The sequence below is a fragment of the Tyto alba genome, unplaced genomic scaffold (genome assembly GCF_018691265.1).
Source record: "Tyto alba isolate M040663 unplaced genomic scaffold, T.alba_DEE_v4.0 Super-Scaffold_8, whole genome shotgun sequence".
NCBI classification, from domain to species: Eukaryota; Metazoa; Chordata; class Aves; order Strigiformes; family Tytonidae; genus Tyto; species Tyto alba.
The window spans coordinates 5,734,003-6,310,718 of NW_024881329.1; the positions used below are offsets into that span (position 1 = coordinate 5,734,003).

Consider the following 576,716-nt stretch of genomic DNA (forward strand, 5'->3'; position numbering starts at 1 on the left):
TCCCCTAAGCAGTTCTGCAAGTGTTAGAAGAGGGGAGCTGAGACCCCATGTTCATGCTGGCAACACCTTGAGGCTTTTGAGTGTTAATGCCACTTAACAGAGAGAGGGTAAATAACACTAGATAGAAAACATTTGATTAGAAACACTGGGCACAGAAGTAAGCTTTGATTGAAATCTTGTGGTAAGTATTTCCTTGACAGTGCGAAATAGCTTTCCTGGGTTATCCTTTGAAACTGAGTAGATTATAATTTTTCAAGTAACAAGGTTGGTTTTGTTACCTTTCCTCTCCCTCCCAGCATAAAACTTGACATTTTCAGAGGAGAGAGACACAGAAACACTTTTTGATCAGCAGTGATGCCAACAGCAAGGAAGGACAGAGGGAAAGAAAGAGGAGATATTTATTGTGATAAAATAGATCTTTGGATGTGAAGGATCAACCTGGTAGGACAGAAGAAATTGCATACTGTTCCTTAGTGAAAATCAAGCAGCTGCATCTTAGTTCAGAGGAGTGACATGCATAGCAGGAACCAAAACCTGAAGCGTTCTTCAAGCTGGGTGAGAGAATTCCAGTTCAGAGCAATCACTTACAACAGACATCAAGCCCATTCATACAGGGATTGTAGCTGGTTTAGAGAATAGAAGAAACAGAGAGGATGGAGGTCTGTCCATTGTGCTTCTGACTCCAGGTTGCTTTTTCTTCAGAAAGGGGAAGGCAGCTTCCTCATCATATATCTCAAACATCTGGTTATGGGCAAATCTTCTATTCTCAAACAGCTCAGCATTGGTATAAAGAAGTTAGTGCATGTTGGCATGCTGTGGTCTACAAATCATGCAAATGATCAAGACAGAAAGCCCAGATTGAGAAAAGGACAACAGACAAGTCTGTTCTCCAACCAACATACATGTTTCTCACCAGTATTAGCAGGTGGGTACAACATAGCTTATAACATTGCTTTTCTTCTTGGAGTAGAGAATTTGATTGCAACAAATTTGTGTTAACATTCATAGGACAGGTTAAAATGGAGTGGGTAGGCATATTTTGTGGTTGGATTGTTCACAGCGAAAAGTTATTTGAGTGTATTAAGTTGTATAGCTTGCTTGTAATGATTTATTCTACATAGTACTGCTGCAGGAAAGCTCTGTGTGTGTTTTTAAACTATGTCAATATTCATACTTTAATACCTCTAGCCAGACAAACAGGTGCAGAGACATTTTTTTGTCTGCTGTGTTACTGAAGTACTTCATGAATTACATACCTTCTTAATGATAAAATTGCCTGTCATTGCCTTTTCTAATGGTATATTTAAACTCACATGTACATGAACAGATATGTTTAAAATACCATAGTAAATAAATGGAGGAAAGTGGCTAGACTTACAAATGACACAAATGGACAAAATGCTTACCCTTCTTTACAGTAGGACAATGCAAGTGATTTCTATACAAGGCGTGTCACCATTTTCCTAGAAAGCAGATTACACTTGAGGATTAAATCTCAACTATTTTTTATTATTGATGTAGCCTCTTAATCATGGGACAATGACCAGTATAGTCAGCCACGTTCCCAATAGTGGAAGAGAACAGAGGTTTTTATTTAGTTCTAGCATGATCCATTCCATATCCTTACAGTATCTTGAGACTTTATGGCCCAAAATACAAGTAAATGGGGAAATGGCCATTGCTCTTCTATGATGTGGTGAAATGAATAGGCAGTTCAGCATTTGTTAAAGCAGCCCTGGCCAGTTTCAGGATTTGGGAATATGTAGAAAGCAAATTTATAGTTTCTGCCCAGTTACTCTGAGCATGTGCTGGGGATGTATCCATGGTACACATGAGAAAATCATCGCTTGTCAGTGCTCTCCAGCTGGATGTGGTGGTTCTTGTTGTTTCCGCTGCATTGCTGTTACACTGTAGATGAAAAACAGACAGCAGATGATTGTATATGGAAAAACTTCCACGCCTCAGTGCTTGACATACCTCTTCACATTTGGACTGCTAAAATACAGACATGCAAAAAGTTACCGGTAGCTTGTGTTGCCTTCTTATCACAGTAGACAAATATAGCCTGGGGAAAGCATTCTGAGACAGGCTACCTACAACCATGAGAAAAAGAAAAGAATCGGGAATAATGCCGTATAGGAAGGGAGATTAGAGTCTGGGAATTGCACCCTGCATAGGTGGTTCTGACATGTCCACTTGTGGTATCAAGCAGGCAGACAGGGTGTTTGTGCCTGCACAAGGCTGCCCAGGTGCTTGCAGAGAAGCTGAGGACTTAGGCTGAGGGGTACCTGGGACTGTGTTAGGACATCCCTCTCCTACCAAGGAGACTCTGCAAACTATTTTCTACAAACCCTCTACAAACTAATTCCTCTAAAGTAAGGCTCTTTACGATGTTTTACAAACTAGTCTCATAAGCTATTTATTGTAAATATTAGAAAACCCAACACAATGTTAATCCATGTTACTTGTCAATTCTCATTATATCCTGAGCATGATTTTAGCTTTATGGAACAAAATTGCGTGCAGCTTTGAAACTCTTTCACAGTTTTAGCTCACTGCAAATTGACTGTTACGCTCATGAGTCAGGGTTGTTTTCTTCACTAATGCTGTAGAATGAAACAGTGGAATGTATGCTGTTATAAAAAGAAAACATGCAAAGAACTGGGTTTTTTTGTTTGTTTGTTTGTTTTTTTTCAGGAAGTCTTCTACAACAGAAAATAGGGCTTCTCTTTTAAGAAGAGATGTACAATACCAAGCATTATCTTTAGCTTGTGTTACCACCAGTCTGCAAAAATTTAATTCATGTCCCGATGGGGAGAATTACTTCTGAAGGAAAAGGGATGATTCTCTTTATAATAATTGTAAGAAAAAAAGCAACTTTTCCAACATTGTTTTTTGTTTTGTTTTGTTTTGTTTTGTTTTAAAGCCAGAACAGTTTATTTAGATTTTTTTAAAATTAGAACATGAGTTGTCATATTTAGGCACATTGTATTCCTACCAATAGTTCATACTTTCCTGCAAGCAGTTCTTAAGGAGATCCACAGCTGCTTTACAGGCTGCACTGAAGTGGATACCTAGAGTTTGCTGTCATTTGCATGATAATAGTGCACATAAGTGCAATTCATCATCAGACTCCTGATACATCTTAAACATGGTCCCACCTCTAAATCTTTTTTTTCAAGACATTTCACAGAGAAAACAATATTATTTAGAAATAAGATCAGCTGTAGTATTTTGTTTTAGATGCCTTTTCAACCCATTCCTACCACACTAACTTTAGGGGGGTGCTGTAGTTGTACAAGGCTCGTGTTTCTATTATTCACTCTTCAAAGCAACTTGCAAATGTACTGTGTAACACATTAAAACTAACCTGAAAATTCACTACTCCCACCCACCCCTTATTTCAGCCATGTAAGGAATTTCTAGTTGTATGAATAAAGTAAGAGTTCAAAACATAAGGGCAGGATCATTCCGAGGTAAATCCTCTGTGTTATTCACAGACTGTCATGGTGTCATGTGCTGGACAGTTGGTTTTGCTCCTGTTTAGAATTTTCCCTCTTTTTTTGGCCAAAAATACTAATTTAATGTGACCCAAACTTGCAAATAATTTTAGCCCATTGATGCTGCATTATTTTGCCCAGTTCAAGGGGGCTTTTACAGTGCACACTGATTTGAGGATTTAGTATTCAGTTTGTCTTATTCTTGTTACAGATTTGTGGGCAGGATATATGGACACATAATATTAAAAAAATATTCTCTGCCCTCTGTAGCAGGAGAAAAATAGTGCCAAGTTTTGTTACTGGAGAGAGTTGTAAAAGTTGTCTTCTTTTTTTACAAAAGTGACTTGATTTCTCCTAAATACTGACAGTATGAAAAATCCCTGTCTGAAGTAGAGGATTCTGGCTGGTTTGAAGGCTGAGGCTGTGAACCATCTGCTATAAATGGACATTCAGGATTTACTGCTGCCAGTTAATGGTGTCACAGTTTACAGTTACTTCCATGGAAAGCTTCCACACCTACGAATGCAGGTACAGTGATTTGCTGTACACAACCAACACTGTATTACTCGAAGAGATAATGAGCTTCAGGTTAAAATTATCATGGAGAAAATGAAAAACAATAGGAAAAAAAAAAGCTCCCACTGGCTAGGAGTTCAGTTACTAAATAGAAAGTTAGTAAATTAATTTTCTTTATATATTGTACGGATATTGATTGTTTTAATTCCCTTGAGCCTCTGAAAATCCCAAATGTAGTCTTCATGAGGGTTGAACTCAAGAGGAAAGTCTCTTGAAATAGGCCTTTGACAATTAATTAGTTATACGATAAATCACAATAGGGAATAAACAGTCTTGTCTATACAGGATCAAGCTTTTTGTGCATACTCATGATCTTTTTTTTTTTAATGAATCCACATTGTGATTTTTTTTGTCATTGCTTTATCTTAAGAGCTAGAATAAATGCTACGTTGCAATCTATTAAAAATAAAAAGAAGAAAAATTTTTAGTGAAAAACCTCATTAAACGGCAACACTCTCGTTGTTAATATTTTGTCTAATTTTGCCAAATAGCAGCACAAGAAGAATACATTCCAAATCCAAGTCTAAATTGATAGTTTTAAGTTTCTCTCTAATTGTGTTGATTTTGCCCACTGGATAAATTAAGGGTAGCATGGAATGATTCCCAGGTGGTAAATGAATAGATCAACTACCTACAACTCTCTAGTGTGCCTGAACAGAAAACCACTTTCTTTTCGAAAAAGGAAAGATGTTAGCTTCATTTTGTTCCTAATAATCTTTAACAAACAATTCAAATCTTAGGTTTCAGTCTAATTTCTGGGTTTTGGAAGACTTCCTAGAAAGGCCGGTGACTTTTAGCCCTGTTATCTTTTAGAAATTGATGCTGGTTATATGTTTATTTGTTAGTGCATGTGAGTTTTGTAGTGTAAACAGGCAAAATAACCTTTTATATACAAGACTCCATATACAAGGGAAGCATCATAAAGGCACTTAACTGAGTCAGTGACTAAAATAACATTTGCTGCAGAATACCACACTAGAGCTAGCGTGTGAGTTGTTTATTGGCATGAGTTAGTCCACAGCACTCAACTTATTCTCCTGAGGAAAATACAACACTTGTAGTACAATTACTACACAGGGAGTACTTAAAATATTAACCATTTAAATGCTGGAAAAATAAACTGAGGTACAATGTGATCAGTGAGGTCATGCAGGGATTGTAAGAGTACACTGATGTACAAGGATAGTCAGGACTGAATAGAGAGTTGGTTTAGGCCTGATTTTTCAAAAATTACTGCTGCTTTGGTTGCCTTAGCATTTGTCAGCTCAACATATTTTCAGATGTTGAGCACCACTGAAGCTAACTGAAGCTGCGGTAATAAATTACCTTCCAAAATACTTACAGGATGAATCAGAGCTTGTAGATGGAGTAAGTAAGTGGGCAGGTAAGAGGAAAAGCAAGCCTTTCAGTGAGAAGCTGGCTCTTTTGCAATGCCCAGAGGAGAGAGAACTGATGAGCGTGACCGTAACCCCTCTGCCCAGTGAGAACGAGATGCGGAGTACTTTCACTCGAGGAAAGCACTGTACCTGGGGAATACTGGCCTCATTGCCGTGAAGAATCCTGGTGATGCAGGAGGGCAGCGGAGCCTCAGGTGTATCCTTCGGCCAGGCTGGTACGGGAAGCAGCCTGCAGCCCCTCAGTCGATTCACCATGCGTTTTGCCAGGTATCCCCAGACGTGCGCGCGTTTGTTCAACGCTTCAAAGGAGAGTGAGCAAAGGGAAGAGCAAGCTTTTCCCCCAGGTTTCAAGTGCCGTGTGGTATTGCCAAGTCAGCATGGCTCTGGCTGTATTGAACTAGGAAGCTAGTGTTTGGCTGAGGAGCTAGTTCAACTATAACTGCCTGAATGTTATGCTGTGTGTTGGAAAATGTGCCTCATAAAATGTCTCAACAATAGAGGTCATGTATGTAGCTGAAGGAACAAGATGCCTGAAGAGTATTCAAGGACTACAGTAACATAGTGTGGCTCCCTCAATCATAGGTAAAGGAGAATGGCATTCTGTGAAGATCAGGTGCAAAAAAGAAGAGCTGATAACCATGTAAAATATGGGAAACAAACTGAACGTTTGAATTAGTAATATCTATGCTGCTTTTTTTGGTGGTGTAATAAGTGTATGCAGAAGAGTTCCCATTCATTAGTTTCAATGGAACTCTGTGGCGCACACTTAAAAATAAGCTGTTCTAATCTAAGACAGTTATCTGAGTATTTGCTTAAAGTATTTTGTTTCCACTCAAGATAGATCTGCTTACCCATAAGTTCTTTTTTCATTTTTAATGAGGGACAGCAATTAAGAATTAATAAGGTTTATTTAGAGAAAAATAAGCCATTTCTGTAAATCTCTGCACTATTATGCTTATTGCACTATTTATAGTAGTAGTACCTTAGACAATTTTTACAAAGAAGTTTCAGTTGCTTTGTGATATTATATCTTTTGTGAAGTTACAGAGTGGAGTTCTTTGTTCCACAAGAATAAAATAAGTTTTCGCTGGAGGTGATTTTCTCCAATTTTGTCCTCTCAACCTTTCCCAATGTGCTTTTGAAAGGAGTCAGTACTTTCCTCCTGTTCATGTAAATTGCTTTTCCTCTCTACCTCCAAGAGCAGAATTTAACAGGAGGAATAAGTCATCAATTGGTACATCTTGTTTAGCAAATTCTAAATCACAATAAGGATTTGCCTTTTTTTTTTTTTTTTTCTCCTGATTAAGGTTTTCTCCTGATACTTGGTCCAAATAATGACTTGAAAATACACAGGAAAGTGAAATTTTCCTGCCTGATGCCTATGTTATATGCCTAGCTAACTAATGTTGTATATGACCTGTGTCCATTCAGAACTTTCAGAAGTTTATTTTTCTTTTGTTTCTAGATGCAAATACAAGCAGAAAACCTGCAGAGTGATTCATAGTAGCAAAACGTGATTTTTAGTGATAGACCACTTCCTGTACACAGCACTGTTGAGAAGGAGGTCAGTGCAAAGCAGCTGAATAAGAGGAGCAAGAAACAAATGGCAAAGGTAGAAAAGAAAAAAGAAAGCACCCACGTAAATGAATATTTTTATCTGTTAAAAACAACTATCGGGTTTTAAATTCTGAAGTGTCAATTCTTTACTGCAAATATGAAAATCTGTCTGCATCCTGTAGACAGAGAAATTCCAAGGCAAGCACGAAAAGTTAATTTTTCCTTGAATTAAAAATATCACCCTTGTCTGTCTGGAATTCAGTTTCAAATAATCAAGATGCTTCCAAAATATTTCCAGTCACCTATTGAATGTGCTGGTGGTTGCCAGGATCTAGCCTGATTTCTCATTTCTAATAGATATGCTGAAATGATGAAGTAGAAAACTGACTTCTTGTGATATGGAAATAGTCAGAAAAGAGTGAGGGAAACAGGATCTAATGGGATTTTTGTGAACAATAAAGTTGCATTTGCAACATGCAGATAAACATAGCTGTCTACCTGTTGGTTTCATATTGTTCTTTGCCTTTTCTGTACTTGGAGAAATAATTCTGTTCTCACAACGCTTCACAAAAATGCAGCTTTGAGAAGAAACATATTTTTCTGTGACCTGCTCCAAAGCCCACTGAACACAGGACTAGCAAAGATATTCTGGGTAAGTAGATTCAGTCCTTTGATACCACGGACAGCCACATCTAAACTTTTCAGAAAAGGATCAAACTCTGTCTTAGAATTATTTTGTGAAGTCACAGAATAACTCTTTGGCCATTTGTGAGTGAAAAAGAAATTGTCATTTGATGCTTTAGTGAGCAAAACCAGTATTATTCCAAATTCAGTACTCTTGATTTCATTGTCACAGCAGGGACAAAACTGTGGTATTGTTACTGGAAGTGAGTTCTTTAAAGAGTTTCTGTGTGTGCATAACTGTTTTTATTTCTATGAGTGCTCAGTTTAGCAATTTCAGTTTACCAAATGTTTTGATTTCCATCAGAGTGGGTTTTTTCAGTATTTCATTAAGTTGTTATTTGTAATCCAAGACTCTTCCCCACTTAATCTATCACCTTTCTGCTCAGGTTGCCAACACGTTTCTGACTCAACTTTATCTCTGTGATGAGTGCACATCTGTTGTAGGACCTGAACTGAGACCACAAATTTTAAACCACTATGTGAACTATGTAATCTTGGCTGCATTTGAAAACCACTGAAAAAATAAATTTCAAATTCCACACTGTGGAGTCTCCTGACGTTTTGTTGTTTGAGAAATGTTTTTTAAAATATTGTGATTGACACCTGGTAGTAAAAGAAGATGGTATCAAAGTTCAGAGACTGTGTAGCGGCTGGGGATGTGAGCTCAGACCCCAGATTCCTTTGGAGACTTTGGCGAACTTCAATTTCTATGTTTAGTTCTCCAGTCACAATTAAGGTGATGATTCTGCCCCCGAACCTTGCCCTCTGATTTCAGTCTCCAGAATGTAAACTGTCAAGTGTTCTTTGCTGCATCTGTTCATTGCTTCATCTGTACACAGAGCCCTTGTGTTACTTAGGGTCTCAGGAAATACTAAAATATAAATGATTTTTAAATTATCTGCATGTAAATGTCACATACTGTTTATTAAATAACTATTAGGATAACAGAGATGAGCTTAAGCAGAAGCTCAGATGAATGCTGGGTCCTGTCCAAAACTTTAAATAATTACAGTTTTTCCAGTGTGGGTGTAACTTTAATATTTGAAAATACATATACCCAGGATTTGGTTTGGGGTTAGTCTTTTATTTTTAACTACGCTGCTGTAGCCCCAAAAGACCCTATATAGGAAATAATACGTTGGATGCAGAGAACTACTTTTTATTCCCTCCTGTCCGACAGTAAGATCAATAAAAGCAGCACAACAAAAGTAATTTTCAAGTCTACTGGTAGAGCTGTCTGTTCTAGAAATCAAATGCTCTGTTATGCTGAGCATCCATAGCTTGATCATTAAAGGAGAAACAAGGAAATTTTTAATTTTTGGGGTCATTTCCCTTAGAGGCATTTAGCCAACTTGTAGCTTTTGCATTCTAAGAGTTAAGCCTGGATATGTGGGCATTGTTTGTTTGCATTTCTGTTTTTAGGATGTGGCAAGTTGTATTAAATACTCAGCTAAGCAATGGATAAGCGTGACTGGGAATGAAAGGAGCTCCAAAGTAGAGGATTTGGTTACGAATCTTAATGTTGAGTATTTCATGGCTACATCCCCAGAGATATTTGATTCTCAGGCTTTGTCTCAACCTCTGCTTGGAAGCATAAACCAGGTGCAGACTTGTGATGCAGATCACGTTTTACTTTTCAGTATTATCCCCCAGCATGGAGGTATGTGTTTAGAGTTTTTGTTTGGCTTTGGCTCTGGCTCAGCTGGGCCTAACTTCTACTCAGGACAAAAAGGTTTGAAAAATTTGATTTATAGGTTATTTTGATATACATAAAATTGCTTAAGGAGTGATGCGGAACCAATTCAGATTAATGTTCTGATTCCCACAGGCTACAACAGTCTTGGTGGGGAAGAAGAAGTTAGGGTTGAACTCATTTAAGGGGTAAAGTAAGGTAAAGCACAAACGTAATAGCTATTTGGGATATGATTTCCAAGTCGCCTTTGAAGACAGGGCAGCAGCTGTTCACACGACTTAATGTAATAATATCTTCATCATAGTGGAGAAAAATGCACAAAGCTGGCAACATTAAAAAAATATAATAGTAGTAGTCTATGGTTTCTCTGTCATCACTAATTTAGTGCCTTTTTTTTTTTTTTTTTTTTAATGTTCTGTCTTATAAATGATGCCTACAAAGCTTAATTAGCGAGCCCTGGGCACCCTGCAACACTGCTTTATGTCGCTCTACCGTATCCCCGGGCTGTCACGGTCCTTGGTGGCCAGTAGTGTCGGGAGAGGGGCACAGCCCGTCCCCCCCCGCCGCCGCCCGGGGCCTGGCCTTGACCTTCCCTTGCCCCTTCGCGGGGGGCGGGGCCGATTCGGGGGCGGGGCCTGTTCGGGGGGCGGGGCCGGCGGGCGGCGGGGCCGGCGCTCGCGGGCAGGTGCGCGCAGTTCCGCGGCCGCGCAGCCCGCGCCGGCCCCGCCTGGATGTGCGCGGAGGCGGCGCCGGGCTGCGCGCAGGGTCCCGCCATGGCCCTGGCGTTCTGCGGCGACGAGGGCAACTCCACCGCCTACAACGTGGACCACGGCGTCCTCAACAACGGCTGCTTCGTGGACGCGCTCAACGTGGTGCCGCACGTCTTCCTGCTCTTCATCACCTTCCCCATCCTCTTCATCGGTGAGCGCCCGCGGGGCTCCCTCGCTCTGTCCGCCTACACCTTGCCTTCCGCGCCGCTCCTCTTCCCTCCGCACTCCCTCCCTCCGCCACCCCGGTCTTGCTTCGCTGTGTGAAATGTCGCACCCCCCCCCCCCCCCCCCCCCACCCCCCGCGCCTTCCTTTGTCTTGCCGTGGGCTTCCCCCCGCGATTTGCCGTGGTTTCTGTGTCGTACTCCCCGCGCTTGCCTGCCCTGCCCTTGCCGGGTCTCCCCCCGGCCGGGCCCTCCCCTCAGCGCGGGGAGGCGGGGGGCTGCGCGGGGTGGCGACCTCCGGGAGGTCCCCCAGCCGGCTGTCTGTCTGTCCGCTGTCCGGCCGTCTGTCCGCCTCTGGCAGAGGTGCCCATTTCCTTCTATCGGGGCTTACCGGGCGGGGGAGGGGGGGCAGCCCGCGGGTGAAACCGCCTTGCGCAGGGGTCGGACGGACGGACTGACGGATGGATGGATGGATGGATGCTGGAGGGGACTGCAGTATTTCCCTGCAGCTTTTGACTAGCAGCACGGGAAGCAAAAACGAACGTGCTATTAAAAATCAGAAAGCCTGGCAAGTATGTCTTATGTTATCAAATAATACTCCCTGCGACTACAGAGGAGGTGCAGCAGCCGGCCAGCCCTCCTCCTTCCTGGCGGTGACTGGGAGGGTGCCCGGCTCCTGCCGTATCTGCCGCGGGTGTTATTTGGTAACACAAAGCCGGGGTTACCAGCAGGTGGCCCGGTGGTTTCGTACATGTGGCCGTTACTACTCCGAGTACCGCTCTCCTCAGCCTGGGCTGTCCTCCCCATCGCCCAGCGCCGGCTCCTGGCCATCGGAAAAGGTCCAGAACTGAAACAGCAGCACAACTGTTAAAATGGGGGTTTAAAACTGTTAAAACCTGAAGAACTACTTAGGCTTATCTCTGTTTATTTGGCTCTTCTCAGTACTGTTAACTTTTGATCTAGATCAAGAGAATGAGTTATTCAAAAAAAAAAAAAAAGTAATTGTAAGCTAAGGTGTAAATGCTTTAGTTAAATGCAATGAAGTGAAGAAAATCAGTGTATGTATTATACTGGTTGTGCATATTTGTCAAAATGTTCGTTTTTTTTCTTTATTTAAACTGTTAATGTATTTAAAAAATGTTTAATGCATATAATTACTCAAAAGTAAGTTGCTAAAAGTATAGGAATTTAAGGCTGTGTCCTGTTTGCGCTATTGATTTTATTCCATATGAAGGGAAGCAATGAGAACACAGTTCTGAAAGTTTTCAAATACACACATATTTAACAACACAGTTGTGTCAACTTTAGTACACTAGTCTGTTATGTATACGCTTTTCTGTATGCAGGAGCTTTGTACACCACTCCTGTTATTAAGAAAGCTCTTCAAAATTTTCTTTTCCTGTTTAGGATGGGGAAGTCAGAGTTCCAAAGTACATATACATCATAGCACATGGCTTCATTTTCCTGGCCACAATTTACGCTGGATATTGACTTTTATCCTCTTGTTTGTGCTGGTGTGTGAAATTGCAGAGGGCATAGTGTCTGATGGGTAAGTGTATGTCTACTTTCTCCTGATAGCACTGAGCATTTTAAAGGTTTTGGGGTAGGTATTTTTTCCCTGTCCAAGTTCTCATCTAGACCATATTCTCTGTGGTTATAAACATGTAATCTGTGTTCTTGGTGATTAACCTACCGACCTTGTATCAGAAATTCCACAGACCTTGCCAAATTACGTACACATGCACAACTGACCTTAATCTTTTTTAGTTCATCTTGATGACACTGTCTTTCCAAACAGTAATCATAGATAAATCCTAACAATTCAAGCAGATGGTGACATTTTTGTCATACGTTTTATGTCCAAGGATCCAGTCCCACAGTCCTTACTCAGACAGAACTCCCATATGCACAGTAGGTCATGCCATTTCCCTGCAGACTGAATTCTGTTCATCTTAATAAAGGGAGTGCGTTTACCGAGCCTTATCTCACACCCCACAGAGTTTCCTCTGGTATTTGTGCAGCGCATCTGATCTGGAACCTTGAGCTGAGTAGCTCACATTCTATGAGCATGATCCATCATCTGTTACTCAATTTAGGATGTCTTTAAACAGTAATCTGTGGGGGAAAATTACTCCAAGTGAAACAAGTGATACAGGAGAAAGATTTATTAAGAAAAAAGCTAATGTTGTATAACAATGGCTATGATCATCTTCCTGTAAAGAAAGGTCTGATTTTCATAACTATCATGAATTTGCAACTCAAAGATTATAAAGCTGAAGCTTCTTGTTAAATAGAACAAAACCTCTCCATTTAGCTATCTATGTAATGACTATCCACCAACCAGTGTGAAAAGCACTGCAGTGTTCTGCTGTAGAAGCTGATATCAACATTATTATAACTTCTCTTAAACATATATAAATAACATGTTTCTCAGTGATGTTTTTTTTTAAAAATGAATTTTTCTCATGCTTATTCAGAGTTATCAGAGTGTGGGATGCTCAGAGCAAAATCTCCTGCTTTGAGGTTTTTTGTCTTATTTTACTCTTTAGCAATCCCTCTCATTATGTTTATTTGCTATTTAACTTGACTCAGAATGCTGCTGTTAAGTAATAAGTGTCACCTGATGAGAAGCAAAGCTTCTAGCTACACTGGGGGAGTGCCAACCCACAGTGCCTCCCGAGCACTCAGCAGGCTAACGAGTGCTCTACTGAATAAAAGCAGATTTTGAGACTCATCAGCTTTCTAAGACCAAAATGGATCACTTGACAGCAATTTGGTGCCAGAGGCTTTGGCACCTCAGCAGTAGATGCAGCCTCTTGAAGATATGGTTATATAGGGGAATTCCAGCAACTTCTGTCTGTGAAATAAATAAATTTTAAAAAAACCTCCCACTCCTGCGGTATTACCTACTGAAACTTAGGCCGTCTGAATAAATGTTCCTTTTGTTTGTTTTTCCTTGCTGAGAATTCAGCCCTGATGTACAAAACCCCCTGGCATTACTAGGAATTCAGAGACTGGAGAATCTTTTCTCGTTTTACTGTATGCACAAACAACTCATTGTCAACAAGAGGAGTTAAATGTTATGACACAGGTTGTCAGCATGGCTCCAGCCAGCTCTGCAGAGTTCACCACGATGTCCCTGTGAGGGAGGGCTTTCCTTTCCTAGCACAGGTGAAGGAAGTGGTCCTCCTGAGCTCCTACAGACCTCTTGGACATTCGAGATGCTCTGCTCTCAGATACGTGACGTCCTGTGATGATCTCCAGCTCCCTGACAGCACAGCCCCTTTTGTGTCTCCAAACCACACCAAGGTAGCTTTTGCCGCAGCAGGAACAAACCCAGGGGTGCTAATTTCTTTACCATGAGGTTCAGAGGACAAGGTATGAATTTCCCTGAGTGTTTGTGTCCTGAGGACTTCCTCTTGGTGCCTTCTCTCCTGGAGCTGGTTGGTAGAGAGGGGAAATTATACCTCTTGACAGCACAGGACACTCGATTACTTTTGTGAAAGAAAGAAAAGCAGAGGAGGGGAAGATGGCAAGTAGGAGGAAAGTGGGGATGGAAAACATGATTTTACCCACCTCTGCACAAACTAACAACATTGCCCAACAGTTCCCGTATTCCCAAAGGGCTGTAGTTGGCAGGACACTCTCCACTGCTACCTGAAGCAAAGTGTCAGAGTTTTACTTTCTAGGACAAAACTTCAGGTTATATGATTCTGTTGTAGGGTTTTTTTCTTGGCTTGCAGTCACTGGAAACAGAACTCACTGTAATTCATTCCCATGCTGTGATGCTGTTCCTTCTCCCAAACTGGAAAAAGAAAATGAAACATTTCCTCAAATTTTTTCCACAGAAGACCTTAAACTGTGCTGTCAGTTGGTCTTATCTACATATTTTGATGGACAGCTCCCAATCTAGTTTATCTTAAATTAACTTTTCTCATTTTGGAGCTGAGCTGCTTATTCTAATTTAAACAACCTTCCAATTGATTTTAGTAAGAAATAGGAGTACACACATTTTATTTTCAGCACAGGGGAGAAATTTGAAATCCAACTATGTGATTTAGGAGCATATATCAAAATGAAAATTGGGGAGCTTTACATCCCTAACTCATTCTAGAAAATACAATGTCAGAGCTAGGTACAGGATACAATTAATACATTAAAAAGGAAACATCTAAATAGCTAAGATGGTTTGATTTTAATAGATGTTTACTTTTCTTCTTTTTAAGGGTTTCAGAATCGCGCCATTTGCACCTGTACATGCCAGCTGGGATGGCATTCTTGGCAGCCATCACATCAGTTGTTTATTACCATAATATCGAGACATCTAATTTCCCGAAGTTGTTAATCGGTACGTCTCACAACTTGCAAGACTGGGAAGGGTGACTCTGGTGCTGTGGGTCTCTGTTCTGTGACAGGGCACTGCAGTCTCAGTGCTAGCTTGTATGGATAATGCTACACCTATATTCTAGTCTGCTGGTTGCTATTACCAGACTCGGTTCTGAGTTTTCCTGAAACAGTTCACTGTTTTCAATTCTTTTAACTTCTAATAGTATTCTGTATGGTGTTCTCTGGGATCCAATGGGCTATAGGCTTCTCTAGGGAAAACTGTATTTGTGGGAAAAGTAGCACATCAGATTGTTAATTCTAAAAGCTATCCCTGCTTGTCAGCATGTTGTATTTAAGCATGATGTCAGACCGAAGCCATGTTTGTGTGTGTGGTCTGTTGAAATATGCAGAGTCAAGGGAAATGAATGATACCACTGACTTTCAGTATGACCCTGGATATATTACTTTGCCTGCTTGTTCTTGCTTCCTGTTCCTAAAACCCCCTTTGTAAACTGCTTTAAGACCTTTTGAATGGAAAATGTCATGTATAAGAACTACCTAGTATATATTTTCTGCAAGATTGTAAATAAACTGTAGCTAGCTGTAGAAAATCCACTACTGATGACAATCAGGCAGTTGGTGAGATTTTCTCTACTGTTGAAGTAGATTGCAGACTGTGGATGTCTACATGTTTAGTCATCTTCTTTGCTGTTATTTCTTTGGTGGTCCTGGCTCATCTTGTTTTGTTTGAGCTGTTTTTCTGTATTAATGGATCTTGCCAAGGTTTCTCTTGTGTCATTGTAGCTCTGTGTATCAAAGTTCTGTTCTAGTTTTTATCAGGTGGTAAAAAATGAGTAACAACTGGATTTGAGAAAGGTTTTAAATACTGAAAATTATTTTGAACTGCATGTTGTAAACGAGCATCTTCTGTGGAAGGAGCCTGTAACACCTGTTAAAAAAAAAAAAGGTCATTCCTCTTCAAAAACTTCAGATTTATATCCAGGCTTGGCAACATTTGTGTCTTCTCATTTGGGACAGCTTGTATTCTTGTACCCTTTTTTAAGTAGGATCTTTTTTATCTTTTATAACCAGGTGAAGTCATTTAGTTACTTTTTTTAATAAGTCAACGCAGTCTATATAATGCCTTCTCACTAGATGTTATGTCTCAGGAAAGCATTGCTAGCCTTTTAGAATCACTTGTGGAAAGCAAGCAGCAATTTTCCTGTGGTGGTTTTTTCTGTTGTTGTCATTTAGATGTATAATGCAGTGTTTAATAATTTAGTGTTGCTACCACATTCCCACTGTTAAGTCATTGAGAAGCGTAGCAGAAATTTACAGCTGGTAGTTGATTACCCATTTTTGCATAATCCCTTCTCTGTAGAGATTTCTCTTTTATGATAATTTTGTTCAGTATTTAGAGCACTGATGCTGGATAAGCTCTGGACAGTGCTGGGATGGTAAACAGTTATACCAGTGAATACCAACATTTAAGTAAGTGTTTTTGATACTAAAGTTAATAATTATGAGTTTTCATTTTGTAAGAATTTCTAAGGAGTAGACTCCATTAGAAAATCTAATTTTAATAGCTAACTCTAGGCAAGAAACAAAATCAGACTACCACAGTCTTTCCCACTTAGTTGGTTTAATGTGAATTTTAATCCAAAGTCTTCACAAGCTGATGGTCTTTGATTTTAATCATATTTTTGGTTTTGTTTTTCTTTTCATTATCCTGCATTTGTGAGAGAACCTAAACCAGACGTTTCTGGAAGTCTCTATCCTTTATTCTTGACTGCACAAATTTATTGTTATCTGAGAGGATCATCTTTCAAAGTTAATTGCAGCTACTCTGTAAGGATATCCAGGACCAGGTGATGATGACTTTATGCAAATTAGCCCGGTATTAGATAGTTAAATTATACCTATATTCATCTGTCAACATACTAGAGTGCAGTGTGGCCATGAAGCAGCTTTCTTTTAGAGCCTAATACAAATGAGGTAAATGGGAACCATGAGAAAAAGCTGAAGGTGATAAACTTTTTGCTGAGTGTATGAGAAAGGAAACGCAGAGCGTTCTTGGTTAGTACAGTGTTGTAGAGGAGATCTAATATTGCACACACAGACAGAGAAAAGTAAATGACTTGATGTGGCATCAGTGAAGTTCCACCTAACTGCTGGGCATCATTTGCCTCAGCTGCAGGATCAGTGCGTGCACTTGCAAAGCGTTGGTAGCTGTATAAAGCAAAAGCTAACTGACCCTTATCCAAAATTTGCTAAGTCCAGTGGGGAAACTCACTGATGCAGTGCAGAAGACCCTTAGAGGTCTGTTCATTAATTCTGAACAGGATAAAATTTTCTAATCTTATGAAATTTTGAGATGCTTTCTTTTCTAAACACCTTTTTCACCCTGTAGGTTAAAGAAACCAAGTCCGTTTGTAGTTCTTCATGAACAAGCAAGAGGCAGATACCATAACAGACCTGGGGATTAGCACATTCCCTTGGGGTATGCAAGACAAGGACACAAAGTTCCTATATTGATCCTGCCTTTCAGCTTCTATGCCTGGGCTGTTGGCTATTTTGTAGTCATTCTTATTATCCCTTATAAAAAAGAAGTTGGCAAGGTTTAGAATATTTATTCGCTGAAGCTAATGATTGAGTCGAGGGTGCCTGTTGAGTGTGCAAGCTATTTGAACACTTTCATCTGGTCTGAATCTGTTTTCCTCTATATGATTTTGACCTGTAATTATATTTTGACAAACACAGTTTTTCCAGTGTAGTGCTGTTTACCAAGGGACTCTTGTAATAATGCTGATTTTGGTGCTCTTTGCACAGTGTTGCAGAATGGATTCGTAACCATTGTACAGTTTAACAGGACACATTTTAGAATAGTTTTCATACTGAACTGGAAAATCTGCTAGCTTTCTCGATGTTCAAAATACGTAGCTGAATGGTAGCATCTGATTGCACTGTTTTTTAAGTGAATTTGTTCTGTAGATAAATTAACCTCAGAAATTAAACAGTAGGAGAAAATTATGAAATAACAATAGGACTTTGAGTTTTTAATCTGAAAGGGATAGTAGTATGGGAACACATATGAATTTTTTTATTTAAGAAAATTGTCTTTTAACCAATCATAATTATAGGACTGCCTTACCATTCTTGCCAGTAATCTAGTTTTCTAATTTAAATTTCTCATACCTTGACATTGTAGTTTAATTCCCTTGGAATTAGTTTATTGTTTAAAATGGAACTTCCTGTTACTGTATAAATATAAAGCTTATTGCTTAGTAGACAAAATTTCCCTCCAAACAGACCCAGGTTAATCAATAAATCCCATCCAGTTAAGTGCATGATTTTTCAGCTCTTGGGCTTAATCCAATAAAGATGTAGAACAGTTCGAGTTCCATGTTGCTTAATTTTCAGCAGTCTGGCCCCAGGCAAAAATCTACACCCTGGTGTTGTGTGTTGAGGTAGTTTATACAGCCCAAGAAAAGGTGAGGTTCTTAAGGCTGAAGGCATCTAGAATAGATCTAAAGCAATCAAGTAAATGAAAACATGCCTCTGTGATCTGATTAGTAGGCAGTTCAGGCTAGTGGAAGTTCTTGGTGATAATTTCTAGAAACTCTCAGCCAATATGCACTCACTATCCAGATGATAAAAACACAGGTTAAAGGAAAGAGCCATAACTTTTCCAAGGATCCTTATCTTGAGGGACTTGTGAACATCTGCCTGCTTAGATTATGTACACTTTTATTCAAAAGTGAGAAGCTAAGTAGGTTGAAATTATTCTAGGAGATATGACAATGGGAGGTCAATTATCACCTGAGAAAGTTGTGTTTAGCACTTTCTATACTTCTTAGATAAAAGATAAATGAATGTTATAATAAAATAATAATAATAAAAGGTCCTATAGACCCTTATTTAAATCCTAAATAAGAGAATGGCTCTGATAGTTCTTATTTCTAATTCCAAGAGCTTTACATAGATAACAGTTGGATTGGTTGGTCTTTTTAGGTCTCCTCTGCTAGTGCAGATTTTCAGGATGCACTGTTTGTATAAGTCCTCTTTACTCCAAGAAGGATGTTTTCTCAGCCTATTGCAAAAAGAATGAGACAGAACACAAGGATTAACAGATAAAGTGTTTAGGAGTACAGTCATATGGAATATGTTCTTGAATGAAGTGAGATTTTAGTCAGACATATCACAAACAGGAAGGATTAGTGCCTCAAAGTTAGGAAACAGTCTGAAGCAGGATGAGATTAGGTTTGATGCGGTATAAGTTGACAAGAGGGTAGGAAGCCTCACATAAGAATGCTATGGTTTTATAAGAGGGATTCTGTAAGTATGTCTCTTAAATCATTTCTGCAACTGCATCATCTGCTAAAACACAGTGCTGAGATATCTGACCTCTTAGTGCTTTCTTCTTACAAACTGGCCTAGTAATTTTAGAGGAAGACAGACTCTTGGCAAATGTCTTAATGCCCAGTACTCCTGTACTGTTCCATTTACTGTCCTCATTTAAATGAGTGTTTTGAAATTGATTTCCACAGAAGCAGGATTGGCACCCCCGAATTCCATACAGACTCTCCATGTTGAATTGAGTTTTGGTTGGAAAGGGTAACCCCACAGTATATCCCACAGGGCTTTCTAGGCCGCCTCAGGGTAGCTGGAACACCACACCTTCTTTGAAATTTGTGCAAGTTCCTGATGATTATCCACATCGGTAAATTAGACTTACAGTTGCTAATGTTTTGGTTGAAGACTTTCTCTGGTATTGCAGCAAGACATTCAGAAAGCATAACCATGTTTTTCTTGGCAGCTAGAGCACATTCCAGCTGTTGCACTATGGCAGGTAGAGCAGTGATGAAAGATTTGTGTAAAAGAACATAATGTTATAAGGTATTTCCTTAAGAATGGGGAACAGGTGCTGGTGTTTGGTGGTGGTGAATGGGATGGAATGTGTTTCCAAATCACCAGAGCTTATTTCAGGGATTATTTGTCTATAGCTGACAGCAGCATGAGCACTTTTATGCAAGAAGTTCAGTAGAACTCCAAAAAGTTAAAGTTGTATTCTGCAAATGCCAGAACATCCTTCCTTGATGTACCTGCATTCTAAATCACATATACAGAATTTGCGTTGAATAGAATAAAGTAGCAGTGGTTTGGAGAAATCATTTTAGTATCTGTTCCTGCATACACCTCAGAGATCTGCCAGCGGAATGAGATCAATTTTCCTTCAAGCCAAATTCACAGCAGTCTGGTAGCACTAACCAAATTTGAAGAGCATCATTCACAGCCACCTTCACTTGTGGGGCAGTTCCCTCCCTTGAACTCATCATGTGGTCACACGTTTACAACAAATGGAAATTTCCTTCAGCAGACTTTGCTTTGTGAAACTTCCCAAATACCACTAAACCTAATAGGAAAGGAATTTGGAACCAACATTATCTTAATGTTTTCATGTTTGTGGAATTGAATAAGGCTTCTGTTTTGATGTGAGAAAGGCCACTCTTTGGTTTTATATATTCTTGTTGCATTCTTTCTGAATGAATATTTAATACTGCTATTGTATATTTTTGCAACTGTGAAGCTCATTAACTTTTTTTTTTTTTCCCCCCTGCAGCATTGCTGTTCTACTGGACTTTAGCTTTCATAACTAAAACCATCAAATTTGTAAAGTTCTGTGATAATGGGGTTGGATTTTCGCAGCTTCGATTTTGCCTCACAGGACTCTTGGTTGTTCTATATGGAATGCTACTCGCTGTAGAAATCAATGTCATCAGGGTGAGGGTAAGTCTGTATCATAAAAGTCTCCTTCTGTGTTTTTTTGTTGTTTTGGCCTTTTTTTTTTTTTTTTTGGCTATCCTTTCTGGGTACTTAGTGTGAAATGCATTTCTAAAGGAGAGAGAAAAGTCCAGTTAGAAATATATTTGAGAATCAAAAGTTAATCTAATTTTATTAGGCCAGATGAATCAATAATTTCAAAATTGCCAGAATCCACTGTAGTTAAATTAAGATTAATTTCATCTGTTCAAGTTTGTTTTAAAAATGTCTATTATGTTTTGGAGTTGCAGTCATCAGAAACAAGTATTTCTGATGGAAGAAAAGATGCAAGGTCTGCTTTATCAGAGAGTATCTTAGACACACAAATAACATCTCTCATTTTCCAGGAGACAATCATAATAAGTGATTTACTGGAGCAACTGGGATTGCTATCTAGCCTCCCAGCTATATGTATATATTTTTCCTCTGCGTGTCTGCAGTCATCATCCAAACTCAGAGGTGGCTTTGGAGACTGCTGGATACATAAATGCTAAAGTTCTTCCCTTCACCTGTCTGTCACTTAACTGTGAACACAAATTAAACTTAGTTTCAGGAGGGAAAGAAATTTTTCCATGTAAATTTTCTTGCTGCTTCCCTCACACGTGGGGAAGCATGAGTATGTGAAGTCTTTCCAGTAGCGCATTCAGCAATGTGAGTTGTGTCTACTGTGTGTTTGTTTTTTTTTTGTGATAGTCTAGGGGGATTTTTTGTGTCTATATGTTTATTTGATAACTTAGGACAAAAATATGTCTAAAAGCAGCCTTTTGAGTAACATTTTTGAAAGAAAGAGGAATAAAACTTTCAGCGCTGGAAATTCAGTGTTCATATCATAAATGAAAAGCATTGCATTGGCTTGTGGAAAAAGTGAAATTCAAATGTGACGTTGGAGGGACTTGCTTATAAACCTCCTGATAATAGAACTACATAAATGAGATTTATTCACACTGTAATTATAGGTCACAAAGAAGAAGAAAAAGTGGTCACTGCCTATTGTAATCTTTTTTTATATTGTATTTGTTTGATTTTATTTATTAAAGGTTGTCTCTGATGCATAGAATGAACTAGCCAGCAGTATGGATTTTTTTACTGCTTACTCTGTCTGTGGCAGAGTCTGGAGAGCCAGACTTGCTGCTGCAGCTGCTGAAGGAAGGGATTGGGATGCATGGAGAGTTGGCCACTGCTGAGGGAAAGCAGGGAGAAAAAGAAAATAAAAATAAGGGGTGAGGCCTCTGTGGTAGCAGAAACAGCAGATATTTGCCTTATCTTTTTTCTCCAGCCTTCCCTCATCTTCTTCCAGAAGACAGAAGATTGAGTTGTCCTGGTTTGGGCCCAAAGCAGGACAGTTGTTTGACTTAGAATCCCAACTGTACCTTCTGCTGTTCCCACTGTTATTCTAGATGGCTTTCCTAACCCCATCACCATTTTTTCTAGGATCTGTGAATTATGTCTTTGACTGTGGTTGGAGAAAAGATAGCAGTGAAGCATATCCAGAAATCCTACTAAGATTAATAGGCTTTGGGTACAGTCATGAGTAGAGATTGAGTGAAATATGTGATTGACTACTTCTCAGAAGGGAAAGGTGTATTTTGATGGGGCTTGGCTTTTCATTCCCAAAAATGAGTGATGTCTGGAAAAGTTTTATCTTGACAACAGGAAATCATGAACAGTCTACCCTCTCTCTTTGGGCATTTAAGCCAACAAAAACATTTGTTAGTGCCATCTGCACTTTCTAGTTCACTGGTTTCCCAGACCCATTCAGGACAGCCCAGGTTCTGAGGGAGCAAAGTGTGAGGCAGTATCATAGGGAAGGTGAATCGCTGTGATAGCCTCGGGGCTGTGCCTAAGCTAGTCTGTCTCGTGTTGTCTGGAACTCAGGGTGAGAGGCTGGGTCTGTGCTGTTTGAAATGTAAGGCGAGTACTTTTTTCCTACAAGTATGTGAATTTGTACCCCATAAACAAAGTAATAGTGAGTGTTTAGAATTATTTATTTATAGACTGGATGCCTCTGATTTTCCTCAGTACCTGAGGAAACTGGATTGCTGTATTGGTTGAATTTGAATACCTAAGTTCCTTGAGTACTTTTGAGAAGTCAAGACTGATTAATTGATTATCTGCAATGTTTTTTATCTCTTGTCTATTTGTGGACTTTTGTTTTCTATATGTTGAGTGTGATTCTTTTGGTATTTTTCTGAATTTCAGAGGTATGTTTTCTTCAAAACTCCTAAAGAAGTTAAACCTCCTGAGGATCTTCAGGACCTTGGTGTTCGATTCTTACAGCCATTTGTGAATCTGTTATCCAAAGGAACGTACTGGTGGATGAATACATTCATCAAGACAGCCCATAAAAAACCAATAGACTTGAAAACCATAGGCAAGCTTCCCATTGCTATGAGAGCTCTGACCAATTACATTCGTCTTAATGAGGCCTTTGAAGCACAGAAGGTATGCAAAGCATGGACTTATGTCTATCTGCTTACTCAGTATTTGTGTTTTTAATTACTTTTTATGCTATAAGTATGATATAAAATTATATAAACAGACATGATGCAAATGAAGTATCCATTAGCATCGCTTTCTATATACAAAGAGATCACATACTCAGCTCTACCTCCTACAAATAATGAAATTTATCTGCCTAAACATGCATGTCAAACACATTACTGTTTAAATGCATGCAAAATTCATATGGCCTCTACTTTGATGTGGAAAGTAATTATGGGCTGTAGTCACTGAACACCATTATTGTTCTTCCTAATAAGACCCTGGAATCATTCGGTTACAGAGTCAATATTAATGAGGCCTCACAGGACTATTTTTACCATGTTATTTCAGTTACAGTTTGTCTATAGGAGAATTCAGGGCTGACACTACCTCAGCTCAAATTCTCTTTGACTCCCTGATGGGAGCTGAGTGTATTCAGGATTTTAAGAGAAGCCTTTTGCATCCTGTCTAAAAAGAGTATAGGTTTCCAGTCTCTATGTTCACAGGAAAACAAAACCTGTCAATTCTCTCCTTTTACTCTTTCTCCCTCCAGAAACACACAAACAACACACTTATTTGATCCCTGTTAAAGGAAGGAAAGAAATCATGGTTCTTTTTGTGCAGGAGAGTACAAATGAATGCTTTGTTCCGACTCCATAAAAACAGATGAAACAGTAATTGTAGTTCCTGTGCTTTTCTAGCTCAAAGATTGCAGCTGGTTGTCAATGAATTAAAACAAGGATAAAAATACCAATAATTTATCAGACCTGAGGTTAACGTATAACATAATCCTTACTATTTTTTTTTTTTTTATTCTGAATAGAACAAAAGGTCATCATCTCCACAAGGATCCAGATCAATCTGGCGTGCTCTCTGCTGTGCTTTCGGAAGACCCTTACTTCTCAGTAGCACATTCCGTATTCTGGCTGACTTGCTTGGGTTTACTGGTCCGCTCTGCATCTCTGGGATTGTTCACAATGTTGGAAAAGGAAATAACACCATTCGCCCACAGGTACTGTCGAAGTGTCGTAAAAATAGCGGAGTCAAAAAAGGTGATGCTATGACTATGTATTATTTGGCCTCAGTAAAGAAAGTGATTCTGCAGTGTATTTGTGAATGCTGGAAATGACGGTATGTATGTGCAGTCTATTATCCATTTTTATATCTTGATGGGGAGCAAAATGCATTACCCACACATCTTATCAGGCTTCCATTCTAGAAAATAACCTCATTCAATATAATGGTGAGGCATATCCAGAATCCCATTAGTATCAAGGATTCTAGGTACAGTCATGAGTAGATATTGAACTAAGTATGCGACTGAATGTCTTTCAGAAAGGAAAAAGTTTGGTTTTAATAGGCTTGGCTTTTCATTTCCGAAAATGAGTGATGTCTAAGAGGATTAAAGCAGGCTTTTGTCATCACAGTAAAATGCTGAGTAATTTAAATGTGACAAAGAATTTCCACTAGTATCTTTGAGAGGGTTGGTTTGGAAAGATCAACTAAAACATTTTTTAAGGCTGCTACTTAAATTAATATTCCCCAGGAAGGAACAGACATACTTCTTGATTAACTAAAAAAAAACCCCACCTAACTCAGGAAGCATCTTCTTATTATAAGGTGAGGTCACTCAGGCTGGATTTCTATAAGAAAGATCAGTTTATTTCTGCAGCTCACTTACTGTTTGATACAAGACTTTATTTCCAAAGTCTGTTGACTCTAATGGAAATATACCCATTCACTCAAGTACACTTTGGATTAGGTCCACTGTAAATATTGAAACACATCAGATGCATTGCAGAAAATTTAACAAAGGCCTCAGGCTAAAATTAATTGTTTATCTATTTTGCAATCCTTATCCTAATGTTTGGAAGCTTTAATATAGCAAGAGGGTTCAATGGAAACCAGTTAAAGCAGAAAATTAAAAAATTAAGACTTTTGGGCTATGTTGCAGCAAAGTATTGTGGAAGCTTTTGAGCTCTGCTTCTTGATAATTTGATTGGAACACTGTTTCAGCTGAAATTATACCAAATCACAATTTATGGGTTATCCTATTTAATTTTCCTATTAAAGTTTCAGCTCGTGCTTCTGTGTGAAAAAAACCTCAAGTCTAGTTCAGATAGGCCCTAAACAGAGCCTCATCTAGCCTTCATATCCTCCCTGGGTCTAGCTAAGCGGTAGCTTCATTGTTGCTGTCATTTACACTATTGGGAGATCACCTAACAGCAGTATTCACCAGTGGTGATAGTCCATGAGCGACACTGAAGAGTATATTTTATCTTTGCTAAAAGGTCTCTATGGGGCTTTTCCTTCTGTTTTGGCCTGGTTTATACACGTCATTTTTCTGTTAAGAGACTAGTTACCTTTACATTTGAAAATTGCTTTTGATGGATGAGGTGAAATATCTTTCTAAAATGTATGAAGGCTTTCTATTCAAACCATCTGAAACAGACCAGGGTGTTCAGGAAAAATCCCACGTGTACGCACATACCTAGCCAACTGGGTCTACTTTGGAAAAAAATACACTGGCTCTTCTGCTAGAAATGTTATATCCTTACTTGCAGTGAGTCAAAAAAGGAGAACCTTGCCTTGTTGTTTGCTCCTGGGAACTACATATGTGTGAGAAACAAGCTTTCTAAAACACTGTTTTATGAAGGCAGAGATAAGTTGGGGGGAAACATTGTTTGTGTCTGATGTGCTGCTGAGTTTGGGGGCATTGGAAAGAATTGCCATACAGAGGGACAGAACTGGACAAGCAAAGCTGTAAGACCAACGAAGAGTGTCTTTTACCCATCCCTTAAAGTGTCATTTCTTCATTTTAAATAGTTTAGGTTGAGATGTTGTAATGCGTCATCTCTATCTTTTGAACAGAAATTTTGTTTGTGAAACCGAAGGCAAGGAGATAATTCCTAAGATACAATATTTGCTTTATTCTTCAGGCGCGTTGTGACAGATATAAACTATGATGGAGCTGGAACTCTGAGATCATGTGTGTGTCACGGGCAGTATTAACTGCTTTAGTTAGTGCCGCAGTTAGTCAGAGCACAACAGCATCTTAAATTCTGTCACGCTCTTCATGTTTATTTATAACTCCATTATCAATATTTATGGCCACACAGGAGTGTTCCTATGGCATGAATTTCTCTGAGTGTTAATCATTTCACACTGAAGAAGAGACTGACAGGATTTTGTATTTTGCTGGTAGCATCTTCCACATTGCAACGTTAGGATTAGCCGTTCCACTATTAGGAATAGCTGCCGACATAACACAGTCAAAAGATACACCAAATTTACATGTTTATTATTTAAAAAGCTATACAAGTCATAGGTCCCAGTATTGACTTTTAAGTCTGTGTGAGTCTAGGGTCTTCAAGTATTTAAATAGTGACCTTTTGCTCAGCCTTTTACTGGTTAGAGCCTACTGGAACTTTAAAAAACTGGTATTATCCTGAAGTCGTTAGGAAGGTGGGACACTGAATGTCCCCAAAGCCATTTCTGAAAATAAAACATCTAATTAGTTCCATCAGCTTCTCAAACAAGGTTATTTGCCTTATATGCAAAAGGTTCAGTAGATGTTCAGTTATTTCCTTGTGTTTCCTGCAGGCTGGCAAATGTACTTAGGCAACTATTGTAGTTTAAACATACTGATGCTCAGTGACTTTGTAAACTATAGTGGCCTAATAATGTATCTGAGACTTGGAAAATACCTTGGTGCTTTCACCAAGTCAAAAGTGTGTGTGTGTGATGTTTATGTATATCTGTTTGTCCTCCTTTCCTCTCAAGTGTATTCTAGATGAAATAACAACAATATTAATCTCACTTTTCCTCCATGTTTATTATATGATGTTTTGATGTGAATCAACACTGCACCAAAATCTCATTGCTGGAAAAGCATGATTTGTCAAAGCATGATTGTGTAAAAAATTGTATTCTTTTATGTGCAGTAAAAAGTGGTATTAGCTGCAGTAATTAGCAGCACTAGCCAGATGTACATGTAGGACAGCATTGAAATTGTGCTGCTTCTGTTACTGCCTTTGATATATAATACAGCACAATCTATAACCTTCGTGGTTCATGATTGTGATAACACTCTAGCTTTTCTCTTTGCGGTCATGTTAGTATTTTTGATAATCATAATCTCCCAATGTTGAAGACTTCTATGTTGTTCTAGCTTTGCCTTCAAAAGAAGCTTTTTTTTTTAGTTTTGAATGGGTTACAGAGATGCCACTTTTTCCTGGATGACTCTGTATTGAAATAAAAAGAAATTCCAGTGAAGAACTGCTAAAATAATAGCTGACCTCAGAAGGGGTAACTCAAAGGAAAGACTCTCACTGTTGCAAATTAACAAGATACATTTGAGGTGAAAACATCACATTTAAATGCTTATGAGCATAAGTATTAAAGAGTCTAAAAGATAAATTGGATGCTTTAAATTGGCCATGGACTTAGCCATTTGTAAATTTTCCTTCTTTTCTGCTGTCAAGGCTTTACAGGTAGTATGAGAGAAGACTTGGTTGCATTTGTAATTTTCCAGACCTGTGGTACATTTTCTAAAGCTTCCAGGCTAAATGTAGAGCCTTGAGTCTTCCTTCTTATTCTTCAGATTTACAGCAAGAATAATTTTATAACCACAATTACTTCTTGCAAGGGCCAAAGGCAAGTTAACTTGCTTTGAAAAGCTGAATTTGTAAGACTGTAAATAATCTGGAAGAGAGACTTGCTTTTACTGTACCATAGACTTTTGTAGTACATAATAGTGCTGTAGCCTATTTGAATTACTATGGAATAAGTAAGAATTTAGTGCCTAAAATCCCTTCAAGTTACAAATAACTAAAACTGTAGCTACATGTCTCTAGCCGAACATAATTGCTGACATGTGCCATAATTGTTCAGAGTTTTGCACTTGATATAGATTTAAAGAAATAAGTATGCCCATCATATTGCTTGCATTCTATTGATTTGACTTTGAAGACTCCATAAACTTGAATACTTTCTCAGACGGCTTCTCTGAGGGCTAATTCCTTTAGTTCAGTGGCCCTACAGACAGCAGAAATGTTTATGTACATCAAAACTGGTTGAAGTCAAAGTACCTAGCTGAATTGGAAAATACTGTCTGACAATTTACCTTTGAGATTAAGACAAATAAGTTATTGAATGTAATTAGTTTTTCTTTCCTGTTTTCTAAGCATGAAACTCATCACTGTTGAGTGTCATTGATGGAAATTTTCTATGTTCTTGTAAGTTCTTGCACTATATACTTACATGAAAGTAGTATATGACTATCAAGATGCTTCCTTACAGATATAAGGAACATTTGCATGAACAAAGATTTACAAGAATGGAATCATAATTACTTGCTTTTCCTTGTGTCCAGCCTTGGTCTGAATCTCAGTAGCTTGTAACAAATATCATGTAAGTGGGAAAAGGGAGTAAACCTAAGAAATCCACACAAGTCTTTCTGTGTTGTGTAGTAGACAAAAGTCTTTTGACTGCTGCTTAGTTTGGTCAGTGTTTGAAGAAGTCAGCTACAATTCATTTGGAAGTGACCAGATATTTATGGAGAATGACTCTTTGGTGTTGATGAATGACCTCCCATGCTCCTCAACAGATGATTAAACTGTTGCATGGACAGATCAGACTAGCTGCTTCTGAGAAGGAATATTACTGTGTGAGGTGGGAGGCTCTGTGTCAGGAAACTTGTACTGGATGTGTTCTTGTAAGCGTGCACACTTCTCTTGGAGTAAAACAAATGATCCTTTCAAAAACTGGTTTGCTCGTTATCTTGTTTACTTGTTTGCAAAGGTAAGCATACATTTCTCTGCTTTTAAGCCTATAAATTACCCTACTGATGTCAAGGGGATAGATAGTGTGCCTACTACAACAATGGCAGGAACAATCATGGATGTCAAAAGATGGAGTAAGAAGAGATGCAAAGAATACCCTAAGACTTTGGTTCCTGGAGAAGATGAAGCGACCTATTGGGTCACCAGTGCTGAAAAGACTTGCTCTTCCTCCTTTCAGATTCCTTGTCACCCCTGCTCCTGTTCCCTCCCTTGCACCACCTCTGGACGTTTCTGTGGTATGATTTGGCGCAATAAACTAGAAGAACAGTAACAGATTTTTTTCCTGGGCTGATTTTCTTCTGTCAGTGATTTGAATTGGCTCAGGAAGAGATCCAATTTGTTCCCAAGCTAGAGCACAGTAAGCAACAGAAGCATGTGGGTTGGAGCAACCCAGGTGCAAGTAGGGGTAGGCAGAAGTTGGTTCCTCTTTTTGCTGGCTCAGCCTTATCTTATGAAAACACAGCTGTAAAAACTAAGTTTAGCTTCTGTATTAACTTGTCATGAGGGGGCTTTATAAACAGTTAACTGCAAGGTGCCAATCAGATCTAATAAAATGTACAGTGGGAATTTGTGAAATATAGTTTATTAAGTGTTACAGCAGTCTTGAAAACGTCAACAGCAAAGGAACTATGTAGGCAAGAAAAAATGTGCTGAGCAAGGAATACAGCAGGATTGTAAATGACAGAAAGCCCTCTAAGGGAGAATAGAGAGACTTCTTCCTAATTTTGTCTTTAATGGCAATGTAAGCCAGCAATTAGTTTGCTGAGAAGAAAGAGGGAGGTAGAGACATTCTAGTTTCAGATGACTTCTTGAGGTGAGCGAGCCTCTCAACTAGCTGTGACACCAAAGGTGTCTGATTGTTAAATATAATCTAGAATAAAAGCACTGCTTTCCCAGTAAGCTACAGACATGCTTCCAAAGGCACTTCTGTGTTCTCATGAACTTGCTAGCAGGTAATGGCCATAAATAAAAAAGCTGAACAAGATGCTGAAAACTAAAATAATGTGCATAGTTCCAGGAGTTGGAAGGATGTGTTTTCAGCAAGTTGTGAAGCTCATTTTAGTGTTAAGTAACCTGAGGTGCTAAAATAAGGAGATTAATTTCTCTGAAAGGACATTACCTAGTCCTTTCTGACAACGGGCAGTGCACATCTTTTAGCAAATGGCTATATGGTGTTATGCAAAGTGTCCCAGAGTTTTGGAATGATATCAGAAATCCTATAAATGTCATTCTGCATTTTAAGAAAGTTTACTGTGTTGGCACATAGGACTGTTTCCTCGAATAAGTAAACTGTGAGGTTTCAGAAAAGTTTGGGAGCACTTTCAAAGTAATGAACTGTGGTTATTGCTTATTAATTATGCAAAACTGGTAATTAAATTACCATTGCACCTGATTTCTAACTTTGTTTTTTTTTTTTTTAATAGACTAAAATTCTTGGTGTTTTCTTTATTTCGTCTCAAGAGTTCCTGTCCAATGCGTATGTTTTGGCTGTACTCTTATTTTTTGCCCTTCTATTGCAACGGACATTTCTCCAAGCATCATACTATGTTGCTATTGAAACGGGAATCAACTTGAGAGGCGCAATACAGGTAGCCAATATATTATTAAATAAACTATTTTCATACAATCATATGTGTATTTGTAAATACAAATTATAATTATAGTCATTAAATTTTGAAATGCTTCTCTCCTGATGTGTTTTGAATGTAACCAATGCCATTAAAGATTGTGTTAACTTAGGCCTGCATTCTGTTTCCTCTGCATCTTATTCGATATAAACATTTATTTTTAATATCTAATACTGTATTTACTCTTACCTTTGAGCACAAATTTGCTGTCAGTGAAACTGAATATAACTTTTGAAAGACTTTAGGTTGTGAACTATACCTTTCCCATCTCAAAGGCATGTTTTTGTAACATTCCACACAAATAATACAGCTTTAAAATGTCTTGTAAATCCACTTTGGACAAAAGGCTAGGTTGTGTTCCCAATGCATGGAGTAGTGTTTTATTCCATGGGTCATGCCACAAAGTCTACCAGGCATTGCAGAGTCTGCAATTACTGAATGTAAGTAAGATAGGTAAAATGGAATCCATAATCATTGTATAACTGTGAACAGGAGATCAAAGTTTTATGTAGTATACAAAGATCTGTGCCTGGAAATGAGAGAATTAGGTGTAAGATTACAGTGTAGTATTGCCAGGTTCACTGGCTGAAACCTACCCTCTGACAGCTTGAAAGCCAGCTTTATGAGTTACGCTATTTATCCACTGAACTACATAGATCCTGTGAGTGTCTGTGTGATAGATGGATGCTTTCAATAGCAGCGTAATTGTTTAATCCTCTTTTGATCTTACACTTGGAAGCACTTGTCAGCTGCCAGACTTCTGGATTCCATCCATTTGGTTTTCCCTTATTAGAATGAAGTCGAAAATTCCTAAAGAAATAAACATTTCACCCAAAATATATGTTAAAAAATTGTATGTCTTGTATCAAGCAGAAGAGCTGCAACTAACTGAAAAATACATGGACTACAGCAAGTGTGAAAGAGGAATTGTTGGAATAGTGCTACATTAATTTTCTTTAAGAAAATCTTTGTTTTCTCTTCACTGGATATTTCACAGAGGCCCAGATAACATCAGCAGTTGGACCATTCAAATAGGAAAATTTCTAACCATCACTCCATGCAGCAGAATTAGAGTTGATGATGCTCTCTGTGCCAGTATTTGTATATAATTTTTTTCCTGTAATTTGTCAATTTTCTTTAAACCTTTTATCTCTTCTCCTCCCCTGTGTAAACCTGCACCTGTTCAGCATGCCCTACTATGTGACTTTATACTTCGTGATGGACAGTTGGCACTTGAAGACTCATTGAGTCAGGGTGCCTCCTGTCAGCTAAGTCTCATGACTGCAAAGCATCACTGTGTAGTCTTTTACCAAACCAGCTGGTAAAAGTACACATTCATTATTGTGTTTTGTTGTTTTTATACTTGGTGCCTGATTCTGCACAGAGGCAGCTACTTATTTCAGTACAGAATCGGACCTGTTACATTAGTTGTTTATGAATTAAATGGGACTGAGCTCTCTAGCCAAAATGTAGCAACATTCTCAGCCAGGAACATGATTCTGAGGTTGAATGGGACCTCAATCAATTGCCAGAGAAAAATAACAAGGGTTATAATATATTGACAATTATATATTGAATGTAATAATATATTATTTTATTAGCATTAGTTACAGCAAGGGCACTCTGTGGAGGAGCTGGAGGTAGAAATCATAGTTGTTAATATGGTTCTTGGGCCTTTTGGGCAGTAAAGGTTTCATTCTCTTACTGATCCACGGGGATTCAAAAAAGGGAGTACTTAGACATCCATTATGTACCTAGTTGCCCTGTGCTTTTTGTGGGTGAACAATAAGACAGTAGCTTAAAGTTTTTCATCATAACACAAAAGGCCAAACTTCAAGTTCTTCATCCAAGTTACTGGGAACGTTGTTTTTTCTCAGCATGCTGGACCACGCCTGTGTTTTAGAGGGAACCAGAAATCTTATTTTATTTTGGTATGCCAATACCTTTTGATCTCTTTTCCAGACAAAAATATACAATAAAATTATGCAGCTTTCAACCTCTAACATGTCTATGGGGGAGATGACTGCAGGCCAGATCTGTAACCTGGTTGCCATAGACACAAATCAGCTGATGTGGTTTTTTTTCCTCTGCCCTAACCTTTGGGCTATGCCAGTACAGGTAAGGAGCTTGAACATGCTTTTGTTATTAATGTGTACCAGTCTGTAGTAACTGATTGCTTATGAATTTTATGAAAGTAGAGATATTAAGGAAGCTAAAGAATAACTTGAAATAAGATTTAAGATGTTAATATCTAGAAATGTTGTATATAATATATTTCACGACTGTGACAGGACTCTAGGTATTTATGCTTTGCATTTGTAACAAGAATTTATAGGGTGCAGAAGGTTGTGTTATTCCAGTGCATTAATTTATTACATCAGGGGAGTTAACTGGAATGTACTGCAATCATTTGTCTTTCGAATCCCGGCAGAAGCAACAGAAGTAGCAGTTTGTTTAAAAATATAGTCACTTAGAGATGATCCTTTGGACATCCCTTAAAACTACTGCTGCCCTCACGGATGACAAATTCTAGCATATGAAATTCCACTGATTTTTTTATATGAAATGGTTTTGCTGCTTTATTCTCTCTGGTGTCTTTGCCCTCCTGTCTCTAAATACCACTGTAATCCCTCAGTCCCACGTGTGACATTAATACATTATTAATACATTACCCTGCAATTCTTTCTGCTTTATTATAGCTACTTGGTGTATTTTTGTTGAGAGTGCTTCAGTGCTGAAGGTAAATACAAACAAAAGAGGCAGCAGAGTTTAAATTCACTCAGTATTTTCTAAAAATATCATTTAGTTTCAAAAACATGATGAAAACTCCATGTTGTTCATGTCACAATGGTGGTCTGGTTCCAGCACTACGTAGAGGCTGAGTTGGCTGGTGTGGAAGTCTGAAAGCTGCAAGTAGCTTTGCATTTTGCATTGCCTGCTCTTGCATCCAAATTAAATTATTTTCATGAGCCTGTATGTGGACTGCAGCTGGCAGATATTTCCAGTCATCTTCTAACATGGCTTTAGGAGTGTTGCTTAGGAGTTCCTGCGTCCATCAACATCTGATATTAGTGATTTTCTTCTCTAAGATGTTGAGCATATAAGAATAATAGAATGAAAAGTTGGTGATAGGGAAGAAAAGCCAGCCTTTTGGGTGATTATATAAATTACATGTATGTCCTTCAAAGAGTAAGGTGCTAGACTGCTGGCCATCAGGAGATCTGCATTCTTTTCTGACGGTAAAGATCCACACTAGAATTGAGTGGGGGTTATAGTTGTTTCTGTCAAAACCAAAAAGTTTTGGCCAAGCTGCTACAGATCAAATGAGCAAGTCCTCCATTGTGATGGTTTTAAAATCATCTAATTGCATGGTAAGCCAGATTAACTTCCTAACCTGGAAAAAAACCCCTGGATTTGTTTGCAGGCCCTTCTTCATTGTCAGTGATAATGAGTTCTTGAATGTGTCTTGTGTTCTCTTGTGTAGCCTCGATCTTTTGGGAGTTCTCTGGAAAACCAATTAGCATCCTTTTGAAATACCTGGGGAGTCTTCACACTTTTGCTATAACCTTAAAAAAGGGTGATGGACATAGCAATTATCAGCAGGAATTTTTCAGAAAGAAACTTGACTTATTTTTTAGCATCGGGATGGTTTTCCTGAAATTATGGGGGAAAAGAAAGGGAACTAGATTATTTTAAAGTGGGGGAAAAAAACCCAAACAAACAATTATCAAGGAACATGTGCAAATATTGATTTCTAATTGCAAAAGAGAAGACAACTATAATGAAAAGAAACTGATATGAAATATCATATTAAATATGGTTACAGATTGGCAGTTTGCTGGTAGTAATTTGGATAGCAGTGTATTTTTTTGTCCATCTGCTAGAAGTACCCTGCAGTAAGAGGTTGGTGATTGTATACTACTAAAATGATATTGCTGCAAGAGCTGTGAGGCATTAAGAAGTATCCATGCCTTTAATGACAATGTTTAGGGTCTATTTATCCCCTTGGGCTTAGTCTCCATTTAAGTCTGTTAGTAAAGCAGGCTATGTGAGAGGTACCAATTTCATCTATGCTTTTTGTAAGACCACTCTGGCAGCTCAGGATAGAGAGGGCTTTAGTATAAGTGAATTTCATTGCATATTCTGTAACAGCATTTTGCTCTAATGTACCGGAAGTCAAGGACTCATAAATATTTCCTGTCAGTCTTCTGAAAACATGATTATATTTGCATTAAAACTCACCCTGTGATGCTTCTTAGCTGATCAGGACAATCAATGTCAAAGCAGGCTCCTGTTTTGTGGGTGGTGCTCGCATTTCAAGGCACACATCACTGAGTCACGGTGGTCACAAAGGTTTCTCTACAACATGTTTCCGCAACATTCATTCAATACCTTGTTTTATGAGGCAGTGAAAGCAATTACTGGGTGCTCAAGAGATGGCTAATAAAAAGTTTTACAAGCTTCATTATTATTATTTAAAATGGGTTTTTAATTTTTTTGTAGTTCTTAACCTAACGATCAGCATTTCAGCATCAGGTATGGATTTTGTAATTTTCCTCGACCTGGAATACCTAGCCATTCATAACAAGTTAGGTTTTCTATACAGTCCAAATAACTTGAGCCCCATCTTTGCTCTGACTGGTGTCAATAGGAGCTTAATTATTGCCTTAAGTTACTGTTTGAAGGCCATTGAAATCCATGAAAAGAGGCCTGGGGATGTCCATGAGTTGAAAGATGCCCTCAGTAGGCTTGGCTCAAACCCTGGGAGCAAAATGAAGCCCTGTAAAGCCTTTCTCCGCCTCCTCCATTTTATAAACACCCTTGTTTGATTTCATGTGATTATTGAAAAATCCTGTATTCTCATATCTCTGGTTCATTGGCAGGGATAGCTTACAGTTGTAATAAAAGGACATTTGTCTCTTTCAAAACTGGCCACAAAGCAGTTTCTGGGTGAAAGTATTTGCTATCTTCAATAAATAATCTAGACAAAATAACCAGAGCTATTGGTGTACTTCTTGCTCGTGATATGTATCTCTGGCAGGTAAGAGCTTTGGGATTTTGATGAAAGGGAAGCAAAGTGTTTCATTACACAGCTTTTTAAAAATATGATCATTACCTTCTCAGAAATTTTAATGAGAGCCTTCCCATCTGCCAGCTACTGTCCTTCAGCAGTTCGGATATTATCTACATGCTGTTTATTATTGACTGTGTAGTGTGCGGTATGATAAATTTAGAATTACTTACAATAATGCTTACAGATTTCAGCACTTCTCAGATACGAATATTCACATACTTAAATTGAGAATTCTTTTTTTCCCCGTACATGATAAATGCATTTTAAAAGTTTGCCCTTATTATTGCAATGCAAAGATGACAAAAATGGGATCATTTTTAATCTATTGAAAACATGTAATATTTATTGCAAAGACTGCCTTTTTAATATTTTTAATAGCCAGGATGGGGGGGGGGAAGCAGCTGTGAGCTAGCAACTCCCTCAGAATCCAGTAGCTGGAATATCTTTCCCCTTGTCTGTGTGAGAAGCTGAGGCTCTGTTTCTAGAACCAGCCAGTCCCTTAACGTCCGTGACAATCAACCAGTAGTGGGGGGAAGCAAGGAGCCAGGGTTCTGCATTGACATTCTAGGTTTGAACATCTCTTAACCACGCATTGTTCAATGCTTTGCTGTATTTTGAGTGCCTAGATTGTCTGCCCATGAAGAAGCAGTTGGGAATTAATATCTTGATCTGTAAAGACAAAGACCATTTCATGTTTTGGAGGGGAGCTCTGCCAGGGCCATCTGACAGAGGCCTTGCATGTTTTCTTTGGCTTCATACACTCACTGATTTCCTGACTTTAGATGGAAGCAAATTGCTCACTTGCTTGTCACTAGAAGATTTTTAATTTACAATTTAACCTTTGCTCTAACTAGATTTGTGGTTGTGGTGTATAGGGCTTTACTTTCATGTTACTGCATGTTTCCTAAATAAATACTGTGACTCATTTTAAGAGTCACATTTTAATTTAGTTCATCTGCAGAGAGGCATCAAAGGATTGTTTAAGAAAAAAAATAAATCTGTATTTTCTCTCTGTGTGTATTAAATTCATGAAAATGTCAAGATGGAAATGTGGAAAACAAGGACTCCATTTTTCTTCATGGAAACACCTAATTCCCATAAATATGTGTAGGAATAGATAAGCTTATGACTATTGAGCTTCAAAATGATGGAAGATAGTGTTTCTGTGAGGGTTACAGGAGTATGCAAATACAGCAATAGTATATAATGCTTTAAGGAAATTTCAATTTTTTTTTTTAATTAAGGGAAATGATGTATGAAATTAACTTTATATAACTGTGTCTTCTGATTAATTTATTAACTTATACTGATAAATATATAGAGTGTCAATGCTCCAGATTGTTCCAGAATCAGTCGTTAAAATAGTAGTAATTAACATTGGTAGCTTGTACATCTAGTTTACATTTGTTGAGCTGCTTACAGTTTCCCTTTCCATCCAGACTGTGGCTGTACAGATTCTTATTTATCCAAAGACAAACTACAAGATCAGTTGCATTTTTAATAATATATTAGATTCTATACAAAGCAAAGAAGCATTCTTTTTTCGTGGAAGTCCCTTGTGTTGTAGACTAGTGAGTTCTGATCAAACTGAGAGACCTATTTTCTTCCCTGCTGTAAAAATGATTAAATGTCAAAGAAGAAAAAAAAAATCGTAAGTCAAAGAAAGTGCATGCTGTGTCATCTGGCTAATGAAGAAAAATATTTAGTAGTGAGTATAAAGGGAATATCCCAATGTGTTACTTGGAAGTATTCCTAAAATAACTTTTAAATTTTATTTAAAGCTTTTTTAATACATGTAATTATTTTAAGTGAAGTTACTTTTAATAGCTGTGAGAATAACATTATAGGTATGCAAATCTGTACAACCTTCTAGTGTTCATAATGGAGAGTCCATGAAATGGAAATACACAGAATCCACAAGCTGGAGAGGAATACTAGGTGGATATATTTGGTCCCCTGACAGAATATCCTGACAGATCAAACCCCACGGTGCCAGCGCTGCAGAGCATACGGCGTTTGGGGGTAGGGTTAGCTGCGGTGGCTGTTGGCTTTGAACCTGCTGTCCCGTTACCCTGTGATTGGTCTCTGTGGTGTGTACATCAAGTGAAGCCATCCCAAGCGTTCCACCCATTTTCTTTTCTTCCAACAGATAATTGTAGGAGTTCTTCTGCTCTACTACCTTCTTGGAATCAGTGCCTTAATTGGAGCAGCAGTAATCATAGTCCTTGCACCTGTTCAGTACTTTGTAGCAACAAAACTCTCACAGGCCCAGAGAAGCACGCTGGTAAGTGTCTTCAAACTCGTACAGAATATAAATATCATCTCTGGTAGTTATGCATTGGTCTGTGTTTGGAATTACAAAGCTAACCACGGACATTGGCCAGGAACTGATTCTCAAACATTTTGTAATGCTCAAGAACGTCAAGTTCAAGAATGTGAAAACATGATAAGCGCAAGCAGCAAAGATGCAGGTTTTGGGGTTTATATTTTTCAACAAGCATGTAACTTAGCAAAAAGAGCAAAAAGATCTTTCTAATTTTCAAATGTAAATGGTCCGTTATCATTGACTGAAATGGCTTTGTGCAGTCAGGTGGTGCACAAATAAATGAATCGTGCAGGGCAAGCTGTCCGAGGGGAAAGGAAGTAGGAATGCTGTGTCCAAACTTGGACTACAGGTACATTGTAGATGTGGAAATCTATCAAAATGATTTATTTAAATAACCTCTGGGCAGTCCGAACTCCTACAGCATGCTCCTCAGCTGGGGAGTTTAGAGGTCTGCTAAGTCACGAGCTGTTTGTTCCTTGATCCCCTCACTTGCCTTGTCTATAATTTGAATCTCCTGCATCACTGCTGAGACCGTAACCTTGGTTCATAGGAATTACCATGCCCAGCTGCTCTGAACCTTATTCCCACATTCAGCGACTGTTGCACTGCCAAGGAAGCCATTTGAACCTGTAAGGGACCCAGCCAGCCTGCTGAAATCTCTTTCGCCACAAATCATGGGTGGTGATAAGAGTTATTTGTGCACCTTCCTGTGTGAAAACTAACACCTTCACATCAACAGTATACACCCTTCTAGAAATGTAAGCAGCATTCCTCCCTGTAGCACCCAAGCAGACAGTCAGCATCACCTAGAAAATTCCTGCAGATGGGAGCAGTGCGTTTTGTGCTAGAAACATCTCCACTGTGCAACATAGTGTGGTACAAAGGTCCTTGAGCTAGCCTGAAAACTGGAAGCAGTATAACTTCCAATTATGTTTTACTGGGAGTATAACTTTACCAGTGTATTATTGTGCCAGAGCCAGCTGGCCCGCTGAGTCAAGGTTCCCTATGGGATCACAGCTTCTTGCTGATATGGCCTTGCTGCTTTGAAGCCTGGCATCGATGTTTCTGCATCGTGTCGGTTGGGCAGAGCAGTGTGCCCAGTCATCGCTTGTCTGTGTGTTCTGATCTCCACTGTACATTGTCAGTGTGCCTGTGGAAAATCCAGCCAGTGTGCTGGGCAGTAGAAATCATGAGAGGCTGCCTTGCAGGTGATCAGAAAGCTGATAAGGGAGTAGAATTTTCAGGACAAGCTATGTGATTTAGGGGTACAGACCAACTGCCCATTCATTTGAGCTCTAGGGAAGCTCATCTTTGTGAAAAACAGTAACATCTGAATGGACAGAATTAGTGAAGTATACCTGACTGGTTACAAGGGGCTGCATACAATTTTTGTGTGATCCTTATGTTTAGGAGACAGGTACTTAAATGATACCCTTTCAGTAAATATGTCTGTAAATGCTGCAGGAGTACTCCAATGAGAGACTGAAGAAGACAAATGAGATGCTTCGAGGCATTAAACTCCTTAAACTCTATGCTTGGGAACACATCTTTCACAGCAGTGTAGAGGAAACCAGACAAAAAGAAATGACTAGCCTCAAGTCTTTTGCCCTTTATACCTCCATATCCAGTAAGTCTCTTCCTTCATTCTGATCTACTGTTCAGCTCAAGTGTTACTGCATTAAAAGCTACTAATGAGTTTACCATTTCTCTGTCATGATTGTTTCAGTTGCTCTAGGCTATGCTCCGTACTCCTCACTTCCCATTTAGTCAGACTTTCCATTTAATTCAGTAGAATTTTGCCTGAGTGAGAAATAAGCCTAAATAAGAAGGTCAGGTTTAATGCTTCATAGCATTAGCTTTTCTGGAGAAAAGCTTTTAAGGGACAAGTGTTTACCTTCAGCCGGCAGAGGAAGAAGCCTTTGTTGACATTTCTTTTCCTTTTCCTCCTGCATTTTGCCCAACACAGTGTATGATAATATGTGACAGGATTTGTCTTTGCATTGAAGCTCCAACAGTTGGTACTTATACTTTCTTACTCAAAATCTGGATTTCTTGTAATAACAAGTGATTCTTAAGAGCATTTCTGTGACCCAACAAAGTAAAATATGAGAATGCTGGCAATTTCATTAGTTCATATCCAGATTCTTTTGTCTCGTATTATCTTTCAAGCTGCTTTATGGCATTTATCAGCTTTTTAAAAAGACTTAGGGAAAATTGAAGTCTGTATTTAAAGAGATCATAAGTGACACCTGTATAATTGCTACTATAATACTTTAACACCTGTATAATTGCTACTATAATACTTTATAAATAATTAGTAAAGTCATACCAAAGAACACTGTTCATATAATCTGTAAGGTATTAATGAAATGGAACCTTTTAGCAAGAAGTATTCAAATGCCACAAGCTACCTGTACAAATACCTTCTAGACTAATAAGGAAGGCTACTCCTTAGGAAAATAACTTCCAGTCTGGTTAGTATTTGATTTCATTCACCCAAGAGATGTGCAGCTGACTTGGTTCCCTGCCAAATAATCACAAAGGTAATGTACTCTGAGGGAAAGATCCTCATCCCACTGAATTTAACTGACATTAAGTTGAGGTTTTCACTGACTTCTGAGACCAGAATTTCTCTCTGGGGATCCTGAGCTCTCTGTGCTTGGACAGCAGTTTCCATTTTGACATAAACCAGAATTTAGCCAGAGTAGTTTGTGTGACTAGAAACTCCATCCTACATCCAGATCAACACAGACAGGCTCCCTTTGTTTGCACTACTTCATGTGACATTAAAGTCTATTTATAATCAGAGCCACAGGTTCAGCTGTAGGGCTGAAGGAGCATTGGAGGCTTATTTGATTTTTAAATCCTCACAGTATCATTTGTAACAGCTACAAAAAGGTGTATTTATTCCAACAATAATGACTATTCTGTGAAGAAATAGTGACATAAATATGAAGCCATATTATTAAAAACAATTCTAAATATCTACTGATGCTTCTTGAAACACTTAATGTTGGGGTTTTTTTTTGCATCCTTGTTTGTATTATGCATGGTATTTATGTGTATGTAAGACAGGGTAGATAGTTTCTCAGCTGGGGTAAACCAATGCAGCTTTTTTATGCTGTTGTTGCATATCATTTGGCCTTGCAAAGAGTTCCTGGAGTTTCAGCCTAGGAGTCCCTTACACTCTCTGTTTTTAGCAGAATTTACACTGATCTTTACAAGCTTGCACTTTAGCAGACTGCATAGGGAATATAAATATAGCAGAGTTTGCTGGTTATCTTGCTGTAAGTATGAACAGAATGACAGGCATGATCAGCACAAAGCCTGTTTGATAATATTAGAGTGAATTTATTTTTTTTTATGAAAGAAAAAAAAAAAAAAGAACAAAAAAGGCAGGAGATGACCGAGACTTTACGTATTATTGATCAAAAGGAAGGCAGACACTTCTAGAACAATAAGAAAGCAGAAATAAATGGGGTTTATATATATATATACACACACACACATATACACTTTTTTTCATGTACAGTGTTGAATAGACTCTGGAATACTTTTCTAAGTATACTTAGCTATTAACATGAATGAAAGACTGTGGTTGGAGATAATTCTATTGATGAGGAATAGATTTGCATTGGATTACAGAAAATACACCTATAAGTTTCAGGGCAGTGTTGGCTAGACCACAGGAAAATTCCATTTGAAGACCACATAGAAATTAGATCTCATCTGCCTCAGCCCTATGCCTGTATCCAGTTTGTACATATATGAAATAGCTCTTTTAGTAGACAGGATCGATTACATTGTACAGACATTGGCTCTTCCTATGATCTTAATGAAGTGTACACCTGAGAATCAAAGCTGGGTTGCAGAGTTGATAGTGACACTTTTCGAGTTTCGACAGTGAATTCTTTAACTGTAGCAAAGAAGATTCCTATGTAATTTTTTTTTTTTATATTGATCAGTAAGATTACCCTATGTTTGTTTTTACAGGATTTAGTATACACTAAATTTTCTGAAAAGATGGAGAAGGAAAGTAATGGTTTTCCTATTTCTATGAATCTTTCCTAATCTGTCAGAAGCAAAGTAAATCTAGGCTTTCTTACAGGAAAATAATAGTAGATGCTATCCTAAAATATTCAGAACCAACTGAAAACATTTTTTCCAGTTTTCAGTCTGCCTTATTCCAGTAACAAAGTAATTTTGACCAAATCTAATTAAACAAAAGTCTTAACTGCAAACTAAATTTGTCTTGGAAAGCATTTTATTAATTTGGACACTCGCATAAATAAAAAATACAAATAATTTTTAAAAACCCTCCCAAACTCCAGTGGCTCAATAAGCTGTTATTTGTTTGCTTGAAAGAAGATATTTGGAGTGAAGTCCTTTGATGTACTTGTGATCTCACAGAATTCAGAGCAACTTCTTGGGAGCCACCAAGTGACCCTATCTGTCTTAACTGCAAAGGGCTTTGCCAGCCTTACAGTAGTATTTAATCTGTCCAGCTTTGTATTTGTCAGGTATGATCTCGTACTGTAGACAGCAGAATAGCAGGATCCATCTCTGAGAAGTTTATCAGCTTTGCTAGATTCCCTCATCACATTCATTCATAAAAGCCAACCCATGTACTGTAGCAGTCTCAAAGGCAAATTGTAAATGCAGGGATTTGATAGAATTAAGTAGTCCATAGTTGCAGGCATCATGCTTCACTTCTTTTTCAAAATTTCTATGCCTTAACTGCCTCAAGTTTATACAAAGTGTGAAAACTGGACAGGAAGTAGAATCATTAGGAGAAATGAGTCTGAACTGAAACTACTTTGTGTTCCAACACAGAAAAGAACATTTCCTCAGCATTTTTTTTTTTTTTCCTGGTGAGGAGTAAACTATGAATTTCTAAGCTTTAAAACATACTCATCTTTCAAAGGCTAAGCTTTTTTTTTTTTTTTTTTTTTTAATATATATGCAACTATAGCTATATTTTCAAGCATTCCCTTCTGTCAAGGAATTAGAACTACATGAAATAACAGCTATTTTATTTATTCTTGAGTACAGAATTTACAAATAGGTTACAGGATTCATTAAAGATCTTCTAAATGTAGGAAAAAAGGAAAATCTGACAATATTAAGTTCTTCAGGGGGTTTGTGCCCAGAAAAGGATGGCTAAACAATCAACCAGAAGTAGTTGTGGGTCAAATGATGACACTCCACTTCAGATAGAGTAACTCGAAGTACTTTTACTGTTTGAACATTGGCTGTGTCTGGCAGGAAAAAAAGATCAGGCGTAGATTAAACAAAAAACAAGTGGCTAGCCTCTTTCTTTTCTGTTACACATGTACTAATCTTTTAGTTCTAATTTAGCTATAGATTCTGTACTCTTTCTCTCAGCTGTTTATTTCATGAAATAAAATTGAGCGAAGGTCAAAATCAAAAGGTGATGATTAAATAATATCCTCAGGTTGTGATAGAGAGGACAGATGTGTGGGGTAAGATTGTAGCTCTGGTTCTGGCTCAAGTTCCCAGATGAGTAACTGGTTTTTATTGCATTCTCAACCAGTATTCCTGCCTGATCTAAAAGAGGTCCCTGTACAGAAATGGTATTTGCTTGCTTCTCCCTATCCATCTGTTTAATAACCTCTGAATGCCACAGTATATGAGTTGCTGTAGTGAGGCAATCCGCGGCACCAAGGCAGACACTGTTCGAGGTCAGGGAGGAAATGGGTTCATTGTTTGCATTGTAATAACTCAAGGCCCAGATGAAATCCAAGCTCTACCATTAGGTACCATTATAACCTGTATCAAACTCCCAAGAATGTTCACAAAGTAGCCAGGCCTGACAAAGCAGGAGTAATTATGAGCCAATCCTCCATAAGAATAAAGCAAGTCAACAACAGAGTGTGGAGTTGCCAGTCTTCCCTCAGTGCGGCGGGGCCTGCAGCCGGCCGGCGGGGCCGCCCGGGCCTCCTTCCCCTCGTGCCAGGTATTTGTGTCGCCCGCCAGACCTCGCACCACCTCGGCCTCACCGCCCATCGTGGGGCCGAGACCCGCTGCCCATCGCCTGAACTGCGTGCGAGCTGGTGGCAGCTCAACACGAGTAGATCAGTCATCTAGAAAACTAGGGTGCACTGCTGGGTTCTGTCTGCTCTGATGACGTGAAGTGAACTGTAGGCATTTTAAAACAATGTTCTGATATGTGTAGATACTCGTGCATTTTGCCCATCTTAAGCATAGAAAATACCATTGTAAACCAGTGCTAGTAGTATTTTAACATTTAGCATGTCTGAATGGAAATTGTTTCTAAATGTTCCTACGTGTTTTCCTTCACAGTCTTTATGAATGCAGCAATACCAATTGCAGCTGTACTTATAGTAAGTATGGACTTTTCTAAGTAGTGTTAATTACAACTCCATTTTCAAGTATAAGTGATGTGGAAATGAGGAAGGAGGAGGAAATGAGGACAGGATGCAAACCTGCTACACATTTGCAATTCCTCTGGGAGAGGATGGAAAATGCCCACTTGCCATCTGTGACCAGAAGCAGCCTGGAGTATGCAGCACTCCCCCAAACTGTTAAGAGAATATAGATTAAGATTTTGTAAATTAAGTGCTTATGAAACATGAAGTCTTTGTGCATTTCCTTCTTTGTGACAGAATGCTGATTATGATGTCTGTCTCTTTGTAGACATTTGTGGTCCATGCTCATCTGACAACAAAGGCTGACTTCTCTCCGTCAGTGGCATTTGCCTCCATCTCCCTATTTCATATTCTTGTGTCTCCATTATTCCTGCTCTCCAGCGTGGTTAGATCCACTGTCAAAGCATTAGTAAGGTGAGAACTGTAAAATTAATATCTTTGCTACCACCTCTCCAACTTTTGAGAGTATGTCTATTGCTCATTTTATAACTCTACAACTCTGAGTTTAGAAATAGTGTGGTGACCTGTTGCTGTTGTAAATTGCTTCCCAACTTTTTACCTTGCATGGTTCCCTTGGTTGTAGCATGTGGGCCAAGTTCTTTGCTGATACAATTATCATGACCAGTATTTTGTGGTCCACAACTAACTTGAGCTGTATTGGTACTGCATGCAAACATATATGTGGTAACAAGAAAGGAAGTGAAAACTACTGAAGATTTGGTTTTGTAAATCACCCAAATGTTCCCCCACATCAAGCATGTAGAAGGGAAAAAGGTAGTCACAGAAGCAGATATGTTTTGGTGTGTATCTCTTGGGCTGGCTCAGCCTCCATGCCGCTGCCTCAGAGGTTTCCTTGTGAGTGCAGAGATAGACTTAATTAAATAAACAAACAAAAAAAGCCCCATCCCAAATACTGCTAAGTGTGAGCGTAAGTTAATGACTAAATGTCTACTCCAGACTTGAATTTTTTATTTCTTATGAGCATGTTAGTCTGAGTGTTTGCAAACTGAATGAAATAACAACCAGTAGAACTGCAATTTCACTGGGAACTTTACTTTGAGTATCAGCAGGTGTAAAAACCTCTTAATGCTTTCCATATGCAGAATAACTCTACCTGACTGAAAGGGGAGGAAGAGAGAGTTTGGGCTGCTTACTTTATTAGGACCTCCTTTGTGGGCTCCAATGCAGCTGTCAAGACCTTGTCTAACTATGGGACAGATATGGGACACCAGCCCTTGCTTAATTGCCTTTGTGTCGCTTTGGAGATGGAAATGGACTACAGCAGGAGGCTGAGATTGCTCTCGCTGTTTTGAAGTTCCCTGACAGTGCAAAGTCACAGCTGTGTCCTCTCTCCTAACAGGTGTGAAATCTGAGAGCATCAGCGGCTGGCATGAAATGTTCTGCAGCCACTGTGGTAGTCCCCAGAGTCATGGCAAATTGTGATGCTAAGACTGCAGCCAGCAAAATATCTGGGGGCCCACACTGGCACTGGTATTGGGAACTTGTTTTGGCTTGTCTAAGGATTTACTTGTAAATGAATTGTGTGCCTGTTAATGCTGCAGGAGCAATTCTAAAGCAATTAGTATCAATGAAGAATTCATTGTTGCTAGCTGGGAGTTCTTCATGAGTTACTCTGTAATCTTTTCAGCAGGCTATTGCCCTGCCATTTGTAGTGCAGACAGGAATCCCCTGCTTCAGGCTCTGTAGCAAAGTTGAGGTGATTCTTGTCTTTCCGGCTGGCTGTATCACAGTAACTAACCCCGGTAGTGTTCCAGACCGCATTGCTCCACGGTGCTGCTGGTGCTACTCCAGGTGTCTTCTGAGCACCTCATCCTTTAGTGCAGTATTTTGGAAAGATGGGCCAGATATTTTCAACACACGCAAACACGTTTGCTTAAATAGTTTGACAAATGTGAAAAAGCAGACAGTTACTAGAAAGCTGTATTTGTGCCCATTGAGTACAGCTAATGTTTACATGCTGTAACTGTGTCTTGCTGTTACACCTTCCTGATAATAAGTAGCTGATCAGTAAGATCAGATAAAGGTAAGTTAACTTGATAAAGTTTTGCTTCACCTTTCTTTAGGCTGAGATATTCTAACTGGTTTTAGCAAGTGTACAAGACAGTTTCTCCTGTAGTGACAGAAAGGAGCTAAGTGAAGATGATCCAGCAGTGGAACCAGCATGTAAAGGATACTAGAGGGTGTTACCGGCTTTGCTTCTCAGGCACTCACATGTCCTATTCTGTCAATATTGGCTAAAGTTTCTGATGCCAGGTGCTATTAGAGACAAAAATCCCCACAAATAAAGTTTTCGGTGTCTTTAATCATTACATGCGCCCAGTTGCAAAGCACCCTCATGGATTGTCATTGACACTATCAGAACAACTGTGTGATTGAAAAGGTAAAAGAGATTCACGGCTTCTGTTCCACTTAGGGCCCTTGTAAGCTTTTCATGTTATGGGACTAGGGTGTTTGGTTCTGAGAGGGGAAACTGCTGAAAGTCTTTAGGAAGGTGAGAAATTCTGTTATCTGTTTGAATATTTTTTTTTTTTTTTTAATGTGTGGAGTGGTTGTGCCATTGAAATTTAAAACTGAGCAGCCAATTGATGTATTTATTAAATATAAGGTCTTCAAGGACAAAGGGTACAGGGTACAATTTTCCATCAGCAAAGGTCAAGTAGCAAGAGTGGCATTATGTATTTTACTCTGTTTAATATGAAACAGCTTTTTCAGTCAGCTGTGCAAATAACCATGTTTTAATCAATACGTCTATTCTGTGGCTTAAAAATAAGCTCCCCCGTGGAGATATTGGAATGCTAGTGAGATTGCAATGTCAGTGAGAGCTCTGCAGAGCACATACTTTTTTTATTCTTTAAGACTGCAGAACGGTGCAGCATCCCAAAATATGAGTTGATGCCTCTAACAAAAGATTTTCTCACAGCTATACTATGTTTCCTCAGTAATTGCCACAGGAGCAGAATTCCAGAATTAAGCAGAGCATTAGGCGGAGGACTTGCAGAGAGGAGGCTTGGCACTTAGAGTACAGCCACCTTGGTACACAACCAGAGAGCAGAGAGCAAAATCAAACTATTGAATGGCTTAATAGAGACATGGTCTTGTTTGGGTACGCATGGTCCAAGCATACGTTTGCTGTCTTTTCCTCCCCCTCTAGACCCTGGAGCAGATACACAGGGGACTTCTCTATCTGATCTTTATACCTTCAGAGCAATTATTCAAATGTCAATGTAATTTTCCTACAGAGAATGTAGGTGCAGCTGCATGCAAACTCCATACAGGCAGCATCTAACCAATCATCTGGTCCATATAAAGACATTTAAAATGTTCTTTTAAACATTTGGTTTACTGAACAAAAAAAGGTAAGATCATTCCTAGTCCTGTTTCCCAGAGGTTTGTGCGAATATGTGTAAATGTCTCTAGTGATGGGGCTTCTGTTTTCTTCATTTGAGATAATAGACTTTCCCATTAAAGAATTGTGGTCCAACATTTGAGCCTCAATTTGTTATTACTCCTCTTGTACCATCCCAAATAGTTATTCTCCCCCTTTTCAGTTGCTTAGGTCGTAGTACCTGCTCTAGCTAAATTCACCCCATTGTATATCTCTTAGTCTTCAGATGCCATTAGCAAGTGGGCAGGTTGACAGAAAAACTGTAGAAGCAGTTGTGTCCTAGGGAGTCCCCCAGGTGGGTTCCATCCCTACTTGCAGGACAAGTGCTAACTGTGCAGGGAGTCTGCCTTTGGCAGTGCTCTAAAACCTTGGTCCAAGCACTGTTTCAGCACCAGTGGCGTATCTCATGAGGTTCTTAGAGGAAACTAAGTTTCCCTGGCAGTGGAATGCAAAATAAATGGTGGGGTTTTAATTTTCTTTTTTTAAGGTTTGCATACTAACAGATAGCTACATATCACTATGCTACAGTGGCATCATTTGCCTGTTTCTCCCCAGTTAGCTTAAAGCTACTGATATAAATTTTTTTTATATTGAAATCAGTTTTTTCAGTTCTTGTCCATAAATTTATTTTTAGGAGCTTAAGACCTTCTGGCACTTTATCGTTTTGGAGACTGATAGTTAACTTATTTCTAGTTAATTGAGCCCCTCTGATGTTGAGTTCATGATTCAGTCTACTTCCTTTACAAATTTCATTTGCTGTCCCTGTGAGTAGATTAGACATACGTTTTATAAAGTTAGGTACAGAGACAAAATTGATGTAATGATCTGTTAAATGTCATAATAAAGGCACATTATCTCTTAGCTAATTAAATCTTAAGCAGCTTGTGAAGATTTTATGCCTTCTCCTTTGTTGCTGGTTGTCAGGATTCCTTTTATATCTCATCTGATGAACACTCTTCTGTTAAGTTATATTCCTTTATCATGTTACCTCGTATTTCATCATAACTGGTTTTATCTAGCTCACAGTGTTCATAAGACTGTTCAGTAGAACTGACTGTGTAATACTTCAGTAACATAAATTATATTAATTCTACTTCAGCATGTGGCTTCAAAACAAGCTGCTGTTGTAGCTGGTCTGTATCCCTCAGAATTCTTGAAAAAATCTTTTGTGTAATTGCTCTGGTGGTAGCAGAAAAGACAAGATATCATAGCTGTTAATAGACAACAGGGCAGATTTTGTCAGCTTCCTTGCAGTAACTTCTCACTGCACATTTTCATATGCCTGTAACAAAATTAAAACAAACTAGCTAGGCAGCAGATAGTGACTGAAATACTAAAAGGGATGCTCTATAATAAATATTGCAGTGGACAAAAGTTCTGCATTCCAGGCTGAGGTGTGATTCTGTTTTTTCCCTTTCAGTGTGCAGAAACTGAGTGAATTCCTGTCAAGTGAAGAAATTGGAGAAGAGCATGATAAATCTTCAGAGCTAAGAAGAGCGGATAATCACAGCAAATACCAGGCGGTGGTGAGTAATGCTGTTTAATTGCAAGTTAAGTGGCTGGAGTAATTTGTACCCAGAATAATTTTTTTTACTTTTCCATTTCCTACTGATTATTTCTTGAAATTGCAAAAACTCTTTTTAATACCCTGAACTGTTTTGGTCATAACATGGTTGCTTGTGTTTAGGACATTTTGCTGGTACTGCCACCAATTACTGATTATTTCTGTCTCTCTGATTCTGCACAGCCACTTAAAGTTGTTAACCGAAAGAGGCCTGCCAGGGAAGACTGGAACAATTACAGCTCTCACATGAGAAGACCCATTAACATCACAGAAGCAGATGATTTTTGTGTAAAGGTGATATGAAGGTCACTCTAATAACACTTACTGTAGCTCACTAGTAGTCACTTCTGTATTCTGATGGCAGTTTTAATTCAGGAACCAGCGTTTGATGTGAACTGTCATATACTTGTCCTCATCTCAGATATTAACCTCCACCTTTCTTTACTATGCCTTCCATTTTAAGAATTGCCTGCTGACCTCTATATTGTGATTAGCTGTGTATGTCCCTCTAGATGTTGCTGAGAAATTTTCCATTTGAAGTGTTTAAGTCATTAGCCTGTTCTCATGACAGAAATTTCCAACTCTAGAACATAGAACAGCCCAAGTTGGAAGGGACCTCCAAAGATCATCTGGTCCAACCTTTTATGTATGTCAGACTCTTCCCTTTCCAATGCCTGTACAAAAATATGGTGTGAAGAAAGGGGAAAAAAATTAGTTTTAGACATCTCTAAAATCATCTTGTCATGGGCCTTCTCTTCCTCTTTTCAAATTCCTAGTAACCTTTCAAGATGAAATTAAAAACTAACCCCCTGAGACCTAACTTCTCTGAAGAAAAAAATCAAAATTACCCATGCCGCTTAGAAGACTGATGCTCTTGATTTGCTATAGAAATGGCCAGGAGTAATAAAAATCCTAATGGTTGTTATAGTGATGACACTGTTTATTTAGGAAGTCTGCTATTACATTTGCATTTCTGGCACAAGAGAATGAATAAATCAGTTTCATGGGACTAAGTAGGACAACTGATAGTGCTTTCAGGTTTGTCTTTTTAGAGACTGCCACCTGACATGCTGCTTTGGTGCGGGATCCTTCTTGAATAGAGTTCCAGAAAAATCAGAGGAATAGTTGAGAGAGGGTTTTGGGGGGGTACTGAATCAAAAGACAGCCTGGAGTGACAACAAAAGAGTTTGTCACAAAGGAGTGACCTCTGTAAGGACAGTATTTATAAGGTCTTGAATAGAAGGCCAGGACAAGTTATAATCTTTGGCTCCATCTGCTGACATTATTGTCGCTGACAGCACCTGCATCGGGGAATTCTGCAGTTTCTGTCTGCAGCTTATTGCCCATGAAGGGGCATTTTTTGAGAGGAGCCTCCGGCTGCCTTCGGTAATCTAGAGGGAAGAGCACTGTACTTTCTTTTGCTCATTTTTTCAGGATGTTTCCCAAGATAAGAGTATCACTTTTTTTTTTTTTTTTTTTCTCCAGGGTAGGATAAAAGTGTCCCATTCCACTCTTCACAGGTCAAAAAATGTTGTACCTCGCATTGCTGAAAGGCTTTGAAGGCTTCAGTGGCTCTGAAAAAGTGAGAGAAGAGGGTCCTATATAAATACAGGCCTTTTAAAATTGTCTCCTGTTTCCTATTTTTCACAGTATCCATGGAAATCTCTTCCATTTAAATTCCTGAACAGGCTTTGTTTCTTGTGTTTAGTCTGTTCCACTGAAAAGGTTTCTGTACCTATCTGAGAATAATATCAGAAATAAAAAGGAAAATACTGTGATAGACAGCGACATCTAATTTCTGTGGAAAGTCCTGCATATCTGATTGGGATTTGGACTTTGTGATTGCTGTATATGCTGCCATGAGTCTAGAGTGACATTCAGTGCTCTGCAGAGAGCAAACTGTGACACTGTGCTTAATTTAATTGTGTTGTAATCATTTCACTTATTTCATGTGCCTGCCTTACAAATAGCAAAAGAAACCCTAGACAGCAGCTTCTTTTTCCTATTTTCTAATTGTTGTGCTTGTTCAGAGTTCAGAGATTTTTGCACATCAGAATACAGGCCTTTACGAAATCAGTCACTTGAAGATCTGTTTCCTGCATTGAGCAAAGTCTAGCTCTGTTCCCATGCCCACTGTAATGAAAACAGAACTGTCTCTGGTGTTGAAAAAAGGAGTCACCTCTAAGGCCAGTTTTCTGTTTCTTGTTTCTTTCCATCTTGGCATAGATCACAAATGGATTTTTCACTTGGACACCTGAAGGTCCTCCGGCATTGTCCAACATTGATATTCGAATCCCTCAAGGTACAAAATGACATCAGATATACAGAATAAGATGTTTTTCCATGAGCATTTGGTAATCAGAAGCTTATATATGCCTTCTTCTCCCATAGGTCAACTAACAATGATTGTAGGACAGGTGGGCTGTGGTAAGTCATCTCTCTTGCTGGCCATACTTGGTGAGATGCAGAAGATCTCTGGGAACATATTCTGGAGCAGGTAGTGCTATTTAAAAATTCAAGCTTGAATTGAGTAGTAATGCAGAAAAGAAAAGCCAAAATCTATCTTGGGAACCTTTTTGTGGAGTCAGGGATTTTGTAGGTGTATATTCAAGATAAAAACCTCACCCTATCGATAGGGGAGCACATCAGAAAGAACCTCCAGTCAGGGTCAAGCAAGCTATCTATTCCATTAAAAGGAATAGGTAACCATACTTGGGCATTCTACACTCTAGCAACACAACCTGAGTGAAATCATAACTAATTTGGGATCAGAATTAATTAGCTGAAGTGTTCTGCACTTTCAGGCCTGAGCTTGTGTCTTTGGATGGAACTATAACGGGGTACTGGCTCACCAGCAGTGGTCCCTGGCTGTGCTTTTAGATACGTGCTCCATCCCAGCTCTGGTCTAGTGCCTGAGAAAGAGATTTCTTTTTTTTTTTTTTTTAATAAGTGGCAGTGACCTCAGGGTACTCCCCCAGTGCATCCTGCGTGATTTGACAAGAGAGAGATAGTTATGTCCTTCCCTCCTTTCCCAAGGGGACACAGCAGCTGCACTCTGACAGCCAGATATAGACTGTACTTGTGTCTAACTTCTGCGCTGGCCATGAAGGGAGGAAGAAAAATGCTAGCAAACTCCAACAGATGTGCTGTTAGGACTTGGCCTCTTGACCCTCAAGCTAAGTGACAGATGGTATAATATATTGCAACTCCTGTATATGGTTTCCGGTAAATTACTTCCATCTCTAGCACACTGATCGATGTGTGTGAACATTTTTGGCCTGTTTATTTTACAGTACTAGATTTCCTAGCCATACAGACTACACTTTGCCTTTTAGGATATAAGTTTTTGTAGGTAAAGCTTGACAAATTGCAGAAGAACCTAGAGAAATGATTAGTTTTCCAGCTTCATTGGGAATGAAGGAACAACAGTGCAACTGTGAGTCAAATCCATGAACTCTGATGGACAGAAGGTTGTTGTTACCCAGTGGGTTCTGCACTGATTTTGTGAAACAATTCCCACAAACTCCTTGAGTATTTGTAGAGAGATATTATTTATATTTAGCCTTCGTGCGTAAGCCAGTCACACTACTCAGAGTTGCACATGCTTTAATGGTAATGGTACAAGGAGGGAAGGTTCCCTAGTTTATAGATGAAGAAAATGAAACATAGGAAGGTGACCCTTTCAGCTGGTGAGGGAGGCAAGAACAAAAGCCACAGTTCCAGAATGTGTTAATCTATCCACTAAAACATACTTCCCTAAGCAGAAAATCAGAATATGTTGAGGAACCACGCAGAATCCCTGCAGCCTTATTAGGTGAACTAATTTCGTTTCAGCAAGGCTGTAATTTTTTACAGATGACATAACATGATTAAGAAGTGTAATTTGAATGTCTGATGCTAAACTAAAACAGATGACACGATTGTTCTGATCAGACCGTGTTTTTAAATAGCACTTGTTTAGAAGTATGTACTTCACGACAGTGTAAAGGTCAGAACTGGTTTTCGTGTCTCCTAGATGTGCCAAAGTATCACAAGGTAAAATTCAGTTGTTATCACATTTGCTTTGCTATCTGTCAGATATGTATAAAGGGGCTTGTGGCTCAAACAATCTTAGCACTGTAAGTGCTGGCTGCACTGGGACAGATTATGTTTTGTCTCATCTTTCAGAGCTGCTACCGTGTGCACTCGTCTATTCAGAGGGATGGGTGCAGTCAGTGTCGGCTGCACACCTGTGTTGTAAAGCTATCAGATGAAAGCTTCCTTAATTTGATAGGAAAATACTAATGCCTGACCAGGTACATGCAACATTATCCCAGGTTCAGGGAGAGTAGTCTTATCAAGTAATCATCAGAGCTTGTAGCCTTAGCTCAGGCAATAAAATGTATCACCAAAATCAGTAAGATTCTTGTTACAGCTCTTTGTTTGGGATGAGCTGAGTGCTTGGCGTCAGTCTTTCACGTTACAGAGTAGTCCTGAATTATTTAATTCCAAATTTCCTTCCCCCTTCCCTTTCTCCAAGGTCACAGCTATGAAGATGAAGGATACATCCTGCTGACATGTCACTCAGGGCTCAGGAAATCTGGATTCTATTCCTGGCCCTTCCCTTGGTCTAATATAGGATAACCTTGCACAAGTCATTTCCCTCCTCTGTGCCTCCATGCTCTATTGATAAAACAGGATTAACTTCATATCATCTTTATTTGCTTACTTTAAAAATTATTTGTTTCAAAATGTTAAAAAGAAATGTCATTTATTCCTTGGCCAGGAATCAGGTATTCGGAAGTGGGCACTGGCTCGTTTCTGATTTTATTTTATTGTTTGTATTACAGTGTGTGCCTGGAAGATCCAGGCACAGGTTACTGCACCTTGTCCGAAGCAGACTGAGAGCATCTCAGCATAAATATTTTATTATATGGTTAGAGATTAACAAAAATAGAGAAATCATTTACACTCTGAAGAGATGGTAAATAGTATTGATTTGGCTGGTTGCTGAGTAAATAATTATAATATATGACGTGCTAATTTCTTCTGGGAAGTATCTCACTTGAAATAGTCCCAGTTCAAGTCCAGGGAGCAGTTTATAGTACAAGTCTTTTTGGAGTAAATATCAGAAAATTAAGCTAATGATAAATAGTTTCCTCAAAGAAAATTGTCATTTGTTTCTAAACAGGACATATATACTCCCATGTGAATCTAGAATCCGTATAATGTGAAGGAAGTGCTAGATTTGTTAACATCATTAACAACAGGTTTTCTTCTACTTGATGTGGGGCTGATTGTTTTCATCAAATGACAGTATTTTTAAAGTTATTTTGGTGCCTGAAAATTGCATTGATTTTTATAAATATGTGTTTTCAGAAACATACAGGTACTTTATTTAAATTGGAAATAGAGATCTGAAGGCTTGAGAATCTCAGCAGGTACATATTAGCATCTTTAGACACCCATACACCTTGGGAGATTAGATCTAGACCTCTTTATCAAACATACATTACTTTGACATTTCAACACTGGTAGAAGATAAATGCATCCTTAACTGCCAGAAGTATGCAGGAAAAGAGGGTCAGGAGGGATAAAACAAAGCCAAAGTGGAAAAAAGTGGGTTGAAAAGGCTGAGCTAAAATGCTAAATGGAGGATTATTTTTTTCCAGCTACAGAACAGAAACACAGATCCAGGGAATTGATCTACCAATACTTGCATAGGAGAGTTGTGGTACCTGTAGCTGTATAGTAAAAGAACCTGGTTAAGAGGGGAAACGGGGACATTGCTGTGCACTGCTGCATCTCGTCTCATGCTCTGAGAATCATTGGTGCCCTGTGAGCACGGCGCTTCACCCTGCTTTCTGAGTGGAAACTGGAGTAAAGTTGAACACCTGCAGTAGGCACAGGCAGGCTGTGCTGGCCTGAAGGGACCCTGGCTGATCCTTGCTGCTGGAGCCGTGTTGATGGATTATATGAGCTGCACAGCTTTCTGCCTGTCCCACCGGCTGGTGTAGAAGAGCACTGCGGAGAGGGAGACGCTGTCATGCACAAATACTGCATGTCCCCAGTTACCAGCGTGTTCCCCAGTGGGATGGATGCCTCACCTTCTTCAGGGTGGTCCATGAGGCAGGAACTGATTGTTGTTTGGGGTCCTTGTGTTGTACGTGGAAGGGCTAGAAAAGATATTCCCTGTTTCAGCCCCTTGATAGTTTCTGCAAAGGATGCGTTGCTATTTAATGATAATGCAACAAGTTCATGGAGTTTTGGAGAAGGTGCCACTGAGTTCACACAGTCATGTGTGAGGTAACCGTAGAAAAGCTTTGTTCAGTACACTGACCTTTGGCATAGAGGCACTAGTGGCTGGCTGGCTCTCTCAAATTCTACAGTAAATTGAATTTAGATAGGTCATTGATTACTATGCATTAACTTTTTGGAATTGTCTCAAACCAACCTTTTAAACTGCAGGTATAGTTTTCTTTCCTGAATTTTTATAAGCAGTTGGTGTTAGCATAAAGTTAATGAGACTGTTCCCTTTAAAGCATGAAAAACTTTGTTCCTCCTTGATTTTGTTTATCCCACTTGACACACAGATTTTTCATTCTTTTCAATGAAACTGAATTTAGCATCAGTAATAAGTATGGCCAGTCATGCTGTCAAAACAACTCTGTGAACATCTTGGTACACGTTCAAAAATAGCAAAACCAAAACCTGTCTGTCCGTCAGACCTGCCCACACTTACTCATACAGGCACATCCCCCCAAGGATAGGGCTGATAGAACACAGCATGTTGCAAGTCAACTGAAGGTGGGATTTGGGGTTCAAATTAACCCATTATGCACTGCAAAAGCGCTGTTACTGCCATGGAAAAACACAGTGTCACAAATTATAAGTTTGTTTTCCCTGAAAATGTCTTTTTTTAAATGGAACGGCAGTCTTGTCACCCTAGGACTTCTCAGTTCTGTTAACACCTGCAGGACAGAGGGGAGGTGATTTTATTTGTTGAGTCAAATTAAATGTTTATAAGGGAAAAAAAAACTGTCACCAAATTTTTTTTGACTGCTAAAATCAAGTCAGTTTGTATAGAAGGAACAGATGCTGCACTGCAGCTCTGTGATAAATACTGTTTGCAGTCTGTGCACTAAGTGGAATTTAATAGTCTGTCTTTCTGGGGCAGATTGCCTGTGCTTACTTAAGTAAACAGTCTTTGCTTTCTGTTTGTGATGCAGCTGTACTTCTGACAGTGAGACGGGGGAAGATGTCAGGTATGGTATTGTATTGGTCTTCCTGCTAAATCAATTGCAATAGAAGGAACCAAAGGTTTCTAAAATCTGTTTAAGATTTTCAGAGTCAGAATTCTGAAAACCAGTGAAACTTTTACTGTATTAATTACCTTAGGATACAGTTTTTGAAACCACCTATGTGACTTTTGAAAATAAGAGCTGGATTTCCTTTATGAAAACATTGACATCTGTCAATTTTTAAAATTATATCCTAACTTTCCTGTACATCTTTGAAAATCCCTCTTTTAAACTCTGAACCAGATTATTCCCTGTTGTTATACTTTAAAATATAGTATCAAGTATTGCTTTAAAAGTTTCATTTATTAAAGCAAATTCTCCCTATTACTCTTCATTTTTTACATTCTGTCATAAATTTATTTTCTCACCTAGCATTCTTCAGGCACATGCAAACTGAGAAGTGTGCAGAGCAGCAGATTAGTTAATCTGTTGGCAAGGCGTCCTTGCAGGGAAATTATTTTTACCTGATTAACATAGTTCAGCTTGGATTTTGGGAATAGCTACCAAATCGACTGAGAGCAAAGCTTGTTGACATGGTTGTCATTTTAGTATGGCACACAAACCTCCAGAATGGTAAACCTTGTCAAAGTGACAATCCTGACCCTGCTGAAGTCACTGAGGAATTTGTTACTGAAATCGCAGAGGAACAATGTCATATGATGTCCCTTTTCTTGACTTATGTGTGTCTTCTATTGACCAGAATATTTTTTTGGTTCTGTGATGCACCAACTATTCTACTGCCTTTTCTTTAGATTTATCAGCCTCTTCTCTCCCATTTATCTAATTTCTACTTGTTACCTGGTTGTCAGACTGAGTCCTGTAAAACTTCTGCTCCTATCCATGCATAGTGTAAGAGGGACTTTGATATATCTAACGACTAAGCGTTATATTAAAGGATACTGGAAATTTCACAGCTCTTTCTGTGTAAGAGAGACTGCAATTTCCGTGCCAAGTTAAAGTGAAACCATTTGAACCCTTAAAGATACTAGAGAAATGTGATCAGAATTAGACATTCACATGTTTGAAACGGTTATGTGGATGGACAGCAAACAGTAAGACAGCATGCACAACAGTATGGCAAGCATATTAAAAAAAATTAGACTGTATGAAACAATTACCTACGTTATCATAGGTTCTGGGAATCCTAGTTATGCTGGGTAAGTGCTGTAGGAATATGTCTGGTGGTTTTGTTGCACTAGGATCCTGTAGAACATTTCTGATGTTCTCAGAATAGAGAGTATTTTGAGCCAGTCTTATGAGGTCTATGCATTTGCTCATAGGTGTTGAATACTTTCTGCAAAGTTGTTCAGCATTTCTCAAAACTGAAACTTCAACCATACCTTTTTAGGTCAGTATCACATAGTACAGAATTTTACCATACTTAAGAGAGTTTTCTTTCTGCTATGCAGTCATTTTGTTACATTTTTAATTAGAGCATACTGATACTACTTTAAGGTACTATTTGCGCTGTCTGAAATAATTGAATTTTTTTAAAAAAAAACCCTTGTGTTTGTTTTCTGCAGCTCAGAGAAAGAATCTCCTGTTGACACGGAATTCAGGTACAACACTTCAAAAAGTAATGGGAACCTCCAGTGGTCCCTTCTAACCTCAGCCATCCTGTGAACATTTTTCAGAAGTGTCTGCACTTAGTGAGTTGTTCCTCCTTAGAAGGCAAATGAATTGCCTCTGTACACTGCTACTACAAGATTTAGAATTAAAAACAAGCAAGTAACCATTGCAGATTAATGGTGGCAAAAAAGTACACTCCTGAATACTCAGGACTGGTAATATCAGAATGTTCTATTACCTACCACCAAGCTGAAAATAATGGAAGCATATTTTTTTGTTCATGCAGTAATAGTATAGGACAGGACAGTACAAATTTCACATCTGGAGAACATTTGATTTTGAGTTGTTGACTGATATTAGAAATTCATGAATTATGCAAAATAATCAAGATAAAACTGTAGTCAGCAAAACAAAGCACACAGGAAAGGCTTTGCGATGTATTATTTCCTCTACTGTTACAAATCCATTGCATTTTAAATGCATCTATTTCCTTTTAAAATTCACCAATATTTCAGACTTGGTAGGTTATTAAGGCACTGAGATTCATACATGAATGTCCCTTAACTAGTCTTATTTTCCATGATCTTGAATGTATATTGAGCCTACTGGACTTAACAAAATGAAAGGTGAAGACAAAGTTAGATTAATACACTTACACAAACAATCTTGACAGTGTTGTTCCTGATTCTAAATTAATGAATGGGCCTGACGCTGTATTAGCCAAAGTGCATAGTCTCCACGGAGCTCAGGGGAGGTTTTCCCTACCTACTGTAAGATTGGATTTTGCTGTCTGCCTCTTTGTGGTAATTAAGAGGCTAAGGTTAGTCCATCTTGTGTTATTGGAGAAAAAAATTATGCTCCACTGATGAAAATGCATGTTTGTTTATGCAGTCTGAGGGCAGGAGGCAGTTCCTTCACCCACAAAGTAAATTCCTCACAAGTCTTTGTCTGCCAAGCCATTTGTTTGCATTTAGTCTTTTAAGTATGAAACCTCAAGTAGGTTCAAGGGAAAGTTTCAGATAAAGTGTTGCATCACTTTGTTTCTAAATATTTTGTTCTCCGGATTTTTGGCCACATGTTTCTCACAGTTTGATTAAAAGTTTGGTTTGATTGCCCCTTTACTGCAAGAAGCACGGTAGATATGCAATAGATTTCTCATATGATCGAGTACTTGCAAGCTTTTTGCCATGTCAAAATATGATCTGCCCTGATATGTCATCTTAGTGTCAGTTTGCAATTAAGATTAATTTAGAGGGCTTTACTAAATTCTAAGTCTGTGATGAATTTTGGCAAGCTCGTTGCTTGTTCCCAAATTCCTTGAAGTAATTAATTCTCAATGATGGCCTAAAAGCAGAACGTAAGCCAGATGTGAATGGTGTTTCCAGGCATTGTGCTGGTTCTCAGCATGGAATGCATCTTACTGGCAGTGCCTGGATCTTCACTGAACAAACAAACACTTTTTACAGAAGTTGTAAAAACATTTTCCTCAAAACTTTGCTACTGTTTTTCAAAAAGTAAATTAGAAGTAATTTTTAAATCACATTGAGAATTAAGAGCAGCAAAGGCACAGTTTCAAGCAATTGCAAGGAGGGGAGGGGACTATATGTTCATCTTGGAATGCTCAGAGCAATTTTTTCTCAATCATTGGGATGAGAATTTCATACTAATTGGAAAAATGCTTCCCTCTTGAGGCAGAACTGAATGCTCTTTGAATTAAATTCTGGGACTGTGGGCTGGACTGCCTAGGGGATTATTTCTGTCTTTTTTTTTTTTTTTTTTTTTTCTCCTGTTTCATTTTCCAATAAAGAGAATTCATAAAATATAATTAAATTCTAATGAGCCATCAGACATTTGAACTTGGAAGCATGTTAGCAGGGTAGTGTAACTGTATGCTCTTTCAGGTCATCAAAGAAAATTAGATCCTATAATGACTTCTAAGCAAGCTTGGTGAAAGCCTGAAAAAATGAGCAGGGCAAGTGACCTTAACTGCTGATAAAAAAAGATAAAGCTCCTGGTGTATTTTGGCAGCTCATGGTTTGAATTGCATTCAGGTCCAGCTAGAAAGAGGCTGCTGTAATGGCTTCTAGCAGACAAAGGCTACGTTTGGGTGAGAGGTCCTATCTTTTTATTGGATTAGCTGATGTAGCTGGAAAGAAAACAGATACGCTTTTAGGCGTGTGAACCCTCTTTTGGCCCTTTTTTGGAGAAAAAGTGATATGCCAGTGAGTTTTCCAATAGTATCAGTCTCTCTAAGAAAAAAATGCTGCCTTTCACCCAGCTCTACCTTACTGAGGTCCTTAGTCCACAACAGCCAACAAAAGATCTACTTCTTCACTAGTAGGCAGATACTTTTATTTTTAAATAGTAATAATAATAATCCCTATGAAATAAAATATACATGGCGAGATCCTGTTGACCAAACCTGATAAATTGTCCCTTCTGATGGTGCGTTATGGGGGCAATTTCACAGGGAGAAATTTAGCAAATATTTTTTGTCTGTGTTCTCTTTTCATGTCTTTATAGACTTAGAAAGATTTTACCCATGGCTACACATTTACTTTATGACTCAATTTCACTTCTTGGAAAAGAAAAATAAATGCCTTGGGGGTGGGGAGGAATTGCCTTTGTGCATGTGTGGAGGTTGTTTTTAAAACACTTTAAAAATATCTCTTTAGAACATTCCTCCTGAAATGTGTTGCCTGACTAGTAATCTGCTATACATTTTTTTTTTATTAGTCTATCCAAACAGAGCTGGGATTCAGTCTTTGGTAATTTTGTTCCTGCCATCTGCACTGCTCAAGAAGGCAGCTTTACTGAGCTGGCCACTCCAAAACCCACCTCACAGCAGAAAAAGAGGGAACAAACTGAAATTCAGTTAGGTGAACAATTTCAGTATACTGTTGGAAATTTAACCTCTTGTGTATTCTTTTGATGGAAGAGCTATTGATTTTCCTAAAGAAATGAAAGACAGCATTTTTTGAAGACTGATTACCAGTTTTATCCTTTACAAGAAAATGGTTTCCAAAAACACCTACTGCACTGATAAACTGGGAACTCTGTTTTTTCTTCCAGGAAAAGAGGATCAGTAGCATATGCATCACAGAAGCCTTGGCTGCTCAATGCCACAGTGGAAGAGAATATCACATTTGAAAGCCCTTTTAACAAACAGAGGTAACAGGTTTCAGCACTATTACGTGCTTTGCTCCCCTTTTAGCTAAACACTGGAGTGGCACAGGCCTCGGTTCGCAGAAGGGTCCCCGTCTCCCCCTGCCTGGACAGGACAGAAGCCCCTGAGTTCTGCATGGTCCCCTTTGACCCTGTGTTTCCTGAAGGACACAAGGGACAGAGTTCAGTCTCACTTGAACTTAAGTGTAGAAATGTTTTCATTTCCAAGGGTTGTGTGTGTTTAGCATGCAGGATTCCCTTCTTACACCTAATTGACTAGTTTAACTGTCTTAAAAGGACATTAGCCATTTGGGAGTGGGAATGTTGTTTCTTACAGTTTATGTGTTTGGTACATTGAGAAGGATTAATGGGCTGCCTTTTTATTCAGTATAAATGGCCACCAAACATTCTAAAATATTTAGAAGTTAATTGCTGGTATTCCATCCCTCCACACCCTTAAAAGAAGTGGTTGGCTATGTATTCACATCCTACACACATTTTTTTCTGTCATCCTTGGATATTGAAACAAGAAACAAAGGCCCTGGGCATGAAAAAAGCTAAATGCTAAACAATAACAGTATACCATAGAATAAGTTGTGCTTGTTTCTCCTGGTTTTAACTATTAAATATTTTTAATTGGGAAGCTGACCTCAGATGCTTTTTCTTAGCTGAAATATTGTTTACTTGCCTGTGATTGAAAGAGATCCCATTAGAACAATTAGTGCTAACAGATATGTTTTCCACTGTGTGATTTTTCCAGCTGGTTAGTTTTTGTTCCTTTGCAGGTAGGAAATGTGCTTCTTTAGCAGTATCTGTGTGGATTTTGCATTACCTTTTTTGTTTCCACAGGTACAAAGCAGTAATTGATGCTTGTTCCCTCCAGCCTGATATTGACATTCTCCCTCATGGAGACCAAACCCAGATTGGAGAGAGGGTCAGTAAACAGCTACAGGCTTCTATTTTTTGTTTTAAATATGTAGAGGAGTTTTTATTATTTTGTTGTGTTCTTAAAATCTTACTGGTTATTTGGCAACAAAGGTAATCTTTTAGTTAAGTGTATGTTTGGGTCATTAGTCTGAAAGCTCGTTGCTCAGTAAACATGGAAATGCTGTCATTTATGTAAGATGCAATGATTTAAATGTGCTGCTATCAGAATGTTTGACTAATTCTGTGGCTGTTATCTCACATATCCTGACTTCACAGTGCATTTTTTTGTTTCTTTAGGAGTAACATAAAAATAAATAATTCATAGATTTTTAGAGCCTCTTCATTTAAGAAAGGCCAGGTGTTTAATCAATGGCAAACTACGCTTTATCTTATAAGGATAGATTAGCGAGTGACGAGAAAGGAAATGCAAGTCACAGATTTGTAAACTGGCAGATTTACCCTGGCATATACTGGCACTGTCACAAACAAACAAAAACCCCAAATCCCCAACAAACCACCCCACACAAAGATACATTTAAGGATACGTTTCCATGACTAATCTCCATGCAGGCTACTATGTTAATTTTAAATGGATTAGCTCCTAACCCAATTCATTGTGTAGCCAAACAAATATTTTTTTAGACAGGAGGAGGGAAGTGGTGGGTCGGCAGGAGTTGGGGCACCGTCTATTGACAGCAGTACTGGCTTATGAGAGCTTGAGGTGTTTGTGAAACTGCAAGTGGATCACAGGAAGGATGAGTAACTTAGAACAGGGTGGTAGAGGGGACGGAGGGCAGAAAACAAGTACAGTAGCCATCACGTAATGTTCACCTCAGCAAGCTCTGATCTCCCAGCTAGCAATTACTGATTACAGTATATAATAGAGCTGATACAGTACGACAGTATATGATCATAAAAATAAATAAAAAACAGGACATAGCCAGACTCATAAGCCTAACTGTTGAACAGAAATCTAGTTTAGACTGCCCGCAGAATATCTATGCCACCTACACCATTATGTCACCACAAACCATTAAACATTTCCCATCCCTCTGGTATGTATGGAGTACTGCTCTGGACAGAGTGCTCTGTTTTTTCTAACAATTTGTGTACTGTGTTCCCAGCTGGATTGCAGGCCCACACTTTTGAAAAATTTCTCTGGGTTTCTTTGTCCAGAAAGTCTTCTGTGGATAATCCAATCAGAATATGAATATTTAGTTGATGTTTTTATAACTCTGATTTTTTTTTTTCTCCTGCTTATCTCCAGGGTATTAATCTGTCTGGAGGGCAGCGCCAACGTATCAGTGTGGCAAGAGCACTTTACCAGCAGACAAATGTTGTGTTCCTGGTGAGTAGGTACCATTATGTTTATGCTCCAAACAGAAGCACGCAATGCGAGCATTTAGAGTATTTCATGGGTAACACACACAGAACATTGTGCTTTACTCTAAGCGAAGCCAAATGAGCTCTGTTTATTTCATATACATTGTTAGGTAGCCTGCAGGTAAGGAGCTTTTTCTAAATGCTGCAGGCAGACAGATAGGTATTGGGATACAAATTGAAATGCTGATGCTTCCCCTCTCAGTCTATTGAAATTTCTTTTTGACCCTTGTGTTATGTTTGGTACTTAGAAATTTAATACTCTCAGCTGTATTTGTGAAATTCCTTAACTGTCTCAGGCCTAAAGTTAGTGTTGTCCTGTGTCTGGGGTGCTTCCATCCTGCAGCAAACGAAGCTGTCTTCCCACCCTGAACTGGTTGTTGGACATCCTGTCCCAACTTGAACAGAAGTGCTATGGAGAAAGGAGTAAGAGCTGGCTCTGAAAACTTAGTAGGTGGGAAAATGGATGCATCCTTCAGACTCACGAGTAGTGAGCTTGCTGGCTTTCCAATTTAGGGCTTCCTTCTTAAACTTAGTTTTCAAGAAGCATTGAATCCAGCTGTTACAACAGTGAAACAGTAGTCACATGGGATTAGAAAAGCTGTGCACGTTAGAGGTCGGCCCTAAAAGTCTGGGAGGTTACTTAGAGCTTTCCCTGTAGTTAGGCTGATCAGTATGGGCTTGCTTCATGTGTAGGGCACTTCCAGGCAGTGACCAGAACGCAGGACTGTAGAGAGCAGTTTGGCCAGATGCTGCAAACCAGCAGATCCAGTATTGGGCTGTAACTTGGCTTTGTCACTTTTCTCCTTTTGTGCAGTACACAGTAATCTCCTTATAGTAGCAGGTTCTCTTATGGTTTGATAATGTACAAGCACCTACAAATAAATTATTAATCTTTTAAAAATAATCAGGAATCCTCTGTTAGTATTTGCAAACACTCAGTTCTTTTAAGACTGATTTTGTAAACAAATGCTTACGAAACTTCTCTCTCGCAAGCACTCGCCTCATATTCAATAACCTTTTGTATTCTCTAAACTTCTTGTGATCATTGCAGGTATGAAGAAAGGTCATGTGATACTTCATTACATATTTTAATCTTAATTGCGTTCATTCACACAGGATGTTTTATTTGCCGCACGTCACACCAGTCCTGTAGAGGGAACTGATTTTTTTCTTCAGGTGTCTTGTCTCCAGTGCATCATTATAATCATGCACGGTGAGCGCCGCCCCGATGCCCAGCCTGGCCTGGCTCCACAGTTCAGTGTCACGTTCTGTGAACTGGCATTTGCGCTTCGCAGAAGCGCGGTGCCGCGTACGCGGTGGCTGGGCGCACACTCGGGGCGCGCTGTGAGGTTTAGGTCTGTGCTGGATCAGAAGAGTGCAGCAGTAAAGCTGGCGGCATATGTCCTTGCTCAGTGAGCACAGTGCACACGCAGTTGCACACACCTTTTTGGGAATAAATTCTGTATCACAGTCAGAAGTTACTGTGTTTCAACAGCACTAAGTCCTCTACCATATGATGCTCTGATTTATTAGAATTTCAAAGATTGTGTTTATCTTACTGTTGATTTCAGATATTTTTGTTTTGTAAACACATGAAAGCAACAATACTAAAGTATCATAATGCAGTAACAATGTAAATTGTTGCAAAATTGAGGGGAGTAAAAGTTCAAAGGCATATACTCTAAAGCACTCATCTCTGTTTATACCTCTCCCTAATTAACCAGTGCCAATTTATGTCACTCAGAACGTAGAATTATTTCAAATTCAGCCCTACTTTATCAGAAAACATCTGGAGAAAAGAAATTGATTTTATTTTTAAGAAATCCTAGGGTTAGTGTAATATATTAGTATGAAATAATAATACTAAGTAAACACTACCTCCAGTATCACTAGTGCAAGCAGAAATAATAGATTTGTAATGCCATATAAATAGGATTAGGTAACAAGTCCCCCAAAAGATGATGCAGATTAGTTTTATGTCTGAATTAATTGCATATAATTTGTTGATTTCATAAAGTAATCTAGGAGGAAAAAAAAAATCAGAAGGCAGTTATGTACAAGGGAAATAAAAATGTGCTCTTTGTCACTGTCCCTGGAGCAGCTATGTAACGTATGCCAGAGACATACATTGCTGCATTGTCTTGAGTCTGACAGAAACTGTACCACGGTTACATAGGCTGTGAACCACAGCTGTTGAGAGGAGCCCTTTGAGAAAGCCTCCCAAAATCATAGCACTGGCACAGCTGACGTGGCCGAATGTCTGAGTACTCACTGCAAAAAGACAGTTCAGGTTTGGTTTTATGTAATTTAAGAAAATCATTCCTCAGAACAATTTTCATCTTCTGATGGCCTCTTTTGATTGCCTGTATTGATCTGACTGGTTTTACTGCTGTTAAGATCTATGAGTTCCCTTAAATCCCATAAGGGCTGGCCCCAAAAGCTGACCTCTTTTCCTCATGACAGGATGATCCATTTTCCGCACTGGATATCCACCTAAGTGACCATCTCATGCAAGAAGGGATCCTCAAAATGCTACGGGAAGACAAGCGGACCATTGTGCTAGTAACTCACAAGCTGCAGTACTTACCCCATGCTGACTGGGTAAGAAAGCTCTTCCCATTTTTTCTGAGGAAGCAAGAATGTGGCACAAATATGTCTTCCTACAAACAAGGCTTTTGCTTCATCTTTCCACCAAGTGGTTTAATGAGAAGAGACATAATCAAGATCTTTTGAAAATCAGTGTTTGGGATGCCATAGTTTTGAGATTCCCATCTTAGAACTCCTAAAGAGATTGAATTTTCACAGAGCTGATACTGAATACTCTTATGAAAGCAGGCTGCATTTAAAAAATACTGAGTATCTAAACCCACTAGTTATATTGGAAAATTTTGCTCATTTTTTTAATCTCAAAACAGTGAAATGTTTGAGTAATGTATTTGCCTCTGCTGAGATGTTACTATGAATTTGTCTGTGCTGTCACAGAAAAAGGGTGTGTTGATGGATATTGAGGTGTGTGGAAGTATAAGAAAAAAACAAATATTTCCTTGTGATTAGTACTAGTACATCAGGAATGTCTTTACCCTTTGTATGTTGGCAAAATTTTAAGAAATGTATAGTAAGCAATTGTTTTGTTAGATTGCTTTGTTATATCTTGTAGTTTACAGAAAAAAAAATGAAGGTATGCTTTCTGTAACAGTTTGTAATTGCAGATGTCAAAGATGAAGAAAATCAAGTACAGTAAAGAGGTTTGGGATTTTTTTTTAGTTCATTGGTTCACACTGGCCTTGCACTTAGTTCTCCTGCAGTTATCCAGCTGCAACACCACATGTTGTCTTGCCCACGAGGATTGATGATGGCAGTTATGCCTCCTAGCAGGACATCTCTCTCGTTTGCAGCTTGCACCGACTATAGCAGCGCTTACTCTGGCTCAAGAAACAATCATATTTCAGCTGCTTTCTGTTCTTCATATTGGCTTGCTATAAAGTTGCAGATAGCCATTAATCTTGTTCTGATCGTGTTTTCGGTGGGCAGCATTTATCCTCTGTGGTGTCTGCTGTGACCTTCACCCTCAGTTGTGCTCCTTTAAGAATTACGACTGTGCTCAGCACAGCTCTGGTTTTCCGGTTAGTGTGTCTCAGGATACAGGAATTTTCTGCCTTCTTCCCCTCCCTGTGAGGCCTGCCTTAGCTTACACTTTTTCAATTGTTATATATTTGCATTTTTTAAAATACGAACAGCAATGGCCTTGTGTCAGTTATAATCTTTTTAATTTTCTTTATGATTGTCAGACCGATTTGTAAGTGTTCATGTTTTATTAAATACTCTGAGAATTGTTTTATTTTTATTACCTTGTACTTGCATTTCAATATTTTTTTATAACATACTGTTCAAAGCAGCCTGTAGAACAGGAAGGATTTTTATTAATTAAGTTTATAATTAAAAAAAAATTTAGTAAGAAATAGTTTGGCTTTTTTTCCCATGCACATATCTCACTAAGCCTTAGTAAGTCTTACCCAATGGAGTGCAGCAGGAATATTTATTTTATTTTATTGAGGACTTTTTAATAAAAAATATAATTTGAAGTATATGATAGCCCTCCTAAATCTTCATAGCAAAGCCCTCAGAAGAATTCAAGGTTCAGCCCAGTTACAGGTTTCCTGAATAAAATGACCACAAAAAGATCCTTGTTTGCTTTATTTTTTCCTTTCCCCTGGTGTAAATTCTTAGCAATGAATGGGATAGATTAATTCCCCACTCCCCACCCGTGGAAATTCTAGTTTCCAGGGAGAGAGAAAAATGAATACTGCATTAACTATTTTCTAATGATGTCACATGGGTTTACAATCCACACGCCTCATTTTCCAATTCTTCTTGTCAGATCTAAAGTGAAGGTAGTTACACTGTGTGTATAATGTAGTCACACTGATACAAACCTGGAAGGCACACCCTTCAGACTTTGTCTTGCATATATCATTTTTTTCAAACTCTGTCCACTATTTATGCTTTTAAAAGCTTTAGGGATTCAAATTCCCTAGCTTTTCCTTATCAGGTCCATGATATCAAACAGACGGTGGAGCCAGCATGCTCATACCTAATTGCCTGAATGAGGGCAAAACATGCTGCTCACAGTGTGTTGCTAAAAGCCTTTTCCTTTCAGGAGGTAAGAGAACTCTAAAATCTTATCTGGCTAATGACTTGTATTTAGGAAGAATAATGCACTCAGCTGTCTGCTGACAGGGACCCCGTTCTTCTTCCTTCTTACTTAAAAACAACCTTCCTTTCTGAACATGTGAAGTGTGGGAAGTTTCTGGTTTTTCAGCATCTTGAGTAAAGGGGATGAAGTCAAGAGATAACTTCACTGTCTTTTTTGAAGACAGATTTGTTTGCAGAAATATTCTTTATTTAGGAAAAGAAAAAATTCTGTCCAGTCACAGCAACATAGGTTTAAAATAAATAGAGATACATGGCTGTTTATCTCACCGCTTGTGTTTCTTACTTTTTAGATAATTGCAATGAAAGATGGTAACATCCAGAGAGAAGGAACACTCAAGGACATCCAGAAATCAGAGACTGAGCTCTTTGAGCACTGGAAGACATTAATGAATCGACAAGACCAAGAGCTGGAGAAGGTTTTTGATGGGCAGGGCAATCAAGATTTGCAAAAAATGTGACTTTTCTTTTCTTAGGTTGAAAGCATTAACAAGGATTGACACACTGTGTGTGATTTCTAACATAGTATGAATGTAATATTACTATTACCATTATTATTTATCTATTAAGGTAAATTCCTTCATCTGGACATCTCATACTTCCTTGATACTGTTGCCTCTGATCCATTCTTGATAGGAAGCCCTGTCAAAATATTCTTGTCTAAGGAATATTAAATTGGACCATTTTAGGAAAAACATTGATAATGTGCAATACTGACAACTGCTTCTCTAAATATGCCCAAATTTACTCATTGCATTGGACAGAAGTTTTTCATATGTGCCTGTATCAAGCTCTCTAAATCATTAACACATTTTGTCTTTAATCCTATAACACAGGAAGAATGAGGTATTAATCTTAGTTCTCATTAATTGAGGGATATCTGTCCAAGTTAAGATTTCAAGAAGGTTGGGACTGACAATCTGAAATTAATGTCAAATATTTATGGTCTTTGGTTTTACACAGAGGTAGCAAATCAATCACAACTGCCTTAGTCTGAGATTCTCACTTCTATTTTTCACTGATATTCTGATTGGAAACAAATTTTGTCACACCTAGTAATTTTTTTATTAATACTCTGGTTGAAAACACGTGAACTGTCCCTTTTTTAGGAGACTATTATTGAAAGAAAAACTGTTTTGGAAAGAACGAATCTCCGGAGGACTATGTATTCCCGTGAAGCTCTATTGAAAGATGATGAAGAGGATGAAGGTAAAAGGGCACCCTTTGAGCCCAATACTACTATATTACTGTTTCACAGTTAAATTACATTAGTATGAATTAACATAATTCAAACTGGCAAGAGAATAATAATTTTTCACGTTGGTTGTGATTTGTAAGAGTGCTATTTCCATTAATTTTTTACCTCTGGACTACAGTGATTTCAAGCATTCAGAAGTCATAGTTTCCTCCAAACTTTTGAGGATTTTTCTTATACTTGAACGTGAGTTGATAATGGAAGAGAAATAATACTGAATAATTTACGCTGGGTGATGTTCAAACCTCTCAACAGCTAAGCACACTTATTTAAGGTTTTACCAGAAAAAAATTGTAGTTCATTTTTATCAAGCTAATACTTTTAAATTGCAAAAATATGGCTGAAGACATTTGTTGCGAAGCATTAAGGATTTTTGCATCTTTTTAGCGTGCATTATTACTAACTTTAGCAGGTTGATACGTGCATGTCTGAGCAGGTAATTTAACCTTAAAACCGTCTTTATCATGTACGATAAGGCCTGTTTTGTAGCTGCCACTTGCCAGTCCCTGTCAAAGGTGTGCATGCGTAAGTCAACATGGCTGTATGTTTTCCGTGCAGAGGAAGTAACAGAAAGTGATGATGAAGACAACCTGTCTTCAGTGCTGCACCAGAGAGCAAAGATGCCCTGGAGAGCCTGTGGCAAGTACCTGAGCGCAGCGGGCATCCTCCTCCTGCCGCTGCTCGTTCTGTCCCAGCTGCTGAAGCACACGGTGATGGTGGCCATCGACTACTGCCTGGCGTGCTGGACCTCAGCTGCCATTTCTGAGAAGACAGAGCCAGGGCTGAAAAACTGCTCTCACTGTGAGGTATGCAACGCCTCCTTCACTGCCCTCTTACGATTTAACCTGTGGTGATCTCCCACTGTCAACCTCCGCTCCAAGATCTGTATGCGATGTGCTGTATTTCTAGTCATAGTGCCACTCCAGAGTATTTTGAAGGTTAATGCATTTTCAGGCACACTATGCAGTAAGACTAATGGTTAAGTTTTGTGCGTCGTTATTCTTCTTTTGCTAGGTTTGTTGTATTTTCATCATCTAGCTGATATGCTTAAACCTTGATCTCTAAAGGAATTGTGATATTGTAGTTCTTTTTCTCTTTTTCCTGTCCTGTTGCATTCTCACTGCAAGTAGGACTTTCAGGTTTTGTAACATATGGGAAGCACAGATTTATTTATTTTTTGACGAGCCTGCTTTTTTGGTTGATTTTTGTGTGAATTCCCCGTGGAACTGACCACAGTGTTACATAGCAGGCTACTCTGTGTGGATAAAACAATAGCGGAGGGATTTTATTAGAACTGGGATTGTTTTCTTTGTCAGAATTTAATGCCTACGAATAATCCATATTAATGTTTGGGAGGTGCATGTCTGATTTCACTGGGGTCACACTTTCCTCTCTAAAAGATGCTTCATTGATGCTGGGTTTTAATACGAAATTAGTCTTTCAAAATAAAAACTATTATATTCTGTTCCTATTTAAAAAATAGACCAAAACAACAAAGCCATAATAGCTGCTTTGAAGAAAGGTTTTTCCTTCAAATGCAATTATCAAATATATCTTTTCCATGTTTTTTGTAGTATTTTATGGTTGTAAATGTCTGTTTAATCTCTTGTTTTCATGCACTCTTTTCTCCAAAGGGTAATAAATTGTGGTTTAAGATGGTTGAAAATCATTGGCAGTTTAATTTAGGAAGGAAAAAGGATTTAGTCCTTACATTTTTTCAGTCCTGTGTTTGTGTTTTCACAATAAATTTTAAACATAATTTACAGTGAATAATTTTGTTACTCTTTCTTTGTTTCTTAGGATTTCAACCATTCTCCATATTCAAAAGTTTTCAGCATTCTCTGCTGTCTTGGCATTGTATTGTGTCTTGTCACATCAATAGCGGTGGAGTGGACTGGCTTGAAAGTCACCAAAAAGCTACACTCTTCTTTACTAAATAAAATTATTTTGGCTCCAATGAGGTATTCCTCTGTAATACAAATTGTATTGTAGTAATTTTGTGTTCCTTATTTCAAGGCAATCTTCTAAGCACAGTTTTTATTAAGTGACTGTGAATTACAGTTTTTTTTTTCAATATGTCATTGAAAATCACCAGGTATCAAACTACTGAGCAATTTTTGAAAATGGTACCCAGGCTGCTGGAGTTCTAGACGCTAGTCAGAGGCCTCTCCTGCCTGACTGCGACTTTAGAGATTGACTTCCTTGCATGTTTAATTTCTTTTTGCTGTTTTTAATTAGGGAGAAAACACAATTATTGATCAATATGTTGTACAGTTCAGTCATAGTGTGCATCATAAACTTCATCACTGGAAATATTTACTGTCAGGCACCGATTGTACAAGCCTATGAAAGATAATGAGCTCAGACAAGTGTCATCTCAGGCAGCATTAGAGTACACTGGGATGCGCAGATACCAGTAGAGGCCTTTGTTGTCCTGCATAAATTTTCTTTCTAATGCACGAAAGCAGAGTTGTAGCTTCATTCAAACCTGCAGCTGTTACTGAACATTAGGAAAAATACCTTCTTATCTTTAAGCTAACTGTACTTGACCCAGAAATCATGGAGAAATAATATAAATGGAAAACCTTGGGTATTTTTATAAAAACTTCTTTTTTTTTCAGGGTAGAATTAGAATTCAGGTTCAACATGAGTAATAGAACAATTAATTACAGAGCAATAATGAATTACATATGCAACTGTAAAGGAAAGGTCTTTTAATATATTATTCTAACAAATGATCTTAGTTATGCATTTCTATTTCCAGAAAAATGCATGACTTGCAATTTAACTTTGTTTGCATTTTTCATTCATTGAAGAGGCCTCAAATTGCAAATCTGAAAGGACTTTTGAAAATGTAATCATGTGATTTGCATAGTTTAGGCAGTAGAGGGAGCTGAGGACACGCTTGGTGCTGTTGCATTACGTTCAAGACTGCCATTTTATTGGAGAGCCATGGTTATGGGGCAAGATGAGAAACTGTACTGTGATCATCAATTTGTTTGCTTGTGTCTGTGATGCAGTACCTAGCATAAGAAAGACATAAAAAACCCCTCAAACTGTTCTAGTATCAGTATTGTAATCTTTCCCATTCCTTGTGTCATTTTAGGTTTTTTGAAACAACACCTCTGGGAAGTATATTGAATAGATTTTCAGCCGACTGCAATACCATTGACCAGGTACTGAATAAATATATCCAAGCTGCCAAGTTATCCTATCTTTACCAGTCTGAAAGACTGGATTTCCATTTATTGTACACTCATTTAGATGGCATTTACAGGTGATTTATAATTTTGACTACTCTATCAATTTGCATCATGATTTTCTAGGTTCAGAATTAATTCCTTATCTTAAATGCACATTGAAAGCCCATTTATTTTATTAAGATGACCTGTATAGAAAGAGGAAGTGAAATTACATAAAGTGATATCCCCAAATTAAGAGGGTCTACTTTTTTTGAAGTGGGTAAAGACACATACGAGCAAATGAAAGAAGATAAAGGAAAATGCTGTTGCCCAAAATAGAAATGAAGGAAATTCAAGTTATCAGTATTTACTTGAGACTGCACAGCAGTTCATAGGATTGATGCAGACATAGAAATCATTTATTGCATTCCATCTGTAATCCTCTGACACGAGGATTGTGCAGACATGGGGAGCAGCCCCCCAGAAATCCCTTCAGACTTTCCCAAAACCCAGCAGCCAATTCAAAAGCAGACCTGTATGTTTAGTGCTTAAAATCCTCAAATTTTTTTCCTTGTGTAAGTGGGAGAAAGGAAAATGAAACAATACTGTTTTAAACTTGGTGACTTATGTAAGATTTTATGTGCTGCTTCTTCTCTATCTATACAGCACATTCCAGCTACCCTGGAGTGCTTGAGTCGCTCCACTTTGCTGTGTGTATCTGCTCTTGCTGTTATCTCATACGTCACACCGATGTTTCTCATTGCCCTGGTTCCCCTCGCCATCATGTGTTACTTCATCCAGAAGTACTTCCGAGTCGCATCACGGTAAGAACATAAACTGGTGTCGTTCTGGCAATGGAAACATCTTCTGCTGTGCATGACTGCATTGCAGAATTACAGTGCTGGGGAACAACATGTTTCAGTTCGGCCCCGTCAAAGCCATGGCCCTGTCTGAAAGTGAGCCAAATCCACTATCATGAAAATGTATAATTTTACAAGTGCCTTTGTCTGCAGCATTTCAGGCAGAACTACTGGGAGGCGTGAGCTGGGTCTCTGTCCCTGCTCAAAGTTTCCTCGAGTTCACAGGGTACTAAAAAACAATTGGATTCTGTCCTCCCCAAAGGCTGCATGCTGGGCATGTCCAAGCAAATGTTCTGACAGAGCAGGGAAGCTGATGTCTGTGCTGATGGAGGTAGAAATCTGTAAAGCCAGGGAGAGGCTGGAGGATGCAGTATAACCATGGTGGTGCTGCTGCCTATTAAGGATCCAACCTGCACAAGCATTCTCTCTTGTTCTGGGTGCCTCTTAGTTTTTAGAAAGCTGAAAAATTTTAGCCATATCTGTGATTTTTCTCCTTCTAAGGTCATACAGCTTCCCTCCCAGTGGCGCTCAAGAATCACTGGCAGCAATGCTGCATTTACCCCTTTATGTATACATGGATCGAGAGGGAGCCTGCAACCAATTTACTTCCTGCTGGAAGGAACCGAGACTAAATAGACTTTCATCCCACGTGTGCTTCCACTGATTTGATGACTAAACATGAGATTGAGAAGCACAACCTGATGATGAGTGTGGGCTCCCGTTTATGGAGTGTATGAGCTATGCTGTTAGTTCTGTGAGAAGTTGTGATGTCATCTGGGGTTGGAGAGGGGAGAGAGAGGAAGTTGCAGTTTGCCTTCTTGGGTTTTGCCTAACTCAAGCTGTTACTTGCAGTATTCCATTAAATTTATATTCGGCATAGAGCCAGAATAGTGTTTAAATGAATAAACAGTTGGGTATAAGAAGTAGGAACATAGGAGAAATGAGAGAAGGCAGTGAAGGGAAAAGACCCTTTCAGAATTCCAGCACTATTTGTATTCAAATTTTAAAAGAAAAGTGCTCCTGGGTTCTTCGTTCCCTGCTCAGAAACATGCAGCACTGCCTTGCAATCTTGTCTGAACCTTACATATATAATTATTGCTATGATACTCCCTGGGCCTGTTTCAAGAGAATAACTGCACAACAAAACTGGCTTTTTACAAAATTCTTTTCCTAACGCTCCCCAGGGACCTGCAGCAGCTGGATGACAGCACTCAGCTACCATTACTCTCCCATTTTTCGGAGACTGTTGAAGGTCTTACCACCATCCGAGCCTTCAGGTATAATTTTTAAAGAAACATATATTACCTTGCTTTTGAATATCTATCCTTGATTCTGTTCTACAATTGTGCAGTTATAAATGGTTATTTGGATCACCTGGAAAATCCAGAGTCCCCAAAACACTGGTAAAGGGGAACTCCAAAATGTTGAAGAACCTTAAGCATTTTGCATGTAAAGGAGTTACTGTAGAAAAACAAGTTAATGTGTATCAGCTGCCCTGCAGTGACTCTCCATACACTTGCACGCAGCCTAAAAAAACCTGTGGGCAAATGTGATTTAAGAAGCTAAATTAGCTTGCAATTACTGCAGCATGCGGTGTGACAGACTGTGCACTTGGACAATTTCCACAGAACAGCTAATATGCACTAACTTGTTACGCCAGAGTAACTGGTGTACGAGTCGATGTCCTGGTAAGATAAACTGTGCATGCTAGTGACTTCAGAGGATACAACAGCACCCTAAGTTATTTTTCAGGTTGCTAGCTGAAAATGTGGTTGTTCATACTGATTTTGAAAACACACGAGCTGGAGACCGCCTGTTGTGATTCATTTTTCCATCCACATAAGGTCCCAGTGGCAGCCCCGGAATACCCGATGACGCGCCGGGGTGGTGTGTCTGTGCTCCACAAACGGCAGCCGCACTGATACTGGTCGAGGTACCAGTAACACCGGGGCTGAGCTCACCAGCTGCTTTCCCTACGCCAGTGCGATTCTTGCCTTTCCCGGTTGTCTCAAATGTGGTCGACTGACTTCCACACTGTCGTGGTTCAGGCCTGGTTGGCAGCCAACCACAATGCAGCAGCTAATCACCCTCCCTTCCCCCTCCCCACCTGGGAATGGGGGAGGGATTAGAGGGGTGAAGGGAGACTCACAGGCTGAGATAAGAACAGTTTAATAATGGCAATAAAACGAGAACAATAACGATGATGGGGGGAAAACAAAAAGAAATATATAAACAGGCAATGTACAGCGTAACTGCTCACCACCCGCTGACCAATCCCCAGCCCGTTCCCAGCCAGCGACCCCGAGATACCAAGATCCCACAATCGCAACCCCGGAAGCGAGAGTCCCTTCCCAACCACCCCTCCTCTATACAGTGAGCACGACGTGCCATGATATGGAATATTTCACGGGCCAGTTAGGGTCAGGTGCTGTGGCCGTGCTCCCTCCCTGCTCCCTGTGCCCTTGCGCACGGGCAGGACATGGAGAGTCGGAGAGTCCTTGAAGTCTCGGCAGCAGCTGAAAACATCAGTGTACTGTCAGCATTTTTCCCATACCAAACCCAAAGCTAAATCCAAAACACAGCACTCATCTAGTCCCTGAAAAGGAATATTAACTCCATTTCAGCCCAAACTAAGACACACACCCATCCCATCTAGATGTCCACATATTTTGTCAGTTAATTATTACTGTTACCATTCTATCTTTGAAATGGTAGTGCTAATTCCTCCTACCTATAATTTTAATTTCACAACACAAGTACTGCACAAAGTTAACTTTTCTTAAACTGTCCTAAATAGGATATACCTAGCTTAATGAAGGAAGAACCAATTTAAGAGCTTATTTTCTTTCAGACTGAAGATAACTTCCTGAAGAGTGGTAGAACAGCATAGTATTTTCCATTATCAATTACTGGTTTGGGATATTTAAATCATTAAACACCATCAGTGTTCTCTAGTTTGTAGCTATGTTCTCTATGTCTGTGTTCAGATTTAAGGAAATTTAATTTCTCTTTTATTGCTTTTCTCATTTACCCATATATTCTTCTAGTTGATCAAGAGGATCATTAGAGTATTATGGCTGTATATTTTCAGGTGTTGATAAAATAAATACTATTCAATACGATCTAGGTAATATTTTCAGTCTTTTGGAACATTCCCTCTTGATTCTTCCTGTCACCTTGAAATGACTTCCTCTGTCAAAGACTTGTGTTTGGTGCTTCCTTTTTCTAAAATCCCGCAGCCATCAGTGTGTGTCTGACCCAAACAGCCATGTGCATTCAGTAAGTTCTGTGTTCCATCTGCCCGCCAGCTTCCTGCATCAGCTGGTAACCTACCTATTTTTAGGACTGTGTAGCTTTTCAGCTGCCTAACATATTAGCAGGAGTGGAGTTTAAACTTGCTAGCTTGAGCATCCCTAAAAATAACATGAATTCAGGAATACTACCATTAAGTTAGGAGGTATCAGTTGCTCCTGGAGTGTCCTTACCCTTGGAAACTTTCCGTCCTGCACTTACTCAGAATGCGAAAGGAAAGAAATGTACAGAAAAATTCCAGGGGGAGACCAGAAAGACAGCTACTGCTGCAGCTATAAATACACCTGCAGCAGATGCCCTGGCCTGATTTATAGTTTGCTATCTGGCACCTCAGATAGCGTTGGTGCTAAGTAATCAATAAACTATAAGTGTGAAGGCTTCTGCAAAGACTGTTCTGTATTCTGAGAGGCCTGGTAATCTGGGGACACTTTGTGAAGAGAAATTCTGGTATTTCTGCAGTATTTCACCAGCAGTGGTAACTTTGTCTGCATCCCCATTCCACGTGCATATGCATGACTCACTCGTGACGCACAGCTCACATCTTCTAGGGCATATCTGTATCACATAATATCTCATGGTATAGAGATACGCGAGTTAAATGTGACTGAAGAGGTTCCAGAAGCCGAACAGCCACCTCTGTGTGTAGGGCACGGGGGTAATTAGCCCTGAGGAGGGGCAGGGCTCCCGAGCTCTGACACTGCGCGGCACTAATGCTCGCTCTCAGGAACCGCCACTCCACTGTGCAAACACACCAGCACGCTCGGAGCCAGCCCAGGCCATTCTCCACTGCACACAGCAGACATGTCTCTTCTGTCTTGGAACACTGGATACACTGTGAACAGCTAAATTATTTCCACGAAGTGGCACTTATTTCTTATCCTCAAAAGCATAAATGATTTATGTAAAGTCATAACTTTATTATGCTGCAGTCGGAAAGATTAAGATACTCTGCAGTGAACAAATTTGAAAGCTTCTGAAACAAAGCATTTTGTTTCATATCTTTGCCTCATATCACTATAAGGAGAGCTGAGTTTATAAATAAGTGGTGCTTGGTACAATCATCACAGCTGAGGATATAAATAGGGCAAAGTTCTATAGGGGGAAATTAATGTAATAAAGAGGGAGAAAAGGCAAGCTTTGGGTACTTAAACAGTTCTTCAGGCTTCTATTACTCCCTTGGAAAAGGCTTTTGTGCCAGACTTCTTTATTATTAGACAAAAATATTGATACACTTTATTATTACCATCACATTAATTCATACCTATGCAAATAAATACGCCCAGCTAAAGGGGGTGGCTGACTGACTTGCATGTTTGCCAAGACCTCGGCCTGAATAGGTGTATCAAGGAATCATCTTCCATATCTGCTGAATTCAAAGCAGAATTCATTTTGCAGCTATTCTGATGAGCGGGTCCAGATCCACTATAATAAACTATAAACAGACCTATTTGCCATTAATCCTATTTTGTATTCTGTGGCTAATTCATTTAGGGTGGTGTCAGGGGGGAACACAGTTCTTTCCAGTCTGTTACTTTTTGTTGTACCATGTACTTGGACTTTTGTTTTCCAAAGTGCTCTGTTTGTTTAGTAAGGAAAAACATGTTTGTCTAACACTGGAGCTACCATGACTGGAGGTACTTTGAATTTATGGTTTATAAATGGTTATAATTTCTAGGCACTGCAGTAATATACATTTTCAAACTTGAGCTTATGTTAATAACTGAGAAGAGGAACTGCATTCTGCTGCACTAATACTTATTTTCACAAGCACATGCATGCACTATTTCTCTCATATATTTTTAACTTTTTAGTTTCAGATTTGTCTCTCTTAGAGTTACCAGGTAATAAAATATATTTAGAAAACGCCCAGTGTTATCCAAAAGTCCCATATTAGAGTTCCATCAATACAATAACATCCATTTACTCCAGAAGATACTTTACAAGTACAGTTCACATGTGTCTAATACAAGACTACAGATGATATCACCCTGAATTACTGATAGGCTGATTTTAGACCCTGTGTCATCTGTACATAAGCACATATCACCAGAAAGTAAATTTTTTTTTTTTTCATTGTTCCCTGACCCTTTTTTCTTTTTTCTTTTTTCTTTTTTTTTTTTTTTTTAGGTATGAAGCCAAATTTAGACAAAAACTTCTTGAATACACAGATTCCAACAACATCGCTTCCCTTTTCCTCACAGCTGCCAATCGCTGGCTGGAAGTCCGCATGGCAAGTACATTATTTTTGTATACACACCATGAATGTATTTGACCCCATTCCAAGCAATCTGGAGAAGCATCCAACAGTTATCCAGCCTCATCTGGGTTTTGAAGCTATACCTTTAACCGTTAGAGCTATATCTCTCGATCTGTAATGAATGTGTGCCCAACCCATCCTGGAAGCTGACTGGCATACGAATTTCCCCCATAGCCCACAGCTGTTTCTCCAAGACAAGAATAGATTTTATGGGTCACATTGACTCCTCTGTGTGAAGAGTGGCCAGAGCTGGTTGAGCTGTGCCGCCAGCCAGGATGCCTTCACGGGGCTGGGTGAGTCAGCGTTAGCAGCCCTTTGCCTTGTGGTTCCCCAGGCACATTTTGACATCTCGGAAGCTCTCTTAATAAGCTGAAGGGCGCAGACAGTTTTGTGCCTGTTTTGGGCCATCTGAAGAATGCCAGAGATATTCAGGTGCCTGTTTCCTTCGAGAGTTCAGTAAAGTGGCCTGGCATGAGAGATTATGTATTAGAAATAATTCTTTGAGAAACAAATTAAGGAATTTCATGTTGTGGATGGTGATATTTGTATCAGACTTTGTTAGATACAGGTCTAGTACTGCTGTTGTGGTAACATGGGCTCCTTTTATATGTGCTAAATGTACATTGACTCATGTTTTATGTCACGCTGTGCCTCCATTTTGGACTCCATTTTAGCTGGTTCCTTTTGCTACTTAAATTCAGATATTGAGTATGACTCAAATAAAACGTTATTACCCTTTTATATGTACACTTCTAGACCATCTGAAGTCCCTAATTCTGATCAATGCCTATATCACTAAACAGTACAATTTTGAAGTACAAGTGACAATTTCCCTCCTACACAGTTCATTTTCTACTCTGCTGCTTAATTTTACTCAAAGATTTGTCTGTGAGAAGTCAAATCACCAATGATTTAAATTAAAGCAGCAAAAGCCCATCCTGGGTGGACACAGTCCAATTAATAGATGCATGCTGTGCAAGAGCAGCTTGTTTGAACGAGTACGGACGGTAGCCGCTCGGCAGCACCAGCAGTGCCTCCCAGCAGCAGTTCAGCAGCAGCCACAGAGACGGGATCCCCTGAGCATTTCCCTCCTACCCCAGGTAACACCAGCTGCACGCTTTCAGCCACCTCCATTACATGCTTAAGGTATCTGTGTTGACTTCTCCAAAAGAATATCAGGAGTGTTGATGCCACGCCCGTGGACAACAGCGTTTCCAAACAGCACAGCCACGCAACAGGCAGTTGCCTGTCCTAGGCAGGGTCTGTTCGGAGTTGTGTGGTGTTTTCTGCCTGTGTTTCGAACTGTGCAGTGGGTTTGTTATTTGCTGTGCGAAGTTATGAGAACGTTTTAATCGTTTGTAGACTTATAGTGATGGAGCTTATTCATATTCCTTCAGGAGTACATTGGAGCATGTGTGGTACTCATAGCAGCTGTCACTTCTATTACCAGTTGCCTGTATAGTAAACTCTCTTCAGGACTTGTAGGCTTGGGACTAACCTATGCTCTTATGGTAAGAATCTCAGGACCCTTTCTGTCTCTCCCAAACATTTTTTTGTAATTCTTCAGGGCACAAAGATGAACAGGAAGATCGAAGGTGTCTGTACATCTATAGTGGGTACTGTAACATCACTGAAACCATGTGTTGACTTCAGTTCACATTCAGTGGTTGACATATTCGAGTGTATGCTTTCTTCAGTTTTTAGATAAATTATTTATTGAAGTATTCGTTCAAATATGTCAACAAAACATGGCCAAGTTGCATCGTATCTTTTTATATTGTCTTCCATTGTGAAGAATATTTTTTCAGTGCATCAATTGTAATTATGCCCCAGTACATCATCCTAGGCTGTCAAACCTTAAGTTACCAAGATGATGTCTTTTCACCTGTCTTGACTGTTCCCCTCCCTCTTTCCTGTTGGTGTAGATCGATTTCCATGGTACCAAAGTATCTGTGCACTGCAGTTAGGATATTTAACTTTTAGTCATTGTTGTCACCCTGTTGATGTGTACCGTACAGTTCATTCACAACTTCAGCTTATGAAGGCTGAACAAGTGTTACTGTGGAGGAAAATGAACTGCATGCTGGTCAAATGATGCAAACTACTTAAAATATGGAATTTAGTAGTGTATTTGCTTTGCATCAGGTGTCTAACTATCTGAATTGGATGGTTCGTAACCTGGCTGACATGGAGATCCAGCTGGGTGCTGTGAAAAGAATCAATGGCCTTCTCAAAACAGAAGCTGAAAATTACGAAGGGCTCCTTTGTAAGTGCAGTTTTGTGCAGCATGCAGAAAGCGCTTGCTGAAATTTTAATGATTTTGCAGTGTATTATCATGAAAAATGTAGTAAATCACTTAATAAGCTGATGAATTTATTATGAGAGGCTTGGTTGTTTGGTTTTTTTTCCCCTCTGCTCTTGCTATAGCTTCCTCTCAGATTCCGCAGAACTGGCCAGACAGAGGGGAGATCCAAATCCAGAACCTCAGTGTCCGATACGACAGCAACTTAAAGCCAGTGCTAAAGCATGTCAATGCCCACATCTCTCCAGGACAAAAGGTAAAGAACTGCAGTGACACTGAGAAGCTCTTTAGGCTAGCACATCATAGAAATCAGAGTTGAAAAAGCATGCTACGGTATGTTTTGATGACTGAACTACAGAATTTTTTTCTCTAAAAGAATGTAGTGCACTGGAAGAAAGTCTATGGGTTTCATAGTTTGGTGTGTTTAGGCATGTGTTAGAGCGAGACCTGCACACCACCTCGCAGTATCCCAGTGCCCTGCTGTCAGCAGGCAGTGTCAAAAGAAGTGACAGTGACCCTTTGCTGTGTTAGATCTACTTTCCATCATCCCGTGTGGCTCTCTTGCCTTTATTCCCATCATTTCTATTCTGCTCCATGGCGTCCCTTTTCTGGTTTTCTCCTTAGTCCTGTTTGCCTGTGTCCTTCTTGCTGAACGAGGCCATCTCAGGGTCCTGAGTGTTGCCTGCAGCACTGTCTAGCCCTCCTTCTGCTCCTCTTTGGCACTTTCCTGTTGTTCATGTATGTAGGACTGGCCTTGACTTATCCCTAAATGCTCAGACCCCTAAAGACAAAGAGTGAACTCAGGGACTTGGTTATGTCCAGTTCAGTTTGACTGAACTGTCAGAGGGACACGGGGATCACGTGGATTAGAACAGCTCCTCCATCCACTCATAAGTGTCAAATACAGACATTATCTCTTTCCACTCACCTGATGTTGATCTGCTTTCTGTGTCACAGATTGGCATCTGCGGCCGAACAGGCAGTGGAAAATCTTCCTTCTCTCTTGCGTTTTTCAGAATGGTTGACACTTTTGAGGGTAAGATTACACTTTTTCATATCAGTCAAGCTTAGCTCCTGAAGATGCTTTGATAGTTCTTTCCTTCACAGCAACTGCTTTCAAGCTTGGGTTTTGAATTTGCAGGACACGCTCTCTGGCTTTGTTTAAATCCAATGTCATCTGTCACCTAACAGCTGTGCCATTGATAAATTGAACCAATAAAAAATCTACTTGACAAAAGCAAAAGCCTTTTGTGCTGTTAAACAACAACAGGAGGAGCAAACCGTAAAAGTGAAATGTGTTCAAGTACAATGAAGGACCCATGCCCAAGGAGCAGATAGGACCCACTGGGCCCAGAAAACTCAGCAACTGCTGCCCTGGAATTTCCTGCCACATTTCCTGCTAAGCCTGCCATGTCCATGTCCCTCATGGAGTGTCTTCCTGTGCATCTCAAAAAATTCTAGCCTCAGTTTCCCAGCCACATTGCCCACAGGACCCTTATGCAGAACCAGACAGTTGTACTTGGACATAAAATTTACAAGTTCTCAATAATAATTTGGCTTTCTGAAACGCTTGTTCCCCCTGGTAACTAGTTCCCGGTTAAAGTAACTTCTTACCTTGTTGTTTGATAGATATTTATAATGGTCGAGTAGATAAGCAGTGTGTCCAACCACTCATACAATATTACAGGTATACTTTGTATTTTTCCCAGCTGAGGCTTAGTCTCAAGACAATTATGCTTGCTGATTAACCAAAACGTGTTTTGTTAGTGAAGAAGAGGATATGCAATTCAGGGCTTGTTCCTGCTGTACTGATTTGCAAGCCAAAAGTGAGCCATGTCTTTGCCAGCAGCTGTGTGGCGTGATAAACAGTCTAGCAGACTATCCATTTTCTTTTGAATAGGAAGGATTATCATTGATGGTATAGATATCGCTAAGCTCCCCTTACAGACATTGAGATCCCGGCTGTCAATCATTCTCCAAGATCCTATTTTATTCAGCGGAACAATCAGGTAAGCATTAAGCACCAGCAATAAGACCATAATAATGACTTATATGCCCTTATAATTATACCATATAATGACTTATACAGAATTGCTGATAGCAAACTGTTTGGCTGCAGTCTCCTCAGCTGGAGCAGGGAGGGTCACTGCCTTCTGTCTGTGCTCCTCGCCTGCCCCTGGCAGACGGCACCTTCCCAGTGCCGGAGCCTGGCCGGCACACTGCCGGCAGAAGGCAGCCCGTGCCCGGGAAACGGGGAACGCCACTGTGTGTTCCTCCAGGATTGAGCAATCGGTTTAGCTCACTGATCAAATACCCATAACCAGCCAGCACTTAATGAAACCTTCTTTCTCCTATGTTTTCATCTGTCTGCCTTAAAAAATTAGATGGAAAAAATGCAGACTAAAAAATTGATGTAGAAAAAGAGGAGGCAGTAGAACAATATGAGAAGTACTGGGGGAGATCTAGGTTATTTTATCCCAGAGCTGCTCTTCATGTTGCTCTTCTAGTCTTTGAGACATTCTTTCATCTGTGAGAACAAACACCTGGTTTGTTTGTTTGTTTGGGTGATTTTCACTCTTTCTCCGAGAGGATGATGCAGTAGAAACAGGGGCAAAAAGCTCCACACTCTCCAACAAATGTCCTTCCCTACACCTGTGGCGCTTACCTTAGAAAGGAACAGTACAAACCTCAGTGCAGAGTTACATCACCTGCAGTTACGGTTTCTACATAAAAGTCATCAGAGTTCACTGAGAATGATCCAGGCTTCTGTGGTCTGCTGGCTCCACACTAATACAGATCCCAAGATTATCCCCTGGACTTGCCTGAATAGAGCATGATTCATTCATGGCAGAAGAGGAGGTGACTGTGTACCTTTGTTTTATTAACCTATTAAAAAATTTATTTAGGCCAGCATCGGTCATTTACAGCACATACAGTAGGAGTAAAAAGTAAAACCCAAAAGTATTACGCACCATTGAATCTTCTATTTCCGATTCTCATTCTGTATATTAATATGAGATTCACATTTGTTGCTTTCGGTTCTGGGCTACAGCAAGCTAAAATGATGTTCCTCTGTTCATAAATCCAAGATATGTTCAGTTGTAGTGAAGACTTGCATTTCATAATTCAGTATGAATCTGGATTGCTCTGTTTAGCATTTCTATAGCAGTAAAGAACAGAGATAAACTGGATATAAAAGGAGAGATGGTAGAATTTTGGCCTTTGTTAAAAAATACATGTTAACTTAAACTGATTATATTCACTTTTTTTTTTTCTTCAGAGCTTTTTCTAGTAAAACATGAGAATTTATTTACTTTATTCAGAACAAAATATATTCTAAAACCACAAAGATATCTGCAAAACAGAAAGCCTTTCCTGTTCAGCTCAAGTGAAAGAGTCAAATTTTGTTCTTAATCACATTGGTATAAATGTTGACCAAGTCTGCAAAATTCAATGGATTTATACCAGTGATAGATCAGAATCAGGCCCAGATCTTTAGCATACAATTCTGATTATTTGCAAGTTTCTTTCTAAGCACACTAAAAGAAATAGTACGTTGCAGAATTTCATTTTGACTGATATTCTTGAATTACACATAACTGCAGGTTTAACCTGGACCCTGAGAAGAAGTGCACGGACAGCATGCTGTGGGAAGCTTTGGAAATAGCACAGCTCAAGCATGTGGTGAAGGCGCTCCCGGGGGGCCTAGGTAACAACGCTTCCTTCTCGAGAAGATTGCTTCCAGTGTTCACAATGTTCCTGTCTCCCATTTAGTATTTATTAAAAAAGTATTTGCTGAAGAAAAAGGGTTTTTTTTGGTTTATGGAAGGTGACAGAAAGTGTTTGCCTGCAAGCAAAGGTCCAATATTCATCTGACTCACTCACCGACTGCACCTGTGGGGCAGAATCCTCTTTCTATTCAAATCAATGGTAAAATTATTATTTTATTGCAGCATGTCTTTGTTATGAAGCATTGAGGCTTACGGGCCTTGTGAATTCAAATAAGGTGTCAAGAAGTCAGGTGTTACCTAGAATATGTTCTTTTGTATTTTCCAATAGTCACGTCCAGGGAGGGAGATTTCAGAAGCTTAATGGTGTGAATCATTTGGCTATGCAAAAAAAAAAAAAAAAAAAAAAAAAAAACAAAAACACACAAACCAAACCAACCAACCAAACCCCCAAAACCCCAAACCTTAAAAATGCTAAGTTATACAGCCTTAGGGTAAAGAAATGGCGGATGCCACTTTGACAAAGGGATGCAGTGTCCTAGGCTGCATGTGATCCAGAGCAACATCCCTACCTACTTTGTCTAATAGATGTAAAGAATATCTTGAGACAAAAGTACTGGTTGTTTCATACAATGGAAATAAACAGGCAAAATTGGGTCACCAGCAGCTGTCGACCTAGGAAATGTTACTCTGAAAATCTTTATGCGGGAAGTGAGACCTTATTTTCCAGGCAGATGCTCCACTCTGATCTGACCCTCTCATGCACACGCACAGCCCATGAATATTGGGTTTGCTGTATCATTTCCAGATGCTATAGTCACAGAAGGAGGTGAAAACTTCAGCCAGGGCCAGAGACAGCTGTTCTGCTTAGCAAGGGCTTTTGTCCGGAAGACGAGCATCTTCATCATGGATGAAGCCACAGCATCGATTGACATGGCAACAGTGAGTTTGGAGTGTTTCTGATTTCTTGTTTTCCTTGGCAGGGAGACAACTGCAATTCTGTCTACTCTGTAATATGATTACACCATATTTAGTGCAGACATGTTTACAAGTCCAGGTAGTAGTGAGTCATTGCTAACTAATCTAAAGAGCTTTTAAATCCTTTTACTAGGGATTTAATAGTTATTCCAGCATTGCTTGCACTAGGACAATGAAGCATGTTATTTTCATTGGCAGTTTGAGTTCCTAAAGTAAACAAAGCTTTGGAAGGTCAGCTGGGATGGTCAGTGAAGGGTAAGTTGGCAACCAGACAAATTTCCCCAGCATGGTGGACAGGACAAGTCAGGAAGTTAGAAGGCTTGAAAGCAGAGTCAAGGCAATAAACAGAGACATAGAAAAGACATACTGGATGATTGCATTAATTGCCTGCAATTGCTAGACAGAGGTTAAACCACACACTAATAGAGCACTGACTGGATTTTAGCCAAACAGAACAGTACAGTCTTGGGATTTTTTTTCCTCTGTTATGAGAAATGTTTCAGTCTTTTTCATTATTATTCCGTGAATAAAGAATATAATTGGAGGGGTTTATTATAACGGGTACAATTTTTAGGTCTGTAGAATGTTAGTGTGTTGGGTGTCAGTAAGGTTGGGAACACAGCCCAGTTAAAACACATTTTGAGTTTTGATGCATCGAGGATATAGCTTCTCCCTTGAGATACATCTCTAAAGAACAGATAATAGCAAATCAATGTAGCTGTGCTAGAGACATTTCTAGGCAGAGTTTGGTACACAACACCACGCTTCCGAAACAGCAAGGGATGAGTACTTGTTGAGTGAGAACTATGTATGTTAAGACCATCTTAAATATCATCTCTGCTGTTAAACAGGCCAGGTACAGCGCACGGCCCTGCCTGCCCCTGCCCCCCCTCGGGGTTAGGTGTCCCAGTGCGCTGGGACATTCCGGGGCTTCCAGCAGAGTGAGGAACACAGCACGGAGGCGCAGGCGTGCGGGCAGCCTGGCAGGACCCCAAATTCACCTTTGATTCCCTCACTGTAAACCCGAGGTCAGGCCAGGAGGCGCCTGGGGCCGGAGCACAGCTCCAGGTGCACAGCAGCCCAGAGGCAGAGGGGGCGGCCGGGGTGAGCGGGCTGCCTGACGGGAGACCAGGCTCTGACTGCGCCCTGCCCTGTGGTTCATTTTACATTTCTGCAATGGAGGTTCAACAAAAGCATGTCAATAAAACCAGTGGTTACTTGAGCCTTCTTAGTGTCTGTGTGTCTATCCTGTAACTTCTGTGGTTTGAAAAGCAACAACTGTTTGTCTTTACACAGGAGAACATACTCCAGAAGGTAGTCATGACTGCGTTTGCTGACCGCACTGTGGTTACAATAGCAGTAAGTAGAGTCTCTGCTGCCATTCTAATGCAAACAAGAATCAGAAATGCCACTTTAGTGGACTTAAACAGGGCTTTGGACTACAAAAAGTCCAACGCAGGTACACTTGACTTTAAAAAGTGGAATTATATAAAAATGAGGAGGCTTGCTAAAAACAAAACCCAAAAGTAAATGGGGGGGGGGGGGGGGGGGGGCAAGCTAAAAGAGGAAGTGAAGAAAATTGAATTTGATAGGGATCATAGAAATTACTAAAGGATTTTATTCAAAAATCCCTGAACGAATGCATGCTATTTATTAGGAAAGGCTTAAGGATAGAAAGAAGCTGGTATGGCTAAACAAATAAAGAGACCATTAGAAACAAGAAGGCATTCCTGTAAAAGTTGAACTTATAGCCAAATAAATAAAACAGAAGTGATCATAAGTTCTGGCATGTAACATGTGCAAATGCAATAAAGCAGAAAAAAAAAAAGTATAAGAGCAGTTTCTGGAAGCCATCAGAACTAGTAATGCATCCATGAAACACACCAGGAACAAGAAGTCTGTCAATCTGTAGGACCATTTGATGATCGATACATGAAAGGAATGCTCAGGAAAGACAATGGCATTGCAGAAAAGCTAAATTATTTTCAGTATTCACTGTTGAAAAAAACGGGGAAGTTTCTTCCTAATAAAATGTTAGAGTTTACTAGGAAAAGGGTAGAGAACAAAGAAGAAAACATCATACCACTGTATGAGTCCATAATTCACACATACTTTGAATATTGTGTGTAGTTCCAGTCTCCTCATCCCCATAATGACCCATTACAACTGAGAAATGTTGAGAAGCACGAGGATGATGCAAGGCATGGAACTGCTCCTTAAGGGGAGCAGCTGCATAGGCTGGGCCTCTGCTCCCTGGGAAAAGGACAGCATAAGGGCATGGGAGAGGTCTGCAAAATCATGAGGCATGGGGAAAGGGGCATCAGATGAAGCTCTGAGCAGCGAGGCCCGGAGTGTACAAAAGGGGGTACTTGTTCATGCAGAGGGGAGCAGGCCTGGAGAAGGCTTCTCCAAAGGGTGTGGATGCAAATTTATGAAAGCCCGAGAGGAGACACAGGCAAGGGCAGAAGAGAGATCTGTTCAGTTTTACAAACAGACAAACCCCACCAAGCTCAGGAAGAGCCCTGATCTAGGCGCAGTCCAGGGCTGGGAGAGCACTCGCGTGTCCCATTCCCGCGGCAGCGCGGCGGCAGGGCTGCAGGCTGGGGACAGCGGCCTCTGAACTTGTGCCACTCTTCATACTCAAGTACCCGTGTGCAATTTCAGTATTTGAATATCCATGTGGCTCTCAGTCTGTATATTTATCTGCAGTATTTGCACAGTAACTTTGGATGAAAAGTAGGATAAGTAGCCTTAATCAAACTTGAGCTTGTCAGGAAAATTAACTTCTAGAAGTCTGTCTTATCGTGGAATATATTTGATAGATACACTGAACTGGCATTTTGTTTGTTTGTTTTTCAGCACCGTGTGCACACAATCCTCAATGCAGATTTGGTTATTGTAATGAAGAGAGGGGTTATTTTGGAGTATGACAAGCCTGAGGTTCTGCTAGAACAAGAAGACAGTGTCTTTGCTTCTTTTGTGCAAGCAGATAAGTAATACAAATAAATGAAGCATTTTAAAGTACAATTGTGTTATTTTCTAAAAATGTAAAATACCTGTAAATAATTATTTCATAATAAATTCTGGTTTTTCTTTTTTAATAAAACAAGCCTTTTTTCTCCATCTGAAGCACTAACGAGTTCTCAGTGTACTTTACTCTTTTGTATACTACTACTCTTCTTTTTATGTGCTACCAAAGAATTATGAAATATAGTTGGAAAAAAACCTACATAGGTGAAATATTACAGGATACACATCAAGCAAACATAACCAGCATGGAGTTCTTATGTAACTCTTAAACCACTCCTGTAATTTTATTAACATGTTATTTTTTATGTGTCACAGCCCTACTGTAGATAATGCTCATAACTGACTAAATGCAGAAGAAAAAATTGTATACCAAAGGTATTTCTCAAAAGCTTGTATCTCTTTTAATCATATGACTCTGTAAAGCTTTAATATCCAAATATAAAATCTATAAAACCTTTCTTGTTTTCTTGTGGTTTATTGATAGTGCCTGCATCTCTGGGTCTCTACTTAAATACCTTTCAGAAATTAATCACAAGCCCATTCTTTTAGTCTTCCTTAGGCTGCCTCACCCCTACCCTCATTGAATTGTATTATACTGATTCCAAACAGAATTGAGCCAGGCTCCCTCCCAAAGCGTGAGGAAGCTAAGAGGAAGCAGGATGTGATAAAATACCAGTGTTTAATGCACAGTTTCCAGACCAGTACATATTAATCTGGAAATTATCCTTCCAGATCTGGTAAATAAACAGTATTGAACCTTTCACTGCAGCTCAGAGCCATGAGAGCTTGACTTACTGTCTCCCAGTTTCGCGTATTTCATCCACTGTCATGGTTTCTTGATTCACTGTGATCTTTACCAATAAATTATGTATGCTTTTTAAGGTAACTTGCAACCACTGAAATTATCCTTATTTGGCTGGACTACTATTAGCTCCGCCCTATAAATTCATTGTGACAATCTTTTCAGGATTTATTTGCTAAGGGATTGGAATGTCAATGACCAAAGGGAAGAGACAACAATGAACTTTTCACCATTATTCTTTTTATAGCAACTTTGGCTTTATGTCTGTTTTTGTCCTCTTCCCCTTTTTTGAAGAATTCCTAGTACTTAGGAAAACTTTGTTCTCTTTTTAACATCTCTTTAGCCTGCTCAATTAATTTGGGATCTGTTTTCTAAAGGCTTTGCTTTCTAGAAAAAGACATCTCGGTGTTCTCATGAGATGTGTGCTATTTTTAATGCATTACTTCTAGCACTGCAGCAGACAGCAAGGAAAACTTGCTAAGAACTGTTGCTGCTGTTTATTGTTGCCAGTTCCACAGCAGAGCATTTGCAGCATCTGCCTGCGGTTATTTGTGCAGTACCCATGGGCATTAACCCAGGGCCAGAGAACATAAAATCACCAGGAGAGCATAGTATGAACACCAGTAGAAGTGGGGAGGTAGGAGGCAGGTATGCAGATGAAATGCATGAGCTCTGTCATTGCCTACTACAGATGAAGAGAGAAAAGGGACGGTTGGGAGGCATCTCCTCTTCCAGGGATTCATTTAGCTGGGCAGCTTCAGAGTAAAAATAGCTGCAGCACTATTGGTGTGTTTTCACCCTGGGATCCCTGGCAGCCATTAGGGCCAAGCAAGAAGAATGGGGAGCCGGGGCCTGTGCTTCCAGGGGAGTGGAGGGGCGCAGCGCGCGCAGAGCAGGCGTCTCCTCTAGCTACTGCCCCAGCCGTCTCCTGGCTGCCCAGCACCGGCCGGAGGCAGGATCTCATCCTGCGAAGGCTCAGGAAAGCAGCGCTCTGCAGGACATCACAAACACATGCTGCAGAGAGAGATCCTCAGAAGCTTTGTAACCATCTGTGGACAAGCCTAAATCCTAATGGCAAGAGGAGAGATACCGAGAAGTGAGGTTTCGTATGCTCTTCATAAAGTGCCTGGGATTTGACACTGCAGTTTGGATTAGCTCCTATTCCACGAGCTTCTGACAACCTTACCTGGGAAGGAATGCAAGCGAGTGAAGGACAGAGCATATCACTGACAAGACTATATTATATCTTAAGAAATCTCTATATAGCTATATATGCATAAAGAAATAAGAGCTCAAAGTGTTGTATATTTCTGTTGTAAATGAGTCTTACATTTCACACAGCAGCCCTGCAGGAAAATAGGGCGAGCTGGTTTGCATCCAGTGATTATGTATCTTTTTAATGGTACCACACTGCTGGATAAATACCTGTGATCAGCGAGGCCTCTCAGCTACCACATGGACAGCATACACTTCACAGTTCCTCAGCGCCTTTTATCTGTTCCTAGTTACATGGGGCCAAGTCCCAGCGGGCCTCTGCGCCCTAACTCCAAAGGGTTAGATTCTCCACAGTGACCAGAAGCACTCTCCAAGAAAATTATTCTATGATGGGAGACTCACTGCCATTGTCTGAGTCATTAAACCTGTTGCCTTGAGATAGGCGTTCCAGAAATTGCCAACTGAACGAGGCTCACAATTGTATTTTGCATGGCAGCGAAGCATTGCTTAGCAAAGCGCTGTACTGAAAGGGGTGCAAGACAGCTGCAGAGCAGCCAGGGGAAGCTGCTGAGGGGAGCTGCAATGTCCAGACTTTCATTTCTCCTCTGGGATGGGCCTCGGCTCACTCCTGGAGGTGTTAGTCGGATAGTCTGCCCATGGAGATGCAACCAGGGTTTGATTTATTTTGTTTGCTTTCCCTAAATGCTCTCATTATACAAAAACTTTTATAGCATTTATCCCCTTGTCTTAGTGTGGTCATTTCATCCTGTTCTACTTACTTCTAACGGAACACTGTGTCTTTGGCAGGCGAGGAAGCACAGCACGCCTGCTCCCTTCGCCCTCTGCCCAGCTCTGCTCATGCGGCTCTGCATAACCTGCTCCCATCTCTTGTCTTCTGCCTACCCACTCGTACAGCAAGGTGATTTGTGAGGCTTTAATTCACATTAGGCTAACACTGTGTAGCCTTTGAAAGAAAGGTCTGCTTCTACAGGCAGAGTAATACCATGGTGCCAACAAAATTTTAATTTAACAGTTATAGTAATATCTTCGAGAGTCATTAAAATTAGGATAAACCAGGGGGGATGGGGGGAGAAGTTTTGAAATGTAAAACCAATTTTGTGGGTGGAAAAACTTACCCCTTATGATTCAATACTGCAGAGTGGGATTGTTCGTTCCTGTGAGCCCAATTTGTTCAGCAGCTCTTGACACAAATATGTTGGCTCACTCAGAAGATCTGTCACTTTTTTCTTTTAAGTATCTGTCAGTTGATCCACAAAGACAGGGCTTCTTTCTATTCTGCTCTAGAAATTCTTCAGAAGCCACTTGCTTTGGTGTCCTATCTCATCCAACAAGTGCTCAGAGGTGAAGGACAAGAAGTGGCAAATGACAGTCCCAATAAAGAACAGAAGTGGAAACAAGGAAGCACCCTTCTAGCTCTCCAGAGTTCAGGATTCCTAAAACCAACACGGTGAGTGTATTCATTTAACACCCCTGGCTGTAGTAGGCTCCATGGGTCCTTTCAGCACCACACTGTGACGAAAGTTACCTTTCCCTTAAAACACTCCTTCCCGGCACATTTTTATAATTTTTTTTCATTCTCCATTCATGTAGTTACCGCCCTCTGGAGGACAAGGTAGAGAATAAGACAGTAATTAGAAAAGAGTACGAAAAAATGGCACGAAAGGCATGACTGCCTCTTGAATACCTACATCCATCTCTGCAAAAGAGTGTGAAATGTTACCAGTGAACTGTAGGGTGGTGTAGAGCCTCTTTATGCTCCCTTCAAAATCCTCGAAGTAGCTATGAGCTCCCATCAACTATAAGCTCCCATGAGAACCACACCTTTGACAAGTAAATCTTCAAATTGCTTCATCCATTTGGATGTTTTTTTAAATTGTTTAGAAAGAAAAGTATAAAAAATACATTTTTTCCAAGTTAAATTGTATATAAAAGCCATGTACTTTACCAAGTAAAAGTGTAAACGCAGGTGACATATTCACAGCAAGCACACGAATAATGTCTAGCAGACAAAGTGACACAGAGAAAGGGCAGTATATTGGCTAAGTTTGGCAGCCAGGTGCCAGGGCACCTTGTTGTCATTTTAGTTTTATTTATCGAAGCAACAAAAAAGATGACCCAGAATGAGAGAAAGCGTGGAGTATTGGGGAACGGACCCCTCCAAAAAGAATGGGTATGTCCAAGCACATGCAACTATTCATACACAGAAAGTAGAAGTGGTCTAAAGTAGCAGTAATCATTTAATTACAAGGCCTGTAATGACCCCTCAGAGATCTGAGAGTGATTACTTAAAAATACCATACTATTCTGAAATCCTTAGGTGGGCCACAGTAAGTAACTGTAGGTGGTGAAAGTTAATTTCAAGCCCAGCTAGCTGGCTCCTAACCAGCAGCCGGGCAACCGCCTTGCCCAGGCAATCAGTGCCAATGGCTGCTTACAGCGTGTACCAAAGCACTTGGGAGCCAAAACCAAAGGGCAAGTCCATGGACACATACAATTAGAAAAATACAATCATAAATCCACTGGCGCTAAAGAAAACCCTCTTAGCCAAATATCCTAGGCTGCTTTAGCAACTCTACAGCTTTGGTGTCTAAACTGCAATAGAAACAAAATATTTAAATCAGAGTAAGAAAACACACGAATAAGAATATTGCTATTTAAACAGTGGAGCACTCACATGAGAGTGTTTTTAAATAATGCATCTTGTCACTAAGATACACCCTTATGGGCATGCACATGTATTTATACACAGGCAAACATCACAGTAACACGCACAAGTCTAGCTTATTGTCTCCTTTTGTTGCTTCTTCTGGCAATTTTGATGTCTGTCTGGGAGTTCGTGTCACTGTGGGTTAACCATTTGCTGCCAGATCATTCTTTTGCAACTTTTACTGCTGTTTGGATAGTAGACATTTACCTGTGCAGTCAGATGCCATTACAGCTCGTGTCATTTCATGAGGTCCTTCTTTAAGAAAAAAATCTTCATTTGTCAAGGCTAAATAACTCTAGCAAATTTTGTAAGTGGGAATGAGCCCCTTTAGTTCCAGGTCTCTGTTTAACCATTATGTCCTTGGACTAGGCCTCTTCAAGCAAATTTCCTACCACTGCCTGCCTGATACATTAGTTGAATGCTTTCCTCCTACTTACAGTAAGATGCGCAGGTGAACGCCAGGATTTTATATTTTTTTAAAAATATTTCCTTTTTAAAAAACAAACAAACAAACAAACAAACAAACAAACAAAAACAAGCCCAGCACCATTTTGGTTTCTATTTCACGGAATAACTGGCCAGCCTGGAACCACACCATCCTGCAAAGCAGAGGCTGTTAATGAAAGCCAGGTACTGGCGGCAAATCCATCCTCGAGCAACTATTCACAGAAATCAGCTCTGAGGAAAGAGGATCCCTTACACCACCGCGGCCCGAATCCCGACCTCCCCCTTCCTCAGGTAAAAGGGAAAAAAAAAACCCAAACCACACACAACAAAAACCTGAGGTAAAAACGTAAAGAAACGCACCCAGCGCTGCCCGGAGAGCAATGCGGGACTCGGCCCCCCCTTCCCTTCCCCCAGGGCGACGCTGAGGAGCGGCGCCCAACGGCTTTAGCCGCCCTCCCCTGCGCCCGCCGCGCAGCGACCGTTGGGCGGCGGCGCGCGCGGGGACGCCTCAGCCCCTCGTCCCGCCGCTCCGGGCTCGCCCAGGGGCCGGGGCCGGCGGCAGCGCCGAGCCCGGGCAGCCGCGCAGCCCGCTTCTCGGCGTGGTGGGGCCGCGCTCGGCGGCTCCCGGCCTCGGCGGTGCCGCCTGGCGGCCACCGCGGCCGCCGCCGCCTCCGCGCCGCCGGGGCCGGCTCCGGCGGGGGCTGCGGCGGCGTGCAGCCGCTCGGCCCCCCGCTCCCCGCCCCCGGCCGAGCGGCGGCTGCACGGGGCGGCGCTGAGCGGCGGAGCGGCGGCGGCGGGAAGCCATGCTGTCGAGGAAGGGGATCATCCCCGAGGAGTACGTGCTGACCCGGCTAGCGGAGGATGTGCCGGATCATGCCCGGTACCGCGCCCGGGAGCGGCGGGCGCGTTTTGTGGGCAAGAACGGTGCCTGCAACGTGGCCCATAAAAACATCCGGGAGCAGGGGCGCTTCCTCCAGGATGTCTTCACCACGCTGGTGGACCTCAAGTGGCCCCACACACTGCTCATCTTCACCATGTCCTTCCTCTGCAGCTGGCTGCTCTTTGGCATGGTCTGGTGGCTCATCGCCTTCGCCCATGGGGACCTGGACCACAGCACCCGGCTGCAGCGTGACCCCGGGGAGGGGGCGGCGGGGGCCCCGGCTGGCTTCGTGCCCTGCGTGACCAGCATCCACTCCTTCACCTCCGCCTTCCTTTTCTCCATCGAGGTGCAGGTGACCATCGGCTTTGGGGGACGCATGGTGACGGAGGAGTGCCCTGCCGCCATCCTGGTGCTGATTGTGCAGAACATTGTGGGGCTGGTGATCAACGCCATCATGCTGGGCTGCATCTTCATGAAGACCTCGCAGGCCCACCGCCGGGCCGAGACCCTCATCTTCAGCAAGCATGCGGTCATCGCCCTGCGGGAGGGCAAGCTCTGCTTCATGCTGCGGGTGGGTGACCTCCGGAAGAGCATGATCATCAGTGCCACCATCCGCATGCAGGTGGTGAAGAAGACCGCCAGCCTGGAGGGGGAGGTGGTGCCCCTCAACCAGATCGACATCCAGATGGAGAACCCCGTGGGGGGCAACAGCATCTTTCTCGTCTCCCCACTCATTATCTACCACGTGATAGACAAGAACAGCCCCCTCTACGACATCTCCCCCCTGAACCTTCACCACCACGAGGATCTGGAGATCATCGTCATCCTAGAAGGGGTGGTGGAGACCACCGGCATCACCACTCAAGCCAGGACCTCCTACCTGGCGGATGAAATCCTCTGGGGCCAAAGGTTTGTGCCCATTGTGGCAGAGGAAGATGGGCAATACTCTGTGGACTACTCTAAATTTGGCAATACAGTGAAAGTGCCCACCCCTTCGTGCACTGCTAGGCAGCTGGAGGAGGACAGGAGCATTATGGACACCATGCCATTGTCCCCTAGAGGCACAATAAAGAAGAGGTCTGTCAAGCTAAAGCCCAAGTTTACAATAAGCGATGAGCCTTCCTGATGCCTTTTGACTGGGAAACTCTGTTAGGGCTTTGTGTCTGAAAGATCTCATAAACTCAAAACACTGAGGTGGCCTCTAACTTTTTTTTAAATTCAGGTTGGTAGCACAAGGTATGTTCTGGTGTTATTTATTGTGGGATAAATCTAAAGCTAATTATATTTTTTTAAAGGTGTGAGAGATTTCAAGCAGCACTGGGAGTAGGAAAATCATGGTCTGCCGCTTTAAATTTCAATTCAGACTGTCCTATTTAATTGCACGATCATTTTGCATTGATTCATCTGCAAGGTAATGACATATTTTCTCAAAACATAAATGTATATTTATCCTCAGAGATTGCAGTATGTAGGGTCTTGCAGTGTCCTCAAGTCAGTAGTTTTTAAATGTGTTTTTCTAACTTGAACAATCAATATAGCAAAATAAAATATTAATAAAGTAGGATGGATTTAAATTATAACAAAAGGCTCAGGCAATGTTATGTATGACACAAGACCAGATCTGGAAGTGTCTATGTATTATACTCTGTGTCTCAGAGAAATTAATTGCTGGGTTTGCTTCATCCATATTCTATTACATGGAGCCACTCCTACCACATGCAATATGAAATGTATTTGATTATTTACTTTTGCTTATTTTAAAGCCCTTTACACTTCCAAAATAAAACATTCAGGAATACCTCTTTGGACTGTACATTTCTGATAGTAAGCAGTGCCTTTAGAAAGAGTAGCAGATAGTATACAACTGAAATTAATTATAAATAGGAAAAATTCTGTATTCTGATTTCTAAATGAAGAGGAGCAACATCCCCCCCCACACACACAGAGCCACATGGCAATACGATACCCAGTAAAAAAATTAATCTCTCCTTTAGGTCAGAGTGAATTCTGTCAGATAATCAGGGAATATAAATAGAATTAGATATTTTAAATGAAGGGGCAATGCTAAATGTTGAAATTGTATCTGCATGCAGTAGGCAGAACCTTTCACTCCTTTCCCTTTTGCAGAAGCAGCCCAGGTTTTTGTGCTTAGGGAAGGGAGGGATGTATATGACAGTGTGGTCACTTCTGGGATGCTGTGTCACAAAACATACTCCTGAGGAAGCGATTCCCTTTCCATTTACAGCCTGACCTCCCTACACAGCCGGTGCCTGCCTTGGCTTTTAGCTGGATTCAAGATCTGTGATTTACTGGCGAGCATGAAGGAGCCATATTCACCCCCTCAGTCCCACAGTGACACTAGGAGCAATTCCCCCTTAGCACAAGCCTGCAAATCCTCTATCTGGGGATATAAGTAACAGCAGCAATTTTATTTCTATGCAGGGTTCTTAAGAGATTTCAGCAGCATTAACTACAGCATGCTATTAACAGGGCAAACTGCCACCCAGGTGAAAAAAGATAATGTTGTCCAAATAAAACCTAAATAAGCATTATAGAACTGATCCAACACCTGGTTAGACAAGCTGTGCAGAGGGGCACCAAGTTACTTTTAACTTCATTATTCAAAGAGCTTCCAGTATCAAGTTCTTGTGTGCTATGTAGTTTATGACAGACACCTGAAATGGTTTGTGCTGGAAATAATACAGCAAATTTTTGATGCCTTGTCAGTGTAACTATATGACAACCTCATTCAAAAGTGTGACAAAACTTCTGTATTGGCTATGGAATATTTTCAGGCATCTATATTAAAGAAATAATGTTTGTGTAAAATCAAAGGTTGTTTTAAAATTATAAAATAGTAGTTATATTTTCAATATTAATGTATTTCAGTTTTATGAACGCCTGTATCAGCATTATCAGAATGCCAGTTAAGGGAATAAATGTGTGTTCAGTTTACAAATTCCCAAAACACCAATACTATTCTGTGAACAGCTCTGAAAATGTGATATGTATTTCACAATGAAAAGACAGTCAAACTAGCATTAACAAGTAGTCAGCAAAGAAAATTTGGAAAGGCGTATTTTACATTTGTAATCATAAAAAATCCTATTTTTTAAAATAGGGAATGATTAAATGCCTTTAATGATTAAATTTCTTCTGTAAAACTGAGTCTAATTGTCACATTATTTTCCAGCTTTCCCTTTTACTGCCGCTGTTCCACCTCCCATCACCCATCAGAGGGACACTTATAGTAGAGCTATTTGCATTTCTTAGACACCTTTGTTCCTTTGAAAGTTCATTGTTCTTTATCACATTACAATAAAACTGCTCTACTCTTACAAGAGTTATAGACAAAATATTAGAGTTAGCTTTCCAGTGACTTGAAATAGTTGGCTTCTACGCAGTCTCCGTAGTGCCTTATTTCAACGTGTAGGATACACCTTCAGGTTCTCACATTAAAATCTCTTCAGCTCTGGTAGCATTTTAAAGCTCTTTTCAAGATTTGACCTAAATGTGAAGCAGTTTCAGCAGCAGTACTATGCCACTATTTTCAGGCACTGATGCAAGCCTCCTTTTCCCTCAGGGAAATCTGTGCTACAGAGAGGTAGAAAATTCTCTTTGTTCACTGTGAGGTGGGAGGGGAAAGACGAGAGGAAACAGCTTGTGTTCGCTGGGCTGCTTTCAAAACCACCTTTTATGTCGTTTCTTTTACAGGAAGCTGTTTAATTTTCTGAAGTCTTGAAATAAATAAGCATCATAATATTATGAGGAAGGCAGGATTTGTACTATTAAAACCACCATAGTGAATTATTTCAGTCAAAGTGCTGGTGATTCTGAATCTCAGGATTCTTGCAATTTTAAATCCTTCTGTTGTTTCACCATTTAAAATACTGAGAAGCATTTCAGGGGCAGAGCACAGAAGAATAAGTTTATTTATTTTATACTAGGGATACTAATTCTTTTTGAGGATCCCTTCGTTTTGTCATTTACAAAGTATTTGGGAACACAAGTATCTGAAATTGTTCTTGAAGTTGTACTTCTGCTGACCACCCCCATTCTCTGTAGGAAGGTTCTGAAGGAGGCGTCAGTGCTATCAGTTGACGTAAAGTTCTCATTCTTAGCAATGAGCAAACGCTGCGTTTTCCATAGTTGCAGCCCAAAGTGAGTGGGCTTTTGAACTTTCTCTCTCAGCCTGTGCCTGCTCTGGGGTGGGCGGCACGGCGGTTGGGATCCAGCTGTGGGGAGCGCGCTGCGGCTCCCACCGCCCCTACCCCTCACACGTCCTCCGCACAGAAACCAGCGTGAGGGGAGCTGGAGGCTACACGCTGGGGGCTTGCCCTGAGGGGGGAGGACGTGGATGCAAGAAGTGGGAAGTTGTAGGTGTTATAGTGACCCACTGCTGAGTTTAGGGTGCCATGGAACCACCTGTGTCTTGTAGGAATTGCCTTTCACGTGCTTCAGAGTCTGGAGACCGTTACTGGTTTATACTCAGTTTACACTGTTTAGTGCATTCAAAGTGGAGCTTGTTAAGCTTCTTGGATGGACACAAGGATCACAGAGCTTAGTAATCAGAAAAAGAGACTGGAGAACACTTCTGTTATATGCAATAGTTCTAAAATACTTGTAGTGACTGCTGGTCATACATAGCTGTTGGGCGTATCAGTTTCATATTGTGATTCCTAATGCAATCGAGCGACATACGTATACAAAATTAGAGTACAGCAAGGTCTGACTTCGTCTCTTTATCCCTTAAGGCACATAATAAGTATAGTATTATAGCAGTGCACTACAGTAGGATGATGTCCCTATGAAATAGATACAAACCAGGGTGAACTCAAGAGGCTGCATATTAAGTCAAAGGAGGGTCAGGGATACAAAATAAATACATTTAAAATCTGCAAATGATACAGTGGGAAGACAATGTCAAGAAATAATAAACTGTTTTCCTTTGAAGCCCTGCACACCAGCAAAGATGTGATGATGCTGAGATGAGAGATCAGAGACCTAAAAAGCAGATATGAGAGGCTGGTATAAAAGTCTTTAACAAGGGCAAGGTTTACGTGCTAGCATAGATGAGCAATGGGGTCAATGTCAAAATTCAGCCTGCCCTGTAAGGCGAGACTGCAGGCTGGGCATGATCAGCATTGCTCAATCCAGTGGGTAAATATTGCTGCGTGTTGAGCAAGGTACAAGTCACAACAGAGCCCTGTTGGAAGCAGTGTTAGGAGGGCTTTGTGGCAGCTGATTTTTGTGGTTAGTTATTTATTAATAGTTAATAATATCAGTCTAATTAATTTTTAATAGTTCTTTGAAAGCTGAATTTGTTTCCTCATGTTTTCCTTCCTCTTCCACTCCTTTGTATATTGGTCAACCCTAAAGGTAATTATTGTATGTCTGCTAGCACATATTGTTTTGATTTGGGATAAAGCACAAGAGTGCTTTGGAAAATAAAATACAAAAATAAAACAGATATTGGAAACCCAAAAATCTCTATGAAATTGCCAAGCTTGCAACTTCCACAGTGATCCTTTGTACAAAGCATGGACATTTCCTAGGAACTAGATATTAATAAACTACTATAGATTATTCCCAGTTGGTCATTTTGCAGGTCCCTGTGGAAGGGAAGGTGGTTTAGCTCTTCAGGTTATGGTTGAGGGAGAAGAAAGTTCAGAATCACTGCATTTTAGGCTCCCTAGGTACACAGTTATCTCTCCCCATGCTCAAAACCATACTGGTGTCACCACTAAAAATGGGCAGGGTCAATGCTCTTTGAAGTGCATGTTCTCATGCGGTCCTGCACTCATCCAGGGCCAGCGGTCCCATTCCAAGGTGGACATCTCAAACCCAGCAGCCCTGACCCAAGGTTCCTGTAAGGCAGTAGAAAAATTCCCACCTATTTCAAGTGGATTTTTGGATCAAATGATGTAATCTGCCAACCTCCTGAAAGCACGTGCTGCAGCAGAAAGAGGACTTATTCAAGAGCAGAACTTATTCAAGCAAAGCTGCTGTGTGAGGTGAGAAGACCCTTGTGTGAAGGAGGCCTTGGGTGAGCTGGACCAGAGCGGGCAGTGGGACGTGTGCTCAGCGTGGCTGGTGACTGTCTGACTGCTTGTACCAAATGAGTCAGTGTACTATTTTTGATTCAGCAACAGGAGAAAGATACGTGATACAAACCTCCACACCCCCCCAAGGAGAACTATTAAAAGAGCAGAAGACATTCTTGAGAGGCTGCAGATTCTGCTGCCTCCATCCTGCTCCTGGCACTGATAGGTGCCTACAGAGGACAGTATGCTGCATGTTTTTCTGGCTTACGCCCCTATGTTAATACACAGTGTGACTTTAAAGCATCATCACAGGGGAATGACTCAGTTTAAAAGTAATTTTCCAAAATCCAAACCTACAGCCCCTCTTTGCCACATACCCCTGTCAGCCTCTGTGCCTGTCTTATTGAGTTTAAATGCAGATGGTGACTCTCTCAGAGGTTTCCTAACCAGCTCCCTTACTGCAAAGCTGAGCAACCTTAAATATTCAATCCCATCTGAACTGGAGGGGAGCCAGAGACCTTGTGATGGTGGTCCCACAAAGGACCAGGTCTCTTCTTTCCTTCCCTCACAGGAGCTGGGGCCTGCCCTTGCAGGAGGCATCAAGCATCCCACCCCATCCCACCCCTCTGCCGCCGTGCAGGTGGAGAGGCCCTGAACTGGGAGTAGGGCTCCCACATGCCATGGCAGGAGGTGGGAGCCCCCCTTTTCCTTCCCTGGCTGCTCCTGGTTCATTTGCTATCTTAAATGGCAAATACCTAGTTATTGTTTTGCATTTATGTTTTCTCTGTCCAAGAGAGAGTAGGCACAGTGTCTGAATAGCATTGTTGGTGTTACAATAATGTTATTCCTGAGCACAGCTGAGCACAGAGATTGCCAGTGAGCATCAACACCAGCAGCAGGAGTCCTTGACTTCAGTGAGCTTCAGATCAAGCCCTCATGTTAAATCCTGGGCTTTTAAACCCAAGAGGGCTTGCCAGGGAGTTCGTTAGGACCAGGATTTTCCTCTTAGGGTTGGGCATTATCAGGTTAATGGGATGGGCAGCTGATACAAAGTCTCTGATGGAACCTTTGCTGCAACAGCAATGCTGTTCCCCATGTTTTATGTTAAAAGTCTCCTTCTGCTTCAGCATCTCCCAGGAAACTCTTCCTGTGCCTTGTAAGTAAAAATTTTGGTTTATTTCCTTTTTCTCTATCATGAGGGAATATGGCCCTTGTGCATATTGTATAATCCTATATGCTGAGACATTTGAATGGCTTGAATGTTTATGTTGTGGTCTGAGATCAGCTTGCTCTGGTTGTCAACTACCTGAAAGGAGGCTGTAGCAAGGTGGGTGTCAGTCTTTTCTCCTAAGTAACACAGGATAGAACAAGATGAAACGGCCTCAAGTTGTGCTAGGGGAGGTGTAAATTGATGTTAGGAAAAATTTCTTCACAGAAAGGGCTGTCAAGCACTGGAATAGGCTGCCCGGGGAAGTGGTTGAGTCACCATCCCTGGAGGTATCTGAAAGATGTGTAGATGACACTTAAGAACATGGTTTAGTGGTGGACTTGCCAGTGTTAGGTTTATGGTTGGTCTTGATGATCTTAAAGATCTTTTCCAATCTAAATGATGCTATGATTCTAAGTTCTCATGATCTTCTGGTGAGTGAATACAAGTATTGTGGACAATATTTTCTACACCCTGTCTTTGTGCCAGATGGATTTTTCCAGTGTGGTTAGCTCTACTTTAGCTTTAAAACTTGAGGAAAAAAGTTAGTAAGAGAATGTTTCTTTCATGGGATGGGTGGAGAAGAAGAGCAGTGAAATTAGTGGGAAGACTGGAGTGTTGTTCTTGCAAAATGTATGGATTTTGTTAGAGCAGAGAGATCAGAGAGCAGCTTCCTTATGTAAAATGATGGTAAATTTTGACCTGGAGGGTAAAGAAGCTACCCTATACAGCCATCCTGTGATGGTCTAGAAGATGACTGGCACTCTGGGGGTGTGTTGATCACTGAATACATGAGGGTGGCTTGATTTGAAAGAACTAATGGCTGGCTTCACCAACCATGAAGAAAGCTCATTCTTGCTGAGAATTTATCTAGAATTATAGGCAGTAAACAGATATTTTTCCAAAAGCAGTATATATCTTTAGAAATGTATCTGTAAGAAGTAGCCATTATTTTCTCACAGATTTTCTTCTATCAAGTGTTGTCTGGATGCCCATAACTGAAATCTCCACACTTTGAATCTACCTGCTTTACTAAATGGATGCATTTGATAATGATATTTGATCCTTCTGTTTGAAAGGTTGTTCTTTCATGTTTCCTTTTTTTTTAATTGTGGCAAAGTTGTTATTTATTTGCTTTTTCTTCTACTTATTTTGTTCATTACTGTACATAGCCTGAAAAGTATGTCACTTCTCTTGTGTTCTGGAACAGCAACTCTTTAAGGAAAAAAAATAAATAAAAAGTTCCCCAGCATGCCATAGCCCTGTGACCTGCAGTCAGAACTCTTAAATTACACTACTAACATTCAAGATATTTCAGTGGTATCACAAGTGTTTCTGTTGCCATGTGTAGATCTGTCTTCACTGAAGACAGTGTTTCCTTTGTTAAGTGGTGCTCAATCAAGTTTTAAAATGCAGGTTTCCTCAAAAGTTTCATCTTCAGTAGAAACCTTGCATCTGATCCTACATTCTTCACTCTGCTTTTCTGTTTTGCTGGTTACCTAAGAGCTGAAACCAGCTCCATCCTCACAGTCCTTATTTTCTATTTCTTCCTCACTTGGGAATAGTCCCGTAAACCAGGAAACTAAACTCATGTTGTTTCTGTTCCTTCCATATCCAACACAGCACTGAAGCATCATATTCACATGAGTCTTTGGATGTATAGTAATGCACTTTATCTCCAAAGTGGTAACTGTTTCTTGGCTAGATAGACCCAAATCTTTAATTTTTCAGAGATAAGAGGATAAAGGTCTTGCACCAAAGCCCCTCCATAAATGTGTCATATTGGCTGAGTGGTTTGTGTTCTACTATTAAAACTGTAATTTTCAAGTTTCACAGGGAGACAGACTCCCTGCCTGCTTATTCCCCTTCTTTGGACTTGGCCTTGAGCAGGCCCTCTGTGAAATTGTCCTGTGTTCAGAAACCTTCTCTGAATCTCTGTGGACCTCTGTCTGGACTGCCAGTGATCCCTTATTGCATCTTTCAGGTGACTTCCATATCAAAGAAAAGGTCTTTGTTTAACAACTACTAGTATTAACGTGGGGACAACTTATTTGGTGGTGGTGGACAGTATACATCCTGCTTACTTCGTCCCCTTCTAAACACACGTTGCTGATTCCAAACCTGTAGGAGATACAGGGTGAGCAGCTGCTGCAATTATCGTACCTTCCAGTAACGTTTGCCTGGTGAGGTGAGAAACATGCTCAGGAACTATATTTTCAGAATGGCCTTTATAGTTTTGTTCTGTTTTAAAACTAATACTTTAAAGGCTCTGTGTGGCTCTGATTTGCAGTCAGACAGTTTATTAGCAGCCCTGTTAGGGTTTCCTACAAAGTAGGAAGAATTACAATTATTTACAATAGTAATAATCTCATACTGACCTATCATAAAGGCAGTTAATGTATCCACAGAAAAATCCACAATCCTGTATTGAAAAGTATTGCTAAATTTACACTACTCCACAAAATTTTTAGTAGTATGTTCTAGTTACTCAATATTCAGTCATAACTGGTTTTCACATTGACTCTCAGAGAAACTATTCCAAAGTGTGCTAAATTCAACAGATGTCTTCTTACTGACCTAAAAAATTCTGGATGCAGTTCAGAGAATGCCTGACTAAAATGGTATGCTGGCACTCATATTTCATTCATTTTTCTGAAACAGTTTAAATTTTTAAAATTACCAATTGGGATTAGTTGAGAGGTTTGATTTGATCTTTAGAGAGTTATAAGAGGAAAGTTCTGTAAGTTTGTTTTTAAAGTTTATGGTGTAGCTATAGCTCATTCAGAGCGTAACTGCGGGTTGGAAAATTTAATAATTTCCATATCATTCTGACGTATAGAAATAGTTCCTTAAAGATATAATCTCCTTTAGGTAAGACTCCCACACCTCTATTGAATTTGTGGGGGTATCTTATTCCATTATCCAGCCACACTAAAAGAAGCTGGAGTATTTGCAAACTAGTATCCAAACTAAAATCAACTTCTAAGAGATAACACACAGTAATAAAACAATACAGTTTACCTGCAAGCTCAAGTTTAAAGGCTTGTTCTACACAGTGTTGAGTTGCTGGTTGAAAAACCTCACATCTTAATATTTTAATATTGTTAGAGTCCTTTGGAGAGAACTGTAGATTGCTCATACAAAGATATAGAATCATAGAGTAGTTTGGGTTGGAAGGGGCCTTAAAGATCATCTAGTTCCACCCCCCTGCCCCGGGCAGGGCCCCCTTCCCCCAGCCCAGGGTGCTCCCAGCCCCGTCCAACCTGGCCTTGAACCCTTCCAGGGAGGGGGCAGCCACAGCTGCTCTGGGCACCCTGGGCCAGTGCATCACCACCCCCACAGGCAAGAATTTCTTTCTTATATCTAATCTAAATCTACCCTCTTTCAGTTTAAAACTGTTACCCCTCATCCCATCCCTACATCCCCTGATCAAGAGTCCCTCCCCACCTTTCCTGTACCCCCTTTAAGTACTGGAAGGATGCCATAAGGTCTCCCCGGAGCCTTCTCTTCTCCAGGCTCAACAACCACAACACTCTCAATTTTTGGCTTTTATTTTTTAACCAGCCACTTTGCTCTTAGCAAATTTTGTGGTGGGGAAAATAACATTCTTCACACATTTGAAATAAATTCAATGAAAGCAAAAGTCCAAGTTAAATTCAACCTTTGTCTATACCAGTTTGAAACTTTTGTGAATACTCTCACTTCTTGGCAAAAATAACATGCCAAGTGAATACATCTACTGGAGCATTGCATGGACTAATTGAATAGAAAGCTATAGCCAGGGTCTCCTGGACCTGAATCATGCTTGCACAGTGACTCGTAAGTTACACCTTCCTGTCCCAAATGACTCCATACACCTGAAACAAAATTATTTTCTCCCTCAAATTACATCAAATAGTGCTCTTTACTGCTGTTAAAGTGAAAGGACCCATAGATGTATTATACATACCTGGAAGACTCAGAAATATCTCTTTTGTGATAGCTTTCTCCAGGCTTTGTACATTACTTTGGAAAGTATTTTTTTTTTTTTTTGGAAACACGAAAGCTGTAGGTGTTATCTGAAGCACTGATTGTAGGTAGAGGCAACTTCCTGAGTGGCCCAGTAGCTCTTGTCTGACATTATCCTTGATTTATATCCTTCTCCAATAACCACTGCATTTGAGTCTCTTCAGGGCAGAAATCACTTATTCTACACACACAGACACAGAGAGATGATAGAGTATTTGCTAATGCTAGATAAGCAGATAAAAATGCAAAAAGGAGGTCAAAGAAACTTGATTATTTCACTCTTTATAGCCTTGGTATTTATATATTTGGTTATTTACACAGGAAGCAAAAGGAATCCAGTCTCAGTAAGAATACAGTAAGTATGAGAAATAATGTTATTTTGACAGCTTAAACACAACAAACTTCTACTCCTCTGGATATGAAAATGTACTTATTTATAATAATTTAGTACTTGTCCAGCTGCAGGGCTTCTATAACAAATCTAACATATAATCATATGTTTTATTATATTTTCCCTGGCTTATGAAGCTCCCAGCTTCTCCTTGCTAGTCCTTCTCACAGTCCCCAAAACAGCTACGCCAGCACAATTTAAAAGGTGGTGAATTATGGAGTACAAGAGGTTTCCCTGCTGCAGGAGGAACAATCTATTTACTTGCTCATAAAGCATCAGTGTCATCCTATTAAAAAATACTTTCTCAGGAAAATACTTCACAAACTCCAAGACCTATTCTTTCCCTTTTTTTGTTTTGTTTTGTTTTTTTGGTAAGAGTTTCTTGAAACCTTCTAAGAGATACAGACTGCCAAGAAATTAGGCTCCCTGATTTCCAGTAGAGTAGATAGGAATACAGATGCTGTGGACACTCTGAAATTCTCAGGCTAGCTCTGTTTCTCAAGCTGAATCTAGACCTCAAGCTAGATTTGGATCTATATCTGGAACATTTTTCTTTCTTTTGCATGCATGGATTTGCAAGGGTAGTGCTATGTAGGTGTCTTACATTGGGACAAACACTCAGATTTGGGTGGAATTCTTTTTTTTTTTTTTTTTTTTTTTTTCTTTCTTTAATACTTTATTAAGATAGTTTGTGACAAAGCCTGCGAAATCTTACCAGGAGCAGTACTTCTGCTGCTCCTTAGATTCAACCCTCTCAAAACTCTCTATTTCTGGCATCTCTGTGCATATAAAGCTAGATGTCCAGGACACAGCTGCACTGAGCTCACTCCAAAGCAGACTCTGAGTGAGTCTGACTCATGGCAGAGCTAACACAGGTTTAAAGGCAGTGTATCCTCTCCAGATGTTTTCAAGTGAGCCAAAGAGGAAAGCATAAACATAGTGCCCAAAGAACACAGGATAAAAAAGAGTTCCCTTATAAACTGAGAGAACAAGATTTCCTGGTGGTACTCTTTGAATGTGTAACATCAGCAGTGAACTGCACTGTGTGGTTGTGTAAATGGAATTTGGTTTTCTCTCCAATACCATTTTGTCTCTCAGCAAGAGAGCCTTTCTGCATCTGTGAAGGATCCGTCTGGGAGCTGCTCACAATTTTTATGCCTAAAGAGTTCAATTCCTTCAAGAAAGAAGGAATGGGCTCTGCAAGTTGAAGTGAGCAGCAGTTGGCATCTCCAATAAACATTGCACTGCATCCAGCGCTGGTAGGTCTAAAAAGCAAATCATCAGATTTCTTTTTTTTTTTTTTTTTTTATTGAGATCTGATATAGCACTGCAAGGTGCTGATCAGGGGTTCTGCCCTCCCTCTCCCCCAGATACTGAACACCATGGCCTACAGAGAAACCCATGCTGGAAGCCCATAACATAGGCAAAAAGAAAAGGGTTGGGGAAGGTTGGGTTTCACAGTTGCACCCTGTGCATAACCTATTTCATAAATATTATGTTGCAATTTGTTGTTTGGTCTTTTTTTTTTTAATGAATTTTAAAAAATATTCTGTGCATACTTGGTGCAACCCTGGCTTTGTCCTGAGGAGCCTGAGGGACATCTGAAACATTTTGGACATGTCTAGACTGAAAGATGAGCTACGACAGAGCATGTATAAGCTGGCAGAGACCAAAGGGGTATGATGCTGACTGGTGATCCCTGGCCCTCGGTGAGGCCGATGCCATGTGGGCAGTGGTGGGAACCGGCCAGCACAGGGCTGTGGTACCATGGACCAGCACAGATGGCTCAGCAATCTCCAGCCACCAAAGTAACAAACTAAAACATTGCTTTTAAGCAAATGGGAACAAAAGCGTGTGAGGGTTGCTTTTGGGAGCAGTGATTAAAGATCACAATAGCGGAAAGGAGTATTCCAGTGCTGGCTGTAGTCACTCATCCTGCCTATGAGCCTTAGAATAAAACCATTTGCAAAAACATTTTTCAGTGTAGAAATTGTAATACAATCAAAATAGAAATTTAGACACTTGAAACCACTTATGTGGTTTATAGTGCTTAATGTACAGGAAAGCAATCAGTCCAACCAAAACAGAGGTAGCTGTTAACCCACAGACTGAGACAACTAAAATGCAACTTGGGATCTGTAAATAATTAATAGATAAATTAATAAACACTATTCTGATGATACTGTAATTACCTGTAGATTGAACTAAGTCTACCCATCAGGATAGATGACTGGCTGGTTATTTTTCTTGTCTGAGTATTGTAAACACAGTAGAAAGTTAAAATACAGATACTTAGACTATGAATAGTGTGTGTGATTTATTATGTTTTTGATGGTTTTAAAATACTCCGTAAACACAAATAAGTGAACATTTTCAGCCCTTATTTTCTTCTTTCCTTGGTAAAAAATAAAATGCATAAAAAGAGGGTATTTAGACTAAGAATTGTAAAATTACTGTAGTTGAAAATGAGCTGTGGCTTTATGTGTACTAAGCAGCATAATATCGAACACAGCCAATTAAACTAGAGATATGGGGAAACTGATCAAAAACTTAAGGCATGCCTTGATGAAAACACCCTATTCTTTTATCCCATCTCATATTTAACATAATGATTTTTATCAGTTTGCTTGGCTATGCATTGGTGATTGTGCTTCCCTAGGAGCTTCAGAGACTGAATGAACTAGCACTCTTAAGCTGGCTCTGATTTTTACCTTTAAAATTTCTGGGGAAAAAAGTTAATATAAAACATCTTACCAACGACCTCCAAAGAAGCTGTTCCTTGTGCAGCATCAGGAGTGACAATGAGTTGGTATCTGTGTAATCCTGTTTCCTCCAGCTATATCTTTAGCAGAAATAGTGCAGTATTGCCTTTTCTATTTCACTGTGTAACATGTAGGAGACTGCTCTAGGAGAACTGTGGTTTCCAGATATAAACATAAACAGTATCTCTTCCTGGTCAGTATCTTGAGTTTTTAAATACCAAATGATTCTCATATTGTTGTTATCCAGTTGTGGTATACTGTACTCAGAGATAAAGCATGGTACAGAGGTGTCTGTATTCAGGAAGATCACCACTAGCTTAGTACTCACTTGAACTTTCAGAGTCTCTTCTAAAAAGAAACAGCATAATGTGAGAAATGCTTTCTTGTAAAAGAAAAAAAAAAAAAAAGCCCTTCTGAAACACTGTGACTGTTGTTTGGCTTTTGAGGGATCATTCAGTTTTCAACATCCTATTTTACCATGCCACCACTCTGCTTCTTCATTAGCTCTTAAAAACACTCAGTAATCGTTGTCTTAGACTCCCTCTAGTGAAGAAATCGTATGCATCTGTACGCACTCCTGTGAAAAACCGCTGTGTGTTACAATAGACATTGCATCACTTCTCCATGGTACTAAATGCCCTGGCAAGGTCTGCACAGCCTGTAGAATAGGCATGGGCTCAGAATTTCACTCACTGTGACTAAGTATCCAGTGTCTTTCTGTGACTGTGGAAATTTCCATATATACAGGTTTGCATAGAACTCTACTCTGTGGCTGAATAACTCATCCTCTTCTCCAAGGTGGGCCCTGCATTCATGCAGCGGGGTAGCTTGGTACGACGTGCAGTGGAGGTGGAGGGCTGCCTGCACCTCCATCCTGCTTTCTCCTCTGTCACTGGTGATAGGGAGCAAAAACAGTGAAGTCCAGCAATGATAAACTAGTGGGAGAGGCTGTGAAATGAGGTATTAAGAGAGGAAGCTCTGTGTATCATATGTACCATCACCTTCTGTAACACAGACATGACTCTATGGGCAGTTTCTTAGAAGATATTAACTGTGAGCTATTATGTGGTAAGAAAAGGCGTGTTTGAGTAAATACAAATTGTTAGCAACAGAGACTGAGCAGCAGTTGCTGTGCAGTCATTCAGACTGACCGCTGCTTGAACTGATGGAAAAGGTGCAAAGAATGGAGAGGTCAATTTTGTAGTGCTGCTCTATCCCTGCATTTGTCACTGAAAAATATACCAAGTTCAGAAACTTGTCTCTCTCTGAAAATTACTTTTTTTCATTGATATTGTACTTTACTACACAAGCAAGTATGCAGGCTGCTATTTAGCATAGTATTGGAGAGTGTAATTATAAAAAGTGTTACTATTGGATACAAAGTGATTCTGGCAAGTATAGCTTTTAAAGCATTAGAAAAGCTTAGGGTAACTGTAGTTGGTTTTGATATTTGCTATCTGTGGGTGCATAAATAATAGGGCTCAAGCTAGTTCCCTATTTCCCATTATGTAAAAAAAAAACCCCAAAACACCCCCAAAATAAAAAGGTAATTATTAGAAATGTGGCTAAACTACAGCGAGTGTTGCTATGTTTTCAGATGGGACTCATTTCACTGCCTTGGTACAACTACTTCTTAATTTCAGTACGTAACAGATATTTGAGGATGTAAACAAGGAAATACTTCTGGGGCCAACTTTAGGGGTGGCTGCTGGCATCTGCTACCTACCTTTGCATCAATTACAAAAGGACAAGCTCTAGGTCAGAGCTCTGCTTCTTCACAAAATGCCACCATACATCACATTTTTCTTGATCTATGTATATTTGCAAAATGGAAAAGTCTAATGTGGTTGGATACGGCATCATGTCCTGTGGATGTCCTCAAGAGACACACTGACACAGCCATTCTGACATCCTGAAATCCCTGGCTTTGAAGACAAAATATGTAAGCAAAGAGAGAACAAACTATAGAAAAATCTGTCACTAAACCTGTGGGTACTTCACCTTCTCTGGGATTTATGTTTTGAATTTGAACAAGTTAAGGAAGACTGTGGTGTCATCAAGAGTTTGAAATGCTGTTGCAGTAGCACTTTAAATAGTTGGATTTGTATTTTTATGAATATAGAAAATTGAGCATTCAAGTACCTAGTGAATAGCTATTGCAGTGAGGCAGCTGGTGCCAGGGAAGAACAAAAGATACTTACATGTTGTTATAAATTCCTTTTCACATCTTCCCAGAAAGCAAAGAGTGGAGGGCAAACAGGAAGGGCCTCTAAGCAGAAAGACAAAGTTGTGCATATAGACAAGATCTAAACCCGCCTCTTTCCCATCCACTTCAAATAAAACACTAGACATCTGCCACTGCGCTGAGTTTCAGTTTAATCCAGTTAAAAACTAATCTATACAAAATACAGAGCGGGGCCTTTTTTTTTTTTTTTTTTTTTCCTACATATATTGCACTGGAGGATATGAATTTGTACAGCATTGATAACATCTTACCCCTCCATCCTCCTACCGAAATCCCAGCCAAGTACAAAACCAAATCTCTGCATCTGTCTTGGAACTGGTGTCTGTATCAAGTTACATTCGGTTTTCTTTTAATCACCTCCTAAATGAAAAGCAGAGTACAGGTGAAAGCACTGGTGCCCACGATATTCTAGTCCCTTATTTATCTAGGATTATAGCTTTCTACTTCCTCACTTAGCTGTAAGCTTAGTTTAATGTATTTTTGTTTCAACTTTAAAAAGCTCCTGAGAAATCAGTACCATGGCAGAAACATGCTTTTAGTGGCTAATACTTTTAGTCTCTTTTATGGAAAAGAGAAGCCAATTAAAAGAAGACATCAGCATCGAAAACAACACACATTAAAAAGCAACAAATCTGCTAAACATTTCATGTGTAAGCATGACTTCAGCACATTACATAACCTCTAAGGCAGATGTTCCTTCCAGTGAGGTAACTCTTATCTAACCTACACTTCAGAATTGATCCACCAATAGTTTGGTGACCTTATTACACTCGGATGGAGATTTCTTTTAGCCTAGGCTTGGAGATCGATACCCTTCCTCCACAGAGAGGATGAGATGGACAGGACTTGGTGAACATTGTTGACAGACCACACCTGACAGACCATCCTTTGAAAGAACATCTACTCAGTCCTTGCTATCTTTGTGGACGTGTGATACAGTTACCTATGCACATGAGATTTTTTTAATTGGGTGGACGAGCATGAAGTTCTAATTTGGGTTTCCATCTCAAAAACATTTAGGAAATAAACGAGATGTGTTCTGTAGGAGTTTGATAATTTAAGCGTTATTGAGGACTGAGGCTCTGACTTCCACATAATTTAGGACAAACGACTGTCTGTCTGACTAAACCTTGATTATCGTTTGAGATGAACCTGATCACTGATTGTAAAGTTTAAAAAACTGCCTGTTGCAACTTCTAAAAAATTAACAGAAAGTCTGTAGTATATTTTTACACTGGAAGCCTACTAATTAAATTAACAGTGACAAGAACAACATTTAGGTATCTGATAGCAACTGAGAGAAAGATGAGCACCATTTTACACTGAACACACCTCAGCCGCTAGCTGAAATGCAAAGGGAGGAACCTTGGCTAATGCTAACTCATGATGAAATGACAAGTGAAAACTCTGGCTTCTCACAAGTGGCTTCCTCAGTCACCCGAGACACTCACCACACTGCGGTGAGCAGAAGCTGAGTTCAGCACCCAAGTTAGAAGAGTTCTTTACAAAACTCTGGATGTTTCAAAGTAAATGTGATAAGGGGGATATAATGCCCATCTCCAACAGCAGGGAGAGTCAGGATTTTACAAACAAAATATAAGAGGTTGCACTAAAGCTGAAGCTTGAGTATTGCATTACGAAGCATGTCATTACATATAACGACATTTGTTAGGAAGCAGATGTAGCCTGAAGGAATGACTTATATGGTAGAAATGCCTCTACAACAAAGATTTCAGTCCTTGATTCTCTACAAACATTCGTGGCTGTATCATTTGTCCTCTGTAAACTTTCGTGTGGGATGAGGAAAACACAAAAAAAAATTTCCCCTCACCTTTTCCACAGCATTTGAATAATTCCCTCTTTTTTCCTTCCTTGCTCTGTTACTCATTATCAGGCTACAATGCCAAAGCCAGGGCTGTGCACTGAGAAACCATGTTAGTCTGGATGTAGCTGTAACTGTCTGGGCCTCTTAGCAAACAGATGAAGTTGTTGAAAGGTATTTAGTCTCCTGACAAAGACATAATCAATCTGATGTTAGAACTACAGGGAAATGACATACAGTGGAGACACTGGTTTTGGAAATGAAATTAAAACGTTAACCACTTGTGGAGAGAACAACATAAAAAAAAAGGTTAAAAGTTCAATTGTTTGAGCGGTATAAATGAAGGAAATGTGACATGACAACTAACACGATGAAACAGATAAGGAAACCTAATCTCTTCCAGCAGTGAGTTCTATTATATTGTGTGGAGAACAAGAATATTCTCAGGCCCAATGAAAGAAGCCTTAAACATGGAAAGCATGTGCCTAGCTTCTATCAATCAAAGTTCTCCAGAGTGATAAATTTCCCAAATGTCAACAAAAAAATACTAGTAATTGCCTTCTGTCTTTTTTGAGGTTGGTCTTATTCTGAAAGGAACATCTTTCTACAACAGAGGCTTGTCTCTGTTTCTTTGCTCAAAACCCAAATGTTCTCCTTTAATGACACTGTCAGCAGTTAGCCACAGCACAAGAAGGAAATGCAAAGGATGCTTGCCAAGGTGTGTGTATCAGTTCAAAGCCAGCATTATAAATCAGAACAATCCATGTTTTTTTAAAAAAGAAAAAACTACAAAAACCCAAGCAAACAAACAAAAAAACAAACAGAATTTACACTTTAGGATACTTTCAGTCTGAAATGAATGACAAGCAAGGACAATCACACAATTTTTCAACATTATAGTAAAACCCACAGGAAAATCAACTTATTCTTGTAAAATCTTGGCTTACAATATTAGTAATCTGTCCTGGTTCAATACCAAAATAATACAATCAAATAGCACCCCTGGTTTAGGACACTTCATGAACTTACATCAACTGCTGAAAGATTAATAAGGGTTAATAGTAGGACTCTTAGCAAGTCAGAGATTCATGTCTGAGAATAACTTTCTGAAGCACATGGTGCATTTTGAAAAATCTGGTATTATCATAGGAGGTAGGATAATCTGTACAGAAAAAGACAGTGAGACTTTTTCTGCTTTGCACAATATTTCCATCAACATAAAAAGCTTACTTAGTAACATGCAAAATTTTGAGATCAGCTGGCACCTGATGAAAGAAACAGGGACAAAAATACTGTCCCAAGAGCCAGTTGAGTATTCAACTGCTACACAGAATTAATCTCAACAAGGAGGACGGTTCAGATCAATACACCAGACGTACAGTATTCCTTCTGAAGGCTTGCAGTGAAATTCTTAGGCTTCTGTAAACATGAAAAATATTCACTGTTCCACATAATTCTTTGCTGTGTTTAGATTTTTAGAAAGTGCAAATTTTATGTGATTAAGGTTTATAAGCTTGATTTTTATTTGGTCTCAAAGAAGAAAGGGTTTGGTAGTGCTGGAAATGGTAGGCCTTTATCGATGGTCTTTGTTTCCCCATATTTTGCTTCTCAGCATTTCTGGAAAGTTTCTACATAAAACTAGACCTAACTTGACATTCAGGCCAGTTCCCTGCTTCCTCTCTGAGAAGATTCTGATTCATGTCTAAACACAGAATGACAGACACCTCCTCCCTTTTCGTAAGAGAAGAGTTCAACAGTTCAGTCCCCTGGCCATAAAAATCTCTAGTATTAATAGTTTCCTTAATTCCCTCCTCCATTATAGCCTCTAAATGATCCCCTTGTTGTGTTTCTCACTGATGCACTGGATAGAAAATGAGTTTAATTTATGATTCAAATCCAATTGATACTTTATCTCTAACATTCCCAATGATTTTACAATCTGGGGAATAAAGTGGAGAGTTCATGTTTCACTCTGATTTCCTGCCCCGCCCCCCAAATAATAAAGATGCTATAAACTTGAGGCACAAGTGGTTAAGGGTGAACTTGATCAGTTCTGGCAGCTGGTTCCTGGACATGTCCTGGTGGTAAAGGCTGATCACCTCCCGCAGGATGTTTTGGTGCATCTCCAACTTTGTGTTCCCCGGCTGTAAAACAAGAATAAATCTATTTGTAACTTCTCAATTAAATTGATCCAAAATGTGACAGGTGTAGTGACAATCAAACACAACCTTCTATATTTTGGTTTGCAAGTGAAATCAATAATTTTGTTTGTGACTAACAATGAAATTAGATTGAGATTACTCAATAGACTGCATTATTATAATATTCAGTGTTTCCACTTAGATTACTACTAATTTCTGTTTTCTATGAAATATTTGTATTTATGTGAAACACTGGTTCTTTGGAGATTGTTCTTTCTAAAATATGTGTTTATGAAACCTTTAAGGCCAATATGGGAAACTTAAAAAAAAAAAAAATTAACAACTTGCTCGTATATTTTACTCCTCACTGCATCACCATTCTGCCTTTGCCTATGTGTGTATAACACTAATTTTCATAGTTTGCTGAAGATTTCAGAACTTGCAGTTGCATTTTTGTGATCTCACATACCCCCCCCCCCCCAAATTACATTTAGTAGCTCCAGTAGCCTACAGATTAGAAACACTGTCTACTTGAATCACCTTAACTCAGTGAATGAGCAGTGATTAGTTCTGGCTAATATAATTCTTATGACACCCGATTAAATGACTTTACAGAAAGTTTTTTCATAAAATAATACATGTGCTAAGCATAGTATCTGCTACAACATTGCCAGTATCAAAAGATGTATCATTAGTCCAACTTCCAGTGCATCTGCTATTACACATGATGTTTTACTGAAGGTGAGGGGAATTGAGGCTCTCAGAACTAAGGATCATAAAATTAAATTATCCACAGACAGTTTTCAAGCAAATGAAAGACAAAATTAAATTGGTACTGCAATTTCATTATTTCTTTTCACAGAAATGAGTGACTTAGGGATAGAATTTCAGAACAAAGTAAGCTGTAATAACTGAATATAGCATTTAAGGTTTGAAATCCAGCTGTTTGCCCTGCAGGAGCAGTTAAGAACTTCCAGTATTCAGGAGGCTGCCTGGATATAGTCTGAAGCCTTATGTTTGAGATGAGTGCCAAGCAGTTATTGAGCTCTACTGATAACGTATATGATGATATATGATAATGAACATGGAAACCAATAAAGCCATATTTGTTTCAGCATTTCTGGAGGAGGAGAAAAAGCTAAGTCAGGATGTATGGGAGAGCAGAGCCCCTTTAAAGCACAAAAGAAACATGGACAATGTGTTATGGATAAGAAAGGCTAATATACACCTGACCACTTTGTTGCCACCAATGAGCAAATGCAATGATTTATTATGACACTATCTTCTTCTGAGGGTGTTGAAGCAATTGGTCATTCATACTGTCTAAAACTAACTTGTCATGTCATGTTGCGCCCAACTGCTGGTAAACTGGCCACTAAGAATAGACTTTTTGAAAGCATTTAAATGTTTTGATTTGTTCTGCAGTCTGAGACTGGTAATGCAGCTATAGAACACCAGACAGACCTGGTCATTTGTATGTCCCTGTACTACTCTGGATGCTCAGAAATCCTAGATATCCTAGATCTCAATATTTTTAGACTGACAGTCACTACATAATCCTTATTCTCTGCCCCTTTGATGTCTTGAGTTAGAACTCTTTTTACTATGGACGTAAAAGCACTGAGATTTCAGGAATGCTTTAAGAGAATTCCATACTTCCCTCTTCAAGATAGTTTAGTGAACCTCTCCACAGAGATCATTAAAACCACATTATATTAACATTTTCAACATAAAAATATAGTTTAAATGACTTTTACACTGGAGATCTTATTTTAAAGCTTGTGTATCTATACAGAAAGACACATACGGGGTTGAAATTTCAGTTCTCCAGCTGGTCCTGCAGGAGGATTTCCTTGCTGCAGTTTCTTTTGTTCCATCTGTTTTACAACCTGGTGAAAAATAAAATACGACAGTTGAAAAACTTAAATCTGTCAACTTTCTCTGACGTGACATAAATGAATACACTTAAACCAAATTCTGCAATCATTATGTAAGGTCTTTCCTCATGGGTATACTACTGAGTTGAGATGCTTGCACTGTTTGCTATAATCCTGAAGACTAGATTACATTTTGCTGTGGTACTGTTAGTTTAGAATTCAGCTGGGACTCATATGAGAAATCAAGGTAAAGAATGCTCCAGAGTTGGGGACTGTCATGAGCGATTTGTTACACATATAAGCATACAGAAAAGGAAAGAAAACAAATTCTGTTCTCTTAAGTTTACCTGCTGAAGCTCTTGTTTCTGAGCCTGAAGCTGGTCGTGCTGCCTTTGTAGCTCTTCCTTCTGCTTCTGAAGATCTTCTGCCTTCTTTCTGAGTTCATCTTCCTGCTGAGTAATATGACTTTCAAATTCCTTCAGCTCGTCCTCAGTGAAGAGCTGCTGTTGATCTAGTGTCTGCAAGAAAATACATACAAATGTGAACGCTTTGCCAGGAATGCATATATATATTTATTCTCTTCCCACTGAAATTATTATTAGCTGAACTGTACAGTTCACTAACCAACCCTCAGGATCTTCATCAAAATACCCAGATACGACACTGTGAAGGGTTAGTACACTCACTGTAAGAAACAGCAAATAGCCATTTCTCAGCTATTTCCTCAGCAAAATTCCACTAGACTTAGAGGTAGGAGAAAAAAATTCCTCTTGCGTCCAGCTGAGCTCTTATCTTCCCTTCAAAGTGATTCATAAGCAAAACATCCGTTTTCAGTTTGAAAAGCATGTGGGGAAAACCCTTCTAGAATCCACAGGGTGGCGCAAGACCTTTTCTGTTTGTGTGTGGACAGCGGAGATTGTATCTGCATTACATTAGTCTGCCACCTTTTGTACATTACATTTAGCTAAGGTGCTTAACCACACGCACGCCAAAACAGAACTGAAAAAAAGCAAAGGTCGGAGACATGCCATTTGGTTTCCTGGTTAAAGTAACAGTAATAGTACCGTGTGTTGCACCTGGAACACATTCTCATTACCTCCCAGCTATCTGGCTCCAAAAACTCTTTTTTCTCTGTAGCTCGCAGGAACTCTTCCAAAGTCACTAGCCGGTCCTTGTTGATGTCAACCTATTTGAAACAAAAAATTAAATTCAGCCTAAAGTATGGGTTTTGGTGGAGCTAATGTTTAATTTCATTATGCAAATATCATCAAATAGTACCACTTTATTTTTAAACTGTCCTGTTTTCAAGGAATTGCCTGCAACGTTGTCTGAAAACTTCTCTCACAATCTTATATAGCTTAACAAAAATGGAAATAAAAAGTGAATCCTCACATTTTACTTCTTAATTGATTGACTTTATCAGAAACATTACTTGTGGCCACAGCCCCAACACTAATAGTGGTATGCATGATTTTTTTGAGAAAAATGTTCTGTAGCTTTCTGGTAATGCTTTTGTAACTGTGAGTCAGAGTCCTCTGTTGAATGGGGAGGTTTTAAAACACCAAAAAAACTCCAACTGAATTGTGTCAGAATTCTTTAAAGGGAAGGGAGGAAATGCTTTCCTTCATGACTAACAGAAGACCAGGTTCACTGTGCTCCTCAAGCTTAAGGAATAGAGTTGAGTACAAAAAAGATACGAGTGAAAAATACAGTTTGTTCAAAACATCCTCTTCCCTTTCCTCTGTCTACTGAGCTGAAAACCTATCAGAACTAGTAAATGTATTCACTGTCGTAGGCGATACCTTGAGCTCCGAGACCTCTTCTGAAGGGATGAAGGTGAACTATATGAAAGAAGACATTGCTTTACTCCCTCTTCTCACACCTAGATCTTATCCATTTGCCAAGTGAAGAAGCACATTTAGAGTCTTCCCTGTTTGACACAAAATTTACAGGGAACTTCTACTGAATCTCAGTATCTGCAAAAGATGGAGGCTCCAGCACAACTCCTTCTCTGGAACTTCTCAAATAAAAACTACTCAGCAGGTATTTACATCAGAATATGGGGACAGGGCTTGAGAATTGTAACTTTATGTGAATCCCAGCACAAACAGCATTCAATGTGACAAGGTGTCCCCTGCTACTGTACTTGGACAACCCTTCATGTTAGGAGGACTGTATTTCTTGAACATAGAAGGAAATTAGCAGCTCTACTGAACATCAGTCCCCACCTCATTCATTACATGTTCTCTCATTCTCAGCCTTTCTTCTTCCATTTCAACCATGTCATCCTCTTCATTTTTGGGATCGTAAACTTTTTCTAGCTGAAATTTAAGATTAACAAATATTAGTTTGGAGAAAGGGCTGCTCATTCAAATGACAGAGCATATTTTGAACAGTAGCATGAGATGTTGCTAAAAAAATGCATTATTTCTTCCAATAGAGTGAGAGAGTGTGTGTGTAATTCTCCTCTTTTAGCACAGTATTTAAGCATCAAGTGAGCCTTTCACTGCTAAGAATGAAGTCTTCAGTTAATTCATGTGGTCTGTTGTAATTCAGTGCTGTGGACATTACAGTAAAATTGACCTCTGCAGGCACAGTCTGAGCCTACATTTGATTCAAAGCAGGCAGAGTTTCCATGTGGTTTCTGGAACAGGAGAGAGTAGCATTTTTACAAGAGCATGCAGCTGACCCTGTAAGCATTCAGGACATCACAAGACAAATTGAGTGCTTAATTTAATGGTCCGCTTCTCTCCTTGCACAGTGTCTTTCCAGTGAGTTCATGCTTACTTGTTTCTACTTAAATTTCTTAGTCATTTAGCTTCACTTGCTTAGCCATAGGTAATTTTAAGGACCCAGACTATTTGTTTTTAAACTCTAGAGCCGCAAAATGGTGGGAAATACCTGTCAAGAAAGACTGCCATGTATTTTTGTTGTATTAGAGGGGATTATGGCAAAATAATGTTAGAAATCTGTACTTGCAAATTTAACTTCTTTAAAAAAAATATAGTATGAATTTATAAGCTTCTATATACGTTGTATAGCACATTTCCTCACTGACTCATGAAATCTAGAAAAAAGGAGTAAGACTAAACATTGACAGCCATAGTACTGGATCTTTGAATGGGAAGTTTAGGGTTTTTTTCTACTATACCAAACCAGAACCTACTGGTAAAATGAAGACTGGGGCCTTTTGTTTACTCACTGATTGTGCAATTCCTATCACTGTAGCATTTCAGTACATTGCTATCATTACCCCTCGGGGAGGCAAAGAAGTACTAATATTTGCATTTTCACAGACAATAAACCAAGGCTTAAAGAAACTAAGAGCCTGTCTGGTTTATTACATGTACATGTTCTCCAAACTAGCTAGATACAAAATATGTGAAATTTCTGAAGCCGCTTTCACAATGTGCTGCCTTTGAGCCAATTCACACGAGTGTGACCCTTTTTCTCTCAGTAAGTCTTATGACTTGTTGATTAGCACTGAATGAGCAGAGCTACCCAGCTTCAGAACCTCTACCAGGCTGCATCTAGCCAGAGCAAGAGCACAGCTCTCTGCATTGCAATTTATACAGGTATAACTATCCTGCAGATTAATTGTAAAATCTCAAACAAGCCTGTGACAGAGAAATACACGAGCGCTAGCTCTCTGGTGTCTTGATTCCTCTGCTTCAACTACTTTATTTTCCACACTGATGTTTCTACACTTTAATGTTTTTATAAAAGATGCATAAAACTTGGCATGAATACTCTAATTTGTAGTCCAAAGCCCCCAAATACACTTGGAAAAAATACAGACATCTCTGTAACCATTTACTGAAACAAGTTAAGTTTCTGAATTTTTTTTTTTTTACCTCTTTAGTGAATAGGGCTTCTAATTCTTGCTCATCCAGGAAACCATCATTATTAACATCTACAAAAAGAAGTGTTGAAAATAAAAGTTCAGTATGTACAGAAAGTAATATATGTCATAGTCCTCCATGAATTAATAGGTACCAGCATACACATCTCGTGGATTAAAAACCTTATTTAAGAAGATGCTGGTTACATAGGTCATTTTTTCTGTTTAGGTTTTTATCAGGCATTGGCTGAACTGTATTGCCATTTTTGGTTGGTTGGACAAGTCTGAAACAACCTCCCTACTTCTTTGATTAGCAAACTGAAATAGGTCACAACAGGACTGCACAGAGTGCAAATGCCAAAAAATGTTGCTGAGAACAAGTTGTCCCAATTTAATGACTAAATTTGTAAATAGATTCAGGAGCAACAAAAATCTGTATAAAACTTTGTTAACTAACAGTATGACTCTCCAAAAAACTAAAGAATTATGTGACAATTTATATAAATATGCAGTGCTTGAGAAGAGATCACTGTAAAATGAATTTTCATGACAAAAGCAAAGAGAAGAATAATTGGTAACGACCCGTCTTTTATCCTACATTCTATTCTGAATATTGTTATACTAACTCCAAAATTGAAAGAGAATGTCTACTTCAAATGAGTGTTATTATACAGTATTTTTGTTTAATTGCTTCAAAGTTTCTTATGTACTAAGCTCTAAGGCAAAAGGTTATTTCAGCTATTTGTGTTTTGGTAAGATTTGCACAAAAAAGTACCAAAAAGATTTCAGAAAATTATCTTTAAGATCTCTTTCTAGAAAGAAGAAATAATGTTTAATAATTATAATACATACTTATATATCTTATAAACAAAGACAAAAGTTCAGACTCAAGCTAGGACACTTTTCTTCACTTAAATTATCATCTTTGGGATTAGACAAATTCTGTGTACTGTTCAACCTTTCACAGTCCAGTACCAGGCAGGATTTGCTTAGAGGTACTTTATTTTGAAGCATTTAACAATTTCCGCATATAAGGTTACACATTTATACAACCACATTTAAAGCAAAATGCCCATTGAGATGCATCCTCATCTTGGCTACTATTTTATTGTTTCTAGTTGCACATTGCTGAGAAATATAAAGGCAGGATTGGGGGGCATTTTGTGTTTTGTTTTATTAAGGGAATCCTGCAACTTCTAAGGAGGCTTGGCAGTTCTACGACCATTCCAAAGATAAGGGGTGTCTCTCACTTATCTGCAAAGATGATGAGAAAGCAGGTTTTCCCACACACACCTCTGAGGATTGATTCCTAGTACAGAGTGTGTAAGCAAAGTTATTGATATGGACAGCCCTCCAAATATCCATACTTCCCTGAGGAATCACTACTGGCTATTGGCTGTATGATTTTATGAGTAGTTAAACAAAACTGTTTTCAACTTTTAAACCCCATTTAAAAATTTGCAGTAAGCTTACAAATAACATAAATATTCTCTCCCCTGTACTCTTCAGATTCATCCACATTGCTTGAGGTATAAGACTTCATCCCAGCATAAGACAAACTTGCCCTCAGCAGAAGGTAACAGAAACTCACTTCACTTGTTCATTAAATTAAACCAAACCTCTTACCATGTAATTTGAAAAATGTTTTGGGGTCAAATTCATTAGGATCTAGTCCATCTGCTTCTTCCCATACTTCTTTCAGTTGGTCTTTGCTTCCCTATAGATTGGTTACAAAGAAAAATTATTGAAAAGATGATTTATTTTTCTTCATTAGTTTCTCTGAAAGGCTATGTTTTCTGAATAGTCATGCTGCAAAATGAATTTTCTTTAAATCTTTTTTGGTCAGGTCTAACACTTTCATTACACAGAAAGGCCCAGGGAAAGAAGGAGTGTCAAGGGAATGCATATTCTGTGGAAAGGAAATATCTGTAATAGTCATGGCCACACTGACTCATCTAGAAATAATAGCTGAAGGGAGTTAAATTAGTTTTCCTTTTCTAGAGCAAATGGTACTGTGATGCAGTTGCTTGCAGGTCAGGCATACCATGAAGTCATCTCTACAGTTTTGAACCATCCTGGCTTCTTCCTCATGAGTTTTAGCTTCTTTGCTATTTGCTGGCAGAATTATTATTTACATACTTGTACAGAAAAAAATGGGGGTATATATAGTGCATTTTGTAATGCTCTCAGCATTGTTCCCACACTCTGCTCCCATGCCAACGAGAAGAGGCAAATGCTGAGAACAAACAAGATACACCCTTCTCTTTAATAGCTTTTTCTCTCTGGTGAGGAAAGCTTCTGCCCAATCATGTAAGAACAGACTGTGGCCTTACAGGATGGTGAACTTTAGGGTGATCTCCATGTTTTTTCTTCATCTCCTCAAATTTGGATTCTTCTCGTTGCCTCTTTTCTTCATCCAATGTTTTTAAATACTCTCTCCTCTCATGTTCTTTCATCATCTCGTATTTCTTAAACTCCTCATGGCGGGTCTTATCATAGTTTTCCAGGTCACTTGTAGCCTAGAAATATAGATACATGTAGGCATATGATCATGTCACACAATTATGCTAACATGTATGACATTAAAAACACTGTATTGTTCAGATCTGTAGGCAAGGCTGGCCATATTGCCATTCTCCTTTTAAACATGAGGTAGAGGAGTTGCGGGGTTTCTTTCCACGTGACTGTGATGCAGAAACATCTCTCCTCACTTTGTTATTTTCACAAAAATTAATTTGCAAGGGTTCAACTGCTAGACAATTTTTGCAACTACACAGTACTGTAAGAAGATATCAAGGTGTCCTTTCTCATCAATTAATAATAAATTAACTCAGGTTAAGTAAGTCCCATACTAACTTAGTGCAGTTTCAAATAGTACCATTAACTCCTTGATTACTTCAGAATAAGAACATCTGTAGCTTATCCTACAGTTTAATGAAAAAAGTGCCTTCATTAATAATGGGAGTTAGTTTGCAGTAGCTTAATACAAATCAAAAAACCCTATTATATGGAGGGAAAGGGTGTTTGGGGAGAATTTCTGACAAGTACTTGTATAGAGTTTAGAGACATATCATTTTCAGACAGCTCCAGGTATTACAGGATGTTTTGGTAGTGCTTTTCGAAGTAACATGTTTATACCTGATACAACCTCTCCAGTATTTACATTTTAGTTTTCAGATTCACTGTACATTTTCAAAAACAATTCCAAAACAAAGACCCCCTAAAATACGCATTACACTCTGTCAGTATCTCGAGAAAGATGTGGCCAGTTGAGGATATGCTCAGAAACAGCAAGAAACTTAAAAATATCTATATAAAAAATACTTTTACAGAAAACTAAGATAAAATTTTCCAAGGGTAAAAAAAAATCCACAAAAATTACAGAAAGCTTAAAATATACCTTATGTTTCAATTTATTTTAAAAACATAAAAACTGTAAAATTCTCATCTCAGACATGCAGTGTGCTTTCTAAAGACTATCTGAGCGTAAAGTTGTGCTCCCCCTTGGGAAGCAAATTTTTTCCAGCAGTTGAAAAAGCCATGCCATGCTTTGCCTAACTGCATCTCCTTAATAAACATGCACTGAAAAAACCTCCCACACCTGTCATTGATACTCAGTCTGCTAAATAGACATTGAGTGCCATGCCCAATATATGCAATTTCTAATACTGATCTCTTAAATTCTACTCTGCTGTGGATTTGCAGCTTGACATATATATATATATAATAGATCCCAAAATTCAAATGGCTAGTTTAGGGATGATCATTTACGTCACTCTGGGAGACACCTAAATCATTTAGAAATAGAAATCAGAAAATACACTTGGGAAAAATGTACTCCTATCAAAACTGTCTATTTAAAGGCTCCTGGAAAGGTGTATTTTATTCTTCAAGTTCTTTGTACTGGCACATGAATTCAAATCCTGTTAAGATGTCACCCCAAAATTTATGGACTCTTTAGCATACTGCATACTGACAACAGTTTTCAAGTGTGCAATGGAGACATCTGACTTTTCTCTGAAAACTGCATGTAATTTATAAAAAAGTGGTATATATAAAAGGATTTGTCTTTACCAGAGGAAAAAAGTATACTGAATAATACCAAAAAACCCCATAGTAGTTTATATCTAGCACTCACTGCTTTGATCAACATATCTAAGTCTTTAGGTTCGAACGTGTCAGGATTCTGATGGTTCAGGTGCTCAAACTGTTTAAGGAGAGCCTGATGGTCTATGCCAGTGTCTGAAAGAACAAGGTACAAATGTAAAACATTAAAGTAAGTTTGAAAACAAGTGAGATCAGGAAGTTAAAAACTTTCATATGGGAGCTTGTGCTTGGTAAGTATCTGAGGCTCCCTGAGGACTGGATAATTTCTTCACTGTTGGAGGAAACTATAGCAACACTTCTAGAGTTGCTTTTCCTGAAGGAGATCGGCAAACTTGATAGCAATTTGCACTATATTCCTTCAGATGTGTCAGTGTTGCATTGCACACAATAATTTAACATGCACAGATTAAGGCTTGTGTTTTCAGCAAGTACAATCAATTTGAGCTTCACAAACTAAGCAAAACATTTTATTCTCTTTTATATAAATGAGATAGTTGGAGCTATGTGCAGTATCAAAGCTAACAACCTGCACCTTTTTTCCAAATTGGGAGAAGTCTGACTCTTCTATTGCCCTCTACATTTTGCAAATTACTTATATCTGGCCAAAGATGTATGTACAATATGGTATAAAATTGTATCAAATCAGATAAGCAAATATTCAAATTTCATTTGTGCAAAATGAGAAGCGCAAGACAATGAAGAGTCAGGTCCTGTGTTTAAAAGCTACAAACATTTCTCGCTTATGACAGAAACAATACCCAACAATATCAATACACAATGCACTAACAACAAAACATATTTCTACAACAGGCTTTTCTAGCTGTTACCATAGTTTCTGACTGCTCTCGCTAGAAAATAATGCTATCCTAAGCAGCATACATTTTGATATGTATAACAATTTTGACAAGCTTTTACTAGATGGCTTAGCAAATAGTATTTTATTTGTTTTAAAAAAATTGGAAAACACAATTTTGAACATGTTATTCTTTGGCAAATTATCTGTCTTACACTCAATGCTGTGTGTGTATTATCACAAAACAGCAAACACTGGCTGGGGCAGATTTCAATCATCATTCCTCACTGGTGAGATCACAATTTCTGTTGAAATATATGCTCCTTAGCTTGTTTTTGAAACATTTTTAGAAGTGTAATAATAAGCTTAAAAAACAAGAATCCAAACAACAAAAAAAAAAACCAGCCCCTAAACCCATTTTTCTCCATTTCTTGTATTTATGGGGAAAGACTCATTCTATATGACAGTATTTACTTGCCACATTACTGCATTATCTGATCCCCAACCCCTAACATTCTTCTGTCCTGTACTGATCAGTGTAGTAGAATCTTGGTGAAAATGCTTAAAACCACATCTGGATCAGGACTGAATATATGCAGAATATAATCTCAAATCTGTTTTTTCTTTTCTTTTTAAACCTGATCCTTCTGAGAAGGAAGAAAATGGAGGGGTTTGTGTGCTTTTTTTTTTTCCTTTTTTTAGATTGGATAGAAGACTAAGATATTAAGTGGTGAGGAAAAAAAAAAAAAGGATGTAGGTGAAAAGATGTAGGGAAAACAGAAGAAGGGGAAATCAAACAGCTCTGCCTGCTGTTACTACAGAATGCTCTTTCATGTATGTTTCAAGATGTTGCCTAGGTGTACAGATACAGCTGTATTTTATAGATAATACCGCCATACTTGTTGTATGTGATGTGAAGTACTCACTGGCAGGGCTGATTATAAACTTTATAAAATGTTTTCCCACTCATGATGTTTTCACATCTAAGTGGTCATCTGAATATTCTGGACTGGAATACTCTGTTCTTGTTCTCTCCCAGATGTAAGATCTCACACTTAATACTGTAACAGATCTGATCTGTTGGGGAGAATTCCTTTTCTAAAGCATGCTCTGTTACTTATTCTTGATTTATGGAAGTAGAGAGGGATAGAAGTAATGAGTCCATTAAACTATTCCAAAACTTCAAAACTCACAGAATTACGGTGTACACAACCAGGTATCATCAGCTGCTGTCAACTAGCTCACTGTGAGTGTCACCATGATGTCACTGGACCATTTGCCTGCAATAGGAGCACGAGACCAGGCTCTTGGCAGCTAAAGAGCTGCCTGAGGAAGATGAATCAAGGTCTGGCAGATAGGTGAAGCAACGCACTGACCCCTGTGGAGAAGCTACCGCTGATGCGCACTGTCTAGCTACCAGTGGACTGTATGCTCTCGGCTAGAACTTTCACTAAAAGAAAGCAAAAGACAGAAAGGTGATCTGATGCCCTCAGCCAACTCTGTATTATTATTTATTAATTATATTACTGGAACACCTAAAAGCTTAATTGGAAATGTACTATACTGTAAATATCTTTTATCTCAAGTTAATCTGATGCTTTCCTGATCCTAGCAATATCCCCACAAACACACACTTGCACATGCATACTTCTTCAGCCTACCTACCACCTCTAAATTCCACTTAGCCTAGAAGACCAATCCTTATTCTTGGAGTATTTTAAATTGATACATTACCCACTCAATTCAGTGGAATCCCTCCCCATAGCTTGCAAATGTTTTTAATAATAAAATAATCTGCATAGGCAAATTAAGCTCTTTTTATTAGAGCTTCTTTGTGAAAAACAGCATTTCAGAAACAAATCATGCAGTCCATCATTAGGATCTTTGTTTATGAGCAACTAATTCTCTTCAAAAGAAACGACTAATAAGAAAAGTGCAGAATTAGTTCTAAATGCAAACTTTTAAAATTCTTCAGTAATAAGAAATAAAAAGGGACAGCATCGTATCCCACACAAGCATACAGCAATCAGAATAATAAGAAACCTGTATGTCTTATTCAATTGATTTAACTTGTATATGAATTTTTTAAAATTGCCCGAGTTTGTATGATTTCATTAGCAATTAAGAAAATGCTACGGATAATTTTTTTTGTTCCAAATATTTTTCTTTATTCAGGAGCTTAAAACTGACCCCAAAGTAAGAGAAATAATCTTCTAAACTGAAATATTTAATGTTTGTTATAAATCTGTACAATAACTCTAATTGGTGGAAAGGGGGCTTAAAAAGAGAAAAAGGAAAACTTTTGTGTTAACTGATGGTAAAACATGTAATTAATTTTCTACCCTGTAAAGACATGAAATGCTACGTCACATTGTATTCTTAAATACTGTCCTACTATGTTACTAGTTCTCAGTGAATAATCTATAAATTGATGCACTACAAAAATAAAAAAAGAGGTTGAAAAGGGATTAGAAATATCTGAAAATTCCACTGCCAGAATAAAATTCAGTTATGTATAAAACACAGATGGCTTTCTTCTCCCCAGTTTCCTATAAAGATGGGTCTTTACTGGCTCTAGGCCAGCTCAGAAAGGATACTCACTTTCAGCTTACTGTCATTATTGTTGTCAACAAACAAAGCATAACTGATGGCCTTTGGGCACCTCTCCAACACAATCCCATCTGTTAACTCACCTTGTTAAATTCTGTATTCTTACCTTGAACAGAATCCATTTTAGCTTTAATTAACATTCTCAATCTTGCTACTTCTTGTCTTTTTAGTTCATCCAGTCGTGTTCTCACATGGTGGCTTACCAAATCAAGCTCTCTGCTTAGTTTCCCACTCTGTCAAAAAACAGATGTATAAAAACTAGAAGAAAGTAGCATTTAGGATTCCCATTAGACATGAGCTGCAAGACTAGTCCACATTGTAGGAATCTCAAAATTTTTTCAAAGAGCAGATTAAAATTTTTTTTTAAACCTATGGTTATAGAAACAGAGAGGAATCCTAAAAGCTTTCTGAAAAGAGAATTTCTAAGTATCTTGCTTCTCAAAAGAGCAAAAGCATGATCTTGAAGCAGCAATACCTAATTATGTTTAAGAAATGACAAATTTCTTGATCAAATGTTCTCAAAATAGTTCAAAAGAACTGTGAGATGCACACAAAGTGCTGTGTTCTTCATCCACTTGATGATGGCTGTAAGATTTGAGAGAAGATGCAAGCACAGCAACACCACCAATGTTTATTGCAATGATATTTATCAGGATCTGGAAATGGATAGTAATCTGCAAGGGTTACACTAGATGTAGCACAGAAGAAAAAGGAGCCAAAAGCTGCCAATGGCAACATGAGGGACTAAAGGAAACGCAAAAGGCAGGAACTCCTTTTTAGGTCTATCACTTTACACTGTTTCCCACGTGTCCCTTGCTGAATTTCTAGCTCATAAAGGGGAATGCAGAACAGCCACTACCTAGAGCCAGGAACTAAAGTAGAAAAGACAAGAATGTGGTGAGGTTTTGGAAAGAGTGTTATGTGGACTGGCACAAAAGAAAGGACAGGACTGGAGAAAGCCAGAGGTCTATTTTATTCTGGCATACAATGATTTATCTCTAGCACAACTTTTCAGTTTCCCCAGACTCTAAAACCTAACTGTCTTTTAATCCTCTTCTACGTTATCATGTTAATTTGTGACACACTATTTTAATCTCAGCAGGCAGGTAGACCTCTATGTTCGAAACAGCATTCCAAATTACTTGGCAGGCAACAGCGAGTGAGAGCTATGCTTGCAGCTGCTTTGATGTACCTAAAGGTTCGCCTACCTGTATGAAGTCTGAGGCTGGCTTTTTAGTAGATAGGCAGAAGCCGGAAACTATGCATTCAAGTATACATTGTTGGGGTTTTTTTATGCTATGGGATATTCTTTAATGAACAGAAGTTCTGCTGTCCCTTGACTAAAGACAAAGATCCAGTAAGAGTTAAATATCTAAGTAAATAAAAATGAGATTAAATCTGAGCTCACAAAAATTGAGAAGAATATGAAAAAAAAGAAAAGGAAGAAAGAATACAACACACATAGCTCATGATTATGGATTTAATTAACCTTAATTTAACTCTTTTTTTGTACCTACCTTTATTTCCTCTATGTCAGCAGTCTGGAGTTTCTCCCTGAAATGTTTATCTGTTTCCAAGACATCTATTACTTGCCTGAGATATTCATCATAATAAAGTCCTGTATCCTTCAAACAAAGAATGTGAAATTGAGAAAATAATATACTTCCAAACATTTCATTTTTTTAAAATACAGTGATTAAACTGAAACTCAGATCTCAGCAACACAGGCATTATACTCTCTTATATATCTTTGCCTTTTTCTGATTTGCATCATTGCCCTGTAACAGATTACTCTTATGATACATTCGTTTCAGCAACTGACAAGGAAGAAGAGAAAAGTGTTTAGGAATCCCTGTAATACAAAAGAATCTGTCATATTAATGTAGGTGTGGGGTTCTTTTTAAACAGTGCAATTCATTCATCGCTGTTCTATTTGAAACACTGAACTGGAATCACTGAATGCAATTTCCTAAACCACGACTCAATCACTTGAAATAAGTCTCTGTGGAACACTAAGCAGTTCTTCCTATTGTAAGCTGGGGAATTCCTTTCATGTGCCACCTCACCTTTAGCAGCTCATGGAAAAAAAATATAGAAGAGAGAACAAATTTAAATGGAACCTCACCATAGTAGATGGTAGTCTGTATGACAATACTGGCTAATGTTAGTTTCCTTCCTGCAAGTAACTTCAGTAAAGAACATCTAAATTTCAGGAAGGGGGGTTGCTATGACCAGATTGCTAACAATTAGGAAAAAATACTTAATTAGACAAACTTCATTACACTTACTGGATTTTCTACCTTCTCTCCTTCTATGTGGCCTTCTCCTTTGACTTTTGTCTTATCTATGTCTATAGGTACAGCTTCCAAGGCCATTAGGAGACATGTCATCAGCAAAATACACTGTTGGGGCAGGACAGTTAGCCACTTCATCTGAAATGAGACCAAGTCACACAAGTTAACATAAATGATGTTATCATATTGTACTACTTAGAATTTTTTGACGTTCCTACATAGATATCCGTAATAACCCACTTCCCACATGTTCTACTGGTCTGAAGGAACACTAAAACTCAAAAAATTAAATACAGTTTTAATTTTTAAAGACCATTATTACACAAGCAGATTTCTTGAGATTATTTTACAGTTTTGTGGCAAACCTAAGTTGTACTGTGAACAGTGAGAGGTTTTTAACATGCTGAGGTACTACCAACCCCTCCACAGAACAGATGGGAACACCCAACATTCATACACTTGTATAGGACGGCCAAGCCTTGCATAACTAATACGGTCATTCCTACCCTGATCATGTCTTTGGTGAAGTTATTGGCAAACTCCAAAAGATAATCACGGACGCTGAATCAGCTCTTACTGTAGTAATGTCAGTCGTTTCTGTGTTTCAGCAAGGGAGTTCTTTGCCTCATCTGGAGTAAATATTTATTTGAGGGAAAAGTATTTTACAATCCATGTTATATCCATATTTCAAGTTGACAGAGATTCTTGAAAAAAGCCTTCACACTACCCAAAATTGTTGCTGAGGCTGGGGCTTTATTAAGCCTATCTCCCCTAGACTTTTTTTGGTGTCTTATATGGGGCTAACTTGCACATAGTTTGATGAGCACTAAGCACTTTGAGAGTTCTTGACCTCTGTCTTCTCCCCTTTATCAAATTTGGTTGAAAATAGCTCAATTCATTTAGAAACTGGTAAGAAGGAATACTTAGTGTGAGTACAGGAAATCCAGCTAAAGAAGTAATGGTAATCCAGCATAAGACAGCAAAGTCAGGCTCCTGAGACAATGCAGTCTATGACAGTCCACAGTCTGGATATTCTATAAAAACCTTGAGTAAACTCCAACGTTATGTTAGTAATCACCCCCTGGAAAGTGAAAGTTGCCTGTCAAATACTGTCTAAAATTAGCTTAGATATGCCAAAGAAAGAGACATAATATTGAAGAAATGAGCAGTCAAATAAATCAGAAGTATACCTGTTATAAGGAGAATTTCTGTACAAGTGCTTTAACTAGTCATGCAAGTAATTTTAGCAAAAGTACTTATGCCCAACAGCAGCAAATCTCATTTTTTGAGGGACAAACATACACACAGAGAAACTGTTAATTATGGTGTCAGTGTCAGTTTTCCTGACTGCATGCTCTGGTACTCGACAGCGAGACATTACTTTTTCTTGGATTAAGCTGCCTCTTTACTAAGGCAATAAATGTAGATAACAGCACCTACTTAATATTAAGCATTGTTGACACCCTTTATTCATATAACTATTATGTAAAAGAAAGCACTGTTATTAAGAGAGGAAAAATGGGAAATGCATGCAAGATGTGCAGAGATATTCTTTCTTTTGTTGGGGATGAGGGAATAACTGGAGATAAAAATATATGCACCTATCCATCTTCTGTTTTATACCTTAAAGGCTCGAGAATGACAAAAATTCTCCGCAACTGTTCTTTCTTAATAATATCTTCAACAAAAAGTCTAAATGGATTCTGCTCAGGTATAGCAAATACCTGTTACTTTCATTTAAAAAATGACTGACATCTGATCATTACCAGATGGAGTAGCAGGAGCAATTGTTGCTGCCGTATCGAACGTATTAGATTCAGTGTCACCACTACTGTCAGACTCACAACAGCAAGACTGATTAGCTTTGCCTTGGTCATTCTTTTAAAACACACAAACACATAAACAACAACAAAACAAAACACAAAAAACCCAAACAAACAAACACAAAAAGAAAACCCAAAACAACCCAGATTGATTTGCTGAAATTAGTAAATTACTTTCTACACATCTATACAAGCTGCTGGCTTGCATTGAGTTTATAGAGCTGACACCTGAAGTTTAGTTATTCACTATCACTTTTTAAAATGCCAAAGTTCTAATATTTCAGATGTTTTCAATTACAGAATATTGTTATTTAAATACTGTGACTAGGTTTGTAATTTCAACAGGATTTCATCACAGGAAATGATAACTAACAAATACTAGGTTTTCAAACCTCCTAATCTTGGCTGAATATTTTTGAGTACTGACTGCATGACTTCTATAAGCCAAATCACCAAGTTAATGGACTTGCCCAGAAGTCTCCCTTCTTGTCCTCATACTTGGATCTTCAGGCCAGGCTAGGTTACTGGGGCAGTCCAACAATGCTGCTGGGAAGTCCTGAACTACAGCTATTCAGGTGAGTCCGTATCTGTTAGTGGCACATCTCATTTTAGGTATCAGTGGCATGGATAACATTAATAAGTCAATACATGTTACAGAGGCCATGTTCTTTTAGCTGGCAGACAGCCATTACCCTACTGTCATTTAATTTTTTCTGTCTTGCATGGACAAGATCACCTAACTTTGTCCTCTTTTTTACAAAAGTAGATTGCCATGTCTGGTGTTAGCGTCATTCTCTGAACACTGGTGCTGTTATTTTATCCTTACCAGGGCATTTTGATATACCTGTCAATATACAAACACAGCTAGATTACCAAGTAGGCTTGAATACAACAAATGGAAAGTGGAAATAGTTTAACCGATGCAGCAGGTTGCATAGAAATAGAAAACAGTGTTTCTTAACAGACTGCCTATAACGTGACAAGTATGGCAAGTAGTTCCACAGATGACACATGTTGTGTGAGCCATCTCTGCTCTGAATCTGTCATCCATTTACCTCATCCAATGACGCCCTAAGTTCTTGTATTGGAAGAGATGTAAACAATTTATTCTTAAATGACCATTTCCATATTATAGCTCTCCAACAGTGATCATACACCAGCCCTCACCCTTCTAGCCTAAAGAGTGCTAGCTTACCTATGGATTCCTTTTACAGCTTTCCCAGACCTTTGATCATGCCTGATAGTTTTCTATGAATCTTTTCCAGCCCTTTAACATCTGACTTGAAATAGAAGAACCTTGGGTGGCCTAGGCTATGCCACAGATTTTATCAGAGCATTGTTTCTTAACAAGAAAGGTTTATAAATTCTATAGGTAGGACTTGGAATATTTGCAAGGTGATGGCTCGCTTCCAAAGCAGATTGAGATACTTTTGTGAGGAAGCCACTGTACCTTCCTTTTCAGATGAAAGAAACAGGAAAGAAAGTAAAAGTAAGGCAAACACTTAATTCAGTATCTGTCAACTCAGTGTAATTAAAACAATCAATAAGACAGAACTGAACCTCAAAATCTACCTTGAAAAATTCTGGATGAACAGCCTGGACAATTACTTCTCTAAACACAGAGCATCACAGTCAAAAAAGTGTACAGGTAAAACAAAAATCCACCTTGCTTAAATTCTTGAAGAGTTATGAATGAAGCAGTCTAGTAAACTGTTATGTGAAAGGCTGTAAGTATGCAGGAAGTCTAGGCAAGGGATATGAAACAAAATTAATAAAAACCAGAAGACTTGTAAAGTATATGAGTATAGTAACTATACTCTCAGAAATTTTAGAAATTTTTTTTAAAGGTTGTGTATTTTTGAAGTGCTCATTTAAAGAAATGGTAGCTTCTGATAATGAAAAAATTTGAACCCCTGATAGATGGATAAATATTTTTCCAACCAATATATTTTCATATATACAAAATTATAGTAATAGAAGTAATTTAATATTGTCATAAGCCACTCTAATTATGTAAGGTGTGTAAACAGTGTTTTTGAAAATCCTATGTGGCGATTACTTGAGCACGTTCATTTCATGTAAGACCGACAGGTCCTGTAGTGAGCTGAACCATGGCAGAGAAGCCAGAAACTCAAGTGTTAGCCATAGTTACAGCACAGATTAATTCTTTGCCTATGGCAAATACTAAAGCAAACAATTTCAACACCTTGTCTTTGATGCATTTTAAAGACATAAATCATCTTTTTAAAGTTGCTGACCTACAACTTCTAGTAATGTGAATAATTGTGGAGATGAGGATTGTCAGTTTAGGCCAAAGCGGGGCACACCGTTAAATTCTGAAGACTTTTCCCCTTGCAACTCAAGAAAGCTGATACATAAAATGTCCATGCTGAACTGAAACAACTGAGATCTAACCAGCCATGTTGCTCTGCCAAACGTCATATGAGAAAGCACCAATCTCCAGCAGATTTGGGATGGGCAACTGGAGCTGTATCATCTTAAACTACCCCTGCAGTAGTCAGCAGAGCTTATCTATCAAAAGCCCTAATCAAACTAAGTGCCATTGGATCTGCTGACTTTCTGTGGGATTTGTGCTCATGGGCAATTTGGGTTCCCTTGGAAATACCAACCTTTGTAATTATATGCTGTCATACATTATGGGAAACACTGGATGATATCACAGTATGTTCTTCACATCTACTTGATGTAATAAGCTACTCTGAACAGAAGATCATCTACTGCCCATCAGGCAGTTTTGTTTCAGGTTGTGCACAAGGTGTTTTTATTGTAGCCCTTTTGATAAAACAGGCCAAAAAATCCACAAGTATCACTAAGAACTAAAAGCAGAGAAGACTAAAATGGATAAGCAAAAAATATCATTACAGCTGACTTTGCAGACTACTACGCTTAACACATGATTTCCCATAGTATTTTGAGGAACCCAACTGTTTAAGCTGTGCTATAGGTAAACTGGAAATACATCTATTAAAATAAGAAATAATTACCTAGTGAAGACAGAGTTACTGTATTTAGGTATCTATTAGCCCAAGACTATATTCGTCAAAATTCCCTCAATAAAAGCAGGTGACTAAGATATGCCTCAACCTCTAGAGTGTGACAGTCACAACTGAATCACTGAGCACATCCTACTCTGACATGGATTAGAAGAGAGAAAACAAGCCCATTGCAAATTCTAACATTAATCAGCTTCAAGAAAAAACTCAGCATGATTCTCAAATTCAGCAACTAGAGGGAAGAGTGACAAGAGGCAGGATGAGAGGAAAAGTGGGGTTCCAGCTTTTGTTCCGCTGAACGCTTTACTGATAAGAGTTCACTCCACTCTCCGTCTGTTACCTGCTACCTTAAAGAGTTCTTGACTTTTGGGAAAACCATTCCCGGATGCCCATCTCTTCCCAGGCATTTTATGGTGAATCTATGTGTCTGCCCCAGGGATGTGGTTTCTTCTGTAAGGACTAGGAAACACCATCAACAGACAATCACAGCGCTGCAGAAGAGGAGCAATGTCAATTCGATCATTGTCATCAGTGGTACGTAATGCACAGCATACGTCCTCACGCCCTGCCACGAGTGCGTCGCTTGAGCCTATGATTATTACTACTCTTCCTACTGCTATAGAGTTTAATAGAAATATAAATTGCTATGGAGCTGCCCAGCTGACTGGTTACTTTCTTAAAGACAGATGGACAGAGTTAATGTTACAATTGTCATGTGGAAATTAAGTGATTTTAGTCAAATATATGTAGCCCACCTACATTAAAAGGTAGCACAACTCTAATGTGCTTGTACGAGGAATCAATCTCATCCTTCCTAGAGGGATAAACAAACATTTCTAATTGTAACACATAAAGAGAACTAATCATAAAAGTAGTGCTCTAGAACTGACAAATACTGTAGTTTATAAACAAAGCCAATATCCTAAGCTTTCAGGGAAAACGAAAAATAAAAACCTCTCTGAGCATAAAGTATTTTAAAAAAACAGAGCGAGACTCAAAAGAATGAGACAGTCAGCAGAAAATCAGCCACCAATGTACTTGCATGAACAGAAAAATACAATTGGAAAAGGAAAGAAGCAGGCCATCTGCCAGCAACCTTATTCTTGATCCCACTAAAGCTAATCACAAATTCCTATCAACTTCAGTGGGACAAGATTGGACATTTGAATTATGAAGAGCTATGGGCTTTGAAAGATAAGTACAAAATGCAGCTTCTAACATTTATTCTAGCAATATTAACACAAGCAGCTAAACACTGCATTAGCACACCTATTTTACACAACTGCCAGATGTTTATAATATAAACCTGAAAATTTACTTTTCATTAACTTAACATCTATTGCCCAGACAACAGCATAATTCTGGTAGTGATGTCTCCATCACCTTCCTAGCAAAGCACTAGTATTTTTAAAGAAGTAACACTCAATGTCAGATTTTCTAAAACTGATATAGGCAAAAACATACAGTGATATCAGTGTATAGTGTGTAGTGTCTGCACATGCAGAAGCTCATCACATGATTACAAAGAAAGATAGCATAACACTGTAACTGTCATATTGCATGTTTGCACTTGCCAAACCCATGCGTACCATGATCCATGATGGGCAATGTAAACATAAATCCAGACTTCCACACACAAGTAGGACTGCCTAGTCATAAAATTTCACACACACCTGATGTATCTGATATGGAAGTCACCAAACCTGTGTGAGATACAATGCAGGATGATAGCAATATTCTCTATTGTCATGACTGTACTGTGACCTCCTATTTTAATGCTGTATGTTGGAGAAGTGAACAATCTTCATATCCAGTGCCGAATTAAAACAAAACAAAACAAAACAAAAAACAGCAAAGAGATAAAAATAATCTACTAATCATCATCCTTCTAAGATTATTCTAACCTCAGTACTAGAATGAGAATATTACAAATATTATATCTGAACTATGTAAGGTGCTCCTTCAGCAGTTTGAGCTAGCCGTCTAGCATCTTGAATGTTTTCAACTCCCTGCAACAGCAGCATACTTGTCTATATATTGCAGTTTAAGTACATAATGTTTAATTCCATGGGGTTTTCCATTTCTTTAAAAATTATGTGTAAATATGTAAATTAATTATCTTATAAAATCTTAAAAAAATACATTAAATGTTTGAAATTAGGCAGAAATGGATTATTCTTCCACCATATTTTTTCTGTTTGGCAACAACTAAAATATTAGTGTTAGTCCCTCCCTGTTCTTTCAGGAGGACTTGCTGCACAGACACCTGTATGCTACCATACCTTAACCAAAGACAAAAAATAAATAAATCTATAGTTATTGCATCTTCACAGTGTTAGTCCAGTGGGTTAATCTGGTATGAGCACAGGCAAAATGTGGCAACAGTTTTGAGAAGCAAGTGCAGAAACGTGTTTCAGCTCAAAACGCTAAGCCAAACTTCTGGTTGTGGTGAAGATGTCTTTTCACTAGGTCACCAGTCCACTGGATATACATTTCTCACTGAAGACATGAGCAGAGAACAATGTGAAAAGGGGAATGGCTACAGTCTGCAAAAGTTTTCTCTTTACGCTATCTTTCATAATATAGAAACACCTGTATACTTTTCTTCCCAAATGAGAATACATCATTCTAAAAGTTAATATGCAAGCATCATTTTCCCCTCTCTTCTTTCAGTAAATGTCCCACCCACACAAGCAGCCACATTTTTCCTTCCACTATCCTTCAATCATTTTTTCTCTTCTGTCAAAGTTGTCCATTAACCCCATGATTCAGATGTTGCTTCTTTTTTCCTAGCGAATATCCAACAAATTTCATCCTGGACATGCTGTCCTAATCTTCTGTTAGAATACATCCCACTCAGCTCTCTGCACCAGGAGACATTCCTTATTTTTTCAAGAAGCATTTTAATACTGTACATAACCATACTTTTATACAACAGTATTATTTAAGTACATAAAGGCAGCAGAATCCTTTCTTCTCATCATGTTTGCTTAAATTATTTTCTTTTGACTTGTATTTGTTACATTTTTCTCACTGTATTTTATATGCTTCATTCTCTTTACAGTTAGAAGTTGGCTGATGGAAGAGCTTCTTTTTTCAGCTTCTCAGAAAAGACTGCATGCCTCAACTGTGTGTAGTACAACATTTGCTGACAGAACCTTTTTTTAAAAAAATACACTTCAGCTGTTTTATTAAATGAGTCACCCAAATGCTGGGGGATACTATATAGTAACACAAATTATGAATACTCAAGTGGGAAAGAAGTAAGTACTATTTATAAGGCAACTGTATGTCCAGAACTAAAAATTAAATAGAAGCAAAATGTACAGCTGCTGCTACATGCGCTTAGCTCTGTCATAAGTAAAGTTTGAAAAGAAAACTGTTTTTTCTTCTTGTTGCAACACTCATGGTTCATTATTTAAAAACATGTGTACATACACACAAATACACATACATATTTATAATACTACCTGCCTCCAAGGAACTTCCCTATCATTGTTTCAGAAAAATAAATATCAGCGTCTACAAAGCTACCTTACTAACTGAAGAATGCTGAAATATTAGTCTTGTTTATAAAAGGAACTTGCATGATTTTATCAGTTCTTTACAATAAAGTTGGCTCAAAAAAAAAATCATGAAGCCAGTACTCAAGCAAAAACTTGTACTGAATTCAATGCATACTTGATAAAACCCCTATCTTCAAAAGCAAATTAAAAAAAAAAAATACCAGTACAGTTTCTTGCACTATAAGTTCAGTTCCAATACAGAACAAAATACAACAGCACACCTGCAATCTCACAAATTCCCTGTGTATAAATGCGAACAGTAATTTTGTCAGTGCTGGCATAAAAAGCAACCTCATTTCAAATATGCTACTGCATGCAACCGAAGTATTTGCTCAAACCCTAATCTCAAATCAGAAAGTATTTCAATTATTCTACTAATATGCATTTTGCTCTAGTTAGCAACAAATGATGATGCTCAGATAAACGCTGAATGCCCCAGGACTTCAAGGTACCTTTTTTCCCCTTTGGAAAGAAAATATGAAATAACTAAGAATAAATCTAGAGCTAATGATATGGAGCCAGATTTTAAAATATTTAGGCAGTTAATGGTAGCTGCCTAATGAGATTTACATCCATAATTTGCTACTTCCCATTGATTTCTATTTGCTTAGGAATCAAAATATGCATAAATGTCCCGCTCTCGTTTTATAAAGAATATAGGGCATGAGAAACATATCATGAAATGGGTCCACGTTTCCTGAATCACCTATGATGAAGAACAATATTTACAACTGAATATGACTAAAACGGTTCTAATAAAATGCACTTTCTTTCATTCTTTCAGCTGTCAAATCATGTACAGTATGTAAGAGCAAAAACTGTTGAAATTACCTTGAATTTTGCCTCTGATTGCATTTGATTTGGCTTAAGTACCCAGCCATGTTTTTAGCCACATACAAGCATATCCCTGTCCAGAAGGCTTGTTTCTACTGTGTATCTAACAGGAACTTCAGAAAGATCTCTTCTGTTTACTGAGCAATCAAACAGACAAGAGCACAATACCTAACTAAATACCTTTGTCGCACAAGAGTTCAAATCAAGGCAACACTGATACCAGCTTTTAACTTAACAGTAAAGGATTTTATCTTCCTTTGGTAAAGCACATTTGTTTAGCCAGTCTATCACTAGAAGTATGAGTCAATATTTCCACACCTCTGACATTTAAGTCAATATAATAATATTTCACATTTTTTATTATCTCTGAGGACTGCTGCTCTCCCCTTTCATGATTACAATTTCAGTTCTATACGTATCACTTGGGGGCAGCTTTTGACAGAACCTTTAACTTGGCTTATAGCAACCGAAAGTTTATGTTCAGCAGTACTACCATTACTACGCGGCCAAGTTATGGAAACTTCTCCTTAGCCTCATTCAAAAATAATTCTTTTTGCTGTTGTGCTTAGTTTTTATTTGCTTGATGGGGTTTTCTGAATATAATTTCAGATACCAAAAAACGGTATCTCAAGCTGTATTATAGCATCAAATCACAAGTAAATTTGCATCAAATACCTACATTAGATGCCTTTGCATCCAGTAGGTAAAGGAAGTTTTAAGCAAACCCAGTGGGCGATATTACATTATAATAATGTTTCCCCCTTTTCTTTGTAATTAACTTGGTTAAAGTGAATGAGATTTGCATTGTTCTACTACAACACAATTTGTGTAAACCTAGACTTATGTTATTACTTTTTATTATGTAATTACCTTTCTTATTCTAAAATAAAATACTGCCACCATCCAAAAGATTACAGTAGTGAGTAAAAGGGAAAATAAATAATCACAGTTAGGAGGTACTGTGTGTAAGCAGGTTAATAATTTGTGGTCCACAGTGGATGTTGAACTGTGACTGTACAAGATCATTGTATAGAAAATGACAGTAATAGATCTAAGTGGATCTTAAGTGCTCTGAGAAATGTGGGCTTCTCCCATAAACCTTTTGTGAGTCTTAAGCAGAGGCCCATAATGGTTACAATAAAACCTGGTTTCAAACATTTTGAGTGGCCCTTCATTTCCTATCCAGTGTTTAGAGTAGGAATCTTTCCTGTGCTGTTCTGTTTAGTTGAAAGGGACAGTCATTTCAAAATTCAGGGTAGGACTGCACCAATACTGAGTCAACTTTTTTTTTTGAGTGGGAGAAAACTAGATGACAAAAAAACCCCTCCAAAGCAAACCTCCATGTTGAACTTGATCCCACCATGTACTGGTGCTCCATCGTTGTAACTGTGATGGTCTAATTTTGAAAATGCTGGATGTTATTTCTCCACAGCAAATATTTACAACTCCAATAACAGCAGCTTTTTCTCCTACAGGCTTACTAAAAAGTGTTGCCAAACGTGGACTCTTTTGAAGACCATGGCCACATTCATTTCAGGAAAAAAAGTGGCCTCTACAACCATGTTTCAACTTTTTCCTCTTCTGGAATATTTTCTGAGTACAGGGACTAGCCTGACACTAGAGTATTTTACCTAGCTCCTCCAGGGGTACTACTGTAAGCCTAATGCTGAAAAGCTGTATCCTTTCTAGTGAAACCAGTCTGGTCCGCTGGACAAAGCAGCCGAAGTTTTTCCTGCGGTTGTGCAATTACCAGCCAGTCAGGACTTCGCTGCGGCGGCTGCTGCCAGGTATGCCTCCATTGCTGCCGGTGCTTTAACGCGCACCTCCCGCGGGCCGATCGCCGGGGCTGACCCTGCCGGGGGGCCTGTGACCCTCCTTCCTGGCGGGACGCTCCCGCTCAAACTTCGGCTGCTCCCCCCTCTGCCACCTCCACACTTCCCCCCCCCCAAAGAAAGCCCCCTCGGCCTGGTGCTCCCTCCCGGCCCCGCCGCCGCCACCGCTTCCCCCCGCACTGCCGTTGTTTCGCGTGTTTAAATCTGACAGGAGGGAGGGCGGTGAAACACCGTCGAGGGAGAACGCGCCCCACCCCCCCACCCCCACAGCCCCCCGAGGCGCCCATCGACGCTTCCTGACAGGAGCTGCCCCGCCGCCAGGCCTCCGCCCCGCTCCGCGCCCGCGGAGGCGGCCTGGGACGGGCGGTGCTACCTTTCGGTGCGCCCGCGGCGGGAGAGCAGTCGCTGCTTCTTAAGGGCGAGGCGCCTCTTGCACGCGGGGATGAGCGGGGCGTCCTCCTGAGGCTCTGCGGGGCTCGGCACCGCGGCGAAGCGCGGTACGGCGCGGTGAGGCGCGGTGCGGTGCGGTGCGGTGCGGTGCGGCGCGACAGCCCCACAGCACTCCGGCGACCCCGACTGCCGTTGCCATAGGGACAGGTCCCGCCCATCAAAGCGCGGGGATTGGCCGGGCCTGACCCCCGCCCGGGCGTCGCGGAGGGCTCCGATTGGGCAGCTCCGGCCGCCGAGGCAAGGTTGCACGAGGGGGCGGGGCCCGTCCCCGCGGCTGCCTGCGCCGAGAAGGTACGTGGCGGCCGCCGCGGGGGCGGGCCCGGCCGCGCGCCTCTGGCGTCACGGGGAGGTGGGGTCGCGCGGGGCGGGCGGGCACCTTGAGGGGAACGCGGGAAGTCTCGGTCTCAGGGGCGGGCGGGCACCGTGAGGGCAGCCCCGGCTTGGCCTTTCTGCGGAGGGGCGCTGCGCAGTATTCTAAACACTCCGCTCGGCTGGAAGCGCGAACCGGTCCTCGGTCCCGCCTGGCCGCCCCGCCCCGCTGCCCCCGGTCTCGCCCGCCCGCGGTGAGGGAGGAGAAGGTGCTTCTGGTCGTTCGGGCTGCGGCGAGGCCGTCGAAAGTTGCTGCTGCTCCTAGTGACAGAAGCGATGTCGTGATAGGAAGCTGGTTTCCCTCCCGTGTCCGCGGTGCGAACGCTGTGGCTTGCAGCCGCGCCTCGTGTGAGAATTGACTCCTTACGCCAAAAGGCATGTCGTGCGAACCGTCTCTTAGTTGCAGTAAATCAGTACTGTTATGTGTCCAGTCGTGAACTAATACATAGGAATTTGAAAGTGTATTCTCAGGCATCCTTTTCCATCACTGCTCCTTTTTGCTACTTTTGAGCCTTACTGCGCTCACACTTGGTTTTCCATTCCTGTCAGAGGAGGAAAAGAGGAGAACAAAATCTTGATCTCTATGTCAATTAAACAAGTTATGAAGCTATTTTCAACCTGCCCATTTGTTTATTCTTGGTGTAAGCTTGAGGTTTGATTTGTTGATTTCGTTTTCCACACAGGCGTGGTAGCTGTTTTTTTGGGATTAATCTCTGCATTCTGGGCACTAAAAGTGGTCCTATGTTATTCAGAAAAGTTATTTTTAGTGGATAGGTTAACATTAGATGTAGTAGCAAATACTCTATAGTTTCTATAAAAAATAACTTTCTGGAATATGCATAGATTCTAGTTATAACCTGTCATATGTTTCAATAGTGGGAGCCCGTACTCATATTTAAACAAGGAGGTACAAATGTACATGTACAAGTTATTGAAAAAGCTTTATTGCTGTGTGTTATATTTTTGTTATTCTGGTTTACAGGATAATTAAATAGCTACATATGAGTTATGTTTTGTTTAAGAAACTTGCGGTAGTTTACGCAAATAAGAGGAAAAAAATATTGATGGATTTGCAGAGTTTAGGCTAGATCAAAATTGTCATGGGGTTTTGAATGCTCTAATCATTATGAGAATTGGAGTCTAAAATGGTGGTTGAAATTGTAGCTTCTGAGTTATGCATGTGAAAGAGAAATGGGAATGTAAACTGTCTGTAATGACATTTGTGGTAATAGAAAGCTATTAAAATATCAGGGCTGATACTAAGAGCTTTCCCTCTCTCAAGGAATTACTGTTCAATACTATAAAATCACTTTTCCACAGTATTTTTCACTTTAGAACCAGAGTTTTGTGGTTAGTTAGTATTCTCTACTAGTTTGTAAACTACCATTTTTGGGACCTGGAGGCACTGGAATTTAATAAGTGTAAATTCGTTTGTACATGTTGGTAATCACGAACAATTTATGGCAAAAAACTAAATAGTCATTCTGATGGGACGATTGAAATAAATATACAATGATACTTAAAGTTCAGTTGAAAATATGCCACCAAGATGTGCAAAAAGAACCTGTAAACTTGCGGCTGTGCATTTTATCAGGGTAAACCATGACGTTGCCCAAGGAGAGCTGGTTGGGACGGGACCTTTCGCCATGGCACAGGCTCCACCAGCACGACTCGCGGTCAGCAGGGAGATTGTGCTCTGCCTGCGTGGCAGTGACCCAGCGCCCTCACCTACGCCTTGTCAGGAACCAGTTATGTGCTGAGGCAAGAAAGAAAACCTCTAGTGCTCTGGGTGGTGTTTGGCCATAACTGGCTTAGTTGGCCTTCTGGGAACACAATCATCTTCACCTTTTGCAGCTTAGCTTAAGGTTATAGCCCACTTCGTGCTGCTCTGCCATACTGTTTTGTCTTCAGTATTTGAACAAGTGTTTGCAAGGCGGCAGGATGGATCAATTTGCTGCTGGGTATTTCAAATAGATGGTTTTTTGTTTGTATTTTTTTTTTGCTTGGTTTTTTTTTTGTTTGGTTTTTTTTTTTTTTTTTAATCCCTTCTGCTTCTACTAGGAACAGTGAAGAAGGGGAGCATGGGGAAGGAGAAATGGAAATTCTTTAAACAAGTATTGTTGTCCACAGGAAAAAAGCTGTGTGGAGCTATGCCCTTGATGCTAATGGTAATATGGGACATGCAGAGTTGTTTTCCCCAGTCAGGCACAATGTCAAGCTGTTCAGTGGCTGATCTAGAATATACAGTGGTAAAAATGTCCATGGTCAGTTTATGCAAACAGCCTGTAAACCAACAGGGCACCCAGGCAGTAAGTAGTACAGTTGCTGTACTGACACTGGTCAATGCATGAGAAGCCCTGGCATGTCTGAATACAAGAAAATTCATCTTGCTCTATACCATTAGATCAAAATACGTTCACTTTAATGCAATGACAAGGTTTGTTCTGTTTGATTTCCTGCTTTATTTCTAAATCAGTTTCTAAATTTCTATAGCAGTTTTTTCGTCTGTTATAAGTTACAAGACGGTGTTACGCTCATTGAGATTGGGTTTCCTTTTTCTGGCTCTTGCCATTATTTTTTTTTTCTTTAACTTGATTCTTTCGGGCTTGTATGTTGGGTTTTTTGGGTCTGTTTATCTCAGATCTCCCCTGGCTTTAGCCACACAACTCCTAAATCTGTATGATTACTGTTTTAGGTGGTTTAGAAGATGCTTTTTGGAGTCTTAAAACATTACTCCAGTTTCAACATGCAGGAAGCTGCAAGGTTTGAAAATTGCTAAGGATTTTAGTATTGCGATGGAAGCAGTTACCTCAATCTGCATTTGGGAAACATTGTTCTTGATGCTGGACACTGAATGGCAGAGCAGAACAAGGGACTGTCTTTTGCTACTGTTTTGTTATGCTGTTCGAGTACACTAGCAAAAATTGGTAGGCTTTCCAGAGGATGCCTGTATATCAGACTGTCCTTGAGACTCCTTGCTGCTATTTTTATTTTGTGGAAGGCTACTGATAGTCAAATCTGAATTTACCTCTTCTGTCTCTCTGCTCTTGGAAACAGAGTGACATATGCTACTTTTGCCATGGGCAGCAGCAAGTGTTTTATCTGAGTAAAAGTAGGTAGAAAGGCTACCTTATCAGCATTCATTTGTGTTTTAACAACAGAGTAAGCTGATAACTTAAAGGCTGGTGCTAAAGTACTTCCACCCCTGCCCAGTTCTATCTATTGGGAGATGCAGTAGTGACAGAAGTTATTTTATAACTTGTTACGTTTGATTTAGGAAAGAAGCAGCTAGGAATGAGAGCAGTTTATTCTTCATGCCTCTATGGCCATGGCAGTGCTTGTCTTGAAAAACTCATGCTTCACTAGCACAACGTGTGGTTTTTGCATGTTTGTGTTTGCAAGTACCTGCTGGCCACAGAGCTGAGGCTGCTGAAGTCATTTGCTGTGTTTCCCAACAGCAGTGAGTTAATAGACATAACCACAGACCTGAAATGGAAATAAAATATTGATTGTGAAGTTGAGTGCCATGGTTAAGTGTGTAATTTATCCAGCGTGGGAGGGCTGTTGACTTCATGTGAAAGTGGCAGGCAAGAATGCAATTAGCTCACTTGTGAGACTGCTGTGTCTTATGTCTCATGGAGGAAGCGCTGGTTTCAAAGGAGTTCTGTGAGTTTCTGCTTAGCTTAGTGTATGGCCCATAAGCTTTCTTTCTCTGGCAGACCTGTGCCTAGAATCTTTTCCCAGTTTGAACAAGTACAGCTCATGTCCTCCCTAATTAATACTACCTTTTTTTTGGTATATTTAAGCAATTGGAAACCCTTTATACAAATGTATTGGTTCCACGATCGTATCAGTTATGGCCATATCCTGGCTTCCAGCAGGCTGTTCTGTACCAGAGTTACATATTTTGTGGGCGTTGGCTCTTTTTGTAACAGGGTTAGGTTTTCTCTCAACAAAATTACTTCCTTCCATTTAAGCCCTGGTATGAGAATCCGGACTGAAAAGGGAGTAGAGGAATTATGCTGTAATTTTAGCATTTTTTTTTTTGTTGCATAGTCTGTCTTTTATGCAGGGAAAAATATTTGCCTCAGAGTTTGCCAGATCTTCTGTTGTTACCTCACACATAGATGGTCTTACTCTAGTAGCTGATATATGGGACTGATTCCTTGTACAACTGAGACAAATTTACCAAGGCAAGATACAGCTTTCTGTTGTAGAATTCTAGTGGCATTGTATATTACTTTGGGTTGGACAAGCCTTTCTAGGAAATTAAATTTAGAACAAAAGACTTTGTATAGAACTAATCCAAATGTTGCAGTTTGGAGCTGAAAATTGCAGTCACTTTTAAAAACTGCTTCCAGGCTGGGAGAAGGGAATATTTCTAACCTGTTGTTTTGTAAGCCAAGGATATTAACTCATTAATAAGTTACTGTGAATTAAACCATGACATGCTCTTAGAGTGTGGCAGCTATTCTATGCAAAACCTGAGGTACCTCACTGGTTAGTAGAAAAAACAGTGAGATTTTGTAGTTTTAGAAACAAATAACCAACAGCTGAAAGGTGATAATATCTTTTTTTTTTTTTTTTTTTTTTTTCCCTCCTCACAGGTCCCATGCTGTTGTAAGGCCTGATGCTTGGAGAGGAGATTTCTATCACTGCTTTGACTATTTCAAGATTGTTTTCACCCTCTCTCAATCACAAACTGATAAGTACCATAGCCTAGTTAGTTATGATACTTATTTTTCTCTCTCCAAATACTGTATGGCTATTTCATGTCAGGCTGGAACCTGCTTTAACTGAAGGGTGGAGAATCTCCGGGTAGGGTGGATTCTCAGCTTTCTGGGGCTGTGCCAGTGCCCCCTCCCACAATCAGGGGCACGTCTGCCACCATGACCACAGCTATGGGGTTGGATGTGTGCCTGTTTGTGACTGGGAGTGCCTGCTGTTTGGTCCCTTGGTGGATCCACTTCTGGTCATATCATGTGATGAATTGAAACAAAAAACTAGGTGAAATAGATAGGTTCTCATTAGTTATTAGAGACTTCTTATTCCTGTTTTAGTGTTAGTTACCTATTTGGTGACATATAATGAGGACCTATGTATTGCAACTCTTGGGGAGAATTCCATTGCACTAGTTAATTTGAAGAGGCAGGGAAAAAAAATCTGTTGTCTTCTAATGTGGACCAAACCCAAACTCTAGAATGAAGATTAATTATCAGTGTAACTCCTGTTATTTATATTGCAGTAGTAGAATCTCAAGGTCCCCTTTCTGTTAGGTACTGAACAATTCAGTCACAAAACAAGAGAGCTCTGTGAAAGTTTGTGAGTTTAAAGCTATCCTATATTATCTTTCATTTTATGCTTATCCTTTCTTGGGCATGTACCTCAATGGCTTTCTGCTGCAGATTTCAATGATGTGTTAATTTTCAGACTGGTTTACTAATCTTAAAATTATAAAAAATATTTTTTCACTTTCTGTGTATTGTATATGAAAGGGAAAATGAAATATACTGTGAACTTAGAAAGGGTTGGAAAGGATGAGGAGAAATAGATGTTTTCATAATATAACATTTTATTTACTGAATTTTAATAAGGTAGCTACCCTAGAACAAAAATAATAAATCTTAGTCTGATCAAAGAGGGTTCTGTTTCAATTTGACATGCTTTATAAAGGTAAACATGCTTAAACAGATTCAGCTTTTACCTTCAGCAACTCTTAAACAGAAATTTATCAGCCAAATGACTTTATTTGGAAACAGGAATATTTACACCTTGGCACAGCAAAATATTTAATCACATTTTTAGGTCTATGCCTACTTTCTTTTGAGCATTTGTTTACATTTCTGTAAGATTTTATAAAATATGTTTTTTCTAAATGGGCAAGCCAATGACTCAGGACTTTAGGATAGAAATCGGAGAAGGGAGTCTTCATTGAAAAATTCAGCTCCACAATGAATAAAAAAGAAATATACAGTTTTATTCTGTGTAGGATGTTTATATACATGCACATTTACCAAAACTTGGTAAAGATGCAGGATAATTTAGAAACAATAAAGGGGATGTGGTAGGAGAAACAGGTGCAATCTTGCCTCCAAAATGCTTATAGTTAGAACTGAGGCAAGACCCATAATATATTCAGAAGGGAAGAACAGAGTAAATTGAGGAAGAATGCCTAGCTTAAAAAAAAAAAAAAAACCAAACCAAAAAAAAAAAAAACCAAAAAAAAAAAAAAAAAAAACAAAAAAACCAAAAAAACCCACCGAGGTTTCACTGTTTTGAAGGTGTAGAAAAATATGAATACTGGTACAGGACATGAGGATAATTTGATAATTTCAGACTTGAAGCAAAGTCACAAAGAGAAGACAGAAGAGGAACCATGTCTTGCTTAAGAAGGAGGTAAGACATCAGAGTTGGTCCGAGCTGTTTTGGTACTCTCAACTGAAGAGAGGGTGGCTTGGAAATGAGGTAATAACGAACAGCAAGAAAAACAAGAAGTAAAAGGTAGGGTACTGTGGTTGCATCAAGAAGTGTTATCACTTACAGCACTTTTTTGGCTTCTCATTTCCACTAATGGAAACATTAAAAAAAAAGTAGAAAAAAAAAAGGCTTGTGGTAAAGGACATACAGTGTATGTATATCACCCATCTCCCACGGAACAAGAAGTACCACAAATGTCTCATTAAAAGAAAATGTAGCACATTATTCCTGATGCAGTTTTTATTTAATTTGTTATGTAAATCAATATTTTATTCCATATTTTTTAAAGTCATCTGCAGTTTCTATAATGCCACTGTCATCATTAAGCAGATGCATAGCATCTGAACATTAAGCAAAGGCTAAGCATCTACCAGACACTTAGAAGATTGTGGAAGTAATTTAAAAAAATGCCCGTCTTTTAAGATTGTATCTATTTCTATCCTGTCATAATTATTTGCATGTGATTATCACTCAGTTACTGCAGAGAAAAAGGGGGAGTCAACATGGAGGCTTTATTCCTGTGGTGTTTAGGTTTTTTTGTTTAATTTATTGCTATTTTTTTTATAAATCTTGGACTAATAGGAGGAAGTCAGCAGTGAAGTTTCCCAGAAATTTGTACCAGGCCTCTGTGCTTCATTGTTGTCCTAAATGATCCCAAAGCGGGTACAAAATGATGTGAGAAAGTTTGCTGATGACAGGGAATTACTTAGAGTAATAAAATTGAAAGTTGACCTTTTACTTTAGATCTGCAGAGTATCTCATGATATTCAGTAGCTGGGTTATAAAGCAACAAATTATGTTAGTAATGTAAACCGATTGGCCTTGGAAAAAAAAAAAGGGTCTTCTTTTTCTTAATCCAAATTGGCAAACTCTGGACTAGCTCTTTTATTGATCAGATTATGGATGTCTAATAAGAAAGTTCTGTGAAAACATCAGTGCAATGCTCAGTGGTGGTCAAAATAGCAAGTATTAGGAATAATAGAATTGCTGGGAAAATGATAGCATAAAATGCAAAGGATTGTTATATTACAGCATAAAATCCATTGTATAACTGTATCATAAATATGACATGCAAGTCTACTCCTGTAATGTAATGAGTGGCGTGCTGGAGGTAAATAGAAATGGTCACTATTTCTCATAACACAAGAAAAAAGCAATCAAATCAGGTGGCAGATTCAAAGGTATGTGCTGAATATTGCTACTTGTCTTTCCCTGGTATTGCACATTGCAATTTCTCAACTGTCTTCTGCTCTGTGAAGTTATCCCACCTTTTGGACTAGAGTGCAAATCAGAGTTAAAATATAAGCTTTTTAACTGCTTCATGGTGAAGATGAGGTAGGATCTGATGTATCTTTGAGAGATTAAAGTTCGGAGCACACTTTTCACTTTCCTATGCATGTTGTGAAAGTACAGTTCTGCTCTCTAGGCACTGTGGATGAAAAGTGCTATTGCCTTGTGTTGTCATGAATTGTATGAACCAAAGGTCTTTCTTTTCCTTTAGGTTTTTTAATTATGGTGCTTAGTTCCTGGTGAGAATTTATCTTTAATTGCAGACAAAATGATAATTAATGCCATCAGCAGAACTTGATGTTGAAAACAAAGAATGAGTGATTGAAGAATGAATGATTAGATGTGTAACTGAAGAATGAATGTTCTAGGAAAAAAAAAAAAATCTCAAAGGATGGAGGGGAAGCACATGTGAGTGCAAGGGGGTGCAGCAGTATGACCAAGTGAGTGTGAGTGAGTACATGTGAGCGTGGGTGTGAGGTGGAGCGAGAGTTGATGTGTGTGAGGAAATGGGCATGTGGAGGTGTGTGAGTGAATGTAAAGATGCATCAGTGTGCATACCTACTGGTAAGCGTGCAAGTGAGTGTGAGCATGCATAAGCGTGAGCAAGCATGCAGGTGAGTGTGTGTATCAAGTGCTGTTCAGGACATAGGAAAGTGGAGGATTTAAATGAGAATTTATGGCCTTTCATTTTTGTGGTCCACAGAGATGTTTGAGGAAAGGTGGCTCTCACCCCCCAGTCCACCACCTGTCTGGAGTCTATTTGTTTTTCCCTACTAGTCTTCCACGGGGAGTGTGCTGAGGACCGAATCTTCCAGTGAAAGGGTAGCAAGAGCATTTCTGCTCTGGAAGCCATTTCCCCAGCCTTTCTAGACTCCACCGTGTGAAGCACCTTTTTGTCCACTGTTTCATCAGGTTATGCTGAAATGAAATATGAATGTTTGTGGACATCTGTAGAACAGTGCTGACAATGTTTACAGTTTTGGAAGTTGAAAATGAAACACACACACAAATTTATCTATGTGCTCATTGGAACAATGAGTTATACACTGGACATGTATTTGTTTCCTCACACTGAAAAAAGGAACAGTAGTTAGCAAAAAGTATTGTTGGTGTCCTTGTTGGACCCCAACATTATCTTGTTCCTGAATAACTTGCTGAGGAAATTTGAATGTTACAAGAATGGGAGGATATGGTTGCAAGTTCTACTCCATCCTGCGTTGTTTTGGACCCTGGCCATCAGGAAACATTTTGTCTACTTCAGAGATGAAACACTTTCTCTTCAGTAGTAGTATTATGAGCAAGATGTGTAAATAATCTGTGGCAAGGGGCAACTTTATTACAGAAAGGGAAATCATCCCGACTTTTCCTTTCTTTGATGAAATTTTAAAGAAAGTTTTCTACAAAAGATGTGCCAGAGGGAATTTGCATGTTTTGTATTGACCTACATAAACCCCAGTTAAACATAAACGTAGCTTAGTAGTTGTTTCACTGTGCTTCTGTCACCCTTTGTACTTTATCAACCACTGATCCTTATTCTTTGTCAATTCATACATGTTTAATATTGCATTGCAAATATTTTTCCTCACCTCCAAAAATATTCATAAAAATAAGGCTGGGTGAGAATATTTGAAAGAGCATTGTTTGTCGTTTTCTTGCCTCTGCCAAGCTGTGTGTCTAGAAAATGGAAATACAGGCTTCCACCCACTGCAGAGGAATGGAAATAAATCATCATGCAAGCTCTTTCAAAAGAAATTACATACCCTGGAGTAGGAAAACTCACATATCAGTATTACATTTTATTGCATAGCTTGAGCTTTATTTCAAAAGATGGTCTCTATGTAGACATTTGCTTTGGTATGTAACCGGTAATTTTACCGACTATCTCATCTGGATGAAAAGTTATGTGGTTGACCTGAATGACTCATGTCATGGGGGAGAAGCAGGGGAAGGACAGTTTGAAGCAAAGGGTGCGGAAAACCTTGTGGGGAAAGAAGACTGAGATTGCTACATACTCCTGCAACTAACACTCACTTTCAAGAGTATGTTTTTGCAGAAGCGGGAATTAAATAGTGATAATGAATGTAAAACTAATACCTTTAAAATAATTTTGGAAGACCAACATAAAATCAATTGTGCAACTAAATGACCATCACACTATAATTACTAAAACACTGTTTCTTCTTACAGACAGTTTTAATATGAAATATTTTGCAGTGGTTAGTCTTCTTACTTATTCAGTGAAATAGGTAAACATTACGACAAGGTTTTCAGAGATTGTGAAGCGAATAAGTTATTCCATATTGTGGAGCAACTGCCACACTGGAAACAGAAACAGAAGCTTTGATTCCAAATCTGTTGAATAGTTTAGAAGTTGAAAAACTGCCCTGTGAAACAACATCTAAGAACTTCCTAGAATTGGTTAGCTACATGCTGCCTATTTTTCTGGTGTTGACATTGAATTAAAGGTAGCCAATACTGCCTTTCTTTATGGTCCTTGCTGCAAAAATGTTTACAGTTGTAAAAGGTAGTGGGGATGGAAATGTCTTAAAGACACACTGACCTATAAGATAGATCAGGACCACAACAATTCTTATTCTGGACCTTACTTTCTTTGCTTATGGTGTCACATCTTCTGGCCTTAATCTCACATCCTTCCATATTCTGTACCCTCCGCCAATAAAAATGTAATGTATGAAGTAAAAGCTTTCATCAGTCTATCTGAAAGCACTCTGCAATTGTTCCTTGTTCCACAAAACCACAGTCAGATAACATCCATTTTGCAGGCTGGTGAAATGAAGCCAAGACAAACTGGTTTGCCTAAACAAACTGGATCTGTTGAAAAAGCATTATCAACCTCTTTCTGTAAGCCAGGCTGCAGATGTATAATTTCATCCAAGAAATGCTGCAGGTTCAGTTGCCTCATTACCAGAGGACTGGGAGGCCTGTCTCACAACAAATCCTTCTCATCCATCCTTCTCTAGTGTGTCTGAGCCTCTCCCCAAAACTTCTTGTGGAAAGGGACACGTGCAGCCCCTGCAAATCCTCCTGCAGAGTCATCCTTCCCCAGTCTACCCAACAAATCACAGTCTCTGTGTTGAGTGGAATGGCTATACTTGCAGAGTTGGAAACGTATTGCTTCCCATGTTATTTTAAAATTAATACTATTTGCCGAGGTTTTAAGGAACTTTACTAACTGAAGTGACTGCACAAAGCTTTTTTTAGATACTCAGATGCAGTCTTAAGGCTTTATCATCTGGTCAAGGCAAAGCTCCCTTCACATTAATGACTGCAGACAGGGTCTGTCACAAGACTCAAATTTTGGGTAAGAATTGATGTCTTGCATCAAAATACTGACTTTTGTACCATTAAGGGTTAGTAGTAGATTGCAGTCAAGTTATTTAATCATTTAACGGTTTTCAAAGCCAGTAAAAATATCAGCATCAGATTTTTTTTAAATCCTCATTTACAACAAACATTCATTCCCAGTGTTTAATGATCACAGAGGGACATACAGTTTAAGCATGGGTTTAAAAATAAAAAAAAGCTTTCAATACAAGCTCTACTTCTGTCATCACATCTGTTTGCCTTTTGCCATTAGGCAAGCAGCATATTTATCTTTGAAGTCCTTTATTTGCAAAGGTGCTAGTCATGCTCTTTTACTACCCTCCAATCTCCATGTGTGCATTTAGTTGAGAGCATAATATAACATTTGTTTTTTACTGATGAACTAATGGTTCCTATTGAGTTGCAAGGTCTTTAGTGTTGTGAAAGTCTGTTTTGACCCTAAATGTCTTGGACTAAGTCACTAAAATGCTAGGTGGTAAAATAACCTAGCATGCTTATTTAAGAAAGGGAAAAAAGGAAAAGAAATACAGCACTGGAAAAATGTTATTGGTGATTGTACTCCAAAAGGTTAGTGAATTCTCATAATTGTGATATCTGAAAGGAGATTTTAAAATTATGAGTATTTTTGAAATAATTTAAGGTTAAAAGGGACTTTCTGGAAACAATCTAATAGTTATGGAAGAGCCTGTGGGAGGCTGGATACCCAAGTTCTGGTCTTAGACACATCCTACCGTGTGGCCTGGTTCTCAGAGAGTGAATATACTCCAGGGTTTGCTGCAAATCTTTATTGAGGGGTCAGATGGAATCTTAACAAATTACATTATGATACATACTGTCACGGAAACAGCTAGCTTGAGCTTTTTGCTCCGATTCATTTGTTCTTTCTTTCTTTGTCTGAATGCAACATAATAACAGCTTTTGAGACTGCACATAACAGATTCCAAACTTCTGGGGAATGTTCTAGTTATCTGTAAGATCAACTCTGTTAATTTTGGTACAAATAGAAAATGAGTAAAGCTTAATTTCCGCTAAAATCAGATTAAAGAAGGATACTTTAAATGCTTTCAGTGTGTAAGCCCTCTACAGCTGTCAGGCTATCTGTCCTTTTCCTTAGAAAACTGTGGTGACTGCAAAGCTCCTGAAACTGATGTGAGAAAATATAAGCATGTAGAAGTAGTATAATTGCAAATAGGATTTTTAGCCTGACTATTTAAAACTGTAGGATTTGCGATAGCAATAATTTCTGGAGGGTAGGAGGTAGGCGGGAAGGAGAAGAGGGGAAGGGGAGAATCTGTTTCAAGTCTATATCTTGCCCCTTTATTGGAAGCTGCATGCATACTCAGAGATATCCAGGAAATTCTCTAAAAGTCTGGGAATGTTTTTTACATTTTCAATATTGAAAAAAGTCTATTTCTGTCTGTCTTTAGAGCAAGCTGTTAAAGTCTCTTTCAACCAAAGAGAGGGATCAGAGATGATCGATAATGTGAATTCTCTGCTGCTTTAGGAAAATGTAGTAGCCAGGAACTACATTAATAATACTTCACTGTATGGTAGGGCCATTGTATAAGACTAGCATGTTAACCTTTATTCAGGTTTTAAATCTCATAAAGACTACTTGGTTTTAGAACAAATCTGGCTTTTCTGACTTAAACCTTGCGGATTTGCAAAGGTTTTTAATATTAGATAGGAGATAGGCATTTTACTTCATAATCTAATGACCAGGTTAGTGTTAAACTTGTTTTTAATAATGTGAGACTAAGAAGGACAGGATGATGTTGCTAACAGAGTATGAACAAATAGCTGGAGGACACAGCTTTTCATTATTCTGGTATTTTAATGCATAGTCTCTCACAGATCAAGGATTCTGCCAGGTACCTTTGGGGGATGCCAAAACATTGCAGGTCAATTTATCCATTGGTTTTAGTGGGATGAAGCAAAGATAATTTTGTTATTTCTAGGCTATGCTTTCAGTGAAAGCAGAACAAAACTTGCATTGATTTAAATACAAACCCAAGATCATGCTTATTGCTACTGTGATGCGATTCCTGACTTGGATGATGAATTTCTGCTCTTCCAAAAGACTATACCGTACTCTAAAGGAAGTAATATTTGTGACATACACAATTTAATATTTTTTTTTTCCCGAAAGGTTTAGGATTTAGTTAAAATGAGGTAGCTAAAAATTTTTCCATTCAGAAGTTTTAAAGAGTCACTAGACCACTCTATACTTTCACCACACCCATGCATAAACTTAAATGCTTGCTGTGCTGTGGCAAATTAGGTATGGTACTGTAGGCAGAATTAGCCAATGACACTATATTGAAGTGCTATTCCCTTACCCTTGTCATCTTCCCTATCCATCAGCTACCTTTGAGTGTATTTCTCAAGCAAAGGAGCATTACTATTTAAAACTTAATATTATATTTATATTTGGAAAACAAACAATTTCCTTAACATTAATACTGTGTTTGCAAATGTTTCAATACTGCCTGAGCTCTGCTCTTACTTAGGGAGAGTGCTGTATTTCTCTGTGGCCTGATGTGTCACTGCTTCATTGCAGAAGGATGACTGTGGATCCTGAGAAGGTTTGCTGACAGGTGATTTCTCTGACACCCAGGAAGATGAGAAGTGATGTTCCCAACATGCTTTGCCCACCCACACTCGGGTGCGTAAGCTGGATCCTGACAGAGTTCCTGATGCATTTGGTAGAATTATTCTGATGGATGAGGAGTATCCCCAAAGACAGGGTTCGTAATGAGTCCGGAGCTGTGTGGTATGCTGATTAGCTGTCCTCCTCATTGAGGTTTCTCAGTGAGCGGTGCATACATGAACACACACTACTTTTTTCCTCCCATGCACAAAAGCTCTGAATCAAGTTGTTTAAGTAAGTTGTGACACATATTAGTTTCCCTGGATTCTTTCTGCTGGGGGCTGACTACAGCACTCCTATCTGAAAATTTTTGCACCAAACTCGGGGATTATTTTCATTAAAACAATATCCGGTTTTGTCCCTCAAGCTTGGGTGTCTTTTTACTCATGAATGTAAACATCAAAGGCAACTAATAAATTCCTTTGAATAATGTGCCAGTACTCCACTCTTACATGACTGTCATTCCTAAGTAGAAGATGCTTATTTACCAATTAAAGCATCTTGGCAATGATTTCAGGAATTTTAAATTAATTCTGCTGCTTCCAGAACATCCATTAGATAAAATCTGTTGAATTTGAATCATTGACCCTTAACCTGAAAACCAGTTTTACAGATATCCTCCAGGAAACACATTGTGCACTTAACTTCCCCTATGAAAACTCCAAAAAATTCTACACCAAAATACAAGGATTAAGGGCCAGAGCCATGCTAGAATTAGACTTGGACAGGCATGTGAAAGCTGCTTCACTGAATGTACTTGATAGGATAATTTATTTTCAGCAATATACACTGTGTGACTACAAATAAATGCATGACATTAAGGAATTGTGCATATTTTTTTTTAATAGTAGAATATTTCCATTTACTTGCAATGCTTAAAGAACTGTGGAGTTGTGTTACTGATGAACATAGGGTTACTATAAGAAGCTTCATGCAGTTAGCTCATACCAGGAAGGAAATAGCAGATTTTGTTGGTGAGGGTTTGGATCTCCCATGGAGCTACAGGAATTTGGGCATCTGGGAGAAGACCCTGTAGCCTCTTTCTCAGCAGCGTGCTGAAGAGATCACTGTCGAAATCTCTTGCTTTAGGATTCCTTCTGGTAGTGCTGGTTTTGTGTTGTTTGTTTTCTTTTAGTTCTTTGATACAGGATAACTCAAGTGAGTAGTCAATATGAAGTTTTATCATCCTGTGTCTTTGGATGTCTGATGACTTGCTGTGATTGGGATTTTAAATACCAGAAGTCTTCCCAATTACCTCAATTACGTTTACCCAAGGAATGATTGCTATTTCCAGGTACGCATCCTGTTGCCCACAGTTTCTCCCTCAGGTTTTTCTGGAATCATTCTTACATTAATAGCCCTTACCAAAGCATACTTTAGAGTCACAACTATCCCACGGCACCTCCGGAATATATTGCAGCACTGACACAGTTTCTGTGTGTGTTTTCTAACTCTTCTACTTCCAGTCAATTTTAGGAATATTCAGAAGCTTAATTTTATTTAAAGCCTTCAAATGATAGAAATTGCGCATATGACATAGTACAGATCGTATCAAAAAACCATTTCTTGTATTATGTTCTCTGATTATATAAACCTCCTGTAAAGTTAAGTTATATGAAAAAAATAGATAAGTTATCACAAAGTATTTACAGTAAAACAAGTAGTGAAAAGTGTTAAACTGTTTCTGTTCTTCCGTTCCCTGTTCTAATAGGTCTTCTGGACATAATTTATTTGAAAAAAATAGGGGTAAATATGGAAAATCTTTTATGAATTTCAAATGTATGCCCTCTCATGCTGTTTTGTAGAGAGTGTTGCCTAAATCGTGTGGGACATACCTAAATTTCTATGCCAAGATCTGTAGTAGTATTTTGGCTTCTAGTGCCTAAATTCCCATTTATTGAAACAGGACCTGGGTCTTAAGAGGTTGACCTAAAAGAAGATTTTACTTGAGCTGGAAACTACTGACCATATTTTTTAATTGAAGAGCAGAATTTTCTTCTTATGGTTGAGGCTTAACTCATATCTGTATATCTATATGTAACTTGTATATTCAGTCAGCTGAAATTGTTGTGTAGATTTTGAGAGCAATATGCAGACCTTACCCATGCTGAAAACACATACAAGCTGTTGCATAACAGTGAAACATTAAAAACGTAACTGTGGCCTATTTTTCTCTTCCATTCATTACTAACACTGCCCCTTTCTCCCTGAAAGGAATCCACAGTGAAATATTAATGGCAACATACTGTTGAATAAACACCTGCAGATGTAAGCAACAGTCATTTAAGCTTGAAAAAACACTCAGAACAAGAAAACTGAGTGTTAATAATAAAGTTCAAAATTACCGAGAAGAGGCATTGTGAGACTAGTCTAGGAATTATACCGAGTTTTCAGAAGGCATATTTTTGAGGAAGTAATACAATCTTTTGCTTTCTTCAGAAGTAAAAAAGAACCTGTCTCCCTCTGCTGGTTTTCAGAGGAAAAAAAAAAAATGTATAGAGACTAAAAAATCATAGCTGAAATTTTGATAGAAATTACCAGATCTTCCAGAATTAGGGCTTAAAATTTACTGCATTTAAATATATAGGAGTCACCCTGAGGACATTAGAACTACCTGTCTTGATTAGCTGAGGGTTGGTAGATTTTTGTAGTATTTACTCCGTTTAAGCTAAGTCTCTCAATATATTTAACATGATTTCTTTATATGAACATCTTTAAGAAGATGTAACTTAAGATAAATTTAAACTGTTTAGCCTTTAATTCAAACATCACTGAATCTTATAGCTATCCCGAAGAGCAGATTAATATTGGAGTTGTAAATGTAGATGCATAATTTTCTTTTCCTGCATAGTCTGAGTTAGTGTGCTGTACAATTCAAATCAAGCCTTTCTCTTTCAAATATGAGATCCTATACTGCTCCACAAATATAAGTCACAGGTCCCAAGACTTCTGAAGGCCACACACACACGAACAGCTAACGCGCTGAGCATAGCTCGCCAGCCGTGATAACTGCGCGAGGTTTCTTTGCATTGCGCTGGGGCAGCGGGGTTGAGGCTGGCTGCTGCGGGACGGCTGCTGGCCCCCGCCGAGCCCTGAGCCCCCGCTGAGCTGATGCTCTCCCCTCCCTGAGCTGGGGGGATACCCACCTGGGGCCTGTGCCGAGGACAGTGTATCAGCAGGACGGGGGTGAACTTTGTGTTGCAGTCCCCACCCCGATGAACAAGTGTTTGGGAATTTCCGTGGAACAGATGCGCTGCACAAAGTAAGTACCATGTTCTGGTACACGTCGTGGTATCTGCAAAGAGGTTTGTGTCCTTGGTACAATATGCTCCATCTTCCTATTGTCAGAGGAAGCACATTTGTCCTTTAGTAGTCCCTGTGCTTCTACTAACAATTTCTCATTCACAAAAAGGATCCTCTAACAATAGACATCAAGATTATTCCTCTCAATTACTTAAAGGCAAGTAACAATTCCAGTAGTTAAATTAAGGCATTCATCTGTTAAATTTGGAGAGCTTACATAAATGCATTTTAGGCTGAGAAGGAAATGAAAGCAGTTTTGTATTTAAAGTGATTTTTTTTTTTTTTGTGTGTGTGTGTGTGTGTGTGTGTGGTGGTTTGTTTTGTTTTGTTTTACTTCCCTTGTGTTATCTTCACCAAAACACATTTGTTATGCCTTGTTACATGTAGCTGTGCTTTTGATCTGAGTATACATCAAACTTCCTTGTATCCTAAATATTATTTTAAAAGGCATCTGCCAGCTGTGGTTGGTCATATTCCCAGTTAATACCAGTGTCAGTATAGTTAGTTAAACGAGTTGATTTGATTTTTGCATACATTGTGTTGGAATTCTTTTGTGAAGTTTGAATATTGGGGTAGTGAGCACAGCACTTACTTTCTCCAAACATTTGACCAAATTCTCTTATGGTTATTCTGCCAGCAGTATGCAATTTAAATTTTAATAAAAATGTTACTTAATAAAGTTGTATGAATTTTTACTGCTTGTCTATCTGCAACGCTTTTTTTCTTACAAGACACAACTTTACCAAGTGTCTCCTGAAAACTCTCAGGGCGACTGTGGTATTTGGTCAAATGTATCACAGGCAACATACATAGTAGCAGGGTAGTGAGACATACACCTTGTGCACACTGCTGAGACACACACCTTGTGCATTGCATTTACATGGACCTATGAATAACTTCCTGTATAAGAAATACTTTAAAAGTGATGTAATATTTTCCTGTGGGAATGTGTAACTTGTAATTACCCATTTATAAGCCAGTCTGCAGGCTATGTCATTGTTCCCTTCACTGACTCAACTCTCTAGGGGATAGTATCATTTTACCTAGGAGCTGGGCTTCCAGTGCCAAGCAGTTATCTCTCTTGAAGCAGAACTGTTTTGGCTGCCAAGCGATGGAGAATGCTACATGGCATGTGATATACAAATGGTGTTTCTAAAACTGGCTGGTACTGCATCTAGAACACACCGGATAATAATTAATATACATTTAACATGAATGTAGCTGAGAAACTGTGAAAGCAGAAGCAAAAGCACTGATGTTGGAGTTGCTCTTCAGTGTAAGGGGTGAAAGCAAAGGAAGAAATAACATATTCAGTTTGTAATATAGTATGATAAAATCAAATTAGTACCTATTTAATGTGAAGTAGAATTTGGGGTTTACGCAGTCCTTCATTACCTAGAATATTTTGCAAAAATTAGATACTGATAAAAAGGATGGTCTTAAGTTATTAAAATACATGCAAAATAGCAGGAAAATTTCCTGACAAGAAGGAGATAATTTCTAGGGAAAGTCACGTCACAGGAGGTTTCTTTTGGTTATCATGAGACTGATAACAGACTTGATAATACTCTAAAATTCTGCATTAATCTGTAGAACAAACCAAATCATCTTTCCTGTCTTGATTTTTATTATTCATATTTGGCCTGGTCATATTGTCATGTATTATGTAATGTGATGGGGGTTAGTCAGTCAAATAGTCACGATCTTGTTGAAATTGTTGGATGCGTTAGCTGCCTTTTATTTAGGCTCAGCAGGTTAGTGCTCCTTTGGTTAGTGATGGATGAAGCACAGGCAAATGGTTGTCCCAGGACTAAACCCTGTGGCCAGTTAGTTGGAGATGCAATCCAGGGCAGTTCCCCGTGACCCGCGTGTGAGGGGCAAAGCAGCACGAACACCAGGGGAACTGTTTTGTACCAGGAGGTGCTGGTCCCTTAGGATCCCACTCAGAAAGGCGCTCCGCCTCTGTAAAGTATCATTTAAACTGCTGTTTATTCAAGCCAGCACTATGAAGAAAGAGAGGATAGCATAGATAATCCTGCACCCCTAGAGATGCTGGGAACCCTCAGTTGTGCAGCACTGAACGGGCACAGCACGCTGCAGACCCCATCCCTAGGAAAGGGTTTCCCATGTCAGTCACTATGGGATTTTCTTACAAGAAAACAATTCTGTCCATCATTACTACTGCCAAACAGAAAGGGTGTTCACGTGGGAACCTCTTGCTGCGTGTTTAGATAAAGGCAAGGACGCGCAGGTGGTGTTATCTCCCGTACCAAGTGGGAGCTGCCTGCAGACTCCGGTTCCAGGGGGCGCAGAGTTTATCCTGCAGCCAGGGGACACAGGCGGCACAGCACGGGCCTCCGTTGGATTGCTGCCTGGGTCACAAACTCCCCCAGGAGCGGTGGTCTCTGGGCCTGCCAGAGCCCAACAGAAGAGGCAGCCAGGAGACATGACTGCCAGGGCAAAAAGTCTAAACTGCAAGTCAAAAAGAAGGTTTATTTGGACAGGCGGTCTGAAGGGAAACCTGGACCTCGGGAGCAAAGCAGATGTCTTCTCCTGATGCTTCGCTCTGTGTTCAAAATCGGAGCAAGGGCTTTCATTGACCTAATGGTGCTAGGTCAAGTTTTATCCGATAGAAAATGCTTAGATGCTATAATGGTAGGATTTATATACAATCCTTCAGAAAACGTCACCGCCAGCAATCTTTCTGTGATTTACATTTATTAATTCATTTATATTGTAGCTTCTAAACAGACACTATTACATGTGTCTGCTGTGCTTCATTAAGCATTTTGTATTCTTTGGAACTCTGGTGTGCTAAAAGTGCTGAATAAAATACTAGTAGGCATAACTGGAATTCTTTGATTATTTTAAGTAGTATGCCCTGAATGGATGGAGTATAAAGTTATTCTCCCTGGAATTCCTTTGCATCTACGTTAAAAATAGTATTGTTACTTTTAAATGCCCGTTACAACTTCTAATATGATCTTATGAAAGGCCCACTGTCTAAACTTCGTATAAAATGCCACATGAAATACTTCTGAGCGCACTCTAAGCACTATATTCTTTTGAAGCTATTGTGAAGGTCAAACCAAAACACTGTCATTTTGTAACGTGTCGGTATGTCGGGAAGCTCGGAGTTGGCAACAGGGATCCGTGGGGGCCGGCGAAGTCTCCTTTCCGCAGTCAAATTCTGCGAAGCCCAGTGCGGCGGAACGCGCCGTTCCGAGCGCGGGGAGCCGCCGGCTGGCAGCGGCCGGGCCCCCGCGCCCCCCCCGCGGCCCCGGCCCCGCTCGCCCAGCCCGCGGCTCGGCTCCGGCCGCCCGGCGAGCTGTGCAAGTTTCCAGTCACCCCGAGCGTTCTTAGGCGAGACCGGGCGATAAGGGGAGGAAATGACGGAGAGTCACCTCAGAGCCACCCAAGCCCCCTGCCGTGGCCGAAGGGGCCCCGGCGCCGCAGCGGCGACGGTCACAGCCGGGCCCCCGGAAAACCCCACGGCGCGGGGGGAGACCCCCGCTGCCGGCTGGGCCCCCCAGCGTTGCCGCGGGGCCGGCGGGACCCCGGGAGGAGGCGAGGGGCCAGGGGAGGCGGCGGAGGGGGCCGAGCGGGGCGGCCCCGCCCCGCCCCGCCCCGCCCCGCTCCTCAGGGCCGCGCCCCAGCGCTGCGGGCTGGGGCCGGGCCCGGGCCCGGGGCCGGAAGTGAGCGCACGGCGGCGGGAGGCGAAGAGGGAAATGGCCGTTGCCGCGGGGCGGCGGCGCTGCGAGGTAGGCGCGGGGGTCCCGCCGCTGCTGCCGGGAGCAGGCTGCGGCTGTGGCTCCGCTCCCTCCCCCCGCTTCTGCCCTTCCCTGCCGGCGGCCGCTCGCTCCCCCGCACCCCCACTCTGTTTCCTTCCCCCCTCCCCCCCCCCCCCCCCCCGCTCTCTCCTCCCTCAGCGGTCGCTGCGGCGCGACCCTCGGGCGCTCCCCGCTGCCGGCCCGGCCTCGGCGCGGCTCCGGGCCCGGGGGCGGCCCGTCGGCGTTCCCCGCGCTGCCGGGGCGGCACCTGTGGGCGGCGGGGCCCGGGGTCAGCGCTGCCCGCCCGGCTCATCCCCGCCGCGGCGCGGGGGACGGCAGCGCCCGCCGGAGCCCCTCCACGGTCCGCGGCGCTGGAGCGGAGCCGCTCCTGACGCGGGGCGGGAGTTCCCAGGCGTTTGGAGGAGCTGCCGGCGCGTCGGGGGAGCCTGTGGTAGCCGGGGGTGAAGTGTGCGGGGCGGCGGGCAGCGGGAGCCGCGGTGCTGCCCGGCGAAGGGGCGACCTTGGCTGTCGCCGCGGACACCCGCCAGGTTGCCGTTGCCTTTTTATTCACCTTCTCGTTGGCTTTTGGAGTGGGTCAGCTAACCTCGGCTTGGTGCCTTAGCGTGGCTCCTGAGAAGCTGGCTGTTTACAAAGCTGATCCTTAAGCACCTCCGCTGTTTCCTCCGGGAGCGTTTCAGCTGTTAGTGGAAGCGTTAACTGGCTTAGTGTTCACAACTTGATCGAGTTTATTATTCTGCATCTGTGCAATAAAAAAAGTTATACCCGCATCTTTGTTAGCGCAAGTAACCTACCGCTAACAGCTACACTGTTGTTGGGGAAAGAGAATATGGTAGTAAGATGCAGTCAAAAAAGAAAAAAAGCTTGGAAGAGAAGGGAGATTCTTCGGCTCTTTCTCATCCTTGTGTTACTTGTTGCAAATGTGGTCCTGGAGCGTAGTGCAGTTAGGCTGGTTTGGGGTAGGGGGGAGAGGCAGAGATTTTATATAACAACCTTGCATGCTTAGTGCATATCTTTTTCCGAAGGGAACTGAAAATTCAAGAAAAAAGTGATGTTTGTAAAAGATGTTGTGCAATACCTACTTAGAATATAAACTGTGTTCAAGAGTAGCAGTGATGGGTGATTTATGAAGAATCCAGAGAGGAAGCAGAAATGGGGCAGGGGGAGTGAAATCTGACAGATGCCAGTATTATGTTAGTTGGTTTTGTTAGCTTTGGAGGCAGTAGTCCTTCGTTCCCCAGACACAGAGTGGGCCTGGAAAAAACTTTTTTTCATGTGTCTGGGAGAAAGAGAAGTTGCTTAAATTTGGCTTATTTACCACATTTGTGGGAGGGGAAAAAAGGGACTATAATGCCCACCAAGTTAACTTTTTATCTGAAAGCACGTTGGAGCAAAACTGGTAAGAACACATGGACAGTGAAAAAAGTTGCACAGAAGATGAAGACAGTGGGAGAAAACACAGGGAGAAGTATCAAATAGTTGAAGTTAAATGGGCTTTTGCTGGCGGGGGGGGGGAAAACCACAAACCATTTTAATAAACTATTTAGAGTCTTATTTTCTGAAATGCTGTGCCGTATTTGAACAGTCTCTTACGTGAAGATGCTTGCTTATAAAAAAAAAAACATAGGAAGTCTCAAAGATTTACAATTCTGATTGATTTAATAAAATAGATTTGTCCTACTTAGTTGCAGTGTAATAGTAATCCCGATTTAGATACTTGATGTTCCTCTTCCCTTTTGGAGTATTATTGTCATCATTAAGAACTCAAACATAAAGGTTCATCAGTACAGATAATCAGTGTATATAAATCGATGATTTAGTTATTTTTATCTCTTGAGTAGCTGTCTCTGTAGCAACAAAGGAAATTGAATGCCTTCAGTGGAAAATGATACATTTCAAATTGTAAAGTAAAAGAATCTTTCCTGAATTTGTGTTCTTCTGTTTCTTACTTCTCAAAGTTAACTTGAAACTGGTGATATTTCTTATCCAGTGCTGCTATTATATCTGCTATCTAGCTGAAGAAACTTGAATTAAAACGTTGCTTAAAAAAATGAAAATCCCAAGGTGATGTTTCAGTTTTCATTTTTTTTGTTTTGTTAGGCTTTGGTGTGGGACAAAAAGCAGACCAGTATGGGGCTATCTAGAGAAATTAATGCTGGATTTGGATTTCATTAGAGCAGGAGTGCATGTTCTTTGTCTTTAAATTCTTGAACTTTCTTAAGGCTATCTTACTGAAGCGTTAAGAATTGTGATAAACTGACATTGATAGGTAGGACAGTATAAGCACAATGCTGACATGACTAGAACTTATATAGTATGTGTTTTAAGGTCAGCCTTAATGACATTCAGATAATGATCTTCCTTCCCCACCCCCCCACCTCCCAAGTATTGCCTTTTTGTGTCTGTGTTTAGTGCAGAAACTGCTGTGGTATTTATTTATTTATTTTTAGAACAGTACAACAAAATTAAAAATGAGAGAGTATAGCACAAATGTAAATTGTTTGCTTCATGGAAATGTGACTGTAAACATATTCTTCTATTTTAAGTAGAAAATGTGGATGTGTAATTACTTACCAGAACCAGAGTTCAGTTTTTATCAGCAGTGGTTAGTAACATCAGTCATCTAATACAGCATTCATCCAGCCTCTTTGTACATGGGAAGGTTGCTGTGATGTCAGTTTTTGCAGAAGAATGCTCAAGTTGTTTTCAGACTGGACAAGTAAGTGAAGGAGGAAATGGTTCAAAGTGTGCCAGTGATGATAAACCTCATTTAATCTATAAGAAATTTAGAATAAAATATTTTCCTCAAAGCTCACATTAAAAAAGCTGTGAGAAATATTACTTTGATCTATTCCTTAGTAGAAATGCAACCTGAAATTACTGAGTGTAAGTTTAGTTTGTTCCAAGTGGTGGTCACTTCAGAATGCTTTCATTGAAGAAACTGAAACAGAGAGAAGTTATGTCTGTGTATTTCATGTAACTTGGAATTTTAAGATGTATGGCATTAAAGTTATAAACAAAACATCACTTACAAAAAAGCCAATCATAACTAGAAACTTGCAGTATGTAGTGTATGAGGACCTCGTGATACTTGTGTTGAGTGTGTTACTAGTTCAGATCTAGAGGTTGGTTATTGCATGATGACCTAGATGAAATAATTTGGTCCATATAGAGTTTGTAGTTCATAGGTTTCAGTGTTGTAGTTGATGTTAGTAGTTACAGGAGACATATGGAGAATGGGTTGTTGATAACTGATATGGTCTTCTACTTAGATTGTAATCACAGCAGAGGAGGGGAGGGTGGTGACAGTGCTGAGTTATCAGGTGAGTGCTAAAAGTTTACAGGAGTTCAGCATGCAGCTGCATAAATTCCTGGAGGAAAAAAATCCATCAGGGGTCTTAAAAATAGAGAAGCTACCTCAGGATTCAGGAAGTACTTGAGTGGCAAATTTGTGGAGACTAGAAGAGTATTTTGAGGAAGTGCCATTACAGGCTTGCCTCAGTTCAGCTTTTTTCCATTTGCATTTCTGAAGCCACCCTTAGAGACAAGTTAAGGATGGGATCAACCTTTGGTCTGAATATAGATGTCCCATTCAGTTTTCTGCCCATGTAGTGTTAAAAAAAAAAAAAAAATCATTGAATCAATACCTGTAATAGGCAGTTAGTATCTTCTAATGTATAAAGCAAAAAGGTGCATGTGAACAGTGCATTTGTTCTGTCAGTAATCAACAATTCTGCTTAACACTTTCATAAACGCTTGGTTTGTGACTAAGAAGCATCTGCTGGTTATAACTGAAACTGCAAGTTTCCTGCCTGAGGGGAAACTCATCTACTGAAGCAAGTGGTAGAAATAATTTGGCAACTGCAGCAGAATTGCCTTTGGTTAGACTGGTAGGTTGATACTCATACAGTGATATAGAGTTAAGTCCGGGCCAGAGCTGTGGTGACATGGCTTTCTCCCTACACTACTAATGTCTGTGATTATGTTCTGTGGAAGGTGTATGCTGTGCACTGCTACACAGGGAATAGAGTAGGATCATTGCGGGGGGAGGGTTGTTTTCATCTCCTTGTGTTAATAGACAATGTACATTGCATCAGGAACTTCCTGGATTTTGCTGCATTTTGAATGCTTTGTGACATTAGGAGGATATTTGCAGGGCTTTCCTCGAGCATGTAACTTAAGAAGAATCTGAGGTTTTACTGTGGTCCTCTGTCTACGCTGTAGAACGTTGTAAAACTATATGGAAGGTGTTTGTGCATCTCTATTTGGGTAATTAAAGCAGGTAGCACAAAATGTTTCTTTCCTCTTTTCTTTGTTGTCCCCATGCTCTAGACACTTTCTATATTTTTAATTGAATTGGATATGTAGTTAAAATGTTGTCTACCTTCTGCTTAGTACTACTGGTATTGGGATTAGTGGAGGTACTAGATGCTCCAAGTAATATGTCGTGCTTTACTGTGACCAGGTCTGTACTGTATGAATAACTAAAACTTTGTCTGTGATGTTGCTGCCTGGACGAAGCCCTGAGTACCCCGTCACCTTCTCATAGCTGACCCTGCTTTCGGCAGGTAGTAGAACTAGAGACTCCCTGAGGCCCCTTCCACTCCTAATTGTTCCGTGAAAGTGATATTCCAGAGTGAAATTATTTTGCAAATCATGGATTACTGCACAAATTATTCAGCTGGGTAATCAAAATATTTGGGGCAATGGCATTACTTAAAAAATGAAAAAAGCCCAAAACCTAAAACAGTAGCTAATGTTGATTCTGTGCGGAATATTTTGTATTGCATGCGTGTTTTCAAGTACACTTTGAAAAGAAGGATTGGTGGAAAGAAAAATTATGAAACATGAGGGTGACATGGAGAAAAGCACAACTTTGGAGGTGCCTGAAAAGCAAGAGAACCAGTAAAGCTTTTAAAAGCAGACTTCAGAAACAGGAGGAGTGGATATGAAAGCATTATTCTGTAAGGAGAAACATTGCAACAGAACTAAAATTCTTAGCCTTTGTCAAACAATGCTGGTAATGGGCTTGGCTGCAAGGCATGGAAAAAAAAAATCTTGGCCAAGTGCATCAGAATGAAACAGCCTGGGATGCCATCAGTTTCATTATTGCTTTTTCTGGTATGTGCATCCAGAAAATAGTGGGCAGGAACAGAATTGCAGGTATGCTGTTAGAGAGGTGAGAACAAAATAGGGAGAAATAGAGATGTAAAGGTTGGTGAGTAGTTCTACAGCTGATGAAATAGATGTCAAGTTTCTTGTTGATTTGTGTCTTCAGCTGATTGTGTTTAAGGACTTCTTGCCATGATTCAGGCTTTTATAAAGATTATCCTGGTAATAAATATGTGGCATCCAATAATACAAGCTCATGCTGCTGTTTTCTTCTAGCTGTGACACCCAGTGTTCTTGGCAGTGTTGGGTTGCTTGTTTTTATGAAACTTATATGGAGTTTAATTATCTGTAAGACCCTTATCTCTTCAACAGACTTAAAAGAAATGGCGATTGGGTTCAGAAATTGAGGGGAGGAGTCTAACAGCATGAATGTGCTGAAGAAGCTTGCAAACATACTGTATCAAATCTGCATGTAACCACATCTGCTGGTGGAGTGGCTTGCAGTGGCTAATGGTGCAAACTGCTGGTTCAGGAAGGGAAAGAGCACTTTGTGGCAGTGGAAAGCCTGTCATCTGTAGGTAGCTGTAGCTGCCTGCACTAAGATTTGGCTGGAACATCGTGACGGATGCTTCCACCCTTTGCCTCTCTTGGAACACTGATCAAAAAAAAAAAAATCAAGGTTCTACAGTTACAAAATATGCTGTATCTAGTAACAGTCTTTTGCACAGTGTCCTGGATGAAAGTTGATTTGAGTAGAAGAGTTCCTAAGTGTTTTTATAGGCACTGAAACAGCTGAGGCTGGAATTTTCAAGGTATTTGTTGCCAATATTGAAAGATCTTGAGGCATTCCTGGAGGTTTCCTGTTCTGGTACTGAAAAAACCCTATTCTTACCTACCTCTCAAGATCAGAGGTTTTGTGATTAAATTGTACTTTTTAGGTATAAATGAAATTTCAAAATCAAAGTTAAGAGATGCAGTTGCTGGTCTTGGTATGGCTGATTGGGTATTTATGAGCTGAATGATTTTAGCTCATCGGAAATGAGTGCTGGTTCAGAGTTTGTGCCCAATTGAAAATTGCACCTGTATTTAAGCTAGTGAAATTGTCTTTTGAAGATTCTCTAGATAAGGCCTGAAACGAAATGGATTCAATCTTTTGGTTAACTATGTTAATCTCATCTGTGAAGGGAGTACTTTCAAATTTTGCTAAAATGACTGGATTAAAGAAGCTGCTAAGTTTCTAGTGGAAAGATAGAGTGATAGAACTATACACCTAAAACACTAACCTTTCAGAACTACTTGTATACATATTATTGGAAAACTTCCAACTTAAACCTAACAGTATTTTAAAAAATAATGGATTTACTCATAACATGAGTTCTTAAAGTATGTTCAGTTGTTTCTTGGTTTGTAGCAATCTGAATGCATCTGGCAGAGGAGGCTTTTGAACATCAAAGTTCTTGTGTTTATTCTTGCTAAGGAGTTTTCCTGCTGTGGCAAATGTCTTGCTATGAATTCCTTTCCAGATGATTAGTACTTTCCGTAGTATATTACTGCTGTCTTATTTTTCAGAGTTTTCCCTGGTATCCCATAAAACTGCTTCCGTCTCTCTTATGCAGGCAAGATTTGTTAACATTTGTTAGTTATCATTCAATGTTAGGCAAATGCTTCAAATCTTCTTTTAATTAATTGCAAAATATCCATGAAGTTCTTGTGAAAATTACACTTGTTTTGAGGAAGCTCTGGCTACTGTTTGTCAGGGCATTACTTTATAAGGAATGCAGGAAATGGTCTGACTTGTTATCATAGCTTCTATTTAGTGCTTGGACTCTAGGGAATTTGTGTGTACTGATTTGTGATAAAGTATTTCTTAAGAATGAATTACCAAATAATATGTTCTGTCCTTGTTTAGCATTAGAACAAGTTATAAATAGAATATTAAAAGCCTGGGGGTTTTTCGAAAAGAAAATTGTTGTGCAACTCATCTTAAGTAGAGAAGAATCTTAACATGTACACAAGCAGATGGTGAGATTACCTCTGCTTAAGGTAACAGGATTTATCTATAATCAAGTCATCCCTTGCTCATTAAGATAGGAAACCAATTTAGATTTTGGGAGTCTTTGTCCTGGTAGAGGTGTAATATCCTGTAGTGATTCTTCTGAAGTTTCTTACCAAAACATCAATAAATTCCTCATTAGAAAAAAAATTTCTTCATGGTTCAATTTTATGTATTTGCTAGGTTAGTGTGTATGTAAATATATCTTGGATTTTTAATGTAAGCCATTGTAAATGAAAGCCTGGTTCGAAATTAATTTCCATTCCATGGAGAGGCTCTGATTTGAAGGAGACGGTCAGACATCTTGATGCTTCTTGGTTCTTGAGATTAATAAAGTTTTGCTGTATTTTTTTTTTAAAGAACATTTTACTCCTTTGAAATAATGAATACTAAGCAATGCTCAAATAAAACTACATAGCAATACCCAGATACTTGACTGAGCAAATGAACTTTAGACTATAAATACATTTATTCAAAATTGCCACCAAGGAAGTGTTGCTTTCAAGGCAGCGCTGCTAGACTGGAGCCAGAAGAAGACTCATGACTGATCACATCTGGTCAAATACTTAAAGAAATATTGTTTAAAGTTAATGAGGTCTGCAAGAGACAGATTACCTTTTGTCAAGGCTGTAGATATATCAGGTGGTTGAGATTTTTAGACCTGCTTTTAAATTAAGCAGGCGGTATTGGCTAGGGCAGTGTAAATACAGTGACTTTATATAAAGTATGAATGCGTCCATTGAATTTCAAATGTAGGGGAGAAATAAGTGCTATAGGGGATTGCTTTATCACTTTCAAATTTTTTTTATAATCCTTTCAGTTGCTTCTAGTTTTCCTTGTTTTTTTTTTTTTTTTTTTTTTTTAAAAAAAGAGAAGCATTTGACCCATTGTTTAAATGTTTGGAAAGAGTGTTGTGCTCTTGAAGGTTAACAGATTGAGTGTTGAAAACTGATTCTTACTGTGACTTAACACAGTGTGCAGCAGTTGAGATCAGAACAATCCTGACTCTTTAAAGATTACGTCTAGGTCTTCTGATAACTTCCAGTTGTTGCAAACTTCTTGTGAATTCCTACAGTATGGTCAGTAATGGTTCAGGTATCTGGTTTTCCTGTTTCTGGGGTTTATACTGAAACATTCTTCTGAGTGTTTGAGAGGAGTTCCCTGCTGATAGATGGTGCAGATGGAATTTGCCTTTCTCTTTGTAAATCTTGGAGAAGTTTAAATTCTGATCGTTCTGTCTTTGAACATCTTTTGATGGCTACAAAGTCAGAAGTTAAAAGTGAAGCTAAACTTCTGGAAAAATGTTAACTGATGAGGTGTGGTTAGCATTTAAGAGAAGGTCTGTATTTTAATCATCCTATGCCTCCGGAATTTCTGATGTTTTATCATGTGAATTTAAAGCTTAAATCTGGCATGCAGAGTAAAGTTTTGCTAAAACTGTTGAAACTGTATTAGACTTTTCAAAATCAATTTTTAACTTCTAATTGAAAACTGCAGTCTGCTTATAAAATTTGACAGAAATATATACACTGATTTGGTTTTAGAAGTTTCCCAAGGACAGGACTTAAATACAGTGGTCAAATTAAGTGTATGTATGCTGATGAGATTGTCTTGAAAAAATAAAAATAAGTCAACTTTTCAGATAACCACAAATAATATTATTCTGTCTTGAATCTGTAAGTAACTGGATTTGTCAGTGCAAGCGTGCAATCATATATTGACAAAAATGCAGTACTGTAATGTGTAATTGTAAAATAAACAAGCAATTATTGAATGATTGGGATTCTCTAGATCTTACAAATGAATGTGCTGCAGTAGCTGTGCACCATGTTTCTGAGTGCTAAGGAATGTATGTTTATCTGCAGTCTGTCACTGTGGAACAGTGACTCCTTGTGAGCAGGAGACTGCTTGGTGAGTATGGAGATCAAAGCTGACCGTTCCAGCAGAAAAAGAAGGCTTCCTACTTTTTTTAAGGAATCAGAGTTGTTATATATAGTTACTTTGAAGACCATATAATCTTGATATTTTTTCCTTAAGAAAAATTACTTGCTGCTCTAATTATCAAGCAGCACCAGAATCCACTGCTAATTTTCTTTAAAGTTGTAGCCCAAACAGTTCTGAATAGTCTCAGAAAGTATGATCCTATTAGCTTTTTGAATAAAATTCAGGAAAAAATCCTGCTGCTATTTAGAATGCTTAGGCAACAGAAAGACTGTAAAAACTGTATTTACCTAATACTGCTGCTTCTTGGAAAAGCCAAGTAGGAATTACTGAGAGGACTTAATAAGTCAGGGTGTTCCTGCATCTGAAAATTTGACATAGCAATGTTAACCAGCCATAAGTTAACAGAGAGATTAAAGCCTGATTGGTTATCTAGACAGTCTGAGCAGTTGGTGTAAAGTATATTAGACTTCTTGTTAGGATGTTATCTGTGGCTGGTAGCTTAGACCATCCACAAAATGTTCAGTACTTCTTCAGGTTAAGTTTTAGAATGACTGTCCTGCTAACACGAAGACAATGAATATCTGAACAGCACTGAAGGCCACAGCTGTGCTGTAAATGGGATCAGGGACCTGCACTGACTATAAAGGAACCCAGCAAAAAAGCTTGGGGTTTGTTTATTGGTTTTGTTTGTTTTTTGTATTTTTTTTAAATCAGTTCCCTGACTGGGTTCAAAACTCACCTGTGCAAATAGGCAGTAGATAGGACAGAACTTCTTTCTAAAGCAAAAGTTGTGGTTTTAATGACTGTCAAGCTCTGCAGCTTAATATATTGTATGAAAAAGGATGTGGTGTCAGCTTTTTTCCTGTAGAATTTATCTGTGTTGAATATAATTATCTCATGGAATAGATATGTACTATTAACCTCCAAAGATAGTCCTTGAGACTTTATTCCCCAGGACTTTCAGTTGTGTGGGTTTCATGGTTTTGTAAACTTGTTAGTCTGTCACTGTTTCAGTCTTTCTGAAGATATGCTCCTTCATTTAAATCTTGTCTTGGTACCTATACCATCACTTCTGGTTTATCTTGCTTTGTGGAAGGTTTCAACTGAATTTATGCTTTCAGATGTAGCTGAAATGCATGGAACCTTTATAAAGATCTCCATCCTTCACAATATAAGCCACTGAAATGAAGTAGATGGAACAAAAGCTTGGCCAGTCTGAAAGAATTTAAAGAATTTGTTAGAAATCTGTTAAGAGTCTTGCTGTCTATGTGGTAAATCCACAGAAGTAGAGTCAGTTTGTTTAAAGCACATATCTCTGGTCTGATTCAAGGAGGAGGAAAAAACAAAAGAAAACCCCCTTTCTAATGGGTGTGAGTAGCAAGGAAACATAAAGACAGACTTTTGAGTTATCTACATGATTTGTGGCAGATGACTCTAATTTGTAGATTGTTATATGACTTAAACGCATGATGATTTACATCTAAAGGACTTGTTTAGTTCACTGAAACTGTGTTTTAATGAGGATTGCTCTTTATGTAACCCTCTGAGCAGAAACTCATTATTCATGATTTTTATCTTGCTACTTGATATGCATACTAGCTGCTGCTGGAAGACATCTCCTGGAGTCAGCTGTAACCTGGCTGTGTGTAAAAGCTGTAGAATAACATAAAAATAATATTGAAAAATAACATAAATAAAGAGGCATAGATATTGTGGTGATTATGGAAAGTTGTATAATAGTACTGAGCACAAGATTAGAATCGGAGAAGTGTAAGATGTCATTCTCGTTGTGATGGCCTTAAGCGAAAGTGACCTGTCAGAGTTTTTTCCCTTACCTAGTAGTGAATGACACTTCCTTTAAGGGGCTGTTAAAGGGATTACTTAATGAGTAGCTGTACTTAAATTTAAAATAAACTTAAAATACTTATTTTGTTTGTCCAAGAAATAGCATTTCATAAGCAATATTTCTCTAGTTAAGAAGGTAAAGTGTGATGATGTTTTCCAAAGGAAGGGAGGTCTTTCATCATCATTATGACCATTATCATCATGGTACAGCAGTTTGATAGGTCTATCATTTTTGTAATATGTTGAAGTAAACCAGAAGTCCTCTCGATAATGTGCTTTATCAGTGCTAGATATTTGTATAGTCTTTGGAATTATATCTATTTCTGAAGTTGAACCTGGCTGAGTATGCAGAATTCCTTAAGTCTGAAAACAGTTTGGTACCTGAACGTAGCTTTTCTGTGTCTTGGGTTTAGTGGTGCAAAAAGAAACCAAGTACTTATTCTACCTACTGGTAAATACTAGTAAGAAAAGTAAATGGGTCTCACATAATTCCAAGGCTGTGAATTTAGTTGTGTGGCTTCTTTTTTATGGCTATCACTACCCCCCTACCCCTTTCTCCCTCCCCTCCCCCCCCCCCCCCCCCAAAAAAAAAAATTGGTCTGTGTGAAATCTTATATCCTGGGTTTCTGAAGGACATGCACAACCTTGTCAGTTGGTGATGTGTAACTTAGTAGTTTTCCACGTGTGATTTCTTGTATGCATTTCTAATGTTTCATTTCCTTTTCAGATCTGCTAAATCTATTCCAACGCCACGGGTAGACCACCAGTACAAGGGAATTGTTGCTTCTTTAGATGGACATCTGCTCTTGCGGTATGGCCCAGATATCCAGTAGCAATGGATTTAAACAGCGCTCATCACCTTCTTTGGCAGCCGCAAGGTCAAAAGATGTGGACAAAGAGGAGGCATTGCAGATGGAAGCTGAGGCGTTAGCTAAGCTGCAGAAAGAAAGAGGCATAGCTGGTAATAAACAAACTTTTTATTCTTTAAGTAGTACCAGACAAAAAACACAGACTCATAACAAACAGGACCATGATCTCATGGTGTTTCCAGAGTCTGATGCCAAGAGCATGGAAGATAAACTAAGTACCATTGACATAGAGAAGCTTACTCATGCTGAACTAGAGAAACTGCTGCTGGATGACAGTTTTGAATCTAGTAAAGTACCTACGTTACCAGTAAGTCCGATTATGAGCCCATCTGTGTCTTCACAATTTTATCTTGGGCCTATGGGCCAGAGAAGACAGTGGATGCCTGGGATACCAGCACCTGTGACATGCACTTTACCTCCTATTTACCCCTCAGCTTCTTACACAAAACAGACTGGTGTATTTCAGAACGGATTCCATCCAAGTATGTCTTCCTATCACTCCAGAGAACCTATTTATCTTGGTCTTCCAAGACAGTCGCAATACATTTCGTACCCCTTGGCAGCTACTACACCTTTCCACCCACAAGGAAGCCTACCTATATATCCTCCAGTACTCACACCAGAAATGGCAAAAGTATTTGACAAAATTGCAAGCACCTCAGAATTTCTGAAAAACGGGAAGTCAAGCACAGACTTAGAAATGACTGCTATAAAGTCTGCAGTTTCTAACCTACCAGCCTCGGAAAGCTGCAGGGATGTTAGTAAATTTGATTGGTTAGATTTGGATCCCCTAAGCAAACCAAAAGTGGATAGTGTGGAGACTTTAAATAAGGCAGAGAATGATGGAGAGAGGGCTTCAATTATGACTGCTGAAGATCCATGGGATGCTGTGCTGTTAGAAGAAAAGCTGTTAGTAACTTGTCATCTGGAAAGGAAAGTTAATGGAAAATCTTCTGGAGCAACAGTTACAAGGAGCCAGTCCTTAAACATGCGAACAAGTCAACTTGCAAAGTTACAGGGCCAAACATCACAGGTATGTAAATCAGTATTTTTAAATTGCAGTATAATAGTCAAGATTAATCACAGTATTTGAAGACACTTTAAGGTCTGGATTTGTTTGTTAAATATTACTTGGCTTGAGCAGTGTCCAAATAATGTGATGTTACTGGTGTATGTATGTATTGGTGATAGTCAGAAAATTGAACGTTACTACTGATCTTAATCCCAAAATAACTCTGACCTTGTGTAATCTTTCCATATTTACTGAGGAAATTACTGTTTTTCAACACACTACAGAAAGAAATTGAAATAATCTTTAGAGCAATTAATTATCTAAATTGTATCTATAAATATCAATTATTAATTATTATTAATGAACAATTAACATGATACTACAAAGTGAAAAGATGGCAAATTAAACACTGAAAGCTCTATACTGAGCAGCCTTTATCTTAGATTTTGAAAAAAAATTTTTTTTTTAATGTCAGCTTTTTTTTTTTTAAAAGGATAGAAGGTGGCTTTCTGCTCCCCCAGTATCACTTGCAGTCTTTCACAGGACCACTGTAATTCTCTTTCATGGGTAGAAAGCTTTCCTTCTGTGCAGAACGCTAGAGAGATAACTGAATCTTTTGGTTAGATTGGCCTGGTGCTATACCTTTTGGGTCAGAAACTCTGTACTCTTACGGAAGAGGGAAACCCATCTTTGTGGCATGTTGGCTCTATCAGGCAGGGCAAAAGGGTGATTTCTGCTCTAGGATCAGGATCACTGTCAGTAATTTCAATACAAAAATGTCAACAGAGGCTTTAGTTGTGGCACTCGTCTTTTTTGGACATTGAGCACATGTACTTTGCATCAAAACTAAGCTGTACAGCAGATGATCAATAGTGTAGCAATCTCATCTGGTTAATTATGCCCCCATAAGTACATCCTACCTTTTTCCAAGTCCAGTAAATGACTGTAGATTATTTGACTTTTTCTATATTTTAAAATTATTTCTGTGATAATTTTATCATAAAATGAGACATTACTTTTTAAAATACTAGTCACCTCACTTGAAAGTAAATACGAATAGTTCTGTATTTTTGTTTTTTGTAGAGAGAGTACAAAGACAGAAGGAGAAGTCTTCAGTGGAGAAGTCAACACCCTGGCAAGGGTGATAATGGCAGGAAAAATTGTATTTGTAGAAACTGAGGGGGGGGAGTGTGGAGTAAAAGATTTGTTTGACTTGGAGACTTCGTATTGCAGCTGTTTTGATTCTTATGTATTGTCTTTATAGGTGTTTTTAATAGGTGAGGGTCATGCCATAAAAAAGCAATTACTATCAGTCAGGGATATTTTCCAAATTGCTCCTTAATTCTTCCCTCCCTCCTCCCAAACTGGGGGAGGCTTTTTCTCAGAAAAAGGAATATTTGCTAGACTTTGGCTGAAAGGGCTGTCTAAATTTCCATTGAAGTGAAATTTTTGGCCCTTCATTTGAAGGATTTCCTGTTTTTTTTTTTTTTTTTTTTTTTTTTTTTTTTCTGGGCTAGTTGTCAGTATTCTGGCAAAAGTTTAATAGGAGACCATTGGAGAAGGACCAGAAGACCCCCTTACCTCTGTCTTTAAGGGATTGCATTTTTAACATTATGTGTGTATAGATCTTGGGTCTAACTTAGTTTTATTTTTTTTCCACTCACTGTTGAGCTGTAGTATGTGAGGTTAGTTATTTCCTAGTATTTGGAGAGGCATGTGAATTTGAGCTCTGCAGCAGTTCGCTGTCTCAGTGTGTCATGTTATCTAGTGATGTGTTTGTCAGTTTTCCAGTGATGTTTGCTTGGTTGTAATATAACTATGGACTGCAATAGCTAGACTAAATTCGATCAGTGCTTCTGAGGTATTGTCTGTAGAAAGTAATATTTGATTGTTGCTGAATGAAATCTGTATTTATAAATCCCAGGATTTTTTCAATAATGCAGGATTTAAGAGTCTTTCCTGTTCATCAGGTCCAATCCCTTGCTATTTGGAGATCATGTATTAACTAATCAATAAAATGTTCAAGCTCTGCCTTCACATGTGGTCTTTTCTCCTGCTACTTTTGATTTAAATGCTGTCCCAGACCCCACTGTCCTCACCAGTCATCTGATTTTTTCAGCAGAAATGCATTCATAACTAGCTCTTGACAAATGTTCTTTTTAACAGGAAAGAACAGCAGGTATTTAAGATAAACAACCATTTTGATGTTTGCCTCAACATGTTATGAGAGACAGTGACTTTGTCAGCTTTCATTGCAAGCTCTGTATGATAGCTTCTCTTTCCTGTCACCTTTTTTTTTTTTTGAAGATGTTTTCTGAGAATTTCAGCTCTCTATGTGAGAGCACAGTTTACAATGTGCCTTGTATAGTGGCATGAATAACCCCTCATTATAGGTAGGGGTGTCCTGCTTGATACACTCTTGTTGCATTTGCTTTATTCACGATGGCATCACGACAGCAGATATTGATCCTGTGGTCAGTTAATGTATACGACTTTTTTAAGCCACCATCTTTTTCAAAGAGGTTCTTGGTTTATAGCAGACTCACGCAGTGAATGTCCAGCTGAAGGTTTTAAATTACTTTCCACTTGTGTTAACCACTCCAGTCTGTGGTTAACTAGTTTTGGCATAATACTTCAGTTCTAGTCTGTATTATGAAGTTAGCTGATGATACAAGACTGTAAATTATCAGCAGAGTTGTTTCTGCTGCTTATGCTGTGTTACTAAAGAAGATATTAAATAGATTTAAAGACAAGTCCCTCAGATGGATATCCTTTCAACGTAACCCATGGCTTTTGCTTTATCTTTGTCCATCCTGTGCTACTACTTTATTTTTTAGTTTAAATAATTCTCCATCTGGTATAGTAGGAAGCTAAGTTATTTAGCCCCCATGTTTGTCAGTTATCTTGTATTTTATCCCATTTACCTTCAGGTATATATTTCCTTCAAAATATATTCTGAAATCTTGTGTCCTAACTAGTCTGGATCATTTTTTTTCCCTGAAAAATTCATAGTCTCACTGCTCCTTTAAACAAAGCTATTAGTAAAAATTTCTAGTTACATATTTTGAGTCTATCATATTATATTTAATCCCTTGAATCAATAGATTGCTATGAGTTTTGTTTCATATTTGATGAGCTATTTATATGTCTAGTATTACCCTTTAAATAGTTCAGTTTGTCACCTTCCTTTCTCAAGACAGGTAAAATCATAGTTTTGTCCTATTTTAGGTGTTGTGTTCTCTACCATTTGTTTCCACAGATCTGAAGAGTCATGTGGCTTTATATACTTGTGGGATTTAATTTAACTTGACTTTTGGTAATTTACTCGGCTTTGGGTTTGGTTTTTCATTGTTAAGAGTAATTGTGTTTGCTCACCACTTCTATTTTTTGCAGGCTGTGCTGATATGAACTGTATATCTAGTTTGGCCTGAAGTCCTTTCTTACAAGTTATTTCCTGTTCCACTGATAGCTTTTGCACCTCTTAGATTTGCTCATCTGGAAGTTAAAATAAATTAAAATCCTACTTCTTGCTCAAAACCCTAATCATCAGAGTCTAGTGGACTTTAGATTTATTAGTTTATCAGAGCTTCTTGATTTGAAATGATCGAGTTTTGTGTTGAGTGCTGACTAGCAGATGTGTTTACCTTTGACTTGGTATGTTAACTTCCTGTTTCCTTGTATGATTCTTTTTTTGTTTTGTTATTGTGTGATTGCTTAAAGGATACGTGTGCTAGATACAATTGCACAGGTTTGTCAGCAGGTCTTGTGCAGTTGCCCAGAAGTATTTTTTTGAGATAGCACTTGTCTGAGATGTGAGAATAGCAGAACATTTCAAATTTAAGGTATTATTCATGCTCCTGAGTCTTATTCCAGGTTTTGTGACTTTACAGCTTCCTGCTGTAATAGCTTCCCATGGTATGGCTAATCCCCAGTTAGATAGAATTTATCCTTTTGAATTGATCAGTGTTCATTAAACCAATATTTTAGCTGAAATAACTAGATTTAAATGCAATTCAATGGCAGTTATGAGTTGCATATATTATCCCTTATAAGTTTATATGCTATACTGCTTAAACAAATTAATTTCAGCAAAAGAAGTGCTAAAAAGAAAAGACCGGACAGTCCCTAGCTCTGCATGCTATAGATTTGACCCCTTTTCTAAGACAGTCTAATTTGACAATATTGTCTGACATGCTGTAATGAAATTAGATGCTCAGCTAACTCTTTCAGCTAATAATAAATAACCCACATACTAGTTAAGTAGTTAATCACTATTTCAAATATGAGTCAATTGTGGTGATTTTCAGAAAAACTGTAGTGCAGCTTGCTTCTTTTTCTGGGCTTCTGTGTAGATTAAAGGTTTCTATGAGCATTGCAAAAGCTCTGGTTTTACCCTCTGTGCACAATGACCCTGGGTTGGACAGGAGCAAACTCTTTGAGATCAGTTTATGCCAGGGAGTATCTGGCTGAAGTTTCATGTGTGCTTTAGGCCAGTGGGGGCTGTTAGACTACAGACAATTGACTTCCACCTCAACCCCACTGGTTGTTCCAGCTGCTCTCTGCTTTTTGCTTGCACTAGCATTTGTATGGCTGTGTTGTGACTTGGATCAGAAACAGTGATGGATTAAAAACTGCTGTGTTTTTTTGTTTGGTGGTGTGTTTTTTTTTGTTGTTTTGTTTTTGCTTTTTAAAAAAATTTTATTGGGTTTTGTTTGAAAGTGCAGTTCTCTTTTACCAATTGTTTTTTAGATTGGATACTCCAAAGATTGTGGTTTACATTTTTGTGAGCTGGCGTGTGCCTATGGCATAAGGGATTAAAACAGCAGTAATTTGATACCATGAGATTAGTTTGGAGTTTAGTGTTCTGAATGCTACTTCCTTCCAGTGTACAATTTATCTTTTCCTGCTTTGTAGGAAAAGGTAATCATGGGCAGAACTGATATGTAATGGTTCTTTCTGGGACTATACTGAAGGCTGAAATGCAGAAGTGGAGGAAAAAACATTTGTGTGTTTTCCTCTTCTGGTTCAGCAAAATCTAGCCAAACTCTAATGCAACAGGTCACTGCTGAGAGCTCAGGAACTGTTATGCTTGCAATTTAATCTGAACTGATAACGATGCTGTCAAATAAATTACCTTCTGTAAAGGAGTTGCTGGTCCAGTGAATCTTCACTTTTCAATTTAGTAACGATACACATGTTTTTCCTTATAGAAGTAGACATAAAACTAGTAGTAGACCTCAGACTCCTGATAATCTATCATTTGCACATGGCTTTGCTGGCTATAGGAATGTTTGCAGCTATTTAAATACTGTGTTATCTTTGAGTTGCAGAAAGACAATGGGACCACTGGCATGCTGACAGAAGATGTGCTTCTCCAAGAAATTGAAGGGCAGAATCAAGAACTGTCAGCTTTTTCTCAAGCAGTTACAATGTAAGAAATTACTGAACACAAATTAGCTTTTCAGATGAAAAAAAAAGGCACTAAATAATTAATTTTCAGTTATGCTGACAGGGCTAGTCCTACATTTTTTTGCTTGGTGGGGTGGATTTCAGTATGTGTCCTTTTCCCTTTTCTTATCCCAGTTTTTCCTGGTTTTGTTTTTTCAAGAATGCAGCAGCATTAAGGTGATCAGTACTAGGGTTTCTGGATTATCGTATCTCCTCTTTATTCTTTCGGTCCTGTGACTTTCCTCTTGCTTTTTTCCTTGTTCTTATAATACCTTTTTATCCTCAAGCTATTTTTCTATATTTCCATATATCTAGATCTCCTTCTTCTATCTATTTTTAATGCAATTTCTTTTGAAATAATTTGAAGGCTCTTTTTTTTTCTTAGTTGATGCGCCTCACTAAATCCTGTCACTCAGTGCCTCTCTAACCCTTAAATACTCTCATCTTTATTGCTTCCACAACTGGAATTCTGTAACAAATAAAACCTTCAAACTTGTTCCTGCTTTGATCAAGTGGTAAAGTATCTTAGAGGTCATACCGAAGATGGTGGAACTTGATAACCCAGAGTGCTGCTTCTATTTTTTTTTTATTTTGCTTACTGCCACAATTTAGTGAGAGAAGTTTTTTGATGTTGGTTGGTTGCTTGCTTTCTTTCTTCCAAAAGAAGACAAACTAGAAGTTTTGCCTTTTGTCCTCTCAAGATCAAAATCTAAGAAATAATGGGTGAAATAGAGATCTTTGAATCTTTTAAAAACAGGAATATTTATGAAATAATAAGCAAACTCCACAAAACTGATGAGAATTCATATACCTGTGAAACTTACTGGTAATTAATATTAAGAGGAAGCTCACATAAAGTAGGCTTGTTGCAACAGTTTCTAGTTAAATCTAGTTGTTGCCCTTTCTTCCAAGACCCAGTGCTTAAAATGTTGATGGATGTTTGACTGGATAACTCTTGCTAGAGGGATTTTTTTTTTTTTTTCCATTCTTGCTATTGTCTGGAATCAAGATGATGAAATAGATGACTGTTATAGATGAGTTCTCTTCTTAATCTCCTATAATACTACTTTGGTGTTGGCAGAAGGTTAAGGTTAAATTATTTTATCCATGCTAAATAGTAGAAAATAAAAAGCAGCTATCGAAGTACTGTCTAGTCATTATCAGGCGAATGTGTTACATTCTTTGTCCTAAATAAAAGCCTTTCCCTTTCTTTAGGCCTCTTTCCCAACTTCTACAACTTGGAATAGGTTCCTTCTGCATAGTATCTAAATTCAGATTAGACTTTCAAAAACGGAGATATAAAAGGCTTTGTGGTCTTTTGTACAGAAAACAAATTGGTCTCTCGTTTTAAACTCATTTTTAGCAAAAGCTATGGACTATTTTTTTAACTGGTTTAGAGCTTAGCTTCTACAGAAGCTGAGTATGTCCTGTAAGCATTGACCTATTAAACATTTTAACCTATATGGAAAACCTGCCTAATTACAAGCTAGGATTTTTTTTCCTCTGTCTAACTACTACTTCTATAATTATTGTGGACAGTGTTGTGTTGAGAGTAGAAAAATTAAATGGTGTTTTGTACATACAATTTAGGTGAAGAGGAAAAGGTAGTCTTTACTGGTCTGGCTTGTGGTTATTACCATGTCATTTTGCTTTAGTCTTAGACTTATTTATTGCAGTGTTTCATGAACCATCTTTACTTTCAGATTGAGGACCAAGTTTCCTTATGCTAATCAGCAAACAAATCCAGGCTTTGTGCTGAGTCCAATCATGCTGCAAAGAAATATAAGTGGGGAGAGTGCCAGTATCAAGGTTTCTATAGAAATCGAAGAATTCCAGCAACCAGTAACTTTTACATGTGATGGTATGTTTCTGTTTATTTTTTTTTAAACTGGAGTTTGCTTGTAAGACTTAAAATGGTGAGTTAAGACTGTACGCTCAGTCTAGGCCAGTGGATTTCAGGTTTTGTAATTCCTGGGTCTCAGGTGTGTGGATTGCTTGTGGGGAATGGGGAAAAGGTAACTGAAGAACCAACCTAATTCTGGGTCAGTGCATCCACCAGAAAATATTTAGAAGGTGACAAAGTGAAACTTTTTTTTTTTTTTAGAAAGGAAAGCCAAGCAGACCAGAAGCACTATTCTATCTAGAGCTGGGAATGTCAAAACAGTTTTTTGGGAGTTTGACCTACTTTATGGTAATTGAGGGGACAATGACACCAGGACTATGATTCCTAACTTTTAATTTATTTTTTTTTTATTTCAACACTCTAACATGTGTCTAAAATGCTTGCAGGTTATCTAAAAATTCAGACAGGTTGCTTTTGGGAAATAAGAATATCAGTGTTTATTATATATTACTTGAGTTCAGTATATGCCTGTGAACATGAACACTAAAGCAATATTGTCACAATGTGCCACAACTAGCTGGCCCAGTCTTGTGCGTAACCAGGAGTTAGTCTTGACTGCACAGTATGTTTGTATTAAAGGCTGTAACTATGGATGCTGTCAACTTCTGGCAGTTCTTGGTGATAAAATAACTGATAATAAATTACCTCAGGAGCAACTTACTTTTAGCCTCTATACTGCTGTAGTTTCTTAGCCCTTGTGAGGTTTCCCATTCCCAGACAGTGTCACCTGGTAATGGATCGGTGCTGTGGTGATTCTTTTATCATTTGGGTCTTACTCTGTAGCAGTGTAGATGTCTTAGAGTTGGTTGTTCTCAGAAGATACGAAGTTGCTCTATTATTCACTTAAAATAGCTGCTCTACTGGAAAACAAGCTCTCAATGCATAAGCGTTTTCATTCTATATTAATTTGCTGAGCCTTATAGCTATTCTGCTGTGATTTAATACTCTTTTGTTAAGAAGTTACGTGCATTATAAGTGTAGCCTGGGAAGGGTTTCTGGTGTTCATCCTTAAGATTACACTTTCCTAATATCACAGGCTTAATCCTTTCCTACAAAAGGCTTTGGTATCATAAGGAAAACGTTATGGCTTCAGTCCTTGATTTCTAGAAGTTTTGTGAATATCATGGAAGATGTTTTGCATTCTAGCCCCATATATCTTATTCTTTGCGTTCTCTGCTCTCTTTCTTTTCATGTTGCTGAAAGTAATGACAGTTAAACTACTTCTTTTCCATAGCTAGTGAAAGATAGGTATCTGTAGCTTATATGTGACTAGTAATAGGTGTATTTAAAGTTATTCTCTTTCTTTAATTCCTTCTGTTCTTGGTCAAGTTGTTGCATACCTTAGCATCCTAATGCTGAAACTACTTTAGTATGGCTTTCAGTCCTGCTCAGAAGGGACTGCAGTCTTTCAGTGTTCCGACAACTCGGGGTGTTAGAAAGGAGCCAGGAGGGAAACAGGTGAACTTTAGAGCTTATTTGGGTATACCTATTAATTTTGCATCCATTAATTAGACTTTATATGGAAGTACAAGTCTACCTGAGCAATCATTGTGTGTCAGCAAGAAACAAATGTATTTCAGTAAGACAGGGCATGGGAAAAAGATGGTAACATTATCTTTTCATTACTCCACTGGACTTTGCAGGACTGTCAGACCTTCTTCGCCAGTGCAGCCTGTGACTATAGCCCATAAACTGTTACTGCATCTTCTTTCTCTGTCAACCACCATACACTCTCTGCTGAAGGTAGTAGAGCAGTTTCACTCTAGGTTGAGTTAAATAGTGTCTCTGAATTCATACTACTTACTATTCCTTGTTCTCGAATGCCACATACTCATTCTTCCTATGATACTAAATACCTCTATGCTTGTAATAATTAATTATCTGTTAATGAGGTGAAGCACTTGCATTACCTTGTGGAAAATATTGTTGTGGCATTACATCTCTGTGTCTACCACAGTAGTAACATTTCTTCCTTAAAAAAAGAAGATTTGGGAAAACCAGAAAGGTCCCTAGAGAGAAGGGAAAAAAGAACCCACAGTGCTTTGAAGGTACTGATGAAAAAATAAAATGCTTTTATACGTCCTTTTTTACAGAATTTTGAAACACTTAGTGACATTAAATCATTTGCAAACAAAGGAGATCAGAAACTGAGTAGGGAGGGGTAGAGAGCATTTTGTACTTAAAATGTCTGTGGTGTTAAAACATATCTATGTATTTTTTGTCAGTGACAGCTGGTGGCTGTGGGGGAATGGATTTTGGATTTGACTGGTATTATTTCTTTGCTCTGTTGTTGCTGGATGGAAGAGAAAGACTGTTTTCAAAAAAGCATTTAGAGCTTGATGTGAAAGTATTGGTAGTTAAGAGTTGCTTTTTGCAAAGGCCTGGTGATTCTTACCAAGATCTGAGCTGTACAATGTGGAAATTGTCCTAAACAAATGGAAAGGAAAAGGAATAAAGTCTTCCAATAGGATTTGCCTCTGCAACAGCTGATAATCACTTCCTCAAAAGCAGAACAAATAGAGAAGTTCCATCACCAATTCTTCAGATAATGATTTTTAAACTTTAAGCAGCTCTGGGATCATTTACCTATTTGAAGTCCTTGCTAAATAAGGCAAATTTATAATTTAAAAAAGAAAGTCCTTCCTCATAAAAACTCCTGGAAAACAGAGTGCAGGCTGTTTTTATATTTTTGGTCAAGTGACTGTACCGTATCCTAATTTTAAAATCATTTAATGATTTCTTAAACTACAGGTGGGTTTCATAAGATGCCTTTCTTTGCAAGATAAAATATGAAGTTCTCAAACTATGAAATTTGGGAGATTTGTAGAAGCATAAGTGTCTTCCCTACAAGTATAAAATTAAAATTAAATAACTACAATTTGTGAGTGAACAATGCTTAATATCACTTGCTATAGATGTATATTTAACTTCTAGATGTAATTTTTTTTAAAACAGTGAGTTCTCCTGTTGAGCTTATAATAATGCAGGCACTTTGCTGGGTGCATGATGACTTGAGTGAAGTGGACATTGGCAGCTATATCCTGAAAGTCTGTGGCCAAGAAGAAGTATTACAGAAGTAAGCAAGCTCTTTTTCATTAATATTTAACTACATACTTTTTCATGGCACAGTTACTGGGAAGTGTATCTTTAACGATTAAATGTGTGAAAGCACAAATCTTAAATGTAAAGGAGTCACGCTTTGCACAAAGATCAAAAGTCTTTAGAGTTGCTCTGGGATACAGCAGAGAAGGTTCTCAACACCTTCCTAGATATCTGTTCTAGTCTGCCATCTGTTGTGTTAAACACAGGTTTTCAGATGCAGATTTTTAGAGCATTTCTGTAGATGGATGTTGTAGTTTTCAGCTGCTCTTCAAATCCCAGCAGCCAGGAAAAAAATATACTGATGATTTCTAGTAAACTGAAATAATCTGGATGGGGTGGGTTTTTTGTTTGTTTGGGTTGGTTTTTTTTTTGGTTTTTTTTTTTTTTTTTTCCTCCAAACTAATGGTTTACAAATCCCCATTAATTTTCTGGGTTAGATTAATTGGTTTTATTGTTAGACACTGTAGTTAAAAGCTTTGGCAAAAGTATAGGTATCTGTAGTTGTATACTAAGAAATATTCTGCAGAAGTAAAAATCAGATCAAGAGGTATGGTGTTGGAGGTTCATTCACCATTTCCTTATTTTGGAGCCAACAGGTTGCCTTAAATATTCCATGTGAGTTTTCTGAAAGGCACTGTGTATTTTTGGTCTAACTATAGCTGTCTTGTTTAACAGTAAGCACTGCATAGGAAGTCATGAATATATTCAGAACTGTCGGAAGTGGGATACAGAAATCAAACTGCAGCTCTTGACCCATAGTGTAATATGCAGAGATCTGGCACGAACGGTAAGTACCTGCTTAACTGCAGCAGCAATGTAAGTCTTCAAGTTGGGAGTTTGCATCAGAGTTGATGGCTCTGAAGTGTAACCTTTTTGTGTTATTAACAAATAAATATGTCTGCTTGGTGTTGTTATACTAAGAGGATGTGAAGTACATACTGAATTCTTGCAAGGCAAATATAAATATGAATAATCTCTCTAATTAGACAAAGTACTGTAGCTGGGAAGAGTATGCAAGAATTTGGAGTAAACTTGAGGCCTGAAAGAGGAGCAGCAAATTTCAGAGTTAAATGAAAATTGAGAACAGTTTTTGAGTTTAATTAGACACGTATCAGACCATCAAAGAGGAAGGGAGGAATATTTGGTGTCTGCATAGTTAGACGCTTGATTGCTGTTTTTTCCCTCTTCCCACTATCCCAGTGTGTACATGCTTCACAGACTATTAGTTATTTCTTTTCCCGTTTGTAGAGATCACCTTATATCTTCCCCTTCCATTCCACAGGTACTGGTAATGAAACTTCTATAATAGTATTACAAATTATAGAAAGGTGAGAACTGGACATAATATCTAACATTTTATTGCAGGAAGATGATGACAGAACACCCATACATCTAACCAAACACCTCTACAAAGTAGAAAAGCCTTTCAGAGAACCTATTATAAGGTAATGTTATGTGGTTATTTCAGTAATCAAGCCCACTGCTGAATTTCTGACCAAGGTTATGGTATGCTCTTGCACTTGTGTTCAATAACGACTGTTCTTGCAGGTCTTCAATAGAAGAGCTTTTTGATGTGTATCACAAGCAAGTTAATGTAGCTCTGAAAAATGAGGTAAGGTCACTGTAAGTTATTGCTGGACCAGAAGTAGCATTGGAGAGTACTAATGAGATAGCTGGGAAAAAGATTTGCAGGTATTCTTGAGGAAACTCATTTGAGATCTGAATAAGCTGTCAAATGTAAATTTGGAATCATGGATTTTTAGATTGCTTTCCCTCTTTTCTTGCAAGCTAATTATTACCTAATCATCACAATTAGAAATGTATCTTCCAAGTCCTGGGGTGCAAAATAACCTTTTCCTCAAAAATACTGGAAGAAATTAAGTTAGGGGAATAGTGAAAAGATCTGAACCCTGACTCTGTCACTTGTTAGCCATGAATTATATACTAGTAACAGATACAAATCTACACAAGAGAGCAGTAATAACTATGTACAATGAGAGTTATAAGCAAAGCATGTTTGGAACATACAGATAAGTTTTACACAAAGTACAGTAACATCTTACTCTGCACTGTTGGATTAATTCAAAATACACTGTCCAAAACCATTGCCTATTTCAGTGTATGATAGGTAGCTTAAGACTGCAGGTGGAGTAGTTTGGAGTGATTTCCCAAATGCAAAAGCTAGCTGAAGATAACCTGCTTTACTCATTTCTAAAAGGAGAAGCTTAGTTTAACTCCTGATAGTAATGTAACTTGGAGACCTAAATTCTTAAACATTAGATAACCGTTTCTTAAACATTTTTTTAAGAATAATCTTAAAATGAATGACATAATTACAATACTTTCCATTTCCATTACTTTTCATTTCCATTATGTTTGTTTGCCTCTCCAGGTATGCAGGTCTGAACAAGCTAATGTCCACTATTTACATATTTCCTTAATATTATATAATTCCCTTGGCAGTGATTCACTGTGTTCTCAAGGGTAGTTTTGAACACAATCTTTTTGTAGAGGAGTGAGATGTTACTGCTTCTTGTTATGGTGGTGTTTTTGTCACTTTACTCTTGCAGCTGCTTCAGCTTGCTTGTTTAACTGTGATTTCACAGGCTGCAGTGAGGAATTTAGAACATCCCAATTCAGGCTTATGTTCTACTCTTTTTAAAGTCTTTTTGAGGATGGAAGATACAGCTTGTAAGTGATGATGATTAGGTCCAAGTATCAGCAGTTGTTGCATTTGAAATTTTTTTACTTCTTGAAGTGAATTCCTGTACATATTCAGTAGATGAAGCCTGCTAATCGAAGTGAAACAGGGTAAAGTAATCCGGAAATAACTTGTATAGAGCCATTGACTTCACATCATTGGACACTTTGAGTTGTCATTTTATTGAGATTAATTTGAGAGCCTGTGAGGAAAATAGCAGTGGAAATTTTGCTTTTCATGTGGCAAGACAGCTGTTATCTTCAAATTGTTAGCTTTGAAAGTGTGGCTTAAATATTTACAATGTCTTCTGACTTGTATGGTTATTTTCTTACCAGGACAAAGTTAATTGTTGCCAGTTAACTCCCAATCCAAAAACCTTTTGATTCAGATATCTTCTTTCCTATCCATTTATAGGAAGGTCATGAGAATATGTCTGGGGGGTGGGGGTTGGGAATCAGTTTACATTTTAGCTAGAGGATATTACAGTAATCTCTCTTATTTAGCTGTAAGTGCTCAGAAGTGATTGTGACAAACCTATACATTAAGCCTTTAAAAAGTAAACAGTTATTTTGAAGCAAATGTTTTATTTTTTACATGTATTCTTAAAATTGGATGAAGACTTTGCTTATATTTTAAAAAAAAGGCAAACAAACAAACAAACCAAAAAAACAAAAAACAAACCAAAAAACTCTCAAGAAACCTAGGATAATTAAGTGGCTTTTCTTCTGTTTGAAGAAAAGGAAGGGAATATTAGGAGCATTTCAACTTTGTCTTAAGCAGCCTACCAGAATTTTCATTCTCTGATAAGAAGCTGATCTATTCCTGTTAAGTGTGCAACCCCCCCTTCCTTTCCTTCTCCAAGATGACAGTTTGCAATTGCTTCATCTGGAAGAAGCATTTAAATTAAATATGTAAGGCAAAATTTGCAGCAAACTGTTTTTCAGAAGTATATTAAAGTGAAAAAGATAAAGTTCCATTATAGAAGCTGTACTGTATTGTAAGTGTATTTTGAACCTATATGTTTAAGAGGGCTGAAGTTGAAACAGTGCTGCTTTAGCATTCCTTCCTCACACTAATTGCGTATAATTTTTTTTAAACTACCATTTCTTTTTATGCCACAAGGGATCTTAAGTGTAGTATCTCGTTAGAAAATACTTGTCTACCAACAGCTCAATAGAAAAATGGTTGGAAACCTCCTAATGTTGCCTGGGACCCTGTTCTAAAATCCATACTACTGTGTTTTTGGCATTGATAACTGAGCTGTAAGGAAGTTCTCAATACTGAGGTTTTTGTTTAATCTAATTGTTACACCACAATTTGAGACATGCATCTCATAATGAAATTTTCTTGATGATTCATTCTAAAAAATAAAAAAATTAAAGCAGTACTGGATTTCACAGTTGTGATCAGTCTGTTCTCTCATACATTCCTTATTAGAACCAGCATAAAGCGGTAGATCACGTCATTAAGACTGTCAGAAAAATCTGTTCTACACTGGATTGTGTAGAGACTCCCGCAGTAACGGCATCAGTAAAGAAGTTAAGGAGAGCTGTTAATCTTCCAAGGACTAAAAATGCTGAGGTAAATTTTCATGCTATACATTGTGTTCTGAGGTATGCTTTTTAACACTGATAAATACGATTCCATAATCTTTGGTAGCTGCAAATACCAGCAACAGTTCAGTGTTATGGTTTGGGTTTTTTTTTTTTTTTTTACCTGTTATCCTCCGTCTATTTTAAAATCTCTTTACTGTTAATGAATTAGTTGTTTGCTCTTGTAATCCTTTCCTGTTCTAAATAGTGACTTTTTAAAAACGAGTTTTAAAATACTGTTTTTTGGTTTTGTAACTAGACTTGTGTCACAGCAGATGCCATTAAATCTGACTGAGGGAAGCTGACAGCTGGCTCATGCCCTCTAAAGTCAATGCACTTATGCTTAAAGGAGGAATTCACATCGTGTATTTTCTGTGCATATTTATGTGAATAGCAATATCATCTGAAAACTCGTAATAGTTTGTGCTTCTGCATTCCTGAGCAGACGGACAAAAATAAGATCTCTCAAATAGCAGAGATTTTGATGATAAAATTGCCTTGCGATTAACAGTTCACTTGAGCAGAATTGGTCTAGAGTCACATGGTTAAAAACAGTCATTAATAGAAGTGTGCAAATGAAAAAGCAAAATAGTTTTGTAATGCTATTTCTGTTGTCCTACTGCCTTATTCGAGTGGTTATTTGTGTGCTGTTCCAGATGCTTTCGGCTTCATCAATTCAGTGATACATTTGTATACTAATCAGAAGTCTTGCAAAAATGCACAGGACAGATAAATGTATTTGTCACAAGACCTGAAATTATTGCAGGGAAGTGCAGAAGACATTAAGAAAACTTAGTGAAATACAGTGTATCAAATATTTCTTCAATGTTTCCTTTTTGATAGGAGAAAGCTGTAGAAGTAATTTGATTACAGTGTTAAAATAACTTCCAAAAATAACACTTTCGCAATAGAATTTGGAAAAGGTGGTACTTCATCAGTAGAACCCTGCAATTCTCTTGTGATGATCATTGGCTCAGTGATGTATATGAAGGCATATAGGATTGCTTTCATAAATGAAGTTTCTGTAAAGATTGGAGCCGGTTGCACCTAAACCTTTTGTAAGATATTGTTTGATTTTTTTTTTTTATTTTTTTTTAATTAATTGTTTTGTGGTTGGAAAGTGGCCAAAACATGAAAGAAAACAGTAGGTTGTAAAGTAGAGAATTACATATGTAGTGCTGTTTCAACAGTTTGGCATCCTGTCATCCAAAAGTACTTGGGACTACTTGACAAGTATGGTGGAAACATATGGCAGCATTTCTGAAAGGGGAAAATTATGTGACTATTCCCCCTTCCCCCCCCCCCCAAGTTTCTGCATGTTTTTTATAACAATGTGAAGTTTTTTGGTAGTTAAACCTTGATGTTGACAAGATGTTCAACTAGTACACTAGAAGTATAAGGAGAGCTTTCATTCTTCTGCAGCAGTAGTGGCAAACTTAGACTTTCTCTGAAGTATTATGAGTTCACTGGGTTTTGTTTTTAAATCACAAACTTAGTTTTAATGAAAAGCTTTAATTTTATCAGAATTTGAATTTGGCATGAAACCCTTTCTTATTAGAAAGGAGTAAATTCCCATGACTTGTTTGTCACTTTTTGGCTTCAACAGTGTCATTGTTGAGACTAGACACTGGTGTAATACTGTATCATGTTTAGACTTCCATTTTAGCAGACCAAGAAGCAAACGCAGCAGATAGTACAAAGTGACAGTACTTACTGCTCAGTTTTCTCAGTTTAACATTTTTTTTTTCAGTAAATTTAAAGCAACTGCTTACAAAAGATACTTTAACAAATGCCACAAACAAAACAGCTGTTCAGACTTAAATTACTGGGTAACAGAACGAACAGCCTCTGCTTTCATCCATAACAGCTCTGACCAAGTTTTATCTCTACTCAGAGAAGTTAAGTGTGTCCTGAGTAGTATTCCAATGTACCGTGTCTTTCAAGAGTTCATAAAGGGTGTCAAAATACTTGCAACTTGACAAACCATGAGCTTTTGAACTTGGTAAATGTTTGCTGCATGGTATGGAAATTGTGATGCTGTCAGTTAATTCTTGAAAAGCTTTGAGTAAAAAGATGTTAAGTAAACCCAAATATGGGCCTAAATCAGATGTTTCATTTCTATACAAGGAAGTTAAGAGCAATGGAAAATTAATATGGGTTTCTTGGTACTGAAATTTGCTCTAACTTTACTGTGTAGGTATCCTTAAAATGTGGTGATGACACTAGCAACAACTCATCTGGTGAGTGAAGTTCTTCAATTTTATTTAAAAAACTGCATTCAAGTGGCTGTTTTAGGAAGATATACATTAAAGATAAATTATAATTTAGGTTCACTGCAGCCTGAAAACCCTCTGAAAGTGAGTATAGATGAGTTAACAAGAGCAGTTGAGGCCCTTCTGCAACTCCACATGAATTCAAGTAGCAGTTCTGCAGCAATTTCTCCAAAAGATAGTAAGAGTACGAAGGAAGCATGGACTGCCACAGAACATCTCCAGTTTACCATATTTGCCGCGCATGGAATTTCTCCTGGTTGGGTATCAAAGTGAGTAATTTATTAATTGTTAAATTCAGCCTTTTATGGATTTTTTTTTGTTGTTTAATTTACTTTCTTTTCCTTGTCTAGTTATGAAAAATACTACTTGATTTGTTCTCTGACCCATAATGGAAAAGATCTGTTTAAACCTGTTCAGTCCAAGAAGGTTGGCACATACAAGAACTTCTTCTATTTGATTAAATGGGATGAACTGTAAGTGAATTTACCATGTTAAAACTCACTGAAATACTTTGGTTTAGCTAGTACCTACCTAGCTTGCTGTTGAATACAGTCATTCAGGCAACATGTGCTTCCTATTCCATTTGAAGTGTTGAAAAAACAATGTGTGAGACTTACTGACCAAAATTGAAAATATTTTTCCAAACGATATTTCACTACTCATTTTAAAAGTGGGAATGGAAATGCTGGACGAGTGCCCTGTGCTAATGGGTTTGCAGTATACAATTATAAGGAGTTGGGAAGGTCACAGCATTCCTTGTAATGGGAACAGCTTGTGGCGCTTAAAAAAAGGATTAATAAAGCTGGTTTATAAACAGTGCTCAGATTACATAAATGAAGAAGAATACACTGTAACGTCTTTGTATCTGAATTTAAACATCTAATTTAGGATTATTCTATAAAGAAAGCAGATGCATAAGTATTTAAGAGTATCTGTCTATAGCATATGAGACTTGTCTGGTTTGAGCTACCGAACTTTGTCTGTATGGGGCAGGGTAAAAGCGTAGAAAGGAAGAAGGAAGGTCATGCAGAGAAGAAATAAGGAGGAGATGGTGGGTAATATCTGCTGAGAGGGGTAATTATTTTTTCTATGTCTATGCCCAGCTTACTCTTTTCCACTTAATAGTTATCAGGCAGCCTGTCATAACTGGAGCATCAGGTGAGCTCCAACTTGCTGGATATCTATTTTCCTGACAGTTTTTAAAGGTCAGAGAGAGACCCTGACGAATACACTGAAAGTCTACAATGACAAATTATTTCAGACTAGGAATGAGAGTTTCAGGTACTAGAATACCTGCCTTCAGAAAGTAGTCCCACTATCTTTTTTTCTTTTCTGATGATGCAAAGGATTGTCAGACCTTTTGCTAGCAAGTACTAGTGTATTACAGCGAAAGATGTAGATTGATTGTAAGCCACTTAATGTAGTTGTAGTGTTTTAGTGTAACTGGCTTAGTAATATGCTGTAGTAACTTTGATATTTTGGTGTGTTACAGAAAATCAAAATATTTTAAGCAATAGAACCAGTGTAAACAAAACTCTACCATTTGAATTTAGCTTTCAGTAGTTAATAGATTCTTTCATATGGATGGGAAACTGTTGTCAGCTGACTAAACCTGAGAGATTAGGAGGCAGCTAACATGGAATTGTACGTGTCCTTGTAGTGAGTAGAGTGGGAAGACTGGTTATGCTGGACAGTGTGGTTCTGTGTAAGGAATGTGATTTAATAGACAAAGATTAAAAAGGGTTGTTCCCAATCTGGCTCCAGTGCAATCTAGCAGGTTTTACAAACTAGTGGTAGAGGAGTTAAAGTGGTGTGAAATATAATTGCATGTCAATGTAACACTTGTTCTTCGATCTTAACTTTTTGAAACCAAGAGGCATCAACAGATTATGTGGATAAGCCTGTAATTTACTATCTTTCCTCTGATTTACTTTTAATACTTCTATTTTACAGAATAATTTTTCCCATCCAGATTTCACAGCTGCCTTTGGAATCAGTCTTATGTCTGACTTTGTTTGGAATACTAAATCAAAGTAGTGGGAGCTCTCCTGACTCAAATAAGCAGAGAAAGGGCCCAGAAATTTTGGGTCAGGTTTCTCTACCTCTTTTTGATTTTAGACGGTAAGTCTCGAAAGTATGGGTAAGATTACTAATATTTACTCTCTGTAAAGCCTATTCCATTCCTGTAACTATAGAAACTTCTTCTCTGCCACTGAACATAGTAGGCCATGATAAAGATAAGAATGGTAAACTATATTATTACAGAAATAATACCTTCAGTTAAATAGGGTAAAAAGCCCAGTCATCTGCAGTATTTCCACCTAACTGGCTGAAAAAACTTACCTGCTGGAGGAGGTTGAATATTGTTTGAATGAAAGCGGTTTTATTTTCAGGAAATATTCATAGTAAAGCGGGCCAAATAGGTCATGTTAGTACCAACTATTTGTAGGTATGCAGAGACTGAGTATGTAAGCATAACTCAAGTGGTGTTTTTGAGGAATCCACTGACATTCAGGTGTTTCCCTATAAGTCATATGCAGTTGAAGTATCTGCAGGTGTCATTGTCTAGTGAATTGATAGCTTCCCTTCTACTGAAGAAGTATGGTTTTGGTAGGTGGCATTTCTCGGGTTCTAATATATGAGTAGAAGCTCTAAAAGTACATTATATTGGGTAGAGACAGTTTAGTTAGTATTCATGTATTTTAGCAGATGAAGTGTAAACAGCCAACTCTCAGCTAAATCATGAGCCATGGTGATAGAGAATGCAACTTGTAAAAGGTGTTTGCAGCAAGCCTTGTGTTCAGCAGGGATAGTGTCTAGTGCAATACAGACCAGAGAAGAATCCTGACAGCAGGTAAACAATGTGCTATGCTTCCATCATATCACTGGGCAAGAAGCACTTTTGCCTTAAAACTATCTTAAAATAGGAAAGAATAGCTTTTATATTCACCCAATCCTGTTTACAGAGCAAAATATGGTGATGGCTCAGATTGCTAGAAATAAAAGACCTTTAATTAAAGATCTGCAGTATTTCTAGGTACTCTTATTCTTTAGAGGCATCTTTGTCTTGGCTGCAAAATATTCAAAGCTGCATGTAGGCAGGAGCCAAACTGGAGAGTTTGGGATATATTGATTTTTTTTTTTTTTTTTTTTTCCCTTTAATCCTTTTCAAAAAATCCTAAATCTGATAACAGGGTGGTAATATATAAAGAGAATCAAATACTGTTTTAAAATTTAGATATAATTTCATATAGAGGTATATTTTCATAGATAGGAAAAAAACCTATTTCTTCCATCAGCCTGTTTCTGAGTAGTAGAGATCCCAGGATATTCTGAAATTATTCCTTTTGATTCAGAGTGGGATTTGTTTAAATTAAATGGATAATTAACTACTATGTTAAACTTATGCCGTATTTCTAGTTTAAACTGGTCTTCCTTCAAGTACAGCTACTGGATCCTGTTACATCTTTTTCACTAAGAATGAAAAGCCTACGGTAACTTTCCTTAGTTAAGTGTTCCTGGATTTGTTCAAGTTGCCTTGTCCTTGAAACTTGCATTATGAAGTGTATTCCAAAATGTTTATCAGTTTGGTATCAATTCAATGAATTAACCTATAGACTTGAAGCATGGATGCCAGAATAGTCATGATGTTGAAGAAGTGATCACACCATTGCAAAACAGCATCAGGATTTATGCTTAAGATTTCCCATTTATATGTGCTTCTGGCTTCTAGGGCTTACTAGAAGCTTAAATTATCTAATTGTCAACCAAGACTCTACAGAAAGACAACAAAGTCTTACCTGAACAGTTACTTCTATGTATTACTTTTGTTTATTCTGTGTGGTTTTCATCCTCTGGTTCTAGATATGGCTCTACTTATTCCCCTTCCCCATTTGTATGGTAATGATTCCAAGATCTTGGGGTACTTAAGAGTTTAGGCTTTCCTGCATTGCAAAGATGGCCTTCAGTTGCTTTCAGTTACCACTAAAACTTGGATTTCTTTTCATAAAGGATGCTTATTTCAGCCTTCCATTTAAATGTCAAATTTTGGTCTCCTATCTAAATGTCACATTTCAGAGTATTTGACTGAAAACATATTTTTTGTTTTGATCTGAATTGCAAATTTGTCTTGTCTTCGTGCTCCATGGTGTTCTCATAGTAGTTAGTTTGGGGAGAAAACTCTATTCTCTGTTTGTGCAGAACACTGCAATAAAATGAGTTGTGCCAAGGTTTACTGAATGGCCTGTATATGGCAGCTGTGGGGATGCTCGTGGTCTAATCCCCTTGCAATGTACATCAATTGAATCCAGACCTAGGTAATTAATGATACTAGCCAAATATTCCAGTTATAGATGAGAATAGTATCAGTAGTAGGCAGGAACTAAAACTTGAAGCTAACTAAACCATAGGAAGAATAAAAGGCCATATATGTGCTTTAGAAGAATCCACAGACAAATTAAAATCCCTTCAGATAAAGTGTGTGTGGAGTGCCTTAAAATATCTTTACTTGTGGACGAGACAGAAGGCTGTGACAAGTATATTAAACTGGAGAATTATTAAAAAGAACAAGCTGTTCAGTTATGCTTTAGTGGCATAACTGAGTAATTTTTATTGGCACCATAAGCTCCCAGTTAATCAATATTTAAGTATAAAGAACTGTTCTTTCTATGAAACACACAGACCCTAACACATCTTTCAAAATATACTAAAGGCTTGGTCTTCAAGCAGTCTTTCAAGACTCTGTTTTGATTTTTAAAGACTGATAGAAGTTTTCTGTGCCTAACTTTCAATAGTTAATTGATTTATGAAGTATGTTCAGTTGTGCGTTACTGCAATTGGAAATGGTATTAATATTGGGAATAAACTGACAAATACAGATGTCCTCTGGTATGTGCCTGCAGAATCTAGTAACCTGGAAAGTCCAGGCAAATGGCTATGTCTATAATACTTGTACGCCTACGCCTTTTTTTCTGAGAGGGTAAGAAGGTGCACATGTTCAGTTTATTCCTCAGAGGCAAAAGTAGTATTCTCCCTTAAGAAATAGGGAGCACTTAAATTAGCTGTCGGTTGTGTCATCACTGAATTTCTTCCTCCGCCTTTTCCACCTCACAGTGGTGTGCAGTGTTTTAAAAAGTCTTAAAGTACAGAGGACATCCAGGGAAAGAAATAAATTCATATGACACATAAAATTCCTTTTTTTAAGCTCCAAACTGTATTGGCTAGTACAGTTTGATTTCCTGTGCTCTTTTCTGAACATCAGTGTTGAAATACTTATGATATTTTCTTATCTCTGCAGTAGAAACACATACCTAGTTTGAACTATTCTCCTATACCACACTAATCCTTTGGAATTGCTTCTTTGTAGTGACCATTGGTCTTCTCCAGATAGTATTTTAATAACTAATATCTTTTTGAAGTAAACAGATTGTGACAGTAATACCTGTACGTGCTTTTTTCTCAGATTGTTAACTTGTGGGACAAAGCTCTTGCAACTCTGGACCTCATCACATCCACATCATGCGTCAGGGATGGCCAGTAAGAAAGGAAATATGGAAAGAATAGTATTGCAGGTTATATATAATTCTGACTTGATCTGATTGTTTTGTTTGAATAATGTGACTTTAACTCTTACACGAGTGGTAGTAGATCAGTTAATGTTTTGGGAAGAGTGTAAATATTGCTAAGTCGTATTTGAAAGCCAGTACAGAAGAGTGATTACTAAGTGTTAAGGGCAAAGAATGGAAAGCTGCTGTAAGTGTGTACAAGTCAGTTACTGAATCTCTATCTTGAAGTAAAAAATTTGAGATGCCTTGGTAGGACGTGCTATCAGTACTGGGAGAGAGCATCTTTGAAAAGCAATCTATAGAAATGTATGCTGAGATGGGAGTTGTCTAGACCCAAACAATAGCAATTCCAGTGTCTTTATAGAACATAAACACCTCTCATTCTAAATTCTGAGTCCAAATTTCTCTTGGAAGAGAAGGTACCTTGTTAGGCATGGCTTAGCGGTCCCAAAACATGGTCAGTACTGTCCTTAAGGACTTGCATCATCTCTTTCTTTTTTTTAGATTGACTTCCCATCCCATGCTTTTGATATGGAATATAAAATTCCTCAAGCTGCGAAGACTACTGTGCATCATTCCATAGAAACATTAGAAAAACCTGTGAGAGAACGTCTCCTTGCCATTCTCTCAAGGGATAACACTATTGGGTATGTTCATCTCTTTCTAGCTATGGTCTCTTTGTACATGACAATTTGTGGCTAGGGTATGGAATGTTTATTTATTCTTAAATTTCTTTAATATGCTTCTAGTATATTTTGAAGACCTGTGGAGACCTAAACGAGAGTTTGAATTAAACTTGTGAAATAATGGTGCTGACTTAATGAATGTACTTGTTGTTTCCATGGCCGGTGTCATAACATTCTCCTGTTACAAGACTGCCACCCCGTTGGCTGCCTGTTACATCCACCTATTCCTGCCCGGTGGTTCTTTGGTTACAGGGATCAATGACGGTTTCAGCAGTGGCTGTTCATATGCCATGGAAGCTGTTCTGGCAGGCTTTCCCACTCATATGCAACAAACCAACATTAGCATTTTGGTTTATTTCAGATTATACTGAAACTTATTTTTGTCCTGCCCAAATTATAACTTTGAACAACTGTCTCCATTATATTTGAGGCTTTATTTTGGTTCTTTGACTTTTGTGGAGGAAATAGCCATTTGAATTTCATTCCATTTTGTGTGTTAAATTGTTAAAAAAATTTGTGTGATTTTTGTGTTATTAAATCTGTATGTATACAATGACCAGGAGCATTGAAGTTATTCAGGTGATGGTTTGTAATGTGTGTTATAAACTGAAATTACCTTTTGTCTACAGACTATCAAAAGAAGACAAAGAATTTTTGTGGGAGAAGAGGCATTATTGTCATAGTCATACTAGTAGCCTACCAAAAATATTGGTTAGTGCCCCTCACTGGGACTGGGCAAGTCTTCCAGAAATATATTCATTACTTCAGCAGTGGCCTCCTTTATCACCCTTAGCTGCACTGGAACTACTTGATTCGAAGTAAGAAAAACAATGTAAATAAGTTCTTCTTGTGTTGTGCATTAAATGACTTTCTTTTGGTAGGAGTTTCTGAATGACATTCCTGTGGAAAATATTGCTGAATTTCTTACAGCAAAAGCTAAATTTTCTTAACATTTTGAAGAACATATGCTTACTTTATTCAGGTAGGCTTAACAAAGTCATGTAGTGAAAGAATAGCAATAGCAGTTAGGATTCTGAACTCTAACTTGTGACAGGAGAGCAAGCTATACAGCCAAGCTATCAAGAGTGAAGTTTTGAGAGATTAGTATGCTTGTCCTAAACATGCACATGTGTTTGCATCTTAGTGAAGGGCCTTAAACTTGTAGGTCCTTTATTGAGCTATTAAAGACTTTATATCGGTTCTTTAGTATCTAGCTGATCTCAAAGAAGAAAAAACAAATCCTGCATGAACAGAATAAACTTCATGTGGATTTGTGGTGACTTTCTAGGTTTGCTGATCAGGAAGTACGAAATACAGCTGTGAATTGGATAGAGACATTAAGTGATGATGAGTTAACAGATTTCCTCCCTCAATTTGTGCAGGTAAGACTTTCTGCCTACACTGTTTGAACTTTTTTGTTCTTGAAAACTAAAAGGAATTGCTGATTAGTAGTAGCAGAAGTGCAATTGCGTGCCTCTATACTTAATAACCTTAATGTGTGATATGGAAAATAATTTGAGTAAATAATTGCTTTTGATGCATTTGTAGTGATTCTGTCTGTGCATTAGTTGTAAAATCTCAGTCTTCATGTACAAGTAAATCCATTTTCATTTTCCTTATGTTTTAGGCATTGAAATATGAAACCTACCTTGACAGTGCTCTTGTCAAATTTCTATTGACTCGGGCACTAGGAAGCATTCGAATAGCACACTATCTATATTGGTAAGATGTTCTTTGATCCATTGTTCAGGTAACATTCACTATAAGACTAATAGCTCCAGAAAAAAATCTTATTGCTTAATATCATAGTTCATAACAATGAATGTTATGAATGGAGAGTATACAGTATGTAGATCCTGGTTTTATCATAAAAAAACAGACAGTGTCTCTGAGGCACAAACTTCTTTCCTTTTATATCCTATGCATTAGTAACTTTGGATATATATATATAGTACTGATTCATTAAAGTATTTTAATGTCTTAATTTGGTATTGTTTAGTGTTTTCCCTAGGAAAAATTAACTTAAATCCTTTATTTCAGGCTTCTTAAGGATACACTGTATGATACAAAGTTTGGTGTAAGGTATGAACAAATTCTTGGAGCTTTTCTTTCAGTCTGTGGAAAAAGGCTGAGGGAAGAGCTCGAGAAGCAGACCAGACTGGTGCAGCTTTTTGGAATGGTAGCAGAAAGAGTAAAGCAAACAAGTGGATCTGCTCGGCAGGTGTGTATATATTTTAAATACCCATTAGGAAGACTAGATTTAATATACCCTGGAAGCAATACACTTAGTTGCCTTTTTAGTCTAACTTCAATAAGTACTATATACAATATATAGGAACATCTATGAATCTATTGCTCTGCATTTTAGCAAGATAATGGCATGATGAGGTTGATGTTTTTGTCAGACTTGCCATCTGAAATGTGAAATTGTGTGAGGTGTTACGGTAAGAAAGTAGAAAGGTTTCTGTGTACAATAAACTGGAATTGTATTTAAGCCTATTCCTACTGAGGAATGATCCCATTACACAACAGAATGGCATATCTGCTCATATGTTAATAATACGAATTTACAGCTTAATAGAGTGGGATGCTATCATCTGTTTCAGTCAGAAAAACCCCAAAACCCCAGAGTTGTGTGATATTTCCGTTGTACTGCTATGCTTATGTATTTTTAATAGCTAAACCAGTAGCTATAACTTCTAGCATTCCTTTGACACGGAGGAGTTAAAACATTGGCTTCAGTTTAACTCTGTCTGGAAGTTTTCTGTAGATGCTTCAGTTAGGATAATGTAAGCTGAAATACTTTTTTTTTGTCTTCAGGCTGCCTTACAAAATGGTATGGAACGTGTGCAGTTATTTTTCCTGAAGAACAAATGCCGTTTGCCTCTCAATCCCAGTCTTGTGGCAAAAGAGCTAAATATTAAGGTACTGCACATTGGGAGTTTCAAAACCTTGTTGTAAAAATTATGTATAGGCAAAGCTTTTACAAATAGGGGAAAAAAAAAATTGATTGAAGTGCTTGAAGGCTCTTTATGCTGGGGGGAGGGGGGTCAATTAAAAATTCTGATTGAACAAGGCAGTGAAATTAGCTGAGCAAAGATAAAGTTTATAGAAATAGTTGTGTAAAACCAGTGAAGGTACTTGTATTAAAAAAAAAAAAAAAAAGTCTGTAGTACACTGTTACTTCTTCAGACCCTCTCTTTCTTGGGACCAGCAATTCAGGTTATAATAAAGCAGGGGACCATTTGAAGTGCATGAAAGCCTTGTTTGCAGTAGTAATCAAAAGAGAAAATTGCTCAAGACTATAAAGTTCAAACAATAAGCAGGTACTATGAAATAGGTGAAAACCTGTTATTGGTTGTGTCCAAGAGATGCTCCAAATCCAGGGAGGCAGACAGTGGCTTTAGTTTATTGCGAAGATCCACCAAGTAGTAATGTAGAAGCAGCAGGTAAATTGTTTTTCCAGAACTCTGCAAGATTTGATGATATCTGCTTAGCCACAGTCTTGATGATATCATCTTGCATGACTGAGAACCTAAAGGTCTGTTAACACTGGAACTTAATCCTGTGTAGAGAGACTTTACTTTGCTTCTCTACTGAAACTATTAAATCATGAGTATGTACTTGAAAGCGGATAAATGAGAAAATACTGTGAAACATGCAAATACCCATTTTTTTGTATCTTCGAGGTTTCAAAAAAAGCTGCTGATACAATATTTATCCATGTTTTTTTCACTCTTCCCTTCAAAATGTATAAAACATCACTGTGCAGCACTATTGGCTTTTGTACAAGAATTCAACAAATAACAGCCAAAGGGCTCTTTATTCAAAGGAAGCACATATTCACCACAATCGTGATGTTAAAGTCTGAATAGGCACATTGTGTGTCAAACCTGCTTGTTGTCAGAATGTCTTGTTTTCTGGGCTAGCAGGAATAGTCCTTTTTGAGTAGTAACACTAAATCTACTTGTAGGCATGTTCGTTCTTCAGCTCCAATGCAGTACCACTGAAAGTTGCACTGATAAATGCAGACCCTCTGGGAGAAGAAATTAATGTGATGTTTAAGGTAGGCTTTACATGTGTATTGGAGAAAAAAAGTTGAATGATAATTGCTATTTCATTGGTATCAGTTAATTTTAGCATAGAGCAATAAGTCTAATTATTTTTTTAGTTTGCTCCCGTGTATCCAGAAATCAACATCTAGACAGGCTGTAAAATGTGAAAGTAAGTCTAGTGCATATTGCAAGCTTAAATGTAGCAAATATTTCTTTTTAAGTGCACAGCTATGAGGAAGTAAGTAGCATAACGTATCACTTCCTAAAATAAAGCAATCAAAATATGTGAAGTTTAGTTTTGCTGAAAGCATATTGTGTCTCTAGTTAACCTTTATTTTTCCATTTTAGGTTGGAGAAGATCTGCGACAAGATATGTTGGCTTTACAAATGATTAAGATTATGGATAAGATATGGCTGCAGGAGGGACTAGATCTACGGATGGTTATCTTCAAGTGTCTCTCAACTGGAAAAGACAGAGGTGCAAAACCAGATGCTGCCTATAATTTTTGCTCCCTGACTTCAATTCCTTGTCACCCTGATAGTGAAAAATTTCTGTGCACAGAAACAGTGGAGGGCCAGAAACCTTCCATGCAAGGAACTTCAGTATTCAAGAGTATAGCAAGTTAACTTGTTCTGAATTTCCTGATGGCTGAATTGCATTTAAACATGTTTCTTCTCTCAAGTCCTAAGATTCTTAAGTGTTCTGTTGTCAGTGAACAGTGGTACAAACAAGTAAATGTAATGATAAAAGCTAAGGTTTCTCTTGATGCCCATAGTGCAACACAAGAAAACAGTGGTGCCATAGCAATTCCGATTCTGCGAGTTTAATTATGGTGAAAGAAGGTAATCAAGTCAAAACTGAAATTCTGATGTGTTTGGAATCTGCTGCAGTTGAGTCAGGGAGTATTATTCATCTACTGAAACATGCAAAAAGAAGAAAAATTTAGAACACCCCCTACACACACGTTATCCCCCAGAATTAATGTCATATGCTGGTAAAAGTTCCTTGGGAATATAAGGCTGTCTTTTAGGTTTGAAACTAGATCACAGAACTCTTAAGTTTTGCGTATAAATACCACCCTGTACCTTGAACATGCTTTTTGCTAGTTTTCAATAATTCTGTAGAGCCAGCCGATAGGAACCACAAAAACTTTAAGAGGATAAATACTAACTTAAATATTTCTTTAGTCAGATGCTAGAACATGATGAAAACTCGTATATAAATGGAAATGTTGGAAATTTAGGTTGGCAAAATAAGCAAAAAGCTTCTATTTATGTAAGACTTGCTTTTTAGAGAAACAGATGGCTTTTCTTCCTACTTTGAACAATAACTTGATTGCATAGCATGTTACTTTTTTTTTTTATTGCTGCTAATAATAGTATTCCTAAAGTACTTGAAGGATTAAAGTGAAAAAGAAAAATTAATGTAAATTATAGATTTGCCTTCAGTGGCTCTTGCCAAGATAGAAATAAAATTCTGTTAATCAAATAAATATTTTTCTTTTATGATTTAGCTATATAAATATTTTTAGTAAATGGTATCTGCAAAATAAGGCCATATGTAAAGCCCACTGTCTTATTTCTAGAGCAATAGTCTGGTCTATTCTAATGCTTGACAGCAGTTAAAGTTACTAGATTACTGAAGTGTCAGTGTATGGGAGGAGTCAGGATCAAAATATTTTGCAGTTATTGCTTATAGTTCAATACTAGTTTATGTAGTAGAAAGTAATTATTCAAAGTATAATTTATATGTGTATTCTAGCAACTGTAACTAATTGTAGTAAAGTGAGCCTAACTTGGATTGATACATGGGTTTCATGGTATGCTTCAAAATATGGTCTGTGGAAATACTTAGACTAATACTGCTATTTTTACATCTAACTGGGTTTTGAAGGAAGCTAGTTTTAAGGTTACAAAATTCATCATCTTCAAGAAATTTTCTACTGAGTAATGAAAATGCTGTATAACTTAAGCTGATGGTTAAATACACTTTGTTATATTTTTGCTTTATTTCATATAAAGGCATGGTAGAGCTTGTTCCTGCTTCAGATACACTTAGGAAAATTCAAGTGGAATATGGAGTGACAGGCTCTTTTAAAGACAAGCCTCTGGCAGAATGGTTGCGAAAGTATAATCCTACAGAGGAGGAATATGAAAAGGTAACTTTTTCCATGTTGTTATCTTTTGAAGATCTTGTTATAAAAGGGAGAAATACCATCTTAGGAAAGAATGAAATTCCTATTCCAGATCTTCCATTGAAATTTTTGGTTCATATCTTTAGGAAACTTAATTTTTTCCTATACATGAAAAGAGCAAACGAAAATCCTTTATATAACTAAAAAGGAGCCAGATGGATTCTCAGGTTTCGTATCGAGATTTTTTTATTGGATATAGAAGAAATATACTTCAAATTTAAGATAGGAAGAAATGGTGACTGCTCTTCACTGTGGTATAGGAGCAGTGGCCTCGTACAAGCACATGGAGATTCAAAAAATAAAATGTTTTGGCTATGATGTTGTTAGAACACATGGGAAAAATACATCTTGCACCCTTTTCTTTACTGGCGTATTTATTTCCTTTTGTGATTTGTCTTCAACTCGTCTTTTTTATTTACTTTAAAAAACAAAACAACTATTTTTACTGGAAAGTGCGATATCTAAACACATTTGCAAAGCTATCTGTTTGAAGAAAGCTATTTTGGAAAAAAAAGGCAAATTTTAGGGCCCATCTTGTCTGGTTTGGATTTTACCCTTGTCAAGATCGACTGTTGAATGCATGAATGCTGTTCTCCCACTGATGCTTAACCTTGATCCACTCTTTTTCTCTCCTTCCCAGGCTTCAGAAAACTTCATTTACTCTTGTGCAGGATGCTGTGTAGCTACTTACGTATTGGGAATTTGTGACCGTCACAATGATAACATCATGCTCCGAAACACGGGACATATGTTTCACATTGACTTTGGAAAATTTTTGGGTCATGCGCAAATGTTTGGTAGCTTTAAAAGGTATTTTCTGTAGCTGAGCAATGTAGAAAATTAAGTGATTTTTAGTATATTTTTATAAGGATTATAATTCCAAGCACTACCTCTTAAATTCCTGTTATCTGCAGTTCTCATTATGAAGACAATAGCTTCCAGTTTAACCACAGAGTTTCCAGAATGCATTCAAACTTAACCATATAGAATTGATCTTGAAAAGGCTCCAGCTTCCTATTTCCATGTTCTGATCTCTGGAGCTGTTTTAAGTCAAAGCAAGTAGGCATAGCTTTCCAATAAATCTACTGTTCCAGCTACGAGTAGATTGAAATATGGAATATGGTCTCCTAAACATAATTTAACTTCAGTGCTTCCAAACTGCATTCATTCCTTAAGAGCTTTGTGTTGTATGCACCTGGCAAATCAAAATGGGAATTTCTTTACAACAGTTATGAAAGCCAAGTATTTTGGTACAGGAAAATACTAATAAAACTTTTTATTGATAGTTGGGAGCCTTACATCCAACACAAATCTTGGTGTTATACTCTTCCAGGAATATTGGATAAAACTGTAGTGTAGTTTCCCTTTTCTAGCTATTTTCATGCAATTATGTACTGCATGCTTCCTTGGTCAACTTTACTAATGAATGAGAAACTGAGTGCCAGAACCCCTGTCATCTGAATGTCTGAGTGTGAAACAAATGAGAACAGACTCAGGCTCATGAAAACAGTAGTAAATGTTAATATTATAGAAAAGATTGAACATCAAGTTTGTATTTACTACTCCTCTATGTAGGGGAAGATAATCTATATCCAGGACAGAGGAGTTATGTTTTAGTTGGATGACAGTACAATCGTTATATTTGTGTTGGTATGTTATGGCTTCCAGAAATGGGGGATGGAAGGCACTGTAAGGTAACCTGTCCTCCAGGTGCTGCTCCAGGAGATCTGCTGTAGGCCCAATACCATGTGAATGTGCTGGGAATCTGAGATAGCACTAAGTAGCTGAACCCACCCCAAAAAAGGAAAATTATGTTAATGGATTATTCAATATCATTACCTTGGGGTGTGGATGGAGGGGAGGAGGAAGCACATGACGAAGTGAATACATCTTATAATGACCTTCTCAATTCTGTGCTTTTTGAACAGGGATCGAGCTCCTTTTGTGCTAACGTCGGATATGGCTTATGTCATTAATGGTGGTGAAAAACCCACTATTCGCTTTCAGTTGTTTGTGGATCTGTGTTGTCAAGCATACAATTTGATAAGAAAACATGCAAACCTCTTCCTTAACCTACTTTCATTGGTAATCATTTTGTTAAATTAAATTGAAACTTGATAGATCTCTCACATTGGATTTTATTAAATGCTGTGCTTTTTATGCTGTAGAAACTCTTAACACATACCTTTTAAAAGCCAGAAACATCACAAGTACTTCTTAGAAAGGTTGTATCTGGATTTTTTTTAAACTTTTTTTACTACCTACCTATTTCCTGAGAATTTAAAACTAAGAAAATACCATAAACTACACTTCTGCAAAGTGTTTTAACTGCTTTTAACTCAGAAGTGGTGGAGGGAGTAACTGCTGATTGTAAGTAATTTTTGGCTATAGCTGTTATTTAGCAAGCTAGTGTAGCTTCAGATGAATTTGATGGTTGAAATGATTTGATGAGTTTTAATCATTTCAATGTAAAATTATATAGGTTTTATTGCATTAAAACTGTAAATTCCTGCAGATGCTTTCGTCTGGGTTACCAGAACTAAGTGGAGTTCAGGACCTGAAGTATGTCCAGGATGCTCTCCAGCCCCAAACAACAGATGCAGAAGCTACCATTTTCTTTACAAGGTAGTGGATAAGTGAAAAAGAAAATATCTGTCAGCATCATCCTCTTAATGGGAGCTTTCTGCTGTGAGAAAATATAGTAAGGGTGTTCACAAACATGTCTGTAGAATCTGAATAGTTACAATGTACAATCGTAAAATACCGGTTAACCAATGAACCAGTTTCATATAATATTAATGCTTGTGCTAAAAATACTTTGCCTTTAAGAGAAATCTTGTGCATAAAATTTTGTTTGAAATACTGAGAGCAGGTAGTTCTGTTCAGCTGTTTGAGACTTGCATTTTAAATGCATCCTAAATTGCTTAATAGCAGTGTCTGCGATGGGAACCTTGTAGTGCATGTAAAGAAGTTCTCTTTCAAGAAGTGCTTTTGCAGGCTGGGGAGGGGGATGATGCTCCAGTGTGGCAAGTATGGGTACGTGTATATAGTGTAACTGAGTTGTTGCTATGTGGTGTTGTACTTAATTTTAAATATATGGGGGAAACTGTAGTAGTATGTATGTAACTTTTTCACAAACTCTGAAGTGACTTCAATTCTTGGATAACAACCTTTTCCAAAGTTTGGATACTGAATCTTCTATTAAATGCTGGTATGATGTTATTTATGTAGCCCATTGATCACTTTTAGTTTAAAAACTGTTTCTCTGTCACTAAGAAATAGGGTTTTATTTTTCTTAGACTTAAGTCTGATTCATTAACATAACTACTTTTGTGCATTCTGACATGTGTTCTCGTATTTGATGTTATTTTCTTCTTTTCTAGGTTGATTGAATCCAGTCTGGGAAGTGTTGCCACAAAGTTTAATTTCTTCATTCACAATTTGGCTCAGCTGCGTTTCTCAGGTTTACCTTCTAATGATGAACCCATCCTCTCATTCTCTGCTAAAACATATTCTCTTAAACAAGATGGCCGAATCAAACAAGTGTCTGTGTTTACATATCAGAAGAGATATAACCCAGATAAACATTATGTAAGTATGTGGACTCTGTTTCCACTCAGTGAAGATACTGTGCATTTTCTTCCAACAATATACAGTCTCTTCCTTGCTACAAGTTTAGTACTTAATCACAAAGTATTAGCCCAGTGGAAGCTTGCCTTGTTTGGCAAGATAGGCAGCTAACTTTGAGTAGACAACTTGGTTTCCTTTATTGATAGAGATTTAGTAAATACATCTATAGATACTTACTCAGTCAGTTAGGCACTAGAGTCAGGTTTATGATGAGCTGTAGAGTTTTCTGAAGTCTGACTGCATTGATTGTAATGGGAGCCTAGAAACCCACACCGATGTTGACATCCAAAACTAAGCCCCACTGTGGATGACTTGAAAGTAAAACCAAAATCCATAATTGAAATCTAGGTGTGAATGGACTTGCTTGCTTTCTGGGGAGGAACAGTTGTACTGGCTCTGGCTGAGACAGAGTTCTCTTGCTTCATAGCAGCCCCCACAGTGCTGTGTTTTGGATGTTTAACTAAAACTATGTTTGACAGACCATTAGTTTGGCTGTTGCTGAACAGTGCTTGTGCAGCGTTAAGGCTTTCTTTTTCTCCTACTTCACTGCTGCCCACCTTGTGGTGAGTAGGCTGTGGGTGGGCAAGGAGTTGGGAAGGGACACGGCGGGGGCAGCTCCCCAAACTGGCCAAAGAGATACTCCATAACATATAATGTCATACTCGGCAATAAAAACTGGGGGTAGAGGAAGAAAGTGGGGGCCAGGAGGGTGTTATCTTCCAAGGTGGCTGTTGCTTGGGGACTGGCTGGGCACAGGTCTGCTTGTGGGAGGTGGTGAGAGATTGTCTTTGAGTCACCTCCCCTCCCAACAACTGTCTTCATCTCAACCCACATGTCTTCTCACTTTTGCTCTCATTCTCTCCCCTGTCCCACTGGTGAGGGGGTGGGAGTGAGCAAGCAGCTGTGTGGGTGCTTAGCTGCTGGCCAGGCTAAACCAACCCCAGGAGTGCTAGAGTAGAGATCAGTATTTTTAGCATCCAATAATAGCCTTCAAAATGAGGACACTTCTTGAAAAGTATCTAGAAGGAAGCAGAAGGGGCAGAAGTAGTGTTGGTGATGATTTAAAAGAAATGGGGATTTGAGTCATGCTTATGTGCTTATGTAGCTGCCTTCTGTAAAATGGCTCCTTCCTGAATGGGGGTCATTAAGTCAAACATTTTCTGGTTTTGTTCTGACCTGCCATTAAAGCTATATTTGCTTCTCCTAAGTAAAAGCATCATTTCCTGTATTAATGCACCTATACTCCTAGTCAGTCTTACTAGAGGCAGCAAGCATTACAGTTTGTCCTCAGGATTAAAGTTTAACCTGGGTTACACTTTAAGACTTGTAGTAATTTTCGTACTCCTATGTAGATGTGCAACCATGTTAAATTTATTTACTTCTTACTGCTCTACTGCTGTTTGCTGGCCTAGTCAGCTCAAGTTACATTTTCCTGAAGTTGTTTAAAAAGTGAGCTATATTGATGTATGCTAATGTACATTTCTTTTCAAGTTGTATTTGCTGTAAATGTCCTAATCTGGTAAGATGCCAGTTAGGGAAGACAGACCAAAGCTGAATAACGTTAGAAGTCAAGAGCAGCTTTGTACTGAATCACGGTATTATAAATGTTTTTGAGCACTCCTGGTCTAAACCAAAACAGCCTCTTATCTTCCAGGAAACTGTTAAGATGATATAGTCTCCTTCTGTCTACATTTTTTAAACCTCGTTCCACTTGCACATTTTTTAAATACACACTGAACTCATCTGCCCATAAAATGAGTCCACTGAATTGAATTTTCTGTGCATTTTCTCAGCCTTCATTTTCCTTTCATAATAATGTGAATAACTGCATCCTGGGACTTGTACCCCCAAGTATTTTTAAAAACTCCTTTAGTATAATACAGTACCCTTGAATCTGCCCACCAATGTATCACTTTAAAAGTGGAATCCTTTAAAATTTTGAGAGAATTAGATTGAAAAAAACATTAGACATTAGTTTCCTCCATGGTCCACACCTGAAAAGTTTTGTAGTAGTTCTGGCCTGATAGATACATGTCTAGATATAGTCCTGCACTGATGTGTTAAAATTTTGTACATCTGCTATACAGTGTGAATTTACAATGAGGCTTAAAAGGGAGAATGTGGACAGCTGAGCCTTAACTACCTTTATCCTGCTGTCAGTTGTGGATCTGTATTGGGAAGGTCATGTGATATTACTTTACATTACAGTAGGACTATTTATAATTCTAACTACTGTAAAATGCAAATGCTGTGACTGGGGTATGTGTATAGAAGAAAAATTACCATGGTAGAAAGAGTTAATTGTTGAGAAAATTATATTGTTAAGTCAGTTGTATAATATTGTTACTACTTTCTTTTTTGTGTGTGTTTTGGGCAGATCTATGTAGTGAGAGTTTTGAGAGAAGGGCAAGTTGAGCCAACATTTGTGTTCCGAACATTTGATGAGTTCCAGGAGCTCCACAACAAACTTGGCATTCTTTTTCCTCTTTGGAAGTTACCAGGGTATGTTCCTAACTTGCTCATTGCTATTTTAATGGAAGCAGCAAAACTGCTTCCAGCTGGGTGGAGGAAGTAGTAGCTTGAAATGGAGACAAAACTGCTGAGGGGCAGGCTAGACCTCAAAGTTGGCAATTAAGGGGGAAAACTTTTGTCTCTGGGTTTTAAAGAGGAGAGCCAGACGAGCAACTCAGTGTCTTCAGTCTGTGTCATATCACTTGTAACAATTGCATGTAAACATTTCCTTCCCTGTCTAAAATGTCATTACCTATTCACATGGTGTATTTCTACTCATGATTGCATTAAAAAAATGGATGTCAGCACTTCAGGATGGAAATGACAATGAGGTCTAACTGTACATACTTCAGGGAAATAAACTGAAAACTCTCTTGTTCTTCCCTTGTAGCTTTCCTAATAAGATGGTTCTGGGAAGAACACACATTAAAGATGTAGCAGCTAAAAGAAAAGTGGAGCTCAACAGCTACATACAGAGTCTGATGAACAGTTCTCCAGAGGTGGCAGAAGTGAGTTCAAGTAACTTAAGCAAATGCAATGCAAATTTTCACATTTTGGTGCTTGTTAACATTTAAACTAATATGTAATGTTTCTTCCAAATTTAGTGTGATCTTGTTTATACTTTTTTCCATCCGTTACTTCGTGATGACAAAGTGGAAGGAATAGATGGGATAGCCAGACCTACAGGTAGGTAATGTTTTTGGGGAGTGTTTATAAATTGGATGGCTGTAGTATGACACCTTTACAATGTGACTTTTTTTTAATTATTTTTTTTAATCTTTCCTAAGGAACTGTAATTTTCCCTTATTGAAAACTTTGCATCACTGTCTTTCCAAATGTGCCTGTATACACTTTCAAGGAAATAAAAAGATACCAAAAATTGCAACAATATGGGATTACTTGGGCTTGCTTATGGCTTGACTAAGTTATTCAAGTTTTTACTCTAGACCTTTAAGTTGGTTCTTACAAGAGAATGCAAAAATCTTTTAAGCCTATGGCCTTGCACTCTTATTAGAGAACTATAAATAAAATCAGACTGAACTTGGTTTAGGGCTTTTATTTTTTTCCCCCCATATATAAGAAGTCAGTGTAGTACTGATGAAAATGTACAAATATTAGAGGAAATAATGGTATAATTTTTCAGATGCAAGTCCATCAAGTCCTACCTCAGGCAAAGTGGGAGGAGAAGTGAAGCTATCCATATCATATAGAAATAGCACTCTATTTATCATGGTGATGCACATTAAAGACCTGGTAAGTAGAGATATTGAGGTCACTGCCAAAAACTGTTTCCATTTTGCGTCAATTACCTTCTTGACTTAGATTCATACAGGAATGGTGGAACTACCTCTCTTCATCCAAATTTTCCAATTGCCAACTTAATTAACAGCTGCTTTTGGTTAGCTTGTTTACAAAGTCTACCTGCTTGAAAATAAATATTCAAGTAGGTATGCACTAACTAGTTTTCTAACTTGGTTTTGGATTGTAGGTCACAGAAGATGGTGCAGATCCAAATCCCTACGTAAAAACATACTTACTTCCAGATATGCACAAAACATCCAAACGCAAAACAAAAATCTCCCGGAAGACAAGAAATCCAACTTTCAATGAAATGGCAAGTTTAAAATTTATATATTAACTCTATGGTTTGCTGTTGTCTCTTATTCTAAGCAGTAATCAGAATACTGTCTTAAAAAAATCTGCAAAGATATGTAAATAGAAAAGGAACTTGTTTGAAAAACTTTGTGCCCTGTTAAAAAAAAAAAAAAAAAAAAAAAACAGAAAACCCCCAAACCAACAAAACAATCAAAAACAAACCAAAAAGCCCAAAGCAACTGAGTAGGTAAATGTACTATTACAAGCAAGCAGGAATTTCTCAGACTGACTTGGAGGAATGATGGGGAGAAGCAAAGGAATCTTAAAACTAAAGATCCCCCTGCCCTGGATTCACTGGTCTCTAATATGGAGAAGAATTAATTCAGAAGTCTCAGCATGTAAACAGTACTTCCATCTAAAAACAGTGTTCCTTTTAAACACTTAACATTGGGAGCACAAAATAAAATGCTTGTGTACTTCAGCCCATCCTCTGAGAAATGGACGTACTGAATGTTCATAATGTGCAGTTAACACATCTATCAGTGGCTAGACAGTTAGAAGAAAGGGCAGTCCTGTGTAACTTCATTTGGATAACCAAAAAATTCTTGACTTCTTACCTTCTAGCTTGTATACAGTGGATATAGCATGGAGATTCTGAAACAGAGAGAACTTCAGTTAAGTGTGCTCAGTGCAGAATCGTTACGTGAGAACTTTTTCTTGGGTGGAATTACACTCTCACTAAAGGACTTCAATTTGAGCAAGGAGACTGTTAACTGGTATCGACTAACTGCTGTACCCTATCTGTGAACTCATTTCTACACCTGAGTAAGACCGGAACAATTGTATTCACTTGTGCTTTGTACATCTTCCTACTTGAAGGTATCTTGTACATCTTAGAACAAGAGACTCTGCATTTCAACAGATATGTTGGACCAACACTTATGCAGCCTGGTTTGGAAGATTTCTAGAAAACCTGGTTTATGCTTATGCGATGTTATCAAAGCATCACTTTAAATGTTGCGGGTAAAGGAGGGGGTTTTAAAACCATCCATGAAAGTGAAATGAACAGTTTGGCCATGCTGGTTGGTTGAACCATAACTTAATCATTAGGCCTGTGGATACAGTGCATATTTGCTTTTAATTTTTGTTACCTGTGTTGTCATCCATGGCATGATGCTGGAGAACATCAAAGAAATTACATATGTTAGGAGTACATTCCCAGTACTAACCAGACATCGCAGAAGCAGTGATGGGTAACATTTGGTGGCTTCACACACACACCTCTAGAAATGAAGGTTGAAGGGCTGGAAAAATTCCTTAGCGTTGCATTTAGTCCCAGATTCGCGCTTCTCTAAGATTCATTGGAGTGAGTGCCAATAATTGAAGTTGTAAATAATGGTGCCTTATAATTCCGATGCTTCTCTTTTTACCTCATTTCTGGTATTTAAATATGTATACATATTAACTTTCAGCTCCTTAAAAAGGGGAAACATTCTCATATTTGATACCTTGCAGGTCCTACTGGAAGTATTTTCCTGAGATGTGTTGTTTAGAAATAACATCACTTACACTGATCTTCATAGTTAGTGCAACTTAAACATTTTCTTCTATCCCATCTTCTGCCCTTGATCTCCAATAATTGAATGAACACTGATGAATGTGGTGCTGTAGGAAATATGCCCAGCTTCTCAGTGTTTTTAAATGTCTTAATTTCTAGGATTTTTAAATACTGTGGTGAATAAATGTGGAGCAGAATCAAATACTAAATCTGAAGTGGCATTTGCACCTGTACCTCCAGATAAAGCGGAGCCTCTAGTTAAAAAGCACAACTGCTGGAAGAATTGCAGGCCAGAGATGAGGTGCACTAATGGAGCTTTAAAACAGGAATTTGGTCACGCTTTTTTTTTTTAACAGTTCACAGCAACCCTCTTTCTCACTCCCAGTAAGAATTAATTCCACTATAAATACTTAATTCCAAGGAATATTAGATTTTAACTATGTTGTGACAGTGGAATATGAATGTCACTCTCTCCTGTTAATACCATTGGCTACTTAGGTGGTTCTGCACTACAGGTGTAGCCTTATTTGCTTTGATATTCAGTGTTTAGGATTACCATGTTCTGTCTAAACAAAGCTATAAAGTTGCACACTTTTCTTGAATCAAGACAGACTGTCACCACTGACTATGACTAGAGCAAAATTTTAAAGTAAAATATGCAACTATGAAGGAAGACAACACAGAGAAAGCCTTTCTTTATACCCAACACTAAAAACCTATTTCATAATGTAATTTTTCTTCCCCTGCTACTGACCACTCTCCCTTCAATACAGAAGAGAGAAGTAAACTTGAATCTCCTGGTGCCTAAAATATTCATGATCCAATTTTATAGGAATTATTACAAATAAAAAGCTAAGAATATCTTGAACGTTAGAAACTGGGTTGATACTTATGGGCACTAACAAATCCCAGTTTTATTAGGCATCTTCTGCATATTTTTCGTTTAGTATATAGCCTGTAAATAATAAATATATAACTAACTAGATATATTTCCTGCTCACTTGATGCTTTTGAGACTTACTCCATTCCATCATTAGAATCACAAGTCACTTAAACACAGGAAAGTAGACTACTGTTTTTGTGAAACGTTCCATTGTGAAATAAAATGAAAGCAATATGTACTGCCTTTTTTGCAGTTTGCTATTAAAGCACAGTGTCTTACAGCACAAATACAAATAAACTAAAATCATTTAAAAAATGATTTGCAGTTTTAACAGTTGTCTGGACTCTGAAAAGAAAAATCTATAGTACTGTATTATTGTTAGCACATGTCCTGACTTCTGATTTAGTCTTCTTCATAGCTTAACTCATTTTGTGCCTTTCCCTTCCTTTTTGAAATAGTCACTGGCTGAAGCTTTTTATGGTCATGGATTTTATTTTGTCTAGGGGATCTGGTCTTAGCCTCTCCTCACATGTAGAGGAACAGCACCAAGCTTGCACCTTTCTGCACTATTCTCAATTAAGAAAAAAATGATTGTTGCAATAAGACTTCTATGTATTACATACAAAAAAAAAAAAAAAAAAAAAAAAGGATGTGAAAGGAAAATATTCAATTGGGGAGGAATTTACCAGTACACAAAGTAGCTTGAAAATGTAGTTTTAACAGCTTTTTATATCTTGTTTAATAATAATAAAAAAAATATCACTTATGCAACGTGTGACCTGCAGCCAGAAATGTAATTATCTGTACGGACCGTGTTTGGGTAGAGTAAGAGCTTGCGCTGACCTCTTCCTTTATTAACGTAGAACTTTGCACTGAACTTTTTATTACTGCCTTTTTACGCTCTGCAGCTCCCTGTCTCTGGAAGCATGTGCGATCTTTGATAGAAGTTTCCCTCTATTTTTACAAGGCGCCTTGTGTAGAAACTCCCCGGCCGCGCCTCGCCCTCGCGCGGAAGGCGGGCCCGGCGGCCTCGGCCTCGGCCTCCCTGTCTGTAGGTCTGTAAGAACCAAATACTTTAAACGAGCTCGTTAATAAAGATGTACAGTGTTGCCCTCGGTCCTGCCCGCACTGAGCGGGTTAATTGTCACTCCGTAACTGTCCTGCCACTATATTAAACTCTATTCTGGGAAAAAAAAAAAAAGAATCACGTCAGTGTGCTGGTGTTGCCTGGGGGCGGGGCCGGCTGAGGGGCCGCCGCTCTTGGCGCGGGTGATGACGCGGGCAGCCACGCCGTCTCTGATTGGCTGGCGGGCGGGCGCGGGGCGGGGCGAGGCGCGGAATCATCCTTTTTCCTGCGGAAGTGGGGTGGGAGGAGCCGCTGCCTCGCGCCGCTCCTTCTTCGCCGCCGCCATCATGGGTCGCATGCACGCTCCCGGGTAAGCGGCCGCGGCCTGTGGCGGGTCGGAGCTGCTGCGGCCGCTCGGAGGGTGTCGCGGGCGGCTGTGGGGAGCGGAAGGAAGGCTGTTGCGGGAGCAGGGCGGCGTGTGGGGGGGTCGGGCGGGAGGCCGGCGGCTGTGGAGATACGGCGGTGGGGTGAGGAGGCGGGAGGGTGGGGTGCGTGCCGAGGTGCGGGTTCCCTTCGCCGACCGCGGGCAGGGACGTGCTTGTGGTGCCCGGGCTACTCTTCCCGGCGCGGTGCGGGCGCGGCCCTGTCTGCAGGCGAGGCGGGAGGCCGCAGGCCCCGGCCGTGCGCGCTGGGCCCCCACTCAGCGCTTCTTCTGCTTCTCCCCCACAGCAAGGGCCTGTCCCAGTCCGCCTTGCCCTACAGACGCAGCGTGCCCACGGTGAGTCCCTTTCCCGCCCCTTCCCCGCTTCTGCGGGCCTGGGCGGCTGCCCCGCGGCCTTCGGTGCAGGGTCCGGTTCCCACAGTGCAGCTCAGCGGTGCCCAGGGGAAAGAAGAAAAGGAAGAGAGTCGTAGTATTTTGCATCATCATGTTGCGGTTGCAGCCTGATAAAATGTTGCCTTACCCTATGGTCTTAGGATACTGCCGAAGCAAGTATTGTTTACTGGCCCGATGATCTTTTCTTGTTTGTGCCTCTCTGAGTGCTACTTCAATTAGTTTTAGTCTGTATGATGATAATTCCTAGAGATTAAATTACTCTCATTACACTCGAGTTTGGTCTTTGCCATTGTGGAATAACCCACTTTTTTCTGAGCTATTCACAGCAGTAATTTGCTGGTCAGAACACTAATTTAAGTAATATCAGCATGCCCTTGGTTTATTCAGGGTACTTCCACTCAAAAGGCTTACCTGTCAGTTAAACAAGCAACTGCTTGATCTGTTTTCCTCTGCAATTCTATGTCTTGGAGGATCTGTTGCCAGAAAGATAAATTTGTGGTGCATGTGGAAAAGCACGTACGGAAGAACAGTTAAATAGAAACATGCAATTAAAGCACAAAATAAGAAAATAAAAAGATACAGCGTAAAGTAAGATTAGGATGCTCAAATGCTATGCTTAATTTAAAAAACCCTTTAGTTTTATTTGAATTGTAATCTGTAGAGCACTTCCAAATACGTTTTGCTATGCTTTCCTATTTCATGGTGTGACCGTATTAAAAAAAAAAAAAAAAAAAAAAGGAGTTTTTGTAGGTGGTTGAAAGAGTGAGGATTGCCTAGCTTGTTGGTGTTGTCTTCCCCTCACAGCAGCCATGGCTCTATCAGCACAGTTTAACGTAGAAGTAATAGAAGACTCACAGTCCTATCTGAGCAGATCCATTTCTTCCATTTTTTAATTTGTGTACTTAACATCTTGATTTTCACTAATGTCTGTAGGTGCTTTACTAAAACATGGCTAAATGGTTCTCAATTTCGTGTTTCTGCCAAAGGCCCAATTAAAAGTTACTTCTCAGTGGTAGTGATTTTTTTTTTCTCTGTAAATTTGTATTTATGTTTCTGGTGTGCCAGTTAAACGGATGGTAAAGCAGCTGCTTGGAGGCTCTATGGGGTGTTTTAAACAGCGACTTTCTTCATTCACCTCTGCCTTCCCCCACCATATTTCACTAGCACTGTAAGTTCATAATATGTAGAAAAGGTTCTGTATCACTAGAAGTACAATTTAAATTCTTGATTGTTTTTTCAAGCATTACAAAGCATCTATTTCTGCCATTTACAAAAAGCATTCGTATAGGTAGCCTGTGCCTCTATTAATCAGTGCTTATCAGACTTTTTTTTCCGATTTTCTTAGTGGCTGAAACTTACTTCTGATGATGTAAAGGAACAGATCTACAAGCTGGCTAAAAAAGGCCTGACTCCCTCGCAAATTGGTAAGGTTTACGAGTCACTCCTAAAGGGCAACAAAACACATTTTTCTGACCATAATAATGTAGTTGTTCCTTCAGCCGATACTAAATACCATGCTAAGAAAATACAGGTTTTCTGATGTACCTATGTTTTCACTGGGTGGATAGCATAAAAATGTAACATGTCTCATTCTTGGAAGAAGCGTATTTGGGGAAGTAGTTGAGTGGGTTTTTTCCCGAGCAGAAAGTGTGAAGCATCTGTTTAGTCTTACAACCTGTCCTTAGGAATGGCCACTAACAGATACTATAGAGAAGTTTAGTTTGCCCAGTTTCTTGGAGAAGAACTTGAGTTCTCATCTCAAATATCAGCAGCCCTGTTTGGGAGCTTACTGAACCAGGCACTGTAGCTGCGTAACAGACTGGTTCTCAGAAGGTTGGACCTCTCTAGAGCTCTGCTCAAGTCTGTGCCTGCTACAACTTCATATGGTCATGAGCTCTGCAGTGTAGTTAGGTGCTATGTGAATTAATTTATATATTTTTTGTTGTGATCCTGAGAGTATTAATGATCCCTCAGTACATTTTTTTTAGAGTAAAGGTGTCTAACATCTTTGTTAGCCATAGAGAAAAGGGTGATTGAATACCTAGCTTTAATAAGTCCTGTTGAAAATTTCCCAATAATATTGTAGCACTTAATGTGTTACCTGTCTAAATGTGATGGGTGGGTTAGGTGTCAGTTAAGTGCTATTGGATAAAGTGTTTCGGCCTCTGTAAGTTGTATTTTGCTCACTCACTGTCTACCATTTGTTCACAGTTTCCACTAGAAAGGTTTTTAATGTATAGAAGGCCTTCTTTGGATACCTTGTAACTGTAAGGGTTATTTCACAAGATTTCTTTGGGTAAGGTTTTTCTTTTCAGTGTGAGATGTAAATGTTTGTTTCAGGTGTGATCCTGAGGGATTCCCATGGTGTTGCCCAGGTTCGCTTCGTTACCGGCAACAAAATCTTGAGAATCCTTAAATCGAAGGGACTGGCCCCAGACCTTCCAGAGGATCTTTATCACTTGATCAAGAAAGCTGTTGCTGTTCGCAAGCATCTTGAGAGAAACAGGAAGGTGAGTGCTAATTTTAAGTTGATAACTCTCTATGTTTGTTTTTCAAATAATACAGTAGTTTGTTTACAACTTGACAAAGCAAAGACTCTTAGCATAATTCCTGTTAGCCACCCCCTTTGCGTAAACTTAGGGGTTGGGAGAGGCATTTTGATAAAGGGTAGTGGTCTTTGTCCGTGAAAAGGATCTTAAAGGCATTGCTTAAACATTGTATGTCTGGTCCTGTTCTGATTTTACCACTTTTATCAGACTTTGCTAATGGGAATGTGGAGTTTGCAGCAGTAGTTGTGGACTTTTTACTTTATTAAAGCTTATCTGAACAGTCTGTCATTGAGAAGTTGAAGTAGTGCTTGGTTGTAACGTAACTTTCTTTTTAAGGATAAAGATGCCAAGTTCCGCCTGATTCTGATTGAAAGCAGAATCCATAGGTTGGCTCGCTACTACAAAACTAAGAGAGTGCTGCCACCCAATTGGAAGTAGTAAGTCTTCTCTTATGTTACTATTTTCACTGAAGTCTTGTGGGTTTTATAAAGAAAATGCTGGGGCTATTCAAAGGGTGAAGAGTGCATTATGATCAGGCATATCAGTAAATCAGGCAGCAAAAAATAGGTATTTTCATAAATATTAACTAATAATGAAATTTTCATAAATATTAACCGATAATGAAGCTTACTGCTGAGTAAAATGACTGTCACAACACTTCGAAAAAAACCCATTGCCTCGGTGAATGATGTCGCTATCTACTAGGTAATTTTTATAATATTTTATACAAACTACAGTCTTTGTTCTCACTCAGCTACTTTTATAGTTTATGTTACTTTCAGAATTTATTGAGAAATGGCTTAGAAGCTGTGGCAAAAATTAAAGCAATTTGTGCTTTTTCTCTGGGAAAATTTAGCCAACATTGGAGAATTCCCATAGACGTCAGGTTTAGTGTCTCTTTTTCTGAAAAGACTGAAGTGCAGGTAGCCAGGTTTTTGAATAGATGGGTTTGTGCTGTTATCCTAGTATTTGTATTTTAAAAGGACAAGTGAAATCTTTATGCCATAAAAAATTTCAAACGGGTAGCAATTAATCTCAAGATTGGTAGGTAGAGCTTTAAACTGAAGCAGTATTTTTGACAGCTGTTTTGAAAAACTGCTCGTGTGATTAATATTTCTCTCTTTTTCTTTCTCTCTCTCTTCTCTCTTTTTAGTGAATCATCAACAGCTTCTGCCCTGGTTGCATAAGAGCTGGCTGTGACTTACTGAAAGAATAAATTTTCATTAACTAAGTTTGTGTTGTCTCCAGATGGTTGGTGTCATAGAAACTTCTGCTTGTTCAGGAAGCTGCCTGTAAATGAGAGGTTTTCAGGGTGGAGTGGATGTGTGGCCGTGCATTCCGTATTGCTGTCCTGCTGTTTCAGATCTGAGTAGTGGTTGTTGCTGTTCCAGACCAGGGGTATGGTTTGTTAGTAAAGTGATCTAGTCATTTACAGCAATGTATTTTATTCACGTGGGGCAGTGTCTCTGTCCAGCAGGAAGAGCTGGGGAAGAAAACAGTGACAGGAGGAAGAATTGGAAATTTAGAAAATGCAGAAATTACTGGGCAGAAGGAGGGGGGGGGAAAGGGATGTGAAATTGGAGAAGCTGATTAATTCACTGCAGGTAATGTAGATCTGTTCCTTGTGCAGAAAACTTAAATAGACCTCAACCAGTTCTGACAGTAACTGTTGCTGTCATTTGTAAGTGATTTTAAGAATAATCTTTAAGATTTGGGCAAATACAGACAGCAGTTTACCTCTCCTCAGATGTTATGTCTTTACTGAGGTCATTTTCCCCAAATCCAAAGGGTAGTAGCTATTGTATAGTCTGTGTTGCTGAGGTTGTGCCTCCAGGTTCTAAATAGCTTTGACCTTAAGAGTCATCTTTCTGCTGGAGAAATCTGGAGAAGAGACTACCAACTTCTTCCTTTTTTAAGAGAAAATTATAAATTGAATTGTTCTGAGCTGTTTTGAGTGTTGCTTCTGAGTCTTGGTGCGTTACTTAAAATTTCTGCCATATGAAAAAGTTAAGTCAATCTAAATAAGCCCTAACAATTTTTTAGAGTGTAGTAGCTACTTTCTAGATCATAACCAATGGAACCTAGTAACTTCTGGATTTAATTTTGCAGAAGGACAGAATTCCTCTGCCCTGGTTATGAAGCTAAATATAGACTTGTGATTAAAAGTTTTAAAGAAAAGCACTCTGGAGTGCTATTTAAAGTCCATCTTAAAAATTAAAATACCAGCCTATATGCTGTCAAAATAATTGCTTTTGTTTCTGTAAGCATCTGGTGATTACTTGTCAGGCTCTCACAATGGTAATTAAGTGTTCTGGGACGTAGAGGCAATAAATCCCTTTCATGATGTTAAAAAAAAAAAAAAAATGCAGTGAATCTTTGGGGTTGGAGGTATTGCCAGCTGAAAAGCACATGGGCACTTTCACTACTTACTGTTCTGAAATAGCTGTTTGTAAATAATTAAAGTACCAGCAGATGGCACTTTGAAACATTAGTGTTTTTTAAAAGTTTTATATTGCAAATAGTGCCACCTAGGGATCAAGTGTCAAGGCTGCAGGTCCAAACCAGTGAACAGTCGATGCATTTAGAATTGCAGTACTAACTGTCCGGTCATCTCCCCCACGTTAGCCAAGCACCAGGCCTGCCCCGGGCAGCTCGGGACTTGGGATCCAGCTGCCCAGGTACGACCCGGCTCGTGACTGCCCAGGAGAGTTAGTGGAGTCTTTCCTGCTGCTCTGGGTAGAGGGACCGTGGCTGCCCTTGGCTGGAGAGACGCGATTATGGGAATACATCCAGATCTGCAAACAGTTGCCCCAAATTAATTCCTTTCATGAACCAACATAAGCTGTCTCTGCCCCATGGTTGTCTCCAGGCATCACCCTGTCTTCCCTCTCCACAGAAGCCTGGCTTGTTCTGCAGGCTTTGGGCCCCACTGACCTCCTGCTTTCTCCTGTCAGTGTCTTGTCTCTTGATTTCTTTTGCCTTGAGTTAACCTTCAGAAGCTGCATTCCTGCTACTGCCTTATTTCCAGCAGCCTTCACTGAATGTCCAGTGTTGCCTTTTCCTCCTGCAGTAATTCTCTTCCAGCAGGCACAAATCTAAGCGATGATTATTTTTTTTTCCCCTAGCCCAGTGTGAGCTTTTTCCTGCATTGTGCCAGAACACGTACAGAAAGGAGCTCACAGCCTCCCCCACTTGCAGCCCTCTTGGCCCCCCTGGCGCAGTGAAGCCTGTCCTTCCCTCTCCCGAGAGGTGCAGCTGCAGGGCCCCTGCCTCCGCAGCGACCCGTGGTGTGGTGCACGGAGCCCCCTCGGCAGCCGCGTGGCCACGCTGCGCCTTGCTGCTGCGTGCCGGGCTGGCTCACGTGGAGAGTTCGGTTCACAAAAGCCTCCCACTGCACTTCAGTCCTTGCCAGCTCTGCAGCTGTGCCAGGGCTGTGGGGTGCGGGGCAGAGGCTGCTTCCCTTTGGCTCGTGAACAACCGGTTTTGAAGGCTGGCTGCTGAGGCACCCGTTCCTCCTGCAGAGCCCCTGGTAGCCGTGGTGGTCTGCCATTTCCCGGGAAGGTTTGTCATATGGTTCTAGGAAGAACGATGATGATTCTTGCAGTCAGTGCTGGGTCACTGGGGGTGGTAAGGAGAGAACTGGTTTGAAGCATCAAGTTCTCCATTGTATGTGGCACAGGGAGATAGGACAAGGGCGTTCTTTGGGTTATAGACTGGGTTTTTCCACGTAGATTCCTAGTACTTTCTAATCCATCTTTTTCCTTGGGAGCGTGAAGGTCTTCCCTCTCTTGGCCTGTACCTTCTCCTTCCCTGCTCCCCGCCTCAAGTTTCTGTGCTTTACATGTTTGCCTTGCCCTGACACTTCTGGCTGTGTGTCTGAGCTTCTGCTAAAGAAATTTCTCTCCATTTTTTTTTTTTTTTTTTTTTTTTTTTTTTTGCAAAGCAGTCAAACCAATTTTCTTCCATTCCTTTAGGTGACATGAGTTTAGCTTACCCTGATTTGAGTCAGCTAGGGCAGCGTTCAAAAGTATGAACACAACTTCATGTTCTCTTCACTTCTGCAGTTCATCCTGGAATGGGAAGTCCAGAAAGGTGAGTCTTTATTCCTGTGGTTAAATCAATAGGGGATTGATGCTATGCACAGTTTATACCTTTATTCTCAGGAAAGAGTTTGAAAAGTGACTGCTAAGTATGGGAGAGATTAATCCCCAATAGGGATTTAAGAGAAAGCATTGGTTCAGTCACGTCCAGAGGACACTTTGAGTGCTAGGTAACTTCATCCTGAAGGATTTTGTGGTGTGTGGCTGGATTCCTTGCAGAGGCAAATAAACCATTTTCTGCTTCTGTGAATTCTTCTCATCACCAGTTCCTGTTTACAAGTACTTCTATGAAAAATAAGAACTTCTCGTAATTTGTTTAAAGTAAAGAAATTTAAACGCCAGTTATTATGCTGATAAGTCATTGCCACTACTGGGAGCCATGAATTTCTCTAGCTGAAAAGGGAAAAAAAAGTCAACCAAGCTATAGTAATAACAATCAGAAAAGGCAAGAAATTATTTGGATTTATAAATGTATGGCTGCATATGGTATTTGGACTTCTGCTTATTCTGGAAAACAGCTTCTGAAGTGTGTTTCAGTTGCATTTTCTGCCAGTTACCTTTTTACAATTTTCAACTCAAAATCATTACATGCAGGTTAATCCCAAATAGCAAAATGGGAATGAAACGTGTACTCTGGTTTTTATGAGTGAAAGTCTGTGCGTCACTTTCTTCCACTGTTTTTGGTGTCACTTTCATATCATGAAAAAAAATGTAGTTAACAAGCCCTGCACGTGTTTCTCAGGACTCGGGGGGCTGGTTTCTTTCCCTGTTCCCATTTAAATAAGGAGCAGTAGAGCCTACTAAATTCGCCAAAGGCAGGTTTAGTACTCCCATAGCTCTGGGGTAGCTGGGGCTTCTGTCTTAGGCCAGTGCTGCTTCACGTTCACGCAGTTGTTTTGTTTCCTTTTCAATGCTGGGATCAAACTAGTGAAAAAATATGCGCTGTTGCTGGGAAGTCCCTTCAATAGCTCTGCATCATTTGCATGACAATGCACTGTCGTGCCCTGGTAACCTCCCTCTGCCAGCACATACCTTGGCAACAGGAAATGGTTCAACAATGTTCCCTGCACAAATGGGATGTCTGTGAATGTCCTTTTCTTGCTTCCCAAGGATTTCTAGGCATACTTGCAGTTGGATAAATGAACGTTTCCCTCTTTCCTCTTCACCCTCTTCTGCTTTTGGGATAAATTTTACTTCTGGTTAGGAATGAATGGTGGTTTCTTTCCTGTCACCACAGGATTTATTAAAGATGTTAACCAGCACAGATGCTGTAAGTGGAGCTGAATCAACATAAAAGGTTAATGGCATAGCACTATGTATGGGATATGATGATAAATGGTGGCATTGTCCTACAGGGCTTGGTCACTAGAGAAGTACTGGCAGTTAATTTCTGGAGGCTTGCTCAGTGCTTAGGACAAAAGGAAGAGACATACAGCCTGTAAGATCAACCTGTGAGCTTCAGATATACTGTGTGGCAGGTAATTACATTGGCTGTGCCTGAGGCAAGAGGTGTACCTACGTTAAAAGATCACCTGAGTTTTCTTAGTGAGTGCTGGTTTTACAGGCTAATACTTTATTCCCTTTGAGGCAGCTCACTCAAGACCCCTTTTCAGGTCAGAATTCTCCTTCTTCAGAGCCAGGAAGGGGCTTTCAAGTGCAGCTGTCAGGGATCAATCTCTTTTTCAGCTCCTTCAAATTCTTTATGATGCAGATGAATAATTTCTGTAGATCCTGAGCCCTGTGTTATACCAGAGTGGGAAGACTGTGGCTGGTGTTTTGAACTGTAGAAACTGTTGACTGACTGGGTGAAATAACCAGTGACAGGCTTTAAAAATTAATCAGGTTAAATGAACTTGGGAAGGATCCAAATCTCAGAGGATCAGTTCTGATGATAAAGGCATTTTAGATTTGCAAGAAAGGGGGTGGAAACATGTCTCAGTATAATATATGTTAGTGGACACTGGAGCAGACTAAAAGCTCTTGTGAAATATAGACTGTAAAAGAACTAGTTTCAATGGGAGATGTTTTGTGGTTTTTTTAACAATGGAAAAACTGTAACATCTTTTCTTTAAAATGAAGTCTACCCCATCTTGCTCAGCTCTGATGGTGTTGGCAGACTAGGACTATAACATGACTTGGGGCAATCCCAAACACACATCCAGGCTGGGTGATGAGTGGATTGAGAGCAGCCCTGTGGAGAAGGATTTGGGATTATTACTGCCTGTGAGCCAGCTATGTGCACTCGCAGCCCACAACCCACCCATGCCCTGGGCTGCAGCCAGAGCAGGGGGGGCAGCAGGGCCAGGGAGGGGATTCTCCCCCTCTGCTCCCCTCTGGGGAGACCCCCCTGCAGTGCTGGGGCCAGCTTGGGGGCCCCCAACAGCAGAAGGACACGGAGGGGCCAGAGGAGGCCACGAAGATGCTGGGGGGGCTGGAGCAGCTCCCCTGGGAGGCCAGGCTGAGAGAGTTGGGGGGGCTCAGCCTGGAGAAGAGAAGGCTCCGGGGAGACCTTCGAGTGGCCTCCCAGGGCTTAAAGGGGGGACAGGAAAGGTGGGGAGGGACTCTGGATCGGGGGGGTGTGGGGATAGGATGAGGGGTAACAGTTTTAAACTGAAAGAGGGTAGATTTAGGTTAGATCTAAGGAACAAATTCTTGCCTGTGCAGGGGGTGAGGTGCTGGCCCAGGGTGCCCAGAGCAGCTGTGGCTGCCCCCTCCCTGGAAGGGTTCAAGGCCAGGTTGGACGGGGCTGGGAGCACCCTGGGCTGGGGGAAGGTTGGGTTGGGGACTAGGTGATCTTTAAGGTCCCTTCCAACCCAAACCATTCTATGATAAATTTTTAGAAACTGTTGATACAGTAAGAACTATATTTTCTATTGGGTATTCCATTTACAGCTCATGCAACAGGTACCTCCTTAGGCTTCACTCAGTAGTCATTCCCAGTAACTTTCTTCAGCAGTGGAATCAGATCAGAATTCTCTTTTGTTGTAGTATTCTGCAAATAAGCCACACTGTATCTGGAAAGCAATACAAAAATAATATTTAAAAATAGTATTTCACTAGTTCTAATCAAGCTAGGATCTCAAAACCGTATATGATTAACAAATAAAGCCCCTACTAATAAATAATGGTCCTGTGATGTGCAGGGCAATGACTCAGTGTTTCAGTGGCTCCAGATTCCCAGTGCTGTTATTGCACTTGAGTGTTGTGTAACGACCAGGAGTAGAGAGTTGCTGGAGAAAGTGTTGCGTTTTGGGGAATTCACCAAATGTGAGTGTTTCAACTGATGTTGAAGAGCACCGTTTCACTGATGTCTAGCTCTTATATAGTACTTTTGACCCATAAATCTCAGTGGTTTGTGTGAGAGCAGGGTAGGCTATACCCCACCTTTTCCAGGGATGCAGAGGCATAAAGCAGTGAAAGAGCTTGCCTGGGGCAGCAGGAGAGCTAGGCATGGAGCTCTGATGTCCTAAACCCGACTCGTGTCCTACCTGTGGGCCTGTAATACAGTTACACTTTAACCAAAGATGGATGTTTATATGTAAATGGCCTATGTGGGGAGCGGCGTGGAGCTGAGCATGGAGGCAGTGCACAGGGGTGTTTGGGGACACAGGCTATGACGCTTACTGTGGGCACAGAATACTGTGGTGTGACCCTTGGTGGGCAGCAGCAGGCAGTTAGGATAATCCCTTTTTGCGCTCGTATGTGCAAGATTGAGAGCGGAGGGAACAATTCCCCAACCTCTTCCTGCCTACAGCGGGGAGTGGACTGGGCCTGCCTGCCTTCCTTCCTTGATAGAGCACCGGGGAAACGGAGCCAGACAAGCGGATTGTGATGTGGTCTCTTACTGTTGTCTTTCTGTGTATGGCAACTTTGGATATAGCAAAGGAGGATAGAAAAGGTTAGAAGCTTGGCCATGTTGCACAGTTGAGACATTGTCACTTCTCACTTTTGAAACGTCTTGACTTACCAGTTCTGTGATAAAATACTGCACAACATTCCCCTTGATTTAACTGCCTGACATACAGAATTCCCCTTAAAGCATAGGTGAAGCTTATGCTTTGGTGATCTCTAGAAATTGTGCCTTCCCCTCTTAGCAAACATCTGTACCTTCTGCAGCTGTGTAATAAAATTCTGAGGGTCATAAATTGGTCTAGTCAGAAATTCTATTTCAGATAAGGATCCTTGTCAGCCTTGCTTCTAGTCTGATCCAAAGATCAAACTAATAGGGTCAAGTCTGAGCAGTTTAATAAAACAATGTTATTTAAGTAAAGCAATCACATCCTGCAGCAGCATTGTTTTTTATTAAACAGCAATTAGATCTGTCTGCCCAACAAAATTGAAAAGCTCGTCTAAAAGCGACTGTAATCGGAAATGTCATACTGCAGATAACGATGATAGATATGGTTTAACAAAACACAGGCTTTGGCTTCAGTTCATCACAATGATGGATAATCCCATGGCATACAGCAGTTTAGTACTGTATATGTAGCTTGCAGTTTAGGTTGAGAGTATTCCTTTCACTGTTGCACACATACTGGTATTTTTCTTTTTCAGTCTCGCGTACCACATGATCAACAACCATGTTAAACTGGAATGTTTTGCCCATGTCACTTTGTAGCGAAGGTCAAGTGAAATGGTATTTGGGAATATGAACCTGAGGTTTACCCAACAGTACCTGCTAACAGCACACATTCTGAACTCCAGTCTGAGCTTTTTGGCAGTGGCACACTCTGTGAGCACAAGAAACTAAGCAGCAGTTTCAGAAAATGGCAGTGGTGGTGGTGAGTCATGCAAGAGTCAACACTGACAGTAAAGCAGATGTGCTGAAGCGCTCATTTAGGGGGGTTTGCACAGGCTTTAGAGGTATGTGCCTGGATTTGGTTCATCTGCCAGCATGGGAACTTCCACAAAGCTCCCTCTCCTGGATTTATGCAAATGTACAAGAATCTTAGCTTAAAAAAAAAAAGGCAAAAACCAAAACAAACCTCAGAATGTATTGCAAATGTGTCAGACAGTCTTAAAATGTAGAACTTCTATTAGTTGGAATAACCTGAGTAATAGGCCTTCTTCCCTTCATCCTGGCTTTTAATCCTTAAATGTCTGAGTGAGCAGTGATAAAAAACGAGCCCTGTTAGCATCAGACTATAGCGTAGCCACAAGCACCTGATGTGTGTAAAAGACCTGGCCATCAGTATGTTTTCAGTCTTAATGATATTTCTTCTCACATGAGCTGAGAGAAGACAAGAACTTCCCAGTCACTGTGTTTTTGATGGGAAGATATGGCCACTGTAAGGAGCATTAGGGGTCCTGTTGTCCTGGAGGTCTGCAGTGTTAGCATCACCCCGCATTTTTATGTCTACGGAAAAGTGTCAGACTGTGGGTTAGATTGTGCTGGGTATTTCAATCAGTGGCTTTTTTTTCTGCTCCCTAGTCCCTGAATGCTCCTCTACTTAATAAGGTGCAGACCCTTATCAGGGAGCATGTTGAAGTGCCTGCGATCCTGATGTGCATTACTTGGAGCTTTATCTGACCTGTGCCAGATGGATAGCTGGGGTAGTCCGAGTCCTGTCCCTCCCATCACTTCCCTTCTTTAGCCAGTGCATCCTGGTGATCTGTTAAAGACAACAGATTCCCAGGTTAGAAGTCTTTATCAGAAGTAGTGGTGTCTGACTTCATATTACCTCTCCCCAGAGGGCACAAAAGGTGACCCGTCTGATGGCTGCACTTCCTGTCTCTGGTGGGCACACGCTGACCCCTGCATCCTTCATACAGCATCCTGTTTCAGTTGCTGGAGTCCCTTCAAGGTACAAGTTAAGAGTCAGCTTAAACAGAAACCTCCCACCGATTCAAGTTACAGGCATTTACTTCTCATTTCCACGGAGATTGCTCTGCTTTCAAATGAGAAACTGCTATCCGTTTTGATGCAGGACACAACAAATTGCAGGTATCTGTCTCCTTACAGAGAAGGAAGGGGAAACAGATTTGCCACCTTTCAGCTATTGGCATCCAGGCTGGCTCCTGGTGATGGGAACCTTCCCCCGTTCCATGGCTTGAGAAGAGCCAAACCTTGTACATGTTGATGTAGTTTTCAACTTGCTCTAGGGGTGAAGATCACATGAAGAAGAATATCTCCATATTTGTGCGCTTTGGATACGTTCTCTGTCCATCAGGTGCAGGGCTTTTTTCTGTTAACGGATCCTCTTCCTCCTCTGCCACTGACATCTTTGACACCCTCATTTGCTCTCATCCTGTGAGTAGGATTCAAAGTTCTCCCAGTAGCTGTGTAGGTTGCAGTTTACTATTTGAGCAATGTTGGTGTACCAGCCTGCTACTGCTGAAAGTGCAATCCAGTCTATAGTCACTATTGCAGCTCAGCCTGCAGACGCTAGATCTGACGTAAGGAAAGAGGCAGTGAAGGTGTGGGAGGCAGAAGTGGATTGCTTTCGGTGCACAGCTATCTGTTAAACGCTCCTTACTGTCACGCTGACCGCAGAGTTCAGCTCTGCCTGGCAGCTGGCTGGAAGCAGCCCAGCAGCGAGCGGGTGCGTGGGTCACGTAGCTGGCTCCGTGCTGGAGGAGGCTCGACACATCGTGAGGCTTTCAGCCCGTGCCCAGCTGGCGTCGTCAGCCCAACAAATGTGGGAAGCTCTGCATGAGATGAGTTCTGGTGGTCCCAGTAGCAGGACGCCGCTGTCACCAGTGCCTTTTCTGGGAGACTCTCTTTTTCTCCCTGCTACGTGACCCACATGGGTCTGTGATAAAAAGGGGAAAAGTGAGGAAAAAGGAGCTGTGGCCCAGAGATGCGTGGCATACGGGCAACAGCCTGAGCAGCTCTGTGAGGGGCAAGTTGAACCCCAGAAAATTAGGATAATTGGTCTTCTATATAGCAGTGCCATAGTTCCTCTCAAGGGGACCCCAAAGCAGTTCAGGGATTTCTTAGTAGAGTGTTTTTTCCCCTTTTGTGACTGTTCAAATGTTTCCTCCCTCTTTCTTGAATTACTCACACTACTTTTGTGTTAGAGGTAGCTCTGTCTCTTTACCTGTCAGGGTAATTGAACTGTCATTTGTTTTGCTTTTATTTTTTCCCTCCTCTTTGTCTTTCAAATCTCTACCAAGCCTTTGTCATCTTAAAAAATTTTTTTTAAAAACATAGTTATTTTATAGTTCAAAATTGCTACAAAGCAAGATCTAAATTGCACTGTACTCTATGGAGAATTATAAGTGTATAAGATAGGGCTGCAGTTTCTGTTCTTAATAAAATAACTCTAGTAACAAAGACATTTTTCTTCTAAGTAACGTCAATTACCTTTTTTTTTTCTTTTTCTTTTCTTCTAATGTTAGTAATTCAGTATGCAGAAGTGAAGCCTTACAAGTTAAGTATTTTGTGTCCTGATCAATAAGATGGACGTTCTAAATTGTTGAGCTGTGTTGTGGTCTCAATAACGAACATTATGTGCAGCTAGATCATGCTGCCTTAGGAAACCCACAAGAGGACAATGCTGGATGGCAAATGCCTCTGAGCAGTTTGTCTTAACTTTTTAGATTAATTTCTCCAATCCCCTGGAAAAGCCTTTCACAACTGCACTGCATATTATATTGCCCGCTTTTCCTGTTAAGTAAGGAGTACTTAGGGAAGGGAAGGGGAGCAGTAGGTTTTGCTTCAGGCTTCAACAGCAGGGACCTTTTGACCAAACAGCCACTCAGGCCAAATCTGTCATGTTTAATCCCTCGTGCCCCATCCATCCCTGGGAGGCTGCAGAGGTGTCCTGTTCTTTGGCCTGAGCCCAAGAGCTTCTGGATACTTACCTATAAATGAGGTCTAAAAGGTAAAATTCCTGTGGTCCTTCATCTTGAATTATGCATTGAACCCGTTCAGGAATTACTTTTGCACTTTGAGGAAAAGTCATGCTTTTCTTTAGGAGGTTGCAAAGGCCACCAGTTAAAACAAAGGGCTGAGATCAGGTATGCGTCCTGTTCTGCCTCTGCCCTTGTCTTGCAGGTTTGTCTGGACCTGGCTGTTAATTGCTGAGCCTTTGAAAACAATTTTACATTTTGGCTACATGTTTTTGATTCCTTAAGGCCAGCTCTGCCAAAATAGCCCCATTGAATCATTGTTTAGTTTTTAGACTGAACGATCCATACAGGTATGGGTAGCCAGTGGCATAATTCTGGCTGTTAAAATCAGGCTGTTTGGTTAGCCATGATTCTTGATTTCTTCATAAATTCTGGGGGTAGAAATACAGGCACAAAAATGCAGAGTACTAATTAAGAGCCTTTTAGTTTGTCCTTGGGTTGGTCCACTCCTAATTACTACCCAGTTACTATTGCTATTATTCTTGTTTAATGAGATAATCCAAATAATCTCATTTCAGTTTCACAGTTCATTAGATCCAACACACTTATTAATAAGGCATTTGCAAGCTCTTTATGTCCACTCAGCTGTTTTCAGTCTTCCTCTTACCCTTTACGACAGAAGGAAGAGATGTGCTGAACATTTTGTAGTTGGATACGTTTCTTCAAAGTATAAGCACTTGTCACTATATATTGTTTAAACAGCTGCTTCTTTTTGTTAATCGTGGTAACAAAAATGTTGTACATCTTGGACAGAGGTGTTAACTGTGCTAGTGAAGAGAGGGAACTGCTGCAGTCCCTCTCCTGCCAAGCAGGGTCACCTTTCCCAGGCAGGCAGTAATGCGCAGCCGCCGCGGGCTGCTTGGCTCCGCTGGCAGTCGGGCGTGAGCGAGCAGGGACGTGCTCCTGCCCACTTCCCAATGACAGGCAAAGGCAAGGAAGCGCTAGGGGACCATCTAGTTCATTTTAGCCAGTGTATTTACCCGTGCAGCCAAGTATGTGTTTTTCGCAGGTCTCCCCAGAGCGCGTCAGTCACAGACGCGTGCCCCACGCCTCATTGGTGTTTGTAAGTTCCTCGCTGGTGAGATGTGCCTCGGAAGCAGGGGGTGCGGATCAGGTGCATCTGGCAGGGTGGCAGGGAGCATAGGTGTGCCCTTGGTTGAAGTATTTGCAGCCTCCTGTTACCCCACACATCTGTCGACACCAATACCTACGTGTGCTCTCCAACACTGCGGCTTGGATTCTCTTTTTGCGCAGAGCTAGTAGAGGGGTGCTTGGATAGCTGTATGTTTGCTGGGACTGTGTAATTTAAAACAAGAGAAATCCTCTAAAGAATTGAAATAAACAGATGTGTTTTCTGTGCTTTTGTGCCAACAATGAAGAAAACCTCCAGTTTTCACACACATGTATAGAATTAAATGCAAAGAGTAACAAATGCTTCCCTGCTTTCGATAATGAACCTGTAACTCTGGAGGATGTGATATCTTCCCATCATGTCAGTTGGCTGCTAAGTGTGACAGTCCTGGCACTGAAACTGTCACACTTTGTCACTGTGGTTCAGAGAGGCATACACTGCTGACTCTGAACATGGTGAAATGACAAAAGGAAAAGGGTTAGAAAAATCAACCCTGTTTTGTCATTAAACAAACTGGCACTGGCTGTCCAAGCTGCTGAGGTTGCCATCTATTCCGTGAGACTCTTCTCTCTTCTGTGTCACCCGTGTATGTCTGTGATATAAATGGAAAGAGAGATGCTAAAAATGACTGTGGGCTGGAGGCTTTGCCCTAGCAAACCATGCGTGGTGCGCAGGCCATGGCCTGGAGTTCTTTTAAAGCTGAAACTTGCTGTAAAGGCAGGAGCCAAGCCACGCTGTACTGAACAGCTGATGAATTGCCAGTGTCCAGTGCAGCTATTCTTCAGGGGGGAAAAACTCCAGCTGCTCCACTCACGGTCACTGTGGGCCTGCCTTCACCACTGCAACACTTTGAAGTTCAGCTCAAAGCCAGGCCTCTAATGTAGCCTGTGTTCACATGCAAAAGTTTTTAGCCTGATTAAGTGTTAGCTCTTTGTAAGGAAACGTGCCTTCAGGCTCGCTTAATGCTGCAGTGGGGACAACACAGGCTGTGGATTTCTCATTTGATACCAGCTCTGCTTAAGTAGGATTTAGCACTCTTCCTCAGGCCTTTCTTCCTAACCTTCCATTCCCTTTTCTCTTGTGTCGGCAAGGTTACTGATGCAGCAGGGTGGTAAACTGGAGTGAGGCTCAGTAGAGTTTGAGAAGAAAAAAAAAATCATAAAACAAGTTGAGGGTTTATTTGGTTGATTTAAAAAATTTTTTAAAAATCTTTTCTCTGATTTGGTTTACTGTGCTGCTGTACAAACAGCTATGTCAGAGGGTGGAGCAAAGGTAGAAGCTAATATCTGACCCGAAAGTGACAGGGATTGCATAACATTTGTTTTCATGTTTGATGTCAGGGCCAGCAACAACAGTGAGCTAATGCCACCTGCATGTACAGCGCTGTCACCCCAGTTATGCCAACGCAGCTGGCTGCGGGGCTGCACTCGGCGTCGCTGGGAGCAGCTTCCCAGCACAACAGTCCTGTACGCCAGCGCTGCTGAACGCCCCGCGCGAACCACCCCGCCACCTGCTGCAGCACGGGCAGGGTTTCTAACCCTCCTTATGTACTCACCTGAAGAGCAGAGGATGAGTTTAAGCGTGGATAATCCAAGCTACTACTGTGGTGAAAACAAGTCCCTTACCTCAAATATCACTAAAGACTCTTCTGCCCTCCCAAACCTCTGACTCCACTGTCCTTTAACAGCAGCCAATATTCTCCTGGCACAGACTACAGGAGGGAAATTAATTGCTCTGTAATGACAATCCTCCTCTCAGAAACTGGCCTTCTGTTCTGTGTAACTGGATGGCAATCTGTGGTCTATCAACAGACTGTTTCCTTTGGGGAAACAGCCTTGCAGTTCTCAGATTCCCCTTTACGCTACTGACTATTGGCATCTCTTCCTACCTCAAGATCTGCTACATTGCTGCACATTTTTTTTCACTTTAATTAATTTCTTTCAGCTCTGTCAGGATACAGGGTAATTAAATGCTTCAGTATCTTGTCATAAAAATGCCACTTTTCAGAGGAATTGTCTTAATGAGCCTGTTTTTCAGTACAGCAGAGGCTCATCTATTAGCCCAGTGTATATTTTTAGAGCATGGCATTAGTCAGAAAAGCCCATTAGATCGTTATACAAGTGGCTGAATCAGCAAACTGTATCTGCTGCTATCCTGTCAAAGCAATAACGTTAACATTATCAAAGTGATTAAAAGCCATTCATTCATTTTGCATCTGGGTTGACAAGTTCATTCCTGTAGAGGCATGTAGTATGAAGCTGTAAGAAAGGAAATCTAAAAGCTCATCATGTTGCTCAACCTAAAGATCTACCAGTGTATGACATGCGATCAAAACATGATGAGTGAAATACTGGATGCCTGTGTTCTGTCATATAGTGGGTTGTCACTGGCAAAGCAAAATTGTTCTTAGCCTGGGACCCCTGTTTTTAAGGACGTGCATCTTTATGCGGCGAGTTTAAAAAATTGTATGTGCTTGAGCAGGGCAGGGTTTCCACAAGAGACGTTGTCCTTCAACTCTGAGTCACCCTCCCGGAGCTTCAGGGCAACGACAGTGCTCCTGGTCTTTCCTTGTGGGGGTTACAGGGTGTGTTTGGCCAGTGGGTTCCCCGGCTCTTCAGTCCCCTGTGGTAGCTGTTGGGGGCTGGGCACTTCAGTTGCAGTTCTTGGCCTTGGCAGGGGGGTGTCGTTTGTCCACTGTTACTCAGAACAGAAGTTACAGGAAGGATAAACAAGTGTTGACATTGCTGTCATGCCCTTTCTGGTAAAGCTGAGTGGACAGAAAGGTTCAATACCTAGGGGCTGTCCCAGGGAAACTGCTCAGTTAACTTGCTTCGGAAAAGGGCAGCACATGCAAATCCTTTCTATGGACAGGGCATGATTGTGAAATGTGTGAAAGTGAGAAGAGCAGTCCGTGTGTCTGAGAGTGGAGTGACAAAATACCTGTTGGTTAGCGTGGGAGATGTGCGTGGAGAGGGCTCAGTTTTCCACTGACAAAGGTAAAGGAGCTTTGAGTTCTGCAAGTCAGATTGTGCATCAAAAGAAAAGGCAGAGGGTGGGAACGGTAAGCCATTAGTTGGTAAAAATTCATCTACTCAGTTCCGATCAGTGCATGAATGTTTTGAAGCACGTTAAAAAAACCCCAAACAGTAATGATCCAATGAGTTATCATACTGGAGTACATACGTTTAGCTGCCTTTTCTCCCCCATTGTGGATTGTCTTAATTCTGTTGATGTCAGCATGGCCCTTTATTATTTATTCATTTTAGTGCCACGAGCCTGTTGTGAAGTGTCACTAACACTATATGTCTGTTTTAGATTAATGTCTTGTGATTACATCTATATGAACATGAGTGGCAGACCACAAGGCAGCGTGTGCTTGTGCATGCCTGTTTGAGTTGAGGGATATTTGCCATTTTATGGTTGTTGTGCATGCTATGCACAATTTATTCGTTTCCTACCACAATGAAGAAAAACAACTTTTTTTTTTTTTTTCTTGGCCATTTTTACTGTGGAAAGAAATAGGGTAGCAAACCTGCTGGTCGATGTTTACCCAGGGAAAAAATGCTCCAGTAGGACATCAGTGGTGTTCTGAGAGCCCATGAAGATTAAAATCCATAGAAACATCCATTTAGATGTTTTAGATATCTATCTATGAACTGCGACCTGGGAATCTCTTTCCCATTTGTAGGCATTAGTTTCTAGTCACTCGACCACAGAGTCCTCCTGCTCATTGAATTTGTGTCCTCATCAGCAATCTTCAAATCAAGAAAATGAATGCTTGAAGCCGTTTACTTAATTATCTTCCCTAGCTTGCTAATATGAATCATGCCTGGGAAACAGTTTTTACTGATTTTGAGCAAAAAAATGAGGAAGTGGCTGACTTGCCTGATGATTTGAATTCACTGTTTATTTGTAACCGTAAGGGTTGAAAGACAGAAACACAGTGAGGCTTCATTTTGAGGACTGAGATTTGAATTTCTGAAAGGCATTTGAAAATGCCCAGAATGGATGCTAGGTTTGGTCTGATAAATGTATCTCAGTAGAACAGGTTGGAAAAGAGAATTGCAGTAGCAGTGCTTTCTGTGCAAAATACTGGCATTGATACAGGCATGAGGATGAACACCTGAATATTTTATACCTGAGAAGGCAAATCTAATGATCTGTTGTTGCTTTTGTGTCTCTTATCTATCAAAAATCTGAGCAATAATTTTTACTGATTATTTACTTTATATATATCCTTTGCCAGTTGGATTGTATTATAACTAAATTGTGATATGTAGAGCACAGGAGATCAATATTTCACTTTAAGTGTCTGCCACAAGAGAGCAGTGTTGGTGTAATAAGCTAGGAGAGCGTGCCTCTGGTAGCTTAATTCTTCCATCAAAATGTACACTGAAGAACTGCAAGAGAAATTCAAATACAGTACGACAAATCTTGGAGCTCTGCAGTATTAAGGGATAAAAATAATGAATGGTGCCTAATTTTAAATATTGAGTTCTAAGTTTCTTAGAGACAGAATTGATACGACTGGAACCTTTGCAAAGTTTCAAGGAGTTTATTTAAATGTCATCCCACTTCCGATAATATAAAGATGCTTGTTCCCATATTTGCCAGTGCAACTCCACTGGAACCAGTGCTGTTTCACTGGTATAACTGAGAGCATGATTTGGCAATGTGTGCATGTTTGTGTATGGTACAGCCAGTTCCTCACATCTGCAAGGAAACACCACCTCCATTGCGTGCGCTGGAAGGTGAGGTTGGTCCAGACTTTTCAGAGCTGGGTCTAAGTTCTGTGGAGTTGCAGACTGGGAGTTCTCCGTGGATAAATTGTATGCCGGATTGGGCTCATTAGCACCCAGAGTTTGCTTTATTGTAAACACATAACTCATTCAGCTGAACTGCACAATGGTGGAGCAGCTCAAAGCTACTGCTCCGCTGCAGGTGCCCGAATCCCAATTATACTAAACAATTAGGACTATGCCAGTAGACTCACTGATCCCTACCCTTTCCTGGCTGGACACCAGAGCTACAGCGGTACTTGAAACACATTACTGTCAATTTCTCCTCAAAAAAAAAAAAAATTAAATTGAACTTTTATTTGGAGAAATTTTTATGGGTTAGTTTGGAAGTAATAAACCTTAATTTGTATGTGGTTTCTTAATGAAAATCTGTCTCAGTATTACAGAAAGTAACTGCATTCAGATCTTGATCAAAATAACTAATTTTTACTGAAATATAATAAAAGTCTCTTTCTCTCAATAAAACTTGATACTAGATGTTTTAAAGCATGTGCCTGATAGTTCCTGACTTGAAAGCCCAGAGTCTGATTTTAAAACTGCCACTCTACTTGGTGTTGTCAGTGATCTATTTCCATGTGATAGAAAGCTTGCTATCTAAAAATGACAAGGCAAGTATGTGTCAAGATGAGATCCAACAGAAGCCAGGCTTAGGCCTAAGAAAGCGGGATGGTTTACTTGGAAGACGAGATATGTTTAAAGGAGGAAAGGATGTAAATGGGGAGAAGTTGCTAGGAAAAAAAAAAAAAAAAAAAGATGAAAAATGTTCCAGTCATGGAGCAATTTTTTAAGCTTGAAATAGGTAGAAGTGATACAGTAGGCCTCATTATCTCTTGGTACAATAAAATGCTGAACTTAGCAAAAATAGATCAGTAGATAATTTGATCCATTTGGAGGAGACCAACAAAAGCAGTTGGGTGACAGAAGAGAAAATTATGGGAGAGCATGGCTGTACTATGTCAGGGTATAGCGGACTAGACAGGTCATTGGCCTATCTCCAAATATCTGCTGCTGGATGCTGAGGAAGGGGTAGCAGAAATGCTGTGTGACAAGTTTATGATTAGTTTTCTCCTGCCTTACCTGTTAGTTTTCAGAAGACAAATAGGGAGAAGGGGTCACAATATGCAGTATCTGGTAGGTGAGAATGACAGCTGGAATAATGTATATCTGAACTGATTAGCCAAATTTGTGCACGTGCTAAAGTAGCCAAAACTGAGCTTCGTTTTGACTAAAAATAGTTGTCTTATCTAAATATGTCATGTATCTACTATGCCTTCCACTTCCGAAATGTTATCGCAGCTGCAGTGTCCTGCATCCTAAATTTAGAACCATTCATCCTACTGAAGTACAGTAGTTGGATACAGCAGCTTTTTTAGAAACTATAAATTAGAAAAGGTTAAGAATAACATAATGTAGAGCCGCCATACTGAAATACCTGTGCTTAATCTCTGCTGGCTCTTACTGTCTTTAGTTGTTATTTTAAGTAATTCTTATACAAAATGTGTAGGGATTTTACAGTGTCCGAATTACCAGTGATGGTTCTGCATCTTTCTAGCTCACTGAAAAGTGTCCTTGACACCCCTTTTGTAAAACAGTGTGTTTGACTAAAGTCTGTGAGTCACACAGGACACAAACTGTACTGGCTGCTTATTGCTGTAGGTCAAATTTGAATGTGAAATATATGCCTAATATGCAGCCAGATAAGACCAAGGATTTCCAGAGCTTTATAGATCTATGGCTTTTCACGAGCCCTCACAAGTAGAGATTGTTTGGGATTTGGTTGGGGATTTTTTCACAGGTACATGCAGAAACAAGGTCACAAAATCTTTTTTTCTTCTACTCATGCACAGTTGTCAGCACAACAGCCCCTACGTATTTTCATACTTTATGACTTCCCAGAATACCTTTGAATAAGTCCAGGTATAAATTAAAAATGTATGCTATTTTATTGGCTTCTGATATTAAATGGTTGTAAACTCTTCCTTTGTATTCTGTCCAATCAAAATTTCTTGTAGGAACTTACTGACAGGTGAGTAAACCTTTATGTTTAGATCAGCTAAAAGGTTTCTCATCAGCTGATAAACTGAGCAGAGTTCTTGATGCATCCTGAACTGCTGTTAGATCTAGTAAAATGCATATGAAATGTTGAGTTTGTCCTAGTGTTTTGCTAGTTCTTTCCTGATGATCACCGTAAAAATTTGGTAGTGTTATATATGAGTGTAAAGTGTGAGTTTATAGAAGAAAGTTGCTTTTTCGTATCTGACCAAGGCTGCAGAAATCTTGAGGGACTTGTAGATTAACAGTAAAGCTTCTGATTTCCCATAATCTTTACAGCTGTTTCCCTTTTGGAAACGCTATAAATTGTATTGATAGAATCAAGTTCTTAAGCTGGATTCCTAAAGTGACTTGGAACATAAAAATCCTGTGAATGGTAGAGGGGAAAAATAAAAAGTGTTTTCTGACAGTTTGAACATCAAAACGCAGCTCCTCATGGTGGCCAAGCCAAAGCAGTCTTTAGACTCAGCTCTGTGGAGGGAACAGTGCTCAAAGTGGATTTCACGCTCACACGTCCCCCTTTGTGTTGGTGAAAAGAAAGGCTCCAGCCCAATGCGGGGCGGCGGGACTCAGATGCCATTCCCAAAGTGGGCTGGCTGCGAGACTGCTGCTCTCCCCGCGCTGCCTGCTCCCAGAGAGAGACAATTTTGTTGTCATCTGCGATTTCAATGCCTTTCAGAGAGCTGCAAATCCCTTGTAGAAAAGTCGTTGTCATAAAAGTCAATTTTACAGTCAATGGTGGTAAGAGCACGCAGGCGGTTGCTATTTTAGTCAGTCGGGATTGTGTGGGGCTCCTACAACAGCTGGTTTGTTTGTGGAGTCTTTTTAAAATTCTGACTTTGATATAATTTTTAAAATATTTCTTCTTATTTTTCAGTTAGGATAAGAAGAAATAAAGGGAGAGCTAGACCGAGCATCTTCCCTAAGAAGTAATGAATTTTGCATCTTAAGCCAGGTTTTCTCATCAAAACAGGATTTAATGATGATTTGCTTTCTGAGGGACCAGGTGGGTTTGATGCCTCTCTGAACTTTGTCATTATCTTCTAAATCTCCAGGTGTAACCTCTGACCCTTCTCCTAGGTATCTCTTCGCTGACAAACCTGAAATCCCAGTTATTGGCTCCCGCACTCAGGTTGTTTTCAATTCTAATTCCTTAGCTTTCGGGTCAGCCAGTAAAACCTAGATCCATTTTGCTTTTTTCTGTTGAGAAGGGCACGCTGCCATTTTCCAACAAGTTGGCATTCGCAGCGAGTTCTGTTTTGTAATCACCCAGGCTAACACTCTGGAAAACAGATTTGGTCATTTCTTTCTTAAAAAGCAACTCAGTTTCTTACCACAATTACCTCAAGCAGTTCTGCGGCAGTTTCACAGTTATGGCAATCTTTAGGAATGTTCATTATTTTGTTCTTTATCGTACTTGGCATTTAGTCAGACATTAAATACACATCACTCTCTGAAACTCTGCAGCTCTCTTTGTGCATTGTGTGACCCCATACCTGGACCTTTAATCAGGCTGTGGGAGTGCTCTTGTGTCGCACTTCCTGAGATGAAGAATAGGGCTCAGTAAGAGAAAGTGACTCAGGATCAAAGATTAATAATCACCCTTTCATTGTTGCTTTTGCCATTTGTCCATTTCAGAATAAAAGGCATAGGATTCAAGAGGAGGGAAGGTAGAATTTCAGGCAGTGTGATTTATTCCTTACTGTATTTTTAGATTCTTTATGTATTTTAGTCAAAAAGCTAGAGGTTGCTAGAGTAAGAACCTTGGGGGTGTCTGCTCACAACTGGCTCAGAGGTAGAAGTCCATTTACAGTAGAACTGTTCTTGCTCCTAAAGGCAAAGGCAGATCCAGATCCGAGCTTTTGCAAAGGTTTGAGGTGGGCTTTGGTTCAGATTTCTCGCCAGTTATTATTTGCTATTACAGCAGCTGTGGGCCCCTGCTGAGATCAGAGCTTCCTTTTGCTAAGTAGTTCAGATAAATTAAGAGGCAGATTCATAATATGAAGAAAAAGGACAGAACAAGAGTGCAAGAAAGGAAACATTATTTTCCTTTGTATATTTGTGAGATGACAACTGAGTCTGAAAGTTTATGAAATATTTGGGAACTGAACTCAGATGTCCCCAGACCAATGTTCACTTATAAGATATCCTTCCTTTGGTTTTTTGTTTGTTTTTTTTTTTTTTGTATTTACTGTGTGGTTGGGATGAGAGTAGAATGAAAGAAACTCTGAAGCTACTTTGGGTGTGTTTGGCAGCTCTTTCACGAGCTTCCTTCTGTATATGCTTCTCTTTGCCCTTGGTCCCTGTTCCCATATATTGAAATTTCACTGCTGCAAAATTTCAGTGCTCCAGTAACAAACAAAGTTGTTTTGAAAAATGACGAGTGACAGATAAAGTTAAGGTCTTTGTTTGGCCTTTCGCCCTGCCAGAATTCATCATTTTTGTCTGAAAGTAAAATGTAAACCTGAGGGGTTTTATTAAACTTTGCATTCTGCTGTGTTAAAATAGTTCTTAGAAGTAGAATAATTTTGGCTGTTAGTTTTGTGGAATATAATCCTGATATGGATATTGCTAGTTTTCATACTTTATTATGTATTTCATACTCTCTTTTTTTTTTTTCTTTCCCCCCTTCCTTTTACTCTTAGCGGCCTTGCGTCATGTGATTAGTCCAGATTTTGTCTGAAAATTAAATCCTCCCAGTTCTCACTAGGGCGGTTAGGATCTCAGGAGTGCAAACCTAGGGCTTGGGAAACAGAAAGCCCAGAAAACAAAGACTCACAGACTCATTTATTTTGTTTTTTAATCAAAAAGATTTCTAAGCGATTATTGTTGGTTTTAGGGCCTGACTCAAGTTCGAGTAATGCAGGGTTGGTGATACTGTGTTGTATGTCCCTTCTCAAAACGATGCCCGCAGTGCGGTGCCGTGCGCTGGGCTGCGACCCCTTTACTCCACGATAACTCGAGGGGCACGAAGGGGGCGCGGGGCTTTGCTGGCAAGTGCCCCCGGCCCCAAGGGCTGCGCCGCAGGGCACTGAGCCTGCCCTGTCCTAGCAGCTCATCCCTCACCCCACAAGCCCAGGGGGGCGGGAGGAGGAGTAGGAGAGACGTTAGGAGCAGGGAGCAGCCTAGCTGTGGTATCTTTACTTTCCTGTGTGCAAGTGATAAAGCCAACTGCAAATTACAACACCCACAGGGGGTAAAAGTTTTGGCTAGAGGAGACGATAGTGTTTATATAAAAATGAGGGAAAGCTGTGATTGAGTGTGTTCGGGGAGCGAATACAGGCAGTGTGTCTTGCCAAGGCAATGGAAATATCTTTTTATCCTAGATGTCTTTTTAGTTGAGTAATAAAGGTAACCTCAGGCAAATGGTTTCTGTTTCCATTCCTCTAACATACATATTTTAAGACTTACTCTTGTGGGAGGCTTTACCTGCCTTAATAATGTCTCTTTTACTGTTGTCTTTGTCCTTTGTGTCCCCTGTCTCTGAGAGAGCAGTGTGTAGGATAATGGGAATGGGGGCATGGATCACATCACAGTTATCAGTGGGAATTATGTTCGTGCATCAGAGGGAAAACTTCAAAATCTTAGAAACAGGGATATTCTTGATCTCCAGTACAGAAAAGGTGCATTGTATTTAATTTATGTGGTCATCTTGTGGTGTTTTCACATCCTCACAGCATCAGCAAGGGATAAATTCTTCTTTCAAATTTACCAGACTAAACCCACAGTAGCTGTGCTGAAAGTGTATGAAACTTGACCTAGAATATCTGCTAGTGTTGCGTCTCCGTTAGCACAATATATAATCTGAATGCTGTATATGACAGGAGCTATAGGGTAACAGCCTTGCAACAGGGGAACTTTCCTTAGAAAAGCTTTAGAAAGTCTTTTTTCCTGCTGTTTAAGACTTCCCCAGGGGCTAAGTATCATGGATTGTTAGAGAATACACTGAATGCATCTCATGTAGGCCAGCAGGTAAACTGATATAATCACAATAAATTGGCTTGGATAAGCAAGAACAGCAGGCAGTATCCTTTGCTAACCTTGGAGCTGATTAGTATGGAAACTATGTATTCGTTTCAGAAAGTGCCTGATAACCGAAAATTAATTCACACCATCACCGTTAAGTAGAAAGTAAGATCTTGGAGAGGCGTTTTTGGATAGTCACAGGTAGGGTTACTCAGACATACCATTGACTGTCCCTCTAGTTTTATATACATACAAAAAAAACAGATTTCATATTGCCTCTTCCTCTGACTTGATGACACCATTTAGAGAACATGACAATGACATCTTCTGCACAGGACACTTGGCAAGCCCTGTTCCCTTTGCCAGGGGTTTCAAGGAGATGCAGCCTGCACCAGTGACACTCCAGTCTTGCTGCTGTCTTTTTAACTGTGACGCACTAAGCTTTGTGAGGGTTGCACGTGCTGGTAGAAAACTCAGCACTGGATGGGTGGAAGACTTCAGCAGAGAGCTGGGGGCTTTATACTTGGCGGCATCAGAGCAGCTGCCCCAGAGCAGTTGCCTCCCCAAACCCAGAGGCCAGCACTCCTTGACTTCTCGTAGATCCAGACAAGTCAGACCTACGTAATGAGCTTTGGTGTGTTTGTGTTGTGTTTTGAAGAGGGATGGACTTTGATGGGCTCCTAAAGTGATGGTAGAGGTCCACATGTGAATCAGGTACACTGGCAACTTGAGTTGTTACCTATACAGCTTGTTTCACTGAGAGGGAGGGCGGCTTTCTGATGACAACATGAGGTCTGTTTTGCCAGTAGATCTGCATGTACACTAAAAGTGTTTTGTTGTGACAGTTTCCTGGATGAGTGAAGTGATTCTGTTGCACAGAAAGCCTTGACGCTCCTTGTCTCACAGCATGCAATATTGTATTTTTCCAGAAACATTTTTATGAGTATGTCTGCACAGCAGCCGCCAGCTGCCTTGGTCTGATCTCACCTCTTCGTTTCTCAGTCAGAAGAGGCACTGGGAGTCTCCTGTCCATAACAAATCTGCTTCATGAAGGCAAAATTACACTTGGTCATGGCAAGGAGTTTTCAGAGTGTGGCTGAAAACGGTGTTGTGAGTTTAACTAGGACACTAGCTCCTGGGTTGCTGCTGAAAGCCCGTGGTAAAAAGCTGTTGGCCAGCGTTGATACATATGAGTGAGGCTGGACCGTAAGCTTTAGCTTCATTGCCTATCGCTCCTTTGTATGATTCTCTCTCCATAAGGCCTGGTGGTGCAGTAAACCCACATTCTTTAGTCATCTGAATTGCACACCAGGTTTTTCCACATAAAGACCATTTTCCATTGGCTTGTTAGAAGCTGCACTTCAAAACCTACTTGTTACTAGGGAAAGAGGATGTAAAAATTAGAACTAGTAGCAAATCAGGGTTTCAGGGCTCTACTCTATAAGGGTCAGTGTGTTCCTTTAAAAACAGATATTGTAAACTTTGGGCGTAGGAAACTGGGAAAAATGCCAGTACAGGATAGAATGAAGATTAATGTGGGCAGCTTCTAGGCAAGTTTTCCACATTTCCTTTACAGGATGTCAATATGCTAAGATTATTTATGAATTTATATAGGATATTATTAAAAAGACTCTCCTTCTTAACCTAAACTGTAGCAGTTCTTATGTTTCAGTTTGAGGCTTCTCCTGCACAGAGCTGCTACTGTGCTGAGCAGTGTTCATGTGAAGAGAATACATTTCTGAAGGGATTATGCTGAAATTGCCCAACTTGTTTCCCTTTAGGCTTAAGCTAGATTTAAATTTTGGCTTCTGGATGTGAAAAACAAACACATTGATTTGCTGAATTGCTTCCTGTTCTCAGGAATAAAATAGAGATTAAATTATTTTAACGCTCTTTTGCTCACACCCCTAAATATAGGGGCGAGCTTCTATGAACAGAGACTAATCTGCCACATTAGGATAAATATTAGCACCTCACACGTACCATGTCCCAGTTTTTTGTGGATGCTCCAGTTTTTCCATTGTAGCCAATTATGTTTGAAACTAGCAGTTTGTCCCAGTTTCACTAAAATAACACATTACATTTATGAAGTGCCTATTATTTCAAGTTGTTCCAGCGTTTTACAAATGACAAAAATACCTCTTAATACCTGTAGAAGCTGGTGGGAGATGGAGGTGGCAGTTGGAAATGGAATTACAAAGATAGCAATACCGATAAGAAAAAACAAAGTACGGTACTTTAGAATTAATGAATAAGTTTGAATCTGCTTGCATTTTACAGTGTCTGAGATCAAATACCGAGTCAAAGCCTAGAAGAGCAGAAAATGTTAAGATTCTTTCTTTACATTTCTGTCAGAAATACCTTTGATTTCAGGACAAAAAACCCAATGAGTGTTGCCAGGATTCCCTGTGGATTTCTATTACGTCTCCTAGTAAAAATCCATTGTTCTAATGCTTTTTAACTATGGGATTTCTTCACTTTTGGTCGATTTTATCAGCTTAATGAGAAAGCTACTGTTCTGTCTTTATTTGGCAGACTGTATCTGCCAAATGAAAGTTCTTCACAAATTAATTAAAGATTATTTCCTGCTTTGCCTGGCATTCCTCAGTAATAATGCCATTTTTTTCCGAATTCATGCATGACCTTCTCAGTGAAGCTCTGCTGAGCAAAAAACCCCCAAAAGCTTGTCAGAAGTGTATCTTTGACTCACTGCTATTCAACACAAGACAGTTGCATTTCTTATTTTCTTTATTCATTGGTGAGACAGGATCATGCTTAATCCTCTCAACAGCCTCATATTTACGATGTGCTGGCATCTTTTCTATGTATTGTGCTCTGTCAATTATTGCAGAGGCTATTAGAGAGATGTGTATAGGACATTTCAAATTGTTGAGCTGGCAAATGTTTACTCCAAGTGGCTTTTGATTCCTAAGGAAATTCCAAGGGGATTTGAATTGGTCCTTTGCTGTTTGCTTTGCATGTTAATTTTCTGTCATGATCTTTTTGACAGGGGTATACTAAATATTTATGTCAATGAAACTGTCGGATGAAAAATGCCACCAAATGTAAATCGAAGTGTTTTGCAAAACAACTTTAGGAAAGCACAAACAAACTTAACAAATAATCCACAGTGTAACCATTCTTTTATAGCTAAATTTTTCTCCTACCCACATAGGAATAGTGTTATCCCACTTCAGAGATACTAGCAATTGTAGGTGGCCTTAACATAGCTGTAAAAGTTGCATCTAATTCTTTTCAATTTGAGACCTGAAATATTGTTCAGCAGAAATGATGTGGCAAGTTGCAGAAGGCCAGCAAGGAGGTGGGTTCCCTTTTCGGTGGAAATAGTAGAAATATTGCTTGTTTCCCAGCGGGAAACTTCTCCCCACTTTGCAGAATTTCCCAGATCTCCAAGCAGGTTTTTCAGATGTTGCAAAGTGTTGCTTCTCAGAATGAACCCATTATTCTCTTCCACCTCCAGGCCTGTGGAATACAGTTAGAGCTCAGCAAATATTGTGCAACTCATTTCTGGGAATCTGTCAGATCCCCCTTCCTGTAAAGGCTGGACTGATGTTACACCCTCTGCATGACAATCTGCATGTTGCTCCTTGGTTCCAGAGTTCTGCACTGTTCTGTATCTACCCCTGGGCCTTGATACCCACCCAAATCCAGTTGAAGTGAACTTCCACTGAATGGTTTTTGGTTTGAAGAACTGGAGGTAGGAGGAGGGAAGTGAGACAAATGAGTTAGCTAGTAGAGAGGGCACTGTCCTTACATACACTGGGAGGCTGCTTTGCCTCCGAATGGTAAACCACTCTTGGGGTAAATTCCTTTCTGTCTCCTTTCTTGCTTTCTGTCTCTTATCTTTTTAAAGGCAAATACTCTTCCAAATTGGAATGATCTCTCAGCACATGTTTTCATGGCACGTTGTCAGTAGCACCTTGATTGCAATTAAGGTCTCCAGTTGCTATAGTACCACAACTAATAGCCTGCTCAGTCTCCCTGCTGCTAGGAATTGTGGATGCATTGCCATCCCTGAAAATACTACCTCCTTTTTCCAAGATTGCTCTGTGCCTGGGAAATGGAGTAGGGATGGAGAAGTGTTGCTTTTTAAATCTTTTTCATTTTTATTTTCTTGCTTTGTAATATTTTCTTATTCTCTGTGGCAAAGGAGACATTACATGGCAGTGCCTGCCCCGGCCCTGCTACCTCATGTGCTCCTCTCTGAGCTTCAGCAGTCCAGCCACTGAAGCCACGTAGGAGCACGTGTGTTGGCTAATGTGTAACTAGCTCCTTTCTGCTGTTGTTCTTCCAGAGGCTCAGCAATTTTTTTGCAGGACTTCAGTGTTTTCATTTTCTATTTTACTTTGAAATATAGGACTTTTTGGATCACTGAATCCAGGCTACTGCTATCACAGGTACAGCAGCATTCAGTCTCTTTCCTAAACCTGCCAAGTTCTGTCTTAAACCCAGTTACAATTACTCCCACTGGAATGCTGTTATAAAACCTGTATTTCTCACACTTGTAAGTATTATTAGTTTGTCTGCACTGGTGCAGCCAGGATAGAAGAGGGCCATATTGAAGATGCAGCATGTGACAGAGGGAAGTTTTTCTGCTGGGCTTATTTCCCCACTCTCTTGAAAGCCATAAAGTCAGCCAACAAAATATTCTGTAATTTTGCCAATGTAGCCATATAAGATAAATTGTGGGTTTTTTTTCACATTCTTAGCTGACATACTGGATCATCAAAGCACTGCAGAACAGACTGAGCCTTATCTGCAGATAACAAGTGTACCATTTTGCAACTGCAATTTTTTCGGAAGCTGCTTCAAGGTATGGGTCAAGTCCAAAGGCAGGATTTTTGTGGGGAGGAAGGGGATAAGGGAGGAGAGAATTTAGGTCACTGTCAGGTGCAAAGAGAGAGAAATGTCTGAGTGTCTCAGGTCACCTGCAAGGACTGAGAAATACTACACAAGGGGCCTGGAGAGAGAACAGCATTTTTTTTTCACTTGCAGATAAAGTGGAGATGCTGTTTAGCCCCCTGAATCTTTTCCCCATTGCTCTGCTGCTGGCATGGGCACATCAACCAAATGGGACTAGTGAGAAGCTGTAGCAGTGCCCTTAGCTTGCCTCAGCTGTAGGTTGCATTGCTGTCATGACCCGATCCTCCTCGGTTGCATGCTTTTGGTAAAAACAATACATCTGCTTTTTTAGACTGTTTTAAATCATCTCACATACACCCACAGGAGCAGAATAGCACTTCACCAAATAAATTGCTAAACTAATTTAGTTACATTGATATTTCTTTATGTGAACAAAGCCTTAGTAAGTGCTTAAGCTTAAAATTTTCTAGAAAACATTGACTGTGATCTTTGGTAGGCATCTGATTTTCTTGTTCCTTGAAGAAGCCTTTCAGAGCTCATTGCTTCAGGGAACGAGAAAACAGAAAGCTGATCAACAATAGTTTTCTGACATTGATTTACTGTCTCTTTAGATGATGTCTACTTTCACTTAGAGACTCCTGCAGGAGCTCAAAAGCAGGTGCTAGGAATGACGTTCTTGCTTAGGCAAATGTCAAAACAAGAGGATTTTCAAATTGTAGAATAAATTCAGAACATGCAAAATTCAAGGAATGTTGAAAATCTGCATGAATGGCTCTTGTGTTAGGGAGGAGCTGCGTTTCTCGTTCTGTTCCCCCTTACCTGTCCTGAAAGCACTTTCCTCGCTTTTCGCTGTGCACCTGCTCTTTGCTCCCAGGTCATGAGGGTGCCCCTTGTGAGACACAATTACAAATATTTGCACTTGTTGTGCCAACATATATTGCACGGATTGTTTAGGGACAGCTAAACTTGTGTCTGAATTGGAGGAGGCTGCATCTTTAAAAGCACCCAGAAGAATGAACCCTGGACACAGAACCGCAGCATATGCTGGTACCACAAGACGCTTTCAGTTGCCAGAGGTGCCCAAAGTATACAGAGAAATTTAACTGAGTTATCTTTAACATGAGCAAAATAGGTGTGACGTTCCAAAATTCCTCCCCCATGCATCTGATACCTCTGCTAGCCATGGCCAAATGTTTTGGAAGATGCATAGCACTGATTTTCTTGTAGGAGAATGGAAATTAGTCACAGAGTCCTTTTATATGTTGGGAGACAACTGACACTGTGAGTCCCTGGTGCGGTAGGCGTCTGTATGCATACCTTATGTTACCTGGGTGAACACCCTCATTGACTTCTGAGGCTGAATCTATGTAAAGTTAATTGTGCACATCAGTGTCTCCAGGACTGGATGTAATTTTGCTTGTCGTAACAAAAAATTTAGAAAGACTAGTCATGTTGTCTGTACAGCAGATGAGATAACCTACACATCGATTTGTTTAAGTCGGGATGAAAAGAACGTCAGGCAAACCTTTTTTTTTTTTTTTCCCTGCACTGACTACTCGTGTTTAATTGGCTAACTCCCTTTGGTTCGATCCCTCTGTGAACTCAGGTCAGTAATGTGATTAATTAATATTACTTAGAAGAGTTTGAGATTCATTAATATCCCTTAGATGGGTGGAATGTGCTGTGTGTTATGTGCTACTGGTAATATTAGACCTAGGCATATTCTGAACAGATTCATGACAAACCACTGTCTTTTTTTTAAGCAGATAAATCGGTCACATCTTTGTGTCTCTGCCTATCCATCTAACCACTCTGATGTCCTCCATGGAGTTTCTGCATGCTTCCAAAATACTTTAAAAGATGAGACTTTAATACACTTCCTCAACAGTGGCCAGGACGTTCCCACCCCCCCAAGGAATTAAAGTGAAGGTGGTGGTTATTTTTTAATTCACATCTTATTTGTCTAGAATATTTTGAATAAGTGATTTTCTGTAAAATGTCATGCATACTGTAATATGTGCATTTACAGTGTGATTCAACATAAAGTATTCACAAGGAATTGAATATTTGTCACAGCTGTGGTAAAGCAGCAACGATGCAATTTAGAACAATATTGGGCAGTTACAGACATTTATCCTGGGTATTTGGAGTGCTGGAGTATACTGGTTATCTAGATGCATGTCTTTTTATTCTGGAGTGATGCAAAATTAATTACAATTCCTGATGTTGTATGTGCAGCTCTTTTCCCTTGAGAAAAAGATAATCCCTTTTGGGACAAAAACTTAAAAAGAACACTGAAAGATCATGGAATTGGCACTTGTGTTTCCAAGAATCTGAATAACTTCACAAGTAGAACAAGAATCAAAATCTTTAATGGTCCAATTGCAAAAAACAGTAACTCCAAGAGGAAATCATTAGATGTGACCTTCTTGCAAACAGGAATTAATAAAATGTAATCTTAGGCTGCAACACATTTTAATTAAGGCCTCTTTCTGATAAATGCTAGTTTCTATAAATATTATCTGCATATACACTACTGCTAAGGAAATTGGTATAATCTTGAATTCCAGTCATGTTCTTCCTGGGCAACTTTTTTTGTTATTTTTACTTTTCCTTCCCAACAGAATGCAGTCTCCTCACTGACCCCTGGTTGTTACATTATATTTTAGAAAAACTAGTTACTATGCCTGGCTAATGAGGAAAAATGACATTTAGCTTCGAAGTTTCCTATTTAATAAAAAGAACATAACAATAATTTGTATCCTTCTCTGTCCATGAGACTGCCATGATCCACTGACAGCTTTATTTTTCGTTCGTACATTGGCATTGGTGCGTACCATGTAAACCGTACCCGCTCTTGTGTCCCAGGATGCAGTAGAAGCCATGTATGAGGAAAGTGAGAGCCTCCTTTTGCAGGTGTGGGAGAGATGAACTAATGGGCAGGAAGGTGCGAGATGTTAAATGCCAAGGTTTTGCCTTTCCTGACTTCTCAGGTATTGCGCGCAGCGAGATGTAGAAATAAAGTGTTTGGGCAACAGTTAGTTAACAGGGAAAGAAGGACTGACTTAATTCCACAGTGTTTACTGCGCCTGGTGTTTCTCTTTTCATACTAAAACCTGGTCTTATAAAGTCTTGAATTTCTTCTAGAATTAGTGGAACTATTCTTCACCATCACTAGTGTTACATCAGTTTTTATCATTAGTGATAATGCAACTATTATAGTGTACAAAGAACAAAAAAAGTTTAGACCTTAAGGAAATTATCATTTTGGAAATCTCATTTTTTCAAATAGACATTTAACTAGTTAAAAAGGCATACAGAACCTTTAACAGATGCAGTGGCATTGCGACAATGGGCAAGAGAATCACATCTTCAAGCAGATAGCATGTGGAAACATGGGATCATCTTGTTTGCCACTTCTGCTGACAGAAGTCTGTTGTATGTCGTACACTTTAAGAAATCTCTAGCTCAGAAAACTGATCTTCCAAGGAGAAATATGGCCATTCAAGGAACAAGAGTTGACTGCAGTAGAGTGCCAAGGTGGTAGAGATGTGCTGAAAGACCTCAGCTCTCCCGGTGTTCTAGCACTCTCTTCTTGATGTTAGAGATAGTAATAAAAGTGCTTGAACTGACAGGACATAGAGATTTGGACCATGTTGGTAAGAGAGCTGTCATTTTTCAGAAATGAAGAAAAGCTGTTTCCAAAGGGAGCGGCTACTTAATCTTGTTTGTTTATTCTCTGTTCTTTGAGATGTGATACAGGATTGTCCCATATGGGGAAAATAAGGATGAAATGGGGTGAAAATAAGAGAAGAGACAAAGTTACACAACTTTTCCTTTCTCTCTGCACTTCAGAGTGGATTCAGTGGGAAGGAAGCACACTTGGCCTTTCAACTGGATAGGACGTCAACAGCGGGCTTTCCTCGCCGGTGAAGTAATACACCCTTCAAATGCACATGTTGATGAGCTTTAGTGGCTTTTTTGAACCAGTAATCTGCACTACTTCATTCATTGTAAATGGTATAATGTTTTGCATTTAGAGAGTGCATTTCAGCCAGAGCTTTACAAATACTCATTAAGCCCCGAAACACTGCTCTGGAATAGATGAATAAATTATATGGGGAAAGTAATCATTAGAAACCTTGTTGTTTTGTTGAATGGTGTACAGTTTTCATGTAACCAAGGACTTAAGTGCAGCAAGTCCTTGACACCTATTTTCACTTTCCTATATGAATATTCATTTGGCTTAAGTTAACATTTCATCCCCACATCTTATCAGAATTAAAATTCATCCTCCTCTAATGGAAACTGTGCTGTTTCACCACTACAGACAATGGTTGGCATCAAATAAAATTGTTCTTTGTTCCAAAACTATGGTTAGAATTCAGTGGTTAATGAGATGCTGATAGCAAACACTCACTGTTTCCTTTACATCCGTGTGACAATACAAAAGACAACTGATATGTGGCTAGCATGAGATTCACTCTCGACATTCCAGGCACACTGGGCTTTGTCAGTACACCAATATACAGCTTGTCATTATATGTCACCTGACTTTTGAGTTGTCTTTCTTTCCCCTCATGCAAAATGGTTGTGCACAGAAATCTATTATAGATGCATCTTAAATACATAGATCTTACATATATCTATATATCTTACACTTGGCTAGTGTTACGTGTTTTTCCTAAAATCCCTCTGCAATGTTAAAACCAAAAGAAAGGGTTCTTCCAGGGACATATGGTGGGTTATTAAATGGTTTCTTCCAAACATCCAGCCTGATCTGGATCTCCAGATGTTTCTCATTTTATTAGCATCAGCTTAAATGAAACAAGTTTAGTTGGGTGCTCATATTAAGAAAAAAATAGCCATAATGGTATCATTTTTGCTAATTTTCTCAGTGAAGCTAGTAGTTGAATGGCTGGAGTTGTAGGTGCACTTGATCCTGCCATCAGGTCTTATTACACTGGAACTTAGATGTTCACAGAGCCGAGGGGAAAAGCCTGCATAACCTAAGTCACCTTGTAACTGCTTTACAAAAGCAGTATGCTCTTTGTACAATCCCTGCTTAGCTTCATCTTGATTCAGAAGAAACAAAATAATCTTAGAAAAGTAAATATTCTCAAAACAGCTACAACTGAAAATTGCAAAACTGATTTCCCACCTACCAAACTAATTATTTTCCAGAGTTTATATGAAAGTATCACCATCAATACCATCAGCTGTTTTTTCAGCACTTCCAGGAGGGCATAATGCTGATAAAAAGTGAAATTTTTAACATGATTTTATCTGATTTTCTTTAGCAGCAACAACTCCAAAAGCAGGGTTAATAGGAATAATGACCTTTGGTGGAGGCATTTCTTGGGAAATTCAGCAGCAAGGGGAGAGAATGGCCTAAAGTGAAAATGCTAGCTTGTTATCCATCTCTGGAAATGCCTCAGGCCACCACTGCTACTGCTCCAGCAAAGCTGCCACCCTCCACTTGGGAATTAGCACATTCCCCCCAGATTTGCATATAATGGAAGTAGTTGTGATAGTTTCTCAAAAAAGTCTTTGTTTTCACCATGCCTTTGCCAATCCTGAGCCAGAAACGTGTCATCTAAGGAGTCATTTATGTATTTAAAAAATGAGTACTGCTTTTACACTGTTGCCATGGGACAGCTATAGCAGGAAATGAGCAAAACACCCACATAATTATTGTTGACAGAATACAGTTCCAATTTTATCAAGTGTAACCCCAATGTGATACGTTGGTAAGGCAGCCATCAACATCTCAGTGAATGAAATACTGATTTGAGAAGTATGCAGTACCCAAAAGAAATGTACAATTGTTATGCTCGAAAAACAGCACACGTGAAAGACATCTCCTTGGCTGAGATGATACAGGAGTAATTATTGCTAAGTCTCTGAAGAACAATCAGAGTTGTTTTTTATTAAATTTTCATGTTATGATTGACATTGAAACTGAGTGAATCAATATGTAAAACCAGATATACAGTGATCTAACAAGTTATTGAGACAGATGGTATTTTCCAGTTTGTGGAAAAACTATACAGCGCTGAGAAAAAAACATAAATTTATCATTTTGCAAACTGCCTTGCTTTTGTTCTTTTTTTGTATTTAATCTGCTTACCTATTATTTAAATTATATTTCAGAGGACTCTAATTAAGAAGTGGGATATAACCCATCATTTGTAGAGATCACATCCATTAGGTTTCTAAATAATACAAATTATAAGTGTTTTGTAACAACCTTAGAGAGTTTTAACCATTAATCAATAACAATGGAGGAATGTCAATGTATAAAACTGAATCAGGTATAACAATATTCCAGTTTGATAAATATCAGGATATAACTTGCTGAAATACATAATTCTCTCCCCTTACTTGCATGGTTGGTTACTTTGCTGATTAAAAGGAAATATATTTCAGGTGGGTTTTATTGTCAATAGTAACAAATTTGTATATATTTAAAAGATATATGGAGTAGTCCTACTCTCTCAAGAAAGTAAGTCTCAAGAATAATTTTTTGAAAGGTAATACTGCAGTTAAATAAAGGTTTCATTTCTTTGAATTTATATAAAATAATGAAGTTCACTAGACATCTTTTTTGTATGAATTAAGTCTGTATTGTTTATCTATTTCAACTAGCATATTTTAAGAAGTGGGAATGAAAAGGTGTGACACACGTATAAGTGCATTAAATTACTGAACAGTGTTTTGCACCCTGGGGACCTTTTTAGTGGTAAAGACACTGCGTCTATTTTGGTCTTTCCTCTGGAAGTCCACCTACACAGGCTCTAGAGGAATGAAGAATACGTAAGGGTTAAGAAAAGCATATTTTCTTTAATATCTTGACTCAGTCCAGACAGATTCAAGAGCTCTCCTCAAGAACTTGCAGGAGGCTCTCCTGTCTGTAGCTGTGTTTTAAGTTACCTATGCTATTTTGAATTATTAGAACTTGTTCTCCAGGTCTGGGCAACAGCGAGCTGGGTCGCAAGCATCAGCTCGTGGCCTTACGGCTTCGGGCTGTGAACGGATGTCTTTAGACAGCACAGCACCACACTGGGGAAAAATGTCCTCTCTCAAACCCTCGCTAACCTCCCAAAGGGCTCCCGGGACTCCCTGGGGATCTGCGCCCCTGTAGCTCCCGCAGAGCAGCCTGAGGTGGGGAGCTGCCCTACAGGAGTTGGCTGTGCGCGCCCAGAGAGCCGGGGGGGCTCAGCTGTATCTCCCGTCCCCAGGGCTGGCTCCCATGCGGGGCGCCGTGGCCCTGGGAACCCACCGGCACCCCGGGATTTGGGGCTGTGGGTGGGGGAAGGCCCAGCCAGGCACCGATGCCAGCCTCAGCCCCGGGTGAAGCCTCTGGGCGGTGCTGCCCTGGAAATTGCCCGAGACCAATTTGTTAACCCAAAAGTAACAGCCACGCGTCTGTATCCCATCCATCTCTTTGAGGAATAGGAGTAACTGTTCAGCCCCATTATGTCTGAGATTGAACTGACTTGCAAACTGAATGGCATTGGTTGTGCCGGATTGCAGGAAGGGAAGATTACTAAGACAACAAGGGAACAGTGGAAATTAATTTCACAGTCTGCAAGGGTCCTGTGGCTGAACCTGTACCAGAAATTAAGGCAGAACTGGGATAGCGACAATTTTACTTATCCTGGGTTTGCAACTTCGGGGTTTATTTTTTCTTTTTCTGGGAAAGAGATATTTTCTTTCTAGTTTTGTTGTGTGTGATTATTTATTTTTCCCCTTAAATCAGGCAAAAGAAAGGGTTTCTTCTGTCTCACTGTGTTTTGGGCTGGGGGAGACACAGCTGAAGATATTCAGGAGGATATTTATGGAATCCTGCAGTATTTGGGGATTGGGGAAAAGATGAGAGATACCTCTTGGATTTTTTTTTTGTTCCATTTCTGTTTAAAGTATGCTTTTCTGTTACTATAGCTACTGGCTGTGTCATGCTCACATACAGATGCTTTATCACATTGTCTTTAGGAAGTAACTGATTGCTGTAGTAAACCATTGAAGCCAGGAGTGGAGGGGATACAGATGCGTAGCAGGAGACTGGAAAACAACAGAAGGACCTGAGTCCAGCATAGGAAGAAGAGAAAACATGTGGAGGATTGGCAAGGAGGCACACTTGCTAGGGTTGTAACAGCAGGAAAAAACAGGTAAGAAGTAGGATATTGGAAAACCTGCAATGAGGTATGTACACTTCATGTTACCAGAAAAATCAAGGAGCCGGTCAACCTTCACTTATCTTCTTCTGGGGACAAGCAGATAACCAAATCTTAGACTCTCCCGCAAACGAGTCTTTGAAAGAGGAACTGGAAGACCACAGTGGGAAGAGATTCCTCTTCCTGGCAAAAGCTTATTTTGGAAGAGGGCTGAGACCTCGGTGAGTTATAGGCCTGCTGAGAAAAAAACATCTCTGGAAGACAGGGCAGAGATGCTGAAATATAATCTTGTCTGGAGTTTTGTGTGGGGATTGTTATTAAGGGGACTCCAGGGTGAAGTTTTAGGTCTTGCAAAGCAAATGAGGAACAAGCTTCAGGAGGAGCCTGGATACTGATTTCAGCAGTCTATAATTTCGTTAAAAAAATGTCTTTGTGCAGGTTGCAGTTGTGGGCTATTACACAGGGATAGTGGACTCAAAGCTGGGGAAAGAAAGCTTTGATGGGAATACGGAGGTGATATATCTCATCTTCGGGAAAGGAGTAGAATGCATAATCAGTGAGGAAACCTCAGAGAATTCAAGTTTGATTTAAAATTTTAAAGTTTTTAGTCTTAAAGGGTGAGAGATGTCTATCTTCCTGTTTATCCCATTTCTTATAAAAGGATCCCCTCTTCATACTCAGGTGCCCGTGGCTATGGGATGGCAGTGAGCCTATTTGCGGTCATAAACATGGAACTGACTTCCAAATGTCTGTTTTAAAACAAACCAAATGTTGATAGTCCCAGGTTTACAAAAGTTGAAGAACCGAGGGTTTTCCTCAGTGCTCTCAGGCCTACAGTTTCCCTTGCCAAAAAAGTAAGAAAAAAGACCCTCAACTGTTCATTATAAAAATCTTAGTTAAATTTCTGGAAATTATCCTGTAAGTGACTTTGGCATGTAATTGTTCTTTTGTATCTCTCCCTTCTACAAATAACTTGAACACTCTGCAGCCATTTCACTATTTCCACTTGTATTTAGAATGATAAGACGTGTCATAACACAATTATGACTATTTGTTATTTATTTTAATTATTGATTACCAAATATGTCTTAGTACAAGGATTCTAGTTGTTAGGTATGCAAATTATTGAGACTTTATGAAATGCAAAAGGAGAGAAAATGAAAAGAAGCAATACGACTGTGTTAAATATAGTAATCATAAAAGCTTGTGTGACAGAAAATTCTGAATTGTCAGTCATTAGGAAATGGATTCATTAATTTTTGCTTTTGCATGCATTTTTGTGCATTTCAGGGGACAAGCTTAACTTGATTCCTGAAACATAAATCTTTTGGGCAATAGGATATACAGGTGACAGAGGTAGTTGGATATACTCACATATTAGCATCTAAAAGGTAAATCAGTAGGATGTCTTTAAAAATGAAGGAGATTTGTAAGGAGAATAGAATTGTTTTGGAGATCTCTTCTGGATTCCACAAAAGGTACTTTCAGCATGAACCCGCTTTTAAATACTGCTAGTATTTTGGAAAAGAAAACTTTTAACTAAAGATAATTACCATTACTCCTAGCTGAGTTCATCGTGTTTTGGAAGGAGAAGTTTGGATTTGTTATGCAGCATGAGCGTTGCCTTCTCAATGTCATTTTCCCATCTGACTTGCTCAGCAGTGTTATAGTCTCGCCGATCTGTGTGCAGCCACCAGTCAGATCATACTGCACAGTAATACAGTGAGCCTGAAAATTATTCTTGTACCAATGCCTGCCATGCTCCGTATCTTCCTCAAAGGAACTGTGGCTAGAATTTGAACTTGTTTATATTCTTTCCTGTGGCCAGGAAAATGAATAATTCCTTTTCCCATATTTGGAATTCCCTCAACAATAGATTTACTATTATTTAATCTTTCTTACTTTATGAACTATATTTATCTTCTGGTACTCAATAGAATTCTACTGCCTGACACTAGTCCCATGGAAATTTAGGGGAATGTCTCAATCCAGTGCCAGGGAAACGGGCTCTAAAAATCTTTGTCTAAAATTTGCCATCACTTTCCCCACAGCATAAACTGCACAGTGCAAAAAATGCAAAAGTTGTTTTATTTAATGTCAGTGCTTATAAAAAGATAAAGCACAGTCCTTTGGTGACAATGCCTTTCCCGTTCCATTCCAGATTTACTTGGCACTGCAGGCAATATGTATTAATCCTGTCCTGGAAAGTCCTTAGGCTGGAGATGGGTGGTATCTTGCCCAACTTTTGTACATATCTTGTGACTCTTGCCACCCTTCCTTGTGTCTAGCTCTCCTGACTTCTGTGGATTGTATGGGTCAACTGAAAACATTCCAGATCAGGAATGAGCATGTGCTCTATATTTAGTCATGTCATCAGTAGTACTATTGTGCAAATTGCTTATCTTTTTAATGACATCAGGGATTGTCCTTCCTCTTCTTGTAAATGACACAGACCTTGAAATTCAAATGGCTGCCATGTATTCTTTCTGTGAGCTGGACAGCCACTCAGTAATGGTGCTCCTTAGTAGGTATCAGGTGATGAAAATTTTTCAAGTCCACCTATTTCTAAAAATCTTAACATTTTGAATCAGCTTCTGTTTTCATAGAAACCTAGGCTAAAAGGGATCTTGTGAGATCATCTGTTCATAGCTCCTGATCTGAGACAAAATAAGTATGCTTAGAATCGCCCTGACAGTTTTGTCTGGACCAGCCTTTGGAAATTGGTGAAGAAGGGAATACCATGACATTCCTACTTAGTCTGGTTTACTGCTAATTACACTTGGGAAATTTTCTATGTAGTGTCTATCTTCAAATTTATCTTGACATAAATCAAGCTGATTTCTACTTGCCTTGAAATAGATGAACATGGACTAAAATTGATCGGTATGTATTAAAACCCAACAGCTATATTTTCATTTTGAACGAATACAATAATGATCTTTTTGGTGTCGTGTTTGTTTTCCCTACCCAGTAAGGTAATATTTGGTCTTTCTTTGACTTGAATACTTTTAATTTGTTGTCTTCTTGTTGTAAACAATTTTTGGACCCCAGACTTAAAAAATAAATAAATGTCTGCAAGTTGATCTATTTCTTTACAGTGTTCCTTTATCCTACATCACTGTCTCTAGCTGTGCGTGGCCATTTTTGGTTTTTCAGGTTATTGAAGAGTCCTGCTGATGTCACTAATATTTTTATTCTGCATCGAGATACTGACATTAGGTAATCAATTGCATATATTCTCTTCCTTCCTTCATGATTCCTTTTGAAGAGACCCTACCAAGAAGTGTCCTAGGTGTCTGAAGACTACCCTTTTTGTTTGTTTAAACTTGCAGCAATTGGGGACCTCAGCATGTACCTATGAGTTACTCAGGGACAAGGAAATCTATTATTGTGCTATTTTTGGAATCATTGATACCGTTCTCTTGAGATGTTTTTTCCCGTCCTGTTTGAGAGGTCAACAGTGAAAGTTGTTTTCCATAATTTGAACAAATACACCGTATCCATTCCTTAGTGAACCTCCTCCATCATCTGAAAAAGTATTGCAGTTTTGGAGAAACAACATCAGAAGTTTTCCTGGAATGTGGATTTCCCTAATTTCTCCAAGATCTCTTCCATATTTCCCCTATTGCCTGATTAACATACCCTTCCACCTATAAGAATCAGTGTCTTGATTTCTGGTGTCTCTTAAGCACTTGCTAGAATCAGTTGCACAACCTATATCTGAGTAATCAGAAAAAGAATTGGACAAAATGCTCCAAAACCGTCTTGCAAATTAATCTGTCCCACTGTGAAACCTTTTGTGATTTTAATTCTCGGGAGTTCTGAGCAGAGCTGGTAAATCATGCTAAAAGGCATATTAACACATTTGCATTACGGCTTATGAGCTTTCTTAACCATGATTTAATAATTCAGATTCATTGCTCCTCAAAAGCTCTGGCTCTATCTGGCCTTGCACCTTTTACAGCTTGTGCTTGTCCTTTAAAAAATGTATAGGCCATGATGAAAAAGTCATAACTAGCAGGCTTTTCTATGCATTGTATCTCACTTCATTTAAGTTTCCCAAAACAGCAGCAGCTTTTGACCTCTAAGACCATCAAATTCAATTATACTCAATTCTCAGGTAGTAGATCATTAGAGTATACAGCAGCCTGAAATCCAGCTGTGATTCTGTAACCTCATAGACACCGGATCTAATTGTGACTAATGGAAATTATACTTCAGGGTTTTTTGATTGGAGATTCTTATATGGTGTCTCCAGTATTATTTCCGTATTCCTACTCCATGTTTTGTTGAAAAGTTATAGCATATGAGGGGTTGAAAAAAGTGCAGGGAAACATGCAGACCTGAATGAGGCAGGAGGTGGTGGTGTGTGTAATAAAAGTAGAAAAAAAGGAAATTAGAATATTTAGATGTTGGCACTAACAGGGTGAAGCTGGGTTGTAAGGGCAAGGGCTGAAAAGAAAGGGACCAGGTAGAAAGGATGTTCATGTTCAGTTGTTTGATTTAATTCTGGAAATAGCAAAGTGTAGATACAGATTTTGGCATACTTTAGAATATGTCATTGTTCTCCCAAGGCAGAAGAAACATAAGAAGTCATCCAAAAAAGCAATACCAAGGGATGCAAGCAACACTAGCAATGCATTCACATAAAACTGACAAATCTGGGTTCAGATTTGCTGTATTCAGGGATCTCAGCGAGTCTCCTTGAATTACTCTGTTATCAACAAAGGGAGGCTGGAATCTCTTAGCTTTTATTAGACCCTTAATCTTGTCAAATAGCATATTTCACTTCCTTTAGCTGACTTCCTGATATTGCGGCCTGAAACTCCTAATTGAACCCCAAATAGCTTCTTCCAAATAGTGCCTCTGGAGAGCAGTGAATGGTATGTAATAGAAACTAGAAGTGGCTTAGATCAGCCAGGGAGGACTGGTACCAGAGCTTGAGCACCAGCTGTATGCAGAAAAAAAATAAATTAGAAGAACCTGGTAATTTTACTAACGAATGATGCCTGGAGGCATTCTTCCTCCAGGGCTCTAAATCACAAACCTGCCTGCTGATGAGCCCAACACAAGTCAGCTTGTGAACTTTTATGAATTTAGAGCAAGTTTTCATCTTGATCTTAATTTTAGAATAGAGCTCTGAAAGTTGCTGTAATAAAACACGCTTTTTCAATAATGCATTTATCTGAAATTAACAGGTGCTACAGGCACCATGATGCATCAGCTCAAGTTTTGGTCATGTGACAAGAGTGATAAATTGAAACAGGGAGCTTCTAACTTGATGTGATGAAAGCATTTTCACCACACAATCATGGGAATGAGTTGCTAAGAGAGGCTGTGGAATTTCTGTCCTTGGAAGTTTTCAGATCCTACCTGGACAAATGCCTGAACCCCCTGGTCTAAGTTCAAGGCTGGCCCTGCAGGAGGTTGCACCAGATGACCACTGTCTTTCATTGCAAGAACTGAGGAGAATCAGTGAAATAGGAGCTGGGTTCAAAACAAACAAAAGGAGGTGATTCTTCATACACAGTTCAAGTAAGAGGAGCATTAGGAACACTTTGCTACTGGCTGTTTTGGATGATAGAAATTATGTGGACAGGTTCACAGAAGAGACCCATTAGGAGTTACATACGGAAACAACATCTTCCTCAAGAGCCAGCACAAGCACTAGATGCAGTTACTAGAGTTAAGGGAAGAAGGGGAGAAACCGGGGCGTTACATATGATGGTCTGGCTCTTGCATTCTTTCCTGGTACCTGCTCTTGTTGAGATCTGAGACAGAATACTAGGCTAAACAGACCTTTACTCTGACCCAGCACAGATACTTTTAGGACCTGAAATCCGCAGCACAATAATGTTTATTCAATTGAGTTATTATTCACTGTAAGTGGAGAAGCCTATCTTGTCGTGGTGGTCTAGTGACCAAGGTATGGTGGAGTTACAAGCTAACTTCACTGAGTTCATGCAGCTGAAAAAGCATGAAAGACTTGCTTCATAGCATCAAGGTAAATTAATCTCTCCAGAGCAAGAGTTTGTCTTATCTATTCTGCACAGATCTAAACATGCAATGACGCTAAGGAGTTTGTATTTGATTTACTTTGTAATTGCATGTGAACTGACCTTATTGGGGGTTCTGTGATAACTCACATCTAATCAGAGATTACCAGAATGACTCAAAATTGTTAGGGTTTCAAAGAAGAGCAGCACATAAGTTTTAATGAAAATTCTGATGTAGAAAAAAGGGCTGGAAGACACACTCTTCTGCTTTTTCATCGTGGATAAACTAAAATTCTGAGAACTGTTGGAAGGTGACAATATTGAGGAAGAATTTTTGATGGTGTAATGTCAGGGCAATTAGTCTACTGAAGTTAGCAATAGTTCTGCAGGTGTAAGACTCTGCTAGACTTTCACAAAACCTCCATCAAACTCTTGATTTCAAGCCCATGTTTCTTACTTGCAACTGAAATCAAACCACTTTCCAACATTTAACCTGTAATGTCTCCTGTACTAATGACCATGCTTGGTCTAGTATAGCGTCATCATCTTCAACAGTGGCCAGAAAGGGAGCCCTACACAATGCCATCCTGATGCACCATACCTGCATGTTGTCTGAAACTCCTATGAAAGACAAAGTCCTCTCTCTTCCCATTGCTCCTGCTTTTCTTGCCTCCTACTTTCTTCTGATGATGCCTTTGGGTTCTTTAGAAGAAGCATAAGCATACATGTGTTATTATCCCTGTGCCACAGCACACCCCCTTTTACATTCTCCCTACTGCATGGCTTCTCCCATTCCCCCTCAGCTGTTCTCTTCTGTTTTCATTTACTCACCTGCCCTTTCCCACCCCTACTTGCAGCCTGTCTTTCCCCTATTTAACACTCTCCTTCTATCCTAAGCTGGCAAACATCCTATTTCCTGGCTTTTTGATCCTTCTCTCTCCCCAGTATCAGCACAGCAAACCCCGCCAGAGCCCTGCTTGGCTCTACCACTGCTGTCCTTGTTGAGAGGCGGACACAGATCTCCCCAGCCTGGGGCCCTTGGCTTCCTCAGTGCCCTCTTCTGCCTCGATTATCGGCGATGCTGGGGGGCACAGAGGCCAGGACTCCTCACCCGGGGCCACCATGGCTCTGGCAGCTGGTGGAGGGCCAGGGCAAGAAGGGTGAGGGGCCCCCGGGCACAGCACCCCCTCATCTGTCCCCAAACCGCATTCTCCAGCAACACAGCAGCTTTGCCTGGAGCACTTAACCCTGTCCTTAGCTGTAGGTTTCCCGTGCACTGGTAGAGATTGTAATGTCACAGGTCTGAGCTGGCAGGGAGTGATGCGTAACTTAAATTCACCTAACAGGCTCTCTCACGTTACCACTGCCTCCTTTTCTAGGTCATTGATGAATATGGGGATTGGCACAGGTCCCTTGCGATCCTGGTGACAGCTCTACTTTGTCAACTGGCTGTTATTGACTCTCCGCTATCTTTTAACCTTGCAGCGACCGTCCCTCGCCCCCGAGGTTCAAAGTCCCCACGGCCTTTCGGGTGGGGAGCGCGCAAGCCGAGCGCTGTCACACCTGTACTCCCCCTCCGCTCCGGCACGTCCCGGGCGGCCGCCGGGGCTCCCAGCCCGGCGCGGGAGATTCCCCGGCCTCTCCCCTGAGCGGAGAGCGGCCGCGGGGCCGCTCCCGCCGCTGCCCGTCCTGCCGCCCGGGGCTGAGGGGGCGGGCGCGGACAAAGGCGGCCGGCGCCACCTCGGGCTCCCGCCGCTTCCCCCGCGAGGGCGGGAGGGGTCGCCCCTCGGCCGGGCGCCGCGCCTCCGGCGGCCGCGGTGGCGCTGGCGAGCAGAGCCGGGCGCTGGGCGCCGAGCGCCGGCCGCCCGCCCGCCCGCCCGCACCCCCTCCCCGGCCGGCTGGCTGGCGGCGAACATGGCGGCGGCGGTGGGGCGGGACGCTCTACCTGAGCACTGGTCCTACGGCGTCTGCAGGGACGGGCGGGTCTTCTTCATCGAGTAAGGTTGGGGGGGGGGGGGGGGGGGGCGGCGGCGGGGGAAGGGGCGCGGGGGTTGGGGGGGTGCCCCCACTGCCCGCCTCCCGCCGCCAATAACAGGTGCATGTTTTCCGCTTCTCCCTCGCAGCGACCTGGCCCGCACCACCACTTGGCTGCACCCCCGCACCGGGGAGCCCGTCAACTCCGGCCACATGATCCGCTCAGGTGGGTGCCCGGGGCCGGCGGGGAGCTGGGGGGGGGGGAGGCCGCCCCCGCCCCGCCCTGCCCTCGCACCGCTAACGGCCGCTCCCCCCCACCCCACCCCACCCCCGCGGCGGGCAGCGAGGCACCGCGGGCGAAGTTCTCACCCCCTTCCCCGCTTTCTCTCTCCTCTCTCCCCGCCGTCCCCCGCAGACCTGCCCCGCGGATGGGAGGAGGGGTTCTCGGAGGAAGGCGCCAGCTACTTCATCGAGTGAGTACTGCCCGGGCGCGGGCCCGGCCCGCGGGGCCGCCTCAGGCGGGAGCTGCGGCCGAGGGGGCGCCGGGCCGCTCCCCCCCCGCCCCCCCCCCCCATCCCCAGCCCGGCCGGGCAGCCGGGTTAATTAACGATCCGCGCGAGGGAAGGTGACACCGAGGTGTGCGGTTTCGGCGGGGGATGGGGGGGAGTGGGGAGCGGGATCCCGCCGCGCTCGCTCGGTGGCCGGCAACAGGTTTCCCTTGAGGCGGCCCGGCAGTTTTTGTTGGTTTTCTCCCCCCTCCCCGCGCTCTTCCTGGTATTTAAAGTGAGATTTGTGGCAGGTGGAGCGTTGCATTGCTGAGCGCCGGTCACGGTTTGAAGGTGGATGGTTGTGTTTTGTTTTTTTTTTTTTTTCTTATTTCTTTATTTTTATTTTAAATAGCTCGTGGCTGTGGATGCAGCACTGGGAAGTTTTGCAGCGAAAGGCTTTCAGTGTTTCTTCCTAGAGACGGGGCTGAACAGATGCGCTTGCCATGCCTGTGCTGGTGGTGGCTGTCCTAGCTTTTATGTAGTATATCTTATTCAGAGAACTGCTCAAAACTTGAGATGTGCTGCCTGTAAAGGCTCTTTTATTCCACGAGATGCAAGTGTGTTGCAGTGAAACAGGATCATTAAGAGAGCTTCTCTTAGTATATAAGGCTTTTACAGATTTCAACACTGCTGTGAAAGTAGAGATTTCATCAAATTAGTAAAACCCTAGTACACCCTGGATATAAAGTTATGATGTGTTTGCATTGTCATGTGGAAATCTGAATGCGTGACAAATTCCATGAAACTAACAGAAAACTCAGACCACCTTATTGCTCCAGCACTGAGCTGGAATAGTTAACCCAGGTCATTAGGTGCAGTTCCCTATAACTGCTGACAGCTGTGTCACAGACATCTGGGTGTGAAATGCCTGCGGCGTGTACCCCGAACACCCTTGACAAACTTGAAGTTTTTAGTAAAGATCAAGCTATAGAACGATGCTGGGCTAGGTGAAAGAAGGATTGACTTACAGCATCATAAATACCTCACACGGTAGGATGTTTGTTACATGAAATTCCAGATGATCCTAAAATGTATTTTTTTTTTTCCCTCCCAAGGAGGAAAAAAGCCCACCAGTCCCTTTGGGCTGAGCCAGGGAATTCGTTTCAGTGCTGGACTAGGCAGTTAGTTTCGCCCTCAACTCATGAACAGAATGTAGCAGCAAGGTGAGCATTGGAGAGCAGCTGAGTACCGCCCCTGGCAGCCACCCTTTAACTGTCGCCAGTGTGTTGAAATAAAGGAATAAAAGTTCTTTTGGTTACAGAGGTGACTGGTGGAACTCTAAAATATGATAACTGTGCAATCTGTAAATGTAGCGTAAACAGATCCTTTACACAGATAGAGCAACACAAACTTCTTTCTTCTATGTAAGAATACATCTATTTGTTTTTCAGTCCTTCGCATAAGCTTACTGGTGCAATTTTAGAACAGCTTAGATTCCTTTTCCCAGCTACTCTGTTTGGAACACCATTCTCACGTCTTGTTTGTCAGGCAATTACTAAACTTTTAATTTCTGATCCATTAAATTATAGTTGTATGTAGTGCATTGTCATAACGTGTGTTAACAGCATTCTTTAGTTTGAACTAGAATTGCTGCAGGAAATGAAATACGCAGTGGAGTGTGTATTTTATAGAGCAGTTGGATAAACTCAATCATCTTGAGTCAAGCAAAGTTTTGCAAGGAGCGAGAGCAATTTTTTGACGTAAATCTGTTCAGCGGTACTGCTTCACACCAAAGATTGACCTGATACACTATCCTCTTCAGCAGTGATACTTCCCCCAGCATTGCTTTAGCCTCATCTCTATTTTCAGCTCAGAGGCTTCCTGAGGCAAGTGGAATTTTCTCAGTTTTTGTTCCATGAACATATTGAGCTCTCCTCGTGCTCGTGTAAACATCAGCATCCTTAGATGAAGATTTTCATACCTCATTGCTCTGTTCATTCCTCCTATGTTGCATCCATGTGATGAGTTCTCCGTTTACAGAGAAGGCTACTGGTCCCTAAATGCATGATTTCACACGTTGTACTACTAAATTCCGTTTTCTGGCACTCCAGCTCACAAAACCCACAAGCTCTCCTGTATAACCGTCCAGTCCTCTTTCTACCAGTGATAGTTTCCAGTGTGGTGTGTCTAGGGGAATTTCATGAGCGCATTCTCCTTGGCTACTAAGTTACTGAAGGGTGTCAGTACGAATGCTACAGGTAACCCCTCTCTCTCGTGATACTTCCTACTTTTAATACAACCTATTGTAGTTTTTCCACTTTGGTCAATTTCTTTATGTATCTTGTAAGTCTTATTTCTATTTTAAGCATTACTTCAGTATTATTTCTTTAATGAAATTATTAAGAAGGATTATTTCTATTTTAAATAATTTCATGTAGGCAACAGTATCAAACATTTTATTTAAATGTATGCTGGCTACCTCCACTTATATAACTAATTTCTGGTAAAGCAATAATCAAAATACTAGTTAAAACACTGGATGTGAGCTGTCTTTGACTTAAAATATTAACTAATCCTATGTCCATTTACTTCCATGTCTTTATTACTTCATTATTATGGACAAGCTTGAAACATCATATAGTAAATCAGAGATTGGTCAAGTTTCATATCAAAACCGGGTAAGCTTTTCTCTCCTTCCCACACATCAGGAGTTTGAAAGTTTCCAGAACTCCACTTCTGATCGATAGAAGCTTTCCAAATTAATGTGCTCTGGTTTATAATGCGGTGGTTTGTTTGTTTGTTTGTTTTTTCTTCTTTTGCGTCAGTGCTGTTCTGTAGTTTAAGGGGAACTATTTTCCCTTTGGTTATTCACTTGAGATGTTTGTATGAAATCACATTCCCTCTTAGTCTTTTTTTGCTCAACTAAATAAGCTGGGTTGTTTGTCCAGTCCTTTAAAAAGGGCTCTGCATCTGTTTATTTTGTCCTCTGCACCTCTTGCAATATGAAGTCATCTTTGTTGCATGTGAGTGAATGAAATCATGTGCTGGATGGGCTTTTGTGAGACTCTCAAACAACGAAAGTGCCTTCTTGGCTCTAAAAATTTGTCACCTTTCTGCATTTTAGCTCGTTTGCCTATTTGGGGAAGACACTCCACTGTCAGCACATGTGAATGCTACAAATTGCCTGATACATCCAGATCTTTCCCTTTACTGCTTTAACACGTAAGACTGTAATTTATATTAGGAAGCCATGTATGAAGCTACATTCTGGTTCATCCCATTTATGCACATCCATGTCTTCCTGAATGATTTTCTCTGTTCTGATTATTCTTCAGGTTTTCTTGATAGTGGCAAACACTATTAGCGCAGTTCTGCCTTTTGTCCTAAAACCGCTAAAGGAAACATTAAATAAATAATGCATAAACTTTTTTTCTGGATCTCCATTTGGTAGTTTTGGTAAAATCTTGCTGTGTCTTTTGTGGCTTATTTGCAACGTAAATGGCTTGTCCTAAGGAGAAAATGGGATAACTTTTTATACAATTTTATGTCTTTCCACATACACAGCCTCAGCATCTTTGTTACTCAATCAAATGAAGACATGGCATAATCAGCTGTACTCAATTAGCAATTATCAGAGGTTGCAGTTTGGTCACCATTGCTTGTGAACTGTTAGACCTTTTTTATAAATGTGACACATTTCCACTTTGAGTGACAAAAATGTGTAGAAACAACAATTTAACTTTTTAAAACCAAAACAATGGAGTGTTCTATTTGCTTGGTATGCCAACCTGCTATCTGTTTTAAAAAGAATATTGATTTAGGAGTGATCATAGGACTGGATGCTTCTTTTTCTGAAAATATCATGGATGTTGTGTTTCTGACTGAGTGCTGAGGACAGCTTGCACTACTCTGTTCCATCTCTTTTTTTGTTTGTTTTCTCTGCTTATGTTTTTGAAATATGTTGTGTTTGTTGGGCAACTGCTTTATGTTAGAGTCCCTGCAGAAAGAATGTTGTTGCTGAGCATATGTGGAATTGAATGAGGACTGAAAGACACTTGCTCTGGTTTGTTTCTGGTGGCTGGGTTGCTGCTGCGAAACGATAAGTGGGGTTGGCAGCCTCTCTTTTTCGGGAAGGAGATGGGACATGCAGGAGAAATAGCAGGTGATGGAAAAAGAGTGCGTATATGCCTTACAGTTCAGACTTTTGTTTCCATTTACTTGTTTTTCTGATCATCTGAAAGATGTAGGGGAGTTGGAAAGCTTTGGAAATCTGGAATGCTTTTTTTTGTTACCTTCTTATAGCTTTGAAAGATTGAGATGAGTATTTATGTGAAAGGATCCATTCTTCCAGTATTAGATACCCAACTGGCTTGTATTAAAGCATGATAAAAAAAGTGTACTGCTGCTATAGAGGTTGTTTTAGAGTGTTGCAGTAGTATTGCACATCTCAAAGGGAATATTGCATTCAAATTGTAGGCTAAAATTAAGAACAAAAAAAAGTGGAAATAAGCACTTAAATAGTTGAAGTTACCCCTTTGTTTATTTCTGAAATCAGTTTTTAGTTCAGCTTGGCCTCTTCTTCGGGTGATAGTGGATGTACAAGAAACAAAACCTTACGATATCACCATTGTTCATAGCAGTAGACTAGAACTGTTTGTAACTGTTCTTTATTTAGCTTTTACAGTATGCAGGAAATAGGCATGGTGTCTGTTTCAAGTATTTGGAAATAGTAAACGAGCAAAGAGCACACCAGTTGGTGAGCACCAAATTGAAGTCTGCCTTTGTAGCTCTGATTCTGCTGTGCCAAGCGTGTACATTTAGATACCATGTCTCTGAAAACTACAAGAGCTCAGATTCACCCAGTGTTGGGCTCTAGACAATACCCAATTAATGATTATTTAATCACAGAAGCCTAAAGGGAGAGAGACCATCTGGATTATTGAGTTTCAGTTCTTTCGATTATCTGAGAAGATTGTTTTATAATCTCATTAATAAATTTAATCAACAGGTTTCTTCTGCCCTGCAGAAATTCCTGTCTTCCCCACTCTTATGTTGATGTTGAACACTGTTTCTTTTTTAGTGACTGTTTAGGTGGGCTAAAGCACTACTTACTGTGTGTGTTTCATGGTCTGCTGTAAATATATATATATATTTTTTTTTGTTCTTGTTCTGTTTTCCGTGATGGTTATTGCTATAGAAGCAAATGATATCGGCGCACCTAACTACAGCGAGTAAGGAGTAGTGATGTCCCTCTTAATGAGATCTTCAATATAGATCATGCCCTTTGTGGTTCTCAAACCTGGGCTTAGATAAAAGGTCTCAATTAGTGCATAAGTAAGTATGTAAACTGATATGAAATCTACCTGTGAGGAGCTGGTTTATGAAGTACTTCACTCTGTGTTTAACCAGTTTGAGTTGTGTGGAGTTCCTGAAGTGGAATAAAAATCTAGCAGGAACCACATGAGAACTTCACCAACCAAAAGTGAAGATGTTTACATCATGACTAGCAAATCTGAGGATAGTCTAGCAAAATGCAAGGACTTTGTGTCATGTAAAATGTCACGGAGAAACTTTTAGGGACAGAAACCTGGACTAGTTCTACAGCAACAGATAAAGCTTGGATCAATCTTGAGGTGCACCGTATGCAGCAATCTGTTCCTAGAACTCAGTCAGGAGGTGCCCTTGAGGGGACTAGACTTTTGTCACTGAGGTAATTTGTACGGGTGAAGAAATAGATATGAAGTTGAGAAGTGGAAGGAAAATGGGAAAGCTGGCTCTTGCGTTGGCATTCAGGGGCTGGGAGGGCCCCAGCGCCCGCTTGGCCGGAGCCATGGATGGTCCTGAGCGGCCCCTGAGCACCCCAGGGCAGGGATTCGGTGACAAGGGGGGGGCCAGGCCCTGTGGGGGATCTTTGTTGTGATTTTTTAACTTCTCGAAAGAAAATGTTCCATTTGGGCAATAGGAAAAAAGAACTATATACAGGAAAAGTAAATAGTATTGCTTGTACGAGTCTGTATGTATCTCTCCTCTTGTCCTTTGTTGTCCAGCTCTGGGCTTGATCAGACAGTCCCCTGTTTAATAAATTCTCTTCTCCTGGATTGTGAACAGAACTGAGCTGGGAATATTGGACCTGGTGGGTAGATACAGGGCCTGGGTTTCTTTCCAGCTGGGGAGACAATCAAATGTCCTTTTTTGATGACAGTTAAAATGAGAGATCACTCATTAGAGTGAAGTTAATGCTGATGGATTTGTATTCAGGTGGAGATTGCTGAGGATTGCAGACAGCAAAAGAGATACTTCGTGGTTTAGCTCCCAGAAAGCATGAAGAGGGTACATTCATGCTGCCTGAATTGCAGAGTGCCCTCTGGAAGAGCAAGCTTGGAACTGTGCATAAGGAAAATGTTACGTGCAGTTTGTTTCAGTGATGTATATGAATGAAGAGGAACATTGTGTGCATTCCTTGGAGGGGGGAGGAGCGTGTAAGGGGAGGTGCTGGTTTTTGTTTGGCTTTAAAGCAAAGCTGCACCAAAAAGTACTTAGCTTGGTTTGTCAGTCCTTGTTTGCCTTTCTTCCAAAATACATGTGTTGGAAAACTGAATTTTGACTACCTGAGGAGGCCAGCAAGGATGACCTACACTTTAACCATAGTTCTCATTAACTTCAGATGTTGTTTTGGGTGTTGAACACTTCTGAAAATCAAAGTTCTCTGGGAAACATTCTTTTGTTTTGATTGGAGTTACATGACTTGTGTTATAGCTCAGAAACAAGGGTATGAACTGGTTCTCCAGAGCTGCCAGCATCCACATTTTGTTCAGTACACATTCTAACTTTAACATGAATCTATCAGAAAAACTTAATTCATTCAGCCTCTTTCCTGAAGTAGTGTCCACTTTGCATTCACTGAATCTGTGTGCGGGTGAGCAAGTGTGCATGTTTTAGGAAGCTGCATATTGCAGTGAGGGTTTCAGATGTAAAGATTAAAAATAAATATAGTTGTACTGAGTAGATATTGCTGTAGTCTTAAAAATAATTTTCATAATGTTGTGTTACATTTCAGACTGATTTTAGAGGTGTGCAATATGTCTACTCCATCAGGTGAGGAAATAAATAATTTATTCAACACTTTTAATTTTACTTGTTACCCATTATCTACCAGAAAAGAGAGAATTGCAGGTATTTTGGAGAGCAGAATCTTGATACTAATTCTACACATTTTGTTGAAGAAGGTTAGTTCTTCAATCTATCAGTAGCTGTTAAACTCTCTAGCAACTGGACCTAGTTAAAAGGATTACCTATCTGCAGGCAAATATATCATGCAAGATGTTTTTATATTTTATAATGAAGGAAACAAAAAAGTACTTTTTTTTCAGGTGAGTCTGGCAATACTAAAAAATCTCAGCAAATGCTTATGTGAAGAGAGAAGCACATGCTGTGAAGTACATGGGTGCAGGTTTTTCTCCTGGGTTCTATGCCCTGCATCTTCCCGTCATTCCCTTTGCTGCAGACGGACTGTACTAAAATGAGTTTTCACCTCACTACTGGTGAAAGTTTGCTGTCATTTCAAATATACATTTCATTGGTACAGATGAAGTGTACTGCTTTAGTACTGTAGCGCTGCATCCCTGCAAAGACTAACTTGAATAATGTGGTGTCACATTTATTTAATACCACATCCGATTCTATCTGGTATGACTGTACATTGTAATTTACTGTTACATCTAGTTTGTTTTGTCTTTGCCTCCTAGATGTGCTTTTTTAAAAATGTGGGGTTTTTATGACTTTGACTTGGATAACGGTAAAGGATAGGGCTAAAACCTCATTTTATTTGTAATTTAATTGTTTTTTCCTGCAGCATTATTAGACAGTGTTACAAGGTCGGCTCTGAAATACTGTCCTTAGAAGCAGAACTTTTAATTTAAAAGCAGATTTGTAATTAAAGATGTTAAAATCCAAGAAGAATCTGGTTAAGCGCCCAACCCTTTTCTTTCTGATTGTTTGCCATGTAGTACTTGGCAAGAATGTCACTGACTTGTCTAGACAGGTACAAAAGCTTGCTACTAATACGTAGTAGGTATGTACTTCTCTGCTTGAAGTTTTCTGTTTAAACCCTTGTTTTCCATATTGCTTATCTGTATCTTTATAGGGTTTATCGTTACTTTAATTAAAAGTACAACCAAAACTTTTAAGTTGAGATTTGGGTACGCTGCTGAAAAAGAAGCATTTGAGTAATGCTGCACTTTATTTACAATTCTTTGTCAAGTGAGGACGTCTATTAAATTTTTATTTACTTCCTAGGGGCCAGGTATGCTGACCTAAGAGCAGAGTACTGAGCATGTTGAAAATACATGTTGATTCTGCAACATGCAAGTGGTATTTTTCCAGGAGCTCTGTATAGACTGTGATTGTCAAATATGACTAAGCAGAAAAGTCGCTGTTAATTTTCTACTTTATTTCATCTGAAAAAATGTAGAGTTACTGGCTTTTTGCAAGCTGCATATTTGTTTCAAAATGTCATAGTTTCACAGTGATCTTCAAAGTAGCAAAATGCTTGAGCAGCGGCTTTCACTCAACTTCCATGTTTACTTGGATTCTTTGCTTTTTGCAGTTATTCTCCCTAGAAAAGGGACAGAGAAAGACTCATTTTGATTAACTCAGAATACTGGCATTAATGTAATGTAACGGAGAGCAGTGAAAAACTAGAGGCACTGTTTGTTTATCGAGCAGTGTAAATCAGAGTGCAAAAGGCAAATGTAATTTTTTTTTGGTAAATAGATGTCTTTAAGCTGATTTTTAGGTGTTTTAAATATGTACTCTGCAAGTTAACCTCTTAGTGCTTGAGTTTGATGCCTACTTTGGATCAAAGGAAAAGAAATGGGGTTTATCCTAATACCTAGAGTAATACATATGTTAGATCTATTTCAGCAGAATGTTTAAACACATCTGCAGACAGAACTATGCTAATGGGTGTGATTCGTAATTTTCACTGGTTGGTAAAGCAGCATTAGTAATATTTTCTTTATATTTTTCTGAAGATTGAGTGTTATAATAGTTATTTGCATGGCGAGATAAGACTGAAAAAATCCATGTGTAGGTAGTTGTTCCACAGGGTACATGGTGGTTCAAAATCATGTTGAATTGCCTGGACTAAATGAAAATTAAATTAATAAAAGTTAGCTGCAAAATAGTGAAAACCATTTTTCTTACATGGCAGTTATCACTCACTTGATATTTATTGTTATCATCTCAGGATATCAGCCCTCGTTTTATTTTTTTATTTAAAGAGAACAATTTGTGAACATGACAATTTTTTAAATGTAAAGTTGTTGCTTGCTTTCCAGTTAAGACAATGATATTGTCAAGTGTCTTGAGAAAATGTTTTTATTTCCTTCCTTGCAAATCATATATGGATGCTGTTCTTTAAATACTATTTTTGTGCTTTATTGTTTTAGCACTGAAATACTTGAATACCTAAAACTATTTGAGATAGCGATAAGATTTATTCCTTCAACACTCTGCATCTTATTGCTCCCTGTATTCAGTTTTAAATAGCCTGGCCTCTTTTCTTTTACTCTTCCAGTTAGCTATGTAGTGAGTTGCAGTTTGAGCTCATTTATATGTAAAAAAAAATAAAAATCTATGACTTATTTTTACTTCTATAATGCAAAATAATTAAATTATTTTAATAAACAGATTACAGATACCAAGTTGGGCATTAGTATCATCAAGGTGTTAGTATCAGTGTAACAGATACTCTTTAAGTGTCACTGGTTGTTTTTTCTCCTTTTTCTGCTAACGAGTTTGAGAAGGTGGACAGCTAAATCTCCAGATAAAGAGTCTTCTTGGGAATTGCATTTCCATGCCTTTGGAGAATATTGAATTCTCTAAGGAAACAACACAATGGAGGAAGGAAAATTGGTATTACTGAGGTCTATGACAATGTCCTCTGACAAAGAAGTAAAACATCATTCGCTTTTATGTCTTGCAGTATTTTTCCATGTGTGGCATGTGATTGCTGGGCATTCAGTATGTGATTGTTGGGCATGAAATTCGGATTTTGTTTATGAATTTTTTATTGCAGTTGAAGGATTAAAAAGCCAATACAAGTAGAAACTTAAATTGCAGTTATTCTGAAGTAAACATTACCAACCCAGAACATCCAGTGTCAATTTTAAACACAAGATAAGAAAATACATGATTAAGGCATTCAAACATAATACCCAATATTTGCTATGTAGGAGCTGTCATACTGATGCAAAGTAGTCCTTGTTTAGAGATTTACAAATAATACAGATTTTTTAAACTCTGATAGTTTCCCTTTCCCTTACAGAGCAATTTGAAATGCTGCAACAATATTACTGCTTTTGCCAGATGATCCAGAGAATTTCAGTAGAAATATCTTCAGGTTTTGTAAGGGACTAAATAACCCTTGTCCTTGAAGGATTTCTGCACTGCAAGGAAACATTTGCTCCTGTATACTGACTACAGTAGGGAATCGTAGAATCGTTTAGGTTGGAAACACCCTTAAGAACATTGAGTCAAACTGTAAACTAAGCATTGCCAAGTCCACCACTAAACCATGTCCCTAAGCGCCAGTTAAATTAAATCTCTCCAGGGATGGTGACTCAACCACTTCCCTGGGCAGCCTGTTCCACTTTCGGTGGAGAAATTTTTCCTGGTACCCAATCTAAACCTCTCCTGGTGCAACTTGAGGCCATTTCCTCTTGTTCTAGCGCTTGTTACTTGGGAGAAGAGATCGAGCCCCACCTTGCTGCAGCCTCCTTTCAGGTAGCTGTAGAGTGGTGAGGCCTCCCCTCAGCCTCCTTTTCTCCAGGCTAAACAGCCCCAGTTCCCTCAGCTGCTCCTCATAAGACTTGTGCTCCAGACCCTTCACCAGCTTCGTTGCCCGTCTTCGGACATGGAAGATGGGATCTCAGCTGAGACTTTCCCTTGGGACGGCTGTGGAGTCAGTTGGTGGCTGAGCTGCAGTGGCGGTGGCTGAGCAGGCGGCTTGCGGGGGACTCGCTGTGCCGGTGCACACCAGTGCCACGTGCCGGTGGGCAGTGGGGGCGAGGGGCAGGCTGTGCCATGGGCTGGGCCCAGCAGGTGCTGGGGGTAGATGGCCACTCATACTGGGCAGGCAGAATCTGCTGTCGTGGTTCCAGTTTTAATAATAATACTACTAAAAAACATGCCCCGAACATTAGAAGTTTGTGAAAACACTGTTTAAACTGAGTTTGCATGAATAAGTTAATCAAGGTTAGCAGAAGAGAAGGAAAGATGAGAAGTAATTTTGGAGATGTAGGTAAGTAGTGAATTGAAAGCTGTTTGATGTGGATTTTTGGATGCATCTGTATGTTCACAAATTAGAAAACAGATGAAGCATGCTGAACAGTCAGCAGTGTGGACGTGAAAAGGCCAGAAGCAGTGTTCATGTTGGATACTATGGGATGTTTCAAATACAGTCTCTGGGGGATTTAAAATGTCACCCCACAAATCTATATCCTCTTTCTGCAACTTTTGCTGCATCAGCGTTGCTCATAAGGAAGCTCACTCTTTTTTATTTTTCCCACTGACCAGATGCAGTGGTCAGCTATCATGCCTGACATGCTTGTTCCTTCACAGGTCAAGCCTGCAGTTCTGGTAGCACAGGGTAGCTGGGTGATGAGGTGCTTGGAAAGCTGCAGAAAAAGACAAGCAGACAAGGCTCAAGGAGTGAATGACGGAGCTGTATATATCGGCAATCTCTGGGGAGAATATGTTCTTGAGTGAGCAGTGGACAGGATGCAACATCTAGTCGTGTGGGAGGGTTGGTTTAAACTAGTTGCAAAGAACTATTAAATGGTACTGGTAAATAAGATGGGCTAAAGAGAGAAAACAAGGAGGAAAATTGAAGTTTCTGTGTATGGACAATGTGAATTTCTCCTCCATCACCAGAAAAGTAGCAGTTGGAGAGAAGGGAGCTGCGGGAGTTCAGTTTTTTACAGATCGTCTTCCCTGATGGAGCTAATAGGGGCACTGCAGTTGGCAATTTGAGGGAGGGGTGTCTCTGGTTACCTGCGTGCTGCTCCTGTGCCACTGTGGTGGGCAGCAGACACTCAAGTACACTGTGGTTTGTGGAAGTCAGGGTAAGTGCTGCCTGAAATCTTAAAAAGAAGTAGCTGTAGATTGTGTTGTTAAGTAATGTGAGTAGGAAGGCTACAAGAATTTTTGAATTATTGATGTACAGAAGAGAATTTTGTTTGTGCAGGGAGATGAGAAGACTTGTACATTTTTTTTTTTTTTTAGTCTGACATACAGGTATTTCCTGAGTGGTTTCTTTAACTATGATGAAGTACATTGTAAATAGGCCTGTTATATTTTTATTTTTGGGCAGTAATAGAAACAAAATGAGTTTTTATAGATAATGGCCTTAATATCATGTGATTTTTTTTTTTTTTTTTTTTTTCCTTTGTGTCATTCCATCTAAGGTAGCAATTGCTTTTATAAATGGCTTCCATTCTTTAAGAAAGATGCAGAGCTCTGATCTTGGAAGATTTGGGCAGTGAAGTTACTCACTCTACGTAATTGGTTTGTGTCAGAATGCATTTATGTTAAAATACATTTATAATGATGCAGCTAACAGCTTTTCCCCTCTCCCTGCAAGAAGTATTCTTGAAGCTCAAGCAGGTCAAAGACGGTCTAGTGGAGGCTTTTTTTGTATCTCATGCTGGATAAATAAATCTTCTGAGAGGTGAGCACTTGCCATCTTCATAAGTTAACATTATGAATATGCTGCTTATTGAGACAGATGGCGTTGAGGAAGTATTTCTGTATTGGATATTTTTCATGATGCTAGAAAAAAAAAAAGTTGTGTCTTTTTCAAAAGCTTTGAAAAATGGTAGGAGCAATTCTGTCATAAGTCTTTCCTGGAATTTATGCCGTTTCAGCTGCTAAAAGGTCAGTCAGAGATTTGCAGTAAACTTAGCTTGTAGATGTTCTGTTAATTTTTCTTTCTTTTTTAAAGTGTGAACCTTTATCATTGATTGGGGTAAAGACTCCTTTCAGTAACTCAGTATTCAAATAGACTAGGGTAACTCTTTCAGTGAAACTTTTAATTTATTTATTCTTTTTAAGGTGGCGAATCGTGAGGATGGCTACTTTATTGTCAACAAGTCTAACAATTAGAGGAAAGGAGTTTGTGCTTAATCTGAAGTATGACCGGAGAGGAGTGTCCTTTAAAGCTTTCTAGCTCTTAGGTAGATACCTCCCCTGCCCCCAGTGTTGAGAACAGTTTCTACAGGGCATGAAAAACAGGTTTATAGCTAGGTAATGCTTCTCAGGAAATAAACTGTACAAAGTCTATAATGAAATCAGTTTTTAGAGAAGTTCTATTTTGGAAAGCAACGGTTTGATTGTTTGGAAGAAAGACAGACCAACCAACACAAACGTGCTCCTGCTTAGTATGTACTTAATAGTATGGGGTTGGTTTGTTTGTTTTTTCTAAGTGTAGGCTTCTCCTTAGATTGCCTGCTAAAGCAGCTTATCTTAAATGTAACAGCTGCCTTTTTAAAGTTGACTTGTATAAGGATATCCTGTATAGGATGTTTTCTTAATTGCTCAGAGTAGCTGCATACAACTAAGGGAGCTACCATAGACAGCTGAATACTTGCCTTCTTTACGGAATTGGTCCTAGTAATGGTATAGATACTGTGACTGTTGGGAAAGTGCTCCTGGTTTCAAGAAAACTGAGATACTGGTGACCTGTGTAATCAATACTGTTTGTTTAAACACACATACACTGAAGTGAAGCTGTAAATGACGGGCCTGCTTAGCATTCAACTGCTGAAGCATTATGAGAAGTTATTTCCTGCAGGGGTTGGGAAATGGTGTTCTCTTCCAGAATGGGTAGGCTGGTGCTCTGGAGAGGCAGCTTGCTGAGTCAAGATGGGTGGGTACAGAGATAGAGAATTTCCTTCCAGGATCAGAAGACAGAGAGTCTATGAGAGCTGCAGACATCCTGGGACAGCACAGGTTAATGATCTGGGCTAAATTATAGAGCGAGGAATTTTTGTTCTCATGTGCTTGAGGAAGGCTGCTTGAAGAGGAAGCCTTGCAAGGCTGCATGCTACTGATCGGAGACTTCTCTCTTCCAGTCTTAGGTGTGGCTTAATAGTTGTTCTTGGGTAATAAGGAAACTTGGTGATTTCTTTTCCTCATCTTCCCCAAGTCATACCCTTCCTTTATATGGGTGTGTAAACACATGCATGTTTTTCTTACATTCTGCAGGCACTGGAGGAGAACTACATACAACTGTATGAAAGGCTGTAGCTTTGATAGGTTGGGATCTTGACCACACAGCTGGATTTATAGATCATCCTATGGCTTGGTTTTACTCAGTATCTGATAGTTAACTTTTCCTTTTAGGTAGCAAGACCAGGATGTGGAAAATACACACAAGCTAGGATAATTCTAAAGGAAATACTGACTTACTGCTTTCAAAAGGGATGAAAAACATGGTTGTACTTAGAAAGAAAAGGGCTGTTGGACTGTTACACCTGGAAGAATGCAGGTTAAAAACTCTTGATTCTCTCTCCTTGAGAATCTTTACTGGAAATACTGCATGAGCAAAATGATAGAAAATATCTCAAATCCTACTGATTTCTCATGTTGTCATGCTGGGCTGGTAAATTCTCTTGCTATAATCCTGTGTGGTTTCTGAACTGTGAGTAGCTTTGCAGCATGGCTAACAGGGCTTTGTCCCAAGGAGACTGCTCATATGTTCAGTGTCAGCCAAGGGTGTGTTTCCATGAGCATTGCGTAGTGTTGCCATCCGCGGGGCCCAGGCTGCTGCAAAAGTACCCGATACAACTAAGCCCACAGTGTGTGCCTCTGTCTCTTCACAGGAGGACTTGCATCTCAGCTACATGCAAACCGAGTTTTGAGGAAAAGCTCAGTGACACTTGTCAAGAAGGATTATTTTAAGTTTACATCTATGTTCTTACAGGTGAAATGACATAGTGATTTCACTATAGATTAAATGATAACTTTATTTTAAAAGACATTGTTTTTATAACAAGTATTTAAAAAATTTTTCTCAGAACTTGAAACTTCAATTGAAAACTTTGAAAATGCCTTTGTATAAATCAAACATGGATGCTTTATGTCTGAGAAGAGAAAGTTTCAGATACTGAAATAATTACAGTGTTCTGTTGTTTTCTAAGGTTGTCTGAATATTCCAACTGAAATTTTGGGCTTGATTGAGGGTTTATAATAGGTTGTGAAAATGTTCTGTGGTTTATTTTTCTTGCTTTTTGTAACTGCACTGAGGTAAAAATACTGGTTGAATATTTTCATGTTTGACTAATATGTATTGGTTTTTTTGTTGTTGTTTTTTTGTTTGTTTGTTTTTTGTGGTTTTGTTTGTTTTTTTGTGGGTTTTTTGGTGTTTTTTGTTGTTGTTGTTGTTTTGGTTTTTTTTCCCCCCTCCTCTCAGACTTAACACTTTCAAATTTGCCTATTTGCTCATCCGTTCCACTGTGTGGTGCTGTGTATGCCACTACCAGCTCAGTCCGAGTGCGTATAATGGGCACACATTCATGCAATACAGCCACGCTCTGGCTTGCTGCAGATTAACTGGCAGCTGAAATATGGTATTCCTGTGCCTACAAACAATAGTTTCCTACTTGAGCTGTGTTTTGTAAAAACAGAGTACCATCTTTCGCAGGAGACTCTTTGCACTGGAGCAGGACGAGGGAAACAAGCTGTTAGTGACCATCCTCAGGAATAATGTGGCAGGCTGCCAAGCAGCCCGAGTTGCCATCGGTTGGGAAAATGCAACGAGAGTGATCTGTTAAAGAATGTGCTCTTAACTGTGCTGTATTGTGGATGCGAGATGGGAGGCTCCCCCCTCACTGGGCACCAGGATTTCAGTGCCTGTTGAGGTTTGGCTTCAGTTGAAAGACTTTCTTAGCGGTTTTTGGTTTGCTTGCAAATGAACTGCTGTGTTAATGTCATTTTGGCAGATTAGGATTTATAAAGCAGCAAAAATAAAACCTGTGTGAAAGGTGCTGCTTCAAATAATGCCCTCACAGTCACAATTCTATTAACAGAAAAATTTGCAGTGTGCTAGCTTTGCTCCATGGGAGAACAAACCTGCTGGGTAGTTGTCTGTTGATCGTAGCCGTGTGTTGATTGTTCCTCTCTGCTCAGTGGTACACCTCTGAGGATCCGTGGGGAGGAGAGTGAGGCAGCCTTGCAAGTTGTCGCCTATTGTTGGAGATGTCGAAGTGCATGGATACTTTCCCAGTGAAATTGCTTTTATACATATTCTTTAATAAAAGATTTCAAACAGGACGAAGATTCCCCATTGAGGAATTTGCCGAAGTGGCAGTGCTGTCTTCCCAGAAGAGCTTTCCCCAGTCACTGGGTTATGCTTAGATTTCCAGGAGGGATCAGATGTTCTCACTGCTTATACTAACACTCAAAATAGGGAAAATGGAAGAACCACATAGAGAAACTGGGTTCAAGCATTCCTTCAACCTCTGAACAATGTCTGAAGTTTTAGCTTAGTGTATTATGTGCTTTCCTATATCATTTCAGTTTTGAAATAAGCCCTGAGTAATACATTCTTCTAAGTTGAAAGAACCGAGGGCAGGCTTTGCAGCGTTCTGCTGTGCCACAAGAGGGCACGTGTGGTGCCAGCTCTGCAACTGTGAAGGAATAAATGAGCTTTTAAATGTCTCTGTTTGGATAAATGAATCTTGAAAAATAGAACTGAAATGATTCATCTTTTCTCCAAGCTTCTTAATTTCATAACTAAAGAAGAACAGTTTAAGATCTTTGTTTTCCTAGTTAAGATGGAATTGGTGAATGATTTTTGTAATTACATAATGCCTGAGGACTCTGTTAGATTCAGAATTTTGTGCCTGGTGACATTGATTTAAATGATCTGCCTAGTATTGATTACAAGGAATTAAGCTGGACATTGAAGAAAATGTGATGCTGGAACTGTTTTCCAGTTAGGACGAGTAACTTAAAATAATGTAGTTCAGTGTGGAAGATTGTGATCGTAAGAACAGTGTATCCTTTTGTTCTGTTTATATGGAATACAAGACTAATAAAGCTAGAGGACATGTACTATAAATACAGCATAAAGTACTTTAAATAATGCAAGATATTGTCTGCTAACGTTTTATAGAGCTTGCATTTTACCACTGAAGATCAGTGATATTGTAAATGGGAGAAAAAAATGTGCATAGTAAGTTTGACTCGCTGTTTAATTGAGAGATGTGTAGTGGGACGAGCTGATTTTTCAGCAAGCCCTAGAAGAGACCCGTGCCTGGTGCTTCCTCCTGGTGCGTGAGGGTGCCTGCACGAGGGTGCCTCCTCGCGTGCCCGGGACGTGCGTGTGCCTGTCGCCGTGAGCGCAGATCCTCTCACCGACACGGACGCGTCCTCCCCGGGTGCTCTCCTCAGGTGAGAGGGTACATTCATGCGCTGCAGTTGTTTATCTTGGTTCCCAAACCTGAGGTGTGGTAAGGAGGCTCTCTACTCGGGAAGGAGAGTTGCAGGAGCAGAATGCCAGAAGAGTTTATCCAAGTTTAAATATGTCTGGTTTGGAGCATTCCTCAGGAAGTATGGCCGCAAGGAAGAGCATAAAAGCCAGATGAATTGTTCTGGCAGGTTCGGTTACGCCACCTCAACTATTCTTCAGGGGCTTTCCGATCCAACTGAACACAAAACATAATTGTGGTAGGATTTTGTTTGCTTGCTTGTTTGTTTTTTTTATAAGTGGCAATTTAAGCCTTGTGAACCATTGCTTGTGCTCTCAGGTTGGTGAGCCAAACTTAGCATGAAGACATTAGCAAATATTAGAAAAACAACATAGAGGATTTGAAAAGTTGACACAAAAATTCTATCTGCAGCAGAATTTGGCTGGATTGTTTTAATGCAATTTTTGCTCCACCAAATTCACTTTTAAAATAAAACTTATTTCTTTAATAACCAATGCATGCATTATTAGCTTCAAAGATAACATCAGGTCTCTGTCCATAAAAACTTCAAGTTGTGGAAATAGCTTTAACTTTATTTATTTCAGTCACTTGGCATTTTCTGCTTTTGTGGTAACATTCTAAAATATTCCAATTCATAAATGAAAATTGTACTGAAATTGTGCCTTTAAAAGTCAGTGGAATGCTCTGAGTCAGGAAAACAGTCAACTGTGTGTTTGTCATTTGGTTCTGCAGCATCTCTGTGGGATTATGCAAAGGATGGTTGAATCCTGGTGAATACTTAAGGTGGAGAGGGGTATGGTGGCACCAGTAATTTTTGTACATCAGTTAAATAATGTGGATGCTTATTTTTAATAATACTATTCAGTTAGATTTGGCATGGTTCGTTATGAAAAACATTAATTCTTCTGCTGATGTAGTTTTCTGTTGGGAATTTTTTTTATTGTGCTGTATATTTTTCCTGAAATTTATGTGCTTTTATAGATGATGAGCCTGTTTTTGTGGCTTGCTTGCCAATAACCACATTACTTCATTGCTTGGTTGGTTGTTTTGGTTGTTTGGGTTTTAGTTTGTTTTTTTGATGTTTTTTTTTTTTCCCTTTTAAAAGAAAATATACATGATTGGCTTTTTTAAAAATAAAAATAATTTATGAAAACACCATTGTAATGTATGTGCTTTGAAAGAGGAAGTAGCAAACTGAATACATGCTGACAGAAAGGATAACTTCAACTTTTTTTTTTTTTTTTTTAAACTGGATTCTACAGTGCTCCTGTGTCTTCCATGAACTTCATTTTGGAGTTGTTACAGAATTTGAATCTCTTTGCAATGAGAAAGAGCATGTGCTGGTAACTCTATTGTTTACCCTTACGGAACAGTGTTTTAGTCATTAGATAGAGTTTATTAATGCTAGAATGGCAATTAAAAATATTTTACCTATTTCTGGTTTTAAACTTTTTAAAACTAATTCCAAACTAAAGCTCTATTCTTTTCACAGTGTTAGGGGCAACAATAAAAAACGTAGAAAGCTTCTGGAGATTTGGGTTTATATGTGTTTCTAGAGAGACTCTGTGGAATGAATAAAGACTAAGTATTTGCAGTATTTGGCTAGCCCTTCTTGGATTCTTAAAGCGTGTTCATATAAGAGGTACTGTCATAATTGGCACCAAGTAATTACTGTTTTGAAAGTCTTAATTGAGGGTTGGCTTGGATTACTCATGGAATCTCTGTTGTTTTCCTCTATAAATTCTGGTATAAATTGGTGTTATACTTCAGGGGAAGCTGGTAGAAGTCCAAAGATATACACCTATGCAGCAGATGTACTTGCCTTCAGATACATACATGACTTGGAGCTCACACTGCCAATAAAACACTTTTCAAAAACCCTTCTGTTCTAAATCTAGAGTCTGGGAAGTATGACAAGTTGTGCTAGCTGTATTTAAAAACAAACATACCCTCCCTCTTCCCACACATGCATGTGTAGAAATGACAGAACTTAACATTTGCATCAGTGTAGAACTACAGAACTTGTATTCGTACATGTGAGGAGAAAACTATGCTGGATTTGTAGAAAATAAGACAGTAAATGTCTTGACAGAAGTCATGTTTTGGATGGTAAGGTTTTACAAAGATGTGGATGGTAGAGTAAACATTTCCAGTGGAGACCTATCCAACAAATCAAGCAGTAGATTCCAGAGGAGTTGCATTAAAACTTCATTGTTACTTCAAATTGGTAAAGCTCTTGGGTAGTACAATAAAGGGCCTGTTGTAGTGCAAAGTATTTGCAGTCAGCCTTATTCAGACAAGACAATGATTGCTTTTGTTCACATGTGTAATGTAAATGGCACTTTTCAAGTCATGATATTTAACTTCTGGTGCCTTCAGAATGGCTTTGGAAAATAGTATCTTCAGCTAAGATGATTGATTATTGAATAGATTGGACTTTGTAGTCTGGATATTTGTTGTCATAGTTTTCTAATTTAACACTCTAGCTTCTTTAGAAAAACACTTGTTTGAAACGTGCTGCCCAAGAAGGTTTTCCTTTTTGCAATTTGTAACAGGAAAGGGAGAGAATTAGTGGAGAGATCTGTACAGAATGTGAGTGACTGTTCCTAAACATATAATGATTGGACATGAGCTTTTCCAAGAAATTTTTAGGAGATTACTCAACTGTATACTGGTCTATAAATGAGTAAACATTAGTCCCCACTTTACCTCTGTGATTAGAAGGACTGTGTTGAATGAATGAAGACTAAGTATTTGCAGTCTTTGGCTAGCCCTTGGTGTGAAAAAAAATACAGTAGTGATCAAAACAAACAATATAGCATGACAGGATATAAATAGAGCATGTCTACTTTGTGGTTTAAAGCCAGGGCCAAATCCTGGGAATGTTACTTTGGCCACGATGTGCATGTTCTTGCTTGCCATGCTTTTGAATATGTCATGTGCTGCCATTCTATTGCAGACAGAATTGTATAGTGTGGAGTATGGTACCTCACCATAGGCATCGTACTGTTGTAGAATCCTCTGTGTGTGACATTCCAGGGCTTTGAAAAGGAGAAAGAAAGGAAGAACAGTTATTTAACCTGGAGAAAACATCTATTTGACTGGAACTAAACAACTTTGTGTTCCTTAAATATATGAATGGCTTGCAATTTCTGCAGTTAAAGTAATAGAACAGAACCAAAACAATAACAGCATTTATATTAAAGCTTGGCTTGTTTATAAAGTCTTCCCTACAAGTATTTAATAAATAGGAGAATAATAAAGTTGTTAAAAACAATACAAGTTGGTTTTCCTATTACTTAGCACATATCTATGGTTTTTCCTACTTCATCTCCACACTGTTTGTTATATTTGGCACAAAATAAGGTGTCTGTACTGTCTATACACTAGCTATACACACTGCTGGAGATGTGGGCACATGCGTTTACTGGCCTGTTTGTCTCACGGTTATTATGGGAGGGGGAATCTTGACATATAACAGTTGATCTCCAAATTGGTTAATGAATATAAACATTATTTAGTGATGATTCAGCTGGTGACCTTAAGAGTACCTTTTTAGAAAATAAAATTTCTTTAGCAGTTAATATTCACACTTGTCATCCATTTTGAGGCATTTGTTTAGGCCTTTTAAGCTAAATAATGGAATTAGATTACAGATTTTCAAAATTGTGAAGACACACTTAGTAGAGTTGGGCTTCTGTCAATACTTACAAATTTGATCTTTTTATATAGCTAAACTACTCAAAGTAAGGAAACAGTTACTGCTTTTGATTTCTGAAGAATATAATAACCATATATGTTTCTTAGGTAATTAGAACCTAGTGTAAAACTTTGTAGAAAGATATGTTGGTTTTGTATGTGCATTTAATTTTATGTAGAAGACTTAGGTAAACCAACCATCTAGCCAGGGTTTAGATTAGTACACCTTACAGTAGTACTGATGTGCATGTTTGTCCTGTCTTACCTCTGTTAATGTCACTGTAGTATAATTGTTACTTTGTACATGAGGATTTGCTGGATTATGTGTTATTTTTATAGTAGCAGAGATTTTGTGTGACCATAAATTCAGTTGCATCATGTGAATACAATTAACTCATTATGTGTGCCTCGTGAATTCCATTCAGTTACCTGAGTTGCAATCCACTGAAAAAGTCATGGAGATACTGTATTCAGCAGCCGTAGGAATGTGTAAACAGCGGTCTGATTTTGCGCTGGGAAGTGCTGGACCCCGGTGGCCAGCATCCAGTAGCTCTCCAGACAAGAAAACTGAGAATCTAGCAAAGACGGAAAAGGTATCAGTAAGGCTGAACAGTATTGGCTGAGGCTACGCATAGAAGGAAACTTGGAGGAAGATGTTATGATATAAAGGAGCAGGATGTTTTACAGCATTTCTGTCTGTTAATGCTGTAGCTATGGATGTGCCCATCCGTTGTTCTCCTAAAGTGATTGCTGAAGTGCTCATCTCTTTAACTAAAAGTCAAAGCTGACAATTTGACAACCTTGTGTCTTGCTTGTAAACAAGGTACTGAATTTCAAACTACACTTTTGAGATCCCACCACCCTCCCGTCCAATGAGTCCTCCTTGCATGTGATGTTTTGTCAGAATGTGTGTCACCCATTGTGATGGCTTTCCTACCAAATTACCCATAGTAAGTATTAGCAAATACACGTAAAGAAGCAAAAATTGTGTGGGAAATGGAAGAAAACTTTGAAGAACCAAATGTTTACTTGCACAGTAATAAATCAGCATACTTAAATTATCTGCTGAATGATAACTAAAGGCTTTATTCTGTCATCTTTAAATCTCATACCTTGACTTTTTCCAGAAACTGTTTCTGTTCTGTGAGGTAAACTTACAGTACCTGTCTCTAGCTTTTCCTTTTATATGAGCTTTTAACAATAGCATTTCAAGTAAGCTGAGTGTGCTGATGGTTGTGAGAAGTATTTGTAAGTGAAATTTTAAGGGATGGAAAATGAGGAATGCTAAGTAATGGGTCACTCAAGTGAGTCTACAGAAAAAGCTAAACGTCTTGAAAAGTAATGCGGTTACACCCTCAGAAAGCCTGGGCTTGTTACAGATTGATTTTTGAACGTTGTTACATTCTTGACATGCGTTTCTCCTGCAGTTTAACTTTTTCTCAAGTATGCTAGGGAATATATTAAAACTGGGAAAGCTTGGCTGTCAAGAGTTCTGCATTTTAAAACAGGATATTTTTATAAAGAAAACATAATTTCTGTCTATGTAGAAAATATCACACTTTAATGTAGCCAAACATTTTGATAAAGAGTTAAGCTTTCAGGCTGTATGGAAATTGTAGCAAAGTCTGTTTGGCACTATAGTTCTGGATTTTTGTAAAGGTCTACAGTAAGTGGAATAAGGGACAGAAACGTATTCTGGGGAATTGCTTCTTTCCCCGTAAGAAGAGAAAGAGAGATTGTGCTAAGGGCGTCTGGAAGCCGTGTATCCTGATACGACCGTGAGGTCTCAGCTGCCAAAAGGGTAAGTGTGTAAACCAGAATGTGTCTGTTCTGAAAGCTCTGCCACCCATCAAACCACCCTTGGTTATTTTATGATTGTCCCATTAGGAAGCTCAACCAAATCTGTAATGTAATATGCTCATCCATGGATTTTATTTGGTACTTTAATGCATGTCTTGTTTATCTGTTGTGGTCTTGAAGCCATTAGCTAGAAAACATACACAGACATACTTTTTGTCCAGCTGTAGAAATCTGTAACACAGATAACACCCAAGAAAATTGCTTTCAGGTTCATTTATAGGAGGCAGAAGAAAGGCATTTCCAGGGAAACTTCATCTATCTTCAAGTTGACATCTAAAATAGATCAGATTAATTGTTCCCCCAAATTCCCTTTCTTACCACTGTGAAATGCAGTGGACTGCAGTGCGATGCCTAGCCCAGCTATTGATATTCAGAGGTGTAAGAAGTAAATACCACACCATGTCTGACGTGGAAATTTCCTGGGCAGCTGCTTTCTACCAACTTACTATGCCGCTGGTGTCTGGTTGATGGTAGGTCTTTCCTTACAGGACTAGAAAAGTTGCTTACCTCGGTAGCTGTTCTGGGTAAAGAACATTTAAGAAATGCTTTCAGTAAAGATCCTAAAATTAATACCTCCCTCTCAGTTTCTGGGATTGTTGATTGGGTCCAGAGAGGAGAATTTTCTTCTTGTTAGGCAGCACTTTCTGTTTTCTACTAGTCTAGGACTGATGGAATAACAAGTATTTATAAAAGAAAACAATAGTGTTATCTTTTTAAAATTCATGTTATTATTTCAAAGTGGATAGTTGATTCTGTGTTGTAACATTTCCTGAGTTTTTCTTATTTTGTCGAGATACTCTTTGGGATTAATCAAAATTTTGATTCTAAGTAGAGTCTGAATACAGATTCAGATGTGCTGTTTTTCAATGTTGTTTGGCTCTAAAAAGTATTCTGCCTGCATACAGTTAAGCTGTTCAACAAAGTACCTAGTTTTGCTTCTCATTTGTGACATAGCTGTTGTGAGCTTTCAAATTCCAAACAGCTAACAAAATACTGTCAACAGGAGAATCTAAGTGAAAGACAAAGAACCAGAGTGATTGAAGTCAGAAATCCCATGAATAAAGCATTAAGGGTGCTGCACTACCTATTTTGAAAGTTGTTATGAAAAAACTCTTCTCCCTTTTTTCTTTCAACAGGTGTCTTTGTTTACCTTTTTCAGGTTGTAAAATGTATGGGGAGAAGAACCAAGACTTTTCAAAACAACTGGCCTTGGGTAGTTTTGTACTTTTGTCTCCTGTTTGGTACCATTTCCCAAATCCAGTCCCCTCACCCCATTGTAGGCATATGCATTGTGGATTCTGAGAAGTTTTAAATGGTGCCCTGAGAAGTTTCTTCTTGTTTCTTAAACCGTGGAAGGAATTTCTTTCTTAGATTACTGTTTTCATTAGGGGGGCATTATGTGCTTGGTTGAAGTGGTTCTTGCCACCAGACAGTGGGCTACTTACATACAGTGTGTGGGAGTGGAAGAGTCAAAGGAATTAACATGCGCCTGTTTCTGAGCATTTCTGTGGAAACAAAGAACAAGAAAAGTAAATTATGTGCTTTCACCTCTCGAGGTCATTAAAGGTCTAATCTGAAGCCTGCTGATTTTGGTGAGTTTTGGATTACTGCATGGCTGAGTTAGAAGCCAATTAATTCAGCTTCTTCGCTTTCTTTAGAAGAAGAAGGTGTGAAGTCCTATGCTGATTTCTGTGGATGAGAAGAACATAAAATGACTAGCTAATAAGTTTCATGATGGGTCTTAAATTAATCTAAAAATGAGCTGTGAGTGAAAGGGATGCTAACATTTCCACAGTTATCTTTCCTTTGCAGCCCTTTCCTGACCGGTTCTGGCACACTTGTTTAGCAGCCTGATGCTCCAGCTCACTTCTTTGATCTCTCTGAAAAACTCATCCTATGGGAGATGGATTTCAGCTGGATAACTTGCCATTCGCTTTGCTGCATGGCTGCACAAGCACCGGGGCCAGGGCAGGGGAAGCACTGGGAGGGCAGGACATGGGACTGTTCCTTTCAGTGGCAAGGGGATCTTAGTTGGACTTACGCTCTTACTCAGTGGAACTTTGTGGCCGATGAGAATTAAGTAGAACACATCTTGGAGATGTAGACCTCCCAAGAGACATTTACTGAGATTTGGCAGTTGTCCTCAAAGAGTTTCGTTTATATGTTTCCCATCTGAAGTAATTAATTTTATTTTACTTTTTTTTTTTACATTAATTTTCCTGCATACCTCTTACCTAACCTTTGCTTTTTATGCCTGTCACATCACTGAGCAGAGCTAAAATAGCTCCAGTTAAATAAAAGCAGTATATAATTAAAATTAAATAGGTTTACCTGTGAAAGCTTACCGTGGATTTCATGTGAACTTTGAAATGAAATTACTGTGCCAAAAATCCTTTGACAGACATAGGAAAAATTAATAATTTGCTACATGACATCTGTGCTTAAGATTTATTGGAGGAGCAGTAAGCTTTTGTTTTTTAAAATGGGTACTTTACAAATACTTGTAGACAATGAAAGCCTTGTGCAGTTTTTAGTACAGATACGCATGCTTTTAACATAGTTTATGCTTTAAAGTACCATTTACGGAGTCTGAGTGTTATATAAGGATACCCAGACACCTAGGCTAGATCACTGATATGTGATCACATATCTGTGGTACGTAGACTTTCCTGGGGAGATGTGATAATGCTTGGCGCTTGGTTTGTTTTTCTACTCTTTGAGACAGGGAAACTGAGTAAATCTCTTTTTCAAGAACTTTGCAAACTACCAAGCCATTGTTTTGGTGCATGGAGAGTTACTTTTGTAAAAATTTGGATGGTTTTGTCCTTTTTTTCCAAACAGGGAGTACAAAGAAGCATTCAAATCTGCATCTGTGGTGGGAGGATGTGGTTTCTGCAGGGACACCATGTACATTCCATCTCATGGAATGCACTTGGTATGACATTTAACAAAATGTGTTGCTTAACACTTTCGAGAAAGACCAGCTTAATTGTAAAGACGTATGCAATGGGAGCCCTTACTGCAAGATGTCATGCCTTTCCTACAGTTCAACAGAAGACATTTATTGCCAAGGTAGAGAAGGGGATTGTGCTGCTGGAGAGTTGTTGTTTAAACCAAATTACAGGAGGCACACTTCTGTGTATCTCTGAAAGCAGGAGGATTCCCTGACCATATATAGTTCCTGCTGAGCAATGAAATGATTAATTTGAATAAGTAAGGTGAATTGTTTATTGTTCTTCAACTGTTTCTGTAGTCATGTTGAAAACTGCAACTAATTTCAGTCTTCTACTGTCTGCTTTTTATGCTAATATGATGTTATTTGTAAAGGTCTAGGAAGGAAGCCTGTTACCGGGCTTATTGATTTTTTGTATTGACTAGCTACAAAATAGTTTCCATAGATGGCAAACCAAACTCGTATTTCTAACTTGAGGTGGTGAATTTAGATGTTGTCCGACTTCTATTTCTTAGTGAAATCCAACAAAGAGCAGAGGAGTTGTGAGCTGGAGTTTGGTGTTTCGTTTTGTTGCCTTTTTTTGGTTGTTGTACTTTTATAACTAACCTTACCAAAATATTTGTTAAACCTTAAGAGTAGTGTTTGAGGAAATGTGTCTATTTTTGTGGTTTTGGGAGGGAGTTGCTAACAGTAACTTTTTATTTCCAGAAAGAAGCAATATGGGTAGAATGTGGTGGTGATTATGGCATGTAATCAGTGAGACATAATTACAAATTAAAGTTCCAGTGTATCAGTTGTGAGGATTTCTATATAATAGAATACTGTCTAATGTAAAAGTAAACATATTTTTTTATAGGACTGATGAATTTCCTAACATCTGCCTGTCATGCAGTCTATTTTCTGCATTTCTTCCTCAATGGAAATATCAGATTGTAATTAAGGCAAGACGACAATTATTTTAGGTGTCTCTATTTTGATGAGGGGCTAGAATTTTCAGTGTTACACAAATGGTTCAGAAAGCATTTAATAAAATTACAGAAGGAAACGATAATAAAATTTAAACAAAAGCTATCTTCAGAAATGGCAGTCAGAAAGAGTATAAAAACTGATGCTTAAAAGTGTGTTTCACAGAATACAGGTTTAAGCCAAGAAAATTTCTTGGTGACTTTGTAGAATACAATGTTGTATGGTTATAACTAGGGTTCGTGCATATTCCTGAGACATTGGGAAAACAGGAATACTGAAATAAAGTGGAATTAAAAAAAAAATATTATCCAAGCCTGTTTTAGAGGAACTTAATATATTTTAAAGTAGAAATAATTTACAAATCTTAATACTTCAGAGAGCTCAGTGTTTGTACCTCTCAGATAGGCAAAGAGCATCAATAGTGTAATTTTACTTTTGCATTTCTGTCTTTGTTAAAGCTTCATTTTTATTCTGAATGGGAACACTCAGCTTCTTGAAGATAATGGAAGTGTGCTAGTCTTTTGGATAGTGCAGCTGAAGCACCACAGGAGCTCGGTGTGTGCAGAGGGTCTTTTTGGAAACCCCAGAAGCTGAACCTTGAAACTGATTTTTGTCAGACCTGGTTCCAGGTGATAGGGACAAGGAACTGATAGTCGGCAAAGTATGTTAAAGCTTCTGTAATTGTTTTTGTCAGCCTGTTCTTTTCTACAAGATTATGTCAGTGAACCAGCTTATTTCTTTGTGCTTGTTCATGGGTTTGAGACAAGGGCTATCTGTTCCTTTCCCCTGCTCTCCTGGTATTGCTTGTTCTAGAAGACTTAAAGATGTATAATATCTTGGTGTAAATTTTGTCTTTTGTTGTTTGTTGTCTGCATTTTTGTGTTGTAATGTGGTGGAGCGATCAAGATCTAGAATGGAAATTGTATAGTCAATAAATTGTGTTCAACTTCTTCACTGAGCCCCACAGGTCCCTTTGTACAAAGCTGTTTTCTAGCCAGTTGGCCTCCAACTTTTATTGCTGCATGGGCCTTTTCTGTCCCAGGTGCATGAACCTGCATCTGTTGTCGTTGAACATCATGAGGTTTCTGTCAGCATATTTCTCCAGCCTGTCAAGAGCCCTCCAAATGGCAGCTCTGCCCTCCAGTCTAGTCTTGTTTAAAACTGTCTTTCATAGTAAATTTGGAAGGTTTATTAGGCATGGGTTTTGGTCAGCTTTTGCATTGTTTTCCTCTTTAGTTTCAGGTTGTGGAGAATGGCTATAAGAAAGTACACTAAATCAGCTGCTTTAAAGGCAAGCCTGAATTTTAGCATCTTATTGCACTAGTGCACAAAGTGCTCATCTGTTCTGTCTTAATTTGCTTACATAATACAGTACAAGTATGGAACATTGTAAATTTGACAAACGTAGATGCATTTTTGGTGTGTAGGATTTTTTGTGTGTGTATGTGTTCAAAGAATGGTAGAGAGCTCTGTAAGAGAGATGTTTGTTGAAATCTTCATTGTTTATTGTGTTTTCCTGTGTATGAGTTAAAATATTTGTAAGTAAATATTTAAGCTTTCAAAAAACTGTTTTGTTTCTTCAATCAAACCACTGTTACTGAAGAACTCCATTACTGTCAGTGATGCTGTAGCAAAACTTCAAGTCATGTTAGAAGTGCTGGTGCAGGCATCTGTGTGTGTCTTGTTCTGATTCAAGACTTTACTGTGCTTGGCTCAACAATTAAACACTGGATTAGGTTGCCTAGAGGAGGGGTGGAATCTTCCTTGATGGAAGTATTCAAGACTCAGTTTGGATGACCCTCGATCACGTAATCTAAGGCCTTGCATTCGGCAGAAGGTTGGAGCAGGTAATTGCCTGAAACCCCTTCCAGTCTAGGCTTTTCTATGTCTCTCTGATTCTTCACTGCGAAAGGGTAACACTTATACACTAAAGTCTTCCTCAGATTAGTCTGGGGCAAGATTTTGGGTGTTGCTAGTTGTCCTTTCATGGATGAAGTAGGGATTTCTTCCTTTCTCTAGATTTAGTTTGATCATTTGAAGCTTTTAACATCCTCCTCAGCAGATCAGGCATCCTGGCTGTATAGGTTGAACTGCAAGAAAATGGGTTTTATACTTTTGGGATAATCTGATTCCAGAGGAGGCCGAAATTACTGACATTCTGGATTTAGGACATACCTTTAACGAGGTATATTCTTAATTAAATCGTGTATGGTAGTTGAGGCCCTACTTTGCCAGCAAGAAGAAAATGCCCAACTTCTGATGTCCTTGTCATTCATCTGGTTAGAGGGGAAGAAGGAAAAGGTTCCAATACCGTTTCTGGAATGAGATTGACAGAGACAGGAATTCAGGTCAGATTCCTTTGCTGGACTGTAGAGACCACAGGTGGAAGATGAGCACTTGCTGAGTTTCCACTAGAGAACCCCATCTATGTTAATTTAAGAAAGAAGGTTATTTCCCAACTGAAGAAGACATCATTGTTTTTCTGAGACATCCAGCTGGACAGATACCGAACTCTCTAGATCTAAGAAGTATACATTGCCCAATTAGAGCTTTGAATGTAAGTAATTGTGGATATAAAGGAATTGTTTTCAGAATCTAAGCAGTTTTTAAGCATTACATAGTGTAATGCCTTCATGACATGGGAAAACTATATTTTTTTCAGCAAACTAAAACACAACTTTAAGTTTTAAGAATTTGCCGATCTCTGCACTACCACAATCCATGTTAGCTCTCATGGCCTACTGAAAGAGCAGTGTAAGAAAAAAGGGGGGAATGAAAAAAAGTAGCGTTAAGGCTTAGTCTGTATAGTAGTTTAGCATGGTAAACTCATAACAGTATCATCTTGTATGCTGCATCTCAAAGATTTCTTTTGAATATTCTTGATTCAGAAGTTTTGAAGTTCACAAGTAGGTGTTTGCACAACTGAAGAAGTTTCATGGCTTCAGAGATATAGTAGAATCCAAAATATTTATAGATATTTACAAACAGACATGAATTCTTTGCTTGAACAGTGTTACGAAATACTAGTAAATATATGAATTAACTTTTGTTTCTAATTTCTCAGACAATAGGCTGGTGTCTGCAAGCAGGTATTGATTAAATCATGCCTTCTAATTTTCACCACATCATTTAAATTATCTCATGGACTAATTAATCTGCAACTGTTTTTTAAAGTTTATTTGTTTGGGGGTTCTTTCTTCCTTTTTTTTTTTCCTGTGTGTACTAGTTTGTGTTAGAAATAAAGAAAATTTGGGAACTCTGTTTTAGGTTCTAACTTGCATTAACTGGTTGCAATTTGTCTCTTGCCATTCCTGTTGTTGGACAAAGGCAACTTTCCCTTCTCTGGCATTTGTATCGCTGGTTGGTTTGTTTGTTTTTAAACCTACACCCTACAAAATAAAGGGTTGAATAAGCTTCATGTTAATGCATGTCTACACCATGCAGTGGATTGAACGTGAGACCTGGCTCATATACCTGTGTCGCACAATGCAAGTCAGAGGCATTAGTTTTCAGGCAAAAGCAGTATAGTCACGTCTGCACGATGATGTACCCGGGCTATCAGATGTCTCGTAGTGTTCCATCTTCAGTCAGTCTGGTTCAGACACTAGCTTAGCTTGCTTTATCTCAAGTTTGTGCCCTAGTTGTTGCAAATGACAGGGTACTAGATGTGTCCTGATCTCTTCCCTAGATACAGAAAGTCCTTCTTTTTACATGCATCTATTTTGATGTTTTCTAAATCTAGATTATCTAGAATGGTGCATGATATACTTGATAAAGTCTTGCTGAAACACAGTTAAAGACTGCTTAAAATATTTCCTTGTCTCTGCCAGAAATACCTGTCATGATATATCCTGATGTTGAATTTTGTTCTTTTCTCTGCCATATTACAGTGGTGGCTCATGCTAGGGTACCTCCCGCTTACCGATCAGTTTACTGTTGGCCATACATTATGCATTATCTCTGCATTTCTGTACTTCCAGCTATTAGGTCATGCTTTGGATCTAATTTTGAATGTTCTATTTCCCTTGCTTTTTAAAACTTTTTTTTTTACTTGTGTTTGACTAATTATCTCCTAGATATGAAACCTTTTGTTTGATAATTGAAAAAAAAATTATTCATACTGTAGTTATTGCACGGTTACATCTCTATAAAAATTCGTATTTTTATTTTCTGCTAGTCTCTAACAATAAGAGACAAGACTAGAGGGAAAAATAATTTGAGAGTGAAAATTTGTTTTGCCAAATACACCTTTTTATTGTATTGTATTTTTTTTTGTTGTTTTTTTTTTTTTTTAATTGACACGCTGTCATGCAATTCCTCTTGCTGCTTTTAAAGTGGTTGTAGGCTCTCATGTCACAATATGTCCATGAATATTTCATTATATGCTTGAAGAAGTGCCTCACTGAAAATGGTAGAAGACGTGGTTTCTAATTACATCTGGGTAGTTCTTTCACATAACTCGTTTGACCTCATCATGTTTCTTGAACTCAACTAACATTACTTAAAGGAACAAAAAGCTCTAAATTAATATAGGGCTCCTGTTACTACATTGTTATTATATAACAGAACACCCAAATGTACATACCAGCAGCAGAGTCTTCATTTTAGGCTGTGAATTTTTAAACCTAGTAACTTCTTTTAGATGGAGGACTTGCTTTTTCCTGTGCTTGATCTGTTCTGTTTATTGCTACTGGTGATGAGGCAATCCTCTTCTGAAGCTTGAGCTGTTCCCCATCTTTGTTGCTCATTTGAAAAATTCTGTTAGCAGTGGAAGTGTGGTAAAGCTCTGCTTCTGTCATGGCCAAAATAGGTGTACTGTAAGGGTGTATGGAGAAGAAAACGAGGGATTTCTGGAGGAATAATAATTCTGTTAAAAACCACAAATGTTCAGGAGAAAGGCTTTCATTATAAAGCTACTTTGATGTGGTAAATGTCTGTTTGCTATTCAGTGAGTGTATTGCTTAAAAACAATGATGCTGCTGGTTTGTTTTAATGTTCTTATTGCAAACCCTCAAATTAAGATATGGTCTGTCTTTTCAGTCAGTGTAATCTAAGTCTGATTTGAGAAATTGGTGCTAACCGCTCTCCTTACCATAGTAGAGATAAAACTGCCAAGATGTCAAAAAATACAGTTCAGGAAAAGCTTAACTACAGCCAAAAACCCTTCACTGCTGCTTTTGGCTGTTACGTCTGTGTGCAAGCTTGCCTGCTTGCTCTCTCCAGGAACGCCAAGTGGTACAGGCTGTAGTATTGCAACATGTGCTGCGAGTGAAACTTCTGGAATGAATACATCCATTCTGCATTTCATGGGTTAGAAACACATTTCATTGGTGTTTCTTCTAGCTTCTATTTTATCTAAAACGGCCTGTTTTTTTTTTTTTTTTTTTTGGTATTTTTCCTTCTGAACGTTTGTTCTTTCAGTCTTTATTTAACATCTAGAAATAGGGTGAATGGCAGTTTAGCTTGATGGAATCTCAAGATTGATCCCTTTAAGCAGTTGGTGATTAATCAGAGATGGTGTAAAACTACAAATTTCTAAGTTTTTTAGGTATATTTAAGCACAGCTAGTCAGTAATATTAAGATGACATAAAGGAAGATGCACTTCTGATGTTTAAACTCTGTGTAGCTGTTCTAAGAGTGAAACAAGTGGGGGCCTAGTGCACTTTTAAAGGCTGTAGACAGATAACAAAACTTGCAGCTGAGCAGGAGATTGAGGTGGTCACTCATTCTTACTTGTCTTTCTCCTCCTTGAGTTTCCTGTCCCCTTGGATGAGCCAGCATTACTGTGGGTATTGTCTCTTCCTAACCTGGTGTCTCAGGGATCTGTGTTACTTTACACTCTACTCCATGGTTTTAAAAAAACTTAAGATTATTGATTCTTTTGATAGAACTGGGTTAAGGAACAACCATGTGTACAGTTACAGTGGCTGATCTGAGGGGGATGGTGACTGACCTTTTCAAGTGTGAGGTGATGAGCTTTTGGAGGTAGTAGCCTCAGCAGCGCCTTGCAGCATAGTCTGAAAAGAGTGAATTGCACTAGTAATAGCCTTTAAACAAAGTCTTTCCAAGCATGGTGATCTTTTTAATCTCAAACCTATTCTTAATCAACACAGACTTTATTGTTAAAATTTATTTATAAGCTGAAATTATGCAGATTTTGAACTCATTGAATTTCAGACCTTTATTAAAGTATACAACTGGTTATAAATATTTGGAATTTATATACTGTGGAAGGTCAGTAAGATAAAATGCAAGATTTTCAGAATCCTTCTGGCCAGTTTTGAAATTACTGTTACTTCCAGGAAAATAATGGGGTCTTTGAAGTCATGGCATTGTCTTCTTTGTAATGCAGAAACATTAAAAGCAATCAGAACTTGATGGAAGATCATTCTTCAGAAGAATTTCATAGATCTTGTTTGAAGTCTAAATTTAGTGTTTCGTGCAAATACATGGATTGTGCAGTTGTCATAGACTTTTCAAAATAGAATATACAAATGATGCAGAATCTAATGGAGCATATGGGGTAGATGCACAAATTTATATATCACTTGTCAAAATACTTGGTAGGGTGGTACCTCCTCTTGATAAATTATATGTATGAAGTAGAATAATACTCCTATGGAATTCTGGAGACTAAATAAGACTGTAAAGTAGTGTAGAAATGGTAATGTGAAGAGCAAGAAAATGAAAAGTAGTGAACACAATTTCTAGAGCAGTTGAGATCTCACTGTTTTGTATGAGTAGGAATGTGTACTGCCATTTAGCACTTCGTTGGAATGGCTTATGCTGCCATCATGAGGAAATCTTATTACAGGTAGCTGCTTGTACACTGTGGTACTTGTTCATCATTTAAACAGTTCTAAGCTAAGACTGTTGAAACTCTTTTAAAATTTCCTTGAATATGCCTAAAGAATTAATAGCATATTTTGGATAATTAAATTAGTTAAAAAACTTCCAAGCACAAGCATTTGGAAATGAGGTGAAGTTTAAAAGTGAATCTGGGTAGGGTCTGGTGTTCAGATTTCTGTGCTTTTGATAATCTTTATTTTTTTAAAGGAATCTAGTGAAGCCTGCAGTATACTTATTTTCTGACATTTTGAATTAAAAACCAGTGGACATCTTCTGTAGTTTTCTAGATCCTTATTATGCTGTTTTTAGCCTGCAGTGCAGAAGGAAAAATCTTCTAGAATAACACATCATTTATGATGTAAAGTTTATGATGTATGTTTAGGCTGAACAAACACTTGGCAGCTTCTGTAATGGAACTGCAGTGCTTTTCTCTATCTTAGATGGCAAAATTAATCTGTTGGAACACAGGTAAACTGGGAATGGTGTTGACATTTTAGGATGTTAAACCAGGAATAAATCAGAATTTCAAATATCATGTATGGTCTTAGGAGGGTAGTCATTTCACCTAGTCTTTGGTATTTCAGCTGTAATTTTTTTATAGTAACAAACATGTCATGCATGGGGGGAAATGTTTTCTTGGTCTAGAGAAATCCATAGGAGTGGTTTTTGTGTCTTTGAATACTTCTAGAGCCATTATAATTTTAATTTGAGCTTCTTAAAAGTTAGTCTTTCTGTGCCAAAGGCTTAAACCTTATGAAAGCTGTTCACACAGCTTCACATAGCTTCAAAGTTTTTCTCTATGCAGAAAAGCTGTTCAGCATATTGATACTTCCCTGGGTCTATTCCATTTTAGATGGAATTCCAAATTCCAAAACTGGAAAACAGGTCCACAAATTGTTACAGGCATCACATGTCTAATCTTATTCTCTTCTCTTTAAAGGACATCAGTAGCACAGATGCCATAGCTTAAGGTTCCTATCTATTAACTTATAGTGGCCCTTTGGAAATTTGATAAGTGTATCTCATTTTATGCTCATTATTTTTCCTCGTTAGTGTAAAGACTAATCTGTCTCCCCTTTCTCCTTTTTTTAAGTGAGAAAACCATTTAGGTATATTAGAGTAACCATGAAGTAAATTTGAGATCTTTAGCATGTTAAATCTAAATGCTATAGGAAAATAAGTGGTTCTGTTTAATGGGATTTTTGTAGTATATTTATCAACTATTTCCTTTTACAATTTAAAATCAGCATGTAGAAGTTGAGTACTTCTTGGTACTGAGACAGTTCTGATTTTTGAAGAGTGTTAAGGATAGGAAACCAAGAATTTTCCACGAATCCAAAATAAAACCTGAAACAGTCTGGAAAGAAATACTTCCATTAGGAATGGCCAGGATTTCTTAGTCTTGTATAAAAAAAAATCCTGGTTTGAGAATGCACGAATATGGTAAGAAGATTTAATGTTATAGACAGTTCCTAATTTCGGAAAGTGCCAGGGACAGCAGCTGAAGCATTGGGGAGATCTTGGAAAAGGGAGCAGGAAAAAAAAAGAGTGAGTCACCAGGATGGTGAAGTGGTGACTGGGAGAATGTGGGAAGAGAAGTGGTTGCTTAAATATCCAAAATAACTGGATAGAGCAATCTAAAAAATGTTACTTAGCGGATGTGTTGATTAAAAATTTCTATAGGCAAAAGACCTCCTTGCAGCCAGGGGTTGTAAGAATGGATTTTACTGGTAGCTCAGTGTGGGGAAGGCATTTATGGCTGATTTCTTGAAAGTGATCAGAAGGGCAGGACACTGAGATTTCAGCAGTTATGTGTGGCACTGCCGGAAGAAATTCATCCCCTTCTGCGCCACGTAGTTTGTGGGAATGAACAATGTGGGAACGGGTGTCAGGTTATGTGAGTAATTATTGTTACATTTGTATAAAATAGAAGAGTGGAAGCTTGTCAGCACTGTGCAGCTGAAGAACAACAGCTTCTTTCTGCTGTTGCTCTAAACCTTGTATGTGCTTGTTTCTGGTTTTAGTGTACCCCTAGGAAGTACTGTCTGGGATGAGTTTGCTGATGTAGCATTATGTAAATATTACTTCAAAGCTAAAATAAGTTACGGGTGACTAATTAATATTATGATTCCAGAGTAAAATGTTTTGTAATAAGCAGGCATCAGTGTTACTTTTTAAACATTGTGAGTACCTGAATTAAATGTAAGGTAATTAGAAACAAATCTCCAGTTAGGATGGATTGTTGCTTACTCACTAGATCTCATCTTTTGTTAGACTTTAATGGAAGTACTTGTACAGCATTTACTCCTAGAACCACTTCTTTGCAGGTATTTTCATATCTCATTTAGAAGGTAAATAATGAGTAATGGGAGTATTTCCAAACTTTGAATTTTTTGATCCTGTGGTGATGAGTAAAATAAAATCTTAGGAAGAAGATTAATTTCTCACACCTATATTTGGTGAACTGGAAAGGAAACAGCAGACTTGAAATTTTACAGGTTTTTGTTTTATTTTATCTTATTTTAAATATTATGTCCCTTAATAAAAATAACATGGTACTTTTGCGTTTTATTGTTTGCATTGTATTTGATTTCAGTCAAAACTTTTTTGTTTTTGAATTAATACTACATGTACTATATAGAGCTAATATATGCTATAAAGATGGACCTCTTCTGATTTTGTGTCATGCCTTGTATATTCTTTTGAGCACAGCCGTAATACAAATACAGATAGCAGCGAAGATCATGGGAGCTGCAAAGAGCATTTCAATAGCAAGAGTACAGTCATAGCAGCTTCATGATAAATAACCCCACTGTCAGCCCACTTCTTCTCCTAAATATGGGAAGAATTTCAATGGTGTAGTTGTAAATGACGGTATTTTCACAAAGGCTTCTCTGTATATATGCAGCATAAGAAAAATAATATAAAATACATCTTCTGTACTTTAATATAACTGGCAGAGTATGTGTTGAGTCTCTCAAAGACTGTGGGTTGCCTGTTATATAATTTTAAATGAACAGCTTTTTAGAGAAAATAAGGCAAACAGTTCTCTGGCAACTAGATTTATTAGGAAGAGCTTTAGGATAAATCTGATAGAAACAGTGTGGCCTACTAAAGCTAGCATAACATGTTAGATAATGGTTTTAACAAAGCATATTGTTGAGAGAAAATTTAGTTACCAAGAGCAGTTACAGTGAGCATTCTGATTAGTTTATGTAGAAGTTTTTTACAGAAGAGTTTTAAACTTACTGAAGGGACCAGAAGTCATTTTGTGACGGCAGTATTTTGAAAACAGTTTTAAAATAAAGCATAATAATTCCTGATAATTTAGTTACTTTGCAGTAGAAGTCATGGAACGTGTCAAGGCTCTTTTAATAAATTTAATATCTGGCAAAACTGCAGAGATTTTAAATTCATACTGCTGAGGAGAAATTTACAGGTTTAATCCACCCATCCTGAAAGTGCTCCAGTTTAAGAACTTCCATTACAATATTCTTGCAATAATTGTTTCTGCTTTCCTTCAAGTAATTAATATGAGGAGAGATATTTTTCTGAAAGATTATATTTAATTTGGCTTTATTTAACGACAATTAACTTGTTCTAGGTGGGGGAAGACACCTAGAAGGTGTATGTCTGCAAACCTAATTGTGGAAAGCTGCTGTCATCTCAGCCACAGAAGTTGTGTGGCCAAGGACTAATGTTGAGAGCTAATTAAAATAATGACTCTATTAAAACATCAGTGTCCTGTTTTCAGGAATTATCGGGGATATAATATCATAATTATAGTTTCTCACTATTTGGTATTTAAATTGATTGTCTTTGTCTTGACACATGTGAAAGAATGATGTGGATGTGGCCGTACTAGGGGATCTCCAGGAGTAAGTGGTTTTAACATCAGTATAAAATCAACTGACGTTAAATGTTCAAACTTACATCAGTTACATCAAATGAGCTAATTATGGATTGTTTCTCTTAAGCTGGTCTGAAGCACTGAAATCGATTTAGAAATCAGTTTTTATCCTTTTTCTATTTGTGGATGACCTGTTGAGAGCAAATGATGGCAGTGAGGTAGGCGGTGTTCTGCTCTAATCTTCTTCCCTCCCCTTTCTTTCGTTCCCTAGGCAGAAAGAGGAGTGAAGGCGTTAATGATGATTTTATTTTTCAGCAAGTGGGGAGAGGGTGAATGTGGTCCTTCTTAATGGCTGTGTGCTTCACTTTTGAATGCTTATGAATTCGTCAGGCGTAATCATGAGAATGGTTAATGACCGACTGAAGCTGATGGTCTGTAAACAGCGCTATGAAAAAGTATTATCTTAGGTATGTATCAGTGTTCAGTCCTTGCAAAAAGATTGTAATGTTTCATTTGAAACCCTGTATTTTTTTTCCTCTGTTTCTTCTACTAAATGCCTGAGATAATATAAGGATTTTGTACTGATCTCTTGCTAACCCCTTTGAGTTTTCCATCCTGTAACTTTAAATGTGCAGTGTTATTTAGTGCCATGTTTTTTAAGTTTGCTTTGTGATTAGAATACCTACCTGAAAGTTGAGTACTGTTATCTTAAATAATTAGGGCAGTGAATGTTGGATATTCTTGGCACATACTGTTTAACACTGGCTTTCTCTCAGTACTTACATTCCAGGTTTGTGAAAGATCCTGATGAGAAGGATAGGATTGTTTCTTGGCCGTTGTGGACTTTGCCTTGAAATTGATGATTAATTCTTAACAAAGAGAATACATATTTGCATTATTTCAAAAGTGTTTTAACAGATTTTATTACAAGGGATGAAGAATGAAAATATTTGTAATGCCTTCTGAAGTAATGAAATTGCTCTAGAAATCAAAAGCTCAGTTATGAATGAAATCATACTTTATCTTGGAAAATATCTAGCCATTTTTTTATGATGAGTCATAGGTATTATTGTCCAGGTTAGAGTCTATATCTCAGTGCTTTTAGGTATTTGATTTTCTTCTGTTTCCATAAATCTCACTGTGTTTTTAGAATTCAGTGCAGTCCACTCAGTTCTTAACAGTGTGACTGTGATTCAAACATGTGTTGTATATTGTATCATTTCATTGTTGAGTTTAGTTTATTCCATTTCAAGGTGGTGTATGACAATGGAAGTCATAAGAATATAACATAATATAAAAGATTCCTTAGCATTATTTTTTTCAGAGGTTAAAGTGACATACCAAAGAATATGCCAAAATTAATTAAATAAGTCTTTACACCAACACAGAATGATGAGTTTAAACAGTTGACTGTTTAAAAAGACAAGTATGAAATATCTACATTTTGAATAGGTTAGATTTTTCTATACTTTAGTTTGTAGTGTTGAGTTATCATTTAGTGGCACATGAGTTGACCTAACAAATGAAGACATTTTGCTATGCAAATTAAATTTCTTAAATGCAGTGAACAAATACAAATATAATAAAAAGTGCCATCTGTCTAATTAAGCAAATTAAGTATTTCTTCAGGGAGGCTGGGACAAGGTAAACTTGATTACAATTATGTATACAATGTTTCTGTCTTTTAACTAAAAAACACTCACCCTGCATTTAGTAGTTCAGGTGTGAATAAGGAGAATTCAGTAGATGTAATCCAAGAACTGACGGTTACTTTGTTTCTTCTTCTTCTTCTTTTTTTTTTTTTAATGCTTAAATTACAATACATTAAGCTGATAGTTATAAACAAATGAACTGATTTAAGTATGGACTTCTCAAAATACTTTGTGTAGTTTTAGGAATGAATTTGTTAACTTTCATGTGTCTGAACTTTATTTTTTTTCATCCTCATAATGACCTTCAACCGGTTTTAATATGCTGGAGTCGATACTAAAAATATTTTATCAAGAATATTTCAGATTACTTCTAACAGTGATATTAACTGAATGCAAGCCAGCTCTGGTTTAGAAGCCTTAATTAGGAAAGCTTATTTTGGAAGTGGTTTCATTTATCACCCTGACCTCAGGAGTTTGTACGCCCTACAGTTTCTTTTTACTCTTGTTCTTTTGAGGCACATTGAGTTAGACAAATTGCCAACTTTAAAGTGAAATGACAGTGTTTCATTTGTCTCTAATTGTAATGCTTTTCTGTAATCTTATATGTGATTTGCACAATTTACAAGGCATTGTAGTTACAGTTTATTTGCTAGTAAGAATTTTGAATAGGTTGTTCTTATAGATAAGAATATATCAAGCCACATGCCTGAGTTAAAAAGGACCCTGTATGACAGTCCTCTTACGTAGGAGACTTTGTCTGATCTGTCCTGAAGATCAAAAATAGTTTCAGCTTTCCTTATTTGCAGTCCTACAGGATACATGTTATATACTCTGGAGCTTCATCAAGGGCCAGCAAGCTGAAGCTTGGATGCCATTCAATAGGCATCTGTTTAGTTGTATTGATGAGTTGTGTCTGTCAGGCACAAACTTACTATGTTCTGGTAGCTCAAGTAAATTAAGATTTATTTGGGTCATGATAGAGCGGAACCTGCTTTCTAAAGTAATTTTTAAAATTGCTTATAATACCAATATTTTGGCTTCTACCTATGTTTGCAGTGACTGTTTTTATTAACTTCAGTCCAATCTATATGCATTCATACTCAGTGAAATACTAGATTTTCTGTTTGTTTTTTAGCAAAACTTTATTCTGTTAAAGTTTATTTGTCTGACTAAATTTTTTTTTATTCAAACATTTTGAGTAGTTTTCTGTTCAATATTTTCATGTCACTTGGTAGTAAATATTTGTCTTTATCCAGTATTCATTTTTAAGTAGGATAAAGTAGCTTAATCCCATTTCAGGCTCTTTGTATTTTGTTTTTATATAATAATGTCATGTCTTCATGAATGCTTGTTTTGTTGTTTAGAAGAGTTATTTCAGATATAAGAACATTAAATGATTTCATACAGTGAGAGAATGCAATTTGCTTCTCTGATTTTCTTTGAACTGAAATGTGAAATACCTGCTGATTCTACAACGCACAAGATTTATACTCTTGTGTTTATAAATGCAGCAAGCAGATAATGGAATGATCTCTACCAAATGGCCTTTGAAGGTACCTGGTATAAAATACCTGGTATAAAAACCTTTGCTCTGTAGAACTGTTTGGAAAAATCTTGTATAGACAGGTCAAGGTGATGAACTTCCTTTTATGAGGAACTAGGTGGGATCCTGGTTTGGTTTGGGCTTCTTTAGTTTTTTGAGATTTGCTTGATTTATTTTGGAATTCTTTCCTCTTTCTGGCTAGTGATGATGCTGGCGTGGATTCCCAGCCTTGCAGCTCTGATGGCACTGCGTTCCAGGCAGGTGACTCCTCCAGCTGTTCTCCACCAGATGGTTATAGCTGACCTGAGCTTCCTCAGTGTCCTGCACCCTTTTGATCGGTGTATGCTGTAGACCTGGTGGGATTAGGTGTTTACTCCTTCAGCCCCCTCCTTCCACAGCCAGTGTGCAGGCAGTGCCAGGCCAGCCAGACTCCAGGGATGAGGTGCTGTGGCATTGAAGCTCACTGCTGCAGCCCTTGCTGTGACCTGTGAACCTCTTGCTTTCCAGTAAGGGCAGTCCCCCTCTTCCAGTCTACTGGCAGGTGACAGATTTCTGGCAATGACTGTGTGGCCAGGTGATAGATTTACTTTTTTTACTGGGTGAAGGTCGTGGGGATGATACAGCATGAACCTGGTGGTAGAAGGTAAAGTTTCCTGCTAGTGTCGAGGATGAGATCATCCCCCAAAGTTTACATAGGCTAGAATTCAAAGATGTTCCGTGCAGACTGTTTATGTGCACAGGTACAGAATAACTAACATCTGTGCACCTCTGACTGCTGGTAGTGATCCTGTGACCTTGGAAGTTAGTTTCCAATTGCAGATTATTTGCAGCTGATTTTTTTTTCAGCTGGAATTGCAGTTAGAGAGGAAGACAAAGTCATAAGGAGGGTACTTCCCCCTTCCTGTCTGTGTCATAGTCAATGGCTTTGTATCTGTGAGGTTTCATGACTTGCAGTAGGTTAATTTACAGCTCAGGTATTCCTCTTCTGCCCTAGAAGACATCATGATGTTTTATTGATGACAAGAATGTTTCTTGCTCTTTCTGCAGATTGTTTTAGACTAATTTAGCCAGCTGCAGGGCAGAATGGCCTGGTTGAGAAAATGGTACCTGCTTACATAGCAATTTCATTGTGATTTTACGTTTTTAGACAGGAAGATTCACTGATCTAGTTCGACTGGACAGGGTTATCTCCCTGACAGGCAGGATGCCAACCATGTGCAGTTGCTCATGAATCAACTGAGGACCTTTGAACACAATAAAGAGTTGTTTAGCTTCTGCCTGAACACTTGCTAAACAGTAAAGAAACGTGCATTGGTTATCTGACATCTAGATCAAGATTGCAGTTTATTAATCTCAGTTCTAGTATATGCTTTCTTCCCCTATTTGCTGTCACACAATATTAGTGAGAGCCACTGAGAATTCATGGCTGACTGTTGAAATATCTGGTGGTAAAAGTTACCCGAGATACAAAATAAGTGAAATAGTTAAGTCAAATAAAATTTTGGCCCTTATGGCTCCAGGCTCCCTAAATGGCTTATTTTGGTCTATAAGCATTAGGTTTTTGCTTGCAATTGCTTAGTTACCTATCCCACCTTCTATATACACAATAAAACCATAAAACAAAAGTGCTGTAACTGAAAACAGAAACAGAATTCTGGTTTTTTTTGTTTGTTTTTTTTTTTTTTTTGTATTAAAAACGCTGAAGGTGTGATATATGAGGAACAGGGAAGCTGTGGTATAAAATACAGTATTGCACAGGAGTTGCATGAGTCGTGACTGTTTCTGGGTTTGAGAGCTTCTATTCTGGCTCTTAAGTGATGCAGGTTTTACACACAACAGCATATCTCCTTTTACTTGGAGGTACAGTAGTAAACCACGTTGTTGTAGTTAACTCCCTGAACAGATACTTTGCCATAAAGGGTCCTTCCGTGAACAGGACCAAGTTGCTGTTGGTACATAGGGCCATGTGGCCCTCCAGCCATGCAGTGTGGGTCACTGGTACAGAATACACTGCTAAAGCCTGGTGTCTGTAGGTGCCATGGGGCATTAGTGCAGAGGGGTGATGGCAGTAATGATATGTGAATCTTGAAGAAGGATCCTGTCTCTTAAGCACCCAGAGGAGACTAGGAGTGGAGCCTTAAGCTACTTATAAATGGGGAGTGGCAGCTTCTAAGAGTGGGAGAGGCAAGAGAGGGAGGTATGCCACCTCCAGTTTGGTTACAAAGGCTAGTAAGATGTGCTTTCAAGTACCAACAGCAACATGTGATTAGTATTTAAGCTGTGATTTTTTGACTTGATGTAGAATTGGAATGTGTAAGGTCAACGGAGGCTGTGCAGGCTGTACCGTAACTGCTTGTAGCTGGAATGGCTTTTGGGTAATGGCGTTTGGATTGCCTTGCAAGGCAGGGCCCTGCTTGTGGATTTCTGAGCATCTTTACAACCTATCTAGTAATAAGGTAGCTAAGAGCAGCTTTGAGCTAAAAATATGATCTTGTTTAGATGCGAATTTAATAACTTTTTTGTTCCAGATTGGAACAATGACATTAAAAATGCTATTTCTTAATCCAAGTAAGAATGACTGGAAGGAGTAAGGTAGCAAGCAGACATATCGGTCCCAGTATCTCCACTATAAATTCTCAAATGTTTAGAGGAAATTCTAGGCTTTGTTTCACGTGTAGGAATTTTTAAAATCTAGCTTCATACCCTGACAGAAAGATTCTATCCAGTCTTACTATTTTTTAAAATCTATCAAAGTATTCGTTGGGGAATTCTTCCAAATCCAATGTCTTTTGAAATTCATTTCGTCAAGTAGCATTTAGCTTTTTTTTTGTATGTCTTTAATGACTGATTCCTGGAATGATGTTCAGACCATGTGGAAGCTGGTGTCTGTCTACAGGACAACTAGTTTTAAGCAAGTGCTGCTGATGTTTCTATGTGACTTCTGTGTCTCTGAAGAGGACCATGGAAGGAAACAGAATTGTTTGCTTTCATATGTGGCATTTTAAGATTAAGCTTCTAGATGGAGAAATATATCTGTACCTAAAATAAAACTACTTCTGTATCTTGCAGTTACTTTTACTTCTCTGTGCCTTGAAGGACAAATCCTTAATGGAAATAAAATCCTTAAATTTCAGGTACTTTATATTTCAGGTCTATCATTATTTCTACTATATGGAGTTCCATTACTCTACCAGCCTGCATGGTCACAGAGAGGAGTGTGTTAGCATTTTGTCTTGCAAAAGATGCCTTTCTCAAGAATTTCATGTGGTATGCAACTTGCTTCAAAGGAACCTTTTTGCAGCTTGAGTGTTGCAGCAGCAGCTGAAAGCCAGGTCCTGTATAACTGTTACAGGTTTTCATATCTGGAAAATTAAGTTTGAGAACACATTTTTCCCTTTTTAAAGTGTATGCAAGTAAAAATTGCAAGCATTTTGCCACTGAGAGGCTTCCCTGAAGTGAAGGAAAGAGTGGCCTAGAACAGCTAAATTTTAAATTTCTGTGCTTTGGTTTGCATCCGAGATTGGACTCTTAACTGCTGTACAGGATGGCTGGGCAATGGCTCTGTTCTGCTGAGGGTGCTAAGCTCCACCTGTGAGGCTTGGTTGAGAGGAACAAAGATGGACTTACAGGGAGAGGTGATGGAGGATTTCATAGTGCTTGAAAAGTCTTAAAACCTGTATGTTGTTTCTGGTCCTACTATTCGGTAATAGCCAGTGGAGTTCAAATCTCACACCTGGATACCAAGAAAAGAGTTAGGTGGGTCTCTTCCTTCCTCCCCAGTACTTTTTCATCTCACCTACCCAGCTTTTCAATGGCTAATGTGGGACCCAATTGCAAATCTAAAGCTCCTTCCAAAGGAGATTTCATGTATTTTCGTGTCATAAGAGATGCTAACTTTGTGTTCCAGTATTCAGTTTGAGAGGGTAGCTTTATACTCACTGTTACCTTCTAAAAATAAATAAGAAACAGGCAAACTTGAGAAACTAAGTGGACTTTCTTGCTCTTCTTGGAAATCTTGCCTTTTCCATTGGTGTTGTGTCCACATCACTAGGCATTTCAGGACATGACAGTGTATGGACAGGGACTATGTGGCTAAAATGTGGGGAAACTTCTGTATCATTGTGAAATGTGTGACACAGTTGTTTAATCAACTGTTTCTGGCTCTTTGAGATGTTTACTTCCTTTTAAAGATCTTTCTGGGAATGATGTAAAGCTGATGGAAGATAAGGGTGGGTAACAGGCAACCATCTCCAGGCTAGATAAATGGGCTATTAAGCTGAACAAGCTTGTAATAGACCTACTGGGGTAGTGCCATGTATATGGCAAGAAAGCTGCTTTAACGAGAGGGAAAGAGGGGCTGGAGAAATGGAAAGCTGCTGAAAGGCGAACAGGGTGGGCAGGTAAATGGGAAATTTTAAAGACTGGTAGGAGAGGGGGAGGAGGTAGATGTGTTTTTTGATTTGGAGAACCCAGTTCAAGCAAAGTCAGAGTACAAACATCTTCATGTGCAGTCTATTTTTTTTTTTTTTTTTTCAGATGTTCCTTGCTTTTTTTTTTTTTTTTTTTAATTAGGTAGCCTACCTGAAAACAATTACTAACCTGCTTATTCTGTATCTGCTTACATGGCAATGATCACTTCAGTTTTCATGGGAAACTAGGCAGAAGAAAATAAATCTTAGTTCAGTTGTTTGACCAACAAGTTTAGGAGTGCATCAGAGATTATGCATTATCATTGAACCCACTAGTCTGCCTCAGAAAAGAGCGAAAGACACCCTTTGGCAGCTAGGTTAGATTGCCTTCTTGCGTGGATGTTTGTTCACAAGTTCTGGTGGTGTTTTCAAGTCCTCTTTCCTTCCAGAGCTTTTCTGTTATCAATCCTGTTTTTTTTTCTGGGAGGGGAGGGGGTGAGGGGTGGTAGGTTTTTTTCCCTATATAAATAGCCAGTTAGTCTTTACCTCTGGATAAGTTTTGAGTTTTCAATGACAGTTTCCTCCTTCGATTTCAAATTTGCCATTATTCTTCAGTGTTGTTGAATATTTCCCTATTCCTGTGTTTCATACAGAAAGGAAAAAAAAGATTTACCATTATGTCTTCTAAGTACTTCTCATTATATTGAATATCTTTGTAATATTTTCTTTGTAAGTAATACGGTTATTTTCAAACTCCATGTAATGATTTTTCCTACATTTACTATAGCATTTTTTTTTCCTTCTATTTGAGTATCTAATATATTTCTTAGCAGGCAGGGAAAATATCAAATATAAGACTTTTTAACGGAATAAATTACTGATTTATGGTATTGATGTTACAATAATTTCTGTATGACACTTCATTCTATTTTTATGAATACTAAACATTTTATATGCATTTTGATATATCATCACATAACTGTCTACAGTGTGCCTGCTTTTACTTCTAGACTTGATGAAGTCGATTTAGATTACAGTAATGAGGTTAGTTTCTATTTCTCCTTCAGTTTGTCTTTTTAGTTTAAACAAATTTTCCATTAGTTTACCAAGGATGCTACTTGTTTGAAATACCTGAAAGTGGTCATGAGCTTGCTCTTCGCCAATCTTTTGGCCTATCCTTGCTTTTTGAAGTGCACTTTAGACCTCAGTTAAGTATTGCATGCCTTTTCAAGTAGTAGCATTAAATGCTGTGTTGGGTAATGGGTCAGTTACTTCAGTATTAAGGTCACTGTAAATTCTGGAACACGCAGTATTTGTGCCTCAAACTTATTTTCTTCATTTAATTTTGTTCCAGCAAAGTAGTAAGTACTACATATCATGCTGTGCCAGACAATACTAATGTGGTTATTTTTAAGTAAGTTTGTTGGCACTAAAACACGGAAGTAAAATTCAAACAAACATGACTGCAGTTGGAACAAAACCCACTTGCCTCTTTCATTGGAGGTGGTGTTTGGCAAGTAGGTCTGGATCCCAGCAGTAGTTCTGTACTGCGATCAAGCCTGCATGTGGAAAGAAATAAAAGGGGCACTTGGTAGATGTTTGGTATCATTGTGTGGAGGCTTTCTCTTTGGTCCTTACCAGATCTTCTCTTTCCCCTTTGTCCCTCATATGCCACACTTTCCCTTCCTGTTTCCAATGCACTGGACTGGTGTGATGCCTACCAACGAAGGACTCTGCTTCTGTAAAGATCATCTTAAATTCAGTTTTTGTCTGCCTGTTGTCATCTTGCTTATCCCCCTCTTCAAATGCTATGTAATGCTGTCCACGCATTTAAAAGCTGTGTAGTTTCCTCCACATTCTAAAATTTAAATGGTTTTTATATTTAAATTGAAATTTCAGAGCAATAATGCTTCTGTTGTGTTAAAGCTAGGAGCAGGAGACAAAAAGAAGGCCCTATTCTGAATATTCCCACACATCTTTTCCCTCAAATGCTACAGCTGTTTTATCCCTTCATACATCTTTAATCAGAGGATTTCAATACTTAATTACAAAAAAACCTTATCCTCACATCATTCCTTTGCTGTCAGCCAGTATTTTCCTTATTATGTGGATAAGCTAGGCATTAAGAGACTAAGTGATTTTTGCAAAATGGCATGGTGAGCCACTGGCAGCCTCTAAGACTCCTGGTTTATAGACCTGTAATCTGCTGATTTAACACTTAACATTCTTTTCAACTGGCAAATCAAACGGAAGCACCCTAAATCCTGGTTGGAACTAAGAATGATTCTGCGATGAGATTTGCTGCATAAATGTGTTAAATGCTGTGATTATCAGTGTCAAGGAGGCACCGAATAAAAAAACCTGAGTAAATATGCAGGATAGAAACATGAAGGTAAGTGCTTTAGGGCTGCGCAGCCAAGGTGAGCCCCCAGGTCCAACCGCGGCCCTCAGCACAGGGGTGGGGGCGAACAGCGCTTACCCCAGCGTCCCCGTTAGGCGGCAGCGGAGGGGGACTGGGGCAGGCCTGGTAGAGTTTTCCTCACACAGGCGCACGACTTCTTCTGCTGTTCCTTGTGTGGTTTTTGAGAGTCGTGGGTTTTTGGAATTAGTGCTCCATGCTAGACATGAGAGAGAGTATGTTTACGAAAGCTACTTTTTCAAGTCCTCTTGTAAATATTCAGCTGATACCACAACATCATTTAGGCTTGAATTGCATTTTCAAGCTTTTTCTCTTTACAGCCAGGAGAGGTATAAAAATTTCTACAGAATTACGTGCCCAGAAGCTTGTTTGTTTTTCCAGATGTATCAGTTGGGTTAATAAAAAAAAAAACTTACTTCTCTGGACAAACTGTGCTCTCTTTGTGTTAGCCTGGCATTTTTGCAGGACTTCAGGAATTGGTACTGTATGCAGTGACTCATGGTATCTGCATGTTATTCTGTGTGCAAGTGTACATTTCATTTATTGTGTAAAATGGCCAGTGATTCCCCAAGTTGTAGCTGATGGGAACAGTCAGTTGCTTGACTGAGCACTGTGTGTGAGTCCAGAGCTAATTAATAAGCATTCCCATGGTTTTGAGGACCAAGCCCCTATTCTGTAGTGTATGATTGTTTTTGTGTTGTGGTTTTTTTTTTTTTTTTTTTTTTTCCCCCCTACTGTTTTATCTCAGTTTGAAATGTTACCATATTTCGCAAATAAACTGCCCTTTTTTCTACACCTTGACAAATAATAGTTAGGCAATGTAAAATGTTGCAGTGCTGTTAAAACACCATAAAACCAGCTGAGTTATAGGAACAAGAAACTAAATGTTTCACTGAGGTCAGGTTTAGTTTTAAATTTAAGATACTTTTAAGGTAGAAGAACAAGCACTCATTCTTTTAAGTCAGACTTTAAAAGGTACCTAGCATAGTGGCAAAGTTTTGTACCATTTTCCTAATGACTAAGATGTTGATTATGAACTTGATAAACCAAAAGAAACTGATTCAGTCTTTTTCCAAAACTGAGACATGAAATAAAATGAGAGTAAATAATATGCCATAAAGTAGAGGTAATAAATGAAATATTTTAATGTTTTCCAGTGCAACTAGCACAGATAATGAAATAATCTTAAAACCTCTTCTATTTAATATTTTGCTTAAACTAAGGAAGTCTTCCTGTGAAGGCACTGTGTACACCTTACATACTCTAAGAGCAGTGTACATAGGTAATCGTTTAAGTCTATTTGACATTAGTCGTGCCACTGGGGTATGCTGTGGCTGTTCACGTCTTCCTGCTTTCCAGTTGTCTTTTCCTCTCCTGAGGAAGGCATGCTCAAATAAACTTTCTCGTAACTTGCCATTGTACTGTATATCAAAAGAAATCTTGCTTTTGATATTTCTTTGATTTAAGCTGTAGTAAAATACTACAGGAATGCATGCACATAATTTTATTTCTATATTCAGTAGCATAAATAATGTGGTTTAAGATTCTACCTCCTATCCTTCCCTCCTGCTTTCCCATAGTTGAGAGTGTAGCGTGATAGGATTCCTTTTTAGATGGGGAAAACCCAGTATGATTTTTCATGCTACTGTAATGTGCAGTGCAATCTGATGTTGCTTATAAAACAGTAGCATGCATTGTACATTTAACTGAAATTTTTTAAAGAAATTTTTGTCACCAAGCTCAAGGTCATGGATCTCATGCATTTTTAAGGAAATTCTTGTCATGGGCTAAAATTGTGTTTCACCTGCAGTCTGGATCTTCATTAGCTGCTAGGAGGGATTTGCGGCATTGGCAGTAAGTTCTGCTGGTGGCTGGCTGGCTGCCAGCGCAGGGCTGCTGTTGAAGACAGCAGGTCTCTGCCTTTCGCCAGCCGGAAAGGCACGGTGTTTGCAAGAAGAATGTGGTGCAGGATTTTATGTCGAGTCAAAACCGACGGGCTGTCCTTGCTTTACTGAAACAATTGCGTGTTTATGGGTTTGTAGTATGTGATGTCATGAGGGTGTTGGCTTTTAGGAATTTCACTACTGAGGAAGCAGTTTGAAATGCAGGCAGAATCTTCAAGACCTTCAAATATGCACTTGGTTTCTTTTTAGTTAGCTTTGAACAAATGTACAGATGGATATATACATACGTATTTTTTTTTGGTAAGGAATTAACATATGACATATAGAAGTGATTTAAGTGGATACAATACCTGAAGGCAATGTCGAGTCAGTCTGGATTTTCAAACTCTGTTCCTCTCCCGGGATATCCATTCTACCGGGTGTCATACAGGTATATTGTGTTTTAAGTTTTATCTTTTAATGCACTTGCATATAGAGCTGTAGCATGATGTGCTAACAGATCTTTTTGTTTCCATTTCTTTGTTCTCTGAAACTATTTATGAAATTGGAGAATTAGGAAGATGAAAAACATAAATACAGTTTTAGAATGCTTTGTGCCTGACTTTATAATTAGGTTGGCATTTATTTAAAGCAAATATTTTTTATTTCTAAACATACTAAATATTTTGAGACATTTTCTAACTGTAAAAATGTTGTAACTCTGGAGATTTTTTCAGTGAGTTATGTATTCAGATATTTCAGTAATTTATTAGGAACCAGATATCTGTGGTGTTGAGAAATGGAAATTATACAGATTTCTAGAAGCATGAATAATTTAAAGTCTTTTCATAGAGAATTGTATACGGTAAACAAACAAAAGTGCTTACTGTCACTATGCTTTTAAGACAATTCACAAAAAATGTGCGCATGTGGAAAGGTGATAAGTGCTAGCGTTGTGTTAAAGCTTAATCATACAAGCTTCTTATTGTTTTATCTTTTTGACTCAACAGTCCTGTTTTATTAAAAATCCTTCCTTCTGAGAGTGCTGTGTAACAGTTTCCTAGTGAATGGGTTGGATTCTAACCATGAAATTACTGTTCCTGCTGTGGAAGACTGTATTATTGCATAATAATTAGAGGGAATGTGTTACAATACTTTTTTGGCTGAAAGATCTCAGGTTTCTGGCACACCTGAATAAAGGAATGTAATCTCTGTTTATTGTGTCTAAATCTGAAGTCCCTGCCTTTCATGCTGCAACAATAACAGAGGGAGGGGAAAATGGGAGTTTTGTGCTATTACTCATCTTTCTGTAACATATTTAAAGAGCAGGATAAGAGAGTAAGTTAATTATTAACATGTTCCTATCTAGGGAATGAACCTGACAAATAGTCTTCGTAAACAGCAGCATACACAGTGGTATGGGTTAGTTTTGTAAGGCTGCAGTGATAGTCATTTGTGAATAGAAACAAAAGTGGTTCTGCATAGTGTTCATTTAACTACTTTTCTGTGTGTTTTATGAAATAATTTCCTGCATTTACTTGCAGATTTGTACCTCTGCAGTACTACAAGGCTGTCTGGTCAAAGGTACCAGTGGGGTTTTATTGAAACCAGAGTTAGCCATTTAGAGGTCAACCATAATGATTGCTCATGGTTGTTGTCCTTTGGCCTGACTTTGGAGGATGCTGAAGTCTAGTAGCCTTTCTCCCTTTTTCTGGCCATTTTTGTGGCAATTGCCTGAATAAGCTGGAAATCAAAGATGACAGAAATTCAGTAAATGGCAACTGATGTAAAAGCCTTCTTTTCCCAAAAGTATAGTAAATGCTTAGTCAAATGCACACCTTTTCACTCCTGTTCCTCAAGATCAAAATGACGAGAGCCTGCCACCCAACTCCCTGGCTTCTACAGTGACCTTCTGGATAGAATGAAGGTCTCGTGAGTGAGTTCCAAGTCCTCACTTTTCTCTTGTGGAAAAATAGATTAAAGTTCCTAAACTTTTGGATCCCTGTTGTTTAACTGCATTTTGTTTTTTAATTCTTTCTTGTTTCTGACATGTTTTTAAATGGTTATTCTGCATTTCAGTGTAGCCTCTGTTTAATAATTTTCAGATAAGATAATTAGTTTCTGTGATACGCAACGGAGCTTATTAAATCCTGTTTTATGTATATAGAATTGGGTGGACTTACTTCCTTTTACCACAGTCATCCAGACTTTGTGACCCTGTTTTTGTACCGGTGTCTATAAGGAGAGATTCTTTATATTGTGTGCAACCACTGATAACTTGGCAGTTCCAGCTATATAAAATTAGTATTCCTGCAGTCATTTTCGAGGTCATCCTCAGTGCAGTATTTTCTTTCAGAGTAGTAACATACGTCCGTTTCTGTCTGGGGAGTAATATAGTTTACAGAGACAGGTCTGAATTAGGACTTTTATTCAACTCTAGTTGTTACATTCTGGTGAATGAGCATTTTCCAGTAAAATAAGTAGGCAGTGAGGCCACTGTTTATTGTAACTGGTTTGTGATCTCTATGGAATGGGGGGGGTTAGTACGCATTATGGTAAGTTTGTATGTTGGCAAAGACATTAATGTGGCTTGCAGCATGGATGGTATGAAAGTCTTGAACAGAGTTCTGGAAGAACTCTATCTTCAGGACACTTTGCCTTTTGTGTAGACAAGATTAATTTTCTAGATATCAGCGTTATCATTGGAACTGCATGGTGTTTGGAATGGATTGTGTTTTCTGTTATGCATAACGAGTAATAGTTTTGGTATGATATTTTTGTGGAAACATGGTCTGAAGTATTGATGATGGCCTGTTCTGGAGGAGAATACAATCAGTGTTTTGTTTATTTATGTTTTTCTAAAGATTGCTCAAGACATTGTTTATACTTTGTCTTGCAGATGACCAAGATACAGCCTCTAAAACTAGGTCCCTCTTGTCTGGCTGTGAATTATGGAATTGTGACAATCAGGAGTTCATCCCAGGGACTGTGCTTTTGAGCCTTATTGTAACTCACTTTTGGTATCCATACAATGTAGAATTGGAATTTCTTGGGAGTTTTTCCATATTTGGATGACATTTACAGATTAATAACATTTATGTTGAGATTGATAACAAATCTCTTGTTTCTTTTATGACACAACATTAGAGATCTGATCTAGATATTAGTTGTAGGAAATAATGTGATTCAAAAACTGCAAGTAATTTATCAACTTTGTTTTTTTATAATATGGTATTTAATACAGCAATTCAAAGAAAATGTTACTATCTATTATTCCTGTACTTTAAAATAAGTAACAACAAATGCAAAACCAGTATTGGTGGTTAAACTTTAAATGGTAGCCAAAGCATGCAAGTAAACCTGCTATATGCCATCCTACAGCAGCTAGAATGGCATTAGCCAGGTAGCTTGCATTTTTTCGCCTACTTAATGTTGTAATGTTAGTGTTCTTTCATATATAGTGTAGAAGGAAGTTTGTTCAAGTCTTTGAAAATATGCTTGTAATGCTTTGATTTTCATAAGCTTAATCAGTAGCGATTAAGAACAAAGTTTTCTCTGGCAGAGCTTGCAAAGGCTGTGCTTATGTATTTTTCCCAGTTACCCTGGTATGGCAAGAGAACTTCTTTGCAAGAACGTTTGCTATTTCTCATTGCTTTAGGCTTCTAGAGGAGCAGATGATAGCCTTATGAGTTTCTCTTTGGCAAAGAGGAAAGGAAAAGATCTAGGATCCTAGCCATGTTTGTCAAGAGAAGCCAGAGCTTTCAGCTCCACTGGGGTATTAGCAGATTGTAGCCATTTTAGAAAAAAGTCATCGTTTTTGTTTGCCTCAAAATCAATTTCTAGTAGGATGTTTTATGAGTAGGAGGAGTCGCATCTCTTTCCTCAAATGGAAACGTGAGATAATACAAAACCCAACCCTGTCTCAGCTACGGAGCAGTTACTAGTGTTTCTGTAATGTAGTTGGAATTCTGTTGGTGGACTGTGATACCCTTCATAAGAACATTAATTTTTGCAAAGAAACTTCTTCTTTGACACAAATGCATAGGGGTTGCGACATGGGTGTTCTACATAGTTGAGAGATCTTATAGTTTTCAGTAGTTATGTTCAAAGTATCAAAACAGTTTTTAGGGTTTATGAGGGCTGTCATAGTCCTTTGACCTAACCAATACCAGAAACTTCTTCAGGCCTTTGTAATACTGCAATTTCATCTTCTAGGTTGGTTGATGGAAACTATGTTCATAACAAAAGGCTGCTGTTCAGATCAAGACTTCATGGCAATTGCACATGCTATTATACTTTTTCTGTTTGCTGAAAAAGAAAAGGAAAAAAAACCCAAACTATCCAGTGCGGAGGAGTGGAAACTTGTAATTTTGTGAATTCAAGATGAGTCAATTGTATCTGTGCAGTTGATTCCAAATGCAGTAATGCTGATCCCGTCCAGTCATGGCAATATCATAAATAAGCTATTATAATTGAAACTAAGCAACAAACTGGCAGTGCCTTACCGTGGAAAGGAAAGAGATCTTGCAGCATTAAGCTGCTGCTTTTCTTTTGAGGATGAATCCACTGCCCACTTTGAATGTTGGTCTTTAATTAGCATTCATTTCTTAAATGAAAAAAAAAAAAATTAAAAAGTGCTGCTGTATTTTTAGATAGAGGAATGAATTTTGATCACTTCCATGTTGTAGAGTGTTAGGAGGTAGTGAGTGCTTTTAAAGAAACAAAATAGTTACTGAGTTTTATTTGTAGTATAATGGGACAAGTTTAGTTAAACTATAATCTTTGAGAAATAATGAGGTTAGGCAAATAGCAATCAAGAATAACAAAAAATGTATTAAAATATTTGCTTGTTTGGTAGCGTTAACCAAAGTCCTGGGTAACTATTTAATATTGCTGTTCTGAATATTCAGCAGTATGCATGTGTATGACAGGGATTTACAGTTGCATTTTTCTTAGAATAACAAATCAGTTGAGCAAAACTTACTGTATTTTTCTTCTTGGTTCAGAGCCATTCCCTTTCCCCTGTAGGGAGAAGAGGAGGAGAAAGGGAAGAGCAGAGTTTTTGACAAAATTGACAAATGTATGCAAGAGCATGGTGTGCTAAATTCGAGCTGGCCTTAGAAACTGTTTCCCCATAGAATTTTATTTTTATGAATGCCTACAATAAAATGTGGCTTTCGTATTAGGAGAGGGAGATCAGTCTCTGCTTTTTGGATGGATAATTCCTTTTTCAGGACCTGGGAAGAACTAGTGAAGAAAGCTGGTGCTGCTATCATTAGCTACTATCTGCTTTATATCTAAAAAAGAATATATTAAGTTCAGATTTGAGTAAGAGAGGGAATGATCAAAATCAGAAGACGACAGCTTTATATATTTTATTCTGTGCAATATTTAAAATGTGGGCAGGCTATTTATATATTAAAATGGTTTAAACATGATATAATTGCTTTACAGGCAAATGTAAAGATTGCTTTTCAGCAAAAAGAACCCTTCTTTTTCCAAGGGGCCTCATGATGAGAATGTCAGCAGTTATTTGGGCTTGACAGAACAAACAACACATTAAAAAGCTTCACATAATAAAAAGTAACTCATTAAGCAAGATTGAACTTGAAAAAAGAGTTTTGCTTGCAGGGAATAAATCTTAAGTACAGGCCGCTCTCTGAGAAGACAAAATGATAGGAAAACTGTTAAAGACGAGGCAGGTTGGAAGATCACCATCTCTAAATTTTGTCTGGAAGATGAAAGGCACAGAATCATGAGTGAGAGATGTTGGTTAAGGTGTGCGCTGGTGTTGCGGTTCCTGTGCGACTTTCCTCAGTTGCTTCCATGAAAAAGCGGAGCTGGGTAAGAAAGCTTTTCTTACAAAATGCCTCTGATATTGGAGGTTCCTTCTCTCTTCCTTATATCCCTCCTACCTCTTGCCTCCTTTTTTCCCCAGCCACCTTTTTTAATTCACCCTATTTTATTAGCTTTTTTTTTTTTTTTTTTTTTTTTTGAAATCTCCCCTATTTTGTTCACGTCTGAACTGGGAATGAAAAGCCTCAGCCCGGTGCGAGTGACCGGTAGATGGACACAATCCCTCACGTGGCTCCCTTGTGATCTACAGGACCAGCTGTGTACGTGCGAGTGTGTTGATGCTGTCCCAGTGCTCAACAGAGCTCTTGTGAAACTGTTGGCAGTTGGTACGTCGCTAGTTTTGCCCGTGTTGTGAGTTATATTGGGTATTGCCTTCTTTAGGCATGCGTGTCACTTCTGGCTTGCTTCACGCACGTTACCTTCTGTCTCCTCAGGTCTCTTTCCACATTCCTAACGTGGCTCGGGTTACGCTCACTGGTAAGGGTGTGATCAGATGAATGCGTGGCAGATTGCAACAATTCATTATAAATCATTCTGTCAGAAAAGAGGAACTGAGGAAAAATGTGAGCATTATGATAATGTTATCTACTGAGTGTCCTTAAAAGGAGATGAAACTATAAACTGTATATGATGCAAAGCAATAGCTCTGATGTGGATTACTTACTTTTCTAATTAATTCTGACTGAAACTTTGACTATTTCTTTTTGTTTATTTTGTGATATCTGGTATTTCAGGCTCTTATGCACAGAAATGTAATTATAGTTCTTCTAATGACATTGATATTTGACCAGGAGAACCAGTTACAACAAGTTCTACGTTACTTTTTTCTTAACAGCTATTTTCTAACGTATTCTTCATTATAAAAAAAGTGTGTAGTGTAACTAGGGATTCAGATGTAAAATCTTTTGTACTTTCATTATTCTGAGGATTTCAGCATGAAAGGGCAGTTTGTATCTTTATTTTTGGAATAGTGTGTGTTATTTGTGTTGGTTTAGAGGAGTTAGTGCATGTGTGTGTTCCAAAACAAAATTGCTCTGTTGATATAAATGTACACCAACTTGGTTTCCTGAATGATGCTGGTTGGGTTGTTCTGAATTCTGTTTGCTTCTAAAGTTCTTTCTGTTCCCATTTCTGTGTCAGTAATTGACTAATCTATTTATGGAATTAAGTTAACAAATTATCATAGTTCAGTAGTGTGCTTCCCAAGATTTATACTGTGACTGCTTCTCTTAGATCTGAAGCTGCCTGGATACCTCTTGGATCCTTTTAAAATCCTTACACAGATTTGTCTGAAGGTTTTCTGAGGCTGACTTGGTGTGTTTGGACATCCAGTTTATACAGCAAAATGTACATCAAAGAACCATCCTATAACGCTGAGAGTTTGAGCTCTTAACACCCTGGTTTTGAAACTAAGTATGGAAACTAACTTTGTGTCTTAGAAATTGAGCCTTGAGAGAAATACCATTCTTTCTAGTATACATAAAGGAAACACTGATTTGTAATAAATCCTGCAGTTTACAGGTTGTACCTAGAAATGTTTGTGGTTTGCGCAGTATTTAGTTGATAATTTGAAAAATGTAAACTATGACTTTATTACAGTTTGGTTTGGAGAAAAAAGTTGAAGGACTAGCATAAAAATTGTAAGACATAAATTCGCAAGCTGCTTCTTTATGCAAGTGCAAAACTTATTAAATCAGAAATGAGAGCATTGCAGAAGCTTAAAAGTTATTTTTAAACAATTAACTATAGGAAAATTATAATCAATACAGTGATTTATGTTAAAATTTGAATAAGTGTCAGCTAATACTTGAGTTATAACAAATTGTTAAATACAGATAGTGTCTATTGTAATAAGATGTAGATTATATTTAGTCTCACTTCTTATGCTGTTATTTTGGCAGGTGTATGATTTATGAGATTGTTAATCCTGTTTCATGAGTTCGTCAATTCATTTGAAGGATCTCTTCCTGCAGAAAATGAGCATAAATTTGAGCGCTTAATAAATGCATATGTCTATATTCCATTTTTACATTTTTTGCAAAAAATAGACTACTTGTTTCTCACGTGCTGAAGAGAGCCATCATAAATTAAAGGCACTTATTTGAAATAGGCAGTCGGTCCTGTTGACATGTAAATGTCTCTGTACACTGCCGAGATGACTGCAATGCAGATAATGCTGATGGTCCTAGCCTTTTCAAAATTTACATCAGGTTTTCAGCTCCTGTGAGAGATTTCATTTACTCATAACTTTAGGTAGGGAATAATCATCCACCGAAGAGAAACAATTACAGTGGAGAAGATTGTAATGGCTGAGATAATGACTTCATGTGGGGAGCGTGCCAGGGCAGCACATAACCGCACTGCTTCCTGGCATGTCTGTCTCAGGAACGACTTGTCCCAAGTGACAGAGCAGATGGCAATTAAGACCTGTGTCTCAGAAATTAAGACCTGTGTCATTTTCAGACATGGTTGCGTGTTCGTCTCTTTCCTTGGAAACTTTTGGATGTAGTACTATTAAGTTTTGCTTGCTGTGATACTGCTGATGCTAGTTCTGTCTTCCCCGTGGCCGCTGCCTTCTCCCGAAGTGGGATAGCATCTCTGCTGTTTTCTTTTACTCTTCAAGTTCCAACTGTGCCTGCACTTTGCTCCCCCTTTCCCTAAAATGTTGAAGATGTCCCTCTTCCCTTAGGATTTACAGAGCCGCCAGCTAGAGGCCTTGTCTTTCTGTAGGGTTATTGTAACTTCTTTGAGCTCTGTAACAATTTCCCTTCTCTTCCTTATTCCCATGTAAGTAATCCACATTTTACTTGCTGCTTTAACTACATCATCCGTTTAAAAAATCCGTTTCTTGGCTCTCCTGTTAAACTACATCAAGTTCAAGCTTGTCTTTCTTGCTTTAAGATGTGTCATTAGCTCTGTCCCCACTCTGGTTTCTTACGAGGTTACTCCCTCTGTTTAAGTCTATTCAAATGTGGCTGTAGTAAAAATTTTCTGGTTTACGCTTGTCTGCTGTTGACTGGGTAAGACTTACAGATTGGAAATATGTCACGATTTACAGAATTTGTAACTCTTGGTCTGTAAGAGTAATTATTCACTTACTAATGTTCTGAAAACTTCCTTGTCTTTCTCAGCCTATTTTAGTCTTTACTGATTTCCCTCCTCTCTTCCTGTCCTCTTTCAGGTAAAAGCTAGAGTGTTTCCCCTCGTTTTCCTACAGCCATTCTGTCTTTTCCATCGCTCTAAAAGTTGCCTGAAGGGAAGTAAAAGACAAACTTGGAGCATTACCCATAATTGTGGAGTCTTTTAATTGTGCCTTTGTCTTTTGTTGGCGTGATGTGGGGGAAGGTGGGTTCCAGGTGGCGTCAGAGGTCCAGAAACATTGTTCACGAGTTTCTGTGGTAAATTGTTCACACTAATAAGTCAGCATGTGTATATTGATTAGAGAAATGTGTGTATGTTGTCTTGCAGATCAACTGGATTTTAATTAGAATGATTTTCAGGTGTGTCCACAAAATACTTATGTTAACTCCAGCTTTTGTGAGCTGTTCTGTGATGTCTGAAGAACAGTAGTAAGTGTTGATACCGCTTTTGGATATGGAAAGATGCAATCAGGTTTTTGTTCTGGTTCTGGCTGTTCATGTGGAAATCTTACAGGCAGGTTTATTTTCCCCTTGCATGGTGTTACCATAGATGGATAAAATGCAGAATATTTAGTATGTGGCCTTTGTCACCTTCTAAAATCTCAGTTTACAATTCATAATTGTTCCAATTGAGGAAAAGTAGTACTGAACTGTTAATGCCTACTAAGAGTCTTTTATGTTCCTTTACTAGCAGAATATTTTTCTTTTATGGATTTATTGCTGCTGTCTGCTGGGCCTGCCTTATTTCCATGTGCTGAAAACATTAGGCAAATCTGTAGTGGATTTGCTAATGTAAACTTTTCTATTGCTATGCACCCTGGGCCTTGATTTCACTCCATTGTGGTTTGTCTCTATATTCTTTTCTGCCCACTCTCACCCTGCTGGGTCATGATTTGCTGTATTTCAGATGCTAAACGCTCCTAAAGAGAAGCCCCTTCTTTTTAAGCACAAACTGTTCGTAAAACCTCCGTTGCTTAAATGTTATAATTTTACATGTTTTAAACTCTAAGTTTTCCTAAGAACTAAGCTATTGAATGCTTGTATTCAGTAAGTTTGCATAGTCTACTTACTGCAGTGATTTGAAAGAAACTTCCTGTGTATTTTACTAATATTAACACATACTAAAATATCTTTCTAAAATATTCTTTACACTTTCTGGATTCAGCTTAAACTTGGGTAGAGTATGGTTTATCCAAGTTCACAAGCATACTCCCATAATCTCTGTTTTTTGTATTCTGACTGTGAATTTTTAGAAGTTTGAATCATTACAGATATGTAACAAGTTGCAGCATTTATTATTTTCTACTTTAGTACTGGACAGGTTGGGAACTACAAGAAGGGTGTGGGCTTAGATTCTTTGAAGCAATGTTGTTGCCTAGTTAGTTCTGCTAAGTAGATGTGTCCCAATACATGAACACGTTCTCTGCTCTGTTATTTTTAAACTATTGCCTCTTCATTGGTTGTTTTTCCAGTTGTGAATATCCTCATGCTGTTTGTTTTTCTTGACAGTTTATTCAGCTTCTCGTTTCATCATGTAGAGCATACTAAGCCTAGCTTGAATACCAGCCAGAGATTTTTTTTGGGTGGAATGATCATTGTTAATCTGCTGATCATTAAATGCACTGATTTGGAAGTGGAGATCTGTGAGTGTTAGGACACGCGTCTTGGATCCAAGCTGTAAATGTCTATATTATTCGTAGAAATCTGATGAAATATTGGCAACCTTCACTGGAGCCCAGCTGGATGCACCATGTATTGTGCAAGCTTTTGTGGTTAAAGTTTAGTAATATTCAGATGATTGAATTAGTTTTTTCAAAGAAAGATTCCATTTCTGGGCAGTGGAAATCAAAACTGCTTTAGAGCAAACTCATGAGCTCCTATGGCATGAATTATCCCACATGTATCTGAATAAACTAGTTTGAGTGCAAGGGTTGATTTTACTGGGCCGTATGCTACTGTCAGCCTTCTGGTACATGACAATATGTATTTTTGAAAGTTGGAAGTCAGAGCTATGCAAACAACCATGGGTATTTGAGGAGTAAGGCCATCCTTTTGAGCTTAAAACATCATCATTTGTTTCCAGTTGTCATCTGTTGCTTCCTTTCAGCTGTTGATTTATTCTGGATTCAAAGTTGTCATCACAGGGCTCAGGTCACGATGCGCTCATTTGTCCCTATTGCTGTGTTCTTGTATGGGGAATTCTCACATACGCAGGAGCTGAGGAAGTTTTCCTTGGTGATAAAGGGCAGAAAGCAGAAATAGGATATGCCTCTAGGACAGAGGTGACTGCAGTCTTTGTATCAGACAACTGTAAAGCTGCTGCATGGATTTAAATTATATATTGCACCTTCCCCCTTTTGTGGAATCAAAAGGACTTTCACATGAGAAGCAACAGATAGTATGTCTGATTATAGTTCTGCAGTGTAAATAAGGGAAGTACTTTTTCTCTTAATATTAGAAGTACTAAGCATACAACACAACATAAAATGTACCATTTTTCTATTTGCTACTTTGAAAGAGGTGGTTGCAATGTTAACTTGGAACTTTCTTTCCCTAAAATGACATATGCTGAAATTTTGCACCCTTTAAAATCTAATGTTTATATTTTGTTCCCCACACACTACTTGCCTTGTATAACATGTATCCTGATGTTTGTGAAGTTGGAAGTTCTTCACATTTAAGATCTTTCAGGAAAATGAGGTAACAATTTCAATAATTAGTTTTCTACTTGGGCTAGATGTAGATGGTCTGATTAATATTACTGCTATCTGGAAGCTGTTGTTTCTGAGTCACTGCTCCCTTCTACTAGTAAAACTAGTGTTTTTCTTTCGGATACAACAGAAGTTAAATGCTTCTGTGCATAGTACAAATTGCAGAATTTATAGGATTTTATGAATTGCCGAATATGAGGGCTTTATAATTCAACAAATAAAATTGGCATTACTTACTGGTTTGCCTTTCTTGTTTGTTTGGGTTTTTTTGTTTGTTTGTTTTTGTGTGGGTTTTTTTTGTTTGGTTGGTTTTTTTTTGTTGTTGTTTTTTTTTTGTTGTTGTTTTTTAGTTTAATATTATGAGTGCATGCTGATTGTTGATACTGGCTTCCATAACTTCATAGTTTTATCAATAAGCTTTAAAATATAAGGAATCCAACATAAAAGTGTTGTAGAGCACAAATATATGTAATTAGGTATTGCTAATAGATGAGGTCCATTTCCCAGAACAGAGGAAAGCCAAAGATTGCAGCAACGGAATCATTCTTCTTATCCCTTTTATGTATTATGCAGACAGTATATGATTAAGGTGCAACTCAACGTGCTAAAGATATCCAGCAAAATGTTTAGAATGATTTAAGCTAATAATTAGGTAGTTGGCAGGATGAAAGTCTATACATTACTTTTAGATGTGACTTTCAGGAATGCTTCATTTTCAGTTAATTAAAGGTATAGTAAATCTCCATGGAGCTAAGATCACTTCTTTTTCACCTGACTTGTAATACTGGTTAAGCTTTAAATAATGTAGGAACAAATTTTAATACCAAAAGGAAAATACAGCTATAAGATATATGTGCATGCATGTGTGTAAATTTTATTTTGATTACCATTTTAATGGTGATATCTGAAGATAGAGCTCTAAAACCACTTATTGCAGTGTGGATTGTTATCTTAAATTCTGATCTTTTTTTTATTTTCCTTCACTAGAAAAATCTTACCCACTGTTGAAATTAAATCCACTGCATTTTAGCAGGTTACGTATACTGTAACACAAGTAACTTGCACATCTGTATTTCTTCCTAATAATCACAGCTATGAGTGATCATCTCCAAGACAAACAGTTCTAACACATCTTGAAAAGGCTTGGATTTCTCAAGTGATACTGACAATTGATACCACTTGAGGCTTTTGTGGTAGGGATTGATTATATTAATATTTCATAAAGACCTCTATTCAGGCACTATATGTTAGTGACTTACGGCCTTTATCAACTCAGTCTGGATTTAAGATACTGATGTAAATAATTCCAATAGTTCCCCTGAGTCTTTTGGTCCCTGCAGGAAATTTGATTTAAATCAGTGTTGGTGATAAAGCCTCTACAGGTGTTGATCATTAATTTCTATTGTGTGATGGTTTAAACAGAGTAAATACAGATTATTAATGCTATACAGCTTTAGTTGATTTTTTTCTAATCAATGCACATGCTAGAATGTTTTTTTAGGTGCTGATTTACAGCATTCTGCCATTGTTAAATGGTGCATTTTAGAAAGGCAGTCAGCACTCAGCATTGCTTGGTCATTGTTGGGAACACTCTGCAGAAATAAGGGCTTTGAGTTCCTACCACTTCTTGCCTTTGCAGTAATAAGTAATTCAACACTAACTCTTCATAGAAGGACACTTTTTTTTTTGTATGTATTTTCTGAGAATAGTCAACTCTACTTTTTGTCCTTTGCGACTTGATTGAGTGCCTTAATGAATTCTGGATGACAATAGAAATGATGCCCTTGATTTAGAAGAAACAACAAACTGTTCAGCTGTGTAGGAAATTAAATACTGAGATGAGAAATTTTTTTGTGTGCTATGTCTATCATCAGTGGACTGTTTAACATGTACTGTTCTTTTTTTCCCATCTGTGTTCTTTTAATGACGGTGGTTTAGATCACTTCCTGCGAAAAGACTCTTGGGATGGTATCTCTAGACAGATTTGAGGCTTCTGCTATACTTATGAAGTACTTTGCTTCAGTGCTACGCTTTTGGTACTCAGTCAGGCTTTCTGAGTATTTGTGATATTGGTTCAGACTTCAAATCCTCAAACGCTTAATTTCATGCTTCCTCCCAAAATTTCAAGTTTCCTGTCATCTCTTTTACTTTCAAGAGATCAATAATGAATTCACGATTATCTATCATGATGTAACACTGCCTTCTCATTGATGTGAAGATCTTACTGAACAAAAAAAACTTACTCTTTCTCACTGTATTGAACACATTTTTGTTCTCCCCGTTGAACTTGAAACTTTTCAGCATTGATGCTTTCCAAGTGTTGTTGAATATTTGTTTTAGAAATCTTTCACCAGAACTGCTTTTCTAGATCAAATCCATATTTCCTATTGAGGACATCGTGTAATATCAGAACAAGTAGGTTTTCTTTGTTCCTTTGCACTTTCCTTCTGTCGCTTTGTTCTGATCTTCATATTGTAAGTTCATCGCACAGGAGGTAGCCTGTGCTTTAAAATGTTCCATCTAGGCTTCAGGTCCTGGAGAATTTGAATCCATTGTCACTCACTGTGCCTTACTCTTCATCTTTGTTGTTGCTTCTTTTTGGGGGGGTGGCTGTTGTTATTTACTTGTTTCATTTGTTGAAGCAAGGGATTGAACAGGACATCTATTCACATATTCTGTGAAGATTACACACCTTTCTATCCATAAATGTACGTATCAGTGTATAACAGAATGACTTTTTGGCATCTGTCAATAGTTAAGAATCTGTATGAATGCAACTGTTAACTTCAAATGGGAATGTATGATTAAAAAAACATGGAAAGAAAAATCCCAACACTTTACTGATTAGGTTGACATATATTCTGACATATATTCTGTGTGAATTTATTTGCATAATCTGAATTTACGTGCCTAGTGGTCCTGTTGCTTGTGTTGTAAACAAATGCCCAAAATAGCAAAAGAAAAAGTAATGTGTTGTTTTTTTTTTTTTTTTTTGCCTGGGCAATCAAACTACATTTCCAATTGATTCATATCCCTTAGTTGTATATCATAAAAGTTTTAAGAAAAGTGATTACTCTGAAACCTGTATAAATACTATTTTTTCTACCATTTTATCTTAATTTATATATTCTTGTATCATATGAGATTTTTTTTTTTTTTTCTTACATTTCCTGATAGGACATGTTGTGATGGATTTAGGCCAAGAAGTAGTAAATATTTTTTTCTGTGTTCTGTGATCTAACCTGATGTTTCAACTATACTATAATTCAAATATTCAAAGTACATGAACAGCCATAAATAATGGCAAATTATGAGATTATCAAGGTGTATCTGTTTGTCAGCTTGTTAAAGGAAAACATCGCTATGTGGTTAAACAAAATAACTCCTGTAGTTTGTGTTTTGCGGTAGCGTGGAGAAGAATTACCACCAAGTTCTCCTCTTTTTATCCCCTTGTGTATTTTTATCAGAGAACTTGAAGGTATTTTCTAATCTCCAGGATTGTTTAGGTACACTGTGACTAATGAATGGCCCTGTTAAATTAGGGGTTTAAGTTTAAGAATCTGCAAGATCCAAAACATGATGGCTTTATATCTAATTTTTTTCAAAACAGTATCTAGATGTTATTTTTAAAAAACCCACAGCAGCACTTGGAATTGTCTTTACTTTTCCCCTAGACTGAACTGTTGCATGCTGTTGGGAACAACTGGAAAGGACATGAGATGCTTTGCCCACAGCTTTGCCTCCCGTCTGTTGCAGTTAACCAACCCCTGGTGATGCTGACTTAGACAAGTCAGCCCCGGATAAACACTTGAGATTTCCTACTGAGCTGATTTGCAAAACTTAGTCTGTATTGACATGAAAAGAGTTCTGCCAGCCATCCCCAAATTAATATCCACCAAAGTATTTGGTGAATAACAAATGTGAAATCTGAATGTGGGGAAAAAAAAATTACAGAGGCCAGTATGTTTGAGGGGGGAAAATCGTATTATTCTTTAAATCCTAAATTGGTATTTTATTTTTTTTTTTTTAGAGAGCAGAATTTTGTTTCACTCAAACTGTCAGCAGAATGAATGTCAGTATTAAAATTCCCATTGTCTTCTCTAGGCGTGAAAAGGTTTTTGTTGTTGTCATGGTGACAGTTGAGTGACAACTTCAAAGTGAGTAATTGCACCCGAAAGCTCCATTATGAACATTTACAACATTTCAGAAAGGATTTCAGCACGAAATAGGATTTCTTCAGCAGGCTTTCAAAATATCTTTTTGTAACCTGGTGCTTTTGTGTGAAGAAGTAGTGTCTAGGTGACTTTGGCTCAGGAGGCTCTTTTTAAGCGGCAGGTGAGGTACCCTGCTGACCGCGTCTGCTTTGCCCTGCGCCGAGGAGGCCCCGGGCCGAGCGGGCGCTGGGGCTCCCCGGGGCTCAGCCGTCCCGCACCCTGCCCTGTGCCGCGGGGAGATCCCGGGAGGTGCCCGCTGTGTGCAGCTGGGTACGGAATGTGGAGTTGCCGGCCTTCTGGTGATTTGTAATGCGTTTCAGGCGGTAGGTCTTAATGGATCATTTGTGAAAAGAATAGCACTGAATTATAAAGATTTTCTTACGTGTACAAAAATTCTATTAATTCCTTTTTGGAAGACCGTATTGGAAAAGTTAGTTCAGAGTTATACTTGCTTTTCAGAGCCAAAAAGTTGCTGTGAATCCCATTTCTGAATAGTGGAAGTTACATGCTTAGCAGGGGAGGTTCTATATTCTGGATTTTACAGTCTCTGCAGTGCTTTTACCCCTATCAAATCCATGATTTTAAGATTGATAAGGGAAGTGAGATTTGCAGGTTACAAAGGTGTTTGTAAATTGTAATTGGCATTAGATAGTACTGCACTAAAGTGTGTGTCTCAAAACACTGCATGAAACAATAATTCAGTTGTGTGTCCTTGTTAACACATACCTGTTTTTCTTCAAATCTAAGATACTTTATTAAGTTCTGAGAATAGTTATGGGAAGAATATTTTAATTCCTGAAGATCATTATTATGTGTTTACGTGGCTGCCTGAGTTCATGTCATTACCACTGGTAATCAGGAATTCATTTATAGTAGCTTACTGATATATCAACTTTTTGATAATAAACTGAATTGAAGGTTTCTCTTGAATTTTAACTTCTTCATTCCATCCTTTATAAGTCTGCTTAGGTTTTTGTGCTTCAATACCTTTACTCTAAAAGGCATTGTAATTAATTACATGAGCACATTATAATCAAAACCTACATGCTGTTCCTAAATACATGAAAGATCAACTCTTTGAATTTTAAGACTTCTAATCCTTAGGAAATCTGCCTAACTTCTGATGTGTCTAGAGGCTCAAAATGAACCTCAAATGTGCATGTGTACTCACACATACACATATTTTATGTGTGTGTGTGTAAAAAGTACCGGTAAATAGATCAGTAAACACATTCATTTTATTTTTGTTCTTAGTGAAAAGCAACAGCAAAAGGGAATAATTTTAATACTGGTTTTGGCCACAAAGTATTTCAGGAAATCTTGTTAGCCTTACTTTCTGCAGACTCTCACTGCAACAGCTGGAGAGCTGAAGGGCTACTGTTTGTGTAGGAAAACTCTGTTGAGACTATGCAATGACGCTTTCTCCATAACTGTGAATTTGACCAAATTGGTCAGATTTTTCTCTGAGGTGATGAAGTATCTTAGATCTGAACTGTCATTCTATGCTTGGTCAACCCTGACAGGTTTCGGTTTCATGTGCCAAAGAGTAAGTTAACTAAGAATGTTAAAGGTATTTTTCTGTTTTCTTCTGGTGTATAACTTTTATGAGCTCAGTAGTTTAGAACAAATTCTTACATGATAAGCACTATTTAAAAGTGAGGTTGAATACATTACATTAAGAGCACTGGAGGATTTTTTTTTACTGCATTTTAAGCTTTATCATTGTTTTCTGTATGTTCTGTAAGTAGATTTACGCTTTCTAAGACTACCTCTCTCTGTTTTAACTGATCCTATGTGTATTGATTCTTCAGATGTCTTTTTACAAAAGGTTCATAAGAATCCTTTACAGACTGACAAAAAGGAGACATACCACTTGGTGTCCATTGCTCTTAATTCTGCAAACACAGAAATGTGAGTTGTCCCATTTGAAGTGTTTGTAAATTAAGCGTGTCTTTACTCAGTCTTTATATTATAGTAGGTAAATGACATCTCAGTTTATTCAGGTTTCATTTTTACTGATCTGTTTGTCTATTAAGTAATTCAAATAGTATCATTAGCATTGGCATCTGTAATTTAGACTTTCAGGTGATACCATTGGTAGGTATCAGCTATGCAAAGGGTATTATTGCAGTGTTGTTAAAGCCTTGCTGTTCCTTGGAATTCGCAGCTTATGTCACTGCATAAATTTTTCTTTCCTAATGAAAGTAATACACATTCTGGTTAATAATATAAACATTTTATTTGTTTTAAACTATGTTTGGTACATGTGTGTTTTATTTTCTTACCAGCAAAACTGCCTCTAGTCATAGTGCCTGTGCCTGCTATAATTTACATTAAGAGAGTTTTTAGAGTGTTGAGTTATTTCTAGGTGTTTTAATTCAAATAATGTACAGAATATTGGTTCAGAAAATACAGTAGGTGATTCCAGTCTTGTCTTGGATACAGAGAATAGAATGTGCACTGAAGTTTGTCATTTAAAGAAAAATAAATGGAAGTATTTCAAAACAAAGTTTCTTTTAATATGGTGAATATATGCAATATGAAGCAAAACTGTTCTGTGATCCAGTCAGCAAATGATATGATCTTTGCCTTTTGTGTAAAATAACCATTTTTCACTTCAGAAAATGCTAATAAGGGTCTATACTTTCTGCCTTAGTTCGCTGTAGGAAATCTGCTTCTTGCCAGTTAAAATAATGTGATTAGACATTTAACTACAAAATATTAGATGGACAAAAGCACACACAAGCCAAGAAAAATTGGCATCTTACAAGCTCTACCTTAACCTGTACTATGCTGCCTGCATTGTAGTAATTCTTAATTTATGATCAGGGAATTTTACTACTATAATGCAGGTGTTTGAGGATGTTTAAGTAAATTATATGGGGTTAGCTGTAATAATTTTTATTCATGCTTTTTAAAAGTATTAGCTGTTAAAATTTGTTCTTAGAAACTCCACAATGGACATACTGAGATGCTGTAGTCCAGGTTTCCCTCCTGAGTCATTCTCATTTTTCAGTGACATGAAAATGTTTATGAACAAAACCAGCTCAACATCTAAAATGGTACTCCTGATAGAGATGGAGAGAACAGACTAAGGAAGAGAAGGTGTGCCAGAGCAATGTTATTCTGTAACTCAAGGACTTCATTTTTGTTCCTCTCTGTACATTTTAGTGCCAGTTTGTTGCAGGTGCCCGATAGCTCTTCATGAATGAAGAGTGTGGAAAGTTAGTGGGAAATATTCTTAAGAAAGGTCAAGATGGATGCGTCTTGAACTTCAGCGGTTTTTGGAAGATAAAATATGTCTCTACAGCCTGACTGTCTGCTTCTAATTCATGATTTCTGTAGTGACCACAGTGGTATGACAGACTGGTTGGACTAAAAGTAGTGCAAAGTGAAAATTTTGCTCAGAGATGAATAGTTTAGAGAGACTGGGGGATGGGAGAGTCTGGAGCAAGATGTGTGGAGCATTGTTATAATATTTGGAGATGGGAGTGTCTGCAACTTCTCATTTTCAAAATTATACTGTAAATACAGGCCCTGAGAAAATACATGATGAGAAGTTTTCTTAGAGTCTAATGTGTTATGGAGGTTGCAGTAGGAGCAGTGTTGTGAAGACTGAATTGAGAATCCCATATTAATTATTTCCTGAGAAATCTGTTAATTGATACCATTGAGATTTAGTCTGTAGAAACAACTGCTGCTGCTAATGCCCCACATTCAGCATTCCGAATATCTGCATTTTAAAAAGTCTGCTCCATTTGGAATCTTATAGGTCAATTAATACTTTGGTTTTGATTCTTGAATTTATGAATATATAGTGAACTTGCTTGTGAAAATTGTGTAATTGTGTATGAATATAGCATATATGGTTATAATATGATTATAATATGGTTATACATTGATTATTGTGTGAAGAGGACAGGATATTTCTTTGGAGAGCTGGAATTACCTGTACTTGCAGCCCCAGGGAATAGTTGGGAGTTCAAGGAACAGAAGAGAACATCTCAGTTGTAGAGGATTAGGAAGCAAGGAAAATCCCTGTAGTGCTTATCTGAGTTTCTTTAGTTGCTGGAATTTGGTTCGCCTAAGGGGAAGTTATGTGAAAAGCCTGTGACCTGGCCTGTGTGTATTGCAATGCTCCATGACATACAATTTCTTGCTAGTCCGGTCCCTCATATGGTGGTTTTAGGTAGTAGTTGGTTTCTGAGCTCTAATGATAATTTTCCTGTAATAGAACCAGAACTCTCATGAACCCTTTTTTCCTACCTCAGGGCAGGTTGGAACTAGGTGATCTTTAAGGTCCCTTCCAACCCAAACCATTCTATCATATGATTCTTTGAAAGGACAGTGCCTAAAAAAGTTCAGTTATTCCCTTGTATTTATTTGTTGATTGGCGTATTAATAATTTCATGAAAGAATTTTTTTTTTCTCTTCTGTTGGTAAGCAGTTAGAAACCTGGCATCTCTCATGTGTCTTTGATACATGCCACTTGGCATTAGATGAAGGTTCCTAGCTTCCAAAAGTAGTTGGTGTTACATGTCATGTGTATGGGCTTTTTTTCTTCCCTCTTCTTAAGAACCTGTTTTTAACTGTAGCAGGAAATGTCTTTAAAATGGAACCATGGTCTTTACCCTACCCACAAAATCACAAATGTAAGACCACTTAATAAAAATGGTACACCTGTCTTTTTTCTTCCTTCAGATAAACTTCTGGGGAAGACTGTTAAGAAACATAACATGATTTTTGGTCCTGCTCTCAAGGTTACTTTTCAATTGTTTTTTTACTCCAATGACTCTTCAGTATAAAATGCAGGGAGGTGGTCTCGCAATTCATAGGAAAGTACCTGACTGATTTTTTATTTTTGTTGTCCTTCTCTCTAGGGCATACTGACTAATCAGAAACATTAATGTTGGAAAGTCAATCAATTACATTGTTTATTTTCTTTAGATCATGTTACTCAAAACAAAAATATAACTATTTCCAAGTAAAACTCTACTGGATTTTTTTTTTCCTTATCACAGTAACTCTCTATTGTAATTTTCTAATATATCAACAAAATAGCTTTTGTGTCTGTTTTCTAGTTCTCATGCAGATAAAACTTACATTCATGTCCATAGAAATATTTGAGAGTGAAAACAGGCATGTAGGTATGTAAGGTATGTAGGACCAGACGTTTCAAGGTGCCAAAAAGTTTGAGCTGCTTTGTCTTAATATCTTAAGAATACAGTGTCTTACTCGGCAAACTGTTCACGTCAGAAGAATGTGGAATATGCACATGGTATTTGCAGAATTTGTGAGCTGTCTGAGAATAGTTACATTCAGAGGTATTAATGTCATGGCATATAGCATGAAAGTCCCAGAATCCTGGATATAAAACAAAATCTGTGTCATACAAGGTAAGAATAATTAATTTATTTTATTTTTCCTAGGGAGCATCTTATTTAAAAACAGGGCATTTTCCATCCTTTTACTCAGATTTGACAGTAATTTGTATTATGGTGTAGTTATGTGTTTCTAGTGTTGTACTTTGAGATGAATTAATATTGCCGCTCATCACTTCTGGTATTTAATCTGTTGTATCAGTATCACTAATTTAGATTTAGATTCTGAGACTGTTTTCAAAGAACAGTAATAAGATGACAGGGTGTGATACCACAGAAGCAAACATGTTCTGGGGCATGTTAGGCTTAACTTGATGTTTCAGTGCAGTTACTAATAAGTCGTACCTGGGTGAATTAAGGTGGTAGCAACTAGGAAGTAACTGAGCAGAAAGTTTTTGATTAAGTAGTATAGGAAAGTTAATATGAGAGTGAATTTAGTTTTGGAGACTTACATTTGAAGATGCAAGTGTTCACATGGTGCTGATTGGTTCAGTTTTGAAGAGCTGCACTGGCAACTTGCTAAATTTTGCTAAACTTCCTTTTTGGCTATTGTAATGCACTAGGCTTTATTGTGTTTGTACAGAACTGTATCCTGTTTTACAGTGCGTTACCTCACAGCTGTGAAAAAGTACATGAGTATAAAAGGCAGCCTTCTTCCCACATTCATGCACTTAATACTTGAAGCAAAAAGAATAATTGATGCAGCCAATGTGTCCTCTTCAGAATATAGACAAACTCTATGCATTGGAAGACGTTTTCTGTAAATCTGTAAACAATTAAACGTTGAAGGCAGCAGTGTGTCTTGCTTGGCTAGATTTGGAAATTCCAGCCTGTTCTCACCTCCCAGGTTTGCTGGAATTCTTTGGGAAGGTCAAGGTAGTCCTTTTTATTATTGAAAACAAATTAATGTTTTTGCTTGTATATCCTGCAGTAGCACCCCGAAAGCTGCAGGTGAGGTTAAGACTCTAATTTGCTAGGCACTTTTTCTCTTGTTTGAAAGTCTTAAATGTTAATAAAATGGTGATTTTACAAAAATAGGATTACTCCACAAGGTCATACAAGAAATCTGCTTCAGAGTCTAAGATCTGAATTCTGATCTCCCAAATCCCAGTGTAGTAGTGCCAAAACCATTAACTTCTTTTATCTGTTAATGATGCAGAAAAACTTACTGCACTTCAGGTTTTGCAAGTTTAGCCACTTCTTTCTCTTGTGGGAGAAGCCCATTTCTCTGTAAAGACACATTTCCAAGTCCTGATCCATTATCCAAAATAACTGAAATCTCATCACTCAATGAATTCAAATTGTTTCAACTTTATAATGCAAAACCGATTAGTATAACCTTGAAGCAGAATCACTCTGTGAGTCACTGATGACTTACTTAGCAAAAATCAGTCACTCTGAAGTCTTACTCTTTCCTGTGCTACTTAGAGAGTTGGTTGGTTTTTTTGTTTTGGTTTGGTTTGTTTTTTTTTGGTGTTTGTGTGTGTGTATGTGTGTTTTGTTTTGTTTTGTTTTGTTTTTTTTTAAGTAGCGTAATTGCAGTGTCTATTAAGTTAAATTTTAGGAATAAGGATCATTTGTTGGTCACTTTATTAGAATTAAATATGTGTGAGAGCAAATGTTCAGAGTAATGACTTGTGACCTTGATTAGTTCCAACAGCTGATTGGGAGAAATTAAAACAGAAGTTAATCTGAAATTAAGTTTCTTTATGCAGAGCATAAGAACTCCTCAGGAGGAAATAATATGGACTTTGTCCAGTTACTTACTGTTCTCTAAGAGGAGCCATTTCCTATTTGGATGTTTTGACTTTCTGTAATCAGATAAAGTCCAAGAGAAGGTGAATGTTGCAGACACGGCTAACCACCTTCCAAACAACAGGTCTGGAGCTTTTTCCCCTTTTGTTGGAGGTTATTGCTATAAACTGCAGCTTTTCAAGAGCGTGCAGAATGCATGTGAAAGAATGAGAGACAAGTGAGTAGCTGTGCAGACAAATTACTCTGCTCTTTCTGACTACTTAGGGAAGCAGATAGGACTATTGAAAAAGAATAGTTAACATATTTTACAGATGTACAAAGTGAAAAGCAAATAAATGTAAATACATTTTTATGATGTTAAGGCTAAAAAAATTTTAATCTAATGTGGCACACTGTCCAAGAAGGCAGAAGCAAATCTTAGCTTTGCTTTTGATTGCTGTAATGTCAAATGTAGTTTTGGAGAGGAGGCGAAGCTTCTGAGAGTTCTTGAGGAAGTCCTTGCAGTGTTGATCTGTGGTGGTGGTGGTTTAATTGTACAGAATAGGCAGTATGTACAAAATGAAAACAAACACACAAACACCCCTCCTCCCCCAAACAACTGAATCTTCTTTTGCAAATAATTAAATTGCTAGATTATACATTTATCTAAGCATTTTTTAAAACATTATGCATTTTGTATAAGTAGTAAATCAAAATGCAACTGAAGCACTGAAAGCATGAAAAGGTACTGTGCTGTTTATAATCCTCTTAATCAAATATATGCATATACTACTCATCATGTTACACTTGGAGTTTCTTGCATTCTAAAAGCATTGAATAAAACCATTTTTACTATAATGCTGGTCTGAATTTATCTGGAGTATCTAGCTCTTAATCTGGTGCGGCTCACTCATGTGCTTTGGAGCACTTTATTTTTGATCTTCCTGCATCTGAAGGGGAAGAAACCTTTTAACTCCCTGAATAGCGAAGGACTATTTAATATCTATATTTTCAAAAGATTACAGAGTTTTCTGTAAGTGGAAGATGTGCATTTTTCAAAGGCATTCTGTCATTCTATGTGTTGTTAAATAATTACCTAAAGAACAAATACTATTTCATGTGAAGTTACTGCACCTTCTTAGCTGCCAAGTTTCAGTCACATGCTTGATGGAGACTTGCTCGGCATTGAAAGGACTTAGTGCAGGATCTGAAGAAGTTTTTGGAATTTTTTCCAATCTCTAATTCTGCCAGCGCTCCCCAGCCTCGTCAGCAACATGAGAGCTCGCCTGCTCCCAGATCCTCCCGCTTCGGCATAGCCCTCGGCTGCGCGTGGGCTGACCGGAGGAAAGCAGCCGAGCGGCGAGACATGCGAACCGGAGCGCTCCCCGAGAGGTGCGTGTGCTTTTTTCTGGCCGTGGGGTTTGACAGCAGCAAACCGTGGTGGTGGCTTGAGGTCAGAAAGTGAGCCGGCATGGGGCTGTCCTCCGAGGTCACTGGCCAGTTTGGGGAGATGGCAGAGAACTAGTCCTTGTGTTACAAAGGTGAGAGGCAGGTGATACTGTAGGTCCTCTGGCTGAGGTCTAATTTAAGGGCATATTTTTCTGATATTCAGCTACATAAGCTCTGCGGTGGAGCCGTGTAGACTGTGAAAACCCTGGCGATGAAGCAGAAGCAGTGCTGTTGTGCTCTTGGAGGTGTTACCGGCACCAGCTTCGCACTGGTGAGAATGGTGGGCTCTGGTGGGGGCCTCACTACCGTGGAGCTACAGGACAAGAACCAGGCAAAGCAGCTGTAACGTGCTGCTCAAGTGGTGCAGGAGGAATGCAGCCGATAGCTCCACTATATATAGTGATGTACTAAGAGCTGGCTTTTGCTGCAGCCTTGCTTCCTGAAACAAAGTCAAGGAGCCTCATTTCATCTGTTTTGGCTGTTGATGTTTTTGGCTATTTGCCTGTTGACTTCCAGGCTTACTGTGAAAGGTGGTAGTAGCTTCATCCTTCCAGTTACTTTGAAAAACAGTAACACTTGTCATGTGTTTAAGGGAAGGAGTTTTCATCTTTACCAATGGGATAATGTGGTTTCATACAGAGTCTAATTCAGAGCTGATTTAGATGTGGTTTCATACAGAGTCTAATTCAGAGCTGATTTAGAAGACACATGCTCTCCCCTGATGACTGCATGCTGTCCGATAATGCATATTGACGTTTGCTTACATAAATGAAACCTCTGAACCACTTCATAGAAAACCAACACAGTGGTTTTAAAAATCTGTTTGCTAGCTAAACATATTTTTGAGATGGAAAGAGTGAAAATGTGGTTTTTTTAATACATTCCTTGTGCCATTTTCCTTAGCCACTAGATCTTCATATTGTCACCAGTTGTGCCTCCTGTGGGCTTTTTCTGAGCTGGCTCTTTGGGCATTTTAATGGGTCTCCTTAGTGACATTAAGAAAATGCAAATGTTTCTTCCGTGGCTGGCTTGTTTTCAGTGCCACTCTACTCACAGCTGTCTGATCGTATTTTAATATTTTATTCTCAAATTTTCACCTTCTGATAGTACAATGTGTTGATTCAAGAAATTAAAGCCAGAAGTATATAAACGCAGAAATTTATATGAAACCCAGAATTACATATGTGATTATGTGAGAGTTCTCTTAAATTTGATTTATATTTAGTTCAGAGACATTCAGTACACTAAACTCAGCATAATTTATGTCAATAATGTAAATTGATATTAATCTGTTGCTATAGGTTATATTGTGACTTGACGTGCTTTGATTTCATAGTGTTGGGTTTGGGGACTGGGGAGGAGAAATGGGATGGCTGAAAATTGCCTTCTTTCTGCAGAATTAATTAATTGGTTCATGTTTAGCAAAGAAAATTCTGGCATTGCACACACCGACATAGTTAATTTTCAAAACAGTTTGCTTGGATTTCTGTACTGAATAAACTAATGACTATTAAAAGCAGAAAAGTTTTAGAGATTGGAATTGTTTAGTAAAGTGTTGGAATTCTTAATATCTTAATGTTTGGGTTTTTTGTTTGGTTGTATAAAGCTTGTCTGGTCGTGTTATGCATATTTTAGCATATCTTCTGTTCTACAGATGCCAGAGAGAATACTTTAATTCTACAGCAATATTTCTATGATTGTTAGGAAATGTCCTAGGAATTTCTCTGCTTGTCTGACTCGGGGCCAGTGAGTATTTCTACATTACTGTAAGGATGACTTGGCTCTAGATTATTTCTTTGAGCAAGTTTGAAGTCGTCAACAACTGATATAGCTATAAATCCCCCCCATTTTTTTAATGCTGAAGAGCCTTTTGTCGAATTAAAAAGACATTTCTGGATAATTTATAAACTTTGTGCATATCTGAAAAGAGATATGTCTGTTTCTATGTCTATTTTACAGTTCTAATCCCTAAAGTATTAATCTGAGATTAGTTTCAGGCTATGAATCATAGCGGGTTTCTTGCTACACAGTGGTGTAACTTGTATGATGGAAACATTTGGGTAAATAACATTTTACTAAAGTTTTATTTGCTTTATAGCTTTGGCCTCAGAACCATTTTATATGAGGTATAAAAGAGTGTGATTAATACACAGTGACTCGTAATACTGTATTGATTAATGTGATTTTTAAAAATATTTTTGTAAGAGATACTAGTCTTTCACAGCACAAATAACCCTTTTCTGTAATCTTTGAAGTTTTATTTAATGGCAGTGGCATCTCTAACGCGTTGGGTTTTTTATCTCCCTGGTGGGGATTGTTCCCCAGGATGTGCGGCAAGGGGGGGATGAGGGGCTTCTGGGGATGGCTCCCACGGCCCCGGCTAATGGGCCTTCTCTTGGCTTTGGCTGTGGAGTGTAAGCTCGGCTCTGGGTTGGCATGGATTTGTGTGTGACTTACGGTAGCGTTCTGTGGACTGGGGTAGTGTCATGGCTTCCATATGTGTCAGTATTTCCGTGCTGTAGGTGCTGGGCTGCTTTGGAAAGGAGAGTAGCCAGTAGATGTGCAATTCAGGGCTCTGAAGAGTTGGTCTGATAAACTCCATCAATTTATACTTGCTGCTCTAGGCAGGATGATTTTGTATTGACTAGTCTTCTCTCAAGCAAAAGCTTGATGTTATGTGCCTTCCAGGACTACTGTAGTCCATTTTATACTTAAGTTTTGATAGGAAAAAATTTTTTACAAGTGCATTTAAATTCGGAGATGTGACATACTTCATCCAATACAGTGAATTGAATGAGACTGGGGAAGGAGGAACTCCTTTAAAACCGTCAGGAATCATAGAAGCCAAAGGAAATAACTATGTTGCTGTAATTTTTTGTTTGATTTAAACTATATATGAATAGAGTTTGAAGGGTTTCAGAATTAACCACAAGATAGGCTGGAACAGTTTGTTACTAATGAAAGAACTTTTATTAATGTATATGTGCCAGTAAACACAAACAGCCAACCCACAATAATAGGTGTGTGTTGTGGGAACTGTGGCTTCTTCATATTAAGTGGTACTTGAGCAAATATGATGCTAATATCCTTGTTTATTCTCTAGCCTCGTGTCTGAAGGGGATGAGGTTTGTAGGGTTACAGCCAGTAACTCAACAGAATTGTGAAGCTGTGGGGGACGTGGGTAGGACTAGAGAGGGACTGAGACAGGCCCATGCATGTTTTGAATGTCCTTTGCTACAGGAAAGGCTTTGGTTGGAACATGTGTCCTCTTAGATAAAAAGCACATAACCGCAGGAACCCAGGCTGCAAAAATGATATTCTTTCATGCAGTATTTATTAGTGGAATGTAAATGGACTTTGTATTTAATTATTTGGTGAAGTAGTTAGTTAATGGTGTTATTAAAGGTTGAAGGAAGAAACCAGGTCTTCATGCTATTCTGAGTTTTTCTTCCTAAATGATGTGCAGTTTTTACATTATTCTGTTAGCAAAATCCATTCTGTCAAACCTTTTTGGTTGATTGGGGTTTTGATTGTGGATTTTTTTGGTTTTGTGGCAGAAATAGGAACTATACCCAACCTTATGACTGTAGGACAATATGGTTTGGGTGAGACCTCAGGAGGTCTCTAGTGCAGCCTCCCGCTGAAGGCAGGGGCAGTGGTGTGGTCAGACTGCTTTGCTCAGATCTTCCTCCACTCTAGTGTTGAAAACCTCCAAGGATGGACACTGCACAACCTCTCTGGGCACTCTCTTCCAGTGCTTTACCATCCTCACGATACAGCTTTGTATCCTTAAGGTGAAAAAGCTTCTCCTACATGCAGTCTGAAGATCTCTTGTACTCCCTTTGCGCACCAATGTGAAGAGCCTTCTTGATTACAGCCTTGCGGGCAGGTGCTGGTAGGACACCCTGAAGCTGTCGCTTCTCCAGGCTGAGCAAGGCTGGCTCCCTCACAGAGCAGGTGCTCCCTGGAGCATCTTGGTGCCCCTCTGCTGAACTCACTTCACTTTGTTGATGCCTTTCCTGTATGAGGATGTCCAAAATTGGATGCAGTAGTCTAGCCCTGGGAGAACTTGATGGATACCAGCTATAATTCTTTAATTCTGTTCTGGACACTTGTGATGTTGTAAGAGAACGGGATTTGATTAAAACTTCATTCCCGTGGTATAGGTTGTGGATAAAGCGTTTCCATTTTATAGGGAGGGGAAAAGGGCAATGTGTTGCCACATCGTCTCAGGGCACACACAGCAGCCCAGCATGGTCTCAGTCTGCAGTATTGTCCTCTGATAATCACTTTTTTTGTATTATGCATTAAATTCAATAAATAGTAAATCAACAGTGCATTTGTCTTAAGAAGATGAAATCTGACTTCAACATTAAAAAGCTGATTAAGAGAAAATGTTTTGAGGTTATGTGTCTTACATGGCGGAGGAATAAAATTTTTTAAATCTGTTTTATTCAGATGTCATTGCTGTTGTATTAAATTGTTTCAGCTTTCTACACTGTATGGCTTGCTACTTAGATGAAAACAGGATGCTGGAGAACTTGTGTTTGCTTTCATATTTAGAACAGTGCAGATTGTTGTGTCTTTTACTGTGTAAGTCTTTACATCAAAGTAAAATATGTTCAAATATGACTGGTGAGGTTTTTCAGCCTCCTTTGGTTAATTTAGATGCTATGCATATGAACACCTGTCTTATTGTAACCAGTTTTTTTATGGCTTGAAAATTGAGATATATAATACTTTTGTGTAAAAATTCCCTGAAATACCTTTTCTAAAATAGTATGCTTATATGGCAATGCTTGTTGGGTGGCTTCCTCACTAAACTCTTAAATTGTGGTTGACATTGGAATTTAAGGGTATGCTGCTCTTACCAAGGTGTTTCAATCATATTATTTAGTGGTATCACCACTTTCTTTTTTTATTAGAGAATGAATGTATTAATTTAGTTTGTGTATCAGATCCAGAAGAAATAAATAACGTGACATGTCACTGTCTACATGTTTTTTTTTGTGGCTGGATTGTTTTATAGCAGCATTTCACGTGTAACTATTCTACAACTCTGCTACTGTAATATGGTTGCATTAGGTCTACATAGTTTTCTTCATAGTGTGTGTGTATATATCCCTGGTATGTATGTATACATACAAATATATATATATGTATATATCACTAATACATGTATTTAACTATTGGACCTACTCCTGTTTGCGTTTCAGGCTTTCAGGTTTTGGCTTAGATGTTCATGTAATCTGTAAGGAATGTACAATCCATGAGTCTGCAGTTCATATTGTGATGTTAGTGACATTCCATTGTCACTAAAAGTCAAGAGTGTTTTTGTTAGGTAGCAAAGTTCCAAATTAATTTAGATAGATAGTTTTGAAGGTACTACATTTTATTTTGGAGGTTTATGGAGCATTATCTGACTATCATCAGATGCTATAATGGGAAAGAACGGAACAGTCTTGAGTTCCAAGCCTCAATTAAGATCATGTGATACAATAACGTGATCTTTTACCTTTCCAATTTTATTTTGCTGTGATCAGATAATTTTTTAGTTTAATTTTCAATTTTGAAGTCAGGGACTAATTTTTCTAAAACTACAAAAGTAAGGAAATAGACTAAAATTTCACTTTTCAGCAATGTCCTGTTTTCTAAGGATTTTTTTGTCTTCGAAACTTTTAGCATGCTTTTTTCCCTTAATTTCAAGTTACTCAATTGTAGTTTTTGTGAGTTAATAAAATCCTGATGGTGTCTTGTGATATGCATCAAAAGGATTTGTGAATCAGCAGATGACTTCAACCTGTGTTACTCATGGAAATTTGTGATGATATATTCATTCTTTTATCTGTTCTTTTAATGACGGAAAATATCTGTAGTGATTTTCCGGCGTTTTCCATATTAGCTTACCATTGATTTATTAGATCTGTTCTTAAAAGGTTGTTCATTAACAACAAAATCTTCCCTGCTGATATTACTGTCTGATAGTATAAATTATCAGTGGTAGTTCATTAAGACTGAAAAAAAGAAAAAAAAAAATGGTCTCAGTTCCAAAGAAGCTTGTAGTTCCCTTTTAACCTCGTCATTAGTGAGCTCAGTAGAAGGAAGGACACTACGTGAGAGCACGACTGTTGGTTTACTGTTAGTTTCAAACTTTCCTTGTCTGCAAGCCTCTAAAAGGAAAAATGAAAATATTACATACTCCAATGTGATGCCAGCTGTCCCCTTAGCTGTCTTAATAAGCACAGGCTCTTGTGTTGACTGATTGTAGTCACAGACATAGCTGCTCAAGATAGTTAGAGAATTGTATTCTAACTAAATAACTAAACACTTGTGAATTGTTAGGGTGATAGTCTAAGGAGGATGTGAGATTTGAGAGAATCACTTCTACTCTGTGATTCTTATGCAGTAGTTCATAGGTTAAGATGCTAATTAAACTGCATGAGGGGGTGATATTTTGACCTTATGAAAGTCTCCCAGACACCCTAATTACAGTGGAGCAAGGATTTTACTGCTACTCTGAGGAAACAGTCTACTATTTTTATGTAGATAATGTTCAGCGTCTTGAAAAGATGGGTTTTGCATGCATCCAGCTTGTAGTGGGTGTAATAAAATTAGCTGGTATTGTTCCTAATTCTTCCAAATTATGGCTCTATTACACTGCATTTTTCTTGCAATAATATTATTTGCGGAACTTTGTCACTGATTTTCTTGGACTATTCATTGATACCCTTTCTAACCTATTTTAAAAGCTAATATCTACAAAATACTCAGAAGGATATGCTGAAACTATTTTGAAGCTAGTGATGTATTTCAGAAATATGTTATGAAATAAAGCAAACTGTGCCTGGCTGTTTGCCTGGTTAGGTACAAGCACTTTCTCATGTTTGGAGTAACGACTCACTGGCTGAACAGTAATTCTTCACTGTGCGAGTTCTTCTGTTGGCTGCACCCACACCAGTAATGCCCATGGAAGTGGGGGTGCTCACCCATAACTACCATCACCATTTGGGGTATTCAGCATAAGGATGGTCATGCTTATCTAGATTTGCAGGTAAGCGTAAAGGAGTCAGCCCACGTGGAAAATAAATACTGTAGAAATTGCTCGTAAAAATTTATAGGACAGTCTGTCCAATGACAACATGATATTTTCTTGCAATAAATTTGTGGTTAATGTGATGTAGACTCAATCAGTAGTTGATTCACACATTTCAAGGTTCATCTGCCTGGGCATTTAAATTACTCTAGAGGCAATCTATAACCTTCCTTCACTTCAAATGAAAGGTCATCAACATCAGTCATGTCCAAAAGTTAATTATTAAAACTTGGCTTTGACTCAAATACAAACTGAACTGAAAGGAAAAAAAAACATAAATAGGTGAAGTCCATGTTAATTATGAGTTCTTCAAAAGGATACATGCAGGCAAAAGTGCCTGCCTCTGGCAATTATGCTATAGGATTGGAGACTGAATTGTAATTGTAGGTGTTTAAGTCAGTTAAATTTCATCACGCTATAGGTTAGGTTAGTGCAAACGAATGATAGGCAATGTAAAATTTGCAGAGTTGCTTAACCAGTACCTGAGAAATGGTTTAGGTTGCATTCTGATGGTGACCAGTACGGTGTTACCAAAGGATATAGGTGTCTGTCTGTCTGCATTCCCACCCATCCCGTAGGATGATAAAGAACATCCAGACTGTAAGGATACGTGGTTCCACCCCGACCCCTGAGCCCAGAGCCAGTTAGAAGTTAAATTAGCTGCTCAAACAGCGTGCTTTCACATGTGGCTAATGTTAGCCAGATGCGTTAACATTTTTTATATCTTGAAGGTCTTGAGTCTTTCTAAACTGCTGTAGTACATCGGTCTGAAGACAGTGAGTGACTATCAGTTATGTTTGTACATGTTGTGTACACATGGCCATGAAATGGTAGAATTTGTATTGCTGTATCTGATTACAAAGAACTGGTGTTTGAACTGTGATTCGGTTGTGAAAAGTATGAGTCTTAACTATTAACAAATCATCAGCAAACCTTGGAAAATGGTGTTCTGTAACTTTGAAATCCAGCATGACTGTTAAAAGTCTATGGTGCAATTTAATAATTATGGTCATGGTAGATACTAATTAATGTAATTTTGGTGTGGATTTTTCATGTTTTCATACTTGCTTTGGTTTGGTGGTTCTGTTGATTAGTAATTACACAAAATCAGAATAATAACAAAATGTTAAAATTAAAAGGTGCTTGCTAGGAAAATGCCATAATTTATCACACAAAAAAAATTGTGATGTTACAAGGAAAGTTAGCTTAGCATTTCAGATGTGTGGTGTTGTACTAATACAAGTTACATGGTGTTCAGAATTCACATGGTGAAGCATCATAAACCTTTTCCAGTTTTGCTGTGGGTATTAAGTCTTTCTGTAGTGAAAAAAGAATAAAAAGAGCATGAAGAATGAAGCAGCATATCGTGTCCTCTTATTAAGGCTCATTCATTGTGCCTGTTATACATGGTAGATTTCTGGACAATAGAAACACATTCAGCAGTTGCTATTTGGAGGAAATACAGGTGATTAACTACTGGGGTGCTTGGTTAGCTGATGTGCCTGGAGAACAACTGTGCCAGCTTTTTTCTTAGTCTGTGCCTGGAGAGGAAGGAGAGTTTACTATATCACTCTCGCTGGAGACGTTATTGTTATCAGTGTTGTGTAAACAGATATTACTGTTAAGCAAATGTTTCAAGGACATGAAAACAACAGAAAAATTGTGATTGAAATCTAAAAATCAAACGTTACAATTTCTCTTGTTCTAATCAGAACAAGACACTGCTAATATTTTTGGAATACACCTACTTAAATACTTGTAAAGCTTCAAAAGTACTGTAAGAATTAAATGATATTTGTAGAGAAAGGTGGAACAGCAGAGAATGACAGAACAGAATAATTTTGGTTGGCAGGAACCCCTGGAGCCCATCAGATCCAGCCCTCCTGTTCAGAGCCAGGCCAGCTTCAAAGATGGAACCAACTTACAAAGTTTGATTTGGTTGCTCACGGCCTTATCTGGCTGTTTCCAAGGATGGGGATTCCACAGCCTTGCTAGGCAACCTCCTCCAATGTTTGACTGCTCTCATTGTGGACAAAAATCTCCCTGCTATCTAAGCCTTGTTGCAAGGCATTAGCCATCTGTTGTATAGGTTGTTTTGAATAGTATTGCTTATTCTTAATGAGTCCTATGAGGCAAAACACTTAAACTCTCAGTTTTCAAATTCAAATAAACCACTGTGTTCTGCAAAACTAATTGATAGTGGCAGTGGTTTCACTTCTCTTTTCCCAGTCAAGTCCTAACTATTGAATCTGCAGATTTGCGGAACGTTTTGTTTTTGTGTGCCTTCTCCTTGTCTGTGAAATTACCATCTGCATTTTATGTAGTAGATCAACTAACCTTCTGTTTCTTTGCTTTTACTATTCAAAGCACAAAGCTTGTCCCAAAATGCAATTGCTCAGATACTTAAGAAGTGTTTACTTTCCAGCAGGAACTTCTATTATTAGCAAGTAATATTGAGTCTATTAGTAACGGACTTGCTATTTAATTACAGCAAGACGACTAGTTCGTCTTCTGAAGGCCTAGTGAGTTTATTTCATGGGAAATAATAAAACATTTGTAAAAGTGCTAGTATGGTATAATGGGTAACGTCATTTCCTAAATAACCCTAGGGCACTTCTGGAATATAGTCCTTTTTCTTAGCCTTAATAGTAGAGTTATTAATTACTAAAAGCCTGCAGATGAGAGCTTGTTGACAGTTTGCCCCTGGAGAATAAAGCCGACAAAGTACTTTAATTTTTAAAGCTAACAACGTATCTGTATTTTGGTTAGTGGGCCTAGCCTAAGTATGGAAGATTAAACAGACTGCTTCAGCCCTGATTTGAAAGGAAAGACTTCTAGTTTAAAACGACTGTGTGACAAATGCGGAGTTTAATTGTTACCGTTATAATTTATTTATTATTGTCTTTCAAAACATCTGCAAGTTCCCATTCCTTTCTTTGTATGCATACCCAAAATTAGAATATAAGCTCACATAAACGTGCTTCTTTACAAAACAATACTCCTCAGTCCTTTGGTGAGGAGGAGATCATGGTTGCTTTGTAGATGTTAGCCCTGCAGGCTTACTGGAAATGCTTTCTCCTGATCTCTGATTTCATTGGGAGAACTCGAGAGTTAGAAACTGCAGAGGTGCTTCATTAACCCACCTGGAGCAGAGGTCGGTTCTCACCAGTCTGGGGAGTGAATGCTGGCACTGGTGCCGCCGATAGTTGATGGCCTAATATGTTGTTCACTGTTTTTCATGGCTATAGGGATAGAATTTTTATAATAGGTGAGGCTGCAAAAAGTCCTTTTGGTGTAACGTAAATTGTCACAGCTTTCAGCTTATCATTGAAAACTATTGTTAAATTAGTCCCTTAGGTACGACCTCTTGTAGCAAGGTGTATTGGAGAAGGGGTGAAAAGTTTATAACGCAGAAAGCATCCTCTGCTGTGCGTGGTTCAAGTGAGACTTAGTGTGAGCAGTTTGTGGGTTTGGTTTTAGGGTTTTGTTGTGGTGTTTTTTGGGGGTTATTTGGTTGGTTGATTTTGGTGGTGGGCTTTGTTAATTTGTTTGGCTTTTTAAATCAAGTCATGTCCTGAGCTATTTACATTTGAATGTTATGGTTGCATGAGCTGTTTGATTTTTTTAGCTGTCATTTACTCTACAGAAAGACTGTTACCTGTTTGGAATTTCATTACGTTGAAACCTCAGAGTAATTCTTTATGCCTTATTCTGTTTCTGGGGGGACATCCTACTATGCTGCACAAATAGGTCATATCTGTAAGACCTGAAATCTCTGGGCATTATGGGAGGAAAAACCCCAAATCTTCTTTAAAACAAAAAAATGGATGAAGTGTTCATTTTTGCTTCTTTGAGGTATAATTCGTTTAATGGTCTTATTATTTTTGTTTTCTGAATATACTCACAATGTGTCAATGTTTTGCTGCGTTTGATGGGAATTCCAGTTTTAGATGTTGTTTACCTAATTATTGTTAGCTAAAACCCATAAAAATTCAGAACCTTAAAGAAGCGAGCCCTTGGTTCATTACTCTCCCTAATTCTAAGGCTTCCAAACAGCATGTCAGCCATGACCCTTCTAATTCTGAACAAAAATCTTCAATTTCTTATTCCTTTAAAATTTGTGATTTTTATGGATTGTTTCTTTGGACAGTGCTTAGTAGGTATGAGTTTACAGAAATTGTCTTGTATTTTCTATACAATTATTTGAAATGATCAACTTTGGGGAAGAGGGAAGACTACCAGTTTATTTTGAAATAAGCTTTCTTCACTCTAAATGTTTGCGTTATATGAGTGCAGTTACACAGATAGATAAAATAATTGTCTTTAATAGATAGCAATACACAGCAGGTAGCAAAACATTTAGATAGTACTCTGAGGGGAAAGTTAATAGAAAACCCTAATTTTAATTTATCTTAGATGAAATGCTAAATGATGTTGTTTTATATGTCATGCATCTGAACAAGTAAGGTTATATATGATCCTCTGCATAGAGGTGTAAAGAAAAGCCATTGAAGAAGTACTCTAGTAGAGAAAAAAAAAAGCATGCAACAGATTTCTTCCACAAAATCTCTCTCTGTGATCTCATTAAATATTAAAAATTGTGTAAAATGTTGTTCAGCAACTTTAAAAATTATTTTACTGGTTCTGTTTTGTGAAATTTACAGAAATACAAATCAATAATTTATGTTGTGTAATTTCTATGTTATGTTTAAATAATCTGGTAGCAGTCAGGTGTAATTACTCATAAATTCAAGTGCATCTCCCTAACTAAGGATTGCAACTAGTTTTCTTTTAAGACATTAACCTGTTTAATTATTAACTGGTACAGTGTGCCATAGGTAAAGTCAACAAGAATGCAGGAAGGAGCTGAAAATATTTTTGGCTTGAAAAGTATCTCAGACATATGTTTCATTTCTGGAATAGCAGCAGCAAAGCATCAATATAAACAGTTCTGCCTTTTATAGATAATAGATATATTTTACTGAGTTTAGCAATATTAATTTATTCTTTCTTTTTTTCTTTTTTTTTTCCTTTTCAGCCATAATCAGCAGACCACGTCATTTAGACATCCTGTGACAGGACAGGTTTCTCCAGAAAATATTGAATTTATTTTGCGAGAAGAGTAAGTAGTTTTTATACCCATGTCTGGAGATCTAAAACAGTAACACATTTACCTGCAGAAGTTTAGTAGTTTGACAGTTCTTCTGGTATTATAACAAAAATGTCATAGAGATGGTTTATGCTTAAAAATGTAATTCTCATTGTGATGGTGTGGTTTTGACTCCAGTACTGTTCCATGTTAGGGCTTGAGAAAAAATCTTAACCAAATATTTAAAAAAAACCAACTAAACAAAACCTCCAAAAATAAACAAACAAAAAAGGCAATATAAATAGGATACTGAAACAACAATGCTTTAGCCTTATATAAATATCAGATATATAAAACATAAATGTAAAATGGCTTTAGAGGAAACGGGAAGGTTTGTACTGAAATTGAAATACACAAAACATTAGCAGTTTCCAATTTAATTCCTTAGTTTTCTTATGTTTTAGATTTCCTACATTCTCGGTCTTGGGCTGGTGTTTATTAAAAAATTTTAATTAGGCATTCCTCAATTTAATCTAGAGAAATAGAATCATATATACTAGTTTCCAACATATTTTATCGTGATTGTTTGATTTTTAAGAAAAAAGAAAAAAAAGAAATGCATGTGTTTGAACTGGTGTGTCTAGGCATGTCTTTGGTGTTGGTTTGGATCATTCCGTTTCAATGTAGGGTTGAACCACTCCTTTCATCCTTGCTGTGCTCTAGATTGCTCCTGGAATCCCTTCTGTAATGGGATGACTGGATATCTCCCCTGGACAGAGCCTAGGAGGAAGTTCTACATCACTTCTAAAACCGCTCCAAAGGACAAGAGGGATGGGATGACACCAGATAGCTTTTCCTTTTCCAGCCTAGTCTTCCAGCAGTGTTTAAGCAGTCTCTAGCCCTTTGTGCCTCACAGAGGCTGGGCATCATGTTGTAATGGCCTGGATGTGGTGTTTTATGTGGCTGCCCACATGATTTTGAACACTTCATGTTGCAGATTACGTGACATTTCATTTCCTTTACATTTAATTTAAAGCAGTGTATCATTAAGAAAACTAAGGCGCAAGGAAGGGCCATGTGAGATTCCCAAGAGACTGAGGCTTTTCTGGCAATGTCTTCTGTTGTGGACTTGAAAGAAGTAGAGCATGACTGTACAGCCCTCTGCTCTGAGCTTCTGGTACAGCCCTGAGAAGTGCTTCACAAACAGTTTAAAAAAACCAACCAACAGACTAAAACCAGTAGCAACAAAAACCCAACTGAACAGCTGCCCTCCCCCAAGCCCAAAGCGAATCCAAGGGCCAGTCCTGTGTTAAGGCCCCTGCTGAGAACCAGAACGTTGAATGTATTTTGCAGTATGTGGGAGAGGCCTGGGTTAGGTTCACAGACAGTAGGACCGCTGCTGAGCTGGAGGTCACCCCGGGTGTCCCGTGGTACGCGGGTGGCTTGCTGCTCGGGAGGGGTTTGCCTCATTACAGGCATACATCGCGCTGCTCCAGGTCATTTAGTGAGGGGAATGGGTATCTTGCAGTGGAGCAAATCTCAGAGACGGTATGGACAATCACCACTGTGCATCTGTGTTCCAACTTCCACTCATTAATTGATTTTTATTTAATCTGTTGTAAAGATTCCGTCGCGGTGAATATAAAGAAAGCTTGTACGTGTGTAAGGGAGGATATACCCAGAGTGCCTCTCTGGGTTAATCACACATCCCTGGGCTGTCACTGGTTTTGTAATCATGGTAGCAAATAAAATGTTAAAAGCAGAACTGAAAGAACGACTTGCTGGTGGCACATGTTTTTAGTGATCTTTTGTGTATGTTAGAAACTTTTTTGGAAGAGAAATTAAGGTGTTTTTTTGGAGGGCAGTCAGATGAACAGTTATAACTTGTCATCTCTTGACTTCAATTACAGTGAGATGGTAGCAAAAGTGGGGAAAAGATTTTAAAGTGTAGTAGAATTCATAGAGACAGGTGGTTTTTATTCTCAAAGAGGAGGGAATGACTGGAGGGATATAGAGAGGAGTATACGTTTGTTGTGACTACTCAGGAAACAGTCTTTGTAAGAACATTTTTCTAAGCTTTATTATTGGCCTGAAGTACATACAGTGTTTTTAAAACTAGATGGTTTTAGTATATCAGTTAAAATTGCTTTACGGATGTCATTTTCAAGTGTGTGGGATGCTCTGGTTTCCTTCAGTTTGTACCGCTTCTGTGCAACAGTGTGGGTTTTACACAGATGCTGTTCATCATGGTCATATCTGAGCTCCTGTCAGACGACGCTGTTGGCGTATGTGGGTGTCTGTGCTGAAACCAGAGGGGCTGTTAGCACCTCCCCGTCTTTGGGCCTAGGAATCCTCATGGGGCTGGGCCGTGTTTTCAGTTCTTTTCCCTCAGGCATCAAGGATTTGTATGGAGTTGGTGTTGCTGATAGTGTATTAGTTGAGAATCCGTGTTGTAGATCATCTCTTGGTATGAAATGACTGTCACAGACAGGACACAGTCAAAGATAGTCTGGGTTTGCATGGTCTGTGGAAACTTTCCATCATGGACCAAGAGTAATTTTTTCTATAGCTAAGAGTCCTGTCTGAAGTAGTAGCACTCTTAAGGGTTTCATAAAAGGCAATTTATTCTTCAGTGCTCTTGTGACATGATTTATTACTTACTGATTGATTTTAAGATTAGGGCCAAAGCCAGGGTTTGTCACCAGACATTGACTGGGAGCTAGTGTGGAGACCTAAGCACAAACTTGTTCAGGCTGCCACAGATGTATCTGTTAAAAGAACACATTTAACATCTGAAAAGTAATCTACAGTAATCTAGAAATGATGAATGTATGGACTGCTTTGGCCATTTCTCATCCAGGAAGCAATGTTCTGGCAAGAAGATTTGAAAAGTTTTGGAAAATTATGTCAGTAAATGGTGTAATCCTAGCTTGATTATGAGTCAGTTATGAACCAAACACCCTTGCCTCACTTGGTCAAATGAGAACTGGATACTGTCAGTCGATGGCTGAGACTATATTTCACCAGTCTTTTCTCAAGGCATTTACCCTGTTAAACAATATCACATCAATTTTGCTGTTTAAGCCGAAATTTGATTTCCTCAACTCCGCTGTAACTGGAGGATAAAAACAAATAGTATTGCCTGGAACCCATAACTTTTAAATTACATTATCTTTTGATCCTTATGTTATTCCTTCTTCCTAAAGGTGTTCTTACTTAGATTTTTTTTTTTTTTTAATTGAGAAATAGTGATTAATAATTCCTTATTTCCTAACACATTCTTAGCTGAGACCACTGTCAAATAGCCACCTCTTGTTCTGTTTCTCCAAGCTTAGCAGCTTTGATCACTTAGCATGTGGGAATTATGTTCTGTACCTTTCACAGCCCTGTTTGAGAGCTAGCTTTTCTGTATGATGCTTTTAGATTTGTCTTTTTTCTGATGGAGTGGTTGCTTATAGGTGAATGTAGTATTCAGCGTATGAGCTCATTGTTTTTTATAATAATTTAATTGTCCTTTTTCTTCTCTATTCCTTTCCTAATAATTCTTAACATACTTTGGCTGCTGTGACTCCTTGTGCTACAATTTGAAAATATCCTTTCCTCAGATTGCCAGTGTTGTTTTGAGTGATAAAAGCTGCAGAGATATTTTGAGTTTTTTCCTCCTTTGAATTAGTTTTCTGTTGTTGACACTGAATTCAGTTTGGGATTGTATCTTCTGGTTACTCATATCTGAAGATGATTTTTCTGTCTCTTCCTGTCCACATTTCAGATTTTGTCCATAATAATTTTTGTCTTCTGTTGACTTGGTCACCTCACAGTTTTCAGGATCACCTCTAAATAGTTTGAGCATCTTGGCTGTATAGGAAATCCCTCTGGTAGCCTCCCTCCATTTCACAATTCACAACCGTTTCTTGATTTCTGTGCTTTACTTTCATGTTTTTAATGAACCCTTAATCTACAAAATGACCTTTCCTGAATGACCAATGGAGAAATGAATATTAATGAAAAGTCTTCCAGACAGGTGTTAGATCTAATTTAACCACATTTTCTCTGGAAAATCTATGATAGAATTACTTAGGCTTGAATTACTTAGGGTGGATGTACATAATGTTTAGATTTCTTCTCTCTTATCTTTCTTTAAATAACAGTTCTTTAAATAATTGTATGCAGAAAGGAAGAACCAGGCACTAACAACATGTATCTAACTGTATCTGTTGCTAAACACTAGTAGTTGTGTATTAGAAGGTTTACAATATATTTGTGATGGTAATATGTTTGCAATGACAAGGTAGTACTTCAAAGTTAAAAAAGATAAGACAAACATAAATATAGAAGTACAGGGGGGGAAAAAATAGTGTATTTAATCCAATGAATCTTATCTTCTTTTCTGCCTGTTTTTTGTGCAACTGATAAAGCCTGTGTATCACCTCTGGGGAGAGAGCCATCTTATTTTATCTATTGCGTTTGGTTACTATAGCAGCAAAATTATCTTGTGGAGAGAAAGGAGGAAACCCAAACAACCCCAAAATAAGTATCTTCTGTGTTTACTTGTATAGAAATACTAGGACAGGTGATTTTGTTTATCTAGCTGAATAGGAGATTTATTAGTATTAGAGCTAAATTGACGTGATGTTACTGAATTGTATTTGGTACCGACAAAACAAACTTTTTAAGTTGCTTGTATGAATGTGAGTCTTCTAAGTCAACTAATCTTTATGATTCTGTAGAGAAAAGGAATGTATTCTGTTGTGAGTATTGCATTTTCAGTATGGGCTACTGGTGTAATATTTTTTTTTTTTCGTTCAGTGTTTTTTGTTTGTTTGGGTTTTTGTTTGTTTTTTAATAAACCAAATATTGGCCATGTAATTCTTTTAGCTGGTAAATGTGATTTCTGTAGACATACTAGCACTGCTTAAGTAAAGCAGGGAGCTGTTTGACAGGAGATACTATACAGAGTGTTGTTTTCAAGTATTTTGAATAGATTTATGAAGGACTTGAGCTCCGAATGCACATACTGCGATTGTATGTGTGTATGCTCATCCCTGGGGGAGGCAGTAAGAAAAGTATCCTGAAAATAGACAAAAAAATCTCACTAAAGACAGAGGGGGTATCTTGGAAACAGATATCATCAAACATCTTCAGTAATAGTGATTTTGAACTAATGTTTCTGAATGCACAGAGTTAATGCTATAGTCACTTATTTTTAAAGATGAATCTGTAAATATTATTAGGACAGCTTTAACTCCATTAATATGCTGGGATGTTTCAGGTAATTCTACATATTCTGCATATTGTTATTTTCTTTGAAAAACAGAATGAGTATTAATTAGCTATTAAGATACCTGAGTTTCATTATGTTCTGATTTCATGCAACAAATCTATTTTATCCTTGAAATACTATATGGAAATGCTTAAATTAATTTTCAGTATTGTTTGGTGTTTTCTGTTACATCTCAGGTACAGAAAGTGTAGATCACCAGTGTTTGCTGTCAAAGTTTTTTGGTTTTTGTTTTTTGTTTTTTTTGGAACAACAATATATTTTCTCTTTTGATGGACTGACTTTCTCTTTTGTTGGCAATTCGAATTCTTCCACATGGCAAAAACCTCACATTTTTTAAAAAATATTTTTTTGTCCTTGTGAATTTGAAGTTCATCATTTATCTTGGTACTACTAGCAAAGGAAAGCTTGATTTATTGGCAGTGATCACTTCCAGTAGCAAGTGGAAGTGAAATCGCTAAATGGCCGCATTATAAATGCTTAGAAATTTTGCATTTATCATTCTGTATTGCATTATGATTTTCTGATATTGATGGTCTTGTTAAAAGCTTATCTTCTTCTGTAGTTAATCTATTTTTTTTTTAATTAAAAACTGCAGTATGTTTAAGCTACTATGAAACAGTATCTCGTGGAATAGTGAAAATTTGTCCAATCTTAGCTGAATTTGTAGATTAAAATCATTCCTCTGCAGTTATTTCTTTTTCCGTATTTATGTTTTTATTGGAAAAATTGCTTCCAATTTGTTGAAACTTAAGCTTTATTTTTAATTTTTGTCTTTCCTGAGAAAGTTAGTTCTCTATGAAATAGCTGCGCTATAAAACAAAGGAACATAATCTAATCAGATGATCTGTAGTCTAAACAGCCTACAGATTTTCTGAACATGTCTGTTATGTGCTCCCCTCTTCCCTCCATCTCCTCCTTTCATCCCTCCTCGCCCCAGTGAGTGAGTGGACGACTGTCCTGCAGTACCAAACTCAATAGTTTGTGGTGTGGATGTTGTAGAGAATCTAAACCTCAAGGGAGGAAGGGAAATTTTGTGTCTTCTAAGTCCAAACATTTTCCTTGGGTGTGTTTTGTGTTTATACTTTTGCAGCTCATCTTTAGTGGCCTTCTTAGTGATATCACATCTAATACTTCAGATTAATTTTGAGGAAGCAGTATAGAAGACTCACACCTCTGTTAGTGTTCCTCCCTCACTGAAATACCTACTCTCGATTTTGTTGCCTCAAGCAGGGAAATGGAACCTTTTTGCTAAGTGTGTATTAGGAAACGGCAAGTAAGGTGCAGGCACATTGTAAGTCTGCATTTTCTACCCGTTTTGAAAGTTTTATAGAGTGGGAACGGAACAAGCAAGAACAGAGTCAAAAGTAGATGATAAAACTGGCTGATCAACAGAAATAGCTTAGTCAGGCAGCATTATATATGGGAAGTGTCCTAATCTGCTCTTTGCTGAAATTGGATATTCTGAAAGCAGATTAAATGCTGAAGTAGGATACCTGGTTCATAAGAGGTAAGGCAAATTGACTCAAACTGATGTGATGAAGCTCTCATGCATGAAAGGTTGGCCAGGGATTTTAGGGACTTGCTGTAGTTCATTCTTGTATATTGGACCTGAATTCACATATAAAAGCTAGAAATAGGGAATTTATGCCAGATAAGGGAGGCATATAAAGGAAATGGGATCAAATTTGTGTTACTTCCTTGCAAGCCTAATTGAAAAAGAAGGGCACAAATGGAAAAATGTATTTTCCCTGACACCAAATCAACTAGAAAAGCTATTGGACAGGTAATTGTTCAGGTTGAAACTGAGGAAGAGAGCAATGGTGGCAAACACCTTGTTCTCAGTTAAACCCTTTTTGAGCTACTGTAAACGCAAACTCTTCTCTGTTCTTATGAGTGATAACTGCTCATAATTACTCTGTTCTCGGTGTCCTCTGTTGTGTTCAGAATTGGATTGTATTCCACTGGTAGCAACTATAATGTTTGGTGTGGCTTTTTTTTTTTGCTGATGATTTCTGAAAATACCGCCTATGGGTTTAATTCATAAGTTGGTGTTGAGCTTGGCTGCCGAGGCTTCTCTTCACAAGCTGCATATGGGATTCCACAAGATTTTGCACTTTCGTTTATCGTCTCATTTCTTCATCTGAGCAGCTCTACTGAATTCTTACTTGTTGAACAGGTTCATATTGTAGGATTGGTCTCACCTATGCTATAAATGCGTATCTGCATCTGAGCTAGTTATGAAGATTCCTTGAATCTTAGCATGACTCAAAAGATACTTATTTCTAACAGTATCTGCCATGAATTACACCATTTTACTTAAAAGGTATTTTAATAATATATTGTAGTATGAATCATATTTTGGGCAGATTCAAAGATCTAACATTAAGTTAGTGAAAGATCTAACAGTAGACTAGTCTCACTTTCATTTTAAGTAAGAAGCCTGTTATTGTAAAGTGCTGACTCCTATCCTTCCCTCACCAGTACTGACTTTTTCACATGTTTGCAGCCAAGCCTCTAAATTGGGCACAATTTAGCTTCTCTGCATTAGCTTTATCTTCTCTGAATGCTCTTTGTTCTATCTTGATTCTCTGTTGGATTTGCAGACAATTTGGCAGGTTTCTTCCTCTTGATACATAGACAAATACCAATCATCTGATCTCACTGGCAGCACCTGCTTGAGAAATACCTGAAATCAAAATAATAGGGGTGGTGCAGAAGCATGGGAAATGTTTGACTAGCTTGTCATTCATTTGTTCACTGTGAACTGTGAATCTTAAATATAAAAAGACAAAGCTGACTGTGTGAAACGATGTGCTTTAGATTATCTGTTTTTATTTGTTTTCTAGACAGAATTCATCTATGTCCAAGCAACAAATAAACCAAAGACCTTCAAGCATGGTCAGTGAAACATCCACTGCAGTAACTACATCTGCTGTTGATACAAAACCTGGCTCTAAGGTAAAGGAAAAAGGCTATTATTTCAGCTTGATGATTAGAACTTCCCTTGTTTTAAATCCAATACTCTTTTAATGCTGATTTTAATAGGGCCATGGCTTTAGCTTATAATTCTAATAACTTACCTCAAAGGAGAGATAATATCTTCTACCCAGGCAAAAACCCTTTTCCATCATAGGAGCACCGTATACCCACATTACAGTGTTGAATTATAATTTGAAAAATAGTGATTATTGTGGCATGGAAACTTTGAGAGGCTTCTTGTGAAAGGAAATAATTATATGTAATACAAGTATTTTAACAAGTCTTTTGATAGTCCAGTGTATATGGCAGAAAGTGCTGCAGAATACGAGGAATTGTAATTTGCAGTTCTCACTTTTCCATGAAACCATGATGTTCTTCCTCTTAGTCACAACTTAAATCTTTTTCTGCCATCACTGTAGTGTACAGACAGTGCAGACACCAAGTTTACACACAGAATGTTTAACAATAGAAAAACTCATTATTTGTCATTGACAAAGGGTCTGTGTTTATTATTGCACGAAAATATAACAAAGCACTGTACTTGAAGTGTCACCAACTATTTTAATGCTTCTTTGACCTTACAATAAATTACAGTACAGTTGGATAAAAAGCAAAACAAAACTGGAAGAATTAGCAGAGACAAGATGGATTTCTTAATTTTGCCTGTAGTTTTTAAACTTCTCAGATTTTTTTTTTTTTCAAAGACAAAAGTGTGAAGCCTGTTAAGTAATTGAGTTGAAGAAAGAACTATGCCAAATTGGTTGCAAAGATACTTTTGTTGAGTTGGAATCACTTAAAATATTTTTTCTACTGTTTGGATATGCTTCAGTGAGTATTGGAAAAGATTAAAACAATTCCATGAAAAAAAAGGTTTTTTAAATTATTTTTTTGGATCCAAAGTGTATAGGTTATTGGACCAACACAGAGATCGCCATGCGCCAAATCTCAAGAATGCATTTATCTTTGAAGTGCTAGATGAAATTATCACTGAAAACAGTAAATTTAGTAGGTTACCTGAATTACTTGATACATTTCTTTTTGATATTCAAACAGTTGAACTTACTAAAGTACTTGGGCATTTGTGTTTACTGCATTTATCCTCTTTATTCTGATTTTTTTTTTAAGCCAGCATGAGAGGCAGAAGGCTGATTTTTTCACTCCTAAACCCAGCAAATTTAATGGGGACCTGATACTGTGCTTTGAGCTGGGGATTCCTCCAGTGACACCATTGGCTTTAAGCTACCCAGGATCACACTTCTGCCAAAAAGTGTGCATCCTCTGTCCCCTGCTCCTGCTGCTTCCCCTTGTCATGTGTTTGCGCTGGTCTAATCAGGCTTTGCAAAACAGTGAGATCAAAAAGGGTGACTGGATACGACTCACAGGGCCACCCACATGCTGGAGGCGAGTTCCCTGGAGATGTCAGAACCACACAGCAGAAGGTGAGGGTAGGGCTCTTTCCATCACAGCTTGGAGAATATCCAGAATCACGTCCCAAAACTTCAGTTAATCTGTTTTTGGCCTCTGCTTCTATTTTGTTTGCAGTCCAGTGTAAGTGTAGCCATGCTTGCTTTTGGGGCATGGAGTTGAGGGGATAAAAAGCAAAAGGGCATGCTGATGAACTACAGTCGTTCTCTGTCCCAAAGATCTGCTTGTTCATAGCCAACTCAATTACATTATTAACCACATTAAAAGCCATTTATATTGATTACAAATGAAGGATATGGAGGAATAAAGATCTGTTTCAGTTTGAAAGTAAGGTACACTTGGAATTTAGTCTATTAAAGCATCTGATGGTGTGAACGGAAGCTTGTAAATGTTACTGTGCTACACAGTACTTTGGCCAAGTCAAAAGTATAAAAAATAGTAGTTTAATGTATTTAGTGCTACCTACATTTTGAGTGTATGTTTTGGATGGATTCTGCGCAAGAGTAGTAACTGAATTGTTGATGACACTGATAGTTGCTGGTATTTTTCCAAGATGAACTGATGAGGTTTACAAGTAAATAAAGATCATGTCTAGCAGTGGAGAGAAACAGGCAGTGGTGCCAGGTGTGTGATGGTGCCAGCTCTGTGGGACTGTCTGGAGCTGGGGTAAACACAGGTTTTGGTTCAGGGCCATTGTGGGTGAGTGCTCAATATTAACAGAAGGAATTTCTGAGAGTTTGTTTTTCATATCTGAAAAATAAGGATGTGCTCTAATTTTCTTAGAGATACTGAAAGGATTAATGAGTTCGTTTGTTAGTGAAACATTGAGATTTTTTGAATGGAAGAGTTTGACTTAAACAGGTGGGTTTCTTTGTGGGCTGGCTTGTTGGGCTTTTTTAATTCCCTGTAGATTGAAATTTACGTATGCTCTTATGTGTATATATTTGCATATTTTTACCAAGATAGTCTTCCATTTTCCTATTTACAAAATCTGTTCCAAATGAAAGGTTGTCTACATTTTTTTTTTTTTTGACTGTCCAGTTTTACAAAAAAGAATAATTATGTTTTGCAATTAAGTTAGCAGCTTTCCTCCTCAGCTAGAGGCTACTGTAAGGAAGATGACACAGTGATGAAAAGGGATTTCAGAATTTGGCTCTTGACAATTTTTTTTTTTTTTTTTTTTTTTGCGAAAACTTATGAGTCATTCACAAACAAGCTAGAGTAAGAAATGTACTGAAGTCAAAAGCAACTTCTTTGTCTTCAGTGACACAGGCAGCTGCTCTGACCTGCATTTTTCAACACACAACAATGGTATCAGAATATTTTAAGTTAGGAAAAGACTACTGCTGTGTAGATAAATAGTTTTAAAAAATATACCTTTTCTTTTAAACTAACTTTTTATTTTAGCCAATGGAAGCAAGGTGTGACATTCAGTATCTGTTATGCTTTGTTGTATTCCAGAGCAGAGTGAGATGATTAATACTACAGATTATATGAAAATTTTAATTACATAAAGCAGCATCAAGTTATTTTTTGTTTCTGTTATGGGTGTTGTATTGTATACAGCCTTGAGAAAACTTTTCCCCCTCCTGTGTAATAGAAATTGGTCTTTTGACCAAGGTCAAGGATGGCTTTTCTACATTGTGGTCTGCCTTTTTCTTTAAACTAAGCCAGACCAGAGGATCAAAGTTCTTGATCACTGACAGGAGATCTGATGAAAAAAATAGATTTAAATGCTGCTGTAAGGCTAGATCAGCTATACTTTAACTGTTCTCAGTTCCCCTGCCCATCCCAGGATAAATATGAGAAGGAAAAATTACGAAACTGAATTCTGTGCATTTTGTATTTTGATTTCTGTTCAGGTGCAAAGCATAGATTTTTGACATTTGGAGCCTTAAACATTTTGGGCCTCCTTATTTGTCATCATCCTTGTAATGTAGTTGTTGCGCTTAACATTTTGCAACAGTGCTTTTAAAATCTTGGCTGAATTGATTACTTCTCTTTTTTTTTTTTTTTTTGAAGGAAAATAAATATAGCTTGACTTGATGATCAGACGATCATCCAGAGCTTGTCTGTCCTCTGATACATCTTTGTGTGTTTGTTTAAAGTGATATCTGGACACTTGTTCACAAGTTACCTTTTGAAGTATTTTCAGTAACAAACACAAAACACCTGGCATCTTGTTTCATCCTTCCGTTAGCGTCGCACTTGCTGCTTGTGGGTCTGCGGGTGGGTACCGGGGGGGATTCGGGGGTCAGCACCGAGGCGCCGTGTTTGCGTAGAGCTGGAGCTCTGCCGCCGTCACCTGGTGCCCCGGCACGGGCAGGGCCGAGGGGCGGCCTGGCACACCTCGGCCCCTCGGCCCGCGCTCGCCCCCGGGAGCTGGGCTGCTCTCGTGCAGACCCTCACCCGGGTGCTGCTCCGAGGGAAGCGCCCGTGCTTGGCGCTCCTCCTGTCTCCCCAGTGTTGGGGCGTTTCACAGATATGACCGCCACACGCAGCTCCCCCGACTTGGCAGCAGGGCTGAAAGCAGCACGCTGCTTCCTGGGAAACAGGCCCTGGGGAAACTACCTCGTCAAATCTGCCCTTTGATGTGTCCTTACAAGTGTAAAATCTACGTTGCTGTTTTATATGCTATTGCACCAAAGAAAAAGTGGATTTTTTTTTTTTTCTTTTTTTCACTGATTATTGCTATTATCTTAATCCTGCATTCAGAGGTGCATTTATGTCTACTGAAATGTGTGAAATTTAGTGCAGGTTGGTAAAGCCTAGCCTCAAAAGGAACAGAATCCATTTATAGTTATCATACATTGCTAGACTGCTTTATTATCATATATGCTGTCTTCCAGTCCAGATGTTGTCTGACTGGCAGAAGCGGTATGCAGAGATATTTTTATGATGTCATCCCTTGCATATGACGAATGTGCTGGTTTCCAGAGCTGCTGTTTGTCTGCAGCTGACAGAGCATCAGTTCCCTGACCAGCTGAGAGGAGAGATTCCAGCAAAAGAGAGACTGGGAGCAGCAGTAAGGGTGGTTTGTGCACCTCAGGTTCGGTTCCTAACACAACTGCAGTAGCAAGCTCTGCTGAGAGGGGAAGAGAGCAGGCAGATGATTCATCCAGAGATTCTCGCTGTCTTTTTCACAGACTGATAGGCTTTCCTTGTTTGTTTTTGAAATAGTTTTGTCCATGTGAACCAAAGTGGAGGTTGCAGTAAAACACAAATCATTACCTACTCTTTGTGATTTCCACTTACTGCCATCTAGGTCTCTTCCTTAGCAGCATCACTCAGTCATCTCCTTTTGTTTGCAGGGTCAAAGTCCAAGCATTTTTATTAAACTGTCAATGTTTGAATTTAAACAAGAAAGGAAACAAAAAACAATAAATAATAATAATAAAAATAAAAAATATAAAACAAGCAATGAAGAGCACGAGTAGGATTCATGTGCATAAAGTCCTGTGTATGTGTAAGAAGCTTGTACCATTTTGCAGAGACACTTGCATGCATCTCTTGTAGTGCACTCAAAAATACTTCCCAAGCACCCTGAAACTTCAGCAGTTCTTCCCTTCTGACTTGAGTCACCAGTGCTCCTGCTGTTCAGCTGGGAGTTGGCAGACGGTTCTGGCACTGGTATGTTGATAAAAGTGGAAGACTGACTTTGCTATGTTGTAAATATCGTTGTCTATTTATTTGCCCTTGAAAGTGCTATAAATACTTTATTACTGTGTAATAAAGTAAGAATTATTGCAGTGAGGTTATTTGTAATATGAAGTTAGTCTCAGTACAGTTTAAAAACCAATTCTACATTCTTTACAGTTTGTGAAGGCTGGAAACAAAGTTCATAGTTTTGGAAAGAGGGAACAAGCTATCAGGAGGAATCCAAATGTTCCTGTTATAGTAAGAGGCTGGCTACACAAACAGGTATGCATGTAATCATCTGTTTCTGTTTGTATACTTCAGTACAATCATAAAGCAAAAATAAGTGCCTTCCAAGTAAATGCAAAACCAGAAGCTTAGATGTTGGTGATGCAGGGCAGTGCTGGGTACTCCCACAAGCTTCTGTAATGAGGGGCTTGTGCTCAGCAGGTGTGAAAACCAAGTTTTATGTGCAGGTTTGATTCAGAAGTGGAAACAGTGATAAATGGGTGTCACCATCATGGTTAAATGTTGAGGCTATAACTTTGTTGTCTAAATCTGGTTATTTTCCCAGATTTTTATGGTTATTTCATTATAAAACATCCTGCTGGCTTGCTGCGGTGCTGATCTCAGTCTCCCTCAGAATGTACTATAAGCCCAAGGTTGGCTGTGAACGCTTTTTTCCATCTGCTTGCTTATGCCCTTATATCCTGATCAAAGGCTTAATTCCAACCCGTATGCCTTTGTTCTCCAGAAGCAGGCGGGAGAAAATGGAGACAGGGACCTGCTCACCACACATTGTCATCACCAAGACCAGTGTCCCAGCAAAGGCTGGATTATAGGATTTCATCCAACAAACAGAATTTTACAGCTGCTCTGTCTTGAACTCTTATGCTGACAGAAGCACATCCTTGAGTGCAAAAAAGTAAAGCAAGCTGTTTGTTCTACGAGAATACTTCCCTGCTTCTAATTTGTCAGTCAGCGTCCCTCAGATTATCACCAGAGATCCAGCAGCTAGGTTTAGGGATGAGCAGGAGAAGGCTGAAATCTAAGGCTGACAATTAGGATTCTGCATATACAGGAAAGCGAAACTGCTGACAGCCATCTGCTTCCTCCTGTGTCGAGAGCTCTATTCTGCTACCAACTGTTGATATCCGCTACCCAAGTCCATTAGTTTTCAGGACAGAACCAGAACTCAGACACAGTATGTGTTGATAGCATTGTAACATGAAAAAGGAAAGGGAAGAAAATCCTTGCATACTTAATATGACTGCAGAAAGAAGGAGGGAAATAGTATATCCAATATTCCTCTAGCTGTTTCTTTCTGTCCTCTTACTTCTACTTGCAAGCACTTAAAGCCTGAAGATACTTTATATGCTTCTGGTCTCATCAAAGCCTACCTCAGCTGAGGAAGTTGTACTTGCTTAGGTTACAGTTTGGCAATTTGTCAAGCTTCTAAAATTAATTTCAATGTAAATATTACTCATTTTGACAAGGTGATTTATATATATATATATAGAGAGAGATCTCCACAGGCATATTATACTTCATTAAAATATGTATATTATGCACCCTGTTTTATTTTCTAAGGAATATTTGATTAAATTACTTTTTAGGCATGGGTAACATATGGGAGATTGACTGCAGAATTAGAGGGGATCATTGTCTGAAATGTGAGGTCATACTTCACAGCTGTGTAGTGATTTTCATCACGGTCTACAGGCAATCCTAGTTGGAGTTTGTGCCATCCAGATGCATACATTATTTCTCTACTGCAGATGAAACTGTCTAGATAAAATATGCGTTGGTTGTGTATAAGGGTAATCTGAATGCTGTTTGGATGCAAGTTTAATTACTTAATGAAAATTAGCAGTTTGAATATTTTATGCTGATTATTTTATAGCTGGATGTTTTGCCTCTTATCTTTCTTAGTACATAATATTTTGCTAAAATATAAACTGCTTGTTTTTGCAATTAATACCATATTTAGGTAAACTTCTGGTAAACTACTCACTGGTATAGTATTGCTGTTAACTTCCTATAAATGAAAAGTGTATCCCATTTCTTGCATTTCAGGATAGCTCTGGAATGCGGTTATGGAAAAGACGATGGTTTGTGCTTGCTGATTATTGTTTGTTTTACTACAAAGGTGAGTAGATACTAGCTCTTTTGGGTTGTCTGTAACAGTTCACCTGCTCAGATCACATTGCAAACATAAACTAATTGAACTCTTCAGATATAGTTAGGCATTCTGAGAGGATGCACAGTGAGACAATTACTTATCTGTATGTCTTTAATGAGCAGCAAATTTCAGGCCAGAGTTGGGAAAGAAGGGCATGCTGTATAATCTTTTGTCACATAACTTACCTTTGACCTATGCCAAGGTTTACATTGCAAAACATGTGGCAGCAATACCAGTTTAAGATTTATCCCGTCTCTGGTCTGCGTTGTGTTGCCTACTTGCTTGCACTTGGACAGCTGATTTTTTGAGAACGCACTATGGCCAGATCAGGGCATTGATTCAGCTTTAATCCAAAGTACAGTGTGAGAGAGTGAGAACTTCTGAATCCAGTATTTCTACCAAAAAAGGTTAGATGTGATCATAGACTGAACTAATATGTAATAGCATTACATAAGGTTATTTTGAAGTTTTGAATGTTGTGTAGCATATTACAATTTTTGGAAAGCATTATAGAATATGAAAATTGAATTCATAGGTCTAGGTTCTGCATTTCTGCTGTAGATCACTTTAGAGCCAGCAGTAATACGGGTTTCCCAATTACAGCAATTAGCATAGATACAGAATGCTAAATGGAAGGTCCGTCATGTTATGCAGCCGGTCAGAGTTCATTTGTCACATAAAGCTTTATTCTCAAAGCATGTTCTTCTGTCTGAACCTAAAAAATCAACCTCCCTCTCCCAAAAAACTCAACAAAAATGCAGACTGATTTTTTTTCAAAAAAATTCTATCTTGTTTTTTTTTTTTTAAATAAAGCATTTTTCTCCATATATTATTGATGTTGAGTCATAAGACAGTTCAGGTCAGAAGGGACTTCAGGAAGTGTCTAGTCCAGCTGCCTGGTGAAAGCAGGGTCGGGAGAGAAATCTGCCCAGGTTGCTCAGGGCTTGATCTAATCAGGCATTGAAAACCTCCAAGGATGGAGATGGCCCAGCCCCGCTGGTCGGCTGGTTCCGCTGCTGCTCTGTCCTCACGGGGAAAGTTCTTATATCCAGTCTGAACCACTCTTCTTTCTACTTAATGCCTGTTGTCTGTGTGTCCATAAAGGAGAATGTATTGTTGCCCCACTGAAAAGTGCAAAAGTGCAGTGAATTAGATTCTATCTTTTTTTTTATTCAACAGACAGCAGAGAAGAATCTGTTCTGGGTAGCATACCATTGCCTAGTTATGTAATATCTCCAGTTGGACCTGAAGATCGCATAAATCGCAAATTTTCTTTTAAGGTATAGTTACAAAGCTTATTAGATAATCATATTTTTTAATGTTTATTTGCATTAGAAAAGCTGCTGTTGTATACAGAAGCATCATTTGATATCCTTTTTTTTTTTTTTTTTAAAGTAGACAGGTATATTGACTGCCTGTTCAAATATGACATAGCACTTCTTTTTTGCTTATGAATTGATGTTCATATGTTGTACTATGTAAATGTCTTTAGAGATTAATAATGTGTCTGTGAGTAAAGATCCTGTTTCTAAAATCAGAAAATAGTATTGATAAGTTGTTCCAGTACTGTTTACAAATTGAAAGAAAAGTTGTCTTTTTTTCTTTATAGAGTACTTGATCTCATAGTGGGCTGATGGTTGTTGTGTTTTTTAAAAATAAAATAAACAGCTCAGGTCTCACAGTTAGAAAATGACAACACTGTAGCTTTTGAGGTTTAATTTCCTAGTTTCAAGGGGAAAGAGTAACCAATTTTCTTCTCCTTTTTAAGGGGGAGCAATAGTTGTCCTAAATGACATGGGCTTTTTAAAAGAACAAATACTTTTGTTTGATAATAGTTTGAGGTTGGTTTTGTGGTTTGTTTAAAAAAAAAAAGTGTAATTTACAGTTCTATTCTTTGTTATAAAAACCTATGAAAATGAAATAAAACATACATTCCTTCTTGACAGTGGAAAAACCTGACTCCGGTTAGTTGAGTTGCAGCACTAAGGCAAAATTTAGAAACTTCAGTGTATATTGCAGATTTAAATTCTACTGATACTTGGAGCAGAACCTGTTTTTCTATCAAGCAAATGAGCTATGTACTTTAAAAAAAAAAAAAAAAAACAAAAAACAAAAACCAAAAACCAAAACATTTAGAAATCAGGTTTTGATCAGGTATACTTAGGAGATCTAGAAGGAAACTTTCTGTTTAAATCTTTTCTGTGCTGAAATTACGAAGAACAGCTGCTCAACTTAGACTTTTCCTTGCATCTTGATTTGTGCAGTGTTTAAAAATTGTAGACTGCCTTTTATTGCTTTCGGTTCTATTTTCAAATGGATAATAGTTTGAAACATATTAAACAAATATTAACTTGGAAAATGTGTTTAGAAAAAGACCCGGTGCACTTTGTGGAAACGTTTATTATACTTTTTCAAATTCATTGAACATGAGATAGCAGGACAAGCTACAAAGGAACCTTTGTTTAAGAAAAAGCATTCCACTCCAATATTTAATGAGTGTAATTCATAAAGCCCTCCTCTCCTAGAGCCTTTTCCTAGGAATAAGCACATACTGAAAGAGGAGGACCCAAGGTACTTCTAGGCTTCTAATTCTCTTGAATAGCTATTAGTGCATACTGGGGAAGGAGATAAAGAAAGTAGCGTTAGTATCTACTTGCTTTAGAGTTAAAAAAAAAAAAATCTGCTTTTTATTTTATTGAAGGGTGTTTGTAAATGTTAATTGAATGTATATTAGGATTGTTAATGAGTTTTACACTATCAGTGATGAGGTGGGGGGGAAACCCTGTGTGTGTGTGCGTACACACACACGTGTAGTTACCAAGCAGCGTGCTCTATAGGCAAGCTATTAAGTCACCACTGCCAAGTTGTGCCTCTCCTTTCCTGTGGAGTAGAATCCATGGTGTGATTGTGGTTAAACGTTTTCAGAAGCAAATGCAGACTTCAGCTGTTCTTTTAGGGATATCATACCTATATGAGCTCTACCAAGTCTTTAATCTGAATCTTTTTCTGAAAATCAGCATGAGCTAGTACCTGAGACTTTCAACATGGGGTCATTACTAAAAAGTTGATGTAGAAATAGAGAGTTGATAGCAAAAGGAACTTTATGCTAAAAATCTCTATCAAAAAATCTACAATGTATATTTCATGTATTAATTTATTGGGCCGATCTTAACTTTGCTTTAGGTATTTAATGCTTCACTGCAGACTTGATGCTGCAGTTTCATTTTATTTAGAATCAATTCCTAGGGCAGGAGGAGGATTTTGTAAGATTCCTGGCGTGTGGACCCCATCCAACACTGACGTTCAGTGGTCATGGAGTGGGCTGTGGGCACACAGTGACAGGAGCACGGTCATGCTGGCATTCCATCACTCACCAGCCATTACCTTTATCTAATCTCTTCAGTACACTTTAATATCCAGAGCCTAGATGGACATTCTGTCTCACGACATAGTGCAGCCAGAAATAGAAACCACAAGCAGATTAAGCCCGAAATAAAGATAAGACTTTTTTACATTAAAGTCCTGAATGAGTGGGAGAATGTGCCACGTCACTTTTTACATTTGGCCTGTCATTTATTTAGACTGTTGTAAATCCTCTGTTACATTAGAGGTATTGGATCTCATTTTAAGTGGCTGTTTTAAGTAACAATGAATTTTTGAACCTAGGGAAGCAGTCAAACTGTGAAAAATTTCAACATTTTGCTTTGTAAAACTAAAGGAAGAACATTTACTTAGAAAATACATGGATGCTTTTTGCATACGATTCAGTTAGAAGAGGATTTGTACAATAAATGTTCACTGGGATATATGTTAAAACCTGCTAATTGTTATAATGTACACTGTAGGAGTTCTCAAAATTCTTTTCCTTTCATCATCTCCCGAGTCTAAGCTTTAAGCTTTTGTGTCTCTTTGGGTGTTTATAACAATTACAGGCCCGCAGAACTGCGTACAGGCTGTTCAAGTGCAATCAAAACCCTACTTCGAAGTGTAGCAGTATGTATGTTAAATTGTTTTGTTTAGTAACTCTGCTTTTAAGTTTTTATCTTGATGAATTTTTCACATTGTTTATTTGTCCCAGGCAAAGTGCTGTGACTAGCTGTAAGCTGCTGTCACTAAGCTGTGTGACAGCCTTTTAGAACTCAGGATCCTTACTGCATATTTAGTTCAGTAGCTAACATCTTAAAGATATTTAATTAATCCAGTTGCTATAGTTTTTAATACAGTAGTCTTTTGCTGTTACAAATGAGGGAGCATAAATCCAATGTATAGATTTTAATATGAAGAAGCACAACATTAGTATATAGCTGAAAATACTCTCTGGGATTAATAGAGAATTGACTGTACTCTTTAGTAATACAGTAATTTTAAAAGGAATAGTATCAGTTTATGAGGGTTCATGTCATCACAGTCTCTTTAGAAGCCTCATTGTCCTCAATCATGAAAACTATTTTTAGTTGGTCTTATATGTGTTAAAATTGATGAGAGAATACTGAAAGTAAACTCGTTTATATGAATTTGACAGTAATACAAATTGAGAAACTTGGAAGGCCTATCAACGTTTGCTGTAAATAAAACAATAAAACAACAAAACTTCATGCAAAGACAGCGCATGCAAGTGTACATGTTTGTATTCAGGTGTGTATCTTGCTACCAAATAAAGGCAATGAAGGATGCTCTGATGTTCCTCTGATAGGTAGAAAGTAGCGTCAGAGATACAAATTGCTCCATTTTATTTTTGATACTACCTTCTGCATGTTTTCAGAGGTACACCCTTCCAGTGTGAGGGCATTCCGAGCCTGGGAAGCCAGGCCAAGTCATTCCTTCCAGAAGATGCTACTGCAGCTTGTTTTTAAACATCTTTTCATTATTGACATTCTAAGACTTACTAATTGAAGTATCTGTTCATTGCTTAGACCTGCTGGGACCAGGGCAAATTTCTTACCTGTTTCTTTGGTCTCGCTGGTTTTCCTAAAAATTTTTACATCGTTTGTTCCTTTATCTTCTCTGGATCATTGCTGCTTCCTTAGGCTCCCACACTGCTTACAAAACTTCTCTGGGTCTGGGGAGTCAGGTGAAGAAACGCCAAGGGCTATAAATTTGAGAGGTGCCATTTTAGAATTTGGAAGAGGGAAGGTTCTAGCTTCTAGGAGTCCTGAAAAAGCTCAATATTATTTCAGGGTGAAAGATGAGTTGTTGTAGTTTGCTGCTGTTGTGTTCATAGTGAAGGCTCAGAGGATTATTTCAGTTTTTGTTCATAAATGGCTCATAAATGTCAAACTTCAGGAGAAGGGAGAATTTCCTGTATGTTATAGTTTATTTAGAGGACTAACTGAAAGATTACAATTTTTAGAATACTGTTCCCCTCTCCATCCCTTTGACCTATGAATTGTGACTTCTTCTCTCCTAGGACTTTTGAATTGCTGGAGGTGAACATAACAGCTGTAGGCATTAATTACTTTTAGTATAGTCTTCTGTTAAGTATTTTCTTTGAAACATGAATCTTTTCATGATTTTAACTTGTTTAACTTTTTGTCCTTGTCTTGTCCTATTGATATGCTCTTGGGGCTTACTGTCCCTTTCTCCTTCTGTGCATTATGGGAGAGAGACTGCTTTTCTTCTCAGTGTATCCACATTAAGGCGTCTGAATGCATGAATAGGTACCAATATTATTTCTTCCCTGTAGTGTGTATGGTTTACATGTGCGCATGTGCTGTGTTACAGGCTTTTTAGTATGCTGTAGTCATCCTAATAGCTATTGCTTTAAAAAAAAAAACAAAACAAAACAAACCCCTCCAGCTTCTGTGTCTACTAGCAGTGACAGCAACAGGACATTGGCACAAATTGGCTTTCTTGCAATAGAAAACACGCTACTAATCAATAACTGAAATATATTTGAGTTTTCCTTTAGCCAGTTTTATATATTACAGACTTCAATGTCATGTTTGTTGATAATAACACACCATCTCTGTTATCCCTTCTGAAGCTATGAATGTTTATGGCTGTGATCACTTCAGTCTCTCAAGGGAGAATGGTGCAACATACTTTGCATTTTGATACCTTTTTCACCTACAGCCTCTTAGGCAAAGCTTTCAGCTGTGTTTATCATGCACTGCTGAAAGAGAACCTGAAAGGTGAATGGGAATGGGTTATGTTAATCAGGATGTACAGGTTAAGACAGACAGCTGTTGAATCCATTTATTGATGTGGTACACAGTCTCCAGAATTAGTTACCCAATGTTCTGGTGTTTTTCAGCAAGTATATAACCCATGAATTGTGGGGTCCTACTGTGTCATCTGCAGCAGGGCATACGTACTCCGTTTTTCTGGAGGAGTCACTTCACTTCTGAATTCTAGCATCTTCTTCTATGGGCTCAATGTGGTCTGTGAAAGAACCCTGTAGTCATAATTCTAGTGTTAAAATCACCATTTCCCTTCCCTGGAACTTCCAATTTTTGGCCTTTTCTTACACTAGATGCTAACCATAAATTGCAATTAGTTAAATGCTTCCAAATCATACTTGTCTGACCAATTGCAATGGTCTCAAAATGACAAAAAAAAAAAAAAAAAGACCCCAATAACAACAAGGAAAACCCAAACTCAAAGCACTCAGTCAGGCAAACATGAAAAAAATCCTTTGATTCCTAAATACCCCATTGATCAGAGATAGTGTTTCATGTCCATAGGTCCTGTTCTCCTGTGTGGATGTGGGCAGCTAATGGTGTATTCCCTTATCGGCCAGTGCTCTTGGGAAGCAGAGACTCTTCTGAGCAGGAGAGGGCCCTGGACTTCTCTGCATCATCCTTTCCTCCTCTTCCTTCTCCTCCTCCTCTTTCTAGCTGGCTGCTGTGCTGCAGCCTCAGCCTTCCCACCACGGCTGTGACGGCAGGCCAGGGACTGACCCTTGCGCAGACGCTATTGCCGCCGTTTTCTAAACAAGCCGAGGCTCCTGTGCTAGAGCCGCGGAAGGGAAAGGCCACCTCCCACGTGTTTGGGAGAACACGCTGCAATAGAAAGGGAGTAGATTTTCTACAAAATTTAAAGCAAGCAAATATTTTGCTCTTTGGAGTTGTTGCTAGGAGTCTCTGAGATGATGGTAATTTGGGAAATTCAGGGTAAACAACTGAAATTACAACATCTAGGGAGGGCTGCACTGGATTAAATAGCCTGGGTTTTGTCAAAACTGTTGCTGTGTTTCTGAATCCATCTGTGAATTAAGAGTAGTATTTTTTTTAATTTGGAATAATGAGGGGGAGAGGATTTCATCAAAATAAAAAGACCAATCATTTAGGGAAGATCTGTGAAATATGTTTAGCCATTAAAAGATGACATAGCCAAATTAAAAAGTTAATTTTTTTCCTTTTTAAAAAAACCCTGTCTCAGCAGTGGTTTCATGCCTTTAGCTTTTGTGTGATAGCAGGTTTAGTTTTATAAAAAGCAGTTTAAATTACTAATTTTGTTTTAATATCATTACAAGAGCTTTCAAGCCAAGTATACTGTCTTCAGTTTTTTGGAAAGTAAGGGAATGTATCTCTCCATGCTAATCTGAAGCACGTCTGTAAAGTAACTCTGAGGAAATACAGTAAAGTGTTTCAAGATTGATATGATTTAGTAATACCTATACTGTTGCTTATACAAATGTGGATGAGACTTGATTAAATTCAACTAGCTTACAGTTACAAAGACATTGCATATTGAATACATTTGAATATTGAATATATTTATAGAGGAATTTCCAAATACCTCTAGTTTGCAGTGGAATTTCGTGGAGTATTTTGGTGTGCAGAGGTACTTGTCAATATTTTCTGTGCTGTGATAATGCCATCAGTGTTACTAACTTTATCAGTAAGTCTTGTGATTTTGCAGCTAATATAGAGGTTCAAGTGCACACTTTAACCGAAAGATCATAACATGCTTTATAATTAGTTCTTAAATAACCAGTTTAATTGCTTGAATTGTAAGATTTTTGTCTGTGTTTTGTCTGATTAAATTGCTTTATTAAATGTACTGGGAAAATTGGCTTGCTTATGCATGTCTCAGTGAGAATTTCTTTAATTTGTTTTGTATGTTATTTATGGAAAATGAAACATACCAGTTAAGATAAAATGAAATGCTGCAATTGCCTACTATGAAAAACAGAAGAGATGCACGTTTAGCTTAATAACGGGAGAAAGAGGTAGGGGAATTTCAGTAAAAATCAGAGTGCCATTTGAGTTTGCTGCACTATAACTCATTGTGGCAATGTAATAATTTTACCAAAAATTAAAGAAATGATTAAAAAGTCTTGGAAGGTTTTTTTAAAGATATCAGGAAAAGTTACAGTAAATTTTCTGGGGGGAAAATGATGAAAGGGTTGTCTGACTTTTATTCTTTTTTTTCTTATAGGCTGTTCATACAGGTATGCGGGCATATATTTATAATAAGAATTCTGTTATTGGCTCTCAGGCAGAGCATTCAGGGATGCGGACATACTACTTCAGTGCAGATACCCAAGAGGATATGAATGGCTGGATCCGGGCTATGAATCAAGCTGCTCTGATGCAAACACGCTCTTCTCTGAAGAGGCAAGTTCAGTACAGAAACTGTACAGAAAGCTTTTAAAAATTTTTTAAATCGGTGATCATTTCTAAAAGTGATATTTATAAATATGTGCATGAAACTTATTCCCGTTTTAAAGAAATAATTCTTTTTAATTTACATTCTGTTGCAAATCAGTTAGCTAACATTAATTAAGAAAACTTGGTGTTCTGTATTTGTTTCTACATACAAGTTGTGTGCCCACATTTAATGACATGGATTAATTTCTGTGTGTATCTATACATATAATTTTTTAGGAAATTTCAGTTAAAAAATTATAATTTTTGTGAGCAAATTCATACACCTACAACAACCAGTTGGCAGCCTTGAGGAGAGGTAAGTAAAAGGGAAAAGACAGTAGAGTAATGAATTCTTTCAAATGAGTGTTTAGAACCAGGATTAAAATGCTGTTAAGAGGGAGAAAAATGTTAAGGATGGGTAAATCATAAAGTGAATAGAGTTATGGATATTAACTAATTTATGCAGGTATTAACTGCTAATTTTTTTTACTTACTTTGGTGGTCTTCAGTACTTTTAAGAGGTTTTTATGCATTTCTCAGTGTAGAAAAAAAGCACTGTTACAAAAGGAGGATGTCTTTTGTCCCATTGTTCTTGATTAGTGCTAGAGGCAAACAAATTCAACTGTGCCTTCATGTGCTTCCAGTTTTTCCCTTTTCTTAAAATTGATGTGGCCTTCTTGATGTTTTGACCTTGAAATGTGACTCTTTCCCTACAACTCCTTGTGAAAGACTGTACTGTGAAACAACCCTGCTTTTAACCCTTGGGGTTATAAGGATTAAAATGTCATGGTACATTTTCTCAGAGTAGCTTGCAGTATTGCTTGCTTTTGGCAAATCGAGTATAAGTAGAGGATAAATATCTCTTCCAGAGCTTTGCATCCTATATGATTCTGCATTAAGATTTTCTGGATTTAATTAAAATTTCAAATAACATGTAACCTGCTACATGTTTTTTCTTTATCTTTTTTATTAGTATGGGAATAATTGAAAGAGGAATCGGTGAAGTCTGAGTCTTCAATTTGAAGATTAATCTGAAGTATTGATCCAGTGTCCTTCCTCCTACTAGACTATCTTGGGACACTAAGTAGACTGAATGAAAACAATTGTTTCATGGCACTTACTCACAATTCGCCTTCCATAAAGCTTTAAGGAAGCTGAACTTAGTTTCAGAGAAAATGAGATGCTACTCCGAGATCAATGATACTCCATTGAATCATAAGAGAAAAAAATGTTATCAAGATCCTAGTCTTTATAAAAAGTCTAAGGATCCTAGTGTGTTGTAAGTTTAATATCAAGATTTCCGGTACAGATTTTTTAAAAATAATTATACAATAAGGTAAATAAGTAAAACTAGTGTGCATTGCAGCATGTATTAGGAGCAATGGGGGTTATATTTGTTGTTGTTGTTGTTGGTTTGGTTTTTTTTTTTGAAGGAATAGCCCTTAGGTTAGAAATTTCCTAGACAATGATAGTACTGCCTCGAATGTAGATTTTCTTTTCTGTCCTCTTGGCCAGAAATCACTAGTCCCTAAAGCATCTACAAAGATATTTTTAACTTTGAAATGAGCAGTTGGCGGGTTGGTTTTGGTTTTTTGGCTTTCAGTATTTCCCAGGATAGGAAGACTTTCCTCTTTACAGTTGTTTGTACATAATATTACACGAGTTGAAAGCTTTTTTCATACAATATTAGTATTTTCAGTTACTTTTACAGATGCATATAAATGACTTCTTCCTTGATAGCACTGTAAAGGTAACTTTTGTCTAAGTGGGATAACAACTGAGTTTTGCTGAGCGTATCTATCTTAACATGTCAACTTTATCACAGCATAGAGAAGGTGCTTTTGTGGGTATCCTTTCTAAAACAGTAACAAGACCACATCAACTTTTCACAATTAAGCAGTGTTCATTACTGACATGTATTTTCTTTCCAGAGAAACTGAAAAAGTGGATCAGCAAGCAGTTCCCCAAGTCAATCATCTGAATGCCTGTAAAGAGTGTGTGAAGGCAGAGATTACAGATACAAAAGAAAGTCATCAAAAATCAGCTGAAATGCTTGGATATGATAAGTGTGAAGAGATCAGAAGAGAAAAAGAGGAGGAGGAGCGATATATCCACAGAAAAGAAACTCTGGAAACTAAGAAGGGAAAGGCTAAGCATGCGTTAACAGAAGCTGATTCATTATTTCCAGACTTAACGAACGCATCCAGGTCCCAAGTAGCTCAGCCTCAGCCAGCTGAGAAAAATGGAACGCTTCCTAGTTCATTAAGTATGAGTTCTGGCCTACTGGAGCAGAATGGTACCAGCTCATATAAAAGAGGGTTTGTTCCCAGAACAAATCCAGATAAACAGATTCAAAGAAAAAGTAACATGGCTCAAGTGGAGCACTGGGTAAAAGTCCAAAAGGGAGATACAAAAAGGTTAGTAATAGGCCCATCTTTAAATAGACTGCCAAATGGCATTTTCTTAAATTAAAGGCAACTACATATTAGTAATATGTTTAGTGCAAATCAGAATGATATTTTACAGCGACATTATATAACAAAACTTACTTTCTCCTCCAGTGCAGAATGGTATTTTTCAGGTGTTTTTCTTTTGGGAAAGTCAACAGAGGATTAGCTAATCAAATCTCTTTAATGTTATCACTGTATTGCAAACAGAAAAAGTGTGAGATTAGAGGGCTGTTTTTTCTTACTGTTTTTAACCACTGTAGTTGCTTAAAACTTCTTAAAATTTGCTACAATTGAAGAGCCAGAAAGTGAAGTGCAGCCCTCAGTTACCTCTTATTCATAAACAGCTACACAATATAAATTATAGATTATAATTTGTTTTCCATTTAAAGGATGCCAATTTTTTTTTTTTGCACTCTCTTCTATTCCTGTTCCAAACATCCATTCACTTCTCTACATCAGATCACTGCATTCAAAGTGTGTGTGCCACATATTGAAAGCTCTCTGTATTCATTTAGTTAATGAAGAGGTCCTAGAATGTTCCCATAGTCTCCAGAATCTTTCCAATTTTCAGTCCGTGAAAATTACCTAAATTGTAACAAGAGGTGGAATGCTCATGGGAATGCTTTTGTAATTTGAAAATCTCATAATTGCTTTACTTTCAAAGTGTGCAGTCAGATTAGGTACCAGTTGGAAAAATGAAGTGATATATGTATGTATCTGTTTGGAATGTCACCTAGTGTCAAATGGTGGGAAAGACAGTTGGGCTCTATGCTGCATGTGAGGATTTTTCAAATATGGATAACCTACTGAACTAGTACCATAGAAATTTGCTAAAACGTAATTATAATATACAACAATAAGAGACATTAGCATGTGGGTTTTAGTAGGGAGGAAACATTTTGGGCATTTTTTTAAAGCTTATTGAAGCTAACATTTGTCATTTTGGATCCAGTAAGAAATTGAAGGCTTGCTAATTCTGTTTGGAGGTCCATTCTTCTACTCTCTTATCTTTGAAATTACACTTAAAGAAGCTTTCATACTTTTCAGTTTTATTTAACATTCTTCTAGACTGTTAGAGTCAGTTTACTTGTATCTTTTTTGCTTGGATATCAATCAGTGTTTCCCAAGAGAATATGACTTTAATGAAAAAAATTACTTGGTATGTTAATTGTTCTTATACCCACAGATGTATTAGTCTAAAATAACATAGAAAACTATTGAACTAATTAGCCAGTTCTTAAGAAAACTTCTGTTGGTGTCTTCCACATCAAAACTATAGACAGTGAACAGGCTTGTCTGATAGCTAAATAAGTACTGTTTTCTTCCTAATTACTTTTTTACAGTAAATCAACTTTAGGCATATATCAGGCGTAGTGTTAAGACAGTGCTCTTGCAGGTTCCAGCTTTTGTTCTAGATAAAACCGGCTGGAGGTGCTAAGTATTCAGTGAAACTTTGCAAGAGTTAACTGCAGTTAACAAATTCAACTGCAGTGATGTAACCAAAATATAACACACTCTCTGTCTATATATAAATTCTCTTGTTACCTTAAGACCTTTCTTTATGTTCTATTTTAGCACAATTAACCTTGTTTTCTTTGTCTTTCCTTGACAAATGCTGTTACATTCTCTGCATTCAGAATAAATTGCATGTTACCTTCCAAAAGATTAATGGATTGATTTTTTTTTTTTTTTTTTTTTTAAATGGCACCCTCTCCCAACCTGCTGAAGTTGTTGCAGTGCACTTAACTGATGGATAAAAGTGTCATATTAGTTATGAAATGTCTTGAATTCAGGATGTAGAAATTTGAGATAGAGATGATAATTTGATTGACATCCTATTTTTATTTTACTAAGTAGTTTCTTAATGCTTCATGTTTACTGTTATTCCATCTAAAATGTTGCAAATAAAGAACACCCTGATGATTTAGAAGCCTTTATAATTTTTGAACACAGAATGAGAACAGTTTTATTTGTTTCCTGGCTCAGGTGTATGAAGAGGCACTGCTTGCAAGCAAGTTGATTATGACAAAGGACTCTTTCAGCTAGAGGCTTCACACAAATACAGCAGTTGTTTGTATAATTATTTGCAGGGATTGCACCTTTCATGTAGATATTTAGATCTTTCAAATAGATATTTTACTTCCTCTTTTTAAAAAGCAGTCAGAGCTGTTTGCTAACTAGTAAATATTAGCTGTCACTTTGGAGATTCATCTCTCTTGTACAAGGAACTGTTAGCTTCACTACAGTTACATCCAGTGTAGTCATCTGACCCCCTTCTGTTCTCAGGAAAGGGCAACACTTGCTTTGGTACGGTCCATGCCAGCCTTTGAGAGTGATCTAGAGAATTGGAAGAAGGTTTGAAAGGAGGCTTTTAGGAGGTTTTGGTTTTAAGTAATTCCAAGTTCAGGACCATCAAACAGAATCTGTCCAGAAATTATTAGTCTTTGATCTCATTTCAGTGCCTGGATAGACATAGTGAATGCATAACTGTAAAGAATCTGCTATTTCTAACAGTTTATTTGCACTTAAAAAATATATATATATTAAAAAGTCTGATAAACGTAAGCATAATATGTCCCAACTAAATGCAGTCATGTTGCGGAATTTCCTTCCTTACAAAGACAGTGTTCAACATTTTTTTGTCATGCAGAACTTTCTATTCCTTCCTGATTTGCTTAAGGAAGAAACATTACTTGTCTTTATTACATTCTGTGCATTCCCATGAATGGGCATAGTGTTTCCAATAATTGTATTTGTTTTCTTTTGAGCATTTATCTTCTCTTTTTACAGTATCTTCTGTGCAGTTGCTTCCCATTGCAGACCCTGAATGATTTTCATGGCCAGTAATCATATAATATGGCATCAGGTCATTTTTTCACTCTTCAGTGTCTGCTTTCCTTTTTATATTCATTATACCTCATCATACAAGAAAGGGAGATTCTCAAGAACAGCTGCTTTTGCTCATTTTTACTCTTGATCCCTGAGAAAGCAATTGTCCAGTCCGTTGTGGACTAATTTGAGTCATTTGGGACATTATTCCTTTCCTATTACAGAAATTGATATGTTATCTTAGTGCCTGTTTTTATGTGATGCAAATTATTGTTAAGGGTCTGAAACCTTGTGTGGTAGAGATGCCACCTGCTTAAAGCCTGTCATCTTAGCTGGAGGTTTCTCCCTACTTCATATACTGAGAAATTGCAGCCTGCCTGTATGTAGGCAGTTGCTCTGAGTATGACTTCGCATGTGCATTACATTGCACAGAAACTTCATTCTTTTTTCTAGCAGGCTGAAGTATTGCATGAAGCCTGCACTTCCCAGCTACTCAAAGTACTACTATCATCCAAACAGTTTTTAGTTCTTCTCAAAGTCATCCTTTTCTAAAGGAAAGGTGTGATTCTTTTTAAATATTTTTTCCCTCCCCAGAGCTCATGGGATCTTTTGTTTTCAGACTCTTGTTGCTTCTAAAGCTGCTAGCCCTGATGACTTCATTGACTGCCATTAATTCCTGCTGATCTCAATACTCCACCCTTTCATGTCCAGTTAGAAAATAACCACATACAGGTGTTTTGCAACATTGAATAGTTTACTGGTGCCTTCAGGAGGGCTTCACTAGGTTGGAGTGTAGGAGTGGTCAAGCCCTTTTCCCTGTTTTTCCACGGAGAAATCACCAAAACGATCTGTCCTAGCTTCATGCCCGTCTCAGATGTCTTTTTGAAACATTAACTGCTCCAAGCTTTCTCAGTTCTCATTCCTATCCAGAGAAAATACATTTCTAGCAACTACTTTGATTTTTCATGTGGAAAGAATTGTCAGTACAGTACAGAACATACAGAGTACACATGGTGTAATGAGCTAGACAAATAAAAGTGGCTACTTGACCGCTAAATGCTGAACTTTGTATTGCCTCTGTTCATACTACCTGCCTGCTTTAACCTTCAGTGTGAAATTCAAGGTAACATCCATGTACTGTGGTATGAGAGATCAGAGCTTTTATGAATTTGTAATCCTCCATGCACAGCTCAGGGCAGTTTTTCTGCTTTCTGGCATGAGGAATTATGAATCCTCTCAAGAGCATCTGTATTTCAAGGCAATCCAGCAGTGCCAAATCCTGCAAGTAGAAAGAGACAGAGGCAATGACTGAGCAGCAGTTGCTGGTAGCAGTTCTTTTCCACCTGCTTCTCTTATTCTTGGATGCTGAACAGAGATGTTCCTTCCCATCCAGCCCTTTCTTTCATGTGAAATTCCTGCAGGTTCCACACCATCAGGTCTCCTGCTCATGCTGAGTGTGGAGCCTGCCAAGTGGAGTGATGAATGTGTGCTGAGTTTCTTCATTTGTGGTCTTTTTTATTGTTTTTATTCATTTTTTGTATTGTTGCTCTGTAACAAGTCTAGCAGGATGGTTTTTTTGTTTGGAGATCCTGAATCAATGGGCGAATAACTGCGAGTAGAAAACCCTCAGATGTTTAACTGGAGAATCAGAAATTAGACAAGCAGGTCTAATTAAACATAAGGCTATGGAAAGATTTTTACTTCAGAGTAGGAGCTAACTACACTTTGTCAAAGCTTTTTGCAATTCAGTCTTAACTCTCTACCTACTATAAGATTTAATTTCTGCAGTTTAAGTATATTATGGAAGCAGTACTAAAGCCAGGATGTAATGCCTCTTTTTATATCCTAGCTTGTCAATGAGTTTTGTTGCAAAAAGCTTCGTGGTGCTTAAAATAGTAGAACCAGTAGCATTAGGTCAAATGAAAGTAAATCATACCAACCTTGGGACTTTGAGCAGTTTCTTACCTTTCTTTTACTTCATTCACATGAACAAAAATTATCTGAGATACTCATTCTGTGATTGGTGAGATTTCTTCTTGTACTTTCAGGTAATTTTTTATAACGAGCATGCATTTGTTGTTCGTAAACTGCCCCACCTAGTGGTGAGCAGGCTTTTGGGGAAGAGAAATATTTTAATTTACAGATTTGCTCTATAAACCTAACAATAATTCCTTTCTTCATGTTCTTGACATTCTTTTTGGTGTAAGTAGATAATGCTGCTGTCCCTTAAGTTTATTTCTAGTAGGTCATCCTGGGTTAGACACTAAATTAATTTAAAAGCCTGTATTTATGCTATTTGCATCTTTGAGTGAATACAGTATAATGTTTTTGTGCAGGGTAGCTTTTATTAATATTACTTTGTTAATATTTCTGTACATTCTTTTTAAATTACTCTTGTATGTTGTGATTTGTAGCTTCTGTGCTAATGTCGAGATTTTTTTTTTTTTTTAAATCAGTCATTCCCACTCATCAATGTATGCTAAAATTTACCCTTTTTCCCCCCCTCCTTTGCAGCCTCAGTTCTGATCAGACTCTTACACGTCAGGGTCCCAATCCACCTTTTCCTGAAAACTATCACACTTTGCCAAAGAATACCAGGCAGCCTTCAGGGAGCTCACCACCACCACCAAACCGCAATTTGCCGAGTGACTACAAATATGCACAAGATCGTGTTAGCCACTTGAAGATGTCCCAGGAGGAAAGGAAAGCAAACAAGGATGGAACTGTTTGGCAGCTGTATGAGTGGCAGCAAAGACAACAATTTAAACATGGCAGCCCCACTGCCCCACTTTATGTAGGTTCTTCAGACTTTATTGATCGTGCTAAGTCAAAAAGCTCATTAGATGTTCCACGGTCAATATCTGTTCCACCCTCTCCATCTGATATTCCTCCACCTGGACCTCCAAAAAACTTTCTCCCAAGGAGACCACATACTCCTGCAGAAAGGCTTACAGTTAAACCATCTGATGAGAGACAGGCTGTAGACGTTCCTTTGGCTGGATCACCCAGGAAGATAAGAAATCATGCTGTAAAGGTTTGTATACAGTGTAACTGATTTCAAACTCAGCTACATGTGATGTCATGCCTTGATAATTTAATTTAGCCATTTTTCATTGCATTCTTCCTTGTGTATGAAAGATTATGTAAGTTGTAAAATTTAATACAATGAATTACATTCTCCTAAAATTCTTTTTGATCATTTCAGCTTTATTAATTTTTGTTGTTTAGGAAAGGAAAACTGGTGGCACATCACATTGGTTTGGAATATTTTTATTCAAAAACTGGAAGGCATATGTTTATGTGTATAAAATATACAAATGCTGGTATCTTAATGTATAGAGTAGGTAGGCAAGAATATAAAACTTAGCAGGATGAACACATACTTAAGCTTGTAGTCTTCCATGTTTGCATGTCTGCTTTCTTTACATGCTTTGCTATTGTGGTTAGTCTTACAGCTGATTCAGTTACTATGCTTTTAGCCATAACTAAAAATTTTTCATGCATTTGCCAGTTTAAGCCTTTTGCAAAGTCATTATCATTGGGCTAACCAAAATCAGAGTGTGTTGTTCTGAAAATTTAACCTTTTGCAGAATTTTAGTGTGGGTGTTTGTATAGGCACTGTTGTACCCTCTTATCCAGAGGTAACAGAGGTTCCCTATGTGGCACTCCATGTGGTTCTTCTTGCCTAAGGAAATTAGGGAAATTCAGGATTGAATCAATGTAGAATTTACTTGTCTTGGTGGCTCTTACTCTGGAATAAGTGGAAATGAAAGCCTCTGTGTTCACCTAATTCTTTGACCTCAACCACGGGCTCTGATGAGGAAGGTATTTACAAAGAAATAGACTTGTAAATTCAGATACCCAGCGTGGGTTCAGGACCTTGACTTTAGGTTGCATGCCATGCCAGCTTCATGCTCAGTTTAGATTTTTTTCCTAGTGTATATGTGTTGTAGCTGTCAGGTGTCTTTCAGAGTTTATAGATTTATAATATTCTGTCATAGGATGAAATAGTCTAGTGATGTGCAGCACTGGAAATTAATATTTTTAAAACTCCTTATTGTATTATAGCAGACATTGGTTTCTCCATGTGTAAGTTGAAGGAGCATTACATCCCTTACAAAGGAATCTGCAGCAGTCTTTTCCCTTTCTGTGCAATGTAGCTGCATAAATTTTACTCATAAAATAAAACTCTTTTTATGTCATAGTGGATTTACCAATATAGGGAAATACAGTTTTCCTCCTCTGTAAAACTTTTCCATAAAACTTCTGTAAAAGTTTCTAGAGAAAATTCTCATGTTTTTCTATGTAAACACACAGCGTCATTTTACATTTAAATGTATATGTCTACAGCAATCTGCGATACTCCCCTCTCCCTGGAATGCTTTATTAAATTTCATCCAGTTATACTTCAAAAAAAAAAAAATACAAGGAGAACAAAACAACATTTAGTGAAATTCAGAGACGGGAATAAAAATAAATCATGAGACATTTAGTGTACCTTGAAGAAAGCCGTAAAAGTTTGGCATTAAGAGAAAAGTGAAAGAATGGTTGTACAGTAGGTTTTTGTATTATAAGCAGAAAGGGGCAGATCAAGTATGATTATTTTTAAAAACCTGGTATTAATGGAACCCATTGCCACAAGGTGTCACTCATGTCAGTAGCTTAGTGTTCCCTGGCTAAAAGGGGGCATTCACGGTTGGTACTACCTGGAGCACAAGCTGCTGTTGGAGGGCGTAAGCCAACCAGCCTTTCTCTGGGAGACATTAAGTGGGGGGGGGAACTTTATGAATATTTTTTTTATTTGCTGGAAGCCACTCTGCATGTTCTGCTGAAGCATCTTGTGCTGCCAGAATCCTCTGTTCTGCCCAGCATCACAAGTGCTAAAATGGCATTTGTTCATTCATAAGTTTTACTTAATCACCAAAGGATCTGGCTGGCCCACGCTTGTTACCCTGATCCATGAATCCAAATAGAAAAATTTGTGGCAGAGGTGCATATCGTCTGATCTTTCCCACAAGTGCAACATACCTCTCACGTGGGACAATCCTGACAATTCTGGCTGTTGCTTCTTACAGAGCTCAACCCACATTGATCGACGCTCCATGCCTGCTATGGGCTACATGACACATACTGTGAGTGCACCCAGTTTGCATGGCAAGTCGGTAAGTTGAGAGAGGAGTTACTTTTCTTTTGTGTCATCATAATATTGTTGTTAAGTTTTGAAATTCTGCTCATTCCACAGTAGCTGTATTTTTATTATTTAAAACATAAATAACTTGATTGAGAACTTAATCTTAACCAGCTCCCAGTAAAACCTGTAGGAATTTTGCTGTTATCTGCAACGTGAACAGGGGTGAGCTGTCTGTTCTTACAGGATTGAACTTTTATTATGTTTATTTGACCAAATGCACAGTTAATGAAATAATTGCTTAATCATGTCAAGTAACTGTTTTCTGGGCACTGAGGTGAAAAATGTAATTACAGTTACTCTCCCTGAAGACTGCTAATTTCCTCTTTACAATGTGTCTGAATACCTGCAGCCTGAAGAGCTAACATTGCTTCTCATTCGATTAAGGAGGCATCAGGCTAAGTTGGCTAGTATACGAAATTACACAATCGCACAATTACTGCAGCACTTGCCAACTAATTCCACCTATCAGGTCAGCTGCTGCGTGGCTCATCTGTGCCGTATGACATTTTGTGACTCTGCAAATGCTTCATTAGTGGCATGCTTGAGTCTGTGCTTTTTTGCCCATTCTTTGGTATTCTACAATTCCCAGGTCATTTGCAGGTTTGGGTTTTTTTTTGCTACTGTATTTGCTATAAAAGATGAGCATTTTAAGTTCTAGGGCACCAGTGCATATGTTTCAAGGTGTTCTGTATACTTCCTTTTTATACTGTTTCTGAAAATGCTGCATCTTCAGAAATGTGGGTTGAAAGATAAGTTCATTCTAAAGCAAAACCATTTCTTTGTGCTGCTTTTGTGATGGGATTGGCTCCCTGTGCCACATGCTCTGTCACGTGCAAATTGAAATGCATCAGCCAGTTTGTACGTTCATATGAGCTTGTAACTGTGTCAGTTCTGCAGGTGAACGTTGGTTCATAAAAGCTCAGGGGCATCTTGGATCATCAGCAATGACCTTGACTGCACTGATGTATGAAACTTGGAAATGTGAGATCAAACAGAAATCTGCTTATAGGGCTCTCTGTCTCATACTAGAGCCTCAAAAATGGAGCCACCTGGGAATAAAATGTGGCAGCTGCTCTTGGCATTGGCGAAGGCTTTATACTGGCCCAAAACTGAAGGAATTTTTTTGAATTTGGAAACATTTGATTTCCCAACTTACCTCACCTACAGAACAATTGCACTAAGATGGGCAATAGTAACAGGGATTTCTCCAAAAATGGGCAGACATTCTAGTCAGGTCCTCAGCCAGACTTACAAGCTGATCGGACGAGAATTGTAAGTGAATACCTCTAAGGAAATGCAAGTGTGATCTATTGATTTTTATGGCATAAAGGGTTTTCCTTTTCTTTTTTAACTACACAATCTCATTGGCTCAAAACTTGAGAAAAGGTACAGTTGTGGTTTTCTCTCATTTGGAAATTGAATGTACCCAGAACACAAAATCCTGTCAAAATAGCAGGAAAAATTCTAGGAATTTTGGGGCATTTTGGCTGACTGCAAAGCACATTTGCAACAGTTAAACTTTATTTTGTTCTGTATTGCAAATACCTCTTTTGAAAAAAAGGCAAAAATAACTTTGTTATGACTTCTGTGCATGCTTTTCTTGAAGCGACTGTAGTGAAAATACTGCTAGATGTATGTAACTATAAAATTAAACTGATCGCAATTACAGGTGAGCCAATGAAAAATAAGGATCAGGTTAAATGCGATTGCTTAAAAGACAAAATGGATTCTCTAATCATACAGTTGAGATCTACAAAACTTATTTCGTACTTTCCCTGAATAAAGAAATTAATATCTTAAAATATGTATGAAATGTGATCAAAGGTATTCTAATGATTTGTTATATGATGGCTTCTAGTTACATCTGACATTGTTAGGAATATCTGTTTTCTTCTTATCCAAAAGAGACATATTGTGCTAAAGGACACCACCATAACTTCTTCAATGAAGGAATAGTCAGTAGAAATTGATCTTGAATAAAAAATAACTTTTGAAAATCTATTGTTTCAGTTATGTGTCTCACTAGAGGTGGAAAACTCAAATCTGTATGTCTGGAGGGCGAGCATGAGGTAGTTATATTCCTGGGAAATATTTTGCCCATTTTTCAGCTGTAAATAGCAGTATGCTGGTGGAGCAAATGTGCTTTTTTATGTAGTTCCTACTCTGTTGTTTTGTTTCCTCTTTCATCCATTTTCTTATATATGACCAATCCAAGTAGTTTGAAGTTGTTTCAAGCATTCAAATACATTGCATTGTTTTTTCCCTATGTACTTACCTGAAGGCGGATGACACTTATATCCAGTTGAAAAAAGATTTGGAGTATTTGGATCTAAAGGTAAGATCTTATAGGAGTCTACTTCCATCATTTTTTTTAAACCCAGTGGTCTTTTGTGTATCATCTTTGTCCCTGCAGATTTTCAAATCACCTTCTGCTCAGAGATGGAAAGTGTGTCTCTTTAGCCATGACTGCTGTGCTTAGTATATTGAGTGTCTTTAAAGTGGTGACTATACAATTAAAGTGCAAAATCAGAAAATGTAATTGCTTCAGTTTGTAGGAAGAACTTATGTTACTGGTACTCCAGATCATTTAGTGAAATTGGATAAAAAAAAACTGATTGAAAGTATTTGTCTGCTGTAGCATTAGAACCAATATGAAGTTAACTCCTCTAAGTTAAAATAGGGTGTTCTTTTAATCCAGCTTTTTCCCTCTAAATCTTCTTGAGCTGATTATTTCCTTGTTTTTATATTATGCCATATTTATAATATCATGTTTTCTTGTGAAAATGTGGCGATTAATTAGCACCTATCATTGTTTTAATATTATTACAGCTAAGAGATTTCAAATGCACCCATTCATCCATCCATCTGTAGATGTGATCTGTCCAAATAATATTAAATGATATTTCCTTCTAAAAGAAAACATTAAAAATACAATTTTGAGCATCAAAGTGTCTGCCCAAACTAGATTACTTCTGCATCTGATGCACCTGATAGTGAACAATTTAAAAGCAAATCTATAGGTTTTGAAGAAAAAAAAAATCAAATAAATGTATAATTATTTTGCTTAGTAAAGCAGTCTACCACTTTCTATGGTGTGTAGGATGTCTCACCTTATATAAATCATATGGTGTTTCTGAAAATCAAGGTAGAGTGAAATTTGACACATTATCCTTATTAGTTGCATGCATGTAGTTCTCACTGATGCCGTGGGGCATTGCATCTGTGCAAGTAATGAGCTGAGTGGACCTACTAGTATGTGTATTTCAATTTTATCTGATGCTCTAATGGCTGAATATATAAGCAAATATATAAATTGAAAATACAAGTAATACATATTACACATGTATAGTGTCATATATATAAAGATAGAATATCACATAATACATGTGGTATATATAGTCTAAAACTATTACAGTCATTAATATACAAATTTGAAAATGATTGGACACATTTCACTTCAGGCCTTGTTCTTGTTTTGTTCATGGCTTTGCCAAATGTAACTGCATCCCAAGCCATTGGCTGAATTTTATGCAAATTTCAATTTAAAATGTCCTGCAATTTGAGAAATTAATAATAAACACAGTGTTTTGTCCATTATAAAATGCAACTGTTTTCACAATTAAAAGTGGCCACAGTTTAAGCCTCTGAAAATTTTCTATGCTTTGCAAAATTATTAGGATGGGGTTTTAACTTCTTAGTGGATTCCATCTGGATTGTTTTGTTGCAATCTGGGACATGAAGAGCTATTTGGTCTTCCAGGTCTTCCTTTGTGCCTTCCTGCAGCCTGTGTAGCACTTGACAAGCGCAGCCAGAAGGAGAAATGTATGGGGACACCTGATCCTTCTGTGAAAAGAATCTTAATGTTAACATTAGTTCCCTTTTGAAAATCTTGACCATCAAAATGTCGAGTGTGTTTCCATAAGAATGATGTAATTTTTCAAAATGGAGACTTCTTAATAACCTTCTTTCAGTAGTGGTCCAGAAATGTAAAAATACAGGTCAGGTTGCTGAAAGGTTGAAGATACCATGTGACACTTGAGGAGGGGTCATTGTACTGGTTAAATTTGTGTTTTGCCACTAAATGTAGAGATACTTTGTTTTGCAGTATGAGGAAAAAAGAATAGAGTGCTGGATGAAACTAAGGAAATTACATGTTGATTTGGTAATGGTGGAATATGGCCAACTTACAGTTAACATATGTGGTACCTTTCATTTACGACACTGAAGGCTGAGCTAGAAAGCCCGTTAATTCAAGTCTCTCCTTTGACTTCACTGGGCTTTGAGATAGACTCACTCTCATTAAATAATTTCAAACAGGATGGAAGATTTTAGAACTGGAGTTAAACTTCTTTCTTTTCACTAAATCCATTATTTGTGAAGATCTCTCTTTTTAGAGGTTTCAAAATATAGCTTTTCAACATGGAACAGTGATTAAGCAATTACCTGCAGAATACATGCCATAGTACTAAAACTGATTACAGTAACTGGTTACACAGTATGTAGTAACTTGTTGGTACTCACGTTTTGTGCGCCCCTTGTTCTTATCCTTTTATATGAGCCTATTTTTTGTTGTTTACTAGTTTAAAAATATTATCTAAGGAATAATTTTTATGTTAATACCAAGATTATATTGTTCAACATTATAGTGTATTGTCATAACATAAATGAAATAAAAATGCGCTAGGGATACTAATCCATTTCAGTAGTTTTCTCTTCCATGAGAGCTAGTTCTGACGTTAAAAAAAAAAAAGTCTAAAGGCTGTTTACTCAGACTATGCGGAAAAATTATTGATAATTTTGAACTTGCCAAATACCATGCGTTGTGGAGGTTTCCTTTAACAATACTGCCCTTAGATTATGAACTTTTTCTTTCCCCAAAATTGTTGCAATGATTCTGTATTCTTTTTTCACTCATAAAATAGAGGTACGTGGAGCATGAAAGAAATAGTGTATCTGTATGCTTTAGCATAACCATGCCTCTTCTGGGAACAGATTTCCACAGTTGTGTTTCCACAGTTGGGGTTTTTTTTATCTCTAATGTGGATAAACCCGTATTAGAAAAGCAGACAGGAAGAGCAAAGGAAAGAAAAACTCAGTTCTCCCCACAAGCTTCTAAGATGACTTTGCAAATAAGGTGGAACACAAGTGGTGAAGCAAGCTTCCCTTTTTGTTACTATGAAATCAGGTTGAAGCAGGCTACAGGGGAGATGGATGGGCAACTTCACTTTGGAATACTTTGCAAACATTCCCAATCAGGTTATACAAGATATGGATGAGGAAGTATAGGAAAGTTTGTGTCACTAGGTATAAATTGTGCAAGTAGATCTGGGGCCCTCTCAGGGTTTCGGCAGTGGTCCTGCTTCATCCTTCTGCAATCGTACTGTAGTACCTGAAGCTGTTGAGTGTCTGCTGCAGTTGGAAGAGGTTGCTAGTGCACACCCGTGCCACATAGGTAATGAAGGAAATAGTGTATGGCAGGTGTGTGTTATGGGAGGAAGGGTAAGTGTGATTGAAATAACTTTTTTCACTGAGGTTTTACCTAGATTGCTCAAATTATCAATATAGAGCTCTTAGTGCAAGCGTTACTGCACACTACATGGCAGAAAATGCCTTGCTGTAATTCCCAACACTCCTGAAACTGCAGTTGGACAAGTCTGAGCAAATCCTATTTTGTGTTGTGTGCTTTGCAAAAGTAAAGAAGTCTTATGGAAAAATCTACCCACAATATAACAAGATAGGTAGATATCCGCTTGTAGCTCCTGTTATGGTAGATTATATAGACTATAAACCTCAAGGAATGGTGTGACATAAGAGCATGTGATTACTGCTGCTCATGGAGTTTTGAGTTGTAAGGTTTGGGGGTTTTAATTTTTACATCTGTAACAAGCTATTACTAAACTTTTGTTTGAAACAGATAGAAAATAATGGACCTCTGATCAACATGCTATACAAAGTGCTAAAGAACTCAGCACAAGGGTTACTATCCAGTATACATGTAAGACTGCTTGCATCTGAAATGTGCTCATCCCATTGCTTTTTAAAATAGCAGTGTTTACATATTCTGGCTTTTACAGGTGTCTTATGGTAAACAGTAAAGCTTTCTGTAACTTTATCATTTCTTTCCTTTTTTTTTTTTTTCTTTCTTCCCCCCCCATTTTGGAGTCTGTGTGAAATTATGGCTGACCTCAGTGTTTGGTTTCATTTTATCATGTTTTGAAAATGATTGTGTCAAGCAGTGACTCCTATGTGTAATTTTGAAAATGTGAAAGCATGCTCAATATTCATTATGTTCTCATGTTCACTGCTTGATAATTAACAAATTCTTTACAGTTCTGATTATGTAATTTAAAATATCCCCAAAACTCTGGTTCTTATGTTAATTGCATTGCTTTGAAAAAGGCTTTTGCATTCTCTTAGCGTGCAGGTAATTAAATATGCAAAATTATTACTTTGACATGCTAGTATTTATGCTTACATTTAATTATTTGTTAATATTAAATCATTCCATTGATACTTTCAAAAGAAATTATTTTTCTTATATAAAACACACTGTTGTTGAAAATTAAAATATCCAATAATTGAAAGTTTTGAGAGGCAGTAAATGCTTTTGATTTTAGTGGTGGGGAAGTAACATTTTACCACATGAAAATACATGATGTGTCTTTGAATGGAGTCTGCCATTGGAGGAGAGAAAACGGTAAACAAAAATGATGACCATATTCTTCATTCTGTCTTAAGCCTACTTTGTTATTTGAAAATACTGTGTGTAGATGGCTAACTTCATATAACATGCAAGATGAGAAACCGAGGTTGTATCAAAGATTTATCTACATTTAGAGTAAATTTGAATTACTTTAAGAAAGATAGCATGATCCTGTAGGAGCCTGTCGGGTTAATAAGCAAACTATGTAGCTTCAAGTCTGGAGATTGCCAGCCAGTGAGTAACAAAGCAGACTACCCCTTCTACGCCACCAAAAGAGCCAACAACTTCTGCTCTTCTATTAAAACCACTGCTCTTATATTATTAAGGGCAATATTTAGGTGAATTTATCTTCGTTGACTCTTGCCTGTATATGAATGGAAATATACTGTATATGAGTACTATACTTCTAAACACCAGGTGTGTCTTTGGTAAGATAGTATTTACTTTAATGAATCTTTAAAAGTGTTCTAATCTAGTAATACTAAGTCATTAGATTTTAAGTCTTTTTAAAAATGTGATTAATGAGCTGTATTATATTGCCATAATCTTAATCTCATTTATTCACAAAAATAATCCCATGTAGACAGTGGAAATAATAAACATTTCTACAGAAATAGACATGCCTTCATTTTAAGATTGATGTGAAGGTTAGAAGTATAAAATAGTATAGTTTTTTTACTGATTTAAAAACTGTGTTATGTGAGAAGATAATCTTCTCACCAGAAATTGATCATGAAACCAGTGATTTATGGAATGAGAGATGTGGTATATTATAAACACGTCAAGATAGATTAATTACTTTTAATTCCATTATAGTACTTTTATATCAGTCTGCCTTTAATTCACTCTGTACTGTGGAAGAGACTATCCTTTGTAGAATGAAATAGTTGCAAAAAAGTTGTATATTTAGTCATTAATTAATGCTGCTATTCTTGCAACCACGCATATAAAGGAACTATTCAAGTCCTCTGGCTTCAAGAAAGCCATTAAAGCTGGACTGTTAAAACTATTAGATTTTGCAGGAAAAGGACCACTGTAACCATAGACAAGTGGGATTATACTGTTTTGTACAGAATTTTAAGCTACTGTAAGAGTTATTAAATAGCCTAATAAAACTAGTAATCCTTTCTGATAACATTTTCTAAAAATGAAAGCCATATTTGAAAAGACTTTTATCCAAAATTTTATTAATCTTTGTTAATAAAAGTGCATATTTAACAAAACTTTTAATTGTTGAAACATAATCAGGTTTTAGCTTGCAACAAATTTCTCAGATCTTTAAAACTTGTTCCTCAGGTGACAGGCCGTGACACGTTAAAAGAGCGAAGTACAAAACCTGTCAAGATTGCAGAAAGTGATACTGATGTAAGTATACAATACCACTTCAGAACCTTTGGCTATTTACGTTGTACTGTTACGTGTTCACATTACTATGTTCTTTAGGGTAAAGTATTGATAGTGGGGACTTTTCTGCTTAGTCTTTTAAATCTAACATTATATATTTATATGTTTTCATTTTCAGGTCAAGCTAAGCATTTTCTGTGAGCAGGACAGAATACTGCAGGACTTGGAGGACAAAATAAGAGCCCTTAAGGAAAATAAAGCAAGTAGATTAAAAAGAGTTTTATAAAATAAAAAACAACTTTCATCTAATCATAAAATATGGAATTACAAACAAAAAATTGAAATACAGGATGCTGCTTGCGTTGTAGTAATTTTTTTTTGGACATGTGTATAAACTTAAATAAGAAAAAGGATTGGTTTTTATGTTAGTATTGAGTACCCACTTTTAGAAAACATGTTTTTGAAAATTAATGTTTCAAACCCATATGCATTTAGTTTTCTGGCATTGATTACAAATTGGAATACATACCCTTTACTGTGTGATTTTGCTTTATGTCTTAATGCGTAAGACTGAATCATGTTTCATTTGCACTTCTTCCCACCTGCACACATACTGTTTGCATAAATAGCAGTGTGCTACCATATTGAGCTCTCACTGTAACTTGTGTGCTGGTTTGTTGTTTTGTTTGTTTTTTGTTTTTGTTTTGTTTTGTTTTGATTTTTTTAAGAAAAGAAAAGGAAAAGGAGAGAAGGGAGAGATTCAAATTCGTAGTAATTTCAGAAACCTATGCTGATTTTAATATAGTACTGTGAACTTAGTTCTGAGGGTTAAAACTGAAATGCTGGAATATTTTCTGTGACAGATCTGCCATTGAACCTCCTTCCTTTCCTCTGTGCCCATTCAAGTCAGAGTTCAAATAGTGAACAATAACAGAATGGTTTGCCTTCCTTGTCTTTCCTTCCTGTATGTATGTTTATCTGATTCACTGCCTATGAGCTATAGCTGTCGATAAATTGAGGTGGTTCAGAAAAAAATATATTCTAAAATGAAAGTACTGTCCAGGTGGATCCTTCAGAAGAGCTATTGTGCAAAAATGATTCAGTGTTATTTACTCCTGACTGAATGAATCAGGCCTACTTCATTATTTTAGACAATATTTTAATCCCTCACATGGCTAATTCAACTATAGCAGTGAATGAGAGCCTATCCTTAAATAAACAGCTAATGCTGTGCTGTGGCAGGGCTGTCACAGTTCTGTACTACTAAAGGGAATTTTCCTGAAATTGTAAATTAAAGTCTTTTACGGACTGTAAATAGAAGAATTCCCCTCTCTGTGCTTTGTTTTCAACATTTGGCTATTTAATGGAAAGATTCAGTGGAAAATATCAGATAATTTTGGTTATAATAGTTAATTAAGGCTCTTGTACTTTTCCATTTACATCTTAGTCTCCACAACAGGAGGCCAGTCCTAGCCTCTAGTGGCTTATAGGAAAGACTGGGAGTGTGGAAAACGACTTATATATTTCCGCAGGTAGATCTGTAAAATTCCATGTAAATGTTGTAAGCTTACTGCCATCTTCTTCTTTGTTAGGATCAGCTGGAATCTGTTTTGGAGGTTTTACACAGGCAGATGGAACAGTACAAAGACCAACCACAACACGCAGAGAAAATTTCTTACCAGCAGAGACTTTTGCAAGAGGATCTCATACATATTCGGGCTGAAATTTCCAAAGTTTCAACGGTCTGTGGTATTGATTGTTTCACAAAAACCGTAATCAAAATACCAGCTAGAGTAAAACTGTTTTGTTCTTTGGATACGGGAGTTAAGTCGTCTTCTGAACTGATTAGGTTAACGTACAGGATATTAAACCAGGACAAAAAAATTTAAACCACCTCAACAGCTTTCCTTTTCAGTGCCTCCTCCCCACCCTCTACAAAAAAGCTCAAAAAACTCTCTTATACCTTTTTCTATTTATGTATGGGGCTTAAATTGCAAATCTTTCAGCTAGTCCTTTGAAAATATAAATGTGATTCCATTATATTTTTCCAGGAGCAAAAGGAATTGAGAAAGTCTGTTGATATTTCAGTCAACATTTACTGTTGATATTATGACTTGATGACATTCAAATGCAATTTAATGTTGCATTTTTATTAAAAAAATATTTCTAAGAATTGGCCACGAAAGGGAGTATATTAAACCTGGGTGTTGTGTACTCACTATATTATTCCTACCTCTTAATGAATATGGGACTAGCTCTTCATAAAATTGTTTCTAGAATTGCATGAACACCTTTCCTATAGTAAGATTTGATCATTAAAATGCCAGTATTATTTAAATGTATATATGTGGTGTCTTGTGCCTGTAGAAAATACATGGCTTTCACAGACAGCATATAAAATTTAATCAGGGGTATAAATAGCAAGGACTTGTAGGAATGTCTGTACTGGCCCAGTGCAAGGCTCCTTCTAGCCCAGGGTTCTGGCTGCAGCAGTGGGCAGATGCTTAGGGAAGAGTAAGGATAGGAGACGTGGGTAGTATTCCCTGTCATAACCAATCCAGCTTCTATTTTCTGCTCAGAGAATTCCTGAGACTGGTGGGTTTTGTCTATTTAGTAATCCTCCCTAGATCTCATTTCCAAGAACCTGAACTGTCTCCTATTAAATTCTTTGAATCTTTTGCATCCAAAACTATAATTTGTCAAGGTATTGCACAGATCTTTTCCCCACTATGTAGACAGCCACTTTCTATTTGTTTTTGAGCCTGACTTGTACGTGTTTCACGTGATAGACCCTTACTCTCATCTGCGCTCTCCATGCCACTCATGGTTTCATAGACCACCATTATTTCTTTTCCTCAACTCCCAAGTGACCTCTTTTCCAGACTTCAGAGAGAAAGACTATTCCATCATTCCTTACATAAAAATGCTCCTGACGCTTGATTTTTCTCAGTTGTGAGTCAGAATGCAGACTACGGTGCCATGGATGCTAGAAATAATCTAAGTAAAGTAAGGGTGACTGGACAGCCTTATTTTCTGGGTGTCTGCTTGTTTGTTCATTTCTAATGACATTACAACACAGTCTGTAAACGTTTAAACGATAACCTGCTCTGTGTTTCAAAACACAAGTTCTGGTTCAGGTGACTGGATTTTAATTGTAAACTTGTTTTAAATAGAGGAGTAAAGTTAGAAGGAAATGGAACTGGAATAGACTTGATTCCTTCATAGCATATTAGTCATAGTTCAGATTCTATTACGTGCCAGTTTTGTGCTTAACGAATGGTTTTGTGAGGAAGCCGACCAGAGTTTTTTAATTAGGAATTCCTGACTTGATCTTTCAAGCTATAAAGCATTTTGGAGGTGATCATAAACTCTAAGCAAAAATGCAGACTACAAAATGGATTTTTTTGCTGCTTTTTATAATAGAACACCATCTTAAAAACACTTTGGTGCTCAATTAGGGAATAGATAGAATGATTTCGAAGTTTATCATAACATTGAATTAGAGTATTCCCTCTGTTAACAGGAAATGGAAAATGCCTGGAATGAGTATCTGAAATTAGAAAAGGATGTGAGCCAGCTGAAAAAAGCCTTACAGGAACAGATGAATAGTTCATTGGTATCTCAGGTGAGTCCATTTCCAGACACAGGTTTACTTATGAGATGATGGTTTTGTCTGAAATTGAAATAATTATCTCGTAACAGAAATTCTCTGTAATTTTTTTGCTTTATTCAGCTGTCATGTAGTTTAGTTTGCAAAGTTCAGGCATTGTAACAGCGTAGCTGTGCAGTAACTAGCTATCTTGCAGCATGTGTAATAGTTTCTCCTAAGTTGTCTATGCAAATTTGTCATTATTTTATTACATGCAGACATCTTGACATTGATAATGTATTTAATTCATAAGACTATGCAGGACTTCTTAGTCATCCATTTATTTGATCTGACATTGTTTGCTTCTTTATCCATTTTTAAGAACATCAGTCACTACCTTGTTATTGTTATAACTTGTTCTTTTTTATGTTCTTCTCTTTATTCAAGATTTATCTCTGCACATTGTTTCGTGAAGTGGAATAAGTGTTTAACAGCCATCAGTAATCAGTTAGTCAGTTTTGAATCTTACAAAGAAGCTTTGTTTGAAGCTAAGTTACTCTGTTCGCTGAACTGGATGTGGCATACCCGATTATTTCTACATACCTGCTTACAACTGGTGATTTTATTCTTAGAGCGAGGAATAGAGTCCCGATTTTTTTTTTTCCTGTGTTTAAGCAGAACAGTTTTAATTAAAAGACAAAACACAAGGAACAGACCTAATGTATACATTTTGCTCAAGTCTTAGCCTACTTTTGTAAATGGAAAAGCCCATTTTTCCTGGACCAAAAGAGCTCACTAGTTAAATTTTTAAATTTATTCATTTGCAACAAATATCTGATCAGATATGAATTGAAGTATGTTTATTTCCACTATTAATGAATAAATGTTTTGTATCAAAGCAAGAGTTGTAAAACTTTCTTAGATCTCATCAGTCTTCAAAGACCGTTTTGATTTACTTTTATTTTGAGGGGTGAGGGAGAATGATTCAGTTTCTAGGGCCAAATTATTATGTAATTGAGTTCAGCTGTAGAATACATCTCTCCAAAAAATCCCAGGGGTAAGTTAGAATAAAATCATCCCTGTATGAAGTTACTTTCTTTAACAAAGGGAAATTACAGGTTTAAGCAAAATATACTTTGTTAAAGTACTTTAATATTTTGTGCATTGAGCATGCTTAAAATACTGGATGTGTGGCATGCGATTCAGTAATATGTATAGAAGGAAATGAGGTTTGCACAGAAAAAATGTTAATTCAGTTTTATTACCATCTCATATACATGCATAATTATAAAGAAATGTACATGCATGCACACACAAGCATACACACACTATGTGTTTTGTGTGTGTATATTTACATATATACATGTGTATATATGTATGCATAGATACATGTTTGTCTTTCGCTAAGATTTTAAAAAATGTTTCTTAATACTTATTTTGGAGATACAAAGGGGAGCTGATTTTTTTAGAGTCTTTTTAGAATATTCCTAAAGCCATATTCCTTCAAAGAAGTCTCACTTGAAATATCCATAATACAGTTTTTATGATCTCTGCCCAAGGGTATGTAAACTCAGGATTGTTTATCTAGTATTTTCCAATAGCACTAAATTAATACATGCTGTATTTAAAACCAAATGCAGTCTTCATGGAGTATTATTAACAATTCAGTAAACTTTCAGGCTCAAGTTGCTGTAGGAAACAGCTAATGTTGTTTATATATAGCATTAATTAAGAGGTTAAAACCTAAATATTTCAAGCAGCTTGATCATAGTGAATCTTGCTTTTCAGAGTGTAGCTTCATTGCGTTTGCTTATGGGTTGGAGGGGTCTGGGCATGATGAAATTAACTGAGATGGGGTATTTTGTCAGTGATAACATTTTAGTTGGTGTTTCTTCTTTGGTTTTATAAATCATTCTAAATTATGTTTCTGTGTGAAGGAAGTCAGAGAAATCGATTTATCTCTCCAAGTTACCTTTTCATGCTTGCCTATAAAGTATATTTATACCCTTTCGTAAACAGCAATCTTGGCTTTCATAATTTAAAAATAAATTTATCTGTTTATCTTTTAGATCTAGTCCATTTTTGATCTAAAATATTCTCTTCACATTGATATTTAAGTAATGGGAAGAAATAATATTAAAAGATCTCCTGGCTTTTGTAGATTACTTATCGAACATTTTCTGAGTGGTTTTAGATGCAGGATTTTTTAACAGTTCTGAGGCTTGATTATGGTAAATCCATCATTTGGTTCCTTCTAGTATGATTAATCTCAGAAAAATGAAATGGAATGTGCAAATTTATAGTTTGTATCCTGACAATATTTCAAGATATGTCCCGTCTGTCGAGTGAGTTTGCTACCGGCAAATAACATTCTCCATCATTTAAATGTTTGTGTTCTTGGCACCCTGTTTGCTGATCTGTAACCTGGCTGAACATATTTTCTGATCTAAGACAGAAAGTGGAAAGCAATTTATAAGCCTTCCTTAGCTCTATGAGGTGTAAAGGCTTTTACTAAAGTTTTTCTCTTTCAGGCTTATAGGATTAATTAGCAGTTATTTTGCAGCTCATGGCAAGTGATGGATTTCTAGAGTTCTTGAACAGTTTGAAAGCAGTTCTTAACTAAAGTGTTTCACAACCTTATGCTTTCTTTAATAATATTGTTTTTCTCTTGGTTTTACTAAGTTTATTCTTAATGCCAATTTCTAAAGGCAGAATTGCCGGGCTTTGATTAAGTAGATGAGAATAGCTATTTATGATGATTGCATTGAACATCTGACTGAAGTGGTGGCTTCAGTAGCCAAGGCCTCTGGCTGCAAGATGTGGTCAAAGGCAGAGCCTGGGCTGTAGGCAGAGCTTCCCTTTCTTCCCTCCTGGAAGGCCTCGGTAAAGCACATGGGATGCAAGATGAGACCAAATCCTGGAACGGCAGCAATATATTGTTTCAACCTATAATGCATCATGTCCAGTAGGCCTAACAACCCAAATATAAGCAAAAATTACATTTGTCAGCCCTTCTGGGTTAGCTTTGGTTTTATATTTCATCCATGAAAAGCTGTTAGGAAGTTCACAGCAGTATTCAGGGAGACAATACTGATTTTTTGCTTTTTAAATATTGTACATTTACCCTGAATGTATTAAGATGAGTTTCACATGGCTGCCATAGCAGTCTGAAGCGTGTTAGTATTGGATTTAAGAACAACGTTTAAATGAAAAGGTTCTGTAAGTTCATTTTATGTAGAACATTAAACTAGGTTTTTGTAGCCTGAATAATATTGTAGAGAAAAACGTAGAGGTGTCTCTTTCCCCCAGTCTTCTCTAGGAAGTCTTCCAAGACTCAGAAAATGCTCTAATAAATTTTACAGGCAAGATATGTTGGTTTGTATTGGTGTTTTGTTTTGTTTTAATTTTAAAATAATTATTTAACTAATTTCTAGACCCCTAAGTTTTCATATAAGTTCTGAAACATGTTTGGTTTTAGTATCTAAAGAAGGATAAGCCCATAATAAATTAAAAATGAGACATAATTGGTACTTTTTTTTTTTTACTACAAACATCAGGAGAAAACACAAATACAAAAAGACTTGTGGAGAATTGAAGATGTTACAGCTGGCTTGAGTGCAAATAAAACAAACTACAAAACCATAGTAGACTCTATCAAGAATCCAGGTAAGGAGAACATAATTAAAACATAAAAAACATAAAAATGCAGCTGAATCTTTGGGTCTGTGCAAATAGTCTGGAAGCTTGTTCTACTGCAGAAAATCCAGTTAATTCTGCTATTGGCTGCATCAGAAATCTCTGTTGACTGAACATATTAACTGGGCGTTTCTTTGGTTCAGGTGGCAAAAAGGTTTCTTGTTTATTTCACATACTGATGGCACTAAAATGTAACAAGACATAAAAAAATGGAATAATAGTAATAGGCTAAGTTCCTCAAGTTGCAGAAGGAGCTTCTGTCACACACCAGGCTCGTACCCTTGTAATATCTATTCTGCATACTGCCCAGGAGCTCCTCTCCGTGTTCTTCTCTGCTTCCCCCCCGGCCCCTCTTGGCTGCTGCCTGGCAGCCCTGGCTGCAGTTGCCTTACCCCTCCCTCTTCAGGCAAGTGTTTGGTGGGCAGAGCAACATCAGCTATGGAAAAGAGGAAGGGAAAGTGCGTGTGGTCTGCATTTCAATTGCTTTATTATGTTTCAAAGAAAAGACCTAAAGCACTGGGATAGTAAGAGACTGTGAACGCCTACTGTAAATTCACTTTATATTTAAAGTATCTTTGCTTACCTTTTGCATACAGAGATAAAATAGTTCTGAGATGGTGAGATCTTATTTTATGTAAGGTATGGCTGTGAGTGCTTAGCCTTGTCTAGATCTATAGGCATCTTAAGGAATCTGTGGCACGGGGCCAGGTACAGCCTATGAACTGATTTTGTATGACTGTCAGGCTTTTCTTTCCCTTCCTCCTACTGCCCTCTCCAAGGAATTTTACTGGATGATATTGAAGTGTGTGTTTTTATTTTTGGCTTGAAAGACTTGCTTGATCCTCATCAAGAAAATGTTTTCCACCTCTGCTGCTATAACATAACAATCAAACATTCTTATGTCCAAAAACCCCCCTGTTCATTCATGTTCAAAGCAATATGCAGCGTATTAGGGCTGATTTATGAAGCCTAAGGATATTAATTGCTATTCCTATGAACATTATTGATAAAAAACAATACCTAACACATTTGCATATTTCTTCTCCAGAGAGAAAAACAGTGCCTTCATTTTCTCAGTCTCCAGTGCCTTCCTTACCTGCTTCCCTCACAGCTGCGGAGAGCAAACTTTCAGTTCCACAAAGCCCTCCACCCAGCCCGGTTAAGTCCTCTCTGGAGGTTAGGCTGTATCCACAGCCTTATTTTCAAGCCAGAATGCAGCATCAAGCACAGCAGCTGAAAAAAATCGAGCCGCCTCTTCAGTCACCAATGAAGCTCAAGCCAAAGGTTGTAAGTACTGCTCACGTGAGATTCATTCACCAGTGTTTCCATTTACTTCTGGCAGAAACCGTGCAAGTTCCATGGTTGCAAAGTGCATGCAGTGCGGAAGCACAACAGGGAGACACTTGAGGTGTTTGTGTTGAAACTGAGCAATAACACTTACAGGAGAATGTATGTGCGTAACCTGGAGCTTTATGTGCAGTAGCCCTATGCTGTTTTAGAACATACCAGTCCAGAGCCTTCTTGGGAATGCTTTGTGGTTGACTGGTTGTTTGCGTTCTTGGGCCTTGTTTGGGTTTTAAAGCCTCAAGCTCCTGGTGTGGACAGAGGAGAGCCTGCTAAAGCAGTCACCAATAACTCATACAATGTAATGAACTTTCAGTCAGTTTATGCCCGGCTGTTTTCAGATTGCATGTCAAATACTTGTGCTTTCCTGTTACCAGGAAGATGAAGCACCGCCCAGACCTCCTCTCCCTCAGTTGTACAGCCCTGATGATCAGCCACCAGCGGTTCCACCTCTCCCCAGAGAAGCCACTGTCATCAGACACACATCAGTGCGGGGCCTGAAACGTCAGTCAGACGAAAGAAAGAGAGACAGAGAACTTGGACAGTATGTAAATGGAGATTATAGGGTGAGCACTCGTACACCTACACACCTGCACTTTAAAGATATGTGAACCTATAATAAAAGATACTATTGTCTGTAAAATATATGGATCTCTACATCTAGGAATAAGGAGGGAGATATGATGGCAGAGAGATAGTAATGGCAAGGAGAGATCTATGCCATATAATAATGGCAGAGAAAGATTTAGTAATCCAGAAACAAAGCTTTAGGATTTGTTTTAAGCTGATGAAGATTTGCTGTCTGTGATTTCATTTGAGCTGATGAGTATTTTTCGATATAGGTGGAACTGCGCTCATACATGAGTGAACCAGAACTAGCAACAATAGGTGGTGACCTCAGCCAACCTTCCAGTGGTTTAATAAGCTGTGACAGTGGATACCAGACATTACCTACCCGTGGTAAGCCAGGAATTTATGCAGCTGATTTTTAACAGGACTGTTTATATAGGAGCTTTTCTCTCCTAGGATTTCCTGAAGATGGTCTTTATCATCAGATCATTATTTTTAGATTAACTGTACTATGCTGTGAAAATCTAGAGATTTTGCTCATTTTAATGGTGCCATTACAACCAGCCTTTTGCAAAGCAACTTAATATATAATGATTAAAAAAAAAAAAAAATAGCAAAACATGAAATTAGCTATTAAAATGTCTCCTATATTCAAAGTTATTTTTCCTCATACTTTCTGTGTGATCTTTTACAATCTCAAGTATTTTTTTAAACACTTCTATTGCCATTGAAATGAAAGTGATAAAGAATGTGAATATAATGCCCCCAGACACTACATGTGAATTGACTCTCCATCCCCACTGTGCTACAGTCCTGTAGCTGTTTCACAAGTTATGACAGAGAGACTATTTTGGGAAGAGCAATTGATTTCTTCACTGTTCTCTTCTTATTTCTTACCTTTCGGACTGTGAATGTTATGGTTTGATTTTCTTCTTATATGTGATTATTTGTACAGCTTAACTACCGGTGTACAGTTGAGTTCACCCCATACTTTATTTAATACAAGCTTCTAAATTATTGTAATTCTTTCTGAATTTGGTCAACAGTGACCTAGAACACGTTACTTCTGGCTTAAATGAAATTTTGTGCTTCTCATGATCTTCTGAACTGCAAAATGTGAAATGTGAGCTAAAAATAGTAAGCAGGATGTCACAGAAAAAACATGATAATTTAAAAAATATGTGGCACTTGTCTTCGTTTTGTCTGTCGTTTGGTTTGAAAGCATTCTCTTTTTCCTTATAAAGGTTTATCTGGATCAACTTCTAGATTGCACCAGTCATCTACCATTTCATCATATGCAACGCTTCGAAGGGATAGATCCAAGGTAAGGTCTAAATGAACATCTGAAGGCAAATGTCTGAACTGTTTAAAACAGTTAAGACCAGAATATATTTTGCATAGCAGGAGGTGGCATTGTAGTAGCATGGGAGAGGACCAACACCTGTGATATAATAAAATCTCTAGTTTTTCACTTTCTCAAATGCATCGGAAAACACACAGACAACTTCATTTGAAGTAGATTTATAAAGCAAGGGTTAGAACCAAAAATCAGCGCTACTAATATAAAATATAGAGTTGAAATGTGCAAATTACTGCAAAAATAATAGAACAAAATCATGTTAATTTAGTAGTAAGGTAGGTGAAAGAGTTAATTTTTTGTCTACTTCTGATAAAGTATTAATTACGTGTGTTTTGTGTGCCTTGCGCCTTCTACAGGAGAGACCAAAGAGTGCCTTGGAACGTTTGTACTCTGGAGACCACCAAAGAGGCAAGATGAGTGCAGAGGAGCAGCTAGAACGAATGAAGCGACATCAGAAGGCATTAGTTCGTGAACGCAAGAGAACTCTTAGCCAAGGAGAAAGGCAGTCTGTTTCATCTCGGTCTTTCATCAGGCCCATTTCTGCAGACATAGGCTCAGTATGTTAGATATGCCTTAAAAGGACTAAACTAAAATTATCTTTGGAATTTTTTTTTCCTAGCAAGCACTTTCACTTGAGTGTGTGTGATGCTTCTAGTCTAATTAAATTAGTGTTATACAGTATAAAAGGAGTTCAGAGAGTGTGAGTAACAGATGATCTTTTTTTACTAGTAGTTACAGTAAATGTAGCAAGTTCAGCAGGTAAGTTGGTCAGAGGTTGGTGTGCTGAGTGGAGATGTGAGTATAGTGGAGTGATTTCAGAGATATGACTTTTTTAATTGGAATTGTATTTAGAAAGTGTAAGAAGCTTGTACAGTTTTAAAACTGCTTCATAATGGAATGGGCCTTTTAGAATGTTCGTATTCATCATGGATATTTTTCTTTTTAATTCATAAATCAGGCTGCAAGATAGTCGTCGTAATACCAGACCAAGGGGGTGTTTGTTTTTTTTTAAAGAAATGATAAACGGATAATTAGTTTTAAAATCTAATCATGCTGAATAGAAATTTATGTGAGAGCTAATGTGTTTTAATTGATACAAATTCTTCTTTAAGGCTTCAAATATAGAATATTCTAATAAGGCTCAAATTTAAGTTGCTGAAGAAAAGGATTTTTGTTGCATTCTGAGATTAAATGCTGTACAGATGATAAGGTTGTAATGATACATTTTGGATACTAACCAAAGCAATTCTAATTGGTGAAGTTACCTAGTTGCTCACTTGGTGCTAAACCAAGATTGTGCTGTAATTGCACTTACGCTGTGGTCTTTTAATTTATTTTTTATTTGGTCCACTAGAGCTTTAGAATGATCACCTTGTTTTACCTAATTCATTGCACAAGATCTCTTGCTTTTAGATTTGTCACTCATCATACTTAATGCCTCTCTTTATGTTTGCTTGTTTTTAATTTGCCGAATTTTGTAGTTATTTTAAAATTTCTAACTGGACTACTCAATTTTTACCAGGCTTAATTGCATTTAGTACATGTGTGTCGATTGCTGGCGTTAAAAAAAACCCTATAATATTCAGCCTTTCATTCCCACTGTTCCGTAGCACTAATTTACAGCCAGTTATTTGTATTTACTATCCCAGTAAATACGAGTGCACTACTTGGAGACATGCATCTATTTTGTCTTCTGTTTTGCAACCACAAATTTATTAGAGATAGTGCATAATATTTGGGAACTGTAGAACTGTAGTATCGCTGTTACTTTCATATTTTAATTAGAAGAAGTAAATCTGAGCTTCTTATGTTTCCTGACTCACATAACATACACAAGTCAAATTTAAACATTTCGTAACACTCCTTATTAACATTTGTGGCAAACACTTTATCTATAAATTTGGGTGCCATCTTGGTCTTTCTCTTGCTGTAAAGAATTAAAATGGAATCTTTCAGCCCTAGCAGTGTTTTGTAGAGGTCATCTCTTGTACGTATAGGGCTTCGATACGCAAAAAGCATGTTTGATAGCACAATAACTTACAGCATTACAATTATTTAGCAGCCAAAATGGCAAACCATTAAATGTATAATTGAAGTGCTGCTCAGAATGTAACTTTTGCTTTAAACATACATTGTATGTGTAACTCATTTTTAATCGGTCAGCTCTCAAGTGTAGTATGACATTTTAAGTATTGATCACAGTACATGAGTTCATTTGTTATATACATTGCCTTTTTAATGTAAAACTCGCAACATCAAAGCCAATAAAAATACTGCTTCATAAGAATGGTTTGATGTTTTTCTTACCTATATATAATAATGTGAAAATGATTCTGTGTATTTAAAATATACTATGTCAATCAGGCCTGGTTCGAATATGAGTAGAAGAATGAGTTTGGAGTACTCGTATGAGAAACATTTTTTTCTCTTTTAAATTCTGTAAAGAAACATCTTAATTTTTGATATAATTGCCTTTTAGCTATTTAACTTTTTAAATATACATGGAAGATATGTATCTTCTGAGTGAATATTGAGAGCTTGTGCATGAATAGGTTTCAATTAGATTTATTAATGCAAGTACCTAATGAAGCCTAAGGACTTCACATCAAGGTTAAACTTCAACCAAAAGAAGCCAAAGATTTGTAAAAGAAATACTGGAGATGTTTTTAAGAAACATATAAAGCACATTCTCCTATTGATACCCTCAAATGCTTGAGGAGATTTTTTTTTGTTCTTGTTCTTGTCCTTTTTGTCCCTTCTTTTTCCCACTTCTTTTAATACTGTGTTTCAACTGTATATGGTGAAGTTGCTGAGGTATGCTGAATGGAACAATACTGCAACTGAACTTAATTTTTTGAACAAAAAAATGTTGGTAGTGTTCTTAAGTGTGAGTTTATATGAAGCTGTATTGCATGTAGGAAGGAGCTGCTATGCAATGATTTGGGAACTCCAAATTATGCTGCTTAATTTAAATACATTCTGAATTAATTATTGATAAGTATTTACCTTGTAAAGACAGAATGTGAAAAATTTTTTACCTTTGCAGGTAGCTAGATACTGCTTTTAGCAAAGTCAGAAGAGCTTAGAAGTTGATAAATTATTATTTTTGAATTCAAGACAAGTTAATGCTAGTACATAAAATATTATCATTTTAAACACTAGATATTCTAAAAAGATAGATAGAATTTTCAAGTTTCAATTCTCAACCTGCAATATAAATACCCTTTCTGTGTAGTGATTCAAAATCACACAGCACAGCCTGGTTAGAATGCCTAGGTCCAGTCTGTCAGTGTGTAGACTCACTTGCATTGGCATCTGTGCTTCCAAAGATGTTTATGTGTAGCTGGTTCCATGTTAATCAGCATATGTGAAATTGTGATTAATACATTTGTTAGAATTTCATACTTCTGAACATTACCTGTAAAAGTAAACAATACTCAAAATCCATGGAGCACAGCCAGAGATCAAATCTCCCAACCATATGTTCTAAGAAATAACAGTTGTATTTTCTTTTTCTTGTCAGTTAAGGGATTTGCTCTGTGGATTCTTTCAGCAATATAGCATTTGCAGCAGTAGTCATGTACATTGCTAAATGATAAATTTGGCAGTATGGTTGAATGCTGTTAATTGTTTTGTATCTATTACCAGTGGAAACGAGAGCAAGAATTTGATTTGCAGTTACTCGAGAGGGCAATTCGTGGAGAAGACAAGGATGAAAACGAATGGTTAAAAGTTCAGCCAGTAGCAGTGACAGAGACAGACCTGGAGCCTCAAGACTATGATTTAGATATCAGCAGAGAGGTAACACTCATAATTTTTTGCCTCTTATTCTGTGCCCGAAAACACTAACCTTTGTAAGTTTTAGTTAGTGAATTCTCATCTTTTCTTTCAAAAGTTAGCTGAAAGTTTGAACTAAAAGGAATCTTTTGGGTATTGAAAATTTATGGCTTGGCACTTAGAATCTCTGTATGGTTTGTGTTCATACTGTGTTTTACTGGAAAGAAGAAATTGAAAGGTTGGCTTTAGTGTTTGAAATACACATCTCAGGCTTTATATAGGAAAAAAATTATTAAATTAGGGAATGTTACATAAATTTGAAAAAAAATATGAGAAGACAAAACCAAGAGTATTTGAGAATAAGAAACAACAATTTGAGAATAAGAAACAACAATTCCCCAGAGCTACCTTACTCTTCATTTTGACTGTCAAAACATGGTAGAGAAGAGGGACCACTGGTTTATTCTGAGCAGCACAGGAAACACCTTTTTGTTGGCTTTTCAAATGTTGTCTGATGTTCTGGGCACTAAATCTTTTTTCAAGTCTAGTAACCGATTAAAGTATTTGTTTGAAATGCGATTGAGCCATCTGGTGGAAAGGAAAGAATATAGCAAGTGGAAAGATTTCAGTAGGAACTATGCATTGTGTAAAATGCCATGGTAGATGGAAAATCAGTGAAGTTCTTAATGATAATTAGACTAGCAAGCACCTTTTCTGAAAGCTGTTGGCAGTGAATCATTTTATAGAGAGAAATATTTGTAAGAGGTTGAATCTGTGAGCCATTATGTGTTAATCTCTATGAATGAGTGTATCTTTCAATTAATATTTGTATATTTTCTCCAAAAAATGCAGTGCTGCTGTAAACTTCAGAAACAGAAAAAATACTTTTGTTATATTGCCTTTCCTTGCTGCACTCTGCTATTATTTTTTTCTCCAGAAGGCCTCCAGGACTAAGTGAATGACTTTGTACATCCAAATGAGCATCTTAAGCCTAGGATAGGAAACATTTTTACTTATAGGCATTTCTGTCCTACTTCAGAGTAGTTGAAGCAGGACTGAATCTGTGAGTGTAAAGCTGCTTTCTCAGATTATTCAGGTTGTCCTCTTCCAGTTCGTGTACCCGTCCTTTTGACCTGGCAGTCACTTCTGTACCTGAACTACTTCTGTGTCTCAGAAGGAAATGTATTCAGTTTTGTCTTTAAGGCCAATAAATTTGCTGTTCACGTGATAACTGAGTTTGTTATTCTGGAAGTGGCAAGATGAGATAATCTAGATTAGTTTCAGTATGGAAATAGGTATAGAAATTTTTCTAAAAAAAAAGAAGATATATATATATATATATTTATATGTAGCTGCAGACCTTCAGAGAGGATTTAGATTTGAAGGTAAGGAAGTGTAATGGAAAATGAGGACTTTTCAGGAAGCATTGGTCTTGGATTTACTGAGAAGGAAGTTAAAAAATTTGTGGTTGTGATTTCAATGTGGTTATGAATGCCACTGACTGTATTGGATGCTTTGGGCCTATGACTGCCTGCAAATTATTGAGCACAGTCAGTCACTGGGGGTTAGGTCAGGCCAGTTTTACATATGCCATTGAATTAGTGTGGACTAAGTTCAGAGGTGAAAAATTTTAGGATTATTTTTATTTAAAACTTTGAATTTTTAAAACTCATCACCTCATGAGTGTTTTAACAAAATTCCAAAAAGGAGAAGGAAAAAATAGTTCTTCACTTTTCACACATCCTTTATTTGTGCTTTTCAGAAGCAATCTGTTCTATATAATATGCATTGGTTTTCAAGGTCCATTCATAAACTGAATTTTCACTGGGTGATTTAGATCTCTTATGTGGAGCAAAAATTTCCTACAAAGAAACTGATCCTAACAAAAACTTGTTGCTAGATTTTTTTACAATCATATTAAAGTGTTCAATCTACAGAATTATATGTATGAAATGTGTTGTTGCATAATGCTAGTGTATTTCTGCATCGGTTCCCTAGGATTTCAGATTTTATAGTCCAAGAATTTACTAAGATATTACAAACTGCTGGTTTGTTGTTTTGTTTTGTTTTCTCCATTGCTCACAGAAGAAGATTATGAAGTCTCAAAAGAAAGATATCCTAGATTAAAACTTTAGGTGATATTTCCTTTCAGTTGTAAGAAGTCCTCACTGGCATGACAGAAATATCTTGGCATTAAGATCTCAGGTTGTCCAATCAGTCCTGTTGCTTGTTTCTACTCTAACAGCTTTAGGCAGTGTCCTACTTTGTGCTCTAAGCCTGAGCTAAAGAAGAGTTCCCTGTTGATTCTGATTTCTTTTGTAATCCTCTTTAATATCGGTTTGATCTATCTTCTAAAGTAAAATAAATCAGAGGAAAAGACATTGTTAAAAGGGCATCAGCTCATATCCAGAGGGAGTGTTTAGCATCAGGTAGATGTATTGGCTGTGAAATCCATGCTTGATTATTTTCACTGTGTTCTCCCACTGAGAAGAATTTATCTGTTCTTTTTAAAGTTATTGTTATTAAAAACTTGATGCTTGCTTTCTTTCTGCAGTTGTCAAAACCTGAGAAGGTTGCAATTCCAGAACGCTATGTTGAACTGGAACCAGAAGAGCCTCTTTCTACAGAAGAACTGGCAGCAAGACAGCGTAAAGCAGAAAAGATAAAGAATATTCTTACTAAATCAAGGTCAGTTGTTTTGTTTTTTTTTTCAGATCTTAGAGAGGCTGGTGTTAAACACTGGGAACTAACTTCATACCCCGATCAAGTTCCGATTGAATTATCTAAATGCAAACTCGTGGCTTTTAGAAAATGCACACAGATTTTATGTAGCATACTTAAAGCTCCTTTTTAAAACAGGTAGAAGAGATAATGACAAATTTTATATATGGCCATTTTCTTGTTCAGAGCATCCTAAAATAGTAGCGAGTCCTTACCAAGCAACTTGCAGATGAGTGAGGTGGGAGGAAGGGCACAGATCTGGCCAAAAGCAGAAGAGATGTCAGCATGAGAGCAAGTTGCTGTTGTCTCCAGAAATCTGGACTTCTGAAAGAATGCTTTTGGCTACTCACAGCTGATGCAGAGTCAGCTGAAACATTCCGTTTCGAGAATTTGTTTACCTCAGGTATCTGCTGTCTCTTTGGAAGACAATTGAAGAGGCTGTGCCTGAGGACCACCAGGTTATATGCCTTTTCCTCTGAGAACTAAGAAGAAATTTTATTAACAACTTCAAATAAATAGCATTTTTTGGTAGTGCTTTCATGTAAACTGGTGTATTTACAGCAAAGGACTTTCAGATGTACCTAAGGCTATGTAGAAATTGTGACTGAATGTGTAATGGCTGCATCCTTTGTCTTTGCTGTAGACATTCTCATACAATATCTAACACTGCTTTAAAGAACATCAATAAAATACGGAGCGTGATAGATGAGATCTGAAAACTGATGTATGAATTCGAGCTTGCTCTCATCTGCATGGTGGATTCTTCTTCATGTTTGCAAATGTTAATGTTGTTTTGCACTTTCCCACTAGTATGCACAATCTTCAGCCTACTGTTGCCCAGGACAAACACAACTCGGTTGATTTAGATTCACAGCTGCAAGAGCAGGAGCGCATCATTACCATATCATACGCTTTGGCTTCTGAAGCCTCTCAGAGGAGCAAGGAGGTAGCAGGTAATACTTAGTTATTTACAAAATAACAGCTATTCCTTACCAGCTTCTGAAGTTGTGCGGGGCTGTTGCTGAATTCCTGGCATTAGAGAGAGTTTTAGTTACTCATATTCAAAGTTGTGAAAAGTGCGTATAGATAGCAAACTTATAGACACTAAAGATTTACATTGAGTATTTGGCCTCCAGTGGACAGAGTGAAGGGGACAAAGTATTATGATCAGTAAGTTCAGAGTTTGGATACTTGCTCTTACTAATAGTACTAAAAAAAAAATCAACATTTTCAATGAATTCCAAGTGGTTATATTAAGTGAGGTATTTCTGTATTAATTTTTAGGAAGTAAGTTGATCTGTGACTTAAAAAAAATCAAGACAGAGGGATTTAACATTTTTTTTTTTTAACAGAAAGATTCCCTGGTCCAGTGATTGAGATTAGAGTGCAGTCATTTGCAGCTTGAGATGTATGACAACAGGCTGAAAAAGACATTGTAAAATGGATATTGGCATGTTTCTGTCTGGTGACCAAGATTAGAGGTCAGAGCACGACAGCCATGCATGAATTCTGCTTGATGCCTGAAAATTAATAGGTCCTTTGCAGTATGTTACCAAAAGTGATAATTTCATTCTTGATTGCTTTATAGTTGAAATAAGTAAGAAATGTCAAGAGATTTGTATCACACAGTAATATATGCAGCAGCTATTGTAGCACGTATCTGACCAGCCATTTGTAACTGGCACAGTTCACTGTTCCAGTGGAGAATGGAAATAATGGAAACTTCAGCCACGATGGAGAAAAAACATGCACGTTTCTCATCTGAAGTTGTCAGTTTAAACTTACAGCACTTGCTACAGAAGCCCTTAAGACCTTCCCATTAAAGGCAGATTATTTCAGTATCCAGATATGTAGCATGCATCTATAGTAACAGACTGTTGATTGAATGTGGCTCTATACTCACAGATGCAGTGGCAGCTAAACCTGTTGGAAATGTGATTTTGAGGGGATGGAATACACTTTCAAGATAAAAATCTTGACTCTTTGGAGAGGTTCTGTGGGTAATTTAACTGACTGGAAGGGATAAATAATTCACTGAGGAGGCTAGACAATAACAAAAACAAACCCCAGAACTGTAAAATCTTGGGAGCATTTCAGGGATAACCTTTTGGACCTTCAGGCATCTGTGCACCAAAATGGCTTCTCCACAGGCAGTCTAGTCCCAGTTGTAGTAGCCAGGTCCTTGTAAGAGGGACTTGCACACTTTGGTGGTGGGGTGGGGTGGGGTGGTGTTTCAGGAGGTGTGGGCCAACGCAGCATTTTGCCACATGAGTTGTAGAGTCTTCTGGGAACAAGTAGCACTGAGGCAAAGATCAACCAAGATGAGCATGGCCTGTACTTGACATTATTCCTCTGTGTCAGCACAAGAGCAGAGTGCCTGCCATACTGAATAGTCTTCATGTGGCCAGTTACCTTACCCCTTGGTGTGTGTGAAGTTGCAGTAACTGAAATATGTTTGATCATTTTCTGTTGTATAGTGAATGTAGTAGCTATGGTTTCATTACTACAGTTCTTTGGTTTATATTTTAATTTTGTAATTGTATTTATTTCAAAAGTGCAATCACCACATATTCTTAGGTATACACAACCACAGAAATAGTCTTAATTCTTTGGTTCTCCCCAAATTGGAAATTAAAACGTGTATTATAACAGAAATGTTTCAACGCTCCTTGAAAAAAAATGCAGTCAGTTGTGAGGGGATTCTAATTTTAATTTTCTTTGTGAAGTATAGCAGCTAGCTCTTTTGTCTTTCAGACACTTAAAAAACCCTAAGGACTTGATTCTTTAAGGAAGCCTAAACCTTTATGTCCATGTGCAGTTTTCGTTGCCACATTTGTATCTCAGATATTCAGTTCTTGTAACACCTCTGTGATTTCAATTGCTACTTAATCATTTCAAAGGAATTCTTCAAACACCTTTCAAGGAATTCTTAAAAAAGCCAAGGTGGTTTGGTTTTGACAGAAAACATAGAAACCATAAAAAGAGTTCAGGTTTTTTAGTTACAGCCTATTTTCTGATGATCCAAAGTGATGTTGTGGTTTAACCCCAGCCCGCAACTCAGCCCCATGCAGCCGCTCGCTCGCTCCCCCCTGGTGGGATGGGGGAGAGAATTGGAAAGGTGAAAGTGAGATAACTCGTAGGTTGAGATAAAGACAGTTTAATAGGTAAAGCAAAAGCCACACACAGAAGCAAAGCAAAACAAGGGATTCATTCCCCGCTCCCCATGGCAGGCAGGTTCAGCCCTCCCCAGGCCAACTGGGCTCCAGCCCAGTAACGGTGACTGGGGCAGACAAACGCCATAAACCTAAACATCTCCCCTTTTTCCTTTCCCCCCAGATCTATATGCTGAGCATGACGCCATATGGCATGGGATATCTCTGGGGTCAGTGGGGGTCAGCTGTCCCCGCCGTGCCCCCCCAGCTCCTCGTGCCCCCCAAACACTCGCTGCTGGGGTGGGGTGAGGAGCAGGAAAGGCCTCGGCTCTGTGTGAGCCGGCTCAGCAGCAACGAGACCATCCCGGTGTTCTCACCACTGTTTCCAGCACAAATCCCAACCACAACCCCATACTAGCTACTGTGGAGAAATTTAACTCCACCCCAGCCAAAACCAGCACAAGTGATTATAAAGAAAAGCATCTGGTGCTTTGCACAGCTGACTGTACGTTCTTATTTATTCTAACTTTACAGATTCCTTCACATTCTTATTTTTGTAGTTTGATTTTTAAAGTATGAGTTGTCAGTTGCGCTTTGTTGACGAAGCAGACCGTATCTGAAAATCCCAAACTAAAGGTCTAGATTTTTAACAAAGATTTGTTTATGAAAAATCTGCAAAGTTTAACTTTTCCCATTTTTCAGGGGGAACCAGTTAAGTGATGTTAAAATATTCTGATAATATAAATCTCTTACAAAATAAATTGTACATTTAACTAATCCTTGTAAAGTAGCATTTTAGAGTCTCTCTGTTCCTAGTATGAAATCAACCTTCTAAATGGAAATCATGCCAGGAGTCTGAAAGATTACAATCAAATGCAGGAGTATCAGGAAGTCATTTACTAAAATGTGTGTTTTGGAATTAGGTCTACTTTTGGACCTCCAAAATGTAAAAGCAGAATTTAAGACTGAGTTTCAATCTCTTTAGTTTTAAAATTACTGTCTTCTAATATTATACCATTACTCTGTTTTACAAAGAAGGATAGTTTTAATCATTGTATTCTTTATCCTGAAGTTTCAAGCCGAGATCTGAAAACATATTTACTGTATCATGCACTGTACTAAGCAAAATGTTATATGCATCCATAAATCTTTTTTTGGTGATTTTTCTATATATTATCTTTGTTTCTGCTTACTGGCATATAACGAAGGAAATGTTGAAAACCTGCACAACCTCAGTGAAATCTTTAAATCAAATTGGCAAATATAGGTGCTATTCCAGAACTGCAGTTTTAAAAGCAGGGCTTGGTTAGGGTATATCAGTGTTGTTAGCCTTAAAATGTTCCAATGAAATATCTTTTTAAGATCAGTTGTCCATATTCTCATCAAAACAGCAATGTTTATCTGTATAATTTATGCAACTAATAGAAAAAAGGAGCAGGTAGAAATGTTGTTGTTTAAATTGTGTTCCATGTAACTAAAATAGTGTAATACCTCATTGCATTACTAATCAGGTTTCCTGTTTATGTGGTAGAAAATTAAGGTGGCTCTGTTAGAAATATGAATGTTTGATTGTGCAGCCTAATTCCTGTATGTGATCCCTTCTAGCTCAGCAGTTGACCTATCCATCTAAAGCACCCTCACCTTCTGTACCACAGCCACCTCACTCCCCCTTAAGCAATGGATTTCACTACACATTTGTTTAAACACCTTAAAAGTAAGAACTAACTGCTCTCAGCATGTCTGATTTGCCATTGTACCTTTGCTGTGGCTTGCTGAATTTTAACATTTTTACTAAACCTAAATTAGATCCAAATGAACGCATGCAACTACCTTTCAGAAACCTTTTGTTCTTGTAAAATTTGCTTCTAACAAGCTAACATGAGCTAATAAAGTCTTCAAATAACTGCTGTCGCTCTACAGATAAGACGCTTCCATAATCTTCCTGTGGTGAAGGAAAGAGACATCTGTACTCTTGGTAGCACGGGGCCAGATTTTCAGCAGCAGTTTGTACTCCGGTGGCTAGTGTTGTGTACTCCTGGGGCTACCGCAGGCGTGCGGAGGTATTTTTGCCTGCACGTGCCATATACAGTTGCTGCCCAAGAGAATCCAAAATGCAAACCAAGTTGTATAAGCAAGGGGGTTCTTTTAAGGGCTAGTGTCTCACACGTGAACAAACATCGGAGTCTTAATTGAGGTAAACTGAAAATTTGGCCCTTTATAACTAATTCTACAATACTGTGTTTTATTTCTTCATGCCTTTGATGTGTTTTTCATTGAACTGTGTTGATTTTTGTCTCTGATTAGGTTATTTTGCCATTTCAAGTATTAAAATTACAATAATTTCATGGTCGTTATAAAGAAATGTGTACCATCTCTTCCAGTAGAACTTTCAGAGTTTTCTCTATTTGAAATAGGAAAACCTGTAAATATTATGATAATTAACTGTTAAGTGTGCCCCTAGTTAAGACACATCCCATGCTTCCATGGTTTCCTTTGAAATTATTCTCATTCTGCCCTAATTTTATTACCTGATTTTGGACAAAAAACACAGATGAAGTAGTAGAGAGCGTTGACTGAGTGAGGACCTCAAATAGTGTGAATCTTTAGATACCTTTTGTTTTTATTCTCACTAATCTGACTCAAATATCTGTGCATAAAATAACAATCTAAATAAAAATGGGTGCATAAGAGAAAAGCCCAAATGGGCAGTGATCTGCCCTGGACAAGGCCCATGAAAAACAACAAATGTACATCACGAGAGGTGTATAGACATTAGCCTCTACAGAGCTTGAGGAAAATAGTTGTTTGTTTTTCTGGTTCAACTTATCTTTCTGAGAACCAGATTCTACCATCTTTGCTGTGTCTGAGTAACACTTGCCTCTGCTGTTACATTCAGGGAGATGCTAGTTGATTATCACTATCACATGAGATCTTTGCATGCGAATATGGTGCCCATGTGTGGCCTCAGGAACCCAGGAAAAATAACTGTGTGGTCCCAGGGCATTAGACTTGAGCAGGGGGCTTGGCCCAGATGACCTTCAGGGGTCCCTCCCTACCCCAACCATTCTGTCATTCCAGACTGATTTAAGAACGCGTATCTCATGTCTATATAAATATACATACATACATGTGTATGTATAGATTTGTATTTACTCATATATATATATAATATATATATTATATATATATATAAATATAAAAACCCACATTTTCTTAATGGAAACTATCAAGAAAATAATTGCAGTAACCATCAGTGTGTGGGGGATGCAGGAGTTTGAGCATCGGTGGCATCGTGACATAACTGTTCACTTAATGTGTCTATAGGAATTGTTTGTTCTGTCAAACTGCAGAAGGCTTCAATTCAGAAAATGTTTCCTGAAAGTGCTTACTGCTTGCTCATTTCAATATTTAACCATGTTTTATTTTACTTCATGCTAGCCAAAGCAGTAAGTGAACACTGACATAAGACTCAAAGCAAATCCCACCTAGTGACGGCGCTGGAAGAAAGAGGAGATTCCTGACCAGCTGTCTGTGAAGGGGCTCATCGGCTGATGACCTGTTCTTCTGGAAATGCGTTCAGAGAATAATAGGGGGATTCTCTATGAAAATGAAGAGGATTGCAAATCGGTTTATTTTGACTTCAGTTTAGTTCAGACTTTTTATATGAATAAATGGCACTTTTAATAAACTCTGTAAAATACTGACCATGTATTTTTAGGACCATGTATTTTAGATTTTTTTTTAAAAATCAAGGGCTGAATTCATTTTAAGAGAAACTACTTGCATAGATCTTAAAAGATGCTGTTACTTCCCCCTCAGGCTCAGATGCACAATGTAAAGTTTCATGAAAAAATGTAAATTTGAACAAACGTAGAAGCACATTCATAGGGTATGGGTAGAGCTCATACAAGTGAGAAGTTTGCTGAAAGAGTGTTTTGGATTGAATATATTTGTAGAGTTAATCACCCACCCTCTTGCCCATTAAATTAATACATTGCAAGGAACTTTTAGCTTGAATTTCTAAATATCAGTAACCACTGTGTAGCTGAAACTTTCCTCAGAAGCCATAATGGAAGCCAGTTTTAACTTCCGTTTCCTTTTTTAATCCCATATTATTAACTTGTTGGTATCAGTACACAGTATGCTAGATTGCTCTTGACCGTAGTGCTGTCCCCTCAGTAACAAAGAGCTAACAAATGATATTTTTTCAGAAGTTGAGATGTGGAATGAGAAAACTTTTAACTAAAATATGTGAACTAAGCAATAAAAAATTATAATAGGATTTGTCATTTTACTAGTAAATACATATTGACCTTTTGATTTTTTTCAGTAAACGTTACAATATGATGTACTGACTAGTATTTATCCTGGAAACAGCAAAACTAATGTGGCACCTGCTGATTTCATATGTATGTTCACCTGGTGCTTAAATTTGCCAAACTTTGAAATTCAGTGTTTTACTTATGTATAGGGCAGAGGGTGAGGTTTTTAAATAAGGAGAAAATACGATTAAATGAATTGCTGCAACTACTTTACTTGAAAAAAACTTGTGTACTCATTGAATGCAAGACATGAAAAAATTTCCCATTATGTAATTATAAGTTGAGTTCAGCTCTGGATGAGAAATGACTGAGAAATACTTCTGCAGTATTTTGTGAAACCACTAACTTGTTCATTTGCTGTGTTCAAATAATAATTATAAAAACCCTTGAAATTGACCTTCAAGTTTCAGACTTTAAGACAAATCATATTATATTAACACTGTACTCAGAAATATTGTTAAAAGTATATATTTAGCTAATGCAATCTATTTTACCTCAATACTGCCAGTATCAACTTAAAAACCTTTTGCCAAAATAATGATTTATTTTTGCCTTTATAAGAAGTTTTGAAAGCATAAATGAATATTTTGCAAGAAAACATTAATTTAAATAAAATGTAACAGTTTGGAAAATGGTATATGTACAGATTAAAATATTAACATAACTGCCTCCTCTTGCCTCTGTCTCGTCTGCTCTCTTGGCAGTGTCCATGTGGTTGAAAATCCAGAGCTGTTTGTGCTGTTATCACATTTTGCTCTTCTTTGGTTCAAATCCCATTGAAGTTCCCCAGTTTTGCACTTGTTTCACTGGGATTTGGATCAGGTTTCTCCCACACCAAAGCTTAGCTTTTATTTTTATCTTTTCTTAGAAACGTTTCTTAGTACATGAGTAACTCTGACTTTATTCTTGAATAGAAAGAATTCTTCAGGGCTGTCCCCAAAACATAATTAATACAGTACTGCCCTTGCTGGGTCTTACCTATGTCCATCTGACGCAGGTTTAGCCCTTTAGTTTCTGGTGAAATAAAGCATCAAAAGTAACTTCAGCTTACAGACAAGTGAACAAAACCCTGGCGGCCCCCGCCGGCGGGGTGTGGGGTGTGAGCAGGGGGCATTGCCCGGGGGGCAGCGGGCACAGCAGGTCTGAGCAGATCCGTCCCCTCGGGTTTGACGGAGACCCCTGGAAATGTTGACTTCTTCCCATACGGAAGCATTAGAAGTATTTCTGTGGCTTTGGTGCCGACTCCGTGAACTTGAGCGCCGGTATTTGACGCTGTGGGTGCCTGACCCATCGGCGCGGGCAGCAGAGACTTGGAGCCGAGCTGCTTCGGGTGGGCTTGTCCTGTTTCTCGGGCGCACAGAGCAGCCTTGGAGCGCGTGTTTCGTGGCTCAGCAGAATGTCATTCCTGCTGCAGCACTTTGCCAGGCGGGAGGGAAGCGTGCGGGGCGGTGGCTGGTGCGGAGCGGCCCCCCGGACCCTGGCCCCAGGGACGCTGGCCCCCGGCAGCCCTTGACTCCGCATTCCCACTCCAGCCCTGGCAGGGAAGGCGGAGGGGTGCAGCCCTGCTGCTCTGCACAGCGTGGGAGATGTTCATTTTCTTTCCTTTGATCGCACACAAAAAATCTGCTCATTCAAGCTTCCGTGAAAGAGAAGGACTTTGCCCTCAATAGTGACGCCGTTAACGTTTTTAACAAAACTAGTCTCTCTAAAGATTTTGGTCTGTGTCCATAGTTAATCTGATTATCAAGATGATTTTTCTTCCAAAACTACTTGTTGAATGTGTGAAGTGCTGTAAGCCAGTGACCATCTCTTGCAGGCGTGGGTGTAGTTTTTAAACAATTAGGGCTCATTTTCATATGCAGATAGTGTTTGGTGTGGGGCGATTTCCTTTTTCAGCTCTGCTTCTTTTAATCAGAATGCTCGTTTGTAGGTGTTACGCACTACTGTCTAATATTGACTGGAAAAAAGTGATGTCTGCATACAGATGAGCATCATTTTGGTCAGAAAGTGGCTTTTTTTTTCCTTTGCTTATTAAACAGTCTAAGTGTTTGGGACTAATTATAATTAAAGAAGCAGAAACTCATTAGAAAGCAGTATCAGTTCTTCTTTTGAAGGCGCTATTTTCTAATTAGCGTTTTGTAATGTTATACCAAGCAAAAATTATGCAGACTGCCTTCTCTTCCCATGTACATCTGTGTTCAGTTTCTTAAAGTTATTAAAGTTTTATTGCACAGCTGAATTTATAAAACTACAGCCTGATACTCATGAGTAGCACTGCATTCACCTTCTTGAGCTTGTGTAATACCCCCCCATACCCCTCTCCATTTTTCACTACTGCTGTTTTGAGTTTGGTTGTATCGCTGGGCTGCTAGGAAATCCTGTTGAGCTATAACGTTGTTGCTTGTCTTTGTACATCCATATAAAGCTATTTATTTTGAAGGACTGGGCAAGTAGCAGTAGTTAGAAGCATCCAGACTGTTTTGGAACAGTTGGAAAAAAACCCAGATAGATAAGTTTTTCAGGAAACAACTGTATTAAGGGATTCTATTCTGGCAGGTTGCTAGTGTGTGGAACTAAAAGCTACTGAAAGATACTACTAAACTTGTGTGCTGCTATTTCAAAACAATTGTTGAAGGTTGAGTGAGGTGGTCTCAGGTAGCCCGCAGGGGAGGGGTTGGTGTTTTGAGAAAGCAGGGCAAGCCCAACAGGTTCTGGTATTGTTTACACCATTATTTTTCCACCTGCACCATTTACTCATCTGATTTCCACATCTTCAAATATACGTATTTTACATCAGCGTCTGTTCCCCTCTGTAAAAACACCTATTTCCTGTGTGTCTTAGCAATTAACTTCTGGATGTGATATGACGGAAAGACCAGATTTACTTAGTGTCAAAATTTACAGGAGGCATGATCTGATGATACCCCTCTGATTCATGTCAGTCTTTGGGCATTTTAAAGTGTTTGCTTGTGCTGCTTGTGTGTGCCTCTATGTATTGCGTAGTTATAAAAAGAACAAAGCCATGCACAAGAAAAACATGAAAAATTGCTATATTTCCCACACCTAATAAACATTCCCATTGGTTATTTGGCGGTATTCAAAAGGCTAAGACTTTTATTGCTCTACTAGCAAAAGCAACCTTTCTTCATAGTGGAGCAGTACAAAGAAAGAGCACAAAAAATACACACATCATAGTGCCTGAAATTCTGTTTGAACAACGGTATTGATTGGGTCTGACCCCTTTACATTTTTTTCCATTATTTGAAAAGGTGCATCTAACTGTAGCTGAATTGAACCAACCGAGATGAACTTTCCATGAAAACTTCTTGAGATATTTCTTTAGTTCAAAGCTTTCAAATTTTAAAGAGCATTTTTAATACAAGCCTGTTGAGGTATTCTGTGCAACGACCATACTTTGAATGTTAAACTACAGGTAAGCCTAAGAGGAAGGTAAAATTATAAAGCCTACCATGAGATTACTGGGAGATGGCAGAATAACTTTGAGTGCTAATTATAAAAGTAAATAAAACCAGAAAATATTGTGTATGTGCACATTTGTGCACTGTTTACTTGTTATTAACTTGCCGGTGCTCCCGGTTGCCTTACAGAGAATGCAAAACATTCTCCAAAGAAAAAGCTAACAGAATTAGACAGCATTGTTGGAGCAGTTATGGATGAAACAGTGTTACAAGATGTGAGCTTAAAAGACAAGGCTGTTTACGTGTTGCCTGCTAGAAGCAGCCTGTTACCAGAAGCATACGAAAGCACCAAAGGAAGGAAGAAATGAAGAAAACAAAGGTGAGTAGTGAGTTTGTAGGAAATAGTGGCAGAGGTGTATCTGCAAACAAGACTAAGTAAGAGGCTGAAGGTGCGAGTGAAGAACAGCCTAATGGTGTGAAGTGGGAGGAAGTGTAAAAATATTGAAGGAGCTGGAATATGCGGGCTCAGACGGAAACAAAATTCTTTCCCAAAGGGACTCAAGCGAAACTGTAGAGATGGAAGTAAGAATAATGAATAGCTGGCAAGTGAGAATGTTAAGTCCAGTGTCCCAGTACAAAAAACACCTTGTGAATGGGACAAACGGGTGTCGCTGGTGACGGTGGCTAAAGGAGAGAATCACTGATGACTTCAAAATAGTGCTTTGGTAACAGGACAATTGTCCTTTAGCAGCAGCTCTGCTCTGTTCTTTTAAGCGCAATTGCAGTTAAGAATGGCTTGTATGAGTGAAACTCCCCTTTTCCCTGTAGAAACAGTTTGCCCAGAGCCTGGGTGGAAAAGGTTGGTCCTCCCTGGCGCAGAGCCTGGCGCGGCGAGCCGGCCGGAAGGTTGCGCGTTGTGCTGCCTGCTGTCGCCTCTGCCCTCAGTTCTCTTACACCGCCGGGAGCGTTGGGCTGGCCTGGTTCTGATCTCTAGAGCCAGAACTGAGAGAAGCCTTGGCATTGTTTTCCCGTTCATCTCTTGAGACATGGAAGGTTTTTGGAGGTTTTCTGAAACACTGGCTGATGGCTTATGCAAGATGTAACCCTAATAAAATGAAGTAGCTGGTGACATTTGGTTACAGTGAGTTGTACCACTCTGGGGAAGAAGTTGACACCAGAGAAGCTGCTTGCTGCTAATTCTGTTTGTCTCTTGTATTGTCTGGATTGTTGGCTTTTCTGATGCTTGACTGATGATGCAAAAACCCTTTTCTGATGTATGTTACTTTTCATTCTTTTTTTTTTTTTTTCCTTTTTTTGTGTCAATTAGATCTTCCTGAGCTATGGACACCATAAATGGTACTGGATTTGGACAGATTATAGCACAAACTGTCAGTGTGATCTCATTCTGCACCTGGACATCAAAACCAAATCAAATTAGATTAAATCACAAAGTATTTTGTTTCTTTAATGCTGTGCAGAAACTAAGGAAACTTTAATCTACGCATCGTGATGCTGTACACCTGCATACGACTCATATTTTTCTCAGGAAAAGTGCAGTTGTGGTAGCAGTCTTAAAAGCGAACAAAACCACCTTCTGCTTTGTCCCTTCAGTGAGGGAACCTTGACACACGTCCCTTCTCTTAATCCCCTGACAGCTTCCAAGAGACTGATGCAAATATCCGTGCCAGGCTTTGATTATGAGATACTGCACTGCCACTTATTCTCTTTGTCTCCTGCAGTTTACAGAGGCAGCTTCAGTGCATAATTTAATCCCTGTACTGGGGACTGTAGCAAATCCACAGAGATTTCTACCAACCGTCCTCTCTGGCATCGGAACAACATGTGCACATCGTCTTTGATGTGAATTCCCCAACTAGAGCCTTAGAAGGACCTATAGCTTTGAAGCTGGCCTATAAATTGTGCTTTCAGGAATCAAGTTGTCAGCCTCCTCTTCGGGAAGAAAGGGAGAGTAAACTGTGAAGCAGTTGTATAAAGCTACAGGGCAACTTACAGATCTGGTTTTCTTGGCCGCGAAGAATTCCTGTACGACATTCAGAATCCCTTTTACCTGTCTTGGAAGCATCCTCTTTTGTGACTGCAGGACCTTGGGGGCAGTGGGGTGGAGGTGGTACTCGTCCTGAGGGGTTCCCTATTCCAGGGCGAATGGAAGGGGCACCGGCACACCGGTTCAGGTGTTTTCAGTCTTCCAAACTGTCGTGGTTTGGGCCTGGTCCCTGAAAATCTAGTCCCTGAAAAGGAATATTAACTCTATTTCAGCCCAAACCAGGACACAAACCCAAATGGCACTGCACCTGCATTGCCCTTTTTGTAAGTAAATCTTCAGTGTGGTTTAGAAACATGAAAACTTTTACCAGACGCGATGGCGGTTCTGTGATGGATCTAGCGTTCACCAGTTGTTTCCCGAGACAGGTAGGAGCATGGGCAGACTTCTGCCTTTCTATTGAGATGGAAATAAGCTGGTCTTACTGTTGAGGAATTTCAGTGGCCAAATCTTGTTTGAAAAGACAAATGCAGTTACCCTCTTCGTGATTCAGTGCCTGCTTGTGTGTTCTGCTGTCATCTCTGGGCGCTCCTCATGTACCAACCTGAAACAGCAAAGAACTGACTAGAATCAACCCAGACACCAATCCTGATTTTTTTCCTGTGTTCTCTGTCTCCAATAAACACTATTCTGCTACTCTCCATGCCACTATGGCTGGTACTGTTATACCAAATGTTGCTAAAACTGACTCCTGAATTAAACAACTGCACAGTCTACACTGAACTAAGCCTTCCTCAGTATATGCAGAGAAACTTCTTAGGCTGCTTCGTAGATGAATCTGCAAATTCTTAGTATGTTTATAAATGTTACACAGAAACAGAGTTGATTGTATAGCACTCTTTCCGTTTTGAACAGATGAGTCTTAGGTCAGCATCATAAATGGGTGACACCAAACCTCACCAGATGCTCACAGTCATACTTCTGGGGAATGGAAGTCGTGTTGATTCATTTTTTTTCTGGTCAGAGCTGTTATTAGACTAGTTTGATTTCAGTTTATTTTTTATCTGTCCGTGCTCTATTTATTTATCTTTGGAACTGCTGCTCCTGGGGCTTTCCAGGCTGGCTGCCCAGGGAGAAAAGCCCTTGGGTGAGGTGGTACCTTCCCCTGAGGGGAGGGGGAAAGCAGCGGTGAATTCCAGCCCCTCCTGAGAGCCAGTGTCTGCTGCGCTGCGTGCGGGGAGGCTGCGAGAGGCAGAGGAGGCAGAGGGGTCAGGGGGTGTGCAGCAGTTTGCAGCCTACAGCTTACGTCTGTAATCACACTCAAGGCAATAAACAGCCAGCAGCCACATCTCAGAGTTTAACAGTGAAATGCTGGTTTAAGTGTAGCTCGAGTGTCTAAGTAGCAAAAAACTGGTATCAGTCCCTTCGGCAAGCGGATGTTTTGGAGAGGGCCTCTGTCTCTTCCTAGAGAGAGAGCAGCGTTCCTTCGTCAGGGTGAGGTTTTCTTGCTTCACAATGTACAAGCAACTTTAATTTCTGTCTATGTATTAGGAACTAGCAGTACTGGGAAAACAAAGAATCAAGTCAGTATTGGAAGAATTAAAAAGTCCATACAAATCAGCTACAAATCACTGACTGGTAGTGTAGAATGACTTTCAAAATTTTGTATTAAATGCAAATATAGTAAAACAGATTAATCAAAATCTACTCGGTTTTTATTTACAATCATATTACTTTTATTTTTTCCGTAACGTAACTTATTCCAAGTCCTCCCCCAATAACTGATGCTGCAATGTTTACATTCAATAAACCTATACAATAGTACATACTGCCGCTTTCATGTCAGCCAACTGGCTTGCAAGTGTTGCCTGCACGTAAGTTGTATATAGAAATGGAAGATTCTCCACAAGTGTCTGGAGTGTTTCCTGAAACACTGCTGTGGTACAATGAGGCTGTACTAGAGGTACAGATCAGATGTTCTGTTCTCCCAGCAAGGAGAGGCAGTTGATCTGTCTGATGTACAAAGAAAAAATGAAGTGTAAAAAGTTCTGGTATTTTGTTAATCATGTGACTACAATAAACTGTAAATTTGCAGAGGAATGGATCTGCTTAATTCTTGCTGGAAGGGGTTACTGGAACTCCTGTCTCTTTAAGCATATCAATTTGGAGAGGTACAACCTTTTTGTGATAACTGACTTAGACCTCCAAGTGATACATGTATGGGGAGAAAAGGGAGAAGGGCTTGCATACTTAACTCTGTACTCTATATTTAAAAAAGCTAAAGGATTTGTATATACTTTTCATTATCAAAGTATATCTTCTCTTTCAAAGTAAACTGGTTTCTTTGGGAGGAGTTACTTTTAGTAACAGCTCAGTACTCTAACCAGGAGCCAATAATTCAAAAATCACTCTTTTCTACTGTACGGTATAAAGAACTACAGCTTACCCCCACCTCGTTATAAAGCCAAAGCAGCAATTAGAGCCTCTGTTCTATCGCGCGTTTCTAAAACATCTTCTCCTGTGCAACCTGCTGTAGGACTTCAGATGGATACAGGGAGTAATACTGTCACAGAAGTGAGTGATTTCTCCTCTTCGCCCTGTCAACACTAGCATCTATAGACAAAATCATTGTTTAAAGCTCTAGTACATCACAGAATTGTGCCGATACTGGTATTTTACAACTAATGCAACATCCAGTAATTCACATGTAATCTTAAGAGTTAAAAACTCAAGACTGGGGTACTAACTAAAGAAACCACTAACATGAAGTTTCCTTATCTGGCATGGAATAAGAGGAGGGATAGTTTAGATAACATCGTAGAGATTGGGCAGGAACAAAAAGAATTTATTTCTCCATCCAGTATTTTATACACTTTACAAAAACCAGGAATATCACTGTGCCCATAAAAATGTTATCCATGGCAACAGAAAGCAAATACTACTTTTTGTCATCTAACGGGGTCTTTTTAAAATCATAATACAAAGATTTGTGCTGTAGCAGTCCTCCACTTTGCACTGTAACAATAAGGCTTACTGTACTTTAAATACGAAGCTGTTACATCTGCAGTTATGAACCACTGGCTTTAACAAACATCATCTTATAGTTGCTTTTTGCTTCTTTTTTGTTTTCTGGAACCTCAGCTTCCTCATGTTTTTCAGCAGCTTGTAACTCCTCTGCAGACTCCTCTTGCTCCGACTCAGAGCCACTTTCAGAGTCCTCTGAACTCTCTTCAGAGGAGTGTCCAACTGCCTCTTCTTGTTCGTCATCTTCCTGAAACTAGAAGTTCAGATTATGAGATGGATAAACCATTAATTCCCTGCAACTCCAATGCAGCTTTTAAAATTTCCCAGTGAGAACTGTTCGTTCAATGGCTCCTTTAATTTTAGCACTAAAATGGGCTATGCAGCTAAACACAGGTCTTTAATATACAAATTATTAGTCAGAAAGCAACTCCACTGAAGTGATTAACAATACCAACCATGACACCCATGGTTTCATCAGCCACATTCTTACTTAGTTACAGCAGAAATCCTCAAGGTACTATTTAAGTGAGTCTGAAAAGTTTTGGATCACACCGGTTTTAGCAATTCTTTGCTTTGGTGTACACAGTACATAATGACACTTGATTATCTATCATGGAGTGAAACATAATGGAACTATCAGCTAGACCATCAAAAATTCATATTCATGGCTGATCTTTGAAAATAAGTTTAGCACACCACAGTGCGAGGAATGCCAAAGTAATCCAGTGATACTGCTAACAAGAGTAATCCCCAAGTGGCATTTTTTTCATGCTTTTTCAAATAGCAAAGCCTCCATGGCTGTAATACTAAGAATTCCCAGCACTGCACAGGTGGTTTTACTCACTCTGGAAACAGCAGTTATGTTTTTAATGCAGTAATCAGTGCTAAAAGTTAGCAAAAAATAATTCTTGCACCTTTCAATAACCTAATTCTCTTGGGTGTTGTCACACCGCTCTTCGTGCTCATTCCTACGGAATTCCTTGCCAGTACAAGACCAGTCAGGGGGCAGCTCATGGGAAGACTCTGTGCAGCACATTGCCCTTGTCTGACCCCTCTACAGCCATTTACTTTTCAGGACCGTAGAGGTGTGTGCGCCTGATTGCAACAAGAAGTTAGGGTTAATTAGCTTTCAGCAACAATGCAGATGGTTATCCTGCCTTCTTATGTATTCCTTGGCAATGCCCTGATTTAATATACTACTCACTTTCTGTCCTACTCAAATCTTGACTACTCTGGACCATTAAGCAGGTTATACTTTTCGGAACAATGAGAAGCATCAATGATTTCCAGGCATCTAAATGGCCACCACAGTGTACACAACTAGGGGTCAAGTGCCTGCAGTAAGTTTGTCCTTTAACCCAAACTGCAGAAGTTTGCCACTACGTGTGGTGATTGGATTTTTAAACAACTTATCATCTTGTCTTAGTGAAGTGAAAGCCAAATCATTATGCAAATAAGCAACTTACTACCTCACTGAAACCAAGTCCACAATGGCGCCGGTTTCGTCCAGACATCGTGCTGTCCATGCTTTGTTGGTACTGAGATTCCAATTCTTCATTCATTTTCTTGTCTTCTTCCCCTGCATTTTCCAGTGTACTTTGGTTATGGTTCATTTAAATTAACAAAGACATCAAATTACATGAAGTCACATTTTCAAAGTTTATCAATAGATATGTGAAAAAGATTAAATGTAGCCATCGTAAACTACTGGATTTAGCATTACTGCATACGAACCAGCAGATTTATAAGCAAGCGTATCAAGTGTGCAAGCAGAATTGCTTTGATACAAAGGTGGCTTGGTAAGTTCCTAAGAGCTGATGCATTCAGAGTTGTACTATGCACAGCAGATGTTCTCAACAAGGTTCTCTGTGCTTCCTGCCAATACAGCAACCTGTCACAGCAAGGAGAAAGTTTCTGACCCTCGCTACATAGGATTACTATGATTAAACCAAGATTAATATACAGCAGCAGAAGTCGGGACAATACTAGCACTCTTGTTTATAGAGCTGTATCTGAAACTATATTTGATGCATCCTGAATTATCAAGTGCAGTTACTACAGCCCTACATTTTTCCATCTTTAGGAATTAGCAGAAAAAATGATTTTCATGAGCTACTTCTACATGCCCTTTACTTACTTGTGTGAATAAGTAAATAAAGAATCATTTTTACTGGGGGACAACATGGTCCAAAATAGTTAGGAAGCCTCTGTTCTTGTAAAAGGTAGGAATCTCTAATTCTCCCCCGATAGGCCTACAAAACTGGTTTTTAATTTGTACCTCTGTAAAATTAAAAGCTTGTATTGCAAATTAATGTTTCCTCATTTGGAAGCGAGAGCTGTATGTTATTATGAAAGGACAATAACAGTATGCTGGACAAGAAAGCAAAGCATTAAGAAAATAGCTGAAAAAACAGTATCATAGCTTTTTGCTAATAACAAAGCATTGCTGATGCTTGTGACTCCTCAGGGGAAGCATCATCTCCTTTCTAGGAATTTCAGAGGTAAGGAAGTCACTCTGCAAACTAACAGCAGAACCTGGAACCAATCCTCAGGCTTCTTGTGGCATTTTGGTCCATAATTTTTCATCGACTGAAAAATCACTAGTGGAGCATATCAGGGAAACAAGTTTTCTGGAACTCTGACAGTTGCTATTCTATACAGCTTTATCAAAGTTTCTTTCAGACGGTGAAGCCCAGCTTGGTTTCGATGTACTTTGACTTACTACGTAAGCAAGCACGATAAGAAGTTACCATGGTCATACGTTAAATGACATCAAATTATTGATGATTGCCAGGATAACCCTGTAGATCTTTTCAGCTTCTACCTCACTGCTGTAAGGCAGAGATCTTTCTATTCCATACATAATCAGGTGGGGGGAGAAATCAACCCTGTTCTTTTCCACACACAATTTAGATGTTTGGATATCCATACCTGGCAGCAAGGTAGAAGTACAATACTGCTAGGTACCAAGAACAGTAAAACTTTACTTTCTTATTTTGATAGCAAAGTAAGACTGAGGACCTAATGGCCCTGATTTCCAGGGCATCTGTACATGAGTTTAACTGACCATCAAGCATTTTGCTGAACCCAGACTTTAGAAGGCAAGTGAGTGCAGTCAGAGAAACTGTTTATTCTTAATGTAACAAGAGGAATTGGGAAATTCCACAACTCCACAGCCTGACCTGTCTTCAACTTCAGCCATGAAACCTGAAATCCCTCCCTGCAGTATCTGTGAAGCTCAAAGTACTGGGATGTTCCTAAACAAGTGTTTGATTTCCAACTTTGTATCAGCTGTTGGATAAACTGACCTGTCCTGAAGTGAGAGGTTGATCTGTGGTCTCCGATAACAAGGCGGCCAGTGTGTTCTTTCTAAAAGAAAAGGCAGTTTGTTTTGGTGCTTTAGGGTACACTGACAGCTCTGCCAACATTATGGAAATCTTGAATGGAAGAGGTTTGCTATCAAACCTTGACAACCAACTTGTAGGACTGTAAGTTTTAACAGCTAACAACTGCTGCCTGTTTTGTTGAATTTTCTGAAAAAGAAACCCCAACAACTAAATACTCTTTACTTTTCCACACCCCAAAGCTGGTTCTATTTCATTCCGTTTCTTGCTGCTGATATGAAAACTACACTATGCAGTGTTAGACAAGTGTGAGTTTAGGTTCTGACAATTTACCCTTTGGGTTTCTTTCTCTGGCAGTATGCAGTGTTCAGTCTGTGCATCTTACGATGATCCCACCTTTAGACTGGTCACAGGATCAGATAAGACCTTCACAGTTCTCATTATTTTATTGGCCAAGTAGTACATTAGCAAATGTATCCCTATAGGCAAGAACTGGCATTACAGAGCAAGCAGCATTAAGTATCCAAGTAGATGTTAAGATCAGTGATAGTGGGATGTTTTAATAGGGTACCATATTGCTACCCACTAGGAAGCGTTAACTTTCACCTCTAATACAATAAAATATTTCAGCTTACAAATATACTATATTCAAGCAAAATAAGGTAGTACAAGTGACATTATTTTTCTTGAGGGTAAGTAGAATTGCAATACTGAAACATTTTGTACATGCAAAAAGCACAATTATATTTTACTAGTCTTGCTGCATTTTTTTGCAAAAAGCACAGCGGAAATATAGTTTGAGAGAATTTTCTCTTTAAAAATATTTCCTGGATTATTTAATTACAGGTACTATTTTGCTGTTTTAGTCTATTGGCTACCATTTTTTTGAATATTTTAGGTTTGTTTTTTTTTTTTTTTTCCAATGAAAGATAACTTGACAAAGCCGGTGCACAGGCTTGTTAGCCTGTAACAAGGACTCTCAGAAGCGTCCACAACTAATTATACCGGCTGGGCTGAAGGCACAAGGCCGTGGGCAGGAAGGTGCAGCGCCGAGCCTTGACAACTTCAGCCCGATGTTTTGCGTTACGCCGCTGCTCTGTGAAACCCAACCCCCCCTCAAGTGAGGGTCCCAAAGCCAGATTTGCCCTTTAGCGTTGTCTTTTTCTCCTGGGCGAGCCCTGCGGCCCGCAGCACCTCCCCGGGGTCCCGCGGGGCGGCCTCACCTTCCCGGCGCCCATCAGCCGCAGGAACTTCTGCTTCCGCTCCTCGTTGCCCAGGTCCGCCGCCTCCCAGCTGCTGGAGCCCTGCGGGAGCACACGCTGACTGCGCCCGCCCGCCCCCCGCCGCACCGCCGCCGCCCGCCGCTGCCCCTGGGAAGGCCGCGGCCTTCCCCGCGGCGCCACCGGGGCCCCGCCGCCGCCGCCGCCACCTCCTCCTCCCCGCCCGCCCCCGCCCCCCCGCCGCAGCGGCGGCTGCCCCCGGCCCCGCGCGCGTTTACATCGGGGGAGGCCGCTCGCTTGAGGCCGTGGCGGCCCTGGGACTCCCTGGCCGAGCTCATCGCTGCGGCGGGGTGACCGGGCCCCGCTGCCGCCTTCCTGCCGGAGCCGCTCCCTCCGTCGGCGCCGGGGCACGGCCCCGGCTGGGCCGCGGGGCACGCCGGGGCGGGTAGTTCTCGCCCGGCGCCTGGCGGCGCGGCGCGGGCAGGCCGGGACTACCCGTCCCACAGGCCTCGGCGGCGGCGGGGCCACCCCTGCCCGCTGATTGGCAGGGGCGCGGGCCAGTCCCCGAGCTCCGCCCCCGGAGGGCGGGGCGGGCGGGGGTGCTGGGTGGCGCGCAGCGAGCGGGAAGGCGGTGGTGGCGCAGCCGGTCACGGGGGCTTGGCCGCGAAGCGGCGGCCGGTGTGAAATGTTTCTGGGGGAATGAGGCGGGGAAGGGGCTCCCGGCCCCGGGGCTGCGCTACTGCTGTCGTGTGAGCGCGGCCGGGCGGCTGCCGGCGCGCAGCCTGAGGTAATCTCCGCTGAGGGAAGGCGGGCTGGGCAGTGGCCGCTGGGAGGCGGTGGGAGCGCCCCCGCCCCCCTCCTCCCCGCCTCGCCGCGCCGCGCGCCGTTCCCGCCGCTTCCCTCAGCCCGGCGCTGTGTGGCACCTGTGTTGGAGCTCCAAATGGTTCCAGTTAACCCTTCAGTGCTGTGGCCGTTTGCCATCACTACCGTTCTTGCGGACCCATCTCCTCCACATACACGCCGTGTACAAACCAGACTTACTTGCTACCCCAAAGTTAGTGTTTTCTCGCGTCTGGTTCAGAATTAGCTTCGTTTGAACGGGTTGCCACTGAATGTTAATATTCTTGATTCTTTGCTTGGCTTTATTGGATGGGAAGATTCACAATCACATCTTTTGGTCTTCTCACCTTAATGTTAAGAAAGTCCCTTCTGCTTTAATTCCTCAATTACAGGGTGATTTTGTCTGCATGATAAAGTTGTAGCAGTCCAGCTAATGCCAGGAGGTTAAGGTGCACATGTTGAAACACACAAATGCTGTGTGCCAATTCATGTTGCAGCTTAAAGCTGGCTAGTTTAAGGTTAAAGTTGGTTGCATAAGGATTTTTGATATTAAAATGAGGTAAACTATGAGATGAAAACAGGTATGAGCTCACATGTGGGTATGTGGTCTTAATACCACCTTAACAACTGATTTAAAACAACTGAAATTTTCTTGTTTCATCAAAGAGCTAAAGTTAGTGTCTTAATTAGACCTTTTTTGAGTGGTTGTCAGTCTTTACGTTCACATTGCCCATATGCATAAAGGCAGTCGCTTCAGCCATGGACTTTTCAACTCCACCAGTACCCATCAACTGTCTGTGCTTGTTCTTCCCTTGATCTTCTTGTATGCTTTGCACAGACAGTATAGGTGGTCAGAATATGCCCCAAATCTTCAGTTCTTCTCCATAGTTTAGCTTGAATCTGAATTGAGTAGAATAGATTTGATTTGATTGATTTGATTTCAGTTGGAAGGGACCTACAACGATCATTTAGTCTAACTGCCTGATCAATTCAGGGCTAACCAAAGATTAAAGCATATTATTAAGGGCATTGTCCAGATGCCTCTTAAAGACTGACAGGCCTCAGGAATCAACCACTGCTCCAAGAAGCCTCTTCCAAAGTTTGACCACCCTCTCGGTAAAGAGATGCTTCCTAATGTCCAGCCTAAACCTCCCCTGACACGGCTGTGGACCATACCCATGTGTCCTATCCCAGGGAGAAGAGCTCAGCACCTCCCTCTCCATGTCCCCTCCTCAGGAGGCTGTAGAGAGCAATGAGGTCGCCCTTCCGCCTCCTTTTCTCCACACTAGACAAACCCAAAGTCCTTGGCTGCTCCTCACAGGACATGCCTTCCAGCCCTGCCACCAGCTTTGCTGCCTTCCTCTGGACGCACTCAAGAACCTTCAGATCCTTCTTAAATGTCGGGGCCCAGAACTGCACACAGTGCTGGAGGTGAGGCTGCACCAGCGCTGAGCACAGCAGGATAATCCCCTCTCCTGCCTGGCTGGCTGTGCTGTGTTTGGGGCACCCCAGGATGGGCTTTGCCCTCCTGGCTGCAGGGGCACGCTGCCGGCTCATACTGAGCCTGCTGCCCACCAGCACCCCAGATTCCTTTCTGCAGGGCTGCTCCCCAGCCACTCCCCTCCCAGTTGATACTTGTGCCCAGTGTTACTCCAAGGTGCAGAATCTGGCATTTGGACTTGCTAAAATTCATCCCACTGATCATTGCCCAATGCTCCAACCTACCTAGATCCCTCTGCAAGGCTTCTTGTCCCTCAAGAGAGTCAACAGCACCTCCCAGTTTGGTATCCTCAGCAAAAAGGCTAAATGGTGCATTCAACTCCTGCATCCAGATCGTCGATGAACACATTGAACAGGACTGGCCCTAGGACTGAGCCCTGCGGAACACCGCTGGGGGCCGGTCGCCAGACAGATGCAGCCCCATTCACCACAGCCCTTTGCAACCAGTTCACCCAGCGCACCATGAACCCCCTCATCCCAGGGTTGGACAACTTGTCCAGAAGGATGCTGTGAGGGACAGGATTAAAAGCCTCACTAAAATCCAGAAAAATTACATCCACCACCTTCTCTTCCTCCACTGGGCAGGTGACCTTATCCTAGAAGGATATCAAATCAGTTAAATGGGACTTTCCCTTTGTGAACCTATGCTGACTGTGGCAGAACTTTCTTTTAACTTGCAGTGATCTAAGCTTCATTTCTTTGCACCTACTTATCTTTAGTGATTTGTTTGGTTTAGTGTCTTCTATTCACAAGTTTTTATTCTAATTTTTATTGGCTTTGTCACTACAACTGTTAAACATTTCGGATTTGAGTTAGTAAGTTTATCCATCCACCTGTCTAGCTCTGTTTCATCAAGGAAATTTTTGGATTTTAAAGGTTGGAAGGAAGGAAGAACAAGGTAGGCTATGCCTGCTAATGCTGGGTGTAGTCATCTGCAAGGCATAAGACCACACTCTGCAAAGAGTGATTAGGGGCAAACATAGCGTTGAAGACCTACACAGCATGTAGATCCCATAACATAAAGGTCTACACGCAGTGTGAAGATGCTGGTGGACAACACAACTCATAAAGGAAGGGTGATCAGTGCCTTACAAGTAACTGCTCCTTACGCTGAAGCAGCTTGGGGCGGGTGGTGGTGGTGGGCCTGGTTCCATTAACTCACTTTTAGCTGAGGTGATCTGACTGCTGGTCAGAGCTGATTCCAGCTTTCAAACAGTTCGGGGGACACCCTGCGGTGGCTGCCTTCAGTTTTCTGCAAGTAGTTTTTTTATGCTCTCCCCGTAGCGAATGAGAAGTTCCTATAGTGCTCCTGAAGTTAGGCTTCTGCTCTGAACTGTCTCTGAGGGGAATCTTTGTGCTTGGGGGATGCACTAATCCTATCTAAGTTTGTTGTTATGATTTCCTCCTTACAGAGCTAAAAAAATGTGTCATTACAATGTTTGCTTTATTTTTTTGTGAGTATGGCGATTAAACTCTTCAGCCATTTTGATACTTTTTAATATTTACCTTGAGCCTTGTTGTTCAGATGTCACCCATTGTTCTTTTGTAGGGCTGAAATCCAATGCAAGAAGAGTTGATACGAAAATATTCTGGAGGATGGAGCACAAAAGTTCAGCAGATCTAATAATGTAGAAATGTGCTGGTATAGCCCTTCCACTCCTGGGTAGGTAGATTCAGAGTTAAAAATATATGTAGAATATCATTATTTTCAATAATTATTTATACAGAGCAGCACTAGGATAGTGATGTTTCAGTTAATGTTCACATATATTGCACTGCTTGGCTGTGCAAAATCACATAGAAAGGCACAGCTGTTACACCTGTTTTCTACATTTTCTGTAGTTAGTGTTTGACAATGATAAAGAGCAGGAGGGAGCATTAATATGCGAGAATGTTATACTTACAACTTTCACTTTGTTTTAGTGTATTTAAATGTATAGAATATTATATAATGACTGTAATAGTGGGTTACTTTAAATTTCAGTATATAAAAAATTATTTCAAACAGAAGGGGAGTAAAAATGGGAAAAATGTAAAAATAACATCAGTTTATACATTAAAAAACTCTTTTTTTTTTGAGCAGTATCTGGCAGCATTTTTAGTCTGTTAATAGTAATTGTGGTAATCTAACACCAGTGCAATTGTACCTTTTCCATTTTTTTAAGATAAGCTTTTATTTGAGTTTCTGTACTGTTATGCCGAAAGACCTGTTCCTTAATAAAAACAAGTATGAAATGTTAGCTTCATGGCTAGGGTTCCCTTATGGGACAAACTGAGGTTTGCCTTTGGAAAAAAAAAAAAAAAAAGTGTAAGAATATGAGACTGTTAAACTCTAAATCATCTATTATAATTGGGTCTTACTTGTGGCTTATTGTTAAATTCAGGTCTTTTTCAGGACAACTGAAATGTACTGATGGTTATATGGCTGACTAGTGGCTTGGTAATTTAGTTTTAGTTTACATTTTGAATGATGATTTACTGATGATCTTTTAGTGAGAAGCTTTTACAATTCTTTTTCCCTTAGTTTATTGCTCACTTGGAGTAAAAATGCTCTGTTTTTGCAGAAAAGAATCACCTTAATAAACAAATACATCCCTAGCATTAAATGGCATCCATCCACTTATGGTGTAACTTAAAAATGGAGTGGTCTGACCGCTAACAAAAATGTGGTTTCTCTCAATAGCAGACTGGTTATATAAAGGTTTCACTTATCTTTACAGAGCTATTACAGGTAATTCTGAGGACATGTGTCTGATGAGCTTTATATAATCCCGATAACACTAGTAAATGATAAGAAAGGAGTTCTGAAAATCATTTCATGCTAGGATCCAATGTTATATTTGCTGTATTCTTTTGAACAACTGAGAAATATAATGATTTGCAGGAGAGCAAGACAGATTGGGTTTCTAAGAAGAAACCTGTCTTCTCCAATATGTGAGACTGTTTTAGAATATGAACAAAACCTTTGATAAGGCTCCTGGGCAGTATTTGTGTGAGTTTTTCACATTTCTTTGACATAGTCCCTCTGAAGAGACTATCCTGCAATTGACAGTCAGTTCACAGGAGCTGAGATCTTTTCATAAAGCGGAAACTGGCTACGATGCAAAAATCAGACCTCAGCTACATGACTATCTATCACTGTAGCTAAAGAACGATAGGGAGGAATGTTGAGGTTTCTTGTTGGAAATGGAACAGAGATAGACAATAAGGTGAGAGTGAAATGAGGTGAAATGACAAATAAGGTAACAAAATTATTCAATGTCATGTACAACTGTACTGTCTCTTAGACTTTGCTGTATATTTCTGCTTCTGTAGTGAGCTCCAGTCTGTGGATGGGAACCACATTTAGGAATGAAGGGTAGGTGAACACCAGCTCTGTTACAGGAAATACCAGAAAAACTACCTTAGTGAAGATTTTCCACTCCAGTCCAATTCCAAGTTTTGAACCTCAGCACTCTGTATTGTAAAAACTTACAGGCAGACAACAGGAAAGCTAGGTATGACACCTGAGGCTTAACTAGATCTTGCAGAAGCAGTTTCATGTTTGAAGAATCTTCAAAAAAAATTTTTTTTTTTTTTTGAGCTCTCTGTATAGAGGTAGGGTAGATTAAAGTAGAACTAGATCTGCAGCCAAAAGAATTATTTAATTGTGTAATGTGATAAGGATATCTTTGCTGTGCAGTGACCGACTAAGCTACAGTAACAAAATTATCATATGGTGACTAAGATGTTGGACAGCCTTGGCTTGGAAACAGTGGATTTAGAGTTGAATCTTCTCCTGTTAAAGTGCTGGCTCCACCCAAGACTAAGTGGCCTTTGGTAAATAATCTCACCTTTCTGTTTTATCTGTGAGATTACCATAATATATCTACATGCCAGCATTAAGAATTAATTAAGGGTTGCATAATGTGTGTTCAAAGCAATGTATAAGTGCTAAATATTAGCTATAGTGTAATTGGACTACTGTAATTTATAATATGCTGTCTGACATTGGCATATAAAATAGTATCAACCTCTTCTCAAGTGCTGTAGAATTTTTAATTGTTACTAATGATCTTCTGATACCCAAAGTAGCTATCACTGTAAGACAGGGAATGCTGCCAGTATCTGTCTGTAGGAAAGCTTAACAAGGAAACTACTGATTTTTTTTAGCTTGAAAGAAAAAAAAAATATGTATGTACACACGCACCTACTTTAAGTGCACAGTTTAAATTAAATTTGGTTTAGGCAGAAAGTTTTATTTCTTTTTAAGTAGAAACAGGACATTACCCTAGCATTTCAAAACAGTTTCATCTCTTTCAGCATATTTTAAGCTGAAAACGCTTCCTGTATTCTGACCAGTTTTGCTTAGTACTTGTAACTGCAATATGTAGAGGTTGCCACAGGGAAGAGTGGAAAACACTCTATATCACTGGAGGTGGGGAAATAATTTTTTTAATTGAAATATGACTTACTCAACATACTTATTCAGTGTGTTTTAGTGGCCCAATGGCTGCCAGAAGTTCAATTCCAACTTCTTGCTACATTTTGTTTTAAGGGGTTGGGAAGAAGGAGAGACAAGCTAATAGGGAGCAAAGAGATGTCAACAGAAGGATTGCTGAGAAGCGAGCATCAGTTGAGGGAAGGCAGCCATAGCTGTTAACATTTTAAAAGCCCTTTCAAGGACTAACAAAATAAAGGATAGAGATGTCCTCATCCTGAAATGGCTTTTATATTTCTGAACTTGTTATAAAAGCTTTTCTTAGAACACTTCCCTTCTAAAACCAAAATAGTTTCTATAGTAAACAAGACAAGCAGCACATCAATACAAAGGCTATCTTCACTTACTTTTATTTCTGGGCTTGTAGAACAGGCCATTATTCAATACCACAGAAAAAAGAATTGTCTCAGTTTAAAAACTGAAGAAAACAAAGAACGGAGGAATAACGTCCTTGAACCTAGCACTGTGCAGGCTTCCAGTACCTTTGCATATAATAGGCTTTGTCCTCAATAAAGAGATTTTTTTCTAATTCCCATTTTTTAATGTCATAAAAGGAATGTTAGGACATGTTTTTCTAGGTACAGGCCTAGTGCAGACAAGGACCCAGGTAGTTTTTATATCAGTGTAGCCAGTCAAGGCCAACCATATATCTCTTACTTGGAGTTGATGTGAACCAGCTACATCAAAATAAGGAAATATAGCACTTTGCTTCCTCGAAGATTTTAGATCATATTAGACTGACTAGGCCTCTTCATTTACCACTGCACATGGTACAGTGCTAGAATATTGTACCTGAGTAAAAATCATTTTTATTGCAATGAAGATACAGCTTTATATATCTCAATTCTTTTCCTTATTTTTCTTTTGTGCTCACTAACACATAAAAGCACCAATAAAGACAAGACATTTCACAGAAAGTACCTGCCAAATTCAATTATTTGACTGTGAGTCTGAATGATGAGACAAAATCTTCAGTATTATCAGAATGAATTGCGTTTTTTTAGAGTGAAAACTCTGTAGTTCCTTCCTTTGGTTTATCTTCTGTTTCAACCATCTGTAGTAAAGCAGAATACTTTAAGGAAAGGGGAATCTAACATTTCCAGCTGTTTCTTTTAGGGAATTTAAGTTACTGGGTAATTTGAAAATGGCATGGACAAACCACTGCTTACCATACTTCAGTGACTAACACTCTACTGAAAAAGGTTGAACAAAATTAACATTAGCCTTTTTTGAGTCATGTGATGCTATGAAAGCCACTCTCTGAAGTCCGTTGAAAGTTGTCTATATACAGAATTTGTCTCTTCTTATAATTATTCCTGTTCCTAACACCTTTGAATCTTTTACTATATGGGCAAAGAAAAATTAGAAGGAAATGTAATTGGTGTGGGAAGACAGTGACTGTGTGTTCTCCTTCCTAACCCTGTACAATTATAGTAGTTCCTCCTCCCCAGGGACTTCAGTAACATTTGTGGAAGTGGTCAGTAGAAAGGAATAAGAAATAACACCAGGTATCTTTATACTCCTGTTTTTTACTTGATCCAAAATTCTTTGAGAGAGATTTTAAAGCTGTGAAAAAAATGGGTATGTTAAAGCTGGTATCTCTGCATGGTTCCCAGGTCAGAGTTCTTTTATGAAAGTGAATGTTTCTGCTTGACTTTCATTATCAATGGAGCACACAGATTTTTCATATGCACCCAGTGTCCAAGTAAACTTTGAAGACCACTGAATATTTTCCTTTTCTGACAATATCTGCATTTCCATGATAGAGCTATATCACAATACTGTCTGCTGCCCCCACATCAGAAAGATTTTTCCTCCTGCAAAAACATTTTCGTTAATTTGTGTCTTTACAGTTCCAAATATGTGATCATTCTTTACCCCTCTTATTTACAGGAGCCCATAGGAAGATGAATTAACTCCATTGTAGCCAGTTTGTATGTGTTCTGGTGACTTGTCTTACTTAAAATGTAGGCAGCATGTCTCCTTGACAGTGCTGAGTTTTGCTCATTTTAGCTACTGGAAGATCTTTACTGTACAAAAGAACATGCAGATATGTATTTTCTTTGTCCACATACTGGGCTCATGGATTATTAATTGTGTATCAGTCACAGCCTATTGGCTTTGACTGACTGCAATAAACACAAAAATAAAAGGGAAATTCATGATCTTCTTTTACCTGTTTAACACCAACATCTTATTTCTTACATCAGGTCTTTAAAGTTAATATAGTGATCTTTTCAAGCTATATATTAATAAACTATAAACTATCTGGCAACTTTGCCAAGAACCTGCTGTGCACTCTGCCTATAATGAAGTTGACTTTACAGTTTTGGTATTCATTCTCTTATAATAAATAACATTAAGTTGCAGGTGCAGTACTGCAGCAATTTATGTACACTTTGACTTTGAGCACTGAAATTCATAGACCAAGCATCAGGATATTTTTAATAGTCTGAAATAAAACATTTTAAATAAATTAACCTAGAGATGAAAGATCATGTCCTCTTAATATCATGATATTTATGATAGATCTGGGACTCTCATGGAATTGCGGATCCTGACTACAGGCAGGACACTGTCCTTTACATTAGGACAGTGGTTGTGACATACAGACACAGTGTGCCAGGAAGAAAAATATGCTATTCTACTAACTATATGCCACCTTCCTTGTTTTTCTGGGGTCATAGCAGGTGCCTTTTTCTATTTTAAGTAATGCATTTTTTCTAAAGCATTTGGGATACAAAGTAGGAAGGCTTAGTATAAATGCCATGTATAAAGCTGTTAATTTACTAGAAGTAAGTTCTGTACAAAAGACCGAAGCCTTTGTTTGAAAGAAAAGCTGAGAAAAGCAAATGTAAAGCTATATGCTGTCCCTAAGTAGTTTAGCGAGTGCCTAGAGTGCAATATTCATAAACGTCCCTGTATATGGCGTTAAAACTGGTATGTGTATCATACAGAATCATCTCGTATATCATAGAAACATAGAATTACGTAAATTGGAAAGGACCGCCAGGGGTCATCTAGTCCTACCTCTTGCTCGATGCAGGTCCGATTTGAACGGGTTGCCCAGGGCCATTTCCAGTCAAGTTGGAGTGTCTCCAAGGATGGTGATGCCACAGTGTTTCTTGGCAACCTGGCCCAGTGTTTGACCACCCTCAAGGTACTTTTTTTTTCTTTATGTTGAATTGGAATTTCCCATATTTCAGCTTGTGTCCACCGCCCCTTGTCATGTCACCGTGCACCTTTCTCAGGAGCCTTGCTCCGTCTTCCCTACACCCTCTAACTGGGCAGCTGCAGGCAGCAGTAAGCTCTCGTCTTCACCTGCTGTTCCCCAGGCTGTGCAAACCCAGCTCCCTCAACTCCTTGTATACCGTGCTGCAGCCCCCTCGGTGTCTCGGTGTCTCTGCCAGGCTTGCTCCACTGTTTCAATATCTGTCTTGTTCTGGGAAGACAAGAGTTGGAGACATTGCTCCCGATGCAGCCTCACAAGTGCCAGAAAGAGGGAAATTATCAGGTCCCTCAATCTGCCGGCAATGCTCCTGTTAAAACAGCCCAGGATGCTGTTGGCTGCCTTTGCTGCCAGGGCACACTGCTGGCTCATGATCAGCTTGTTGTCCACAGGGACCTCCAGTTTTTTTCTTGCAAATAGGCTTTCTAGCCAGTTGGCCCCCAGCCTGTACTGTTGCATGGGGTTATTCCATTTCAGATGCAGGACTCTGTATCTTAATGTATTGAATTATCATTATAGAATTCAATGTATTGAGTTATAATTTTATGCTAGTAAGAATTAATAGCTTTGAGTTTGTCATTTGGGAAAAGCAGTGGCATATCTTCTGAATAGCCCAAATAAGGCAAAATTATACATAATATGACTCTTATTTTTGGACAGTCAGTTTAGCAAAATCATTTAAAGCTGATGATATATCAGGTGCATCCTGGCGTAAATAAACTACAGAAATCATAGTAAGTTACCAAAGAAGGGATAGTGAATTGTTTCCTGAAAGCAGGTAATTTTTTTAGACTAGTGATGCTTCATTTTTGTTTTGTACATTTATTTATAAGGTAGGCTATGCTAATTTGGAAGCAAAACCAACACTACTTTGTGGTTATTCTGTTTATTGATCAACTGAATATTTAACTTGCCTTGATATATTAATGTAGTGTGGAATATATTCATTATTTAAAGGGTTCAAAATATACTGTATTCTGAGGATATTGAAACACCATTTGATATTATCCAGTGTTGTCAACTGAACGTTGAATGACTTTCGTAAAAAGGTTGTTCATAACCAGTGTGCTCTCACCTGTACATAAATTGGCAAACTAAAATCTAACTTAACTTTTTATATTGTATGTCAATTTTTATAATAAAATATGTTATTATAATTTAAGAATTTGAGAATTATATGAGCAATTTGGTGGTTGATAATGGGTGGTTTTGGTTTGAGTTTTTTGACAGTCATAATAAAGGTAGTTTTCTTTGTGTTGTTATCAAAGCTCCTTAGAGGTAACACAAATCTTTACTTATGCCTTTCCCCCAGTGTTAATTCATTCGCCCTTTTTAAGAATCTTGGAATTTGTCAGAAATTAGTCTGGGAGGACAAATTCAAGAGATCTCTGTCCATGGTCTGTTGCAGCTTTCTCAAAAGGGCTGTGTGTCCTCAATGTTAGGAAAATTTGGTGTATTGTGAATTAAACCTCAGCGCTGAAGACTCTCAGCTAGGAGACGTAATACAGAAAACCAGCATTTCTGGTGCTGCCTATGATTTTCAGTTGACGACCCCCTTGGTTAATGAAGCATGCAATCCTAATTTGGCATGGGTATGGATGTGGGATGATCTTCTTGCAGGTGAAATGTCATTTGCCACATTTTGCAGAGTATTAGTCTGAGCCTATATTTGGTTGGCACCTGTGCTCCAAAACTGGCATCCCACCTTGTGAGAAGGCAGAATGCCACTCTGACAGATGGGGAGGAATGCAAGCATGCCAGCAAACCAGTGTATGCATCAAGGGGTCACATTTCTCTCCAGGAATGTTGAAATACCGGTACATGCAGAGCTTCTGTATCTGAGGCACACGTGTTTCTTGGCAACGACCAAAGTTCCTGCTGAATATCTTGGCACAGTCCGTAAGGAAGCTTAGTGAATTTTCATGGCTTTCATAGGGTTTCTACACCATGGGAGTCTACATATAATTTCTGCTAAGAATGGCCCTATGAATGTAAACAGAAGAGGGAATATATTTTGCAAATTATTCTTTTTTATTAATAGATTAAGAACTGTTAAAATGCCATCATAGCTTTCATGGATAATGATTCTTTTGATTAGTTAATGGTTGGTTTATCCTGGTCTGAGAGCAATAGAACATGTGGTTTGGTAATCAACCCAAACTGTGAATATCACAGCTTAAACTTCTACCATTTATTTTTCTTACTTTATTTTATTTTAACTTAAAAGTAAATTCTGGAATCCTATCACACTTTTGTACTTCATCAAGAAATTAGGCTTTTTCTGTGTTCCCCCAAAATGATATAATGTATTAAAATTAACTCTGGGGCATTCCTTTCTTTTGCTGAAGGTAATTCTGAATGGTTTATTTCAGTGTTTTTACTTTTTTGCCTCCAGAATTACTGTAAAGCTTTTCTATTTCATCCATTACAGCACAGTGTTTTTCACATTTGAATAGCTGCATCAACATGAATCCTTTATAAGGACCTTAAAAACAAACTTTGCCAAGTCCCAGAATACAGAAGCTAATTCACATCCCAATACTCAGCTGCCTCATGAATAAAGGAGAGTCTGTGCCTGACACTTTGAAGCTGTAGCTGTTAAACCATACAGACTATTTACCTCAATAAATCATTATAAGAAACTAAGGTACAATTATACCCACAGAGAAATAGAATTCAAAACACTGATTTATGTGGTTCAGTGCCTGTTCCCTTTTCCATCATGTTTTAAATTTTATGCATGTTTGTCATCTTTGGCTGCTTCCATGTATCTTTAAACTAATGGGTCTTGCTTTTTTTAACATTCCTCATTAGGTTTGTTATTTTACTTGACATACAGACATGATTTGCACGCTGTACAAAGTTTTGCATTTAAAATTAACTATATAATTTCTTATGCTATAGACCAAAAATGGAAAATGTGAGTAATTTGTTTAAACTAACATACACCCTTCTCCGGTTAATTTGTGACCATCCAAGCTGAAATTCCATATTAGTTAAGAATTTTTTTGGTGCTTATTTGTGGGATCTGAAGAGAGACCACTATACAAAGGAATCTGTCATTGTACTTTGCAGAATGTGCCTGCTAATCTAGAGGGTTATCATGAAGAGATGGGAGCCATATAAAGTTACATTTGGAGTTAGTGCCTCAATTTTTTTATCTCTTGAAGAGGCAAAATTAATCTAAAAGATAAAAATTAAATAAAATGAAAGCACTGGCTCAGAGGAAGGAATGGCACTGAAACCAACAAATAATGCCATATGAAATGGTAGAAGTAAGGTAAATGTATCTAGCAAGAGCAGCCACAGACTCTGTTAGGCCACCCAGGCCTTTAAGAGCATGCAGTGTTGTCCTGTAGAGCAACAGGGTGGGGAGTGATTTAATAACCAATAAATGTTCCTTAATAAAACTTCAGAAAGTTACAGAATATTTAAAAGGAGAATTTAGATAAGAACAATAGTAAATATACTACAGTTCCAAATGCTTTATGCCTTGCTAATAACTTTCAGCATTGATGCTTAGGTGGATTCTGAACAGTCCTGAGTGAGGGTGTGTCATGCAACCTGCCCAATCCCAGTGGTTTGGATTACAGTAACACTTGCCTGCACTATTGAGAGGGAGTTATAAATCCATCTTTATTGCTGAAGGGGTTGATAACATGGAAGTTTTTAGACCATGTGTAACATTCATATATCTAGTTTAAAAAGATACATCTGTTGAAGGCAGGTTTGGCCATTTCAGACTATTTTTGCTTTATGGTAGATAACAGAAATTTGAATGAGAAGCCTAAATCCTCATCTGTAAGTCTATTTGTATTTTCAATATTTTACACTGAATCCCGTAAGATATTCAATTCATACATGAGTATGCATATATACTCTGTATATAATACATGAGTAACAGCACACAATCTTTTGCATGCACTCTGTCATTTGCGTATATACGTAACTCTTACACTTTGGTGTGTTTTTACCTCTCTGAATCTACAGGCATTTTGTGAGGAAATAATATTATACCTAAAAATTTCCGTATGCAAACAATGTTATTTATCCAAAATTGAAAACTCATATAGGGTATTCCATAACCTGTTACCCAGTATTTCAGGCGTCCATAACATACTGCTTTTATAGTCTGATAACATTTTAAACATTTCTGTCATTATATCCATGTACTTAATAATGGTTTTATGCTGCTGAAGTAGAGGATTACTTAGAAATATTGGTGATGGTGGAATTTAACAAATCTGTGGATATAGCAGTCTACTATCAGCTATTGTGATTGTGCAATGTGAGGCCTCTTGTATTATCCAGACATAGAGGGACCAGGTTTAGGAATCTGGGAGCAGAAAAGCAGGGCAACCGCTTCTCTCCAGAAAAATAGATATATTTATGTTCATTATCAAGTGTATTCCAATCTTATTTCTGACAGAAGCACATCTGCAATGTTGGGACCAGTCTGTGTCTCAGAAAATGTCTGATTTCAATAGAATTTGACAGTGGGGCAATGTCTGAAAAGTTTAAAGTTTTTAGGTGCTTCAGAGAAACTGGTGACTAGATAGGGAAAGACAGTGATCCAAAAAGTTCCTCTGTGCAGCTAAGAGTGCAGAGTGAACACAGCAGTATCTGTGGCCAGCCAGGCAGCTTGCCTTCATCTTGGTATGAATCATGTGTTGCATCTTGCCCAGCTCCTAGCTGAGCACCCAGCTGCGTTCCCTGGTGAAGCGCTCAAGGGAACCAGAGCTCGTGGTGTCACCTGTGGTCAGGGGACAGTGGAGGGAGAGGCCACAGGACATACATGTGGCAAATGGCAATTATTGTGGTTGGATGACATGAGTGTGAAACAGCACAAATCAGCTGGTAGCCACACTATGAACGTTTCCATTGCTAGCAGAGCAATTTGTTCATTGAAACCATTTATATCTGTTGAAACTCCATTAATGAAACTACATATTCTAGGGCTTTTTAATACCTAAATTTTATTTTTCCTCTGTTCTTAGTGCTCTAGAATGGAGACCCCTGTTCAATTATAAAAATAGCAATGTCATCAATGATTAAAGTTTCTTATTAGATATTTCTGTTAAGAACATTTCAAATTATTAATGTTTCATGTTGTTTTTATAGTTCAGTGGTAGCAAAGAGCCATTATATTTTGCAAAACACTGAAAAGTCTCATCTTAACTTTAAAGAAATTCTGGGACACTTTCAGCACTGTCTGACATTTCAAATACTTACTAGGATTTCTTGGCTCAGGTGATCTTGCATCTTCAGTCTTTCAATTTTCTAAGCAACAAATACAAATACATCCTGAATGCTATTTAAGAGCATCCAAAGTTAGGGACTGTTTGCTACGAAAATTGAAGCACCTTCTCAGCTATTGGCTGGCCACAGAAACTCAGGAAGCTGGTTCTGCCACTACTCATGCCATTTTCTCTTCTGATAGAGACTGACTATTATATCTGGAACTTTCCATCAGCTCTAAAATAGTACACAGCAAAAATAAGAGTATTTTAATTCCTAATGAAATCTCTCACCGAAATTTCTAAGGACCAGCTACTCTTTCAGATGTGTGTTCTGTTCTAAACATGGGTTCTAGAGCAGTGTACATACTCTGGCTGTGTATTATGTTTTATTGAAATAATTGTGCAGCTGTAACCTAGATGTGGATGCAACTGTAATAGTATGAAAGGGCCGTGTCTGCTTGTCCCTAACAAGAGGAACTTCACACGTAGAAAGCAACCTTATGATCTCATCACAGTACAGGACTTGAGCTGATTAAATCAAATCAGCGTAATTAAGCATAACTTTTGTATGTAGACAAATCTTAAGCATTTAATGAGCACAGACCAAGAATAAACTTGCTTAGTTTACAAAACAGACTGTTAGTTGCAGCCTATCACACAAATAGGGAGAACAATTTTTAAATAAACTTAATGAGTTAATGATGCAACTCTGTATGTGTTAAGGAGGGCAAGATATGTCCCAGGAAGGCCTCATGAATGTTAATCTTAGGCACCTGAACCAATTTGTTGAGGTTACCTAGTATGAATTTTTTGTGGCTGGTTTGCAAAAGTAGTAACAGTAAGGAAGTACAGTTTTCTGCAGTCTTCTCTAAGCTTTTATTCTATTAGCAGATGCCTTTCACTCACCGAAACTTTAAGTTCAAACAAAGGTTCTTTAATTTTATCAATGATTCTTCAGAACATCCAGGGATTACGTATAATAGATTGTGCGTATAGCATGAGCAAACAAGGCATCAATAATAACCTTCTAGCATGGTTTTATCTGGATGTACTGAATTACAAGGAAAACAGTTTTGGATTTTTTCCTAAGTCTCATGGATCACAGATTGCATGTTTAAAAGTGAAAAAGGAGTAGTCAGACAAAGGAAAAGAAGCAACATAAAAAGCCTTAAGTTTGCATGAGTTACACTATGCTGAAATCCTGACCTCAAATCAATAAGAAGTCCTTTATCTGACACATATTGAGGGATTATAGACTCAACATTTTAGAGGAAGTGTTTGAACAGCATTGACATCAAAACCTTCTGAAAACTCCAGGTGGATTACGGACTGTGTACTGTTTATATCTGTAAGTATAAGCAGCTGAAGAGTTGTTTTAGTCTATCTATGCTACAGTTTTGCAAGCATGGTACGTTTATTTCTTAGAAAATAATTATTAAGGAGGAGGAGGGTGTTTATGTTGGTTGAGTGGTTAAGGCGTAAGGACTCAAGAGGTCAGAGTTTTCCTTGCAGTTATGCTACAGACTTTCTTTGTGAAGGGAGTAAATCAAGTCCTCATGCTGTTTCTCTGTAGGTACAGCAGAGATGGCATACTGTCGGCACTGATGGGATATTATAAGATTTGTTTTATTATTTTTGAAAGGTGCATGCAATTACTTTAAAGATACAATATGGCTGCTTTAGGTGTTGGGATCTGAAAAATATTTCATAGCAGCTTTTCCAAAAAGGTGGTATCTTTCAGTAATCTAAGCCTAGTGAATCTGAAAACCACACTGATGGCACGCTGCTTAAGTACTTGTATTTTAGATGTACCAATATATGGTGATATCTGCATTTCAAACTGTTTAAACAAATTTGTTTTGCTGTGAAGAGTGTTAAAGATGCTGAACACTTCGATGCGATAACCATTTATTTGGGTGTTTTGTGAGTTATGTAACATATTTTAGGACATTTGGAAAAGTGCTTATTGAATAACCTCTTACTATATATTCTGAGATTTAAGAAAGAGAATAGATCCAAATGTGTACTAAATACAAGAAAAAACCCAAAATAATAACATGAAAACAAAAGGAAGGAAAATGACTGTAATGAGCAAGCCATTGGACTGTATCTTGCATGTTATAAATTCAGGGAAAAACTATAGTATTTGATTTAGGAGGCCCCCATTTAAGAAAGCCTTTTGGAGTCTGCACGGTGTCCTGTCAATTATTTTAAGAGTTTCAACCCTTTGTTCCCTACCAATGGCCAGCTGTCCTTAAACATGGAGAAATGTGGGGGACCTGGACTTTTACAAAGGAATTTAGATAATGAATGTCTATTATCTCCTTGATATTTAGGAGGAAAATGTTTTGAGTATTAAAAAAACCCCTGTGTGATATAGTTCTAGAAGGATGTATATAATACTCACAAAATTAGTCTTCTGTTAATCTTCATGTCAAATGCAGTAGAAAGAGACTTATAAGTGGCAGGAATCTAGTTAATACAAATCAGGAGAACTGTTGACTAGTGAAAGTAAAAGGAACAGCACTGAATCGGCTGTTATAATATTCCTTCTGTTTGACAAGTCAATGCATTTTATTTCATATATGTACTTTCTGTTTTTAAATGAACACTCAGAGTGTTCTCCTGGAGCACCACAGAGAAATAGGACATTTAGTTCTGTTTTACAGTGATGGAACTTTTTTTTAAAAAAAAAAGTTTTAAATCTAGATTTCATCATATGTCAAGAAAAATTAAAACTTTCTGTTTTAAAGACTTACAAACTTTAAATACATTTCACTTGTGATCAGGCTTTAGCAGGTAAATTTTTGGCATGTCCAAGGCTATGTAAGGGGAACTTATTTGGAACTGCTTATTGTTCTGGCTGGTGCCCTTAGGCAACAACAATAAAAACAACAAAATCTCTGTTGGACAAAGCAAAGAACAAAACATATAATTTGGTGATAGATAAATTACAACAGTGGGCAAATATGCCTGCAGAAGTCCAGCAGAAGAATAAGGATAGGTTATATCTAAAATAAAATCTTACCTTTGGTTGAAAGATTGTTCTGAATTTACCTGTCAGGAAAAGTAGGTACAGTGCTGCAGGATTCTTTCGTGGCTTTGGTGGCTCTAGTACTGTATGGAGCTCAACAGAAAAAATAGTTTACCTTGTTTAGCATGTCTGCTAAACAGTATTGCCATTATTTTAAACTATCAGTTTGTGAATACCTGGCCTTAACAGCAGTTTGATGACTGTAATGGTGATATCTGTGCACATTTGAAGCAGAACAAAGATGTTGGTCAAAGATTACAACACAGGCGAGAAGGGAAGCTTTGTCTGAAGTCATGTTAAAGCACGGTGCTAGATCTTGGAGTGGGCTTTGGTTTCCTCATTTCCATGAGTCTTTTGACCTTCTCTGAGAATACATCTGTACTACTGATGGTTTTGCTTTGACTGCCACAAAACTAGTAGCTTCTGTCATGGAGGCAATGATTAGAATTAGAGAAATAGCAGATGAAGGAGGGCATTGCACAGCCTGACATAGGAAGAGGTGTGTCAGATAGACCATAAAGAACTCAACTTCTTTTTTTTTGCTATGCTGGCCCATTAGGTCTTTTTATGGCAAGCATTAATTTCACTCTTAAGTGCTAGGATGCTGTGAATTGTTTTAACTTATGTAGGAATTATTTTTGAGATTATAAATGTTAAGTCACTTAAACAAAAAGATATATCTGTTATTCAGGTAGAGGGAAAATGTTTACTTTATATTATTGGAAATCTTCTAAACAAAGATTTTTCTTTAAAAAATACCTGTAGTAAAACTCATGACTGTGCACTTCCCTAAGAAAACTCTGAATTACCAACTCACTAACAGGTAATGAATGTCACTAACAGGTAATGAGTCAAGCAAGGTATTTTTTTCTTCATTCAAAATGTTTTGATTTCTTCAGGAAACATACATATCGGTATGTCTTTATACTATATCTGTATTTGTCTTCCTGTATCTCCATGCATATAAATATACATATATACATACATATATTTAACCAGTTAAGAATGTAAATGTGTGTGTACTCTAACACAATTATTATAATGCAGTGGGATTATATATATTGTATGCTATGTAATTCTTGCTAGGTGAATGTGTGAACTAAGAATTAAGAATGCAATGAGGACATGGGATTAATGCCAGCAATTAATTTACCTTGTCATAATTATGTAATTCCCCTCTTAAGAGGTCAATGGAAACTTTCAGATTATATTTTCTTCCTTTACTCACTGGATGAAAGCTTGTTACTTTAAGTTTTCTTCCATAACAGTGAGTGAAAGCAAGCTATTAGTAGCAAGAAAGAGCCAAACTCACATTTGAAGAAGTGAGTAGAGGTCCTAAATATCTTGTGTATCTCACTCTGAGTTCTGATAAGGCCTAAGACCTGCAGAAGGGCAAACAAAGCTTTATGCATGGAGCCAGGAACTCTTTTGTTTTAGAGGACAATGTGAGATCTGGTGTAATTTCTGGCTCTGCCATGGTCTTCCTCTGTGACCGTGAGCCATTTGCTCACTTTCTCTTTGCCCCACATTCTGTACTTTTGTTTAGATGTTACATTCTTTCCTCACACCTGTTTCTCTTGTCTGTTAAACTTCAGACTACTCAGGACAGAATCTGCCTTTTACTGTGAATCTTCTGTCTATAGGAGTAGTGCCTGGTACAATGGGATGCAGTTGTGCGTTGGAGTTTCTAGTCTTTGGTCATTTAGCAACACACCTAAAAATGACTAAATTTATTATGTTGGGGCCATAAAAATGGATTCTGAATGTTGAACTCTTGAGCAATTGAACAAAGATAACGTAATCTTGCAGATACATAATGAAATTGACCTACAGGCAGCAAAGGCTATTTTTTATTTTTGATGGTGGTTTTTTTGTTTGTAACTTGGTTGTTCTTGGATAGCACTTTTGTTTTCAATTAAATTAATATTCAAAATATTATTAAAAGAACAATTATTTTTTAAGTACTTTTAAGTATTTTTGTTGGTGGAAAAAAGGTAAGGAATTCTAAATTTAAGGTTACTGATTACAATTTGGAAGTATGTCATAATATATTGAAGTAAATTAAAGCTTCAACGTGAAAGGCAAATATTGTTGTATAATTTTTTTTGCAATCCACTTTAATTAAGTCTCTGTGTGCAATAGATACTTGGAATCAAGGGAGAAAGTCATCGATAGTGAAATTGTTTACTTGATTTATAGACCACCTTTCCAACTTTAGTTCATAAACTTCTGGTCAGAAAAATTACTTGAAAATGTTTTTCTTGGTAAAGGCTAATATAATAAAGTACAGTGCCTAGTGGAATTATGTATATCTGTTATTTTTGTATGTTATGAGTAGCAGATTGGAACTATAACTGTTTCCATTTTAAAGTACAACTTTTCGACATGTAAATAGGCAACTACCGTATTTTAAAAATTACTTTAAAATTCTAAGACACCAAAAGACAGTCTTTAACTATGTGTAACTTAATTAAGAATTCTCAGCCTCAAATGTTCAAATTTATAATTCCTGAGGAATGTGCAGAGTATATGCATACTTGAAAGTACTTTTAATATTTGTGCAGGAAATATATTTATGCCTAGTACAGGACAGCATGCATGAAAAATGAACCTTCAGTGTTGAACAGTTTTATGTTTACAAGCTGCCTATAAGCAACTTAGTCAATATTCTTTCATTCTAGTTAGCTGATTTGTAATCCTGGTAACAATTTAGGATGTAGGAATTTGTTTGGCTTTCTCTTTGTTATCCAGGGATTTAACCTTTTAGACGTCTTTCCACAGGAGAGCTGAGATTTTAGGTGAGTTGAACATGACTTCAGTCTGTTTAAAAAAATAAACAACCTTAGTTTCTAGTGTCCTGGCATGTTGATTATCTACATTTTTTATAAGGCAGTTTATACTTACTGCACTGATATGCATTTGCAAATCTTAAATTCACCTGTGATTTTTTTATGAATTGCCTTTTTTTTGGTACCAAAAGAGCTAATCAGGAAAGAACATATTGAATAGGATATTATAGGTGGTGAGTGACAATCCAGCAGATTTTAAAAGATCACTGATTACCCATGAATTCTCCCAGTGACCAACATCCAATAAAGAGGACATTTGATATCATGAACTCATTGCAAAAGGAGACCAGTGGTCTCTCCCCACTAGTGGCAATCTTTTAAATTTTAGGTAAGAAATGTCATGTTATTTAGGAATACTATATATGATCTAGTAAATTAGGGTGGTTTCTTCGTTATTGTAATGTTTTCTGTACGCATATCATAATTTAATGTGATGGTAGGACTGTGAGGACGCATGCTGGATTGAACAATCCTGTGGTACACAGTATGGGGTAATTGCAAAACATTGCCCGAGTCATCTGCTCTGAAGACAGCAGTACCAGGCTTTACTTGAAGGTACACAGTTGTACACCGACACATCCTGATGAAAAAGAGTACCAGTTAAAATCTGGGCACTCCACTCAGTGATGACTGACTTAGACAAGAGTTGTAGTTTCTAGGTTAAAATACGATAGATAGGAAAGACATTCTGTGGTACTTATGTTTTACTATCTTTCTGCTGTTAAGATGAAATGGTGTTTGGTTTTTGGTTTTGTTTTGTTTTTTTATAAAAATAAAAAGACTCTCTTGTCTCTGTGGCAAATTCCATCAAGAAATATGTTTGGATGTTGAATCTAATTAAGTCTAGCCACTAATTGTGGTTGAATCCTTGAGCTGTGCTCCTACTGAGTTCAACTGACTTGATCTGCCTGACTAATGAGCGCTCAGTTTTGAGGATTGCTACCAAATCTGTATAAACAAAGCAGACTGGAAAGACATGGGATTTACAGGTGTTTCTACAGTTGTATCATCAAAGCCCACAATTCCTTTTCACAGCCTCAGAGATACCATCCTATTCTTCCCCTTGCCACATATCTTTCCCTTCCCAGGATGCTTTCTCCTTGCCCAAGAAGACAGAAAGTATACCATAGCGATGCTGCTAACAACAACAAAAGATCAATATACATCCAGATTGGATTAACTCAGCTAAACGTTGCTTTTATTATTTCAACCAGGGCAAGACAGTAATCAAAGCTTCAGAAATCTAATCCCTTACCTTCCCTCTCCCCAGTATCTGTATATAGGGCCAGGGGACAGTCCCACATGCAACTTTTATTTCTAAGAAACTTTTATTTCTAGAAAACCGTTATCCAATAATTATCCAAATCTGAAAATGGATTAATTGCATGTGAATTACTTTTGCTCACTTTTCTCTTCAAATTCCTTTGTCAGCTGTTTTCCGGCAATTTCCCCCTGAAGTGTCCTTTACACTCTTTCCTTGCTGCTCTCCACTGCTGTCCTCCAGAATCAGGCATTTTTATCTCATCATGTATTCAAATGTTTGTGTTAACCCTTAACATACCTTAACTATTCTACTTAATTTCTGGAAATCTTTTACATCTTCATGTAATTTATATTAATTTCCTAAGTTATCAGCAGAGGACCCTAAAACACTTGTAATTCAGTACCAAAAGATATTACAACAGTGGGAACACAAATGTATCTGTAGATACTGGTTTATCCTACTTAGATTCAAAGACCTGTCTGCTAGTTGATGTGCATTCATGGGAACAGAGGTTTCACACACCATGTGTCACTTTATTGTCTGTTAGAGTCCTTCGTTCTGGGCCTTCTTGGCAAGTCAGGTGATCAATATCAAACTTTCTAATCTTTTCATAAATGTTTTCCACTAAATCAGTGACAGGTTTTATCTTCCAACTAGTACAGGCTGCAGATGGGAAATCTAAACCTACTAGCTAATATCTATTTATTTATAAACTAATAAAATATCTCACGGGTCTGAGTCAGTCTCCGTGTCTCTGGCTTACTGGTCTAATCAAAGTTACTTGCAAATAGCCTATTCTCTTTCAGGAATTAACATGCCAGTCCTTTATATCTTCCCTTCAGCTTTTGTCTGCAAAGCTTCATGAAAATCTATCTTTAACAGAGATCTTTTTTTTCTTAATATCGTCACTGTAGTTAACATATTAGACTTTGTTTCTTTTATTTCCAGTGTGACTGTAATATTATAAATCTTTTTGTTGTTGATTTTATCTCTCCTTGAATAAAGATTTTCCCCCTTTCTTTTAAATTCAGTTTTCCAACACATTATGTCTATGTAGTTTCCCCTACAAACTTCAGTTAGGGTAAATCTGTTTGTTCTAAAAGCTTATATATCCTCAAGTAGACAAAAGATTCATATTTTTATGGAAGTGGGATGGCAGAATTTAGATACTTACATAGAGAAAAGAAATCCTGTCTTCCACACCATTCATTTTCCAAATGCTAGCTCCTAGTTTTATTGATTTCAGTCTTTTCCATTCCTTCTCAGGCTGTCTCTACCTTATCTTCTCATCTCTCTAATAATTGCATTGCAAAAAATATGTGAATAATGTATTTTATAATAATGAAGCTATGGACTCCTGTAAATAGGAGTAATGCTTTCTGAAGCCACTGCTAACGTCTTTCTGTCAGCCCAAAACTACACAATGAGGGCTTAGAAAGTAGAAATTTACTCAGAAGTGTGGTCTGTGTAGGTCCAGTACTCCAGTCAGGAATGATTTGTCCTTGTCTGTTACATTGTACAGAAACTCAGCCAGATAGCTTTAAGACCATGTGTTTTTGTTGTTGTTGTTGTTGTTGTTTTTTCTTGCTTCTTGTCTTGTTCAGTGTATAAGTGAGTGTCCTGATTTTATTTCTTTGGCATCTTGGTAATTTCAACTCTGTATACTTACTCATTCTATCACAGTGTTTTCAAAGAAAGTGCAGAGGTTTCAGAGGAAGCTTGTAAGCGGTCAGGCTGGCTCCAGCTCTGGGTCCATCACAGCTGGAGTTGATCTAAGTTTGGGCTGCCTTGTCCTCTCCTCTATTGCCTCTGGCTCTGTGTTTCCACCTTCTGTGCTGTGCTGGCACTAGCTCTTGTCTGATCATTCTATGAATTGCTCCTTGGAGCAGATCTGGCTGAAAAGTTTTTTTGTTTGGTTGTTATTTTTTTTTTCGCTTTTGTGGCATTAGCTTCCAGACAAGTTACCTCCCAGAGCTGGCTCCTGCACACTTATGTGAGTGTTAGTGCTGATGCAAGGGAAAGAATAGAAATGCTTAGTTAGTAGAGAAAGGATGGGAGGCAAGGCTCTGTCAACCTGAATGTTTGTTGGTTTAAGGTGCCAAAGGGTCCCACCCGCAGGCTGCAGTTCCAGTCTTTCTTTAAGCTGGTATGTGCTCCATACCAGCACCCATTCGCTCACTGCTCTCCCTTCTTGTGCCAGCACTAGTTTTTGCATAGCTGCACTATTCCAAATCACAACAGACCCCCTCTCCCCGCCCCCCAAATCCAGAGCAGTTTTTTCAACTGGCTGAATATGTAGCCACTTAATGTTACTGCTGGAAGTGAGGATGGAGCAAGAAAAGTGAATTCTGTGATGCCAGCCGTTAAGCCATGTAAAGTAACCACGGAATTGCAGCTTGTGAAGTATATATATTACATTTTACAAATTAAACCAATCTGTTTAGCCTTGATATGATTTTTAAGATGACTGTTCTTGAACGGAAGATAGTTTTTCCCCACCTCCTCCTCCAACGTGCAACTCCCAATTTAAGTCTTCTTTGCAGACACCTGTAAGTCTATACCAGTATAAAGCCCAGATCTGAAATCTTTCATATTCCAGAAGTTTATGATGTGTTCTTTTACATATATGCATATACTCCCATTTGTACTGAAATAGAAAATTAAGAAAACAATAGGGTTATGAAAAATAGAGCTGTAATAGATTTCCACTAAAAAATAATTTCATATGCTTCCCTGGAGCGTGCAACTAAACTTGTAGGGGGGGAGTAGGTGGATGTGTAGATGGTGTAAATGATCACTGTTCCTTTAGCATTTGACGTAGATGATGGTCTGACCCGAGATTCCCATTCTGAAGTAACACAAAGCAGGAGAATGACAAAAGGTAAATGGTAAGACTAGACAAGGGTTGCAAGATACAATTCATCTCACTTGCTTTAGTCATTAAAAGATAGGTATCTAGCCTAAACTAATTGTTTCTAGGTCCTTTTTAAGTTGGAAAAAAGGGACAGACTCCTCCATTGGCCAATTTGTCTCTTCTACTTTAGTTATTTATCGGCAAAACAGGGTAATGTTGAAACATGCCGTGGAGATACCTCTTCGTATGTATGTGTCTGATTATAAAGGAATTCTACACAATTAACTTAGACTAGACAGCTACTTTTAATTTCCTGAACTTATATGGGATGTAATTGAGCCTCAATGTTAATTTATCATATGCACAATTTTTTATCCCCTTTAAGTGTGGAAAACCTTTATATGACTGGCAGCTTTTTTGCATTAACAAACTTCGATTATTTCATCAACCTATCAATTACTGTTTACACAGACAGAGCTACATCAATTTTAAAGAAGTTCTGAATTTGTAAGAAGTGTAGTGAATTGACCCAGAAAGAAATTTTAAGCAAACATCTGAGAAAGCATATAATTTTTGCATTTTTCATTTAAAAATCTAAAATAAAAGAATCCTTGAAACTTAATTATGTTTTCCTAATAGCTTGCTTATTGAACATGGAGCTGTTTGTTTTGTCCAGTGAGTATGTTCATGAAACCTTAGTAATTTTGAAGTAAAATTTGCAAGTAGCATACAGCTCTAACTGGCTAATAATAGGAGATCCTCTGCATAAGTGTACTAAAAAAAAAAATAAAAAGTATCCAGATCTTAAGGAGTAGTATCTCTGCATCAAAAGGGCAAGAGTCTAAATCTGAATGTAAGTATAAAAGCTGGAAAAGATTGAACATATGTTATTACCCACCAGCACAATATTAAATGCAATTATTTTCTTTCTGCTAAAATCTTGAATATATCTTGCAACACAACCTCAAAGAGTCCCCTGCTGCTGTTGATTATAGTGAATCCCACTTCCTGCCACCCAGTAAGTCTTTGCAATTTTCTCTTTTTCGCCACCCTGTGGAGATAAATAATGTATATTAATGTGAAAATATCAACAGTAAAATCCCTTAATATTCTCCACAAAATAAAGCTTCTCTCTAAATCAAAGGATTTGTATCTTTCATTAATTTTTTTGAGCAAAAAGAAACAAGTTCCTCATGTAAGAGCTTTGAAAAGTTTGAACCTCACTCTTAGAAAACAAGTGTGCTGAAAACTGTATAGGAGAGGGTTGGGGTTTTTTTAGAATTGAAAAGGGATTTGGTGTGGTGTACTAAATTTAAAGCACAGATTTTAGTCTTTTCCTATCTCAGCCTTTCATTAAATAGGTCTTAACAAATCCTTGTTTCACCTCCTTTGCCCATTAACCTTAGAAAGTATTTTGGAGTATTTTGTACTGTTTTTTTAGGAATTGCTACCTGTGCTGAACACAGTGATTATGGAGGGTATTTTATAAAAGGTTTGTCATGTGTGTCTACAATAGATCTGTGCATTCAGATCTAATACATTGCTAATTCCACACCCAACTGTCTCCAATTTTGTACATTAAATACTGTAACACGACAAATTTTCTTTGCAATTCTGAGTTCTAGAAAGGACAGGAAAAGCAAAGGCAGAAGGTATGACCCCTTGAATACTGCTTTACAATCTAGGTTTATGTTTCAGTGCTTAAGTGGAAAATTACCTTACTAAAGAAATTATTACTTGCTGATGGTAAGAGTTGGGGATTTGGGGGGGAGGGGTGGACCATATTGATTCTAATGTGTTCTCCTTTTGCTCAGTGTATTTTTCTTTTTAATTCCAGCTTCCATGAACATGGGTTCCTCAGCTGAACACTGAATATTTCCTAAGTTAATTTTTTTTTAAAAAAAGCTATAATGTTCAAAAGCTATAATGTTCACCTTGGGCATACCTTTCTATTGCATAAATTAGAAAGCTAAGTGAAAGACGTGTTCAAAACAGAAAAGAAGCAAAACAAAAAAAAAAAGAAAAGCCCACAGAACAGAAACCTTAGTCACAGACATTTCAGATGGTAGTCTGAGAAAGCTAACCATTCCATATTATTAAAATTCCATCAAATTAAAATAACGGCAAAATACTGAGACAGAGGCAAATTGTGTCCCCTCCTCTGTGGTTGTGGCAGACCAGCATTCAAGGGCCCAGCCAGGAGTGTAATTTCTGTGGGAAGAAAGGGAGGGAGAAGGGAGGATACCTTTTGTGTCTGTGGGCTGAGGAACGTGGTAGTAGAAAAAACAGGCAGTTGTGAGCGGCCCTGTATTAGCTGGTTCGGTACTCCGCATTGGTGTGGTACCCATGCAGGCTATTACAGAGTGAGGGAGAAGTTGTTTCCTTCTTTTGTCCCTATCTGCTCTATCAGTAACAGCTGCTGGGAAGGTATTTTCCCTGTGGTGTTTTCTGAAAGGTATACAAAATATTTTCAATAATGCCTTGCTGTTAGATTTCTGTGTAAATAAGTTGTGTTATAGTAAAAATCCATCCAAATCAGGAAGACTGTTTGCTACTTTCAGCCCCAATTCTGTAAACATTTATATGCATGTTTAGTTTTAACCATGTGAGCGGCATCCATTTGGGTGAAGTTAAGTACTGCTGTAGCTGCAAGTTGGAAACTTGACCTACTTTGCATATCATTATGTGTGTAGCATAATTCTAATCCAAGAGAGTAGCCTGGAGTTCGGACATCTGAGTTGCGGAAGAGTCCATCAAAAAAATGAAATCTGGCCAACTAATATGAATTAAATATTTTTGTAGTTTAGTGTAATACATTCATTTACAACTGAAGAAGTGGTAGGAATAGCACAAGCATTAACAGAAATCAGAATTTATTCAGTGTCTGAGGCAAAAACCAAAACCAGCTTGGATGGTGGCAACACGCAGGTGATTTATGAGTATCTTTTATGATTAAACTGAAGTTTTTGGAATTATTTTACAGGTTGCAAAGAGGGTATTTTTTTGTTTTGAAAATGTAGATGTGGTAAGATAGCAACACTTTTTAATGTCAAGCTGCCTATGCATCCTCTTACTTGTACCAGAACATTATAATAGCAATATTTTAAAAATCCTTCTATTGAATGTGATGTAGGACTTTAGGAATGTGAAGCCTGAACCTCATTACTAACTTGTATGAGTATTTTTACACATTATCTATTCCATTAACTTAGTTCCTGATACTGCAGAAGTTTATATGCCTGGAATTATAGAGAGTGAATAATTCTGTTAGAGTAAATTGGACTACTACAAATGTGTGAAGTGAAATGTGCACATGAGTCTTTGCAGGGCTGGGACTTTTAATGGTAATCTTGTTATGCATAAATATAATTGATATGTGAGGATTCTTTTATGAATTAAGTCTCCCAACAGTCTCTCTCCATGTAGAGAAGTAGGATAAGAAGATGAGAAGTCCAAAAAGGGTAGGCCCCAGCTTTTCAGAGACATATGCCTACATTTGCATGCATCCAATATAAGCAGATACGGATCTGTCTAAATTGAGCTGGAGGCAGGCATTCTTTGAATTTTTTCTACTCAAGTGACTTGGTGTAAGTGACTTGTTCAAAAACACTCTGTAGGTTTGTAGCACAGCCAGGAATAGAACCCACATCTCCTGACTCACAGTTATAGACCAGACTTCTTAAATTTGTGTGAAAAGTTAATTTGCCATGTTTCTATATGAGAGGGAATTTATTAATATTGTTGCTACTTTCCAGTGTTTCCTAATTTTCTTGATAGGATCCCGTTCAATAAAGGTGTAGAACTGAATGTGGGCTTACCCTGTGTAGATGCAGAGCATCTGCTTTATACAAATGGTTTCCCACCAAAAAGGAAAACTTGGAACTGTAGATTTTTAATGCACAGATCTTGTGCTGTTGCAATGTTAAGAAGTCCTTGTTGTTATGAATGTGCATTATGAGTATATTGTACACAGTCCTGGTATGCAAATGTGTAGCATTCAGAGAAGTGAAATAATTCTGTGTTATTATTATCTTTGTAAATTGCATCTTAAGAGTTTGTTGAGGACTTTATGACGGCAGTTTTCTATAGTCACAGCCATACAGCACAAAGTGTTTCTTTCATTATTAACAATAACTGAGCCAATGAAAATGCTTTTAAATATACACCAGACAAGCAGTTATCCAGCTCTTCCTTCTTACCATCCACAAACCATCTTTTAGCATCTTATAAACGAGCATGTAAAATAGCTTTGTAAACATCTGCTTTTCATTGTTAATTGTCAGGGAAAACTAGAGATTTAAATGCTTCTTTTGTAGCATTCCTTAATCCTATCAGAAAGGATAGCTCTAGATGCTTCTCCTTTCTCACTGCAGATAGCTTCTCTAGGCTGTGTTTTTTTCTTTTTTTTTCCCTTACCCTTTTTTGTTTTGTTTTTAATATTGATAGTTTTTATTTACTTACAAACAGCTTGTTTCATGTCTCGGTTTGAAAGGTGTTGCATGTTCTAGTCTGTGTGGTGACTCGGTAAATTTAAACAAAATATAGTGTAATTGTTGATTAATGTGTAAAATGTGTTGAAAATCTACATTTTTTTCTCATTAGGATCTGCTCAGTATTTTCTTTCATGTATAGACTATTGGATTAGGTATTGTTTCATAAATATGCAATAAGAAAACAAGAGTATATGTTCATACTGTCCTATAGCAGCAAAAATAAATAAATAAATTTATATACTGCTACAATACAATTATTTTTTTAAAAACAGTGCCTTTATTTTGGTTAGCTTTTCTGTTCTAATAATCAAGTCGTTAATGTCAGTTGAGTGTGTCTGGCAATGATTTACTTAAGGTAGCATTCATAACACACAGTAGCTGCATTATACAGGAAAAATAAATCTATTCATGTTACATTTCCTACCTTTAAAGCTTTTTTTTATCTTGTATTATGGTCCTGGATTTGTAGCATTTGACTTTTTGCTTCTTGCATATACAAAAGGAACATTCATGATTTAGAACTATTTCATGTTTTATATTCCTTGAACAGGAATAAATCTTTTTTAACATATTTTTCCAAATCTACTTCATTGGGAAAAGATACTTTTTTTCAGTTAGAGTTTGAATGTTTCCGTAGCTTTCGTCTTTTAATTTTGGTGGTTTTGAAGTCATAGTCTGCTTAACTACTTTCTCCATCACAGTTATAGTTTTCAAATAATTTAGAATTCCCCCTGCTTTGTTAATTAAATAAAAATTGAAGCGTACTGTTTCCTATTCGTATTTTTATTCTTGCTCTTCAGTATGTACTTCTGGAACTTCTTAAAAGAATTGTTACACGGACCTCAGCATCACTGCATGTAAAATTAATTGAAATGACATATTGTTGCAGTTTCTATGACAACCATATCATGATGACGATGCTCTCAAAAATTTATAAACTACAATTTCAACTATATTAATACCACTGAGTAGAGTTAACATTTATTTACTTAATGGTCTTGTTAAAATTAAGCTTTCAATACTTAAAAGAAAAAATCAGAAAAAGGTGTATATCAATGTTTTTTGTTTGTTTGATGTTGGCTTTTTTTTAAGGAGTTCTAATTTTTATGAGAACATTTTTAAAATCTAACCCTGCTATGTAATGTTGATGAAGAGCTTATTCACACAAAACAATGAAAATATGTATCATCAGTCACAAACTTTTAAACACATCATTCCAGAATAACTCTTACAGTGTAATCCAATGCAGTTGATTTACAAGTAGTCTTATTTTGCTGGCAGAATATTTAAAGCCAATTTATTCCTATTTCTATTGTCCTAGATGCTAAACTTCAAATGTTTCTGACATAAGAGTACTGATTCACTGGTGTGACTTACATAAATAAAGTCACAAGAATAAGTGTCTGCATAACCAGGCACAGAATTATAAACCCCCTAAAAATACCTACTTATATTACGGCCTTATTTTATTGTAAACATTAAAAAGCTTTGCCTGGTAACTTGATTTTTTTTTTTCCCTGTATTAAATACATACCTTTAGTATACTCATGTTATTCCATCAATCTGCGGGCTTTTAGAAGTTAGATGAATTTAACAGTTTGACAGGGAACTCTATTACTCAGGCAACACTCACATTGGAATCAATGAGTGTTTTACCTGAGTAAAAAATTTAGGACCAATGTAAGATGCCTTATTCAAGTTACTTCATAATTATATAGATTGCAGTGACTTAAAAAATAGTGAGATTTGCTCTCCAAACATAGTTATTTTATTCAGTCTAACTTGCACTTTTTTAAAAAGTGTGGTTTATATACAAAATGCGTGATTCTTATGTATAAGACTTATTGATCATTGATTCAAATAGGAAATAAAACACCTTGATCTTTCAGTCATTTGTCTTAGGAAGATTCCAAAGCAGGCAAATCACATTTACTTTACTTCAGTCTTAAATTTGATATTATGTTGGAAAAACATCTCATATAATTGAATGTTCAAATATGTTAAGATCATGTTGCATTTTAGTTTTTAACAGTCTGAATACTTTCAGCAGTTTCTACCCAATGTTCCTGGTTTAGTAAGCTATATTTAAACATGTTTTGAAAGATTTATACTGCGATTTGCTTCTTAGTCAATTTGGTTGCAAGAAGCTACTACTGTGTATTTTGGTTAGAAAATGTGAGGTGTTCTAAGAGGTGATCAAAGGGAGGACACAGCCATGCTTACCCATTCAATATGCCACGGTATTTATAAGCTCCAGGCAAAATGGGACAGTCCGAAACAACTTTGTACCCCCAAGTAACTTTGTAGACATTTTCACCTTTTGTCTTGATATTTTCTATACAGTTTATCCTTTCCAGCGTCATAATTTTGATCCTCTTAATAAGTAGCATACGCTTTATATGCACAGGACTTGAACTCCTGGGGGAAACAATTGGCAATGACATGAGCCTACAAGATTAGGCCGTATTATCACAAACCTACAGGAACATCTTAAACCCAATTCAATTTATAAGTGCACAACAGTAGTAACATAAAATACAAAATCATTGGCCTACCTTGGGGATTCCTTTTATTTTTGTTCGTGTGGCATATATATGTGGCTCAGTGGCAATGCATTTATTTACAATATGGGCCAGTCCTCAGGTCGAAGACAGCTTTGTATATTTACACAGTATCTTGTTTGTAGCACAAAAGGCCAGGAACTTTAAAAAATGTGTTTTGTTGTTGGGATTTTTTTTGGGGGGTGGGGGTGGGGTGCCATAAAACAAAAATAAACTGATAGAATAGATAGTGTTATAATATAAAGTCTATACATACTCAGTCAATTTGCAGCATGTGCTGTCAGAATGGGATGCTGCCAGTAAAAAAAGAAAGGCATCGTGATGTGCTGATAAGCCCTTATAATAGTTCATAGGGGTTTGCAGTCATCGTGTTTAGCAGAGGTTTTTGTGACTGAGGTTCTAGGGAAAAATAGTCAGCAGCCTTCATGTTTATATCACTGACCTACAATTTACTCTGGGCTGCAATATAAAATAGGACTACTGCAGACTATAAGGGGGTCTTCTAGCACGTGTATCCTCCCAGCTCCTCAGATGTGTGTGCAGGTATAGATATGCCAGTATATCTTCCTGTCCTTCCTCATTCACAAGACAAAACTCAAAGCTGAAGCAGGGAATATCAGTATAATATGTGAGGCCACACAGGTGTATGCTCAAGGACAAGATTTGGGTTGTTTCTGAAAACGTACATTTAAAGTCATAGGTAATCTTGAACTGCCTTTTTTTTTTTTTTTTTTTTTTTTTTTAATATGTTAACCATGTTTTATGGTCATCCTATTATACAGAGATGGGAGTAGAAAACTGATTAAGATGACAAGTAGGCAAATCCAGCTGTTGAGTGAAACACCCGGAACAGGAGGAGCAGATGCATTTCAGTGGAAATGTTTGCACCTTCCACAGTCACGCTGCTGCTTTTATTTTTTCACTCCATACCTGCAAAGTATCAGGTATCCAACCTGAATGCTATTTCTAATCACAGCTGAATGTAATTGCCATTTTTGGGAGCTCGTTATTAGTGTTCACATGATTCAGTTGCAGAGCTTACTCTGCCACTGCAACTTGTAGCCAAGAGTTCGGTGACTTCAACTTTGTCGGAGCATTTAGTGCTTTTCTGGGTGCCAGGGCACCCTGAAGTGCTGAATCTTCCCAGGGGCTGGGGGGAGCATCACTGCCCCCAGCTGCTGAAAGTCTCATGAGAGGGCCCCTTCCTGCTCTAAGGCTTTTCTTGGCAGCAGGGCTAAGAACGGCAATGTATTGTGATGCATTGTGCCCCTATATAACAGGATCTGTCTCCTTAAAGTTGATCCATTCCTATTGCTTTCTTGCACCTGGCGCGTGCCCAAGAAACTCACTATGATGAGTCTTGCCCACAACTTGTAGCAGTGTCACCTCAAGTACTGTACATGGGTCATAACAGCCTAGGGTTTTTGTTTGGTTTTTTTTTTTTTTTCCCTCCATTAAAAAAGTAAATCGAGTGTAGATGATAAACTATAAATCCAGCCCCTGCCTTGAAATCACCTAAAAGGCTTCAGAAGCAAAAATCCTCCATAAAAGCCTGAGGAAGGGCAACTGGCCTGATTTTGGCCGGGGAAGGAGGTAGGGAGAAGCCGGGCAGGGGCTCGGCAGCACTCCCTGGCCCAGCTCCGGGGGAAGCTGCCCCGGAGCCGGGCGCTCGGGGGGGAGAGGGGCCCCGTGGGAACGGGTGGGAAAGGCAAGGGAAGGAGCGGGCCGTGGGCCAGACGGTTAAGGAAAACACCGCGGCCGGGTTTTTGGTTTGTGCGTTCCCATCTCCCTGAGCTCGCCTGTACTTCTCCCCTGGTTGCTCTCGGGCCGGGGCGGGCGGAGCCGCCGACCCCCGCGCCCGCCGGCAGCGGAGTCTTCGCTGACTTTCGCGCTGCCGCTAACGCTGTTTGTTTTGCTTTGCGAAGTGCTAATCCGAGAGCTCCCTGGCAGGCGGTTGCTCTCGCTGCTTTGTTTGCGCTCGCCTCACGGTGGCGTTTTAAGCACATAAACAAAACCCGAGCGAGCGGAGAGGCAAGTGTGTTTTCTAGTTTACCTTTATTAGAATAACAGTTCCGTTAATGTTTTGGATAAATCAAACCCGGCTATTAAAGGGGTTCAAGTACAGGAGATGCGCGGTGCTCTGCGTCAGTGGAAGGTGTTTTAATCTTCCCGGCCGGCACAAAGCCCAGCTGCGGTAGGGCGAGAGCCCGTGTCATCTCGACAGAACGGTCTCACCTGGGGCTGGTTTCCCACCCCCGCCTCTCTCCTCCCCCAGCCCCCCAGAAGTTTACAAAGAATGTGATTGCAAGTGCAAAGCAGCAGCTGCCGACGTTAAACTCCGGCTTGATTTGAGTATAACGATCTGAGACACAGCCCTGAGCCGCCGCCCTCATTAATACAGAAGCATGCCCCTGGGACCCGAGTTACCCGGAGAGAATAAACACAATATAGAGTCATCTTACCTCCGAGCCGAGAGAGCAACGTTCGAGGTAGGAGAGGGATAAGCGTGGCTCTCCTCCGCCCCGGCTCGGCCGCTCTGCCGCCGCCCGCCCGGCCGGGCTCCGCTCCCCAGCATGCTCCCCCCGCCCCCCGGCAGGCAGTCCCCAAACTCAGCCCAGCGCAAATCCAGGAGCCAGGGGCAGCGTCTCCAGTCAATCCGTGCCGGTGCAAATCCCCCGGGGCTTCTCTCCGCCAGAGCGTGGAACAAAATTGCCGGTTACCCTGAGTTTTCCTCAGGCTTTACCGGCAATCTAGGAGCAGGTAAGGCGGCTGCTGGCTGCCAGCGGTTCCCGTTGCACTTGCAGAGAGCAGCAGGAGCCGGTGGAAGTGGGAGTGTGGTCTGCTCTTCATTAGGGAGGGGGGAACGGACCCTGGAGGTGATGCAGTGAAACACTTCTACTTCCTTGCATTGTGTTTGTTACAGATCACGGGCGCTCTCCTTTTATAACATTCACTCCAAGCATTCTCAAGCCTAACTGGAATAAGTTCCGATCCTCCCCTTTAGTTTACATTGGGGTTGTCAAAGGATTAAATAAATGAAACTTTATTTGACCGTGGAGTTTACAGACCCTGGGATCCCTGCGCGCTCTGGCCTTATTCTAATTCTATAGCGGTAATTACCCTTCGTTTCTTTAAGTGCAATAGATTTATTGCCTTAGAGACTATGCACAGTTTGATTGAATTATTCATTTTTTTTTCTTTGGTGTAGACTGCATCTGGGGACTGATGTGACGTGTAGATTTTTTTTTTTTTTTTTTTTTTCAGGAACAAAGGGAATGTGGAAATGAAAGAGAGAGGGAGAGAGAGGCTGGCAGATGTGATGAGATGCGGTGAAGGTGTATCCAGCTTGGCACTCCCACTCCTCTCTTCTCCTCTCATTGCAGCCCTGGGTGACTCTCAGGCTAACACAAACAGCTTTTCTTCCGCAGCCTGCCCTCTGTCACTGTAAGTACAACAGCCTTCTCTTATCAGCATGCAAATTCCAGCCACTCACTACCTTAGCCTGGTGTTTGCACTTTAGATTTACAGAGGGGACCTTTAAAATGAACTTTCCGAGACAGGAAGGGGTTTTCATGTCAAACTTGCTTTTATTTTCTTTGTAAAAGTTTATGTGGTTTTTCCAGTTCTTCCCCCCCACCTTTTTTTTTTTTTTTTTTTTTTTTTTTTTTTTTTGGAAGGGGGGGGTGGAGCGGGGAGATTGTTGCTGCGGCTTTTTGCTTCACTATCGAGATGATGCACAGTTCCAAATGAAATTAAAATCTCCTTGATCCTCTTTCCGCCAGGACAATACATTGTATTGGTAGATGACGGTGTAAGGAATTTAGAGTTTTTGTTTTCTGTCAGATCTGTAGCTCTGGGCATTACAAAATGCAAACGTCCCCTAAATTTTGAGGACATCTCCAGAGGTTCTTGTTCTAGGGGAACTCGTACCAGCTGATGGGTTTGCTTGTGAACAAACGTGCAGTAATATGCTTCTATCTAGTCTAACAAAACTTTCCCCCATTCGGATGATCAGACTTTAACTTCTTTTCCTTTAGCTTTCTCTCAGATGCTGTTGATTATTTTGCAAAAGTTTCTCTGAACATCTTTACCAAGCCTATAAAAAGTCTTCACTGTCGGAGAGTGTCAGCAGAGGGAATTTATAAATATGCCTGTTAATTGTCTGGCATGAGTTGGGGAGAGAGGGGAGTTTAGAATTTGGTGACTGACTTTTGAGATGGAATTGCTTGCCCTTTGAATCAAAACTTCTAAGCCTGTTCCACCAACTCTACAGGAGTTGCAGGCTTGCTCATCACGTTAGAGATGCGGTACGTAAAACTTAACGCACAGACAGGTTGCTTCGCTTGTTGCATGTTACTTGGCTTTAAGGTGTTTTCTGAGGGACGGCGCGGTGGCAGCTGTGACCAGGTAAGTGCCCCGACGTGAACCGAGCGCCTCCGCTCCTGCCCTGGGCGAGGACCCGCAGCAGCTCAGCATCCCTCCTCAACAGCCGCCTGCGCGGGCTGCTCCGCCTGGCTTTAGCCTTAAGGAAGGAAAAGCAAGGGAAGTAATTTAAAACGCGGTCTCTGAACGTATGGGAACGCTAAAAGTAAAAGCGTTTTCTTGTTTCTCGGCACGTGTGTGCGTATCTGCACGGCGGGTGTTCACTTATGCAAACAAAGAGGGAGCACAATTATTCCTGTGCAGCGCACATACACGCACATTTGCATACAATGCCCAAGGAGTTCTCTCTTTCTACCGCCGAGAACTTGTAGCTCTCTGGCACCGTGTGTTACATCTGTAACTTCATTGATCACCCAGGGGAAGCAACAAGCTGGCGAGGGCTCCTGGCGCTCCGCCGGCAGCGGGGCCGCGGCTCGGCGCTGCCCGGCCCCTGCCCGGCTCTGCGGGACCGCAGCGGGAGCCGCCCCCGACTTGGGGCCAGGTGGGCGCTTGGATGTAGCTGATGCCTTAATTATCTCTTGTCCCATTACCGCCTCGTCCTGAGTAAGGAGGACGCTACAGTTGAGGAGTGGGTTGTTTTTTTCCCCTGTTTGTTTCTTGAAAGGAAAAAACTTCCAGTAACAAATTGATGGGGTTGCAAACTCGGGCAGGGTAGTTCGTCCTTGTATTCTGGTTACATCTTTTTTCTTACAGAGCTCTTTTTTTTTTTTTTTTTTTTTTTTTTTTTTTTTGCGCGCGCCAAAGCTACTGGTTATGCAAAAAGTCAAGGTGTTTCCTTTACTTGCAGCAGGCTTAAATGTATTACAGGGAAACTATTAGTGACCAATCACGGGAATTCTTATAATTAAAGATTAAAAAGGACGTAGCAATATCTGGAAAGGCAGCTATTTCCTGTTGACAAATTCATAGCCGGGGTAACAGCAGCAAGGTGAATAGTTTGAATTAGCTGAACGCAGGTGAATGTAAACTCAGTATTTACAATCAATTTACCCCCTGTTTCCGAATGTCGTTTTTTTAGTATCTTTTATTAAATTTGAAAGAATGCATGGAAATTAGCTACTGTGACTTCAGCCAGTTATATTTGATGATAAAGCTTGACTAGATAATTCTAAAGTTCTCTTTCAAGGTGTTTGCTGTTTGCCGCATAGGACTTGATTGCTCCTTTTATTGTAGTGGAATTGCCAAAAATACTATATAAAATAGGTCTGCTGTTCCACGAGGTTCTGACTTGAAACTCATTTTCCCTGGACTCGACTCGAGAGGGACGATAGTACCTCGGATAGCAAGGTAGAGGATGCAATGTGCACGACTCCAGGAGTGTGTTGAGTTTTACAGCTTGTTAACAAAATGAAATAGAGCCAGATTAGATCAGTCCTGTGCCATCACGGGAATGCTCAATTTTCATCACGTCCTTATGAAGCAAGGTTCATTCGCAGTGGGGCTGAGTATGCTCCTGGGTCTAACCTATTCCGCGCATTTATACTTGAGAGAGGAGGAAAGCGAAATCAGGCTTTCTCCTCGTCTTTTTGGCCTCTATAAGTTATGAAGCTATTTTAAAATTAAAAAGTTTCTCTGTTACTAACTGTTCCAGGCGCCTTCTGGAAAATGGGGAGAAAGTGCCAAAAATACAGAGATGAATCAACAACTTCTCTCTCTCTCTCTCATTTTGTGGGCTTGAGGTTGCTTTCCGCACTCCCATCTTAACAACAGTTTAGCCTAGGTGTGAATAATATCAAAAGAGGGAGACGTTAGCTTTGCAGTGCTGTTTGCCCACCTGATCTGCGGGCCCCTGACAGTTTGAAAGACTCTTTTATGTTTACCTTTGGCATGTAAAAACACAGGAGAGGAGGGAGACTTTCTTGGCTTTGCAGTGCTCTGTGCCACTGGTTGATTTTTCTCCTCACCTCCTTATAGTTTTCCCTTCTTTCTCCCAGATTTCCCCCCCACTCCCCAATTAGCACTTCCAAGGGAGCGTGAGTTCCTAAGTTGGTATTCAAGCTGATATTCAAGTCCCTATCTGTTGCCTTTTGGTAGGCAGAGAGAGGTATATTTATATATTGCCGCTGCTAAAATCTCTCGTCGTCGCCACGAGAATCCCAACTTCAGCTCGAGTTCGTCCCAAATCAGTTTTTCTTCCCCGGTCATACCTGTCTTTCCCTCACGTTTTACCTTGTTGGTGAACTCATCCTTAAATAGTTTGTGGACTCCGAGTGCTTTCTCCTTCCTCCTCTCCCCTTCCTCTCCCCCGGGTCCCTGTAGCTGGACTCCCATCTCTAGTGTAATTAATACTTTACATTTCATCTGTTTTTTACCCCGCCCGGGCTGTGGGATCGGGCTCCTCAGAGCCCCATTATCAGCTGTCAGTGAGCGCCCGCTGAGTGCTTCCCCACCAGTCCTTCCCACGTCCTGCAGATCGTCTCTCTCCCGCTTTTTTTTTTTTTTTCCTTCCCCCCCCACTCCGCTGCTTTTATTTATTAAAAAAAAAAAAAAAAAAAAAAAAAGAAAAACCAAAAAAAAAACCCCAAAACCAACTTAATTAATTTCCGAGCAGGAGCGCGGCAGGACCGTCTCGGCGGGTGCCCCCCCACGCCCCCGCGAGTGGGGGGGTGGGGAAGGAAGGGGGGGGGGGAGGGCCGCTGCGGGTCTCGCCGCTCCCCCCGCGCAGCCCCGGCCCCGCGCAGCGGCTCTCCCGGGCCCCCCCGCTCCCCCTCCTCCTTTTCCGGCCCCCGCCCGCCCTCCCTCCCCGCCCTCGCACCCCCTCCCCGGTAACTTTCTAGTACCTTTCCTCACCACTCCGGGCAATCAGTGGTCATTAGAGGAGAGAGGTTTAAGGTTTCATTTGTCTAATAGCACCGAGAGTGGTGATAGCTTCTCGGGGATGCGGCTGGCAGCCTGGGGTGATTTCACTTTCTGTTTTGCGCTCACTTTCTCCGCAGTTGTTGCTTTCCCCGCTCGCTCGCTCTCGGTCTCCCTCTCTCTCTCCCTCTCCCTCTCTCTCTCTGTGTTGTCTCATCTTGCCTGTGCTGTCTGGGCGGGGGAGCCCTGCCTCCTTTTGCCTTCCTCAGATCAATGCCCTGGCCACTCACTTTCTGATGTTGCACGACGGGAAATGCTTTGAATACTTACGACATGGCCGCTCACATTGATTGCCAAGATTGACAGCAGTAACCATCGCCTTCACTTGTTTCAGGAGGAAAAAAAAAATAATAATAATGAACCTGATTGTAACCAAATCTCCAGGCAACCCATCCGCAAACTTCTAACGATCGGGATCCTGCACATCCATGGCCCGGAGAAACACCAGCAGACTCTAGTTCATTTATTTTATTTTATTTTACCGAGTTACCACCCATTTATTCCTCTTTCTCTCTCTCCTCCTTTCACCTCCTTCCTTTTTTCTTTCTTTTTTTTTTTTTTTTTTTAATTTTTTAAATTTTTTTTTTAATGAAAATTACCGAAGCGCGTTGCAAAAAAAAAAAAAAAGGAGGCTCTCCCAGTGCTTTGTGCCACACTGGATCCCGAGGAGGTAACCAGGAAAAAAAAGCCCTATTGTGTTGTATACCTGTTGTTTGCTGTGGTGTGTAGTGCTGCGTGGCTTGGTGGTGGTGGTGGTGGTTTAATGGGTTTTCGCTGGATTTATGTCGCTTTGCAGGAGAGAATCCGGTTCCCTCTGCGCTGTCTTTAATGGGTTATTAGTTGCAATTGAGTGAAGCAGCAGCGTCCGGAGGTAGATCTGTTGTTTAGCTTTTAACATTGCTGAATTCACCCCTTCCCCCCGCCTCCCCCTGCACGATTATTTACTTTTATACCACGAGGGTGTTGTTGGCTTTTTTTTTTTTTTTTTTCTTTTTTCTTCTTCGGTAGGGAAAAGTAGTTATAGTCTCGTCCCCGTGCGAGTTTCCGGGGCTGTTTGAATCCCGAGGTTTCCGAGACGTTTAGGGACCCCAGTACCTTGAAATCACAACACTTTCTCATCCTTCCCGAGTAGAGTTTATTTTAAAATGTAGTGACAGATCAGCGTTGTATTTTAAGATCACCCACGGCAGGCGAACACATGGTGCTGGGAAGATATTGTACGTAAGGAACTAACACGAGAGGGAGAAAGAGAGAGAGAGAGAGGAAAAATAAAATCCGAAATAAATCTTTGAGAGCAGAGCGCTGCTGTCATTACTCCGGAGCGCTCGCGTGGGTTTGTCTCCACGGATAACCCCAAAAGCCCCGGGATGGAGAAAGGCGAAGGGAGTTTAGTGGTGCTTTTAAATTCTCCGTTAAGTTTGAGGTGGGTAACTGTTTTGAAGTTCGCCACAGATGAGTGCTGGCCACGGAGCGTGGCGGAGCACAAAGCTGCGGGAGCGGAGGTGGCGATGCGGGCTGTGCCCACGGCGGGGCACTGTCCCGAGGATTTGCAGTTCTGCGGCGGCGCCTTATCTCTCCGAGCAGGGCGTTTGGATAAAGTTATACCGAAAACTTTAAAATTGATCTCGCACCCTATTTCGTGATAGACGAGGAGGGAGGGAGAAAGCAGTCCATCATCAGGGAGCTCTGTTTACACCCGGGGAAGGGGAGATGTGTGCTGCTTTGTGGCAACATTCGACTTGGGATTTCTTGCTGCCTTAGCTCTTTGCCGGAGGTCATGCAAATCGACCTTAAAAGAATGCATAAGCCATAAATTAAAATAAACCCTTAGCCAGAGGCTGATCCATAAGTAGACAATACCTAACCTGGATAAAACGGCTTCCTTTGCGAGCTGAAAAAAAGAATAGTGCCTAAACTATATGCAAAGTAAGTTTTCAGGAAGTATTTAACTTACTATTATTATTACTATTATTACTACTATTATTATTATTATTTTGAAATAAACCAGTGGCAGTTGCAACAAGCTAGCACAGCTGTTTGCAGACGGTGCTGTAGGATACGAGCAAGGCAAGGTGTGCCTGGTGGAGAGCTTGTCTTTGCCTGGCTTTCACTACCTTGGAGTCTGTTTGGTTTTTTGACTGGGGATAAGAAGCCTCTTTAACCGTACGAGCAATTTAATGTTTTCTCTCGGCTAATGCCGAAGAGTTTACGAACAAATCTGGGTTGCCTGCAACTGTCACATGCGCGCACACAAGCTGTGTCTGTATATAATAGTCTCGGGGCTTGTTTTTTTTTCCCGCAGTTTTTGACAATTGTTCCATTCATGATCCTGAAAGGAATCATCAGTGGGAGCTAATGAGTGTGCCTCTGCGGCTTGCCCTGCGCCGGGGAGGAGCGGGCACCGCCGCTGCCGCCGAGCCCGCGCGTGTAATGCATGCACGCGTGTACCGGCGGCGGGGTCGCCCCTGCGTGAGCGCGGCTGTGTGTAGATACGTGAGAGGGAACAGATAGGCGTGATGTGAGCAGGTACTTCCACGCGTGCATTCCTAAGCGAGCCGGCAGAGAGGGGCTCCCCGGCGGAGCGCAGCGCAGCGCAGCCCCCGCTCCGCAGCAGGGCCGGCGGCTCCGGCCGAGCAGGGCCTGGAGGGCAGCGCAGGCGCTCAGCTCCCGCTCTGCCCGCCGCCTCTGCTCCCTGCGGACCCTTTCACGGGGGGGGCTGGGGGGCCGGGGGGGTGTTGTTTTATTAAAAAAAAAAAAAAAAAGACGGGAAGGAGTGGAAGTGGCAACGTGAAAAGACAATTAGTGTTGTGTCTGAGTGGCGGGGGGGCTGCAGGGAAAGTCAGCCTGGTGGGAGCCTGGGGACGGCAGATTAGGTCTGTCCTAGGGGTGTTTCCCCAAAACATAGACTGTGAAACTTTCTGTGATAAAGTAATATATCTTCGCCTGCTGTTTGTAGATAAGGTATATGTTTATTAAGCTAATTTAAATAGCCTTCGGCACACGAGCGGCACTTTGTTCCTGCTGTTTTCTTTTACCCTCATTTTAACATTTTTGGTGTTTCCATCTTCAGTGCTGATTGTCAGCGCGGAAGAACAGTTTTATCCAGTCCCCAAACAGGGTTTGAAGTCCAAAAATTAACGAATTTCCCTTTCTGTATTCGTGTAATGGAGTAATTTTGAAACCTGTTTTGAGACTTCGACTTGACTTGACTTGTTTTATTGACGTGCTTGTGCCCACTCATTTAATTAAGCCATTATACCATAAAGTAAATAATAAGAATGAATGTGAGATATGTGCATGTAGTTTGCCATTGCATACAAACACTTCCCTGGAAAAGACGCTTTAAGAAACTTTTTTCAGCACACCATGATTCTTTGGCAAGGTCTTATTGCAGGTTTTTCTTCTGAGCCAGGATATTTTGCGTGGTTCTGTGCTCACAACATTATATGCACCCTACACTTGGAATATAAACAGCAAGCGTACCTAGCAGCTCTTTCTAGTAAAAGTAAGAAATAATCTATTTATAGTGAGTACATTTAAAAGAAAATAATGAGGTCATTTGGAGTATGCTGCAGTTTGAAGTAGCTCGACACCTGGCAGAAACTACATACGCATTTTCTTCAGACTCTGCACTATCCATAACTTTTCCTTATAATACATTCTTGTGTTAAGTGAGAAAGGCTGTTTGTAAAACAATCCCCTGGCTGGTTCCAGTGTTGGGTGAAGCTGATCCTGTAATGGCATTTTGTTTTGAACAGTTGCTGTAGTTGAAGTTCCCTCATAAGGTAAGGTGGCACTGGGTCTGAAAGGAGGTCCAAATGCCACATTTATAATTAGACTGCCAATTCAGCACATTGTATCTATTGCTATACAGGGATATACTGCTGTGTCTGGTCTCTCAATAGACTGTATTCAGAATTAGCCAATTCAACTGCTTAAACTTTGGAGTCAAATTTAGAATAGGCAATGAGAGTAGGAAAGAAAGAAAACAATAATGCTTTCTTTTTTTCCTCAGCTAGCTATTAAAAGCCAAAGAATATACGGAAACCAAACCAGGCACTGCACTTGGAATCCACGCACCAGGCGCAGCCGGGCCAGCCTCGCCTGCAAAACCATTTTGAAGCGCGCTTCTCCGGGGGGAGGGGAGGGGAAGGGGAGCCCCGGGCGGCCGCGCTCCGAGCGCCGCTCTCCGGCCCTGCCCGGGGGGGCCGGGCCCGGTGTGCCCCGCTCCCGCCGGGCCGGGGCCCCGCAGCGACCGGCCTGCTGCCTGCCCGGGGGCGGGGGCGGGGGGGCCCTCGGGCGAGCCGCGGCGGCGGTCGGAAGCGCTCCCGCCCCCGGGGCGGGCGGGGGCGGCCGCCGCCGGGGCACCCCGCGCTGCCCCGGGCCCGCGGGCTCCGGCCGCTGGAGCCCCACGTTGTCCCCGGATTTACGGCTCCTGGCTCCTTTTCTCCTGTCATACTTTTTGTTTCGCCCACTCAGATTTCTCCGGCCTCTTCCCCTAGAACTTTAATTCATTCAGCGATGAGATCGTAAGAGGCCCTTTGGTCTGCAATCTCCCATCCTCTGCTAAAGGCATGATTTTCCCCCTCTCTCTGCCTTGCAGTTCAGTGCTGCTGGGAGACTTAGCTGGGCTGCTTCAAAGCTCACTTAGTTCCCTCTTCTGCTAGATCGCAGGGTGCAGACTAGTGCCATGTGTACAACACATAGCATAAAGGGAGTGAGACAGATGGCTGTCTCTCCCTGCACATTACTGATTCTCTGCTGAACTTACGTAACTCTGCTTCATTTTTTTCCTTCTTAGTTTACACACTGGTGAAAGCGAGAAGAGAAACAAAGCGGAGCCCATCAGTTTCCTCCGTAAGGCCACTAGTGCCTGGCTAGCAGAAAATAGTAACTGATGTCCAAAGTTAGTTGCCTTCACTTGTCAGTCTGATTTTGTTCACGAGTGGGAACTGCCAGTGCTTGTTCCCTAGCCAGTGGTTTTTAATATGTGGCCAACAATTGTTCGTGGTCGCTTCCAGCTGAACTTCTTTTGCTCAATGGGGAAAAAAAAAAAAAAATCCCTTTGGAGATGTTTTGTGCATCTTTGATCATATTTTTAGTCAACAGTATCCATGTATGTCTGCAGTTCTTAGAGGCCTTGGAATATCTTGTGGTAATAAAGGCCAGAACTTTGCGTGCTAATAGCAAAAACAAATATATTTTTTCTCAGTGGGCACAAGAAAGTTTCTTTAGTCGTGACCTTATATCTGCTAAAGGCTGTAATCACCTTGGGAGATACCACTTCAGGAAGCACATCCATTAATCTTTTACACTTGGTTTGATTTTCCCCTTAAAAGTGTATAGATCATACTTAAAAGGCTTCCGTCTATTTATTTATTTATTTATTTATTGGAACAAAAATTACTTAGAGAAGCCGCGATGCACTTTTCTTTATACCCCATACAATGGGGTGATGTATATTTCTTTTTGCACAGTGTGACTTTAAAGATCAGTGGGCTGGTTTGGCAGAGGTTGTGTGTAATGACTAACGTTTTAAAAGTTATGTAAATAGGGGTGTTTGTGTATATATAAGCTATGTCAACTGAACTGATACAACGACTTATTTTTAAAACATTTCAGTTAATATAGTAAATCACTGAGACAGCTTTGAAACATTTCTGCATGATGTCAGAACCTGGGAGAGAAGTGCAGCTTTATGATGTATTCGGTAGTTCACATATAGCTTATTCGTCAAGTAGCAGCGAAACACGAAGGTGCACATTTCAAGTTTGCGCCTTAGTAAGCTGATTTCTATTTGTCTCTCGCGGTGGCTTTTTTGTGTAATTTCCATTTACACCATTTTGTATTTTTTCCTTAGGTAGGACAACGAGAATGGGAACTTTAGGGGACTTGTTACCAAACCATGGAAACTGAATTTCCTTTTTTTTATGTGAGCTATTCAGACTATTTTAGACACGCGATTCTCCCACAGTATTTATTGGTGTATCGTTACAGGACATTGTGAAAACAACAAAATATGGTAAAATCCTATCATTAGTAAGGTTGTGTACCGGACCGGTGTGATGTCTGTATGAAATACGTGTAGATTTCTTTAGATGTAGTTCTGCGCAAAAGGGAGAGATCTGATAGACGTATTTGCTGGAAAGCAGCCGATTTCTACAGTGATAAACCCAGATAATTACATGTTCCCAGAGCCTTTTCAGCACAGAAGTAGGTGTTCTTTTAAAACATTATTCTGTGGTAACAACAAATATTTGTGACATCATTGTAAGAGATTTCCTGCCAATTTTTAGTTTACTGTCTTTCAGAAAGTCTAGAGTTCTTTGGCACTGGTGAAACTGATACACATACCCATCGTATATTCAAGTATTCAGTGAAGTTTTAAATAATTCTCTTTCAATTAGTACAACGGGAACCTGAAAAATGGATTTTCTCTTAAAGAAACAAGAATCAGTACGTAGATATTTCTTTCCTCCTCTTGTATATTTTAAAATACTCATATCAGTTTTATGTTTACTGTTTTGTCTCCTTAAATTAGGAAGAAAGAAAACAGTATCCCAAGTTTGAAAATCACTGCTTGGAAATTAGTTTAATCAAGTATTTCTTGAGCCTTGTGAATGGGAAAAAAGCAATATAGAATTAGGTATTTCAGTAAACCAGGTTAATCAGAGTCTTTCATTTATACTGGAGAATAAATATCTATCAGAAGATGTTTTTTTTGAAGTCAGGCAAAACATTCCATCAAGTTAATGTGTTTAAGGGTATCATATCAGGGGCAGACAGGTACTAGAAGTGATAAAAAACAGATAACCTGCAACAAAATGATTTACAGATGGGTCATTATCTTCTGTAGAGAGGTCACACGGATCATATCCTTTATAAAAAGAGAATGTAATTGTATAGAGCTAGGAGAATTATCTAAATAGGTCTGAATATTTGATGTTTTTTTCCAAGTAACTAGTAGAATTTGTCAATGCAAAATTTTTTAGCCTTCTCACAGGCACCATATTAATGTAAGATATAGAAAAGTACTGGGTTTGGATTTTAAGTATTTTTTTATGTTTATTTTACCTGTTTGATAAAGTAAAGCTTGGGAGACATTTTGCTTCTTCCTATGTAAACTTTGTAGAGCAAACCTTTAAAATATGCAGAGAAATGTTAAAAACAAATTAAAAAAAAAAAAAAAGCTGGCAAGTTTGATGTTAGTGGTTCATTAGATTTCAGAACCTATTTCATACAGCAAGTGGCTAAATTGCATCTTTTCTATTCGGTAATAAGAGAGGATGCAATTTAAATATTTTTTTCTTTTTTTCTTGAGCTAGACAGAAAGATGTACAGTCAATTGTTTCTCCAGTCACTTGTAGACTGACATAAGGCAACAGGAAACTCTACAACCTCAGAGGTGCGGTATTGATTTGATTCCTAACTGCAAATCCTTCATATCATTGCTCCAAATATCTAACTTTACACCAGTATTACCCATTCTTTTTATAGTGACACCATGCTTAGTAAAAAACTTCTAAGCACCGAGGTCAGGTGTTGAGATTGGATTCTAGTTTATTTTTTATGAATCAGATAAAGATTTCTGTGCATGAGACCGTATGTGAAGATGAGAGAACAAGAACATTTCCATATCAAAGGCAATATATCTGAGGCTGCATAGTAATTAAAATGCAGTGGTTTGGACTCTGTGCACTAGCACTTAGGCAGAGCGTTGTTGGGACCTTGTGCAGCATGCAGGCGGTTGTCTCTTGCATACTTCTAGAAATATACTTATAATTTTGTACAAACATTTATGCCAGTCCACACTTTTCTGTGGATAATTTGTATTTCATCCAAACCATTCAAAGTAGAAGTTATTTTTTGAGCAACCCCCTCATTATGGCTTTTGTGCATCAACTATTTTTATTCTGGTTGTTTGTATTTCCTCTTACCAGAATGATGGCTTGTTTATAGTCGTATTTTTTTGTGTGTTTCTCTAAGACCCCTTCCATATACCACTGAAATTTTACTACTTGCTTGAAATATCTTGTATTAGAAACAAAAATGTTAATATCTTTTTAGATTTATTGAAGATGGTGTGATTTCTTACATACCATACTTTATGGCAAATTAAATGCATGTGCTGGAACAATATGTGTTTACTGATTCCAACTAACTGTTACACAACGTAAGGAGAATTAATACACTACCCCAAGGACCTGCCAATGTGGGAAAACTGACATAAAATGCTGCAGGGCACTCCCTATCTGAACACTCTTTTCTGGAATAGATGTGACTTTAATTCCTGAGTGGATCGCCCTGGTGAGGAGCCGTTCCGGAAGGGCTGCTGTTGATTGTTTACTTCATAAACTGTATTGGTCAGTGTCCCAGTGCGGAGGAGGCAGGGAGCGCTGCAAATTTCCTCATTACTCATAGATACTCGTTCTACAGAGGCTCTATCCGTTAAATGCTCCGAAACTGTTGAGGTGAAGCTTTTAGGAAGTCTTCAGATTTAAACAGATGTTTGTACTGCGAAAGTATTGTGTTACGGCAGTCTTGCGATCTTGCTTCATTTTGTCTAGTTTTAGATTACAACTGGTGTATGAATACGTGAGTACTTCGAGCTAGAATATCACACTTACAGAGATTGTTCTGCGTGCTTTTTACATCTGTATTATTGTTGTGGATGGGCTTGTTAAACTGAGTCCCTGACCATTTGTGGTTAGTAAAAACCCGTGGTATTTTTGCACAAGCAGGGGGGTTAACCTCAGTGTCGTGGCCTAATTCCAGCTAAGATAGGATGTAGTTGCCCATCTACATTCTTCTTATAGTTTTAACTGGCTCAGTTAATCCTCACATCCTTTCCTAAATGTGGTCGAGTAGTTTGCTAAGGACACCCGCAGCATTTTGCATCAGAAGTACCAAATCCAGCCACTGAACTAATAGTGAAACTAGATAGTGAATCACATTTTGGGAGCTTTCCGGCTAAGAGGGGTACCACGTGCCTGACTGGCTTATTATTATTAGAATGAACATTTTTGAGGATTTAATATATATGATATTTGAATGTTGAGCTATTTGAGAGGAATATTTTTATATAATTTGGTGTTTGACATATTTTCAGCTGACATAAGCCAGTGTAACTTCCTTTATTAGGTGGAAGGGTGCCATTTTTTACACTAGCCACAAGTGCATTCCTTAGGACGTGATGCAGTTCCTTCTGGATTTGATGGAAAGACCTTTCTGTGACTGTACGGGGATGGGGGTTGCATGTGGAGGTCTTGTTTGCATGGGGTTCACTGTAAGAAATAACTTGGTTTCAGTGAAGGTAAAGTCAGGTTTGTCTACATGATGTTGCTTATGGCTTTAGGGTGACATTAATGGGAATTCATCTCATGTAAACTACGTATTAGATCAACCGTCTCTCCATAGCTAATATTCCAGTGGGTCTTCTAGTATAGTATATGCGGCGTGTGGGGATTCTGACTGCCAGCTTCCTGTAACAGAGGCTGTAACTGTGCATTTGCGTGTGGTTTTTTTTTTTTTTCCTTTCAGACACACCTGATCTGCTAAGGGCAGATTATTTCCCTACAGATGCTTTCGTATTTTTCTTCTGCTGAGGGATTCATGTAGACCATTACAGTAAGAATGTACTTTACTCAGTCTTTAGTGCAAGTATATATAGATGTGCATGTGGAAGTTTTTGACGTACATAAGTAGACATGTTACAACATATTTTTAGCAGTATTTTTGTTATGGTAGTACCCATGATTGAGATTTTTGTATTCACCTCTGGTTTACATGCGTATGTTCTTACATTCTGCTATCTATCTATTCTTATTGCTTGTCCAAAAGGTCAAAGATGAATTCTAGGAAAACCCTTTCATTGTCTTCTATAGGCTCTAGTTCCCGTTATACTACCTGTTCTTTCCATGTAGAAATTATGGTACCTGTGGTATTTCTCTTTTGAAAGTAACAATGGATTATTTTTAATTTATTTCAAAACAAGTTAGATATGATCAGCTTTTCCTCTTGATTTCATGAGCTAGAAGGTAGTTAACTGGGGTGTTGGGATGGGATGATGACTACTCAGTCTATGAGGAGTAAATTTAGAGAAGTGTAGTGCGATGGAAAACTGTGAAACAGAAGAGATCAAGAAAGGAAGGTATTGCCATATAATGTTCTAGAAAAAGGAGCAAGAGAAAACATATTATAATTTCTGCTGAGAAGTAGCACAATACATCTTTTGTACTCTTCTCAGTGGTGTTATTTATGTATTTTGATCACTCTTAGAATACCCCAAGTTACAAATCTGTCAGCATACCTGCCAGAGAAAAAAAAGAATGCTCCTATGCTAGAAGATCTGCCTGGATTTAAAGTACTGAGTGGGCAATCACTTTGCTGCCATTAGCTGGAAGAATGTGCTAATATTGGTCATACTGGCACCTGGCTACTTTGGACTTGGAGAGCAGATGCTATTAGCCTTTCTACTTCAAAGCTATATTGTTGCTGCAGTTAAATAAATCACAGGCTCCCTTTATTCTCCAAGAATGACTTACATGGGTTGGGGGATATGTTAGCTTCTGCGTTATCATGCCTTTGGGCTTCTGCACTATATGCATGATGCTCCTGAGGGATGGCAAGTTTCAGGCAGCCCCCACTAGGTGCAACAGTCCCTCTAACTTTTCACCCTTGCCGCCTCTGTATACGAACTTGTATAGACACAGCAGATTCAGTTCTGGTGTGTGTCCTATGCTCACCCACCATGTTCAACCTAGACTTCAAGGGACCATGTCTACTGACCATCCAAGCAGTTAAGTGGGCCCTTGTTCCCTCCTTTGCAGATCTTTCCTCAGCCTTTGAAAGCCAAAAAAGTTTTATTTCTTTGCTTGTGTGCACAGCCTTTCCTTGTGATTCCTTTTTTATCTTAGTCAGTGAAAACTTTCCTTATTTTTTTAATCTTCACCATTGCGTCTGAACAATAATGATTCAATCTAATGTTTATTTTAATAATGTAACAAAACCTCTCATTAGAGATGCTAGTGGAGATATACTGATGTGTATTTTAGTGCAAATATACTGTCATGCGTTTTATGGGGTGAATGGGTGTGTCCACTTACAGTTGATTTGAAAACACCATTGCACAACACTCTGTGATGGAATGGGATCAAATTACAGACCCAAAGTCAAGATGATGATGTAAAAGTGGAAGGCTTTGAATACTGTGTTATATAGTCCTTTCAAGGAAAGAGAAGATGTGGATAGGAGAGAGAAGGCAGTTGGGGGACCTAAAGAGTAATTACTTGAGGGTTAGCTGGGGTTTCTAATTTATGAAGTCTTCTCTTGAACAGTTTGAATTCAATATTTCACAATGTGAGTATATTGTATAACAGGACCAAAAGCAAAAGGAACAGGAGGAAATTGTTTTGCTGAATCATGTGTAAGGGTGATTTCTTATAGAAATGCAAACTTCAAGGCAAAAGCTGTTGCTGATTCTGATGGAATTGTGCCCCGCCCCCCAAGTCAAAGTGGCACAGAAATGCCTAGGATAACAAATAAACCAGTAAGAGACAAATCCAGCCCAAAATTGTTTTTGATTACTGCGTTCATCTTGGGGAAGACTTTCTAATCATCCCATGCTGAATTACTGAAATAGATAAAGGTGAACGCTTGTTTACCCCCATGCTGTCAAAGTGTGGCTCCCGCATGATACTTCCTGTCTTTCACATATTGTCTCTTTAGTATCGATAGCAACGAGATGCAAATCAGCATGGCATCTGCTAGTTTGTTTTCAGCTGACCGGGCTAAACAGCAGATACGGAATTTATCGACAGGAGGCTGTGACCTCATCACAGACAAGTGGCATTCCCACAAGTAGGTAATGAAGCACCCCTATTGAGTATAGCTACAGTCCAAATCCTCAGTAGAGTTATAACACATTCAATTTAAACAGCTCTCCCAAACTTTAAAGCTGTTCCTTGATTTTTAAAAATCACTCACTGTTGTAGCTGGAACAGCAGCTGTTGCTGGTCTCTGCCGATGCCACAGTGCTGAATTGAGCCTTCTTGAAAGTGTGTGGGAGAAAAGAAGGGATGAAAAAAACAAAGGGAGAGGAAGAGGAGGGGAAGGGATATGAAAGGACAAAGATGGGAGGGAAGAGTGAATGTGTTGAACTGAATAGTAGCTGTAATGATCTTATAGCTGTTGGAACATGAATAGAGAGTATCTCTAGTCAGACAGTATTTGGTAATAGCTTGATACATTTAAATTATTAAAACTTCTCAATGTAGGTGGTGTAATGCTGTCTTTTTAAGAAGATAACATGCAGTGGTCAAAAAAATCCCTTTTAGTGCTTACTGTATTCAAGACTGAACTCCATATTCCTTTTCTGTTGCTCATCAAGTTGTTCACAACAAATGTCTTGGGACATAAGTTTTCTGTCCTTGCTGTCTGAGAAAAAGTAGGCTTCTGGGGAAGGTTTGAGTGGATCAGTTTGGTAATTTTTGTATTTTTTAGCAAGTCTTCTATGTGTACATACATATTATTTATATGAACAGCCCATGAATACTTAGCACGAATCTTAAACATCTGTGTTTTACTGGTCCTCCTGATGACTGATTGATAGCCAGTATTGTTGAAAGGCTTTACAGATTCTGAATTATCAGTACAAATTAGTAATCCCGATACACTTGCACACCAGTTTGTGGTCTGAATGTTGAATGTAAAATTAAATTGTATTTTATGTCTTTAAAATAGTTGTGAATGGAAGAGTGGTAGCTTTTTGATCTTGTTAGCAAGGAACGTTTGGGACTAGTTAAAAGCAAAGCAGAAGTGCTTTAGAACCTGAAGGAGTCGGTTTCTGTGGCTGGGAAGGGAGGGAGAATACTCGAATGAGAGGAAACGAGAGGGAAAAAGGAAGAAAGGGGATATGGTGAGAAGCAAAAAGACAAGAAAAAGCCCCAAGATGTGAGGGGGCAGATCAGCATTAGAGGATGCAGCTTTTCAAGGCATACTTAATGACTTTATTCTTCTTCTTCTCCTATACTCTTCCAATCTTCAAGAAATGGAAGATGAGTTATCAAAATCATCATTTCTGCCACCCACAATCAAATGGGATACTAACTAAGCTTAGAGTGGGAGTAAGGACAGAACGGTTGTTGATAACTGGGATGCATAACTTGCAGAACTGGGAATATTGTGTTACATAAAAGGGAAAAATAGTTTTCTTATGTTCTCAGCTTTCTAGAAAGTTGTGCAGTTCTGGTACTTTTAGTGAGATTTTTTTTGGATTTCCCATGATAGACAGTTCTTTTAGAAGAACTAGACCATGTCCTGCAGTCTTCCAGTTGTGCATGTGAGGCTGGGCTGGGCCCACTGCACCGTGTTTAAATAACTGAGATGCCACTTGGCCTGCTAGTTGTGTTGTGGAGGTAACAAATAGGGACCCAGTCCAAAAATACAATATATATGAAGCCTTATAATAAAAGGCGTTGGGCCACTGAAACTTCTAGGGAAGGATCCATATATCCTCAGTGTCTCTCCTAAGAGGTTCATCTGTTACTGTGGCTTGATGGAACTCTTGAGCATGTGAAAATATGCCATGGTGCATGTCAGCTTTTTTTCTTGGTGAATGCTGTAGACCAGGGTTCCCCATAGCACTGTTCTGTCTAGTTAAAGCTGCTGGATCATGGCAGCCAGCTGTCAGATAACTTCAGGGTTGCTCTATTGCTGGTTATGCACGTTCACTATTTCATTTCCACCCCACAATATAACATAGCTGTCCAAATGAAGCACAGCAGCCACTACATAAAATAGTCTTTCACAATTTGTTTCGAATCTTGTTTCGGATACAAAGGTGCATGTGGTTCTTTCTATTCCCTTTAAGTTTCCCTGTGCAAATTCTCTCTTGATTAGTATGTCAGTATCTTAATAAGCTTTTTTGAAATTCAGATTCTAATAAAATGCCTTTACTTCTGTTTAAAAATATTTGGTATATCAGGTTTTTGCAATGAATAAGGCCCTGAAATAAATAAATAAAGAGGCAGAACCTAAAACAACCCACTCCTGTTGCACACAGATAAAAGGGTGTTTAACACTAGCCATTACTTGTTTGATGTGGGAAATTAATTTATTTGCATTTTGCTTGTCTGAAAGCACGCTTGGTGTCACACCAGTTTTCATAGGTCACCCTTGGGCCTCGGTCTCCTTGTGGTGAATTCCAGGGCTGTGGTAAAGGCAATCACAAAAAGAGATTCTTGTTTGCCAGAAGCCCTTGACAGCCACAGGCTGCCTGTTCTCTGGCATTGGAGCCATAACGAATATGATCAGATGTGTGAAGAGCAGTTTGCCTCTTATCACAATTTTGGTGTTAAAATAAATAGCAATAATGAATTAGATAGTTGGCATTTATTCCCAATAATTCAGGCAATAATGATTCTTAACAACTGAACGCAGTAGCACATTTGTTTTCTCAGCCAGAGGAGCTGATGGACTTTGGTCCTTTTTATAGGCCTATGGGAAAAATATTTTTTTTTCTTTCTTTTTTTTCTTTTTTTTGACACCCCAACAAAAAGAAAATGCTGCAATGGACCATAGGAATGGCTGCTGAGCCCTCATTCTTCTACTTGTAGTTGTGGAAGAAGGGTAATCTGAGCTCATAGTCTCTGAATGGTTCACATCTTTAGAATGAAGTTCAGAGTTATTGACTAAGGCAGGTAGAAAATTCATTTGCTTAAGCTCTTTCAGGTCCAACTGATAACACTCAGGGTTTGGGTCCTGGAAGATACCAAGTACTGTGGTCCTAGTTCAACAGGCTATATAAGTACATGCTGAGTTTTAAAGCCTGTGAATAATCTCAGTGGTAACGAGACTATGTATGTGCTTAAAATTCAGCATGTAGTTAAGTACTTTGTTGGATTGAAGCCAACATGCTTAGCACTTCAGAGGGCTGAACCCTTATTCACTAGTGGTGGTTTATATATTTTTTTGGTTTATGAATTTCCTCACTGACCTGCTCCTTTGTTTAATGGTCAACCCACAACATGGTCAGGATTAAAAACTTCTGGGGCTTGTTTTGTCTAGAAGGGTATGGATAATCTCTAGAGGGAATGGCTCATTTTACATAATTACTGATGCTAAATAAATATGTTCTTTATAATCCACTTATGTTTAATAAGAAATTGCTAAGATTTTTGATCAGGAGACCAATGTTTGACACAGATTTTATTTATTCCCTTGTTTAGAACTATTTGTTTATCTGCAGAAATTAATAATGTCTGTCTACAATTAGTATATCAAGTTCTGAAGATAAGTTATATTTGTTTGTAATGACTTTTTCTGTTTCTAAATTCTCTCTGTTTTCTAGCAGCTTTATTTTTTTTCCTCATTCTGAGTGTTCTTCAGGGAATAATTAGCAGTGGGCTTTATCTGAACTGAGATCTCTAGGCAGTTCTGTCGAATATTTGGTCTTGACTCAAAATGTCTTGGCTGCTTAAGGTAATGGTTCTAATTGTCTTCTTCCTCCTCTCACCTGTTCTGCTACAAAGCATAATCTTGTCACTACCTCAATGATGTTAGAGTTACAGAAGCCAGAGAATCTTTTTCTGTTATTGTATGATTATTCCCAATTATATTTTTAAATTTTTGCCTACATATTTTCTCTGAATTCATGAGTAAGCATCAGAAAGGATCATCTGAACAAAATGAATTAAAAAAAAAAAAAAAGAAACAAACCCTCAGGAAAATCCTAGATGTCTCAGGCAAAGGTAACATATGCAATCTCTCCTCAGTAGGAACAGACGTTGGTCTTCTCAAACCAGTGAGGAAAGAGAATTTCATTGTGTCTGTAAGAGGTTTTTGCTTGCTCCCACCAAGATGGAATAGGGGTACAGTTAAATGCTAGGTTAAATCTTGACTGTTTGTCTTTCTTTTTATGCTCCATCTTTAAAATAGTTGAGGTAAAGTGTGTATATATATAGCCTAGATTAGAGTGTAGACAGGCATGTTTTTGCGCGTCTAGCTGGAGGGACAGAAGAAATCATACGTTTAGCTCTTCTTTCCTGCCTCTCAGCTGAGGTGCAATAAATGACTGTGAATGCTTCACATGTAATGTCACTGTGTGGCAAAGGGAGTTAGTTGAAACCACAGCTCAAACCATGTAATGCCTAAGTGAGGGACAGTAAGTTCTAGCAGGGAGAGCAGTGGCTTCTTAAACAATTCTGGTTGCATTCATAAGAGGAAGAACAATATATGCCTCTCATGTAGCTCGGGGAGTTGTGGGTGCCAGTACTTAGGGCACTGAATGGGGAGGTAAAAGAACTTGGCATTATCTGTTGTTTTGATGCTGCCACAGAGGTTACAAACATGTTCCTTTACTCACAGTAGCCTTCTTTCCTCTTGTGTAATCTACTTAGACTACAAGGTGTAAAGAATGTCTCTAACTCAGTGTTTGTACCATGGGTATCATATTTAAGTATGTTCTGGCAACAAATGCGAAGAGTTGCAAATAGATGAGAAGATAGTTTTTAATGCTGCTGTATGGATTTGTGCTCGGAATCCGCAAGAAGAATCTTATTTCCAGTTCAGTGTCAGTAAGGTCTTAGGTGATTAAAACACTACGGATTATTTTTTGCCAGCTACCAGATATTCATTGAAGGAGGGTGGTGAAGCACAGATACTTTTAAAAAACATTTGTCACTTCATGACTTTTAAAATTAGATGGCCCAAGAGCGCTTTTGAGAAATCTGAATGGTAAAAATGTGCCCAGTTCTATGTGTACTACCAAATACATCAAAAATTGTGTCACTGACATTTTTATCTCAATCTGAGTTCAATTTTCTGTTAATGATGACTGCTTTTTTTGTATTTTTATTATTATTCTAAAGGATTATTCAGCTTGACAGTTGTAGGATTAAGCTTTACAAACAAAAGGATAATATATCCTATGTTTACAAGTTAGCCAGAGGCCAGGTTTTATAAACTTTAAAAATACAGCAATTGCTAGTTTATAAAATAGACTAGTCAGCTTTCCAAGAGAGAAAGTAAATCCAGCAATAGAGCTGATTTCCATAGGAGCTTGGTACATTCATGTATCATAATATATTTTGACCTAAAGCAATGTTACACACGAATCTTGAAAATCTTTCGCAAGAGGTGAAAATATGGAGTGTAAAGTGGAGACATATGGGGCCTGATTCTGTAAGTATCTTGTACTTCCTATGAGACCCCTTAGTTCCATTGAAAGGGGCACTGAGCAAGTGACATTTGGTACCATTCAGGACAGGGGCCACATAGACTCTGATCTTTCCAGTGCTTTGTCGGATGTGATGGTTTTCATTAGGTAAAATCTGATAATAAGTTCACAAGTGGGCCCGTAATCACCTTTATTAGCAATGGAGGAAGAAAAAGTATCTTATGTTTTCTGCTGAAGGCCATCTAACAATACTTTTACTCTTGATACTTCAACTCAGAACAGAAGACATCCAAAGGTCATAGCAAGCAAAATAATGAATTCTGGAAAAGAATTTAGGATGCATTGGGCAATTCCACATAAACACAGATTTCTGTTTTGTCATTTGCAGCATAGGAATAATTAATCTTCACATCAGGACAGCTGTATATACAACAGACGAAGAGAACGTCTCAGATGGCTGCAGTGCTGGGCATTTTTATTTATTTATTTATAGTGGTGGTGATACATTTAAAATTATGAAATTGGATTTGCCAGTGACTCTGGTGAACAGGTCTCCTGTAGCACTGAGGAGGTGTTGCCCTGTTAGTTCTCAATCTTGTCACTTCTGGGGAACAGCAGTGAAACTGTTTGTTCCTGACAGCAGACAGCCCCACTGCAGGGCCCTGGTTTCATGTTACATTAAGTATTAGTGCTGTTCTTTCAGGAGCTATTATGCTGTGACATCAAAGATTTTCTGACAGGGCAGTTGTAGGTTAGCACTGAAGTTGTCTACTGAAAATTTTAAGAATTGAATTAAATATATATGATCAAACTTAATATGAGAGATTGGAAACTGCATATAAAATGGAGTTAGTGGTTAAAGAAAGCTGCAAGAATAATTATTTGGTTTGGCCTATTTGTCCTTTCTTGTCCAAGGCAATTTTTATTGCCTTTAATTTCTACAGTGGTTCCAAAAATACTGCCATATGTTAACATTTTTGTGCAACTGCTAATTTTCTGAAAAATGTTGTGTGAAACAGGAGGAAAAGGACTTCCATAAAGTAAGTGTTCAGAATAGCCCCTGTAGTGCATGTATAAATTAAGCGTTAAACAATAATTGTAATAGCCAAATTATTTTCTTTACTGATTGTCTAATTACTTAAAAGGATCAAGATACACATTTTAAATAGTAAGCAAGCAATTTAAATGGCAAGCAAAAACGTAATAATGATTTCTGAGACTTGTATCTTTTTGTAAGAGAGAAACTTTAACTGTGTATTGATTGTAATTTCAACTATTGTTCTTCGGAAATTCTGAATCCAGTTTCTGTCTGACTTAAAGGGAAGATGACAAGAATTTGAAACTAACTGGCTGTGTAGCTGTTCAAGACAAAAAAAAAAAAAACAAACCCTTGAACATGCGCAACTTCAAGTGTTCCTGTAGATTCTTATGTGGTGAAATCAGCGTTGCTACAACTATAAAATTACTATTATGCTCTGATGAGGCAAGTTCAGTGACAGGAAATATCAGAATTAATTTTGGAAACACATGTCTGCATATTTTTGATTACGTTACTAAGGCATTTGTTCCATTTAGTATCAAGCAAGTGAATCATCTATTAAAAATGAAAATGTGTACAATAGTGTAATACTTTTTCAGTAAAGAAAAAAAACAGCTAAGAAGTTGAACAATATTGCTTAGTCGTACGTAAGACACCAGCATAATTTGTGCTATATATTTAATACTCACTTTCAGGCTTGAGAAAAATTACATAAAGACTGTACCACTTTCTTTGGAGTGGGATTTATTTATTTATTTAATATAGCCATGAATAAGAGGTATGATTCTGAGGTCCTTGCTCAGGTAAACAGATCGTTTGATTGGTTTTGGGCTGTTGTATTCACTAAAAGCTTTCAGGGTCAATTCTGAAGTTTATATTGCAGTAGAATATACTATTTATGCTATGCTAATTGACCAAAACTAGCTGTATGGTAGCTTTGATCAGGCATAATGATTTTAGTTTATTTAGATAACATTGCTCAACTTCTCCTTTGGTTTTCCTGCATTGCAACACTCCTATCAGCAAATCAAAATTTTTATGGCTGAACATTCAGAGGTAGCTAGTTTAGAATGAAAACTCAACCCTTTATACTGATGTGTGAAGCTCTGGGAATAGTGACACTACCCTTAGGAAATATTCACTGACAGGTGGCAACAGTGGAATACAAAATTATCCTTTAGCTATATAAGCTCAAATCACAACATTTGAAGTATATATAAAGAAAGAAAAATGTGGGTAGTAGACCTGGGTCTTGCAGTGAATTTTTAAAGTGATTACAAAGGTACATGACAGAATCTGGTTAGTTACTGTATCTAAAGTATTTGTTGATCAGTGGTTCTAATGCCCTTGAGAGTGTGAGACTGTAGGTAGGTTTCTCTTCCTTTATTTTGTGATTTAGAAGGTATGATGTAAAACTGTGGTTTTAAACAATTTTTAAGCAAACAGTGTGTACTATCAAGAATCCATTTGACAATTTTATTATTTTGGACCGAATATCCTTCCTTTTAGCCTGTAATCGCAGAGCCTAAGGATTTTACTTGAATGTAACAATGCTGCTTACCGGTCTATCTGCACTGTGTCCATTCCAGTTACATTTTTCTTCTTGCTGCTTTGTTATGCTTTTTTTTTCTTGACTATTAGAGATGCTACTGTAGTTCAGAATAGGAAACTGTTTAGAGAGGACTTGTCAAAAATTCTCTCATTATAGGAAGGTGTAGAGTCCTCTCAGTTTCCTGCATAGAATGCATGGAGTTTGTTGAACAGCTAATATTTCAATTTCTATTTAAATAAACAGCAGTAGAACTGACTTGATAAGTGTGCCACTGAATAGATCATGTTACCACTTAACTTAGGGCTAATGCTTAACAGTCTGGTTTGCTCCATTTTGGTGGCAATGTTCCTGTAAAGGCCAGGCAGTTCCAGGAAAGAAACAAACAGTAGTATTATATTGTATTACAGCAGCAATTATATTTAGTTGTCTGCAAGTGAAAAGTTGAAAAAATACCTAGCCTGTGCATGTACATTAAGCAATTTTTGAATCATCTAGAGGAAACAAAGACTAATTCTATTCTAAATCTAAAATATGTTTAAAATCTGTGATTGCATGGACCCCATATAGCAAAACTAGGAAATCTAACCTTCTGATAGGTTAGTCTGTCACTAGCTTTTCCTGTTATAGAAGGAAAATTAGAAGTACCAAGTCATTAAAGGTGTGGCATGTACACACATAGACAGTATCCCTTGGCAGCTTCAGATAGATAGCTCTAGATTTTCCTGGCTGTTTTTAGACTCCACAGTCCTTAAAACACTTCTGAGAAGTTGTCTTTGTCTTTTCTTGCATGTTTAAAATGTATAAATACAATCAGGAAAGCATCGGTAGAAGGTGATAAAGCTGCTTCTTTCAGCCATTCAGTTTTGCTTTGGTAAATACACAATGAATCAGGATGTTAAACCTGTATTATATTTTCAGGAGTCATTCAGGCCTTGCATAAACAGAACCAAATTCTCTGAGCCTGATTCTGCAGTTGCAAAGTGCATGTATGCTGTGCTTGAGCTAGACCTCAGTTCAGAAGGTGTCCTTTGGAAGTCAAGCAAACGTTACAAACTATAATTAAAATGATAATGGGGAGATTTATTTTTCTCCTTCGAATTAACAAGGGTCTTTTTTTTTTTTTTTTTTTTTTTTTCTTTTTGCCAAAATGGTCATTTAGATGCTACAGAAATCTTAGCTGTCTTAGCTTCTCATTCATATTGAACATGTCATCTCACATTCACAGAGTTAGGACTCTCTTCCTTTCTGACCATTTTGCTTCAGAGCTGTCTGCCAGAGATGAAAAGTCAATGGAGAATGGCCGCTTAAGGGTTCCCGTTTTTGGAGATGCCAGAGACACTGGAGATACTGTAGGCAGGTCCTTGAAGGAAGTTTCGGAAGCCTGCATACGCCATCTTCCAGAACTGAGGCTGAATGGAATCTTTAGCTGTATCCTGGTATGGGAGAAACTGATTGATTCAGGTCTTAGACTTTGAATGGCTGCTGAGTAAACTTGAATAGTTCAGCCCTGACAGAGTCACAATTGGTCAAAAGCTGGTATCTGATAATTTATTATTTTTTACAACTGAACAGAACTTTGCCTCTTCCAACTGATTTAAAAGCCCAAGGCATTGCTTGCTGCATACATTAGGCAGAAAAATACCATCAGCCATCTTTGGGTCAGCAGGGATTGCTGTGCAATCTATAAGAACAGAAAACAGAGAGAGAAAATGCCTGATTTATGTTATGATGTTGGGAGAGAGACACCCTCCCTTGCTATCCAGTTCTGGGTTACTTGTCATTTGGAGCCCTGCTGGCTTTGGCGAGAGGTACCTGAGGGTTTCTCATGATAGGCATGTTTCTCCAGGTTTAGAAGGTTAGTGCTTTTGTAAGAGTAAGACACAGAAGGAAGTAAATGTGGACCTTGAAGGGGCTTTACTTTTGATTCTATGTGCCCTTTCCATGCAGTTTTCTTTCAGTCTCTCTTTTTCTCTAAATCACCTACTTAACTATGTCTAAACTTTCTTGCAGGTTAGAAAGTAAGCGTATGTAAGAGAGAATATGCACGATTGCTAATTGTCTTTTATGTTTGTTTAGAGATGATAAGGGACACTGGAGCTTCTAAATAGACAAGATACTAGTACACTGTGTTTAATTAATCCTCCACTCTTGAGAGAGAAATACTGTAGGCAAGTATGTTTATTCTCACTTTTCCAGTTGGGAAACTGAAGCAGGAAGGTTTCAAGATGGTTTGGGTCCTAGCCAAAATTCGAACTTGGAAGATATGGCTCATTTCCAGGCCTATGCTTAAATTGCAGACCATCCCTCTTTCTTTTTCTTATGCAATATTTTGTAATAAAGATAAGACTTTTTATACCATTACATACACAGTTAGAAATAGTTCTTTATGTACTCGGAGCTGCCTTTTCTCCATGGCTTTTGATGGAGCATATGTCTGCTTGATCTGTGCTCTAGCGAGGATGCAGACTGTTCATAACAAATCTGTCGTTTATTCCTGTTTTCTTCCTGCCTGAAGGGGACTGCTCTCTTATGCAGTGGGCCATACCACTTCATAACATTGGTAGTTCTGTTACAGTGAGTTCAAGATTGCAGCAGGCTCTGGTAGGCTGTGGAGTTCACCCGTCTTGCTCTTAGTTAACTAGCCATGAGCTCCCGCCATATGTATGACTGAACATCTGTATCTCTCTTACTTGTGGCTGTGCAAGTGAGACCTGAAATGCAAATCCACTCTTTCATAGCACAGTGTAGAAGGAAGTTATATTAAATCTCAAGAAACTTTCTTTTAATTCATTTTGTCCTTGCATTTTTCTACATTTGTTTCATTCTGTCTTTCTGTTTTACGACTCAGCAATATATTCTGTCTTGAAAACAACATTAAGTGTAGTTACGTGCACACACACTGAGAGGAGAATATCCCCCCACAGTGTTTACAGCAACACCTCTAGGTGACGGCAGGCAGTAAGCTTTCTTTTTATAGAGCTCCAGACTACAGATCATTAGCTTGATATGGTAGCTCAGTGGTGCAAAGTCATTTGAATATTTATTACCCTGCTTAAGACTTTCGCTTTTCAAGTGGGAAATAAATGTGATAAGACCCCCTTTCTGTCCTCTTGCCTGATATGCTAAAGCACAAATATGTGAAATGGATTTTAATTGTATTTCCTTCAACCTCTGTATTAGAGACCAGCAACTTGTGTATTTTTAAGCAAAAGTGTGTCTTGAACAACTGCTTAAGTTTGCAAAGTCTTTTTACAACCTTCCCTCAAAGTTTGATAGGTTATGCAGCTCTAGAAATGAGTTGAATTTTCAAAATTGAATATATAAATATTCATGTATAATATACAAAAAGGCAGCTTTATAAGTGTGTGTTTGAATGGGACACTGTTATTTAAGTGAAGTACAAATTTAAAGGCTCCTTAAAACTGGGCTTTGCCAGAAGTCATAGATTTTGAGAGAAAGTAACAAACCAAACATTGTGTAAATGAAGGTTGGGGGGGGGGGGGGGGGGAAGTCAACCCTATTACAATACCATCAGCAAGACATGAAAGGCGGCAGCAGGCAACAGAAAAGCAGAGGCAGGCTCCTGAATATATTTTAAAGGTAGAATGTTGTCAGTGTGTTTTCATTTAGCTATTTTAAGATGTCTATGTTTCACTTGCTACAGTCACAAATTCTAACTGTGAATAATAGGAATCATTATATGGGTGTAAATGGTATATTGACTACATTTTTCAGTCTCAAACACACCTTCCTTGTTGGCAGTGGAAGGCAATGAATGAGGCATTTTATTAAAACTGGTGCTTGTGGTTCTAATCAAAGGTCACTGGTTAGCTCTCACTTTTCAGTCTCAGATTTGTCTAGATATTTGATCAGGGGGCTGCAATGAAATTATTATGACAAAGACTTTGTACTAGGCGGTATCTGTCTGCTGGAACTTGAAAGTCTTTGCCACAGTGATGCTGACAGCATGTGAATGCTGAAGGAATGTGCAAGAAATGTTATGTCTTAAAGAAACCTTTACTAAGTATCATCTTCCCTTTGTGTTACGTTTGAAATCATTTCAGTTGCTATTAAGGTACGAATGAAAAGGTGTTTCATTGATTAAAGGTGGCGTGTGTTTTTTTTAAGTGTACTGTATGCTTTAAGACAGTCTTCCCATTACTTACTCTGTTCAGTCCCTGCTGCACACAGCAAGTTCATTAACATGCAGATATGCAGTGATTGAAGTCGGGTTGCCTTTTACATTGGAGTTGTCTTGATATAATGAGCTTCTCTTTAATGTTCAAAAAGCTGTTGTTACTTTCTAAAAGGGGTTTGTTTGTGAATTTCATTAAATTTAATTCCATCTTCAAACAATTTCAGTATTGTTCATTTTACTACAATTAACATGCTTGCTGGTACTAAACTTTTTAAAAAAAAAAATGCATTTTAACTTTTAGGCAATGTGTGATGGGGGGTTGTCATTAGGGTTGAATGAGAGGCCTCCTATTTAACTCATGGAATCACTATTTTAATTGATGCCCATGTGCAAATGTAGAGAAAAGTAGGTTAGGGTTAGTCTAACTGTTCTTCCTCTCGGACTGGGATAAGCAGCATTTGGTCAGGGAGAGTGAAAAAACACTTACTATGCCAGCTTTGTTTTCTTTGTTAGATTAGGCCAGACAAATGGAGAAGGAAATGCATCAGTCAGATAATCTGTCTTTGGTAAAGAGAGCATTATAGGATGCAAACTTAAAAAGGATGGTTGTAATTTTCTGTTCAGTATTTCTAATCTAAAAAGATTTGATCATTCAGGAAACATAAGGTAGAAGCTTACTTGCTGTGAGGTCAAAGGGCAGTGAACATCCAGTTGCTAAGATTTTGAGTCTGAGTCTTCAGGGTAGTTTCACAGCTGATTCAATGCCAGTGCCTCTTGGAAACTGCTTGGAAAAGAAAATGAGGCGTAGCATTTGAGAAGTGATTTGCTTGGTCTGGAAAAACAAATGAAGGTGATACCAGACTGAAGGTGGGGTGGGAAGCAACAGTAGGCTGGAAGTACTTCTACTTTTCAATAATGTGACTTCAGCACTCTACGATGCAGTGTTACTGTCCTGGAAGTCTCTCATGGATTAGGAAACAATGTGACATTATGTATTTTAAGGATGGATTACGGTAGGGTACAGAAGCAAATTCTTTAATTTGAGCAAGCAGACAGGGATATAGGAAATACATTTACATCTTGCCATATTAACTTTTTTTTAATAAATCCTGCAGATTCTAAAGCTGTGTTTCTGCAACAGTTTTGTATGAACAGTGTCTACTTATAAAATGGTGGCAATGACAATTGGCCTTGATATGAAGGTAGTGCTGTCATCTTAATTTTAATTTTTAGATCTACATCAAGAAAGATTAATTACATATAACCCAGGTTACTATGGTGTAATTTTGTGGTCTTGTGAAAAATGCAGAGATACAGAAGAGAAAGTAGTTTGTATTTCCAATGAGATGGAACTTTGCTACTGATTGGATACTATTGCAATACTGTTGTTAAGGTTCCCCCCCCCTTTTTTTTTTTTTTTTTCCCATTTCTGCTACTATAACAAAGGGAAGTTACTGCAATATTCTGTGATTTATGTTTCTTCATTTTTATTGCAATTCCAAAATATCTCTTCCTTATCACCTTTAGTATATCTTTAAATTTTCCACGGAATATTTGGGCTTTTATTGATATCTCTGGGAAAACATTCCTTAGGTTGATGGATTTATTATCATAATCCATTTCATCAATATTTAATTAATTTCCTTTACCTAAATTATTTCTTCAGTGGTGTGAATCTTTAATAGTCATCTGAACAGCCTATGATGAAAATGTGCATTTAAAACTTGCTGAAATTTCCAAGACTAACTTCTCTCGAGGTGTAATTCTTAGACATGTCCTGAAATCTATGCATGTGTTTTGGAGTTTCTTTTTGTAGAAATATTCAATTTATTTAACCCGAGACCTCTTTTTTTTTCCTGGAGAAGCTTAGTTGTCTTACAAATGAAAACATTCTGTGTAGTACACAGAATTTATCTAACTTCAGGCTCTTTTATGCACTGAGTGGAGAGAGAGAGTCTCCTATTCGTGTTGTTTTTAAGATTCTGGGAATGCCAGTAACACTATAGAAAGCCCTAGCTCTTAACTTAGGCATTTACTTTAGATATCTGAAGTGATGTTTTGTGAATATTACCTGACGAGAATTTATCAATTTCTTGGTAATGATAGAGTGTGAGAGTAGCTCTATTACTACCAATTAAATTGATGTCAGTGAAAATTTCCAGGCAAGTAAGAGTAGCGAACTGGGCATCTTAGTCGTAGAAACTTAATTTCAGTAAAGACATCTGTTGAAAATGAAGGACATGATCGTCATGAATATCCTCCTTATATGTTACAGGCTCTTAGGCATATTATGGAGTCCCACTGGAGTCAAATAAGACTTTTTTTGGGCTCATGACTCAACTGTAGTGTAGCTCCAATTACAAAATCAGACCGCTAATTGAGCTGAGCCTCACTGATTTCTGTGGTGTGGTTTTTTTTTTTTTTTTTTTCCCCCCTCCTTTCTCTTTCTTTTGAGAGGTTTTTCTCTATTTTCATCCCTCAAAACCAGCTGTCAATATACTACTCAGATCAGTGATTTTTTTTTTGTTTTTATTTGTTTTGTCTTTCTGGATTATCACCATACTGTTTAAGTCTTCTTTTAAGACTTAAAAATGTTTAAATGATTACATATGAAAATTTTGTTGAAATAGAGACTCTAAGTAGACTGGTAACTGCAAGGATATACAGTGCCTGCCTGAAATTACTTTCTAGTTTGTTAAAATCAAATGACATTCAGTACGGATACTATGAAGAGAAAAATCAAAATAGACACCTAATTATAATTACTTTTTTTCCTGTCATTATATCCGTACGTGCAGAACAACTGATTTGAGATCACAACAGCTCAATTCGGTAAGCACAAAGGTTTTTCCTTCCTTTTTTTCATCATCCACAGGATGTAATACATAATTTCTTATACTGACCAGAGTCTGAAATTTCCTCAAGTCAAGGGGTACGCTACCTGAATTAGTGGAATTCATTAATGGTATATGAATGCTATCAAGGTTATAGACAGTACAGATTAATCATACAAATAAAATCCGGAGGCTAAGCCTCTGATTTGGTCTCACTGTTCAAGATGACTCTTCCAGCTGGACAAAGTTTTGTTAACGTATACTTTCATTGCTATTGAAGAAATGTAATTGAGACTGAAGAACACTGATCTGAGAGGGAGGAGGATACATTTGCGAGATGAGCTTTGCAATTTTTGAATGCAGAATGCATTGGCTTTCTTCCAGATTTTCATGACCTTTTTGAATTTTTAGTCCCAACTGCCAGTTCCTTTGTTAGATGAAAATTAATGTTTATTTATGAAACTAGCCATTCCTGCCTGTAGCTCTCAGTGTGATGTGGGACGGACAAACAGGAACAATACAGAAGCACTTCAGTCTGTATCTTATTTACTACAGAAGGACTGAATGCAACAGGCATCTGTCTTCTATCTGTTTTCATATATATTTTTTGGAGGGAGTTGGTCTTTCTCCTAGAAAGGGGGTATATAGTACACATACAGTAAATTGTGTGCTTGAGTGGGCACACACTTCAGTGTGTGATACTGAAAGAAATGCTAGGTTTGTTGTTAGACAACAACTTGTTTCAAAGCTGAGCCAAAAGCCCAATCAGCATCAGATCAGAAGTGTGCTACGTACAGGGGTGTGTAAACTCCTGTGTGAAAATAGGGGAGTTTGGGATGGGTGGCAGAAATGAGTCTGCCATGATATGTATTGATCAGGGAAGGTCTCGGGGGAAAAAACCAATCATACGCTCCAAATGCTGGTTAGGGAAGTCTTACTGAAATAATACCATGGACACTGGGATGATGTTTTCAGAGTAGGAATGTCTAAAGTTAGAGTTCTGATTCACACTGACACTTCAAAGTGGATGTGGTTGACTTCTGAAACGTGCTTGCCCTTAGAATCAGGGAGGAAGAGATGTTTGCCAAACACCTCAACATCAGGCTGCCTTTGACTTGGTGGCTACAATAGGAATTTAGGAATCTTGCTTTAGGTACTTCTGTTTCAGCTGCGTTACCAGTTGTGTTTTAGGAACAGCTACTATAGGTGCCAGTCTTACTGTAGCATTATCTTTTCTTCACCCTACACTAATAACAAATCTGATTACCCATGGATTCTCAGAGGGACAGTCTATAGTGCAGATGGGACCATACCTGATTGCCATTTGTACATAGGTCCCCCATTTTAACTGTCATGTAGATAATGCTTTTATATGAGCACTGAAGAAACTAAATATTCAATTTAGTGTGCCAATACCATGAAAGATGTAGAAATAGCTGAATTGTAAATACTGTAAATCTTTCAAAAGATTGTCCAGAAATGACTGACCTTTTGTAAATCATATAAAACATGTTATTGACATTGAAAATTTTCCTCCAATGTTTTTATTTTTTACACTAGGCTTTCTTTACAAAATGTCAGCTACATGCTATGTTTTAGATTAGGTTCGTTTACCTTTACATTTCCCTGAGATATGGGAGGCAAAAAGCCTTTTTACCACTTTATCACTGTGGTTTTAGATAATTTGTCGAAGTACTAAATTATTCTAAAGTTCACAGAGACAGTTAGAGGACTTATTTTTTTTTTTGAATTATATTTATTTTTGAAAACTGATTTCAGTACAGTGCACACAGAAATGTAAACAAAAAGTGAAATACAAATTTGATTATCTAAATCGATTGGAATAATTCCAATAACTCCTTGGAATTTTTAGCTTAAGCAGAAAGGGAATAAAACACATTCTGTTTGGTCAAACTATGCTTTCAAGATGCATTTTTTTCATGTCTCAATTATTTACCTGCTGCTACTTTAACTTTAGTACTTTATAGATAAAGATTTTGGCATACCCTGTGAACCAGAGAATACCACACAGTGTGTGTCTGTATCAGATATACTGTAACCGAGGAGACTTTTTTCCTGACCTAAAATGCTTGAGATCCTCCGCACCCTTGCCTTACCCAACACGGAAATGTGCTTCCTGATTTATGTTCTAGGATTTTTAATATTAACATGTCAAGATGTGAGGGGGGAGGACTAAGGTGTGAAAAAGTGGGAAGTTGCAGCTTAGTATTTTCCAATTGTGAGAGAGATTTTTAAACCTCTTAAGGAAGCACATGACAAAATAGTCTGTCAGAAGTGTCAGCAGGTGTGGCTCTGAAAAGAAATGCATTGTCCTAAAACTTGTAGGAATGGGGGGCTCCAGGGAGTGGGGCCCTGCATCAGCTGTGGGGGCCTTGTGGCCAGAATGCAAGTCACTCTGCAGACACAACATGCCCCAAGATGAGCTTGCACAGTTAGGTGACAGACTGATAAGCAGCTCATTTTTTTGGAACCAAACTCAGAAGTCATTCTAGCAGGGGTATTTTGCATTTGCAGATAGCTATACATTGTTCCATGCACTTGCTGTTTCCAATAACACATGTTGCTTTCTGATAACAAGTTACTGCTTTCAAGAGCAGGCCTTCTCTTTGTTGCTATAATACCGATGGGCGGGCACTGGACAGTTACTACTGAAGCCTTTAACCCATGTTATTTTGGGAAATAATGTTTTAGGCAAATACAAGCGTACTTTATATTTTTTGGTTTCAATTCTATGTAATATCCAGATATGTACATCCTGAAATGGGGATGCACAGCAGCCAAAGAAGGGATTGGAGAATAGTCTAGTTAGAAAAAGCCGGGGAGAAAAAACAGTTTACTGATTATTGTTCTTCCTAGAAATATTTAGGCGTCATTTAGAAATAAATAACATTTAAGTTTAAAATTTATTTGGAAAGCAACAGAAAATATTAACCATTTTCTCTGAAGTAGATGTTAAAAATAACTTAGTGATGTTTAGATACACACTTTCTTTAATTTGTACTGAAACGTATTTAAGATGGATGATATACATATGAGAAACCTAAGTGACAAAAATAAGCTGTGCTTTCAGGAGATGCAAGAATATGTTATGTTTACTTTAAACTATAAACCTTTGTTGTCCATGCTGGTGCACCGGTGAGAGCGCAGGTGTGTGTGTGTGCACATACATGTGTGTTGCAAGCAGAAGGGAGCTGGTCAACCACTTTGTCCTGAAGACTCTTGTGAAAAGATCTAATATGTTTTGACTTTTTTACACCATGTCTGAGTTATGACTCTACTTTAATTTACCATCAGGCTTTGAACAAGGTGCCTAACTACTTCTAGATACCATGATTTGCTATTACACTAATGACAGGAATTACTAAAAATCTTTGCCGCCTTATTGACCATTTAAAGTGCTTAATATTTCTAAGTGAACTCATGCTTTGAGGAGGTTTATCCAGAAAAACATTTCAAAAAGCAGTTCAAAAGAACAGTGTGGAAATTTGCGAGTCAAACTATGATTTATATTATTATTTTTATAAGTAGCAACCACAAAAATAATCGTGCTGCTGGAGCCAACAGCAGTATTTTGAAATGGTAGGATCTAATGTATGAGGTTATTGCATATGAATGGAGAGATATGTTATTGCAATGATATATTTTATTACTTGCTTCTGTTTTTATTAAGGATAATGAAAACCTTCTGTTTGGCCCTGTGAACAAAACTAATGTGACCTTTCATGTGACCCACCTGTTGTGCTTTCACAATCGATAATAGTTACCTCATGTTAGGGTGATCTGGAAAATAACAGTGTGCCAGCACCATAGAAAGTAACATTTGTGTTTCTGTAGTTTGAATTTGTATTCACCTCAGATATGAAATTAAGGAAAATATAGGTTATCTAACAAAATGCTTAAAATGCAAAATATTATTGTAAGAGCATTGTTTGTATTACTAGCGGATATGTTTTCAAAGGCATTCAGCTGCTGAATCATAGCTGTGAATTTGCAGAATTGGCTTAAAATCTGTGATTTTTAATAGTACCAAAGATGGTGGGAAAGTCCAATTAGCTGTTTTGATAGTTAGGAGAGTACACAAATTAAAAAGCCAGTATATAGATACAAGTTTTCCCACTTATTAATTATAAAAATTACAATTTTTTTTTCCTGTTTCATGTAGTGCATAGTATTTATTTATTTTGAATAGAAAATCTTAAAAGGCTGAATTATTTCTAGACATTATTCTTGCAATTGTATTTAGTTCTTGATTCTGGAAACAAACATGTAATGTGAATGGTGCAATGTTTTTCTAGGGGTGCTTGATGAATGTATTAGATTTGTATTGGGATGACTTATAGGGTATGGGCATAAGGATTTGCAGAATCAGGACCTTAATTTCAAAGAGGTTTTTGCATGTGGATTTGAAGTACATGTGCTACTGCTGAATTTGCTCGACAGACCAGAAAGGCTCTTTCCCTTTGGAGCCCTTATGGTTTATCTGGTCAATGGCTTGCAAGCTAAGAAGGATTTACACATTGGATCAATGATCCGTGAAATAAGGGGGATTTCCACAATGTCTGTCAGTGACAAGTTACAGTGTGGCCACACAGTATGCATTTTCAGAATTAATATGTATGCAGAAATACGTAGCTGTATAAATGATTATTATGTGATACTGTCTAATGGTCAAGGAAGTGTATAAATAATGTATTACGTGAATTAGAGGGAGCTTTGTCATTCATCCATTTCTTTTGTTTGAACTGAAAAATGTGTGTGTACATTCTGTATTCTCTGCCAATAGTCTACATTGTTCTACATAAGTCAACAAAAATTAGACCCAGTTAGCACAAGAGGTCTCCCAGTACTACTCTTTCCCTCAAGTAAAGTCAATACATTTTTTTTGTCTTCTGACCAGGTAGATGTCCCAGTTACTGAAGATCAGCAGTCAGCTGGAGTTACAAAACAGGGTCAAATGTCCTTACATGAAAATGTCCTCTCACCAGCACTTTTGTGTTAAGCCATGAGACTGTCAGTTTGAGTGCCTCCTGATGGCAACTGCTAAGTTATGACATGGGGAGAGAGGTATCCTACTAAGAAGGCAGGGCTTGATCAAAAGCCCCTTTGAAGTCAATAGAAAGATTCCTATTGACTTAAACAGGCTTTGGAATAAGCCCTTAATTATGAGGTACTCAATCAGGCACATAATAAGCTTCTTATTACCTAATTATGTACAATGGTAACTTTAGACCTATGACCCTTATGTAGGTTGGACCCGTTATCTTCCAAAAGCTTCGTACTACAAGCTGACCCACTAGTGAGAGCAATGTCTCAGGTCCTTTTCCTTGGTTCCTTCTTTTGCCTTAAGGGTCTAATCCTAAACTGCAGTTCAGCTCCTCTGCTTTGAGTCTGCCAGGGGGCTCATGCCTTGTGTTCCCTATTATCCTACTGTAATGAAGAGAACAGGGACTGCACTGTACAGTAAACCTCAAATCTTGTACATGAACCTGGCAAAGTTCTCAGGGCCAGCAGCAGACTGAGCATTGCCACGCAGAAACCCAGCATATCTGGGATCTGATCTTTGTCAGTGTGCTCGTTTCAACTATGCTAGCAAGAACACTTTGGTTTCAGTGAGACTTCTTCACTACGGAGGAGGCTAGTACAAATGGTACAGCCTGGACCTGCTTTGCCTTTTGTAAAGAGTCTCCACGGGAACATCATCCAGAGAGGTGAAATGAGCCTGCCTTGGTCTTCTCCCTCCAGCCCGTGTTTTGACTCCTTGGTATGTACAAGAAAGCCTTCAGGGAGTACATTGCTTTGGAAGGCAAATGTTAAGACAGACAAATGATTCTTACAGAAGATACTTGACAGGGTTTTACTACAGTTTACCTTGAGCAATATGTAAAGGATCACTGAGTATTCCTTGGAAACAAGAGTGTGTTAGCACTAGAACGAGCAAGTTATAGGTTGAAAAGACAGCTTATAGGGTGCCTTACACAGCCGTTTTTAAGTCACCTGGATTTCAGTATTCCTGGCTATTCTTCTGAGATTTCTCTTAAATTATCTCAACAGCAAATATTTTTCAAGTAATGAACTGGCAGGCATGTCATACTACAAGACCCCAAAATCTGTAGTAGGATATCTTGCACCTGTTTTTCAGTAATGGTGTAGTTCTGTGACTTTATATGAGAATTTTCCATGACTGCAGTAGTGTTCTTAATCACACCGTTAAACAAGTATGAACTTGGAGACAGCTCAGAAGAGGGGAACATATGAAACAATCCTTTCCCTGAGTTTCTGATGGGCATCTATTTGGCTATGTTCTTTCTCTCTGTGAGGTTTGAGGTTAGGGTCAGAAAAAACAGAGAACAACAGAGATTCGTATTGTGCTTTTAACGTCTTTCTTTGCTTTTTGTCACTATTTGTCTTATCAAAATCTAATCTAGATTCTGAGTTGCTTAGATTCTAAACAATCGGTGGCAGGACTTATGTCTTAAATTTTTAACAGACAAGCCATTTTCACTCTGCCCTATGTTTGGTTATCCAAGATCTAGACACCCAAAAAGGCCTCATATTTAAATGGTGAATGGTCAGGGATTTCTGACATTGTGATATCTAGAAGGTGTCTTTGTACCACTAGTGGGTTTTTTTTGAATGCTGAAAAGACCTATATCTATCATTTATCTTTGAAGTACTCAGTACATATTGAAGTTAATTGAAGAGTGCAGATTGGCATTTTCACTTAGAACAGATAAGCAGCATTATTTTTTATGCTTTGAAAAAATAATACTGATATTTGGTTAAAAAAAAAACCACAGTGGTTTTCATATACTAGAAATATTTCCGTCAGCCATTCATCTAACACGTGTTATTCTCTTCCCAGATCTTTTCCCTGTTGTGTCCTTATTGCAGCAATCATCAAAACCATTTGAAGAGTTTAATTTAGACTGAAATGATTCTCCATAGAATAAACAGAATATCTCACCTGTGAAGGATGATTACATTTTCTAAATTTGTTTTAAAAGGAAGGACCTTCATAATTCACAAGTGTTCTACTTGCAGTTTTTATGGTGGAGAAATCTTATATGCTTTAGGTCTGAAAATAAAGCACTGCTGCATTTGAGTACCATCAGCTATTTAATCTTTCATATTATTGTCACTGAAAGAGTAAGGATCAGCATTCTGGTTTGAGCTGTCACCTGGTCATATATTACTATTCTTTTACTGTGAAAATACTTTTTTTTCTGGTTATTTGAGTATTCACAATGTGCTGTGATAAGTAAGAGCATTTCATATGTCTTTAACAAACTATACATTAAAAGAGAATTATGATACAGATTTAGGTAAGACTAGACAAAACCAGGGATACCTTTTGAAATAATTAGCTGAGAGTTCTGATGGATCTTCTGTGTGTGTGGATACTTCTCATCTGCTTTTGCATACAGCTGAGGCTACTGACTTGCTGTTTAAGCTACTTGGTTTTGGAGAGTAGTTCATTCAGGCATACCGCTTGCGCAAGTCTAGTTGAATGCATTTAAGGATGGAGAGTCAAATTCTTCACCTGCGCACATTCTCACTCTCCCCCGTAGCAACACTGGTACAGATTTGCTTTGCAAATAAGAGTGGGCTTGACAGGAACTGTGCAAATGAATTTCCAGGGCGTTCATGGCAAGAGCAGAATCAGAGGATGTACTGTGGTACCTGTCAACTGTCTCTTGCAGCCCATACAGAAGTTGTATGCCTATGCTAGCTATAGGTCCTCAGTGATGGCCTGGGGCCCTACCCAACCCTGTTTTTCCTCCAGACCATCTCAAACTTTGTGGCATGCACAAACAGCTAATCCATTTACACAGCAGCATCTGGCTAGTCCAGATTTCCAGTAAGAACGAGGTCTTTCAGTAAGATTTTGGTTTCTCTGATTTTTTAAAATACCTTATGCTCTCTCCTCTGTAATTAAACAGGTATTTAGATATCGTATTCCAAATATCTGCATCTGTGAAAAGATATATTTAATATATTTTATGTCTGCCCGAATTTGTGAATTACCATTCGTTTTCTTTTTAGAGGGTGTAAAACCTTTGCTAAGGGCCGGAAACAGGCCAAATATGCTACTGCTGTTATTTCTTATGCCTCTTACATAACCCAGCTGTTTTCTTTAGTGTGCTGTTCCGCGCCCCCCCCCCCCCCCCGCCTTGTAATAGGTTATATATTTCTCTCTTTAAATCTATGTTAAAATTGCATACTTGAATTAATTTCCTATTGGTTGATTGTTCATTATACCTATTACTCAACTTGCAAGTTCAAGAAATTTGTTCAGTATATTTCCAGCAGCTTATAAGATATGAAATGTCAACATTTTCAGTGCAAAATTGGTTGTCTGTGCTTTTGTTTTTAGGGTTACAGTTGAGACTCTGTAAAACCAGTTTTCACAACCATCTTTAGGGAAATCATGGTCATCTCAAGATGGAGTCTTACAAAATTAGTGGCTGCCTTAAGAGCAGATTTAATTTACATACTTTTAAATATCTGCTGCAGTTTGGTACAGTTGTGTATCTTCTTATTTCAGCTTTCTTTTCCTTGAAAGACTTGGATATCTTTTTCTTCTGCATATTCAGGATTCCCTGTGTCACTGCTTCTCTGCATTGTCTTCCATCTTTTCACAGGAACAGGATTCTGTTCGTTCTGTCATACTTGTTTTGTATTAAAAACAGTATCCAAAAGTCAAAGGGCAGTTTTGAATGCAGTAGTCTGGCCAAAAGTATATTGGTGTGACAGGATTTCTGTTCATAAAATGAGGGGAGGAAAAAAAAATTGGGAGGAAAAAAAAAAGACAGCTTATAGATTCCCTTAGGGTTTTAAAAGTTGAAGAAAGGTAAACAGTCGTGTTCTTGTTTTTCTTGAATATTTCTCCGTTCAGGAGTATTTTGTATGTATCTGGCTAGTTGTGAATGTAAATATGTATATCAACATGTTTTATAATTTGAAGTTATATAGTCTGTTAACTAAAATAATACCCCCACAAGCAGTTGGTCTGTCATAGATGCATAGCTCAGTTTTTATATCCTCTGTTCATCAAAAGAAGTGATGAAAATTTCATTCTAACTGACAGCCAAGTAGCTAGGAAAATAAAGACTGCTGATGCCAGAGCGTGAGCAATACAATAATTTGCTAAGACTAATATGGCTGGCTGTAACCGGATCATATATGGATCAATTCATGATATTCTATATGCATTTATCATGTACTGAGTTGCAGTTCTAAATTCCAGGAGAATATCTACACTGAGTTTACTGAAAAATAACCTATTTTGTTCAATACGGACATTTTGTAGCCATACAGTGATGGACGTGTATTATTATAATTAATTATTATAAATTATTAATTATTATAATTAATTATTAGACAAGGAGGAACTTCAGATGCATTCAGAATTAAACAGAATGGATTAATTTTTGACCAGACCCTGAAAAAATTATCCTTCTGGGTTGTACTAGAAAGATATCTTATGTTAAGGATTTATTTCCTTATTTCTCTGTTCCTTGCCGTTAAATGGCAGCATGGTTTTAATTGTTTAAATGAGCGGGGATTGTGGACACTTCTGGAGTGCCAGCTTCCATACCTAAGCCTTGCTGGCTTACCGAGCTTTTCCAGTTCACTGATGCAAGTGCAAGCATCGAATGGTTCATATACAGCTCTAATTCCAATTTATTTGGCAGTTATTTCTTGAATGGCCTAATTTTACATATGATTAGTGTTTAATTCTTAAATCACAACATAAACTGTGTGTATTATATTACTATAAAAGTATGTTAATGCATAGGATATTATTAACTCAAAATGTGAGTTCTATTTTTCCTGGTACACCAGTGTGCAACCACAGTGGCTTCTGTGGGAACTCCTAGTTTGCAGCTGAAGGCAGAATTAATCCTGAAGCAAAAAAGTGATGCAGGTTTTTAGGATGTGACAAGAATAACTTTATAAAATATATAACTATAGCAAGGCATAACAAGAAAGTGTTTCTGTGAAAAGCAGACTGCAGTTATTTCTGGGCTGATTCTGCTTTCTGATTCAGTTGTGAAGGCCAAAATGTATATAAATGTATATATTTGTGCGTGGGGAGGACTTTGGAAATAGTGCTGGGTCCTGTTTCCATCTGGGTAGGTAAGAATAGGGCCAGACAATATATCTTACTCTGTTTATAACCACCAACTTCTCACTTTCCTGAGAGCACAATTGTAGAAACAACCATGCACTGGGCTCATGACTAGCTCATATGTTTTGCAAAAACTGTCCATTTTCAGAGCTGGCAACTTGGTCTTAATGTGCTTGAGGAATTTAGGTCTACTACTATCTCATGTCATTGCTTGTGCAGAATTTGCATCAAAAATATGCCAGAACGTATCACTTTTATAAATGGTAAACTGCTAGTTTTATCAAAAAAGGTAAAGCAAGGACCTATCATATAGATTTGTGGTTTGTGTGGGTGGTTTTTTTTTTTTGTTTTGGTTTTTTTTTTTTTTTTTGTAAAAATTGAGATGGAGATGTTAGGATGTCTCTTTCTTAATGTGGACATTAGACCTAACTGCTTTGTCTCATAGCAAATGAGACTCCACTGTTTCTGTGAAGTTAACATGTAAAAAAACTGAGGTAACATGTTAGTGAATCTCCCTTGTGTTTGGCCTTTTCTAGATGCTGTGACGTTTAAACCAAAATATTAATTCCACTGGCCTGAAAGTACCAACATCTTTCCCTGTGAAACTTTTTCTGATGTTATAGCAGCTGCTCAAGATTCTAAGGTGTAAGTTGAATGATTTTGCTCTTGTTACGCATCTTGATTTGATTGTTCCTTTTGGAGATGGTGTATTATCATCATATTGTTGTTACAGGTGACTCTGATGACAGTAGTTGAAATAACATAGACACCCCATAATGTGTTTGTAAGGTGGCAGTAATCTGATTATCCTTTCTGAAAGTAAATGCTTTAGTTCTTTTTACTTGTTGGTACAGAGTTAGTCATGCTGATACTCAAAAAATACAAGAATATGACTTTGACAGTTTGCTACTTGTTACAGTATTGTTAGCTGTGATAAAATTAAAGGGAAAAAACCCCCTGTGAGTAATAAACTGTATTTGTTTTTTAAATCTCTGTTGTTAGGAAAACTGTTCTGAGATCCTGTATAAAAATAAGGATGTAATGTGCTGTTTGTTTTTGCCAGCAGAGGAGATGCGTACTCTTTGGAGTGTCACCCAATGAGAATGACACTCTATGTAGTCAAATGTTTATTCACTTGCTCATATATTACATTTTGTCTGTCTGATGGCTTGTCTAATAAAGGTGAACATGATTGTGACTCCTCAGGTTGCCATGTGCACTCATAGACCTCTTAATCAAACTGAATTTCTAATTTCTCACTTTCATTATTTCCACTACGTTTTGCTATTGTGCAGATGTATTTTTTGTATGATTATGTATTTTAGACATTTCTTCTTTGCATCTAGCTACTATAATTTTATGAAACTCGTTTCCTCAGAATGTTGTTTTGTTGAGGGACTAGCCTTTCAAAGTTACTTGTAACAATGGCTTGTTTAATTTCTATCCTAATTTCTTATATAATTTTCTTAGAAATTTTTTGGTAAAATTTTGTTCAGTTGTCCATGTCTATGATTATCTAATCTGTTATTCTTTCACTGTATCAGTCCAGTTTATAGCTCTGAAAATTTTGATGGGTTCAAATCCAAGTACTGGTAGGATCATTTTGATCTGAAAAACTGCATATTCTGGTTTATATATTATTGTGGTACTTTAAAGATTTTCATGCCGTATGGAGTGCAGCAGCTTCCTTGTTTGCTGTAGAATTTGTAGTTGTCACTTGGGATATATTTTCTACACTGTGCTATTTTAAAAAATATTTGCCTATTGTTTTTTTCATATATTTTTCACTAATTTCAGAGCAGTTGACCCATTTTGACACCAACCAGACTACTACTATGTTAGTTCAAGAAAAAGTCTCTGAGAGAAGCATTTTTTTTCCATATAGGATGATATATAAAGTAAATTCCTTAGTGTATATGTTCCAATAGGTTTGCATAATTTTGTGTCCTAGAAAGTAGGATGCTTCTAGGTGAGGGACATTAAATGTCGACCTATCCTCAGAATTTCTAAAAGTAACTGAAATGTCTATATTTGAGAATTATTGGTCATCACTTGAGCTTTCTGATTTTTTTTTTTTTTTCTATCCATCCTGTCTTGAGAAATCTGAGAGTAACATCATTACTGCGTAGAAATTTTCACTTTTTTTGCCACAAATTTTGCTGGCAGAAATGAGTAAAATAAGTGAATTAAAGGCAATCGGGAAGAGAGACTTATTAATGCTCTTGCATATATGTTCAATGTTCTCAACGTGTTTTTGTTTATGTAGATCTTGAAAACTAGGAGCCAAAAGGAAGTTTATATTCTTGTATTCTCCCTTTGTTTTTCAGACTTTCCCACATCTAGAGCTGTGCTCATATTATTACTGTATGTGCAGGCACTGACAAAAATGTGGTGGGGGAGTCTTGATGCGAAATATTCTTGATACTGTTCTTCATAGCATTATTGTAAAATGGCTTTGGTACCTTTATACTTCTAATAGTTTAATTTCTGGTGGATCTTTAGTATGATTTCAGAGCCAGGCATTTTAAAAGAAACTGAGCTTCAAGGAAGAGACAATTGACTTTACCCCTAATCTGTTAGATAACGCTCAGAATCGTCAACATATAGAGGAAACATAGAGCAACAAAACTGGTAAGAGGTATCTTGTATGTGAAGGTGAGGATGTTAGCTGAAGGTGAAGACATTCCTTCTTTCTATTCTGGTAGACCTTCCTAGGATAAAAGTCAGATTCTGGTATGTTGAAATTTCCTTTTGAGGCTATGCTTTGGCAAGATGCTGTCTTGTTGCTTATAAAATGACTGAAGTGTCTACCAAATGCAAGTGCCAAGTCAAAATATGTTCTGTATTTTGGTAATTGTGCAGAAAGAACACCAGATGGTTCTGCTGATGAAGTGCTTTGGGTGGGATCACCAAGTTTTAATGGATGGTGAACTCCAAAGACTTAACTACCAACCTCCCTAACAACATACTTTTTATCAGAGTGGACAAGTTATTTTCAGACACAGAAAATGAAGAACTGTACATTTCTTTGCATGCAGCTGAATAAAACCTCCTTAGCTTCACTGTAGCAGTATCTGAGACTCAGAATACTTGGGCCTAATAGAAAGGGTGCCAAATTATGTTTCCAAAGTGGAAAAACTATATTATGAACAATACTGGTTTTGTTTAAATAGTTTGGTATTTTCCCAGCATGCTCAGTTTTCACAGTGTGCTGTTAATATATAATTCTCCTACAATATGAATATATCCCACATTGTGGTTTCAGGTGTATAATGATGATATTTATTTTCCACATCTAGTTTGAGATGGCTTGAGTGGTCTGTTCTTTTAGAATATTTTCCCATCAGCAGAATTTGGACAGAACACATTTAGAGAGTAGAGAAGCTAAAAAATTAACTAGCAGGTCACAGAGCACATTTTATATCTCCTGCAATGTTGCTTGATTTCATAAAGTAAGTCCATACAAGTTTGAAGTGCTGATTGATTTGCTTCTGAAACGTTAAAATTTGACTTTTAATTTTAATACCTTCCAACCAGCCCTAATAACAGCATAGCAATAATTTGTGTGTTGTAATCACAGACTTTGTATGTATTTGAATGTAGTGTTCTGCATATAATTTTTTTTCTTGCATTTGTATGATATATTTGCTAAATCTTAGTGATGTTAGAGAACCTTGTGATGATAGTATTTGCTTCCAGTTTTAGCACAAGAATAGTATTACGCTTGTCTGAAACTCTAGTTGCTATTGTCATCGAAGTCATTGAAAGTTTCACCATTGACTGTAGTGTGTGATTATAGGGTCAGCTTGTTTAAATGTATTTTGGATGAGGTGTAGCTGAGATAATGAAGTCAACTATAGCTATCACTTATATCATGCAAGTTCTTTGACTTCTGTAGGATTGTACTGGTGGTGCAACTGTGAAATGCTGTGAAATTTGAGTTTTATAAAATGCAAGAATCCAGCTTCTTATGTTGCCACATAGCAGTGAACAAAATCAGAAGGGCCTAATTGGTTATGTTTTCAGACCCCCTTATTGTGTCTGCAGGAGCCAGATTTTAAAGATTGTTGGGACTTGCTGTAGAGCACAGCTGCTTTTCCAGGTAGGGAGAGATATCAAGAAGAGTATCTTATATGATTGATGGGAGACTCCCTTGTTGGCATTGAGCCACTTTGTAAATTTTTTTATATAATTATCTCTTAATTTTTGTACATGCACTTAAGCAACTTGTGATTAGTTCATCTTAAAATTGGAGTCAGCATGCTTACAGAGAGGATTCATCTGACTTGTAAGAGTAATGTATTTTTTTATACTTATAACTTTTAAAATGTTTTAGTAGTATTTTTACTAATTTTTGCAAAGCTCTAAATGGCTGACATTGGGTTTCTGCTGCCTCTGATCTTATTGAGCAGAACCTTATTCCCTGATTTTTCAAGGAGGTGACTTGCTATTATGGTGTTGCTTAATTGCACAAATGACACCAGTACAGGGTGTTTGTATTAGAAATGCGTGTTGCTTGATCTCCATCCTAGATCCTCACATTACGGTTTGAAAGTTCCACAAACTAGATGTTGGCACTTGGTACAGAGGAAAATATAATCTAACTGTAGTATATTTTAATATTTATTGTCTTTTAAGGTACTTTAAAATTTAATCTGACAATGTTACTTAGGTGCACAATATATTCTTGTGGTGATTAATAATTGTAGTGTCTGACTTTGCAGTGAATTATCATGTATTGATAATTCAGCCAAGTTCATTACCTCATTGGGGTGACAGAATAAAGAGCAAAATCCTCGATCCATTAAAATCATTCTTGATTTGTCACAGAACTACTACAGCTGGGTTTTAACCCTGCGTTCCAAAAATAGACATTGCCTTCTTGTGAATTTAGGGCAGCCCCTAGAGTTTGATATATTTCTTTGAGGAACCATAAGTATTCACACTGAATAGTGTGTCTGCTGATATTTTCAAAATGCATGTCCTCTTAGAATTGTACACTTTTAAGACCCTTTCTGGCAATTTATACAGCACTCAGAAGAATGAGATCTTGAACATAGCTGTGACTTGCAGTACCACCCTAATGTCCTTAGCTAGTAAGAAAGTGGATTAAGTTATTTGAAAGCAAAAAGTAGTTAGCAATAAAGTAACTGAAATTATAAATGTGATCATTGGAACTATAGCTAATATTTTACAGTTTCTTAAACGAGAAAAGAGAAGAATAAGGATTAAAAACTTTGTCAAGTGGGAAAGATCTATTAATATGATTTTGGTTCTTGAGAGTGGCATTGACTAAGATTTTAAACATTTTATTTTTCCTTGATTTCCCAGGAAGTCTTCTTATATGGTTACTTATGTATAAGTAATTAACTTTGCACTGCATTCCAATGCCAGAAAAAGAGGGGAGGGTCACCTGGAAAAAAGAGAAATTTCTAGCTTAAAGAAGCAAAGTATGTCTAGTTAAAGTAAAATAGGGGAATCAGAAAATTTTGAGGAAAAAAAAAACAAAAAAAACACACAAAAAAAAACCAACCAAAAAAACCCAACCAACCAAACAAAAAAAAACAAACAAAAACCACCTCTACATACTTCATAGTTGCCAGGGAGTAGTTATAACTTGTGCTCTAATGATTTCTGATGGATGTTGCTGTAATGTTCACTCTGGTGTTCGTTAAAAAGAAAATGGAGAAAACACCACCCTAAAATTCCATAGCAATAGCTATTTCATTTAGCACAAGACAGAAACGTATTTGAAGTACTTCCTAAAGAACTTTATTTTTAAAGAAATATAAGTTTTTCCCTGTATATTTTTATTTTCTCCTTAATTTTCTTTTGTTTAGTTAAACCAGTGATAAGATCTTGTAATGAGACATGTCAGGCTGATGAGTTAATTTGGTGTAACTTTTAAGTTTGCTATCCAGATTAATGCGGACTTTGAGTGCATGATTTTTTATTTTTTTTTTGTTTGTTTTTAAGGTCAGTATTCCATTTACATTTTTTAAATATCACATGCAAAGCACCTAGTAGCCACCCCTCTAGCCGTCAGCTTTTCATTGCTGCCTGTCAGTACCATGCTGAGGGCAGGTGCAGATAGCCCGAGGCTCATAGATGTTGAGCAATACTAGTAAATGCCTGGAGATATGGTTTTATATGACTGCCTAAAGAGGCTGGGAATCATTTTCAGCATGTTGCCTTTAAGTTTGTAGCTTAGGACAGTCTGTCCTAAAGCGCAGGGCACCTCTGACTCCAATATCAACAGTTTCCTAGTATGTGGTCTCTATACAGTACAAAAACCAGGCTATGAACATAAGACTGATCTTTATAGACACATGGAAAGTAGTATGTTAGCATTTTAACCTGCTTGTCTGTCAATACCCATGACTAGACTTAATGTAAATTGGAGTTAGGGGTTGTCATATCATTTATTTTAATGGACAGTATTGCCTGCAAGGATTTCTGTCCATGGCAAAAATATTTCAGTTCTGGTTTCAAAACATCTTGCAGAAGTGAATGTTGCAGAAAAAAATAGGAAATCAGAATCTTCAGATAATAGGCAACAAGAAAAATTTTTGTTCAAAATCACAAACAAGATTCTGACAGAGATGTCGTAGATGAAAATCAGAAGAAACTAAGGCTTCACCTGGTTAAGTCTCCAGAGCTTGAATTCTTATCAAACTGGTAGCTTTATCATTGAAGGCAAATTTCTGTTTCAAGGTGTATTTTTTCCTTAATGAGACATAATTCTTTGCTTGCTTTTTAAAATAATGAAGTAGTCATGCTTTAGGGGAGACTGAAAGGAGTCTGAGAAGTTTTTATTTTGGGGGCTTGGTCAGGTAACATGGTTCATATTTTTTCATGTGATTTATTTGTCCAGCAGGTGAGAGTTAATTATCTTCAGGACTGTTGATTGTAGATAATCAGAAATAGAATGGTCTCTTGTGCAGAATACAAAGCCATAGCCTTCTGGTAGCACTCTGTGTGTCATATACTTGGAGAATGCTTTCTTACAGAGGATACATATGTAAAATGGGATTCTGATTGATTGAACGGATCCTCAAAGAAAGAAGTTTTATTTACTTACGATTATTGTAATGTGAAATTCAAATGAGAGCATCTGGACTTCCTATTCTCTGGTTATACTGTCAGGAGAAATAAATATAAAAAATTGGAGCTGGGAGGGGAAGTTAGTATTTGAGGTCTGTCTGGTTTATTTTTTTTGTGTTTTTTATTAAAAAAAAAAAGACTTAAGCTATAATTATTATGTTTCAGGATTTTTTTGGGGGAAAAAAAAAAAAAAAACAAAACCAAAAACAAAAAAAACAACAAACCAAACACCTTCCCCCCCCCCCCCCCCAAAAAAAAAAAAAAAAAAAAAAAAGAAGATATGTAGTAAGGAGGTTTTGTCCCTCAGGGAATCCAGAGAAGTATAGCTGAAAGCAGACGTTCTTCAGGCCTTCTGACTGATTTTTATGTCCTACTTAAATAGCTTTGAAAATCTGAGCTTCAGTAATATGGTACTCTCCAATATATAACCTTAACATTTTATCTGGATTAACACTAGTTTCAGTGGGAGCAAATGGCACACTTATATTGTAATATTACAAAATAGTTTTGTCAGAAAAAGAATGAGTTTGTGTACAGCTGACTTAGCTCCTGGCCATTTGGCTCACAACCTGCTTACATTAAATTCTGAAGGTAAGGGTACATTGTTGCATTTTTTCTTTTTCTTATTTTTTTTTCCTCCTTTAATTGAAACCATCATTTTTTTTTTTTTTCCCTGTTGTTTAAGTGCGCTATATTTATGACAGGTTGAATCTCTGATTTTCAGGGGATTTTCAAATCCAAGTGCTATATGGTATATTTATGCTGGAATTTTAAATATGGTAATGTGTTCCCATGCACTGGTATTATTGTTGATAGCTCTAAAATATCAACTAGACATTTGAGCTCTCTTACCATTTGTAGCTCTTGGAAATAATGGTAAAACTGGGCTTTCACAATTAACACTTCTCCCCTTCCCCTCATATATGTTTCTTTGCTTGAGGGCTTTAGCTTTCTGTTTAAGAGGTTTCTTGTTACTATTCCAAGCCTTGCTCATGCATATGTAGGTGTGTTACACTATCAAAAATTGTACCAAGGAGTTGCATCTGGTAAATGTAGTGCAAGTACAATTTAGTAGGTGTTCAAGTCAAAGTCCAGTGAAGAAACCTGATGAAGATGTGTCCTAAACCCTTTCTGTGATCTGTGTGCAACAGCTTCAGACTTTGAGCAGTAGCGTACAATAACTCAAAGCCTCTCATGTTGTTTAACTGTTCCCCGCTCTATATAATTCTTGAAGCTTTGTCTAGCAAAGAAAATACAGACATGGGATTTGTTTTTAAGTTTAACTCCAAAAAGACCGTTTATTTGCTGAGAGGAGGTCAAGAATTGTAGATAAAATATAAAAAAAAATATATATATAGTATATAAAAAAATTTGGGACAAAATTAATATGTACCTGTAAATATAAATAGTTGATCTGAATCACAAATCAATGCAATTCCATTCTGTTATGGAATTGAATTTCAGTTTAGTCCAATCCAGAGCTCATGAAGCTCATTAAAGAGACTTAACTGTGAGTTAAATTACAGTTTGAATAACATTTTATACTTTTTATACTGTCCTTTTCGGTCATATAACTGAGCTATAAGAACATGCCCTCTTTTAAACAAAGTAAACCAATTCTTCAGTAAAATTACTTTAAACATTGGTCTGAATATGAAAGAGCAGGGAACACCTGACACGTATTCAAAAGATAAAGGGAGCAAAACCCTACTAACAGTACTGTTAATTTTAATGCAATTTGTCAAGAAAAGATATATCACTGTGGTAGACTAACAGCTCCTGGTATGTGCGTTTTCTTCTTGCATAATGCAATTATTACATAATGATAATATTATATAATAAACAAAAACATTGTTATTTTGTGTTAAAGTTGTATCCGGACAACCCTTGTGAGATTGTATTACAGTGGCACCCTGAGACCCTGTTATGGTTGCAAGTGCCTGTACACACAGAACAGAATAAAAAAGTTAAAAGATTAAAAAGCTATCATTACAAAAGGAGAAAGTACAGTTGAGGCAGAGAGAGAGAGAAGAGAAAAAAATTACCAAATAATATAATGCAGGTCAATGCCAGAGCTTCCATATCGGTCTTTGTGCTTGATTTCAATGGTTGTGTGACAAATGTGAGTCTCTGAAGTGTGACCCTGGATGCCATTTCCACGCCATGTCCTCTGCACACCGTGGCTTCTCTAGGTGTAGAAGGTAACTTCCCAAGTGCAGTTTGTATTTGCTGTAAAACTCTCTCTGTGTTTAATATATCCTCTCAACAGTACTGCACATTGGAAGTTTTTCTGGTATTTGGAACACCAGTCATCCTTCTTGGGGCTTGTAATGCTGTAACTTTTAATTCTGGGCTCAATTTGCCTTGTAGTGCCTTCACTGCACGGATCTGTACACGTACATGGTACAGCAACACACCCGTTTTGAAAGCTTTCTCTGCTTTCTTTAATTCAATCATATCGATTAGGAATGACCCTGCTTGTGGCTATTAAAAGAGCATGTAGCCCACAAGAAGTTCAGAAGTGTTTTTTGTGTCACAGCTACATCATGTGAGTGGCAGTGGGCTGGTGCAGGAGCTGCTGGGAAATCTGAGTCCCTTGATGTGGGAGCAGGCAGCCAGCAGCGCTTACCAGCCTACCCCGGGCCGCTGAGGGGGCTTTTGCTATCTCTAACCCATGAGTTACAACTGGAGCTCCTCCTCCCCCTTCAGCCTTCCAAGCAGTGTGGTGCATGTCTTGTGGTTCTTATCTACTTGAAAGTATGAGTACAGAGCTTATCAGATCTGGAATGCTAGCCCCCTTCCTTTTATATGAAAGAATATAAATACCTATTTAGGTATTTCATCTGCACAGTGAATTAGGCATTTTTGGTGTTTTCAAGTGTAATTTTAGTGGCAAGTGTAATAATGCATTTAAATTAGTTGTTGGACATGTGCCGTCCTTTTTTCATCAAAATCCTTTTTAGTCTTAACCTGCTACTATGCTATGAAGTGATACAGCCAAGAGACCTTAATTGTGTATTCTGTGCTCAGGTCCTGTAGTGATTGGATGCTTTATAGCTATGCAGGCACATAGCAGAGGAACCTTCACGAGCTGCCTGTTGAAGACATAATGCAATTTTGCAAATGCATGTGTCTTTACAGAAGAGATCATAAGGAGCTCTTATAGTCTGTTATATAATATAATATAATGCTGCCAGATAATCTGTCTCTGTGGAGTGGTACCCTTCTGGGAGAGACGGGGAACAACTGTCTTGTGAACCACACTGTGGGTTTTGGCAAAAGTGGTGATGCTTATGGGGTTCCTTTTTTTAAGAGGTAGTTTACAGAAACACCATCTATGTTGTATGTATGTGTACGTCGACATGCTTTTTGTAGGCAGATGTGAGGTTGCTTTAAACTGGAAGTCATGTAGTTTACGTAAGTGCTAACCATAGCTAAACTGGATTAGAGTGGGTTTGTGGCCAGTCATCTCCGAGTGTGGGTAGAGTGAGCTCACATCTCCCTGCAAAACTCTGTGGAGATGTATCCTATTTTAGGAATTTTTTTGAGCCTCATTTCTGTAATAACGACATCACAGATTCTGGTACGTAGAATTGTAAAGCATCACTGTTACAGAAGGAAGAAACAGTAGCTCCTTCTTGTGAATAAGAAGCACAAAGAGACTCTTGCTGAAGGTTGAGCAGAAAATCTATAGCGAAGTCAGGGACTGAGGACAGAGCTTTGGAGACCAGTTTTTATATTGTACGCACTGTTGTTGTTGTTCTTACCTCACTGTGATGCAACATGTATTTTTAAATGACCACTTGTATAACAGGTGGTATGCTCTGATTCCTCCTTTGAACGTTCATTTGGCTGCAGTCAATGGAGTACAAAAATCCAAATGAGGATCAGTGCAGAGGGACTGGTCTAAAATGAAAAGCATTAGGGAAAGAGCATTGTGGTTTAGGTTTGGTGGGTTGTTTTTTTTTGTTTGTTTTTGGCTAATGTATGGAACCAAGGAGAATAAACAGTTTAGGAAACAAGCCAGCAAAGGCAGTAAAGTGCAATCCTAAACCACTGTCGAGAAGTGACAAAAAGGGAAGATAATAGGAAATTACTCATCTCTTTTGTAGAAAGTCTCATCTATAGTGATTAATTATTATGTTCACTTTCCTGTTTCAGAATTATCATGTATGAAGAGTGTTCCATGTGTAAATAAAACATTCTTCATCGAATCATCTTGAAACTATGCCCTTTACCTGAATTAAGTAAGATTTTTAGAAATCCAGCTCAAAGGATCTCATAATCAGCATATCTCTTTCATTTTTGTGATTGTGGCTAGGGACTTACAGGTCGTTAATGTTGTTTTAATTGTGAAATTTTAGACATTTCCAGGTGTGAAATTGCTATGTGATTCAGGCCCTAAATGTATAGCTTAATTTCTGTATTATTCCTTTTTCTCATTTTACATCATGCTATAATTCTGAAACTAGTTTTTTAACAGTTGTTGAATGGTACATATTTTAGTCTCAGCAGCCCACAATGATAGGCCACGTTCTCAAATGATATAACATGATGCCATGCTTTTTACTAAATAACTGCTTCCATTTTTTACTTGCAGGCTTCCTTCATGCTTACTGATGACTGTGCACAGAAAATAGAGACTACCTGTAGAGGGTCTATCTTAGAAGAATCAGAATATTTTAATTAAGGATTTTATGAAATTTGTTTTGTTTTGTTTTTTTTCCTGCTTTCCAAAAATGGTGAAATCTTATCTTCTGCAAACTAAAATCTCTTGGAGTTATTAATGCTGAAGGAGTTTAGGCAAAAAGAGGATTATTTTATAAATGACATTTGGCTATTTATGGAATTTTCTTTGGTTCATAACACTTAGGACATACAAGATCTTATAGTCATTTGGTGATGTACATAATCTGTTTTATGTCCGGTGTTCTCTTGGTGTCAATATCTGTTTGCAAGAGAAGAAAAAGCTTAGCTTTTTGAAAAGTGAGTTATTTTGAAAGATTCTCTGAAAGTGTTGGATGACTACATTATTCTTAGTCAAGTCAGTGAGAGACTGTTAACTTTATTAAAACTTCTTTTAAGCCAGGCCTATGACTTTTTGGTGTTCACAGAAATGATGTTAGTCTTATTTCACATTATCTGACATTAGGACACCTTTTCCCGTTTGAAAAAGAACAACCCCAAACAAACAGTCAAAACCATGAAAACTACCATGATGTTTGTTTTTGAGCAAACCTTTTCATTTAAAATGTAACTTTTTTATGGTTTTCTAAAACGGAATTTTTGAGGCAAAGGAGGAGATAACCAACTTTTGCTATTTTAATTGAAAGCGAATTGCCTCAATGCTCAGGTCCTTTTGTAAATACCTGTCTTTGTGGTTTCTTGTTTTCATGGTGTTGGCAGTTTGTGGTGTTTGGGTTTTTTATGCCGCTTTCCAAGACTTGGGAGCCCATGGTGTGTTACCTCTGGGTGTTTTCAACAGCAAGTGTGGCAGCAGTATAGCCAGCAAGTTCATATAAATCTGATACATTGCATCGGGTTTTGCACCAGTTTCTCTGTCTTGCAGCCATGCTTCAGCTTGGAGGTTGAAATGCTGATTAGTACCAGAGCACTGGAGTCATTGGTGTACAGATTTAGGTCTTTACACTGTGTTTTTCCTCTGCTGTCAAGTTTTCACACTTTAACAGAGTGGTAGAACAGAAAGTCAGCTATAGTACAGGAAAAAGAAAACGTAGTCTTTTTCATTTGCTTCACGTTATATGCCAATTTAAGTATGATACATCTTTTGGCAAAGGTACCTGAAATCAGAGCGTAAGTTGCTCTTACAGCTTTACTTTTCCCCTTTTATAGTGGGACCGGGGGAGTGAGTCTTTGATAAGGATGCTAGCAACTTTTCAAACAACATCTGAAATACCTGCAGAAGTTGCAAGTATTGAGAATGTTTTTGAGAGCATTTTGAATGCAAAATATCTGAGTGAAGTTTCTGGTGAGACTTGTACCAATTGAATCAACAGAATACTTTAAAGAAAACTTTGTTCTTGTATATGTTTATGCAACCACTATTCACCTGTGTAGTCACCTGGAGTTCAACTTGAGACATCTAAAGTCAAAGTGTAAATGGTTTAAACTAGTAGAATAAGAGCTAGACTTCTGAAAGGGTTGAGTCTGTCTTCTCAACATCAGTGGGTGTTGGCCTCCCAAACACCTTTAAAAACATGATACAAGTCTTTTATTGATAAAAGAGGTAAAAAAATCTACAAGGAACAACTATTGGCCTGCATAATATTAGTCCTTGGTCTATTTTCTTTATGTAATAAATTTATATTTAATTCTATGCTCTTTATAGGGTACACCTGATAGAAATTTTGTATTAAACTTTATGATGTTGGGGTTTGGACAGAGGGTTTTCTACATGGATAAGAAAATAGTTACACTTTTTGCTTTAAGGAAAGTTTCCTGAAAAGCTAAAAAGAAAAGTAATGTGAGGCTATAGGACTACAGGTGTAAAAGACAAAGGACATAGTTAGCAACTACTTCATCTAATTAGGTCACAAGGTTTGCTTTTGTTGTGTTTGTGTGTGTGTGTGTGTTATCTAGAGCAAGGAACTGTGCAAGGTAAAATGAGTCAAGGAAGTAAGGAAAAGGTATAATTTTCTTCCATATAAACCCCAGGTACCTCATACTTGAATTTTCACTGTGGATAACTATTTTAAATCAATTAGATTGTTTTCAGCATTTTACTTATACTCTTGTTGTGTTGGTAGACTACTGCTGTTACTGAATGCTTACTTGATTGCACTATTTTATTAAATTTACTAAGGGAACGTTGTTGAAAGAGGAGTCAGTTTTGTATGATGTACTAAATACAACAGTGTAGCTCAGATGAGTCCATTTTGAATAGTCTGAGCTGTTTGCAGTTGGGTTTTTTGTTTTTTCCACCCTGACCAGCTACATAATGGATAAGCCTGCAGCTGATTCCCAGTTCTGAGGTGTTATTTGGGTAACAAGCCTTCATTTGCTTGGGATTACTGGGTATGGTTAGCCTTGTTCTGCCTTCTCCCTCACTTGCACAGTTGCTCTAAGAATCAAGGCTTCAGATACATGTTAATCTGCAGGATTTTTTACCAAACGGAACTTTTCCCTGGTAGATTAACAGAGTGCTAAAGCTAAATTTAAAATTTTGTATGTTTAACCTTTCCCCCTAATTGCTTGCCCAGAATAAAGGTTTGGTGCTTTGTTCCTAAATTCTCTACATGAGGTGGTGTGCATTAAAGTGTATTTATATTCTTTCAGATTAATTAACTGTGACCTTATGAACCACTGTCCTTGTTTAATTGGTGGCTCCAAAACACACTAATGGCATAAATCAGCTGATAATGAGATTCAGACTTGCTTTTAAAATATATAATAACACTGCATTGATATAGGAAATGAGATTTGTTGACTCTGTTGGTATGGCAGGAGAGAAGACACAATTAAATGTGTACTTTCAGCATGGGGGAGGGCTTGGTTGGAATGAATAATATGCACTTCAGGGTGGGTGTATGAAATAAGGAGGATATTCTACATCAAGATAAGTTTGGTATTCTCTCCTTGTCTCTAGGCAATGTGCAGTACTGGCTGGTGCACTTTAGGATACAGAAATGTTGTGGGAAGGTGTTTCTTAAAGATTACTGGAGGCTAACAAAAATGATGATTTCATCTTAAATATAGTTACATGTTTTTAAACTGAGCTTACACCCACTGTTTTATGAACTGCAAATTAATCAGATAGCTCTCGGAGAACAAAAAGGTTTTGACCTAAACTAGTTGCCCAGGCTCCATTACTATTTTCAGTTTAATGTTACCCATATCCATCCTCACATTTTGGAAAGAAAACAAGGGCTGTGCAACAAAGTTTCTTTGTTTTCATAAGAACTAAAAATGTGCTGTATGTAGACCAAACAATAAAAATAAACTACTGAACTACCTTCTAATGCATGGGGGTTCTGGAGAGAGGAAACCATGGATATTTAGAGGCATAAAGTGAGTCATTGTGCTAGTTAAAGAATTTTATAAGGCGAGCTCTGTGGGTTTGGGTTGCATCTGTTACCTTTCCAACTAGAACTGAGGGGTATGCAGGAAAAAGAATGTTGGATTTAATCATGCCTTATAGTGAACGCATTGTACTTAGGCTAAGCTTCTAACTGGGATCTAGACCATAGGAGAACAAAATCGTTAGTCTTTCTGTATGAATTTTGCCTTAGATGGGTTCCAGTGAAACACACATAAACAATATTGTTTTACACACGTTAAGCTGCAAAATCTTGTTAACAAAATACTTTAAAAAAATAATGAACGTTCTGTAACACTTGAAAACAAAAAAACAAGCAAAAAAACCCAACCAGCCCAAAAAAACTCCTCACTGCTATTTTCCTTATTAAAAGATAACCATGCTTGCATTTATGACAGTTCTTAGAAGCCGTAATGGACTGGGTTGCTATGGTGTGAGATGCAGAACAATGAAATAATTGTTTCTGTTGGTATTGGCTTCCTGGAAACGAATTCTGTCTAAATTACTTGGCTGAAATAGTGACAACAGTCTTGTGTTCTATTTTATTTAGTTCATAGTTAAAAATAATAACTATTCTATAATAATAAAAAAGTAACATTTATTAGTTCTGGGCTTTTGTTTCAACTTTTTTCTTTTTACATTTTCAGGTCAGTTTCATGAATTCAAAAGCAACTTACCAGTGATTTCTGGGAGCTGGGGCTAATTTTCTTGTGTATTTGTAAGTATTTATTGATTAATTTTCCCGTTATGTGAAACTTTCTAATACTATTTTAACATGAAGAATGGAAGCCTTTTTAAAATGTCACTGTCATATGACAGTTTTAGAATGTTCTTTTATTAAGAAATGTACCTAACTACTTAAAAATTTTTTGTAGTTTCTTTGCTATCAATTTATGCTTCAGTTATTCAGAGGGGCTACAAATGCTTGAATTAACAGTGAATACTCCTGCTCTTTCAAGCGTTCTTTTGATTATTGTACTAATAATAGTAATAATGAAAGAACAGTGTTGCTTACAGTAACACATCAGTTGTGGCACTTGTATAGCAGTGCATCTTGCTGTTGTGATGAAAATGATTTCTAGAAATGAACTGTGATTCAAGACCGACAGGACTTTTAGAAGACATGCTACATGGATTCATTGAGGAAACACTAGGGTGACCAATATCTGCTGAACTGGGAATGTGTTTTTTATATACGCTGGAGAAAGCAGACCTTTATGGTTGCAGCAAAATGACTGGGACTATAGTCATTTAGGCCATGGCCCAAGAATATGTTTCAGCGTGTGCTCAAGTTCAAATAAAGCAAATGATGATTAGGCCTATGCATAAATGCATCGAGAAAGGGAAAGTTAGAGGAGAGGATATGGGAGGAAGATAGTTATTTACACAATAAATAGAAAGCTTTCAGAATTGCTGGTTTGGATAGTCCAGCTTTAGTCAAATATAATAAGGAAAACCTAATGGGCCTTAGACTTGGCATGATATAAATTATTGCAGTACCTCTTGTATGCTGTAATATAAATGAAACCAATCTATACAGCTTGTTCTCTTAAGTCACAAATATAGTTTACAAATAAATATTTATTCAATCATTTGTGGAAAAAGATGTTTACAGAACTACATTCATCAGGGAAAAATATGACTGGTTCTTCTCTCAACATAAAAATGTGTTCAATTTGTACTAACCCCCTTTACAAATGTTCATTTTCATATACGATTTTGCTATTATATTTGCAGTTTCCTTCATTTATGGGTCAGCATCTTTTTAATGAGCATTGTCAGTTGTATTTAAAGAAAATATTGTTGTCAAAAAAAAATAATTTAAAAAAAGTATTACGATTGAAAAATAGTTTTGAGAAGGAAATGTGAAGTGATTACTAAATTGAGAGTGAGGAATTTTTGTAACTCTTCCTGGCTTTGCCACTGTATGTGTTTTTTCAAGCAATCAGTTAGACTTTCTTTGCTTCATTTTTCTCAGCTATAAATGGAAATAGTAATATATCAGTCAATACAAACAGTACCTCCTTATACTTCAATATGGAGTATACTTTCCAATCAAAGCAATGGAATAAATACAATGATAGATTCATGGTGAACTTTGTGCATACCAGGCTAATTGGGTGAGAATCTGTAAATATCATCTAATTCATGTTCATGTAGTATTATGAACGTATAAGGGGCTTTAGTAATTATATCATGGACTCCTGATTGGAGTCCTGCTTTTCTTGGCTGACAATGGCACTATTGCTGACTGTGTTCATGTTCTCTGATTGAAGGACTTATTTTAATATTTAGCACTGTATATCTAGGAACATATGCAAACCTCAGGTTCACATAAACTAAAATAAACATAAAATAAAATGTAGGATGTACAACTGATTGATTCAGCCCAGTGTTTCCTCACATATTGAAAAGAGGATTGAAGTATATATTCTATAGTAATACAGGTTTAGATCTTCTTAAATCATCTGTATTTTACCGCTCTGAACTGGCAAATATTCTGTAGGTAGTTCATTAGTTCATCAGATAGAGACTCTTACTATTCAGTAACGGTAATATGCACAGTGTCATAAATTTTCACTGTGCTCCATAGACTACGAGGAAGGGTTGTTTCCTCAAGTATCTTTCAATTTAAAGGCCTGATTTCTGCAAATACTTATTCATGTGATGTGACCATGGAAGCTGATGAAATCAGGATCAGGTCCTGAGGTTGAAGAAGCAGGCCCTAAGCAGATGATGCCATATAATATAGGAGCTTTGGGGGATTGATGTTGAAGTCAAAAGGTTTGCATATATAAGGAATTTTGAGAAGATTCAATTCTAAGCAGCATTTTAAAAATGCTAATGAGAAGTGTATACCTTTTTCATGTTATGCTATAACATTTGGGCATGTTTCTATGGCATGTTTGTTTGATCTATACTCCAAAGGGAAGGAGTGTACATCACTGCTAGGAAGATTGATCTTTGAAACTGTGCATATTTTTTATATGGGAATACAGCAAGATCAGCTAAATACTGCTACAGTTCTATACCAAAGCTATTTCAACCAGGGGCTATAATAACTTTTTCCTCAAATTTTTGAAAGTTTTGTCATAGATACATTCTGCTGTAACATGTAATTACTTGGATCATCCAGTTCAGACAACTTTGGGGTTTTTTTGTCATATTTGGCTAGTTTTGTTCAGGAGAAAACAGGGTTGATGATTCATACAAAAGTAAATTTCATGGAAAATGTGACTTTTGTGCTTTTGTGTTATGCCCACAGAGTAATTGTCCTAACTAAAGGTTACTTTTTTCAAGAATGTGGTCCTGACATGGTTTAATTTATTTAATTGTTCTTCTCAAGTAGATTTGTCCAGTAGTAAACTGCAGTAGTTATTTAAAGATAGCAAATAGCATTTACAGATGGCAAAATAAATGCCCTCTAATAACACAGCATTTAAAGCAAATTTTTCTTGTATATCAACAATTAGAAGCACCTTTTACTAGCAGTTCAGTTTCTATGTAAACATTTTATTGTGACTTGACTACAAAGCGAAAACACTGACAGAGGGGAGAAAAAATCCTGAAATAAATGGTGTTAAAGCCCATGAAACCTCAGTGTCTTGTGAGAACAGATCTTCAGTGAAAAGCCTGTATTGAAAATATGGTAAAAATAATAAAATTGGATTTGAGACTAAAATCAAATTTCTTTAAAAATAAACAGCAGAAACGTTTTTCAAGGAAGGTTTACAAGCAAAAATATAAATGCTTAGGGGACACACACATGCACACACACTATAACACAATAAAACTGAGATTGTGAGTAGGTTAACTTAATCTTTTCAAACACTTATTTTAGTCAACACATCATCAGGGAGTATGCTTTGCTTCAAACTCAGTATTTTTTCGTCAATCTTATTTTTAAGGCAATTTTATACTTTTTTTGGTTGAATTTGGAATGGTTCTACTTAAAACCATAGGTAAATAAATTTATCTGTTATTTTTTAATAGATTTGTGCTTTATATTTGTACCAGTTTATTTAAAACGGGAAAACAATTAAATTGCGAATATTTACTTGACAAAGTCTAAGGTGAACAACCTGGAGCAAGTGAAGACATGGTTTTGACACTATTTACCTTTCTGGGTTTAATTGATAACATCTGATGTTATACTGAACTACAGTTAATTTATCTGGGAACAAACAGTGTCTATGATTTCTAGAAAAAATGATATACTGAACTCAGTTCTTAAAAAGTTGATGTAAGTTCTTCTCTTTGTAAGATATAATTGTTCATCAGCATTTTGGTTAAGGAGGTGTTTACCTGCTTACCACTTACCTCTCTCTATAAAGAGCCGATTCTTTCAAAATTCCTATTAAGAAAGCCAAGTGATGCCTTACTGGAGGCTCTGTTTGTTTCAACATCCACGCTTTTTTTTGGCATGTGTGTGCTGGATGTATCAGAGGTCCTTATCCTCTTCTGCCTACTTTCCCTCTAACATCTGTGACATACCAATGTAAAATGATGTGGTTGCACTATGAAGTAAACCCTCAGCAATTCAAAGCTCTATTTTCCTGGGATTATTTTATAAATGGTGAATGTAAAATCTGCTTCTAGTGGAACACTGTCTTACTGTTTCCATGCAATGCTTGTGCTGCAGTAGCACACAAATTTTCTGATAAGAAACACCGTTCCATTATATAATGTGAGATATAAATAAATATAAAAGCAAGGCACCTGCCATGAAGAGCTTTCTTGTCTGAGAAAGCTTCTGTAAATACACATATTTTAGATGTACTTAAGAGAGAGTCACTTGAGTAGAAACAAAATGGAAGATGGGGAAAGGGCGTTTCTTTATGCTTGAGTAATACCTGGTGTGTAGATGCCCAAGCACATTTGCCAGTGTGGGTCTAATAGAAGCAGGTGCATCCATCCAGAGCTCTGTAGTTGCACCTGAAGAGAGGAAGGTGTGGAGAAAACACTGGAGAGAGAAGGGTGGCCTGGACATTCATTTGCTGAGAACAGGACAGAATCCATTCAAAACTACAAAAAGTTCTGTTTGTTTTTCAGTATCTGAAGTTCTCTCTCCGTGCCCTGTGCCTCTAGCTGGGATGTCTGATGGACTGCCCCGTGTGAATTTTTCTGAAGCTGTGTGGTTGTTTGAGGTCACCTAGGGACTTCTAGTTCTAGTAGAAGGAGTGCCTGTTGCATGATGCTGGCACAGAAGCATGTTTCCATCTGAGTTTACCTTCTGAGTGCAGCAGACACTATTTTGGCTGCTTCTCTATTCACTGTACAGACTGTTTCTTGGTAATAAGTAAATAAATTAATAGATATACAGAATGCTCATATTGTGGAAGCAATATGCATTGTATTCATTTTAGCCAGCTTTTCTTATAATAAGCAAATAATGCACTGTGTCAAAATCCTAGAAGTAGTTTACGTAGCACAGAAATCTTCAATTCTTTATAAAGAATTGTATGCCACAGGGGAAGATATACAAAATAAGTTTTCATTCATATAAACCCAAAACGTGTCATGCTATTAGATTCTTTAGCAGTTACTAAAATGACACCACTGGGGGTGAGAGCACTATCCAGCTAACTTCTGACCCACTGCACAAAGACAGAGACCACGCTTTCTTTTTGGTGAAGTTGAACCATTTAGTGAGGCTGCTGCTAGAAATGCTTTTTCAGAGGGTTGTCATGCTCTGGATGTAAGTGAGGACCTCCTTGCTCTGCTGCTGCTCCATATGTGTGCTGGATGAGATCCGTGTAATGCACTAGACCCATCTGCTGTCTAAAAAATTCTTTGCAAAAGTACTAAGCAATAAAATGGAAATCCTCATCTAAACAATTTTATATGCTGCTGAAGTTGCATGCAATGCTTGAGAGAGAGGAATCTGTTAGGAAATATTTGTGCTAAGAAGATGAATTAAGAATGTGGAAGCAAAGTATTTGTACAAGTCCATACCTGGACAGAGTCCTATAGGTTTTGTGCAAGTGATTGGCATTTGCAGAGCCAAAATATTTTCAGAAGACATGGTTGTTCATCACAAAACCAAGGCCTCGGGTCACTCAATAACTACAATGCAGGATCTTAGAAAAGCTGTAAAGAGAATTTTCATTAAGCCGAGCTGCAAGTAATAAATTATATACAGTATTTCTCATTCTACGTAAATTACACAAAGGGTTTCTTATTCTATTGTATGGATGAACTATACCAACAGTTGATGTCAGCATTAACTTTTCAAATCATATTACTTAAAAGGCTGAGGGTTATAAAGTGTCCACAGACAGCTTTGTTTTCTCTCTGTCTTCCTAATGCACATATACCAATGGCTGTTTGATTCATTTATTGACATAAACCAGAATTGCTTAGAAGTAACCACTCATTCATCATAATCACAGTTACAAGAGAGTGTGGGGTAAGAGGTTAACTGCTTGCTAGATGTATCAAGATCTATGGTATATACCAAAGCCTGACTTGATAGAAATCTGATAATGGTCTGTTGAAGGTAAAACATAAGTGTTAATAGCTAAATAAAAAAATTGATAAAGACTGTACTGTAAAACACATCTCTAAAGTTAATTAAAAAGAGCTGATCAAAGTGAAGCCTCCATTAAAAATGTTACTTTAAGGTATTAAAGATAAAATAGAGCATAAAGGTCAATTTAAAAAATCAGTGCATATTTTTTAAAATTAATTTTCTGTATTTTTTTTCTTCTTGGCAGTGCTTTCATTAATAACTAAAATATAAATAATGTGAGAATGTTAATTTATACTTTTAGTAGTTTAAGTCCATGTACAGTGATGATGAATTGATATTTTGGGGTATCTACATTAACAAGACATTGAACAAAATCCATTTGAACTAACTGTGAGCAGCTTCTGTTCTTAATATATGTGTGTGATGAATTCAGTACTGTGTATCATAAAATAATCAGACTACACTTAATTGTGTAAATATCATATTGTCTTTATGGGTTTATTAGAGATTACTGTATAATCCTGGCTCTGAAAGTTAGTCTGAAAGATGCTTGCTGCAGGAGCCAAAAAGCCCCAGGGAGTAATTAATCCAATTCTCTGATGCTAAAACAAAGCAGGTTACGTGCATTTTTGAAGTTTCACATCTCACTTCTGCCATTCCTGATGAAAGTTCACAAAATATAAGACTTTTTTCGAAGTTCTTATTTTCAGTATTAAAAGTAAAGTTTGATTTAGAAAGGGAGACGATCTTCATCTGGGAATTGGCAAGAATGAGGGTCTGACTGAGACACATGGTCCTGCAGAAGATCCAAAGTACTGTAGGGTACCAGAATGAAGATGGATGACTAGCTAGCAAACTGGCTGTATATATGGAATTACTACTGGTTTTAGTATCTAATTTCTACTCAAATGCCTTAGTATTTAATATATAATACCTTTCTTTTAAAAAATTGCCCGGTCACTGATGTAACACTGATGTAACACTGAACTATGGTTAGATCTGCTGAAGTGATCGGAGTAAAGCACAAGAATATGAAGCCAAGCTTAGCATGAAGAAACTGAAGTAAAAGTTTCAGTCCCCAAAACATCATGACTGACTGCCTAAAACTTGAGAGGTGTTCATACAGCAGGCACAAGGGATCAGCGATGTGGTTAACTTTGTAGCGTGTGATAATGCTCCTTGATCCATTTTCAGCAAAAGTTTTATGAATGTCAAATCAGGCTCATGATTAGCCAATTCATCAGTGGGAAGGAGGCAGCCCTTTGCATTTCAGAGACAGGTAGAAATGTTCCAGAATGTACCTGGTTTATTAAACAATTCTGTGAAGTTCACTGAACTCACTTTTATTTCTCCTGAATTTGAGATATTTTTTAGACTTGAGTACCCAATCTTAATAGAACATGCACTATTGATTTATTTAAAGATATGATATTTTCTCTTTTCATGTCTTTAGGGTTTGTTTGTACTATTGTTCCATTTTTACCAGGTGATTATAGTTTATATAAAATCCAGCAGTGAAATTAAATAGCTGAAATTGCATCTTAGAAAGAATAATGTTCTATATTTGTCAACACTGGGTTTCATGTCACTCTGCTGCTTCTTAACCCAGTATTTTTAAAGTATGGTTAGAAAGTCTTAATTTTATGGAACATTTCTTCTCCAAATCATGATGCAGATTTTAATATAAATTTTTGAAAAGCCATTTCCCCTACAGCCATATTGGATCTTCCCCCTGCCCCATATCCCCTAAAGAACAGTTATTTATTAGAACTCTATTATCCTATCTTGCTTGGGCAAGTTTTTATCATTGCTAGGTTATTGGGCTTTTAAAATTGATTATATATTAAGGTACCATCCCACCCTAGCAAATAGTCCTTATACTTCCTTACTGTGTTCATTAAAGCCTGAGACTATATCTATGTTTGTAAGAAGTGTGAATGGATTTGAAAGGAATCTTTTGCCCAAATATTTGTTTGGTATAAATCGAGGTATATTCACTTGCTTCCGAAATACCAGGTATTGGTTGCTGCCCACTGCAAGATTCTTCTATCCAGTATGAGAACCTAATATGCTCTTAAATCTCCAGGTCTTGAAATATGATAAAGGAACAAACAATCTGCATTTCTGATCCTACACAGCCCCATTTCTAGGCAATCACAGCTAGGAAGTGACTATTGCTACCATGTTGGGGTATAACTTTTCTCTAAGTTAGTTACTTGTTTTTTAATCTCTTGTTCTTAAAGATGTTTTTTTTATGGACATAATTAATTTTTAGAGGATGACGAGGGGAACATAACTATGCACAGTCTATTATCTTTTTGCTGTATTCCTCAAAACAGCTGCAAGACCTGTATGATCTTACTTCAGATTCCTGGATTTGTAAATTAGATAACAGATATGGACATCCTCTTCACAGGCTAATTTACTTGAATAATTATATAATTACTGAAACAAAATATAATAATATTTTCATGTATTTTTTAAAAACGGAGTTTATACATTCTGATTGCCATCTACTTTGCATTGTAGATTTGTTTCAGATTGTACAATATTCAGCATCAAGCTATAACAAAAATCAGTGCTCTGTCCAGTTAAAAACATTTGGGTGGAGATCATGCATTCAAAAAGTGTGGGTTTTTTTTTTTTTGAAGGCCACATAGATTCTTGTACCTTACCCCAGAAACATGCTTGCCTTTCTTCCCCCATTTCTCTCCCCCTTTTTTTTTAGCTCTAGTGGTTTGTTTCTGTGTGTGAATAAACTCCTTCTCCTCCAAAACAGCCTTCCCTTTGAGATGGCTGTTGTTTATGGGTTTTTCCTCACCCACCCACCTGCCATTAACTATTTGGTTACCACTTGAAATACTTCATCATTGAGATTCAAACTCATTGTCCTGTGGCCATTGTTGCTTAGCAGAACACCCATGCTTGCTTTCTACACAAACACACACACACAAATTAATAACTGAGTGGAACTCCTCCTCCTCTGTGCTCCAGAAGGAGCTGCTCCAAAAAGAAGCCATTTATAGTATCAATAAGCTGCTTCTCCAAACCATGTACAGATGTGTTATTCAACCAGTTAATATTGGGGTAGTTAAAATCACCCATTATTATTTTTCTGGCAGATTTTGCCACTTCATTAATATCTTTCAACATACTGAGTTGCTTGGCTGTTCCTTCTTTTACATGGCTTATATCATATCATGCCATCACAGCATATTCTGTAGTTTCGAGTTAATTGCCCAATTAACAGTGGTATTCATGAAGTGCTAGGAAAATTCCACAACTAATGATTTGGACAATTTCAAAATAGGTTGGTATTTCATAGTTTAAAATGTCAAACATGCCAATAGCTGCAAGCTTAAGACTGTGCAGGCTTAGAACCCAATAGCTCAAAAATTCTGTATCACAAATATCATAATCCAGCCCTCAGAAACACTTTTCCCAGCCCCAAGTATTTCCATGTAGGGAAGTTCTGCACTACCCTAATTTCTTCTTAGACTGCTGAGGTGGGAGTGTGAAATAAGACCTCCTTGCCTTCTCTGTATTTTGTGGAAATGTGGAATAAATACCTTCTGGCAGCAGCGTATGCACCCTCACCCCCACCCTGGCCCCAGATGATGTTTATGGCAGCACTGGGGAAGGTACTGTAATATTGGTTGTGTATAAGCTTACATGACTCAGGAAAATGGAGATGTGAGTGATTGGAAGGTTGTAGGATTTGTTACAGTACTTTGTACTTTTCTTTCCCGTTGCCTGGATTAGGTAGGGATGTTAACAATACGTAGTTAGCTTTGATGGGCCATTGTTCCCAGATGCAACTGAGAGTTGCCAATAGACTCTCTAGGCAGTGATCTGATTTTTTTGTTTTGTCTCACCAGCTGCCATGCAGAGATGCCAGGAGATACACTGCCTACCCTTTTTGCCTTTTCTCAATACCTTCTGTGCCATTTATGAGTTGTAGGACTGAGGTGATGCCATGGACTTAGTCTACGAAGTCTGGGGATGGGCTGTAAAATGATTTTGTTACCATTACCCAAGAAAGAAATGATTAATTTTCAGCCCTGAAATTCAGGGCTAAAAGTGTGGGTACAGTAAAGGAGACAGTCCACCTCCTCAAAGCTAAAGGATCACAGACTTAAGGGCAATTTCTAACATTTTACATTATTAGAACAGTTTGAATTTCCCTACTTATCCAGACTATTGAGAGGCTGTATTGGTGATCTAATGCAAACTACTCAGAGGTATATACATACGTGATTAAGGCCTTAATTCAGCAAGACGCTTTAAGTACTTTGAGGTGCTTCATTGCAATTGACAGGACTTTGCAGGAGTTAAAATCCTGTGAATACTGAGATCTTTGCTGGGATGGTACTGATTATGTAAGTATGGCGGCTGGATAGCTCTTCTTAATAATTAAATTACTGAAATAGTGTTGTTTAGGTCTTCCTTTTAGTTGTTCTTGGAGTTGTGGCAGATTGTTTAGGACATTATAATTTATATTTTATAACAAAAATATAGTGAATTGTCTTATCTCATTCCTCTTGGCAACTCAGCAAACTATCATTAACATTTTTCATCAGTATTCTGTTTAGAGTTTTCTAAACTGAACAATATAGTGGTAACAGCTCATTTTTAGATGCTATTACAGTTCTTTCACATCTTTATAGTACTGTAGTAAAACTGAATTTACTAGCTACCTTGAAAGCGGAGTAAGGCAGCATTAGAATCTACATTAAAGTGATTCAATACTCTTTAGAGAAAAGCCTTCTTAACTTGAGATCAGATACAGTGTGTGTTTTGGGGGCAGTTTTATAAGGATTGCCGATAAACTTGAACGCTACCAACAACAGCTGCTTTTTGAAATATTGTTCTGTCCAGCCCAATGAAATTTAGGAGAATTTGCTTTGCTTTGTAAGCACATGTGATCGACATTAGCATTCAGAGGAGCTGCACCTGCAAATGGAAAGGAGGCTATATCCTAGAGACTAATTTTATGGTTTGAATTGGTAAAGATGGGAGGGATCAACTTGCATGCACTTGTTTCTCCTTGAGAGTTAGTGCAAATCTCCAGTCTCTTAGGTAAGTACCACACTCTGATATATTTTTCCTAAACATTCTTCTTGGTAGCCATTCAGGTTCTTTCCAGTTTGGGTGTATAGAAAGGATATTTGTTTTCGTAACTGTTCATGAATTAAGAAAATGCAAGCCCTTCAAGGTCATTCAGTGTTTGCACCCAGTCAGGTTGGCCTCCTATAAGTCCAGTGGTTACTGTTCCTGGCTTTATGGTTCTGAGCAGCTCACTTCATCTTGGTTTCCTTTCTTAATCTTTGATTAACTATTTTATGTTTTTAAAATGTAATCTTACCATGGATGGATAAGTCTGGTGCCCAAAAGAGGGATTAGCGGAGGCCTCCAGAAATGGCTGTTATACTGATTACAATTACAAATACAGTAGTAGTAGCAACTGCTACTACCTGTAGTACAATTCAGTAAGTGCAAATTTAAAGTACTGAGATACTAATAGCTCTAAAGCTACCCACAACCTCTAGAAAATATCTTACTGCTTTTAAAGGGTACAGGGTTCTGCATGTTCTAATTTGTACAGAAGTTATACATGTTTCTTACCTCATTATCATTTTCAATAATTTTGCACCAAAACCTTATTTTCAGATTAAGCTTTAGTTGTAGAAATAACCTCCTGGCCAATCATAATTTTAGAGATTTTTGCATCTAGATAGCCATGAAAAAAGATTTGCTCAGTTATTTTTGTGTAAGATATGGTCATACGTTTCCCATGTAACACAACAGAGCATTTAGTGTTCGTGGGAGAAATGCTTTCAGTACTTTGAATGCTGCAACTTAATCTTATTTCTCTTAAAATGTGATAGCTCTTTAATTTTTTTTTCCCCAGGTCAAATTTAGTAAATTAATTACACTATAGCCTTAATAAAATTTGAGAATATGATCAATAAATACCAACATCAAATGGAAAAATATTTAAAAGGAGATTGAGTTGTCTTTTAAACATGGTAGTGTGTGATTCTATCAAAATTTTTGTTTTATTCCAAAGTAGGAACTATAAAATTACATGAACACCAAAAGAAGATCCTTTCATTAGTAATTAGGTGCACAAATTCTACAAACTGAAAACCATCAGGGATGTAAAAAGTGATTGACCATTTATTGTTAATTTAATAACAATGTTACCATTAATGACCATAGTGACATCCGCAGTATTGCAAACTGAACAGAATGGAAGAGGATTGTTTTTGTGTTTTGAAAATATAATCAGTAATTAAAAGCTAACTTTAAATATAAATAATTTTCACATAGAATGCTGACCTTAACAAAGATATAAGTAGTATAGCTTAAGATCTGAGATCTAGAAATACTCTGTGGTTTATCCAGTTGTAAAAATTAAAACATTTTTTTGAGGGAAGTGGTATTTATTAATAAATATGTTACACTTTGTCTTTATAGTTTAAGTATTCATTGTTGATAATGCTCAAAAATGCTCAAACATTTTGGGAAATGGTATTTAACCTTGAGTTTAGGAGTTCCCAAATGATCAGCCAGAGCCATTAAAACAGGTATTCCCCCCCTCAGTACTGCATGTGAAAAGTCACTGAAATGTGTCATAAATATGTAATTCTGTCCAGGGAAGTGATATTACTAAAAGGATCAGTTGTAGCGTTTAGCTCTTTGACTTTGCACTGAAAACTAGATTACTTAGCTAATTTACCTTCTATTTTCTCTGCCAAATTTGACCAGCCTAAAGATCTCTCTGATAGTGTTGCAAAAGTCTGTTTGCAAAACCACTTTCTAAGCCTGATAGACAATGCTGAAAGAAATCTTGAACTCGGCTGTCCTAAAATTTTCCTTTCTTTCTTCAAAGATGTGGGATTACAATTTTCAGTATTTCTCGGAGTGAAAGGGAGAAGTTACCTGGTATTAGGGAAAGCAACATATTTTTGAGATTGTGCTTGTTTTAAGAGAGAAAATATTTTCAGCAGAACTATCTTGTGACGTAGCCTCTTATGCGGTATTTAAGGCCAGTACATTTAAAATAACAGTTCAAAAAAGAGGGGAAAAAAGTTACAGAAAAGGATGATTCCTAATTGCAGCTATTTACTGGACAGTTTCTCTGTTTTGCTGACAAGTTTCTGAAAAAGCAAAGAGTTTACAAACTTTGAAGACTAAAGGTGATCCCAGATACATCCTGTTCTTGGTTAAAGGTTCTGCTATATCACTGCTAGGACAAAAAAGTGAAGTGCCTCTCCACCAGCTGCAGAGAAAGAAGGTGATTTGAATGTTAATGAAGGATAGAAGTTTCATAGTAACAGAAAAACAGAGGCTCTATAGATAAGAGAATATTTTCCCAGGACATCTCAGTCTGCAGTTGTTGTAACCAGAGGAAGTAATATTACTAAGGAAGTATTTAAATGTCTTTAACAGATATTAGATGATGAAGTGGAGTAGTCATTATATTCCTATCCAAGCTCCAATGCATGAGAGGTCTATTGAAATACAATCTTTTGAGAATATCCACTTAGTCCTGTTTCTAGACTCCCAGATTAGTTTGGGCATCCTGTTAATCTACAGAGCTCCAAATACAAAAGATTTCTCAGAGAAGTTACTAAAGTTGCTGTTTAATGTGGCAATAAAGATCATAAGGTTCATTGTCTTTATAAATTTAAATACTCATGCTCCCCCTGCCTCTTCTGCTCCAACTGGAAAAAAATCCCTGATTTAACAGCATTGAAGTTCTTTCCTGATATTTCCACATTAGTTTTTTTAACATCTTTTGGACCTGGTGTTGCCCTCAAATCGTTCATAGCTTATGTGAACCTAAGAAATCCTTTTTATTCCTGCTTACTCTTTAGTTCTGATCATTCATTGCTATGTTTCATGAGCCCCATGATACAATCAATTCTTTCTAAATGTCTGATCCATTCACATAGATAGTCCTACAAACACAAATGGCATTCATGCCTTCCTTGCCGTTAGTGTCAAAAAAAAAAAAAAAAAAAAAAAGAAAAAACAAAGAAAAAACCAGAAGAAAAACAGTAAAAAAGTCTGTATCTTTGCCTTATAGAGTTTGAGTCAACCTACTTATACTGTAAGGTATTAAAATGTTTGGTTATTATTAAAAGCAATGTCACTTGATGTCCTCAGCAGTTATTTTCTGCTGTTAAATTGTTGGATTTTTTAAAGTAAGTTAACAGAAATGTAGCAATGGGTTTGCAACAGTACCACTGAATTGCTCAAATCCTGACACCTTCACAGATGGCCCTTGAGCCTATAAAGGTACAGCATTTGTCATTCTGATGGATGACTTTTCCTGCCCATAAAATAAGGGAAGTAATCCGTCCTCATTCTGCTTAGTTCTCCCTAAGCAGAGACATATATTTGGTTGCCAAATTCTCCTTTCCATTCTTCAACTAATCCCAGGGAAAAATGGAAGTATGTTGAAAAGCCTGTGACACATGGTGGATGACGAGTTCTTTGCTCCCAGAGCGCTCATCTGTAGTGCTTGACAACCCTATGCTTTTTCGTGCTCCTATTTAGTATCTTGATGGAATTGCTGTGGGATCCACTGAGATTAAATTTCTGCCATACATAGGAGATGTGTGGCTTTCTGGAATGATAAAACCCAATTCTGACTCTCTGAGTACTCAATTGAGAGCAGAATGGAGATTGGCTGGCTTAAGCTAAAACTGAGTAACGTGCAAGGGATGCCCCTCCAAAACATCTTCCTCTATTCTGTTCAATGTATCTAGCATTTTACCCACTAGATTTCAGATAAATATGAATAATAATCAGTTTTCAACACAAAAAAGGGCTATCTATACCTGATATTATTTCAAAATGGTGACTTGAGGAGAATAATGGAACAATGAATTCGCTTTTACCCTTGGAATGTATTTATTTATTTATTTATTTTAATGTATTCTTATCTATGTGAGATGACGGATTCTGAAAAGCAATAATGTAACAGCCCATAAGCCTACTGAACTTTCTTGTTAACTATCTTTGGGATACCTACTGTTGCCATCTTCACCATGATATCTGAGTACCTTTACAATATTTTTTCAGTATTTTGGAATAATACTAATTTCTAGATCCTTTAAAAGAAGCAGGGAAAAGGTAACTGTACTCATGGTTCTCAGTCAGGAATGGAACCTCATATATAGGGTTTTGGGAATCCTTTCTTGAGTATGATTGTGACACTGGTCAAGGATACAGAAATTATAAGTTAGTTACTTGATTTCTGAATACATCTGTATTCACCAAACAAAATAAATTAACCACTGCTGTGGAGGATTTCAGTATTACCAGTACAAGTTCATTAGAATTAGTTTAATTTGGCTAATCTAAATTTAGCTTTACTATTTCCAAACTGTATCAAAGTGACTTTTGTGAAGTCGCCCATTGTATTAATTCATCACACAAAATTGTTAAAATGTCAGCTGTGTCATGGGATAGAATATGCAGATGCTCCTTACTTTTCCTCTGATTTTACACTGCACAGGGAGATGCTTAAGGTTAATTCAAGATGGGTATTAAAAGTTAAGTGAGAAAGGAACATGAAGAGCTCTGGAAGCTTAGACTTGTCATCCTTGTTCATATCTTTAAATATAATGCAGTCTGTTGTCATGTGCTAGTGATGTCAAATATCATCTGAGCATTCTTTGGGCTATCTGTCTCCACGTGCTACTGGCACATGTACATATTTCTGTCCATTTTTTAGCGGTACATATTGAGCTTATTCCTGTGTTAACATTCCTTCCATCAATCCTGAATGCAAGCCAGCTCTACCAGCAGGAGAATTTTATGTGTTTCATATGTTAGTATGATGACGACTTAAAAGGCCACTCCTTAATTCTTTTCAGATAAGGTTTCTTCTTTTATTCTATATTATAGTGTGAAGGTGTCTTTCAAGGCAATTAATTTCAAACTGCTTTACATCTTTGATTTCTTCTGTCAAGCAGTATGGGACACACAAAAGCCAGGAAGCCAGTTTGGCACAACCTTTAACAATGCTTCTGTGCAATTACTGAGGTAGGAAAAAAGGAAATGGATAATAATTCTCAATGCTTGTTTTCTTACAATGGAAGATGTGTGTGTAAATCAGATATGGACTATAAGTCAGAGTTATTTTCATTAATTCTGTAGTTAAGATTTTGTTCATATTTACATCGTGGGGAGATCTAATTCTGGAGAACAGCTGAGTAGGAGGATCCTTCTCTGTAGTCAGCCCTGACTGATAGCTTTGAAGCGGTCTCCTTTTCTGTCTGTGAAAACATATCATTCTATGGTAGATGGGATTTGCTGGACATGCTCTTCTTGATGAAACGGACAAGTTAGCAACATTTTCCACTGGCAAGTGTCCAGGGGAAAAAATATTTGTTATAGTTCTTGTATATCTTTATGTTTCATCTCCATGCTTTAATTTTTGTGTCTTAGTAACATACGAATTCTAACCTGCTTACAGGGTAGAAGTAGCTGCACAGTTAAAAGTGGTCTCAGTTTTTGGCTGCAGAAGTATATTATTCCAGAGCACTTCTAAAGTATCTGAAGACTTAAGAACTGCAGTATCAATTTCAAAATACCAGTTTCACTGTGCATATCTACAGGATGCTTCAGATACCTGCCTCAGACGAACTTGACAATAGGCCCGCCTAGGACTCTTCATGACTGGGAATTTCTGCCAGAAGTCTCAGCAGATTTCTGTCAGAATTTTACGTTAGATTTGGCAAAAGTTTGAAGACAGCATGGTAGCTGTAATGTTTGTTTACAGAATCCTGGAGCATCTGAAGAATTCCAGTCAATTCAATTTAGGGGGCTAAATCCTTCTGCAAGTTTATAGTAGCTATACTTAAAGAGTGTCCAAGTCACTTTTTAAAACATGAGTGGGAATTCTCATTTGTTACATTTGAAATTTTTCTTTAGGGTCTTTTAAAATACATTATGAGATGTTTTCTGTTGAAAACAGGATGAACAGAGTTTTGCTGGCTGACTAATTAAAAGTTTAATCAGGTAACTGTACTTGTTGCATAATCTTTCTGAATCCTAGTGCTTCAGTGAAGATCAGATCACTCTTTAAAAATCTGTTTGTGCAATAATTCCATTTCCTCCTTAAACTAATTTGAATACAGCTTCAGTGTAATATGGTGATAGGGAGAGGGGTTGGAGTTGCCTTGCATTCTGAGCAAATAGCTGAATGCAGAAAATGTAGTTTTTACTGGTAAACTTATGGGATGGGAACAAATGTGTTCTGGAGGATAATAAAGTTAGGAAAATATAATACATTCTTTCATTTTTTAATTCATAATGCCAGCACAGGAATTACCTTTTCAATAGCTTGTTCCTTTGGACTCTGGGGTGGGTAACAAGTTGCTGCTTCTTTATTTTGTACTGTGGTGTGATCCTAAAATTTCTGGGATATTTATTTCTCAAAATTTTATGTATTAGTCTGTACTGTTACATCTAAGCACTAGGTTTCATTCAATAGAATACATTAAATGCATATGACAGAGAAGCACAACAAATACATGGAAAAAGTGAACTGGATGATGAAATTGTGTTTAGACAATTTTGTAATAATTAAGGACATTAGGTATGTGTTTGGTATCACCTATTGAATAATGACATACTGTGAGAATCTTTTTTTTTTTTTTCTGCTGAACATCAAAGGTAGGAAAAAAACCCCAACCTGACTTGTGACAATACAGTGGATTTGCCATTGGCTTGCTTTTATTGACTCAATCTAAGCCATTTTATTTGACTGTAAACTTAGTTTTTCGCTTCATGAAGGAAAAGAAACTTTTTATCATGGGTATTGTCAGCATATCATGAAGAAAATTTGTTTCAGTTCACACTTTGTTTCTTCTAGTTTTTTTCTGCAGTATACTGAGATTTTTGTATCAGAAATGTATTCAGATCAATATATAATTGTCCTGGACTGGACCAGAAGAACACAAATGTCCTATATTTTTGGAAGGTGAATGTAAGCCATACAAATGCATTCATGTTTTCCTTCTTCACAATTCAGTTACTTACAAGTGAAGTTTACATCTTAGCTTTTATGCCTTTACACAATGGCAGTGTGCTACACTACAAACGCAAAGCGCAGTTAATGAAATAAACAGTGTCTTTTGAAGGAAGGCTAGAGAGCCTAGCAGACAGCACTAAAATGCATAGGCAGAGTTGGTTAGCAAATATGAGGAACCCATTCTAAGAATTGATGATGATATTGCATACACAATAAGTTTTTTAATTTTCTTTTTTCCAGATGCTTTCAAATATATTACCCAAGTAGCTGTATATGAAAAGTTTACAGTCATTTAGGAAACAGAACAAAAAGAATTTGATTATCTGGATGCAAGACAGGCCTGACCCTAAGTGACATATACCCTTAATAAATCAGATGAAACTCGTGGTCCTAAAGCAGTATATACTATTTTACAGCATCAGTCTGCACAGAATAAGTAGGAATTGGCAGTCTTGATGTTAAATGATATACTTATGTGCATCTGTCCAGCTGAAGTTTGAGAACTAACTTATGCTAAAGTGCTATAGTGAATCAATAAGAACTCAAAGTATTCAAAGCATGTGCTCTGCTGTAGAATTCTAAATTAAGGCATTGTGCTTCTATTGATACGTAAGTTTGGAAAAGATGAGCACACGTACATGACCTGAGGCTAATATTTATCATGTGCAACTTGTGTTATGTGGACCTTTTTGGTTCTTGTTTTCTTTGATTTTTGTTGGCTAGACCTTTGACATTTTGAAGTTACAGCGTAAATTGAAAGGATTCAGCCAGAGCAAACAAACGGATCCTTCTCTGAATTTTAAAATTAAGAACCAAATGGTTCTAAAGTAACCAGCCGTCTCAGGTGAGTCTGCAAGAGCCATTTTATGCAGTAGATCATGAAAGTTGTTACAAATGTCATAAGCGTGCAGATAGTTCTGTAGCTTTAATTTCAGCGTCCTTGTACACAGTGTAGTACATCTCCATGAGTTACCTGATTTGCTTTTGCCCTGCTAAGTCATAAAGTCCAACTTGGCTTTCTGACACTGACTAAGCTATGTGGATTAGGTATAGCTGATCTTAAAAGAGAAAAATTGGACACTTGGCAAAGCTAGCAGATATTTTGACACACTCTTGGAGCTGATAAGAGTCATCATAAATTTAAACGTTACCTTGCCTTGCACAGAAACCAGACTTAATAAATGGCTTTGAATTTTTCATGATTGACCAAGCACCCTCTTTTACTAATAAGACCAAGGTTTTTGGGTGTGGGAATTGGAGAGGAACAGAACTATGACGGATGCTATAAGGCTACTGATGGAGTGTCGTATAATTTTGCTAGTTGCATAACTGCTTTTAACTACTAAACTCTCTCTGATTAAAATAACAATTGAGCTTGTAATTTTTCTGAACAGCTGCTGCTATGGGGGGGTCATTACCTTGGAGAGCTTTGAAATAATCGTACTCCTAATACATGACTTATGTAGTCTCATGTTTTACAGCAATGCACAAAGTTTAAAGTCTATAGTAGAATGTTATTTGAAAGCTGTCAAACCATGTTAAAAAAGACTGCATCGTCAAAGGCCCTTGTGGCCAGGATTCAACATGTAGCCTTGTCTTACTCATTATAAAATGCATGTTTATAAAGTTCCACAGAGCATCCAATTCCCAATTCACTTATATCAGCAAGACTTAACTTGCTCATTAATCTAAATTCTTTTGCAACTTTAATCTACATGTTTAATTAATCATAAAATGAGGCGGTAAGTAATTTCAGCAATGTGTGGCTTGTTATCAGATGCATTTAATCACTCTTCTGTGAGCTCATTTGGAAACACCTGAAGATGTCGAGAGCAGTTTGAATAAGCATAAATTATTCTTTGTCAGTGTACTTCACTCAACTAATAAGACATTAATTTAAAAGGCACTGTTCGTCATTTTTAGATCTTCACCAATATTTTTAGCTTAGCAGTATAAATCTAATTGTACATACTGTATGATTCCCAACATAGTGCCCAACATTGAGAAGGGTAAGAGTTTTATTGAATTCATTTTTCTTATTTACATGTAATTATATCATGTAATCGTAATTTTAATGAGGATTAACCATAGGTATCAAATCTGTTAACTATTCAAATGTTTTTGGAATAAGCTGCTAATTACTTGAAATGCTAAAGAATGTTAGATGGTACAAAGAGTTATGGATTCTGTTTTTTCTTTAGAGATAATAGCTCTTGTCATATCTGGAACAGTTGTCACACAGTAACTTGTTATAGATATGCCTAAATAGCTCAAATGTAGGTAGGATTAGCTTTTGAAAATGCAGAAACAAAGACTGCAATATTGCTGGGCATGTTACATGAATAGCTGCTCTTTCAGATACTTAAACAAGATTATATTGAATGGAAAATAATATTCCCATTTTTCCTAGTCACTTAACTATTATGTAGTCAGTGATGGCATTCTAAAAAAAAATAAGACATGACCTCAGAGCATATAATTCAAAGGAGCTGGGTAAGTCATATATCTCTTCATGGCAAGAAAATGGGAATAAAAATCCCATTTTATTGAATGTCATCACCTGTCTCTTTATGCTGTGAGAGAGGATGACATTCTATAGGAATAATTATTTCACTGGAAACAAATTTATTTGCTTGCCATGGAGCATCTCAGTTAATCTTGCTTTTGAACAGTGGACCACATTCACTAGCTGTCTGGTATGTTCCAGTACAGATCATAACAGGAAAGGGGAGGATATACCATTTTGTCATGAAGTACAAATCACTTCCCCACATTTTCTCTACTGTATTTAATGTCTGTGAATGAACTCTTGTTTTCTCTGACAGTGCAGTGCTCTAATAAGAATAATATTGCTGTAAGTGCCCTGCCTCTGCTACCATGTTAAAGTTGCCGCACCATTTAAACTATAGCAATAAATTGTGGCAGTTGATCCTTTTCCCCTGCTGTATATGTGTTCCTTTCTACTACAATTTAGTTTTTATTCAGTCGCCTTTTGCAGATGGAAGTGATTGTTTGTTTCTAGAGTGCTAAGAGTTTGAGAACAGTAAACCTTTTGCAGCATCATATAGTGCCTATCACCAGGCTGGACAGTTTAACAACGTTTTATGAAACCACAAAAAAACTATGTACGGATTACATTTAGGGTCTGACTAAAACACATACAAACAAGGAAATATGAGCTCCTTCTAGGCCTTCCTCCATGTAAACGTTTATTCTGACTTATTTACTCTGTAGGCAGTAATGAATCCTTCACATGTGTTACTTGGCCTGTTTTTGCCTGCAGAATGTCTTTTGAAACATCTGTGGTCAAGTTTCAAGATGAAAAAACAAAAGTCTCAGTTCAGTAAACTGAAAAATGATGAGTTCAATTTTTCTGTAATTGCTCCTAAGTTAGAGAGCATTATCAATGCTTATCAGTAAATATTTCAGTGTGTGTGGATGGAGGAATTTGAGAAATCTTTCAGCCTGTTGCCACATCCATAGTTTGAATCAGTTACCTATGTTCAAGTAGTTAATTTTTTTGGTGGTTATCCCAAGATGATGACTCGTTTCTTCTTTTCCTTTTCTTTTCTTTTTTTTTTTTTTTTTTTTTTCTTTTATTTCCTTATAGGGAAATAGAGATAAAATGTGCAGGTGTTGTAAGAGATTCTAGAACAAAAGATGCTATTAAAACATTTGCTGTTTATAGATAGCTACCATTCTACTTTTGATAACTCTTTAAGCAAAAATACATGTACTTCATGAGACAGTAGGTCAATTTGTGAAGTTTTTGCGCTAATCACATTGGCCTTTGAAGGGTACATTCTAATCACTTGTTTATATAGAAATTGAAGAGAGCTCATGCTAAATACATCCAATTTGCATAATATATTTTGGCCTTTTCTAATTGTTTGGATGTATCTTTTATCTACTTCAATCCAAAAATATTTATTGACTTTATGGACTCATATGAAATGTTTTAAATGGGGATTCTTCAGAAACATATAGCTTTTAAATATGCAAAAGCTATGTATTTGTTTTGCAAGTGAGAGTCCAGTTGTTGACAAGAAAAAGTTGTATGCATTTAATTCCAGAGTTGCCTATTGCAAGTGTTAAAAACTTAAATGAACAGTCCTCCCTCAAAAAAGTAAAGCAAAGCAAAGGAGTCTTGATTTTTGTTCCATTAAATTTGTGCCTTTAAAGTTTGCATTTCCAAATGTTTCTGTATGACTATTTGCAAAAATATACAAAAGATTATATTCTCTTGCTCGCATTACTTTAACAATCATAGGTCCTAACAAAAAAAAACCCAAACAAACAAAAACAAACAAACAAAACCCCAAAAAACCCCCAAAAACCAAAAAGCCAAAAACCCCCCAAAATCCCAAACAAACCAAAACTGCAAAGAAACCCAACAAAATGTCATCAGACATTTGTAACAGGTCTATGAGAGGTGGTACTATAGTGTTCTGCAATAAAACTAAACTTCTAGGAATAGTGACGCCATAACAGCAGAGACTTCTCTAGCACAGGTGCTTATATTAGAGCACCTGGTTCATTGTGCTCAAATATTCCAAGGCAGAGAACAAAGTTCTCAAAAAAAAAAAAAAAAGATAAAATTGCTAAGCCATGGTTAATTCCTATCATTTTAGCTCATAATACAAATCCAAGTAACTACATGGAAGAATCGTGCCTAAAAGACACATATGTCAGCAAAAAGTTAACTAAATAAAATAGGTATTTTTTTTTTCCCAGAAAAGGAGAAATAATAGCTGCTACAGAAATGAGATTCAACCTGTTGAGTGGTATGCTACCAGGCCACAACTACAATGGGCAAGTTATTGAAAAGCTAATAATGGCTTGAAAAGCAATGGTATTAGCTGAATACCTTCCTAAAAGGGAGGAAACTCAATAACAATTCTCTCTAATCTTTGTTTGTTCTGATAAGCACTACTGTGGAATATTTCATTTTGAAAACCTTCAGCTGAAGGGAACTGCTTATCTATTGTTTCCAGAAATGTATAAGCGGTTTTCAGCTACCTTTGAGTGGTTAGACCTCATCGTTGTTAGAGAGCAAAGGATCTGACAGCCAATTACAAAACTCTGGTTTTGAAACAAAATTAAAAAAGGTAAATCCCTTAGCTGAGTGCTGAGAACACTACACATTCTTGCTAGTTACACGTGTTTAAGAGACTGTTCTCAATTTTCCCCAAATGTGAATCTGACTCTTCTGCTTGTGTCAAAATATAAATTTGAATTAACAAAATCTTTCTAAAGAAACTGCCCCAAACTGCTTTACCTTTGTTCTTTGTGGGATGCAAACCTTCTGTCTGTTACATGAAAAACCAGATCTTGTGTTAAATTCATTGTTACATGCACTTACGAGATTTTAATGTTTGAAACTGGTCACTTAGACCAAAATGCAAGTGTCATAACAGTGATGGTACTATAACTTGTCCTGGTCTCTTATTTAGTGTACATATAGCCATACACTCACAATTTTTTAAGATGCTCATACTGCGAAGGATCCACATAAATGAGTAATGATGTAAGGTACAAGGAGAGTCATAAGTTATCTGAGGCATTGCATATGGCCAGTAGGTGTTCTTTTTAGAATAAAATTAGTTTAATGTAAGAGCTTTCCCCAGTACTTCTCAGGTCACAAACTACAGCTTGTGAGCGTTACATTTGGCAGGATGTCCCAAGAATGGAAATACGGCAGAGTATCAAAGAAATTAAAAACTTCCTGCAATTTCCTAGACATTATATGGGAGAAGTCTTGGTGCTATGAAACCAGGCTTTATTACATTTGGGTGATTGAAAAGTGCAAAATTTACACAAAAAAAGTAAAGAAATATACTCTATTTCATTATCTTAGATGTGTAAAAGAACTTCCAGAGACATCTACTTAATGCTCTGGGAATTCTGAAATAGACAATGTCTTTCTAGCAGGCGTGTGACAGGCCACAGGTTTCCTTCAGAGGCTATGCCTGATGAAAAGAAAGCATTGAGAATAGTAAGATTTTAAATACTAGGTATTTACCCTTCAGGAGGTCATTGGTCACCATCATTGTGGCCACTTTGGAAATAAAAGTCCAGGAAAATACCTCAGTAAATTTTGACCAGTGAGTAATGCAATACAGTGTTATAAAGTTGACATACATGATCCCCTGTAAATAAATAAACAAAAAAGTCACATTGCTTGCTTTGGCAGGGTGTACTGATTCACAGCCAGGACAGTGTTTTGTAGAAACCTGACATGATAAGTAAAAACCTGCCATTGTACCAAAATACATTTTGATCCTATGCAAATTAAAAGAATAATAGAAATCCAAGTGTTATAGATGTAGTTAATTTTAGACATGACTATAAAATACAGGAACAAAATAATAATAAAAAAACCTACCAAACCCCCTAAAATAGAAAAGGGGGTAATAGTGGGGGGGAAAACCCATCACTGGAAAAAATAACCTGGACTTGTATTGCAAGTTTCAGGGGGCCAATTTTGTAACAATAATGAACTTTTTAAAAAAAAATTATGTTATGAAAATAGACTCTTCTCTAAACGAAAAGGAATCTTTGTACTTCAGAACTTAGTTTTTTGCTTAAAACTTAGTTTGACAGACTTTTAAACAAGCCCATGGTAGAATATATTTAAAAAGCTCTCAGAGAGATGGTGGGTGATATTTTAGAACTTCATAAGCAGCTTGCTGAGTAATGGGACCTTAATACTTCATACGAGTGATTTCTCTGTTAATTAATTAATTATGCTGTAGTTATTAACAGACTTTTACTATTCAGTATGACCTATCAAATCAAGGCAGACTTTGGTAAATCTTAAACACATTCATAAACGTACCTGGTGTCTATGGATTGTTTTTCATGCCTTGCAGATATCTGTGGTGGAATCCCAGCACAACAAGGAATTCTCTGATCGAGGACAGGTCAACAGGGGTCTTGAGAACCCTCATATACTGAGTACTCTTCACTACCTGCCTGAATGCCTTGACAATTTTAATGGGTTATTTTTTTGAGGAGGTGAAAGTTAATCCATATGGTGGTCTTTGGTTTACTAATATGCTCTATGTTGCTGATATTCTTACTGCTGGGCCAACCAACTACTGACCCTTACCTTCTGTGAATGAAATAGCCTCATAGCAGTAGGTATTTTTTCCTGAGCTGTCTTTGTTAAAATTGTTCTTTCATCTCCATGGTATCAAAAGGGCACTTTGTAATAAATAAGGGAAGGCATCACCCTTAAAATAATCTTGACTCTTAATTAACCAAATGTATCTATTGTGGCTTTTATTCCTTTATTTTGAAGAGTTCTGAAGTAACTGAGACCCTGTTTTCTGTGACACAGTGTTTGGTTTTTTGTTGTTTGTGTTTTTTTTTTTTTTGGTTTGTTTGTTTGTTTTGTGCTTTAATGAAAAGTGCCAAATGATAACATGACTTATTTGAAGTGCATTCTGAGTCATATCAACTTAGTTTTGTAAATAGGGAAGCTTGCTTGGTCTAAATCTTTCCTATAAGGAAAATTTCAGACCAGAAAGGCTGAGAGTGGTCGATAGACTACCCTTTGTATTAAATAACATAAGGCTAAAAGAAACCAAAATCTATTTAAAAATAAATTATTTTAAATAGATTTTAAAATAAAATCTATTTTAAAATAAGCTCATCAGTGCTGCAAATATTCAAAGAAACATAAAATTGTGGGAGATGAAAGAATAATGACAACTTGTGGGAGGAGCTTTGTTTTACTGAATAAGATTAAGGCCCAGCAGTAGTTCCTGCATTTAGATTTGTTTTATTTTGTATTGCTACAGTTGAGTTATAAAATATAGTCCAAATTGAGCATCTGATGTAAGGAAGATACTGAATACTGCTCTAAAATAATAAAGCCCACAAAATTGGTGTGGTCTATTTAAAAACAAAGCCAAACAACAACAAATAACCAAAAAGCACCTCTCACCTCCCAACCCATTTCTCTCAACTTTCATGAAGTACCACTTTGATCCTCAGGAAAGATTCAAAGATCATGATGGGAGTAAGGGAGTCAGTGAGTCACTTTAGGACTGTAAAGTGCCTGAATTAGTGTTGCTGTACAGGCACTGTATAAGCCCCCAGCAGGCAATTCCAGGTGTGCAAGTGAAGAATCGCCTTCCACTATTTCCATTGTTCGTAAGAGAATTTATATTCCTAGTTCAGATACCCAGTTAGATCCCTTGGCACTCTTTTGTTTTCTTCTGTGTCCTAGCATGTCCTTGAATGGGTCAGATAAGCCCTCTGGGTTTGGGTTTTGCCACTTGTAAAATAAAAGCAATGCTGATTCCTCTTTACAAGATTGTTTGAGATACACAAATAAAAACTGAGTCTCAGATGAGCACAAACGTCAGTGCTGTATATCCTCCTATTTGAAGTTTGTGAGTTTTATGGTTACAGAGTGCAATATAGTATTCATAACAAACCAGAAAACTCATTAATAGCATATTTGTGCATATTATGTATAATAATGGAAGACAGAGGTCATCAGTAAGAAGTTCTGTAGGTCTTCAATGAAGATTTTTTTTCTACACCTCAGTTCACAGAAAAACTAGATTTCTTATACTGTAAGAATTTCTGTTTACCCCATCAACAAATCTGCCTCAGACTATAAAAATTGGTATTAGTACAGCTGATTTAGAGCTGACTGTAGTGAATGGGAAACAGTCTTAGTAATCCTTGAATCTTTGTGACAACACCCAGCCCTGTTGGAGTCTGTATATGAAAGCCATTTCAGTTGTTCTAGTTGTAGAATATTTAAGAATAATGTGCTGACTGAATAAGATATATATTAAATGCATTTGAAAAATTGCAATTGTTTTCTCAAGAAAAGGTCGGCAAATGTTTGTGATCCATACTGGAATGACAAGTTGTAATCTCCCAGGCTTCTAAGGGTGTTGCAATTTGAGTGAATTTCTGACCTGTCAGGAGAGGGAAAAATTTCCAAGAGGAGATCTGTGGTAGTGCCTCCAACCAGAGAAGAGAGAGGGTAGTAAATGAAAGATTCCCTTTCAGGTTTGACAGTACTAGGGCTTCCCAATATCTCTGGCAGCTTAGCTCTTTAATTTGGAGCCATACTTGTACTTAGAGGAGCTGGAACATCTGGACTCTTATACAGCCAGTCAGTGAATTAATTGTAAAGCGTCGCGAACCATTTCTTCACATTATTTTTCCTTCTCTGCTGTGGACCTCCAGCTAAGGAGGGAGCCAACACTTGAGTCAAATATCTGCTCTTTTGCTCTGTTTTCTGTGTAATTGCTTGGCTGTGTCTCTGAAGGCTGTAGTTTGATCAAGACTGTACTTTAGATTTTTGATTCAGAGGCTCATCTGTGTTGCCAGTAATTCTTGTTGCATAGCACATTACTTTCCAAGATGGTTGAGATCCCCACCGATGCCCACTTATCTTTAGACTTGCTCTCCAGAGCTGGCTAGGCAAGCAGCAGTGCTCTCTGTTGTTGTCAGGAAAGAGCTTTTCCTTTTGTACCAGTTAAACCCTTTGACATGGTTGAGTTCTGCTGATGTCTTCATAGTAAGCAATCTAGGTTTTTGAAAAACAGTAAGTATAAGGACAGCTCGCTTCTTATTGGATTTAAAAGTATATCATAAGGCTGCACAGAGATGGGTTTGTGTTGGACCGAAATAGAATTACTCATGTTCAAATATGTACTTAATGTTTTTAATAGGGCCCTGAGAGATGGTCTGATGAGTATTTAGCAATAGATTCACAACATTGTGATTCCATATGAATCACCAAAAGGGTTTCTGCGTCACATATTGTCTACTTCCTGTTCTCCTTCAGAGCCTGTTAGGTGGTATGTTTAGAAAGTAATTTCTTGCTAAAGAGAGGAGGAGGAAGACGATGAAGGTTAAATAACTAGGACTGCTGAATAATTGCTCTAAAGTAATTGATACCCTATGGTCTGCTGAATAATTTGAAAATTTGGCCAATTAAAAAAACTAATATATACACATGATTTTAAAATGTAGCAGGTCCTCTGATTTCAGGTCCTAAATGTGAAAACTTAAAAATGAATTTTCAATGATAGTAGCTTAAAGTGAAGGCGAGCACAAAACCTAATTTGCTTATTTTAATTCTTATTCTCAATCTTTTTAAAAAAGTTATTATTAGTATCTAATTACTCCTTACTCTTCTGAAAAGACTTCACTTTAGTGTATTTAGGATAAATGAAGTTCCAGTGATGATTGAAGAGGGTGGGCTTTGCTTTGTTTATAGGATCATGAATTAGAAACTAATTGATCTAACTACTAAACCATAATTTGTGGTCTTTGTCAAACTTAAAGGAAGTGAAGCAATATTTTGGAAAATTGGTTTCACTTACTACAAAGAATCTTCCCTATTTTTTCTTTTAAAAATACTAACTGCTGTACTGATTAAAATCAGATATCCTGTTTCTAGTGCTTGGAAGCATCTATACAGCAATACTGAAATGCAACAGGGCTAAATCTGGTTCAGTATACTTGGAAGCAGAACTTCAAAATTAGCCTCCTGTTGTCATTCGTGTGTCATTGAGTGAGCTGTTTAACACATCTATGTCTGTTTCCATATCAGTAGATGTGCAAGAAATGTCCACTTTACTGTTATAAGAATGCAGAACTGCAAAGTAGTTTCCCCAAAGGTGCAAGATATTACTGAAATGGGCATTATTAGATTCTTCTTGTTATTATTTGTTTACAACATGTAGAGTCTCCAACTAAAAGTAGAGCTCTTTTGAACTGAAGGTATCTCTGCTGATAAGTTTACTTTCTAAATGGATAATGCAGACAAACATTGAGGACAGAATATATTTAATCCTCATGAGCTGATAGTAAATTGAGATCAAATTCATCCAGACTGATTACTGCGTTAAATCAGTCTCCATATTTATTATAAAATGTGGGATTTTAAAGGTTTAGATGTCCATCCTTCAGAAAAAACTAATCAAAGGACCTTTGAGTATGTGAATATGGGCCAGAGATTAATTGAGGTGTTTCCCTGAATGCTTGCATGAAAGTCCTGTGGTGAAGGACCACATGTGTGTTTGAAAAACTCCATCTTTAATAGGTTCATAACTTTTAAGACTAAAGGTTCCATAGTAATTATTTAGTGTGGCTTGCATAATGCAGGCATAGAAATGCCCCTAAAGTCCCCTAACTATGGCTAGACTAGAGGATATAACTCTGTAGGATGTAGCCTGACTGGAAAAATTTACAGTGATAGCAGATGCACCAGAATCTTTTGTTAATTTGTTTTAGTGCTAATTTATCTCACTTATTAAGCTGTGTGCCATAATTCTAGTTTGAATTGGTTTAATCTAAGTTTACAGCCATAGTTGTCTATATGGTTGAAAAATCCTCTGTTATCATAACTTCTTTTCCATGTACATACTGCTAAATTCTGATCTAAAGTCTTCTTTTCTTCAACAAATTTGATGGAGTAAGCCACTTGTCTGCCTCACTGCAGAATGTGTTTTCTGTTATTTTAGTCTTTCTCATCTTTCGGTATTAACCTTCCATAATTGTAAAGCAATTCTATGGAGAGGTAGTAGTACTTCTGCTGTCACCAAGTCAATTCTAGTGAAAACTTTCCCTCTTTATTGTACATTGTGCAAATGCTTCTCCTCCTATAATGCTGATGCTTTTCTCATGTAAGTGCTGCAGCTTTCTTACATACCATGTATTAGCTATGTTAGAAGTATACTGATTGACTCAATAATATGAGTCAGTCATTTTGGGTCCTGGTTATGTTTGTTTTTCTGTAAAGCGTATTTGATCCCCATTTAAATAACATTATTTTTATCTTCTGTTAAGTCCAAAGGAATGCAGGTAACTACATAATATCTGGTGCTGCAAAGTCATAGTTGATTCTTCCTCACAGTACCCGAGTTTTTCTTCTTGCATTAAAATTGTATAAAATAATTTTGAGCATTTTGAGTTCAAAATAGTTATAGTAGGCTATAAAAGTAATATGCTACACAAACTGAAAAGTTTTTCACCAAGTAGAGAAAATTGTCAGAGAAACAACTAATTGAGCTCTGCTCCTTTACAGCTGTGTAATGCTATGCATAACTAAAAGCTCCTGTTAAATTAATTAATGATTTCAATTATGAACTTTTCTCCAAAATGTTATGATTCATATCAAGCTGATAATGCAGTGACCTGGGAGTGTGAAATCTGTGTTATGTAGAGAGTCGCCAGTTAATTGATTCACAAATTATTTAAAGTTTGTTGCACCCAAGGGAGTGCTCAGATCCATGACAGCTATTTCTTAAAGTGTGCAAACTCTCTTTTTTCTTTTTAAGATTGTCTTGAGCTAACAAGCATGATAAAATGGTTGCAAGCCGGATATTGGCAGCTTGTAGTGTGCCAGTTAATGTATTCGAAGGATTTCTCTAGGGTTTTTTCCCCATACCACAGCAAACGCCTATATGAAAAAGAAACTTTACAGGTATTAACAAGAAAAGGTTAATGTCTTGTCCGGAAATGAACTTTATTCCATCTTTTTATACCAATTGCTTTTGTAATTTTGAATGTTTCTGTTAACTTTCCTTATCACCTGTTATCACACATTTCACTTCTGGTAATTGCAGAGTAACTCTTGTTTCCTGTTAAGAGAAATACTAATGAGTGTTTCTGAAAAAGCTTCTGAGGTTTAAAATTAAGGATATTTCATACAACATTGTAGTAGGCAGCAGTTTCACAGTACAGAGGAGTAGTAATTCTGCCAACCTGTATTCCAGAATTTAAACTTATAAAATCCTGTATTTCACTGACTTTGTCATGCCTTTATATGTACAGAAGCTTGAACAAGAAGCCTTCTCACTTGCTATGGATACATGGAGACAGGAAGGGATGTTCAGTCTAATTCTGTCTGATTTTAACATCTTAGTGCATGAGTTTCACAACAATTAAAAATTGAAATGTACAAAGAATCATATAGAGGGAGACATTAAAATAAGTTAAAGTACTGTTAATATTTTATAAACCTTTATTAATTTTTTATAAATGTTATTAAATCTCAGTTGAGTTGACTTCAGTGTCATATAAAATGACCGCTTTCACAAATCCTTCTGTGAGCTCAAGTTCTTTACTGAAGGGTCCAGAAGGACTTCATATGGCTCCTTGGGTCTGAGGAGAGACCTAAGAGTTTGAGGCATGTTGGGAGAGGTATGTCTTGCTCTGAAGTTCCTGTGATTGGAGTATTAGCAATCAGTAATATTGCATTGATTTTTTTTTTTCTTTTTTTTTTTTTTTTTACTATGAAAAGATTTGGGATTGCACTAAAGTAGAAAATTATTTTAGGTAGTGGCAGTTAAATACTATAGCAAAGAAAATCATGGTAGTGATTAGCTATTCCCATTGTCTTTCTCACTCTTGGATTATTTTCCCTACCCAAAGATTTAGTTCTCTCAATTACCAGTTTCCTGTTCCTGGTTTTGTATTTCTGTTAAAAATAGTTGGGTCAACTCTCCTCTGTTATTTAGACAAAACAAAACAATTAAAAATAAAAGTGCATCTCTTGTTATGAAGTTGCAGATTCCTGCAGGGCCATGAGAAGCTGCCTTGAAAGAGAGCAACTTTAAACTAATATCTGTATTGTAGGAAAAAATACCATTTCAAATAGCGAGTGACTGCTTCTGTTTCCTAAAATTAAGGAGCCTATAATCTCAGCACCATTAACAAGTGCTGTCATTCAGATACACAGTGTCTGGCTGATTTAAATAAAATGAAATGAAGATAGTTGTTTCTGGTCCCTTGGCTTCACTCATTGCCATAAACATATGCTCTGCGTCCCGCTTCTTTCCATCTTATTTATGACTTTAATTTGTTGTGTGGGCTGCGCTAGAAATTAAATTTAATACAATTCTCCAAGGGACCCTGTCATATAATAACATGGTAATTTCTGTGTATCCTTTTGAAAAATGAGGAAATTAATTCTTCCTGACATGTTCTAATTATTCCAGTGTGAACGGCAAATCCGTTTTTCCCAGCCCCTGAAGTGTTATAGGCAAATGGCTGCTGTTCAAAGCTGAGGTGCTAATGCTGACCAGCAGTGCGTTTAATTTGAAACATGAGCAGACACCTTTCAACACACCTTTGTAATATTGGAGTACTTTACAGAAATTAATTCACTACTTATTTGGCAGCTTAGCCTGGGGGTTATAGTTTTTATTCATCAATACTATAGTCATGTTAGCACAATGTTTCCTGTTTCCTCTAGTGCTGTGTGCCTGTGCTGCAAAATACAAATTCAGAAGGGAGCAATGGTTAGTTTTAACGTACATATTTTTAAAGTGGGGACGCGGGTACCACAGCACTAATGATTCTGTGTTGCGGCATGTTTACAGTTTGGAGAGAGGTATTATAAGGTCTTCAGTGTTGAGTTAATTACATACTGTGGTTAACACTTTCAACAGAAATTACAGGGAAGAAATTATTTGAACCAACTTCCTGTGAAATAGCTCTTCCACTCAGATGCTGGCCTCTGTTGTGACAATCTGATGCCTGCTTCCATTTCTACTACATTGTTGAGTTCTAACTAAACCCAGAATGCATATGCTGTAACTTCAGAATTCCATAATATACTTGGCATAGGTAGATTTTTGCCAAGGAGAAGGCAATGAATTATCAGTATAGGCACTGAAACTCACATGAACGATTCTGGGCATTTATGACTTTTGATATGTTGCCTTTGGGAATTTCTATTTTAGTATGTTCATTTTGCACAGGACTGCCAAGTGAAGTCCTTCAAGAGTCCCAGCTTTGTAATACACAGATGTTGTCTTTGTTAAGTGTTCTTTCAGAATTCAGATGCATGGAAGTATAAAAGAAATTTTAACTATTCCAAGAAACAGAATTTGACAGAAGGCACCAAGAGGAAGAGTCTGGAATAGTTAAGACTTCATTTACAGCTTTTCAGCCATAGATGTTAAGAAGAAAAGATAGTTTTCAGAGACGTTGAAGAACCGGAATGAAGAATTGTCCAAAAACACTTGCTAACTGCAATATCTGTAGGGAAAAACAGGGTGAAGTTTGTGGAGGTATCAGTTAAGGCAGTAAGGGCATGAGATCCACCAGGCTCAGCCAAGGGAAAAGAACTGAAATCTGCGTTTCTGCCAAAAGAGGGGAAGTAGGTCTATGAAAGGTGAAAAGGAACAGTGGTTGCCTGAAATGAGGTGGAGAGCTGTGAGAGAAGGATATCAGCTAAGACTAGAGAAGACCAGATCAGGTTGGAAGTCATTATGTATTTGAGTGGAGCAATTGCAGTAGGTGAAAAGGACAGAAAAGACATTTGAGGGGATCTGAGAATATTAGGACAGAGACCAAAGGCAGAGTTGTTGAGGAACCTTGTAAATATAAAGAAGCTAATTGGTTATCAAGTCATAGGAAACATACAGAAACAAAGAAAGTTTATTTTATGACAAGGGCACCAAATGCTAAAGTAAAAAAATAATCTTCTTTTTACACATTGGTTTAGTTTTTGCTAACAGGACAAGGAGACAATGTTAGAGCAATGATTAGAATTACTGGACCACACCTTATTATGAAAGTCTTTATATAATGTCCTTTCTGTAATAAGTACTTAACTGAAGAATGTGTTGTTCTCACTCTGAGTAGTTATTTACACTGAAATCTCTGAATACAGTAAGAGAAGAAAAAAATCTTATATATGACTTTCATAAAGAGAGGTTTTAAGGCGTACTTGAAATTTCTTTCTGACCAATTCCTAGGAGGTTTGAATTTTTTGAGGAGACCCTGTTAGTGTTGTATTGTCACAAATAGTCCGTGCATCCTTGCTCAACAGACTTTGTTCAAGGAGGTTCAAAATGCAATCTAAATACTTCGACTACTGGATCTAGTTTTAATTTGAAAAAGTAAATTTTGGCATTAGGATTTTCACTATAAAGGCTAAATTCTCCCTGTGGATCTATGTGCTGGAAGAAGAAATTGCTTCCAAAAGGCTGGCAATCTTGTGAATAACTCCAGTGATAAAATATGTAAGGCGGTGGTCTGAGCATCTGAATAACAAAATGGAAGGAGAGTATAGCTCCATCAAAAAAAGGATGAGCACATAAAACTTGGATGTTGGTTCTGGGCACCCAGGACTCAGTCAAGTCTGTGACCCACTGAGGTATGTTTTGTCGCATAAGTTAGTAGGTAAAGGGCAGAAAACATAAGGCAACACAAACTACGGATATAGAAGCAGTATTCCTCAAAGGAGTGTTACTGGTTCAGTGGAGCTAGTGTGTTTGTAGCAGCCACAGGAATTATGAGAGGCATTGGTATAGTCCTCAAGAATGTTACCGCTGCATCATTTTTGTATGCCAAAAGGAGCTGCAACATGAAGGTACCTTCTTTTTCCCAGAACCAGAGAGATCTCATGGATATGGAGAGATCTTGCAATGCCACCTAGATCTCTCATTTCCACAGCCTGCCTGCGTGTAGCTATTGCAAGCACGGCAGTGGAAGCTGTGGCCAGCTGTCTGCAGTCTTATAACATCTGCTGCTGTCTGAAAGCCTGGTTCAGATTCCAGTCTATACATCAGGATTAGACATGTTCCTCATAATTCAGTATACTCTCCAGTGTCATCCTCTGCATCTTCACCAAAACCTTCAAGGCTTTGTATACAATGGTTCTGCAGTGGTACATTTACTGGAGACTAGAGAGTATGGTACGAGGAATATTATAAATGAATCTATTTTTCTGTGGTCCACTGTATTCACAGTGATAATATTCATAGTACTCTGTGCAGAACTTCAGAATACAAACCCCTGTCATTCGGGTAGTATTTAGTACCTTGGCTGCTATGCACTCACATCCATCACAGTGTCTTAGTGCTTTTCAGTCACATTTGTCTGATATTTGCCTCATGATGAAGATCGTAGGATAATTCAGGTTCAGAGGGACTTCAAGAGATCTCTAGTCCAACCTCCTGCTAGGAGCAGGGTCAATTGTGAGGTCTGACCAGGTTACTCAGGGGTTTATCCAGGTGGGTCTTCAGAAACCTCCAAGGATAGAGACAGTGCTACCTCCCTGGGCAGTCTGTCCCACTGCTTGTCTCTCTTAATGGTGAAAAAGGTTTTCCTCATGTTCACTTTGAAGCTTTCTTGTTTCAACTCTGCTCTTTGCAACACAGCTTAGAAGAGCTACAAAACTGATTATTTAGGTGGTAATATATGATAATTCTTTTAAAAAACTGGTTGCCTTAGTGACCAGCCATATACAGCAACTTCTCTGCAGTCCCTCCTGCCTTAGTTTTTTTCACTGATACCTCTAGGTATAGCTTGGTCTAATCTCTCTCTTTTGCTATAAGATCTCTTTTCAGTGGGGAAACCCCTCAGCTTGAATTCTGCAGTAATCATTTTGGTTTCCACCTAAACGTTAAACGTAAAAAGGCAAACCTAAGTTCCAACAATGAACAACAGATGCTTAATGCTTAGCAACAAAACTTAGCTAGTAAGGGTGGTGCCTCTGAAAGTTAGCGTCTGAAGGGTGATTCTCTTCCTGCTATGCTTTATGGTAAGGCTTCCAATATTGGATTACACAGAAAATAAGCGTTTGTATTTAGTCTGGGCTCATGACCTTTAGTTTTTGAGCCCTCTTTTCTCTCTGTACTAGTAAATGCTGATTTCATCATTTGTTAGTGGTTTGCCTTTTTTTTTTTTTTTTTTTTTGTCCTACTCCTGGGGCTGGGTTGCAAAGGAAAGATTTAATTAGAAATGGAACCTGTCATCCCAAAGGTCTCTGATTTGAATGAAGCCAAGTAAATAATAGCCTATATTTGTTACAGTTTGACAGTTAGGTTCTCTGTGTTATGTTAATAGACGGTTCAAATCCACAAAGGTGTCCACAGGGCTAGGCTCATGGTTACTGGCATTACTTGATAGCTTTTTGGCAGCTTCAGGAATCGAATGAGGCTTGGAATGGAAATGGCACTTGATCTGTCTGCCCACTCCTGACATTCACTTCTTCTGGGTCGGGGTCAAAGCAGCTTGGTGGGGTAATGTGAAGAGGCCTGCGTGGCCAGTGGAGTGTCTGTTCTGTGGATAAATGGAGCCCTTTCAGTTTCTGAGGCTGTCAACCTGGCGTGAGCGCTAAATTTACTTGTGGGCAGAAAACAGAAAAGAAAGCAAGACTACCACATCTGTGTTGAAAGGTCTCTTGTTCATCTGAAGAAGGAAGCAATGTAGGAAACGGAGGAGGCAAGGTCTGAATAATTGGATTTTCTGGGCTAGAAACGCAGTAATTTCTCTAGCAGATGAATGAAGAGTTGTTTGTCAGTTTTTTCCCCTAATTATCTTGAGTTCATTGTAGATATTTTCTGGGGCAAACCTTTTTTCTGTTTATCCAAGAGACATCGCTGACTGAATAATCAATAAGCCTTTTTCTTCTTCATCTATTCAAGCATAAGACTGAGATTATTGAGTGAAAGAAAAGGGGGTCACCATCACAAATATTTTAGGACTATTGACAGTCTTTCTCTAGTAGGTACTTGAGGGGAAAAAGAGAATGCTCGAAGGTCTACTGATATTCTCTTAACGATTAATACTTTTGGTGATACAGGTTTATAAATATGATTATAGAACTAAGACACCCAAAACATTAGTATTGAGATGTCAGAATTAAAATGGTTATACTATAAGACATACATATACACTCACTCCCTGATTTTTTTCCTCTTCATTCTTAAATTATGTTCCTTCTCCTTTATTCTATCACAGTTTTTATTCCTCTTGTCTTTTTAATTGATTTGATTCATCTTTTAAATGGATATAAAACATTAAAAGCAATGGTTTTATAAACAAAATTGGACAAAATAATCCAAATAGCACACTCAGACATTTCAAGCAGAAGTCTCTGAATTTATGATTCTTTTTTTTAAAAATACGTATCTTACAAATTGTAGCATTGTTATAAATTCTAAAATTGCTCTTCACTCCTAAATCCATCTTCGCATTACATTGACAAATATTTCAAGTAGTGAAATTAAAATGTAGAAGAAATTAAATAGAAAATTATTTGGCTTTTCAGAGAGCATTGAAAAAAATCTTCTAAGCAGCTATCATTTTTCCTATCACTTCAGCCACTGCAGCTTTTTCTTAAAAAAAGTATTATTTAAAGTAATACTGGCATTTTATTCCATGATAAATATTTATGTTTTGCACATTTTCAATATAAAAGTGTCTTACATACGAAGTTATCAGAAATCAGATGGAAGCAGAAACATTATTTGCTACTTGTCTTGCAGCAAGATGCAGAAGTGGATACACTTGCGCTTATGATGTATCGCTCTTGCTGACTTCTGTCTTCATTGTGAGAGCTCCAATTCCCCCATTTTCCTGGCCCCTGTGATGGCCAGTCTGACACTTCTTTTACCTGGTTTCTGCTGCAGCTGCTGGAACTTTGTATCACACCGTCCCTGACTGTGGCCACTCAAGTGCCCTTTCTTACCACGTTGGCTCGATGTCCCAAACTCACCTGTCACTAAATTTATACAGCGTTTGCATTATTCCCTTTTGGTCGCTGAGCTATACTCTTCCCCGAGTGTGAATGGGCATGGCCTTTTCTTTAATTCTGTGTCACAGTGCTATGTTATTTTTCTGCATTATTTTAGCAAAGAATTCAATTTTGGATTTGTGCCGCTGGCAACCCTGACCTTAGTGATGATTGAACATGCTGAAGACATTTTCAAAATCTATGAAATTATGCAGTAGAAATACGAGCAGTAGAATACATTAGTTTTAGATCATATTTATTTGCTGAATGGATAGTGCAGAAGTGGCTTCACATTTTGCAGTGACTGATTTAAAAACACTCTCCCTCTGCAAATAAAAACTAGTCATATGGAGTTCATTTAGTTACTGTGGCAAGAGGTGTACAGTGGGCAGAATGGATGTAAAAGCGTTAGATAAGGGTTCATAATATTATGGCAAAATTCTAAGCATATTAATTTTCCACATACCTTGTTCTTAGAGAATAAATGACTTCTCTGTTTCTGAGAGAACTTTATCTTGCCGAAATAATTTTATAGGGTACTAAAATTATCCTAACAGAAATGATTGTCAGAATGCATTGGACTAATGCTTATGGTTATTAGTGTTTATTGTTAATGATAAAAAAAAAAAAAAAAGTTAATATAGAAAGTGTTAGAATAGCAGGAGAAATTTGGGGAAATTCAACTTGGTCCTGAACCAAGCTAGGACTGGGTAAGTGCTTGGCTGGAGCTAGGGAAGGCCTCGCAGTGTGACGTTCTTGGCCTCTGCCCAGCTCGGTCTGCTGTTGAGGAACATATCCCAAAGGGAAGGGGAAAGTCAGGGAGAAAACTGTCCATGGCTCTTCCTTCCTTAAACTGCTCCAGCCCAAGTGCCCTCTCTGCCTGTCAGCTGTCGTGTGGGAGAGAAGTGGTGCTGGTTCCACATGAGTTAGAACCTGAAATCACATTTTACATCAATAATCTGCGGGAAAGTCGATCCTCCTTAAAATCCAACTGAGAAATAGATAGCAATACTTTTGTTCAGCATTACTAAATTGTGTCCGTTTTACATTTGTGCACACACACACACACACACTCGCATGCACCTGAGTATGTGCCTTGAACCAGTTGTGACCCCTTTGAAAATGTGTTAGTAATAATAAGATTGTGGTAAAACAAGTTGCTTAAACAGACAAACAGTAAGATATGAGAAAATGTATGGTATACACCTATAGTATAACTGCTTACACAGATAGGGGAACATGAATTGAACGTTATGTACATAAAGAAATATTAACTCTAAGTAGAGTATATGTGACACTGTTCCAGTCTTTGTTTAGCTATGGAAACGTCTATATTTAAATTGGCAGAAATTGTGCTGAAATTTCCCAAACAAGTAACCTCGTCAAGAGCAATAATCTAAAGGCAAGTAGGAGGACTGTAAAATAGCATGATTGTTTAGTTAACGTAGTTTTTAGTATAAATAGAGTTTCAAGTCAGCATGACACTAATGCTGACCCTCCCAGTACATTAAAAAAAAAAAAAAAAATTAATGCTTGAAACTAACAGCATGCTAGCAGCTAATTCGTGCATTATTTCAGTATCATTCATAAATTACTTTTGAATCCTTTGACTTAAGAAAAGGAAAATCCCACAAATCCTACTTTTGGTCAAAGCATAAGACCATAATTAACTCGGCATGTGCTTTCGAATTAAGAACACAGTGTTCTGAGCTTTCTTAAAAAGCTTTTAAAAATGTTGGAGGAATACTTTCATAGAGCCTTATTGACTGAGCAGAGTTTTAAGATTTGTCACATATGAAGTGATGTTAATTAAATATTGTTATTCCTTTCTGTCAATCAAGTAATGTTCCGCTTTTTTTGTTACTTTAACAAAAAGGGAAGTGAAACAGGTGAAAATATATAAAGCAGCTGTGAGGAAGACAGGAGGACTAACATAGTAGGAATTTAATTAGTCAGAATTTATGGGGGATGCAGGAGGTTTAAGTGCTAATTCCAAAGCATTGCATTTTTTTGCAGTCCTAATACCATTTGAATATTTTTGGACTTTTTGGCAATATATCATTTACCTAATGAGTGTAGAAAATAAATGTAGTGGCAGAAGGCCAGTTTTTGACACACACATTTGGTTTATTTAAAGTCGTATTTGCAAACTGATGTTTAATATGTCTGTCACTGAAACCTTCTTTTTAATAAACCAAAATGTCATTAATCAGACTTGCATCTGATGCTGCTTCAGTTCTTTTGGATGCTATGGATATGTTTTTAAGACAAAATAAGTTATTGTTTGTATTAGGTATTCAAGTATTGCTGATAATATCTCCCTGAACTATGAATTTTACAATGATGCACATTTATATCCTTTTATTTCCATTAATGTGAATAAGCCTGTGGGTGTGTCATATATGCAGGGACATCTTCAGGACAAGTTTTTCTAGAACTTTACTTTTTGGAAGAAATGAAAACAGGAGTATAATTACATGACTTGAAATGCTGGTACTTAAAATCTACCACCAAACATCATATGGTGGCTATCACAATTGACAGTTCTAAGGACAACACCAAGAAGCAGGTACAGACCTATATTATAATAACAACTAAGCTGTACTGTTTCATCAATGTATTAAGCTTGGACAGTGTATTATTGCTGTAGGGCTCTATTAATACTGTCGGTATTGAAACCTTTGAAGGCATGAAAAGCACCCAGGAAGAAACGCAGAGCTTGTTTTACAGTTGCTTCTTGTTTTCTGCTTAATGGGGGAGAAAATTCTGTGTGAACAGAATTAAATTCATGTGGAGAATTCTGCTTCTAAATCTTTTGTTTCCAGGCTCTTCATGTTTTATTTTGAGCCTTTGGAAACAGTGTGGCCCATGATGATCTAGAGTCATGAAAGGCTGCTTCAAAAATTTCAGTGCTTTTGAAATTGTGTAGGTACTGAGGTAATATCTCATGGAATGGATCTCTTCTGTAACTTCACTTTGGAGAATTCAGAAGTTTGTAGCAAAATGGTATCTGTAGTTAGTTTTTTCACTTCATCCTGGATAACTGAGGAACTATGGAAGATTTGTTGAACTAGAATGATTGTGCTTTATGATGTTCTTTGTTTCACTAAATACTTGTTTCACTAAATATAATATATAACAGTTATTTAAAAAACTCAAATATAAATCCTCCCAATTTTAATATTACATGATTTAAAGCAACATAATTTTCATCGGAAACATCATGTTTTAAATGCCCAGTAGGGTTTTTTTTATCATTTAGGTATATTTTTTTTGTAGTACAGTATTTAGGTTTTCTCGTACAATTTCTCCCTCCTTGAAGATACTCGAAACTTGTCTGAACAGGTACCTGAGCAACCTGAGGGGCTGCTGTGAGCTGGAGGCAGAGGAGTTGACCTCCAGAGGTCCCTGCCAACCTACATGATTCTCTGAGGCTTCACCACCTTGACCAAACCTCATGTGCTGGACTGTTGAGCATAAGAGAACAAATATCTAAAGAGCTAGGCTTTTAAAGTGAACAGCTCTGATGGACCAAGTAGAAAAAGACAGATAGTATGTACTGAGCACTTACATTTTACTTTGAATAAGGAAACAAAACATTTTGCTTATAATCAGCTTTTTGTTTATAGTGAGCTTCACTTTCTGGATCTCATACACTCAAACAGATACAAATATGAAGTATTGCAGTTTCCCTATTTTGTTAAAGGAAAATAACCAAAATATTACTCTCCATGAGCATTTTTAAGGGCTCTGAATTTTGGACGTAGGATTTCTGCATGTTCCCTTTGGATTGGGAAATGATAACACTGTTAAGCACAGCATCTCTAGCACTTCGAATAATCTGGGAGAGCAGAAAGCTACTCAAACCTGAAGCAGTTTTGTTTAACAGTACAAGGTATTACCAATTAACAATTAAATGGATAGATTTTCCCTGCATTAGTTACTAGTTTTGATACTGACTGGTAAGTAATATATTATGAATCTTTGAAAAAGTCTGTTATACTTTGATCTGCAAATATTTTATTAACAGGGGCTATAAACCACAATGAGTGGCTCAGTTGTGGGTGGTTTTTTCATGCTTATTTTGATGATATAGCATTATCTTGGGATGACATACTGTAGTGAGTGAGGATAAATATGTGTTGCCAAGGTCTAAACAGCAGCAATATGGAAGTAATTCAGCAGTCAGTTTCACTCAAAGTTTGAAATCTGTGCTGTATTAGAGGTATGCATAGAAGCTGTGTTAATTGCTAGCTTGTTTTCCATATGGTTCTGTTTTAATGGAGCACATTTGTTGCAGATGGTTGGAAAGTGGGTTGGACAGTATCTAAACTGGCTATGACTAATTCATACAGTGATTATACTATACTTTAATGTTTAACAGTCTTCTTTGTAAACTTCTTTCATTCACTATTCCCTTGCCATTGAAATGTGGTCCAAGATAACTGAAAAGTATTATTCTTTATTTAGACTTGGCCTTGGAGAAGAGCAAGAGCATGGGGTGTGTAGTCATCTTTTCCCTGATTTAAACTCAAAACCACACCCAAATTGGTTTCTTCAGATGGGTTATCTCCATCATTATTATGGTTAGCTGAGCATATTTAGCTGAGGTAATGGACTCTAAGAAGAGCCACTTGAAGAACTGAAGTGACCTTAACAAATGCTAAAACTGACTTTGTTCACACCATAGTGCTTTCACCTCTACATTGGCTAGCAACTGACTATAGCCATTTTGGATACTAATAGCCGTTTCTTGTTTGCAAGTTTTAATATCGCTAGCTCAGATTCAAAGACAGTATATACTTGCGTTACATTGAGGTTAAACTGAAGCAACAAATGCAGCAACATGTTGTAGATCAATTTAGTGATGACATGCATGAAAAGAATCTTTCATCTATTAGCCTGATGTTTTAACAGATCATCTATGAATTCAACCTAAATCCATAGAGGAAATGAAAATATAGAAAATTGTCCAGCACAGATGTAGTTGATTCTTATAATAGTTTATTTGGGTCTCTGGTGACAAAGCTTGTATGGCTGATTTTCCCTTTGCTGAAGACTGCAGTGAATGTCATAGTCCAGTCGATGGTTCTTACTGAAGGAAAAAAAGAGCGCTACGGTTCAGTGGGTTTCTCTACCATTTTTACTGTTGTTTTCTCACATTGTCACTAAAATATACTCTTTGTTATCTGAATGGGACATCTGCTGACTGGCCTAGCTCTCTTTACCTGATTGTGTGAAAAGTCTTGGTTAAATCTGTTAGGCCTTGGAGGCCCAGTAACCTGCTAAGTGCTATAGAGCCTGAAAGACGTTATGTCCTTGGACTAACTTGTCTCTTCTACTTACAGCTGTATGTGATAGATAAAACAAACTTACATATAAAAGACTGGGGTAAATGTAATTTTAATACACTTGTGAACACGTTAATGAGTAGCTACATTTTTCTTACCCTAATGTGTATAAAAATCCATATGGAATAAGGTGTATTCTGTAGTAGGGCAGAAAAATAAAACAGGCCAACTTTAAAAGAAAGACTTTTTCTCTGGCTCTATCACAAACCTGCTCAATTGAAATTGATAATTTGTTTGAAGTGGTAGGAAATCCACTTATTATGGCTAACAACATAGAATAATGCAGACCATTCGGCACTTAGCATTAAGATGTCTAAACTAGAGTTTTGATGCAATAATACTATAACTTGAAGATTTACCTAATTTATAATTTTTCTCAAAGCTTTCTCCTGCTCTGCACTGCTGTTTGGCATGGTGACTTGTCTGTGCTAACTGAAGTTTGCTTTGAAACACGTTTACATTTGATTGGTGTTTTTGGATTTTGATAGCTGCTAGTTCCTCTCTACAGAAGTAACCTTTTAAAATGTCAGTTTTAATGTACAAATTTTATGAGAATAAAAAGACTTTTAAAACACTAATTTTAGACTCCTCTGCTGAGCTTGTAGTCAGCCGCTGTTGTCTCAAGATCGGGTCTTGGAAAATTAAGTCAGTGCTCATTATAATAAAATGTGTACTCTGGACTTCATGTGGAGAAAAAAATAGTTTCCTTTTAAATTCTTTTTCTGTAACTGTTGCACAACTGCCAAAATAATCTTCTGTCCTTTTACTTGTTGATATTTACCCTCCATCCTTTCTTCTTTCCATCCATCCTTCTGTCTGTCTGTCTGTTTCTAACATGGCGCTGGATTTCCTGTAAGAGAGAATTCCTCTCCTCTTAGGCGATATTCCTCCCTGAGAGGAGTAATGTCAGGTACATAAGATTTCATCTTATGCTCTGTAACAGAAAAACCTTACAAATTAGGTGTATGGTTTATCAAATATTTCATGTAAAACATGGTTTAAAGAGTTTTTCCCCTCTGAAGGCAACACTATTAAATTGCTGCTAAAAGATCCGATAATTTTCTGTAATCTTAATTGCTGCAGCTTTTCCCATAATTTGTTGCATTGTCTAGGTTGGTGTGTCATATACTCCATTACAGAGGTGACACTGAAATTCAAAAGGAATGGAAGCTTAAGCTTTTTCCCCCTCTTCCACTGTCTCTTGTTCTAAATCAGAAAAGCAGCACTTGTTTTGGCTTCAGGGAGCTGTATGTTCAAACTCACAGCTGGAGGTATGGTGCTGCAGTGATGGTCACCAGTGATGGGAAGGGAGAGTATAATGAATTAAAAACACCAACAGAAAGAGCACCACATAAACCCTTGGGATTAAAGGCTAACGCTTTATTCTTTTCTCTCTTAAAGCTCCTGTATAATTTGTGCACACAGATGAAGGAATTACAGAAGGAAATATGTTCAGATTTTAAATATCAACATGATATATTTGGTTGTGATGCTGCCTCATATGGAAGCAGTGAGATTTTCTTTATCATCTTCCAGTTACATTTCCTAAAATTGTGTCTTTTTGGTCATGATTCTTTTCAAAGAAGTAGCAGAGCTAAGCCTTTTCATTTCGCTGTAGTAAAATGTTGCCCTAAAGTGGAATAAAAAATTATTTTTTTTTACTAGTTCATATAGAAAAACATATAAATGTAATAATATTTTAACTATAGTTTGTATAGATCTCTCCCATTTAAACACTATGCAAATCTTCCATACTGCAGGGCAAACAACTGTGAGACTATAATGTGCAGTGTAGCAGGCATACACCATAAATTTGATAATCATACTTGTGAGTTCTTCATATTTCATACAAAGAACAGGGAAGAATAAAAATAGAGGAAAAAGAGCACACAATAGAATTATGAATATCAGTGTATAAAAGAAATAAGAAAAGATTACCTTGATCTTCTTCACTTGCCTGTGCTAAAACTATTATGCTGAATGCTGATCGGATGCTGTGAGTTATAGTGGAATGTGGGAATATTACGGAACCAGAATTTCTTTCATATGTATTCCATTATTTTTTGAAGTCCTATTATTTCCTCATGTGCTCTGGCTGATGAAATAAGGAAAGGACCCTTTTAATGGGGGCAAGAGGAGGTTTTACTGCTCAGCTTGTACATGTTATCCAGCTGGACTGATGGGCCACTGTTTAGAGAAACATGGGTGGGAGGCTATTTTAAAAGAAAATGAAAAAAACATTTGTTTAACTGCATGGCAAGACAAATATTTTACCAAGTGAGGGCTGACTTTGCATTTCATTATGACAAAAGGTGCATGCTTGAGGGAAAAAAAAGAAAAAAAAACACTCTCTCTCTAGGATTTAAGATATTCACTCTAGATGTAGTCATTTTAAACCTCTCTATAAATTTATGTATTGAACTCTTTCATTTCTCACATCCCTTTTCTAATCTGAAGTAGTCTGTTGGAAGAAAGTGCTCACCAATGTTTCCTATCAAATGCAGATGCCAGACAGAGATTCCCAGGGTTTTGTAGGGAGACCCTGAGCTCTCCCAAACTGTTGCTGTTCTCATTCTCCTCCCCATTTAATTCTGCTCTCTCCTGTCTTGCTGAGACTTCTGTCCCCTGGGGCTGCTCACCTGCAGTGCTGGCTCTGTCCTGCACCCTGGGGTGTCCTCTCTCAGGTACCAGGGCAGGGAAAAGGCGATGTATTTCCCTCTGCTCTGACCGGTGGGCTTTGAAGAAAAGGCTGCAAACAACCTCATGATTTTGCTTAAATGTAACTGTACGTGCAGGTATATATACCTACGTGTATGTGTATGCATACACACATATGTATATGTGCATAAATATATATAAAAGAGTGTATATATATCTATATATATGAAAAGTGAGAAAAACTGTGTTTTCAAAACCCATTTGTGATAATTGTGTTTTTCACAAATGTTGAAGAAACCAGGTAGTTGTACAGTTTGTTCTCTGTGATTACCAGCAAAACTTTTACAACTGTGGTAAGTTAGCTTGGTTGGAACGCTGAATTGATTACAATAATTCAAAAATTTAGGTGGTTCAACTTATTTGCATTACTTTGCTTACTAAACTGCTTTAGTTTCCATCAGTGTGACGGTTTCCAGCTGCGTCAGCAGTGGAAATTTTGTAAAGATTTAGATATAACCTGAAATATTAATATATAACAAAAATGACACATTTTCAAAATCTGTTACCCTAAGCTCTTTGAGAGTGAACTCTAAATGTGTCTCTCTACCGTAGTTAAGAGTATCCTCTTTCTAATAGGTTATATATTTTAATTCCACTCTTTAGAAATGAAAGATTTAAAATCCTGATAATTACATGGGCAGAAAAAAATGAGTGCCCAAAGATTGGATGGTGGATATCATTAAGCTGAGACCGGTATACCTTTGGAGGGATGTTTAATGTGTGCAAATTTGATATATGGGGTTTTAAGAAGTGTAGTGAAAGTGCCTGCATGCAGCACCTTCCAGGTCTGAAACACTGTGTGGCACAGCTCCAGAAAGATTTGTCAGCATGAAAGCTGTTGCAGCTGGAGCTGGATTTCAGTCTGAACCTAGGAGAGATATGTACAGGATATAGCATGTAAACAAAGTGCACTCACTGTCCTGACTTGATTAATTTGTCTGTTCGTATCCACTTTATAATAAAACAATGCAGCAGTATGACTGGCTGATTGGGTATTGAAAGCTCCAATATTAGAGAAAGAAAAAAAAAAAGCAAAACAAAACAAAACTGCAACCCCCCAAATATTTATGTTTGGTTTTGTTTTGTTTTTAAGTGATACCTGTTTCAGACTGCTTAGAGATTGTTTCCCTTGTTCCCTCTTTTTTTATCAGCAGATCTCAAAGCAGTTTAGAAAGGTGATTTATAAAGGTTTTGTTTCTCCTGTTTTACACACGGGTAAACCAAGGCATAAAAAGGTAGTTAGCATGCCAGGTACTGAGTCAGAAATATGCCTTACTCTTCTGTGTGCCCCCTTCATTAGGCAATACTGATTGGGAAATTTTGACTAGTGGGAAAATTGTAAATTAAATACTGCAAGTTACCTGGTGAATTATTTTTTGAGGAGGTACTGAAGTTCACCACATGGTTATCTTCTGTGTGTGAGTATGACACATCATGTATTTATATATGCATGATGCTTTTTTGTGTATGAGCTATTTCACGTTGGGTTCACCAGCAAACTGAAATCCCTTAATAGTTACTTTTGCCCCAGTTTCTCTTGAAACCTAGTCTGTGTTTCTGAAGTGAGATGCAAGCCAAATTTACATACGGATAGTTTTCTTTTCACTTAATTGGGGTGAAATTTTCACATAACTTGTCCAGGCTACTTTTGCATGCTAGAATGAAAAAATATTTTTTGCAATGCTCATTGAGTATATTATCTGAACTTGAAAGTATACAGGTAGTTTTCCTATTACATATAATATGAAATAGCTTATCGACTTAATTTCTGACACTTGCTATAAAATCAGTGATGAATTACATAGATCAGTATTCTCTTGCAGAAGATAGTTTGGAATATAATAGCCCTATCATTTACTGAAATCAAGTGATAATAGCAGGAAGAGCGAAGTTGCCTGTGTGATTTCTGTTCCGTCATTTATCTAGTTTATGTTCAGGACTAAAAAAATTACCAGATATTTTACTCCAATTGTGAAGAGAGTTTAAGATGTTCAGTCAGAAGTTCAGTGGTATGTTCATAGGGACAACAGTCCCAAAATAAAATAAGAAATTTATAAGGGGCTTGAATACTCTTTTGTACATTAAATCGCAAATCAGATGGGAATGAAGTTTTGGAACAAGATGGACTATCTAGGATTTCAGGAAGAGTTAAATAGTATTAAAAATTTCTAGTGGTGCACATGGTAATCTGATAAGTGACTTGAATTCAGATATGTAAGTTGCTCGATCCTGTAGTTCTTAAGGCTAAAAAAGATCTACTTGCTATGGCCCAAATGCAGTCTTTTGGTAACCAAAAGAGCAGACAGCTCTGCTTTCTCTCATCTGACAGATGTTCATACGGTGATACCAGTATGGACTGACCAAGTCGAAAAGGATGCGGAGAACCTGTAGAGAAAGATATGTCAAAAAAACTGAGATAGGTTGTGCGTAATGGGTCAAACCCAAATTGCTGTTACTGGTGCTCAGAGATAAGAACTATTCTTGTTTCACAGTATGTGAAGACAGAGAAAATTGCTGTTTGGTGCAATCAGTTCTAGTGGTTGGGGGCACAAGCTGGTAATTTGAAGAACAAGATTGGGTTCCATTTTACAACTATTATATGGGTTCCATTATGGATATATAGTTCCATATTATACAGGTTCAATTTTATACATATATTAAAAAACCACACTAATCTGTGGGTCTTCTTGAGTAAAAAGACCATAGTAGAAGGAACCAACTTCCCTTTTTTCATGTCTTTGGGTCAAATCTTCTTACATTATTATGCATAAAATCTTAATTACTTGATGATTTTTTTTCCCGTAGGAATACATTTTATTGTGTTATGCATCAATGCAGAGTATGTTGTGACTTTTGCTTGGGCGTGTGAAAACGATGTTCAAAGAAATGATAAAGTAGATTGTGTTTTCTGCTCTGTATTGGCCACCAGAGTTTCTGGGATCAACATGAAAGAGCACTATAGTTACTCAGAGATGTTCTTTAATGAGCTGAGTTGAACTCATAATGTATCAAAGCCCAATCAGTGTCTTATTCCACACCAAGCCAGCATGATTTCTGAGTATTTGACTGCTTTACTGGTGTTTCCACCGTGCCATGCCAATACCTGCAGCTGTGTCAGCCTGACTCGTCAGACTCCTACACTGAATTTTTAGATTAGTGGATTATTGTTGTTCTTTTACATATATTTCTATGTACTACATGGATATTCAGCAAAAAACACAGGACACAAAGTACTATATTCATGTAGGCACTGATTGTTCTAATGCTGATGGTATACAGATTGTACCTGGACAGGTCTCTAGCTGGTAAATGTGAAATGATGCAGATAATTTGCTATCTAAGCAGCTCTGATCTTAAAGCATGAATTTACATTCTGTATAGGATACTAATGCAGATTTTATTACTTGTTCACTATAAGAGTATCGGCACGTTTAATATATTTTAAGGAACAAATAGAACTTTTGGGTGTATTTGCATTGTCCATATTTGTGCAGTAGCCATCACAAGAGGCCTTTAAAATACACTGTTAGGATGAATTCTACAAACACAGTATATGCACAGCCACAAATGAAAATAATGGGAATTTCCTGACTGAGTTTTGAAGGACAGAGCCACCTATCACTTGCACAAAGTCTGTTTTTTATTAGATGTTAGTGTGTTTTTTTATAAATAAACTTAGCAGTGTGTTTTCTGTCTCGCAGAGGTGGTTTTATTCAGGAAAAAATAACAGCTAAGAGGCAGCCAAGGAACACTAGTGGATGATACATGTGTCTGTGAAAACAGGTTCTCGTATCTTAAGGTGTGATTATTTTGGCAGAACAGAAGTTAAGTTTAAACAAATAAATAAATGGTGGTGCTGGCGGATGACAGCGATATCTCAAAGTTGTAGAAGACTTGTGAAGTTCAGCATATTTTTAACCAGGTAGAATACTACTACATAGTTATTTTTATTAACATTTTTGTTATCAGAATTTGTTTTGGCACATTTTAAGCAGCTCAGGTGTTTGAGCATTAAGTAAATTGAAAGCACTATATTTGCAAATAAATGTATTTTCCCTTTTTATATAGGTCGTTTCAGGGACTTGCATGTAATTGTGTTAATATTTTCAAGGGCAAGCTGTCAAATCTTTCTCAGAATTGGGACTATTGTGAGGGAGTGTAGTAGCAACAGTGTGGCAGAATCTGACCTGTACTGTATGAAATAGAGACAGGCAATACAGTGTTGACACATGGGTTTGAGAATTCCCGGAGAGGAATTGAATTGTACTTTCCATTGAGTAGTGGTTTTGGGGGCATTGGGATTTGGAATCACACAGTACCTTGTCTCTGGACTGATGAACTTTTAAGTAAAACATAATGCAATAAGGGATTAAAAATGACTGAAAATCCCCTTTGTGGTCTTTTTTTGTCCCTTACTGATCAATTAGGGATCATTTGGAGGGTGGGAGACCTCTGTAAATGAGCAGACATTGAGGCCAGCACAGCTTTGCAACATCTCATCCACCTAACTACTACCATGACCTAGGAAGAACGCTGTCATGCTATGCTGGTATGTTTGGAGGGGGTTGGACAGGGATCTTTATAGCAAAGACATCAAGTTACAGAGAAAGCCTTTTTTTCTTAACTGTTGTTAAAAAAACAGGTCAAGTGGGGTTAATCTTGACTGCCCAGCTAATTATTCTGGACTTTGCAGGCAGGTATTCTTTGCGATGCTGAGCAGCACTCTCTGCTGCTGTTGTTCGAACCCAGTGTTGGCACTGTTAGCAAGGCTGTGCTGCTTTGCTGGTATCTTGTTGTGTCTCTCTCGGTTCTGTGTGACATTTTAGCTTGCCAGAGATGTGGACTCCGTGACTGGAGAAGGGTTGGGCCTGTGTACAGTTTAGGTGGTGCGGAAGACTAATGAATATTTTCACAGCTATGATTTCAGAAAAGGAAGTCGCTTATGATACGTTTTGTCCTTGGAGATGAGAGTTCTTCTGAAATTGTGTGAAGTGAGTAAGTGTGCTAAAACTCAAGTATTCAAAAAAACAGAGCTTCAAGTACCATGAGGTTTAAGAAAATGTTTTCTATTTGGTTTGAGTCTTTGAAGTCGCATTATTAGACTTTTTCCTGTAGCATATTTTAAGAAAATAACACAAGACTTGTGGAAAAATTTTGAAATTTGGCAGCTCTAGCTTAATTTTGTGTGTTCAATGAACTTGTTAAAATGACTGATAAACTGGGAAAGGACAAAAGTATACCTCTATTGGGGGTCTTTTAATGCATTATTGTCTTTTTGTGAACAAAGCACAGAAACAGAATTTTTCACAGCAAGTTAGGGCTGGCTCTTTTGAGATTTACAGAACTGTATCTGTAGTTTCTGTCTGAGAGGGTAAGAATTTTCCATTCTGTGCTTTTCTCTGTGCCTGGTCCAAGTATCACCTGTGACCCATGGTGGTTTCAAAACTTTTTCTCTTTCCTTACAGTGTCTGAATGGGCACAGACTTCTTTCCAGTTAACATACAACAGTCTCTTGTGCTGACTACTGAACTCTGATCTTTGGCTGGATTCACGTTTGTTTCTTTAAGCACATGTGGTGCAGAGTAGACCTGGAGTTGGGTAATTCATAAGAGCTGGCTATTATTATTATTATTACTACTACTTGAAAGGGTCTGTATTATTTTGCACAGCAGTGTGGTCACCTGGCAGCAGGTCATTAGCATTTTAGGTTTCTTTCCTTCACAACAATGCACAACATGCTAATTAGAGGGTTTTGAAAGCTAAGCAACCTGTTTTAAAATCAGACATTTTAATTTGCAGCTTTAATGGCTGTATTATAATAACTGGCTTGGCTCGGGGGAGAGGGGGAGAGAAGCACTTCTCATGTTCCAGTAGCAAGGCCCAATATAACAGAGGCTGACAAAATTAAAAACCTCATAATGTGACCTTTGCCTGGGATAAAAGGCTGTTTCATAACAATTTCCTTTTGTTCTTTGTTTAAGCCATTACTCCAAAAGGA

At 38.4% G+C, this 576,716-nt stretch overlaps 8 protein-coding genes and 2 long non-coding RNA genes across 15 annotated transcripts in view; 7 read left to right on the top strand and 3 right to left on the bottom strand.

The window, feature by feature from the left end:
* Positions 1-10,080: 10,080 nt before the first annotated feature.
* Positions 10,081-89,543, top strand: ABCC8 (ATP binding cassette subfamily C member 8). The gene is made up of 39 exons (XM_042785363.1): positions 10,081-10,328; positions 11,747-11,888; positions 14,566-14,687; positions 20,286-20,452; positions 22,685-22,927; positions 23,790-23,978; positions 30,234-30,398; positions 32,400-32,555; positions 37,661-37,795; positions 39,302-39,464; positions 44,162-44,202; positions 44,516-44,661; positions 49,074-49,179; positions 49,401-49,511; positions 51,444-51,519; positions 51,609-51,714; positions 56,426-56,461; positions 58,021-58,056; positions 61,139-61,237; positions 62,081-62,165; positions 63,426-63,506; positions 66,005-66,142; positions 68,545-68,670; positions 69,361-69,460; positions 70,065-70,312; positions 71,307-71,467; positions 72,613-72,682; positions 73,355-73,512; positions 74,733-74,825; positions 78,988-79,090; positions 80,515-80,628; positions 81,263-81,383; positions 81,545-81,675; positions 82,377-82,455; positions 83,320-83,428; positions 85,025-85,128; positions 85,956-86,089; positions 87,422-87,484; positions 88,985-89,543. The coding sequence occupies exons 1-39, from the start codon at positions 10,139-10,141 to the stop codon at positions 89,120-89,122; spliced, it is 4,785 nt and encodes a 1,594-aa protein (XP_042641297.1). The 5' UTR covers positions 10,081-10,138; the 3' UTR covers positions 89,123-89,543.
* Positions 89,544-95,123: 5,580 nt separating this feature from the next.
* KCNJ11 (potassium inwardly rectifying channel subfamily J member 11) lies at positions 95,124-97,025 on the top strand. The gene has a single exon (XM_042785680.1). It carries the CDS (start codon positions 95,151-95,153, stop codon positions 96,351-96,353), a length of 1,203 nt encoding a protein of 400 aa, XP_042641614.1. The 5' UTR covers positions 95,124-95,150; the 3' UTR covers positions 96,354-97,025.
* Positions 97,026-111,998: 14,973 nt separating this feature from the next.
* NUCB2 (nucleobindin 2) lies at positions 111,999-143,039 on the bottom strand. 2 transcript variants are annotated; one of them, XM_042785217.1, is made up of 13 exons: positions 142,812-143,039; positions 131,364-131,507; positions 130,593-130,700; positions 129,182-129,308; positions 125,704-125,807; positions 123,899-124,084; positions 123,192-123,282; positions 121,579-121,637; positions 119,953-120,045; positions 118,821-118,910; positions 118,072-118,242; positions 117,655-117,736; positions 111,999-115,850 (listed from the first exon to the last, which is right to left on the bottom strand). In XM_042785217.1, the coding sequence occupies exons 2-13, from the start codon at positions 131,505-131,507 to the stop codon at positions 115,738-115,740; spliced, it is 1,368 nt and encodes a 455-aa protein (XP_042641151.1). In that variant the 5' UTR covers positions 142,812-143,039; the 3' UTR covers positions 111,999-115,737. The 2 variants fall into 2 exon arrangements, with proteins under 2 accessions (XP_042641151.1, XP_009967965.2); XM_009969663.3 differs by lacking the exon at positions 142,812-143,039 and adding an exon at positions 131,876-131,955.
* A 20,980-nt stretch (positions 143,040-164,019) lies between these two features.
* Positions 164,020-217,843, top strand: PIK3C2A (phosphatidylinositol-4-phosphate 3-kinase catalytic subunit type 2 alpha). Of its 3 annotated transcripts, none has more exons than XM_042785215.1 (33): positions 164,020-164,083; positions 175,792-176,966; positions 182,270-182,376; positions 184,097-184,254; positions 187,252-187,372; positions 188,074-188,185; positions 188,764-188,843; positions 188,947-189,010; positions 191,537-191,680; positions 193,889-193,931; positions 194,020-194,233; positions 194,315-194,437; positions 195,918-196,085; positions 199,426-199,534; positions 200,033-200,175; positions 200,844-201,032; positions 201,503-201,596; positions 201,842-201,936; positions 202,255-202,435; positions 203,035-203,139; positions 204,188-204,280; positions 204,618-204,747; positions 206,292-206,428; positions 207,105-207,274; positions 208,393-208,549; positions 208,980-209,089; positions 209,848-210,055; positions 212,472-212,596; positions 212,997-213,114; positions 213,211-213,292; positions 213,750-213,859; positions 214,095-214,220; positions 214,826-217,843. In XM_042785215.1, the coding sequence occupies exons 2-33, from the start codon at positions 175,857-175,859 to the stop codon at positions 215,006-215,008; spliced, it is 5,109 nt and encodes a 1,702-aa protein (XP_042641149.1). In that variant the 5' UTR covers positions 164,020-164,083; positions 175,792-175,856; the 3' UTR covers positions 215,009-217,843. The 3 variants fall into 3 exon arrangements, with proteins under 3 accessions (XP_042641149.1, XP_042641150.1, XP_032840751.2); XM_042785216.1 differs by having other exon boundaries at positions 182,276-182,376; XM_032984860.2 differs by lacking the exon at positions 164,020-164,083 and adding an exon at positions 164,394-164,640.
* Positions 217,844-217,971: 128 nt separating this feature from the next.
* Positions 217,972-222,323, top strand: RPS13 (ribosomal protein S13). The gene is made up of 6 exons (XM_042785218.1): positions 217,972-218,078; positions 218,438-218,486; positions 219,889-219,967; positions 220,884-221,053; positions 221,429-221,529; positions 222,246-222,323. Exons 1-6 carry the CDS (start codon positions 218,056-218,058, stop codon positions 222,277-222,279), a joined length of 456 nt encoding a protein of 151 aa, XP_042641152.1. The 5' UTR covers positions 217,972-218,055; the 3' UTR covers positions 222,280-222,323.
* A 2,251-nt stretch (positions 222,324-224,574) lies between these two features.
* LOC116959645 lies at positions 224,575-258,044 on the top strand. The gene is made up of 3 exons (XR_004405986.2): positions 224,575-224,653; positions 225,067-225,184; positions 257,875-258,044. It is a non-coding gene; the product is annotated as an uncharacterized LOC116959645 (long non-coding RNA).
* Positions 258,045-265,906: 7,862 nt separating this feature from the next.
* On the top strand, positions 265,907-420,586 carry PLEKHA7 (pleckstrin homology domain containing A7). Of its 2 annotated transcripts, XM_042785212.1 has the most exons (28): positions 265,907-266,049; positions 266,176-266,252; positions 266,442-266,499; positions 352,707-352,790; positions 360,885-360,996; positions 366,259-366,363; positions 368,155-368,227; positions 369,440-369,540; positions 376,643-376,821; positions 378,786-379,271; positions 384,648-385,167; positions 387,209-387,295; positions 389,606-389,659; positions 395,324-395,392; positions 395,550-395,630; positions 396,964-397,113; positions 398,895-398,996; positions 402,518-402,626; positions 403,705-403,943; positions 404,378-404,566; positions 404,843-404,960; positions 405,815-405,894; positions 406,287-406,487; positions 409,579-409,731; positions 412,262-412,395; positions 413,239-413,381; positions 417,186-417,294; positions 419,019-420,586. In XM_042785212.1, the coding sequence occupies exons 1-27, from the start codon at positions 265,967-265,969 to the stop codon at positions 417,281-417,283; spliced, it is 3,885 nt and encodes a 1,294-aa protein (XP_042641146.1). In that variant the 5' UTR covers positions 265,907-265,966; the 3' UTR covers positions 417,284-417,294; positions 419,019-420,586. The 2 variants fall into 2 exon arrangements, with proteins under 2 accessions (XP_042641146.1, XP_042641147.1); XM_042785213.1 differs by lacking the exon at positions 417,186-417,294 and having other exon boundaries at positions 419,019-420,585.
* A 6,449-nt stretch (positions 420,587-427,035) lies between these two features.
* CUNH11orf58 (chromosome unknown C11orf58 homolog) lies at positions 427,036-433,393 on the bottom strand. 2 transcript variants are annotated; one of them, XM_042784892.1, is made up of 5 exons: positions 433,190-433,393; positions 432,915-432,995; positions 431,656-431,716; positions 429,817-429,926; positions 427,036-428,600 (listed from the first exon to the last, which is right to left on the bottom strand). In XM_042784892.1, exons 1-5 carry the CDS (start codon positions 433,247-433,249, stop codon positions 428,391-428,393), a joined length of 522 nt encoding a protein of 173 aa, XP_042640826.1. In that variant the 5' UTR covers positions 433,250-433,393; the 3' UTR covers positions 427,036-428,390. The 2 variants fall into 2 exon arrangements, with proteins under 2 accessions (XP_042640826.1, XP_042640825.1); XM_042784891.1 differs by having other exon boundaries at positions 429,814-429,926; positions 433,190-433,343.
* A 35,429-nt stretch (positions 433,394-468,822) lies between these two features.
* On the bottom strand, positions 468,823-473,049 carry LOC122152558. Its single transcript, XR_006164650.1, has 2 exons — positions 472,479-473,049; positions 468,823-469,777 (listed from the first exon to the last, which is right to left on the bottom strand). It is a non-coding gene; the product is annotated as an uncharacterized LOC122152558 (long non-coding RNA).
* Positions 473,050-510,004: 36,955 nt separating this feature from the next.
* Positions 510,005-576,716, top strand: part of SOX6 (SRY-box transcription factor 6) — a 337,003-nt gene continuing 270,291 nt past the window's right edge. The window contains exons 1-2 of the mRNA XM_032984902.2: positions 510,005-510,091; positions 525,254-525,324. The gene's annotated coding sequence lies outside the window, so the exon portion shown is untranslated. The remainder of the gene's footprint in view (positions 510,092-525,253; positions 525,325-576,716) is intronic.

What these genes read in the sequence shown, in the direction of transcription:
- ABCC8 (XM_042785363.1), top strand. Translation starts at nt 10,139, where the DNA reads ATGTGCGCGGAGGCGGCGCCGGGCTGCGCGCAGGGTCCCGCCATGGCC. An exon ending in TTTCCCGAAGTTGTTAATCG is followed by an intron (nt 14,688 to 20,285) that starts GTACGTCTCACA and finishes TCCCCCCTGCAG; the next exon opens with CATTGCTGTTCTACTGGACT. An exon ending in TTTGGGCTATGCCAGTACAG is followed by an intron (nt 32,556 to 37,660) that starts GTAAGGAGCTTG and finishes TTCTTCCAACAG; the next exon opens with ATAATTGTAGGAGTTCTTCT.
- KCNJ11 (XM_042785680.1), top strand. Translation starts at nt 95,151, where the DNA reads ATGCTGTCGAGGAAGGGGATCATCCCCGAGGAGTACGTGCTGACCCGG.
- NUCB2 (XM_009969663.3), bottom strand. An exon ending in TAGATATGTTGATCAAAGCA is followed by an intron (nt 124,085 to 125,703) that starts GTGAGTGCTAGA and finishes CTATATTTCTAG; the next exon opens with GCTACAAGTGACCTGGAAAA. An exon ending in AGAACTGAAATTTCAACCCC is followed by an intron (nt 115,851 to 117,654) that starts GTATGTGTCTTT and finishes CTTGTTTTACAG; the next exon opens with CCGGGGAACACAAAGTTGGA.
- PIK3C2A (XM_042785215.1), top strand. Translation starts at nt 175,857, where the DNA reads ATGGACATCTGCTCTTGCGGTATGGCCCAGATATCCAGTAGCAATGGA. An exon ending in GCAGAGATCTGGCACGAACG is followed by an intron (nt 188,186 to 188,763) that starts GTAAGTACCTGC and finishes ATTTTATTGCAG; the next exon opens with GAAGATGATGACAGAACACC. An exon ending in ATAACCCAGATAAACATTAT is followed by an intron (nt 210,056 to 212,471) that starts GTAAGTATGTGG and finishes TGTTTTGGGCAG; the next exon opens with ATCTATGTAGTGAGAGTTTT.
- RPS13 (XM_042785218.1), top strand. Translation starts at nt 218,056, where the DNA reads ATGGGTCGCATGCACGCTCCCGG. An exon ending in GGTCGCATGCACGCTCCCGG is followed by an intron (nt 218,079 to 218,437) that starts GTAAGCGGCCGC and finishes TCTCCCCCACAG; the next exon opens with CAAGGGCCTGTCCCAGTCCG. An exon ending in ACAGACGCAGCGTGCCCACG is followed by an intron (nt 218,487 to 219,888) that starts GTGAGTCCCTTT and finishes CGATTTTCTTAG; the next exon opens with TGGCTGAAACTTACTTCTGA.
- PLEKHA7 (XM_042785212.1), top strand. Translation starts at nt 265,967, where the DNA reads ATGGCGGCGGCGGTGGGGCGGGACGCTCTACCTGAGCACTGGTCCTAC. An exon ending in AGACTCTATCAAGAATCCAG is followed by an intron (nt 402,627 to 403,704) that starts GTAAGGAGAACA and finishes TTTCTTCTCCAG; the next exon opens with AGAGAAAAACAGTGCCTTCA. An exon ending in TGAAGCTCAAGCCAAAGGTT is followed by an intron (nt 403,944 to 404,377) that starts GTAAGTACTGCT and finishes TCCTGTTACCAG; the next exon opens with GAAGATGAAGCACCGCCCAG.
- CUNH11orf58 (XM_042784891.1), bottom strand. Translation starts at nt 433,249, where the DNA reads ATGAGCTCGGCCAGGGAGTCCCAGGGCCGCCACGGCCTCAAGCGAGCG. An exon ending in AGCGAGCGGCCTCCCCCGAT is followed by an intron (nt 432,996 to 433,189) that starts GTAAACGCGCGC and finishes GTGCTCCCGCAG; the next exon opens with GGCTCCAGCAGCTGGGAGGC. An exon ending in AACCTCTCACTTCAGGACAG is followed by an intron (nt 429,927 to 431,655) that starts GTCAGTTTATCC and finishes TGGAAAATGCAG; the next exon opens with GGGAAGAAGACAAGAAAATG.